The sequence below is a fragment of the Triturus cristatus genome, chromosome 6 (assembly GCF_964204655.1).
Source record: "Triturus cristatus chromosome 6, aTriCri1.1, whole genome shotgun sequence".
Classification (NCBI taxonomy): domain Eukaryota; kingdom Metazoa; phylum Chordata; class Amphibia; order Caudata; family Salamandridae; genus Triturus; species Triturus cristatus.
In genome coordinates this window covers 1671152871-1671729586 of record NC_140589.1, presented here as the reverse complement: position 1 = coordinate 1671729586, position 576716 = coordinate 1671152871, and positions in this window count along the sequence as shown.

Here is a 576716-nt window from a genome sequence, read left to right as displayed (position 1 = left end):
AGGTAAACTTAGACCTGGAGTCTAAGTTTAGACCTGAGGTCTAAGTTTAGACCTGTAGTCTAACAATAGACATCAGGTCTAAACTTAGATTTCAGGTCTAAAGTTAGACCTCAGGTCTAAACTTAGGATTCAGATCTATTCTAAGGCTTCAGTTTAAACCTAGACTGCAGGCCTAAAATTAAACTTCAGGTCTACGACTACCTTTGTATATCAGGCCCCTGTGTCTAAAGGATGTGAGCTTATTTTTAAATTACAGGGCACTACACTGGACTGCCATGGAGGCAGTAAGAGTATGCTTGTGAAGGATTGTGAGTGTGCCCATGCGTGAGTGAGTAATGTTGTGTTAACACAGGTCCTTATTGTATATTTACCACCATTACACGGTCATGGAATCAGTTATGGTGCTCTTGTTCAGATCTCTGAGCCCCTATGTGTCTGGGTCAGTGGCCGGGTGGTGAACATGTCCCTGGATGTGACTTTGACTACATCATTGTATGTCTGCCTCCACTTGACTCCCATAGTTTCAGTGACAGTGTACTTATTAATGTTTCTGAGTGTGTCCTTGGGCGTGATTCTAAGTACCTCATAACCCCTTGCCTTCATTGGACTTTCACATAGTTAGTAATGAGGCATTTTTCCAGTCTCCGTGGGTGTCCCACCCTCTTTACACACAGTCTACACATATTTTTCTATTTTTCCGTATCACAGGAGTGATATCCTGGTACATAATGTGGATAGGTGCTCTCTATCTTTACACCAAAAAATATGCTGACATTTTTTATTTTCTTTCACGTCATACATGGTGGTTTACAAAGCAAGGCAGAGTCAAAAGGGTTGTCAAGATTTGTGAGGTTGGTGCTTTGGACAGGTCGAGACTGACAGCAATATATAGTTGGTGCTGGCAATGAAGACAAATCAGTTATAGGGTAACATCATTGAAGAGGCATTAATGGCATGGGTTAATTTGGGTGGGTCTTTTTGTGTTAAAAAAGTGAAGCACCCAGGTTCAGAGCTGCCTCAAGGCGGCACAACCCTACTGGAAGGAGAATGCAAGATTAATTAGGAAGTCGCCTGGAGCCTTATATTTAATTTAAGTCCCCTCATGCTCACTTACTGATGAATGCTGACTGCTGAGTGGGGGCCCAACAACCATGCCAAAAATGGCAGACAAATTATAATTAAATGATTGACAATGTAAATACAATCTATGACAGCCTGTTAGACCAACAAAATGAGTTCTTCAGCCAATGGCAGCAGAGAGTATGGAGGCTAGCCAAAGGATAGTGTACTGGCTTTCAGGCAAGAAAGAAGAGGCAATTTGAGAAGCTTTGCTAAAGTCCAGAAAGCCCTACCCAAATGTGTGATGAACTACACTTTGTCTCTACCCTTTGGAAAGTGGGGAATTTCAATTTGTATATTTTACTGTTTCTAAACCTTTCAATTGCCGTATTTTCACGGGCTTTCTCTTTTATTTATGCTTATAGAGATTAGTACTGTAATGCCCAACCTCTTTAACTTTTTAATATCGCAATAAACACATGAGTTGGTTGTTAGCTATAACGGCAGTCATATACATAAATGCTATAACGTATTCATAGCATTTTGTCATTACTGAAATCCCCCAAAACGCTCTTCATGTGATCACATTCTAAACGATTGTTGAGAATTCAATAGGGCAAAGAAATCAAATGATAATCGTGGTATTGAAAGAGGCTACGTCAGTGGTTCGAGGCCTACCTGGCGGCGAGCAGCACAAACATGCAACAACACTTGGTGGCTGCTCGGCTAGTGGTTACGTGCGACCCTAGCCCTTGTATTTATACCCTCGCGCCAAGCACGACCACAGGGGTGTCTGCATCTACAAAGTAGAGGAGAGGCCGGGTGGCTCTCGACATCCCTTCCTTCTTTTAGTGAACAAAGAAAAACAGAAACAGGCAAAGAAGGAATCAAATTTTCAGCACATAGATTCTCTTAACCTTTGTCTGGGCACAGGATTAGGCTGCAACAGGTAACGTTGACTTCTCGGCTCTCCAACCGGATCCTGTTCACCACGGAGACTGGCATCCGAGACGTTTTCCGAGTGCCCCACTCGGAGTTCCAGGGAAAGTCCATCTTGGATACTGTCTTCCGGTGTCACCACTCCCATCGACTGGGAAAGAGGCGTCGCACCCTGGGTACCTGCCATGTTTGGAAGCTCATCGCTACTTTCAAGCCCACTTTCTTCTCCTCATGGGGGGCTTGCGTGGGCAGCATCGACAGGTGTGGCCTTGAAACAGGGCACATTCCTCACCACCGTATGCTGACCACGCTGGGCTGTTATAATCGTGCCATTCACTCGTGTCACAGTCCACACCTCTGGTTCATAGGGAGTGCGAAACATCCATCCAGGGTGGCGATCTTTAAGCACAAAGCTGGTCCCTACGTGCAGCGCTGGAGTCCTTGCTTGCCGATCTTTGGTAGCCTTCTCTTTTGCTGTCTGTTATTTTTGTTGTGCCGTTTCTATGTCCAGACTGGGCGGCACCCACTCAGTGTCCTCTGGGATGATGTCCCGCGGTGGCCGTTTGAGCAGCAGAGTGGCAGGGGCACATCCTGTACTGGATTGAGGGGTTTGTCTGTATGCCAGTAGAAATTGATGGAGGCCCTCTTTGGCATCTTGGCTTTGATCCACTCCGATCCGGAGGGCTCGATTCAATGTTCTCATGAATCTCTCCACCTCCCCATTAGCTTGGGGCCAATGGGGGGTGATTCAACGGTGTTTGATTGCCCTTTGTGCTAAGAAATCCGGAAAGTCTTTCCCCTGAAATGGGGCCCATTGTCGCACTTGATCTCTTCTGGGAGTCCATGCAGTGCAAAGTTTTTTCAAGTGTGGGTTGAACGTGGACAAAAGTGGTGGATGGCACCTGTTCTACTATGGGAAATTTGGAGAAGGAATCCATGATTACGACAGTGTTTTGCCCATCTGAGAAGCTCCCAAAGTCTATGCTGATTTTTGTCTAGGGAGTTAGACACTGTTCTTCTGTCAGCACGGGTGCAGGAGTGGAGTCGCTGCTAGTGATCGTGCAGGGATGGCAGCGTGGGATCTCTTCGTCCACCAGTTCATTAATGCCGGTAAACCACACTTTCGCGCGGAGTCTCACCTTGGTTTTCACCTCTCCTTGGTGGCCTTGATGAGTGAGCGCGACCATCCGACTGTGGAGGCTTTTCGGGACAACTATAATCTGTCCTCGTAGAACTAGGCTGGATCCACTGGTGCATAATTCGTGCTGCACTCTCCAGAGTTGGCGGCGCGCGTTCTGTTCATCGGCCACTAATGACTTGGAACCGTCGAGGATCAGGTGCCATTGTCCTCGAGTCAGAGTCTCTTTTGCATTTACAAGGGTGTCATTCGCATCCGTGGCGCTTCTTATGTCTTCTCGAGTGACATATACTGGGCAGGCATTGATCTCCACCATGTTTATGAAGCATCTGGGCGCTCCTTGTCCATCATTTGTCCTCCTGGGTGGCCTTGTGGCGGGTGTCTTGACAAGAAGTCGATGGGATGGTCGGCACCAGGTCTGTAGATTAGTTGGAAGGAGTATGCCTGGAGCTGTACAACCCATCTCTCTATCCTCTGTGACGCCAGGTGGGATGATCCATTGAACAGAGTTAGGAGCGGTTTGTGGTCGGTCACCACTTGAAATTGATGACCGCAGAGATAGAGGTGAAAGTGTTGGCACGCCCACCTGTTGGTCAGGGCCTCCCGCTCTATTTGTGCGTAACGGGTCTTCATAGGAGGTAGTGTCCGACTGGCATATGTGACCGGAACACAGGCCCCCTTGGCATTCTCTTGTAGGAGTACTGCCCTAAGTCCTACAGGGGTGGCATCCACGACCAGTTCGGTTCTCTTCCAGGATGGAAGTAAGCCATGGTGGATTGGTCCAGCAGTGCTTTCTCTGACAGAGAACTCGAAAATTTAGATCAGACAAAGCCACTTCACTTTAACGCCGACTTCACGTTGAATGGGAGCACTCTCCTGATCGTCTTTACTTTATCTTATTGCTTTGCCAATACTCTGGGATTTGAAATAAACTTGGATTTAGGTTTCACTCTACGTTCTCCTACTGGCTTTTTTGACACTGTTTAGCGGCTTTGTCTCGGCTAAATTTGCAAGTACTCCGTCAGTTAAGCCCTGATGAAGTCATGGTATTATCTACCCAAGGACAAAACGTGTTGGCTGATCTCTTTATGATGAATATATAACACCATTGATGGTGGAAACTTTCATGGATTGTATCGAAATTTCACCAGATGTGAAGAGCTTTTGGGATTGTATACCCATGGACTCAAATATGAATTAAAAGTGGACTTACTACTTTCTGCCTTGTTTGGATATTGACGTATATTTACTATTTAAGTGCTCGGACTACCCTTTGTATATTAAGTGCTTTTCTGTTGAGGAGCCTAATTTGGTTGTATGGTAACCACCCTTGTCCTTGAGCACCATGTGTGATAAGCATTCTATTTACTTTCCCTATACTTATTGCAGAACGCCTATTGCTGCAAACCTGTTACCATATCCTTATAAAGTACAGCTTAGGGGGTTTGCTTTTGCACCGAGGAGACCAGGACAGGAGGAGGGCAGTCCAGGCACGGCGGGGAACACCAGACTCAGGTAAGTGCTGTAAAAGCAGGTGGCAGTCTGGGGGTCAGGAACCCTCCAGGTCTGCTGCCTGCATGTAGGGCGGAGCGGAGCGGAATTTCACTCAGTTTTTAGGCAACTCCGTGGAATTCTGCGTAGTGGCACTCTGCCAACTCCGCCCACCCTTACTCCGTACTTCACCCTTGCTGACCCACTTCAGGAAGAGCCTCAAGACCTGACTCTTCAACTGACATCGCAACATAGTGCCTGGATACCCTCTCGGGTGAGAAGCATCGCTATACAGGTACCGCTTGATTGATTGATAGATCCAGGCACATGTGCTCACCTGTAAGAGGCTACGGTCTGAGAATTTGTATGTGTTTACATTATGCCTCACTCGGTCTCTCCCTCTTTAATGTTAAATCATGTTTCCAATAGTCCTTTTCTAGCATTTATTCATCACCTAGGGAACTGGCTGGCTAGCCACCAAGGGCCTTTGACTTGTACTGCTTATTAGAGCCGAAAAAAGTAGACACAGTTGCAACCCAACTTCCTGCGTGCATACGCCCAATGTCCACCTGCAAAGCTATGAACTATCACATAAGTTTGTAAAATGGCCACAGGGCGACAGGCTTGTAACTATACATCAATATGCAGTGTTTGCATCAGCAAACACACACCTGCAAAAACAGCTACAGCGGTAACGAACTCGAAAGGTTTCAAATAAAGGTAGAAAGAATTAAATCAATTTCACCCAAGTGCATAATCGTGTGAAAGCATGCATAACATTTCATCAGATGGTACTCAACTAAATAGCTCTTTATATGTCTGTTCTACCTGATCCTTTAAATGATGTTCAAACATGAAATTGATTGTTTACACTAAATTCGGAAGCCAATTAGAAATATTCACCGTGGTTCAAACAGCCGCGCGACAGGCCCCAGCAGCTTTCAATACTAACAAAAACAGTACAAACCCACCATCGCTTCCGAGAAGTCGAGAACGTGTTACATTTTTCATTCAATTGGTCATTTGATAATGATTTTCCTAAAACTTTTTTTAAATGTTTGATATATCTACTTCACAGGTGACTGAAAACGTTGTATCAACGCAGAGAGGCTGTAAGGCATGGGCAAAGTGGGCAGTGGCCCAGGGCCCCAGCCTTTTAGGGGGCCCCTCCCGGATACAGCCACCTCTGTTCTGCAGAGTGTTGCCTCGATGACATTGGATAATTTTTAAACAGATAGTTTTAAACACCGTTTTCCTTAAATTTAATTTTAATATGGGTGATGTGTGGGAGTCTATTGCATACATTTTTCAGAGAAATGTTACTAGCAGCATTCATGAAACAAGTTTCTTTTGGATCAAAACTAGGGGTGGGCGGAATTTGCGAAATCCACTTTCGCAAATTATCGCGAAAATGTTAAAAATTATCGCAAACACGCGGAAATATCGCGAAGATGCGGAAGTTTTTTTCCCGCATGTTCGCGAGATTTTCTGCATGGTTGCGGCTCGCCAACTTACCCATGTGGTTGCTCGCGGGCGCGGTCATCTTGTTTTCAGTTGTCTCGCGGTGCATGATCGCGAGAAGAAAGACGTGATCGCGCGACGCATGACGTCACTGCGGGCGCGAACTGTCGCGAGACAGCGCAAATGGCTTAAAACAATACAACATCTCATGGAGAACGCGACCGGATCAAGAAAACTTGTCGGCGAACGCAGGGATTCAGGTAAGGCGATCGCGCGCGCGCGAGAATGTATTATTTTACAGCACGAGCAAGAAACAAATTATCGCCAAGCTGCGGAATGCGGAAATTTTGACATTTTCGCACTTTCCGCGGAACGCGAAAATGTCAAATTATCGGAATTTCCGCGAACGAAATGAAATTTTAGCCCAGGCCTAATCAAAACACGACCTCGCAAACGAAAAAATGGGTGGGGGTTACAAGGATTACAGCTGCTGCCGCATATTCTAATGTTGAAAACAGGTCACCACCCTTGAATATTAGACGTAAGCACATTCATAATTTGGGCCAATGTGCATGTGCACTTTCAGTGAACTGCCCAAAGAGGACATGAAAGAGCTGAAATTGAAGCATACATCCAAAGCTGCTCCCAACAGGGGCCCCTAAATTACATTTGGCCCAGGGCCCCCGAAATCGTTAAGATTTCCCTGTACCTGTGATCTAAGCACTCTCCTTGAGATGAAGATCAAACTCTAATGAAATAGGTCTGAAAATGCAGGCGTTTGTTACAGAAAGGTTGCCACGTGTCAAATCATCTGTGGAATTAATTAAGACGTCACGCTATGTGCAAAATTATTCCATAACGAAACCTTTTATGCCTTCTTACAGTGATAACAACCTTTTGTCATTGTTCGTTTGACCTTAATGAAAGGCATTTTATCATTTGTTTTATGGCGCACGCGAGCTCTGCTGCATTAGTGTTCTTATCCTGTCAGAGGGCGCCTGAGTGGTGAAGGAGGCAGCCACACTAAGAGCTTTTATTGTGTAAAATCAATGGATGTGTTACTTTTAACAAGAGTGGGCATTATGGAGCTGCGTGGCATGCCTGAGCCTGTTCAATATTTTATTTGAAAAGGGCTTTCTGATGTCTTGTGGGTGATCAGGATGTTAAGTCTGAGACCGTTCCTACAGACCCGCCATGTTCTCACAGACATTCTTCCTGCGGTTTCCAGGGTTCCCCTTCCATGCACAGGTCGGCGTTACTGCAGATATCACGGGGAAGGCCTACACGGGACAATCGGAGTGAAGCCTTGGCAGACAGGCCGAAATCTACGCATTTTGACTCCCTAAGCAATGCACATTTATTGCACCACTCCCACCTCCCAATTTCATTGAAATCCATAAAGCAACAGCCATGCTAGTAGGTTCATGAATGGGGGCCCCCTGCAGACGGTGCCACAGATGGCTGCCTAGGTGGCCTGTAGGAAAAATGTCCCCGGATATTTATAAGGTAAAATATTTGACTGGGGCTAATTAAACATCTAGCTATGAGCCCAAATAGCACCAAACAGTGCTGACACAATGCAGACTAAATCTAGAGCTCACAGCCTAAAGGAAGTCTTAGATTTGACCTCCACTTCGTTGGTTGCAGAGGTAACACCACATATAAGATTGAGCTTGTAGGTTTGTTGCCCTGGGCAAGTAGAACAAACACTTTCCAGAGAAGGAGCCCGACCTCTGACTGACCTCCAGAGCTCTAACATCTGAGAGCAGAAAAGGCATGGGACAGGAACTTTGTTAGCCGAAAGAGCCTTCCTAGACCTGTGTCAGCACCCCCCCCCCTTCCTCCCCCCACCAAGGTTGCTAAAATCAGTGGCCTGTGGACCTTAATGGATTTAGTGGACACGTTTTCAGGCCAGTAATTTTTAAAGGATCCTTACATAATTAGTATTTGCTAAGAGAGCTCCTGCCCTGCCAGGGACAAAATACATTTGATGCATTTGCAACACATTCCAAGTAAGTCAGATGATATAGAGTTCTTGGTTGAACCAGATACCTACGAGTATTACACATTGAGAAAACACTTCAAACTCACCAAGGGGCAGATTTATGTTTCCTGGCGCATCCCTGCAAATCAGCAAGGATGCGCCAGGAATGATGCGTCACTCAAGTTTACCCTTGCGCCACACATGATGCGCTGCATTTACAATGCGGCGCATCATGGCGTAGGAATAAACAGATGCGTGACGCATCCGATGGCGTAAGGTTGGCGCAGTGCTTCAGTTGCGTCGCAAGCGCGAGGCAACTCCAGCACTGTTCCAACCTACCCTATCCCTAACATAGTGCGTCAAGCCTTACGCCTGCTTCAAGCAGGCGCAGGGTTTTGGCGCATCAGCGTTGGGAAAGTGACTCAGTCAAATCTTATAGATTTGACTGAGTCACTTTTCAGGGGCGTTCTTGCGACGGAACGCCCCCCCCTCTGTCGACACGCCCACGTGAAACCTGACGCAGGTTTTACGTGGCGCAGGGCTTTACATCGTGACGCATCTCCATAGATGCATCATGATGTAAATATGGCGCAACGTGGCGCAGGGTTTACACCGCCGCTGCGTCACAAAAGTGACGCAACGGCGGCGTAAAAGTGGCGCATCTCCAATATAGATCTGCCCCCAAGTCTTTAGTTAGGCAAAGAAATACCAGGGAGATTGATTGGCATAGCTTGGCATAGCTGTGGTGGAAAACAAGCTTGTGACTTCTAAAACACTATGATCATAATAAATTATGTTTTTTATTACACCAATGGAATAAGAATGAAATGTTGGAATGCTGAGTTTATCACATGTAGCCAATCCTGCAGGAACGTATCCATGGCCTCTCGATCAGCACTCCATGTGGCCACCAGGACAGTTGTGTTCAGTTTTGATAGAAAGAGGTACTTTTTGAAAGAACACACTTGTCCATCAGTCTTTGAAACACTTCCTGGTACAGTGTTGAGAGTTATAGTCCACTAGATGTCTTTAAGTCCTGCTGGCCACCATACTAGACAGATAGTCCTCCAGATCAAACACATGTCAGGGGATCAAAACAATGACAGATGTCCTTGTTGAAATTCTCCAACACCTTGGACCTTGTTCCTCTCAGATAATATGTTCCAACATTTTTGGGAGACTATAGTTTAGAGTATGATCTTTGCTGGGATTATACATGCAGAGACGTTCTAGAAAGTTGATGTGGTGGCAGATCTCCCCTGAATAGGAAGGAAAATTCCAGTCTTAACCCCAACTACCCGAACAGTTTAAGGCCCATCTCTCAGCTCTCTCTGCTGGCAAAATTAATTGAAAAAGCCATGAACACCCACCTATCTCATTTCATTCGGGAAAACCAGCTGTTAGATGATACTCAATACGGATTTAGAGGAGATCACAGCACATATCAACCCTGATTAAAATCCCCAGAAGGAATCAGAGAGGCGCTAGATGCCGGAGGCAATGCTGCCTTGATATTGCTTGATCTCTCCAAGGCATTTGATATGGTCTACCATGATCTTTTTCTGGACCGTTTAGCCATGACCAGAGTGCAGGGGATAGCTCTGACTCTGCTGCACTCCTTCCTTTCTGATAGGAAACAATTTGTGGCCTTAGCTCATTTGTCTCAGAGCCTTTGTCTCTCCCTTGCAGGGTCCTCGCTCAGTCTGACCCTGTTTAATGTCTATGTATCCTCCTTGGCATCTCCAATAAGGTCCTATGGGTTTTCATTGACCTCTTATGATGATGCCACACACATTGTGGTGTCTCTATCTAACGAGGACATACATAGAGGCATCAAATTGCATGACTGCATTCTGGCCATTAGCAAGTGGATGGGCAATAAATGCACAAAACTGAATTCCGATAAAACGGAAGTCATTGTTTTTGGCAATAATACTTCCTTATGGTCCCCTTCCTGATAGCCGGATACATTTGGCCCTGTGCTTACTCCTGTAAGGAAAGCTACAAATCTGGGTGTCCAAATGGACAACAAACTCACCTTTAGTGACCAGGTAAATCAGCCTCCACCTTCTTTACACTGAGGATGATTAAAAAGATTTTGTGTTTCATTACCTATGAGCACCTAAAAACAGTTGTGACCTCCCTTGTCCTGTCAAAACTGGACTGTTGAAACAGACTGTACCTTAATTTACACCAGCAACATCTTAACACCTAGCGTGTGAGGCCTCAGTTGAAAAGCTAGGTCTTGATGAAATAGCAGGAAGAGGGAAGAAACAAGCAGAAAAAAGCAAAACAAATGACAGAAAAACAAGCGAACAGATAAGGCAAAAGAGGGTGAAACAGAGGGCGGAAAAATGAGCAGAAAAGACAAAACAGAAGGCAGAGAAAACAAGAAGAAAAAGGCAAAACCGAGAGCAGAAAAAGTGAACAGAAAAGGAAAAACAGAGCAGAAGAGGACAAAACAGTGGGCAGAAAAATGAGCTGAAAAGGCAAAATGTATGGCAGAAAAACAAGCTTAAAAGGAAAAAAGAGGTTGGGAAAAACAAGCAGGAAACGGCAGGAAGATTGAAGAAACAAGCAGAAAAAAGCAAAACAGATGACAGAAAAGCATTTAAGTAGAAAAGGGCAGAAAAATAAGCAGGAAAGGCAAAACAGAGCAGGAGAGGGTGAAACAGAGGGTAGAAAAATGAGAAGAAAAGGCAAAACAGAAGGCAGAGAATTCGAGAAAAAAAGGCAAAGCAGAGGGGAGAAAAATGAGCTGAAAAGGCAAAATGGATTGCAGAAAGACAAGCAGAAAGACAAGCAGAAAAAAGGCAAAAAGAGGTCAGAAAAATGAACAGAAAAGGCAAAACAGACAGCAGAAAAATGAGCAGGAAAGGCAAAATAGAGTCAGAAATGAGCAGAGGAGGCACAAACGGAGAGCAGCAGGTAGACATGCAGCAGAGGGTAGTAGACTGCAGACAAGCTGGACAGGAGAACTGCCACAGGGGGAGTTGGCAGGAGGATTTGCTCAATGGGGTCATAATGTGGCCTCCTTTAAGTGGGTCCTGAGGGTAGGGCGAGACGCTGCGTGGCGGGAGGAGGGAAACAGCTGAAGGAGGGAAACGGAGGTAAGAGACAAGCAGAAAAAGGCAAAACAGAGGGCAGAATAACAAGCAGAAAAGCAAAACAGATGGCAGAAAAACAAGCTGAAAAGGTCAAACAGAGCTGCAGAGGTCAAAACAGAGGGCAGAAAACAAGAAGAAAAGGCAAAACAGAAAGCAGAAAAACAAGCAGAATTGGCAAACAGAAAAGAGGGCAAAACAAAGGGCAAAAAAACTAGTAGGAAAGGTAAAACAGAGCAGAAAAAAAAGTAGAAAAGGCAATAAAGAGGGCTGAAACATTAGCAGAAAAGGCACAACAGAGCAGGAAACAAGCAGTAGAGGCACCTACAGAGGGCATCAGGTAGACAGGCAGTAGTGGGTGGCAGACTGCATGCAAGCTGGACAGGAGAACTGTCACAAGGACCTGCCAAAGTTGCCCTTCTCAGCTCATGACAAACTGGAGGTCCTGCAAGAAACTGAAAGCATGAATCACCTAGCCTAGAAGCGCCTGTTCTGACATCCAAATATCAGGTGATTTAGATAAATGATGCTCACCTCCGTGCTTTCCAGTGAATCATCACCTGCATGAGAACCTTGATTCAAAATCAGGCTGCAAGATGTAGACCAAATTGAGGCAAGTAGATTCCAATGGCTGTTCTGAGCATTTGAACAGAAGAAATGTCGGAAGATTATTACATTCACATATCAGTGTTAAAATATCATACAATACATTACATAGAACATACAGCAGTTTTTTCTTCTAAATAGTTAAGTGCATGCTGGCATATCCAGTAATAAACTTAAAACTATTAGTTCACCATAATAGGCATAAAAATATTTTTTGTGGCCAAGTAGAAGTATATATCATAGACAGAGAAAATGTTATCAATTTTACCATATCTTTCTCTTTGTCATAGAATCATTTGTGGCCCTATTGTACAATATTAGTCTTCAGCTTAAAAATACTTATTAGACCTGACAGCCCTTAAGGTGGTCTTCCCACAAACATTTTGGCTGGCATCGGTTAAGCTCCCCCTGTGAATAAAGGGAGAAATCCTGCAGTTTTTTTCTCATCATGAATACGAGTGGGCTTGTTCACTTCTAGATCTTGCTTCCCGCAATGACTGTAAATGGAAAGCTACAGTGAACTTGACTCTTTTTACTACCGTGACTGCCAGCGACAACCAGCAACACAAGATCTGCACTTTGTGCTACAGCAATGACAGCCTGCTGTGACCACCAACGTGAAGCTCTAGCAACAACCGTCTGAGATGCTGAACAAGATGTTTCCTCTACAGTGACAACATCACACACCACGTGGCCTGCTCTTTGCAGTACAGTGATGATCATCCATGGAGCAAAATACATCTCGTATGTTGATCTACAGAAATGAGGACACATACCTGTAGGAAATGTATAGGCTATCCTGTTTTAGGTTTGAACCTACCCAAAAAAAACCCACCAAAGGGAAAATAGCCCTCACCAGGGTAAACGTGTAAATACTTAAGAAAAACACCTGCACTACCACAAACGAAATGCCATTTAAAGAAAGAAAAAGGAGAGTGAGCCATTTTTAAATCTTTCTTAAGGGGACAATACAATGTAACTTTGTTATACCAGGTAGCAGCTAGAAAGACTGGGCTAACATAATACTGCTTGCATTTTGTTGTTTAGGGATGCCACTAAAATATTGTTTCTTCTTCCTTTTGCTTTTTTTTTTATTTTGTGGTCTTTGGTCTAAAGATGCAGGTTTAGGAGCATGTTTTAGGTCTTATTCAATTATTTTATAAATTGTAGAGAATCAGGAAATATCAAAATCATATTTGATATTTTGTCTACATTTGATTCTTTCACTGAGAGGTAAAATGACTAATTTCATAAGAATCTTTCACAATATGTACCATCACATTTACCCACAGACAGAGAATGAGTGAAACCCTTTGATATATCAGTCCCCTTTTCTAGTGAGTCAGTATTGATAGTAGGTGAATTGCCAGACACTGCAGGCTTTAAACATTCAATGCAAGGTGTAGTGAGGGGTATATGTGAAAAGAGTGCAGTCACCAAGCATCTGGGTAGTGGTAAAAACATTACAACAGACATTTGGAAAACATGGATTTCAGTGTCACTTGGCATGCTGCTGCAAAAAGTTCTTACCAAGTTCAACAAAGATTTGTATTTTCAGTAATTCAGCTACGTATATGAAAGAGTTGTGTGATGACTTGTCACAATCGATACCTGAGCTGAAGTGCTTCCCTGTAAGAGATCATTGCCACTTGCTAGATGGTATGCTGAAAGCATCTTCACAATCTTAAAAGTTAATGAAGTGTGCTATTGATTTTGTAGTCCATTTTGCTGCACTGTTTTATTATGCGGTGGAACTAAAATGCAAATATTTCTCATTTTGTGCTTTGTGTGAAATCAAAGAAAGAGTCATCCCAACGGTGCCATTTAGCCAGTGGTTCTCAATCTTCGAAGCCATGAATGCTTTATTAGTGATGATGCCAAAGGCAAGAAATCTGAGGATCTTCGGTCCCATAATAATAGTGATGTGAAAACAATACACCCTACTGCACTCTTAGATTATTACTGGAAAACATGAGTGCTGTAGTGAACATAATCAGAAAACTAGAGTATGAAAAAACCCTTGTCTACCAAGTGTTCAGCTTAATTGGTGTAGATGTGAAACATCTCATTGAGAGTAGGCTGGGAGACACTTTTAGTGACTCTGGCACTGCAAAATGTTCCATGTTAGAATGCTGGCCACTTGGTAAGCAAATACATGTTGAGGAGCAATTCAGGACATTTTATTTTACAATGCATGAGAAATGGCTTGCAATGATGCATAGAAATTTCCCTCCACCAACCATGGTATTTGAAGTCAATGAAGCCTCGCTGTGGTACTTCGTAAAAGTTCTAGTTCCCATCCATAAAGGGGAATTTTCTCTGGACTTTAAAAAGTACTACGTACTTTTTGACTGCTACAATAACTCTGAGGGCATACACGCCTAGTTCAACGCATATGTTGCAGAACCTGTCCTAGAGATTCGCAATCTTCAGATGCACCAATATTGGCATGGAAAGCTATGTCAGTGGCCAGATTTAGCAAATTGTGTACTGGCTGTTTTGGCGTTGTCCTTCTCAAGTATCAATGTTGAGAGGGCCTTTTCACAGATAAAGGTTTGTATGGGAAGAAAAGAGCAAGCACGCATGAGCAAAGACTCACTGAAGAAGTGTTGCACGGTGTACCACTGTTTTGTTAAGGTACTGAAAACACTGTAAACCCCCCTTCCCCAGAATTTACCAAAAATAAAAACTGAAAACAGGAAAGCCTAGAAATATATTAGCATCTTTGGAACAATTCTTCCACAAGGGCACACACCCTACTGACATGTTTAATAAATTCAGCTGGATTCTACAGCACCTTTGGGGACAATTCAAATTCCAACCGCCAATGATAGAGAAATCTTGGGAAAATACTTTTTATGATATTTAATTCCATTGATATTTCGCTCCACAATACTTTTTTCCAAAGTACTCTACGTCCAATGAGCTCACAGCTGCTCTCCATACCCAGCCTCATTGCTGAGAACGGCTTGTTTACTCATCTGGGAGAAATCCCAAAAAGGATTTAGGCCAATATTTCTTAATGCAGTAAAAACAGATTTCAAAAGCATTTAAATGGGGGGATGGGCGTGGCTGAGCAAGATGGCTCCAGGGCTTCTAGAGCTCCTTGTCACACCGGAGCCTTTAACTGGCAAAGGATGTCTCCTTGTAGCGTGAGGGCACGGCCGGGGCCGTAACATCCATGCGAACAAAGGGGAATAAGGTATTTTTGGTCTTAGGCATTTTTAAAGCCCTTTTATCTGTTTTCTCCCCCATTTCCTGTCCCATCACACCTGCGGTTGTGGCTGCCATTTTGTTTCAACAATATAAGAGAGATACCCTGATGCTTGGAAAAGGGACGGATCCGTGAAACACAAAGCAAAGAATACCCTTTTCAAAGAGATCAAATACAAACAAAATGGATATGCAAGTAGATGTTAAAACCCACCCAAGGTTTAGATCATGTGGTATAGGTATTTGTAGTTAAACAAGCCAAAAACTACTAATATTGCCACTAAAGTGAGAAATGACTAAACCATTTTAAATAAAATTACAAGTTGCTGCAATGTGTAACAATAATTACTCAATGATCAGTAATGTACTCAAGTTTCAATTATTTATTTGAAACCCTTATAGAAACACAAACAAAAAACAAATTGTCTCGCAATCCTACAAGTGCAATTTTATTAAGTGCAACTTCGTATAAGCACCAGTATATTTCAAAACAGTGATTTTCTTAAAAAATTTGTATTTTTTTTAATATTCACTTAATTATTTTGAACAACAAATAAAAAATAGAGATTTAAAAAATATCACATTAAAAACAGAGAAATTGTTGATGCGGCGTTTCAGCAAAAAGTTTCTTTGCCTTCTTCAGGACAGAAATCTTTTCATTTTATCTAATAAAATTATATTGAGACTCAAAAGAAGTCGTCTCTTGCTTAAAATGGTGAAAACCACAGATGGAAGAAAACTACATTCTTCTCCCGTGGTCCACTGATCATAGGAATCTATGTGGTCATCTTTAGAATTTACACGACACACACTTTAACATCGTTGATTGATTTCTTACGATATATAATTAATCCGAATTGTTGAGGTAGAGTGTAGAGAATATCTATGATAGAATGAGTCACAAAGACAACATATTTATTATGGTGTTGCTTGTGATAGAGTTCCCACAATATTCCTTAAAATGGGTCCTCCTAGCAATCCAATCGGTATTGCCTAACTGCCACCTTGCAAATATGTATTGCTATATGGCTCGATTCTAGATGACCAGGTTAAACAATCGCTGCTCCTGCTTCTACTTTTCCTCACCAGAGAACACAGGTGAACTAGCTAGAACCTGTTTATTATCCTCTATTCTTTGTATATGTTTTGACTCAGCCTCCATATGTTGCCCTGACCAATATCTTTTTCCCCACTTTTTATTAAAGCAAAAGAATTGACATACAAACAATTGCCAAGAATATTATATATATACAATACAGATATGAAAATGTAACACAAATCTAAAAAGAAATATGAATAATCAGCTGCACGGGGAGAACAATAGGGGGGAAAGACGGGAGTGAGTCTCCTATGGTGTGTGTTCTTTGTTTTAGCTTATTCTGGCTATCAAACAAGGGAATTTCAATTTTTTATGGCTCCCGGGTGTGAGCCATGAGTGGGATGTACAGGGGGGTAATGTCACTATCTGCAGCAGCTGGTACACTCACAGACCCACACTAAGGGCCATACTCTCGACCTGATCTTTGCTGACACCAGACAGGTGGTAGTTCGAGATATCCTCCCTCAGTGTTGGACGGACCATGCCCTGGTCCTTTTTTCCGTTGCACTCCCTTTGGTAACAATCGGGAGCGGAAGTATCGGCACTAGGACTAAGATGGGTAGGCAGTGGTCAAGGCTACTCAAACAACCCTGCCTGCCATCCCTGTTGGGTGGTGAAATCTCTCTAGGAGATAGTGTGGATGCAAGCTATGAGTGCCTCAGCCGGAAAATCGTTAAATCCCTTGAGGTGATGGCCCCTCTGCGCAAAATCAGGGATAGATCTAAGACCGCTATGCCTTGGTTTACCACTGAGCTACTACAACTGAAGCTTTGCTGTAGACGTGCGGAGCGGGCCTGGAGAAAACACTATCTAGACTCTGAGAAAGCCCTCTTGAAACAGGCCTTGTTGGTTTATAAAACACAGATTAAAGGTGCTAAAGCACGATTCCTAGAGGAGTCGCTCCTAAATGCATCGAATAAAACGCAAGCCTTGTTTAAGATTGTTGGGGATCTCTCTCGACCTGCATCTGCGGCTAATGATATCCCTGCCTCCCAAGCTCTGTGTACCTCTCTGGCGCAGGCCTTTGAAGACAAGATTGCTTTGATCCTAAGCAAGCTTGCTTCAACGACCACATCTGTTATTCAGCCTGCACAGGGTCCTGCACTAGTGGCTGCCAAGGAGAGAAAAAGGGTAGTTGGTAGACGGGCACAGTTGGATAGTTTTCCCCTTCCATCCCTTGAGGAGTTTTGCCTGTTGGCTAATAGTGTATCCTCTGGTTCCCCGCTGGATCCACTGCCACACAAGTACTGGAAAGTATTCCAGGCGGAGCTTTTTCCTCCGCTGCATGCCATCTGTTGCCAGTCTCTTTCTTTGGCACGTGTCCCGGAGTGTTGGAAATTAGCAGTGGTCTCACCTTTATTAAAGAAGGAAACTTTGGGCCCTACCTGTCCAGCGAATTATAGACCTATATCGCTGCTTCCTTTTCCCATTAGGATTCTGGAGAAACTGGTTACCAAACATCTGTCCAGTTTTATGGAGACCAATTTCTGCCTGGACACGTCTCAATTCGGCTTCAGACCAGCACACGGCATGGAGTCTGCCCTGGTGACCGTTTTGGACGACCTTCGTTCGCGTGCCGACACTGGGCGAGCAGCCTTTTTAGTGCTGCTCGACATGTCGGCCGCCTTCCACACGGTCAACCACGACATCTAGGTCAGAAGACTTGAGGATGTAGGGGTGAAGGGCTTGGCTCGTGACTGGCTGATCTCCTACCTGGGTGATAGGCACCAGGTAGTGGCCTTGCCACCTTTTCAGTCGGAGATTAAAGCGGTTAAACAGGGTGTCCCGCAAGGGTCTGCCATTAGCCCCATCTTGTTCAATCTCTATCTTCGCCCTCTGGTGAGTCTGATTAAATCATTCGGCATCTCGGTTATTAACTATGCCGATGATACACAGCTCATCTTTTCCATCGAGGGCAAGGATGCGGTTCCTCTGGAAACCTTTCATCAGTGTATGGCATCAACTGCAGAATGGTTGAGGCAGAACTCTCTGCAGTTCAATGGCTCCAAAACAGAGGTGTTACATTGCTCGCTGGATCATGTCCCTCGGTCACTGCCCCTTGATTTTTGGCCCACCTCTTTTCAGGACGCTCCCGTGGCAGCGGTTTCTGCCAGAAACTTGGGCGTAATGCTTGGGCCTAACCTTCAACTGGACCTTTTCGTAAATAAAACTGTGGCCACTTGTATGATGCTACTCCGTATGCTGTGGAAGATTCTTCCGCTGCTGCCGGCTCATGTTCGGCCAGAAGTAGTGCGTGGCACCATACTGAGCAGATTGGATTACTGCAACGCACTACTGCTGGGAGCCCCAATTAATTTGGTGGCTAAGTTGCAACGTGTGCAGAACATGGCGGCCAAGCTGGCTCTGTCCCGACGCCGTTCCGATTCCTCTTCTATGGCGCTAGTCGATCTTCATTGGCTACCTGTCCGGCAACGAGTTATCTTTAAATCACTTTGTTTAGTGTTTAAAGGACTTCATGGGCAAGGACCTGTTCCGCTGCAGGAACTGTTTCAGTGGTATGTTCCCACTCGCTCCCTTCGGTCTTTGTCAGCACATCTCGTGGGAATCCCAAAGGTAATAAGGGCTCGGATGGGCGGGCGGGCTTTTGGATTTGTGGCAGCTAAACACTGGAATACTCTTCCCCTGTCGCTGAGAAGCTCCAGGGATTTCCTTTCTTTTAGGAAGGAATTAAACACATTTCTCTTCCCTAGGTTTGGCTAATTCTTCTTGACTGTTTGTGTGGTGTTGGTATAATTGTCTGAAGCGCTAGGATACCCTTCGGGTGACAGTTTTGTGCTATACAAGTACGCCATACATACATACATACATACATCTGGACATTGATCGGCCTCAGGGGGAGGTCCGGCCTCTTCATTTCCAGAGGCCCCAAGATGTTCCGGAGACGATGCTTGGGAGGTGTGCAGAGCCTGCTGTAAGTATGTGCGATGAACACACAATATGTTTTTAGGTCTCGAGGTTGGGGGCTGCAGTGTGGCATAAATGTCAGTCTGTAGACTGCAATAGGACATGCTGCGTATCCATGCTGCTTTAGTAGGATAATGTTTGGCGCCCCAGTGTATCGCTATTTCTCTTTTTGCTAGCATCAGTGCTATGGCCACAAATCTACGGTAGCATGGTTTAATGTGGTTGACCAACCCGAAAAGGCCTAGCCTCAGAGAGGGAATGAGAGGTGCGGCGATTATTTTAGCTATTGTTTGAAATACCTCTACCCAGTATGCCATGATTTGGGGACATGACCAGGTCATGTGAGCAAAATCAAATGTGGCCAACTGACATGCGGTAATGTAGACCCTGTGAACAAATTTAAAATAAAGGACTTTGTGTCTATGATTTGGGGAAATTTTCTGTATTTGGTCAATGCCCATTCTTTATCCGTCAGTGGGTGCCCTAGGTCTTGTTCCCAGCGTTGTCTGACCCCCTGTCTTTGACTTGATCTGAATCCAGCCGAAAGAAAACACCACGGGGAATACACCTCCCCGAATCCATCAGTGAGGTGTATTCCCCGTGGTGTTTTCTTTCGGCTGTTTTCTTTCGGCTGGATTCAGATCCTGTCACGGGACTGAAATTATTTCTGCACCATAAGTGGCTCAAGTTAAGAAGTGGGACTCTTCATATTGCCACCGGTCTGGGGTACTTATTTATGGTAATAAGAGCTTAAGTTTTGAATAGCTCTAAATCTTCCGGTTGACTGAACTGCATGATAGCACCGGCATCTGACTTCTGGTATCCAGTGATCTGAAAAAAAGGATATTACATCTTAACCCTGCTGTTACCTGTATGAGGTCTTGGAAATTTTGGCTTTAATTTACTGAACAGGGTGCCATTGAAGACGTGTGATATTCAAACAAACTACATATCTGTCAAGACTTAATATTGCTATTGGGAACTGTATATGTTTTTTCCTGAAGAAGGTGACGGCCATATATTATCGCCCAACGAAACGCGTCGAGATGCGATGAGAAGAAAAGTCTACTCTAAATCTTTATGAACTACTGTACTAGATTGTATTCATGAAGTATTGTTTGGGATGATTACAATTGATTTATCTTTGATTAAGTAGTACTTGTCTATGATCTGGAATTATTTTTCCTACTTGGTTTCCCAATTCTTTTTAGCTGCATATGTTTTTTATTTTGTTTAGGTCACTGTAAGTTTTTTTATGATTTTCTGTTATATGTTGTTCAGATAGTAACTATATAGACAATTGTTTTTTAAAATGTGTGATGTATACCAATATTTAGATACCTGTATTTTTGTTAATTAAACCTGTATCTTTTTATACTATAGTTATCTTGGAATTATATTGTCTCTTTGTCCATTGTTATCACATTGGTGAGTTGAGATTCCATGTAGAAATGTGGTATGATAAGTGTGGATTGACCCAAAGGGGGTTTGTCATTGACTTACGTCATTTCGGGTACCCTTCCCCCTTGGTTGTTGGGTCCCTCTCTGTTTCTTTTGGTACATTTGATCCAGTGTTATGGCCTTAAGGAGCAGGGCTTCCAATGGTGTGGGAGCCGCCAAGTCACGTTCAGGCTTCGTATAAGGTATCCGAGCATCAGGGTGAAACCAGTGACCAGCGAATTGTTCCTGAGCCACTAAGAAATAAAGTTGGGGATCAGGAACCACAAAAATGCCACGGTTATATGGGATTCTTGGGGTTTCCCAAGAAGCTCTCAGTCTGCGCCCTGCCCATATCAGTCGTATAAGTAACCTTCTAAATTGACGGAAGAAGGCGTTGGTGAGTGGGATGGGTATGGTGCTGAATAGATATAAGAATCTGGGCAGCACTTTAATTTTGATAAGAGCGATCCGACCGGCCATAGACAGGGGAAATTAGATCCATCTTTCGACCTGCGTAGTAAGCTGTTCAATTTCAGATCCATAATTTAGACATATAACCTGCTCTGTGCAGGTGCACACCAAGGTATGTGGTGGTGTTGCCTGCCCTTCGCAAGGGAAGTTCGGTATCATCTACCAAGGCTGCAGTCGTGATAGGAAAAAGTTCTAATTCGTCCCAGTTTATCTTCAGCCCAGACACGACCCTATACCGGCCAATCTCCTCTATGAGTGGTTGCAGGTTATCGTTGGGATGACGTATAAATCGTCTGCGTACATGGACATTAGCAAAGGACCCAAGTGGAATTGCAGACGCTGAAACATGTGCTTGTCCTGCATATGGCGATCCAATGGATTCAAAGCTATTATAAAGAGCAACGGGGATAGAGGACACCCCTGTCGTGTCCCGCGTGTATTCGGAATTGGAGATGACAGAGAACCATTTACTCGAAGAAGAGCGGTTGGAGATGAATAAAGCAGTGCAATCAAGGCAATAAAAGTGCATGGGATGCCCAGCTTGAGCAGCGTGGCGGTGAGGAAAGGCCATTCGAGAGAATTGAAGGCCTTTTCTGTATCCAATAGGGCCACTGCTGCGGGAGTAGTAGGTTCAATGCGGTTGATGACCAAAAAAACTGTTCCTAAGTTGAGGGCCATAGACCTATGCGGGATAAAGCCTGATTGCACTGAGCAAAGAATTTGCTCTAATAACAATGTCGGCCTGGAGCATAACATCTTAGCAATGATTTTGTTGTCGAAATTTATTAGGGAGATGGGGCGATAAGATGAGCAGTTAGTGGGTTCCTTACCCGGTTTTCGTAGTAAGGAAATGGCCGCCTCTCTCATGGAAGGGGGGAGTGTGCCAGCCTCCAGGGCCTCTGCATAGACCTTCAGGAGTTGTGGCGCTAGACTCTCTTTGAAGGCCTTATGAAAAATCCCAGATAGCCTGTCAAGTCCCGGTGCTTTAGAGCCGGTCAGGGCATCTATAGCCAGTGTAATTTCCTCAACGGTGAAAGAATCTGACAGAAATTCTGCTTGCCATGTAGTAAGTCAAACCATCACAACCTCTTCCAAATACGCTAAATGCAGGGAGAAATCCTTGGGAAGAGTGTTGGAGTAGAGCGATCGGTAATATGCGACTAGTTCCGCTAATATGTCAGTGTCTGCAGTAGCCAGGGTGTCATTTGCGCGCTTTATCGCTGCAATATGGCTAGAGCCCCTGGGGGGGCGCACCAAAGGTGTCAATGTTTTACCAAGTCGCTCTCCTCCCCATACCTGCGAGCTGTATAAAATTTGCCAAGCAATGATGCCTCCCTCTCAGCATGTTCATTGAACTCCAAAATGAGGGCACTACGTTTATTCTGAGTTTGTGGCTCAAATGGAGCAGCATCTAGTAACTCTATTTCAGCTTCGACCCTGGCGAGACTCCCGCAAACTGATCGCAAGACTCCCACTTGCTTGAATATAATAACGCCCCGAATGTATGCCTTGAAGGCGTCCCAGAGCATGGAGTATTGAGCCACTGTGCCCGTATTCAGGGTAAAATAGTCAGAGATGGCCTCTTGTACTTCCGACCGGAACACCTCATCCAGCAGCACCGAAGCCGGAAACAACCACCTGTATTCCCACCCAGCCGAGTGTGGAATGTGTAAGTGAAGGAGCACTGGCGCATGATCCGACAATGCATGTGGCATCGTAACAATACCCTTGGTCCATTGACATCCCAGTGCGTCTGTTAACAGATAATCTATGCATGTGTGTGTGGAGTGCGGGCCGAGTGGAATGTGTATCCGGGGGTCGTGGGATGATATATGAACCAGAGGTCTTGTAGGCCCAGGGAGTGCATGAGGTCCTTCATCACTCTAAGGGAGTGAGTTTAAGTGATGGCTAGCGGATATGGGGAATCACTAGTATGATCAAGCCAAAGGTTCAGATCCCCCCCAAGTAATATTGTGTCGTAATCATAACGATTTAGTAGGACATGAAGGCTTTCAAAGAAGTCAGCGTTGTCTATGTTAGGCGTGTAGATATTACGGAAAGGTACCGCCTTGCCTGATAGTGTGCCCAGCACCAACAGGTATCTCCCATGTGTGTCTGTTATGGTTTCTTTATGCGTAAACGAGATGGAGTGATGAAGAAGACAGACCCCTCGGGAGTAGGTACTGTAACTCACAAAGAATCTTTGAGATCCCCAGGAAGACGCAAAGGGTGGGTGCCCTGTACGGGGAGGTGAGTTTCCTGCAAGAATGCTATTTTCACATTATGTCTCTGGAGTTATACCAGTACTAATTTACATTTCCTTGGGCTATTGAGCCCTCGCATGTTCCAAGTAATGAGATTAACATCTACCGCTTTAGCTATGGCCATACCTAGAGATAAGGAAGGTTGCACCCACCTAGCCAGTAAGAAGAGTACCAGGCATAAGCAACAGAGCATGGAGGCCTACAGGGGGGCATACAAAAGGAGGGATACACAAAATAACAATGCACAAAATTAGACATAACACACTGAAAAGATATCTCAAAACCCACCCACCTCCCACACCTGGGCTCAAAGGCCCTGAGAACATTGTCCCTCCACGATCAACCCAAAAAGAGTAGAAAAAGAAAAACCCAAATAGAAGTTGAAACGGAGTCATCCTATGGAGGCGGGCAATGCTTTGGATGTCCGACGCCCACATCGTAACTACGTAACATTTGCAATGTAGAAAAATCGAAACAGTAGAACAAGCCATTATCAGTATAAAGGCAACATTTTGGTATCAAATAATGACAACTAGGATGGTCACGTGGGGAAGGAAGATGGCGGTTTGATACCGCCGCTGTGAGCTTGCAACCGCGGCTGCTCCCCCTCTTGATCCCGAAGTTCTCGATATTGTTATCACAGTGGCTCCACTAGCGACTCGAGAGGCTTCCTGGCAGGGATATAGAGGCAGAAAAGCACAATGTTAATAGCCGCCTGCCGTCCGTTGCAAGCCTGCAGAGCGGCGAGATGGGCTTCGCGTGTAGCACGACGGAGCTCACTCAGTGTTTGTTCCTTGAGCTCACACCGCTGGCAGGGATTACACTACCTGTGGATGGGTATGGCTCCTCCTTGAGGCCGAAACCAGAGTGCTCCTGCTGCTTCTGCCTCTGCTTCCGCGGCTCTGCCAGAAAATAAAAAATCGAAGTCTGCTGAGTTGTCTGGTCAGCGTGTACTCACTGATGGGAGAGGAGAAAATTCTCAACTGGGGATATCTGTTTTTAAATTTCTTCAGTCCGGTAAGGCAGCTGGCGTCATATGGGCGTGTGCCCCTCCTTCACCGGAACAAACTATGGTGGCGGCTCTGATGGAGGCAGTTCAGACGGAACGAGGCTACAAATGCGACAATGTTGCAGCTTCCTCTCCCACTAAAGATCAAGACAATGGTGTGGCGAATCTCACAATGACACAAGGTAATGCTCCTTTATTACAACTAAGCTATGGACAAAGCTCAAATGGAGTAAATGGTCTGGCTGCTGAAACCTTTCAGGACATCGATTTGTACAACCAACATGTAGAACCTGACATAACTGTCTCTCAACAGGAAACTGCAAGCGTTGGTAGTGGCAGTGGCAGTGATACTTGTAGTAACTCATTCACGACTTATAAAGAACAATGCAACGAGCGTTTGACTATAAATAAGATGGAAGGTACTCAAATGGCTACCTTACCGAGTGGCAAAGTGGTTGCTGGTGGAGATGAAAGTCATAATGAAGCTGAGGGAGGTAATGACCTTGGGGTAAACAGCCCCAGAGAAGAGGATCTTGTAGATACAGCGGAAAGGGAATATATAATAAAGCCGATAGCAGATCACCAGGATCCTCATCAGGATACGGCTTTGCTAGGAAATGATATCGCTGACAAGGGTGTGCTAACTGCTTACCCCTCCGTCTCCCCCCTCGCTATAACAGAGGACTGTGGCTCCTCGGGCAGCGTTAGAGTAATAGGTGCTCTGATAAACAAACAGACAGAAGCTGTCACTGGGCCTAGTAAGGGTGCTAAGCAGAAAAAGAAACAGAAAGCTAAGGAGCATATTCTAATATGTCAAAACTAGTAGATACTTGCTGGATGCTCCAGCAAATTTAGTCCTCTTCGAAAATGGGTCACTGCTAAAGGGGATGTTAAAACTATTATATCGAGATTATCTGGGTCATCTCCTAGCAGTGACGTGCAATCATCTGTCAACATCGGTACTACCTCTGGGGACTCACCTCTGGGTGGCAGCATGGAAGGTACTGGGCTAGAATCTTCTTCACAAATATCAAATGGAGAGTGGATCACTAGTCCCAAAAGAACCAGGGTATGCAAAGACAGTACTGAGTACTGTTAAGAAACCCTCAATCACGTATTACAGAGATCGAATTAAGCGGTATATTTTCGTTCTCCGCTTCGTTGTTATCAACGTGACAGCATCATCATTGGGTTATTCCAATGCTTTCTCCACCCGGAGGTTGTCCCACTGGTTGTTTCAGTAGTGATTGTGGGAATAAAAAATGTGTGAGTTTTTAGTGAGGTGACGTGTGGTGAACAAAAAATTGAAATGGTTAACAATCTCGTAGAGCCAGCAAAATGTATTTAATTACACTGGGTTCGATATGGTTTTAATAGTTCTTCGGTGTGCACTCAAAGACTAGTTACGGTCTAGTGCACTATAAAAAAGTGTCCATAAAAAAAATCGACTTGTTTCAGCCCTATTCAATGCCCCGAAGGGTCAAGTGGGCTTTCTTCAGGAACTAACTGAGTGAAGGAGACCCTAGTATTCAAGGGGTCTCCAGTGAAAAAGAAGAAGGGATGAGACGTTTATAATCCCACGTATGTCTGTTCAATTTGAACCTATATTCATCATTCAGAAAAAAGTTGGGAGGGGTAGGGGGGAAGGGTAGAGGGAAATAACAGAAAACAGGTCATGTTAGATCTGTAAAAAGTACTAAATAAAATACAAACAATGCTCGTTGCGTCAAATATTGTAACAACTAAAAAATGGCAATTTTTCAGAGCTGAGTGGCCTTGAATCGAAAACCACTGTTTATGGCAAAATCCGTCCCTCCTTCCAGCAAGAAATAGACGACACACTATCCATTTTGTCATATGTTTAAAAAGTAACTCCTAAGGAGTAAGGTGAAAAAACAAGCACCGGAGTGCATGTGCTGTTAACCCCGTAGTATTGTTACTAAGACAAAGGCAGACAGGTTATTATACCAAGACCACACGACATCAACATCTCTTTTTGTACATGTTGCTTAATGAACTTCGTTTCTTATATAAAAGCTTGTTGGAAGCCCCAGGCCACGGCAAGTACTCCATATAAATAAATAAATAGTCAAATACAGCATCAATGGAGAAGCGCGTTAAGTTAGCATACATGTGTTCTGTTACTCATGATAGGTCAGAGTGATAAGTTGTGCATACGGTAATACCCATTTAGGAAACATAGCGGGGACAAGGAAATCAATTTGAGAGGAAAACCAGCGCATGTTTGGACTTCGTGTGTTAAAACGCATGGTGTATGGGTCGTGCCCGTAAAAGACTTAGGTGCCGATCACGATCCGGTAAAAAAATGGCCCGTACGACTCGTATCGGGTCTTTTAACCGTACGAATCGTACAAGTGCCGTACAAACTGCCAATTACGATTCGCATGGAAAAAAGACCATACGAATCGCATTGGGAATAATTCCCCACACGTCCTCGGGTCGGAAAATGTGTCCGACACGTCCCCGGACGATTTACCGTACAAATGTGAAAAGTGAAGTCCGACCGCGGAATCACGATCCATCCCGTGCGTCCGATGTTACAACCGTATGGAAAAAACCCCGTCCGCACCGAACTCCCATAGCAACCATGGAGATATGTGCCCGCATACGCGCCCAACATCCCCCCAGCCCCCGTACGTTCGAGTCGTACCCCCACCCGTGCATGTACACCCGTGTACGTGTCGTACCCCCCCTTGTATGTACACCCGTGTACGAGTCGTACCCCCACCTGTGCATGTACACCCGTGTACGTTCGATTCATACCCCCACCCGTGTATTTACACCCGTGTACGTGTCCTACCCCCGTGTATGTACACCCCTGTATGTGTTGTACCCCCGTGTATGTACACCCGTGTACGAGTCGTACCCCCAACCGTGCATGTACACCCGTGTACGTTCGAGTCGTACCCTCACCCGTGTATGTACACCCGTGTACGTTCGAGTCATACCCCCACCCGTGTATGTACACCCGTGTACGTGTCCTACCCCCGTGTATGTACACCCCTGTACGTGTCGTACCCCCACCTGTGCATGTACACCCGTGTACGTTCGAGTCGTACCCCCACCCGTGTATGTACACCCATGTACGTGTCCTACCCCCCGCGTATGTACACCCCTGTACGTGTCGTACCCCCGTGTATGTACACCCCTGTACGTGTCGTACCCCCCGTGTATGTACACCCCTGTACGTGTCGTACCCCCTGTGTATGTACACCCGTGTACGAGTCGTACCCCCACCCGTGCATGTACACCCGTGTACGTTCGAGTTGCTCCCCCACCCGTGTATGTACACCCGTGTACGTGTCCTACCCCCGTGTATGTACACCCCCGTACGTGTCATACCCCCACCTGTGCATGTACACCCGTGTCCGTTCAAGTCGTACCCCCACCCGTGTATGTACACCCGTGTACGTGTCCTACCCCCGTGTATGTACACCCGTGTACGTGTCCTACCCCCGTGTATGTACACCCCTGTACGTGTCGTACCCCCTGTGTATGTACACCCCTGTACGTGTCGTACCCCCCGTGTATGTACACCCGTGTACGAGTCGTACCCCCACCGTGCATGTACACCCATGTACGTTCGAGTCGTACCCCCACCCGTGTATATACACCCGTGTATGTGTCCTACCCCCCCTGTATGTACACCCCTGTACGTGTCGTACCCCCCGTGAATGTACACCCGTGTACGTGTCGTACCCCCAACCGTGTATGTACGACCCGTACCCTCACCCGCGGACGAATGGAGCATACCCTAGGCCCCAACACCAGCACCTCCACACAACATCGCGCATGTACGAGTCGTACCAAGCCAGACACAAGGACAGCACTGTACAACAAAATGCCCGAAGTACACACCGTACACACGCTAAAAACGCACGTACACAACCAGGACAAAGCAAAACAACACAAGAATACACCATTCGAATGGCACAAATCCACTACACATGTCCAACAAGCTCAAAAACAACACAATCACTGACCTGCAACTGCCAAAATCCAAAACAGAGGCCCAAAACACAACCACTCCTTATAAAACACCCACCCAAAGTTCAAACACAGCCACACCCACCAATGGACCAATAAAAAGGGCTCACACACACAAACCATGAGCCTTTGCAACACACTCACTGCTGACAGACCCCACAGACAACCTACAGCACCATACTAGAAGCTTTACCACACCTTACACTTGTACACCTTCACACACACACCTTCACAAACACCCCCACATCACATTCACACACACACCTGCACAACCACACCCACACACCCACAACCATCCACACACCCCCCCCACCATCCACACCCACACCCCTCACCATGCCCACTAACAAGAATCCAAAGTTCACTAGCCGAGAGTTGGAGGTCCTTGTCGATGAAATCCTCAGAGTTGAGCCACACCTCTTTGGAACATTGGTCAGACAGACCAGCATTTCAGAAAAAACATCCATGTGGCAGACCATCGTCGATGCTGTGAATGCTGTTGCGGACACCAGAAGGACCAGGCATGAATGCCAAGCCAGGTGGTACGATCTGCGGAGGAGGGTCCGAGCCAAAATGACGGACGAACACAACCAGGCCAACGTCACTGGAGGAGGGCCGCCCCGCAGACGCGTACAATACCATCCCTGGGAGGAGAGGGTGATGGCCATACTGCCGGTGGTGGCAGTGGACGGATTAGACGGACTCCGAGACCCGGGTGAGTACACAAGCAACTCACCTCACATGGGGGGAACGTCATCCACAACCAAACTCACAAACAGGCACGCAACCACCCCAAGCTATCGCATGACTCAACCACACTCCATGAACACGCACATGCCACTAGCGCCACCATGCCCCATGCACCCAGCTGGACAATGTCAAGTCACAGGCCACAGAAAACACCAACACAAGACACGGTAACCCGGATGGCGGGAGTGTGGGCCCCAAAAATCACATAGTGCAACTCAGAAGCAGACAACAATGCCCTCTGCCCATATGGCCTAGGTCACAGCCAGACAAACAGTGTGTCCCCACACAGGAAAGACTCGCCAGCAAATGGCGGACGCCTTGCATCAACACATGGGGGTGACGGCACGTTCTTGCACATGACAGCAGCTAATGAACAGCCAACACTGTGAAAGAGTGGCAGCACACACCACCACAGCAGCAGTGCAGACACACACACTACACCCAATGGGTGCCTGGAGATCAGAAACAAACTCACATCAACAATCCAAGGGCCATTCAAAGATCTGCTAACAGTCTGTGCCCAGGAAGCTGGGCTGAGGTGACAGAGGGTGACACACAGAGGGAGGGAGAGGGGGACAGAGAGGGAGGGAGACACAGGGAGACGGACAGAGGGAGGAGGCTGACACACGGAGGGAGGGAGAGGGGGACAGAGAGGGATGGAGACACAGGGAGACGGACAGAGGGAGGAGGCTGACACACGGAGGGAGGGAGAGAGGGACAGAGAGGGAGGGAGACACAGGGAGACGGACAGAGGGAGGAGGCTGACACACGGAGGGAGGGAGAGGGGGACAGAGAGGGAGGGAGACACAGGGAGACGGACAGAGGGAGGAGGCTGACACACAGAGGGAGGGAGAGGGGGACAGAGAGGGAGGGAGACACAGGGAGACGGACAGAGGGAGGAGGCTGACACACAGAGGGAGGGAGAGGGGGACAGAGAGGGAGGGAGACACAGGGAGACGGACAGAGGGAGGAGGCTGACACACAGAGGGAGGGAGAGGGGGACAGAGAGGGAGCGAGAAAGGGACACACAGGGAGAGCAAATCAGCCTTGTGGTGTGTGGGAATGTCTGCTCATCAGCAGGTGGACTGCGTGCATGTAGACAAGGGTGGCCCATGCCAGAACCCCCCCTCTTCTCCATGGCAAAACACAGGGCCATGTCACAACCTGTGCACGACCACAACGACAGCTACCTGCATCATATAAGTGTGTGGAACCACTCCATGTGCACACGTACAGTGCTACACGGAAGGCGCCAATGCATGGCTTGCCACACCTGCTCACTCCACTGCTGACTGCAGTCACAATTGACGCAGCAAGTAATACTGTGCCACACATAGGTAAAGTTGCAACAGCTGTGCCCAAGGGACATACCCATGCACAAGTGCACTGTGAGTGGAATGCAAGACATATCCAAATTCCCAGAGGAAATGTGCCAACTTTGAAACCAATGAGACATGGATGTTGCATGGAACAAAATTAACATTGTCTCTCTCACACACAGGTCAACGTCGTGGATCACCCCCCAACACTGGGGGGGAAGACTCACAGGACCCGGCTCGGCGGGATGACGGAGCCACAGACAGCGACGACTCTCACCACTCTGTGGACGAACCCGACCCCGACCAACCTGGCCCCTCTGGTATCCAACGACCTGCAGCACCTGCGTCAGGTACAACTGGGCCAACCACCACCCCCACTCCTGCCACATCCCAGGAGACACCCAGGATCCCTGCCCCACTACCACAATGCAGCCAGGCTGGCCAGGAGGGACACGGTGTCCCGGGCACCTAGGAGGAGGCAGGCGACAACGCCAATGCCACCCCTCAGGGGTCCCGGAGACCCGATGTGCCCACAAGGGCAGGCCAGGTGCAAGTGGGCAGGGGTGGTGGGAGTGGAGGACAGCGGAGGCGCGAGCCTGACCGGTTGGCTGGGGAACCGGTATATTCCCATGTCCGAAACATCCTGGACACATACCGGCAGGACACCACGGGCATGGCCCAGGTTGTGTCCACCCTCAACGATATGAAGGGGACCCTCGATGAGATCAAGACCCAGCAGGCCCAGCAACATGCGGAGCAACATGCCTGTCTACTGCAACACCAACGGAGGATGGAGGACAGACAGGCTGAGCTCGTGACGGTGTTCACGGGAATTCACAGTACACTCCGTCGGATGGCCGACAACATGGGTAACCCTCCCTGTGCCAGAAGGCGTAGAACATCACCACCCACAGGGAGGGATGAGGAGGAGGAGGAGACATCCGACGGAGCATCCCAAACATCGTCACGGCCTGCTTCTGATGGTCCCCGCAGGAGGGCGGGTCGTCCACGGAAAAGACCGTGAGGGTCGGCGCAACAGCACCATCTCCCAGGACACCTGGCCTGGCACCTGGCCCACTGGAGCAACAGCAGCACAGCATCAAAAGACATTCTCTGCCACATGGACTTGCTGGTCACTGTCTGACCAATGTTGACAAAGACTGTGGCATGGACTCTGAGGATTTCAAATGGCAAGGACACCAACTCCCCTAGTGAACTTTGGATTCCACACACCCGGAAAGCCCCTCATGTCAAACCCCCCCCCTACCCCAACCAAAATAAAAAAGTCACACCATAAAGAGAAGATGCCTACTGATTGCATTATTACCTTACATGTGTCTTGTAAAGTCTAACTATGCCTGAGTTCTCATTTGACTGCAACCATCCACACCCTGGGGCCTGAGTCTGGCACAGGACACACATGAGTCACATTGTATTAGGCAAGACAGACATGGAGCACCATACACACCTCTGATGGGCCCAACCAGCTGAGGGGGTGGCCGCACAACCGTGCCGACAGACATATTGAGTACAGCGACAGCCATGCGCAGAGGTCAGGGATCATGTGGAGTGTCCTGGGGGGCACCCAGGTATGTGTGGACAGGTGGCAGAACCATGTCCTGCAAGCTTGAGTCAGGTGGATGCAGTGAATGGTGAACTGGCCAACGTTGGATGCATGGGGATGGCACATGTCACAATACCCACACAGTCATTGACTACATGCACAATACAGAGTCTAATCCCACACAAACAGCTTGCATCTTGCTACTCTACACATAGACACATAGCCACTATCACGGAAAACCATGCCAGACATGCCGGAAGCACTGTGGCAACACACCAGCATTGACTGAGAAAAGGCACCTTGGAGGCATAGGGACACCTTTATTAGTCATGTATTCGGGATTGCAGAGGCAACTCGGAGTACACATGAACGGGTCATGTGGCTTAACATGTGGGTCCAACACTGGAACCCCCCTTCTGCAGCCCAAATGCGTGATAGCCATGGAACTGGCACACAAGTGTCGGCTAACAGCTAAACACCCCCTGCTGCTCACGGAGAGACTGCCATACACCATTGATCCGCTGATGTGGAAGTCCCACAGCATGTCAAGCCAAGGCAAACCGTATGTGTCCGAGGGCAGTGTAACACACATTGATGCCATCATCACATTCCACAATCCCATCACTGATGACTGTCAGCAAGTCTGACCATCTATTCAGGTGTACCCAGCTGCATGTAATGTGTACCATGGTGAGGCGACATGTCTGCAGAGGAACCAAACATCGACAGGGGCAGTGTGCATACATCGTGAACAACTGCCACACCCAATACACCCCTGATGCATCCCTTACCCTAAGGAGACTTCCAAACTCGTCCGTGCGTGTAACGCTGAGTCAGCACACAATGACGTGTCCATGAGGAATAGCAGTGCCACAACAATGCAACCAGCAGACGGCATGCGCAAGTACCTGGGGATGAGAGACACACAAGAAGTCAGCCACAAAAAGCAGAGCCACTTGCATGTGCATGTACTCGACACATGTAAGGATGACAACATGCCAGGTCACAATTATGACTGGGGAAATACACATCACTGCCACCATCACTCCAGTGACACATCCACACACACCTCTGACTCACGTGGCATACATGCAGATGGACACACACATCGCAACACATGCCACACGGGGACCAATGCGTGCACACACAGACACTGGTACCCACCACTAAGCAAAGGAGTCGCGTATGAGCCGAGTCCGGATGTCCTCTTGCGGTACCACGTCCTCCACATCACTAGCCCCATTGCCAAGACCTTCGTCCTCCACGGGTGGATGGTCCTGATCATCTTGATCCAGGATGAGTGGCACAGCTTTCTCAACTGCCATGTTGTGCAGCATGCAGCAGACCATGAAGATTTTTCAGACCTTCGCCGGGGCATATGGGAGCGCGCCGCCGGTCTTGTGGAGGCATCGGAATCGGCTCTTCAGGAGGCCAAACATCCTCTCTATCACTCGCCTTGTCCGGCCATGGGCGGTGTTGTAGCGGAGCTGGGCCGGCGTGATGGGGTTGCGGAGAGGTGTGATCAGCCATGGCATGTTGGGATAGCCAGCGTCCCCTACATGGAAAGCACATGGACATAAGTAGGACAGGAGAAGCTGTCATGCTGGAAGTCTACGCAAAATACAGGACAGACAGACTGTACCCACCAACAACACATGCTCGTTCGTTGCGCAGCTGCGTCATCATTTCAGGCATCCTGCTACGCCTCATGATGTAGGCATCGTGTGCTGATCCTGGAAAACGAGCACAGACATGTGAAATCACCATGTTGGACAGACACACCACAAGGGCATTGATGGAGTGCTAGTGCTTGCGATTCCTGTACGCTACCTCCTGTGCCTGTGGTGGTACCAAAGCCACATGTGTCCCATCTATGGACCCAATGACATGGGGCATCCCTTCCAGGGCATAGAATCCACGCTTGACCTCAGTCAACATTTCAGGGGTTGGGAAATGGATGAAGTCATCCAGGTGAATCAACATGGCCTCTAAGAAATCATGCAGCACACGGCAGAACATGCTCTGGGACATGCCACTAACATGAGCTATGGTATTTTGAAAGGTACCAGTGGCAAGAAAATGTATGGCTGCCATTACCTTTGCTTGGGTGTCAGTGCCGTAGGATACCTGTGCAGCGGTTGCAGGTGTGGTGCCAGTCTCGCCGTCAACTCCAGAATCAACGGTTGGGGGAAGCGGTAGCACCGGATACAGTCATTCTCCCGCATGGCAGCCAAGTCCGGAATTGGTCGGGGAAGAGGCGGCGCTCTGCAGTAATTTGGAAGTGACAAGTCAGGTATGTGCCACATGCCCTGGACATGTATGGCTGCCAGGTGACACTCCTACCAAGACCCAGCTACACACGGAGATTGTGAACCTCCACATGCCATGGCATGGGATTAGCTGTGTCCCAGTGTAAGTGAACAGCCAGACGCAACACAGGAGTGACATACATCCACACATCAGCAGAAGTAGGATGTCGATTGCAGAGACTGGTAGCGGAACACTAGAGCCACAGGTCACATAACATTACACTAGGACAGCCCACACACCTTGCCATGAAGGTGTACATGTGATGACTCACCACACATTCATAGAGAGGATGCAGATATGTCCTTGTTCCGCTACTCCGTGTCCCATGCATACATACGCACCTCACATCCGATACCGCATGTGGCATGGTGTGCGGAACAGTGTGCCATGTCAATCTACACACAGACACATGTTGGTTGCTGCAACAGCTGCTGCTTTTGAGGGAGCTCCAACATCAACCTAATGGGAACCCCCCACACATACATGACATAGTCACATCGTGCACCGTGGGTAGTGACATGTCAGGTGTGGTAACCCCTGTACCGGGCCTCAGGGGACACTTGCGTGTGTTGTTGTCTGTGCCATGCCAGTGACGCTCATCCCAAGTGTGCAGTACGACATGCACACATGTCAAAGGAGTCAAGGGCATGCCTGGCACACATTGCACCGTCACACATTACATGTGTACACATCTCATCATACATCTGGTGCCTTCTCGACTCAGGAGTAATGTGCCACATCACAGCCTTTTACACCTGTGCCCCACACATGTAGTACTGCCCAGACAATTCCTTGATGTCCATCCATGGACAAGTATGTCAGCCCTATTCCTTCCTGTGTGCTGCCTGTCACCACTGTGATGTGTGAAAAGCACCGTACTTTCGCAAAGAGGGCCTGTGGACGTTCCCGTATCACTATGGGAGTGCTGCCTTATGTGTACCCATAGTGATAGTGCGCGTACGCACGCGTGTACGGTCCGTATCACTATGGGTACGCATACGCGAGAACACCCATAGTGATAGTGAGCGTACAGGCGTGTGTACGGTCCGTATCACTATGGGTACGCATACGCGAGAACACCCATAGTGATAGTGAGCATACAGGCGTGTGTACGGTCCGTATCACTATGAGTACGCATACGCGAGAACACCCATAGTGGTACGGAGCGTACACACGCGTGTACGCCCCGTCTCACTATGGGTGTTCTCGCGTATGCGTACTCATAGTGATAGTGAGCGTACAGGCATGTGTACGCTCCGTACCACCATGAGTACGCATACGCGGGAACACCCATAGTGGTACGGACCGTACACACGCCTGTACGCTCACTATCACTATGAGTATGCATACGCGAGAACACCCATAGTGAAGGTGAGCGTACGCACGCGTGTACGGTCCGTACCACTATGGGTGTTCTCGCGTATGCGTACTCATAGTGAAAGTGAGCGTACGCACGCGTGTACGTTCCGTACCACTATGAGTACGCATACGCGAGGACACCCATAGTGAAGGTGAGCGTACGCACGCGTGTACGGTCCGTATCACTATGGGTGTTCTCGCGTGTGCATACTCATAGTGAAAGTGAGCGTACGCACGCGTGTAGGGTCCGTACCACTATGAGTACGCATACGCGAGAACACCCATAGTTATACGGACCGTACACACGCCTGTACGGGCCGTTGACATGCCTTTGGGGTGCCCTAGGGCCCCGGGACGCACCGTACCTGTGTGTGGAGCTCCAAATTACATAGGGGACACATGAGGGACAAGTATTAAGGCCTACATGCATGCTGGTTGTCATGGAGACCCAGTTTAAAGTTTGAATTTATTCAAACAGGTGCACAGCAGTAGTCAGTTTGAATGAATCTACTTTGTTGCAATGTGGTTCTGGAGGTGACATCATGCTGAAGAAAAAAACACAATAAGAACCCACTGACTGTGCTAGGTTTGAAGGGATTGGAGGAAACATAGGATGCAAATGTGAGTGACCAATCACTCTGTACTCCTGTGCATGAAACAGGCCAGCAAGGCAGATATAAGGCAGCCAGGTCCCATGAGGGAGCACTTGCCTGCACATCTTTGTATTCGACGACCCAGCTGCTGCTACTGATTCCCTGGAACCATGTCAAGGTCTGTGGAGAGGTCACATCCTTTCACCCTGGAGGAGAACCTGGCTTTGCTGGATGTGATCCTCCCACAGTACCCCCTTCTGTATGGGCGACCAGGGTATCAGGTGAGTGCAGAGTCCACTAGCACAGACTGTGTCCCTTTTTTGTGACTGTGACTTCTGCCATTGTGTCCAAGTGTCTCACACATGCTATGTACTGTAGGGGGGGTCCCAGGGGGGGACTGCCTGATGTCTCCCAGCCAGAACATGCAGTGGTGCATGTCTGCCGTCCTCACTTGCATTGGGTTTACTGTGACAATCACTGCATGGTGCATGCCACAATCTGCCTGTCTTGTCCTCCTGGGAATGTAGCCTCTACAGTCCTCATGTGATTATGTGGTCAGCCCAGTGTGACAGGTGACTGTACCCACAGATGTGTGTTAGTTCTGTGTACCTGTGCTGAGAGTGTCCACATGATGTGTTCGGACCCAGGACATGTGTGTGTGTGTAAGTCCCCTGTCATGTGGGTGGGTGCATATGTGGAGTGTAGCACCCGGGCTGCATGAGGGATGGAGATACCCTACCCATGTGATGTGAGCAGGGAGTAGTGCTGTGTGTCTGACGTGCAGAGCCAGCCCCACACCTGTGAGCCCCCCCGTCTAGTGGCACATGTGCAGAGTGTGGTTTGTCGCTGCATTTGGCAATGGCAAATGCCTGTGCCTGTGTGTGTCTGTGTACTCTGCTGCGGTAGCGTCAGTGGCCTGTGGCATGTGACTGCTTTGAGGTGCTGCACATAATCCTGGTGTAGCTTGTGATGCACAGTGTGAGCCTGGATCATTGATTGTGTGGTTGCCCTCATTCCACCTGTGTACTTTCAATGGCACGTACTGCTTTAGCCCTTCCCCAGAGGATCATGTCCCTATGACAAAGGTGCAATGCGTTGGATGCATACTATGCATTGTTGTAAACAGCAATTTTGTTCAAATATGTCTCTCTGTGACATGTGCCTGGTGTATTGATGTAGTGTCACTTGTTCATCCTCACAGGTAGGCGCCTCTGCCAAGAATCAGATATGGCTGACCGCTGTCAGTGCCGTGAGGAGTGCGGATGGTCGCAAGCGGCGCCTGCCCCAGGTGAGGAAACGCTGGCAGGATATCCGGTGCTGGACTCGGAGGATCACACGGGTCCTGCTGGGGGACTCACCTAAGACCCATAAGAACCGCGGGCGCCGCCGTCTGACCCACATCCACAAGCGTGTGCTGGCGGTGGTCTTTTCAGACTTGGACAGGCGCTTACAGGAGAAGCAGCAGCAGGAAGGGGGTAGGTACATGTGTGTTTGTTGTGTGTCACCAGCATTTGTAAGTGCACAGTTGCATGGATACACTGCCAGGGTTTAAAGGTGCTGTGCAGATCCAGTTACCCACAGTATAGCGGTGCTCTCCTGCCTCCCTTCCCCTCCTTGCAATGTGTTCCCTGGTCTGTGTGTAGTCACTCCTTCACAAGGTTATCTAGGCTGGCACTTTATCCACGTGAACAATGCCTGTAGCATCATGTGTGGGGGTGGTGTGTAACAGGTTTTAGGACCTTGCCTGTGCCCTGTCCAGTTCAGTACATGTGGGTCCCATGTCAGTTGGCACTGATGCTGAGTCCAGACATGGGAGTTAGTCTCTCAAGTGTAATGCCTTAAAGCGCGCATGTCCTATGTTGTGGCCTGTGACATGATGTGCATGAGTGTGCGATACGCATGGTGCAGGGATGGTGGCGTGTGTTGCAGTCATTCCCATTCAGGACCATGGAGTTGTGTGGCCACTACTGTCCCCTGGGTCATATTTTCCTAGGTGTCATGTCTGTCATCACAAAACGTGGACACTCTCAGTGTCTACAGCATAGGTTGTGCTCTGTGCCATTGTCCCCTGGCGCCATGTATAATGACGTAAAATGTAGTACAAGTGTCCACTGTACAGCCTGACCTGATTTTCCTTGTTCATACTCACGGTGGCCAGTGCCTGTGTGTCTTGTTACAATCATCTGATGGTGGCCAATTGTACATGATTATTTGGACAGGCGCACCTTGGGTATTTGGCGTCCAATCTTGCATTTATGCAGCCCCTGTGTATTTCACCCAGACTAAGAGATGTAAGTGTCACCTGTGTCTCAACAAATTGACTCATGTAGGGGGTGGTTGGTGCGGGCCAAGCCTACATGTCAAAACCAGAGTTCTCCTTGCTAGGTCTGGCCAGTGTGTGATGTTTGTCTGGACATACACTCAAGGTGCAGTGAGCCAGTCATGGTGGGCATGTTTTCAGTATTACCTATGCAGCATGTGCCTCAAGTTCATGGATATGGTCCCTCCTCATCCCTATTTTCGGCAACGCTGTGTGGTGCAGATGCAGTGCTGGATTGTCCCCAGGGCCTGGCTCCTATGTCAAACTCCATTTCATGTCATTTGCTATTGTGTCATGCTCTCCATGGATTCTCATTGGCATGGTGGGTCAACCAACTGTGTGTTGCATGCCCTACATCTGTACCTTGTTTTGTAGGTGTTACTGATCTTTCTTTGCAGGCTATGCACTGTTACCTATGTAGATTGGACTCATGTGACATATGTATACAGGTGTGTGATTAATTGCTGTCTCTTCACCTTGCCCACAGCATCGTCGGGGGACACGGAGGGAGACATGAGCACAGACGGGGCGGAGGGACCGAGCACAAGTGCCAGCGTTGACATCGTGCCTGGCACATTGAGTGGTACAGAGGCGGAGGAGAGTGAGGCCGAGGACCTGTCCACTGGCACAACTGAATATGAAGCTGACGGGTCCGAAGATGATCTCTCCGAGTGGGCGGAGGCTGCACCACCAGCTGACAGCGGCACAACATCGCACCCCACCCCCTCCATTGCCATCAGCCGCCTCCCACTTGCTTGTGTCCCTTCCCAGCGTGCCCGGTCACCACATGTCTCCTTCCTGCCAGGCACCGCACCCCCTGCCCCTGTCTCCACTGCTGCCGCCAATGCTGAGTCTGTGAACATCCAGCGGCAGTTGCAGGCTGGTCAGGCTGCGATCCTTAATGTCCTCCATGGCCACAGCCAAGTGCTGCACAACATGGAGGCATACTTGGAGGGCATTTTTTCATTGCAGGCTGACCATCGCCAGTTGCTGAGGTCCATAGACTCAACACTGACTGCAGCAGTGGGTCTCCTGCAGCGCTACGTCTCACCCCCTACCCCTGCCCCATCCACACTTCCCACTCCCATGCCTGTCCCACGTACACCCAGACGTCAGCATGCACCCACCCCACCAGACACAGGCACCACACCAGCAGGGAAGGCAAAGCGCACACCTCCTGGCACGCACACACAGGGTGAAGTAGGCACACCCACTGGATCGGGGGGCAAACGCAAGTCATGCAGCCAGAGTGGGAGTCCGCATTCCACCCAATCCACTCCCTCCAAATCCCCTCCCCTCAGCTCTCCTGGCCACATATCCGGCAAGGACTCCTTCATGGCCGCTCTGTCCTTGAGCCCCACTGTGACACCACCCCGCAAGCGGTCAAGGGAGTCCCCGGTCAGGGTGGTTGAGTCCCCCCCTCTCCACACCCTCCCCCAGTGGTGCTGCGACCCATCCCTCCGCCCCCCCCCTCCTTGGGGCCTGTGGTTCCTTCGGGTGCAGGGGAGACGCTGGAGGACCTTGCTAAGGTGTGCAGCGAGATCCTGGCCTCCGCCTTTGGCCCTGCCCCACCCCCTGTGGTGGAGTCCTCCATCCCTGCACCCACAACGCCTACCCTTCGCCCTCATGTCCCTGCGGTGCCTGGTCATTCCCCCCCACATGATGCCCTCCCCGCTGTGGAAGACGAAGGAGTCTGACTGTGCAGGCTAGCTAGGGGACACGCGTCCCACTGTGTCCCCCATCCAGCTGTGACTCATGGACTGCCCTATGGGCTTTGTAAATATTGAACTTTATCCACACAAACATTTTTGGTAATGCTGAATAAAGCCACTTTTTTTTTCCTTAGATCACTACTGCTTTTCTGGTATTGCTGTTGGTGGGACTGCTACATGATTTTGGGTGGTGAACATGTGATGGGTGTGTGGGAAATGTAATAGTGTGCTGGTCATAGGGGGGACCCTGGTATCTGTGTGCCATCACAAGGTGTCAGCTAAGTGTCTTTGTTCATGTAAGCAGTTACTGCATGGTGAAATTGTCCCAAGGTGTGTTCCTTCCTCTGTGTAACCTGACATCTTCCCTGCAGGGTGTTTCCACTATGTGGTGCTGAGCTGTGTCTACATCAGCTGGGGGTGTGAGGGACTCCTTCAACTTTGCACATGCATGCGGAGCGATGTCTCCACCTGCATCATTCGTGGCATCCTTGGTGGTCACTGTACTTGTGTATGTAGACTGTTGCCATGACTTCATGTGTACATGTTTTCTTTTTGGCGCTATGCATGTGTATACTCCCAGCCTCGCACACATGTGGTACATGTACTGCAGGATCTTTGTGCACCTGACTGACATTTGTGGGCATTGGATCTGTGGGTACTCCACACTTTTCTTTGCAGGGGCACTGCTGTGAGTGTTAAGCATCCACCCCTCCTGCATCTGGGCACTGCTGGGAGGACTCTGCACCCACCCCTCCTGTCTCTGGGCACTGCTGGGAGGACTCTGCACCCACCCCTCCTGTCTCTGGGCACTGCTGGGAGGACTCTGCACCCACCCCTCCTGTGTCTGGGCACTGCTGGGAGGACTCTGCACCCACCCCTCCTGTCTCTGGGCACTGCTGGGAGGACTCTGCACCCACCCCTCCTGTGTCTGGGCACTGCTGGGAGGACTCTGCACCCACCCCTCCTGACTCTGGGCACTGCTGGGAGTGATAGGCACCCACCCCTCCTGTGTCTGGGCACTGCTGGGAGTGTTAGGCACACACCTCTCCTCTGTCTGGGCAATGCTGGGAGGACTCTGCACCCACCCCTCCTGTCTCTGGGCACTGCTGGGAGGACTTTGCACCCACCCCTCCTGTCTCTGGGCACTGCTGGGAGGACTCTGCACCCACCCCTCCTGTCTCTGGGCACTGCTGGGAGTGTTAGGCACCCACCCCTCCTGTCTCTGCGCACTGCTGGGAGGACTCTGCACCCACCCCTCCTGTCTCTGGGCACTGCTGGGAGGACTCTGCACCCACCCCTCCTGTGTCTGGGCACTGCTGGGAGTGTTAGGCACCCACCCCTCCTGTGTCTGGGCACTGCTGGGAGTGTTAGGCACCCACCCCTCCTGTCTCTGGGCACTGCTGGGAGGACTCTGCACCCACCCCTCCTGTCTCTGGGCACTGCTGGGAGTGTTAGGCACCCACCCCTCCTGTCTCTGGGCACTGCTGGGAGGACTCTGCACCCACCCCTCCTGTCTCTGGGCACTGCTGGGAGGACTCTGCACCCACCCCTCCTGTCTCTGGCCACTGCTGGGAGGACTCTGCACACACCCCTCCTGTGTCTGGGCACTGCTGGGAGGACTCTGCACCCACCCCTCCTGTGTCTGGGCACTGCTGGGAGGACTCTGCACCCACCCCTCTTGTGTCTGGGCACTGCTGGGAGGACTCTGCACCCACCCCTCCTGTCTCTGGGCACTGCTGGGAGGACTCTGCACACACCCCTCCTATTTCACGATTTGTACGCTTAGGACATACACGGGTGTGGGTTAGCTGCATGCATACGAGGGGGGGGTACGTGTCGTACATACACGGTCGGGGTGGGGGTACGCTCCATGCATAGCGGGTGAGGGTACGGGTCATACTTACACTGTTGGGGCGGGGGGTACGCTCCATATGTACGCATGTGAGGGTACGGGTCGTACTTACACTGTTGGGGTGGGGGGTACGCTCCATACGTACGCGTGTGAGGGTACGGGTCATACTTACACTGTTGGGGTGGGGGTTACGCTCCATACGTACGCGTGTGAGGGTACGGGTCGTACTTACACTGTTGGGGTGGGGGGTACGCTCCATACGTACGCGTGTGAGGGTAAGGGTCGTACTTACACTATTGGGGTGGGGGGTACGCTCCATACGTACGCGTGTGAGGGTACGGGTCATACTTACACTGTTGGGTTGGGGGTACGCTCCATACGTACGCGTGTGAGGGTACGGGTCGTACTTACACTGTTGGGGGGTTATGCTCCATACGTACGCGTGTGAGGGTACGGGTCATACTTACACTGTTGGGGTGGGGGGTACGCTCCATACGTACGCGTGTGAGGGTACGGGTCGTACTTACACTGTTGGGGTGGGGGGTACGCTCCATACGTACGCGTGTGAGGGTACGGGTCGTACTTACACTGTTGGGGTGGGGGGTACGCTTCATACGTACGCGTGTGAGGGTACAGGTCGTACTTACACTGTTGGGGTGGGGGGTACGCTCCATACGTACGCGTGTGGGGGTACGGGTCGTACATATGCGTCCCCACGCTATGTGGTGCTTGTGCGGGCCGTACCCAGGCCTTTGCCACATGGGTACAGCCATCCCGCCATTGTTGGGATGATGTAGGTGTGGGCGTGGTACGACTCGTACCAACGCTCTTAAGGCGTGGGTACGGGACGAACCTGTATTGTTGTGTTGCCGGTTCGCGTCGTCAGGCACTTCCATTGTGGCGGACGCTGGCTTTGCTGGACATGCCCCCACCCCCTCGTGGTGACCAGGGCCTGGGGGTCAGGTATGTCCAGGGCATGGGTGCTGTGTGAGTTTGGTGGGGGTTTTGTGGCCTGCCCCTGGTCCTGCCCCCCCCTTTCCCCTCTCCCTTTGTTGTTCTGACCTTCTGCGGCGTCTGCGTCTGAACCTGTAGAGGAGGTCGACTGCTATGAGGGCCGGAATGACACTTAGGTTCGGGTCCATGTCTGTCCGTCACGTACAGGTACTCCTTGTTCGCGTCGTCCTGATTTCCCGGCAGTTTTTGGCAGCCGGAAAATATTCACCGTGCGGGATGACGTCGGTGCGAATCGTAATTCCTGGTTCGTGAATGGCAGGCTGCGTGCGTCCCGACGTCACGTCGGCGCTTTCCCGGATCACATTTGTATGTTTATTTTCGTCGGTCGGGGTTTTGTACGATTCGTACGGAAATTGAGTTTCCGTGCGAATCGTAATTCCATGTTTGTATATTGTTACGACCGGGTACGCGTCGGACGGAGAATATGCTCCGTCCGACGGTTCGTACCCGGTTTTTACAGGATCGTAATCGGCACCTAAGTGTCAAATCCGGTAAAGTAATTGGAGCTAAGCTGCCAAAAATTATGCATTGAGAGGCCAAAAGAGGGAAAACGCGTGTTACGTAGGAAATCAAGGCATGCACGGGAAGGAATCATAATTACGGTCATACCGGTTGTCCCGTATTGTGGGCTACAGCGGGTGCTTAAGGAGGTCGCTCTCGCTCTTTTAGGTGAAAAAGGGGGAGAAAAGGGATACATGAAAAGTGTTTTGGCAAAATACGTTACGGTTTGAAGTGTGGCCTCTTCCTCCTCTTACCTCTTCGGCGTGGGTACGTGACCAGTGCTGACTCTGCCTTCTTTGACCCGGTAATACTACGGGTACCTGTGTAGCAAGGTTTATAAAGGAAACGAAGAGGGCATAGAGAGAGAAAACGGACTTATGGTGGGTCACCGTCTGTCCAGAGGGGGCGAGTGTATCACCCCAAGTGTGTCTCGTTTCCTGAGCAAAGTGATGTTATAAAATAAAGTTTCATTGGCAAAATCATTTCTTGATATTTAGTCATAAAGAGGGAGAAAAATCAGAGGTATATGTACGTTATCCTAAACAGCAAAAGAGAACGACACAAATTAGAATTGGGCATTCCTGAAGGTTCAAGGTCACTCTCTACTCAGAAGAGGAACAAGAAAGATATATCTACACTGGTTTGTTTTGTTTCCAACACAAAATAGTGTTGTGAATGAGGTGTCATAAGCCCAGTTGTTTCATAGTGCTTCGTCACGAAGTGGAAGGGCAGAGACATTGATACGTTAGTCAGAGCAACGGGATAAAACATTGCAAATTCAAGTTTGTTAAAAACACTGCGAATTAAAGATTATTAAAAGAGTTTCGCAGTGTTTCATCATGAAAAAGAGAGGGAGAGGCAGATGTATTCTGTACGTTAGTCTCAGCAGCAAGATGGAATATTAAAAATTCAAGATTTGTTAAAGAACACTGCGAATTTACAATAATAATGGATGCCCAACAAAGAAGAGAATATCTAGCATGTATAACTTCCATCCATATCAAATTGATGAATATCAATAAAGTTACATTGATATAGTTTTACGGAGAGAGGGACAAAACATAATATGTTAATCCAATTAATTCTTGATACTGAGCCATGGTATATTATCATTCAGTCCTTGTATATGTGTCTGAAGACGATAGACCCATCTTTGTTCTTTTTCGAACAGTATTTTTTCAGCATTCTTGTTCTTGACGGTTAGGGTCTCTAAAATAACCCATTGTAGGTCATTGGCAGTATGTCCTCTCTCCAAAAAGTGGGTGCTCATCTTGGTAGTGCTCTTCTTGCACTTGACGGTGCTCCTGTGCTCACAAAGTCTCTGCTTGACTTTGCGACACGTCATTCCGATATAGCGTAAACCACAAGGACAGGTAATCATGTAGATGACATGAGTGGTGTTGCATTTGGTGTGAGATCTGATTGTCCATTTTAAATTAGGTGACAGTTGCAATGTCTTAGTCACCGTTGTTCGGTGACAAACGGAGCAAGAACCACATGGAAAATGTCCAGTTATTGGTGTGTTATTCCAGAGTCCATGTGGAGCCCTAATGGCGGGTTTTCCTGGTGGTCTTGTGTGTACTAGTAAGTCTTTCAAATTCCTGGTTCTTTTGTTTGAGAACCTAGGTTTTGGCCATTTGAGGGATCCAGAGGTAAGGATTCTCCAGTTCTTGTTAATGATTTTTTTGACGTCATTTGATACTGTACTATAGGTACTCACGCAGGTGACCAGGTCTGCTGTTGGTTCCTTAACTGTGGTGTCAAGGAGGGTGTCTCGTTGTTGGTTTCTTGCCCTCTTTTGGCATCTTTTGATGGTATTGGCAGGATAGTCTCTGGTTTGAAGTTTCTCGCTGAGCTCCTTCGCTTGAATTTTGTAGTCTTGAATGTTACTACAGTTTCGTCTCAGTCTCAGAAACTGCCCATAGGGGAGGTTCTCTCTCATCGGGCGCGGATGGAAACTTTTATATGACAGAAGGCTATTTTTGGCAGTGGGTTTGAAGTAAGTTTTTGTCTGTATTCTGTCATTTTCAATAAAGATTGTGACGTCCAGAAAATCCAATTTATTGGGGCTTGCTGTGTACGTGAACTTCAACCACTCGTCTCTGGTGTTCAGCCATTGATGGAATTCAGTCAGATTTTCCCTATTGCCTTCCCATATTAGAAGGACGTCGTCGATATAGCGTTTCCAGAAGACGATGCGACTCAGGAAAGGATTGGAAGTATCATGAATGTGGTTAGCCTCAAAATCACTGACATAGAGCCCTGCTACGCTCGACGCAAAGGTGCTCCCCATGGAAGTACCATGGCACTGTTTGTACATCGTTTTATTGTACTCGAAGTGATTCTCAGTAAGTGCTAACCTGCAACATTCGAGAATGAAATGTCTCGGTGTTCTGTAATCTCATTGCTGGTTGAACAGTAACGTCTCTAAAGTTTCAAGAGTTTTTTGTTGTGGAAGTCTGGTGTACAAACTTTCAACATCTAGACCAACTAGTAACATAGTATCTTCTGAATAGTGTTGGTCTTGAAGGAGATTCAGAAGGTCTTTGGTATCTTTCAGGTAGGTAGGGGTCTGTTGTACTAGTGGTCTCAAATAGTGGTCAGCAAATTGTGATAAAGGTTCTAGGAGAGAACATATCCCAGAGACAATCGGGCGTCCAGGTGGTGGTCGTCGTTCTTTATGAATCTTGGGAAGGGAATAGAAGTACGGCATCCTAGGTGTTTTTGTCACCAAAAAATCAGCTTCAGTCTTCGAAATCCAGTTGTTGGTTTCAGCTTCGTCAACCATTGATGCAATGGTATTTTGTAAGCGTGAGGTGGGATCTATAGTGATGACTTGATGGAATTTCTTGTCAGAGAGTAATTCTTTGCATTGCAGATTATACCCTTCTTTGCTGAGTAGCACGATGCCTCCACCTTTGTCAACAGGTTTTATTACTAATTCATCATTTTGTCGTAGTGTATCCAAAGCTCTTTGTTCAGAATTGGAGATGTTCATGAAGGGTTTTTTTCTCTGGTCTTTGAGGCCTTCTACTTCCTTCATTATCGCTTGTTCGAAGGCTAAAATTTCCACTGGAACCTGAGGATTCATTGGGCAGAAGTTAGACCTACGACGAAATGCCGTATCGCCGCCTCTAGTTGGTTCGTCTTGATTGTTAAAGAAGGCTTTCAGTTTCATTTTTCTGCAGAATTCAGCCATTTCACATTGGAGTTTAAAGATGTCCAAGGGTGGCGTGGGGACATAGCTGAGACCCTTATTCAGAACATTTTCTTGTTCCCTTGTGAGTGTGATGTTAGTTAGGTTGAAGACGAGGTTGTTGCGCTGGTCCCTGGTTTTGCGCTCGTCATGCTCCTGGTGTGAACTTGGCGTTGTTGATCTGACCAGGTGACCCCTTTCCGTCTTGACCTGTTGTTGGTCTGACCTCTCCCTAAAAAGGTGGTCTGTGTGTGTAATTCTGTCCCATATCCGACATATCTGGGGTTCCCATGGGTGGGGGGCCTGGGTAGAAAGGATTGGCCCAGCCTGGAAGATTAGGGTTGAAAGCTTGGAAAGGTATTGGGTGTGGTTGTGCGCCGAAGTAGGGATTAAACCAGGTATTGGGTCTTCTTCTATTCTGGCGTCTGTACTGGCCTCTGCTTCTTCTCGGTGTGTAAAACTCCTCACCACTCCAGTCGGAGCCATTAGTTGAGGAGCCTATACTGGAGTTACTTGAGTTGTCAAAATTGTCATCTGGGACTTTATAATATTCTGCGCTGTAAGGGTGCATTCGTTCCATTGAGAATTTCTTCAGGTCCTTCTCGAGTTTTTGTATTTTGTTTTGTGTGATGTAATCTCTTGTTTCATTAATTTCTTTATTAATTTCTTCCAATCTTTTTTTGTATACTGTGAGATGTACCATGTTCTTGAGTTTTGTCTCGATCACTTGGATTTTAATCGTGAGTTCATCTGTTAGTCTCGTTGCTGTTTTAATTATCAGAACTAAGTAATCTCTTGTACACTTCCAGGAGATGGAGGACCAGTCTTTACGGAAGACTAGGTCTTGTAGGAAGATTCGCGGGGCGTTATTCACTCAGAGTCCTTTTGGTGCCGCGTTGGCACGTAGATATTCAGTCATTATAACGCCATGGATGGCTGTACGTACTTGTTCTTTTTTGATTTCTGACAGTTCATCCCAATCGGTGGTTTGAGCCAGGGTTTGTGTCAAATCTTTATCTTGCAAAAGTGAGGGAAGGGACAGAATTGCATTTATTTCTTCCGTTGAATAACTAAAACCTAGGTTCTCGGCCATGGTTATCTTCAACAGGGAAGGAGTATATAACAAAAAGCAAGTAGGTTTTGGGGAAACTCCCACAGCTGTACGCTGCTCAAGTACTTCAAAAATCAAACTGGAGGGAGAAAGAAGAGGCTCTGATCCACTCAGCTTCCTTTTCTCAAGTATCACAAATATCAAATGGAGAGTGGATCACTAGTCCCAAAAGAACCAGGGTATGCAAAGACAGTACTGAGTACTGTTAAGAAACCCTCAATCACATATTACAGAGATCGAATTAAGCGGTATATTTTCGTTCTCCGCTTCGTTGTTATCAACGTGACCGCATCATCATTGGGTTAATGCAATGCTTCCTCCACCCGGAGGTTGTCCCACTGGTTGTTTCAGTAGTGATCGTAGAAATAAAAAATGTGTGAGTTTTTAGTGAGGTGATGTGTGGTGAACAAAAAATTGAAATGGTTAAAAATCTCGTAGAGCCAGCAAAATGTCTTTAATTACACTGGGTTCGAGATGGTTTTAATAGTTCTTCGGTGTGCACTCAAAGACTAGTTACTGTCTAGTGCACTATAAAAAAGTGTCCATAAAAAAGGTCGACATGTTTCAGCCCTATTCAATGCCCCGAAGGGTCAAGTGGGCTTTTCAAGGGGTCTCCAGTGAAAAAGAAGAAGGGATGAGACGTTTATAATCCCACGTATGTCTGTTCAATTTGAACCTATATTCATCATTCAGAAAAAAGTAGGGAGGGTTAGGGAGGAAGGGTAGAGGGAAATAACAGAAAACAGGTCATGTTAGATCTGTAAAAAGTACTAAATAATATAAAAACAATGCTCGTTGCGTCAAATATTGTAACAACTAAAAAATGGCAATTTTTCAGAGTTGAGTGGCCTTGAATCGAAAACCACTGTTTATGGCAAAATTCGTCTCTCCTTCCAGCAAGAAATAGACGACACACTATCCATTTTGTCATATGTTTAAAAAGTAACTCCTAAGGAGTAAGGTGAAAAAACAAGCACCGGAGTGCATGTGCTGTTAACCCCGTAGTATTGTTACTAAGACAAAGGCAGACAGGTTATTATACCAAGACCACACGACATCAACATCTCTTTTTGTACATGTTGCTTAATGAACTTCGTTTCTTATATAAAAGCTTGTTGGAAGCCCCAGGCCACGGCAAGTACTCCATATAAATAAATAAATAGTCAAATACAGCATCAATTGAGAAGCGCGTTAAGTTAGCATACATGTGTTCTGTTACTCATGATAGGTCAGAGTGATAAGTTGTGCATACGGTAATACCCATTTAGGAAACATAGCGGGGACAAGGAAATCAATTTGAGAGGTAAACCAGCGCATGTTTGGAGTTTGTGTGTTAAAACGCATGGTGTATGGGTCGTGCCCGTAAAAGACTTAGTGTCAAATCCGGTAAAGTAATTGGAGCTAAGCTGCCAAAAGTTATGCATTGAGAGGCCAAAAGAGGGAAAACGCGCATTACGTAGGAAATCAAGGCATGCACGGGAAGGAATCATAATTACGGTCATACCTGTTGTCCCGTATTGTGGGCTACAGCGGGTGCTTAAGGAGGTCGCTCTCGCTCTTTTAAGTGAAAAAGGGGGAGAAAAGGGATACATGAAAAGTGTTTTGGCAAAATACGTTACGGTTTGAAGTGTGGCCTCTTCCTCCTCTTACCTCTTCGGCGTGGGTACGTGACCAGTGCTGACTCTGCCTTCTTTGACCCGGTAATACTACGGGTACCTGTGTAGCAATGTTTATAAAGGAAACGAAGAGGGCATAGAGAGAGAAAACGGACTTATGGTGGGTCACCGTCTGTCCAGAGGGGAGGAGTGTATCAACCCAAGTGTGTCTCGTTTCCTGAGCAAAGTGATGTTATCAAATAAAGTTTCATTGGCACAATCATTTCTTGAAATTTAGTCATAAAAAGGGAGAAAAATCAGAGGTATATGTACGTTATCCTAAACAGCAAAAGAGAACGACACAAATTAGAATTGGGCATTCCTGAAGGTTCAAGGTCACTCTCTACTCAGAAGAGGAACAAGAAAGATATATCTACACTGGTGTGTTTTGTTTCCAACACAAAATAGTGTTGTGAATGAGGTGTCATAAGCCCAGTTGTTTCATAGTGCTTCGTCACGAAGTGGAAGGGCAGAGACATTGATACGTTAGTCAGAGCAACGGGATAAAACATTGCAAATTCAAGTTTGTTAAAAACACTGCGAATTAAAGATTATTAAAAGAGGTTCGCAGTGTTTCATCATGAAAAAGAGAGGGAGAGGCAGATGTATTCTGTACGTTAGTCTCAGCAGCAAGATGGAATATTAAAAATTCAAGATTTGTTAAAGAACACTGCAAATTTACAATTGTTCTAAAACAATGGATGCCCAACAAAGAAGAGAATATCTAGCATGTATAACTTCCATCCATATCAAATTGATGAATATCAATAAAGTTACATTGATATAGTTTTACTGAGAGAGGGACAGAACATAATCTGTTAATCCAATTAATTCTTGATACTGAGCCTTGGTATATTATCATTCAGTCCTTGTATATGTGTCTGAAGACGATAGACCCATCTTTGTTCTTTTTTGAACAGTATTTGCTATGTCGGATATGGGACAGAATTACACACACAGACCACCTTTTTTAGGGAGAGGATAGACCTGTTGGTCTATCCTCTCCCTAAAAAAGGTGGTTGTTACAGGTCAAGACGGAAAGGGGTCACCTGGTCAGATCAACAACGCCAAGTTCACACCTGGAGCATGACGAGCGCAAAACCAGGGACCAGCGCAACAACCTCGTCTTCAACCTAACTAACATCACACTCACAAGGGAACAAGAAAATGTTCTGAATAAAGGTCTCAGCTATGTCCCCACGCCACCCTTGGACACCTTTAAACTCCAATGTGAAATGGCTGAATTCTGCAGAAAAATCAAACTGAAAGCCTTCTTTAACAATCAAGACAAACCAACTAGAGACGGCGATACGGCATTTTGTCGCAGGTCTAGCTTCTGCCCAATGAATCACCAGGTTCCAGTGGAAATTTTAGCCTTCGAACAAGCGATAATGAAGGAAGTAGAAGGCCTCAAAGACCAGATAAAAAAACCCTTCATGAACATCTCCAATTCTGAACAAAGACCTTTGGATACACTACGACAAAATGATGAATTAGTAATAAAACCTGCTGACAAAGGTGGAGGCATCGTGCTACTCAGCAAAGAAGGGTATAATCTGCAATGCACAGAATAACTCTCTGACAAGAAATTCTATCCAGTCATCACTATAGATTCCACCTCACGCTTACAAAATACCATTGCATCAATGGTTGACGAAGCTGAAACCAACAATTGGATTTCGAAGACTGAAGCCGATTTTTTGGTGACAAAAACACCTAGGATGCCGTACTTCTATTCCCTTCCCAAGATTCATAAAGAACGACGACCACCACCTGGACGCCTGATTGTCTCTGGGATAGGTTCTCTCCTAGAACCTTTATCAAAATTTGCTGACCACTAATTGAGACCACTAGTACAACAGACCCCTACCTACCTGAAAGATACCAAAGACCTTCTGAATCTCCTTCAAGACCAACACTATTCAGAAGATACTATGTTACTAGTTGGTCTAGACGTTGAAAGTTTGTACACCAGCCTTCCACAACAAAAAACTCTTGAAACTTTAGAGACGTTACTGTTCAACCAGCAATGGGATTACAGAACACCGAGACATTTAATTCTCAAATTTTGCAGGTTAGCACTTACTGAGAATCACTTCGAGTACAATAAAACGATGTACAAACAGTGTCATGGTACTTCCATGGGGAGCACCTTTGCGCCGAGCGTAGCAGGGCTCTATGTCAGTGATTTTGAGGCTAACCACATTCATGATACTTCCAATCCTTTCCTGAGTCGCATCGTCTTCTGGAAACGCTATATCGACGACGTCCTTCTAATATGGGAAGGTAATAGGGAAAATCTGACTGAATTCCATCAATGGCTGAACACCAGAGACAAGTGGTTGAAGTTTACGTACACAGCAAGCCCCAATAAATTGAATTTTCTGGACGTCACAATCTTTATTGAAAATGACAGAATACAGACAAAAACTTACTTCAAACCCACTGCCAAAAATAGCCTTCTGTCATATAAAAGTTTCCATCCGCGCCCGATGAGAGAGAACCTCCCCTACGGGCAGTTCCTGAGGCTGAGACGAAACTGTAGTAACATTCAATACTACAAAATTCAAGGGAAGGAGCTCAGCGAAAAACTTCAAACCAGAGACTATCCTGCCAATACCATCAAAAGATGCCAAAAGAGGGCAAGAAACCAACAACGAGACAACCTCCTTGACACCACAGTTAAGGAACCAACAGCAGACCTGGTTACCTGCGTGAGTACCTATAGTACAGTATCAAATGACGTCAAAAAAATCATTAACAAGAACTGGAGAATCCTTACCTCTGGATCCCTCAAATGGCCAAAACCTAGGTTCTCAAACAAAAGAACCAGGAATTTCGAAGACTTACTAGTACACACAAGACCACCAGGAAAACCCGCCATTAGGGCTCCACATGGACTCTGGAATAACACACCAATAACTGGACATTTTCCATGTGGTTCTTGTTACGTTTGTCACCTAACAACGGCGACTAAGACATTGCAACTGTCACCTAATTTAAAATGGACAATCAGATCTCACACCAACTGCAACACTACTCATGTCATCTACATGATTACCTGTCCTTGTGGTTTACGCTATATCGAAATGACGTGTCGCAAAGTCAAGCAGAGACTTTGTGAGCACAGGAGCAAAGTCAAGTGCAAGAAGAGCACTACCAAGATGAGCACCCACGTTTTGGAGAGAGGACATACTGTCAATGACCTACAATGGGTTATTTTAGAGACCCTAACCGTCAAGAACAACAATGCTGAAAAAATACTGTTCGAAAAAGAACAAAGATGGGTCTATCGTCTTCAGACACATATACAAGGACTGAATGATAATATACCATGGCTCAGTATCAAGAATTAATTGGATTAACATATTATGTTTTGTCCCTCTCTCAGTAAAACTATATCAATGTAACTTTATTGATATTCATCAATTTGAAATGGATGGAAGTTATACATGCTAGATATTCTCTTCTTTGTTGGGCATCCATTGTTTTCGAACAATTGTAAATTCGCAGTGTTCTTTAACAAATCTTGAATTTTTAATATTCCATCTTGCTGCTGAGACTAACGTACAGAATACATCTGCCTCTCCCTCTCTTTTTCATGATGAAACACTGCAAAACTCTTTTAATAATCTTTAATTCGCAGTGTTTTTAACAAACTTGAATTTGCAATGTTTTATCCCGTTGCTCTGACTAACGTATCAATGTCTCTGCCCTTCCACTTTGTGACGAAGCACTATGAAACAACTGGGCTTATGACACCTCATTCACAACACTATTTTGTGTTGGAAACAAAACACACCAGTGTAGATATATCTTTCTTGTTCCTCTTCTGAGTAGAGAGTGACCTTGAACCTTCAGGAATGCCCAATTCTAATTTGTGTCGTTCTCTTTTGCTGTTTAGGATAACGTACATATACCTCTGATTTTTCTCCCTATTTATGACTAAATATCAAGAAATGATTGTGCCAATGAAACTTTATTTTATAACATCACTTTGCTCAGGAAACGAGACACACTTGGGTTGATACACTCCTCCCCTCTGGACAGACGGTGACCCACCATAAGTCCGTTTTCTCTCTCTATGCCCTCTTTGTTTCCTTTATAAACCTTGCTACACAGCTACCCGTAGTATTACCGGGTCAAAGAAGGCAGAGTCAGCACTGGTCACGTACCCACGCCGAAGAGGTAAGAGGAGGAAGAGGCCACACTTCAAACCGTAACGTATTTTGCCAAAACACTTTTCATGTATCCCTTTTCTCCCCCTTTTTCACTTAAAAGAGCGTGAGCGACCTCCTTAAGCACCCGCTGTAGCCCACAATACGGGACAACAGGTATGACCGTAATTATGATTCCTTCCCGTGCATGCCTTGATTTCCTACATAATGCGCGTTTTCCCTCTTTTGGCCTCTCAATGCATAACTTTTGGCAGCTTAGCTCCAATTACTTTACCGGATTTGACACTAAGTCTTTTACGGGCACGACCAATACACCATGCGTTTTAACACACGAAGTCCAAACATGCGCTGGTTTACCTCTCAAATTGATTTCCTTGTCCCCGCTATGTTTCCTAAATGGGTATTACCGTATGCCCAACTTATCACTCTGACCTATCATGAGTAACAGAACACATGTATGCTAACTTAACGCGCTTCTCAATTGATGCTGTATTTGACTATTTATTTATTTATTTATATGGAGTACTTGCCGTGGCCTGGGGCTTCCAACAAGCTTTTATATAAGAAAAGAAGTTCATTAAGCAACATGTACAAAAAGAGATGTTGATTTCGTGTGGTCTTGGTATAATAACCTGTCTGCCTTTGTCTTAGAAACAATACTACGGGGTTAACAGCACATGCACTCCGGTGCTTGTTTTTTCACCTTACTCCTTAGGAGTTACTTTTTAAACATATGACAAAATGGATAGTGTGTCGTCTATTCCTTGCTGGAAGAAGGGACGAATTTTGCCATAAACAGTGGTTTTCGATTCAAGGCCACTCAACTCTGAAAAATTGCCATTTTTTAGTTGTTACAATATTTGACGCAACGAGCATTGTTTGCATTTTATTTAGTACTTTTTACAGATCTAACATGACCTGTTTTCTGTTATTTCCCTCTACCCTTCCTCCCTACCCCTCCCTACTTTTTTCTGAATGATGAATATAGGTTCAAATTGAACAGACATACGTGGGATTATAAACGTCTCATCCCTTCTTCTTTTTCACTGGAGACCCCTTGAATACTAGGGTCTCCTTCACTCAGTTAGGTCCTGAAGAAAGCTCACTTGACCCTTCGGGGCATTGAATAGGGCTGAAACATGTCGACCTTTTTTATGGACACTTTTTATAGTGCACTAGACCGTAACTAGTCTTTGAGTGCACACCGAAGAACTATTAAAACCATCTTGAACCCAGTGTAAGTAAAGACATTTTGCTGGCTCTACGAGATTTTTAACCATTTCAATTTTTTGTTCACCACACGTCACCTCACTAAAAACTCACACATTTTTTATTTCTACGATCACTACTGAAACAACCAGTGGAACAACCTCTGGGTGGAGGAAGCATTGCATTAACCCAATGATGATGCTGTCACGTTGATTACAACGAAGCGGAGAACGAAAATATACCGCTTAATTCGATCTCTGTAATACGTGATTGAGGGTTTCTTAACAGTACTCAGTACTGTCTTTGCATACCCTGGTACTTTTGGGACTAGTGATCCACTCTCCATTTGATATTTGTGATACTTGAGAAAAGGAAGCTGAGTGGATCAGAGCCTCTTCTTTCTCCCTCCAGTTTGATTTTGGAAATAGAATCTTCTTCTCCAGTAACCTCTGCTACTTCTATGAAAGAGGGAGCCTTCCTTATCCATTATTCTCCAAGTGCTTCACGAACAAAGAGCTGAGATCCAAAGCGTTTTAACCAAGCTAGAATGGATAGTTGCTTGATACAATAGGGTTTGTCAGAGGTTTCAGCTAAGGTAGCTGATCTCACACATGAAATAACAGAGCTACAACAGCATCTGTCGAACACTGAAGATACAGTGGCAGCAACAGCAAATACAATTGAAGTACACGAAACCCAGCTTTTATTTCTTAAAAACAAGGTTGAAGATCTTGAAAATAGACAACATAGGAATAATCTACAACTTTTTGGTATTCCTGAGGAAAAAGAGGGGGCTGACCCTCAGGCCTATATTGTCCAAATATTTCAGAAGTCATTTCCAGATCTTTCTGATTGGTACTGAGATTCCCAGATCCAACGGGCCCACAGACTTCCTTTGTTTTTGAGTCAAGATGCACGAGCAAGTAGACAACATCCCAGGACTTTGATCATTTATTTTGGGAATTTTTTGCTTAGACAAGCTGTCTTTTTTCCGAGCTCGCCCAGGCATGATTAATTAATTTGAATTTTCGGTGAGGTCAGACCTTTGTAAGGAAACAATAGAACGACGCTGGAATCTACGCTAATTGATCGACCCTATGAAGGTAGCTGGTGCAGAAGTGTTTCTTTAAGAGCCAGCAAGGCTTAAAGTTATACGTGGCGGACACACTTGGATGTTCCATACAGTTACTGAGGCCCAGCAAACTCTCAATTCTTGGAAGTCCGTGTAGAAGCCGGCCTCTTAAAATATGAGTATATATTTAGATGGCCCTTCTCTGGCGATCTCAATCCTTTTCTTTTTTCTTATCCTCTATTTTTTCTTAGCACTCTCTCTGGCTCTGCCAGATTTTGCTCACTGCCTGTTTCTTCTCCCCATAGATCACTGATTTATGTGGATAGGAGATTATTGTTAAACAGGCAAAATGATTTACATGACAATATGTATGATTATATTTATGACAGCCTCGATGACTATAGTATATGATAATATGCTTCTGAACGGCTGCTTTTTCTGGGGTCTTTCTATGCCTATGATAGGGCCAATGATAACATGCAGCGGGTAGCTCTCGTGGGTGCAAAAGCTCTCAATGGCTTTCAGGTCCATCAACAGCCTGGTTAGGGTGGTTCCTTCTCTAGGATACAGGATGGGGTGGGGTTGGGTGGGGAAGGTTTGGGTGTGGCTCTGGGTGGTTTGGGAAGAAGGGGTTAAGTTAAAAATGTCAAAAGGAGTAAACAGTGGAACAACTTTTGATTTGAGCTTCACTGCTTATAGCTATAGTATTGGTAATATGTATAGTTTAGGATTTTATCAAATAATGGTTGAAATAATTATTTGTTTGTTTAAGGCCACTGAATGGACTTTAGGACTCTATACAAAAATGCCAGAAGGAGTAATCATTGTTACAATTTTCGATCTGAGCTCCACTGCTTACAGTCACAGTACTGCTGGTATGCATAGCTTAGAAGTGTATAAACTCCTGGCCGCAAAGTTTCCTTGTTTGCTTAAGATTAATCTTAAAGATAACGGGCAGATTGATTTACAATTGGGGATAATCAGGTATCTGTGTTGGAATGTCGCTGGATTAAATTCAGTGAGCAAACTACAGATGGTACGGGCAGAACTTCAGAATTATAAACCTCATGTTGTTGCTCTGGTCGAAAAACATCTGGCATACAAGGACAGACACTTGTTTAAACAACTGGGTTATAAGACAGTTGCTTGTACTTTGCAGATGGTCTCTATTAGAGGTTTTGCTATGTTAGTCGCTAAACGGCTTGACTATACTTTGCTCAGAACCTCTTATGATAATCGAAGCAGATGGATAATTGTGCAGTTGCTCATTAATGGCCATAAGTTTGTACTTTGTGCTCTTTATGGTCCAAATTTGGACGATCCATCTATTTTTGAGTCACTATCTTTGGACCTTTTTGAGTGGCAGGGGGATTTAATAATTATGGGTGATTTTAATTGCACTATGAATTCGCATATAGATTCAACTAACCAAGGGGCTTCAACTAGAATGAGGAAGGTCAGGGCTGCTATTGTGGAAATGGCTCGATTGCATGATCTGAAAGACACATGGCGTTCAATGCATCCTCTAGTACCTGGTTACACCTATTATAGCATAACACACCGACAGTATTCAAGAATTGATATGATATTTGTTAATAATTCTATCCCTAATATAGTTAAATGTGAAGTCTGTCCTAAGATAGTTTCAGACCACAATCCTTTGATGCTGACACATATGTCTAATTCATGTAACAAACAAACATGTCAATTCTCTTTTCCTCGCTATCTGCTGACGGACATAGAGTACCAAGCCCTTATGAAGTAGAGTATTAACAATTTTTTATTGGACAACGAATGCTCTGCCTCTTTTTTGTTTTTTTCATACACACTCTGAAGAGATATTAGAACAATTTTCAGGCTTTTATCAGACATTATATAGCAATCCTAATGTGTATGATGAAAGGAAATTTACTAACTATATCAGAGGTCTTCAAATATTTTACTCTGAGCCCCCTAAGCAAAATGTTTTGAAGTCAGGTCCCCCTCCAAATCTCTATGACAAGGATTGGGCGAGCGAGAGGGACATGGCTGCGTGCAGGGAGTGGGGCTTATGAGATGATTTCAGGAATACTTTTTCTATAGCTTATGAACTGCACCAAATATGAGAATTATAAAACAGCAAATGCATCAAACAAAAACAGATATCCCAAACAAACTGCTCCCCATAATTGGGGTGCTGTGAGCCCCTCACACTCTTTGACCCCAATGCAACTATACCTGCTGCACTAATGATAACTGCAGTTATGTGTAGCAGGCTATCTCCGTTGCCTTTTTTACCTCATCCCCTCCATGATGGATCATCACCTCTGTACTAATGCTTGAAAGGACAATAAGCTCTGATGCCCCGTTTTTTTAAGGTAGACAGTCATAATTGTGATACAGTGGGCCCCCCAAATCCCTGGGCCCCGGTCCTGCTGCATCTGCTCCTTTATGATAACCAGCAGTGGCCACTTACACACTTGACAGCAGTACCAGCTTCACTAATGAATGTCCCTTTTAAAAAAACAAAAACACTTATATTTTCCCCTTCTTTGGGGTATCTCTCTGAAGAAGCGGTCTCTGGCCATTTGTAAACATAAAAATGAGTCCGCATACAGTGCTCCCTATTCTGGGCCTTCTCTTTGACAATATATGTGAATCTCGCTCCTTTCCTCTGTCTCCTAGACCATTACTGTGAGGCCCCCAGGAATTGAGAGGATTAGGGCTCTGCATCTGAAAGCAACCCTGCTGGCCTTCTACCTGCTACCCCATGGACTCAGTTTTCACAAAACAACTGCCCCTGAATGGTTAATACTGACTTTGAGATGCCTCTGCCTGAAATTGAAGTATGGGTGGTAGTGCAGAAAGTTAATTAAGAAACCATGGAATTAGGAGCTTCTGCAGCAGCAGCGCTTTCCACATAGTTATCAGTGTACTGCATTTGCTACATAATCTGCAGATTTCAACAAAAAAACTTGATTCTAGCTCAAACGGAACAAAAGTTACTTACAGCGTGTCAAAGTGTTCCGGAGCAGTGGAACGCCCTTTGCAAAGATTGACTGGGAATCTTGTAGTTGCTTACTGCTGTATTTGGGTGCTACACTGGTACTAATGAGGTGAAATATTTCCCCTGACAGTGTTACCGTGAGTTAAAATGACAAAATAATGAAGTAATGCTAACCACAAAATGTGGCGCATAGTGCCGCATAATTTACCTTTTCTTGCTGCATAATTTAGCCAAACCAGCCGCATAATGTTGTCCTCTTCTGCTGAATAATTCCAGTGGATCTGCTTAAAGCTTTATGGTGGCAAAGATCTATTCTTTTTAAGATGTAATGTAAAGGAGTTATCAGTTGGGATCTGGACTAGTGGAGACACTTACAAAAATGTCTGCATTTGATACAGTTTGATTACTTATTACTAAAAAGTATGTTTTGTAAGAACTTGTTTTATCTCAATCACTGCATCATGTTGCAGCAGTCTAGCTTAGAGTATGTAAATACTGTTTTAAAATAATGACTTACATATTCACAGTGCTTTCTGCCACAGGCTGAGACCTCATAGCACTATAAACAGGGCCATTGGAATTATGCGGCAGGAGAAGACTAAATTATGCAGCATGGTTGACTAAATTCTGCAGCAAGCAAAGGCGAATTATGCTGCATATTTTGTGATAGCATTACTGCACTATGTTGCTATTTTTACACTTGTTAACTTTGTCTTGGCCTTTATTGCCCCTCATAAGTACCACATTAACACCCACATATAGCAATAAGCAACAGAAAGGTGACCAGGCAACCTTTAGAAAGGACCTTCCACTGTGAGGTAACATGTGTTGCTGCATTTTTCAATCTGCAAATTATGCAGCAGACAATGGATTTTGTGGCAAATGCGGTAAAACCATAACTATGCGCTGTGAGTGCAGGGTGAGTGTGAAAGTAAAGGGTGAGAATGAGGAGTGAGGTGTCTGAATGCAGGGTGAATTCCCAGACACTTCTAGTTAATCAGCATGTTATTGACGGGGCGTAGGGTTTCAGATATAAGTTAAACTATTGCTACTATGGAATTAATCAGGGAATCGAGGGTGAAGGAAATAAATAATGTGCTGATCCTGCAACAAACTTCCAGTCTTATGATTAGGGTTGCCAGCTCATTATTTTGATTTTGCAGACGGTACAAAACATAAACAGTCACCTAATGCCCTATTCTCAGCACTTATCTGTGCGTACTTCGAAAAGCAAATATAAAGCACTTTTAAATGTGTTCTAGGGCTGCCTGAATGTTTCATGACTGAAAATAAAAGGAACAGACAGAAAGTCAAATTACAAATGAATACATACTTTTTTATTTAAGACCCTATTTAGTGTCAAAGCAAGGTCTTTGCGGGCTCTTTAAACATACATGGCTGGCATTTTTTCTATTGGCAACCCTTTTTTATATTCTTTTTCATGAAATGCATTTTCACACTACAGAGGTATATTTAAAATACAAATGTAAGGAATATGCAGAGTCGGGGGCCCAGAGGGTACTGGAAAAAGAAAAAAAACAGCCTCAGTAACCAGTTTCCAAAGGTATGCAAATGGTCCTTAAAGACCTGTGAAAAACCGGGGCGTGCTGGAGTCTTAATAAGACTCCAGGCACTGCCCAGCCGAGCCCCTTAGCAGCACACCCACTGACCTCTGGCCCACGGAACTCTGAAGGCTTCGGAGTAAATGAAGACAGCCTGGAAATTCTGCAAATAAACATCGCTGCACTTCCAGGTGTCTTCATTTACATGTGCTTGCAGAGGCCTTTGCGCCCCGTGGGAACCCATCCACGTCCCCCCAGGGGGGCGCGCCCCACAGTTTGAAGACCTGTGAACTATATGGATAAGGGTAAATTCAGCGAAACTATTCATAGACTTGAAATAGATCAGACTCAAGACCTCAATATAGATATTACAGCTGATGAAATATCTGACGCCACGATGCACTTCCCTCGGGAAAGGCAGCAGGAGAAGATAAAATACCTGTGGAATTTTAAAAGATATTTAAGACCATCTTAATTCCTATTATGTCCCAAATTATGAACTATATTGGTGTAAACAGGACGGGTACCCAACTCGTGGGAAATGACAAATATTGTCTTCTTTTGGAAAAAGAATGAGCCGAGAGAAGAATGTGGGTCATATCGCCCGATTTCATTAATAAATGCTGACGCAATTTTTTTAGAAAAAATATTGGCAATGCGCCTTGCACCTTTTATGAAACAATTAGTCTCTGACCAGCAACATGGATTTATAACTGGCAGGGATACAACTGCGCACGTGAATACAGCTCTAGTTGCTTTTGATGCTGCCTCTAAATTTAATAAGGACACAGGGATGATCATGCTTGATGCTGAGAAATCCTTTGATCACGTAATGTGGGACTGGTTCTGGGCTATACTCTCGGTATATAATTTTAATGGCCGCTTTTACGGCTGGATTCGAGCTTTGTATATACGCCCACCAGCCAAATTAATTTATTTAAATTATCAGTCTGCTCCTTTTTTTATATTGAATGGTACTCGGCAAGGGTGCCCTTTATCACCTTTATTATTTGCCTTATATATAGAGCAGTTTATAAGATCATTACTAATTAACCCACATATCCCGTCAGTTTTATTAGGCTCTGAAGAACTGAGAGTGACGGCTTATGCTGACGACATTGCCTTTTTTCTGTGGATCCAATCAGGGCTATAGCGGCCATCCAAATTGAAGCTAGAACATTGGGGGAGTTTTCTGGATATAAACTAAATGTCAACAAGACCCAGATTATTCTTAACTTTCAGGCAGAGAGGGCGATAACTGGGATCCTCACATCAGCAACAAATCTAGGAGTGCAGATTACCGCAGACTTGGGACAGGTCATAAGATTGAATTATGATTCCTTACTTAAATCTATGGTTTCTAAAATGAAGGATTGGCATAAACTGCCAATTAGTATTATAGGACTTTGCAATATTATCAAAATGATTGTTTTGCCCAAATTCCTGTATCTATTTATGGCAATACCACTAAGCGTCCCAAACTATTTCTTTAAAAAACTCGAGGGGGCTATTGGCAGCTTTATATGGAGTTATAAACAACCGAGATGTGCTACAAAAATGTTAAAACTACCCTAGAGACATGGAGGATTCCAATTACCTGGTTTTAAATTATACTTTTGGGCCTCCTTTGCAGAGCGTCTCTGTGACCTCCTTGTTCCTAATAGGCAACATTGCGGCTATAATCTTGCTGATGGTAATGATGGTATTATGTTCTTGTACAGGATTAACGACCCAAACTATTTTAAAAGAGTACGGTTCAAGACCCTGGGGGACATAGTGTATATTTGGCGGGATGTCACAGCTAAGTGCACCTTGCCTTTGATGCATCTCAGTATGCCATTATGGGGTAATCCGATGCTGCCGGAAATTTTTCATGATACGCAAGCTGAATCTTGGAATACATATGGCATCAGCCAACTCAGTCACTTATATAATGCCACTGGGTTTCGAACGTTTTTAGATCTTCATAAGACATCTGGTATTTCTAGGAATATGTTCAATAAATACTTACAGATTAGAGACTGTTTATGGGGGCGTAGAGAAAGAAGACATCCTACGGGATCAGATATACTGACTTACCTACACCTAGGGGGAAAATTGACTATTAGTAAGGCTTACCAACTATTCTCTCAAATATGGGAGAATGATAGTCTTAAAGTAGCATCTAAATGGAGCGAGGTACTGAGACAGGATGTAGGTCCTGGGGATATAGAAGAATCATTAGAGAGCTTTGATACTGAGGCACATTCTATTAATCTAAAGCTGTAACAGTTCAAAACTGTGAATATGCCCTACTACACACCAGAACGAATAGCTAAATGGATAGACCCCAATGGTATAAATACGAATGACAAATGTAAACATGTAAAGTGCGGATTGGTTGCTGCTTGCTGCTGACTTCTTGCACATGTTTATTACTTGTCCAGGTCTGACTGTTTTTTGGAAGGACGTTTCTTTTATAATAACCAATCGTTTAAAAATTAATATACATTTAATGGATAAAGAACTGATACTTGGCTATAAGCCAGATGTAGCTTTGGGATTAAGAACTCCTATATCGATCATCATAGCAACAGCAAGACTCTGTATTGCCCGCGCATCGATATCCAAAATTCCACCTAGAGCGTATGAATGGTGGGAAATTTTTGAAAGGGAGATGTCTATAGCCAAGAGTAGAGATGTCCGCTCTGGAAAGAAATGTTATCGAATTTAGGGGCCGATGCTAAATTAGACTAAAGCAGGACTGTATTGGTTTTGAATATTAGCAAAATATTGTATTTCTTTTTTTTTCCTTTTTTTCTGTGTGTTTTTCTTACATATGTTTGTTTATCTAATGTATTACGGTTTTCTCTGAAGCTCTGTGTGTTTTTAAAAAAAATGTTTACTCCTTCTGAAAAATAAATAAAAAAATAATGACAACTTAGTCGACAGACAAGTGCTAAAAAAAAACTAAGTTTCTTGGTCCTCAATTCGCAGTGAAGAGGTCTGCGCTAGCGGCCATATGCCTGTCTGGGGAGGAATGTCCCGAGGAATGTGCCGGACTCCTACAGGTCGCTCCCTGACGTTGCTAGCAAAAAGCCAGGGTGTCAGTGGCATTCTCAAAGAAGCGAGGTTTACCGTCCACCATTACTCTCAGTTTTGCTGGGTAGAGCATGACATATTTGAGACCCAGCGCACGAAGTTGACGCTTAGCTTCCAGAAATGTTCATCGGGCTTCCTGTACGGCGATAGTATGATCAGGGTAGAATGAAAGCACAGTCCCCTGGTATTGCACAGGGGATTTCTCCCGGGCCAGGCAAAGTATTGTATCATGGTCCCTGTAGTTTAGCAGGTGTTCTTTGATGGACTGTGGTGGGCCTCCGGAAGGGGGCCGCGGGCAAAGGGATCGATGCGCCTGCTCAACCATAACATTTCTGGAGAGTTGTTCACTGCCAAATAGTTTCTTCAGCATATTCTCAATAAAGGGTTCTGGGCTGCCCATCTTTGTGGACTCTGCAAGGCCCGTAATGTGGATATTGTTTCTACGTGATCTGGCCTCCAGGTCTTCATTCTTTATCGCCACTGATTTTAGAAGCCTCTCCATCCGTTCCAGCCTTTGTGCCGTGTCTTGAGTCTGGTCTTCCTAGGCTAATATTCTCTGTTCCGCCTCATCGAGTCTGGTGTACTGCCCATCCAGTCGTTCCCCTATCCTGTCAAGCCTGGAGGTCAGAGTATCGAATCGCACATCTATACCATGGAACCCTGCTCGGAACATAAAAATGAGTCCGCATACAGTGCTCCCTATTCTGGGCCTTCTCTTTGACAATATATGTGAATCTCGCTCCTTTCCTCTGTCTCCTAGACCATTACTGTGAGGCCCCCAGGAATTGAGAGGATTAGGGCTCTGCATCTGAAAGCAACCCTGCTGGCCTTCTACCTGCTACCCCATGGACTCAGTTTTCACAAAACAACTGCCCCTGAATGGTTAATACTGACTTTGAGATGCCTCTGCCTGAAATTGAAGTGTGGGTGGTAGTGCAGAAAGTTAATTAAGAAACCATGGAATTAGGAGCTTCTGCAGCAGCAGCGCTTTCCACATAGTTATCAGTGTACTGCATTTGCTACATAATCTGCAGATTTCAACAAAAAAACTTGATTCTAGCTCAAACGGAACAAAAGTTACTTACAGCGTGTCAAAGTGTTCCGGAGCAGTGGAACGCCCTTTGCAAAGATTGACTGGGAATCTTGTAGTTGCTTACTGCTGTATTTGGGTGCTACACTGGTACTAATGAGGTGAAATATTTCCCCTGACAGTGTTACCGTGAGTTAAAATGACAAAATAATGAAGTAATGCTAACCACAAAATGTGGCGCATAGTGCCGCATAATTTACCTTTACTTGCTGCATAATTTAGCCAAACCAGCCGCATAATGTTGTCCTCTTCTGCTGAATAATTCCAGTGGATCTGCTTAAAGCTTTATGGTGGCAAAGATCTATTCTTTTTAAGATGTAATGTAAAGGAGTTATCAGTTGGGATCTGGACTAGTGGAGACACTTACAAAAATGTCTGCATTTGATACAGTTTGATTACTTATTACTAAAAAGTATGTTTTGTAAGAACTTGTTTTATCTCAATCACTGCATCATGTTGCAGCAGTCTAGCTTAGAGTATGTAAATACTGTTTTAAAATAATGACTTACATATTCACAGTGCTTTCTGCCACAGGCTGAGACCTCATAGCACTATAAACAGGGCCATTGGAATTATGCGGCAGGAGAAGACTAAATTATGCAGCATGGTTGACTAAATTCTGCAGCAAGCAAAGGCGAATTATGCTGCATATTTTGTGATAGCATTACTGCACTATGTTGCTATTTTTACACTTGTTAACTTTGTCTTGGCCTTTATTGCCCCTCATAAGTACCACATTAACACCCACATATAGCAATAAGCAACAGAAAGGTGACCAGGCAACCTTTAGAAAGGACCTTCCACTGTGAGGTAACATGTGTTGCTGCATTTTTCAATCTGCAAATTATGCAGCAGACAATGGATTTTGTGGCAAATGCGGTAAAACCATAACTATGCGCTGTGAGTGCAGGGTGAGGGTGAAAGTAAAGGGTGAGAATGAGGAGTGAGGTGTCTGAATGCAGGGTGAATTCCCAGACACTTCTAGTTAATCAGCATGTTATTGACGGGGCGTAGGGTTTCAGATATAAGTTAAACTATTGCTACTATGGAACTAATCAGGGAATCGAGGGTGAAGGAAATAAATAATGTGCTGATCCTGCAACAAACTTCCAGTCTTATGATTAGGGTTGCCAGCTCATTATTTTGATTTTGCAGACGGTACAAAACATAAACAGTCACCTAATGCCCTATTCTCAGCACTTATCTGTGCGTACTTCGAAAAGCAAATATAAAGCACTTTTAAATGTGTTCTAGGGCTGCCTGAATGTTTCATGACTGAAAATAAAAGGAACAGACAGAAAGTCAAATTACAAATGAATACATACTTTTTTATTTAAGACCCTATTTAGTGTCAAAGCAAGGTCTTTGCGGGCTCTTTAAACATACATGGCTGGCATTTTTTCTATTGGCAACCCTTTTTTATATTCTTTTTCATGAAATGCATTTTCACACTACAGAGGTATATTTAAAATACAAATGTAAGGAATATGCAGAGTCGGGGGCCCAGAGGGTACTGGAAAAAGAAAAAAAACAGCCTCAGTAACCAGTTTCCAAAGGTATGCAAATGGTCTTTAAAGACCTGTGAAAAACCGGGGCGTGCTGGAGTCTTAATAAGACTCCAGGCACTGCCCAGCCGAGCCCCTTAGCAGCACACCCACTGACCTCTGGCCCACGGAACTCTGAAGGCTTCGGAGTAAATGAAGACAGCCTGGAAATTCTGCAAATAAACATCGCTGCACTTCCAGGTGTCTTCATTTACATGTGCTTGCAGAGGCCTTTGCGCCCCGTGGGAACCCATCCACGTCCCCACAGGGGGGCGCGCCCCACAGTTTGAAGACCTGTGAACTATATGGATAAGGGTAAATTCAGCGAAACTATTCATAGACTTGAAATAGATCAGACTCAAGACCTCAATATAGATATTACAGCTGATGAAATATCTGACGCCACGATGCACTTCCCTCGGGAAAGGCAGCAGGAGAAGATAAAATACCTGTGGAATTTTAAAAGATATTTAAGACCATCTTAATTCCTATTATGTCCCAAATTATGAACTATATTGGTGTAAACAGGACGGGTACCCAACTCGTGGGAAATGACAAATATTGTCTTCTTTTGGAAAAAGAATGAGCCGAGAGAAGAATGTGGGTCATATCGCCCGATTTCATTAATAAATGCTGACGCAATTTTTAAAAAAAAAATATTGGCGCTGCGCCTTGCACCTTTTATGAAACAATTAGTCTCTGACCAGCAACATGGATTTATAACTGGCAGGGATACAACTGCGCACGTGAATACAGCTCTAGTTGCTTTTGATGCTGCCTCTAAATTTAATAAGGACATAGGGATGATCATGCTTGATGCTGAGAAATCCTTTGATCACGTAATGTGGGACTGGTTCTGGGCTATACTCTCGGTATATAATTTTAATGGCCGCTTTTACGGCTGGATTCGAGCTTTGTATATACGCCCACCAGCCAAATTAATTTATTTAAATTATCAGTCTGCTCCTTTTTTTATATTGAATGGTACTCGGCAAGGGTGCCCTTTATCACCTTTATTATTTGCCTTATATATAGAGCAGTTTATAAGATCATTACTAATTAACCCACATATCCCGTCAGTTTTATTAGGCTCTGAAGAACTGAGAGTGACGGCTTATGCTGACGACATTGCCTTTTTTCTGTGGATCCAATCAGGGCTATAGCGGCCATCCAAATTGAAGCTAGAACATTGGGGGAGTTTTCTGGATATAAACTAAATGTCAACAAGACCCAGATTATTCTTAACTTTCAGGCAGAGAGGGCGATAACTGGGATCCTCACATCAGCAACAAATCTAGGAGTGCAGATTACCGCAGACTTGGGACAGGCCATAAGATTGAATTATGATTCCTTACTTAAATCTATGGTTTCTAAAATGAAGGATTGGCATAAACTGCCAATTAGTATTATAGGACTTTGCAATATTATCAAAATGATTGTTTTGCCCAAATTCCTGTATCTATTTATGGCAATACCACTAAGCGTCCCAAACTATTTCTTTAAAAAACTCGAGGGGGCTATTGGCAGCTTTATATGGAGTTATAAACAACCGAGATGTGCTACAAAATTTTTAAAACTACCCTAGAGACATGGAGGATTCCAATTACCTGGTTTTAAATTATACTTTTGGGCCTCCTTTGCAGAGCGTCTCTGTGACCTCCTTGTTCCTAATAGGCAACATTGCGGCTATAATCTTGCTGATGGTAATGATGGTATTATGTTCTTGTACAGGATTAACGACCCAAACTATTTTAAAAGAGTACGGTTCAAGACCCTGGGGGACATAGTGTATATTTGGCGGGATGTCACAGCTAAGTGCACCTTGCCTTTGATGCATCTCAGTATGCCATTATGGGGTAATCCGATGCTGCCGGAAATTTTTCATGATACGCAAGCTGAATCTTGGAATACATATGGCATCAGCCAACTCAGTCACTTATATAATGCCACTGGGTTTCGAACGTTTTTAGATCTTCATAAGACATCTGGTATCCCTAGGAATATGTTCAATAAATACTTACAGATTAGAGACTGTTTATGGGGGCGTAGAGAAAGAAGACATCCTACGGGATCAGATATACTGACTTACCTACACCTAGGGGGAAAATTGACTATTAGTAAGGCTTACCAACTATTCTCTCAAATATGGGAGAATGATAGTCTTAAAGTAGCATCTAAATGGAGCGAGGTACTGAGACAGGATGTAGGTCCTGGGGATATAGAAGAATCATTAGAGAGCTTTGATACTGAGGCACATTCTATTAATCTAAAGCTGTAACAGTTCAAAACTGTGAATATGCCCTACTACACACCAGAACGAATAGCTAAATGGATAGACCTCAATGGTATAAATACGAATGACAAATGTAAACATGTAAAGTGCGGATTGGTTGCTGCTTGCTGCTGACTTCTTGCACATGTTTATTACTTGTCCAGGTCTGACTGTTTTTTGGAAGGACGTTTCTTTTATAATAACCAATCGTTTAAAAATTAATATACATTTAATGGATAAAGAACTGATACTTGGCTATAAGCCAGATGTAGCTTTGGGATTAAGAACTCCTATATCGATCATCATAGCAACAGCAAGACTCTGTATTGCCCGCGCATGGATATCCAAAATTCCACCTAGAGCGTATGAATGGTGGGAAATTTTTGAAAAGGAGATGTCTATAGCCAAGAGTAGAGATGTCCGCTCTGGAAAGAAATGTTATCGAATTTAGGGGCCGATGCTAAATTAGACTAAAGCAGGACTGTATTGGTTTTGAATATTAGCAAAATATTGTATTTCTTTTTTTTTCCTTTTTTTCTGTGTGTTTTATTTACATATGTTTGTTTATCTAATGTATTACGGTTTTCTCTGAAGCTCTGTGTGTTTTTTAAAAAAATGTTTACTCCTTCTGAAAAATAAATAAAAAAATAATGACAACTTAGTCGACAGACAAGTGCTAAAAAAAAAACCAAGTTTCTTGGTCCTCAATTCGCAGTGAAGAGGTCTGCGCTAGCGGCCATATGCCTGTCCGGGGAGGAATGTCCCGAGGAATGTGCCGGACTCCTACAGGTCGCTCCCTGACGTTGCTAGCAAAAAGCCAGGGTGTCAGTGGCATTCTCAAAGAAGCGAGGTTTACCGTCCACCATTACTCTCAGTTTTGCTGGGTAGAGCATGACATATTTGAGACCCAGCGCACGAAGTTGACGCTTAGCTTCCAGAAATGTTCATCGGGCTTCCTGTACGGCGATAGTATGATCAGGGTAGAATGAAAGCACAGTCCCCTGGTATTGCACAGGGGATTTCTCCCGGGCCAGGCAAAGTATTGTATCATGGTCCCTGTAGTTTAGCAGGTGTTCTTTGATGGACTGTGGTGGGCCTCCGGAAGGGGGCCGCGGGCAAAGGGATCGATGCGCCTGCTCAACCATAACATTTCTGGAGAGTTGTTCACTGCCAAATAGTTTCTTCAGCATATTCTCAATAAAGGGTTCTGGGCAGCCCATCTTTGTGGACTCTGCAAGGCCCGTAATGTGGATATTGTTTCTACGTGAGCTGGCCTCCAGGTCTTCATTCTTTATCGCCACTGATTTTAGAAGCCTCTCCATCCGTTCCAGCCTTTGTGCCGTGTCTTGAGTCTGGTCTTCCTAGGCTGATATTCTCTGTTCCGCCTCACCGAGTCTGGTGTAGTGCCCATCCAGTCGTTCCCCTATCCTGTCAAGCCTGGAGGTCAGCGTATCGAATCGCACATCTATACCATGGAACCCTGCTCGGAACATAAAAATGAGTCCGCATACAGTGCTCCCTATTCTGGGCCTTCTCTTTGACAATATATGTGAATCTCGCTCCTTTCCTCTGTCTCCTAGACCATTACTGTGAGGCCCCCAGGAATTGAGAGGATTAGGGCTCTGCATCTGAAAGCAACCCTGCTGGCCTTCTACCTGCTACCCCATGGACTCAGTTTTCACAAAACAACTGCCCCTGAATGGTTAATACTGACTTTGAGATGCCTCTGCCTGAAATTGAAGTGTGGGTGGTAGTGCAGAAAGTTAATTAAGAAACCATGGAATTATGAGCTTCTGCAGCAGCAGCGCTTTCCACATAGTTATCAGTGTACTGCATTTGCTACATAATCTGCAGATTTCAACAAAAAAACTTGATTCTAGCTCAAACGGAACAAAAGTTACTTACAGCGTGTCAAAGTGTTCCGGAGCAGTGGAACGCCCTTTGCAAAGATTGACTGGGAATCTTGTAGTTGCTTACTGCTGTATTTGGGTGCTACACTGGTACTAATGAGGTGAAATATTTCCCCTGACAGTGTTACCGTGAGTTAAAATAACAAAATAATGAAGTAATGCTAACCACAAAATGTGGCGCATAGTGCCGCATAATTTACCTTTTCTTGCTGCATAATTTAGCCAAACCAGCTGCATAATGTTGTCCTCTTCTGCTGAATAATTCCAGTGGATCTGCTTAAAGCTTTATGGTGGCAAAGATCTATTCTTTTTAAGATGTAATGTAAAGGAGTTATCAGTTGGGATCTGGACTAGTGGAGACACTTACAAAAATGTCTGCATTTGATACAGTTTGATTACTTATTACTAAAAAGTATGTTTTGTAAGAACTTGTTTTATCTCAATCACTGCATCATGTTGCAGCAGTCTAGCTTAGAGTATGTAAATACTGTTTTAAAATAATGACTTACATATTCACAGTGCTTTCTGCCACAGGCTGAGACCTCATAGCACTATAAACAGGGCCATTGGAATTATGCGGCAGGAGAAGACTAAATTATGCAGCATGGTTGACTAAATTCTGCAGCAAGCAAAGGCGAATTATGCTGCATATTTTGTGATAGCATTACTGCACTATGTTGCTATTTTTACACTTGTTAACTTTGTCTTGGCCTTTATTGCCCCTCATAAGTACCACATTAACACCCACATATAGCAATAAGCAACAGAAAGGTGACCAGGCAACCTTTAGAAAGGACCTTCCACTGTGAGGTAACATGTGTTGCTGCATTTTTCAATCTGCAAATTATGCAGCAGACAATGGATTTTGTGGCAAATGCGGTAAAACCATAACTTTGCGCTGTGAGTGCAGGGTGAGCGTGAAAGTAAAGGGTGAGAATGAGGAGTGAGGTGTCTGAATGCAGGGTGAATTCCCAGACACTTCTAGTTAATCAGCATGTTATTGACGGGGCGTAGGGTTTCAGATATAAGTTAAACTATTGCTACTATGGAATTAATCAGGGAATCGAGGGTGAAGGAAATAAATAATGTGCTGATCCTGCAACAAACTTCCAGTCTTATGATTAGGGTTGCCAGCTCATTATTTTGATTTTGCAGACGGTACAAAACATAAACAGTCACCTAATGCCCTATTCTCAGCACTTATCTGTGCGTACTTCGAAAAGCAAATATAAAGCACTTTTAAATGTGTTCTAGGGCTGCCTGAATGTTTCATGACTGAAAATAAAAGGAACAGACAGAAAGTCAAATTACAAATGAATACATACTTTTTTATTTAAGACCCTATTTAGTGTCAAAGCAAGGTCTTTGCGGGCTCTTTAAACATACATGGCTGGCATTTTTTCTATTGGCAACCCTTTTTTATATTCTTTTTCATGAAATGCATTTTCACACTACAGAGGTATATTTAAAATACAAATGTAAGGAATATGCAGAGTCGGGGGCCCAGAGGGTACTGGAAAAAGAAAAAAAACAGCCTCAGTAACCAGTTTCCAAAGGTATGCAAATGGTCTTTAAAGACCTGTGAAAAACCGGGGCGTGCTGGAGTCTTAATAAGACTCCAGGCACTGCCCAGCCGAGCCCCTTAGCAGCACACCCACTGACCTCTGGCCCACGGAACTCTGAAGGCTTCGGAGTAAATGAAGACAGCCTGGAAATTCTGCAAATAAACATCGCTGCACTTCCAGGTGTCTTCATTTACATGTGCTTGCAGAGGGCTTTGCGCCCCGTGGGAACCCATCCACGTCCCCCCAGGGGGGCGCGCCCCACAGTTTGAAGACCTGGGAACTATATGGATAAGGGTAAATTCAGCGAAACTATTCATAGACTTGAAATAGATCAGACTCAAGACCTCAATATAGATATTACAGCTGATGAAATATCTGACGCCACGATGCACTTCCCTCGGGAAAGGCAGCAGGAGAAGATAAAATACCTGTGGAATTTTAAAAGATATTTAAGACCATCTTAATTCCTATTATGTCCCAAATTATGAACTATATTGGTGTAAACAGGACGGGTACCCAACTCGTGGGAAATGACAAATATTGTCTTCTTTTGGAAAAAGAATGAGCCGAGAGAAGAATGTGGGTCATATCGCCCGATTTCATTAATAAATGCTGACGCAATTTTTTTAAAAAAAATATTGGCGATGCGCCTTGCACCTTTTATGAAACAATTAGTCTCTGACCAGCAACATGGATTTATAACTGGCAGGGATACAACTGCGCACGTGAATACAGCTCTAGTTGCTTTTGATGCTGCCTCTAAATTTAATAAGGACATAGGGATGATCATGCTTGATGCTGAGAAATCCTTTGATCACGTAATGTGGGACTGGTTCTGGGCTATACTCTCGGTATATAATTTTAATGGCCGCTTTTACGGCTGGATTCGAGCTTTGTATATACGCCCACCAGCCAAATTAATTTATTTAAATTATCAGTCTGCTCCTTTTTTTATATTGAATGGTACTCGGCAAGGGTGCCCTTTATCACCTTTATTATTTGCCTTATATATAGAGCAGTTTATAAGATCATTACTAATTAACCCACATATCCCGTCAGTTTTATTAGGCTCTGAAGAACTGAGAGTGACGGCTTATGCTGACGACATTGCCTTTTTTCTGTGGATCCAATCAGGGCTATAGCGGCCATCCAAATTGAAGCTAGAACATTGGGGGAGTTTTCTGGATATAAACTAAATGTCAACAAGACCCAGATTATTCTTAACTTTCAGGCAGAGAGGGCGATAACTGGGATCCTCACATCAGCAACAAATCTAGGAGTGCAGATTACCGCAGACTTGGGACAGGCCATAAGATTGAATTATGATTCCTTACTTAAATCTATGGTTTCTAAAATGAAGGATTGGCATAAACTGCCAATTAGTATTATAGGACTTTGCAATATTATCAAAATGATTGTTTTGCCCAAATTCCTGTATCTATTTATGGCAATACCACTAAGCGTCCCAAACTATTTCTTTAAAAAACTCGAGGGGGCTATTGGCAGCTTTATATGGAGTTATAAACAACCGAGATGTGCTACAAAATTTTCAAAACTACCCTAGAGACATGGAGGATTCCAATTACCTGGTTTTAAATTATACTTTTGGGCCTCCTTTGCAGAGCGTCTCTGTGACCTCCTTGTTCCTAATAGGCAACATTGCGGCTATAATCTTGCTGATGGTAATGATGGTATTATGTTCTTGTACAGGATTAACGACCCAAACTATTTTAAAAGAGTACGGTTCAAGACCCTGGGGGACATAGTGTATATTTGGCGGGATGTCACAGCTAAGTGCACCTTGCCTTTGATGCATCTCAGTATGCCATTATGGGGTAATCCGATGCTGCCGGAAATTTTTCATGATACGCAAGCTGAATCTTGGAATACATAAGGCATCAGCCAACTCAGTCACTTATATAATGCCACTGGGTTTCGAACGTTTTTAGATCTTCATAAGACATCTGGTATCCCTAGGAATATGTTCAATAAATACTTACAGATTAGAGACTGTTTATGGGGGCGTAGAGAAAGAAGACATCCTACGGGATCAGACATACTGACTTACCTACACCTAGGGGGAAAATTGACTATTAGTAAGGCTTACCAACTATTCTCTCAAATATGGGAGAATGATAGTCTTGAAGTAGCATCTAAATGGAGCGAGGTACTGAGACAGGATGTAGGTCCTGGGGATATAGAAGAATCATTAGAGAGCTTTGATACTGACGCACATTCTATTAATCTAAAGCTGTAACAGTTCAAAACTGTGAATATGCCCTACTACACACCAGAACGAATAGCTAAATGGATAGACCCCAATGGTATAAATACGAATGACAAATGTAAACATGTAAAGTGCGGATTGGTTGCTGCTTGCTGCTGACTTCTTGCACATGTTTATTACTTGTCCAGGTCTGACTGTTTTTTGGAAGGACGTTTCTTTTATAATAACCAATCGTTTAAAAATTAATATACATTTAATGGATAAAGAACTGATACTTGGCTATAAGCCAGATGTAGCTTTGGGATTAAGAACTCCTATATCGATCATCATAGCAACAGCAAGACTCTGTATTGCCCGCGCATGGATATCCAAAATTCCACCTAGAGCGTATGAATGGTGGGAAATTTTTGAAAGGGAGATGTCTATAGCCAAGAGTAGAGATGTCCGCTCTGGAAAGAAATGTTATCGAATTTAGGGGCCGATGCTAAATTAGACTAAAGCAGGACTGTATTGGTTTTGAATATTAGCAGAATATTGTATTTCTTTTTTTTTCCTTTTTTTCTGTGTGTTTTTCTTACATATGTTTGTTTATCTAATGTATTACGGTTTTCTCTGAAGCTCTGTGTGTTTTTTAAAAAAATGTTTACTCCGTCTGAAAAATAAATAAAAAAATAATGACAACTTAGTCGACAGACAAGTGCTAAAAAAAAAAACAAGTTTCTTGGTCCTCAATTCGCAGTGAAGAGGTCTGCGCTAGCGGCCATATGCCTGTCCGGGGAGGAATGTCCCGAGGTATGTGCCGGACTCCTACAGGTCGCTCCCTGACGTTGCTAGCAAAAAGCCAGGGTGTCAGTGGCATTCTCAAAGAAGCGAGGTTTACCGTCCACCATTACTCTCAGTTTTGCTGGGTAGAGCATGACATATTTGAGACCCAGCGCACGAAGTTGACGCTTAGCTTCCAGAAATGTTCATCGGGCTTCCTGTACGGCGATAGTATGATCAGGGTAGAATGAAAGCACAGTCCCCTGGTATTGCACAGGGGATTTCTCCCGGGCCAGGCAAAGTATTGTATCATGGTCCCTGTAGTTTAGCAGGTGTTCTTTGATGGACTGTGGTGGGCCTCCGGAAGGGGGCCGCGGGCAAAGGGATCGATGCGCCTGCTCAACCATAACATTTCTGGAGAGTTGTTCACTGCCAAATAGTTTCTTCAGCATATTCTCAATAAAGGGTTCTGGGCAGCCCATCTTTGTGGACTCTGCAAGGCCCGTAATGTGGATATTGTTTCTACGTGATCTGGCCTCCAGGTCTTCATTCTTTATCGCCACTGATTTTAGAAGCCTCTCCATCCGTTCCAGCCTTTGTGCCGTGTCTTGAGTCTGGTCTTCCTAGGCTGATATTCTCTGTTCCGCCTCATTGAGTCTGGCGTAGTGCCCATCCAGTCATTCCCCTATCCTGTCAAGCCTGGAGGTCAGCGTATCGAATCGCACATCTATACCATGGAACCCTGCTCGGAACTCCGCCATTATAGAAGCAGCCCCATCCAAGGGCTGCGGAGGCTCGGCACGTTTTGGGCCCTCCTCCCTCTCAGGATTTTGATTGGGCCATTCAGAGGTGTCCACTTTATAGAAGGCGAGCATGCGTTGTTTAGGGTCCCCTCGACCCATCTGCGTGGTTCGCAGCAATGCAGGTGGCAGACCGCGTTGATCCCTCCCCACCCATCCCACTCTGCAAGACCGCTGGTGAACTTCAGCAGGGGGGCGAAAGCGGTGATCCAACCCAGCGGCTCTGCAGTCGTGTATATCTGCCACGTGGAGCAGGTAGTTATAGCGGGGTCCATGGTTCTCCACATGATAGTGGCAGCAATATGGGTGTCCAACCAGGTTAAAGCCTCCAGCACTGACCCCTGTTCGAGAGTCCTCTGCGCTGCCCAGCAACACGGTGTCTGCCAGCTACACCACTCCTATGGCATCCGGAGCATCCAGGCACTTCCAGTGTGGGGCAGGGGAAAGGGCTGGCGGGCTGGAGAAACCCACGGAGGCCCACCGTAGCTATTGTGCCCAGCACCAAGGGAAACAAGCAGAGCGTGGTCCTAGCTAGTCGCCCTCCTCTCCCCCACTCACCCGTCCCCAATGCAGGTAGCCTCCTTCAGGACGATCGATAGATCAGGCCTGGCTCATTTTGCCTCTACAACAGTCGTGACTCCTCGGGGAGGTGGTGAGACCCGGCGGAGCTCCGCCGCTCCGGCCTCAGGCTCACCTGTAGACCCTGTCTCCACTGGGCCTCCGAGGCGGGCCCGGCCTCAACCTCGCTCAACTCGATGGCTCAGCTCATGTTTTGGGATTGAAGGCCCCCCGTGCCGCGTCCTCCGGCCTCAGAGGGGACCTCTACACATCCCAGAGAACTTTGACGGCGTTTCCATAAGCCACAGCTTCAACGCCGTGCGGCCATTGTGGTCAACAGCTTGGTCACGCCCGTCCTGAGCAATATTTACCCAGCAACTAGTCTTTATGAAGGAACTTTGTTGCCTTCAAACTTGACTTGCTTTGTTTTTGAAGTATTGTCCCTAGGCAGTCTCAGTGAGCAGCATTTCTTGCATTTGATTACTTTATCAATACAGTCTGAACTGTGTAATGGGGTTTGTTTTGCTGCACTTCCTCTGCACATATAGGAATTTTACCATGCTTGTGCTCCTTTTCTTGGGACACTCAGATTCTGCTGTTTTCCTCACTTATGGAGTCCTCTTCATTTTCTGGTCTAAAGGCTTCGACCTCATCCTGAAATATGCCCTCTACCCACAAAGACTGCCACTGCCACAAAACGACACAAAAAGGAACCTGGTTTTCTTACTAAGTCTCCTTTACCGTTGACCCTGGAGGACCTTATGAAAGATATAAAACTTCCAAAACCTTTTGTCATGGACACCAACGAGCTTCAGAGGATAGTAGAAAACTGGTCCAATCTTGAATCCAGGGTGTCAGAGGTAGAGCAGTGCATTACCAATATGCAGGATGTGGCACTTGAGATTGAGGCCATGTCCATGGAAATTGCGCTTGTCAATCAACAAACTGAGGATTTGTAAAATCACAAGAGTCACAATAATCCTAGAATTTATGGCATCTCTGAAGGTTCATAAAGTTTGGGCATGCTTAACTTTCTGAAGCTGCACATCCCAACGATAGTTGGGCTTAAGAACACACAAATCTTAATCTACAACGGGCTCACAGAATTGGTTCTAAGTCTATGGGATCTTTATCATCTGGACATTAAAGAGGAATAATTGAGCTTTTTTTAATCTACCGAACTTCTTATGGTTTTATCAGGAGCTAAGCAGAGTAGGCAATTGCTCTTGTCTTTTCAAAGGGTTATCTTCTCACTAGACATGACTCATAAAACTGCGGCCCATTGGAAGGAATGCCTTTCTTTTTGCACTGCATTACACTCCATGAATGCAAGACATTGCCTCGTATATCCTTGTTTTTTCAAAGTGGCTTACAAGGAGATAACATTCTCATCCCATTCCAGACAACCTGAATTCATTTCTCAGTGCAAGGGTGAAGAAATGAAACCTGGGAAATCTTGAAGTGTTTTTGTTGTTTCTCAGTTATTGATGTGTTGTTTTTATTTTTCACATTTTACATATCTCTGTTTGAATGAAGTTATTCCTATTGTCCCTATGCAAAGTTCTTGCCTCATTTATTAACAAAAGAAATTATTTTACAGAAGTCTCTTGTCCAACCCGGACCCTTTCCCCAGCTGTGTTTTCCCCCACGTGTGTTCCAACCTAGACCTAATGAATACACCTTATCTACATTTGTCCGTAAGTGTTCTTTATTAGTAAATCAAGTATTCTCTTTTTTTCTTTTTTGTGGTTTAGCAATTTCTTTTCGATTTTCTCCTATTTAACGCCTCTGATTGGCTGTCCTAATGTATATTTTAATATTGACTGTCTCCATGGCTTCCATCTTTCATTTTCGGCTGTCATGAGTCCACTGTTCATCCTTATTTTTGCGCTTCTCCACCGCTCCCTGGTACTGTTTTTACACTGGTTGTCTCCTATTTCTCCTATGGCTAAAGTGGTTATTGCAATCCTCTTTTCCTCGATCAGATGTTTTTTTCTCTTTTTTCACCCTCCTTTCTCACTTCTCTTTTATTTTTTCCCTATATTTACTTGATTCTTATCATGGTAATATAAACTACCTGTTCAGTTTCATAACATGTTTATCTTTTTCATTTTGCATTATATCTTCTATTGTATTACAGATGTATTTTTAATACAAGCTGTTACTCCAATTATATGGCTAGCAATCTGAGAGTCGTGTCCTGGAATGTGAAAGTTCTACGCACCCGTATTAATAAACAGAGAGCACTCGCGCTATTATCCAGATTACAATGTAAGATTGTCATGCTACAATAAACTCACCTGACAGACAAAGACATTAATTCATTGAAGAAGCACTCTGTAGGCCAGGTATTCTGTTCCACCGCAAAACAGAATAAATCATGATGATTATTCTATTTCATAAGTCACTTTCATTATCAATTGAAAAGGAAGAAAAAGATTATGATGAAAGATGGTTCATATGAGCCCCTGCTTGCACCCCATTACCTAGAGGCAACAGTAGGGCCCCCTTTGTTTCCTCACCGCCACAGTTTTCATGGACTAGGAACCAAGTTTATTACGGCCTCAAGCCTGATGCCCCGGCACCAATTGCGGCAGTGCAATGGCAGTCCGACCATACTAGTTGTAATAGGGAGGTCAAAAGACCGCTACCGGCGTGCCTCTGTGAGTCTGGCAGTCTGTGGACCGCCAGACTAATAATCAGCCCCTAAATGTGTAAGGATAAAATACTCTTCTTCAATCTTCTTCAATCATAAAACACATCCAGATACATTTGGATAATGTCCTCAAAGAAATTCTTTAAATGTCAGAAAAATGGTCTCCTTTGTATCTATACTGTTGGGGCAGGTTAGAAACAATAAAGATGATGAATTTCAGAATCCCTCTGAAATTCTTTAAGTCTCTTAATAGTTTTCTTAGTAAATCTCTATGGAATGGATGGAGGGCACACGTTTCTTTATCCTTTCTATGCAAACCCAAAGAGAAGGGCAGTGCAAACTGACAGTATCATTCTTCTTTTTACTCAAGCAATTTCTACCTCACATACATTCATTAAATAAAACACTTTTAACAGTATGGTATCATTTGGGAGACTCTCTGATTTTCACTTTCCCCTGGCCTATTTTGCCCACCCTCCTTGCTCTTTTGCATCACCTACCATTAAAGATTCAATTTCCACCCTACTTTCAATCCTTATCAGATCTTTCTCACCCCTTTCTGCTTTCATAGAATCCCGAATTTGGCACAATAAATATATTAAGGTAACACATTGCACTGTTTTTTGGAATGATTGGGTTGCTGGAGGAATAATTCAGATCAAACATCTACTTCAGGGTACATGTCACGTTTGCTTGTCTGAAGTGCAAACCAAATTTGGCCTCTCCGCTACCTCCACTCTTAAATAAAAATCATTACAAAATGATCTTACACAACATATCTCTTTGCTTTCTCAGGCTCCCCCTTCCACACCTGATCTTTCTCCAACACAATCAATGTTCTCCCCATCTTTTAAGGCCTCCTACATATATAAATATCTCCATTATTCTGTACCTAATCACACAAAATATAAAATAGAACTTTTATGGGAATCAGAATTACAGCACTCTTTCTCCACTCAAACCTGGAATCCCATCTGGCAAACAACTCACCACACCTCGTGGAATGCGAGCAGTACTAGGTGTGAGTACCTTATACTATTTTTATCAAAGATTGTTCTTAACTCCTACTTCTATTTGCAAATATAATCCAAACCTATCAAACTCATGTTGGACCTGTACACATACTCCAGGCACATATTTACATTCATTTTTTCACTGCCCTTATATTGATTTTGTATGGAAGAAGATTTGTAGATCAACCTAGATTATATGTTCTATTCACTATGCTTTTGATATCAAATCTATTTTGTGGGTAGTACCTCACCTACCTGGATCGGAGCTTGGAAACTGGGCAAGTTTGTGGACGTGCTTATTGCAGTTGCTTTTCAAATCATGACATCTAATTGGAAAGATGCTATCAAAGTTACTTTCACTGGATGGTGGAACTTACTCTTCCACCACCATAGACTCGACAGAGCATTAGCCACTTCTAAACATCAACTTATTCACAAGGACATTTTCTTGTCACCCTTACTATCTACCTTGCTACACCTTCTGCATGGATCCAGGACAGTAATTCCATTTTCCAACCACCCTGAATTTTTCATTTATCGTTTAGAACATTCACAGGTTTTCATTCTTGTTATCCTTGTGTACAATGCTTTTGCTAATCCATGATAACCGCTTATTGGCAAATCTGAATATTGGTGTTATTGCATGCATTATTTCCTTTATTACCTCCTCTTCCCTCTCATTTTCTTTTACTATTCTTTCTTTGTCCTCTTAATACAAAATACAAAATGCTGTATTTCCATGGTGCTATTTTTCATTAGTTTTTCTTTTTGATTCGTAGTCTTTAGAAGGCAGGTTTTTTAATATCTACCTCTGGTTTAATTGAATTATATTTCTCTGCATTGTTATTTTAGTATTATCCTCTTTTTAAGTTATCAGACATGTTTTTATAAGATGTACCATTTTGATGAAATTATTTCAATAAAGCTTTCTTAAACTAGACATACGTATTTAAGTTGCCTAAAATAGAATTGCTTAAAGTCCTTTTCAAAGGAGGACAGGCAGGACATTTCTCGGTGGTGAAATAGTAAGTATTTCCAGGAAGGCAAAGCCTGAAGTGGAAATAATCTGCTGCCTTTGAACTTATGGCTCAATGTGAAACACTGAGGAACTTATTTTTACATCAAAGGTCACTTTCCAGGTGATACCGAAAAATGGTACTGGACAGATGAGAGGATGCCCGTGCATGAAAACACAGGACGTGCCTCAAGGCACTGAGGTTGTGGTAACATCTGTCAGTGACAGATTGGCTAAGCTTAAAATGGATAACCACTGGGCCACAGTTGCATTGTATAATGTGGTCCCTATCTCTATGGAGATAGATGTCCAGGTATTTGGTGCCTTCCGTAGCCCATTTAAGGGGATATTCGGCAGATATTGGTTGGCCAGTATCTGTCAATGAGAAGAACTCCAATTTTGTCCAGTTAATACGGAGCCCGGAGAGGTCCCCATAGAGAGCGATCTCCTGCATGAGCGGAAGGAGATTAACATGCGGGTGCCTAATGAATAACAAAATGTCGTCTGCATAGAGCAAAAGCAATAGGGAACATGAGTGAGTTGCAGCCCGCGGTGTGAGTGACGATCTTGCAAAGCATGAACTAGTGGGTCCATCGCAATTAGAAAAAGGAGGGGAAATAGTGGGAAGCCCTGCCCGGTGCCACACAAAATAGGAAATGCATTGGTAAATGCGCCTTTGATCCGTAGGCGGGTCGTAGGGTTAGTATATAAGAGCATGATCAGGGAGATGAACGGGAGGAGAACACCAAATTTACCAAGGACAGCCTGGAGAAAGGGTCATTCAAGAGAGTTGAATGCCTTTTCATCATCTGCTGGTGTAAAGGGGGAGACTTTGTTGAGTACCGCAAATATAGATCTGAGGTTGAGCGAGGATGAGCGATGTGGAATAGTGCCGGATTGGGCTTGTGAGGTAATTTGCTCCATCAATAGAGCTGGCCTACTGGCACGTATTTTTGCCAGTATTTTATTTAAGGGTGGGCGTAGTGGGGCTACGTGAAGCAGCGCGTAGTGTGCCCAAATCTACGTACACTACTTGCTCCGCGTAGGCCCACTACGCGCCACCCGCCTCCCGCCCGCCCTCCTTTTAAAACATACCCTAATTGTAAATTAAATAAATGTAAAGACACTTACCTGAGGCGCGGCTATCCGGGGCTCCCTCTTCCTGGTTTCCAACTTCTTCTGACAAATGTGCATGCGCGGACGCCCGCGCATGCGCATTTCTTGCGAGAAATGCGCCTGCGCGGGCGTCCGCGCATGCGCATTTGTCAGAAGAAGTTGGAAACCAGGAAGAGGGAGCCCCGGAGACGCCGCGCTTCAGGTAAGTGTCTTTACTTTTATTTAATTTACAATTAGGGTATGTTTTAAAAGGAGGGCGGGCGGGAGGTGGGTGGTGGGTGGCAGGCAGCTACGCTTCGCCCTGGCATGTGCGTAGCGCTGCCTGCTTCGCCTACTTCGAAAACTGCGAAGCAGGCAGCGCTACGTACACTACGTGGGCGAAGCGTAGTGTCACGCCCAGGGTTAATTTTATTAACTTAATTTAGCAATGAGAGAGGTCGGTAGGAGGTGCAGCAACTGGGGTCCTCGCCAGACTTCAGCAATAGGATTGCTTCATGAAGTGTGGGTGGCAGCGTGCCAATTGTTGATGATTTGTTATATAGTGCAAGGAGTTGTGAGGCGAGTTGTTGCTTAAAAGATATATAGAAATCTCTGATTAGTCCATCCACTTCCGGCACCTTGGATTCGGCCAGAGCGTTGATGGCCTGCATCACCTCCTCTAGGGCCAGCGGCTCTCTAAGAACCTGCCAAATACTATAAATATCTTAAATCAATGCATATATGAATTTCCTCAGACCTGCTCTTAAGAGATGTAACCAGAGACAACAACCATTCTGAGTTCTCTAACTTTTCTATTACATCTTATTCTTCTAGTTAATCCAATTCCTTTACGAAGGGGCCTTCCATGAGAAGCAATATTGGGCGTGTTATATGTGCAGTAGGGATGGCATTGTGTTTAAGTTTGATTTAATAAACAAGGGGCATATGTATCAACCGAATTTTTAATCGCAAACGCTGCGATTCGCAAAAAACAGCGTTTGCGATAAAAAATTCGCAAAACGGGATGTATGAGGCAAATCCTCATCGCAAATTTAAGGAATAGCTAATATAGCGATTTCATAAGTTTGCGTAAGCATTTAAGAAATCGCAAATTGCGATTTCTTAAACGATATGTACCACGCACCAAAGCATTGCGACTAATCCTTAAGAAATCGCAAACTACCACCAACTTCTAGTTGGTGGTAATTTGCGATTTCTGTTAAAAATGCACTTTTTGTAATTTTACAAAGTGCCACGTGGAGCACATACATGCCCTTAGGGCATGTATGTGCGCCATATGCACACACATGCTCATTTCAGGGGTGCATCAGGGTGTCATCATGACACCCTTGCACCTTTGAAATTATTCTCAAATTGCGATTAGCAAATTGCGAATCACAATTTGAGAATTACTTCCCATTTATTCCTATGGGTCTCCTGGCCCCTAGAAATGAATGAGAAGTTATTCCTTAATTGCGATTTCGCAATTTGCTAATCGCAATTAAGGAATTTTAAGAAATCGCTAAAGTTTTGCGATTTTTTATATACATCCCGTTTTGCAATTCTCAAATAGCGATTCTTTAAAAATCGCTATTTGAGAATCGCAAATGGAGATGTTGATACATATGCCCCCAAATCCCTTAAGTAAACCTAATTCTTCCTGCAAAATCTTCTGGGTATTCATCACACACATTCATATCCAAAACTGAACTTTCCACTGTTTGTTCATTATTCTTGGGATCCAGCTTAATTTCTGCATTTTTTATATTTCCATTCTAACAGATTTGAAACCTGTTTGGTTCTATACACATTACCTACTTTGTTTCTATACTTAAACAATATTTTCATTTTAACATACACACTAGAGGAATAGAGTCTTTGTTGTAACCTTATAGTTTTATGCCTGGCGGTTCCACGACAAAGGGCCTGATTACAACTTTGGCGGTAAGGGAACCGCTGTCGCTCTTTGGTGGTCCAACTGCCCGATTATGAAGTGAGCAGGGGCACTGCCTCTAGAGGTTAAGAAGCACACCAGAAAGTCGTGCCTAGCACCCAGGTGGGATGATCCACTGCAGGTCATACTGGTTACTACTACAGCAGTGAAGTGTGCAGGTTTGCCAAATTGGATTCATGCAAGCCACACAAAAAGGGTTCCAGCCCCTGCTGAAAAGGGACCGCAACTGACACAAACAGTTGAGGCTGCTGAAGGTTGTGCAGTTGAAGAATCTAGAGTAACAGATTCTGAAGAGGCCGACAAAGAACAACCGAGCACAAGCCAGGAGAACTGGATACTAGTGGTTGATATACCTGAGGTGATTATTCAAACAAGAAGCAGAACCAGATGAGAAAGACAAGAAACTAGAGAGGACCAGATAGGTATAGAAGAACACGCTCAGGAAGAGGTGAATAAAGCTACTGGAGACCCTGAGCAGGACCAGACAGGGAAAGAAGAACATACTCAGGCAAGCAGATCGATCAAAAGACCTGAGCAGGGACAGACAGGTATAGAAGAACACGTACCGGCAGCAGAAGAACCAATTGTGGTAAGACCCGAACAAGACCAGTTAAGTGAAGAAGAACGAGTTCGGAGGGAAAAAGAACAATTTGAAATAAGGCCCGAACAGGAACAGATAGAGGAAGAAGAACATGTTCAGGCAGATGAAGCCGCAATAACAAGACCTGAACAAGGAGAGCTAGAGAGGGACTCTGAAGACGAGGAAAATCAGATTGTGCCACAACATAACGAGAATAAAAGAGCTCTTGAGAGAGACAAAGAAGGTGAAAGTGCAGTGCAAGTGCAAAGGGTCAGAAAAGGAGATAACTGGCCAGGTAGAGTCAAAAGGTTAAAATATCATTTGAGGAAAACAACTGAAAATCCTGAACAAGTGAATGAAGTTACGAGTCAGTCTGAGTAGCCAACTGTGAAAACACTGGAAGACGTCCGAGACTAAGAGTCTTGAACAATAAATTCAAGGGTCCTGAATGGACCTACGTGATTCTAGAAGAATTTGAGAATCTAGATTTAAATGAAGACACAGATGAAAAAGTAAATACACAACAGATTGAAGAAGGGAAAGTGAGGCCTCCTTGAAGTAACAAAGAAATAAAATTCGTAAAGAAAAGTAAAGAAAAGAAGAGAAATCTTCTTAAACTAAAATGGCTGAAGACAGGGTTGCTGAAAGACCAAAACAAAATTGTGCAAAGAGATGCTGTAGGGCTTGCATATGCAGCATTATATTAGTGGTCATAGTATGGCTATTTCTAACAATATCAGTTCCTTATCACATGATAACAGACAAGAAGTATGACACAGAAACTAATGAAAAGATAGCTATAATGAAAGGAGATAGAGTAGAATTAGAAGCAGCAGATGAGATAGATTTACATCATACAGTAACAGATAATGACACATCTTTAAACGTATTCACAAAGTTATTGTTCCAATATGTAGACACAATGGAAATTAGTGATTGTTATGTTTGTATGAAATTACCAGCTTCAGTAGCAGAAGGAGTCACATACCATCATTTACCATTAACATATGGTATTTCATGTAGCATACTGACAAGTTCATTCTATAGAACCGGAAAACTTCAATATCACTATTCAAACTTAAATGTAGTATTTCCAGAAATTCCTATTCGAAAGAATATGAATCCAGTGCTTAGTAGTCCAGATGCAGAGTTTATGGGTGAATTGTTCTTAACTATGAAATCAATAGATATAGCAAAGGCACACAAGAATAACCTAACATGCTCATCACGTGAAGAAGAGAAAGTGTTTTTGAGTTTAGTTGAAGAGAGGAGGCAGGATTTCCAAAGAAAGGCTACAGCATAGAAAACCCATATACCACCATTGGCTGAGAAAGAAGGAATTTATACAGCTGGCAAAGCTCATGCTGCGATGTCCCTAGACTTTGTAAAGACAGGGAAAACCTGCCTCCATAGATTAAAGACAGACTATAACAAGGTATTTATTGTTAGGAGTCCTAACTTTACTACTCCTAAACTGCGAACAATCCTAACTTTAAGACTTTCTGTATTCACAGAAGGCATTTAGGAGTCTGAAAGTTAGGAGTCCTAACTTTACTACTCCTAAACTGAGAAACATCCTAACTTTAAGACGTTCGGTATTCACAGAAGGCATTTAGGAGTCCTAAAGTTAGGACTCCTAACTTCTGTAAATACCGAAATGAGTAAGTGCCTTCTGTGAATACCAAAATGAGTAAGTGCCTTCTGTGAATACCAAAATGGCAGTAACTTTAGGATTTTGTCTTAAGTTAGTTCTGTGAATCGGGCCCAATATGAAGAGATACAGCTAGAAGAGGTGAATGGACAATTATATAAAAGAATGAAAGATTTGAAAATTAAAGATGAGGACAAGAATGAAAAGAGTGGAAAGGGAATTGAGATGTGCTAATGTTGGCATCTGTTTGGGATGGGTGATTTTGTGATGGCTAAAGAATAAGAGAGGGGATTGATGGAGCAAGAACTCGGAGAAAAGAGACTTGCTCGGAAGCAATCCTCTCATTTAACTTCTAACATTGTATTAACCACGCATCGTGTAAATTAATACGCACAACATTGAACATAAAAGACAGAGAAGCTTGCTTATGTGTTTTATTAATAAGTAACTCCAGCGAAATCCTAAAATGGCTGTTAACGGGAAATCTTTATTGCGCATGGGTCAACTGCATCTACGCAGTATGACGAGCTGTCGCTTGGAGGGAATTTCTTGCGCTTGAGCAGAGGCTATTAAAATGGCTGCATTGAAACGCACATGCTTGGCTACTGCTCTGCTGAAACTAAAGCTGTTTTACTAATGCTAATGTGGGGAAAGCATTACTAAGTAAATGGGGTTAGAGTAGAGATAGGTGGTATACAGTGAAAACATTTATTCTTGAGTTTAATATTTTTCCCTCTGACTCTTTTATTAGTGTGCATTTGGGCCTCTTGTACAAGTCTAGAGTCTGTCAACCACCTGACTTACGCGCATGCTTAGTGGGAATGTGCCGGAAGGAGTGACGATATACTTGAATGCAGTCCAAGGACACAAGAGTTACATACCATGGGAACTAGAAGAGAAAATCATTGGATGAATAGAAATACATGATAAAATATACAATTGTTTCCAATATGATGTGACTACGGGTGCGAATAAAGATTTGTGAATAAAAATTAAGGGGTGGGATCTTTGAACAATGGACTGAAAGATTAAATTGAAAAATAAGTATAGTGTGATGATCATTCCTCCTTGCCTGTCCAATCAGAGTTAGTATTTTTACGATATTGAAATATTAATGGGTGGTACATGAATATTGTAGGGAATAATTGAGGTAGTTTTAGTTAGTCAAACGGAGATTTTCTGAATGCTGCAGAGCTTGGGATGCTGTCGGAGATGCTGATGAAGAACCATTTACTTTAACTAATTAATTTAGAAGAAGATCGCGGAAGAATCTCGAGGAAGAAGAGAGTGTCAGAGAAGGGTGCTACGCAAGCGTCGGTGTTAGAGAGGTCATCTATCCTGTCCTGATTCCTATCCTGAAGCCTTTGTCTCCTGATCTTTCCTGGGGGACCCTTACCAGCTCCTTGGCAAGGGGATTGGTTTTCACACCATCCTAGGTAATTATAATTTCATGAATGTGCAAATGTACTTTTCTCTCTATCCTCTCCTTTCTAAGCAAAGTCATTGCAGAGTATGATATATTTGTTTGATTGATTGATTGATTAATTGAATTGAATTCCTTCCTATGAGTGACGGAGACTGTACTGTACTTTGAAAGTGGTTCACATGGAATTAATTTAGATAAAGACTTAAAATTATCCCGAGTCTGTGGTCATTTCATTGCAAAGAGAAATAATTTGTGTCATTTCACCATCAACTAGTTCAAATAATGGTCCATTGACCAGAGGAAAGAACTTTTTGATCGGTGAAAAGATTAGTTGAGAACAAGAAGTAACTATTCTTGAAATGGTATGAATCTTAAACTTTGACTCCAGCGGTTAGTACCAGGCTGTGTGTAGGTGCGTTTTTGGGCCCAGGTGAGTATATGGTATTGGAGTATCTGTTGCTGGCTCACTGCTGGATCACACCCAGTCATATGACCCAGGCAGGCTGCAGGCACCAAATGGCTACAGGCCTTTATATGACTTTGGTGGTCTCGGGGCAGGGCCGCCATGCTGCTGCCCTGCTCCGAGACTGCCAAAGCCCTAAAAATCCTCCCCCCCAGAGTATGATTTCTAAAGTCTCTGGCGGGCAATTCTATGGCGGTTCTACAGCAGCAACGCAATGGGAGCATCAAAGGCAGTTCCTCCAGACCGTTGACTGTCAAGTCCATGCCCTGCAGGAACTTGAGGTGCATGCAGATGGAGGCACAACATGTGCCCTCCTGCGTGCACCCCATGGTGCAGAGGCACAGGGCTTTTTTTCCTCACTGCCACACTTTTCATGGTGGTCGCACTGCCATGAAAAGTGTTCCAGTGAGGAAACTCGTAAGATACTTAGCGGTTGCGGTGGTGCCAATGAAGTCTGACCGCCCAAGTTGTAATGGGGCCGTCAGACAGGCAGTGCCCACAACGCCATCCGTGGCGACGTCAGTCCGATGGACCACCGTAGTCATAAAAAGGCAAATTTTTATGAATGGCATTTTCAGACCTGTCATTTTAAATCCGATATCACCACAAGTTAGGATTTTAAATTAGGATTCCAGAGACATCAAACATGAATCAGTCACCACTTCCCAATTGTAACTCACACGTATAAAATGTAATAAGGCAACTCCATTGTTAGCCTAGGAGAGAACACTTAGAAACGGAAGAGTATGTGTCCAAATTTTTAAATACATTGTACCCTGCCCTCTAGGCTGTTCAGGGCCTACCCTAGGGGTGACTTACATGTATTAAAAAGGAAAGTTTGGGCCTGGTGGAAGGTTTACTTTGCCAGGTCGAAATGGCAGTTTAAACTGTACACACCAGCTCTGTAATGGCAAAGCCTGAGACATGTTTAAAGGACTACTTAAGTGGGTGGCATAACCAGCGCTGCAGATCCACTAGTAGCATTTAATATACACACCCTGGCCACATCTAGTGCCACTTTACTAGGGCCTTATAAGTAAATTAAATATGTCAGCCGGGTATAAGCCAATGCTGTTTAGAGGAGAGAGCACAAGCACTTTGGCACTGGTTAGCAGTGGTAAAGTGCCCAGAGTCCTTAGGCTATGAAAAATGAGTTCAGCAAAAAGGTGAATGAAAGCAAAATGTATGGAGGTGATCCTGCAGAGAGGGCCAGGTTCAACATACTTCAACCATAAATATATTCACCTTAAATAAATAAGTCCCTTCTTCTCTGGTTGTGTATTTAAAGACAACATTACTGGGGTGCAGTGTGTCCCTATGCCTCAGTTTCACTTCCAACTGTTGCACCAATGATAGCAACTCTCCTGCTCATGGCAACAACATTTTCAAGACCGCCTCTGGCTGTTGCGTGAGTTGTTGGTACATTCAAGCATGCATCATCAAACCAATTATTTTCGAAAAGAAAAATACCTTCTCTCTAAGCCTGAATATAACCTTGCTATTGATATCATTTATAGATACTTCCCAATCTCTACTCCTTGTGCACGTTGTATAAGACTTCAGGTAGAGCAGAAGTAAAACAACCTGAATGCAATCTTTGTCTCATAGGTTTTTTGGGCGCTTCTCCAAAATACAAATTGAAATATAAGTATTTACAATAAGGAGAGCTGAAAGGACCAAGTTAATCAACACGACGTGGGCGGTAGTTTTGCAATGATTATTTTTCAAAATATTGAAGTTCTTGTTTATTTTTCAAAATACTTTATCGGCACACAGTTCCAGCAAATAAAGTAACATTAAAAAAGGTGATTTATGCTGATGGGTTCAGTTTTTGAAACAGACATCTAATGCCAAATATTTTATCACTTTTTTCGTATTATGCTGTGTTCCGGAAACAGCCCAACAGATGACTTAGTTAGCATTTCATTAACATTTAGATAGATGTACAGAGCGTACTTAATAGCAAAGTAAGTGAATGACTGTTCGCACCCAAGAGATTATTATATAACGCACCGTAAGCCCCCTAGCCTCGTACATGGACTGCTTTTCAAAAACATTTCTTTAGTTCTGATTTATGTTAAGCTGCAGACATTGGTGCTTTTATACATTTTTTGACAAACGATAAACTTTTGGAGAAATTAGCTCTAAAACAGAAATTCTAACTCCTACCTCACGCCATCTCCCACCACAGCTCTGCCACTCCCTTTGGTACCCAACCACCCCCCCCCCGACTTGGCCTTACACCAGCGGTGATAGTGAGATTGCAAGTGAGATAATGTCCCACTAGAGTTGTTATTTTATATAAAATACTGTAATGAAAATTCCAACTACTTTCTCTCTCTCGTGCTCTCTCTCATTCTCATATATATATATATATATATTACCTACTGGCAGTCGCCAGTAGGTAGTTATAGTTAGGACCTATTTTCCATAGAAAATCCACAACATTCTACTTGGAATAACGTTGGCACCGACTGACGAATCTTCGCGAATTTTCCAAACTTTTGGCCAGCTCTCGTCCGCTCCCATCCTGAAAATTTCACGGGGATTCGTCAAGCGGGGGCCGAGAATAAAGGGGGTCCCAAAACGCGTTTTCCCCGTGCATTTTCCCATAGGACCTGTTGACGCAGCTACAGCCCGAACTGCTGAACGGAATTACACCACATTTGGCAAAGAGGTAGTCCTCAGTTCAGACTCGTGCCTTTTGCTTAAATGGTGTAAATCCGTTCAGTCGTTCCTGAGAAAATCAAAAGTAAAATCACATATATATCTGGGCGGAGCCTAACCACACATCTCATCGTGAGATCTGATTGGCTGTCAGTACTTCATCCAAGAAGTGTTGGCAGCCATCTTGGGACCAATATACATGATAGCACCCCATTAAAAAGCATTGCAGTTAATAGAAGGTTTTAAGACTTTAGTTACATTATAAATCATTTGTTGATGGTACCATACTCATTTTAGGAATTGTGGTGTATTCTAAGGTGATTTTACCATGTGAAAAAGCCTTCTGCTGTGATATCATGAATCATGTTTGGGAGAAAACTATTTTCTCATGCTTTTCCCACAGAGGTTTGGAAGGTGATCTATAAGCTAAACTGAGAGCATATTTTCTGTAAATTCACATTATCTTTCTCAGTCATGTGAGAATGAAGTCTGACATTCTCAGTAAAACATGTACATCCAACAAGGGCAGAGACTGTCAGTTGATTCCTTTGTGTTCTACTGCAGCTTCCAGAACACAGTTCCAGCAAATAAAGTAACATTAAAAAAGGTGATTTATGCTGATGGGTTCAGTTTTTGAAACAGACATCTAATGCCAAATATTTTATCACTTTTTTCGTATTATGCTGTGTTCCGGAAACAGCCCAACAGATGACTTAGTTAGCATTTCATTAACATTTAGATAGATGTACAGAGCGTACTTAATAGCAAAGTAAGTGAATGACTGTTCGCACCCAAGAGATTATTATATAACGCACCGTAAGCCCCCTAGCCTCGTACATGGACTGCTTTTCAAAAACATTTCTTTAGTTCTGATTTATGTTAAGCTGCAGACATTGGTGCTTTTATACATTTTTTGACAAACGATAAACTTTTGGAGAAATTAGCTCTAAAACAGAAATTCTAACTCCTACCTCACGCCATCTCCCACCACAGCTCTGCCACTCCCTTTGGTACCCAACCACCCCCCCCCCGACTTGGCCTTACACCAGCGGTGATAGTGAGATTGCAAGTGAGATAATGTCCCACTAGAGTTGTTATTTTATATAAAATACTGTAATGAAAATTCCAACTACTTTCTCTCTCTCGTGCTCTCTCTCATTCTCATATATATATATATATATATTACCTACTGGCAGTCGCCAGTAGGTAGTTATAGTTAGGACCTATTTTCCATAGAAAATCCACAACATTCTACTTGGAATAACGTTGGCACCGACTGACGAATCTTCGCGAATTTTCCAAACTTTTGGCCAGCTCTCGTCCGCTCCCATCCTGAAAATTTCACGGGGATTCGTCAAGCGGGGGCCGAGAATAAAGGGGGTCCCAAAACGCGTTTTCCCCGTGCATTTTCCCATAGGACCTGTTGACGCAGCTACAGCCCGAACTGCTGAACGGAATTACACCACATTTGGCAAAGAGGTAGTCCTCAGTTCAGACTCGTGCCTTTTGCTTAAATGGTGTAAATCCGTTCAGTAGTTCCTGAGAAAATCAAAAGTAAAATCACATATATATCTGGGCGGAGCCTAACCACACATCTCATCGTGAGATCTGATTGGCTGTCAGTACTTCATCCAAGAAGTGTTGGCAGCCATCTTGGGACCAATATACATGATAGCACCCCATTAAAAAGCATTGCAGTTAATAGAAGGTTTTAAGACTTTAGTTACATTATAAATCATTTGTTGATGGTACCATACTCATTTTAGGAATTGTGGTGTATTCTAAGGTGATTTTACCATGTGAAAAAGCCTTCTGCTGTGATATCATGAATCATGTTTGGGAGAAAACTATTTTCTCATGCTTTTCCCACAGAGGTTTGGAAGGTGATCTATAAGCTAAACTGAGAGCATATTTTCTGTAAATTCACATTATCTTTCTCAGTCATGTGAGAATGAAGTCTGACATTCTCAGTAAAACATGTACATCCAACAAGGGCAGAGACTGTCAGTTGATTCCTTTGTGTTCTACTGCAGCTTCCCAGAGTATTCTAAAGAACAACTAGAGCGCTAACAGTCCTACTTATGACAAACGTATTGCATACCTGAGGCCATCTTGATTGGAATAAAGTGGTAACTCTTAAAACATCTAATTTAAAAAAGAACAAAATGAGGGGGTTCATTTTTCCATAGAAAGTATGATTAGTGCTGCAGAAAGAAAAATTAGGGCACATTTTGAATGACTTCTCAAATCCTCTTCTATTTCATTAAAAAATTCTGAGAAGCAGACTGAAACATGCACTTTCAATACCAGCAGCAGACTTCCCTGGTGAGCAGTAGCTTTAATACAGTGATCTAATGAGCAACTAGAGTGCTAACATTCTGAATTTATGGCAAATGTGTGACACATCTGAATGGCTTCTTGATGGAATCAAAGTAAAAAACTGAAAGTTTTTCCTACTGAGGAGACTGTAGTAAATGAGGAAATTAGGAAACTTCATAACAAATAAGTCTCCCAAGATGGCCACCAGAGACAAAAGAGCCCAAATGTAGCCCAAATATCACCCAGATGTAGCCCAAGTATAGCCCAATGACAGAATGTCCCAGAGTGTTCTAACGAACAACTAGAGCGCTAACAGTCTTACTTATGACAAAAGTATGGCACACCTGAAGCCATCTTGATTGGAATAAAGTGGTAACACTTGAAACATTTAATTTACAAAGGAACATAATGAGGGGGTTCATTTTGCCATAGAAATTATGATTAATGATTAGTGCTGCAGAAAGAAAAATGAGGGCACATTATAACTTCTCAAATCCTCTTCTATTTCATAAAAAAATTCTGACATGCAGACTGAAACATGCACTTTGAATACCAGCAGCAGACTTCCCTGGTGAGCAGAAGCTTTACTACAGTGATCTAATGAGCAACTAGACTGCGAACATTCAGAATTTATGGCAAATGTGTGACACATCTGAATGCCTTCTTGATGGAACCAAAGTAAAAAACTGAAAGTATTTCCTACTGAAGAGACTGCAGTAAATGAGGAAATTAGAAAACTTCATAACAAATAAATCTCCCAAGATGGCCACCAGAGACAAAAGAGCCCAAATGTAGCCCAAATATCACCCAGATGTAGCCCAAGTATAGCCCAATGACAGAATGTCCCAGAGTGTTCTAGTGAACAACTAGAGCGCTAACAGTCTTACTTATGACAAAAGTATGGCACACCTGAAGCCATCTTGATTGGAATAAACTGGTAACACTTAAAACATTTAATTTAAAAAGGAACACAATGAGGGGGTTCATTTTGCCATATAAATTATGATTAGTGCTGAAGAAAGAAAAATTAGGGCACATTTTGAGTGACTTCTCAAATCCTCTTCTATTTCATAAAAAAATTCTGATATGCAGACTGAAACATGCACTTTTAATACCAGTAGCAGACTTCCGTGGTGAGCAGTAGCTTTACTACAGTGATCTAATGAGCAACTAGAGTGCTAACATTCAGAATTTATGGCAAATGTGTGACATATCTGAATACCTTCTTGATGGAATCAAAGTAAAAAACTGAAAGCATTTCCTACTGAGGAGACTGCAGTAAATGAGAATATTAGGAAACTTCATAACAAATAAATCTCCCAAGATGGCCACCAGAGACAAAAGAGCCCAAATGCAGCACAAATATCACCCAGATGTAGCCCACATGTAGCCCAATGACAGAAGTGTGCAAAACACTTATTTTTTGTGTATTTGCAGTTTTATATAGTGCAGACTTGTCAGGTATTGGAGTGCTTTACATGAGCATTGGTTACATCACACAAGATCAAATTCATTTTGGTTGTAGACATGGGGAGATTAAGTGATTTGACCAGAATCCCAGAATGTTGAGCTGAAGCAGAAACTCCAACCTGGTTCCCCAGTTGCAAAGTCTGCAGCTCTGGAAGTAACACCACATCCTCTCCCCTAGGTGCAACATTTAATCAAGTGGTCAACTGGATAAAAATACATAAAGATTACAAATAATTTAAAAGTTCTTTGTCGCTATTTGAAAACTCAGAAAATACGTCCTCATTTTAGTTTTTTAGAGCACTAACCATCATTTTGATGCAAATAAGACCCTCTCATATATGTAATTTCTAAAGGAAATACTCTAGGTTTTACAGTTTTGATTACATCAAGATGACGTCAGGCGTTCCACACTTTTGTAATAAATATAGAATGTTAGCAATCTAGTTGTACATTGGGATACTGTTGAGAGGCAGAGGCCAGGGGCACGGACTCTGAAAATTCAAGGCAGGTAGGAGAGTGCAGAGGCAACAATTTTACCACACTGGGCAGGCAGGAAGGGCAGTGGCAGCACAACAGACTATGGAGGGCAGTGGAAAGGGGGGCAGGTGCAACAAACCAACAATACAGGACTGGCAAGAGAGCTTGTGGCAATATAATAGACCATTGTGGGCAGAAGGAAGAGGCAGTGGTAGTACAACCATACATGCCAACAGACCTGTTTCAGCCAGGAAACATCCAATGTTTTTAAGTTCAAATGGGCTTTATTTGATCTGTCTCCTGTCTACAATCTCCTCTTTTTCAATGTAACTCAAAGGGGAAAATCAATACCCCAGTTTTTTTTCAAAATCTCCCTCTTAACAAGTTCAAAATTTCCGCAAGTATGGTACATTGGATCATGGTAGGCAGGAGGAATTGGGGTAGGGACATGGACTCGTATAACAGAGGACAGGAGGGACATGGAGAGGTGCACCAAACTGACCCTACAGGGCAGGCATCAGGGTTTGCAGCAGCACAATACACCACACAGCGCATGTGGGACGGGAGTGCAGCACAACAATCCATAGAAAGCAATAGGGAGGGGACAGGACCATGCAAATGGATAACAGAGAACAGAGGGGAAAGAGGCAATGGTATCTAGCCAACCATAATGGACAGACAGGAGAGAAATCTGCAGCATAACAGACCATAAAGGGCAGGAGGGACGGATCAGGGGCATTACAATGGAACAGACAAGCCAGGAGGGAGGGAATAGGGGTCTGCACATGGAAACAGAGGGCTGGGGGCAAGGGGGCAGGGCAGGAGCAGCAAGATGACCATGGAGGTCAGGCAGGATTGGCACTAGAAACAATACACACCATGGAGAGCAACAATGAGACTATGATGGCATACACACAGACCATGGAGGGAAGGTGGGAGGGGGTCAGGGGCAGCTAGCTGACTACACAGGGAAGGTGGGAGGGGCCATGGCAGCACAGAAGACCATGCATGGCAAGTGGGAGGGTTAGTGGCAGCACAATGGCTATGATGGGCAAGAAGGAGGGTTCAGGGGCATGCACAAAGGACCATGGAGGATAGAAGGGAGGGTCAGGACCTGGGCACAGACAAGAGAGTTCAGGGGAAGGGCCCTCACAACAGACCGCGCGGGGCAGGCAGGAGGAGCAGTTGCAGCAAAACAGACCAGGGAGGGCAGAAGGGTGTGGCAGTAAAATGGACCATGGAGGACAGAAGGAAGTGGATAGGGGCATGGCATGTGGACAGGCAGGGTGGAGGTGGCAGGGACAGGTTACAGTCATCTGACAATGCTAGGCAGGTGGGAGGGGAGTGGCAGCTCAACAGAACACTCAGAGTAGATAGGAGTGGCAGGTCCATGGAACATGGTGGGCAAAAAGGATGGAGCAGGGGCATGCACAAAGACATCGGAGGGCAAGGGGAAGGAGAATAGGGGCAGCAAGCTAAGCACAGAGGCTAAGCAGGAGGTCAATGATGGGCCATAGAATTGGGCAATGGAGGGCAGGAGGAGTGGGCTGGTACATCATGCTAAATGGAGCGCAGTGGCAGCACATCAGACCATGCATGGCAGGAGGGAAGAGGCTAGTCTATGGATTCAGACAACAGAGGATAGGGTTAAGGTGGATGGGGCAGCAAGCTAACTGTTCAGAGAAGGTGGGTATTAGGAACATTATTGTTTTTAAAATGTGTGTCTGTGCGAACTACTTAAAATATGAACAAGTATGCAGCATAATCTCACTTTTATTCAGGAAGAAGAGGACGTTTGTGACTGTGACTCCGGGCTCACTTGGCAGAAACACCCCCTGACACTCCACCCCCCATCGTAAAATGTAATGCCCGTGAAAAGGGTAGGTGGACGCAGTGTTATATAGAACATAGTCCTGAGAGCACGATTGAAAATGAAAACTAGATATAGTATATGGTATAAACTATGCACCAAAAAGTGTGATATAAGATGAACCGGGGCGTGAAATATGATATGCAATACATTGTGCGCAATGACAGATTCATTGGAGAGTGCGAGATAGCACAGGCACTAGCACGTGCTATGCGATATGCGTCTTGGAGTGTAATATGCACAGGGCAGTGTTGTGTAACCTAACTAGTCTCTAAAGTTGTAATATAAAATATGTGCTGGGGAGTGTAACGTTGCATATGCACTGTGACAAAGATATGGATCCCAGATTGTAATATGTATGGCATAGCGCTGTGCGTTATAACATAGGCATCGAGGAAGGCACGTTAGATGGGGCAATATAACCCGTGCGAAGGCAAGTGTGGCATGACATATTCACGGGGTGGTGTTACAGTGCACATGGGCTAGAGAGTGTCATAGCATACGCACTAGCTGGTGGAATACAACACAGAGGTGTGAGGCCATCGGCGGGCACTGGTGGGTGTAACACAGCATTGGGCTCAGCCAGGAGCACGCTGTGACTCTCAAGTGAGGTTTGTCTCCTTTCCAGAGAGTAAAATAAAAAGTATTACACATCCGGCGGTGGATGTGTGTTTTATTAACCGTGAGGGGGGTTTCTTGCATAGTTCGGTCGAATTTTTGTCGAATCCCCTTTGAATGGCTTGGTGTGCGTTTATATTAAATGTGCCCGTCAATAGCTACCCATGTTTGTATAAATAAACGACAAGGGTGTCTACTTGGAGAGTACCCACCGGCGGGGGCGCCAGGATTAGGCACGGTAGGGCGTCAGACACATCAGAGCTTCACCAGTGGTGTAAATACATTCCATGTGGATTCATTCTATGCATAGTCGCCTTTTAATGAATATCACGCAAATCGTCATGGTGATAGGTACATACGGTTTGTCCAGCATGTCCTAGGTGTTTCTATAAATATATATTTTTAAAAAATAATAAAAAACAAAGGCCGGCACCGGGGGATGGGGTCCCCGGGGCCATAAGTGGCCTGAGGAGGGGGGCAACGCAGCCGGCTCCTAAAGAATAAAAAAAAAAAAAAAGGCCATGGCCCGGGGGTTAGGGTCCCTGGGGCCGATTAATGCCTTGGGAGGGCCAAATTAATTTTTTTCAACAAAATAAATTAGGGTGCAGGCCCTGGGGGATGGGGTCCCCAGGGCCAGTAAATTAGAAAAAGAAGGGGGGCCACACAGCCCTCCTTCTTAAAAAAATTGAATAAATAAAAGACCGGCATCGCGCCGGAGGCCACACCCCTCCTTGCAGCACTCTGCAAACATGCCCCCTGGCCAGTTGTAAGTTGGGGAATTAATTCATCTTCAATACTGAGGGTCGCTGAGGGCCAACTAGCCCAACAGGTATCTCCAGTATGCGCCAGGGAGCTGCGTTGCAGACAGGTGTTCTGAGGCCACGCCCCTTTTTACACCTCTATGCAACGCAGCTCTGTGGCGCTTACTGGAGGTACCAAGTGGGCTAGGTTGACCCAAGGGACCCTTAGGATTCAAGGGGACTTAATCTCTCAACTTAGAACAGCCACAGGGCGCATTTACACAGTGGTGAAGGGAGGGGACGGGGCCTGAGGTGACGTGTGCAAACACGCCCTGTGGCGCGTTTTAAGTTGGGGAAATAATTCTCTTTCAATCCTGAGGGACCCTGGGGGCCAACTAGCCCACCAGGGGCTTCCAGTAAGCGCCACTGCTCTGCGTTGCAGAGAGGTGGTGCAGGCCGAGCCTCTTTTTACACCTCTCTGCAATGGCGCTTACCTAGTGGGCTATTTTGCCCCTAGGGATCCTCAGGATTCAAGGGGACTTAATCTCCCAACTTAAAAAACGGCCACAGGGCCGTTAACACAGTGGGGAAGGGAGGGGACGGGACCTGAGGTGACGTGTGCAAACACGTCCTGTGGCGCGTTTTAGGAGGTAGTTTTAATCCCCTGCCCTATTATATACTAGGGGCTTACAGAGGATGTCATGCTGATCACAGGGGGACCCCAACGCATAGTTTCCCTAGTGTATGTAGGTGTTTTCACTGTATTCTGAATGTCTTTTAAAATAGCACTGGGTCTAGGACTGGTTAGTCAGACTCAGTTAACACCAGTATCCGTCTGAAAAAGTTGAGGGTACAGGATGATTTTGCAACAAGGCTTCTTTCTGCTCTTCTGTTTGTTCTTTCTGCACATTATCCTTCTTCCTGCACTTTTCTTTGTCCTTGAGGACTTCTGTTGCTTCTTTCTGCATCTCTTTTTTTTCTTTCTGTGCGTTTTTTCTTCTTTCTTCACATGTCCTATCTCTGTAGGCATAGTTAGAAATTAGCATTTAAAAAACCTTTGAAATTCACTGAAAAAACCATAGGTTTCAGGCACGTTATAGTTAGGAATTAGCATTTAAAAAACCTTAGAAATTCACTGAAAAAACCATAAGTTTCAGGGGCGTTATAGTTAGCTGGACTTTTCACTCGTACAAAACCATTGAAATTCCCCCGTTATAGTTAGTTCAGCTAACTATAACTCGCGCGTCCGCAATGCACTGCTGATGACGTCACATATTACATCACTCATGACATTGTCAGTGACATCACTCATGACATCACTGATATATATATATATTAAATATATATCTGTAAAGTGGGGGCAAGGAAAGGGGGGGTCCCAAAACAAAATAGAAAATCCCAATGCATTTTTCATTGACTTCTTTAAGCAGGGCTGTAGCAAACACCACTGAACGGAATTACACCAGATTCTGCAGGAAGCTAGACCTTGGTCCGCAGTTTGTACTTTTTCTAATTTTTATGTAAATCCATTTAGTAGTTTTTGAGAAATTAAGGGTCAAATATAATTGTATATTTTAGCAGTTGGTGTTGCAAGAGTCTTGCAACAGCCTGAAATAAAAAAATTGATCCCTGTGATTGGTCGTGAGGCCTATTATTCCTGGGAGGCTTTATTGTTTCATGGGATCGAGAGGCTCCCATGAGTCCCACTAGAGAGAGCATTCTGATTGGCTGGCTGGCGTAATGTTAGAAATTACATGGTCGCCATTACTATTTACTGTGAAAAATTGGAGGTGTTGTAGAAATAAATAAAAAAGCTATATAAGGGGGCAACAAAATGTATGCTGCCTCCTAGATTTAGAGACCAGAAGCCACATGTACAACTATATTTAGCTGTCTCAAACAGAGATTTGGCCATTAGCGACTGCTAAAAAGGGTTGTAGCATGTATCAAACCTATTTAGTAAGTCGGTACCCTTTTACTGTCTCGCTAAATAGGGTTTGCGAGTCACTATTAGGAAGGGGTGTGCCAAGGGAGTCCCTTCCTAATAGCGACTCACAAGGCCATGTACGATTGTTTTGCTACTGGAATGGGGTCGTGAAAACAATTGCATTTTGTTACTCTAAGCAGGTACTAGGCAACTTGCAAATGGGAAGGGGTCCCCTTCCCTTTTGTGACTGGCAGCGAAAACGTTTTTTAAGAGCTGGCAGTGGTCCCACAGACCATGACTACTGCATATTCTTAAAAAATTAAACATAAATGTTTACTTTTTCTTTTTTAAATGTATCCTGTTTTCCGTTAAAAAAAACGGGCTGCATTTAAAAAAAACTGTTTTATTTAAAAAGCAGTCACAGAAATGATGGTCTGCTGAACCCAGCAGTCCACCATCCCTGTGATTTCTGGCTATTCCCAATGGGTCGCAAATTGCAGCTTGCCTCACGACTATTAATGAGACAGGTCCCGGGCGACTCATTTGGGAATACCAAACAGTGTCTGAGACACTATTGTACATTTCATTTTGCGACTCGCAAATTGTGAGTAGTTAAACATCGCAATTTGTGAATCGCAAAATGAAATCGTTGTACAGGTGTTTAAGTGATAACTACTGTGCAGATAATAAATGTATATTATTTTTTAAGTAATTTTACGATCTTGCAGGAATCTTGCAGGATCAAGAATAGTACAAAAGAGTAGATGTGTTCTCAATCCACTCTATTAGTAGGGATACATATTGTGTCCCTTGTTTTGTGGGGGAGTGTGTACAAGATAAGTACTGAGATGAGTAGATATTTGATTTCTACTTTAAAATAAGTTATGATCTTGTGGGACTCTCCCAGAATTGTGAAAAGTAGAAAGGAGTAGGTGATCTTTGAATATGCTGTAGTATGCACACTTGCTACTGTGGGAAGAACTCTTACTGGCAATGGTGTTTATCAGAGTCTACTATTTATGCCCGTCGGCTTGGTAAGAGTTGTGAGTAGAGTGCAGTCTCTTCCCACACCCTACTTTGCACACCAATTATCAGAGAAAGAGGGGTGTGAGCAAGCAAGATGGTCCCTGGACAGAGCACACTATGCACACCTGTCATTCAAGGGAGAGGTCTCAGCGGAAAGGCCAGTATCTCTACACACACCCTACCACTCGCACCTGTCATCTGAGAAAGAAGTCTAAAAAGAGAGCCCAGTGCATGCACACACCTTACTACACACACACACACCATCTGTGACAGGGGTCTGAGCAGAGAGGCCAGTCCCTCCCCAAACCCTACTATCCACAACCATCATACGAGAGAGAGGTTCGACAGGAGAGCTTAGTCAATGTACATACCCTACTATGCACATCTGTCATCTGAGAGAGAGGATTGACAGGACAGGCCAGTCCATGTACACACCCTAATATGCCCACCTGTCATCTGAGGAGAGGTTTAATAGAAAAGGGTAGTTCTTCCCTACTAACTATTATACATACCCATCATCTGAGAGGTCTCAGCATAGAGGCCAGTCCATCTACACACCCTACTACCCACACCCATCACCTGAGAAAGAGGTCTGGAAGGAGAGGGCAGTCCCTACACACACACTGTTACGCACACTAATTATCTGAGACAGAGATCTGAAAGTATAGGCCAGTCTATCCATACAGCCTACTATGGTCACCGGTCATCTGAGAAAGAGGTCTGGAAGGATGGACATGTCCCACCCAACACGTTATTATGCACACCCATCATCCGAGAGAGCGGTCTGACAGGAGAGGGCTCATCCATCATCTGACATATCGCAAAGGAGAGGCAAGTCCATGCACACACATTACTACATTAACCTGTCATCTCAGAGAGAGGTCTAACATGAGAGGCCAGTCCATGTACACACCTTAATATACACACCCGTCATCTGAGAGGGAGGTCAGACAGGACATGGCAGTTCCCCTCAACTCACTACATGCACACTCGTCATCTGAGAAAGAGGTCTGGAATGAGAGGCCTGTCACTCCCCACACCTTACTACTGTAACCCGTCATATGAGAGAGAGGTCTGACAAGAGAGACCAATCCATCAACACACCCTACTATGCACACCCTTATCTGAGAAAGAGGTCTGGAAGGAGAGGGCAGCCTTTCCCCACACACTACCATGCACACTTGTTATCTGAGACATAGGTCTGAAAGCACAGGGCAGTCTATCCATAGAGTTTACTACGCACGCCCATCATCTGAGAACTGGGTCTGACAGGAGAGGACAGTACCGTTCCACAAACTGCTATGCATACGTGTAATTCAAGAGAGAGTTTTGAAAGGTGAGGGTAGTTCCTTCTCACTCCCTAGTGTGCACAACTATTAACCAAGAGAGTGTTCTTGTGGAGACTCAGAGGCTAGTCTCTCTCATATACTACCATTATACAACAACTGTGTTGCAATACCATCAAGAGATTCAAAAGAGTAGCATGCAAGCTTCAGGGCTTGAAGCTTGCTGCATGGGGTTTGTTTGATCTTGCAAGCATCTTATTAGATGTGCGTGAAAAAATGACTGGGCCTGCAATGATGTGTTTTACGATCCGCTGAGAGTCATGCGAGATCTTATGGGGAGAAGCAAAGAAATGGGCCAAGGCTCAACCAATAGTTACCATTCTTATTACATGATCAAAGAAATGCTGTGAAGTGATTGGGGGCAGAACCAGAGATGGATCAGTTTGTTCTTTGTGCTTTGGAGGAGAATGAAGTCTGATTGAGTTGTGCTCAGCAGAAGTGAATTTATTTGGAGAGACTGGTGTCTTCATCTGTCTTTGAGAAAGAACTCAAAGTTCAGGTAATTAATATTATATTCCATAAGGTTTGCAGTGACGTGTAAGTAAGTGTTCTTATGTTCATAAGCGTATTCTAAAGTATTTTTACAGAAAGAAAAGATGTTTGGGAAGGTGTAGATCTCTTAATATAGCTATTGTGAGGTAGACATTAGAATGTAGAGCGATATCAGTAAGTATTGCAGATTGTGTTGAAAAACGAAGTGCTCCAACTGTATGCATTTGTATTTTCTCAAATTATAAACTATAGAATGTGGAATGCATGCCCTACTGTTTTTATGACCCTTACTGTACATATACTTTAGCCCTAGGAGATGTTTGAGTGGTGATATTTCTAGTTCTATAATGAAAAACCATGCTCATTGTTAGCAAAGATGTCTCAAGAGGAATGTGTTATTTTATAAACGTCTACGAAATCAGCTTTGATGGCATGTTATAATTTATATGTGAACAAATCCACTGGATGAGGTGTGAAATTTTTCTGGAAAAATGAATAACAAGTTAGTGGACCACACAATCTAAATATGTGATTGTGAGTGAAAGATGTAGAAAACTTCACAAAATATAGTAAATTATGACTGTTATGATTTATTGACTAGTAGGTAACTTTAAACATTTTCTGTTATTTTCTCTTTTTTGGGGGGAAAATGGAAGCCAGTTGTTTTGAACAAGAACACTGCTATGTGAGAAATGTATATGGAGGAGAAAAAAGTGTTTTTCACTTTTCAAAAACAGGAAATAATTACACTTTAGACAGTGAGGGAAAAAATATTAATTGGAAAAGTGATGATGTTTGTATTGTATGGGGGACATTTATGATCTTCCATAAGCTTGAGCTGTGTATGTCTACTTGTCTTTGAGGAAACAATTATCTGTTTAAATAAGCAGTAAAAATGAGCTTTGTTAAGACAAGCAGGATTATTTTCTTGTTCAGCAGTGATTACCTGAGCAGGCACAGTGTATCAAGCTAGAAAAAATTGGAAGCATATGAAGAGCTTTGCAGTTCATCAGCACACACTAACTCTGCCTGAGCTAGCCTTTGTGAGCTCCTTGCAAACATCAATACTCATAAGAAACTTTGCTGAGACTTTTTTGCTAACCTGACATACAAAAGACTCTTTGCCAGGCTGAGGTGGCTGAGGTAGACAAGGTGGTGCAGTTATGCCAAGCTCCTCATCATAATGTGATGAAGACATTATAAATTAGCAACATTGGTTGTTTTGCCTGTTTTATCATTGTTTATGTAGTTTGTTAATGTAGTTGTTGTTGTAGTTTTGTAATGGTGTAAAATTATTTTTTATATAAAAATGTTTAAAGTTACTACTTATTTGTTTCCTTAATAGTTGTTGTAGATTTGAATATTATTACAGCATTGTAAAGTTGACGAAAACTGGCAGTTCCATCTTCAGGGAGTACAGAAGGGCTCCTACATGTATTTCTTTATCTATACAGTATTATGCACATATTTTATGCTATGCAGAATTGTTCATGTAGAAGCCAATTATTTGAATATCCAACTATAGTGACTTCTCATGCAACAGTGAGGTCTCACTAGAGAAATCAGTTCTTGTGCTCACAGTAGTATACAGACCTGTCATACAAGAGAGATGTTTTGGGACAGAGGCCAGTGCATCCTCATATTCTGCTAAGCACTGTTGTCAATTAGATGTGATAGTGGAGATGGCAGTTCATTTGTTCATGTTACATGTACATGTTACTATATTGTGACTCTAGAGAGAGGTTTCAATGGAGAAGTGTGTCCATGTGCACACCCTACTATGCCTTATTGTCCCAATGTGAAGAGGTCTGACGGAGAGGTGAATGTGTGTCCCCACATTTAACTTTCCACACCAATCAACCGAGACACAATTCTCAGCGGAGAAGATATTCCATTTGAATACCATACTACCAACAGCCCACTTTGCACACATATTACTCTGGGGAGATGTTTCAGCTGACAGGACAGTGTGTTTATACATCACTGTCTTTTTAATTGTTATGCGAGACAGACTTCTCAGCACAGAGGTAATTTCATCCCCACATTTTGCTTGTACATCTGTCATCCTGGGGAGAGCTCTGACCAGAGAGGTAAGCTTATTTTAACAGTCTAATTTACACACCCATCATACTAACCAAAGGTCAATGGATAGGGGCCAGTCTCTCCTCACACTGTACTACAAAGACTTAACATATAAAAGAGATGTTAGTCAGCAAATAGGACACTTCCTCCCCACAGTCTACAATGCATACTTGTCAGCATAATAAGAGTCATGAGCAGAGCGATACATCTCTCTCAAACCATACTACAGACACCTCTCACCCGGGTAAGATGTGTAATGGACAGCTCCCTCTGTTCCCAGACAGCACTGCATATTGGTGTTGCTGTAGGGAGTGGTGTCGTTACAGAGACCATTGCTTGCCCATACCATACTGCACATCCATGCTGTCCTGGAAGTAGGTGTTAGTGAAAAAGACAATCTTTCCCTACACACTAATGTACATGTCTGTCATGCTGGGAAGAGCAGCGACTGGACAGTGAAATCTATTTCCACACTCTAATATATACAGTTATTTCCCTGGGGAGAGGACTCAGTGGAAAGGCCAGTACTTGTTATACTTACTATGTAATAGTAAGATCTTACATGTGAAGATTGTACCTTTCCCCACCCTACTATGCATACTGCTGAGCCTTGGGATACGTGGAAGTGAAAATGCATTGTCTCTTTACACCATTTTCTACATACTGGTTAGTTTCATGTAAGGTTTCACTGAAGAGGTCAGTCTCTCCCCATAGTCCCTTATACACATTTTTTAGGCTCTGGAGAGGTGTGAGTGAGAGCCCCACATCTCCTTATACCCTACTGCGCACTGTTGTTAAACTAATTTGGAAGTCTATTTTCTCCCCACATCCTACTAATAGGAGCTATAAGGCATAAGTACTGTAATAAAGGAAAGTGTAAATCCTTCCTCAAAAAAAGTTTGCAATCTCGCAAGACTTTCGCAGGGTCATAAAAAGTAGTGATTGAACTTTTTCTAACAATAATATGTCATGCAGATAAAACAGGTGGGATTTTTCATAAATGTAAGTGATGTATTTTTCCCCACAATTATATAATGAATTGCATTTCATTAAACTAAAACAGTGTTACTATTCTGGTGTATATTAATTATACATACTACATCAGGATATATCCAGTGCAAATGTAAAGTCCATTATCAAAAGTATGATCTTCCGAGAGTCTCGCAAGAGCAAACCAAGAAGCAATGCCCACTCAGACTCAGATCTTGTGAGAGATTTGGAGAATGGAAAAGAGGAATACATAGTACAAACAACATAAATCATGAAACTATGGGTAGCTCTAAAAAGAGCCGGTTTTGTTAACAGTTTTCCACAAGTATACCTTTTTTTGTGTTTTCTAACATTTTTTATATTTTTTTGTATTTTAAAACTTTTTTTTAAAGGCTACAAGAAAAGCATACAACTTGAAGTGAGAAACAAATACCAACAGCATCTCCATAAAAACAGAAAGGATAAGACCTTACAAAAAACTGTTAAAAAAGGACTACTGCCTTGGGCGCACTTGTGCTCTTGGACAAGCTTCTCCTGGGCAGACCTGCTTGTCACTGATGAAGAAATGATCAGCTTACACAAGCAGCAAAATAGTGCTTTATTTAAAGAATTTGGGTTATTATCCGCTTGTGCACTTAGAACGCGCCCAGGCACAGTAGATCCTGGAGCAAATGATGTTGAAAGCCCTGTAGAGTTGTCTAGTTCCACAGCACGAGCCAACTCTGCCTGTGAAATCCTTTGCAGATGTGTAGATCTGCAGTGCCTCCATATGCCTATGGTACACATGCTATATTGTTTATTTCTGCCCCACCGCCTGAAATCCTTCTTTGAAAGTTTACAGATGACATACTTTTGCAGGAACTCTCTTGCTACCTGGTCTTATATCATAGAATTGCTGCATCAAGGATTCCTAAGGAGGCTGAGATGGCTGAGTGGTGCAGCTGCTCCTGGCTGCTCATCAGAATCTGAAGACATCTTTGTTAAGAAAGACAAACAGGAAAGCAGAACAAGCCAAATATGTCCACTCGCACCAAAATCTAATAGTAAAATAAAGCAAAAAGGAGGTAATCTTCTTCTTTTATATAAAGACATCCATAGGAACCAATCACAATCCTTCCTTAGGGTGTGGTTCTCTCCTGGACCTCTCGCGAGATACCCCCGAGCATTTCATGAGTTCGTAAAAATATTATTGATTCATATATTTCATGGAACAAATCATAATGCATTTTTCCAAGCTAATCAACATTTTTAATGCTTTAATTTGTTCAGAATTCCAAGAACGCACTGTTATTAACTTAAACTGCAAATGCATGATCTCGTGGTTAGATCGCAAGAGCCGAACAGGAAGTACAGCCCACACTGAGTCCACACAGGGGATTATGTGTTCGACTTCCACAAGCGTCTCACGAGATTGTAAGAATACTATTACTTCATATATTCAATGGAACAAATCATAATCAATTTTGCCAATATAATCAACTTCTGTAATCGGTTGATTTATTCAGAATAACAGGAAAACCCTGTTCTTAATTTAATCCCAAATGTACTATATCACAAGAGGATCGCAAGCACCGACGAGGAAGTACATCCCCCCTCTGAGTACACACAGGGGATTGTGTGTTTGACTCCTACAAGCGTCTCTGGAACGTACTGAAGAGAGGGTCCCAGTCTGGGGGCACAATAGCCTAATTTGAAGTCCTTTGTGTGTGAGCTAGGCCAGTGCCTTTGAAATGCAAATGTGGTAGGTTATAGCTCTATTCCCTCATCCTGCCTGAGATGGCCCTTCTTGCCAACACTCAGGCTTTTTATTATGATGCTGTCTGGAAAGAATACACAAAGGCCTACTGGCAACTACACCTAATCATGTGACCCAGGAAAAGGCTGCTGCCACCAAATGACTGGGGCAAGACAATAACACCTTTCCAAAAGTGACACTTTCAGAATTGTCACTAAAAATCCACTTTACCAGTATAGACGATTTTAAATTATAATTCCTCTAACACCAAACCTAACTTTCCTTCCTGCTCCCAATCAAAAGTCATCATGTATTTAATGTAATAATGGTAACCCAATGTTATCCTATGGCAAAAGTAGGCCTTCCAGTAGTGAAAAACACATTTAGGATGTTTTTCACTACCAAGACATGTACAATTTAAAGGTATATGTCCGGTTTTATAAATACAATGTAACTTGTCCTATTGGCTGTTTAGGGCCTAACTTAGGGGTGACTTATATGTGATAATAAGGAAGATATAGGCCTGGCCAAAGGTTTCTTTTCCCAGGTTGAAATGGAAATTTTAAAACTACACGGACTGGCTAGAATGGCATTTTGAAAGGGCTGCTTAAGTGTGTGGCGCCATTAGCGCTGCAGGCCCACTACTAGCATTTAATTTACAGACACCAGGTACACGTAGTACCACCTTACTAGGGACTTACAAGTAAATTAAATGTACCAATTGGGTGTAAGCCAATTTTACCATGTTCAAAAGTAGAGGGCACAAGCACTTTAGCACTTGTTAGCAGTAGTATAGTGTGCAGAGCCCTAACGCCAACAAAAGCGAGTTCAGCAAAGATAGAGTAAGGCAAAAGGTTTGGCTGACAGGTCTAATAATAGGCATAAGTATATCATTCAGTGTACAAAGGTTTCAAGATACCTATTTTCATATAATAAATACTATCGCAAAGTCTTTGAATCCTTGTTGGGTTGTGTCGGCTGGGCTTGAGGTATTCAGTGTGTCCCATTTGCAGGTTGATATAGCCTCTAATTACTTTGTAACAGTGTGCTGAGATGAGGTGGAAGCTAGCGTACCAATCATCTTATGCTGTCAGGTAATTCCCATGAGAGCCTGAAATACCAACCGGAACGTGTGTTAATACTACTTTTCTCTTTATCATTGCAAATTGGTGATACACTATTATTATATTAAGAAATGTGATAGTCCCACAATAAGCAAACTAATTAATAGGAGCTAGTAAAACAAAGAAGCGATGAGCAAGGATAAATCCCCATGTTTGACGAGTCAGCAGTGATGAACTGACCACAGAGCAGTACAATCAATTGTGAGAGGTCAGTGAGATGAGGGAGTGCCTCTCTTTTTAAACAGATATTGTTACCATCCAATGTTTACTAGGAAACTAACTCTGAATTGCACAAGGGTGCCATGTGGCCATATAACGGCTGTTGAGAGACTGTTATGTTTTAGTCAAGCCCACCATCCAAGAAAAAGCCAGGAACTTGTTTGAGAATATGTCAGCTGTGTCTAAATAGATGAGTGTTGTAGAGGTTAGCACTATGTAAGAACAAACCCATCAAATCTTTTAGCTCTCCTGACACGAGAACCCACCGAGCTCATGCCTGTACACTCAGTAGCGGTATCTTGATCACAGCCCATACATCCCTGATCAACCTCCACTTGTTTATCCATGACAGCTGAAGGTTGAATGGCAGGCTGAAGTCACTGTGCCTAGTGTGCATTTTAGACAAAATCTCTCCTTTTACACATATTACCTACCTGATCAGAGGTAAGCTTAACCAGCTGCCTCTTGTTCCACCAACCTTTGCCCAAAATGAGCACAGCACCGTTTCTGACTCCATCCACCCACATAGGAACAGAAACCTTGGACTCCCCTTTTCTGGTTTTAATGGGGGTTTTGATCATCACCCAGTCACCTGTTCCCACATCCACGCCTACCTGATTGTGACTTTTATCACAGTTCAATCTCATACCAGACTGCTGTGTCAACATCTTAGAGGCCACAACATCTCTGTCTGGCATGGCATCACCACCGCACTTCCTGCCAGCTGAGGTTCCAACAACTCACTCATGCTGTAATGGAATCCCAGCCGACAACACAAACCATGCAAGTGAGACAACATATTCAAACATCATTATTACATTACAGTGACCTGAGCCAGAGTGCATGCATATGCATGGCACGCACTGAACCCACAGCATCTCTAGCATGAGCAATCTAGAGAAACAATCCACTACAGTGGTTGCATAATCTATGCTTTTCTACAAACACATATAAGTTTTAAAATCATATTTTCTCTGTAGCTATTATACACAAGATAAAAACTTTGAAATGCTTTATCGTACAAACAAATAGACCAACAGTAAGATGTCAAATGGTATTGCTGCAGATAATCTGTAAACTGAATGACTTAAGTACAAACATTTTGCACTACGAAAAGCGATGATGTATGCAACTGGTGCAGTATATCTAGAGCTTCAAATGGTATTCTGTGGCAGATTTCCTGTATATATATATATATATTTGCATTCATCCCTCACATTAGCCGACCTTTCATTTTCATAACCCAATTTCTGTCTAATTTTGATTTCATTTATTTTGCTCTAAATGTAAATGCTGTGCTAACACATTGAGCAGTACATTGGATCTTTACTTACATCTATGGATCATGATATCCTTCTTGATAAATATGTTTGTTGTTTTAAAACCTATAATTTAAAGAAATGAATTCACTAAGTCATTGTGATTAATAGTTTCCACATTTCACTGAAATGTCTATTTCAGTAAAATATGCAGATGAAGAAAATCAAGTACTTTTAAAACAAAATGCATTATAAAGTCCCTGTACTTGGCCTCCTCATAGGAAATGGAATTTTTTTTATATCTTTAGTAACTTTGGCCCTCATGTTGAGTTTGGTAGGTGCCTGACCATCTGCCAGGGTGGCAGAGGTCCTTACTTCCATCGCCGTGGCAGACTGCCTTACAACATATTTTGAGATCTTTGCAAACCTGACACAGATCTCTGTATGTTCAAAGGAGATTCTCTGATGGCACTAGAAGTCTGCTGAACAGCTACCATGTGTCATGAGGTCATCAGTTCAAATGGTACCATAATCATGGCTATCAGCTCTGTCCTATGGCGCACGCTCCATCAACCAGCGTCGGATTGGTAACGCGGGCACTCGGGCAATGCCCGAGGGGCCGGTATCCGAATTCCAGCTGTGGACTGCTTTTTTGAGCAGCCTGGGGGGGCAATTTTGTAGTTTATGTGTTGTTCAATGCCACCAGCGGCCCAGTGGGTGCCTGAGTGGCCTTTCTGGAGGCAGATGGGCATCCATTAGCTCCAGTTTATCAATGGCAGAGGTGTCACTCTCTTTCTCTCGCTGGGCCTGCCCATTAATACGTGCATATTGAGCGGGGCAGGGGGCCTGAGCAAAAGTGGCCGCACTTGTTTTCAGGTGTGTTTCACCAGTGTAAACGAATTTGTGCATTTTTTTACCCCTCCCTTTTTTTTTTAATAAAATTTCGCCGAAGCAGTGTTTTGCGGAAAGGCAATATGCAAATGTTGGCCACTTTTTTTTAGCGTGCCCGGGCTGATTTTTAATGCCAATCCAACCCTGCTGTCAACTGCCAAGAACCTCGCTGGTAGGAAAATGAATTGTATCTTTCTCTGCCTCTGCCAATGCATGTTACAAGCTGTCCCAAAAACAAGCGGACTAAAGACCCATGCAGACTCAGCAACAGGAACATTTCCAGCCCCAGGTCTTTCTCAGCAGTCCAGTGAAGGAGAGGCTCTTGGGTTCAGTCAGTAGGCGTCTCAGCCAGGTGGATGAGGTTCTCTGGGTTTTAGAGGACGCTCATTTGGGTGTGTATAGCCCTCCACACAGCTGCATGCCATCTACCTTGTCACTCAGGCAAGGATCATTCTTTGTATTTCAGAGAATCCAGACCCTAGTCTTCCTGGCACAAGACACCTCAAAGGCTCCCTGTCCTATCCTTGTGGGAAACAACAATGCCCAAAGCCTTAGATCCAACCCCTTGTGTCAATCAGATATGATGTAGAGCTTTATACAGTATATAGGCTCTCTGAGGCCAGTATCTGTAGCAAAGTTGAGGCAGGAAGCTAGGACCAATCATACTTGTCATCTTCCAAATCTATGTTACCATCCAACCAGTGCAGGATCCATTTTTCTTAGTGAGGAGACTGACAACAAAAAATGGTCAGAGAGCTGGAGAGTCACTCATGAGCGTAGTCTCTTTAATTCCTCGGCAATTCCAAATATATGTAAAAGGAGGAGGCAAGAGTTCACTATTGGGATGTGTTTTAGGGAGAATCCATTGTGGACATCTTCAGCAAGGGACAGACATGCCAGACAGCGACAAAGATTTTATCAAGTGCTTGCTTCTGAAGCAAAGCTCAAGCCTGTCAGAATGTGAATGTGGATTTCCCTTTCCTTCCTGGCAGTGTAGTTCTTTTAAAGAGAAACGTCACTCATACGTGTTCCTATACAATTGGAAGGAAAACCCCCTAACTGCCATCTAGCCTAAGGACTCTTCCACTGGAAGACCCCAGGACCAGTGGAGCACTCCCTGAGAACCAGGAACACTGGTCCCCTTACAACCCTTGAAGACCAGTTGGAGGAAAGACTGAGATTCTGAGCAAAGAGGGAGAGAAGCCCAGAAAAGGAATACAGTGAAAGGCTGGCAGACGGAGTCAGTGAAACGATCTCCCTGCGAAGTTTATCCCCTTTGATGCCATTTACTGGACCCAGTTTCTTCTAACCTGTCTTTCCTGATTGTCCACCCCCCTCCCTGATGTGCTGGTCTGATCACTATTTAATATCGATGACACTCTCAGGGGTCGTGCCCGCAAGAAGGGTATCTCAGAAGCTTGTACTGGCATAAATTCAATACCTCGCTCAATTTCTTGGCCTTCTATCCACTACCATGCCTAGCATTCCAGATGACCCAGACATGGCCAATAGATCACTGTCAGACTGGATTCTATGCGCTCTGGACTCTCTCATTCCTGTAAAGTGGTCAAAATGCCATAACACCAAATCCAGTCCCTGGTACAATGCTAAGCTCACCTCCCTGCGCAAAGAGTGCAAAAGGCTGGAGAGAGCCTGGAGAAGGGACTATGAACCAAACCTGAAGAGGTCCTATCAGGCAGTGATCAAAAAATATCATAGGGCTGTCCAGATGGAACGGGCAAGCTACTATGTGGATGAGATCAGGAGTAGTAACAACCCAACCAAAAGTATATTTTCGATACTGAAAGAGCTTATATCATCCAGGGCCCCTAATGTGACGCTGATATCATCAGATGAGCAATGTGACGCTCTAGCCTCCTTCTTTGTGGCGAAGGTGGATAAGATATATAAGTCCTTCCCCCAGGCAGCCCTTTGTCCTGACCCTGTGGCTAGACCCCCCACTTTGCACACTCTAGACGCTTTTCCGCCAATCTCCCAGGAGGAGTTGTCCGGTCTATGTAGCAAAGTCAAGTCTGGTTCCCCCACCGCCCCCTCTTAAGCCTGACCCCTTCATGAAAATGTTACCTGTGCTCATTACACCTTTGAGCCAGGTGATCAATCTATCTCTCTCTATGGCTGTTGTCCCCAGCTCATGGCAACATTCTAGGGAGGTTCCCTAGACCAATCTCGACGCAGCCAAACCAGAGAGTTTTTGCCCCAGCTCCCTCCTGACTTGGGTCTCCAAGATCTCTGAGGCCTACATCAACTTCATCTTGATGGGTTATCTGGAGGAAAATAACATACTGGACCCCTCTCAGAATGTTTTCCATCCTGGTCACAGCACGGAATTGGCTCTGCTAGCTGTGACCGAACATCTAAGACTGGCCCAAGACAAGGGTCGTACCTCGGCACTGATCTTATTAGATCTTAGTGCCGAGTTCGACACTGTGTCCCACCAGATCCTGCTGAAGCGGTTGGAGGTGACAGGCATTGTGGACTCGGCCCTGGACTGGTTTGCCTCTTTTCTTTCAGAGAGGACCTTCCAGGTAGCAGCCCCCCGTTTCGTTTCTAGAGTCTATACTACCGAAACAGAGGGTGCCGCAGGGCTTGACCTTGAGCCCTACTCTCTTCAACTTGTATGTTTAACCAGTAGCTATGGTGGCTAGGAGCAGAGGGCTCACGGCAGTATCATATGCGGATGATACACAGTTGGTAGTCACAATCTCGGACGACTCCACTCGGGATGCTTGCAAGTTCTGGAATGATCTTGAGGCCGTCGCAGAGTGGATGACTGCCAACTGTCTCCAGCTCAATGCCAGCAAGTCCGAGGTACTGTTGGTAGGGAAAGATTCTGAGCTGTGGAGTGAGCACTGGTGGCCTGCCACTCTGGGACATGGACCTGACCCCAAACAGGTGGTAAAAAAGGTGGGTGTCTGGGTCGACTCCGCCCTTAGCTTTCAGACCCAAAGCAAGAAGGTGGCGGGGGCCTAATTTGGTATACTGGGGGGGCTCCAACCGTTGCTGGGGTTTTCCAACCCCCCCCATTAGGCAGGTTATTGTTCAGGCTTCGATTCTGTTGAGTCTAGACTATGCCAGCTCACTTTATCTGGGGTCTAACAAGTCTGAAATTGTTAGACTGCAAAGGGTCCAGAATGCTGCGGCCAGAACTCTCCTTGGCCTGTCTAGGACATGCTCTGTATCTAGTGCTATTCGTCGGCTTCAATAGCTGCATGTGGCCAAACGCATAGAGTCCCTCTGTATTTCATTTAAAATTTTGAACTCTTCATCCCCAGGTATTTTGGCCAATTTGCTTGCACCATACACCCCCTCCCGCCAACTTCGGTTGACGGGACAGCATTTGGCGGCGATCCCTCGGGTGAGGAGGGTCCGAGCCGGGGGGCGTTCCTTTCGTGCTCAGGCTCCAAAACTCTGGAACGCGCTCCCTTTTTCCATCCTCAGCCTTAAGAATTATCTGGCATTTCGTAAAGCAATCAAAATGTTCCTCTTCCCTCTGTTGTAGGCCTGGCCTCAGTTAGAGGCTTTGCAGTTTTCTGCCATCAGCGCCGGGACGTCCCAATGCTGGGGCAGCTGAGCGCTCTATAAAACCGTATAACATAGCATACCATAACAGGCCAGAGGCCTGAAGAAAGTGCTCCAGGTGGCTAGGGCTCGCCAAAAAATTCGCAGCATGTGGGGATCTACTGTCCATCAATTTCTGCCTCCGGGGTGGGCCAGGGGGTTACGTCCATGAGAAGAAATCACAGGGAAGCGCCATTGCGCTTGCCCTGCCTGAACAGAAGTGGCCCATGACCCCATACCTGGACCCTGGCGAGGAAACTGATGTGCAGAAGTGCCGTCGCATTCACTCGGTTCGGAGGAGGCCAAGCGCACCATCCCTGGGCCCCAAGGAGTACCAAGTGATGAGGGAGCACCATTGCGCTCTTCCGTGAAGGGGGTAGGGGGTCCAGAACCACATCCCTGGACCCTGCTGAAAAGATTAATGGTTAGGAGAGCCATTGTGCTTTCCTGCGATCCTGAGATGTGGCCCAGGACCTGGGTGGCAAGAGAAGAGGAGGGGGAGCACAGCCATGCTCCCCCGCATGGCCGCTTCACCCTGGGAAGGCCAGCCATCACAAACGCGCCTGCTCGCAGGAGCAGGCAGGCCAGATGACTGCTGCCGGCTCCCGATGCTGCACCATGGAGTGCGGCCCACGTGGGGAGCCAGCAAAGACAGGTGGGCAGGAGCTCCCCAAGCTGGTTCTCAAAGCAGTTGCTGCACATGGGTGCCTGAATGGGACTGAGCATCCCAAGGCTCACAGTGCGGCGGAAGACTACACAAAAAACAAGAAGGAAAGGCTCTCCCCATCACAGCGGGAGAGCTACTGTTCAGGTATGCATGGAGAAGGCAAGAGCTGCGCCCCATAATAGCCTGTGGGGCCTGGCTACAATCTTTTAGGAAACATCACTTGTTTTGGCTTTATTGTGGACCCAGAAGAACGGGGTCGTCACCAAAAGGATGTACATGTGTCGGGGGAGCTGCAGGAGCAGTGCAGCTTCTCCCTCCACAAGAATTCAAAAGTCCCCCCACCCTAAGTTTTGTGGGACTTAAAATAGATAACCCATCAAGGGTTTTGATTAGTTTTTAAGCATTCCCCAGGCAAGAACTTTTGTTCTTTAGCTGGCAATGTTACACTCTCTAGAAGCAAAGATTATTGCTGCTGTTCTTGTGGCCTGAAGAGTAACAATGTGAGTTGTTGTGCTGGGAAACACCCTCTAAGGGTGAAAAGTGATAATTACACATGTGTAGTTTTCAAAATGATGTCATTTAAGGACTATGTTAAAAATGCAGTATTTTAAGCTGAATGTGATTAAAAGTGAATACTACAAACACCCTCTAGGGGTGAAAATCTATAATTGCATAGTGATGTAATTATGAAGGTAAGGCCCTTTAGGGTGTGTGGTTAAATTATATTATTCTTATGATGAGTACACAGCCCAGTCAAGAAGCCATATCTTCTTGCAAATGTTTTGTTTAACTAATGAGAGTGACAGCCACTCGTGTTCGAAATGTGCACGCTTTATTGCCAGCATTAAGTGCCCTTGGTCATGTTTATATGCAATTTAATGTTTAGACATGTGAGTTGTGGTTCCAGATCCCTTTTTTGGAAGGGTAAGAATGATTATGCAATGCCATCAAGAAGTATTTCCATCAGCTTGTGCATATTTGAAAATCGTGCATAGTATTGAGTATTGTGTGTGCAGTAAATATACTTTTCCTTTTTCAAAGGAAAAAGCACACACATGACAATAATTTATTGAGTGTTATTGTGTATCTGTGAATGGGGATTACCAGCCCACACCACCCCTCTTGAGTAGGCCTTGGACTGCTCTGCAACACCACCCTATGAGAGTCAAGCGCTACAATGGGGAGATTGGTTCCGGGTGGAGGACAAATGTAGACCCATTAATTGTGCAGGCTGTGGAAATATGGATTTTTCTGGTCAGTTATGTCCCCTATCTTGGACCCCAACGGTTTCATGTATAAATCACAAGTACATGTATGTTCCCTCCAGTTCCAGTTATGAAGACGCAAACACATGTGCGTCCACCGCCAACATGTCCTCTTTCAGATCCGCCATGAATGGGCTGGATATTCCATTCCTAAGTATGAAAGGCCACCGGCTTTATATGGTTCACTTATGCCATTTTACAGTCCAGGCAAGTAGGCCCTGATTCTGCCATCAAGCTTTTCCTGCCTTCTGCCTCTGAAAGCTCCAGTCTGAGCTCGCATCTGTATCCATGAACTTTGTCCTCATTCTCTGCGCAGCTAGCGGTGCCTGACATCAGCCTGTTGCCTGCCAAAAACTGTATTTCACCTTCGAAATTATCTGCTCCGCTCCCTACCCAATGCATTCCTGTCTAGTAGTTTAAGTAAACATTCTTCCAGCTACCGAGCAAAAGGCCCGGCTTCTCTGTCTTTATGCAAGTGATTCATAGCCCTGTTACTATGGAAGATTCCTGCCCTCGCATCTAGTGTAGACACTTAGACGCTTGTACACGCACTAATAGTCAGTATAGTCAGTATAGAATAAGATTCTACTCTAAGAAGACCTCTCTTTTGGATAACATAGTTCTTTAAACATAGGATGTTAGATATGATTTGGGATTAGGTTGACTTGACCCTCCAGACTTCTGTCGCCACATGTAGAGCTAAATGTCAAGTCCCCTTCACCCCCTAGTTGCACGTCAATCACACGTCATGCTGCTGCGCGCGCATTTCTGCCAAGTATTTCTGCTGACATTGCGAAATTCTTTCATGGAACCACCCTATTATGACATCATACCCAGTGACGTTCTCTAGTTACACCCAGTTACACCCACTTTTGCTACGCATGTATGTTTTATCTTTACTATCAATTGTTACGCCTCCTGCATTTGCTTCACTGTAATGCCTATTGTATAAAAATGATTACTTATCAATAAAGTACGGTCTTCACTTCCTGAACCTTCGTGGTGATGGAATATGGAGCTCATCGATTTAAATTGATTATGGAATAAAGCCCGTTCCGAACCTCTAATACCACGGATTCTGCCTCTTATTTTACTGAGCTATTGTTATAGATTTTCCGCATCAAATTAAGTCCCGGTAATTAAATTATTTACCACATAAATGGCGCCCGAACAGGGACACTTTCTCATCTCACGCGCCGGCGGTGCGTTGCAGGCCCGGTCTCCTGTCACAGCTGGACGGACAAAAACGCGTACCCACAGGATTTCCTGTGTCTCCCTCCTGCCGAGCGGGGGTAACTGAGGCTGCGATCAACACCCAGACGAGGCGGTGAGAAGTGCGAAGTATCCCGACCAGAGCCTAGCTGAGAGAGCAAGATCCGAGGTATACAGAGGCCCACCAGTTTCCGAAGTTTCCGAAGTTCCGAGTCGAGTCCAGTCCGGTTCAAGTTCAGTTCAGTTCCGAGGCCTTCCGTTCCGAGCTACCCGGTGAGTACCATTATCGGGGAGGCGTTCTGACGTGCACATAGGTTGTGCCGGTCAAAGACGGGTTTGGGTACACAAATCCGCACTGTTTCAGCAGTGTATCTGTACTGTTTAGCAGTATATCAAGTATGTCTAGTATATAATTCAGATTTACCTAGTTAGTATCGAGTATTATGCTTAGTGACTAGTTCCCTAAATGACCATCATTGTTTATTCATTAAATGTTAAATGTTAAAATGTTTTAAATACGTTCTGTATATTGTGGTGTGAATGACTGTTCATTATTGTGTTTTATGGTATTAAACGTGTTCAAAATTAGGTATCAGATCAGATCAGTTCTCAATATGCCGCTCTTTTCGAAATTAAGACAGATCACAACTAGAAAAGGGGTACTCGAAGAAGCTGTTCTCATTCCTCCTAGGGACACTCCAGGGTACTTCATGTATCATAAACATGGCCTAGACGCCATATTATTTCTTGATCTATGGGTAGACTACACCAAGGAATTACCAGAAAGTCAGAGGTGGCCCGCAGCTGGGACCTGGGATGCAGATTGCATCGTGAAAGTAGAGGAAGAATTATGGAAAAGGAAAGCTAGACAATCACAGAAAGATGCCATTGAATTATGGCGTAAAGAATCGTATAGACGTACAGAAAAAGCACGTAGACAGGAAGAGAAAAGTAAGGAGAATTCAAATAAACTTCGAGAAAGTGTATTAATTGAAGAAGGTACTCGAGTAAAGTCAGAACAAACAGACAGACAAAGAAATGCCCTTGTGAATGGTATGTATCCTCTTCTGGCCGAAGGACTACCTAAGGCTACTCCGGAGATACCAAAAGACTTGCCACCCCCATTGTTTCCGATAAAAGCACATCCCAAAGGGCATCCCAGAACCGCAGAAGATGTTTTTCTTTCCTCTTATTTAGACGACGCAGCTCCCGAGTATGCTAATGCTGCGCCACATAGACCGTCTGCCGAGGGGGTTCAACGCCAAGACCCTCCTTCGTCTGTACCTCTACAACAGCAAACCCCGACACAAGTTCCGGCAAGCACATCTGTTTCTACATCCGCATCCACACCTATGGTTGCTATATCACGTTCAACGAACCCTTTCACATCCAGCACCCCAGGTGGTGCTACCGGAGGTACATCAAGCATTTTTTCTACGCCACCCAGAACAAATAAACTTTCCTTTCAAGAATTAGCCCACCAACGTACGCCCAAACTAGTAACTCCCAACACGCTCAAGGAACTTCTAATAGACTGTAGATATGACCCTGTGCCCGGAAAAGGGGACGAAATGATGCTGGCATCATTACGTATCCGACGAGCTGCAATATACTTAGGGAAGCTACCAGGAATGACTGCACATTTAGAAAATATATATCACTTTGTTCAGTCAGGGCGAGACCCTGAGAGTATTAACAGAGCCATGGAATACCAAAAGGTGGAAATACAGGGGGAACTGTTACGTTTCCTCATAAACTGTGCGATCAGAAATCAAGATCAACCAGGGGTAAATCCGGAAGAAATGCAGATTCTTACCACATGGGGTAAAAATATATCAGAGGGGAGACACGATAAACGATCATGTATAGTAGCTATGAGCCGAAAGATCCGCAAAGAAATAGAACGAATACACGAAGAAAGATTAGCAGTAGACGAACCTGAACAAATCGAGGACGAGGAAGAATTAGAACTGCCCACAGGACAGTTAGAAACCATGGCCTATGTAGGTAGAGGAAGATCTTGCAATAATACTAGATGCTTTACTGATCCGATATGTCCGATACGTCCAGATAATAACAGAAAATTCCAAACTCCTATAATAAATATAAGGTCCCCCGAACATTCATTCCAAGCCGCTGACAAATTACTCCGAGAACGAAGGGGTTATCATATACTCGATTCTATGGACGAACAAGAATTAGCCAGGTCAGCCGTTCACTGGGTTGATAGTCCTGGAAAATATGGTGATGATACACTAGTACATACGTTTTTGAACCTCGCCCCAGATGAACAGCGTTTAGCTGGTATCTATATGATTCAACAACTCCTTATATTATATAAAAGCCAACACTCTGATCCTGGCCCCTTACCTGATATATTGACTGAATTACTCACGAATAAATGGAGAGGTTCCGGTACTAAGTTAATTAGAGAAATACTAGAATCCAGAAAGCAGTACATCCTTTTTGTATGTCCTGAACATGTCTCACTGCCCATCAAGGAAAGAACGACGTATTACATGGATAGACAGAATCCCTTACGCGAAGTGCACCCGATAAAGGGTGATGACAATGAGTTTAAACGTGTGTTTGTATACACACCCATATCTAAAATAGAACTATTAGAAATGAAGAAAGTGGTACCCAGTCATGATAAAGACCCAGCAGGTTTCCATCGTGAAATTAAAGATATGTTACTCATGGGAGAATATACCTACCCCGACATTATGACAATATTGAAGGTATTAATGCCTGCGGGCATTTACGAAAAACTCAAGGAAAAGGATTGGGAGGTGAGAGACCAGAAGATAGATTGGACAGCATTAGAAAATGAAGAAAAAGCTCGAGGTCCAGGTTCAGGGCTCGGGGACAAGATCAAAGCACTACCAGGTCTACTAGTACAGGTACTGCCACGTTTATTAACTACGAAAAAGGAAGACTGGGGTGCAATCTCAGCCTGTAAACAAAAATCAGATGAAGACACTAGTGATTTCTATTCCCGATTTGAGAAATGTTTTGGTATAAATAGTGGAATAAAAGCAAGTAGCGAGTCGTATCCACATCTGTTTGTGACAAAATTGGTTGAAAATGCCTTGCCCCAAGTTAAGAATAGAGTATTGAAGTTCGAGAGTACCTGGCAAGGTAACACTCCGTCACAAATGTTACAAATGCTACAGTACCATCACAATAGAATTAGAGAAGAACAAGAACATGAACATAGACGCATGAAAGACACGAAAATGAAAATGCTAGTTTCCCAGACAGTGCCAGTTGACGGTCATAAGAAGGGTATAACACAGTCCAGTGTTTCAACAGGTCCTGTTAAAGGGACGTGCAACTATTGTAAACAGCCAGGTCATTATGTACACGATTTTCCAGTTTTAAAACATAATATTGCCATAGGTAACGCAAAAGAAAGACCATGACCAATTAGACAGGATCAGAATCAACAAGGAACTCCGCAGCATGCACAGTCCATGCCAGCTCCGCAACAGTCTATGCCAGCTCCACCACCGCAGCCTATTGCTGCCACACAAACAACGACCCGACAGATGTATCAGACCGCACAGTATGACTATCCTGATTATCAACGATACTCATGAAACAGCCTAGAGAGGGAAGTTGGCTTACCCCTTATTGAGGTCCCTGTAGATCAAGAAGGACCCTATGTACACAGTGAACTATTAGGTCAAGATAGAAAATTCTTACTTGATACAGGGACAAGCCGAACAACAATAAAACGTAGTGAAGTTCCAGGGGCACCCCTCTCAGGCACACAGAATATTTCCCTTGGCTTTTCAGGAAAACCTATCATTAACGAAGTAACACAGCCTCTTCCACTTACGATCGGTCCCTTGACACGAACTACAGATTTATTACTTACTAAATCATGTCCAGAAAACTTGTTAGGCATAAAAACTTTGAAAGCTCTAGGAGCTATTATATGTTGTTCTCCGGAAGGAGTAAGATTGTTTTTACGTGATTTCAAAGGGCACTACGTGTCCCGAGACATGGATCACCGACTACAGACTTTACCGACACATTTATGGGCGCAAGGCCCTACAGATGTTGGTTGCATGAACATTACACCATATCGAGTCACACTAAAGGCAGGAGTGGTACTTCCACGAATGCGACAATACAAGTTACCCCCAGATGCTGTAGTGGCTTTACTACAAATCATTGACGAGCTTATTACCCAAGGAGTGGTTGTGGAAACTGACTCCAATGTATGTAATTCCCCGATAATTCCGATTCTTAAACGAACCGATCCAACAGCGCCGCCAGTATATCGATTGGTTATTGATCTGCGCGAATTAAATAAATGCATAGTACCACAATACCCCGTAGTCCCAGACATTTCTTCATTACTGACAGCCATTGATTCCGAAGCAACATTCTTTACTGTAATTGATCTCAAGAATGCCTTCTTCAGCGTCCCAATAGATCCGGAAAGCCAATACTTGTTCGGATTTAGTTTAAATGGACGAAGCTTTAAATTCACATGCGCACCTCAAGGATTTACAGAAAGCCCCAGCATTTATAGCCAAGCACTGAAACGAGAACTTGACAGTATCCACATGCCAGTCAACACTGCCCTGCTTCAATATGTCGATGATCTGCTGATCACCGCTAGAAGCGAACCTGAATGTGAGAAAGCCTCACTGACGGTATTAAAATTTTTGGCCGAAAAAGGGCACAAGGTGTCCCCTTCTAAGCTGCAATTCTGTGTCCAGCGAGTTGTTTACCTTGGTCACTCGCTGTCCAAGGAGGGAAGGCAGCTTACACCAGATCGCATCCAGCTAATTGCTAATATGCCAATACCCAAGACACAAAAGGAGGTGCGGGCTTTCATAGGCCTCACTTCATATTGTAGGCAGTGGATCCCTCAGTATGCATTTCTAGCAAAACCACTCATTCAATTGACAACACAGGAGGCAGCCACATCGACTGTTCTCCCTTGGACTCAGGAACATACACAAGCTTTTGAAAGCCTAAAGAAAGCCTTATGCCAAGCACCTGTTTTAGCAACACCATGTTACAATAAACAGTTTACACTCTTCGTTACAGAACGCGAAGGTACTGCCTTGTCAGTACTCACACAGGAACAAGCAGGATCACACAAACCATGTGCTTATTTTTCTAGTACATTAGATCCCGTAGCTCAGGCTTTGCCTGCGTGCCTGAAATCAGTGGCAGCAACAGCTTTAGCAATCAGACAAAGCGATGCCATAGTATTAGGACATCCATTAACAGTACAAGTACCACATGCAGTAGAGGTTCTCTTGAACCGCACACAAACACAACACTTGACTATAGCACGACTCACTGGTTACGCATTAACATTGTTTCAGCCACATATAGAAATCAGACGTTGTAGTACATTGAATCCTGCCACACTGTTACCTATAAATGGAACAGACCCACTTGCACATGATTGTATTGAAGTTATCACTATCACGACGAAACCCAGACAAGATTTAACAGACGTCCCATTGTCAGACCCAGACCTGACGTTGTATGTAGATGGTTCATGTATGAGAACAGGTACAGGAGAGCTAGTGGCCACTTATGCAGTCACAACAGACACTGAAATCATTGAAACAAATTGCATAAATGCTCATCGCTCTGACACAAGCCTGTATTCAAGCAACAAATAAAAAAATCAACATATACACTGATTCACGTTATGCATTCGGAGTTGTACATGACTTCGGCGTGCTGTGGCGAGAGAGAGGTTATTTAACTTCTCACGGTGCCCACATTCAGCACGGACCCCTTATTCATGCCTTATTAGATGCAATACATCTACCCACTGCAATATCAATTATGAAATGTAAAGCTCATACGAAAGTTACTGATATCATTTCTCAAGGCAATGATCTAGCTGACAGAACAGCCAAACAGACTGCTCAAACTCAAACATCCGACATGACAAAGACAATAGTCCCGACACCAACACATTGCATGATGGTTAAGGATCCCGCTCTTGACGTAATCGACATACAGACACATGCTACACCAGACGAAATAAAGAAATGGACTGAATTAGGAGGGATCCAAACGGATCAAGGATGGATGACGGAGGAAAAATCTGTGTGGTTCATTCCTGATTCAATGGTCCAAGTCGTTATTAACACTGTACATAGTCCAGCACATCTAGGAGAAAAAGCTATGCTAGACAGCATCCAACACATTTGGTTCAACAAACATTTACGAGCAGCAGCTAAACAAAAAGTCCGTACCTGTATGATCTGTTGTCAGTTTAACCCAGGTAAAAGCATTCCCGTAGAACAGGGTGGATTTCAGCCTCCTGATCACCCTTTTGAAGTCCTCCAGATGGATTATATCCAGATGGAACGATGTCGAGGATTCAAATATGTTCTCGTAGTTGTCTGTGCTCTTTCCCGTTGGACAGAGGCATACCCGGTTTCAGATTACACTGCCCCGACTACTGCCAAACAGTTAGTTCGAGAATTCTTCCCACGGTACGGTTTACCACGTGTTGTCTACTCAGATAACGGCCAGCCGTTCTCATCCGAACTAATGAAACACGTTGCACTTTTGTTAGGCTATCAGTGGAAATTTCACTGTGTCCGACACCCCGAGGCAGCAGGTCTCGTGGAAAGACATAACCAGACCCTGAAAATTAGATTGTCCAAAATATGCAGAGAGAAAGGTGTCGACTGGGTAGTAGCCTTACCCGTTGCACTCTTTTACATGAGAATGGTAGCACACTCTCGAACAGGGCTATCCCCTTATGAGGTGATCTTCGGTAGACCACCAAATATGTGGGGGACGCCTATACCACGCAAAATAACTGATATTGACTGTAATATGCTGACAGATTACTTGGCTTCCTTGATGTCTGCACTACAATCTTGTCGTTCACAGGTAGCTGCAGCCTTTCCCGACAACACCGAGGTGAAACCCCATGACGTACTTCCAGGGGATTTAGTTCTAGTGAGGAACTTTGACCGGAAGTCTCAGCTGGATTGTCGTACTTTAATATTCGGGACCACGTAGGGAACAGGGCCCTACCCCTGTCTATCTTGGTATTAGCGAACCGCAAATGGTAAATGCGGCATGTACGAGTGCTTTACTTATCGTTCTAGTTATGAATGCACTGTGTACACGTTATTCTGCTGCACTACGCGGGTTCCATTTTGGAAGCAGTGGCCATCTTGTCATTGCCCTCACATAGGCTATAATGGAGCAAATACGGGCCTCACAGTACATGGGCTTCTTCTCTGACTTCTCTGTGACCTGGGCAGCTGGCTCTGCTGCCCCGGGTCAAACTGGTCTCACGAGCTCCCCTTCCTCTCTCCACCTGTGATTAGCATCAGGGCTTGACCCGTCATAAAACCCTTTCATTCTACACAAGCCCCTGGCTAATCTCTTTCGCACCTGGCTGTTCCTGCTTTATGACTTGGTTCCCAAAACAGGAGATGCTCATGTTTATTGGGGGGATCTGTTTACATGTAATGTGGGATCTGAACCTTGTTGTATAAATCATTGTGGGCTGGCCGAACTGGAATGTGGGATGGTCATCATGACTCTGCCTTTCCTTTGTAATGTACACTTGCATATTGCCGTATCATAAAACCTAGGAATGTATGCTTGAGGCAGGAAAAAGGGTATTTAAGATGAAGTCCATTCCTATGATTTTCAGCAGTCTCCTGAGAACATACACGCTGTTGTACTTCTAGGATACCTGTCATTGGTCTGCAGCCAATAAACGATTCTTTGACTTCACCCAGAAGACTCTGTGTTTCTGTAGGTCCGGAACAGGGTGAACCCAGAAGTCATAGGGTGTGTGTCCCTGCACCGCTGGGTCTAAATTACCCAGTACTTCAGTTTGGCGCCCAACTCGGGACGATTTCAGCGGTACCAGTCCAAGCCAGAGGTTCGTGAGGAGCTTCGTGTGGAAATTCCGGAGGAAGGCCGCCACTTCATCGACCCCTGCATGTCGACGTGGTCCGAAAGTCTTTTCTGCGAGGTTCTCCGCGTCCCGACGGCTACGAAGGACTGCTGCCCTGATTAATCGACCTGTTTTGGACCCTTGACGAGTTTGAGAGAGCGAAACAATCGAGAGAGTCTTCTGGTGACGCCATCGATTAGCAATATTCAGTTAAGTATACGTGGAGCGTCTCCCATTTGTTTTGGTATCCCTCGGGATCGTTTGGTTTGATTTGGTAATAGGTGATTTGGTGTTTGCAAACCCCAAAGCCAGAGGACTCGTGTATTCACGAGAATATCGTAATCGATAATCCTTTGACGTTTGGATCTAGACTAGTGAGCGAAGATGCCTGGTTCTAGAATATTTGGTAGAATATTTTGTTTGGGTTGTGGAAGAGATTTCCAGCTGGAAGAATCATGCCCGGTTCCTCCGGTTGGAACTCCAACTTATGAGCTCTATGTAAAACATGGCGTAGGCCCCATTGCATATAACGAAGTATGGATCCACTACACCAGAAAAGACGGTGTTTTAAAATGGCCCCAAAATGGTAGTTTTGATACCGATATTTTAGATAATTTGGAAATTAAATTGTTTAAGAAGAAAGCCCGGCCGGCGATGTTTGACTCTTTCCGCTTATGGCGAAAGGAAGCCAAACAGAAGGAAATTAAGCTAGCGAAAAAGAATAAGAGAGAGAGAGGTATGTCAGTAATGCAAGCAGCTGTACAATTTAAAGACAATGAGGAGGAGCAGATGAGCGAGCAATTACACAGGCAGCGTAAGTTAGGGATTGACAAATGTTATCCAGCTTTGCCACATTCTAAGCAGGATGAGTCAGAAGAAAAGGAGAAAGATCCCCTGATGTCACATTTGTTGAGTTCGCCACCCCCGTATGCTCAAACTGCCACGGCGCCTCCCCAGCTTGTAAATATGCCACCTCCAGTGCATATACTGCAAGCCTCGCCGCAACCGCCAGTTGCTTTGCAACCAGTTCCTATTCCTGTAGCGCAGTCCTCTCAAGCGCCTCCGGTAGTGCTTCCAACTGCCCCCGCACTTCCTGCGACTTTGCTTAATCCAGTAGCTGCCTCCCCTAACACTCTTCCTTGCACCACTCCAGTACCCGTTTCTACATCCTCTTTTCTTCCCTCTGTTTTTCCCCCTGTTTCCGCTTCAGCTTCTCCTTCAGCGCGACAGCGCTTAGCTAATGTGGTTACTACATTAATGTCGCCCCTCTTTGAGTCATCTGGTGCGACTCCTGGTTTGCAGCGTAAGCAGTTGCGCAGCCAATTGCCTAACCCTGATGAGAAAAAGGTAATAGACAGCATGGCGCGTAGATGGATTGTTTTCCCTTCATTATATGATGTGGAATCAGTTGTCAGCGTTTTCCATCAATGGGATGCCCCAAAACAGAGATATGTGTTTGAGAAAATGTGCGAATTTCTCTGTGAAGAATTGGAGGATAGTGGTAAAAATCCGAGCCCGCAGGAGTTGTGTAGAGTGAGGTTCGATTTTGGAACTGGTATAATTGTGGACCGCGAAGTAGATAAAGCAGTTGCGGTTGTATTGTCACTTAGGAATGACGATTGCCAACAGTCATTGTTTGAACAAGAGGTCCTTGTGGGGAAAAAGGCAAAAGCGCGACAATACCCCATGAGAGAAGTTCCCCCGGTATGGAAGGAAGCAGTTGCAGCTGTCGGTAATAACCCCGCTGTGCCAGCGCATTTCCAACGTGTTTGGGTGCATGTTCCATGGAAGCGCTCTGAGGTGTTAGCGCTTAAGCAGACATTACCCGATCCCCGTAAAAACCCAGCAGGTTATTATAAAGAGTTGTCACAAACAGCAGGATCATGCGTTATGAATTTGGCAGACATAGACATGTTGTTTGGTAATGTTGTTCCACAGCCTCTATGGGGGTCAATACGTAATGCAGATCACGATGCAGAACTAGGGGATACATGGGCTAACATTATTGCTGCTGATACTAGACAAACTGGTGGCGCGAAACCTGAGCCTTTAGTAGCTGAACTGCCTGGTAGAATCATCACATATATGAAGACATTAATGCCTGCAATGCGCGTAAATTGGGACAAGTTATCTGCGTGTAAACAGAAGAAGGATGAGACAGTGTCAGACTTCTTTACTAGGTTTGAGGAAACGTTTATTGACCACAGTGGGCAGGATATGAGTACTGAGGGTGGCCAACGGTTATTTGTGGATAAGTTTGTGCAGAATTTACTTCCTGACCTGTGTAAAAAGTTGAAAGATTCAGAGAGTTCTTGGGCTGTTTCTTCCTCAGCGCAAATACTGGCTACTGCACAGTATTATGAAAATAGAGATAAAGACGAGAAAGATAGGACAGAGAAGAAAACAAAGGAATTAAAGACAAAGGTCCTTTTACAGCAGGCCTATCCACCACGTGGAGGTCAGAATAATTATAGGCAACCCCAAGGTGTTTATCACCAACCCCAACAATTTCAGAACAATCAGCAAATGAATGGGTATTATCAACCACGTGTCCCTGTGGGTCCCAACCAATGTTCATACTGCAAAGAGGAAGGTCATTATAAATATAGTTGCCCTAAATTAATGCAACGGAACGGTAATGTGTATGGCGCTAGAGGTAGGGGTGGTCAGCAAGCTCCTAGAGGCAGAGGGCGTGGAAGTGTTCCCCAGAACGCGCGTCCTCTTCCGCCCCAAAGCGCCATTAATAGCTTTGATCAGCAAGCTAACGCGACTAGTAATACGGCCCAGTATTACAATAATGATTATTATGTGGAGGACGGTGATGCAGAAAGTAGTGATTACTAGGACAGCCATAGACAGAGAGAGGGAGTTGTTTCAGTGCCAGTGGATCAGAGTGGACCGTATGTTGATGTGACTACAGCAAATGTAATGGAGCCTTTTCTGCTAGACACTGGTGCTGCAAAGAGTTCAATCATGCATTCAAAACTCCCTGGCGCACCTTTGTCTGGCGATATAAATGTTTCAGTAGGTTTTTCTGGCGCCCCGGTTAGGAACCCGATTTCTAGTCCCATGTCACTTTCTGTTGGGCCTTGCGAGCTGAAAGCACCCCTGATTCTGACAACAGGTTGTGGTGAGAATTTGCTGGGATTAGATTTGTTGAAAAGATTGCATGCTACACTGTACTGTTCTCCTTCAGGAGTACAACTTACATTAGGCAAGAAAGTGATTTCCCCAATATACTTGTCTAAAAACACAATGCCACCTGAATTGTCATCCCTTCCGGATGCCCTTTGGGCTACTGGTCCCAATGACGTGGGCCTCTTGGAGATACCGCCATACGTGGTGACTTTAAAGACTAATGTCAGACTGCCACGTATTCCCCAGTACAAAATCTCTAATGAAGGCCAGAAAGCATTGTTAGACATTGTCGGCGACTTGATTAATAAGGGTGTGATTGAAGAGACAAGAGGCAACGTTTGCAATAGTCCGATTTTACCTGTCTTAAAACGAACGGACCCTTCACAGCCACCTGTTTACAGATTTGTGATTGATCTTAGAGAGGTTAATAAGATTGTTGTGCCACAGTTTCCGGTTGTCCCTGATATAACTGCCTTGTTAACGATGATTCCAGCCTCTGCTGCATGGTTTTCAGTGATTGATTTAAAAAATGCTTTCTTTAGTATCCCAATTGCAGAAGAGAGCAGAGACATTTTTGGTTTTAGTCTGGGAGGCCGAAGCTTCCGCTTCAAACGCGCTCCCCAGGGCTACTGCGAGAGTCCATCCATATACAGTCAAGCTTTGAAAGCGCAGCTTGATGCACTTGTCTTACCTAGTGGCGCTATCCTGATTCAGTACGTGGACGATCTACTAATCGCCGCGGATACTGAGAAGATCTGTGAAGAAGCCACATTGTCACTGTTGCGCCATTTATCTGCTTTCCATCACAAAGTGTCTCTCTCCAAGCTGCAATATTGTCGACAAGAAGTTACCTACTTAGGTCATCTCTTATCGAAGGAGGGAAGGAAACTGACCCCAGAAAGAATTCAAGCCATTGCACAGTTGAGTGTGCCAAAAACACAGAGAGAAGTGCGTGCTTTCTTGGGCATTACTTCATACTGTAGGCATTGGATTCCTAGTTTTTCTTTGTTGGCAAAACCTTTAGTAGCCTTAACATGTAAAGACACACCGAATCCTATCCCATGGTCTGAAGAGTGCCAGAAAAGTTTTGTGGAATTGCGTAATGCATTATGTTCAGCACCTGTGTTGGGTACCCCCGACTACAGTAAGCCTTTTACATTGTATGTTCACGAGAAAGATGGATGTGCGTTGTCAGTGTTAACACAGCCTTTTGGCGACAGACCGCGCCCATGCGCGTATTTTTCATCCACCTTGGACCCTGTAGCAAGGGCATTGCCAAGCTGTCTGAGAGCGACAGCTGCTGCAGCAATGTCTATCCGACAATCTGCTGGTCTGGTAATGGACAACACATTGATCGTTATGGTCCCACACGCTGTAGACACATTATTAAATAGGACCAAGACACAACACTTGACTAGTGCGCGATTATCAGGGTATGAACTCACACTGTTAGCGAATCATATACACATAAAAAGATGTAATACGCTGAATCCAGCTACGTTATTGCCAATTCCAGCAGACTCAGATGAGATTGAGCAACATGATTGTCTGTTCAGAACAGAAGAAGAGACGAAAGGGAGAGTAGATTTAAAAGATACTCCCCTGACTGAGTGTGATGGTACTTTATGGGTGGATGGTTCATGTTTTAAACTCCCTAATGGTGACACGACTGCTGCATATGCTATCACGACTTTACACACGGTCGTGGAAACTGCACGAGTGCCACATAATTCGGCCCAAGCAGCAGAATTAATTGCCCTCACGAGAGCATGCGTGTTGTCTGAAGGAATGAGAGTTAATATATACACAGATAGCCAGTACGCCTTTGGCGTGGCTCATAATTTTGGACGACTGTGGAAAGAGCGTGGGTTCCTGACGTCACATGGAGCTAAAATTCAGAATGGCAAGTTGGTAATGATCTCCTTGAGTCACTGACCCTACCGTTGCAAGTTGCGATCATGAAATGCAGTGCGCACAGGAAAGTTACAGATGATGTTGGACGTGGGAATGCGTTTGCTGATGAGACCGCGAAAGAAACAGCACAAAATGTGAAGACTAGAATGTATGTTGCAGGCCCCGCAAGATGGGTTAATGATGTTGGAATGTGTGAGAACACAATAGAGAGTGTGAAGTCGCTTCAGGCTGAAGCTACAGAAGAAGAGTTAAGCAAGTGGAGAGAGAGTATGGGTAAGTTGGATGAGAATGGTTGTTGGATTGATCTGACAGAACATAAGCGATGGTTGTTGCCTGATGCATATGTGCTTCCAGTGATTACTATGGCACATGGAATGGCACATATCAGTACGAAAGGTATCTGTAAGTTGTTGGCTCCAGCATGGCAGAATGCTGGGATTCCCAAGTGTGCAGAGAATGTGGTCAAGAATTGCATGGTATGCTTGAAATACAACCCTGGTAGGGGAACCCCAACTCCAGCCGGTCACTTTGCACCCCCATCATGTCCATTCGAAGTTTTACAGCTGGACTTTATTCACATGGAAAGATGCAACAACCTGAAATATGTACTGGTGGTTGTTTGTGCTTTCTCAAAATGGATAGAGGCTTATCCTCTGAAAGATAACACTGCCCTATCCACAGCCAAAGCCCTTGTGAAGGAGTTTTTCCCCAGGTTTGGAATGCCAAGAATGGTGTGGTGTGATAACGGAAGTGAGTTTGTGGGTAAAGTGATGAAGAATGTATGTGAAGGGCTAGGGATAAAGCAGAAGTTCCACGCTGCAAATCACCCCCAATCGGCTGGACTAGTAGAGCGCTACAATGGAGCCTTAAAGCTCAAGCTGGCCAAAATCCAGGCGAGCACCGGTCTTAAATGGCCTGACGCCCTGCCTTTAGCACTCCTGTCCACCAGAATGACCATACACTCACGAGTGGGACTTAGTCCCTATGAAGTAGTCTTTGGCCGCCCGGCCAACGTATGGGGTGTGCCAAGGCCTACGAAGTTCAGTGAGATTGAGCATCCAGTACTGCTCGATTACCTGTATGATTTGACTGTTAAACTGCGTGTTTTGCACCAACAGGTACATGATACTCTTCCCCAAGCTTCTGAACCTCCTGGACACCCTATCAACCCTGGTTCGTGGGTCCTGGTCCGGAATTTCCAGCGTAAGGGCAACGACGAGCCTCGCTGGATCGGCCCTCATCTTGTGCTTCTGTCGACGAGATCAGCGGTGCGAGTAAAAGGAAGGAAGCATTGGATACATGGTACCCACTGCAAAATAGTCCCCTTGCCTCTGCCATATGACCAGTGGGTCAAGGAGGGTATCGCCGACACTGAGACAGACACTGTACCTCGTTTTGTACCATTCAGTGACGCACGCCTAAAAGACACAGCTTCAGTCCAAGAGAGTGACAATATTCTGCAGGAAGCTGTGCCGCCATCAAATCGACTGGACACCACTGAGCCTGAACTTTTGTTCCAAGACCAAACGGCACTTGGCCATCTCCGCTATAATTTGAGACCCAGGCCCATGGACAAATAAAGATTTCCTTACTATTTCCTTTTTGGACACTTTTTGCTCTCCCATCTGAAGGACTTTCTTGATTTTTGTTTTTCGAACCACCATCCGGGTTCTGCCGCAGGGTCGCGGTGCCAAGACTTTGGGGTACAGGCCGAAGACGTTAGGTCAACGGTTCTGGTTGGTCTAGGGCGTTTCCCTGGACTGACAGGCGTACTCCTTAGCAGAAGAAACTCATCCGCCGCGAGCGGCCCGAGTAGAGGATGGAGTTTTTTAAGATGGAGAGACCGATTGAGGAAATGAACTTTAAAACCAGAATGTGTAGAATTGTAAAAAGTAAATGTTTTGTCTTTTTGTGCCTTTTTACACTGTGTAGTATTATGATGTTTATTGTAGGATTTGTGTTTTTCTCCACTCAAAAGCCCATTGCACCCACTGAACAGCCTATACCTCTTTCTACTGCCTCCTCTCACTCTTTTCACCCTTTGCCTGAACACGAACAGACCAGACGATCGGAGTTTGTAAATAACTCGTTTATCCAGCTCTTGCACCAGCACCAACTAGTAGTGAATACGACCAATTGCTGGGTGTGTGGGTTAATGCCACATACCCTTAACAAGGGTATTCCTTATTTGGTGCTGCCATATAGTTATAATGGATCGTCATGGGCATTCCAGACCATGTTTCTCTACGCCCTAGAGACATACTCCCCTCGCCAACCGCGTTCCATCAGACCTGGTACAAATAATAAAGCCTTAGTGAGAGGAATTGCCGATATGAGTAGGGATATTGATGCATACTCATCCATTCCCAAAGAAGAGTTGAGACCTTATGTAGGATGGAACGCGACGGGGTATAGTATTAGTCTGGGTGAAAGACAGCGAAAAATCTCATCTCCAATCTGGGTCGTACCCCACATGGGTCGGTTCTGCTTACAGGGTAATGGTCAGAACCCTAGAGCTCAACTGGGAAGAAGTGACTGCACTGAAACGTACACGTTCCCGTCACAGTTTTCCCCTGCGTTTTTAACTGCCAAGGGTACATATTTCATCTGTAATGACCGAGCATATACATGGTTGCCCCCTGATTTCTCGGGCACATGTTATATTGCGAATCTGCTACCGCCTACATTTACTGCCGCCTCCGACTATCACAAGACCAGAGTTGTGAGAGGTGTGATTAGTAAGGAGGACACTGCCGGTCAGGAAGCGGGAGACTTCTTCTTGGGTTTCCTGCCGTTTTGGGGACCTATGGTCAATAGTAGGAACCTGAGACAGCTGACTCGTGTGGTTGAATCCACCGTTAATGTAACGGCTGGTGCCCTTGGTAATTTGACAGCTGAGCTCCAAGCGGATCGCCTTATGACTTTGCAGAACCGCATGGTTCTAGACGTTATTCTTGCAGACCGCGGTGGGGTATGCAGGGTTATCCAATCCAGTTGCTGCATTTTCATACCAGATAATGCTCCAACAGTATATCAAGCCATCTCCAAACTCCATAAAATATCTGAATCCATACACGTGGATAAGGGAGATTGGTCACTGGTGGGGTGGTTCTGGGAACTGATATCTGCCTGGGGTTGGAAAGTTCTGATGGTCATTGGAATGATCTTAGCCATTCTTTTCCTGTTCTGTCTGTGTATACAGTGTACTCCTGCGATATGTGGCCTCTGTGCTACCTTATGTGTAAGGAAACCTGTATCGAGGGACAAGCTAAGTAATAGGATGATGCTACAGCAACATCTCCATGACTTCGTGAACATTGACCTAGACTCGGATTAAGATGAGTATAGTGATTGCCTATGTAAGGGCAAAAGGAGGGTCTGTCGTACTTTAATATTCGGGACCACGTAGGGAACAGGGCCCTACCCCTGTCTATCTTGGTATTAGCGAACCGCAAATGGTAAATGCGGCATGTACGAGTGCTTTACTTATCGTTCTAGTTATGAATGCACTGTGTACACGTTATTCTGCTGCACTACGCGGGTTCCATTTTGGAAGCAGTGGCCATCTTGTCATTGCCCTCACATAGGCTATAATGGAGCAAATACGGGCCTCACAGTACATGGGCTTCTTCTCTGACTTCTCTGTGACCTGGGCAGCTGGCTCTGCTGCCCCGGGTCAAACTGGTCTCACGAGCTCCCCTTCCTCTCTCCACCTGTGATTAGCATCAGGGCTTGACCCGTCATAAAACCCTTTCATTCTACACAAGCCCCTGGCTAATCTCTTTCGCACCTGGCTGTTCCTGCTTTATGACTTGGTTCCCAAAACAGGAGATGCTCATGTTTATTGGGGGGATCTGTTTACATGTAATGTGGGATCTGAACCTTGTTGTATAAATCATTGTGGGCTGGCCGAACTGGAATGTGGGATGGTCATCATGACTCTGCCTTTCCTTTGTAATGTACACTTGCATATTGCCGTATCATAAAACCTAGGAATGTATGCTTGAGGCAGGAAAAAGGGTATTTAAGATGAAGTCCATTCCTATGATTTTCAGCAGTCTCCTGAGAACATACACGCTGTTGTACTTCTAGGATACCTGTCATTGGTCTGCAGCCAATAAACGATTCTTTGACTTCACCCAGAAGACTCTGTGTTTCTGTAGGTCCGGAACAGGGTGAACCCAGAAGTCATAGGGTGTGTGTCCCTGCACCGCTGGGTCTAAATTACCCAGTACTTCAGGATCCTAGGTGGAAGTCGCCTCAACTCGTACTGCTAACGACGAGGACAGCCGTAAAGATCGAAGGACGAAAAGGCTGGATACATTCAAGTCATATCAAGAAATTTCATGGACTACCGTCAGACGTAAACGACACACCTTGTGTGTCTTCCCCGATTGACTCTAAACTTCCTTTGGTTGAATTGAATAACCATGAACAATACAAACTAAAACTTAGGTCTGACCAGTCAGGCAATTTGATTGTTTAAGTCCTCTCCAAGGTGAAGCGGTCGAATTTGTCTCTGACATGTATCCCTTAGACCTGTATAGAGAAAGAAACAGAAGGATAAAATTGAAACGACATGCGTACTGTAAATCACTGCGTAGTCATTGCACAGTGACGTTATTAATTTTGTTTTTCTTAAGTCTTTTAATAATTACTGCAAGTATATTGTTGCACATATATTATCCTATTTCTAGACATGTTTACAATATTACTGCTGAACATTCTTTTAGTGAATTACCTCCGCATGAATTGTCTTATAGATTTGCGCTGCGCAATAACACTTTTATTAGTATGTTACATCATTCCCATCAGGTTAGCAATGCTACAAATTGTTGGATATGTGGTCGACTCCCTCCCTATCAGAACTATAAAGGAATTCTACCTCTCTTTCCATACCCGTTCACACACAACGGCTCCTGTGGAGCATGGTTTAGTTTAATTAATTCCCTAGATTCGAATTCTGCAGTTTACCAGGATAACTGGGTATGGGGAAATCTGAACTTAGTTTTACTCAAAATCTGTCACCCCAACAAGGAGGGACTTCCCAAAAGAACAGGAACTGATCTAGAAAATGAAGTATATGGATTAGGTAATTTTACGCTCAATCTCATGATCCTGAATATCGAATCCGAAGCTACTCCAATTTTGCCCGCCATGTCAGTATTTCCAGTTAAAGGTGAATTATGTGTAAGAAAGAATGGTTCCATACATATGGGCCATAGTAGATGCACCACTGTAATAGAATTTAGTGATCAAGGCAAGTCTACATTTAGAGCTTCCCGCCATTCCTACTTCATATGTGGTCAGACGGCATACATACGTTTGCCACTAGATTGGGATGGTACCTGCTACATTGGATTCCTTTTGCCACCTGTTTTCCTAGCTCCTCCTGATTATCACAGAAATACTCATTTAGTACATAATAGAGAAAGGAGAGATCTCCCAATAGTCGATTACACTGAGACAGCATGGGAAAAATACACAGATTTCAATAAAGGTCTCTGTCCCTATATAGGTACAGTTACCAATAGTAAGCTGATACGTAGATTAACCAGAACCCTTGAAGCAGTAGTGAACGAAACTATTTCCGCCTTAGGCAATTTAACAGAAGAGCAGTCTGCTATGCGGATTGTTGTGCTTCAAAATCGTCTTGTCCTTGACGTCATCCTGGCCGATAGGGGCGGAGCTTGTAGGGTCATCGGATCAAGTTGTTGCATTTTCATACCAGAAAATTCGCCATCTGTATATAAAGCCATAACTCGCCTTCATAAGATTGTAAGCCAGATACACCAGAATACAGGCACCTGGACTTGGTCCGGTTGGTTTTGGAGTGTATTATCTACCTTTGGATGGAAGGTCCTATCCTTCCTAGGTATTGGCTTTCTCATATTATTCAGTTGCTGTCTATGTCTACAATGTGGACCAGCGATCTGTGGTCTGTGTGCCACATCGTGTATTCCACCATCAAGATTTCATTCATCACGGAAGAAGAAAGAAGAACAAATGATGCTATATGAACAGATCGATGGATTAATGAAGATTGATATCTCTTGACGGGCAAGTAGGGGACAAGGAGGGAATGTGGAAATATGGATTTTTCTGGTCAGTTATGTCCCCTATCTTGAACCCCAACGGTTTCATGTATAAATCACAAGTACATGTATGTTCCCTCCAGTTCCAGTTATGAAGACGCAAACACATGTGCGTCCACCGCCAACATGTCCTCTTTCAGATCCGCCATGAATGGGCTGGATATTCCATTCCTAAGTATGAAAGGCCACCGGCTTTATATGGTTCACTTATGCCATTTTACAGTCCAGGCAAGTAGGCCCTGATTCTGCCATCAAGCTTTTCCTGCCTTCTGCCTCTGAAAGCTCCAGTCTGAGCTCGCATCTGTATCCATGAACTTTGTCCTCATTCTCTGCGCAGCTAGCGGTGCCTGACATCAGCCTGTTGCCTGCCAAAAACTGTATTTCACCTTCGAAATTATCTGCTCCGCTCCCTACCCAATGCATTCCTGTCTAGTAGTTTAAGTAAACATTCTTCCAGCTACCGAGCAAAAGGCCCGGCTTCTCTGTCTTTATGCAAGTGATTCATAGCCCTGTTACTATGGAAGATTCCTGCCCTCGCATCTAGTGTAGACACTTAGACGCTTGTACACGCACTAATAGTCAGTATAGTCAGTATAGAATAAGATTCTACTCTAAGAAGACCTCTCTTTTGGATAACATAGTTCTTTAAACATAGGATGTTAGATATGATTTGGGATTAGGTTGACTTGACCCTCCAGACTTCTGTCGCCACATGTAGAGCTAAATGTCAAGTCCCCTTCACCCCCTAGTTGCACGTCAATCACACGTCATGCTGCTGCGCGCATTTCTGCCAAGTATTTCTGCTGACATTGTGAAATTCTTTCATGGAACCACCCTATTATGACATCATACCCAGTGACGTTCTCTAGTTACACCCAGTTACACCCACTTTTGCTACGCATGTATGTTTTATCTTTACTATCAATTGTTACGCCTCCTGCATTTGCTTCACTGTAATGCCTATTGTATAAAAATGATTACTTATCAATAAAGTACGGTCTTCACTTCCTGAACCTTCGTGGTGATGGAATATGGAGCTCATCGATTTAAATTGATTATGGAATAAAGCCCGTTCCGAACCTCTAATACCACGGATTCTGCCTCTTATTTTACTGAGCTATTGTTATAGATTTTCCGCATCAAATTAAGTCCCGGTAATTAAATTATTTACCACAAGGCGACACAACTTATGACACATTTTCAAACAATTTTCATGTCTTTTTGGATTTAGAGTTCTGTGATTTATTTTTCATGGTGGCTTATCCATTATGAATATTCCTATTGATTTACCACTGTGCATATGTATACAATTTGTGTTTCAAGATGGTGACTGGTGAGGTCAAAAGGATAGCCAGACTATGTTATTCATTGCATGAACTAGAGTCAGAACGCAAATCCTTCTTTCATTTGCTTACCCAAAGTGCATCGATTACTGGTAGGGGTTTAGTCCTTTCATGGACTTTGGGGCTCCCAGATTGGACCAGTCTCTCGCTTGTAGATCTTACACATTAGATTGAAGCTGTGGCATTCTCAATTAGAATGGCAGACATGGGCTAAAGTTCTAAAGCTTTACTTTAAGAATGTAAAACCTGAATACAGAAACAGGGCCATCAATCAGTTTAGCATCTAAGCATATAAATCACAACTACAAGAACTCAGTAAAGTTTAGGATAGATTCACCTTCTAAAGTGGAGAATAAATGGAGCCCCGAACAGTCTAAATGCAGGTCCTTATATAGGAACATTGTGTTCAATTAGACTGGTAAAGTCTCAGTCATTCAGTGCAAATCTCACAGCAGTAGTGATCACATTAATTGCAATGTAATTTCAAGCTGGAGGAAAGCACAACATTGGCCTATGATAGTGTAGGCTTGATTTCTAATTCATTAAACACAATATTACAGTTAATCAAATTCCGGAACCCCCCCTGATGATTTCTAAATCATCACATCTATACCTTATTACAGCAAGGCTTTCATCAGCATTGGATTCTTTTCTTTGGATTAGAGTTCGCTTTGCATTCCTTCAACCTTAACATCAAGTCACTTTCTCTTCCTTTGTCTCGTTGATGATAGCTTCTTGATCCCACAATTTAATTCACCATTTGATGCAATTTCTTTGCTGAATGTTAAGAAAAGAAGCACACTTGCAATAACAATCAGTATAATCAAAAGAGGAGTAAAAAGTAATTTTAGTATTGCCCCACCTACACTTCCTAGCCATTCACCTACCTTAGCAAATCCCTTTCATATAGACCCAAATACAGAGCTTAGGGCCTCATGTAGGTGGGCTGGCATTTACCACTTCATAAATACCGAATCATACCGATTCGGTATTTATGAAGTGGTAAATGCAATGTAGGTAATGAGTCGGTAAATATTACCGAATCGGAAAAATTCGGTAATTACCGAATCGGTATTTACCGATTCGGTAATGAGGCATACCTTCCCATTGATGGGAAGGTATGCCTCATTACCGAATCGGTAAATACCGATTCGGTAATGGGGGAGCACATGCAAGGGTGGCAGGGTGTCACATTGACACCCTGTTGCACCCCTGATTCGGCCATGTGTGCACATGTGGCACACATACATGCCCTAAGGGCATGTATGTCTGCCACATTGCACACTTAAACGTGCACAAAAATGCTTTTTTTCACCTATTCGTCATTTACCACCAACCTTTAGTTGGTGGTAAATAACGAATCCCCACACCCACCACACACTCCCCCTACATCTCATTTCATGATTCGGTATTTACCGAATCGGTAAATTTACCGAATCGGTAATATTACCGATTCGGTAATTTTACCGATTCGGTAAATACCGAATCATGAAATTCTCCCCCTACATCTCAAAAGCCAAAATACCGGTCGGTAACGGTATAATTACCGAAAATCGGCCGTTACCGACCGGTATTTGGCTTCCTACATGAGGCCCTTAATCCTTCCCAGGCAGGTCTCTTTTCCAATTCGGTTAATTCATGCGTAATTTTAGTAATATTTGTAACATGGCCGATAAGAAGGTTATTTGTCTCAGGGATATAGCCACAGAATTCTCTGTTGCTAATTATCTTGCAAACTGCACCTTCTTTTGCAACAAGCATGTCTGATGCAAGCCTGTTTTGAATAATCACAGCTGTCATGGCAAGCAAGTCGTTGTTGATCATAGTTAGAGCACCTGCGGTGTCAGAGCCAATCCTGTCCAATAAGGTTGATAATTTCCTAATTTTCACATCATTTAATGCCAATCGTACGGATGGCATTAGAGCTCCAAAGATGTTGCTAAATATCTGCTTAGAGCTGAGCCTGCTTAATTTTATATATCAATCTGTACATCTGTCTCATTAGAATGGTAGATCCAGGGTGAAACGGCATAGCAACTACCTACCCCATTATGCAACAGTTAAAAATAAGCTGATTTGTCACAGATATAATATTTGGCCTTAATACTTATCTCTAATGCAGCAAAAATTCTCTCTTTAACTAAATAACTACGCACACATCTGCTCAATCCACTATCTCAACAGTTTTGTTTGCTTCCTGTCATCTTTCTTGACAACATCAACACTTAATCTCGGTGGTAGATCTTCAAACTTTTCCTTCCCCTTCCCCTTCCCCTGATCAGGTTCTGGTTTAATTCTCTTACTTTCCTCCTCTCCTTCTTGACTTGATCTTTTTTTTTACTCATCTATTGAAATTCTCTTATTCCTAACAATCGTGCAGGTTGATTCATGCATGCTCTGGCTAATAAGCTCGAGTTAGTCAAAAAAGTAAATAATTTCATCATATACTCATGCTGGTCCCTTCGTTTAAACTCCTTAAAGAAATGATAAGCATGTTTAGTAGAGCACAAGTACATATTTCTATCTATCACAATTGACATATGTTCTAAACGTATTTCATAGTCAGTATAAAACAGGTTAATACAGTATTTCTGATAGAATAGATTCAGAAAGATGCTGCAGGAAAAAGAATAGGGCAGAGGTAGGTGAAAATATGCTGACCCCCTCAGCTGCAGAGGCAGGAAGATAGGACTACACTAAGCAGTTCTTTACCTGCATTCACCCTGACATATTCATCTAACATATGAAAGTACATTATAGATATAGACACTTTCAGAATGAGTTGCATGGGAAATTCTACCTTCGTATATGTGCTTGTTAAAAATAGGTTTAACAGGTACGTTTGTTTACATGTGGGGAATATCTCCCTGCAGCAAATAGACATCTAACATCAACCCAGCTAGAACCATAGAAATGACAACTACTAAACCTACAAGAAGAATATTGCAGTGTTTCTGCACAATGTTAGCTTATATCATATCAAAGTAAAATCTTGTTGATTGATGAGAATAGTCCTGCTACAAGTACCCTATCGTCACTACCCTGTCTCGAAATCGATAGTGATTTTTATTCTGAATCAACTGGAGTCCTAATGGCTCTAAAGTACTCTAACCGCTGGCCTAGCTGGCTGCTCGTCCTTTTGACTTTGTCAATAGTTTACACAAATTGAGCACTTTTTGTTTCATCTTAGACTCAAGGTCAATGTCAGCCAGATATTCGTCAAATTCAATCTCAGTTCTGGCAAAGTATGTCTAATCAGGAGCTTAATATTTGAGATTTACTTTTTTTCTCTCTTCTGGATCATTTTGAGACCATCAAGTCTAGGCTCTTGTTGCCAGCATCTTGTGGTTCTGGAATTTCTTTTTCCTCTAACTCACTAACTTCCCTAATCATTTCTCATCGTTTAGTATCTGTCCAAAGTCTCCATTATTTAGTCTTTGTCTCTGATCAAGCCACTTCTATCAATGCCCTTGTTGGAAGGTGACTTATTAGTAGGTGTAGGTAGATACATACCACTAGCAATATGACCACAATCACAATATAAGGCCCACTCAAGATCTCAATAAATTATTATTGTGCTCAACCCTTGGTAACTGGCTGCAAGAAGGCAGGCTTAACTTAGGAGACAGGTGTGTAAAGCATTTAAAATCACGAATACATTAAATAAGTAAGACATAGCACGCAATAAAAATCCAACATCAATTAAAAAAAATAGGAAATATTGTTATGATTAAAATGGCACCAAAACCACCAACATCCAATGTAGGGAACCAGAGATATGATTTTTTATGGATTAAATGTTAGGGGGCATATGTATCAAGTTCCGTTTCTGCAGTTCTCAAATAGCGATTTTTAGGGAATCGCTATTTGAGAATTGCAAAACGGGATGTAATAAAAAATTCGCAAATGTTTTGAGATTCCTTGGCATTCCTTAATTGCGATTAGTAAATTGCTAATCGCAATTAAGGAAAACCTTCCCATTCATTCCTATGGGCTAGGAGGCCCATAGGAATGAATGGGAAGACATTATCATTTTGCGATTCGCAATTTGAGAATCGCAAAATGAGTATGCAATTTCAAGGGTGCTAGGGTGTCAAACCTGAAATATGTATGTATGCACATGTGGCGCACATACATGCCCTAAGGGCATATCTGTGCGTCATATGGCACTTTGAAAAATGCAATCGCAAAATAGAGAATTGCAAATTTTGCGATTCTCTATTTTGCGATATCCTTTTGGGATGATACATCCCAAAAGGCCTTTTCCCATTCGCAAACGGGCCGATTCTGAGAATCGGCCCGTTTGCGAACAGGAAAAGGGTTTGATACATATGCCCCTTAGTGCTTAAAAGCCAAAAGTGCCAGCTTGGGACATCTGGTCGCGTTAGACCAGGACAAAGTCAAAGTTTCAGGCTGACCACAATGGAATGCGGGTCGAATACAATGAGTGGTAGGGCCCGGTCAAATTTTTACCTTCTGACTTAGTCACTTTTTTGGAGCTTTTTCTCTCTACATCGCGTAGGTATCCTCGACAGGCCAGGTTTGGGTTTCGATGATGGTGGCTTCCTTAGGGGGATACCGTAGTCGGTTCCTGCAAGTTTTGTTGACGAGAAAGAGCTCCGGAGCTTCAGTGGGGCAAACCAAAATTTCAGACCGGGTCACAGTTCTACGCCACCGGCTTAACTCACGACGACGGGTTGGTCAATTTATGGAGCTGTTTGGTCAAAATGCTCCAAATAATACCAAACGACTGAAGATGCCTCCAGAAGGACCATTTGGGTTATTGATGGGTCCACACCAGCCAAGGTTCCAGAAGCTCTGGGTTGCCCTTATAGAGTTTGGACTACAGTTACCACATGTCAAGACCTCACTAGATTGTAACCTTATCACCACACAAGAAGAATAAAAAGAGCCAAATACCTTCTTGTCAGACAATGCTTCAGGAAAAGATTTTGTTTGGGGAACAAGCTTCTGCTTCAGGTTATTCTGAGAGGAGTTCATGGAAAATTCAGCGAGAAATCCAAGATTGCCGCCAAGGTGAAGAAGCCCCCCTGGGGCGGTCTAGTTGTTGGTATAGAAAAAAGAGAATGCACACGGGCGCACAAAGCATCACGCACTTTAACTGAAGTTCCTGAAGCTACCGACAGCGTCTCTCCTTTGTGCATGAGGAACATTTCCAGTCAGGAGATTTGAAGAGGCATTTCCCGCGCATGAGCATCGGAGCTCTGCATTCTAAGAAAAATCTAATCCTTGTTCCTGGTTGTGAGTAGTGTCTCACCGCTTAGTTTGTCAAGCTGTTTTTAATCAGAGAGTAGTGTTTTCCGTGTCAGTTTGTAGTATTTTGAACAGTAAAGCTTTTGAACTGAACTGCTATTTTGAAAGTGTCTCAAGATAAAATGCCAATGAACTCAGGAAGTTTCTAGGAGAAAAGAGTAGTGTATTAGCACCTTGCACAGAGTATTGAACTGTGGAATATTATTTTTTCAAAGGAAAAAACTTCAAGAAAAGAAAAGTGAGACAACGCAAATTGACCTTGCTTGGCTATAAATATTCGAACACAAGAATCTACTGTGCAGAACAATTTAGTGAAAGAAACATTACATTAAATTGGAGTCAATATATATATATATATATTGTTCATGTGGTTGCCCTGCATTGAAGACGCACTCCGCATGAGATGATTGACAAATCTTTATTGAGAACGAAATTGGCGTTGCATTCCGATTCTTTGTACTTCAGCCTGACGCGTTTCGGAGATTCTCTACCTCCTTAATCATAGGCGATGCGAAACCACAGCAGCAGTATTCTCCCAGCATTCCCTGCATTATTTCAATTAAATAACCTCCAGTGTATCTGCTCAGGTGCGTATAATTACTAATGCATGCCGGGATTTGCAGTCTTTTTTACCCTCCAGTGGGTTGCTGTGTGATTACAACAAAAATTAAAATTGTACCTTTAACCCTCCAGTGGGCCTCAGAATGTCAAAAAGACCAATTTCAGCATTTAGATGTCTCGTGCGCCGCAAAACGGACTAGAATAGTTCAAAATCCTGCGGCCCCATTTGGTGTTCCTTGGGTGGTGCTGTCCTCTACGGCTGGGAGAATACTGCTGCTGTGGTTTCGCATCGCCTATGATTAAGGAGGTAGAGAATCTCCGAAACGCGTCAGGCTGAAGTACAAAGAATCGGAATGCAACGCCAATTTCGTTTTCAATAAAGATTTGTCAATCATCTCATGCGGAGTGCGTCTTCAATGCAGGGCAACCACATGAACAATGTTAGTTACGGCAGGTCCAGCCGTAGAGGACAGCACCACCCAAGGAACACCAAATGGGGCCGCAGGATTTTGAACTATTCTAGTCCGTTTTGCGGCGCACGAGACATCTAAATGCTGAAATTGGTCTTTTTGACATTCTGAGGCCCACTGGAGGGTTAAAGGTACAATTTTAATTTTTGTTGTAATCACACAGCAACCCACTGGAGGGTAAAAAAGACTGCAAATCCCGGCATGCATTAGTAATTATACGCACCTGAGCAGATACACTGGAGGTTATTTAATTGAAATAATGCAGGGAATGCTGGGAGAATACTGCTGCTGTGGTTTCGCATCGCCTATGATTAAGGAGGTAGAGAATCTCCGAAACGCGTCAGGCTGAAGTACAAAGAATCGGAATGCAACGCCAATTTCGTTTTCAATAAAGATTTGTCAATCATCTCATGCGGAGTGCGTCTTCAATGCAGGGCAACCACATGAACAATGTTAGTTACGGCAGGTCCAGCCGTAGAGGACAGCACCACCCAAGGAACACCAAATGGGGCCGCAGGATTTTGAACTATTCTAGTCCGTTTTGCGGCGCACGAGACATCTAAATGCTGAAATTGGTCTTTTTGACATTCTGAGGCCCACTGGAGGGTTAAAGGTACAATTTTAATTTTTGTTGTAATCACACAGCAACCCACTGGAGGGTAAAAAAGACTGCAAATCCCGGCATGCATTAGTAATTATACGCACCTGAGCAGATACACTGGAGGTTATTTAATTGAAATAATGCAGGGAATGCTGGGAGAATACTGCTGCTGTGGTTTCGCATCGCCTATGATTAAGGAGGTAGAGAATCTCCGAAACGCGTCAGGCTGAAGTACAAAGAATCGGAATGCAACGCCAATTTCGTTTTCAATAAAGATTTGTCAATCATCTCATGCGGAGTGCGTCTTCAATGCAGGGCAACCACATGAACAATATATATATATATATATATATATATATATATATGAAAGCTACCAGGTGCGGAGCACTCACGGAACAGTAGAAATCACGTTTTGAAACGTGATTTCGCCCTCACGCTGGTGGAAGAAAGCACCCGTCCAGGAGTTCAGCAGTTTGGGTGACTTGGTAGCTTGGATATATATATATATATATATATATATATATATATATATATATTTCACTGAAAAAACCATAGGTTTCACACACGTTATAGTTAGGAATTATCATTTACAAAACCTTGCAAATTCACTTAAAAAACCATAGGTTTCACACATGTTATAGTTAGCTGTACATTTCACTCATAAAAAACCAATGAAATTCCACGTTATAGTTAGATCAGGTAACTATAACTTGCGCGCCCACAATAAACTGCTGATGACGTCACATAGTACATCACTCATGACATGGTCAGTGACATCACTCATGACATCAATGATGACATCTGAAATTACACATTGTGGATTGCGGTCGCGCAAGTTATAGTTACCTGATCTAACTATAACATGGAATTTCATTGTTTTTTTACGAGTGAAATGTACAGCTAACTATAACATGTGTGAAACCTATGGTTTTTTAAGTGAATTTGTACGGTTTTTTAAATGCTAAGTTATGTCTTTATTTTTTATTTTTTTTTCTGGTTTTTCACTATGCGCACACCCTGCACGCACGGTGTGCTTCGCGCACCGAGCGCCCACGTTGCGCAGTCCATGCCGTGCGCACCTCGCCTTTTTTTACGCAGTAACATTTGTTTTTTTCTCCCTTGTGGGTCCTTTAATTTATTTAATAAATGTGAATGTTACTTCTTTATTTTTTTATTTTTATTTTTTTTTCCGTGCGCGTACGGTAAGCTTACTGTACGCGTACCCCGCGATTTTTTTTTAAAATTAAAAAAATAAATTTTTCGTACTTTTGGGTCCTTCTTGGACCCCCTGACAAACACTAGGGGGTCTGCAACTCTCTTCGTTGCCCCCGTTTCACGTTCCCCACCTTTGTTTCTCAGTGCGAGAGACAGAAAATGGCGGCCGACACTTCCTGATTTCGACCGATTCGAATGTTTACAGTCATGTAACGACCAATCAGAATTGAGCTCGCGCACGGCACTGTACGCGTACGGTAAGCTTACGGTAAGCGCACGGAGCGCGCTTACAGATATATATATTGATTTAAATGCTATTTTCTCAGGACCTGCTGAACAGATTTATACCAGACCTACAAAAGGCACATCCTTGACCTGAGGACTACCTCTCTGCCAAATTTCAAGTAATTCTGTTCAGCCGTTCGGGCTGTAGCTGTGTCTAAAGGTCCTATGGAAAAATGCATGGGGAAAACGCGTTTTGGGACCCCCCTTTTTTCTCAGCCCCCGCTTGACGAATCCCCCCGAGACTTTCAGGGTAGGAGCGGAGCGTAGCTCCCCATTAGTTTTGAAAATTTCGTGAGGATTCGTCGACCGGCGCCAAAGTTATTCTAAATAGAATGTTGCGGATTTCCTATGGAAACACGGTCCTAACTATAACTATCTACTGGCGACCGCCAGTAGATAATATACATATATATATATTCGTCCAAAACTCGCCCACATTTAGAAGCGCACACAAAGGCAGACAGACCCAACAGCAACTGTAGAGTCCTTTATTCCGCATTATCGGCAGCGCACTGAACATTTCCTCTCTGTGTCCCTACGCGTTTCGGAGCTCCTGCTCTTTGCTCACGGGAAGGCACCAGCAGTAACAACAGCCCACGTGTCCCTCATAGCTTATAATACCCTCCAATAGGCTCATGATGCTTATGGGATTTGTAGTCCTGTTAGTCCAAAAATAATATACAGCCCTAATGGGTTCTGCTGGTGGCATTTTAAAAGTCAAAAGACTCCGAATGGAGCCTTCAGTGCGTGATGCCGGTAATAATCCTCGCAGTCTGCCTTCCTGTACCGGACTCAAGAATCTGAGCCCACAGTCCCTGAAATCCATCATGGTGGTGCTGCTCCTCCGACCCGGACCGGCCGGTATAAATTCGTCCAAAACTCGCCCACATTTAGAAACGCACACAAAGGCAGACAGACCCAACAGCAACTGTAGAGTCCTTTATTCCGCATTATCGGCAGCGCACCGAACATTTCCTCTCTGTGTCCCTACGCGTTTCGAAGCTCCTGCTCCTTGCTCACGGGAAGGCACCAGCAGTAACAACAGCCCACGTGTCCCTCATAGCTTATAATACCCTCCAATAGGCTCATGATGCTTATGGGATTTGTAGTCCTGTTAGTCCAAAAATTATATACAGCCCTAGTTGGTTCTGCTGGTGGCATTTTAAAAGTCAAAAGACTCCGAATGGAGCCTTCAGTGCATGATGCCGGTAATAATCCTCGCAGTCTGCCTTCCTGTACCGGACTCAAGAATCTGAGCCCACAGTCCCTGAAATCCATCATGGTGGTGCTGCTCCTCCGACCCGGACCGGCCGGTATAAATTCGTCCAAAACTTGCCCACATTTAGAAGCGCACACAAAGGCAGACAGACCCAACAGCAACTGTAGAGTCCTTTATTCCGCATTATCGGCAGCGCACTGAAGATTTCCTCTCTGTGTCCCTACGCGTTTCGGAGCTCCTGCTCCTTGCTCACGGGAAGGCACCAGCAGTAACAACAGCCCACGTGTCCCTCATAGCTTATAATACCCTCCAATAGGCTCATGATGCTTATGGGATTTGTAGTCCTGTTAGTCCAAAAATTATATACAGCCCTAATGGGTTCTGCTGGTGGCATTTTAAAAGTCAAAAGACTCCGAATGGAGCCTTCAGTGCATGATGCCAGTAATAATCCTCGCAGTCTGCCTTCCTGTACCGGACTCAAGAATCTGAGCCCACAGAGGGACACAGAGAGGAGGAGCAGCACCACCGTGATGGATTTCAGGGACTGTGGGCTCAGATTCTTGAGTCCGGTACAGGAAGGCAGACTGCGAGGATTATTACCGGCATCACGCACTGAAGGCTCCATTCGGAGTCTTTTGACTTTTAAAATGCCACCAGCAGAACCCATTAGGGCTGTATATAATTTTTGGACTAACAGGACTACAAATCCCAAAAGCATCATGAGCCTATTGGAGGGTATTATAAGCTATGAGGGACACATGGGCTGTTGTTACTGCTGGTGCCTTCCTGTGAGCAAGGAGCAGGAGCTCCGAAACGCGTAGGAACACAGAGAGGAAATGTTCAGTGCGCTGCCGATAATGCGGAATAAAGGACTCTACAGTTGCTGTTGGGTCTGTCTGCCTTTGTGTGCGCTTCTAAATGTGGGCGAGTTTTGGACGAACATATATATATATATATATATATATATATATATATATATATATAGAGAGAGAGAGAGAGAGAGAGAGCAACACTAGTTTGAGCAAGGCAGAAGAACGTTCCTCTTATTAATCTCTTCTGCCCTCTACCAGGTCAAAGCAAAAAGACAATTCTAATAAATTCAAGAGAGAAGCTATTCCTCAAAAGGTTTCAGGTTAACTAAGGCATATAATGTAGAAATTTATATTAGTAAGTGAATAGTGTGAATAGTGTATTCCTATTGATTGTGATTATATGTTTTCTAGGCAGCGCACCAAACAGAACACTATCAGAGGTACAAGGGTAAGAAGTACTTGCAGTCTGAATTGAGGAATCTCTCTTTTTCTCCCATTCCCCTTTCCCCCTTGCGAATTCCCTAGAACTGATTCCTATTTTGGTTCTTGGTATTGGTGGAAGGGACTAAATACTTCTCTTCTGCTCCTGAGGAAAGTGACATCAGACATCTTGACACCATAATGCGCTTGGCCAAATCCTTTAAAGTCCCTCAGAAATGGTCAGCTGGTTGCTTCTTGGTGGAGATGATGCAGGTCGAGCTCTTTTAACCTGTTGCTTTCAGAAAATCCACTCCTAAAACTTTTAGTGCACCGCAAAATCTTTCTTTTGCTGTAGTTCCAAAGTGTGCAGCAGGTGTATCATTCCAAGTGCAGTCCTCTTGGTGCAGGCCAGGCATTCCAGCAGGACTGTGCTTCTCCTTCTTGTTTCTTCAGGCAGGGTTCTCAGTTGCTGGGTAGCTTTCCAATATTTATCCATGCTCCTGGGGTGACAAGCAGGGGGCACTCCTGGCCAATAGGGTACAGTGTGCCACCCTTAGGTATGACAACTCCTTCTAAAGTGTAGCATATGTTTGTCCCAGAAAGCACTGTTTGTCAAAATGCAAAATGGAAAATATCTCTCCAAGACCATGAGGTCTGGCCAACCCAACCTACAGCTGCAGGCTAACTTTCCCTAACACTCCCCTTCCAGCCCTCTGCTGATTCAATTACAGGGGCTCCCATATGGTTGGGTATTTGGAAAGTAGGGGTGGGCCTGTGTCCTTTCCTAAGTGTGTTTCCCTCTTTGAAGACCAGTTTGGCTACACAGCCCCCTTCCTGCCTTTTCCTCTGCAGCTTGCAGATCTCCTCCCACCAGATGTCTCTTTGTTTCCTTTCTGGCCATTTCACACCAGATCAGAACCGCTTGGCTCAGCCTGTAAAAGGCTGGCCAATCAGGAGAGGCTACTCTAGAGCTGAATTTACACATATCAGAAAAGCAAGTTCTAGAACTTCTTCCCTATCATAGTTATAATAACTCTAACCTTGGCAAGTTGTTGAATTTATCCTAACTATTATTTAGACTCTGTGAAGTATCATTTTAGCTCACTCCTGTCAATAGTTAGGCTTTATTAAAGTTTAATAAAGCCTTCCCATGTTAGCCTATTGAGCTAATGTACAATAATGGGGACAAACGAAATTGGTAGATTTTCCCTCACCAGAGCATATAAAACATATTTTTTGATGTCCTGCTTATAGTTGCAAGGCACACTACCTCTGGGGCACCCAGGGGAAACCTTAGAAGTTGACTTATATGTACAGATAAGGTAGTTTAAGACTTTGGAAGTACCTTCAATTCCAAAGTAGAATGTGCATATGATTTCAATTTAAAAGCAGTCTGCAAGGCAGGGCTGAGTTTTTAAAATGACAGCAGGCCACAAAGCAGTGTACATTTAAGTGCATTAAATCTGCTGGGCCTTTCAACATAAATGCCCTACAATATACTAGTGGCTTACAGGTAGGTTATCATACCACTTGTAATTACAACTAATTACCATATAACTTTCAAACAGAGCACAGGCCCTGGGTCTGGTCAGCAGAGCCCAGGGCACAATCAGAGTCAGTAACCACCAGTATCAGTCAACAAATGGGGGTGATCAGGGTGAAAATGATTACTTTCTCACAGCCCAATTCTGGGATGTATCTGATTTTAGCTTTAGATGAAGCCGATTCACTCTCAAATGCGGAACTTCCTCTTCCCGCGTCACTCTCTAGTTCATGTGCAATGGCTGCCGATGGATTTGATTCAGAGCACCATGGGTGCTTGTAGTGTCTGTGTAAGCAAAGGTTTAGTCCAGAGTCTGGTGTCTCAGCTATACCTGAAATAGTGGTACTATTAATCCGCTCTCTCGACTGCTGTAGTTCTGCTGTAGGGGATGCATGGTTCAGACTGGTCTTCTCCTATCTCTTCAGATGCCTCAGAAATCTCAAACCTAGGTGGACTTGAGAAGTTAGAGAATGTTGGCTCCATTTCTTCTTCTTCTTCCCGTCCCACCCTCATGGTGTGTAAGGTATGTAACCAGTTTGGCAGTACAGTACACTTCACAGCAGTGTTGTTAACCAGGATCACCTGGTAAGATCCTCTCCAATATTCTTCCAGGCACAACCTGCAAATGTGTTTCTGCATGTTAACTCAGTCGCCGGCGTTCAGGTCATGGCATGAAGACTCTTGCCCAGCAGGAGTAGCAGCATCGAGCTGATGAGAGACAGAACTCACCAAATCAGCCAATTCTTTTATTGCAAACCAGATCATCTGTGATATTCACAAGAGCAGCTGCTGCAACAGAAGGAATTCTCATGGCTCACACCCTCAACACCTAATTAGGCGACAATCCTGTTCATTTGCATGGTGTAGTTTGAAAACTCATAAATACCAAAGCACATCGGGCCATTTGAGAGATGTGAATGCACAAGCTTTTGGGAAATTTTGCTTTGATAGTCCAGTTTAGTCTTTTGACAATGCCTGAGGCTTCTGGTCTGTAACTACAATGGAATCTTTGTTCTATCCCTAAGGTCATGCATAACAGTTTCATCACCTCATTCTTGAAGTGAATTCCTTCATCTGATTCAAGATGAACTGGCACCCAAAATCCAGAATCAACTCCTGCAACAGTAATTTGGCAACTGTTAGACTATCACACCTCCTGGTGGGATATGCCTCTACCCAATGCGAACACAAGCATACAATTACAAGGATATATGTGAGCTGATCACATCAGGGCATCTCCATGAAATCAATCTGTTGATGGTGGTAGTGGCTATCAGACTTACCTATGTGACTCATGGTCACTGCGATCTTTTAGCCCACTTTTTAATTTTGACAAATGGCCCAGTGCTGGTACAGGTTTTCAGCCATCGCATGAAAGTGAATATTAAACCAGAACTGTATAAATGTCAACAGCATGCCATCTTTCCCACCTTTATTGGCCCATTAATAATGTGTCTAACCATAGCAGATAGGGTGGCATCTGGAAATACAGGCTCCCCATCACACGACAGCCAAGTGACACAAGCTTTCTTCACATACCCATCTTTTCCCACTTTGTTTTTTCAATCCCTGGGGCGATGTGTTCCAATTCCCTCAGCTCACTGAAGGCCTGTGCAGTGTTCAATAGCATATTTGGTACAATTTCTCCTCTGCACTGCATGGGTCATCCATGTAGAGGATGCTGGACTCAAGAACACAATATCGGGCAAAATATATCGGCATATCGATTGCCTCTGGTAAAAAAAAAAATTTCGGCTCTTGTATGCGGGATGTTTTACTACATCAATCTCCTTTGCCCTTGGAAGGGCTACCAACAGGTTAGAGACATGCAGACCATTTTTGATGGCAGAGCCAGAAGAGGTCATGTGACCACAGCTTACCAAAGTCATGCACAACGCTGAATCCATACTGGCTGTCAGAGTAAATAGTAACTTGTGACACCTCTGATGTACAATAGGCTCAGCTAAAGGAAACTAATTGTGTGGCTTCTGCAGAGGTTACATGACACGGCAGGTAGGATGATTCCATGACACAGCTTAGGGTGCAAACAGCATACCATGCCCAAAAACATTCTCTCTGTGTGGTCAAGAATTTAATGTTAAGGACTGTTTCAAAATGCTCATTGGACAGTATTCTGACACCCTTCTCAATATGATGTCCAAAATATTTGACTTCTTTTTGATAGTAGTGCAACTTCTCAGGGAAAACCTTGTGTCTGTTCTCAGCTAAATGGATATTAGAGCAATTGAGTCTTTTCTGCAAGCTTCTTTTGTCAGCAATGCAATTATTAAATCATCAATGTACTAAATTAAAGTCAAACTGCACTGCAACTGTAAGATCTCCAAATTTCTTTAAAGTATTTGATACAAATAGGATAGTCTCACCGTATACACTTGAGGAGCAAGACACCAAATGAGAGTTTTCTCTTGGAAATGAAACACAAAGAGAAACTAGCTCTCTTTTCAGAGGGAAACCGAGAAAAAGGCCTGACAAGGGTCAATGACCATGAACCTTTGCACTTCTGGGGGAATTTGGAATAGGATTATGGCAGGGTTTGGTATCACGAGAAAGCATGGAATGACTATTGGTTAATTTTCCTCAAATCCTCCACTGTCCTCCGCTTCTTGTTTGATTTTTGCAAAGCCATAAACGGGGAGTTGCATCAACTCCCAATAACCTCCTTCAGGATGCCCATTTATATCATACTCTCAATAGCAGGTGTTATTCCAACACCTGCTTCTGGGGTCATTTTATATGGATGTATCTGAGAAAATACTGCATCGAATTGAAGGGTTATCTTGAAAAGTGTGGCTTATTTGATCAACTAAATTTCTTTTCCTGAGAAATCCCAAACATCTTCTCCGACTGTTTCCCTTAAGTCAACATGAAAGTCTTATTTGGAAATGACTGAGTACAATCTGACTACAGATTCAAGTGCCTGCAATCTAACCTCAGCGTCTGCCATTTAGATTTACAATCCCACTCTGTCTGGTGTTCAATATATAATCAAAACACACACTATATAAGGTAGCAACAATTTGAAGCCAAATGATTACAGATGGGGAACAAAATAGTTTTGGACGAAAACCCTCACTCACCCGAGGGTGACATGCTTCATCATTGGGGTCCTCCAACACATGGGGACCGCAAGGTACCCCATGTGGGCTACAACTTAACCCCTAGTGGGAAGGAGCTGGAGTGCAAAGCGCGTGTCAAGTCTCTCAACTCTAAAGTAAGGAGGGGCAGAGTGCAAAAAATAATAAGTAGTGAATAAAAACTACCTACTCAGGGGCACCAATTTTTATTCTTCCTCCCAAAAAGTGGTAGCATTTAAAAAGCAAGTGAAGAAGGGTTAAATATATAAACCCTTGTTCTAATTAGGTCGACATGTTTCAGCCATGATGACAACTAAGTTCAGGGCTTTCTTCAGGACCTATGGACCTAAGTCACTCTGCTAACAAAAAGTGCAAAAAAATGATTTTTTATAAAGTTTCCATTGCTAAAGCCACAATACTTGACCAATCTCGTCAATCCTCTTTGGTTGATAGTCAAAGGGCTCTGCAAAATGAAACAATGAAAATAAATCATCACTCATGATATTGGTATTGTGCCATAAAGGATAATAAATTCTGTGTCATTGGTTATAAAAACACCGCTCTTACCTATATATAGTCAATGTCATCCCACTCAACCGTCATCAGAGTCACTCACGTCTGTCGGTTTCTGTTATTGGGATAAAAACAAATAGGCAAAAGCCAAGTGAAATAAGTTATATGGTCCAGCTTAAAGAACAGAACACCCATGTGCGTATTCATAAAGGACAATGTAATGTTATAAAGAAACCATAATCTACAGAGTGTATCATAGTTATCCAAGCTCGTAAAGGTAAACCTAATACACCACACCAATAATCAATTTTAAAATAACACCATGATCAATGGGTAAGCTTGTCCTTAACCTAATATAATGCCATATCGAGGCAACCATAAGGCACCCGACTATTATTAGAGGAACAGGATCAGGCCGCTAGCATTTTCATACGGGTGATCTAACTGGGTGGCACCAGTTCAAATCTAGTCTCAATAGTATCCAACTTTGCCCAAAGTGAGTGGGAGGGGAAGCGCCGTACACTCGCATACCGAGATACTGTTGCTAACCAATACACGCTAGGCAAAAAAGCAGGGCGCACTTATGTTTTCAAAGGATGACTATGACTGTAACATTAGCATTAGGCATAGGAGTATACTTGTGAAACGAGATACAGTCTCTACCCGTTATACATTATGCAAATACGTGGGAAAGATCTGGGTTCTTAATAATAGTAAATGAATACAAAACTGCCGCCTTCAGCAATAGTATCAGGCGTCAGGGTCTCCAGAGTCCTGTGCTTACCTAAAAATCCGACCGGGTCCTCTGGTGTGCCTCTGGCGGGAGCGTCTTTGTACCGGCAGTGTGTATATTAATACCCGGAAATAGACAAAGCATCTGACGTCAGAACGTCAGCGTGTATCATGTGATCAGCGTCATGGGCGGAGATATTGGTGTTATATTCGTAGTCATAGTAACAAAGTCTATCCTACCACTAGCAAGCCTCTGCATATATGTAGAGTTAAACAGCGTATGCACACTCTAAAGGCTGTACAGTTAAACAACATCGTCATAGGTTTATACGACAATAAAAGTGGAAAAAACACGTAACAACGTGCAAGTCGTAACACTGTCGATCTGGAAAAGGCGCGAAGCTGCCACAGATGACAACCGTTCGAGACAAGCAATACAGACAACAACTATTAGATAGGTGAGAAAAAGGCCAATCGAATGCTACACAAATCACAACACTTTATGTGTAGGACAATCACAAACTGTTGTTACTACAGGAAGGATGTACAATTGTGCAACCAAGGTGTGACTTAGTAGATAGTATTTGCACCACAGGAGTAGGGGTGACCAGGCAATGACCAAATCCGAATGGGTACACTTCAAGGAAAGTCGTCAGTAGTGCACCATAATGAGGTTAAAATTGAAATATGCATAGGACAACCTGACACTCAATTCTATAGTACCTATAGTGAACCCCATGGTATTTCATCATTCAGGCCATGGCTATTACTCTGCAAACGAAAGATCCAGCGTTGTTCCCTATGAAAGAGGACAGATTCTAAAGGCGCCATCAGATTGTGATAGTGGGGTTTATCAATAACCACCCACCTAAAGGGATGTATGACGTTACAACGCATACTATTACAACGCATACCATGACAACGCATTTTTTACAACGCAAACACTGTTACAACGTATTATTTTACAACGAATACTGTTACAACGCAAAACTGAGTAAATTACTTAAAAGTGCATTTACAACGAAAACAATTACAACGCATACCATTACAACGCCAAAATATATATATATTTTTTTAAAAGTACAATAAAATCTGGCATTCTGGGTAAGGAAACTTTGGGGGATCCACGCAAGCCATACCTCCCTGGAAGCCGCCGGGTGTCTAGTTTTCAGAAATGTGTGGGTTTGGTAGGTTTAGCTAGATGGCCACCGAGCACCGGGCCAATAACCCAAGTGACTCCCCTTGCAAAACCAGGTGGTTTTGCAATAGGCCATTTTGATGTCGCCTCACTACGTTTTGGGCCCTTGCCTGCCGTGGGTACTTGGGCCTCCCACACAAGCAAGCCATACCTCCCTGGAAGCCGCCGGGTGTCTAGTTTTCAGAAATGTGTGGGTTTGGTAGGTTTCCCTAGATGGCCGCTGAGCACCGGGCCAAAAACCAAAGTGACCCCCCTTGCAAAACCAGATTAACTATTGTTCCTACAGCGTGAGAATTTTGGAATAATATTGCAAAGAAAATGTGGCAGGCATTTTGAGGTTTGCAGGACATTGGGGATAAAAAAAACTTTTTTAATTCACAAGAGAGACATCACCATGAACTCCCATGGGTTTTCGACAATATCTAGAGTTGGTGGGTTATTCTTACATGGAAAGTGTACCTTGGCAGAGAAACTAAAGACAAAGATTCCTGCACAACCATCTATTCCTCAAACACACACACATACTGGTTGGATTTGGCACGAGGGCGAGTTATGGTTCAGTGTATTAAATTTTATTAACTAGAGATTTCACAAAAATGAAATGCACTGTCAATAATTAAATTCACAAAAAACCAAACCAATGACTCGCAGCTCGTGAGCAGTAAAGCCACGTCAAGGCACCAACCACTTTACAGGCCATTCACACACCTTTCATACGTGATACAAACAAGACCATTCGCACCACCAGGTACAAAAGCAACACATTACAAAATTCACCAAAAAGGGACAAGGTACACCCTGCTTCAGAAAGACAAATATTACTGCACAGCCATCTAATCTGCAAGCACACACACATACTGGTTGGATTTGGCACGAGGGTGAGTGATGGTTTAGTAGATACAATTGTATTAGCAAGTGATTTCACAAAAATGAAATGCACTGGTAATAATTGAAGGGGCGAGAAACTGAACCATTGACTCACAGCTGGTGAGCTGTAAAGCCACGACAAGGCACCAACCTCTTTACAGGCCATTCATACACCTTTCATACGTGTGAGACATACAAAACCATTCACACCGCCAGCCGCGGGCCCATCACATAACAAAACTCACACCAGCACACAGCGCCATTCAAGGGCCCATCACTTTCACACGCCCACAATCCAGACACAGCAACTACACAGGCTGATGGATTGCGTGGAGTGGCACTCAGCTAGCAGTGTGTGTAGTGACCAGCAGAAAGTTTCTACTCGCACACAGCCAGCCAAGCACCAGTCCACACACAACGCTAGCAGAGCGCCAGTCCACGCACACTGCTAGCCAAACACCAGTCCACGCACACTGCTAGCCAAGCGCCAGTCCAGGCACACCGCCAGCCAATCGCCAGTCCAGGCACACCGGCAGCCAATCGCCAATCCACGCACACCGCCAGTTAAGCTCCAGTCCACGGACACCACCAGCCAAGCACCAGTCTGCACACACCACCAGTCCACGCACACTGCCAGCCAAGTACCAGTCCACGCACACCGCCAGCCAAGCACCATTCCACGCACACCACCAGCCAAGCTCCAGTCCACGCACACCACCAGCCACGCACCAGTCCACGCACACCGCCAGTCCATGCACACCGCCAGTCCACGCATACCGCCAGCCAAGCACCATTCCACGCACACCACCAACCAAGTGCCAGTCCACACACACCAACAGCCAAGCGCAAGCCTACATACACCGCCATCACATTTAGGATTTTTTTAGAAAAAAATAAAAACACAAGCAAATCGCAAATAGATACAAATCTTCTAACAAAAAATCAGCAACTAAATACATTGCACTAACACCAACCTTGAAACAGAATCAAATTATCCAAGAATACAGACCAGGCAGTTCACTTTACCACTCATGAATGCTCCCAAAAATTATTTCGTGTATGGTACGCTCTAAAACAAGCAGGGACACACAGTGCAGGATGAGAAGGACAGTCGGGGCAGTACATACGACTCTCCTTCCGCGTACCTCTTCGCCAACAGACTCTACATCTCCTACTGGGAAAATCTTTTGAGGGTGTGGGAGGAATGTGATCTGGAAAGTGGCGATCTTTCAATCTAGTAACATCCTCCACCACTCCAACTCTAGGAACACTTGCCTGTTCCACTACAACAAGGCTGCCTATTACAGACTCCTGAAACTTAGCAAAAGTCATCTTTGACTCAGGCAAGAATCCTGGAACACATCAAAAGCATTAAACATTGCCGAGTGGAAAAGATGGATAGCCAACTTCTTGTACCAAATGTAAGCCTTACGAAGAGCAGTGTAAGGTTCCAACCTCTGATCTACTCTGTCAACACCACCCATGTGCCTATTATAGTCTAAAATGCACACAGGTTTGCGCGCTTCAGCGACCTGACCCCAAACAGTCACAGGTGCAGTGCTTTCATCATGGATGGTAGTCAGCATGTAGACATCTCTCCTGTCTGAAAACTTCACAGCAAGAAGCTCCTGGCAATGCAACGCACTGCACTGTCCCCGCACAAGCTTTTGACAAACAAGTTCTTTCGGGAAACCTTTATGGTTAGAGCGGATTGTGCCACAAGCAAGTGTCCACTTTGACTAATTCCCTGAACAACCGCACACCAGTATAGAAGTTATCTACATATAAATGGTGGCCTTTGTTAAAAAATCCTCTACCAAGTTCCCAAACAATTTTCTCAGTCACTCCAAAAGTGGACGGACAACCAGGGAGGTTAATCCTAGATTCCTTACCGGTGTACACCCTGAAATTAGAGACATATCCAGTCCTACTGTCACACAGCATATACAGCTTTATTCCGTAGCGTGCCCTCTTACTAGGAATGTATTGCCTAAAAACCAAGCGGCCCTTGAACAACACCAAAGACTCATCCACTGCAATTTCTTTCCCAGGGGCATAAATCTCAGAAAATCGATCAACAAAGTGATCAAGGACAGGCCTAATCTTAAAAAGACGGTCACACTCAGGGTGATCTCCTCGCAACGCTAAACCATTATCAACAAAATGCAACATCCGAAGCAGAAGCAAATACCTGTCACGACTCATGACTGCCGGAAAAATAGACGTTGCCATCAAGGGACTGCTAGACCAATATGAAGACATTGATGGCTTCCTTAGCAAGCCCATCAAAAAAGTTAAACCCAAGAACTTCTTCATCTCTTCAACATTTGTGGGAGTCCACCGGGTAGCTCTAGAGTATGGCTTAAGACTGGCACTGTTGTCCCTCAAAAACTGTTCGGCATACAAATTAGTCTGCTCAACAATCTCTGCCAAAAACACATCGTCCATAAACAACTGAAAAAAATTTACCGGCAAAAAGTTTTCAGTATTCACTCTAGACCCTGGAACACCAGTAAACTCTGGTAATGCCGGCTGCACCATGCCAGGGACAACCCAGAGGTCATCACTTTCAAAGGGAAGCCTTGCAGCCCCAGCCTGCAGCCCAGATGCCTCTTGCCGCACTACACCAACGGGTAGCCTTGCAGCCCCAGGCTGCAGCCCAGATGCCTCTTGCCGCACTATCGGCACATCAGTCTCCTCTTCTAACACAGGCACTTCATGCGCACTAAGAGTATCTTCATCATCCGATGACTCCATACGGAGAGAAAACTCACTGCCAGAATCGTCCCCTGCCTCCTCTCCCTCAGATGCAGAGTCAGTCTCTGAACCATGGTCAGAGGAAGACTCAAACAGCAAACCAACAACCTGCTGGGCAGTAATCCTGCGGCTAGCCATTATACTTACTAAGATAGAAGATTGCACAAACAAGTCAACAACAACCAACAATGTGCAAACCAAGTAAGTAAAGAAATGTGTACCTTTATCACAAAGATCAATGTACTCAAAAACTATACAATTCAATTACAAGAGACAGCTGCACTCACCAGAAACCAACTCTGCAGTGACACAGCAAAAACCAACGATATCCAACTAGAAAGAAGTAAAAAAAAAAAATTACTCACAAGACAACAAAATACACATCGAGCACCAATGCAAAAAGTTTTTGACACTCAAAAAACAAACATACTGCTATTATTACACCATTTGCAAAAAAAATTCATGCAGAGAAATCAAACACATTTACATTGTACAAAAAAAAGTCTCTTACCAAACTACACAAACAGCAGAACCACCAGTAACAACACGGCAAACTGAAAAGAGCAAAAGCCTTCACCTAGAACAAAAAAGTAAAAAAAAAAAACATTACTATTGCAATTCACAAAAAATATAACAATAAACATTATAACATGCTATGTTACTACCCAAATGGTCAATCGGGTTGTGTGCCAGGTGGGGCAGAAAACAGCAGGAAAAAAAAAGGCTACTCTGTCCCGGGGCGGGTGGGCCAAATACATATTATAAAAATTGCACCCTGGAAGCGACACTTGCCAAAGGGGTCACTTCCATTTTTATTCACACTAATTCCCTGGTGTCTAGTGGGCTTTTCTGCCCCCCCCGGGGCAAGAAACGGCTACACAAAAAACCGATCCGCCCCTAGGGGGGGGGGGGCAGAAAAGTCTTGACAAATATTTGGGCCCCCAGGAAGTGACCCTTGCCCAAGGGGCAGCTTCCTTTACTCAAAAAAACACATCCCTGGTGTCTAGTGGGCTTTTCTGCCCCCCCTGGGGGCAGAAACGGACCGAAAGTCAACCGATCTGCCCCCAGGGAGGGCAGAAAAGTCTTCCAGAAAATTATGCCCCCAAGGAAGCGACCCTTGCCCAAGGGGTCGCTCCCTAAATGAAGAACAAGACTTCCCTGGTGTCTAGTGGGCTTTTCTGCCCCTCCTGGGGGCAGAAACGGACCGAAAGTCGACCGATCTGCCCCCAGGGGGGGCAGAACAGTCTTCCAGAAAATGATGCCCCCAAGGAAGCGACCCTTGCCCAAGGGGTCGCTCCCTAAATGAATAACAAGACATCCCTGGTGTCTAGTGGGCTTTTGGGGCAGAAACGGACCGAAAGTCGACCGATCTGCCCCCAGGGGAGGCAGAAAAATCTTACGATAAATCATGCCCCCTAGGAAGCGACCCTTGCCCAAGGGGTCGCTTCCGAACTGAATAAAAAGACATCCCTGGTGTCTAGTGGGGCATCCCTGCTCCACGATCGCGACGCTGTGCGCTATAGTAGGACAGGAATGCCCAGCATTGAGACATCAGGGGAGAGGAAATACTCTTTCCTCTCCCCGATGCCTCAAGGCCTCCGAATTCCGCCCCCCCCCCGCCATACCGGAGCCAAACACTCACCGTCTCCGTTGGACGCGCTGGAAAAAATGAATTCCAGCGCATCCAACGCTTCCTGATGACGTCGGAGCGCGCTGTGCGTGCTGACGTCATCAGGAAGCGTGGGGGGGCTCGGGGGTGGCAGCGGAAACTCTTCTGCTGCCAACCCCCCAATTGGTGCCAAGATCGAGCCCCCAGGGGGGGAGCGCCAGCGCTTCACTCAGGGACTGTGCTCATGACGGAGTGGTTCCGTCATGAGCACAGCCCAACCGATGCTCATGACGGAACCGCTCTGTCATGAGCATCGAAGGGGTTAAGGAAGCAAAACCAAGGATTAAAAAAAATACAGCATGTAAGATAAGGTGGTTAACACAGTGCGGTCCCCAGCTATCCTTGAATGTCAAGAAAGAGGAGTAAACTCGGATATTGAAGTCTAGGTTAGTTGACGTTGGTCAGGAAAGTATTTGTTAAGGAGATGGATTTTCAGGTCCCTTTTGAAACAGGAGATGGAGGGGTTGCATCTGAGGACTCTAGGGAGAGCATTCCACATCCTGGGAGCGTTGCCAGAGAACGATCGGTATTGTGTGGTTTTCTTTTTCAGTTTCAGAGGAATAAGAATGAGTGAGTTGGAGCTTCTCAGCGTTCTGGATTGACCTGCTCTTACCAGTTTGTTGTTCAGGTAGTTAGGGGCCGGAGAGTGAAGGGTTTTGTGTGTGATGCAGGCCAGTTTGTAAATACACCTCCCTTCCATGGGAAGCCAGTTGAGGGAGTTGAGAGCTGGAGAGATGTGATCAAATCTTTTTACTCCAGATACGAGTCGAGCGGCCATGTTCAACACTGCCCTTAGAGGGGCTAGGTGAGCTTTTGGAGTCCCTGTTAGGATGGCGTTCCCGTAGTCGATTTTAGAGAGAACTAGGGATTGGACTACCGTCTTGAGGTCATCATGGGGAAGAAAAGGTTTCAATTTCTTGAGATGTTTTAGAGAGAAAGAGCACTTTTTGCAGAGTTTTTGATGTGGGCCTCCAAAGATAAGTTCTTATCAAGGGTGATGCCTAGAGATTTAACTCAGTCGGATAGGACGATGGGGCAGTTTAGGGTGACCAGATTCTTGAACCACTCTTGGATTGGACGATGGTTGCTTTTTGGAGAGAATAGGATTAGTTTTGTTTTGTCTGGATTGAGTTTTATGTGGTTAGCGTTGAACCAAGATTGGATCTCGGTTAGAGTGGCATTGAGGTGTTGGATGTCGCTGGGAGACTTGATTGTGAAATAGATTTGGGTGTCATCAGCGTAAAGGTGGTAATTCACTCCAGCTTTTTTCAAGATGATTGTGAGGGGCTCGATTAAAAGATTGAAGAGGGCCGGGGAGAGGATAGAGCCTTGCGGGACCCCAAGTGTGACTTTTGTTGGCTTCAAGAGACAGGAGTTGATTTTAATTTGTTGCAAGCAGTGTTGAAGTCTGCATAAGTCTATGAGTGGGTCTCTAAGTAGGTGTGTGAGTCTCTGAGTGGGTCTGTACATGAGTACATCACTCTCTGATCGAGTCTGTAAGTGGTTGCATGAGTACCTCAATGAGTATGTGAGTGGGTGCATGAGTATCTGAGTGGGTATGTGACTGAATGTATACATGTGTGAATGTGTATGTGAATGGGTGTATAAGTGAGTGAGTTTGGGAGCACATATATGAGTGTGACTGTGGCAAGCATGGGTGTGTATAGAGATATAGATACTTTTTGTTTTATATTTCCACTAATATTCATGGTGACATCGCAACATTTGCTATGTCTCTGTGATGGTACATGGGGGTGTGTGCTGGCGGTTGCAGCATCATTGCAAATATTGCTTGTGATTAAAAAAATCTATTTTGGACACATAACTTGTGTCACTAATACCCCCATTTCTCAAACATGGAGTCAGAGTATTTCCATCCTGACCCCTCATATTAGCTTTGACACAAACTTTCAGCCCCGGGAACCGTTCTCGAATGATAAAATGGCAGCTGCAACTTACTGTTCAGGTTGCATCTGGCCAATCACAGCATTCCCGTTGGTATGCACTTTAGTGATTTACATCGACCACGTCGCAATTTAACCGCCATCACCGCAAAACCGTTGCAAATTATCTGTGGCCAGAGATATCACTATATTGTTTGAGTTTAATTTCACAAAAACTACTGAACGGATTTGCACCAAATAACAAAAAGCACAATCTGCGTAACAACATCCACCTTTCTGCCAAATTTGATGTAATTCCATCCAGCGGTTCAAGTTGTAGGTTTGCCAACCAATGGTGGCTGGCATGGATTACGGGTGAGGGGCGGGCTCGGGGGGCATAGCATTTGTCGCAGGGGTGGATGAAGCAGGAGGGGTGCATTAAAAAAATTACCTTACCTTGCCTACGGGTCCCTTTCTCTGCTCCTGCTCTCCTTGAGGAACAGGAAGCACAGTCAGGATCCACTAACCAATCACAATTCTGCAATACAGCGTTGTGATTGGCGGGCACCCAGGCACCCCTGACTAATCACAATGCTGCAATGCATCATGTTATTGGTTTTGACCTTCTTGGTTTGACGCTCAACCAGGGAATGGGGGCCTGGGCATGTTCTCCATGCAGACTGTAATGCAGCCTGCATGGTGAACAGGGAAAGTGCACATGACTGGTTCAGGGGGCCTGGCAGGGCAGACTAAACAGTCATTGCACACTTAGGAGTGGGCAAACTACTCGTCCTCTGCCCTGCTCCAAGAGCAGAGCAGCCCGCCTACCCTCCCACCCGCAAAGCAGTACAAACATAAAATGATAATAACTTTCAGTTATTATCATTTTAGGTTTCTATTTCTCACCCTGCTTGAAAGCAGTGGGGCGATGCTCCTCCGCCATAGCGGAGGAGTCACCACTGTTGACAATGCATTCTTATGGGAATTAGCATTATAAACGTACCCTTATTTCACGCCCCTATTTCTCGGCCCCACTTTGCGGATCACCCCCAAAACTTTCCATGACACACAGAACCTACTTTGGCACTTTTGGGGGACAATTTCATGACAATTGGTCAAACAGCTCCAAAGTTATAGGCAAGTCAAAAATATCTTTACCTATGGAAACTAGGTCCTAACTATAACTACCTACTGGCGACCTCCAGTAGGTAATATATTCACATCACCAGCAATACAACTTTATACATTTGCCAAAAAGCATGACACATTTTTCTGCCCTTTACTACGTCTGGTCCCAATGCCCTTTACTCCATCTGGCCCCACGTGTCATCACAGGACACCACTGACACATCACATGAACACCCAAGCACTTAACACATACCATACTCTTGTTCTATATGCAAATGAACTACATAAATAAGCTGGGAAATTAAAGGCATCAAGTCAATAAATATTGATTAGATTTTCCACAAGAGGTTCAGAAGACTCTCTGTCAATTACACTAATTGACTCATTCACTACCAACCCTCGATCTCTCCATAACATTATTAAAGGTCAGTAGTCACCCAGAGTTTGCCCCATGGCATGGCACAACAATCATTCTTTTCTGCTAGATGAGCAACAAACTTGGATATTCTTCAGATAGACTACACACTGTCAAATTCACAAAGAGGCAACACAGAGCAGGCCATGAAAAAAGTCGTGCAAGGGCACTAAGCACAGTGGACCAACTTTCTTTAATATCCGGACTTATGCTAATTCTTAGGTGATATTCGCCTCTCCTGGCATACTCAAAGTATAAAGAGAATGAGCCGAACCAGGCCTGAGACTTGCCATGAGCTATCAGTGCTTTAAACAGTCCGGTTCAACCCAGTGGTTAATTTGTAAAAAAAATAAGTGCTGAGGATGTTGTCAGGAGGCATCTCGCACCAGCCTATTTCTCTTGTTAGCACAGCCTAAAACAGAACCAACTACTAACCATGAAAGTGGGGAGAGGATGTGGTGTAATTGCCTGAGCTGCCAAACTCAGAGCTGAGGAACCAAGTTCAAGTCTCGTCTTCAGCTCAACATCTTTTGATTCTGGGCAAATCACTTACTCTCCCCCACCTACAATAAATACATCAGTCCTAATATGGCGCTCATGAAAAGTTCTGGTCTTGATGATGAAGTGCCGGTGCTGAGCACTGGAAACCACTGGCTGAAATTTAGCTTGCGGTTCAATCTAGAGCAGGAACTTAGAAAGGCGTTAAATAGTCGAAATGTATTGCTGCAAATGTGATTTATGCTGGTTCGAAAAGATGACTGAATTTTCTCACAATGTGAGTGTCACAGTTTTATTTTTTTGCAGGCATGAGGATATTTGGGTATGGGAAATATGACTGATAATATGCCATTTATATTATACTATTATACCATAATATAGTATGGAAAAAAAGAAGCAGTTTTTGTAATACTTACAAAGCTAAATCGAGCAACATTGAATTAACGCTATTAGGACATAGTAAATGCTACATACTTTATGTCACGTTAATCTTTCAACAAAACCACAGAAGGTCCCCAAGAGCACCTGCTTGTCTTTGTCGCAAACGCCATATTGAAATAGTAAAATACTTGTTATCAGTTGTCTCCTGTTTTCCACGCTGGTCTGTTCACTGACTGGAAAAGGCACAGCAGCTGCTCGGATGATTGCCTCAGTCTTTGTAAAGTCTAAAGGATCCCCCAGGCCTTTCATTATTTCTCACAGTAATCTTTCCAGATGCTTCTGTTGTTCTCTTGGCTTTCTACATAATGACATGGAGCGCACTGACGACGTCAATGTACTGTAGGAGCGCTGGGCCTTATTCGCTCACCTGACAGGATTTTGAGGCTGGTCTGACAGACCTATCCTGCACTTCTCACGCGCAGGCCACCTGCAACACTGAGTGGCTATTGCACAGTAAACGAGGGTGATTTACCAGAACCATGTATGAGCCCTTACCAACACTTTTCTTCATAAGCTCATTGAGGGGCATAATATCATCAAGGGCTGGTGACATAATTATTTGCAAGGACACACTATCGTGTGTTTTCTTGTTTCAGCTCCCGTTTTGTTCACGCCTCGCTTTGCATCTCTGATGAGATGCAAAGGAGGTGTGCCTGACAAAACACCATTTGAAAATATCGCTACCCCAGCTTTGTGATATCATTAACGAGGGGTAGCGATCTTTTAAATCCCGTTAACTATGCCTTATCGCAGGAATTTAACATCTGTTAAATTCCTGAATAAGGCATAGCTAACATGGGAGGTGGATTATGGTGATATGACCGCAGAGTCGTATCACCAAGGCTATCTCCGTTTTGGGTGCAACATAGCTGGTTTTCCAGTGATGTTGGTCCATTTCCCTGGAATATTATTGCCCTGGAATAATGCGCTGTTAATAATGCGTTGCCAGGGCAATAAATTCCTGCAATAGATGGTGATAAATAAACAAGCGCTAAGCACGCTTTGCATTTATTGATCGCCGTCCTAGTAAATATGCCCCTGAGTTTTTTCTAGTGAGAGATGCTCATTCCACTGCACCTAGTTAAAAACAAATTCTCACCTTTTGCAAATCCTAGTTAACGTCCAACAACCACAGCGTGGATGTGAACTGAAAAACAAAAATGCGCACTACACAAAGCCGACAATGGATCAGGTGTACAGACCGAGTTGCCTGTTAAGTGGTCTGTTGCCTAAAATCTTCCGCTATTTACTAATGAACAGGGTTTGAAATTTGTATACTTGTTCGTAAGTTGTTGCCAATTATGTGACCTTGGTTAACTGAAGACGACCATGATATGACAATGTTTTTGAGGATGAGTTTAATAGATGCATGCCGCAGGATCGAGGGCAGAAATATTTTGATACAAAACACCCTGGTCTAAATATCGAAAAATCTAATATCATCAAGTATAATCAATCAATCAATCAATCAATCAATCATTTGTAAAGCGCACTGCATACCCGTGAGGGTCTCAAGGCGCTGGGGGGTGGGGGGGCAGCAACTGATCGAACAGCCAAGTCTTGGGCCTCCTCCTGAAGGTCAGCAGGTCTTGGGTCTGTCGTAGGCTCAGTGGGTTCCATGTCTTGGCGACGAGGTGGGAGACGGATCTCCCACTGGTGGTTGTTCTTCGGATGCGCTGGACGGTGGCGAGTGAGAAGTCGTCGGGGCGTACCTGGCGGTTGGGGATGTAGAAGGAGAGCCGTCTGTTGAGGTAGGCTGGGCCGGTCTTGTGGAGTGCCTTGTGTGTGTGGATGAGGAGCTTGAAGGATATCCTCTTGCTGATGGGGAGCCAGTGCAGGTCCCTCAGGTGGGGGGTGATGTGGCCGTGGCGTGGTACATCGAGGATCAGTCGTGCTGAGGCGTTTTGGATGTGGTGTAATCGCTTGCTGAGCTTGGTTGGGGCTCCCGCGTAGAGGACGTTTCCGTAGTCGAGTCTGCTGCTGACAAGGGCCTGGGTGACTGTCTTACTTGTATTTATCGAGATCCATCTGTAGATCTTGCAGAGCATGCGGAGGGTGTTGAAGCATGAGTAGGAGATGGCGTTGACCTGCTTGGTCATTGAGAGCGTTGAGTCGAGGATGATTCCCAGGTTGCGTGCGTGGTCGGTGGGTGTCGGGGCTGCTCCCAGTGCCATCGGCCACCAGGAGTCATCCCAGGCTGAGGGGTTGGAGCCGAGGATGAAGACCTCCGTCTTGTCCGAGTTCAGCTTCAGACGGCTGGTCTTCATCCAGTCGGCGACAGCCTTCATTCCTTCGTGGAGGTTGGTTTTGGCAGTGATGGGGTCCTTGGTGAGGGAGAGGATCAGTTGAGTGTCGTCGGCGTAGGAGATTATGTTGAGTTTGTGTTGTCGGGCGATATTTGCGAGCGGGGCCATGTAAATGTTGAACAGTGTCGGGCTGAGGGAGGATCCCTGGGGTACGCCGCAGATGATCTCGGCGGCTTTGGACCGGAATGGGGGGAGGCAGACGCTCTGGGTTCTGCCGGAGAGGAAGGAGGTGGTCCATTCAAGCACCTTGTCTCGGATCCCTGCGGTGTGGAGGAGTGTGCGTAGTGTGCGGTGGCAGACGGTTTTGAATGCGGCGGAGAGGTCTAGGAGGATTAGTGCTGCAGTCTCGCCGTTGTCCAGCATGGTCCTGATGTCATCGGTGGTGGCGATGAGGGCGGTCTCGGTGCTGTGGTTGCTGTGGAACCCTGACTGAGAAGGGTCCAGGATTCTGTTTTCTTCGAGGTATCGGGTTAGCTGTCTGTTGACGATTTTCTCGATGACCTTGACCAAGAAGGGGAACAGAGAGATGGGCCGGAAGTTCTTGAGGTCTCTTGGGTCAGCCTTGGGTTTTTTCAGTAGGGCGTGGATCTCGGCGTGTTTCCAGCTCTCTGGGAAGGTCCCGGTCTCGAGGGAGAGATTGATGACGTTGCGCAGGTGGGGTGCGATGGAGCTGCTTGCTTTGTTGAAGACGTGGTGCGGGAAGGGATCTGACGGGGAACCGGAGTGGATTGTGCTGATGGTCTTGATGGTGTCCTTGATGCTCACGTTGGCCCAGGCTAGCAGGGGGTCGTGGTCGATGGTATGCGGAGGGTCTGTTGTGTTGCTGTCTGTTGGGTCTGTCTGGGAGTTGAAGCTGTCGTGGATGTCTGCTATCTTGCGGTGGAAGAAGGTGGCTAAGGAGTCGCACAGGGCTTGTGACGGCAGGATGTCGTTGGTGTTGGAGCTGGGGTTGGAGAGTTCCTTCACGATGTTGAAGAGCTCCTTGCTATTGTGTGCGTTGTTGTCGAGGTGATCTTTGAACGAGGTTCTCTTGGCGGTCCTGATGAGGTGGTGGTGGTTGCGGATGGTGTCCTTGTGTGCTGCCGGTTGTCTGGAGTTTGTTCGCTGTGCAATTTCTTCTCTAGTTTCCGGCAGGCTTGCTTGGAGGCTAGGAGTTCTGGGGTGAACCAGCTGACCCTCTTGCTGGTGTCTCTGGGGGGGGGTTTCTTCAGCGGGCGAGGGTGTTGGCGCAGTCTTCGATCCAGCATCTAAGGTTGTGGGCAGCGTCGTCGGTGTTGGAGGGTTCGGTGGGTGGGCTGAGAGCGAGGTTAACATGAAGTTGGTCTTCGGTGATTTTGCTTCAGCAGCAGTGGGGGATGTGTTGGGTGCGGTTGTGTGTTTATGTAGTATATGTAGATAAATATAGATTTACTATACTTATTGCCACAGACCTTGAAAAGATCATTATATTCATTGTACATAAATGTGGACATATGTCTAGAAAGATTATATATACCTATGTATACTTGACTTCACGTAATTTTAGTTCTCGGATTTTGTGGCCAATATTTTGGCCTTCTTCAAAAGTACCTTGATGCGTCAACGACGACAATGAGTTGAAGAGAGCAAACAAAGCAAAGCATCAACAACAGTCCACACTGCAAAGACGATGCATACATTTTCTCCACGCAACAGTGGAGATGTGTCAGTTCTGAGGCAGATGCAGTGGTTTGGAAGGGAATGCATCGACTTTGCTTTGGCAGTAGAAGATGTGTCAGTTCTGAGGGCAATGCCCTGGTTCTGGGATGCAATGCATTGGGTTTCTACACGCCACAGTGACATTGCGGTGGGTCATTATGTGATGCGCTGGTTCTGGAGGGGATGCATCGACTCTGCTCCGGCAGAGCATGCGTCAGTTCCAAGGGCAATGCCCTAATTCCGAAGGAAATGCACTGATTCTGCTCACACAACAGGGGCAATGTGTTGATTCTGCTCTCGCAGCAGAAGATGCCTCAGTTCCGATAAAGCAAACATCTTAGGCCCACCTTCAATGGTCCAGGTATATGAGCAAGGCAGTTGAAAGTCTTCTATGCTCCTGAGACTGGAGATCAGGTTGGAAGCCAGCAAGCTCTTGTAGTCACTCTAGATTCTGGGGTCAAGAGAGGCAGGTCCAGTCCTTCTCACCCAGGCACAGAAGGCAGCTTGCAGCAGGCCAGTGCAGCAAGAAGGCAGTTCTTACAGAGCAGCAGTCCAGCAGAGTAGCAATCTTTCAGCAGCACAGCAGTCCTTCTTCTTGTCAGGGTATCCTCAGGTCCAGAAGTGTACTGACGTGGTACAGTCAGTAGTCCAGTTCTTATAACAAGTGGTGCCTTAAATGTGGGGGAGGCATTCTTTCCCTGGCTCCAGACTCACCACAGGGGGAAATGCAGCCCTTTGTGTGTGGACAGCACACAGTGTATTCAGGTGTAAAAGTGAGGCTGTGCCCAGCTTCTCCATCCCTTGCTCCAAGGAAAACCCATCAAGTCACACCTATGTTCCCTTTGTATGTGGTTGTCTAGAGGGAATGCACAATACCCAGCTGTCACCTATCCAGACTGATCAGAGACAGGCTGCAGGCACACCGGACTAAGAGCAGAAAAATACAAACTTTCTAAAAGTGGCATTTTAAAAACTGTAATGATAAATTCAACTTTACCATTAAAGAGGATTTAGCATTACAATTCCATAGGTATTAAATATGACAGATCTACTCCTTCTCAATTAGGAATGAAAGTGTATTAAATGTAATAAGGAATCCCCAATGTTATCCTATGAGAGGGGTAGTCACTACCAGGAAATGTACAACTTAAAAGGGTTGACATATGTAATAAAACGGGGTTTAATGCTTGGCAAGGGTTTTTAATTGCCAAGTCAACATGGCAGTATAAACACACAGGCTCTGCAGTGGCAGGTATGAGATATGTTTAAAGGGCTACTTAAGTGGGTGGCACAATCAGTGCTGCAGGCCCACTGGTAGCATTTGATTTACAGGCCCTGGGAACATGTAGTGGACTTTACTAGGGGCTTAGAGGTAAATGAAATATGCCAAACAGGTATACAACAATTATGCCATGTTTTAGGGAGAGAGCCCGAGCAGTTAGGCACTGGTTAGCAGTGGTAAAGTGGACAGAGTTCTAAAGCCAACAAAAACAAATTCAGCAAAAAGGGGAGGAGGAAGGCAAAATGTTTGGGGATGACCCTGCAGAAAGAGCCATGCCCAACAAATATATATTCACTTAAACAGCACACTAAAGTCCTGCGTCAGAGTATCTAAAAATTCCTTGTTCGCACCATACTATTCAGAAGAGTGAAGTATTCTCTAGGGATTTCAAGTTGATAATTACGTAGTTGACACAGAATATGTGGTAGAGATACTATCTTAAAAACGGCTACCAACCCATAGGAGACAGAGGCAGTGGGCTAATAGTTCAAGTCTGCGTGCAGTGTATCGAGTTGTGAGGCCAGGTTGTGTTTCAAGCCATTGTTACATCTGGTGCTATGGAAACCCCCAACTTATGGACGCCCTTATTCGCAATTGTTAGCTGTGAAGCTTATTGCAGATTTGTTGTGTTCTCTCTAAGTCAAAAAATCACCATCTTCCTCTAGTTAATTGCTGCTGCTGAAAACGTGCCAAAAATGTAGAGGATCTGTAGCACCTAGGAACCCAAAAAGGCTGAGTCCCAGAGATACATGAGGAGATCGTTTGCATACAGTGAGACCCTATCTGAGAGTGTGAGCGACCATTCAAACCCTTTCACTAAGGCATGTGTGGAGATTTCTTTCTTCTATTTATACAACTTGGTGATCTATTAGAATGACACCACTGAGTAGTTCTAGGAAAGAGAGTCAGTTGAAGAAGCTGGAGGTCGCTGTACAACTAAGAAGATGTACTGAATTAATAAATACCTTTTACCTACTAACCACTGTGAGTGTGGTTACTACAATTTTTGGCGACGAGATTCTGCGCAGGGGGCAGATTACTGAGTGACCTCCACCCCTGGAAAAGCAGCTCACCGAGGAGTCCTGCTAATGATCTTTAAATTTTGGAACTGTGAGTAATTCCATTTTTTTTATTTTTATTTTCCTTACTGAAGAGGAACAAGTTGTTTTGGGCAAATTCTGAAGTTTTAGCTACTGGTTTAATGGTACAAGCATTGCTGTGAACCTACGTTGCTGTGAGCTTTTATAGAAGAAATTACTCGTTTTGCCACTGAAAACTGAACGTAAATTGTTTGGGGATATATTTTTCAAGAATAACAGTGTACATTGTAGAGTGTACGTAACAGAAGATGGATCCAATCTTTTAGGGTGGGATCATCAAAAGGATCTTAACATCATCCTTGACCCTAATGCTAAAGAACCGGTGATGGTTGTAGAATCTATGCAAGAATGTAATTTGCCTGTTTTAGAGGATGATTCTGACTGGAGAAAGAAATTGATGGTGTCATTTCCCCATGTCTTTACTGATGAATTTGTTATGCTGAAGAAATTTACTTACCGCATCATTCTGAGGAAAAATGCTAGTCCAGTGGGGCACAAGGTTAGGCCTATACCTTTGCTAATGAGAGAGCCGCTTCAAAAGGAGCTAGACAAATTACTGGAATGTAAAATTATTGAGCCCATTGAATCTTCAGAATGGCTTGCCCCAATTGTCGTTGCCCCCAAGGAAGGAAATAAGATTCGTCTCTGTATAGACTTGAGAGATTTAAACAAAAACATATGGGTGGATCGCCAACCACTCCCCAATATAGCGGAGATGTTGAGTGTGATGGGGGGTGGAAAGATTTTTAGCGTTTTAGACATGTCTGCTGCTTATCACCAAGTGAATCTGCATCTGGAATCACGACCCCTGACTTCTTTTGTCACACCACTGGGGTTTTCCGCTACCATCACATGCCGTTTGGGTTAGCTTCAGCCTCCACGGTGTTCCAAAGGATTATGCAAGACACATTTCCGGAAATGCGAGGAATTTTGTGTTTCCAGGATGACTTAATGGTGGTTGGTAGACCCTTCAAGGATCATGTTGAATTGTTGTTAGAAGTTTTGAAAAGATTTGCTGAACATGGATTAACCATAAAAAAGGAGAAATGTCAACTGAGAAAGGAACAAGTAAATTATCTGGGTCATGAGATTTCCGCCAATGGGATTAGACCAAAAAAAATGTAATATAAGGGCAATTGTTGATGCTCCTCAGCCTACTGATAAGGAATTCTTGAAATCATGTTCAAAGTTTGTATCCAATTTTTCAGACACTGTTGAGCCTATGAGAGCGTTGTTGAAAAATGGTGTATTATTTGAATTGAATTCGGCATGTGAATCAGCATTTAAAAATGTCAAGGCGTCACTAGTTAGTACGCCCACTTTGGCTCACTTCGATGTTAAAAAGAGAACTATGTTGACAACTGATGCAAGTAATGTTGGGTTGGGCGCTGTGTTGACCCAGAGGATGGATGATGGAGAAAGAGTGATTGGGTTTGCATCGCGTCACTTACAGGGTGCAGAGAGACCTAACCCTGCTATTGAAAAGAAGCCTTTGGTTGTTGTTGGGCGATTAATCAATTTAGATTTTATTTATGGGGATTGCCTTTCATTCTTAGAACAAATCACAAAGCCTTTGCTGCATATTTTTAAAGGTGGTAAGGGTCTTGAAGGGAATGTGACTCCCGGATTTCTCGATGGTTGTTGTCAGTGATGGATTTCAATTTTTCAATCGATTTTGTCGAAGGTGAAAGGAATGTCATAGCGGATTGCTTGTCGCGTATGCCAGTTGAGGAAGAGGAAGGGGATTCTTCTTTTATGATTGAGGTGGACTCTTTGTCTACTGTTTGTGATGTAGAATTGGCTTTAAAACAAGAAGAGTGGAGTGAAGCTTTGTGCGCAGATAGAGAGTACATAGAGCTCAAAGATGCTATACGTGGTGGGTGGAAGAATGCTGTGGCTTTAAGTCAGGAATTGAAACAATATGTAAAAGTGAAAGATCAGTTGAGTATTCAGGTGGATAAAGTTTTGAGGTGCAACCGTGTTGTTCTGCCTAGAACGTTGAGAGGGAGGTTGATTAAACTTGTACATGAAGGACACTTGGGGAGAAGCATGTGCAAAAGGAGGTTGAGGCAACATTTTTGGTGGCCTGAGATGGATAGAGAGGTGGAAGAGATTGTGAGAGATTGTCAGGCATGTAGCAATAGTGATAAGTGCATAGGGATCCGTCAACCTCCATTGGGGTGTGTGTGGGTTCCTGATCGACCCTGGGAGAAGTTGGCGATGGATTTTTTGGGTCCCATTGAAAGATTAGGTGTCCGGAATAGATTTTTTATCGTTTTGGTGGATTACCACAGTAAATGTTTGTAGTTAGATCTGTGGAACATATTACTTCTGAGAATGTGATTGAATTTTTAATAAAATGTTTTCTTGCAGGAAGGAATACCTAAGAGTTTGGTCACGAACAATGGGGTCCAGCTGATTTCCACTGCCATGACAACGTTTCTTACAGGATTAGGAATTAAGCATGACAGGGTGGCGCTATTTAGACCACTGGCAAATGGGTTAGTCAAGAGGGTTAATCGTATCATTATGGACAACATACAATTGTCTTTGGTTAATGGATTATTGTGGAAGGAGGAATTAGTCAAAATGATGTGGGCTCATAGAGTGACTCCTCACTCTGTTACGGGTGTTTCACCTTGTGTGGCTTTGAAAGGAAGATAACCTGCAACTAAAGAGTCTCCTGTGTGGTTGCAAAAGAAAGATCAAGTTTGGGTGGATCGTGAACGGATTGCAGCAAGAGTTAAAGAATCTCATGAACGCAATAAGGATTAGTATGACAGAAGGAAGGGGGTGAAGGTTGTTGGAATTAATTATGGTGATTGGGTGGTCACTAGAAGAATGGGATTTGTAAAAAAAAGAGAGAGCAAATTTTCTAAGCCACAAAGAGTGGTAAAAGTGATGAACTCTGTGGTTACTCTGGATGATGGAAAAGAGTGGAGCATGGGTAGCCTGTGCAAGATTAATATTCCAAACTCAACTGAATAATTGTCTTGTTATTCCAATTATAATGTGTGGTTTTCTTTTTCTCTCCATTGCTTCATGATAATTTGCCATTAGTTTTATGTTAAGTTCACTTTGTTCATTGTTGTTAGCATGTTTAGTGTATCAATTTTCTGTTGAATCTCCTTGTAAGGGGGGGAGATGTGTGGAGATTTATTTCTTCTATTGTAGAACTTGGTGATGTATTAGAATGACATCACTGAGGAAAGAGAGTCAGTTGAAGAAGCTGGAGGTCGCTGTACAACTAAGATGTACTTATGAATAAATACCTTTTACCTACTAACCACTGTGAGTGTGGTTACTACAGCATCCATTTTAATCTGTTCTACCAATGGTTCAATCACAATGGCAGAGAGTGGGTGAAGAGAGGACAACCCCTTGGGTTCTCTGAAGACTATGGCCATATGAAAAGTAGGCAAGTATATTTATTCAAATTTGGGGCACATTTCCTCCCTTTCAAAAGTGAAAATATATATACCCACCGAACCAAATCATAGATGTCAAAAAGGCCAGGGGACCCTCCAGGCATTGGGCAAATGCCATTGCATATGAAGGTGGCTAAAGTTGTGTCTACTGGTGTCAGGGAGCATAAACCCACACCGATCCGGCATACCACTGAGCCTATTACCTTTGGCTAGGTGTCTAGCTAACACTTTGGCTTTCATCTTGGCCTCAAAATTAATCAGTGAGATTGGGTTATAAGAGAGGGCTAGTAGAGAGCAGTAGACCTGTGGCCTTGCCAGGATCTAGGTGGCCAGGCATGGGTGGGTTGCACTTTTTTCAGCATTTTGTCCAACATCACCTTGTAGAGCGGTATAAACTCTTGTGACAACAATATAAATAATTCCACTAAAAAACCATTGTGACTTGGTGTTTCACCTCCATGAAGTTTCTGGAGATCAGCTGACACCTCGTCATCCCAAATCTCTTACTCAAGGAACTTACATTTTGTCAAAGCAATACACCACTTGGGGAGGTCGGACACTTTTTTGGGGGGGAGTTTTATATAGTGTGAACTCGACCTGAAGGTATCAGAATGCTTTACAAGAACACCAGTTGCGTTACAGTTAGACACAAATTTTGTTAGGCACAGGGAGATTAAGTGATTTGCCCAGAATCTTAGGATCCCTGCTGATACTCAAACCCGGTTCCCCAGCTTCGAGGTAGCCCCTCAATCTGTTAGGCCACAGGGCAGAAGTACGGTAGTTGTCTCATTAGTACAACTGCCGGTAGAATGTTTCAGAGTCCTGGTCTAAGGGTCGACGGCCCATACCCAGATGACTCTCCACATGTTGTGTTTGGCCTATATCTCCAGACATGCCCCTTCACTGACATATTCTGTGTAGCCATTAGCTGTATTTAATTCCCCATTAGGTAATGTGGTGGGTCTGTGTAACTAGAGATGCTGCTCTAACCTCCCCCAACTCTGCTTAGGACAGTTGGCCCTTGTGATAGCTCAAGTTTCTTAAGAGTCATGGGCTTCGGCTTAATCACATACTGAGCTTCTAATTTGAACAGGAACACCTCTGACATCGTGTTATAATCCCTCTCCTATGTTGCATTAGCCCTATTGACTTTTCTGGTCTTGCCTAGTATGTTCTGCCCTCCCTGTCTTCTTGGAATGTTGGTTCCTCTTTAGAACCCCAGGGAGTGCACCTTAGAATGTTGATGAGTGTTTGGCTGAGGAAGTTGGACACAGCGGTTGGGAATCTCTGATACAGAATAAACCCACGTTAAACTTCTCTACTTGTCTGGTATTGATTACTTCACATCTGTCCTGTCCTAACTAATGATCCTCTCTCTATTAAAGGACCGAATCGCCTCCCAAACTGTCATGTGGGAGTTCACTGCATCGCCACTTAGGGCAAAAGAATTGTCACTTTCAGTGACAAGATACGCTTTGAGTTTCGTATCCATCAGACAAGAAGCACTAAGCCGTGAACCATCCCTTCATTTACTTTCTCCCTCTGGTGGTCTGGAAAGTGAACAGTATGCCTCGAGTGTAATATACATTCTGTTTGTTTAGAGTGCAAGTGACTCCATGAATCAAGAGGACTCATTGCAGCTAGCAAGTCTGTGAGGCATATCGGTCTCCTATTGGTGTCTGCAGCTAAACTCATTCCATACATAGCATGATCTGAGATCCCATTCAAATCATCACAAGGATTAGGCCACCCATAGAAATTCAGTGGTGTTGGAGCATATACACTCATGCACAAGGCCTTTCCACTCAATAGCCCAACGGTGATAGCAACACAACACCCCTGAGGGTCTCTCCTGATCTGCTGCATATTAAAGGGAAAACTGTTTCTCAGGAGGATCATACCTCCTCATGAACCACTCTAAAACCAGGCATGAACTGCCACTGAGAAGCCCTGATGTGCCAACAAGGGGAACCTTGACCTTAGTAAATGTGTCTCCTGCAGTATTACGACATGTACCTTGTAATATTCAGCTGCCTTTAGGATCCCCTTCTAAATTTTGTGTAAGACTCCATTGACAATCCAAGTGACAATTTTAGTATGACTTGATGAACTCGAAGTTACGTCCATCTCCATGTTGTGTTATTGTGCTGTGTCATGAAACCCTTTAAGTTGCTGGTTTGTGCGCAGTAGGTAAATGACAGTATTTATTTATGTGTGTTGCTATCAAAACCTAAAAAAGCCTAAGTCATCTTAGGCCACCATGTCCTTCTCTGAGTCTGTGCAAGCAATCTTTCTAGTGTGTTGGGAGTCATGAGGGCTCCTCAGCTATATTACAATATCTGATGCTTTGTTTATGTGTGTGTCTCTGCTCCCTAGAATTTCCACTTCTTTGCAGTATAGAGGTGTCTTACTTCCTCTAATTTCCGTGCCCTGTATCTGCTTGAGGGTGTTTCCCCATCCATGACATGCCTGTTCCAGGGAATCGAAGAACTGCGACTTATTTTGGGAAATGACTTTTAATTTGGCAGGATACATCTGCATGTAATTGAGTACCATTTCTCGCAACCTCTGTTTAATGTAGTCAAAGAATATCCACTCCTTCTGTAATCTTTTGGTGTAGTCAGGTAACACTGGGATCTTATGTGCTTCAAAGGTACTTCCCCCTAATCTCTCGTCATTCTTAATGACATGTCTCAATCACTGTAGTTCAAGAATCTTGTGTTTAGGTGGTCTAGCGGAGGCCCAAGGATGCGTTTTTGGATTGATGGAACAGCGTGCTCTTTCTAGCAAGAAGCAATAAGAAATAATTTCTGTGGCAATAAAGCTCATGAGCCATCATTCTAAGAACAGTTCAGGATGAGGATCCTACGATCCCTCCACGAAGTCTATGAACCTGAGATTGTTGGGCCAAGATCACCCATCTGCATTGTCTGTACATGCCGCCAGTTCGATCAAAGACGCTATCAGTTACCTCACTGCATTTGTGAGATTTCACCAAATCCTCCAGCCTCTCTTTCTCGGACAACTACATTATGTAGCCCAGATGCACAAGGGTTCTATCCAGTTTCACCTCATTGGTTTTGCCCTTCACTTCATGTTGGGAGGGCTGAATAGTTTGTAGAATGACTCCAGTTGAGACGGAGGAGACCATTTGCAACTCTTTTGATCCTGAATTGTCAAGTAGTGGACCGACAGGTGTCTCCATTGTTGTTATGAGCACTTTAGTATATTTGTCAATTTTTCCTTGCTTTAGATTACCCCGTTTTGTGATTTGCTGTTTATGATATTAAGTATGCACTGTGCAGGATATTCTATCTGTTCTAGGTACAAGATCAAAGGTTACAAGCCACCCTTCATCAGAGCCATTGATCTAAGTGATGGTAGAAGTTCCCCTCAAAAGCTAAGACAGACCAATCCTATGCATATGTGGTCACTACCAAGATACTTGCCCATCAGGCATAAATGCCATGGATCTCAGTTCTGCACTACATCCAGCGCCTTTGGAGTTTTATAAATATTGGACCCTCAGACCCAACTCTTCAGTACACCACTTGACGTGTGGAAGACACAGAAGTATTGCTGTGCTGCTCTGCTGCAGGAAGAGCTGCTACTTTGCTGCCCTGCTACTCTGCTTCTCTAACCCCCTGATGCCTCAGAGAAAAGGACTAGACCTTCATCTTGAACCCAGGACCACTAGAGTGACTCCAAGGGCTAGTTGGCCGGCCTCCTGATCAGAGCCTAGGGGACAGAAAAGACTCCAAACCACTTTGAACCCAACATCTGGACTCTGTCTGCTGTGAGTCTTTCCCTCCATGTGGTGTCACTTCAGTGCTGGACCCTGATGGTGCTCTGCCAGCCCAGCTGTGTCCAAGCAGAACTAATATAGTGCGACGCATCGCCTTGCTCCTCCTCATTGGAACCGCTGCTGCATGACACATCCCCGATGCAGGACCTCACAGCTCTTCAAAACCGCCGCTTTGTGATGCCACCTTGTGCAGGACCTCGCATTGCAGCCCGGCAGCTTCTCAGAACTGAAGCTGCGTGATGCATCCTTGATGCAGGACCTCTCACTGCAACTCCACAGCTCCCCAGAATCACCGCTGCATGATGTACCTCCACACGGGATCGTTCAACACTCTGCAACCCAGATTTAAGGTACTTCGTTCAGTGGACCTAATTTGGTTTCTGTATCTGGCCTGTGCTCCATTGTGGTTGGCCTAAACTTTATCCCTGGTCTAGACGTTATCCCGGTCCAGTACCACCAGATAACTACAGTTGATGCTTTGTGCATTTAGGCACTATTTTCACTTGAATCTTTCAAATTGCATATTTCCAGTACTACTGATTGGACTTTTGTTAGTTTGATCACAAATGCTTTTGTGCCAAGCTGCTTGAGGGTTGAGCACAGGTTAATTTGGATGTTTGCTTGTGACTTCACCCCGACAGGAATTGTGGTTGCTGCTTGAGTTAGGTTCCCTCCTCATCTAGCAACCCAATTCCTAGACAGCCACTCTCTGCATTTTTCCACCACTGTTGGCATCTAGTTCTCCAATGGCGGCAAATGGGGGGTGGGTACAAATAAAAAATAAAAAAACACTTACCAGTGAGACGTCCAACTCTGACCCCTTCTTCGCTACACGTCTTCCTCCTGCAGCACAAGCCCTTGGGAAGTGCCTTGACCAATCCTGGCACTGCTCTCATACTATGAGCGATTACATAACAAAGGGGTATGATGGAGCGGGTAGTACAACATTTTGTATACCCCTCGATCCTGCATGTTTATACTATTAGAATAATCTATTTATTGTAATATTATTAATGTGTTTGCATGAAATGTAATCAACATTACTAATGTACGAAATACACGTGGGATTTGCATTTTGCATGGCTAAAATAATTTGTAATTAACATACGTACGCAAACTAATACTAGAAAATTAGAATATTGCATGATATATGTTGCTTTTGTGACGTTATAGTAAGTTGCACCAGATGACATCACTGGGTGAATATGAACGCTTTAAATGTCGCCATATGCTAGATAATTACAAGCACATAAGGGAATTAGTGAGGGTTTAATATTTTATTAGTTATTTCTATGTTTTAATTACGTTTTGTGTTTGTTTCGCCTAAGTTACCCTTTGGGCCTAAAATCAAGATGGCCGACTGACTGACTCGACACGGTGGCCACCATTCCACGAGGTTTCGGGTGAAGTGCGCCTGCGCCACCTCACATACCAGTGGCCTTGACATGACCCTAGACTTGCTGTGCTTTAGCAAGGTTACAATGGGATGCTCGCCAAATATTCAAACAAAGGACTTATGCAAGGAACCGGATGGATCATGCCTGACGACATGACCTCATGAACTGTGTGAAACTTCACCGGACGAACTGAAACGACCAATGGATGATGACCAAATCTTTAAAAATCTATTTTTTGGACCTTATTTTATTATATAAGTGACGCTAGAATAGAGAGGCTACCTCTACTGCTCTCGTACTATCCCTTGCTGACGGAGACGACAGTGACGCTACGTGACGGCTGCGTTCCTGAATCTTTGACAGACTGAATTGCTGCCCAATTTCTTGATGAACTAAGGACTACCTAAAATGTATGGGCACTTATCGATGCATGCACGTCTCTGGTTCTTGACTCAATGTTTGGGACTGCAGCTTGCTGTATGAAGAACTCTCGATTTCTGACAAATTAATGACAAAATTTGATGACTTAGAGGATGACTGATAGCCAGATTAGGTAAATATGGTGTTCTGTGATTTGCATAATGATTAACTAAATTCTTGCATTTATTAGATAAACAAAACATTGATTAACAAGAAATGTTTTTGGTCGTTTATTGAGAGGGAAGAGATCAGGATCTTTAAGTGTGTCATAGCGAGGATTAATTCATCACTCCAATCCAACTAAATGATCCATTGATCACGTGGAAGGAGTATCTTATTGTGTATAGATATGTAAATAATTTTCTCTCCATAGGTTATACGGTATTCCTTTCATGTCAGCGCTTGGAACATTTATCTCTCCTAAAAGTGCAGTCCAGAAAGAGGTGAAGTGTGAATGTTGGTGTTATGGGCCCCACCAGTGATTGAATGAGTGAATGCGTTAATGAGATATCTGGTCTGTGACGAAGGGAGGATATTAGGTTCGGGTTTTGTCTTAATTCCCGTTGCCCAGGTTTCCGCGCTGCATCAGTTTTTCTGGTAGCAGAGTTATGGTTTTTATTGTTTTGGTTTGGTGATTATTGCTTGTAAATTGCTTTTGATTATTGATTGGTATTGGTTTATGTATTACCACTCTATGGTGAGTCGTGTCGAGTTCTATGTTGTTTGCACAGCTTCTGGGATGTAGGAAGTCGGAAGTTTGTAACGGTTCTGTAGCAGAGCAGAGGTAAGTGCTGCTCTCAGGAAAGATGGAATTGTTGTTGCCCTGTAGGTGTACAGGGGAAACGTGTAACGATTGAAGTTGCACGACGCATTGTCTGGGTTCGGTGACATTGTCGTGTGTTGCCATTAGAAATATCTCCTGTATGAAAGAAGTGTATGGTAGCGAAGGTCACCTGTGAAATTTTGGTCTTAGGTACCAGGAGTCCAGAAGGAGCTCTGATAACGCTTATCACTAGAAAGGTAATAGGTGTTCCCTAAGCTTGCTAGAAGGATAAAGTAGAGGGAAGTTCTACTTTGTTAACGAGTGGCATAATTCTGTAGTAGGGTAGACTGTTCGCTGTTCTCGGGAAAGGCAGAATTCTGTGTGAATGAACTACATTTTCCGTGTGAAAGTGTGTGAATGAAATAGCATTCAGGATAATTGCGAAAATCTGTTTTTATTTCTCAGGAGCATTGTGTCTCCAACTAGGTGTCCTAATTCTGGAGAATCGGTTAACCGATGCTTGCTAGAAGGGTAAGGTAGAAGGATGTGCTTCTTTATCAACGGAAGTAACAATTCCGTAGTAAGGCAGAGGTAAGCACTGCTCTCGGGAAAGGCGGAATTCTTGTGGGAAAGGTCTTTTAACTATCCTTGGTTAGCGAAGTGGACAACGGTGGCGTTTTTATGTCGTTACTAACAGATTTGTGAATTCGAAGAACGTAAAAATCTTACCGAGGGAATTTTGTAAAGGAGGGGTCAACAGGAGCAGGAGCTGCGACAACGAGAAAAAGCTGACGTCAGGGAAACCACGCTGGGATTGGCTAGTCAATGAGAAAACGTAGACGCCCTTGAGTGATGCACTAGTGTGTGCTGCGCTAGGAGTGGAGAATTGCAGGGTGACGTAGACGTCGCTGATTGGTGTGTTAGGGTGAGACGCATTGGGATTGGAGAATTGCAGAAGTGACGAAAACGCTCCGGATTGGTGCATTAGTGTGAGTCGCGCTACGATTGGTCAGAACAACAGTACAGTCGTAAGGGAAAACTAGCGATACACGGAAGACAGAAAAGATGTATTGCGATCCACCAGAAAAGGAGAAAAAGTCCTGGTTTGGGAAAATTAAGAAGTGGTTTAAAAAGGACAAACCGATTGCAACTAGGGAAGGACAGTTACTTCCACCACCGAAAACCCCCGCATCCTTTATGGTTGCGAAATACGGATATCATACTTGTATTTGGTTAGACAATTGGGTAAAATACACCAAGAACGACAGAGTCTTGGCATTTCCAGAGCAACGTTCATTTAATTTAGCAGTTTTGAGAAATTTGAGAGAGAAAATGATGAATCTAGTACCAAGACCTAGACCAACACAGTTTGAAGCACTGACAGAATGGGAAGATGAGATGCATAACAGAGAAAGACAGAGGAGTGGCGGAAGGTACAAGTACATGTTTGATAGATATGGGCATGACACTCATGATGAGAGAATGAGAAGGTGGCGGAATGCAAGTATGACTGAAGGTCTGTTTCCTGTGAGAACTGTTGAAGAAGTTGGAGGCAGGAAATGTACGGAAAAGAGACATAATGTAGAATCAGGAGGGTATGGAGTGCATGAATCAGAAGATGATGTTCTTGATGACACGTTTTATAAAAATCCATCTCCGTATCAACCAGAATCTGAAATGTTGACACCAAGTGCCCCAATGAGAGAAACTTTATGAATCATTAAGTCAGAACCAGTGTCCCAAAAATTAGGAAAAAATAATTCCATTAGAGAGGTAGAGAGAAAGTCGGATAATAAGGTAAATGGTGAAAATTCGGCAGAATTAGCAAAAACAACTTTAGAATTAACTGAAAAGATAAGAGAATTGACCAAAAATTTAGAAGCTGTAACTGTTCCAGTGACAATAGGCCCTGTGATGCCTATTTTTCATAAAAAGAAAGATAGTGAACATTGTTTAACCGTCCCTTATAATAGTAATAAACAGATTGAAAAGACAAAGCAGAGCCAAAATGAAAATCCATGGAGACAGACAATGAGTATAATCGAGCCAAACGTTTCGAATAACCCATTTATAGGTCAAAATATAGCAGAAAGACATACAATGACAGTGGACTCAGTATTGGAGATTCAAAGGGACTCAGAACGAAGTAATGTAGAGAAACCAGTAGGTCCAACTTCAGAAGAATTGAGCGAATGGTTGAGAAGTTTGCAGAGAAAGGACAAAGAATCAATAGATGTGGCCAAATTACGAATGGTACTAGAAGAGTTAATAATAGGATCTATCCCCTCAGAGAAGTTAAAAATTTATCAGAATGAGGAATTACTGTTTTTGTGCAAGAGTGTAACGTGGAGAGCAAAAAAGAAAGACTAGAAGAAGTAGCAAATGAAATTGGAATAGATATTGAAAAGGAGAAGGCTTTACAAAAACCATATCGAATAGATTTTACTGAAAAAGACATTGAAAATTTGAATACTACAGGACGAATTAGTCAGATTAAGGAAATAATCATTTTGTTGAGAAAATGGGGAGATGTAGATAAATGGAGAAGCAGGTGGTAACGAAAACGAGATGATGCCCCAGATAAAACATTTTCAGCATTCCCTGTGAGAGAAAAGGAAAAGGTAGTAACAGAATACCCCATGAGAGAAATTCCCGGAGGAGGATATGTACATGTTCCATGGACTAGACAAGATATTTTGTCATTTACAAATGATTTCCCTCGACTACGCGAAAAGCCTGTCGAGTGGTATAGGCAAGGGGACAGATTTTTGAAATTGTCCAAAGTACTATGGATTGATCTAAACAGTCTATTTGACATAATAGTACCTGCAGACTTATGGACAGAGTGCAAACTTATGATAAATTGACCAACACAGGAATACCCTAGGGATCCAAAAACAGGAGCACCGGACCCTGAGGTCATAAAGAAATATGAACAGGTTATTGCTTTTCTGAAAAATAAAGTGCCTCCCAAAGAGACAGATTGGGTGAAAATTGACAGAACTCATCAGGAAAGTAAAGTGTCAGTACATGCCTATTATGAAAGGTTGATTTTGTCCTTTAAACAGTTTAGTGGAGATGAGAATTTGAGTGAGAAGGATTTGAGTCATTTTGTATACAGATTTGTATATGGTTTGTGTCCAAAAATTAGTGAAATGATCAAACAACATACCGTAGATTGGCAAAACAAGTAAATAGATGAGGTATTGAGACATGCAAAATATTTCAGTGATGAAATTGAAGCCAAACAGCGTAAATTAAAAGAGAAAGCTATGTGGGCACAAGTAAAAGTGGCAGAGAGACAGGAAGCTCAGTCAGTGGAACAAGCGAATAATACAGGACCCAGATTGAAATTTACGCCTGGGAAAGTTAAGGGAAATTTTAATATAGAAGAAGCTAAAAAGAAATTCCCATGTCATAATTGCGGTAGAGTAGGGCATTGGAAATCCGAGTGTAAATTTCCACCAAGTACTAATAATGAAAATGTATCATTGAATCCACAGGTGCAGACAGAGGTGAGTGGTCAACCGCAGCGACAGCAGCAGGTTGTTCCCGAACAGAATCAGGTGCCAAAACCGCCTTTTCCACAAAGCAAAAACTCACAGAAATACAGTAATGAGACAGGATTCTACAACGAAGAACAGGTAACTAAGCTGCCGCACGCTAGCGCTGTTTCGCAGTATTGGCTATAACGCGATGAGAGCGATTCGGAAGAAGGTTATTGACGGTGCCGAAGGGAGGAACAGGAGTGCGTACTTGGCGCAACTCTAGAAGTAGACCAGATAGGCCCATTTGTAGATGGGAAAATAAACGATTAATGTATTACTTTCTTAGTTGATACTGGTGCTACTCGATCAACTGTTTCGTCAGCTGATGTTAAAAATCTTCCTCTTTCGGATGAAACGATCCAAGTAGTTGGTGTATCCAACAAACAGATTAAAACTTATCTTACAGAACCAGTGAGAGTTAGCATAGGGAAATTCTCTGAAATGCACCACTTTGTTGTGTGCGATACAATTTCTGTGAATTTGTTAGGTAGGGATTTGTTGTGCAAAATGAATTGCACCATTTTTTGTACTCCTGACGGTATAGAATTTGAGACCCCTGATGAAGACGTGCTGTATAAGATGACTATAGCAAATAGAGAAACGGAGGTTACTGGAGCCTATGCTGTATTTAACCCTGATGAATTACCTAAAGAATTGAAACAGACTGTTAAAGCGGAAGTCTGGGATTTCACAGGAGAAGATGTGGGACTGATGAGAAATGTAGACCCATTAAAAATAACAGTGAAGGAAGGGATAAGCTACCCAAATGTCCCTCAGTACAAATTGACACCTGAGATAATCGAAGGAGTTACTCCTGTGATTGAAAAGATGATAAAACAAGGCATTTTAAGAGAAATAATGATGAGTAGTCCATGTAATTCCCCGATTATGGGACTGAAAAACCCTAATGGAAAGTTCAGGATAGTGCAAGATTTGAGAAAGATAAACAAAATCGTTGTATCGTGTTGTCCCTTTGTGCCAAATCCATCTGTGATTTTGTATCAGATTCCCCATGATGCAGAATGGTATACTGTGATTGATTTATGCCATGCTTTCTTTTCCATCCCATTGCACCATGACAGCCAGCAAATGTTTGCATTTCGTTTCTGCGAGCGTATTTTATCTTGGTGCCGAATTCCACAGGGGTATACAGAAAGCCCCTCAATCTTTAATCAGATATTGAAGAAATCCTTAGAAAGTTTAGAGATGCCCGAGAATTCAGTGTTAGTCCAGTATATTGACGACCTTCTTGTGGCGTCGAAAACTCGTGAAGCTTGTGAAATAGACACCATAGACTTGCTGAATCATTTGGCTGATGGAGGACTTAAAGTGTCACCATCAAAGTTGCAATTTTGCAAGAAAGAAGTACACTATCTAGGTCATAATATTGAGAAAGGACTGAGAAAAATAACAATAGACAGAATCAGGATCATAAAAGGAATGAGAGCTCCCATGACTCAAAGAGAGGTGAGAATGTTTCTTGGAATGGTTGGATACTGTCGCCAGTGGATTAGCAATTTCTCTCTGATTGCAAAGGCTTTGGTACGTTTGACAAGAAGTGATGTGAGAGATCCCATTGATTTGAACAAAGAGGAATTGGCAGCTTTTAAACGACTGAGAGATGGGTGTGTGAAGCACCTGCATTAGGTATGCCTGATTATGAAAATGAATTTGAGTTGTATGGCAGTGAGAGAAATGGTTGTGCACTCTCTGTTCTAATACAGAAGCATGGAAAACTGAGGAGACCAATTGCATATTTCTCATCGATGCTAGACCCAGTAGCTGTAGCCTTACCTGGGTGTTTGAAAGCAGTAGCTGCTACCTTTCGGAGTTTGGAACAAAGTGAAGGAATTGTGATGGGATATCCTGTGAAAGTGTTTGTACCTCATGATGTGGCAATCCTTCTAACAAGGAGTCGCCCTCAATACATGACACATAGTCGGCTGACTAAGTACGAGAAGGTCATATTAGGTGCAACGAATGTAAGTCTTGTGAGATGCTTGAATGTGAATCCTTCGACGTTGTTGCCTGATGCTGAGAATGTGGAAGTCAGAGATGAAGCGGATCATGGTTGTCTGGATGTACTTGATTTCTGTACCAAACCACGTCCTGACATAAAAGATGTACCATTGCCAGAAAGTGATTTTGTGATGTTTGTAGACTGTTCTTGCTTGAGAACAGATGACGGAATGTTGAGTGCAGCATATGCAGTATGCACAATTGCAGCAGTAATGGAAGCATCCTACCTGAAAGGAGTAAGGTCAGACAAGTAGCTGAACTTGTCGCTTTAACTAGAGCATGTAAGATTGGGAAGAGTGTGAGAGTGACTGTGATAACTGACAGTCAGTACGGTTTCGGTGTGGTGAACGATTTCGGCCAAATATGGCTGCAGAGAGGGTTTTGGACATCAAGTGGAACTCCCATTAAGAATGCTGAGGTGGTTGGAAAATTGAGGCGATACAGCTGCCTAGGCAATTGGCTGTTGTGAAGTGTGCTGCCCACAATCAGACTGGTGATTACATCGCCATTGGTAACAAGTACGCCAATGATATGGCCCAATACTGTGCACGTAATCAGAATTCAATTAATAGGGCAAAGGAGAAGGAAGTGATTTCTTGCACCTTACTGTTTACTAACATTGTGGGTACCTGGGAGGAAGTGAGGCAATTGCAGGAAGAAGCAGGAGATGAGGAAATGAAACAGTGGGTAAAAGCAGGATGTGCAACAAGTCAAAAGGATCATGTGTGGGTCTATCGGGATGGAAGACCAGTTATGCCTGATAGCATGATGTCTGCCATGGCACGGATGTATCATGGTCAGGGACACATAGGGAGAGATGCAATGATCAGGTCATTTAAGCAGACCTGGTACAATGCGAAATTCAGACTTGTAGCAGAGAGTCTTTGTCAGAAATGCCTAATATGTCAGCAATACAACCCTGGAAGAAAGACAGTGGTGAGCCTAGGAACAATAGGTCGAGAAGAAGGGCCTTTTACCAGAATGCAAGTAGATTTCATTGAAATGCCTCCCTGTAACAGGTTGAGATATGTTTTAGTGATGGTCTGTTTGTTTTCAAGATGGGTAGAGGCATACCCAACAAGTAGAAATGATGGAATCACAGTGGCAAAATTACTTTTGAGGGAATTCATTCCCAGATTTGGGTTCCCTGTAACAATTCAAAAAGATTGAGGAAGACATTTTCATAATGAGATCATAAAATTGATTTGTGAAGCACTAAATGTACGACACAAACTACATTGTGCCTATCGCCCAGAGGCTTCTGGTGTGGTGGAGCAAATGAATGGTACTATCAAAAACAGGATAGGGAAAATGTGTTTAGCCGCAGGTATGAAATGGCCAGATGTCTTGCCTCTAGTACTCATGACTATTAGATCAATTCCCGACAGAACTACAGGGTTGAGCCCCCATGAAATCCTCATGGGTAGAGCAATGCGTCATGTGTTCATATCAGTCAATAAGCTGTTGCCTATAATGTTGGATTACTGTAAAAGCCTGGCTGACGCAGTTCATTCTGAGTTTCATCAGGTTGGAGGGATGAAACCACCCTTGAAAAGAAGCAAGCTCATGATCTGAGCCCAGGGGACTGGGTAAGAATCAAGGTACACAGAAGAAGAAACAGTTTGGTTCCAAGGTGGGGAAAGCCACGACAAGTTATTTTGATCACAACAACTGCTGTGAAGTGTGCTGGACTGAAGAACTGGATTCATGCAAGTCACACATTGAGAATTCCAAATCCAGTGGCTAGCACAGAAAAAGAATATTTTGACGAATCAGAATCTAGTACTGAATCGGATGATGAAGAAACAAGAACAAAAGAAAACCCTGAAAGGGGGGAATCAGAGACGAATCTAACATCTGTCAGAGACTGAACAAGGAACTCTCCGTTCAAGAAAAGTAAAAGACAGTGAAAAGGTGACAGATACAGAGAGAGAGGGAAAGATTTCTGCGGAAGACCCCCGAGGAGGTGTAGGGAACTCCAACATCCAGTTAGAGGAAGGGACAAGTAGTCAGCAGGAAGATTGCGTGCCGGAGATTCGAGGAGGGACAGAAGTAGGGAAGTTAAAAGAAGTGGTGGAAAGAGAAGCTGTTGAAAGTAAAAGGCAAGTTGAAACAGAGTCGGAAGAAAGCGAGGACGAAGTACCAGAAGGTCGAGTTCTAAGAAAGAGAGTTTGGAGAACTGAAAAGAATGATAAAGGAAGTAAACTGAAAAGAGCAGCCAAAGACGAAGTTTGGCCGAATAAGATAAAGAGGCTGAGATATCGATTGACATGAGTAAATTCACCAAGAGCTGAACAAGTGAATGAAGTAACAAGTCAAGAGAAATCAAAAGACGAGGAAAAAGTACCTGGAGAAAGCAAAAGAACGAGGAAACCTAACCAGAAGTATAAGTCGCCAGAATGGACATATGTGGTCCTGCCTAAAATAAAAGAAGAGGCGGATAGCCAAGGAAACCCAGAGGTGACTGAACCGGAAGTGGTTGAGGAAGACGAGGAATCGGAAATCCTGAGAGTTATCTTGTCCGATATTGGAGAAGAAGCGGATGTTCAGGATACTCTGTATTCATATCATGAAGTAAAGGTGAAAGATGATGAGACAAAAAACTGGTAGAACCAAGTAGGTGCTTAGAGCCTTGGGTTAGACAAACTAGTTGTGAAGTAGAAGAGGCTAAGTCAAAAGACACTGCTCATTTTTACAGAAATGGCAAACACAGATAGTAGAAAAAGTAGATGTACATTTTTGAAGCGATGGTGTAAAATGTGTTGTTGTTGTACAAGATTATTAATGCTTCTGTGGCTCATACTAGCTCTAACGATCTCATTTAAGGTTACTATAGATACAACAGAAGGACATAGTGAAAATAAAACTAACATAGACAAGATTCAGAAAGTAGTTCCAACTAGAATAGATAGAAGTTATTTGCATAAAGATAGGTCTATAACTGATTTTTCTAACAATGTATTTTCAAAGTTATTGTATGAATATGTAAAGACAATGGACATAAGGGACTGCTACGTTTGTATGCAGTTACCTGCATCTGTATCGGAGGGAGTGACCTATCACCACCTTCCAGTAACTTATGGAATAACATGTAGTGTAATAGCTAGTTTATTTTATCAAACAGGGAAGTTAGAGTATTATTTTTCAGATGTAGATAACATATTTTCACAAGTACCATCAATTAACAAGCTAAATAAGGTAAAACCTGCTAAAGTAGTAGGTCAATTTTTCTTAGAGACTAAAGAACTAACATTAGAATATATTTTTAGAAATAATTTGACTTGCAGTTTAAAGAAAGAAGAAAATACATTTTTGGATATGGTTGAAGAGAGAAGATTGAAAATGCAAAGGAAGGCATCTGAAAGAAAAGGTAGAAAAGACAGTCTGGGATGTAGAAGTGGAAAAACACTTGAAAAGAGGAGCTAGTCCAACTATGGCTTTAGATTTGCCTCAGAAGGGACAATTGTGTATTAGAAGGAATCAGACTGCATATGATAATTACTTTGTAGGGAATAGCGAGTGCCATGATACATACCGAATCATGGGAAGATGGGGATTTAAAGGAGGAAATGATCCAGTTTTTCCTGGGTTATACTTTATTTGGTATGGCACATGTTATGTAGGCTTGGTTTTCCCAAAGATTTTTCATATGGGAAAAGGAGAAGATGGTGTACATAAGTTAGGTAGTTACTTAGCACGTAGTAAGAGAGAATCTTGGTCAGAAATTGTGGGTGACATCTTTGGAGCACTGATACCAGCAGTGGGAATATCTCTGAATGCAAACAAAATTAGAAGACTATCAACAGTAGTGGATCACTTGTCAACAAGCACCGCTGGAGGATTCTTACTGGTAAATACTGAAATGGTTGCCATGCGTGCCATGGTAATGCAAAATCAACTTGCCCTTGATATTTTATTGGTAAAAGATGGTGGAGTCTGTGGAATGGTGAAAGTTCAACATTGTTGTACTTACATTCCAGACGAAAGTAAAGATTTGAAAACTTATATTAAAAATATAACTGATCTGCATGATGAAATTGCACCCCTAGAGGTTGAAGGTGTTTGGGAAAAGATTGAAAAGAAAATATCTGCTATTAAGAATTTCTTAGTAAACCTAGGTAGTACCTTTTTAGGTAAAATCTTATTTCCATTAACATGCGTGATTTTTCTAGTATTAATATTAAGATTAGGGTGCCTTTGTCATAAAAAGAAAAAAACTTCAGAAAAAGTTAAAAAGAGAAAATTTAAGGAGAAAAGATAAGAAACAAGAGAGGGAATTTGAAGAGATAAAACTAGAAGACGTTACGGACAATATGTATAAGACAGCAAAAAGAGAAGAGATTGGGGAGACTGAAATATAGATAAAGCAAGAACTCATTTCGAAACTCCATGAAAAAGTTTATAAAATGTTTATGGTGTGGTGATAAAATCACCAAAAGGGGGATTGTTGGAGCGGGTAGTACAAAATGTTGTATACCACCCAACCTGCATGTTTATACTAATTAGAATAATCTATTAATTGTAATATTATTAATGTGTTTGCATGAAATTTAATCAATATTACTAATGTACGAAATACACGTGGGATTTGCATTTTGCATGGCTAAAATAATTTGTAATTAACAAACGTACGCATACTAATACTAGAAAATTTGAATATCGCATGATATATTTTGCTTTTGTGACGTTATCGTAAGTTGCACCAGATGACATCACTGGGTGAATAATAACGCTTTAAATGTCGCCATATGCTAGATAATTACAAGCACATAAGGGAATTAGTGAGGGATTAACATTTTATACGTTATTTCTATGTTTTAATTACGTTTTGTGTTTGTTTCACTTAAGTTACCCTTTGGGCCTAAAATCAAGATGGCCGACTGACTGACTTGACGCGGTGGCCACCATTCCACGAGGTTTCGGGTGAAGTGCGCCTGCACCTCCACACATACCAGTGGCCTCGACATGACCCTAGACTTGCTGTGCTTTAGCAAGGTCACGATGGGATGCTTGCCAAATATTCAAACAAAGGACTTATGCAAGGAACCGGATGGATCATGCCTGACGACATGACCTCATGAACTGTGTGAAACTTCACCAGACAAACTGAACCGACCAATGGATGATAAACAAATCTTTAAAAATTTATCTTTTGGACCTTATTTTATTATATAAGTGACGCTAGACTAGAGAGGCTACCTCTACTGCTCTCGTACTATCCCTTGCTGACGGAGACGACAGTGACGCTACGTGACGGCTGTGTTCCTGAATCTTTGACAGACTGAATTGCTGCCCAATTTCTTGATGAACTAAGGACTACCTAAAATGTATGGGCACTGATCGATGCGTGCACGTCTCTGGTCCTTGACTCAATCTTTGGGACTGCAGCGTGCTGTATGAAGAACACTCGATTTCTGACAAATTGATGACAACATTTGATGACTTAGAGGACGACTGATAGCCAGATTAGGTAAATATGGTGTTCTGTGATTTGCATAATGATTAACTAAATTTTTGGATTTATTAGATAAACAAAATATTGATTAACAAGAAATGTGTTTGGTCGTTTATTGAGAGGGGATAGATCAGGATCTTTAAGTGTGTCATAGTGAGGATTAAATCATCACTCCAATCTAACTAAATGATCCATTGATCACGTGGAAGGAGTATCTTAATGTTCAGGTTTAAGATGTTTAGAGATAAAGATACTAGTGTATAGATATGTAAATAATTTTCTCTCCATAGGTTACAAGGTATTCCTTTCATGTCAGCGCTTGGAACATTTATCTCTCCTAAAAGTGCAGTCCAGTAAGAGGTGAAGTGTGAATGTTGGTGTTATGGGCCCCACCAGTGATTTAATGAGTAAATGAGTTAATGAGATATCTGGTCTGTGACGAAGGGAGGATATTAGGTTCGGGTTTTGTCTTGATTCCCGTTACCCAGGTTTCCGCGCTGCATCAGGTATACCCAATTACAGTTGGAAAAGGGCCAATATTGATACATATGACAGAAATCCAACCGATCAATGAAATCCTAACACTGAGAGGCACACATTTCGAAAAGGACACCGACAATAAAAGCATAGATAAACCAGGTTGAACTTAATTGTTAATACATTGTTTATATAAACAAGTATTAGTCAAATTGCTCCTTTTTAAATCCAATGTTACAAAGGTTGCTCCATCGTATAAAGTGACAAAGGTGCCTCAAGAAGTGCTTGTGAGGTGAAGGAATTGTGAAGGGTGGACATTTAGTAATATACACAATATACAATATTCACAGGATTAAAAGGTGACCTGTCTAACATGAGTATAGAGACTAGTTTGGAAGCCCACATGATGTGACAGCGTTATTGTATAAATAGCTTATCCAATTCTGGGCTATGAATAATTAGTACAGGTCTCAAACAAATGAAAAAAGATGACTAATTATTACTACTACGGTATTATTCAGAGGGGCGCTTAATAGTGGGATTGGGCAAAAAGGCTCACCTTAGTTATGACACTGTTTAGTGTACAGTGTATAATGGTACTTGCATGGGCTGGGTCACTCCAAAGGAAAGAGAGGAAGAGACTGGAAAAAGAAATGGGACAGTTCAGTGCTCCACGAACTCGATAGCATGCAAACTGATCAAGATAGCATGGGCATTACTCACATGAATAAGGTATGCCTTCTTGGTTGAGTCTTGTTATGCTGATCTGTATACTCAGGAATCAATGTGATCAAACGATTTACGCGCGGCTGAATTATTCAGATTACATCTATAATCCAAGACAACAGAGGAGGTAATGAAACACCTGAACATGGCTGGTCATTTATCAGACAAGATGCAAGCGTTTTGAACTATGCCTTAAAACGATGGGTGATCATTAGCAATGTAGGCCTAACCGTGGAGGCAGTCGATATCCTAATTGGCATCCAATATTACACTATGTAAATAAAACTATCACCAACACACTATCGATAACATTCACAAATCGGAAAATGAGCTGTCAAGTCTTAAAATAGCTTCATTACAACAGTCCTCAAAAGGGCTGTTGGCGATTAATGTAACAGGTTGCCTGCCTCACACTAACTTGGAATCGTCGCGTATTACCTTCTGGAACAATCCCCAACCCTGCAAAATGTCTCAGATCAGCGCAGCCGGTCGGGTCCCTCCTAACGTGAACGGCGTGACCTGGGTGCCAAACGGGCAGAAGCTAGATGCTGTCCTTCTGATCGCAGTAAATCGAGCGTCATGCTGGACAACGGTATGATCCTAGTGCTCTGCGGGTGGCGTGCCGTGACTACGCAAATGATGCCGATAGTCGGACAAAGGCATAACCAATTGTATATGCATACTGGGGTAACATAGATACTCAAAATTGATGATGCTACGGAGTTATACCATGATTATAAAGATGAACGCTGGAGTTATACAGGTGGATTGCAACAGGCCCTATTTGGTTCTGATTCTGGCAGTACCGGGTGGGTCCTACAGCCACAATTGGTTGACATTATTTTTTTTAAAGTGGATTTCCTTGGGCCATAGTTCTAGGTAATATTACAATAGTATCAAATAGCCAGAGAGCATTATCACACCTCATAGTTATGATTCCAAAGTGTCAATATTATAAACACGTGAAAATCAGTCCAATTGGTTAATGTAAATGAAAAATACGAGTAATAAAGGATTACATATAGTACAATATCCATATAGCTGGTTAATGGTCCAGTCCAACGCACATATGAGAACCATGATTCTGGAGCTACATAACCAGAAAGAATTGCTCAGCGGTTCATCAGTCATGAACCAAGATAAGGACAAAGCACTAAATGGTTGAAACATTACATACTTTAGAATACATTGCATCCATTTGAATACATTAAAGACTTCTGTTCTAGAAAAAAATGGGGGAGGAGGAAAACTCTAGGTCAACTCATGGTTAGTAATGGTAACTGTCAACCAGTTTCCTCCTGCTCATTCAGACCGTTTTGGACAGTGTCCAAGTAATGCATCCACTTGCATTCTCGCAGGTTCATTATGTCAGTAATGGTACCACCTCTTGGGCCAAGTGTAACCTTTTCAATCACTACCCATCTGATACTGTCAGCTGGGTGATGCGACAACTGAAATTGTTCGACTAGGGGAGCCCCTGTCACTCTGCAGCAGATCTTGCTACAGTGTTGCAGAATCCGGGCCTTGTCCTGGTGGGGTTTGTCCTCACGTAAGGCTTCCCTGGGATTGTACCATGCTCTTTTACAAGCTTTTTTTCAAAAAAGATTTTGGGTAGCACCTCTCCCTTAACCGTAACAGGAAGTCTTCAGACTCCCGGAAGTAGTCTTGTCTGAGGGTGCAGTTCCTGCGGATCCTGAGAAACTGGCCGAAGGGCAAGTTGTCTCTGAGGCCCCTGGGGTGGTGGCTGCTGTACCGTAGGACAGTGTTCCTCTCTGTACCTTTTCTGTTGAAGGTAGTGTACAGATGGTCATTGTCCACTTTGATCGAGATGTCCAGAAAATTTATCGAGGAGGGACTATGTTCAATAGTGAAACTGATATCTGGGGTCCTTTGATTCAGCCATGTATGGAAATTCACCAGTTAACCAACGTCACCTTTCCAGACCAGAAGTACATTTTCGATTTACTGCTTCCACAAGATGATGTGTTCGCAGAAAGGGTAGGTTTCTCCAAGGACAAACTCTTTCTCCTAGTTATCAATGTACAGATTTGCCAGGTCTGGTGCAAAGCTGGCACCCATTGCACCCATTGCCACTCCTTTGGTTTGGAGGAAAAATTCCCCTCTGAACATGAAGAAGTTTTTCATCATTGCTACCTCAGAGATTTGGATAATGAAATCAGTAAGTGCAGGAACAGGTCGAGGTCTGGTGTCCAATGCTGCCCATATCACCTCAAGTGCAGGTCTCTGTGGAATGTTAGTATAGAGGGATACAGTATCCATCATTACCAGAAGTTGCTACATGGGATTGAAGGCCTTCTCATCCACTAGGCGTATGGTTTCCATTGTGCCCCTGAGGTAAGCCACGGTCGATTCGGCCAGTGGTTTGAGGAAATATTCAACATATTTGCACAGGGGCTCCAAGACAGACCCACAGCCTGACACAATGGGACGACCCGGCAGATGTTCTAGGTTTCCGTGGACTTTTGGAAGTGTGTAGATGGTGGGGGTCCATCCATGTTTCCTACTGAGGAACTCATACTAATGTTCCATTAGGTATCCTTGGTTGCGACCCACATCTGTTATGTCCTTTATCAGCTTACTGACTTCCCTCGGTTGGGTCCGTGCTTAGCTTGCTGTAGCAAGTGCCAATATTCAGCTGTGATTCAATTTCCACAACATTGTCCACATTGTTCTGTCCCACCACTGCACTTCCTAGTCTGCAGGTTTTATGACTATGGAATCATTTTTTAGTAGCACATCGAGAGCCTGTCGTTCTGTCTTAGAGATGTTATAGCTGAGATATTGTCTGGTGGAGCATGAATTCATAACATCCCTTTGCACCACCTGTTCAAATGCCAGGATTTTATGAGACATAGTATGGACAGGGAGAGTGAAGATGGAAGGACACCTTAAGCCCGTGGTTGAGCTATAAGGTTGCTAGGCAGCTTGTTAAGATAATGTTGTAATCTGATTTTTCTAAAGAATCTGTGCAGTTCCATTTTGATATTGAAGCTATTGAGTCTTGGAGTGGGAACAAAGGATAGGCCTTTACATAGTACCTGTTGCTCGTCAGGTAATAAAACATGGCTAGATAAGTTGATGATGGGGTTTTGTTGATTGACCTCAACCATCTGTAGTGCTGTTTCCAGGTCAGTATTTCCCGTGGCTCTCCTGTCGAAAGCGGACCTGTTGCGGCCTCTGTTCCTGCCTGTCCCCCACTCCTGTCCCCGCTGAGGTTCCTGATTCCTGCCAGTATTCCAATCTTGTCCTTGTTGTTGTGTGTGGTTCCAATTGCCCATCCCTCTCAGGGGTCTCCATCGGCCTTCCCCTAAAAAAGACCCTTAGGGCGCAGATTGATATATGTAATCCTGATTAGAAGACTCTTAGCTGGGGCCTGGTATTTCTGTGTCCCTCCCTGTACTGCTGCCAGCCGAGGAATCAGAGAAAGTGGTGAGTCTCCTCGGCCCCCTGAAATTGCCTCTGCCTCTGTTGAAAAACCTTTCCTGAGTATCTTGTCTTTAGTAGTCCTCTTGTAAGTATGGATATGTCAATTTTTTGTCATAGAACCTGATGTCTTTGTCTAGTTTATCAAGTTTATGTGATTGTGTGTTGGTGTCGAATTCACAGGTGGTTTTCTACGAATGTTCTAGTGCTTCCTTAGCATTGATCAGGGCACTGTCTTCACTGATCTCCTGTTTCAGATCTGCAATCTCTTTGGTGAGTTTCTCCACTTGCTCAAGTGCTGTTTCCACCCCTAACACCATCCAATGATGAGAGCAATTATTCGCAACAATGTTAAAGTTTTCTTTAAATTTAGGGATGTTCACAAAAATTGCTGGTTCGTTGCGAACCTGTAATCCCACCGGGAATATGTTTGCCTGTGAATATTTTGTGAGTAAGTGGCCATGGAGTCTGGTGCGAATTAATTTCTTTTCTAGCCTCTCTAATTTGTTGATCTTTTCAGCGAGTGTGAAATCGATATTGGAGTTGGATGAGGTTTGAAAGCCAGACTCTGATCGTCCCTGTATGAGTCGATTAATATATTTTTCAGTGTAGGCTAGTGTCTCATTCTCCGACATAGTTTAGTGGGTAACTTACTATGCCCACAAATACAAGGTGAATCAAATAGAAAAAACCCTAGCAAGCACTTTCTTGCTAGGACAAGAGATTACATAACAAAGGGGTCACCCAATTACAGTTGGAAATGGTCCAATATTGATACATATAACAAAACGCCAACTGTTCAATGAAATCCTAACAGTGAGAGGCACACGATTGCGAAAAAACTCTACCCATAAGGCATACTTTTTTCATGTGAGTAATGCCCATGCTATCTTGATCGATTTGCATGCTATGGAGTTCATGAAGCACTGACGTGCCACATTTTTATTTCCAGAATAGGCACCTTAGCAAGTACCATTATACAATGTACACTGAACAGTGTCATAACTAGGTTGAGCCTTTTTTCCCTCTCCCACTATTAAGCGCCCCTCTGAATATTATCGCAGTAGTAATAATTAATTTACTACATTGCAGGTTGGAGTAAGGACTGAACAACCACGTTCATCTGGGGTCGAAACGTCGACTTTTTTCATTTGTTTGAGACCTGTTCTAATCATTCGTAGCCCAGAAGTGGACAAGCTCTTTATACAATAACGCTGTCACACCACGTGGGTTTCCAAGCTAGTCTCTATATTCATGTTAGACAGGTCATCTTTTTTTTATGTTTGAAAAGCTTTATTGAAGAAAATTGTTAACAAGCAAAGATATCAGCAGAAGCCTAAAACAAGGTTAAATATAATATGGAACATTGACAGTGTTAATATCAAATATTAAAAAGACAGAAAGCATTTTATGAGGATTTTAAAGATAAAGGAAAGGGGAAAAAGGAAGGAGAAAGGGGGAGAGAAAAAAGAAATAACAGAGCAAAGTATGAACCTTAGAGATGAAAAAAAAAAAATACGGCATATAAACAGATGATATAAATAAGTAATACAAAATTATCAGCATAAAAAGAAATAACATAAGAAACCTGTATAAAATGACAAAAAGGAGAGAGTCGGAGTCCATCAGGAGGCTTGAAATTTTCAGAGTTGATACGTGGATATTTTCTCAGGGACAACCGATCTAGGTATGAAGTGAGAGGCAACCAGAAAACATCAGTGTTACGAATAGGTTTGCAGGAAGAGGCGAAGGCAACATCCAGTCTGTGAAAGTGACATAAAGAGTTCCACCAACCTTGCACTGAAAGATTAGTGAGGGACTTCCAGTTAGTAGAAATGTGTTGGAATGCGAGAGCAAGCATGAGCTCGAAAAGACCGTGTGAGTGTGAAGGAAGGTCTAAGGAATCAGAAAGACTACCTAAAAAGAGAAGAGTTATAGAATAAGGAACAGAAAGTGTAAAGATTCGAGTAAAGTATGGCCAAATTCTACCCCAGAATGCAGAAACAGCAGGACAGAAAAAGAAGAGATGAAGAAGATCAGCATTAGGGGAACTACATGTCCAACACTTAGAATCAGAAGAGGGGAGGAAACGTGACAGAGAAAGAGGAGAAAGATAGAGCTTGTGATATAAATAAAATAAAGATTGAGTAAGAGAAGCTGAGCGGGAAATTTTTAAGGATCTGGACCAAAGTTTATCCCAAAGAGCAACAGACCAAGTACATCCGAAGTCCGATTCCCAGGAAAGTTCCAATTTAGTCTTAGTACAGTCTGAATTGGGAGAGGAGAAAAATTTATAGATAAGAGACGCTTTAGGGATTTTAATAAGAATTTCGAGAAGAGGAGATTGTGCGATAGGTGATGATGAAGAAGGAAGAGAGTAATAACAGTCAAGAATTATTGTCATGAGAGTAGCAAATTTCTGCAAAAAAGATCGGGGACAATGAAATAAGGATTGGAAGTGGGGGAAAGAGCAAGGAACCAGTCCATTAAATAATTGATTAATCCAAATGATACCCTTTAATCTCCAAGATTTCCAGAACATAGGTCTAATATTCATAAGGATAAGCGAGTTATACCAGACAGGGGTGTTTAAAAAGGATTCACGCGTAATGACAGTAGGAGAAACCAGAGGTCTTAAAAGCGATGAAGAATGCTTGAATAAAGGGAGTGAGGTATAGGGAGTCTTAGTAGAGAAACAAACAACTTCATCGAAGGAGAAGGGTATTAGTAATGTTTGTTCAATAAGGAGCCAAAGAGGAGTGAAAGGGGAGAGGTTTGATGAGAGCCATCTCGAGGCCTGGCGCAACGAGAAGGATTTATGGTAAAGACGAAAATCTGGAAAGTTAACACCACCATTAGCTTTGGACTTACGAAGGGCTGCAAGAGAAATTCTGGATTTCTTGTTCTTCCAGAGAAATTTCGAAAGGGAAGAGTCAATACGTTTAAAATAAATTGAGGGAACATGGACGGGTAACATAGAGAAAATATATATTAGAATGGGGGCTATCATCATTTTTATGGAGTCCAAACGACCCCACCAGGACAGAAAAAGGGGGTTCCAGGTAAGAAAAGATTTATCAATTCGGGACAAAACTGCGGACATATTTAACTTAACTGAAGAAGAGATAGAGTTAGAGAACCAAATACCTAGATACTTGATCTTAGAACTATTCCAGGCAAAACCAGTAGAAGAGAAAAAATGAGGTAAACAGGTTTTAGTAAGAGGAAGGATTTCAGTCTTATCTGAATTAATCTTATAACCTGACACCAATGAAAACGAATCAAATTCAGATAATAAGGGGGGAATAGATACTTCTGGATCGGAAATAAATAAGAGAATATCGTCTGCGTATGCAGAAAGTTTCAATTGACTCTTACCATAAGGAAAACCAAAAATTGAGTTATTGTTACGAATGGAGGACCAAAAAGGTTCAAGTGCTAGAATAAAAAGAAGAGGGGATAAAGGATATCCTTGACGAACGCCACGTTGAAGGGCAAAGGGCGAGGAAACCTGACCATTCACAAGCACCGAGGCTTTGGGTGCAGAGCATAACAGGGAGATAAGGGAAATGAAATTGGGACCAAAGCCATGCCAACGTAATGAAGCAAACAAAAAAGACCAATCTACTCTATCAAAAGCTTTTTCTGCGTCTACTGAAATAGCAGCTAAAGGAATAGAAAGAGATGGAGCGATATTCAAAACATTAAGAAAAAGGCGAGAGTTATCGGAGGTAAGTCTACCTTTGACAAAGCCACATTGTTCCTTACCAATGAGATGAGGCATCAAGGGGCCTAAGCGTAACGCAAGTAACTTAGCAAATAATTTATAGTCCACATTGACCAAAGAAATCGGACGATAATTTTTACAGAATTGGGGGTCACGACCATCCTTAGGAATAAGACAAATGGTAGCGTCTTGAAAAGTACCTTCCGCCTTGCAAGATAAGTAGAATGATTGAAAAAGTTGTAAAAGCTTGGGAAGTAAGAGATCAGAGAAGTGTAAATAAAATTCTACAGGGAAACCATCAGGGCCAGGCGTTTTGCCTTTAGTGAGAGATTCCAAAGCCATGGAAAGTTCATGTAAGGAAAGATCAAGTTCAAGGTCCGAAAAATTGAGATGAGAGAAAGAGGGTTTAGGGAGTCTCTCAAAATAGGACTGAATAAGCGAAGGAGTTGGAGGAGATTCTGGAGTATAAAGATGCCGATAAAACAACTGAAATTGATCGAGTATTTCCTTATCTTTGTGCAAGAGAATATTATCAGAGGAGTAAATAGAATCTATAAGAGTACGCTCCTTACGTGATTTAGGATAATTAGCTAACAATTTCCCTGACTTATTACGACCCCCATAGTAATGAGCACTGCTACGAAGAAGTATAGAAGATGCATTATCAGTAGTATATTTATTGAACTCCAACTTTGCTCTTAAAAGGTCTGCTGAGATAAATTTATCTGAGGAAGTATAAAATTTATGTTCCAAAGATGTAATGTGAGCCAATGAGACTTTCCGTTTCTGGAGATATTGTTTCTGTTTCTTAGAAACGAAATCAATAATAAATCCTCTTGCCGTGGCCTTAAAGGAGTCCCAGAGGATATAGGGAGGATTAGAAGGATCACAATTAAGCAAAAAGAAATCCCTGGTAAAGGAGCGAAAGGAGGAGGAAAAGTTAGGATCAGTAAGAAGGGAACTATTGAAGCGCCAACGTGAAGACTTGGGGTGTGGAGGAAGCAAATCAAGAACCGTAACAACAGGGACATGGTCCGATATTACCATAGGCTCAATAGAGGAAGACAATAAGTTCTGAGATAAAGATTGAGAAAGAAAAATGTAATCAAGACGAGAAAAAGAGAAATGAGGGGGAGAGAATAAGGAATAGTCCAAAGTATCAGGATGGGATAGTCGCCAAGAGTCAATAAAACGTGATTGTGAAATAGTGTCAAGAAATTGTTTATGAGTCTTGTGGGGAATGAAGCGAACTGTGGATTTACGATCAAGGAATGGATCAACAATCTGGTTACAATCTCCACCTAGAGTAAAAAGATCATCCATATGTTGAATGCATTTTTTCGTAATTAGAGGCCAAAAAGAGCAATCAGGTTGCGTAGGGCCATAAACATTAAAAACAGTTAAAGGAACAGCATTAATTAGTAACTTTGCCAGTATCCACCTACCATCAGTATCATTCTCTTGTGACAATACTTTACATTGTAATTTCTTGTGACATAAAATAACAACACCATTCTTTTTATCAGTGGAAGGAGAAAATAAGACTGTACCCACCCAACTCCTCTTTAATTTAAGGGATTCACTTTCGGTAAGGTGGGTTTCTTGTAAAAGAACTATGTCAGGGTTATAGGAGGCCAAATGGGAAAGGACTCTCTGCCGTTTAATAGGATTAATAAAACCCTTTACATTCCAGGAAACAACCTTGAATTATTAAATAGTAACATATTAATAGAAACAAAAAATACAATAATAGAAACATGGAAGAAAACGCCAAAAAATAAGACATCAAAGAAGTGAATGAAACAAGTAACATCATAGAAAAAAAAAATAAGGAGGAAGTAGAGAAGGAAAAAAGAAAGAAGAAAGGACAAAAATGGAAAGAGAAAAGAAAGGAGATGCGTTAAACCAATGAGTGAAAGGAAAAAAAAAGGGAAGGAAGGAAGGAAGAGAGAGCAAGAGGAGACAGTACATGTCCAAAAGGACGACTGAGAGTAACATACCTGAGGGGGACATATAAGAAGACATTGGGGCAGTGGTGACACTCAACAAGATGGAACGCCTGAGAGACGGGAGTCCAAACCACACCAGGACAAAAATTGAAAGAAGAGGACCACAAGAAATGAAGGGAAGTATATCCACGAGTCTGCAACAGGACATAAAAAGGTAATTAGTGATAAGGATATACAATAGGGTATATACACAAACCAACAAAACATATGGAAAAACAAAGACTCTGCAAGATCTACGCAAGTAATCAGTAAAGGAAGGATAAACCAGGAGAGAAACTATACTAGTAAAAGTATCGAAAGGTAAACCTGAAAATGAAACATCATCAATATTGCTGCAAGAAAGAATAAAGAAAAAGAACAGCAATTAAACATTCAGTTAAACAGTTAATTAAACAATCAGTCAGCCACTAGAAGGAGTGGAAGTATCCATGCCACTGTTAGATTGAATATGAATAAAGTTCTTGAGCTCTCCAGGATCTTAAAAAGTCCATGTACGATTTTGATGAGTAACTTTAAAGATACATGGGTGAAATAAGCCATATCGTTCTCCAAGAGATCGTAGAGGAGCACGAAGGTTCAGAAATTCTTTTCTTCTTGACGCCGTAGCATTGGAAACATCTTGCGATAGAAACACTCTCTGACCCAGCCAGGCATTTTGACGCTTGGCTCTAGCCGCAGAAAGTACTGAGAGGAGGTCCGTAAATTTCAAGAAAAGTATGATAACACCTCTTGGTTTCGCTGAAGCAGATGAACGGGGACCAAGTCTATGGGCTCTTTGGATACTGAGAGAAGTAGTAAGCGGCATATCCAGAAGTTTCGGTAGGAAAGAGGTAAAGAATGACACAGGATCGTCACCTTCTAAGGCTTCCGGTAAACCATAAATACATAGGTTATTCCATCTATTCAAAGTTTTCGAAGTCCTCGGTATGTTGTTGGAGAGCGAGGACAGACTTTTCCAAAGAGGATATCCGCTGGGAATGAGCATGTATCTCCGAGACCTGTTGTTCCACAGACGTCACCCTATTGTCCATGGTCGACCATTTTTCCTCCAAAAATTGCATTTTGTTGTTAGTTTCTTCTACAAACGGTTGCAAGGCGCGGATCTCCTCTAGAAGTAACTCCATAGAAATAGGAGATGATGGCTTGTCCGGAGATGAAGGGTCATGCTTCAAGCGTTTAGTGGAAGAAGTAGGAGGAGAGGTCTTGTTCAATATGGGCTGTGCTGAGGAATGGTTAGAGGTGACTCCAGCCATTTGGATTGTGGCAGTAGAAGAATCTGAAACAGACGCGGCACCAATTCCGACACCAGATGATCATATTTGCACATGGTGACGCTCCGTAGAAATGCAGCAAAAGTGTCACGGAAAGTCCGGTGCGGCGTAGAAACTCCCTAGGCAGCCATCTTGCGTGGTGCCGTAGCCACACCCGACAGGTCATCTTTTAATCCTGTAAATATTGTATATTCTGTATATTTCTAAATGTCCACCCTTCACAATTCCTTCACCTCACAAGCACTTTTTGAGCACCTTTGTCACTTTATTACGATAGAGCAACCTTAGTAACATTGTATCTAAAAAGGAGGAATTTGACTAATACTTGTTTATATAAACATTGTGTTGACAATCAAGTTCATCCTGGTTTATCTATGCTTTTATTGTCAGGTTTTTTTTCTTGTAATTGTTCGCCTCTCACTGTTAGGATTTCATTGATCGTTTGTAATTTTGTTATATGTATCCTCATACTATGAGAGCACCACCCTGATTGGAGGGAGCGGCCTCACTCACCCCTCCCAAGGACAATGGAGCCCTGCAGTTGCTCTAACCCAGCTGTCTATAGACAGCTAAGTTAGAGGTCTCAAAGTGTGCATGTCTCGCTGGCTGTAGCAAGACTGCCTGCCAAATACTCATGTGCTCTTTGAAAAGTGCCAAGGCAGCCCACCATCCTCTGTGCTGCTGTCACTCAGCAGTGGCGCCGGCCCCGTCCTGATGCAAGTGTCAGGAAGGGGTTATATTGAAAAATAAAATGGTAATAAACCAACTTTATTACCATTTTGTTATTCAATTGTGGGGCATAGGAGGGCATTTTAAACCAGTGGGGCGATGCTCCTTCGTTCAAATGGAGGACCCGCCCCTGTAGTTCTCACAGCTAACGAGGAGCTGAGCGATTGGCCTGGGACTGCTAAGCAATGGCGTCCACCTTGTAGAACTTCTAAGATGTCTGTTTGCATTTTCTTGTTTGTGTGGGTACTTTACCTTGCTTTTCTTATCAACTGGTGTCCCATTTTTTCTATGTTTGTGGAGTTCTTTTGAAGCTTGACAAAATGTATTGGTTAAAAGTATGGCGGTACTATCGAACAGGACCAACAGTTCCATCTCACTTGTCTGGACTAATAGGTTTTCCACTAGAAGAGTTCTTCAAGTGAATTGCGAGTTAACTAATTTTGTCTTTATATTTTAATCAAGTCTCCCGCCTTTAGTTCTAAGTTCATCTGCTTCTTTGTTTTTTGATTTTTCATACAGAATGTGTATGTAAAGCTGCATTTGTATGTATAAGGGGCTTCTTAAACTTGAGAGCACCAGTCATAGAACCACCGCATGAAAGCATTACATAGTTTTCTCTGTATCTGGTCCTCACTTGTGGGGCAGCTGCTTTTCATGATTCATCCTGGGTATCAGGGCTACCACCTCACTGCCTCGCTTGAAATGTAAAAGGAAGTAATCTGTGCTACACCACCTGTTTACCTGCTCTACATCCACCCCATGACTAGGACCGCCTCCCCCACCCCTAATGCCCCTGCCTTGTATTTTGTACTGTTTCCTGGATCTGCTCCAAACAACATGGTTGTCTTTTTCAGTGCAGAATATTGCCATTGTTGAACAATAGGAATTCTGTTTATTTAAATAGTTTTCAAAATTAGCCCAGTTTTCCGTGTTTGTCCAGTAAGCCTAGTAAGCCGATATCATCGATCGGAGTGAAAAGTAGCAAACTAGCACATGGTTAAGCGCCCTTCAGGTGTAAACCATATCCCCTAAAAAATATTATGTGTCTTTTGTTTGTGCATCTTCCTGAACAAAGCCTACCTGTGATCTATACATTTACTTCACACCATTTACACTACTCCTAATCCATACCCTATCTCCCGACAATGACATTTGAAATTTAAAAACTCCACTCAAATATTCAATTTTTTGAGAGCCATCACCCTACTGTTACTGTGTCCTCTTTAGGGGAATCCACACCCAGGCATCACTGTTCAATTTTAGGGTAAACTACTACTCATTCAATTACAATTTTCGAGGTACTCCACACCCTATCTACCAAAACATCTCAATCCAGTGTGTGTTGCACGTGACACTTTTGTTTATGGGAACACACAACAGATTACAAGCGGGGGCAGGGGGAAATCCACGCAAGTTAGTTTTGCATAATTATGAGGAATTTTTGCAAAAGTATGCGAAATTACACTAATTACGGTAAATGAAAAACCAGCATTCGGCGCTGTAATTTAGTGTCAAATGCTTCTTTGTGTCTACTTTAAACGCGAGCATACATTTTTCAGTTACACCAAAATATAGAGCGAAAAAAGCACTGCCGCATCAGACTCTCTCTCTCTCTCTGTCATTCACGTTGCTCCCATGCATTTGTGGTAACGTTTTCCTGATTAACACGACATTACCAAATAACACTATTTACAATAGCGCAATGCAAATTTTACCTGTGTCGGGTTACAATAGCTATTGCTTCTCTCACATTTGCTTGGTCGTTCGAGTAACATCAGAAGACTCCATATTCATCCGTGCAAGGCAATGGACTGGATGAAGCTCTTCCGTTCTGTTTTTTAGATAAGTTCAGCAATTGTCTCTACAAAGAGCATCTCGATTTAATGGAACTTGTAAGGCAGAGTCCAAGTGTGTGCTCAGTACCTTCCATTGTTCCACAGCTTCTGATGTTTGCACTTCTGAAGGTGAATAGGCACTCTGTTTCAGCCTACATATAACAACAAAATGAGCTGAGAATAGCAGGCATTGCTATGAAACTAACCCTATCGCCTGGCAGCGCTGGCTGCATAGTCCATCAATGATCTTAATACAAACCACTTTACTGTGCATTTCATAATAGCAAATTCTTATAGCACACACTGACTTGGAAGTTCTTCACAAATACCCTGGCTTTGGCAACTCACTGCAGGGCATACATGAAACAGCCAGATGCTTATACTGAGTAAAGAATATAAGATGTGAATGATGCTTGAATGGTTAAGGAATTGTGACACAAATTAATTGCTCGGGTGCTTTGGACGTGAACTCCATGCCAACAGCACAACTCATCAGATGCTGCAGACTTGAAGGCCACATCCACTCCCCCTCAGTGCTTTCCCTACCAAACCCCCACCATTAATGAAAGCGGAAGTGCTTTTGCACCCACCCAAATTTGTAGGGATCATGATTCTTAGCACACTTGCTGTACTGATGTTCTGAATGTGCTCACAGACATAGTGGAAGACATTTATTCCCAGCACGTCGACAAGCCCGATCACATAGAGGGAGATATGCTTGGTGCCCCACAGGTGAGATACTTGAGGAAATGTAAGGGTTTCTCCTTTTCCTTTATTCCTCTCCACAATTCAGATTCATGCTGAGCGATTGGAGTGGAGGGAAGCATAATTCCTAAGCAAAAATCCATACTAGACCGCCAAGTCTTTTTTTGCAGAGGGAGAGTGGTCTCCCCGATAGATGGCCACTGGGGGAATAGTTGTAAAACAGTAGTTGGCCTCTGCTGGGGGCCTATCTGCCTTTTTGTGGCCCATCAGCAACAAAGGGTGGTGGAAATTACTACTAGACCATCAGGGTGTATTTTAATGGAAAGAGGGAGTGGCACCCCGGCAGATGGTCACTCCCCCTGAGGGTAATGTGTTTTTTAATAAGGACCTGGCCATAGTTTCTGCTCTCCCAGGGGACAGATCAGCCATTTGCTTTGGCTGATAGGACACCAGGGAAGTTTAGGGCACCACTAGAGCACTGTTTTTTTTAATGCACGAGAAAGTGGACTCCTCGTAGGGGTCGAACATTTATGCTCATGCTTTGGCACTCCTTAGAGACAGGTAGGTCTGTTTTGTGGTCAGGTTGATCCTGAGTGGGAGAGGTAAGGGGGACACACCACTAGAACCCAAGATTTTGTTTAATGCAGAGTGGACCAGCTCCCTGAGATATGATCACTCCTCCAGAGGATTTCATATTTTTTTAAGTACTTGCCTTGGTTTCCTTTTTTTAAAGGAAGTTCAAATGTTTTTTCATGGCACATCTGTCGCCGGGGTCGGGGTGGAACCTGCCAGTAGGTCACCAGTTTTTTAATGGATCTGGGGTGCAGCCCTCTGGCAGATGATGGCTAACTCTGGGTGGCTAATATATGAAAAAATTTATTTGTTCATGGTTTCCACCTATCCCGGTGGCATATCAGCCATTTTATATGACTCATCTGCCTCTTGACGGGTGGAAACCAATACTAGATCAAAAGGGTTTTTCAAGGCAGAGGGAGAGCACCTCTTGTTTAGATGGTTGCTCCCCTTTGGGGGCAATATTTAAAAACAGGGAATTGATCATGGGATCTACACCCCCTGGAGAAAAACCAGCTGTTTTTTTTGGGCCAATCTGACCCTGCGGGTAGAAACTACCACTGGAAGAGGTTTGTTTAATGCAGAGGGGAACTATCCACAGAAAGAGCAGAAGGGTTTTGGTCATGATCAGTCCCCGTGGGGGGCGGGGGGATGTGGGAGAAAGCACCTGTAGTCCAACACAATTTTAATTACGGCAAGTGCGAGCTGCCCACTGTACTTTGGTCACTCCACCAGGAGCAAAATATTCTGGGCAATATTGGTGGCAGCCAGGCCCAAATAGCACAGCTTCCCACAGCACCATAACGGGTTCATTTTCATGACGAAAAGTTTATGTCTCCACATTGCATTTTGGAATCTATCATGATGTGGGTGTAAGTCCCAGCCACACAATTCTGGTAAAGTTTATATTAGGAAAGGTGTGGGAACACTGGGTGGTAGGAATTTTAGGGATCCCCATAGATTCCGGAACTTTCTCTCACCGAAATTAGAGGGAAATGCTTGATATTAGCCAAAGTTTGAGGTATGCAGGTCTCCCGGGTAATGGTATGCATGCAAGCCACACCACACTGGGCTATCCTAGGTGTCTAGTTTTCATAAATGTCTAGGTTTCGTAGATATACCGAGGTTGCAGTTGATCCCAGGTCCAAATGTTACAGTTACCCCACAGATTGCAAAACTTTCCCTCACAGCTATGTGAGGAAAAATATTTATTTTAGACAAAAAATGTGAGGTTTGCAGGGATTCTGGGTAAGAAAATGTAATGGGATTAGCACACATCACATTATTCGGGAGTCTCCTGGGTTTCTAGTTTTTCTGAGGTGGTGGCCAAACCTGCATCACAAAATTGTAACTACCCACATCACCAGAATGGGGTAATTTACATGGTGAAAATTTGACATCTCTTTGTTGTATTTTGAGCCTTATCATATTGCAGGTTCTAGGCCTAGCAACACAAGTATGCTTTTTAGCAAGGAATGTTGTGGATCCCTATTTATTCTGGAACTTTTTCCTCACAGAAATCAGAGGAAAATGAATGATGTTGCCAAAGTTTGAAGTGTGTGGGTCATTTAGGCTAAGACAATATCATGGGATCCACACATGACACACTAGCCTGGACTCTCTAGGGTTCCTAGATTTAAAAAAAAATGTCTAGGTTTGGTAGTTTTCCATAGGTTGCAGTTTTTGTGTTGTGTGTAGTATGGGAATGCTGGATGATAGGAACTTCTAAATTCACGTAGATTCCAGAAGTTCTCTTCAAGGATATATTAGAAAAATGTTGAAGTGTGCAGTGCTTCCTCTGTAAGAAAATCTAGTGGGATCCAGCAAGACACCACCATTAACTATCCTGGGTGTCTAGTTTTCAGAAATTCCTAGGTTTAGTAGGATCTCTACATTGTAAAAATAGATCAATTTGACCATCCAAGACTTTAATATATCCATGTTATATTTTGGGTTTTTTCTTTTAGAAAGATAGGCCCAGCCACACAAGAGGGGTACCATTCATATTGGGAGAAGTATGGAAATACAGAATAATGAACATTTGTTATTTTCAATTGAATTTCACAACATTTTTGGCTTCTAAATGTAAGCCAGTGGTTCAGAAAGAACAGCTTCATAACTCACATTATAGTGTGGGGAACCCCACATTTAGAGTTGTGGAGTTAACCATTATACCTAAGCTTGTTATATCTGGCACCGTTTTAAAATGGATAGGCTTTCTTCATACACATTTTTCATTCATAAGATTTTACCATTTGAATTGCTGCATGGCTGGTACACAATGAAACATCATTATAAACTGCAGTTCAGCTACTGGCTTCGAGCATTGCGTTTCTTTTTGACTACCAATAAACACCGTTCAACTAGAATGGTATGACAGACATACAAGTATATTACTTTTATAAATCATCAGAGCAAAACGTAACATACGAAAGTTTGCCATCTAGTTCTATTTGTTTACCGCTTATGTTCAGTATTTTTTAATTTTAACTATTAGTTTCTAGAAAATTATGAGTGATCTACACAAATGACCCCTTCATGAAGTTGGAATTTTGTTAACTTTTCAGCAATGTATAGGTGTCAGGCTTCACATTTGGGTTACACATGTGTTTCCACCACAAACTTCAAGTAGGTAGATGCTACAAAAAATTGGAAAAATGAATTATCTTTTAGAAAAAACATAAAAACTGTAGGAACAAAAGTGTGTTTTTACACCTCTGCTTGTTTCTGAAAGCTGAAAAGATGGTGATCTTGATACAGCAAACATTTGGTTGATGTCGTTTAAAAAAACATATACTTTTTTACATAGCAATTTTTCCCATTTTTCACAAAAAAGAACATGTGAAACCAGGGTATTTTTAGAATGCCTAACATATGGGTAAATATATGTCACATTATATTTTGCGAAAAAAAAATTCTGATGTTTGTGGAGAATGGTCCATCTTTAAAAAAGGCTCTGAAAAAGTACTCATTTAAGGTAACTGTTATCACCCATGCCAAAATACAATTAGGGCATCGTGAACAATAAAAATGTCTTAATCTAATCAGCCAATCTATTCTTTCTTACTTTATCAAGGATGAATGGGAGAGCATATTTCCAAATTGCTTGTTGGAGCTACATGTACTCACTTGATTGAGCGTTTGTTTATTGATCAATTGTTCAATAGTGAGTAGGTGGGCAAACAGGAATTGCTGCAGAGGGTGTCTGATAGAGGTGAGACATCATCAAAACAGCGGTCTCAGCGCTCTTGATCACATATTAAGTTCAGATTTACACATTTCTTCATGGATGACGGATAGAACTTGACAACTCCCTATGTGCCTGTTTACCACTACCCTGGTCATGGACAGGCCAGTGTGACTGAAGCTGATACCCTTTGACAGCCATTTCCTTCAGGTCAGTGTTGTGGTAAATGTAGATGAGCAGTTGGTTTGCTTCGTTTACACCATGCACTGCTGGGTGCCCGGCTGTCTATCAGTGTTTTCATTTGCTTCTGATGTTTGTGAAAAGCTTGATTTAATTTAAAAGAAAGGGTGTTTTTGTTGCCCAAAAATGAACATGCTACACTATCGCCACATTGTTTGAATGGTGTAGTTTTTTGGGGAAAAACAGACAATTTTCCTTGTTTTGCTCTTTTTCTTGTGGTATATTCTGTTTGTTATCAATTGTGGAGGAAAGAAGATGCCTAACATACTCGCATTTTTTTTTTAAACTTTCAGGCAATCAGGAGGTTTTTCTTTTTTTAGCCAAATATTTTTCACAGGCCCTAATTCCAAGTTTTTGGCGCTATTTTTTGCACAGGATAAATAACAATACCATGGGGTGCGTTATTTATTGTGTGCTATAGATAACACCTATCACGAGTTTGTGGGAAATATCATGCAGATTTTGCTGTTTAACACAATCAAAATCCTCTTGGTATGGTAAATACCATCAATATCCCCTGTTAACTATCAGCATGTTTACCTGCCGAAATCTAAAGACAGCTGAGGTATTTAAAGCATCCAATAATTATCAGATGTGTTAAATACGTCCAAACTTGCTATTTCGACGCATGTCCCACTTGAAGGGCTGCTTCTTATGAGGCATGTCACCCGCATGAGGATATATGAAATAAGAGGCAGCGGCTAGCTTCTGTAAACAAGCATTGGCATAGCCAATAGGTCTCGCCTTTGGGGCCTTATAAGTGTTTAACCATACAACAGTTAATGTTGTTACGCCAAGGATATTGTGCTGCATAACTAAATATATAAGGTCCCAAAAGTGAGACCTATTGGCTATGCCTATGCTTGTATTATATAAGACTGCTAAGACCCCTAAAGCTGTTGTTTTCCCAGACCTAAAAATGAAGGCTTCAGATGAAAATGTAGGGCACTGCGCATAAAATGACCCACCCGGCTTAAGTCACCCTGGCACCCTAGGTTCCGCAGTCGTAGTTCATGGACTAAAGAGATATTATAAGCATCATCGAGAAATTCAAAAGGTACTTTGATGATTTTTTTTTTTTTTAAAAACAATAGGTAATTGTGTCTTGCATAAATAAATGCTAAGTTTTGCATACCGCAAGTGCCGTGCTAATACATCCAGTCTCCCGGATGTTGGTAATAATGAAAAAAAAACAAGTAAGTAAGAAAGAAGCTCGATTTCAAAGGCTCAAGGGATTAACCTAAAAAAAAATATCTACAGGAATCTATTTGCAAGCGGTTTATCTACAGGGTTACGATAATTTTTCACGCAGGGCCCATTTCTGGTAAAAATATTTACAAGTGAAACTCCGTGAATTTAAGAACACGTTTGACGAGAGTGTACTGGTTTTGATATTTTTTATTTGACTCCCTGCCAGTCAGGCAGGATAATGCAAAAGCAACGTTGCTTTTTTTTTTTTAAACAAATGCCATTCAGCAGTCATATCGGAAGTAGTGTTACACCATGCTCTGCTTGAAAGGAGCGCACGTAAAACTTTACAAATCAACCTGGATGACGACTAGAACTAAATTGGTTTTCCCTTGCATTTATAGGTGGAATCTTGAATTCCAGGTTGCAATACATGTTTTGGTTTAGATATAACTTAGGCGGCAGAGAGCACGTGAAGGGCAGCGCTGCATTAGTGCAAGTTGAAATGTGGTCAGACAGACCCAGCAATACACAAGTGTTGCGGCCCCATATCTTAACAGGCGCGCGCCTCGCACTGAAAGTTTAAACAAGCAGGAAGTGGGATAAGGGAGGGGGGTAGGGCACGTCGCGCCCACTAAGGCGGAGAGAGGCACGCAGGCTGGCAAATGGTGTGCACTTACGCGGCCGCTTTGATGTTCTCAGTGGCAGCGTGGCTCACTGAGAACATCAAAGCGGCCGCAAAAGTGATCACGCAGGCTGACAAATGGTGTGCGAGCCCGGCGCACATGCACTGTAGCTGGAGGCCTGAAAAAAAGCCACTAGTTAGCACTTCCAAAACCCGCTTACTAAAACTCTCGCCAGAGCAGCGCTAAAGCGCTGGCTCAGGAGAGAAGAGACACCTGTTGGCAGGTGTGCACTTTATAAATCTTTTAACTGATATGTTTTCGCTGCACAATATTTGAAAAAACCTGAAGCTTGTCCCAGTTTGGAAGAAGTGTCAAACCAAATCTCTAAGGTGTTGGCTGCATTTCGAGCACTGCACAAGTGGGCAACGCAGGGTTTAGTAGCCCAAACAATCTGGAAGTTTTCACTTCAATGATAAACACCAATGATATCTGGCAGGAGAGAAATTCTAATACTGGTTAGCAGAGACTAACACTGGTTCCATAATTTGAGTCTTGGAACAGTAGGCATTCATACGAGAAAGAAAGCCAAGTGTCTTAGGATGGAAGAGTGCACCGTCAATTTATGATTTCAGGAGACGGAAAACATTTCTGCAAACTTTTATTTACCTGCCCTTGGAAAATGGAAGAAGATCGAACCGAACCATTCCCTGAGAACAGGCGGTAAGTATTAGGGAGATTCAAAAAAGGCTCTGCTAAACAATTAGAGCATTGGAGGACCTAAATGGAGCCTCAAATATTTTCCAGGCAAGGCCCAAGGAAGGACTGGATAACAGCACTGCCATATAAGAGGAGTCCATAAAACATTCCGATGCTGCTTAACTAGTACAGGTCACTGCTTCCCAGAATCAGTAGTTTTTGAACTTTTGATGTGCACATCTTTTCAGCCTAGTGGGACATGCAACTGTAGCTGCATAAGCTGGTACCCAGAGTGTCCTTTATTATGTGAACATGAGCGGGAATCAGCAATGACGTAAGCACGATGGATACTAGGGAGAAAAAGAACCGACACTTGGCCTGGGACCTGTTACACACTCTTTGGCTTGCACTTTTTATCTCGTAATTGCATAATTAATGGCTCTGCCACTCAGTATCAGGTGACAGGACCGGTACATAGGAGGAACGCAACACAGTATGTTATCTGATGGAGGTGCGGGCTATCAGATAAAACATGTTCTTTTTGTTGGCTATAGTTCGAAGATTCCCTGGCAAGTTCATCTTCTTTTCTACTACTTAGTATGACGTTCTGGCCACACCAATACCAGGGGACTGGTGGTTCGCTGCAAGATGTGCAGAATTGGCTTCTAGTGACAAATTGAACTATAATGCCACTGTGTATACTTTCTACGGTGTAAAAAAGAGGTTGCAACTAACCTCAAAACATAATGGATGTCAGCTTTTAGGCTACTGCTAATGCTAGACTCCTTTAATCAAAGCGATTTGTTTGCTAAAATTCATCCGAAATGGCTAACTGCAGACAAAAACAAGCTTTGGAAACGCGGCCGCGAAAGTGAAAGTGATCGTGATTACGATCGCTACGGAGAAAAGACACATGGCGCTGCGCGCGTGCACGTTCACGTGCACTGTAGCTTTAGGCCACGGCAGCACTTTGAAAAGCCCAGATATCAAATGTCTCTTCGAGCCTTTGGCTCGCGAGACCTAAAAACGATGAGGTGAGAAGGCGCTACTCACCATAAACGTGCAGCTGGAGCACGGCCGCTGCAGACCGTCCACAAGCAGGAAAAAGAAGGACTTCCTTCCTGCTTGTGGACCGGAACTCCGACCAATCCTGGAGCTGCTTTCATGCTGTGCAATCAGCTCCAGGATTAGTGGCAGCAGACTCACCCAACGTTCATTTTGAGGCTGGGGTTCCGTCGCAAGACAACAGGCCAATCCGACATGCGCCCTGTAAACCAGTGCTAACATCCTGCATTTGCAGGATTCAGCCCTGTCCCCACCCTCGATCGAGCCGGTGCGGTGGCAAATAAATAAAATGGTATTGAAATGCCATTTTATTTATTTGTGTTTGTCTGCTGCGCTCGCAGCAGGCGGGGCTAAGACCCTGCGCTCCTGAGGAGGAGCCACCCCTGTATAGTATGTGCACCTGTCATTTCGCCATATATATGTTTATTTTTCTCTGTCTCCATGTCTCTCTCTCGCTTTCTTTTTCTTTCTATATTGCTTTCCATTGTCTCCTTTCATGGTCTGTATATGTCTCTAACGCTGTGGAACCAAAATATTCACTTTAAAATCTCACCTATGAAATAAATATCCAGCTTCAAAAGGACATCGATCCTCACAGTATGTCCATATAAGCAGACATGAAGCTCGAAAATTAAATATAGGCTCGTGGAAGTATGTTTATTTTGACGATTTTCTGTATGTCTATATTTTTAGTCAATATTGTTGTGATTTGACATCCAGTCCACGCTGGTCATTTTTCCTGAGGATTTGTGTTTCATTTTGAGCCCCACAGGTCTGAATCTAACGTGTTTTTATCAGCAGGTTGAATGCAAACAACAGAGGAAATCGACAGGGAACATTCGTAGAGCAAACGCCCACTGAGAGAATGTGTGATGTGGTGAGGAGACCCTCTCTCCGAAGATGCCAATCTTGCCCTTCAGATCGTTTGATCAGACCCTACCCAGGACAGCGGGATACGCCAAAGCCAGAGCCTTAATCGCGCATAAAAATGCACATATCCTAGCGCGCGCCTTCAGACAGTTCGCCTCATTCTTCCGCACTAGATATGTCGGCGCATATAAATAATAAAGCATATATTTTCAAGCAGCAGAAGACAACTCTCTTCAGTATTTAATTATAGCCGGGGTGCTTTTTTTAGCCCTGTTAGGCCTGTCACCCACCCTCAAAAGACACTGCAGGAATGTTACCACAACACTGGGGCCTGCAAGAGAGATGCATCCTCATGTAGAGCCTGCGTGCGAGGCAGAGCGCACCGGAGTCTGTTCTATCCTCTGGAAAAAGGCTGAAAATAACTGGGCTAATTTATTCAATTACATAAATTACGGTAAAATCAAGAGTCGTGAGACTCAATCTTAAAGTATGGATTAACGTTCCTATTCAATCAGGGACGTGAAATCAAAGTTAAAAACTAATTTAATATATGAATTTAATTCGTTGTGGGGAATAATAAGTGGTGTGAGAATCTCGGTGTATAGTAAATCAAATATTTCTGAGAGCAGGAAGCAAATACATGAGCATACATTAAATTCAAAGTGTGATAAAACTGTTGGTAGTAATGTGCTGGACGATTTTGCCCTGAGCAAACCCAAGGTATTGTTTACGACCCTCTATATAATTATTTTGAACGTGTAATGGATGCACTAGCTCAAAAGCCGCACGTATTTCTCCTAGTGATCGGCCCTACTAAGCTTTGGGAAAAAACATGGTCAACTTTTCATATCATATTTAAGGCATAGTGACACCAAAGTCCATATAACTGATAGGGTGCCCTCTACTGGTGCGCCTGGTGCAGACCACGTCAGTTCACCCTTTAACAATGAATGCCCTGCCCTCAACATAGCTGCAAACTCATGCCTGCTGTAGGTGCAGCTTATTAGTGAAAGATGGACATTTGCTGGTGAGAACCCTCTGGTCAGTTTTCCATTCTGCAGGTGGCAAGCAGCCTGCGTATCAAAAGGCAAGTGAGATACCCCTCCAGGCGAGTACAGTGAGAGACCGCACTCACATGGAGGGGGTTATCTGGGGGGGCTCCATGAAACCTCCACTAAAGGATTGCAAAGGGCGCACTGATTGTGCACCACCTGTATGTGGAGCATAGTCTGTGTGCTCCCTGAGAGCTCTTTTGCCTCTACGTCCACATCTGTAATACAGTGTGGGTGCAGAGGAAACGTCTTTCCTCATTTGCATGGGGCCACGCTCCCTAGAAATGAGGAATTACCACATCAGCGCACATGTAGTATTGCTGCAATCTTTATAACAGAAGGGGCCACATAAGACTCTAAGGCCATATGAAAAGGTGCTTCTTCACACGGTTCCCCCCATTTATGTCGACTGATGCCACAGGTCTTTTTTAAAATCTGTCCACTGGGGCATTGCTGTCCAGTCCTTAGTGTAAGTGCTGTGGTGTTAGTGCTCCGACCACTAAAACATGGGGGCATATTATCAAGCAGGGCGTTAACATTATCGTCGCTTTAGTGGCAGAAAACAGCAGCTAAAGCGGCAATAATGGGCTTGATAATATGCCGCAGAGAATTCCAATAGAAGCCCATGTTGACACCAGAACATGGGCTTCTATGGTAATTCTCAAGGGCATATTATCAAGCCCATTATCGCCGCATTAGCGGCAGTTTTCTGCTGGTAAAGCGGCGATAATTTTAATGCCGTTTCATGATAATATGCCCCATGGTAAGTTTAGTTAACTCCTAATTGCATAATTAACTTCCCAGTAATGCCATAGATTATGCTGCAGGGAACAGACCAATTGTTACACCTGCGGCTTCTCAGCCATGGTACTTTACAGGGGCCTGTGGTTCCCAGCTCAGAAGGTGTCGCATGAAGCCCGGAGCTGCGGTCTTGGAGGGTATCTCACCCGGGCATGTTCCCTTCTGTGCTCCTGGTTGCTGCCCCTTCTCACTTCAACTCCAAAATGACAATCAAGGAAAAGTAGGTCGCACACCGCTCGTCACACCAGCAAGTTGCCCCAAAGGACTGTGGGAAATGTAGTGGCGACGGCGGGTACGCCTATGCCACAGAATGTAAATAGAACAGTATGTGTATGCGTTAGCCATCCCTGGACACGTGTTTCGAGGTAGTTGCCTCTCGTCAGCAGGGAGCAGGTCAATGTAAAGGGGTGCCGCGTGGACTGCCAAATGTAATTAAAAGCAGGTCAAGTACCTCTCCTGGCGCGCAGGTGCAGACTCAAGGCTCGTCAGCCCGTTAGCTTAAGGAAGCCGTTTAAATTAAGGAAAAGTAGGTCGCACACCGCTCGTCACACCAGCAAGTTGCCCCAAAGGACTGTGGGAAATGTAGTGGCGACGGCGGGAACGCCTATGCCACAGAATGTAAATAGAACAGTATGTGTATGCGTTAGCCATCCCTGGACACGTGTTTCGAGGTAGTTGCCTCTCGTCAGCAGGGAGCAGGTCAATGTAAAGGGGTGCCGCGTGGACTGCCAAATGTAATTAAAAGCAGGTCAAGTACCTCTCCTGGCGCGCAGGTGCAGACTCAAGGCTCGTCAGCCCGTTAGCTTAAGGAAGCCGTTTAAATTAAGGAAAAGTAGGTCGCACACCGCTCGTCACACCAGCAAGTTGCCCCAAAGGACTGTGGGAAATGTAGTGGCGACGGCGGGTACGCCTATGCCACAGAATGTAAATAGAACAGTATGTGTATGCGTTAGCCATCCCTGGACACGTGTTTCGAGGTAGTTGCCTCTCGTCAGCAGGGAGCAGGTCAATGTAAAGGGGTGCCGCGTGGACTGCCAAATGTAATTAAAAGCAGGTCAAGTACCTCTCCTGGCGCGCAGGTGCAGACTCAAGGCTCGTCAGCCCGTTAGCTTAAGGAAGCCGTTTAAATTAAGGAAAAGTAGGTCGCACACCGCTCGTCACACCAGCAAGTTGCCCCAAAGAACTGTGGGAAATGTAGTGGCGACGGCGGGTACGCCTATGCCACAGAATGTAAATAGAACAGTATGTGTATGCGTTAGCCATCCCTGGACACGTGTTTCGAGGTAGTTGCCTCTCGTCAGCAGGGAGCAGGTCAATGTAAAGGGGTGCCGCGTGGACTGCCAAATGTAATTAAAAGCAGGTCAAGTACCTCTCCTGGCGCGCAGGTGCAGACTCAAGGCTCGTCAGCCCGTTAGCTTAAGGAAGCCGTTTAAATTAAGGAAAAGTAGGTCGCACACCGCTCGTCACACCAGCAAGTTGCCCCAAAGGACTGTGGGAAATGTAGTGGCGACGGCGGGTACGCCTATGCCACAGAATGTAAATAGAACAGTATGTGTATGCGTTAGCCATCCCTGGACATGTGTTTCGAGGTAGTTGCCTCTCGTCAGCAGGGAGCAGGTCAATGTAAAGGGGTGCCGCGTGGACTGCCAAATGTAATTAAAAGCAGGTCAAGTACCTCTCCTGGCGCGCAGGTGCAGACTCAAGGCTCGTCAGCCCGTTAGCTTAAGGAAGCCGTTTAAATTAAGGAAAAGTAGGTCGCACACCGCTCGTCACACCAGCAAGTTGCCCCAAAGGACTGTGGGAAATGTAGTGGCGACGGCGGGTACGCCTATGCCACAGAATGTAAATAGAACAGTATGTGTATGCGTTAGCCATCCCTGGACACGTGTTTCGAGGTAGTTGCCTCTCGTCAGCAGGGAGCAGGTCAATGTAAAGGGGTGCCGCGTGGACTGCCAAATGTAATTAAAAGCAGGTCAAGTACCTCTCCTGGCGCGCAGGTGCAGACTCAAGGCTCGTCAGCCCGTTAGCTTAAGGAAGCCGTTTAAATTAAGGAAAAGTAGGTCGCACACCGCTCGTCACACCAGCAAGTTGCCCCAAAGGACTGTGGGAAATGTAGTGGCGACGGCGGGTACGCCTATGCCACAGAATGTAAATAGAACAGTATGTGTATGCGTTAGCCATCCCTGGACACGTGTTTCGAGGTAGTTGCCTCTCGTCAGCAGGGAGCAGGTCAATGTAAAGGGGTGCCGCGTGGACTGCCAAATGTAATTAAAAGCAGGTCAAGTACCTCTCCTGGCGCGCAGGTGCAGACTCAAGGCTCGTCAGCCCGTTAGCTTAAGGAAGCCGTTTAAATTAAGGAAAAGTAGGTCGCACACCGCTCGTCACACCAGCAAGTTGCCCCAAAGGACTGTGGGAAATGTAGTGGCGACGGCGGGTACGCCTATGCCACAGAATGTAAATAGAACAGTATGTGTATGCGTTAGCCATCCCTGGACACGTGTTTCGAGGTAGTTGCCTCTCGTCAGCAGGGAGCAGGTCAATGTAAAGGGGTGCCGCGTGGACTGCCAAATGTAATTAAAAGCAGGTCAAGTACCTCTCCTGGCGCGCAGGTGCAGACTCAGGGCTCGTCAGCCCGTTAGCTTAAGGAAGCCGTTTAAATTAAGGAAAAGTAGGTCGCACACCGCTCGTCACACCAGCAAGTTGCCCCAAAGGACTGTGGGAAATGTAGTGGCGACGGCGGGTACGCCTATGCCACAGAATGTAAATAGAACAGTATGTGTATGCGTTAGCCATCCCTGGACACGTGTTTCGAGGTAGTTGCCTCTCGTCAGCAGGGAGCAGGTCAATGTAAAGGGGTGCCGCGTGGACTGCCAAATGTAATTAAAAGCAGGTCAAGTACCTCTCCTGGCGCGCAGGTGCAGACTCAAGGCTCGTCAGCCCGTTAGTTTAAGGAAGCCGTTTAAATTAAGGAAAAGTAGGTCGCACACCGCTCGTCACACCAGCAAGTTGCCCCAAAGGACTGTGGGAAATGTAGTGGCGACGGCGGGTACGCCTATGCCACAGAATGTAAATAGAACAGTATGTGTATGCGTTGACAATCACCTGCCTGAGGGTTTGCAGTTACCTTTAATGGCAACCACCCAGCAGGTCCACTTCTGGGTTTTGTTATCTTTTCTTTTCCTATTCCATCATGGCTGTTCTTCCCCTGGTTTTTCCTGATTTCCCAATCCATTATGTTTCCTGTCATATGGACTTTGAAGTAATTTCCTTTTCTTGTTCTTTTACAATTTAAAGGCATCAGTCTGGGTGGAGGATGCATCGAAACAAAGCTCTGCTCCTTCACTTGTTTCTTCTCTCCCTCCACTTGTTGATCTGGACTCTTCATCATTTGAATTCGTGACTCCTAGTTTTCTCCAACCCTTTAAAGGCTTCCGCGGCAAGGATGTTTATAAGCATTTTTTTATTTTCCTCTTGAGAAGGTAGCAGATTCTTGTGGGCACTTACCTGCTACATATTTCAGTGAGTGGTTACATCCTGGCTTCCAGAATTAGTCACCCCTGCCTTGGGCAGCAAAATACCTGGATTTGTATTACAGCTAAGCATCCAGCCCTGAATACCAAAGGTATATACAATGCAAATGTCACCTGTGGACTGTAGCATATGTACCATCTGCTAGGCTTACAAAGGAAACATGGCTTCAAGCCTACTTGACTAGCTTGATTCTTGCAGACTTTAAACCTGCATACAAAACTGTCAAAATAACCCTTTTCAACAGGAAAGAACGCTGCTTTTTAATAGTATAAACGTCACTCCTAAGTCAGCATTGCAGTCCACAAGGTAAGGTTCCTAATATTTAATATGTTTTTGACATTTACCTACAGTACCCAGCCCCCAAAAGAAGTCTGTAGATGTGCTAGATAAAAATTAAAGTTCAGAATAAAGTCATAACCTTGTTATCCATGGTTTGGGTCAAGCTACTGGAATAATTCAAACACTATTTTGAATGTTTATTAAAAACACAATTCAGTGGTGAAAATTGTAATAAATATTTAGGAAAGGGGACTTTTAAAATGTTAGACTTTACCTGCCTGAGCCTCTAGCTAGCTGAATAGTATTAGGCTGCTAGTAGATGTCCCTGTCAGTGTTTCCCCTAATTAGATGTGAAAAATGCTCCTAGAATAGATACAATGGCTTAGGCCCTTATGGCAGTAAGACCTGGACCTGAGGTATGTGACTCATATCAGCTTAGGAAGAGCAGCTGGGGAGGGTTCAGAAACGTCATTAACTTGACAGGGCCCAGTGCGAGACTTGACTACTCATAGCTAGGTGTAAAGGGAGAGTTTTGCAACAGAAGACTTGTATTTCCTGGGCCCACTGTAGCCAGCTTGCCAGAAACCCAGTGGAAGAGGAGCAGGTCCTAGAACAAGTTTTGTGTTGCTGAGGAGAAATAGACTGTCCATTTCCGTGAATACACCCATGGGTGGCACCTCAGTCACCTCCAAAGGCAGAATGTCTGTGACATCTTGGATTTTGCTTAGAATAGTGCACTGTGAGAAAGTTTGCACTAAGGCAAATATGATGTTCTGAAAAAGTGGGAATGGTTGCACCCGGGAACCTTTTTCTCTTTAGTTAGGGAGTGTTTAGAAGTCATCCCACCCACTGGGTAATACATCCTACAAAAGGGTCATCTCACGCACAGCTCCTCAGAACACTGTCTAAAACTGTGAAGAGTTCTGGACTTGGAGTTTCAGACCTGTGTGGAGACCTGAAGGACAGGAACATCTCCCACTTGTACCCAGGACTAAGGCACACTCAGATGGATGACCTCTTGTATTGCAACAGGGACCAAACAAACAAGCTGTAAGATGCCTTTTTCCTGAGGTGCCAAGCCGAGAAGCATCAAATGTACCTGAACTGAGTCCTGCATGGGGCATACGCATGAGTAAGTTCTGGCCCCAAAGTGCTGTCCCTGAGGTTCTGCGACTTAGAAGTGAGCAAGAGGAGCTTCTTCAGACACTTTGAAAAGTTGGGACTTAGAAAATGTTTGGACATTCAAGACCTCCTGAAGTTTGAGCAAACTTCTTTGGATACAGCTTCAGGCTTGGGCCCACTGGTGGATTGTTTTAAGCACTATGAAAAGGCTCAGCCTGAAGGTGATATTCTACCTAAGAAGCCCTCTTAAACACAGCATTTAAATCAGAAATGCCCTGATCAATTAGACTATTCTTTAGATTCAGCACAGGCTCTGTTGAGGGAACACTGTACAAGAGGCATATGCTTATAAACATTCAGGGGTTCTTAAATCAATTCACAATAGGCTCAATACACTGGAGAGGGAGGTCCATGAACTAGAAAACTCCAACATCGCTTCGCTTAGTGCGAAGATTCTTAGTACTATTAAGACTAACCTGGAAAAATTCTGCACAGTGACAGAGCGTGAAGTAAAATATTTCTGTGGAAGAAAGTCATAGCTAGGAAGTATGATGAATAGGATGGTGAAGGGGAACAACCAGTGAGAACTCTAGTGGAACTGTAAGGCAGTCCTGGGCATTACAGGATGTTGTGGGAATCGAGACAACAGTCTTGACAGATACCCCTGATATTTTAACCAGATTCAGAGAGTATTATGAGGGGCTGTATACATCCCAGATATCTAACAATGAAGCGAAGGTGAGTAAATATTTAGTCCAAGGGCCTGATTATGATCTTGGCGGATGGGTTACTCCATCACAATGGTGATGGATATCCCGGACACCGAAATATAAATCTCATTATATCCTATGGGATTTATATTTCGGCATACAGGATATCCGTGAAGTAACCCATATGCCAAGATCATAATCAGGCCCCAAGTGATTATGGTAGGGCTGAAAAACAACAATAGAGAAAGTTTAAGTGGTCGACTGATGGGTGACGATATTAACCATGCAATTATAGGCACACGCACAAGAAGGCAGCTGGTCTGCCAGCTGCCTTCCATCAATAATATATTGACATATTAGCTCCCTAAATAGTAATCATGTCTGCAGAAGCAATTATAGTGGTGATACTGAAACTAGGAAAGCAGGATACAAAAGGCAGTTCATATAGACCCATTACGTTATAGAATATTGACACAAACATCTAAGCTAAGATAGTAGCAAACCAGTAGCTAAAATACATTCCGGGACTCGTGCTGTACAGGCAAGCAGATTCTATGCCCGCAAGTGCCATGATCTACAATTTGTGCGCATTTGTTGCTGAGATCAACTCCATGGAGTATTGATTCCTGAGGAAGGTGCTGGAAATGGTGGGGGTGGGGGCTCATATATTAAAATGGATCTACCTTTTATGTACTGCCCATCATCTAAATGTCAATATTAATTATTCTTTTTCTCAAGAACTTTGTATAACTTGAGGCAGGAGACAAGGATGTCCCCTGTGCTCTCTGCTGTAAGCCCTCGCGATGGAGCCTCTTGCATGCATAGTTAGAGAACAGCATTTATAAAGAGGTGGAAAATTCCATGGAGGGACAATAACAGTTGCACTTTAAGCATAAGATGTACTGCCATACGTTAGAAAAACAAAAATGAATCTCTCTTCATTATTGCATAAAATTATCAGACCTGGTGCGATCTTGGGCCTCAAAATTATTTGGGACAAATCTATGATCTTCCCTATGACAAGCAATAAGAAACAAAGTGTTCTAGATTTCCAATTTCACTGGTCTGATCATTCTGTGGAATAGCTCAAAATAAAAGTTATTTTGAAACAACTATGGACCAGTACTTGGCAGATTGACTGACCAAATTAATTGCTGAGAGAAGCTTCCCAGGTCCCTGGCAGGCCGATTACCATCATGAACATGGTAGTTCTTCTGGGGATCTTTGCAAATGCGCCTTTCACCGCATCCAGGACTTTATTTAGGCAGCTCAAGACGCTGATGATTAAACTTGCATGGGCAGACAAGCTGCTGGGGGTCAGGTGAAAAATACTGACTCTGCCCTACAAGCCGGGTGGGCTTGAAAGTCCCTTTTTTAGAGATATATTTCTTCATGGCCATTTCACATTATCATATTTTGGGTTCCATACTACCCAGCAAGCCACACATCTGTTAGTTGAGAGGGAAAAAGTGAATCCACTTTCCCGGAATACATTGTTGATGCCCCTCCCCCACCTGCCATTCACCCCCGCCTCCCTCGAGTAGAATGACTTGTGAAATGGACACTGTAAACTGCACACGCTTTGCATAGAGGTGACTGGTGTTTGAGCTGGGCGTGCGGACCCTGTACTAGCTACAGCTTCCTCTATTGAATAACCCACAGATCCCCCACCCTGCACACAAAGCAACCCAAACAACTACTCAAGATATTGTTCATTAAGATGAGGGACCTCTCTTGTGGGGGAACGTACAAGACACTAGTACACTAGTAGAGCTGAAAGTAGAGCCACACGACCTTACTCCTTAGAGATATTTATATATTTTGGAATCTATCATACATTAGAAGGTCGAAGAAGGTCACGGTCTGGCCCAGCAAGGACCTGAAGACTCACCACAGCAAGGGTAGTCAGGGCAGGCCTGGAGCAACCAGCGGAGCCCAAGAAAATTAGTGTTGTCCCTCAAATGGACCGTCAGGCCAAAGGCACAGGAATCGCAAGGGGACCTCTAGCAGTTTCACAAAGTATCAGCTTGCAGGGCACAGATTGTGAGAAGGCTGGCGTCCTTAGTATGAAAGGTGCGCAGAGGTTGGGGCTATCGATAGCCCAATGCATGTAGTTGGAGAACACCAAAAAGCATATGCACTTGCAAATGTATGCAGTGCAGAGGGGTTCGGGTTATGCGGTCCCCACGAGGTATACTGGCCTCAAACTAGGTGAGTGGGCAGCTCGCACTCAAGGAATGTAGGAACCCACCTCCTGTGTTGCTGGTGCCTTCGGAGTCTGCAGGAGCTCAGGATCAGCAGACCGGTCAGTTGTGTTACGGTGCCTGCGAATGCAGGGGAGTGACTCCTTTATCCCAAGGGAGATACTTTGGATGTCCTTGATGCTCCACAGGTCCTGCACGGAGCCTGTTCGGTGCAAGGGCACAGACAATCCTTTGGACGGAGAGGGAGATGAAGTCGGGCCCAGTCGAAGTCCAGAGTGTCTAGACGGTTGAAGTTCAGTGGTTTCTTGTTCAGAATCTTGTCCACGTAAACTTTAGGGCCCTACAACCAGGTAAGCTCTTTTGTACCCACGGGAGAGGGTTGGACAGATTCAGGGGAGCCTCCCGGGGTGGGGTCAGGACAGTGGGGAGGATACGCCCATGTACTTTGTCCAGTTTGGAACCAGAGCAGGAGCCAACAGCTCCCAGAACTGGTTTTAGCTGGACTATGCACAGGGACACCAAATGTGCCCTTCATGCAGACTTTCAGGCACTTTGGAAGTGCACCCACCCAGCCCCAATACACTAAATCCTGTCTGGGAGGTGGTCACACCTCCCTGTGACAGGATGCCTATTGTCCTGACTTCCCCTGCTCAAGCTTGGCTCAGCAGCAGGAGGGCAGAAATGTGTCTCTGGTCGGCAGCAACCATTTTGGGCTGCCCGGGTCGAGAAGGCTGGTACCAGAAAGACCAGTGATCCCGCAAATCTCACTTCAGAAGGGTGGAATCTTACCTCCCACACCAGTTACTGGTGTGGAGGTATGATTCCAAGGTGTTTGATACTAAACAGGACATGTTTTGTTTCAGCCGCTTTCGAGATAGCATTCACTGCGAGGTTATAATGCACCTCTACCTATATTTCTGGCTGTGTCACAGACAACCCGGGAGAATGGTCTCTGAAGGCTGCAGAGGGGCTCTGCTCATGCAGGGGCACCCTCTCACATGAAACCCAGCACCCTGCCTTCAGGATTGTTAAGGCCTGCTATAGGGGTGGCATAAGTTTTAAGTGTAGTGACCTATATAATATAGTAAACCTATACCTAACGTAAGGGGTGCAAGCACCAGCTTACACAGGCTGTAATGGTAGACCTGTCGTTCCATTTTTCATGGCCTCTCCTGGGTGGCATAATACATGCTTCAGCCCATAGGAGGTCTCTGGGGTACCTATGCCCTGGGTACATGTGTACCATATACTAGGGATATATATGGGTACGCCAGTATCCAATCTGGAGTGTACCTTTATACATGTATAACATTTTAGGGAGAAAGCAGATAGACTGGAGTCCTGATTAGCAGGATCCCAGTCAGACCAGTCAAAAATAGTGTAACATCAAGCAAAAAATGGGGGTAACCATAAGAAGCAGATCCTACTTTCCTAAACAACCCTTCCCCCCAAACGTAAGGAGATGAGACTAACCTTGCCCAGTTGAGTCTTCATTTTCTAAGTAGAAATATCTGTGGAGTCCATCTGCATTGGCATGGTTACTCCCAGGTCTAAGTTCCACTGTATAGTCCATGCCCTGTAGGGAAATTTACCACCTCAAAAGTTTGGGGTTTTCACCCTTCGTCTGTTTAAGCCATAAGAGGGGCTTAAGGTCTGTCTGAACAATGAAGTGAGTGCCAAACAAGTATGGCCTCAGCTTCTTCAGAGCCCAAACCCCTGCAAAGGCTTCCCTCTCAATGGCAACAAATGTTTCTCTCTGGGGGTCAACCTTCTGCTTATAAAAGCTACTGGTTGATACGGACCCTCTGCATTAAGTTGTGACAACACAGCCCCTACCCTCAACTCAGATGCATCTGTTTGGATAATGAATTGTTTGGAATAGTCAGGACTTTGCAGAATGGGAGCAGTGCATATTGCCTGCTTCTGATCATCAAATACCTTCTGACAGCTAACTGTCCAGTGAACTTTCTTGGGCATTCTCTTTGATGTAAGATCATTCAAGGGAGTCACTATGGACCCATATCCTTTTACATATCTTCTGTAGTACCCAGTCAGGCCCAGGAAAGCTCTGACCTGAGTCTGGGAAGTGGGAGAAACCCAGTCCATGATGGTCTGAATTTTGCTCTGCAATGGTTGAACCTGGCCTCCACTCACAAGGTGGCCCAGGTACACAACCTTACTCTGCCCTATCTGGCACTTAGTGGTCTTGATAGTGAGACCTGCTTTCTGTAGACCCTCTAAAACATTCTTCAGGTGGACCAGGTGATCCCCCAAGGTACAGCCAAAGACAGCTATATCATCAAGATATGCTGCACTATAGGTTTCCAGGCCTGTAAGGACTTTATTCACCAGCCTTTGGAATGTGGCAGGTGCATTCTTCAAACCAAAGGGCATCACAATAAATTGATAATGCCCACTAGGCGTTGAGAATGCTGTTTTGGGTTTGGCATCCTCAGGTAGTCTAATTTGCCAATATCCAGCAGAGAGATCAAATGTGCTCAAGAACTTGGCCGAGGCCAAAGTGTAAATGAGTTTATTTGCCCTAGGAATAGGGTGAGCATCAGTCCTAATGACTGCATTGAGCCCCCTGTAGTCCACACAAAACCTCCTTTCTCTCTTACCACCTTGGGTATGTGGTTTGGGTACCAGGACCACTGGACTAGCCCAAGGGCTAGCTGAGGGTTCTATCACTCCAAATTCCAGCATCTTGTGGACCTCAGTCCTGATGCAATCTCTGACATGGCCAGGCTGCCTCTAATCTTATTTTTAACCGGTAGGTTTTCACCTGTGTCCACTTCATGGGTACATCAGGTGGTCTGACTAGGAGTCAAAGAAACCATGTCTCTGTATTGATTGAGGACCTTCCTGCAATCAATCTGCTGTTGCTCAGTGGGGCTGCCTGCCAAGGATGCACCATCTACTGATCCATCATCAGGGTTCTGTGAGGGGGATCAGGGAGTGGGTCACTCTCTTCCTCCTGTCCCTCAGCAGTAGCCATGAGCAAGCCCATGTTTGCCCCGTCCACATATGGATTGAGACTGTTCACATGGAGCACCCTGGGCTCCTGGGGGTTCCAAGGTGCACCAAGTAGGTGACCTCTCCCTTCTGCTCAAGAAAATTATGGGGTCCACTCCACTTGTCTCAGATTGGCCTGTGAATGGTCACAGCAAACACATCTGCAGAGATGCCCAGCATTGCTGTATGGGTCCTACATTCCACTACTGCCCAGGCTGAAGTTTCCAAATCATTGCTCAACAAGCATTCTACTGGAAGGTCTGAGCTAACCACAACTTTCTTTGGGCCAGTTACCCCTCCCCAGCTGAAATTAACAACTGCCAAGGAATGATCAGTCCTGACATTGTTAACATTGGTCACTTGGTACATCTCACCAGGTATGATCTGGTCAGGGTGCACAAGATCTTTTATCACCATAGTTGCACCTGTGTCCCTGTATGCCATGGCCTTCTTACCATTAATCAAAGGCTGTTGTCTGTATTTGCCCAGGTTACTGGGACTGACAAATAATGTGGCAATATCCATGCCACCATCATAGACAAGAACAGTCTAAGCTGGAGTTCTGACTAGGCCAGAACCCATCTCAGTGCCCAAGGTTAACCATACTATTCTCTTGTTCCCTGTATCACCACTTGAAACTGTACTAGGGGGAGCAGTTGCCTTAGGGGCAGTGGTGGTTGGAGTTGAATCCTTGGCCTTTGGACAATTGGCATCTTTTGTCCAATGGGTCTTTTCTTTACATAAGTAAAACCAAGGTTTCTTTTTGCCTTTCCCTTTGTTGGATTGTGACTCCCCCCCAAGATGCATGTTTTTGGGGCCCCGATGAAGACTTGTCATCTTTCCCCTTGTCCCCAACCGTAGCTGAAGTTTTAGAATCTTGCTTCTTTTGGTCACCCACATGGTTCTGGGTTTTCTGCTTCACCCTGGTTCTGACCCATGTATCTGCCCTATTTTCCAGTTTTTAAATTTTTCAGTTTTTTTATTAGTTCAATCCATGTCACAAATGTATATCAAAAACAGTTATGGTCAATACTAACAGAGTAGTTAATACAGTACCATAGACAAACATAGGGTGAATCAGTAAAAACAACAGCAGCCAAACAGATTGTAATCATATTATCAATAAACTACTTAGATCAGGTAATTATTTCATATGCTGTATCATAGACTCCCATATCTGAATCCCACGTTTTTGCCGTTTGGCTGATTTTAAAGCATATAAACTATACTCCATATTAAAAACATGAAAAAATGTTGCCCTCCACATCTCAAATGTGGGAGCCTCCCTTTGAAGCCAACATGAGGCAATACACAGACGCGCCACAGCTACAGCAATAAATGATAAATATCTAAATGTATACACTGGCTGCTCATTTGAAATATTGACCCATATCCCTAATAGCATCATTTCCTTTGTTATGGATATAGAGGTACCTATAACATCTTGCAGAAACAGTTCTATTTGTTGCTTTAATTGTGACAGTGCTGTGCATTCAAAGAAAACATGCACGCTATCTGCTCCATTGCTATGGCACCTGAAGCATTTGCCATCATTATTTCCTCCCCACTTCATCATACGTTCAGGTGAATGATAGAGATCAAAGATGGTCTTGAAGTGCTGTGTTTGTAAATTCGATGATAACAATATTTTTCCTGCTATATCTATAGAAGTCTGCATCACCTCTACATCAACCCCTAACCGTGCAGCCCATTTAAGGTCATGAGCAGCCAGATCGTCCTTTAGGGATTCAATTAACATAGAATATAGTACCCCTATCTTGGCCTTCCTTCTAATAGCCTCTACCATTGGAAGCGTTGTGATTCCCTCAAACAGGTGATGTCTAACAAGATAATCACGCAATTGCAGATGCTTAAAAAAAAAATTCACGATGTTGAAGTTGATAACTTTCGACTAATCCCTCTTATGAGCATAGCACCCCTCCCTTGTATAAATCACCCAGATATCTAATCCCCTGCATCTTCCAACACAGCATCTTAAAGTCCCAGAATATTTTCGGAAACCTGACCGTTGAATCGAGTAGAGTATCGTAATTCAATTGTGGAATATTCAACCACTTACATACCCTTTTCCAAGCCTTATAGGCTGTAATCATAACCTTAAACCTAGTTTTTTAATAGTAACTTGGCTCGGAAAATTTAATTAACACATTTCTAGCTTCTTCCCCTAGCAATAGTTGATATATTGAAGGAACTTCTGCCTCTATCGCGTCTTCCCCTGTCAACAAAATATGTATATTTTGCAATAAACAAACATAGTAATAAAAACAAAAATTCGGAACAGACCAATGTCTAGCGGTAGCATCATATATTTAAAAGCTCTCCTGGCTTTGCGTTGCCCCCAGATAAATCTATCACATATTGATTGAATCCCTTGTAGCAGTTTATTTGTTAACTCTAATGGCACTGCTCTAAAATAGTAGAGTACTTTAGGAAGGACAATCATTTTGAAAACATTTAGTCTCCCAACTAAAGTCAAATGCAAACACTCCAGACAGTCTAACTGCTGCTTAACCGCTAGGGTGATACTACCCCAATTAACCTCAATTAGTTCTTGTAGGGACATTCTGATTTTCATGCCAAGATATCGAGCTTCATCCGTCACCCGACACTCCTCCGGACAGGCCTGATAGGTGCATACTATCTGAGTTTTGGCAGCGTTTAGTTTGTATCCCGACACCGCCCCAAATTCTTCAGCCAACTTTTCTTTCTCCCTTATAGCCTGTGCCGGATCCGCAGAGGCAACAACAATATCATCCGCGTACGCTACAACACGTATCTGGTATAGCCCACATTCCATTGACTTTATCATACTACTTTGTTCTAGCATCTGCACAAATGGGGCAATATACAATGCAAAGAGTAGTGGGGAGCAAGGATATCCCTGCCTTCTTACCCTATTGATACAAACTAGCTGGGGTTCCCTCCCCATGACACAGAGTCTAGCTCTCGGTGACTTATACATACTTTGTCTCGACTTAATAAATTCTGTCCCAAATCCTATCCCGCGCATAATACCCCACATAAAAGCCCAAGATACGCGATTGAACGCCTTCTCGGCGTTGAGAAATATTAAGCCCAACTTTTTATAATGCACATTAGCAAAATCTAAGAGAGTGATAACTCTGTGAATGTGATTAATGGTACTTCTACCTGGAATAAATCCATGTTGGGACATTGAAGCCAGGGGCGTAATATAACCTGCATTAACAAATCAGCTAAAATCTTGGCGTAAATTTTCCCATCGGCATTTAATAAAGATATCGGTCTGTATGACCCTGGTATGTTAGGGGGCTTTTCCTTTTTTTTAACACAACAATATTAGCCTCATCCCAGGATGGAGGTGCGTTCCCCAACTGAGCTTCTTGAAAAACACCCAGCATATCCTTTTTCTAGACTGGAAAGAGCAACTGATACATTTCTAACAGTAATTTATCTGGACCAGCAGCTTTTCCATGTGCTAGCTGTCCTAATGCAGACTCCATTTCCTCAATAGTTATTAATTCATCTAATGCTGCTTGCTCCTCAGCACTTATCCGATTCAATACTAATTTTTAACAAAGTGTTCAATATCTAATCCTCAAGATCATGTTGCTTATATAGCTCATGATAAAACTCATTAAAAAAACCCATGATACCCTCTTCTGTTTCAACCGTATTACCCACTGCATCAATCATAGCCAAGATTCTTTGAGAAGATTGTCTCACTCTAAGTCTCTGTGCAAGATACCGCCCAGTCGACTCGCCATATTCATATCTATTTTGTTTATATGTATTATATTGATGGGCAATTTCCTTGCACCAAATCGCATTTATTTTAGCTTTAACAAATGCTAACTTACTATTTATAATTTTAGCGTCTAACCCCTGTCTTAGGATCTTAATCAATTCCAATTCCACTTCCCGAAGCTCCTCCAACAGCTGGTGAATTGCTATTTGCCCTTGTTTAGATTTAGCTAATCCAAAATTAGGTGCCTCACCCTGTATTCTGGCTTTAAGAGTATCCCATACAACAGAACACGAGGCAGATCCTCTATTTATATCAAGAACATCCCTTGCCCACCTAATTAAGTGATCTCTAAATGCCTTATCTTTCAATAGTTTCCTGTTAAAAGTGAACGTCCTTCCACCCTTCCTCTGCCTAATCGTATACAAGTCCAGCAAAAGAGGGCCGTGATCTGTAGTAATTCGAGGCCAGACCTGCATTTTTGCTCCAGCTATGAGTGCCCTGGACATAAATATATGATCTAATCTTACACATTTTTGATGCGGATGTGAGTAAAACGTATATCTGGGATCTGACTGATGTAATGTCCTCCATGTATCCACTAACCCATGATCCCTCAATAATTAAACTAAAGCCTTAAATACTTTAGGTTTGCGGCCCACATACTTGTAATTGGGACTTAAAATTTGCCAATATTTGCACATGGATTGAGTTTTGTGAAATACACCCCCACCATCCCCTCACACCAAACCCTCACCCCCCTCAGTGCCCCCAACCCCTGCCCTCCAACCTCCCCCCCTCCCCGCTCCCTGTCCTCACTTTACAGGCAACTGGGCCCATGGCCCTATTGATGCAGAGTGAGTCCTCCCCCTTGTGTCCCCCCATCCTACCCGTCGCTGTCTGGCTAGCACAAAACCAAATTAAACATATTACATGGATTCCTCCCTCACTACCATGTTCTGAATCAACAACCATACAGATAATCCAAAGCATAATACTGACACCGCCAGATTGTACCAGCTATAGAGTTCTGCGCCATTATACATGGCTTAAAAGGCAATAATAAGCATAGGAACAAAATTAAGCATTTATATCGAGGCCAAATATTCCTTCACTGTCGTCTCTAAAGTAAAGAATCGTGTTTGGCCTTTAAAAATCACTTTCAGGGTGGCAGGATTTAACAAAAACACTTGCGCTCCCTTCCCCTGAAAGGGAGTTATCAACTGACGTAATTGCCACCTTTTTCCACAGTTTGGTGACAAAAGTCCGGTCGCACAAAAAATTGAGTTCCCTTCGCAGCCCTCATTTTATCAGGCTGAGCCAGGTCATATATCGCCTGGTGTGCCAGAAAATTACTCTCGGTCGAATGACCTTATTACCAAATTTTGTTGTCCGCTGTTTAAATGGGAACCCAGGCGCCCTCTGTACTTCATTGGACCAATTCCAATCTTTTAAATATGGGAAGGCTTCAATAAATAGTTCCACAACAAATTTCCGAATATCTTGTCCCTCAATGCCCTCAGGAATTCCTAAAATCTGCAAGTTGTTCCTCCGAATACGGTTTTCCAAACCCACAAGTTTGGCTTGCACATCTTCTTTATATTGCTGCAAAGTGTCCACCATTGTCTTTTGTCTCGCCATATCGTCTTCTAATGTGGAAATTCTTGCTTCCGCCTCGTTCAGACATTCCGTAAACTCAATACATGATTTCACTATCCGCCTGACCGTGTTCTGTAGTTTTCGACAGGCTACATGTGTTTTAGCGCTTTCCATACGAGTCTTGGCCCGATGTTCTGTAATGCATTGATAAATTGACTCCAATGAAATCTCCCCACCCTGATTTGATGCTTGAGATTGTTCAGCTCCTTCACCACCCTTTATCGTTTCTGGGGCTGGTTCAGATGCAGTAGAATTAGAAAGGCCGCCCATCATGGCAGCCTGAACAGCTACTTCACCCTCCTTGTAAGCCCTTTGCTTATATACCATGGTGGTTTCAGGATTATCTTCATCCGGATTTGAAGTATTAAGCTCACTCCCAGAACTAATCCCGGATCTCTCCCAAAAAAAAGATTTCAAGCCTGATTCTTCATCCACATCGTCATCGGATGAATGATCCGACATAGAAAAAAAATTGCCTTCCCCTGAGTCATTCTCCCTGTTAACGCTTTTGAAACCGAAATCAGCTATTACGCCGACATAGTAGTCTCCTCTTGCTGCCCTGTTAGTGTCGCTGCAGATTTAATCCGATTCAGAGTCCCCCTGTATCCACAAACGCAGGTAATGCCTCCTGGTCTATACCCTTTTGATTTATAAAATCATTATGATGCTCCTTCCGCTGTGCTCCCTCGGAATGCTGCCCCATAGATGTTTCCTCGTCATCATTTATTTCCTTTGCCAGGCTCCGAGTAGACACCACAGTTTGTTGGTTTTTTTGGCAGAAATGTTTGGGGTATCTGCGGTGTCTGCGATATCTTCCTTTTACTCAACTCTTGCGTGACAGTCTCTACACAAGCTTCATCTACCCCATCTTTTGTGCTGCAAGCTGAGAGGGCAGCCCTACTCACTGCATCACTAATTCACTTGGTGTTACCACCACAACCAGTTTTTGGAGGCATGACATCGAATATACAGAGAGAGAAAAAAACACACAAAAACCCTTTTTTATAACAGTGTCTTAAAGTTTTCTGATGAAAAGAAATGCAGTGGACCAGTCTAAAAGCTCCCTTAAGCCGTTATTACTGCTACCATTGGCCAAATATAGATGGTTTTCGCTTGCCCAGTAATATCAACAAAAGTTTTCTTTCCACTCGGGCAGCCTGTCTCACTATAGCCACCGGTCACACTCACTGCCACGGTCTTCGCAGCAGCAGCCACAACTGTCCCACCAAACTGAAAGTCTTAGGCGATTAGGACGAGGCTGGAAATCTCAGGCAGTTAGGACGAATAGGGTGAATCAATGTAACGGCCCAATGTTACGATTGCAACTGTTGCATCCAAATTAAAGTTCAGGCGGTTAAGGCGGTTAAGACGGACTAGGACGAAACAATGTGGCAGCTTGCCACAGCAATTAAAGTGGTTTGTCAAGCAGCAGTCTTGTCCACATCAGCGCTTTATCTGCTTCTTACCGGGAGTCCTCCGGGAGTTTTGCTGCTCCTCTTCGAGCCATCGAAGCCTCCCCTTCCCGTAGCGCTCCCTTCAACGATGCTGCAGTTCTGCCACCGCCACCAATAATCACAACTGCAGTGCTCAAACGCTGGAACGTTGAACACGCTGAGCACGCTAAAGCATTTCCAGCTGTAGCTTTTTCACCTCGGCGCTCCCGCTGACCTGCCGACTGCCAATCCAGAAATCACTTGTACCGCCAGAGCACCTTGAGTTAAGTCTATATATGAAATTTATCTTTTTCTTTTATCGCTACTTCTCCCCGGCTTCTCCTCGACTTGATCTCAGTGCCCTCTCGGCTGTGCATCCGTCAGATGGGGGAACAGCACCGGAGCTCCTCACTCACACGTCCTGCTCGGACGCCATCTTGCCCCCCCCAAAAGTTCTGCTCCCTCAAAATCAAATTGTACAATCCCTTGAAATCATTCACTTTGCTGCCAAGCAACCAGCCTTCCAGAGCCTTAATGGAACTATCCACAAAGTCTACCCAGTCCTGATTCTGTGCCTTCAGGGTGTCTCTGAACTTAATCCTATACTGTTCAGTGGTTAAGCCAAGCCCATCAATGAGAGCACTCTTCAGCACTGAGTAATTGTCAGTATCCTCTTCTCTAACAGTGAGGAGCTTATCTCTACCTTTGTCAGCAAAGGAGAGCCACACGATAGCTGCCCACTGCTCTTGAAGGACCCTTCTGAACTTTACAGGCCTTCTCTAAAGCAGTAACCCATTTATGGCTGTCATCCCCAACATGGTAGGGAGGGACAATCTTGCTCAGGTTTCTATTGTCAAAAGAATGTTCCTTAACTCCGGGGACACTGTTGCTACCACTATGGGACTCTAGTCCCAATTTTTTTCTAGCCATCTGGACTTCTAGGAACTCTTTATCAAGGGCCAATTGCTCTTGCCTGAGTCTAAGCTTAGCTTTTTCAAGCTCAAGAAATTGGTACTCACTGTCTTCAGAGTTGTCCCTCTTGCTAGATACAGAGGTCCCTACAGACTGTCCTGAGTGATGTGATTCTGTAGAGGGAGATTAATATCACCTTGGTAAACTCTGCACTCTTCCAGAAGGGGTGAACAGGGGGCCTTCTTCAGCATCTCCCTGAAGATCTGAGTTGTCCAGTTGGGACCCATCTTGGTCCTCCTGGCCAGGGTTTGAGTCTAGGTCATAAAAGGTTTCACCTCCTGACCTTTTTTCATTCCCTGTCCTACACACTCTTTCCTGTTCATCTGAACCAGGGGTCTTCCTAAGGTCATATAACAGTAACAACTCAATGAGATGTTGAGTGTTGGCACTGTCTTCAACTTTATAGAGGCACCCAGGGCTTTCAATTCATGGAGTGAAAGCTCACTGTATGTAGAGGGCAGAGAGCCACTGGTGGCTTCTCCTTTAGTAGACATACTAAGTGTGGTGTGCACCTACCTAACCTAGTGGGAAACTAAACTCTCTTAGGTTGAAGAAAGGGTGTGCTAGACCCTTAACGTACCCAACCCCAAGTTCAATAGAACTTACTTATTTAAGCTAGTATTATATGTACCTAGTACTTCGCGGTTTGCAGTTAATCAATACAAAGATTTATCTGGCAAAACAATGCAGGCTTGAATCCTAACCACTGCACACCAATGTGAGGAGTTGACCTGGTACATGCAGTCCACTAATTAAAGTAGGCACCTTGCACCAGTCCAAACAACCCTTATGGTGATTTAAGAGGTCAAAGATAACCGTAGAAAGCTATCCAAGTGGTAGCTGTGGAGAGCAGCCTTCAGGCTTAGTCTTGAATGAATGTTAAGCAGCTTGTTTCACCAGAATGCAATCTTATTGTATTGGTTAAATAAAAGGAGCACCACACAGTAGTTATAAGAATTATATTTATTTTTATAACACCTTAAATACCTCACAGTATCTGCTACATGTAGAAAAACATAAAGCACACAATACTATAGCACAGAAACAAAATTAAGTAGCACTAGTACACAGTGGGATCCAGGGGGAGACCAAACCATATACTAAAATTTTGGTATAAGAACCATGACTTGAGTCAAGACAGTGTCAAGAGGTTGTAGAATCGCTTGGACCCCAAGGAACCACCCAAGGTGAGTAAGTAGGGACTCCACGGAGGCACTTGCGTAACAAAACTTGAGGAGGCCTCCCTGCGAGGCACCTGGAGGGGCCCCTCTGGGCTAAATCAGGAGCTCTGCCGCCAGAGTGCTGTGCTGAGGGGGCCCCTGGAGCTTGGTGCCCCCGCACTGTGGGGGCTGTGGGGGCCTGCGTTATGCCCCTGCATGGAGGATGGGTGCAGTGTGAGAACACGACTGCGTGCAATGTACAATTCAATGGGAGAGTGGCGGTTGCAGTTTTAGTGTTTAAGGACTTTTCCCAAAGGATTACGAGGAAACCCTTTGGAACATATAAGGATGGAAAGCCACCTCATCCGTGGATACTGAAGTACCAGAGTTACATATCCCAAGGAAGCCGGGTGCATAGGGTTGATGTGGCGTCTGAAACCGCCATCGTTCTCAATGGGAGTCTTCAAAGAAATGCCACTGCTGGAAAGAAGAAACGTATCCTGGTAAACCCACAGGTGGATTCCTGAAGGAAGGAACCTGAAAGCAGAGGGGACAGAGTCTGGGTCACTCAGGAGTGACCAGGGGGCTCGGTAGATGAATGCCCACGGATGTCGGGTGCTTCAGGTGCGAAGAAGGAGACCTTGACTCTGAAGCCACGGGGACCAGGAGATGTTGAACACAACCAGGAGCTGGATAAAAGCTGTCCCACAAAGGATGTAAAGTGCTGAGGTGTCTGGAGGGAGCACCAACAAGCCTTGGCAACGGCAAGCCAAGAAGAATGTCGAAGAAGGTCACTGTCTGGCCCAGCAAGGACCAGAAGACTCACCACAGCAAGGGGATTCAGGGCAGGCCTTGAGCAACCAGGGGAGCCCAAGAAAATCAATGTTGTCCCTCAAATGGACCCACAGGGCAAAGGCACAGGAGTCGCGAGGGGACCTCTAGCAGTTTCACAAAGTATCAGCTTGCAGGGCATAGAGTGTGAGGAAAGCCTCCCAGTCCACCACAACAAAGGATATCATGCCCACATTGTGCTCAAAGTATTTAATGATTGATTTCCCCAAGGCAGCTTTAAATTCTTTCTTTTTTTCTGTATTAGGTTTTTATGTGAGTGTAGTCATCTTGGTCGTGTTTCACCGTAATGTCATAATCAAAGGACTATGACCCTAGTCAAGTATTCAGAACATGTCATCTTTGCATTTCAGGGCAGCAAAGAAATGTGTCTGGCCATACCTATAAATCATGCATGCTGGAGTAATAGGAGTATTCTGTGCCCTTAATGTTATTTGCACTCCAACTGTCTACTATTCCCCAATGCACCATCCAATCACTAAAGGCCTTTGCCACTTCACATGTGCTAGACATAGGAAGGGGAGGGTGGGACCTGTCTAAATCCACATCTGTGATCCAACTTAAATCCCCTCCAGTCACCCAAAGGAAACTATTAGCTGAAGTCAAATGAGTGGGCATGTTCTCCAAGAACCTGGGTTGGTCTGTATTTCGAACATAATTATTAATGATTGCAATATCTTTACCCACCAACCTTCTCGTCACTACAAAATATCTCCCTTCTGGGTCAATTACTTCTGTTAAAGCCTTGAAGGGTGTACCTGGCTTAATCCAAATCAGGACACGGCATGCCCATGCTGAAAAAGCTGTAAAATCTAGCTGACCCTGCCATCTCCTTTGTAGACCCCACCCTTCACTGAGTGTGAGGTGTGTCATGTAAAACTGCAATTTGGGCCCCCCTTCTCCTAATACATGCGTGCTCCTTGTAGCCTTTTCTAGGGGAGTTAAGACCAGCAATGTTCCATGTGACCATTTTACCATAGCCTCCTAGTCGTGTCAACAATGGCATTATCTGTTGATGTATGAAGAATATTATTTGACAATCCCCCCACCAGACAATCAACTCCGACTATCATTCCAGTCATCCCGTCTTCAGCATAAACTTGTGACTTAAAACAAAAAGTAAACATTATCAACAACTTCACACATCCCCATCATCACACTCCCAAGACTGTAACAACAAATCACCCGATTGATATCAGTAGTAACTTTATCTGTAACTGCACCTTCAGGGCAGCCTATACAGGCCTCTCTGGGAAGTGCAATGGAGGCAAGGAAAAATGCCACTCAGTGGACGATCCACCCCCACCCGCCCCCCACATTCACATTACATTATTTAAAAGGCTATTGGCCAATCCGTGCTTTGCTTTCGAAATCGATGTACAAGAAAGTTGTTGGTTGAGACCAATAACATGACCTTATATTGTCTGCGTGCTGGGAGTAACTTTGGGCAATGTCGCATCAGTGTCGGAATCACAAGTGCTCTTTGATCTTGTAGGAGAGTCAACTTCTGTGTGCGGCCCCTCAGTCAATGTTTTCTGGGAGCCCCTCAGTGTCACTGCAGCTGCAATCACTCATTCTTGGCCCGATTCAATCTGCTGTTTTATAAGGTATGCCCCACTTTGATTGGAAAATCTACATTTGGCCTGCCGCAGCTCCTCCGTTAAGGCAGAGGAGCGTTGCCCCACTGCTCTCTGAGAAAGGAAAAATAAAATGACAATAGAACAATATCATTATCATTTTATTTTTCTGTACTGACTCTGTATTATTTAACTTAACAAAAGCTTCTTCCTTCCTTTGCGATATGAGCTGGTCTAGGGTGGGGCGGGGCTGGGCTGTCGTGGAGAACAGGGAAGGGGAGTGGTGGGCACCAAAAGTGCGCATGTCGGTTTGGCCAGCCATCTTAGGACAGCCAAACCGGCATGCACTCTTAGCATTTCTCCACCCGGCTGTTCTACACAGCCAGGTGGAGAACAGTCCCAGGCACCCAGGCACCGTCTGAGCGGCCAACAAGGCCGCTCAGACCAATCACGACGCTCCTGTCATGCTGGTAATAACATTACCAGCATGAAGCAGGGTTGTGATTGGCTTCCGGGAGTCTGGCAGCCTATGTGATGCCGGGAGTCAGAAGAGGACGGAGGAGAGGCAGTGACTGGCAGGTAAGTAAATTATTATTTATTTTTTTCGCCTGTCTCTCCCCTCGCCCACTCTCCTGCCCCACCATGAGGAAGGGAAAGAGGAAAATACATGAAATACATGGAGGCCAATAGTTGGGATCTTCACACCAGGGTGTGTGTGTGGGGGGGGGGGAGGGGGAGGTGCATGTATGCCTGCATGTGTGAGTGTGTGTGTGTGTGTGTGTGTGTGTGTGTGTGTGCGCATGCACCCGTGAGCTAAACCACTGCTAGGTCAAGCAGGCTTACATTTTCAATGAACAATATAATGAAATGACGTATCTTTTCCTCTCATATAATGATTACAGTAATGGGAGAAAGGCAGGACTTCAAAGGTGAGAAAGCAGCGTTTTTTAAAGTATGTGGTCTTTGTATTCTGTTTTAATTACATGATGTTGCATAGTATGTATGAGGGTTTCGAAAATCAAAAGAGCTCCATATGAACTATGGATGATAGTAAATAATTAATGTTGCAATCGCCAAGTAGTCAACCATGACGCACTGATCATGAAAAAAGATGATGAAACCCCGCTTCAAAGAAGCACTGCCCATGTGCGAGAAGACTCTGGAGACACTGATGAATGTTATCATCTGGACCCGTTGCGAGCTGGTTGGACACAGATGTGAGGGTCTTAATACAATCTGAGTTTCCATCCAAATCGAAACACTCTGCCAAGAGATTAGTTAACAAAATGTACTTCTCTTATTTAAAAGTGATTATGAGTTAATATTTTTATTGATCTGGAAAGTTCACTCATACTACTTTAGCAAATGCAACTCAGATATTTGCATATTTGTAAAACATCCGTGGAAAAAAGAGAATTACATTTAACAATCTCAGTGGCAGTTTTTTAGATGCTTTTCATTTCCCTTATTGAAGAAAATGTTTCAAAGGAGCTCAATATTTATTCTTTTTGTGGATTAAAGCGACAGATTGTACTTTGTGGGATCTTCTGTTTAGGGTTTGGCATCAATGATTTTCTGGGTTTCCAGCTCGCCTTATCTTAATCGACTGTTCTCTAAGTCAAACTTTATTTTAATTTTATTTGAATAGTTTCATTTAAAGCACTTATCAAGTGCTTTTGGAGTCGGAGCCAAACACAGCCTGAGTACATCACAAGCAAACCTTGTACCTAACCCTAGAAATTAAAAAGCTTTAGTTATAATTTAAAGTTTTAATTTACGTTCTCCCAAAACTTTCTATGACTGGTGCACTTCCGTACAGTCTTGTGAGCTCGTTAGCTAAACTACATCGCCGCATCGCTGAGTGGAAGATAAGTGGTTTTCTGTTTTTCTCCCTCACCGTGGTCTGTCAACTCTCTCCCCACTCCGCCTTACCACTCTTACCTGCACGGGCCGCTCCTGTCTCCATCCACAGCTTATAGGCTTTCATGGTACCTCACTCAGACTACATTAAATCATAGCATTCATGGCAACACTCATTACATTTCAAATGACAGCAATTATGAGAAAATGATGCATGGTAGCAGGGCAAGTTAAAATTGATGCTGACGGTTTTGTTATTTAAGGGGTGGTGGGCGCGGAGCCTTCTTCCCTGACCCTGCAGGGTCCTGGGGTCTTTTTTCAAGGGGTGGGAGTGTGCAGCAATCCCAAGCCAACAGTGGTCTCCAGGATCCAATCCCCCAGGCCAAAACATACTTTTAAAGGGGAGGGGGCTAAGCGGCCCCCCTACCCGAGCCTTAAGGGCCAGCATCCCCCCAGGGCCGGAACATACATCTAAAGGGGAAGAAGCATGCTGCCCGCTCCCCGAGCCACGACGGGTCAAGTGTGCCCATCCCCAATGTCCGTTCCTTTTTTAAGGGGAGGGGGTGTTCAGTCCCCCTTCCCATGCCAATAGTGGCCCCAGGTACCCCATCCCAAGGGGCCTTACATGAGTGCGCCCGTGCCCAATTGGGGCATCCACAGCACACACCATTATAGCAAGTCATTTTTCACAATCTGAGATTCCCTGTCCGAAAAAAGCACAGGCAAGGAAACATATTTCTGCTCCTGCCCAGTGGGACCATTTTAAAGCTTCTGCTGGGTGGGAGCAGACATTCCTTTCCTTTCCTTCCCGTGCTCCTGTGCACAGCCCACCACCAGGACACAGTCATTGAGCTGGTCCATTGAGATGGGGTTCTAGGCACCTTAACAGGCTCGGCAAGGTAGGGGGTGTGCCTCTCCCCTTTTTATTTAAATATTGGCTCCGGAAGATGAGGTCCCCATGGGCTTAACTGGTTCAGGGAGGAGGAACCATGCCCCCTCTCCTACATTTACCATTCAGCCCAGGGGGATGGGGTTCCAGGGTCCGATAAGGCTCGGGGAAGGAGGTCCCACTCATATATCCCTCTACAAATATAAAAAAGATGAAGACACCCAGGCCCTGGCCCAACCAGGGGACTACTAATCAGAATAAAGAGGAACGGCGGCTAGCGTTTTCCTTTTTTGTTATGCCGCAGTCCAACAGGAGTCCCACGGGATCGCTGCTATAAAAACATTTTTATTTTGGCCCCAGTGGGGTCCTTCTGGGAGTCGACCATGAGGGCTAGGGTGGACGGTTTTCCCTACCCTTCCCCCTTATACCTTTCTTATTAACAAACTCCGCACAGGGACTTAGTCTTAGAGTCCTGTAATGTCTGCCTGCAGCATTTTGCTTTATGTTGCAGCCAGCCAATCAGAGATCGCTTCTGCAGGAGCAAGATGGCCCAAGGTAAAAAAGCCCCCTAGGCCAATCAGAGCACTAAATTGGAATTGAGGGACACTCGTGAGAGTCCCTTGAACCCAACCATCCAGATACACATATATAACTGATCCTTTTTTTTTCAAAAACTACTGAATGCATTTACACCAAATCACAACAGGTATTGGCATAGCCAATAGGTCTCACCTTAAGGACCTTATAAGTGTTTAGTCAGAGCTATTGGCTTTGCCACCTTATAAGTTTTTATCCCGAGCTATTGGCTTAGCCAATGTATTTAAGCGCTGTTGTAGAGCAGCGTGGCTGCTTTGCAGCATGTTGAGAAGATATACTAAAGAATTGTTATAAGCAATTTTGTTACTTTGTATATATAACCAATAAAACATTATGTACAACTGAACAACCCTCTTAAACAAGATTTATGGGGAGGTGTGGGAACAAACAAAAGGTTAACCGTTCTGAATCTGGTATTTCCAAAACTGATCCTTTATGTTTTGCCCCATTGCCAGATTAACATATCGGAGCAGGCAGCAGTTACCATACCTGGTAACTACCTCACCCCTGGGCAATAGTATTTACTCTGTGTGGTAAATATTCCACCCCACACTGCACAACTTGTGATCGGCACCTTCCAGGGCAAAAAAACCTGATGGAGAATATTTTTATATTTATCTCTTGATAACATTTAACTAAGATTATAGATACAATTTAGCATGTTGTAGAGAAAATACGAACTACCAATGTTTGCCTGATTCTTAATTTGATTGGGCAAAACATATTTATCTATCCTCTAAATACTTGCCTGTACTCTGCTACCTCCACTGCACACGTATTGACTCATACTGTAATTCTAGGCAGTACTTGCATTATACAAAAGGACCAGTTGCCTCAACTAAGGTCAATTAGGAGAAGCTGCACTTCAACCTCATATTCTATGTTTGAAAGAGGCACAGAAAAAAACCCTAACATATCAGAACAATTGAATCGATGTGAGCACATTAAACATAAAAGACAACGGACAACATTACATTTCAAGTAATGCGAGACCTATTGCATTGAAAACGCATGTTTATTGCCAGCCGGTGAAATGATGCTGTAGAAAAACCAACGTAAAGAAACAAGACCCTAACAACCAGGAAAAAAACGTAACTGTAAGCAACTGGGATTTTGATCTCAGAATTTGAAGTGTCCACAATTCCAGATTTCACTCACTGGATCAGGCTGAAACAAACCCTGAGTACTGAGCTAATTGAAACGTCTCCATAGTGAGCTGTAACACAAAGACAAAGACATACGGGCATTTGGAGTTCTACGACATTGAAACATATTTAAGCAAAAGAAAACTTCTAATCCAGCACCTGTCATTCAGTAGCACAAACAGGAAGGAGAAGCGCGCGCTAGACAGGACTTGAGTGTTTTAGAAAGACTTATAAGGGCATATTGGACCCTCTGGAATCTTCTGTCCTTTTATGTACCTTCTCGCGCTCTGAGATCGGCGGACCAAGCGCTCACGGTGGTCCCGAGATTCAAGTTGAGTCGAATGGGAGGTCGGTCTTTTCGGGTGAAAGCAGCTAGTCTGTGGAATTCTCTTCCGCTGGAGATTCGCCTTTTGGACGACCTCTTTTTATTTCGCAAAGCTTTAAAGACTGTGCTATTTTAATTGTTTCCCCTTTGTGCTCCCTGTTTATCACTCACTCTGTTCTGTTAGGTGCGGCTATGTTTATCTTGTCATGCGCCAGGACGCCCCTTAGCTGGGGCAGCTGTGCGCACTACAAATGCCCCTAACATAACATAACATAACATATTCTCAAGGAGCTATCGCGAGTTGACGGCACTTTATCACAGCCAAAGTCGTGATAAATGTATCACTCCATTCACAAGCTGGTACTAACAGCCCATAGCACCAGTTTACCTGCGATAGCTGACGCAAAAAACATCGCCACAGATGACCCTCGCAACTATCGCTAATGAGATGCAGAGTAGGCGTTCCCGCGCCAAAGGTCGTGAAAACACCACTCCGCAACATTCTCCACAACCAGCCAGATTGGCGATACGACCACAAAACATGCAATAAGGCGAGTTAAGAGCAGGAAACTAACACCTGCTCTGACCTGGTGTAAAGTCGGACCACAGCCTGCACTAGAAAAGGAAGCCCAGCCCAGAGCCACACCTGAAGGGCAACAGGTGCCATGAAGCCACTCATCATGCAGCTCGGATACCCAAGAGGGCCGCAACACCCACCGCCACCAACCCCCCTGGCCAAAGACATGCCACATCAACTACACGGAATCATGTACCAAATATTCAGCATGATGTTGCACAATCACATCTGGTGACATGCGTGTGTCGCGAAAAACAACCAGAGAGAGAGGGTAGAGGCACACTCTTAGTCCCCCTAGACAATAATTAAACAACAAAAGAGTGTGTAGGTAAAAAGAAAAGTAAATATATACAAAGAAATACATATATACAAAAAAGTATCTATGTGTAGCATGTAAGCATTTCACCAACCAGGTTGGTGAGTGAGGGTTCTTTATCTACACTTGATTGATTTGTCATCGGCACATTACTACACATAGATACTTTTTTGTATATATTTATTTCTTTGTATATATTTACTTTTCTTTGTACCTACACACTCTTTTGTTGTTTAATTATTGACATGCATGTGTCCTCACAAAAATGAGCATCACACATTCACTTTCGAAGTAACAAATGAAAATGTATTAAAATAAACACAGAACAGAAATGAAGACACATGGCGGCTCCCCTCGGGACAATCCGTAGGTCACAGCCTGCAAGACAAAAATCATGATGAGAAGGTGTGTCCTGCGCACATCAAGGGACAGAAAGAGAGTGAAGGAGAGAGAGAGATAGAGAGGGAGAGAGAGAGAGATAGACGGACAGAGAGCGGGAGAGAGAGATAGGACAGAGAGGGAGAGAGAGAGATAGACGGACAGAGAGGGGGAGAGAGAGATAGATGGACAGACAGGGGGAGCGAGAGACAGACGGACAGAGAGGGGCTGAGAGAGATAGAGGAAAGAAGAGAGAGACAGGGAGAGAGAGTGCCGACACTGCGCACCCAGACCACACTGCTCACCTGCTGGCACCGGTGTGTCTCCAACCACGTGCTGGTATGTAGTGCAGTTCACCAGGTCCCACATCTGAGACAGACCCGTCATCTGTAACAGAGTCCATATACATGAATGGCACAGTACATACAATTGCACACAACATCATTGCCTGTCCGCCCCTGTACACCCTGGCAGCTGCACCCCAGCCCCTCCCGCTGCCCAGCAGTGCATGCCAACTCCTGCGCACCCAGGCAGCTGCACCCCAGCCCCTCCTGCTGCACAGCGGTGCTTGCCCGCCCCTGCGCACCCAGGCAGATGCTCCCCAGCCTCTCCCGCCACCCAGCGGTGCATGCCCGCCCCTGCGCACTCAGGCAGATGCATCCCAGCCACTTTCACTGCCCAGCGGTGCATGCCCACCCCTGCGCACGCAGGCAGATGCACACCAGCCCATCCCGCTGCTCAGAGGTGCATGCCCACCCCTGCGCACCCAGGCATCACTGCTCACCTTCCGCCCTTGGCGTGTAGCAATGAGGGCCCACCACGTGCCGCTGCAAGCCACAAGCCCAGGGCCCGCAGACATGGCACCCTCCACATCATGCAGCCCCGCTCCGCAGGCCACCAGGTCTCACTTTTGGTGCTGGGTGTTGATTTCGCCATGGCAGAGGACATACCAGTGCACCCGGCCTCATCGCAGGCTGCACACCTGCTTAGCCCTTGAGGTGCCACTAACTCTGTGACCCGCGAGGCCACGCACGTAGCGGTAGGCCCCGCTATCCACTGGCTCAGGCCTACACCGCGGTCCAGCAGGGCACACAAAACCTGAGCAGTCCAGACTGCCGGGACGGGGCATCATCGCAGGCTGCACACCCGCTCAGCACTTACGGTGCCCCTACCTCAGTGCACCGAAAGTCACTGTCCCGTGGCGTTGTGCCTGTGCCAGCCGCAGTGTATCCGGTGCCACCAAGTCTGTGCCCCACAAGTCATGGACCCTCTATGATTGGGTATCGTGGTGTGGACACCATCATGTCACCTCCAGGCCTGCGGAATGTGATGTCGCAGGCCCCTAGGCCCCCATGCCTACATGGAACTTGTTTTTTTGGGCTCTTATATTTAATTAAGCAGATGTATTACACTTGGAAAAAAGGAACATATACAAATATTTTTGATAAATAAAAAAATAAAGAAACATATGAATCTCTGTCTTGTGGGACAATGTACTTTTGATGGTTGAGGTATCACCCGTTTAATAATTATATGTTAAGGAGAGGTTCAATGTTGTTGTTCTATTGTACCCTGCTTTCCTATCCTTACATGCTATGATTCAGGGACCCTCTTTTGTTTTGGATTGTAACCCCATGCCTACATGCACACCACATGGATACACCCCGAGAGAGGTTGGAAATGGCATAGAGCATGTGCGCCTGGCCCTTTTTATTGGCAGAGTGCTGTGACGGATGTTTTGGATGGGTGTGGTGTGGGTGTACACCAGCCGTGAGGGAGTGGCTGTGGCATGCTGACAACTAGACCTGTGAGCAGCAGATCCCTACAGGGAAGACCTGGGACATGTAGTGTTGCCCCCCCCCACCTGTGAGCGTAAGCGGAGTGGGCTGGCCTGGCGTATGCCAGTCCAGCGTAAGGGTTTGAACAATGACCCCGGGGCTCTGGGCGTTGTTCCGTACCGGGCTAGACAAGGAAGTAACAAATGTGTGTGTCGCTGTTGTTGCGTCGGCGTCACACGGACAACATTCGGCAATGTGTCACCCTGTGACCCAAGTACAACAACATGAGCCACATGGACGTAAGAGGAATTCACTGACCCTACATTCATCCATACTACCACACTTGAAATACCATAGACACAACACATCTGTGTAATTTGGAACATTTAGTGCACATTCAGTGGAGTGTTGCATCTGGAGCACTACAGGGTCATGCAAACCCCACTTTAAAATGTTGGCCCGTGGATGGCCAGCCAGAGTCCTTCAGGGAATGCCAAGTCCAAAGGAAGAGGAAGAGTTCAGTCCGCAGTCTGATAGCTGTGTCATTGGCGATCAATCAGAATATGGCAGTCCACTGTGAGGTCCAAGGGGAGTGTCGCAGAGTGTATTGGGGGACAGTGGAAGGTGATGATGCAAAGGGCAGAACCAAGCTGACCCCGGCCATGTGGCGGAGGTGAATGCTATAGTTTTCTCCGTACCAGTAAGGCAGTTTCATCCGCATCTTCTTCCTCTGCTGTTTCATGTGCCTCACGTGTGGGTGGTGCTGGCCTTTCTCCAGCACTTTGTGGCAGTGACACCTCAGGGGCCGGAGGTGGAATGTCTGCCACACTGTGTGGCACTGACACTTCAGGGGGTGGAGATGTGAATGTGGTGGTAGCAGCAGCATGCATCAGCCGAAGGCCTTGTGGCAACAATGCCATGAGGAAGGTTTTGAGGTCATTGTGGAACCCAGCTACCTCTCGCTGGTGTGCAGCCGTGACAGCCGCTCGTTTCGCATTGGCCCACTCCATGTTCTCCATGAGCCTCCGCATGAGTCCTAACTCCCGGGCGAGCTCGCTGGAGCCACTCTGACTAGACAGTCATTCTCGTCTCAGAGTCAGGACTCTGGCGATGTCAGCCATGGTTCGTTGGAGTGCATGGAGCGGACTGTGGGTGTCTGTTAGGGACTGTGAGAGGTCCCTGATGGGACTTTGACACCCACGTATGGCATCTAGTTTGTCTGCCATGTGGTCGAAGCCCACCCGCACCTGTTCAGCCAGCTGCTCCTGGCCTCCCAACACACGGCATTGGAAGGCCATGTGTTCTTCGTGGGGGTCCTGGGAGGCAGCCATGGTGGTGGGTGCTGTCTGCTGTGTCGTCTGTGCAGGGGGTGGGGTGTCCTCGTTGAATCTGGGCTGGCCTGCTCCTGGAGGTGGGCTGTGGAGTCTGTCAATGAACTCTTGGAGGGCGTCAGGGTCGAAGCTGTGGTGGTCCTCTTCATCATTATAGAAGAGAGGGTCAGGCTGCTCTGCAGGAGGTGTTGATTGTCCCTCTGCAATGTGAAGGGGGATGCAGTTTAACAATGTGTTCACATGTGTGTTGTCACATTGTACATGTTTACAGAAAGACTGCATAACTGTGTACATCGTGGCTGTTTCGGAGGGGCTGCCCATTTGCTGTGGGACAGTGGACATTTTGACAACATCACGGATGTGTGTTTGTACTTGTACATTAACAACTCACATTTCCCTGCAATGCCACGTGTGATTGCCCAGTGTCGACACCCAGTCGGCACCAGTTGTGTCCAGTGTTCTGGTGTGGACGTGTTGTGGTTTGTACCACATTGTTGTCGGTGTTGATGTGCTCTGCATGTGATGTGTGTGTGCCACATATTGGGGGAGTCAACCCTGCAGCTCTGATTTGGCTTCCCCTTATTCTTACTTGCGGTGTGCCTCTGACTTCTGTGTTTATACAGTAATGAGATGTTGCATACTTGGGTACATTGTTCTCTTGGTGGGAGTTGGGGTCTGGGGCATGGTTTGTCCGCAGATGTGCTCAGCTCAATTGTACATGTGTGCCATTGTGCCCATCTCCACCCATCCCCCCCATCCCTGGTCGTTACTCACCCTGTGCTGTTGTGTCCGGTCATGTTGAACAGTGTCCGGTGCCCCGACTCCAGCCACCGTCTCCCCACTGATGACTGTGGACACCATTTCCTCCATGTTGTCCAGCTTCTCCTGTGGTGCAGGACTCCCACCTCCAGTCTGCATTGCTGCCTTCCGGTTGTTGGCGATTTTCAGCTTGGTTTTGCGCTTGACGTCATTCCAGCGCCTCTTGACCTCTTCCATTGTCCTCTTCAGCACTCCCACTGCATTCACCTTGTCCACGATGGACTGCCATAGACCATTTTTTGTTGCCAATGAGACAGTGGAGGTGACGAACAGTTGTTGATGGTGTTCGACCACCTCCGTTATCAGGATCCTGTTTTCCTGTGGACTGAAGCGCTTCTTCCTACTCTTCTTCTCCTTGACCTTCCCTGACCCCGAGGTCCCAGGCAGGTCCTCCGGGGGGCTTGTGGGGTTTTGGTTCTTCTCCGTACTTGCTCCGGCAACATCCATGGTTCTTCGCTGTTGTTTGGCATTTGTTTGTCAACTTTTATGGTGATTGTTCCCGCCTGACGCGTGTGGATTGCAGGCCTGTATCTGGTTTTCGCTGATTTTTGTATCGCGATTGGCCACTTCGCAGCTTTTTTTGCATTCGCGTTTTGCATTTTTGCGGCATGGCGTTGCTTTTAACGCGGTCAGTTGACGCGTTATCTGGAGAATATCGCATGGTGCCGCAGTATTGAGAATGCTTCGTTAACACGGCATAAGTTTCCAGCGATAGACTGCGATGTTGGGAGTTGGGTTAAGTTACTTTTGCGATGGTTATCACACGTTCTTGAGAATATGCCCAATAGTGTATTAGAAATAAAATTCTGAAAGGAACAGGGGAGTGGTAGGGATCTGGAGGAAGTGAAAGGCCTGGTCACCCACCTGAAGAAACAAAGAATTTGACATTAGCATATAAGCTACGGCTTCGTTTACATGAGGCTGTTGCAAAAGTGTCTGTCAACAGAGCAAGCAAACAGCTCTTCCGATTAACCCCTTCGATGCTGCGCAGATTCCGCCGCTGTGCTGACGGAATCTTGCGCGGGCGTGGTCATGACGGAATGGTTCCGTCATGAGCACAGCTCAACCGTGGGTCATGACGGAACCATTCCGTCATGAGCACCGAAGGGGTTAAGCCAAATTGAACAAATAAAACAACAATTAAAATGGAGAATTTCAGAAGGAACTGTTAATAAGAGAAGCACAAAGTTGAGGCCAGTTGTTAGATTGTTGATCAAACTGGAATATACTGTATGCACGTGAGACTGCTAACAGTTAAGAATTGAGACATACAGCACCTTATTTAAAACATGCACGGTTCAATTAAGAAAGGGATTGAGGGATGGGAATGAGGCAGTGATCGAAGGGTTCTAGTGCTTCTGACACCAGAGACGTACCCGCTGAGAGCTCCAAGATGACTGACAGAGTTTCATACTTTACTGGATTTAACATCCTGTGAAACGAAGCGGAGCTGTAAAGGGTTTTTCCCACGTCTACGCTGTACTTACCCTATGCAAGGGTTGACTGCACTTCTGCTGACTGGTCGCTCTACCTGTTCACCACACTTCTGTGTAACTACAGGCTTTGCTAATGCTCGATTGATTCCCAGGCTGCAGGAGTGCAGAGCAAAGCGGTGCTTTGCAACAGTTTTCCCTCAACAGAAATCAAATCCTTTTATTGCACTCAGTAAAGCAGGTCATGATGCTCTCCGGAAACCTGCTAATAGCATCTTGTTAGGAGGCAACAAGCTAAACGGGATGCAATGTTTACACTCGGGTTGCCTACACAGGTCTAACTGCTGCTTTTAGAGAGATGGTTAGCCTAATTGACGTTGGTATGTAGGAGTTCTTCTCCGTAAGTTCTGAAGGGAGAGAGGCAGGCACCTGATGCACACGCACCGGGTAGGAGTGTGGCAAAGCTTGGCTGGGGCCCAGGAGTCATCAAGGCTGAACAGGAGGAGATGAGGAGAGAGGTATGTTTATAGGCGGGGCAGTGGGAAATGATTTGTTATGGGAGGATGGCTGAAACATTCCTCAGATAGAGCCAGCTTCAGCTTGGAGTGTGGTGCAAGACATTACAACACACATAGACAGCAGTGCGCGAGCTCGGTGCTTCCCTGTTGCAGCAGCTCAAGCGCAGGGGTTAAATGTACCCAAGGATTTTCTGCTGCTTGCAAGCACAGCGGAGCTCCACTCTATTACGTATCACGTGGGCTAAAATGATCTGAGACAGCAGCTGCACTGTGCTCATTCGAAACCCCGGTGCAGGTGTACAGTATAGGGAGATCCTGGAAGAGTTTTGTCAAAGCTACTTTGCTTGTCTCAGACATAATAATATATGTCCCTCTGTAACTGGAGGCATACTTCCGTGTCCTCCCTTATTGCCACAGAGTTTGCTTGTGCCCACAGGTGAGGAAGGGTCAGGGGAGGGGGGCCATCGTGTGCTGTGCGAGGAGGATAGTGGCCAACAAAACAATCCCTTAGTAAAATCGCCTCAGCTGAAACAAGTACCCAGAGGAGGGACAGTTGAAAGGAAGGGACCAATAGAAGACCAGCATTGTGGATTGGCACAGGAAAAAAACAATGGCAGTTGGTGGGTTTTCCAGAGCCCACAGAAGAGGATACAGCAGGTCGATCACACTCAACCTAAAAAGCATGCTTTCTGGAGCAAGATCTAGCTTCCTGACAAATTTGGTGCAATGCCGTTCAACTGTTTTTGTTCTATCAAGTTCCAAAACTATCTATTGAAAATGCATTTTCGTCTCCTGGTTGACGGATCACCTCGAAACTTTACACAAACTAGGCAAAAAAGAGCAGTGTGAAGTGTTGAGCAGGCCGAAATAAGCAGAGAAAGCAGTTGAGTTGCTTGTAGGTTCCTTTAATGTAGTAGGTGAACAAGAGACCCCATCCTTCAACTCGCAGAAGCAACTGACACTTGTTTAAGGAGTAACATTCTCACCACAGTACATTCTAATCAAGAACACAGTAACCCTGTATGACATGGCGATATGACATACGAGTAATCTAGAATACTACATCACCTCCCTCTTTTCATCCACAAAACAACAAACAAACACAAAACAAAAACAAAATAAAAACAATGAAAGAAAAGTGCATAGTATCAACTTTTAAAACTTAATCTTGAAGTCGAAGAGGAACTTTCCTCAACCTGACTGGCCTCGTTAACACAGGAAGAGAGGGTAAAGAGGGAACTGGCAAAGTGTCAGAAAAACTTTCTTCTACACCCTTAGAAGGACATTTCGCAATCCTGCTGAGATTCCACACTCTATGGTCTTGGGTTCTGACAGCATTACCTAGAAGTCTAGTTACCTTAATTGGTTGACCAAACTTTGACTTCCCAAATCTTCTTTCAGGGAGTTTCACCCTGACCCAATCACCAACCTGAATGACCGTTCTTTTAACAGCCTTTCTAGTGTCATACACCTCTTTTCTCTTTACCATTTTTTCTAATTCTCGGTCCATTCAACCTACAGTTTTATCAACAACACCACCCACTTCCAACCTTCTAGATGTCACCCAAAGAGTATTCACCTGGGTACTAGGTACTCTTCCTCTAAACAAAGTAAAAGGAGATACTCCAGTAGACGAATGGGGAGTAACCCAATACTCGTACACTTTTTTATTGACCGCTTCCTCCCAGTCATAATCAGACATTAATGCCAATTGCATAGCCTCCTTGAGCACTCTCACAAACCTCTCAACAACGTCATTACATTCCGGATGGTATAAAGCAGCGCGTTTATGTGTAATACCTCGTTCACTGAAAAATTCCTCCACTACCATGGAAACAAACTGTACCCCATTGTCCGTCAATACAGATGCTGGCAAACCCTCACATGCAAAGAGATCATCAAGAAAGTTAATAACCGCAACAGAATCAACACTATTTACTATCTTGATAACTGGCCACCTCGAGAACATATCCACGCAGACCAAAACATACTGGTCACGAGACTTCACTTTGACTGGCCCTAGAATATCAACAGCTATATCTGTCCAGGGACCATTTGCTTGTTTTCTAATAACCATAGGTTGTGTCCTGCATTTAAGAACTTTGTCACTACCAGCACACTGGGGACAAGAGCGCACTAATCTTTCCACCATGGTGTCCATTGCAGGCCACCAATAAATCTCCCTCAACCTTTCCTTTGTTTTCGCAATGTCCATGTGGCTGGAGTGTGCACTTTCAACTAATTTTTCGCGTACAGCACCGGGAACAATCAGTCTACTTCCCCTAAAGAGAAGACCATTAGCAAAAGACAATTCTTCTTTAACATTCCAAAAACCCTTAATCTCCTCATCACACAGACGTTTCTCACACCACCCATCACGCACGAAGCAAACAACACGCTGAAGGACGGCGTCATCCCTCATTACTGCATTCCATTCTTCCTCAGTGACAACCCCCTGAGTGACTATACACACTTTCCATTCTTCACTAGAATGTTCCCCTAGAAAAGAGTCTTCCTCATCTTCACTATCATCAAAGACAGTCGTCCCCCCAAGTCTCGACAAACAATCCGCGAGAATGTTGTTAGCCCCTGGCAAGTAATGAACATCAAACTCAAAATCTTGTAAAGCAACCACCCATCTTCTTATTCTATGGGAAACTCTGTCAATACCTTTTTTCCCGAATACTTCCTTTAAGGGTTTGTGATCAGAGACTACAAAAAACCCTTTACCCCACAATTTTTTTTCAGTTTACGAACAGCCCAGTACACAGCCAAAGCTTCTTTCTCGACTACTGAGTAATTACACTCCGCCCCTCTGAGAGGCCTTGAGATGAACAGAATTGTATTATCCCCTAATTCACCAGGTTGTAACAATACTGCACCCAGTCCTCTAGAGCTTGCATCAGTCATAACATAAGAGTCTTTCGTCGGGTCAAAACTAGAAAGATTTGGTGCCTTGTTCAGACAATTTTTAATCAGATCAAACTCGGCACTACAAGATTCATCCCACGTGAACTCACTACCTTTCTTTAGCAATGACCTGATCTTTTCTGTATTTTGAGCAAACCCAGGAACAAACTTATTATAAAACTCTGATTTTGTGAGTTCATCTTTACTTGCAGGATAGTTCAGATTAGAAATGGCTTCTACCAAAGAAGGTTTTGGTTTGATCCCTGACTCCGAAATCACATGCCCAAGGTACTCAATTTCCTTCACGTCAAATTTACACTTATCTAACTTGAGGGTGAGACCAGAATCTTCTAACCTGGATAGAACCTGATTAACTCTTTCATTGTGTTCAGCCAAACTCGACCCATGAACAAGGACATCGTCCTGACATATCTTAACTCCACCAATGTCACGTAAAGCATTCTCCATCACCCTCTGAAACACTGATGCGGCTGATATCAAACCAAACGGCATCCTAAGAAATTTTAAGGTGCCGAAAGGTGTGATGAACGCCGTCAAATCTTGGCACGAGGGATGGAGACTGACCTGATGGTAGGCCGAGGATAAGTCCAACGTAGAGAAGTGTGTGGCCCCACCTAATGAAGATAACATTTCCGTTATATTTGGAAGGGGGTAATGGTCAACAACCACAGCTTTGTTCAGTTCTCTCAAATCAATGCATAACCTGGCCTCTCCGTTGGCCTTCTGGGCCATAACAACCGGAGAGACCCATTCTGTAGCTTCAATCTCTTGAATAACCCCATTGTCCAGTAGTTTTTTTAGCTCGTCTTTCATCTTGTCTCTTACCAACAAAGGTACATTCCTGACTTTAGCCACCACAGAGATGGAATCATTTTTTAATTTAATAAATTGCACGTACTTTCTAAGACACCCCAGTTTTCTCTCAAAAACTTTAGGGAACTTATTAATTCACTATAACACAACAAGGCACTGGGAAATCCCAATGACTTAAAGGGTAAGAGAGGCAGGATTGTGTAGAGTATATCCTCCCATACAAACTATATGCACAAAAAATACTCTAACGGACCTAAAAAGAGATCCAACAAGATTAGAGGAGAGGGGGAGAAATGAAAACTCCTGAAATAAGGTTGTGCCTAATACAACCGTGGTTGTGGGGAAGATAAGTATTTCTTTAGGTTACCCTCACACACCCTAGTGGTGTCATGCTTCATCATCGGGTCACCCAGACCCCTAGAAGTCCGGGTGGGCTCGACCACAGTGTTGGGAGTGCTTTTAATATGTTTACGGCAGAGGGAGTTAACTAGATAAAATACCACAGGCAGATCCCCAGTTTCCCTTTATTCTTGGGTCTGTCTGGGTAATTAAAATAGATAAAATGGGTCTTATAGGAGTATTATGGTCCTAAGACCCTAGTGCCGACATGTTTCAGTCCAAAAAAGGGGCCAAAAAATGGTCCAGGACTTTCTTCAGGGCAAGAATGTAACTCCCCTATGTGAGTGAAGTAACTGGGATGGGGTGTCCCTATCCTGTCAGTATGGTGAGGGCAGAGTAGCTGCTCCACGTGATATAATTAAGAGTGGATGTATGTCAACTGCCAGGCTCCGTCTGAAAAGGAAATATAGAGACAAACAACATATAAAAATATCAGCGGTATGATTGCCGCCTTATTCATTTCCCCTTTAGCGGTATAGTGATAACCGCAAGTGGACATGCGTGTATTTATGTGCGCATGCTTTCATTAGGAGGAGTGTCCTCCTATCGTGCCACTCAAGATCACTGTAACATATCGTTGTATATGTGACAGGCATTCTGTGCGAGTGGCGATTTGATTCGCATCCTAGCGATAACAGCGTGATGTCTGTATTGGAAAGTAGCGTGCACACAGTGTCTCCAAACTCTAGTGCACACAAAAAACGTAAATGTTCCAGGTGATTCCAAAACCTATCTACGAGTGTGTTTAAAATACATAGGTGAGATAAAATAATACACAGGCATACAACACACTCATTCGTACTAAGTTTACAGATATACATTACCCAATTTGGGGAGGTTGACTGTATCTCACAGGACCAGATTGCCAGAATGGGCGGTCCTGGGGGAACCGTGAAGAAAACGTGTGTCACCGAGCAGACAAAGTAGATCTGCCAGTATGTGGATCCTAATGAGTAGGGTAGAAATAGCGAGTGCTAGTCACGTCAGGATAAAGTGAGACATCGCGCTTTTCAAATTACTTACTTATTTAAGATCGGTCGCCCTGCCTGCTACCTGTTTGGTTCTGGTCCTCGGCTTTCGCAAGTGAGTTGAATAGGTGTCATGCATAAATATCATAGAAGCGCGCCGGAACATCGGGCTGATTAGGACCACGCCCCTCGAGTACAGGGAGTGACGTGAAACGTCACGGCGTGTAGCGGGACTGGGGTGAAGGGAATTGTAGTTTTTGTTTAGGTAATGCAAATTTCTCGTTGCGGGCTCGTGATGGCTCAACCCGGGGACTTTCAAAGTTCTACGAGTATAATTGTAAGTGCTCGTATGTAGGAACAGCGGTAATGTGGATGAGAAAGGAATAATAAACCATAGTTGATGTGCAACCGCAGTTAAATGTAGATAGCCTACTGTGTCAAGGTGTATAGTACATAATTTACATAGTACTGGATAGAGGTCCATTAACACGGAGATAGTCTGCAAATTGCTAGTTATTAATTTGCTCAAAAAACCGGGGTGGGGAGGCGAAGTAGGGATAGGATTGTATGGTGTTAAATGTTAAATATGCTTGTTCAATTGTGAACGGGTGTAAATGTTGCTATGGAAACCGTTTTTTTCTGGGTGCAAGGGTACTACTGTAATAATGTATAATACGTGTTGTCACACTGGTAGTACGCATTATCAATCCGGCGTCTCGGTGATGGGTCGATAGAACATTAAAATATCAATAGGGGTCCATGGACTTTGTGTCTGCAACTCAGGGTTTGGAGTTAAGCATTGGAAAAAGGGGGAGATTATTTGTTCAGCTGGCTCCACGGTATAGAGTCATTGAGTCCCTTTTCATGTGTTCTCAGACGATACACCCAACGTTGTTCCCTCTCTTGGAGTCTTTTCTGTAGATTTCTGGTACCATTGATCTTTTCAATGATTGTCCATCGTATGTCTGTGTCTTTATGTTGTTTCTCCACGAAATGTGTTGTTAGTCTGGTAGTCTGGAACTTGGCCTAAATACCCAGGGGGTATTTAGGCCAAGTTCTAGAGTTTTGCTGTGTCTGGTGAATTCCCAGGCTACACAGGACCCACAAGGATAATGTCCGGTTACTGGCGGTGTATTCCATAATGTTGTTTGGACGTCAACCACAGTACCATAAGTGTCTGTGTGGATCAGGGTATCCCTCAGACTACGGTTCTTTTTAAAAGAGAACATGGGTTTTTCATACGAGAGTTTGTTGGAGGTGAGAATGGGCCATCTTTTATTTATAATCTTCTTTACAACATTTGAGGATGAATTGAATGTGGTAACACAAATCATATTCTGGGGTTGTTGTCTTTCTTGGGTTTCAAGCAAGGCCTCTCTAGGAGTATTCCGTGCTCTTTTTTTGGCTTGTTCAATGATTTTGATTGGATAGCTTCTTTCTTTAAGTTTGTCTGTGAGTATTTCTGCCTCTTTCTTGTAATCTCGGAGTTCGGAGCAATTTCTACGTATACGTAGGAATTGTCCTACCGGAAGATTTTCCCTGAGAGATCGTGGATGGGCGCTGTCGAAACTCAACAAACTGTTTCTGTCAGTCGGTTTGGTGTATAGCGAACTGCTCAGTGTGCCATTCTTTGCAATGATATTGATATCCAAAAATGGAATAGTTTCTCTGTCTTTATTGATGGTAAATCGTAAGTGAGGATTAAGACCGTTAATCCATAGAGTGAAGTTTGAAAGACTCTGAGTGTCGCCTCGCCATACCATAAAGATATCATCGATATAACGATACCATTTATAGATGTTACTAGTGTATGGGTTTGCATTCCAAATGTGTTGGTTCTCAAAATGGCTCATGTATAGGCATGCTATACTAGGAGCGAAGGTGCTCCCCATAGAAGTTCCATGGATTTGCCAATATAACTGGGTTTCAAATTTGAAGAATAGAGCTGACTTTCTTTCTGCACTCAGGGATGTACCACAGACCCTAGCATAATTAGCAAAAACTTTTTTCCATTTTATCCATGGAATGGTGGGATCACCTGGAGCGGAAAGAGCAGTGACGTTCTGCATGACAGCAACAGGGAAGAGTGAGGAGTAGAGGAAATAATATAAAGTGTAAAAAGAATATGGTTTCTAACCACTCCCTGTGTTTGTCAGCGTGATAAGAAATGCGCAGAAATTGCGCAGAAATTCGCAAACAACCACCTATAATCTTAAAAGTAAGATGAAAATAAGGTGAGAAAGTGATGCTAACAAAGAACACCCTTTAAACTTTTCCTAAAACAAACGACTTGTAGATGAGCTACCATGAAAATCACGCAGATTAGCAATAAAAATAAAACCAACAGGAAAAAAAAACGTTCTTTTCACATCTGTCGAAATGATCTGCGAAAAGTCAACAAAGCTGTGCAGATCAGCGCTAGCATTAATGAAGAAAGCTCTTGATTCGGAATTTTGTCAGATTAGTTAGACATGATCTGCGATGAAAGAAGAAAGCTGTGCAGATCAGCGCTGGTAATAATGAAACAAATCCCACAGTACCTTGTAAAGTTTCTTTGAGACCTTCACGACGTGAAGAGAAGTCTTCTTCCGTGTGCCACACGTTTGGAACCGACGTAGAAGCAGGGCGAGAAACCTTCACGACTTGAAGAGGTGACTAACCCAAACGAGCAGGATGACTCCGGCGTTGACAAGGAGAAGGCAATGTAAAGTAGCTGGAGTGACTGCGTCGCAGCCTCTAATAAAAAAAACTTTATTGAAGCTGAACAATGTGACCTTTAATGAGAGACGCCAATGCTAACATGGTGGCACGTTCCCTGACGTTTGTGCCGGGTGGCTCAAGGCACGCTCGTGCAGCAGCCCCAAGCATCAGTTCATCACAGGGGAAGCCGGGAGCCAATCGCGCATTGACAGAATGCGGGTAAGAGCTTGTGTCACGTATATGTTAAACGTGATGGTCGCGGTTGAACTGGCAAAAGAGGAGGTGACGGCTGGAGTCCAAAAATAAATGGAAATGAACTTACTACATAAGTCCAAAACTGAACCAGTTACGCACACCTGGCATGCTTCATATGAAGTGTCACAGCCGTAAATGTTCAAAGCTCTGCTCCGTATGCGCCCGTGACCACAGCTGTCAAAATGTCCAGAAGAGTCCTGCTGGTCGCGGAAGCGCTGGAAGAACAGTGGCAGTTACAGCTTAAGGATGCCGACCTTGCCCCCTTGCCGATGGAAAGCTTGACAGAGGAAAAGGCCGCTTCTCGGTCCAAACAACACGTGGATCCAAATAAGATCAGTGAGTTGGGGTCTCTCGTTGATTTCCACTTGTCGCCAAAATGAAGTGTTGAGCAGGCAGAAATAAGCAGAGAAAGCAGTTGAGTTGCTTGTAGGTTCCTTTAATGTAGTAGGTGAACAAGAGACCCCATCCTTCAACTCGCAGAAGCAACTGACACTTGTTCAAGGAGTAACATTCTCACCACAGTACATTCTAATCAAGAACACAGTAACCCTGTATGACATGGCGATATAACATACGAGTAATCTAGAATACTACACAGTGTTTCTGCAAAATATTGTGCCCGCCATTACAGGACTTGGAGTCTGGGTCCCCATGTCCCAAATTTGTTTAGAAAAAGTAATATAATGTGGTAGAGACACACTGAACCCTTATCACTTGTGAGAGGGACCCATAAGCCCCAGGGGCCCAAACCAAGAAAATAAAAATTAATTAATTGAGTACCACGATACTCCTGCAGAACCCAGTCCAGCACTCCCATGAAGTACCTACTCTTTCTGTACCACCGCTCAAGCTTCATCCCCTTGCTACTGCGGAATGGTGCAACCTTCATTGGGTGACTCTTGCACGGTACTGTGGTACCATGGAACTGAAGCTTGCTCAACAGTATTGTGGGAACACCATGGTACGGTAAAAAAAAAAAAATAAATGCATGGTGAAATGGGGGCTTGTGGCAGGAAGGGTGTCTATAGAGGGATAGGCTGAGGGTTTTCAGCCAACCCCATGCTATGCATGGCCAAAGACCATGTCCAATGGGGGGGGGGTTGGCTACCCAGGAGGCATTTGTCCACATGCAACAGGTGGTTGACGGTCCATGGGGGGGTTTGATCTCATGAAGTGAGAGGTTGGGAGTTAAGTCAAAAATTAAATAATAAATTGCAGATTGAAGGTGTGCAGGGGGATGGGGGTCTGCGGAGGGTTGGGAGCAGGGCCTAACCAGGGGCCAGGTCCTGAAACCAACCCCCCGCCGTGCATGGAAAAAGTCATGCTGAGCGAGGCAGTTGGCTTAATATGATTAAAAAAATCCCCGCTAAAACGCACAAAGATCTCTGAAATTTACTTAAAAGGTAAAAGTGACTTTATAGTTATGTATGCCAATAAGATTTTAACTGGCATTAAAAAACTAACAATTCAGTGAAATGGAATTAAAAAAACCAAAGGTTACAGTAATTTTATAGTTAGGTGTTGGAATAGCACAAAAATCAAGTTTTCAAAAACTGGCTGTAGTTTAGAGGGCTAACTATAACTCGTGCTTCTGCCATGCATTGTTTATGACCTCACAACTGTATCCTGCTTCCACATCTTTAAAATGCTGAGGAAGATTTTCAAATGTCTCCCAAGCAACACTAGAAAAACTGACACTCGTGCCCTAGTCACCAGCAAGTTAGACTACAGGAAACCCCTCTATGCCTGGATCACTAAGCAACTCAATAGAAGACTACAAACCATTCAGAACTCAGCAGTCAGACTCATCCTCAATCTCTCACAGAGAACTCACATCACACCACACTTCAGGGAGCTCCTCTGGCTCCCTATACACAAACACACTCATTTCAAACTCCTCACACATACATTCAAGTCACTACACAACTTAGGGACCACATACCACATACCTGAACAGTTGCATCTCCTTCCACCAACCGACCAGACACTTCCGCTCCATAGGAATCCTACTAACACACACCCCACACATACACATACCAGATCAGGAGGACTGACATTCTCTTACATCACTACTAAAGTGTGAAATGGCCTCCTACTCCATATCAGTGCCTCCTCCTCTTTTCTTGAATTCTGCAAGACTCTGAAGAGCTCTTGTTGCAAATAACCAACCTACTATAGGCACACCCACCTGTTCAGTGCCAGGATACCTTCGTGGGTAATAGACATACTATAAGATAGCAGAGTTAGCAATGTGTTGTGGCCTCTTGCTATCTTATGCATTCTCCCCACAGTCTTAATATTCCCTGCTGCTCAGGCAGTGAGTGAGGACATTGTATTGTTGGAATGTTGAGAGTGCTTGTGCTTGGATGAGTTGGAAAATTGGAGTGAGACGGGCTACATCTTTTATAACCTACGAGTAACACCCTGAACTACTTTTTTAACATTCACAAAGAGGAGGCTGTCCCAAAGGGATATCTTCCCCTTTGAAAATGGGTTACCACCCCAACTTGGGGGTCGTTAAGTTTTCAAAGGTTTTCAACTGCTATTTTGGTCCTAAACCATTGAAACATACAGATAGGAAAAGGCATTTGCAACAGACGCCTACAGATCACCTCTTCCAAATAGCAATTCCATATCCATTTGTTAAACCAATTTAGGTTTGGAATCTGAAAAAAAGTTACTCACTAATAAACTGAGTTTTATACAGTGCAAAAAACATTTTTATGGATGCACACTCTGAATCAGAACATTTTTTACTATAAAAATGCTGTGTACATCTGGCCCATAGTAAGGATAGATTACATAAAATACATATTTGAAATTTGTTCCAGGTAAAAGGAGGGATTTCCAAAGAGCCTGGTACCTCTGAAAGATCAGTAGGAATCTAATGTAGTCAACCGTATGCTTGACATCTGATCAATCAATATATAGATCAGATGTGAAGGCTTTCAGTAACTAAGATTGTCAGGATATCCATCAGTGCACCTATGTGAGCCAATCTAACAAAATAAACCAAATGCCTTGGCAAACGAGGCATGGGTATTACCACTTCTGAGCATTTGCAGAGATTGGAATTAGACATTTTCATTTCTCCCACTTTACAATTTCAGTGATACATTAGTCATGCAAGAAGCTGGATTTACACAACAATTTCAGCACTGAATGGAAGCATAGCAGCAGGAAATGACTCTGTTTAGAGGGCCTACAAGTCTCCAAATGCTAGCTGAAGTAACAAATTTAATATTGCAATTGACGGCCATGATAACCGACAGAAAAAAAACAGCTAACGCTGTGCTCCTGTGTATGCACAAGTAAAGATATGAAAGGTGAGCAGTGAGGAGCTTTCCCCCTGAGTTCAGAGGATGCAGAAGAGTTTAGAAGTAGTTATAGCAGCCACACAAGCTGAGTGTGATCAATCCTGCAATTTGAAAGTAGAGTAAAGAAAAAGCAAATCAATGGTTTACTTTACTTTGAATTGTGGCACGAGTTATAATAAGTGCCGAGTGTGATTCAAAGACGCCCAGCTGTCTGCCACCACCCCTTTGATAGCCTTATTGACAGCCTTGTGAGCCCATCAAAGATGCAGATCAGAATGCTTGAATTGATCACTGGTAATGTGCCCCAGGTGATTTAGGGAGGGTTGACAACAGCCTATCCAGACTTGAAAAGTTTAAGTGGACACTAAATTAAAGTAATTTAATAGTTGGCCTATGGGCAGAACTGTTGATAAATACAAAGAGTTAAATAATTGCAGGGGAGCACATCTAGTTTGGGGTGACACTTTAATGAAACTGAAGAAATTCCCGAAATATTTAAATGATTTGAATTACATAATTGTGCAATTCTTTTGCCTGATGGAGACTGACTGATTCACTCAGAAAAAGCCAAACTAAGGTTTGACATCAGAATATCATGTGCAGAAATAATTAATACCATTCATCTTGTGTCCTAAATATAGTTTACCAGGATACTGTCTCATTGGGTGTACATTTTTATTAATTACAATGAGGCGATATTTCTGCAGGCAGCACTTAAGGCAAATTATTATGTCAGATGGTATCCTGTCAGTGGTATTCTGATACCACCCCTTGTGGAACTACATTTTATGCTTAATCCAGAATCCTACTAGTATCTTGTGACACTTTTATATGCAGGCTGTTCACTTGTGTAAAAAGAAAAAGTCCCACAAAATACTGATAAAGTGTTCTCTCTGAAAACATCTCAATAGATTTTCATGCATTGTTTTTAATCTGTGCAACAACAAAAACGCAATTTAGAATACCCATAATTTGGCAACTGTTTTGGAAGCTTGTCTCAGCATTTTGTTGACACCACAATCTCTGATTGTCTTAGAGTTTGCCAAGCTAAATGACCAATGTATTAGCATTAGATTCTCATCAGCGGATGCTAAGAAAGGTGTATTATGATTCAACCTACTTAAGAAAAGTGGACGTGGGATTTATAATAATGAATAATTTTTCAAAGGATCCCAAACTCATCTAATCAAGGGAATTACATGACATTTTGTGGAATAAGAAGGAAGGACCAATTATAGGAGACAAAATGCCCTTCAGTGTCACCAGACTACACAATATGTATTGGGGTTGACTAAACCTTGTTTATAGGCAAAGATATCTGAAGTATACAAAAGGGTAGTAGCTAGCATGGAGTTTGGTGTAGACTATGTCCTTGAGGTGATTTTTTGGGGAAACAGGTTTCCTTTGTTTCCACGGTTAGGCTGGAAAATTGACCCTGAGGTCTGGGCTAGCAAGCCTGCATCAATGGTGGCCCATGGTTGCTCTAAAGCATGCAAGCTTCCACGAGACCATGGTGGAGGAAAAAGCTAATATCCATGGATCAGTTACAGGAGGTTTGTAAAATAATGTAGGATTATCATGGCACCCTTACCTGAATTACGTACCAAGAAGCAGCCAAAGACTGAAATATAGATATAATATTTCCAGAAGATTTTTGATTATTTGACAGAACACCTGCATGGAGCACCTGTGCCATAAAGTCACTGTAAATATTCTTCATGCAGAAACATGTGTCATAGAATAGCATAGAGTCTGTCTTATCAGATCTCTGTGAGAATGGACCAAGTCAATTCATGACATTTATTCTCTATTACCCAGATATCAGCGTAGGTTGACATTAAAAGTGGGGCACTTCCTGGGACCTTTTGTTTGAAGAAGCCAACACGATACCTATTTAGTGTTTGAACAGAGCAAAACGTGTTATTGCCGCTTATTCAGTTGATTGTGGAGAGTCCAAAAAGGTTGTGGTGGTTCATTTCCCTACAAAGGGTGAAATATAGCGTGAACATGGGTTTGTACTGCCCATGTCAATGCAGATGGCCTGCCAAGGTTCGTTCACTTATATGAAGGAAGAGTCACTGGAGTTGGATAATCCTTGATCCATACTTGGTCTAGTAAGGTCAGGTATGAAATTGTGTATTCTGGCTTGCTGTAAAATGGGTGAATCACATTATTGCAATTAGAACTTGAAAATCATAAATCAGATACAATTGGTCTCCTACTGTTTGCAGTATCTTGTTTTTGGACTTATGTGTTGTGTGAGACATAGGCACTTGTGACCACTCCAGGAAGTGTAAGGGCTAGGACAGGAGACTGATTAGCAATATTTTCGGATCAAGACAGCTTACATATTTATGTATTTATTTCTATGGATGTTTTCATCTATTTCTTTGAATTTGATGATAATGGCATATGCATTTTAATTTTAGTTTAATTACTCAATCTTTTGAATGTGTATGCCGAAAGAAACATTTAAAAAGTTTAAAAAAATAACGTTCTTCTTTTTTTCTTGAGATATTCTGCAGAATTCCATTAACGTTTTGCAAAATTATTTAACATTATGCTTTCATATTAGTGGTGTGCCAGTGTCTCGCTGCACTTTCTTTAAGCAAATCTTTACCTTGCATAGAAAAGTCTTTCAAGATACCAGCAGGAGACAGGTTCGAGCCTAAAATGTGTGGTGCCTGTGTGAACATGTGCCCTTCTGGTATCTTGCAAGGCTTACTTATGCATGGGGAACACTCAGTTTTAAAAAAGTTATGCAAAATCTTGTAATCTGAATTTTTCAAAGTTTTGCGCTTTTTAAATAAAATGAAATTAAATTAAAGAATTTTACAAATTTTGCCAGTGTGATCAAAAAAATTCTCCTAGGCTTAGTAAACATCTGTTGACCACACGTTAAGTTCATGTGTTCTACCAGAACAGTTTGACCTTTTCTAATTATCTGAATCCCAGCTAATGTTGCACTGGTCTGATTTCATATTAGTACTCTAGTCTGACACCGGAGTCAACTGCCATAGCTCTAGAGTTTCTCAAACTAGTTACTTATATATATTTCGATAGTTGTTGTATAAAGCCCTTGATTATTCCCTTTATTACTTGGAAAACACATCTTTCTAAGATAGATAAGATAGGCCCTCCAGAAGGAAACCAATCTTCAGCTTGAACTGTAAGGCAGGAGGGCCTGGCCTTTTCTGTCAGTGCCTGGGGAGATAATGTCAGTGTAGATACGTTGGACTCAAGGGCTTCTTGCAATAGATTTGTTTTCATGCATTACTGGAAAGTGTCAAGATGAATAAGTTCTTCGGTGTTGAATGGATAGCGTTCCAGAGCTGGACTCCCACCACACAAATCTGTGTACGGTTGTGAGTCTTTTGATTGACTCTGATCTAAACATGTAGATATTTTGACATGATATTCTGGCCCCAAGCCTAGTGAGATTTGAATGCAATGCACAGGGGTTTGAAGTTGATTCTCTAAGCTACTGGAACAAGTGATTTTTTTTTTCTGGGCCATAACATAATTTTTTTAAAAAGGAAACAGAGTCTTCCTGCTTGGTTTTACAATCTCTAAAGTTTCAATATATTCTTAGCTGCTCTTGTATCTATGGAATATTATTTATGTCAGACAGTATCCTGTCAATGGTTTTCTGGGACCACCCCTCGCAGAGAGACATATCATGCTTACACCATCTATCTGTCTATCTATCTATCTATCTATCTATCTATCTATCTATCTATCTATCTATCTATCTATCTATCTATCTATCTATCTATCTATCTATCTATCTATCTATCTATCTATCTATCTATCTATCTATCTATCTATCTATTCATCTGGATCAAGAGTTTTTTATGTCAGGATATGAGGATGCACTTACATCTTTCTGCTGATCCACACTCTGAATACCCTCAATACACACATATTTAGGAGCAGAAGAGTATGGTGTGCTATTTTATGACCCTGCTACAACCCTGTATTAGTACAAGCTTAATGGCACCAAGGGTCTGGTCTGCTAGATTCAGTGAGTGAAGAAGTTAAATCAGTAAGAGTATCCTTCTCGGTAATATGAGATGAGAGTTGACATTTTTATTACTGCGGTGGGAAAGCGTGCAAAAGAGAGATCAAAGTCAAACCAAACTTCAAGGATATCAACCCGCATATAATCATCCACTGTATTAAATGAGATGTTAGAAATGTGAAATGTATTAACATTAATACGTGACATATTTTAGGCCATTTATAAGGCTCGAGGAACATTAACGTTGAAAATTAATGTAACTAGCAGAAAATGTTAGCATAAAGAACTTGTGTTCTGAACCTGACAAATATTCATGTATTAAATGTGCTTATTAATTTTGACATTTCAATGTTGGTAAATGCATTAGTTGAAATTGCTCTAATGTTTATGTGAAATCGTAAAAGCTTACATGATGCTTTCTTAAGTTTGGTGAAATTGTAGGCCTGAAATGTCATTCCCTCTTGCTTTAGAATTAATAGTTCAATTCCATGTGTGCTGTGGGGTCTGTGTTTTTCTTATGTTTTGTATTGCAGGTGAAGAAACTCTTCTAGACAGAATGTTGTCTTTCTTTTACTAGCTAGGCTAGGAGGGAAGAAGTTACAATCGTATAACTTGGGCCGATAAATGAAGGACATTACGATTCACACAGGAGAAGGTCTGGGAACAAGGACAAATTGTTGCGAGAAAGGTAAACGGACAACATTGTGGAAAAGTACATGTAAGACTGTACCCAGAGTGGATGGAGTGACCAAAGTCACTGTGGTTCCCCGAGTGAGGAAGGCCCGCACTGGGGGTCGCTCTTTTAGTTTGAGGGACCCTCAGTTGTGGAACTCCTTGCCTTTGGACCTACGGTCCTCCTCTACTCTCCTTCTGTTTAGGAAGAGCCTTAAGACTTGGCTTTTTAACCTCTAGGGTGTTTCTGTCTTTTTTTCTGCTGTCTGTTTTATGATTTTTTTTTGTTTTACTGAGCCGCCTCGACAAAGCGCCGGGACACTCCTCGGAGTAGCCGTGCGCTATAGCAATAAAGGTTTAACATAACATAACATAACAAAGTGCATGATGGGAATGCTTCCTGTGGATAATTGATTGCTGAAACTAGGGAAAGTGCCCATTTCTTTCTTGCCTTCAGAGAGAGAGCATCTCAGACCAAACTCTTGCGATGGTAGCCTTATGCTACTTGACCCATTGATGGTGCAGAAACCTCTTAAGAAGACTCCATACACTGACACCTTTTATCAGGTTTTCTTGAAAATGCGTATGTAGGGATGGCACCTTAGTGTTAGAGTAGGGATATATTTAATGCTGTTCACCCACCAACCCTCGATGCAGGGAAACCGAGACTCATGCCTCCTGATTTTCTGTATTCTACTTCTTGAATTGATTGTTTTGATTATGCTGCACCTTCTAAATTGGATGCGCAGATTTGGCTTAATGCATATTCCTTTGTATCTCTATGCCCTCATGTTGAGGTGTCTCTATGTCCAGTTGTTTTTGGCTTTGTAATAAACTAACTAACCTTACAAAGTTGCCTGTGAGTTATTGTGTATCAAAGAGAATTATTGGCTAATTGACTGCTAGTTAACGACTTTCCTCCCCTTTACACTTTCACGCTGAGAAAAAGAACCATCAGAATGTTTCTCCAGAACAGGTCTAGAACTTATGGGCCCGGACCTTTCAGAGCGTTCACAAAAAGAGCAAACAACTGAAGATGCCTGAGTGAAGATTGAAAGACAGGATTGATTTTTTGTTGAGCCTTTCTGTTCTATTACAAAACGAACGTATTGTGAAAATCAGTCCAACCACACTTCAAATGGAGCAGTGAAGGTGCTAAACCATTTCTGTCTCATCGATGAGGTGCAGCTTGACTCTCTAGGCACAGCAAGCATGGAATCCATATCTGTACATGCACATTCAACCTATAAAATATTAGCATAGGGCACAGAGAATTATAGATGGGTAGCTGTCAATGACGGGTTGTTTCTGCAGAAGGGTTACATGTGACATCATTGACAACGATGGTAAAGCATCATTTTCATTGTTTTCTCTTGGAACTAGGAAATGGAAAACTCCATTTTAATGACAGCTAGTGGTCTACATTATTCTGTTGTGTATAATCCACCAGCTCCCCTTAAAGTTTATATCAGGGTCAGTTGTTCAGGGGGAGCAATGCACCACTTTTTCTAACCAACCAGCACCTCAGCTCTGTGCTGCATGTTAAAAATATATACATATATATGTATGCGTGTGTGGTGGGGTGTCTGTGTGTATCCTGCACCCAATCTCTTGTCATTGGCTCTTTAAAACAAAATTAATTTTAAAAAATCTGACATGTTGGCACTGTCCTCCACCATCCTCAATAACACCCTATGTCACCCAAATATAACAACAAATATTTACCTTGTGCTGTGCCACAGCCGTCTTGCAACTTTGGAGACATACACATCTCGCTCAAATTCTTTTTAAAAACCTGGTGCTTGACACAATCCCACATTACCCTCACTGTATATGCTCTCTTCCTCTGATACAAATATGTAAAAGAAATACCTACCTACTGTCACCTTCTCCCACCACCGTCTAACTCGTCCTTCCCAACTCAGGCACTGAGTTGGCTGGTGCTTTGTCGGGAGCCGCTATCAGAGGTCAGAGAGTAAATATGAAAATGGATCTGCCCAAAATGCTCACCACATGAAGGCACAATACTGTACCTCAGTATATGGTCCACGCAACCTAGGAATGGTTATAGCCCTCTTTCTTTCTCAAAAATGAACTCCTCTTCTCAGACTTCTAGTGTAACAAACAAACTCCAATCCCCACTGACCAGAAGAAAATGTAGAGGCAACCACCTTTCGTGGATCTACCTTTTGGGTGTGGCAACGCAACCTTCATCCTAAAATTGCTAACAAACATTACTCCAATGAGGTAAAAAAGCTACTGTGATCCCTGTAGACTCTGAAAGAACTAAGCTCTTGTGCATAGTCCACTCCTCAGAAGCTCCAGAATCAAATTTATCTCTTCAGTTACATCTATCTATCTATCTATCTATCTATCTATCTATCTATCTATCTATCTATCTATCTATCTATCTATCTATCTATCTATCTATCTATCTATCTATCTATCTATCTATCTATCTATCTATCTATCTATCTATCTATCTATCTATCTATCTGGATCAATAGTTTTTTATGTCAGGATATGTGGATGAACTTACATCTTTATCCTGATCCACACTCTGAATCCCCTCAATACACACATACTCAGGAGCAGATGAGTACGGTGCGCTACACAGAGGTAGGTAAGGTGTTTCTTGGAAAAAAGCCTCATGTCTCTATGAGCAATTTAGAAGAGAACCCAATAAATTTACATTGCTCTTTAACTATTGTCAGTTGAATTTCATGTGTCAACCTTTGGCTTTTCAAGATTCTCAAACCAAAGTAGTGTAGGTCTTTAATTGTTACTAATTGAAACTGGCCTGAAGAGAAAAGATCTGCATTGTTCTATCAAGATTTAGGAAGTGAATCAACAGATGTATTGGCACAGGTAGTTCATCCTCTCACTAAGTGCAAGAAGCTCATAAATTTCGTGGTGTAGCTAACCCATTGTTTGGCTGAGCAGCACTCAGAAAAAAAGATGAAACTTAAAAAGATTGTGGTCCATCCTAAATTAGCAGCAAATGGAACGTTTCAAATTTCTGAGCCTATGCAATTAGATTGTATAAAAGGTCCTCTCTCAAAAGAAGAAAGGGACCGAAGACTTATGCAAAATGTATCTATGTATTGTGGTTAATTTGGAAAAGAGTGTTGAAGTAAAACTATGGCTCCTAAGAGTCAAGCAGTGGTAACATTACAGCTACAAAAGATACAGCCAGAAGTAAACTGGACTCCTAAAGAGTGAAAGGAGGTGCCTTGATGAGTGAAGAATTTGAGTCACTTCCGAACAGTGTATTGAATACTTTGCAGTCTTCAGTTGTACACATAATAGTTCCTATGAAAATGACATTACCAGGTGGGCAAGGAAAGCTTGTTTCCAGACTATTAGACTCAGGAGTCTCAGGAAATTATATGGATGTTAAATTTGCTCAATCTGTACACATATCAATGATTAGGAAAAGGTTCCTAAACCAGTTAAGACAGTAGATGGCTGTCCGGTTCTTGTTGACCAGACCTGCTGAAAGTTCCTGCCATCAGTGAACACCTGTGCAGGTGTTAACTGGAATAACAAAGCTGCTGTAGAAATTGGGAGAAAACAGGAGAAGGGAATGAGAGAGAAAAATTGGACTGGAGCTCGGTCTCACTCTCATAATGAATCGCGACGTTTTGATGGCAGAAATGTGATGTCGCTGAACCAAATGTCAGATAAATGGGAGGCCACAGGAAAGTATACAGTTACAGATTGTAAGGAACTATGAAAACATATGAGCAGCTTATGCTTACTGCTTTTGGTAGCTGATGTTGATTTTATGAGCTACCAGCAGACTAAGATACCAGATGGAACCCGCAGGATACCATGGAAATCAGCTTTACACAGGTTAAGCTAGCAATGTAGATAACCAATATCCAGTCTTTCCATTTATTTGCACACATGCAACAAACATAAAGTTGTATCTAATTCTTTGCAAATGTTGGTGAAAATTGACTTCAAATATTGCACTTTCAACTGTTGTCAGCTATCAAGTAGTGCATAAGACATGTCTTCTAGTTGAGGAGAATGCAACAAAAAGATAAATCCCCTTCAGTCACCCTCAATAACTACTGTTTTTGACTTTAATAATGTGTGCTCTGCTGTTGCACTAGAAAATTAGGAGCTCATATAGGAGGTAAGCAGGATGAAGTACCACAATGTGAGCGACTTCATCTTTTACCAGGATTCCCACTATCTTCTTCTTGTTCTTTACATCTGATATTTTTACGTCTTCAGGCAGAGGTTGAAGCTCTATAAAGAAGCCTTGCATGTGCTTTGTTTAGATAACAGATATTTTTCTTTTCCAAATGTCTACATCTTTTATCTTTTGAATGGCTACCAGCCCTACATAGGGTCTCTGAGCAGTTTAACTAAGTGTAGCCATGAGGTGAAGGACTTGATAAAATACATTTGCTACTTTTGTGTTTAAAATAACATGACATTTTGTATTTTTCAACAGCCCTGTTGCAGAACCCTTTGAACGGTGCAAAGTGTTGATGTGTATTTAATTTCCAGACCAAAACTTTATTTGCACTTGAAAGCTGCTTAAAAGTAATGCAAAGTAGCGCTTTACACTCCATCCATATCTTTATCTCAAGGAGCCCTGGGTGGCATTTGGTTTGTCAATGCTAGCACCTCCCACAGTGTGTGACATAAAGCCCTATCCACTATCCTTTGCAAGCAGGACTTTACACCACAGAAAACATGCTAAAACTACACCGTGCACCAGACAGGTGGAAAAATGCATAAAGTATGTCTGAGCATAGTATTTTATACCGGAAGGGTACCTTCACGCACAAACAAATATGCTAGATTTCATACACCTTTACACTATGGAGCTAATGTTTGTGCTTGTTTCCAGGAAGCCCATTGTGCACCACTGCTTGGGAAGCGAGCATCAGTGCCATATCTTAATAGATAGGGCTCTCTTGTGCGCTCTACTTTTCACACAATCCAGCTCAGTAACTTTGGTTGCTGCACTGTGCATTGCTTTCAACACTAGCAAATCTGTCCCTTAATTTCTATCTTTTGGACCATGTCTGCTGACAAAAATCATTTGCATCTTATAGTATTGCAGGTAAATTGGTCTTAATAGATCATTGGCTCTATAATAGCAGTTATAAGATATGAGCAATATTATGTCTGGGCTCCGCTGAGCGTGTTCCAAAGCGTTTGTGTGCAGTATCACGCCCCTTTCACACCTTCTGGGAAGCTGATTTTGCCATTTGCTTATTTAAAGGAAGAGGCACGTAATAGTATAGTACGTTACTAACAAGGTCCTGATTCTGAGTTGATTGGAATGAAGGTGGTGTTTATTGCACCTGATAAATAACGATACCCTAGGAGTTCTGGGGGAATAACATGCAGATTTTAGTGCTTACCACGCCAAATTCTGCATGGTACAGAAAACACTGTATACGTTTCCTCTGCTAGATTTGGGAAGGTTTTACCTGCCGAAGCATGAGTTGTTGCACTTGGCAATATCTGGATTCTGTAAATGCCACACCAACTCAGAATTCCGATCCCTTTGCAAATAGAGGTTTACGCAGTTTTTTGAAAATTCCAATCAATTCTTAATCAGGACCTAGTGTGAAAATGTGGCTCCTATATTCCTCTGTAGGATGCTACCTCACAGAACTAGAGCCATGTCAGTCTCTCTGGAGCCAAGCATTACAAGATGCCTAAGAAACAAAGGGGTTGATGGAGGTACATTCCCTTTCAAGTTTAAATGGATGACCTGAGCAAGTCAGGGTTGGAGTTATGAGACTGAACAGAGCTCCACACAGCTGAGGTAGAGAATTCCCACATTATTATTGGGTCATTGTTCGTATTTTGTTGTTTTGTGATATATGTTATACAGGGTTTACTTTCTGCTCTCTTAGGAAGTGCTATAATACCTATGGGCCACGTCCACTGTTTATAAAGCTACAACATAAAATGAATACAAGTAACTTTGTAATAGGTTTTCTGCCTAAGGTGTGTTCTTGAGAAATGACAAGCATTACACTGCTGATTATCTGTGAGGGCAAAACCTAGCCATTTTTGGCCTTGTTTGGTGTTTGGTGGATGGAATATTCCAAAAAAACATGGCAGATATCATGTCCAATGTAAAACAAGTGACATCCGCTAACAACCACTTTTGATACAGCAGACAGGACATTCACCATGCTTGGGATGGATTATTCTGTCCAGCAAGTTCTAAAAAAGACCCTTTGTTAGGATTGTCCTAAATCCCATTACTAATATCCGACTGGTTTACCCTTAAGAATTCTCTGCTTGACCCAAACTGAAGTGAGAATATGCCTGTAACACAAGAGGATTGTAGAGTCTGATGCCTAATGCAGCATGGAAGAATTTCTGTCTGCTAAGGAATTAGGCTAATTACCTTCAACTCTGTCATGGAATTTCTCACACATCTTTGCCAGGGCTGGATACACCAGCTTCCCCTTGACCTAAAGGTTTAAAAAGGTCCCAGTATTGCCACTGAAGCCTGCTTGCTGCTTAAAACTTTCTTCCAGAGTCAATCAATTTAAGAAATCTTTATTTGGTTACTAAAAAACATAAAAGATATCATACACAGGTGATAAATCCTCAGGTGAATGGGGTGAGAGGGAAAGATCACAATGAAGACCTTCCTCTAGCTAAGTCGCTGGCTGAAACATTGCACAGAGCTGGAAAGGTTTCATAAATAGGACTTTATTGGTATGTTATGAGTGGGAGATGTCTTGCAAGGTTAGAAGATTAAGGGCCTGATTTAGATCTTGGCAGATGGGTTACTCTGTCACAACGGTGACGAATATCTTGCTACCGGACAGGGTTGGTGCCTTCTTTTGGAATAAGATACGGAATCGGGTATCTCAGAACAGGATATATTTGTCCTTATCATTGGATGATTTTCCATATAGAATCACCATCACATTAATATACAACATTGGTGTCTCTCAATAGTGAACCTTCCTACATCGAATTATATGTTTTGAAAAAAGGACTTGGATTACCAGTCTGAGTTACACTACATATTGAAGTAGTGAGGGATCAGAAGAAAGCAAAAGAGAACCTAAAGACGATGACATTTATCCCACTTTTTTTGCCCTGAAGAAATCCAGAGGTGGACGAAACGCGTCAGCTGCTTTTGCTGTTTTTGGAAGTTTTTAAAGATTGCATGATAAACTGCACAATAAAGAAGAAGTTTTTGAAAAAGAACAACTTTAAGGATTTGGACTTATTTAAATTATACAAGCTGAGTGGTGCATTTGGTGCTGTTTTCTTACATGTACATTCCAGTAACTGGAACGGCATTGTGCTGGCGGGTGCTAACCAAAATTGCACACTTATGGTGAATGCAATTATCCTCCAGTAGATACATTGAGTTATCCTTAAATCCGGTGCTGTCCTAGTGGGATACCGCTAGCTTTGTGTGTTTCCTTTGTTGGTTACTAAAAAACATAAAAGATATCATACACAGGTGATAAATCCTCAGGTGAATGGGGTGAGAGGGAAAGATCACAATGAAGACCTTCCTCTGGCTAAGTCGCTGGTTGAAACATTGCACAGAGCTGGAAGGGTTTCATAAATAGGACTTTATTGGTATGTCATGAGTGGGAGATGTCTTGCAAGGTTAGAAGATTAAGGGCCTGATTTAGATCTTGGCAGATGGGTTACTCTGTCACAATGGTGATGAATATCTCGTCTGCCGAAATATAAACCCCATTGTATCCTATGAGATTTATATCTCAGCGGATGGGGTCTCTGTCAACATTGTGACGGAGTAACCCATCCGCCAAGATCTAAATCAGCCTCTAAGTTTTTCCATGGCATTCAACAGCAGTATGACCTCCACAAATTTCAGTTTTATACATGTTTACATCTGAGTCAAGCTCTTACACATTATTGGGACTCTTTAACTGCTGCTTCCAAGTACAGCCAAATGGATGCCAAGATCCCTATGGGTCCATTGGGGAATCGAGGGATATCAAGAATATAAAAATCATTTGTTACTAATTCTACCAATCCCTTTATGGCCTTAAAGGCACAATGGGCCACAGGGGTGGGTCCTGTGAAGAGATGCACACATAGTCCCACGTAAGCTGGCCATATCCTCCCGGCTATGCCTCCTTCACCTGTGGTAGATTGGAGGGTGCCATACATCGGAATGCTTTTGATGCCCAGAGAAGAACGTTTGTGGTTGCCCCATAATTGCTACATACTGACAGGAGGAATTTGCAAACCTATCAAGAGTTCTTGTGTGACTGATAGACCCCTCAATCAAGTTGCTTTCTTTGGGATTTTGGAGGATCTGGGGAGAATGTACATTGGTGGGAATGGCACGTCAATACCTGGTGACTTCACACTATGAATGCACTGTCTGTTGGTTTAGATTCTGTTTACAAACTCAATAACATTTTGATTATAAAAAGTAGATATCAAACAAAATATTAATGTCAATATCAATTCGAAAACACATTATTAAATAGTTATCAAAGTAAAACAATCAAAAATAAAAGCCCATGCTTCTATTATAGAAAATGGTGTTTGAACAAAATATTTTTTCAAGAATATAGTGATGTGGAAAATATCATCAACAGTAACATCGCAGGTAAGAATATCGTTTTCTAGTGCTGTTTATATTCTCATTAAAAGTATTGTTGTAAGGAAAATCATATTTGTGAACATGTTTGTAATGTTAGTCTTAATTTTAGTGCAATTTATTTGGAGTTGTATTGTTTATTTTTTAGTTTAGTGTGATTTTCATAAATAAAATAGTGTAGATAAATTCTTAAGATATAGATTTTTTTAAATATATCTTTACATATATACTTACATATATATATATATCTCAAAGCTTCTTTCCACACCACAATCTGTGAATCTGTGCATTCACGAGCGGGTGCCTCTTTAGCAGAGTAGCACTGCCGTTCTGATCTATTCCTGCAAGCCCAATACAGACTGTTGCAGTGGGGACAGGTTCCTCTGTTTGCTTTCCCTCTGCCCTTAGGTCCTCTAAGATACCCATAGTTTCAAGATCATCCCCAGTTAGGATGTCTGTAGCCAGTGGTTGTCTTCTAGATTTCTTCGATTTGCACATCATAGGTCTCATTTGAAATATTTGTGAAGTTTTAACTTGCGCGTGAACTTAAATTAGTCTTATTTAAGTTCACGCACAAGTTAAAACAGGCTGTATTGGGCTACCAGGAATAGATCAGAGTGGCAGTGATACTCTCTTTAAACCAGCATTCACATTTGTACCCCAAATGCCACTAGATGCTATTGATCTCTTTGCAGAGGCAGTAAATAAGGATTTATTACAACTGGGATACAAAAATTACAACCCTAAGAAACAAAAGAGAGAGAAAAAGAAATTTTTTATTGAGGTACAACGTAAAGCACTGGGAAGTCTCAGTATAGACAAATCTGTTTGTATAAACCATAAGATAAAGGGGGCAACATTGTTTTACAAACTTGCGATGATTATAATCAGGAAGCACTAAGCCAACTCTCGGAAATCAAATACTATGAAAAGACTACCAAGAAGGAATACCATCAAAGTATCACAGATTACCATCAACTGATAAGGAAATGGCATGAAAATAATATACTAGAAATTGATGAATATATGTACCTCCGGTGCTTGAATCTGATAATTGCCACCTTCTATCACTTACCAAAAATCCATAAAGGCAATCAACATCCACCAGGTCATCCTATCGTATCATTCCAGGGAAGCCTAACGGAACATTTGTCTATCTACATAGATCATTTTCTCTTTGAGTTTGTAACTGGACTTGCATCATATATAAGAGACACAAAATATTTTTTACAACATATAGAAAAGATCAAATTGGTATCAGACTTCCATTTAATTGTCTTAGATACTCAAGTCTCTATGCATGTATTGCACATCAAGATGGTTTGGCAGCCATACAGTTTTTTCTGAAGAGTCGCCCTCTGAGATATACAGAACATAACACTTTGTTGCTAGAAATGATAGAGATTTGTCTGAATAACAATATTTTTATGTATCAAGACCAGTATTACAGACAAATATCTGGTACAGCCATGGGGACCTGCTTCGCCCCCAGCTACGCAAATTTATTCGTGAGCTGGTGGGTGAAGCAGGTGGCCTGGTCCAAAGCCAACAATGCATGGACAGCGAGGATAGTTACATCGCATAGGTAAATTGATTACCTCTTTTTAATTTGGAGAGGATCTGCCGAGTCAGCACGGGCATACACGGAGATTTTAAACACCAATAAGGTCTATCTTCAATTAATTGGAGAAATCAGTTCCACCTCCGTCAACTTTTTACATCTGGAGGTGTTCGTATCAGGCAATGCCCTATGCACAAAACTCTACAGGAAGCCTATGGCGGGTAATTCTATACTTTATGCCACCAATAGTCACCCACGTAGTTTGATAAATAGCATTCTTTATGGGGAACTCCTGCGGATAAAAAGAAATAACACCACGGATCATGATTTTCAGAGAGCGGACAGTCTGACTAGATTGGGCTATCGGGGCTTTGACAAACAGATACTACAACAAGCATACAGAAAGGCCAACACAACATCGAGATTGGAACTACTGAGAGATAAACCCAGGGCAGCCAAGGAGACAGGCAAATACAGTTTGGTCACCACGTTTTCAGAAGATGCTAACCAGTTAACAAATATTATCCACAAGATTTGGTCCACATTGAAAATCGATGTGGTCATAGGTTTAGGATATACCTTTAAGACCTATGATAACCTTAAGGAAGGCAAGGTGAGGGATAACTTCGTGAGCAGCCATTGCATGAAGGAAATTATAGGTTCTATTAGACAAGATTTATATGGATTCTTCCCTTGTAGCAGAACATATACGGTCTATTGTCTAATTTGTCTGTGTGGGCTCAAATATATTAAAAGTACCATTCATATCACGAAAATTTGTATATTGGAACACATGAGGGCAATTGTAAAGAAGGACCCAACATATCTGGTTACGATACATTTTAGTACACACTATGACATCAACAGGGGCCTTCTGACTTACTTATGCCTAGACCATGTTACGATCAATCCCAGAGGAGGAGACAGAATCTTGAGATTAAGAAGGTGAGAATCACGATATATCAGCGATTTACAGACTAAGGCTTCAAAAGGAATGAATAGCAACAAAGAGTTATCAGTTCATCTAGGGGAAGGTTGCTAGATTTATGATGTTTACTCAACAGAGACCATGTCTCAAACTGATTTTCTTGAGTATATACAACTGATTATTGTTTGTTTTTATCCTTTCATTTCCTACCTTTCCTTTTCTGTCTCCTTTTCTCCCGTCTCCTTTTTTTTCCTTTTACCTTCATAGCAGTTATTGTTACTCCCGTGCATTTAAATTGTGATATGTAAGAAGCTCATTGAGTGCAAAGAGTCTCTCCATAGACACTGACTATCATCTGTAATCTGTAATTTGTGTATGGTAGATGCAGGAGGGTTTCAGATAAAGTTTGAGGGAAGAGAAGCCCATCCAGGGCATAAGTGTGGTGGTTGTCCTATTATTAGGACACTGCTATTGGTAGTGGCACTGCGCATCATATTATGTATTAACATGAGAGCACTGCTATGATAAAATAATGCAAGAAGGGCGCAGTTGTCTAAGGTTTTTCTTCCGGGCTAAAAGGCCCATACAGGGCTAAATTGTGTAAAATGTTCACTGCCAATACAAATATTTATATTTAAAATTGTATCTAATAAGGTATTACAGTTATAATATGAAGTGAATTGAATAGTATTGTTTAAGAATAACGTATCACGATTAACGGTGTAACACATTAAGATGGCGCTGAAAGTTTCTTTGCACAAGTCCATCTTTCAATATTATGATGAGATGTCAAATAGTGACCATTTCCAGCGTGCCTGATACTGATGAAGGCGACTGCCGAAACGCGTCTGTTTGTGTTTGCTGTGGAGTTCAATCTTATAAACCTATGAACTCACTCCACGAGTGCATCAGTTTGTATGTATTTGGGCATGAATTACGGAGCGTCGATATATATATATATATATATATATATATATATTCACTGAAAAAACCATGGGTTTCACACACGTTATAGTTAGGAATTAGCATTTAAAAAACCTTAGAAATTCAGTGAAAAAACCATAGGTTTCACACATGTTATAGTTAGCTGGACATTTTACTCGTAAAAAACCAATGAAATTGCCCCGTTATAGTTAGTTCAGCTAACTATAACTCGCACGCGCCCGCAATGCACTGCTGATGACGTCACATATTACATCACTCATGACATGGTCAGTGACATCACTCATGACATCACTGATGACATCTCAAATGACATCACTGATGACATCATCCAGTGAATGTGTGTTTTTCAGAAAATTAAATATGTTTTATATATGTATATCTCAAGGTTGATGGAAGAATACATGGGTATATAAGTGTCTAAATGGATGATTTGTTTTTTAAAAATTGATTGTGTAACTGACTGATTAAGTGTATCATAGTGAATACATGGCTTAGTGAGTAATGTTTAAATATGTAAATATCTGTATCAGTCTCTCACTTGTATAAGTGGCTGCATGGGTTGGTGAGTAGCTACATGGGTGTCTATATAGGTTATTAGTTGGTTTTTTGAGTGTCAGTCTGAGTATCTGCATGGTTCGGTGGGGGGTATTATGTAGTGCATAGGAACATGAATGAGTCACTCACTGTTTGTATGTGTTGAAGACAGCATGTGTGCAGGACTATATGGGTGGATGAGTGTGTGTATGGCTGTGTTAGTGAGTGAATGACTGTCTCAATAGTGACTTTATGAGTAACTACATATGTTTTAAACTAGTATATGTGACTATTGGTGTATATAAGTGAGTATATGTGAGAGTGAGAGATTGAAAGAGTTCCTGTATGAATAAGTATGTGTTTCTATAAGTGATTGATTAAATGACTAAGTATGTTTAAGTTTCTGTAGAAGTAAGTGTGGTGGTGTGTGTATAACTGTGTATGCAAGTAAATGTATGTTTGATTCTTTATTAGCATGAGTGACTATGTGTGTGAGTAACTCTATGGATGAGTGGCATTGTGTAACAGGATGTATAGGTGTATGAGTACATATGATGAGTGAGTACATGTATGAGTGACTGTATAGGACTGTTGGTGAATGAGTGGATGTGTATGTGGATCTTAGAATTACTGAAGAGGTTGTTGTAACTGGTATTGGTATGTCCATTGTTTTAAAAATTTTAGTCTCTATTATTCAATGTGTGTATCAAAGGTTATATTAGGGTGAGAGGAGGTCTGCCACTCTATCACAAGGATGATGTCATCAGTGATGTCATTTGAGATGTCATCAGTGATGTCATGAGTGATGTCACTGACCATGTCATGAGTGATGTAATATGTGACGTCATCAGCAGTGCATTGCGGGCGCGTGCGAGTTATAGTTAGCTGAACTAACTATAACGGGGCAATTTCATTGGTTTTTTACGAGTAAAATGTCCAGCTAACTATAACATGTGTGAAACCTATGGTTTTTTCACTGAATTTCTAAGGTTTTTTAAATGCTAATTCCTAACTATAACGTGTGTGAAACCCATGGTTTTTTCAGTGAATTTGCAAGGTTTTTTAAATGCTAATTCCTAACTATAACGTGTGTGAAACCTATGGTTTTTTCAGTGAATTTGCAAGGTTTTTTAAATGCTAATCCCTAAATATTTCGTTTTTGAAACCTATGTTTTTTTCTGAGAATTTGTATGGTTTTTTATATGCTAAGTTATGTATTTTTAATTAAAGATATTTTTTTTTATTTAAATAAAATTACTTTATATTCATTTATATATTATCTGTATTTTTTTATAAATTATTTTTTTAAATAATTCAATTTGGATATTTTTTTTTATAATTGTTTAAATTATTTAATGTCCTCTTTTTTTTTTTTATTTATAATTTCTTGGGGTGCGCGCTCTGAGCGCGCACGTAGTACTATTTCGTATGTTTTTTATGAATTCCGGCGTACGTTATTTACGTACGCAAATATACTTGTTGGTGCGCGCTGGGAGCGCGCACCCAGTACGTATGCGTACGTACGTACGCACGCATGCGTCCTACGCCCTCGACGCGGTTTACTTCCGCATACGCTAAAATTACGCGCAATAACGGTCGCGTATACGCGTGTTAAACGTATGCGCGCTAGGTGCGCGTATATGACGTATGCACCTGCGCGTTTACGCGTTCGTGCATACGTCATCACGGGGTGCGCGCTCGGAGCTTGCGCAGTGCGCGCACCTCGGGTTTATACATAATAAAACAACATTTCTTATTGGTTATCATTACTTTCAGTTTCTAATTGTTTCAATACCACACCCAATCCCCTCATGGCAAGTCATGTGATCAAGAATCATCACTTTTGATTGGTTTGAAGTACTTTCTGTTCCAGATTCTTCCCAAACCACACCTACTCCCCTCATTATTAGTTCTGATTCCTTTGGAGAAGGAGCTATTCTGTTGTTGAGAGACAATGGCTGAACAGCAACCTACTTCAGACAGTGACCAGGACACTCTTGAGAGGCAGAGGAACAGGAAGCAGAAAGACAGCTTTATATGGCAGTTTTTCACTTTTCCAGAGAATGAGAAAAAGGTAAATGCACCGAAAGTTACATGTGTACTTTGTAAAAAAGTCTTATCTCGTGGGAATCCTAACAAGAAATATTCTTTTAGCATTCACACTATGTTAAGACATGTTGACAAAATGCACCCAGTATCTTTTCGTCGAGCTTCTGAAGAAAACTCTTCACCTGCTCAGCCGACGACATCAGCAGCAGCTCAGCCGAGCACATCTTCGGCAGCTCAGGGGAGCACTTCAGCTGCGATGGTGCCTTCACCTGTTTCTTTACCTCTTGTTGGTCCACCTTGTTTGGCGAGGTTGTCTACACGGTGCACTGATTGCGGTTCACTTATTTCTGTGGGGGAGACCAGTCTTGATCTCCTTCAGAGAAAATTTGATGCGCATTCATGCACTAGGCCATAGATTTTTTTTCATTTTTTGCGTTTTTCTCTTCCTGTTTCCCTCCATTAACTCAAGGGCTCTTTTAAGAGCCACTTATAAACTTAACCAAAAAAATTTTTTTTTTGAAATTTTTTTTGGAAATTTTTTTGAGGTGCGCGCACCCTGCGCGCACCCAAGGTTTTTTTAATTTTTTTTTTTTTTTTTTTTTTTGAGAGACTCCCCCTTTTTCCTACTAATGCAACTGTGAAATCACCAGAGGAAAACGCAACAAATCTCTTCCTGTAATTCCTATTTGCACACAGAGTCATGTTTTCACATTAGTCACAAAACGAAAAATCTTTGCCAATTTGAATGCACACTTACTGCTCTTTTTTGTTGGCAAGTGCAAATTACTTTTACAGACTGACACATTATGAATCCACTTTTCAGATTTTTTTAAATGCACATGTCCAGACTGCATTTTCAGACCACAAACCATGTGTATGCTGGGTGACTGCCTACACTCCAGCAAGGGCAACCAGCCTTAGTGATGCTGAATGTATTTGCATTACAGACTGAAATCTCAAAACCCCACAGCACATTATCAGAGCCAGGACCTTTGTTCTCTACACCTCTCTCCACTCAGCAGAACCAGATAATGGCAATCTTTCCCTCTATTTTTCCACACATATAGATGTTAATTTCAAATCACACTGCTTCCCCCTTTTTTTCAAATGTAATCACACATTTCTATTGCTTGAAAACCAACCCTTTTCCAAATGTACCCTTCCCCCAACTTGACTTCTGCCTAGTACCCTTCCCCCAACTTGACTTCTGCCTGCTACCATAGCAACAGCTCATGGAACACTGCTGTGTGGAGTTAGGTCAGAAGTTCGCCACACAATGTTTCAATTCCACAGAGCAAGAGTGCTTGACTTTTCAAACCTTACAGCAAATCCATAGTACTGTTCTTTGGTAACACATTTTTCTGAACCAATACAAAACATGCTTCTATTAATTTACACATACAGCCTAGTTTTTAGTGTAGAATGGTATGAAACAGCCAATCAGTTCTTTTTTTTTAATAAAAAATATGTATGCCTCCATTTCCAAACTGTCTTTCATTTCTTTTTACCATTCTACTGAATTACACCTCCTGAGTGCATCCAGATCTCCTTTGAAGATGTTCACAGTGTGGATTGTAGGACACAGCTATGTCTTCTGGAGTGAAAAATTTGCAGAGAAAAGAGGTATGGTGAGAGACCTTGCTTTGCCAAATGTAGACATCAAGTGGATTGGTCAGAGAGGGTTAAAGTGGCACCAATTAATGCCTTTGGTGAAAACCTTTCTACATCTCCCACAGCCTAACCTTATTATTGTGCACTGTGGTGGTAATGATCTAGGCACTTTAACTGGGGTAGGTTTGGAAATGCTTATTAAGGACACCTTTGTGCAATTAATGTCGCTTTTTCCTCAATCTGCCTTTGTATATTCTAACATATGCCAAAGGCAAAAGTGGAACTGGTCCAACCAATTTTGTCCGCAGATTGACAAAGCAAGGAAGCACGTCAACAAATCTGTTTCTGCTTTCCTCCGTGACTATGGTATGGGTTCCATTTACCACAACAACTTGCGTTACGACATGCAAGACATTTATAGAGGAGATGGTGTGCACTTCAATGATGAAGGGAACAGAGTCTTCCTCTTGAACCTCAGACTCTGCGTTGGTACTTACTTGTAGGTACCGAAAAACAAACAATAAACACAAGGGCTCTTTTTAGAGCCACCTTATATCTAAACACTTAAATGCAATTTTTTTTAAATTTCTTTTATTATTTTTTTTTCCGGGTGCGCGCAGGGTGCGCGCACTCGGCGATATTTTTTATCAAAATATTATTCTTTTTTTTTGCCCTACAAGGTCCTACTTTGACCCCCTTACAATGCCTACTGGGTCTATTTCTACCCACTCTGCCCCCTTTTCAAGTGCTCCCCCTTTGTTTATCACCCCCTCTTTATGCGATAGACAAAATGGCGGCCGCCGCTTCCTGACTTCCTCCGATTCGAATGTTTACTAAGATCTAACAACCAATCAGAATTGCGCTCGCGCACGGCAAGGTGCGCGCACCCAGCGCGCACTCTGCGCGCATACAGATATATATATTGATTCAAAGGCTATTTTCTCAGAATCTACTGAACAGATTTACACCAAACCTACAAAAGGCACTTCCTTGACCTAGGGACTACCTCTCTGCCAAATTTTGAGTAATTCTGTTCAGCCGTTCGGGCTGTAGCTCGTTCTAAAGGTCCTATGGAAAAATGCATGGGAAAAACGCGTTTTGGGACCCCCCTTTTATCTCAGCCCCCGCTTGACGAATCCCCCCGAGACTTTCAGGGTAGGAGCGGAGCGTAGCGCCCCACCTATTTTGAAAAATTCGCGAGGATTCGTCGACCGGCGCCAAAGTTATTCAAAATAGAATGTTGAGGTTTTCCTATGGAAACGTGGTCCTAACTATAACTACCTACTGGCGACCGCCAGTAGGTAATATATATATATATATATATATATATATATATTCACTGAAAAAACCATAGGTTTCACACATGTTATAGTTAGCGGAAATTTTACTGATAAAAAACCAATGAAATTCCCCCGTTATAGTTAGTGCAGGCAACTATAACTCACGCGACCGCAATCCTCTGCTGATGCTAATACTGTATTTAGACACTTATTTGCCCATGTCTTCTTCCATACATTTTTAGCTATACATATATTACAAATATTTTTTTTTCATAAAGACACATATGTCATCAGCAGAAGATTGTGGTCGCGTGAGTTATAGTTGCCTGCACTAACTATAACGGGGGAATTTCATTGGTTTTTTATCAGTAAAATTTCCGCTAACTATAACATGTGTGAAACCTATGGTTTTTTCAGTGAATTTGCAAGGTTTTTTAAATGCTAATTCCTAACTATAACGTGTGTGAAAGCTATGGTTTTTTCAGTGAATTTGTACGGTTTTTTAAATGCTGTTACTTTACGCCATTCGTGGCGTGCGCGCCCACTTAACGCAGTTCGTTCCGTGCGCGCACCGCGCGCCCACTTTACGCAGTTAGTGCCGTGCACGCACGGTGGGCACCGCGTGCCCACGTTACGCTAGATGGGCCATGTACGCACGATGCGCTTCGCGCACCGTGCGCACATGGAGGACATATGATGCACTTCATTTTGAAAGGTAATATTTTAATTTTTCGTATATTTTATAAGCCATGCACAATTGGTGCCCTTCGGGCACCATTTGCACACGGGGTGGAGAGAGTGTGGATAATTTTTTTTTTTATTATTTTTTTTTTAAAATATTTTAGTTTATCTCATCTCTAATAAGCCATGCGCTATTAGTGCCCTGCGGGCACCAATTGTACACGGGGTGGAGAGAGTGTGGATAATTTTTTTTTTTTTTAATTTTTTACCGTACGCGTACGGTAAGCGTAATCGGCGAAATTACCGAAAAAATAAAAATTCCGTTTTTGGCCTTGGGGGATCTTTGGGGACTCCCCCAACATGGCTATGTGTGTGGGAGCTGTCTAAACAGCCCCTTTACATGTTTTTGGGCTTTATATTTTAGAAATCACTCTCAGTGCGAGAGAGAAAATGGCGGCCGCCGCTTCCTGGTTTCGGCCGATTCGAATGTTTACTAAGATCTAAGAGCCAATCAGAATCGCGCTCGCGCACGCCACCGTACGCGTACGGTAAGCGTACCGTAAGCGCACCGTAAGCTGGCTCAGATATATATATTGATTTAAAGGCTATTTTCTCAGAATCTACTGAACAGATTTACACCAAACCTACAAAAGGCACTTCCTTGACCTGAGGACTACCTCTCTGCCAAATTTCTAGTAATTCTGTTCAGCCGTTCGGGCTGTAGCCCTGTCTAAAGGTCCTATGGAAAAATGCATGGGAAAAACGCGTTTTGGGACCCCCCTTTTATCTCAGCCCCCGCTTGACGAATCCCCCCGAGACTTTCAGGGTAGGAGCGGAGCGTAGCGCCCCACCTATTTTGAAAAATTCGCGAGGATTCGTCGACCGGCGCCAAAGTTATTCAAAATAGAATGTTGCGGATTTCCTATGGAAACGTGGTCCTAACTATAACTACCTACTGGCGACCGCCAGTAGGTAATATATATATAGATATATGACCAAGAGCTTGTGTGCTCGAAACGCGTCTTTTTTTGCCCTTTGAATAAATCAAGCATTATTAAAAACTGGATTCGTGTGGCTCGTGCTTGCATCAAGAAGGTATTTGCGAGCTTTTGGTGGATATATATATATATATATTCACTTAAAAAACCATAGGTTTCCCACATGTTATAGTTAGCTGTACATTTCACTCGTAAAAAACCAATGAAATTCCACGTTATAGTTAGATCAGGTAACTATAACTTGCGCGCCCACAATAAACTGCTGATGACGTCACATATTACATCACTCATGACATGGTCAGTGACATCACTCATCACATCAATGATGACATCTGAAATGACACATTGTGGATTGCGGTTGCGCAAGTTATAGTTACCTGATCTAACTATAACGTGGAATTTCATTGGTTTTTTACGAGTGAAATGTACAGCTAACTATAACATGTGTGAAACCTATGGTTTTTTAAGTGAATTTGCAAGGTTTTTTAAATGCTAATTCCTAACTATAACGTGTGTGAAACCTATGGTTTTTTCAGTGAATTTGTACGGTTTTTTAAATGCTAAGTTATGTATTTATTTTTTACGTGCGCGCGCTGTGGGCAGTTCATACCGTGCGCACCTCGTCTTTTTTTACACAGTAACAATTTTTTTTTTCCTTGTGGTTCCTTCAATTTATTTAATAAATGTGATTGTTATTTCGTTTTTTTTTTATTTATTTTTTTTGCCGTGCGCGTACGGTAAGCTTACCGTACGCGCACTCCGTGATTTTTTTTTAAAATTATTAAATGTATTTTTCGTACTTTTTGGTCCTTCGTGGACGCCCTGACAAACGCTAGGTGGTCTGCAACTCTCTCCGTTGCCCCCTTTTCACGTTATCCACCTTTGTTTTTCAGTGCGAGAGACTGAAAATGGCGGCCGACACTTTCTGATTTCGACCGATTCGAATGTTTACAGTCATATAACCACCAATCAGAATTGAGCTCGCGCACGGCACCGTACGCGTACGGTAAGCTTACCGTAAGCGCACGGAGCGCGCTTACAGATATATATATTGATTTAAATGCTATTTTCTCAGGACCTACTGAACAGATTTACACCAGACCTGCAAAAGGCACATCTCTGACCTGAGGACTACCTCTCTGCCAAATTTCAAGTAATTCTGTTCAGCCGTTCGGGCTGTAGCTCGGACTAAAGGTCCTGTGGGAAAATGCATGGGGAAAACGCGTTTTGGGACCCCCCTTTTTTCTCAGCCCCCGCTTGACGAATCCCCCCGAGACTTTCAGGGTAGGAGCGGAGCGGAGCGCCCCACCTATTTTGAAAATTTCGCAAGGATTCGTCAACCGGTGCCAAAGTTATTCCAAATAGAATGTTGCGGATTTCCTATGGAAACACGGTCCTAACTATAACTATCTACTGGCGACCGCCAGTAGATAATATATATATATATATATCGCAGCAAACCATTCTTACAAACGATCGTCTTCACCATCTATCAAGAAGGGGACGGACTCCACTTAATTGTTCCCAATTCGTTTTATTTTTGTTCGTGTGCTATGCCGCCATGACGCGTTTCGGGCTCAGCAGCCCTTGATCACATGACGTGCCTCTTACATTTCTCCCATTTTTAAATTGACAGTGCATTGTTAGGTGCCATAGACATAGAAAACATACAACCATGGTTCAAGCGTTTTTTGTGCGCAAATTCGTCTTGCATCAATAGAATGGTTTGTTATGGCTGTAAAATACATAACATGACATGATAATTAGCTACATAGCTACTGATTTTGTACAATTCGAGCTGTTGGCTCACATATTGTAAAGTGCAGTTGCCTTTGTATAAATACATAAATAAATAACTTGCACATTTAAAATCAGATAAATATATAAAATCATGTTAAAAACCATTTTATAAAAAAAGTATTGGAGAGATCTTCTAGCAGCATGGTTGAGTCTAACTGTGCAAATACGGCAAGTAGTGCAAATTTGTGCAAACCTGTGCAATTTAGCATTTGTGCAAAATCCAAATGATGATTCGATAAGTACCTTGTTTAAACCATCTATAACTCTTTGTTTATGCAGATGGAAAGTAAATCAAGGGAATAAAGAAAACAGAGAGGAGGGAAAGGAAAGGGAGAGAGGGAAAGGGAAAGAACATCATAGCAAAAATATCACTGTACAATGTTAAAAATAATCTCATTTTGTTATATTGATATTGTAGAACCATTGGGAAAGGGAAGTCTATTTTTGCTATTGCTAATTTGTTTGTTATTGCAATGCTGAAATATTGTGTAAATAGACATCCTAGAGCCACGTGTATAAATCTTCTGTGGCATTTAGCCCATTTGGGTTTTTACTGTCCAGTTCTAGTATATACTGTGTCTCCAATTTTCTCAATAGTGCCTCACGATCCCCGCCTGTTCTAACGGGCGGAATACAATCTATTGCAAAATATGTAAGAAATTTTGTATTGCTTTTGTGACAATCCCTAAAATGTCGGGCTACCGGATAGGATGTGTCCACATTCGAGATTGCACGTAAATGTTGGAGAATTCTCTTGTGGACCTGCAACTTAGTGGATCCCACGTATTGCAGCCCACAAGAGCACTCCAACACATAAATAGCAAATTCTGTTTTGCAAGTCATGTTTTTCATGATCGTGTGTGCTTTGTCCTCAAATGGTGTTTTATAAGAGGATTTGTTGATTGCGTGCTTACAAGCTTTACAGGTAGAGCACTTTGAAAAGCCTTTGCATTTAGATAGCCAGTTAGTGCCTGATTTTATTTCTGGACTGCTGTTTACAAGAAAGTCACTAGTGGAAGGAGCCCTTCTGAAAGTGATGGTTGGGTTAGAAGGAATAATTTCACTAAGTTGCGAGTCCAGGTGTAAAAGGTGCCAATTGTCCTTTATGATTTTAATGAGGTTGTCTTTCTGTCTGTTATATGTTAGAATTAACCTTATTTCCTCTGTCTTGTTAGCGTTTTCAATTTGTAAGTTAGATTTAACTTTTTTTCTGTTTTTGGATGGCTTAAATAGTAATTCCTCACGGTTCATAGATCTAGTCTTTTGTATGGCCTCATCAATGCATTTACTGCTGTAGTCTCTTTCTAGAAATCTGTTTTTGCTTTCCTGTTGGGACCTTGTTAAATCATTATTGTTGCTACAGATTCGACGAATCCGTAACATCTCTCCGTAGGGAATACTGTGAATGGTATGTTTAGGATGAAAACTAGAGGAATGCAGCGTTGTATTTCCTGCTGTAGGTTTGCGGTAAAGTTTTGTGTGTAACTGATTGTTGGTAACATATACCTGCACATCTAGAAAGCACACCTTTGTTTTATCAATGGTACTGGTAAAATGCAAGTTTAGATCATTGTCATTAATGCCCTCTATAAAATTCAGAGCCTCCCTTTCGCTGCCCCGCCAAATTATAAAAAGATCATCTATATATCTCATCCATTTCATCACATGATCTGACATTGATATTGCATACTTAGTTTTTAAAATAGTCTCCTCCCAAAAGCCCATATGGAGGCAAGCATAGCTTGGAGAAAAGCTAGCCCCCATGGCTACTCCTCTCAATTGTTGGTAGACTTGGTGATTAAACAAAAAGTAGTTATTGTTTAAACAGAACTGTATGAGACTGATAAGCATTTTGTTGTGTTGGTGAAATTGGATCAGTCTGCTTGACAGAAAGTAATCTACCGCTCTCAACCCGTCTTTGTGATTGATTGAGGTGTACAGGTTGGAAACGTCCAAGGTTATTAGTAGATAGTCATCTTTCCACTGGTAATTGTGAATTTGTTTTAGGAAATCAGATGTGTCTTGGACGTATGATGGTAGTCCTTTAACCAAGTCTTGTAAGAAGAAATCTATATAGATTGAGACGTTTTCCAGCAGGCTTTGTTTGGCAGATATTATTGGCCGTCCTGGAGGATGTTGAATGTCCTTGTGGATTTTGGGTATGAAATATATGACTGGCATTATAGGATGATCTTTCTTTAAGAATTTATATTCATCTTGATTAAGGAGGCCGATGCTCTTCCAAGCCAATGATTTAGAAAATAGTTCGTTTTGTGCCAAAGATGTTGCTTGTCTGTTACTTAACTTATAGCATGACCTATCTTTTAATTGCGACAAAGCTTCTTGGGTATATTGTTGCAGGGGCCAGAGTACCACATTTCCCCCTTTATCTGAGTTACGGATAACCACCTTGTCTTGCTCTTTGAGTTTTTTCATCAGTTGATGATATTTTTGTTCTTGATAGGAATATTTCTTTCTTGTGCCTGCTGTTTTATAGTTAAGTTTTTTGATTTCTGCAACCACTGTCTCGCTAAAGATGTCAATATTGTCTCTGGGTAAGATTGGCACGAACTTGGACTTGGGTTTGAAGTTGGTATCTGGTTTCTGGTTTGTCTTGAGTTGCTGTTGCTCAAAAATGGACTGGGAAGGGAGGGAAACAGCACTTGGAGACACATTTTGTTCTAATTCTTGCAGTGTCCCTAGCATGTTGGCATCAGAAATCGCCAGCTGGATAGTACCCCCTGGTGAGTTTGTTTTAATAGGCTGATCAGATTCTTTATTGGATCTTTGAGAATGAAACCTGCGTAGTTTGAGCTTCCGTATAAATTGATAAACATCTGCTCTGGTTTGTGCATAGTTGAAATTGGTTTCGGGACAAAATGATAATCCTAATGCGAGAAGTTGTTGTTCCGCTTCATCTAGATTGATATTAGCTAGATTGATGATGGAATTGGATGCCTTGATATGTGAATCTTTATTAAATATATATATATATATACATATACATATATATATAGAGAGAGAGATAGATATATTACCTACTGGCGGTCGCCAGTAGGTAGTTATAGTTACAACCTAGTTTCCCTAGGAAAAGCATTTTTTGATTTGCTAATAACTTTGGCGTCATTTGACGAATCCTCGTGAGATTCTCCAAAAACAAAGTCTATCCAGGTAAGCTCCTCTCCTGAAAGTTTGGGGGTGATTTGTCAAGCAGGGACTGAGAAAAAAGGGGGGTCCCAAAACTCATTTTCTCTATGTTAATTTCCGTAGGAAATTTTGCGACGAGCTACAGCCCAAACTGCTGAACGGAATTACCCCAAATTTGGCAGAAAGGTAGAGATTGGTTCAGAAAGCGAACTTTTTTAAATGGTGTAAATCCGTTCATTAGTTTTTGAGAAGTTGAAAAAATAAGAGACAAAAAATCAATTTCCCACAGGAAACTTTGTGGAAGGCTACAGCCGAAACTACTGAATGGAATTACTCCAAATTTGGCAGAGAGGTAGTGCTCAGATCAGAAAGCGACCTTTCTAAAAATGGTGTAAATCCGTTAGAAAAATAAAAGTTTCGATATCTGGGCGGAGCCTAAGTCGCATGCGCGAGTTTCACTGTGATTGGCTGCTAGTAGTCCAAACCAGGAAGTGTTGGCAGCCATCTTGTGGCTCGGTAGAAGCGAGTCACCCAAAAACGGAGAAACAAAGGTATAAAACAAGAGAAGGGAGCCGGGTAGAAAAACCCTGACCCCCTAGGCCTGCTCAGGGGGTCCCTGAAGGCTCCCAGGGCCCAAAAAAAAATAAAAAATAAAAAAATAAGATATCGTCAAAAATTTGCGCTGTGGTCGCGGGTTCTCGTGTTTCATTTTAATGAGGCCCTTGGGAGGGCTAGGTTCCGGGGGTCCGTGCAACCCCGGAGCTTCACTCATGTTGGGAGGGGGGTTGCACGGCCCCCCTACTGGAGCCTTCTATGTGCTTGTAACTTTGGCATCGTTTGACGAATCTTCATGAAATTATCCAAAACTTTTATCATTTTTTGATTAGCTCTTATATTGAAACTTTGGGAGTGAATGGTGTAGGAGGGGCTGAGAAAAAAGAGGGTCCTAAAACGTGTTTTCTCCATGCAATTTCCATTTGAAACTTTACAGAAGACTACAGGTGAAACTGCTGAACGGAATTATGCCAAATTTGGCAGAGAGAAAGGTGATGGTCCAGAAAGCACGCTTTTGTTTAAATGGTGTAAATCCGTTCAGTAGTTTTTGAGAACTATCAAATTTTACAGATATCGATATTAAAGAATTCTGACATGTGATTCGCTGAGGGGTTACAAGCACCAGCTTGCGGCTTATTGGCTGTGAATGGTTGAAACCAGGAAGAGTTGGCAGCCATTTTGATATTTAGTCCGTCAGCTTGCATCTCTCCGTGTAGAAGCCATCGGGTTCATAGCTTTACCTCTGCAAGGCCACACTGGCATATGTGTCTGTGTGAGATATGCCTTTCACACTGCCTCTCTTCATTGCACCAGGTCGCGGCTATGCCTTTAGAAGTCCGTCCGTCGGCTCAGAGTTCTGTGAGTCAGTCTGTCGGTACGATCCCCTACACTAACCACAGACTACCCAAACACCACTGCACTGTCATAAACTCTAAAACACTACCCCCAACCGATACCCTACACTACCCAAACACCACTGCACTACCCTAAACCCTAAATGTACCCCCAGCATGACCCCTACCCAAACACCACTGCACTACCCTAAACACTAAAATACTACCCCCAGCACAACCCCCTACACTACCCAAACACCACTGCATTGTCGTAAACCCCAAAACACTACCCCTAGCAGGACCCCCTATACTACGCGAACACCACTGCAGTACCCGAAATCCTAAAACACTATCTCCCTACACTACCCAAACACCACTAGACTACCCTAAAACACTACTCCCAAAATGACCCCCGACACTACACAAACACCACTGCACTACCCTAAACCCTAAAATACTACACCAGAACGACCCCCTACAGTACACAAACACCACTGCAGTGCCGTAAACACTAAAACACTACTCCGAGGATGACCCCCTACACTACACAAACACCAATGCACTGCCCTAAACCCTAGAACACTACTCCCAGCATGACCCCTTTCATTACCCAAACACAACTGCATTTTTGTAACCTCTAAAACACTATCTCCAGCACGATTCTTACACTACCCAAACACCACTGCACTACCTTAAATCCTAAAACGCTAGCCCCAGATCGGACCCCCAAACAGTACACAAACACCACTGCACTACTCTAAATCCTAAAACAGTATTCGCTAAATGACTTCCCATACTATACAAACACCACTGTGCTACCCTAAATCCTAAAACACTACTCTCTGCACGACCCCCTACACTACACAAACACCACTGCCGTAAACCATAAAGCACTATTCCCAGCATGACCCCCTACGCTACCCAAACACCACTGCACTGCCGTAAACCCTAAAACACTACTCCCAGCATGACCCCCTACACTACCCAAACACCACTGCACTGCCGTAAACTCTAAAACACTACTCCCAGCATGACCCACTACACTACCCAAACACCACTGCACTACGCTAAAATCCCAAAACAGTACTCCCAGCATGACCCCTTACACTACCCAAACATTACTGCATTGTTGTAAACTCTAAAGCACTACCTCCAGCACGATTCTTACACTACCCAAACACCACTGCACTACCTTAAACTCTAAAACGCTACCGCCAGCACGAAACCACTACAGTACACAAATACCACCGTACTACCCTAAAGCATAGAACAGTACCAGTCTGTCGGTTCGCAGGTCTGCGTCTGTGAGCCGTTGTGTCCCTAGCTGTACATGTGCGAGCCGCTCCGTTAGGTGATAGGTGTGTCTCTGCTAGCAGGGCTGTTGGCCCGTTGGTGTCCATTTGCGAGTTAGACTTGAGCTCTCCCTCTGCGAGCCAGCACGCTGGTGTGCGTTTGCGAGCCGACGGCCCGTAGCTCTCCCTATGCAAGCCGAGCCGACGGGCCGCAGCTCTCCCTCTGCGAGCCTGCCCAACGGCCTGCAGGTCTCCCTGTGCTAGCCGGATCGCAGCTGTCACTCTGCGAACCGATATTGGTAATATAAGGCGGCTCTAAAAAGAGCCCTTGTGTTTATTAGTTGGAACTATATGTAAGTGTGGATGCACAGCATCAGGTTATTTAGAAAAACTCAATTTCCCTGATCTGTGAAGTGTACTCCATCGCTTCTGTAGATATCAGCCATATCAACATGTATGTTGTTGTTGTAGATCAACCCCATTCTGTGGTCTCTGAGGTATGCAGACACAGCTTTGTTGACATTCTTCCTAGATTTTTCAATCTAAGGACAGAATTTGTTTGACCATTTCCACTTCTGTCTTTGGCATATATTGGAATATACAAAGACAGTTTGAGGCAAAATCAACATCAATTGTCGAAAGGTATCTTTCATTAGCATTTCCAAACCTACACCAGTCAATTTGCCTAGGTCGTTTCCACCACAGTGCACAATCATGAGGTCAGGGTGTTGGAGATGCAAACAGGTTTTAACCAAAGGCAACAATTGGTGACACTTCAATCCTCTCTGTCCATACCATTTAATGTCCACATTTTGTAAACCTAGGTCTAAATCAATACGTCTCTGTTCTGCATACCTCTTGCACCAGAAAACATAGCTATGTCCTACGATCCACACTAGCATTTTGAAAGTATGGCTAAAGTATGGATAGATGTCTGTAGGTCATGCAGTCCGTTTGTAAAATAAGAAATATGGTTAAAGGTGGGGAACTACTTTTTTTTCGCATTCAAAACGATAACTGATTGGGAGATGATAAGTATTGATTTTTAAAAGTAGGGTGCACATTCGTTTTGTGGAAAAGCATCTTTGTGATTGGTTAAGAAAAAGCAGTTTAAACGTGGAGTACATATCATAGGATAAAATTTGGTCAACTCAACCACACCTGCTACTTGCATTTGGAAGGCACTGTTCGAACTTAAAACAATCATGAACTTTTAAACTGCAAGTGCCGTTAAATGTTCGAGAAAATGTTGCAAAAAAATATTGTTAGGTTTAAAAAAATTGATGAACCTTTAACCTGCACGTGTTGTAGAGTGTTCTAGAAAGTGTGTTGAAATATTACGTTGCACTTCTTACTTCTATGTGTCCTTGAATATTAAAAAAACTGTTTATATGGAAATTTCTTAAATAACCAATAGAGAGAAGTTTTGCAATCTAAAAGAATCAAGGAACTATTCTAATTTGTTCTTTACATGGATTTATGTGTGGAGTAACAAAATTACAGACACAACAGCACCAGGAAGAGGAACTAGCAGAGTGGGGGGACGAGGGGAGATGGGCACAATGGCACACATGCACAATTAAGTACAGCACAACTACAGACAAACCATGGCCAAAATGAAACACACCAACAAGGAGCACAAGTCACACAACTCGCCAACATCACACCACTGAACAAGCACAGAAGTGAAAACCACACTGCCTGAAAGGGAGAAGGGTGAACAAAACCTCACATGAAGGGACATCTCACACACAATGCAGGACACACACATTGGAAGCAGAACACACCAACATCCAACACAATGTTGTCCAAACACAAACATTCACGCAATCGAACACAGGACACAAATGTACTCGCCTGTGGCGGATAAACGTCCAAAAGAGTCAGTACAAAACCGGCACATGAGAACACATAAGTACAAACCCAAAGTCCAGATGGGGTAGCAATTCACGTATGGCAGGCAGCCAGAGAGTCCGTGACACACACATTGGCATACAAACGAAGACACAACACATTTGGAGACAAGTGAAAATGTGGAAACTTTATTTAAAAAAGTGTGTGTCAGTACGGCCAAGAGTAGTACCACGATATGCAGACAGATGCAGCAGCATGCCTGAATAAGGAACGTAGGAAAATGACCATGTTCACCTCGGAGTAGTCCATCACCAACACTCGTCAGTGTCAAGCAGCGTTGGTTGTCTGTGCCTCAGACATGAGCCAACGCCAATGCAGCCATGTCCACTGTCGTCTTGGGACATGTGAGCAGATGACAACGTGCAATGATGTGGCGGGACAAGTGCAATGTGGCACATCGAGTCGTGGTTGCAGGTACCTGGTCACTCGTCCATGAACGCGAGTGCAGCTGAGTAAGCCACTATCTCTAATGAGTGATGGTTGGCCACAATATTTGACATGTCGTTGACGTAATCCATGAGCTGACCGGGACAGATGTGCTGACTCCAACCACTGTACCCAATGTGCACCAGAGCAGAATCGGGAAGTAGGTCAATTTGCTCACTGCATACTACGACACTTGCAATCTCCCAGGCCCAGTTCCCAACATGCAAGCCAAACATCCATGCATGCCATAAACGGGCATCATCATGACACTCCTGGTCGTGGGCCAACAGGGGGCGCACACACCCATCGTAATCCATGTCAGCTACCCACACGTTGGAGAGGCACCATGCACCACTCGGATAGGCATGTGCGACATTGCAATACCGGTTGAACGCTGGTGATGTCCGCAATGCAGAAGTTCAGCCGGTAAATGATCCGCAGCACTGCCAAAGGCAGTGCATCCAGGACATGCAGCAGACGTGCAAGGTATAGGTGGATGTGAATGGAGTCGACCATGTGTTCGGGATGCCCTGCCAGTGCGTCAGTGGCTCTGCTTGTAGCTGCACTGGATTGCCGTGTGCTAGTCTTGTGGATCAAATGGCACAGCTTGGTGCAATGAGCCGGGTCTGTGAGCAATGGGTGCAGGACAGGGTTGTGGTGGGAGTACGTGGGAAGGCCATTTCACGCACGCTAACTACGACGAAGGACTTTTGAGTGTGGGATGTGTACTCGTTGTTCTCAAATCGGGCAGCGCGTAGTGTGGGAGACGGATACAAATATTATCGTATCTGTCAGGGGGCTGGCCACTTGCAAGTTCCTTCTCGGAGCAGCAGATGTGTTGCCGCAAGATAGCTCAGATAAGAACCTTTCATCCCTACAGTAACTTCTCCAGCTGCATTCATACAGGAAGGGTACAATGGCCGGTCGTGGGTGTTGTGGGATGTCTGCAACCCTGGTCATCATGTGGCACATGGGCGAGTTCACTGTGTGTTACATTGCCAAACAGCTGCTCCTCCCTCCCACGAGCCTCCACACTTTTGTGCGCTGTGCTGTTGTATCCTGTGCACTCCTACGGCACACCATTGTAATGCCTATTTGTGCATATCCTGTGGCATTCCAATCACACCGTGACACTGCTGTTTGGAGGTGGTGCATGCCACTTTACAACATCGACTGCTGCGGCCCTTGTGGTGGCCACACCAGAACACAGAGACACACTTACCGCACTTCTTGCACACGGACATGCCTGAGACACCCCGTTCCCCTTGCCGGATAGGCACACCCCTGCGCTGAACTGTGTATGCCGGACCAGCACACGCCGCTTGTGCATGCAGGAGGATGCGTCTCTAGCTACATGTCCAGGTTCACTGCCAACGCTGAGGAGACATTGTAACATCCGCTGAAGACAGCACACTGTGATGTTGCAGGGCCCATGCCCATCATGCTAACACAATGACCACACGGACACACTTGCTCAGATGTGGGTTCGGGGGGCGTTGGCGGTCCTGGGGTTGTTGCTATGAGTGTTGTGGCCCTCATGGGTATCCGTGTATCATGCTCATTGACTCTATGGCACCTGTGGGTGTTCTGGTGTGGCTCTTGACTGTGTTCCCTTTCATGCTGCAGTTAGTCGTCCGGCTTAACACCAGCAGAAAGCAGGTGTAAAATCCCTGGTGCTAACACGGCTCATCACCAGAATTTGTTTCGCATCACAGTTTTTGCCTTTTGTTGTGAAAGTTGTGATGTGGTTTTTTCGTGTACAGAAAAATAAATGAACTGGGCAGTGTATCCCGTCAAGATCTAGCACCTGACCCACTATTCCCAATCAATATAAATACAATGAGATTTCTTTATTGATTTTGTGTGTACACTGTAAATGCACCCACTACCACAGTGCAATTCAATACAGGATTTTAGTATTTAGAATAAATCGCAACGGTGCACCTCGTGTGTTTTTGCACGAGAACACCTACTCTGCATCTCATTATCAGCACTTTAATGCAACTAAAGTTGAGATAAATCTAACACACTATTCAGAAACTGGTGCAAATTGCAGGCATCACCAGTATTCCCGCGATAACTGCCCCAAAATTTAACACCATGGTGGACACCACCAAATAACAGTAATAAGAACGACAAAGAGTCACACAGCACTTGAGTAACAAGCAAAACATTTATTGAAATTTTTTTTTTCTTTATTTTTTTTCCCGTTTACGTATATATAGAGGATAAACTAAATTTAACAAACTCAACACAAAACAACAAGGCGGAAGACTCCTGTCGGGTCCATCATGTCGACGACACAGCCTGGAAAATAAAGCACAAAATAAGGAAGTGTGTAATGTGCATATCAAAGGAGTGAGACACAGAGAAAGAGAGAAGGAAAAATCCAGAGCGAAAAAGAGAGGGAAGGAAAGAAAGGGAGTGAGAAAGGGAGAAGGGAAAGAGAGTGAGAGAGATAGAAGGAAAGGAAGGAAGAGAGTGAGAGAGAGAGTGAAGAGAGGGAAGTGAGAGAGAGAGAGAGAGAGAGACACTGCCGCCCCTGTGCATCCATGACCAAATAATTACCTGCTGCCACCGGAGTGTCTACCAGTGGGCACTCCATGTGCCCGTGAAAGTTCCAGTGCCCGGTCCCGCCACCATGGCTTAGTGCACATTATGTGGACCCGCTCCGTGGCCCAGCAGATCCCACACATGTTACTGAGTCCTGAGTCATCAATGGCAGAGACCACATCAGCTTTTGGTGCCACTAACCCTGTGCAACGCAAGTCAGCGCCACATGGTGGTAGGCCGCTGACGGCCATATAACTTAGGGTGCGACTAACCCTGTGCAACTCAAGTCCGTGACACGTGGTGGTAGGCCCCTGACGGCCACATCAGGCTTCAGGTGGCACTAACCCTGTGCAACTCAAGTCCGCGCCACATGGTAGTAGGCCCCTGACAGCCACACCAGCTTTGGGTGGCAGTAACCCTGTGCAAGTCAAGTCCGCGGCACGTGGTAGTAGGCCCCTGACGGCCATACAGCTCAGGGTGCGACTAACCCTCTGCGCAACTTTTCATGGACTCTTTGTGATTGAGACCCGTGGAGCGTCCGCCATCCAGTCACCACCGGCAATAAAGGATGTGACGTTGTCGATGCATTATATTTACGTGGTCACATGGCCTGTGACGCATGTGCTGTGTGGTGTGTGTGCAATCCTGCCCTCAGGGAGTGGCAGTGACATGTTGACAACTAGACCACTGACCTGCACACAAACAGCGAGTACGCCTGCGACAGGTAGCTATGTGGGGGGGTGTAAACGTGTTTTCTTAATGGATTTTCCGTAGGAAACTTTAGACAAGGCTACAGGTCAAACTTCTGAACGGAATTACGCCAAATTTGGTAGGGAGAAAGGTCTTGGTCCAGAAAGCGCGCTTTCTTGCATCGAGTGAAAATATAACAGAATGGTCCCGGGGAAAATTTAATATATCGGAGCTCTGTCTGGCGAGATAACCCTTTCACGCTCCCTCTGTTCAACTTCACCACTTTGCAGCTATGCCGTTAGAAGCCAGTCCGTCGTCTTGCATCTCTCTACCTTTGCGAGCTAGTACGCTGCTGTGCCTGTACCTCTGCAAGCTACTACGCTGCTGTTCCTTTGGGAGCAGACGGCTCATAGTACTGCGTCTGTGAGTCGAGCGGACGGGCTGCAGTTGTTCCTCTGCGGGCCTGGGTGCGAACTGTTTATAAGTCACACTATATAAGCATTGACAAGCCAATTTGTGATTCAGTCCGTCAGCTGGCATCTGTCCGAGGCATTTCTGAAAACATACCGGAGTTCTTTCTGTGAGAGATACCCCTTTCACGCTGACTCTCCCCACATCAGCAGATAACGCACCCTCTTCCCACATTACCAACATACCCCCAACAACCTTCTTGGGCCCGGAATTGTCCCTGTGCGGTTGGACAAACAAGAATCTTAGTCAAGTATAGATTTACAGATAAAATATTTTATTTAAACAAAACAACAACAAATAAAACTGAAGGGAGTCTGGTGGTGTGGTCGCTGCCACGAAGTTGGGGTCACTGCCATTCAGGACTCAGGACACAGTTCCACATGTGGGATCGGCTTGTATTGAACAGGGTTAGTGGCACCACGTGTCGCGCCTTGTGTTGTACAGGGTTAGTGGCACCACGTGTCGCCGGCCTTGCATATGGAAATATGCCTGTCTGATCAAATGGAGTCCGGTGCTGTGGTCGCTGCCACGAAGTTGGGGTTACTGCCATTGAAGACTCAGGACACAGTTTCACCTGTGGGATTGGCTTGTGTTGAACAGGGTAAGTGGCACCACGTGTCGCGGCTTGTGTTGAACAGGTTTAGTGGCACCACGTGTCCAAAATTGGAATTGCGAGCTCTGCTGCCCGCAGTGTAGAGTGTTATTGAGTATCCGTTTGCACTTGAAGATGAATTTGGTGATTGTACTAAAGCTATAACTGATAGACAAAAAAGTTCTTGAAGCAAGGATACTAAAAGGATATTATGTAGGTTTTAGGCCTGTGATAATTACTTGCCTAGTGGACTCTGAAATTATTGAATCAAGATTTAATTTTAATTGTGAGCCCTACTGACCGCAGTGTTGGCGTATCATGAAAAGATGAAATATGTATAGAATACACTGTCGAAGTGTATGAGCCTGTGATGCTGCTTGGTGCAGACGGGCCGCACTGGGAGCAATGTCTCTTGCCTACTGCGTCATCTGCAATCGCGACTGTATCTGAATTGTGAGCCCTGCTGACAGTTTTTTCTGAAGAGTCGCCCTCTGAGATATACAGAACATAACACTTTGTTGCTAGAAATGATAGAGATTTGTCTGAATAACAATATTTTTATGTATCAAGACCAGTATTACAGACAAATATCTGGTACAGCCATGGGGACCTGCTTCGCCCCCAGCTACGCGAATTTATTCGTGAGCTGGTGGGTGAAGCAGGTGGCCTGGTCCAAAGCCAACAATGCATGGACAGCCAGGATAGTTACATCGCATAGGTAAATTGATTACCTCTTTTTAATTTGGAGAGGATCTGCCGAGTCAGCACGGGCATACATGGAGATTTTAAACACCAATAAGGTCAATCTTCAATTCATTGGAGAAATCAGTTCCACCTCCGTCAACTTTTTACATCTGGAGGTGTTCGTATCAGGCAATGCCCTATGCACAAAACTCTACAGGAAGCCGATGGCGGGTAATTCTATACTTTATGCCACCAGTAGTCACTCACGTAGTTTGATAAATAGCATTCTTTATGGAGAACTCCTGCGGATAAAAAGAAATAACACCACGGATCATGATTTTCAGAGAGCGGACAGTCTGACTAGATTTGGCTATCGGGGGTTTGACAAACAGATACTGCAACAAGCATACAGAAAGGCCAACACAACATCGAGATTGGAACTACTGAGAGATAAACCCAGGGCAACCAAGGAGACAGGAAAATACAGTTTTGTCACCACGTTTTCAGAAGATGCTAACCAGTTAAGAAATATTATCCACAAGATTTGGTCCACATTGAAAATCGATGTGGTCATAGTTCAGGATATACCTTTAAGACCTATGATAACCTTAAGGAAGGCAAGGTGAGGGATAACTTGGTGAGCAGCCATTGCATGAAGGAAATTATAGGTTCTATTAGACAAGATTTATATGGCTTCTTCCCTTGTAGCAGACCATATACGGTCTATTGTCTAATTTGTCTGTGTGGGCTCAAATATATTAAGAGTACCATTCATATCACGAAAATTTGTATATTGGAACACATGAGGGCAATTGTAAAGAAGGACCCAACGTATCTTGTTACGATACATTTTAGTACACACTATGACATCAACAGGGGACTTCTGACTTACTTATGCCTAGACCATGTTACGATCAATCCCAGAGGAGGAGACAGAATCTTGAGATTAAGAAGGTTAGAATCACGATATATCAGCGATTTACAGACTAAGGCTTCAAAAGGAATGAATAGCAACAAAGAGTTATCAGTTCATCTAGGGGAAGGTTGCTAGATTTATGATGTTTACTCAACAGAGACCATGTCTCAAACTGATTTTCTTGAGTATATACAACTGATTATTGTTTGTTTTTATCCTTTCATTTCCTACCTTTCCTTTTCTGTCTCCTTTTCTCCGTCTCCTTTTTTTTCCTTTTACCTTCATAGCAGTTATTGTTACTCCCATGCATTTAAATTGTGATATGTAAGAAGCTCATTGAGTGCAAAGAGTCTTTCCATAGACACTGACTATCATCTGTAATCTGTAATTTGTGTATGGTAGATGCAGGAGGGTTTTAGATAAAGTTTGAGGGAAGAGAAGCCCATCCAGGGCATAACTGTGGTGGTTGTCCTATTAGTAGGACACTGCTATTGGTAGTGGCACTGCGCATCATATTATGTATTAACATGAGAGCACTGCTGTAGAAGCCATGTCCTTTTGTGATACCAAATGCAGTAAATTTGTAGGCCCTGTTAAGTTAGCATGGCAAACACTGTGCACTAGCATTATTTTGCTATAAAGAAATAGCTTCAGTAACGCAAGGCTTGCTCTATAAACAAGATATGTGGCAAGAGAAGATGCTCGCTTTAGCACGTACACTCGCCTATCACATTGCACAATATGCCTTTGGTCATTTCTATTATGTAACAACTATTGTCTGGAAAAGTACCAGACCTGTATCTTGCATTACAGTGGAAAGTCCCAGAAACCAACCTAGGTCACTCAAGCTTGCATCAACACTTGTTTTTCGGACCTTAAATGGTATATCGCCTTCCAGGGTCTTGCTAATTGGTCAAACGAGCTATGCTTAATTTGTGCAACGTATGAAATGATGCTACTTCCTCTGTGGTTTTGACCTATTAAAACTGTCAGGCACGTCACCTCTTTGGGCACTCAGTGACTTTGCTGGTGCCTCCGTGCTGCACGTTAATCTGTTATAGGTTTTACTAATAAACGCTGTAATCTTACCCTTGACAGAGACTTGTTTGTGTGGATCCATTTCTTGGTTGTATTTCAGATTCAACATTTGGTGGAGAATGCAGCTTCCAGACCACTGACGATTTCACAAACTGGCGGCCTGGACCCCGGCTTCCACCTGGGTTCGGTGACCTGAGGTTCGTGGACCCTTCCATTCGTTTTCCTCTCTCCTCGGCTTCCCGTGGAACGCTGTAGGACTGTCCGCCCGTAAGTTGACTTCGCTTTGCCTCTGGCTCCTGCCTCCTTTCTTTCCCCTTTCTCTCTCTCATGTCACGGGTTGTTTGTTTGTGCCCCGGCGGCATCTCTAAGGTCTGTTTCACCGACTTATGGGATACACAAATGGCTATCATTACGCCTATTCTTATCACTTTCTTCTGTATTCTCTTTGTGGCCCTTGTGATTTATGTTGCAGTCTGTCATCATTCGCATGAGGATTGCGCTCCTGTTTAGTGTCTGCCCCTCATTAGGGGAGGCCGATGGGCTCCCTCTTCTCGTCCCGTGCGTAGCTCTTGCTCTCTGACATTGCTGCTGCTCTCTTCCTGGTAAATAAATTCATGTATGCCTTGTTGCACTAATTTCAGTTCCTGGTCCAGATGCCATCCCCACCTGGCCGGTGACGGCGCCCTTCTGCTCGTCCCCAGCTCGCGGTGACTCCTCGGTGCCTGCCAGCTCCTGGCTGTCGACGCCTCACGGAGGGCGACCTACTGCACCCCCCTTGTCTTGCTAGCGGAGAGTCCCCGGCCGATGGTGGTGGAGGACCTTCACGGATTTTTCCCGTTAACTGGAACAGAGGTCGGTACGCTTTGCCAGACTCAACAGACGGCGGTAAGTGTACTTTGGGAGTTTGTACTCCAGTTTGGGTGGAAGCAGGTAGCTCCTCGTTTTAGAGTTGTAGCAGTTTTGCTCCCCAGGTTCTGGTGGTAGCCGGTAGCCCCTCGTTTTCGAGTTGCGGCAGTTTTTGGCTCCCCAGGCTCAGGTGGTAGAGGTTATTGCGCCCCTGGTAGCGCGCATCCTGTTGGTACAGGTACGGTATCGTGGAGGTGGCGGTCTCTGGCCTACCCCTCTTTTGGTTGCAACAGTTCCTCAGGTTCGGGTCCCTGTGCTCAGGTCTGACAACACCTGTCTCCCCTCGGCGCCCCTGGCCCCGGGTACCCAGGGGGACGCTGCCCCCTCCTGGTCGCCTGAGCCGGCCTCCAGCTGTGCCCTGGGGATTGCCCTGGGCACGGAAAGGGGGGAGTATAGATGACCTGTTTGTTATACTTGCCTATTTTGTTGTTATTGACCTGTTTGTTTCAGTGGGGGTTCCTTGCATTTCTACTATTCTGTCACGTTTAGTTAGGGTTCAAAGACATTGCCGTGTCCTATCAGACGGAATATTTTCTTTGGGTATTGCGACGCTCACACGACTGACATATGACGCTTCTACTTTATCTGACTGACCCTGGCCAACATTGTCCTGTACGCCTTTGTTTTACAACGATAAATAGATCACCATCCTGTCACTGAGATCCCTCGATAGACACAGTTAGGCCCCCACCAGTACATGGGCACTACACATACTTTTAGTACACAGCCTCTTCCACAGCGCTGCGCGCAGGTATGTCTTGTGTTTCATGTGTTTGCCTGAATCAAATGTAGAGTTCACCACCTTGCACTATTTAGTAAATAGCCTGACAGGCTCCAATTCCGCCTAGCTGCCCCTTCCGCCCGATTATGGGGTAACGGAAGATTGCAAGGAGGCGGAATTACTAAACCTTCCTTCCCACAACTATTCTGTCGCCTATTCCTTCCGTTCATGGGACGCCAGTAATAAGCACCCAGAACTACCTCTCATTCTTACTGTCGACCGCTTGGGTGAACTTGAAGTAACTGACCTGTCTGTTTGTTTGATGAATGGCTCCTTCTGCTATCAAATTGGCTGTAGAGTGGCTGTGAAGCGCGTGACAAAGTTTGTCCACCCCCTGTGCAAGTGTCTGTCCATTACATAGCGCAAAGCCCCACCCATCTGTCCAGTGTGCCTGCCCTGTTCGTGTTTAGCGCTTGCAAAATTACACACTCACCTCGCACAATGGGCAATTCCCTTGGTAAGAATAAACTAGATAGCAGTCAGCCAGCCCCCCCCAAAGACTCCCCGGCGTACAATGTGGCCCTAAGCCAAGGACTTCACTCCATACTGTTTGTACGCAAATGGCATGACATGACAGCTAGACGACCGGACTTGCAGTTCCCGTGTCACGGAACGTACGACATAAAAAAATTGTTATATCTGAGACAGATGCTGAAACTAAAAGGAAAAAAAATACGGCCTGTAGAATGGGAATGTTATCATAGTTGGGACCTTGTATTACGTGACAGACGCGCAACTAACGACGTAAAGTCAAAGGTTCACAAAGAACTGATAGAAGTGAAAAACAGGGTGCTGAATGAGATAAGTAAAACAAAAATAAAGGAGGACTGGAGGAAAACACAATTAGACATTGTAGGGGTATACCCATGCATACCGCTAGCACCGGATGAACAGGCAGCAAAGGAAGACAAGGGAGAAGAGGACACAGTACTAGAAGACATACTGATGGGGCGGATGCGATCAACAACAGTTTCACACTCCGCTCCCACAGACGAACCCCCCGAGCTAACTAAGGAACAGCAGGAAGCAGCCATAGCACTAACGCATGGGCTTATTAAGGAAGACGCCACCAAAATAGACTTGGACGCCGTCCAGGACGTAGCCGTTCTGCAGCTGATGAGGACGGAGGCTGCCCTCGCAGCCAGGAATTACAGTAACAGGAAACGACAGTTACAGGCTCAATGCAATAAGGAAGACATAACACAATTGAGATTAATAGACCCTAAATGGCATCAACAGTTCGAGGACGCATCAGCAGACGACGCTAGATGCTACAGCGGTGGCAGGCCCTGGTTTGGGACCTGTGCACCTACATATTACACACAATACATGACATAGTTTCGCTCGAACGGGCACTAGCAGGCCCCTCACAGAATGCTCCCTCAGCTAGGCGCCACAGCTTCGGGGACATAAGCTCAACCCAAATACCAAGAAGATTATTAAAATCAGACACGGCAAAATGCCAGGACCTACTGCAACAGATGGTGGAGGACAAATTGACCCTAGGTGCCTTCACACAACTCCACGACAGACCATATCTAGAAAAAGTGCTGTCACTAGCGCGCGCTCAATTGATGGAAAAAGGCGCACACGCTCATAACGTATATATACAAAGGACAAAGGCAGCACACTCAGATACTACAGGCAGGACCCCACCACTACCTCCACAATATGAGTGGGATATGACACGGTTTAGCTTCACAGACTCGGACCTACAAACATATAAAGAGGATGATTTGAAAGGTAGAATACAATATGCGGTGGAAAAACTGCAACAGTGGAAACAGCTGGTGCAGACCTTTGCGGTGCTGGACGTAGTTCAGACCCTCTCCCCTTGTGAAAAGCCACCAACACCATCAACAGCTGCTACACACACACTGATAATGCCCCTCAGAGAAATACCAGGTAGCACAGAGGACGAATTAGCATATGTCGACGTCCCCTGGTCCAGACAAGACATTATGGGACCGATTCCGATCCTGGAGAAACCGGGTACGAACCGTCGGTCGGAGCGTTTTCTCCGTCCGACTCGTACCCGGTAAAAACACCATACAAACATGCAAGTACGATTCGTACGTAAACACCATTTCCGTACGATTCGTACAAAACACCGACCGACACAAAAACACATACACAGTGATCCGGGACGGTGCGTACGCGACATGCGGACGGAGTCAGGCAGCTTTTTACGTACCAGCAAGTACGATTCGTACCGACAGCACTCCGGACGGCTATATTTTTATGGCACACAAAAAGTGCCGGAAAAGCTAAGTACGCTGCGAAGCGTGAGGAAAAGGGGGCCCGGTACATGCCGAACTCCCCCCCAGCCCCCGTATGTCCGCGCCGTATCCCCCAGCCCCCCGTATGTCCGCGACGTACCCGCACCCCACCCGTGTATGTCCGCGACGTACCCGCACCTCACCCGTGTATGTACGGTGCGAACCCCCACCCCCGTATCTACGGTGCGTACCCCCACCCCCGTATGTACGGTGCATACCCCCACCCCCGTATGTACGGTGCAAACCCCCACCCCCGTATGTACGGTGCGAACCCCCAGTGCGTAGCGCTGGGGGTCCGCACCGTACATACGGGGGTGGGGTGGGGGTCTGCACCGTACATACGGGGTGGGTGGGGGTCCACACCGTACATACGGGGGTGGGGTGGGGGTTCGCACCGGATATACCCAGGTGGGGTGCGGGTTTGTCGCGGACATACTCGGGTGGGGTGCGGGTACGTCGCAGACATACACGGGTGAGGTGCGGGTACGTCGCGGACATACACGGGTGGGGTGCAGGTACGTCGCGGACATACACGGGTGTGGTGCGGGTATGTCGCAGACATACGAGGGGGCCTGGGGGTACGGCGCGGACATGGGGGGGGCTGGGGGTACGGCGCGGGCATGGGGGGGCTGGGGGTATGGCGCGGACATGGGGGGGGTGTTCGGCGCGTATGCGGGCACATGTTTGGACGTCTCCATGGTTGCTATGGAGGTTTGCTCCGTACGGTGTTCTTACCATACGGTTGTGGATTCGGACGGACGGGACGGATCGTACTTGCGTGTTCGGAAGTCGGTTTACCGAGTCGTACGTAAAACCGTCCGGGGACGTGTCGGCCACTTTTTCCGACCCGAGGACGTGTAGGGGTATATTCCCAATGCGATTCGTATGGAGTTTTTTACATACGAATCGTACTTGCCAGTTTGTACGGGACTTGTATGATTCGTACGTAAAAAAATCCGGATACGATTCGTACGGTGAATATTTCTCCAGGATCGGAATCGGCCCCTATGTGTTTCACGAAGGACTTCCCCAAACTCAGAGACGAACCAAGGAAGTGGTACACCAAACTAGATAGGATGGCGGGCTTGGGAGGACTACTATGGCGGGATTTCGACATCTTGTTTAATATTATAGTACCAAAGGACTTATGGGACGTCTGTAAAAGGAAAGTGGATTGGCCAACAGTGGAACCAGTAAGAGGGAAGGGAGGGGCACCAGGAGATGAAGTAGACGAAAAATATAAAGAAGTAGTAAAGTATTTAAAAGAAAAAATACCAGAAGATAAGGTAGACTGGAACAAGATCAAAAACACAAAGCAAGAAAAAGATGAGAGCGTTAACACATACTTCGATCGCCTGTTACAGGTCTATCAACAGAATAGTGGCCTAAAAAACCCAATGGGAGAAGCAATGCCAGCATTTGTCACCACCTTTGTCCAAGGTCTAAGACCACCTATTAAAACACACCTACAAACTTCTTTTGTCTGCTGGCAACAAGAACCCGTAGAAAAGGTGCTGGCAGCAGCACGATACTGCTCTGACTACCAGCTAAATGAGCAATCAATAGAAACAGAAAAGTTAAAGAAAGAAAAAGTAAGGTTGATGGTGGCGCAGGAAAAAATCTACTCAAACAGGCAAGGGAGAGAGAGGGGCAGGGGTAGGGGACGAGGCTTAGGTAGGCAACAAAACAACAGGTCCACCTCCCTACCACCCCCAGGTACCGCTTGCTTCTACTGCAAGGACCCAAGCCACTGGAAAGCAGATTGCCCCCTACTTAAAAAGAAATACGCGGAAGACAGGCCCACGCACAATAGGAGACAGAATGGTCAACAATATCAGCGTAACACCCAGCACACAGAGAATAGGAACAATGGGCAACAAGGATACCAGGGCACCGACATGCCCCCAGTACCACAGGACTGGGCTGGGAAGGACGAGTGGGGACAGCAGGATAATACCTTCCCACCGCCACCCCAGAATTTATTCTAGGGCTGCCCGAAAGTGGATGACTGCATAATAGCTCCAGCCATAGCAGTGGACCAATCGGGTCCATACATACAAGGGACGGTCATGGGTAGGGTTGTGACCTTCTTGATAGACACAGGAGCGCAAAGATCAATGCTAAAGGCATCAGTGGCGCCGGAAGCACCACTTTCGGGAACAAAGATTACTGCAGTCGGAATGACAGGACACCCCATAGACGAATACCTTACACAGCCACTGCAATTTCAGGTAGGCACCATAACTGTTAACCACCAGTTCATCCTCAGCAGATTCTGCCCAGTAAATCTGCTGGGGAGGGACCTGCTTTGTAAAATGCAATGTACCATACACTGCTCGCCAACAGGGGTTTTTCTGGAGAGCAGCCCCAACGGTCTGATGCTACAGGCCTTCATGACCTGCACCGACTACGTCATCCCATCAGCACTGCGTGACAGTGTGCCACCGCAGGTCTGGGCCACCAGCGCAAATGACGTAGGGCAAGTGCTGAATTATCCCCCAGTATAAGTAACTTTAAAGCCCGGAGCACCCCTCCCGAGAGTACCACAGTACAAAATTTCAAAGGAAGGGGAGGAGGGTATAGCACCAGTGATACAGGACCTCCTGAGGCAGGGAATAATAAGGGAGATACACTCCAGCCCGTGCAACACGCCCATACTCCCTGTAAAGAAAGCATCCAAAGGCCCAAATGGGGCCCCTGTATATCGTTTTACACAAGATCTGAGAGAACTGAATAAGATAGTGGTTCCTTCATTCCCAATAGTCCCGAACCCAGAAACGATATTATCTAACATCCCAGTAACAGCAACACATTTCACAGTACTGGATTTGAGTTCAGCCTTTTTCACCATCCCCCTACACCCCAACAGCCAGTCATATTTCTCTTTTTGCTACAGGACAAAACGCTACACATGGTGCAGGCTTCCCCAAGGCTTTACAGAATCTCCCTCCATATTCACAAACGCACTGAAGACAGACCTAGACACCCTAGTGCTAGTGGGGGGCTCCACTCTCATCCAGTATATAGATGACTTACTGCTGGCCTCACCTTCCAAAGAGGCTTGCATACAAGACACCATTGCGGTCCTACGCCATCTAGCGGAGAAAAGGTACAAGGTCTCCCCGAAGAAATTACAGTTCTGCCTCACCGCTGTGAGGTATCTAGGCCATGAACTATCAGAAGGGACAAGGAGATTATTACCTGACAGGATATCAACAATTACCAACTTTCCCCGACACCGCACACAAAAGGATGTTAGGGCATTCTTGGGGGTGGCGGGATATTGTCGTCACTGGATCCCGAACTTCTCCCTCATTGCAAAGCCTTTACAAGCACTAACGCACAAAGGGGTCCCAAAGAAAGTACCTTGGCCCCCGGATTGCGAAATGGCATTCAATAGATTACAGGAAAGATTTCCACCTGTTCTGCCACGAGAGAGGAGGGTGCTCACTGGGAGTGTTGACCCAGAAGCACGGTTCTTACTACCGTCCAGTGGCATACTACTCAGCAACTCTAGACCCCGTCGCCTCTGCCCTTCCGTCTTGCCTCCGAGCGGTGGCTGTGGCAGCATTAGCAGTGGAACAGTCAGAAAACATAGTGCTGGCACACACCATGATGTTGCACGTTCCCCATGCGGTGGACACATTACTAACGACCACAAAGACCCAGCACCTAACAAATGCCCGTCTCACTAGGTACGAATTGACACTATTGGCCCCACACATACTGATCAGGAGGTGCACCACGTTGAACCCAGCATGCCTTTTGCCAACAGAGCATGAGCTGGACGATCTAGAATCGGATGATGCCTTCCACGACTGCACACTAGCAATAGATAGACACACGAAGATACGCCCAGATCTACAAGACACGCCACTTCCCGATGCCCAAGGGGATCTGTTTGTAGACGGGTCATGCCTTCGGGATGACAAGGGAACTTTGCAAGCATCTTATGCAGTGGGCACAGCTAATAAACTACTGGAAGGAGGGAGATTAGTGCATACCAAGAGCGCGCAGGCGACCGAACTCGTGGCACTAACGAGGGCATGCACATTGGCTAACAGAAAAATGATAAATATATATATGGACAGCCAATATGCCTTCAGAGTGGTCCACGACTTCGGCCAGCTGTGGTCGATGCGGGGATTCCTCACATCAGCAGGCCAACAAATACAGCACGCCCCTTAATAAGTGACCTCCTCCATGCCCTGCTACTACCTTCAAAGGTGGCTATCATCAAATGCGCAGACATTCTCCCCCAGTCAAGAGATCTGGGTTAAATCCATCGTTCTATGAATGTATGCATTGTCAGCATTCTGTCCATCATTTGTTTGTTGTAAAGCTTTTCGCCCTAAGTGGGATGGGTATTCCCAGACGTGGGACCCGTGCTCACTACGCCACTGGAGTCAAGCTATCCTGGCTGATGACGGCTGATAGCCAGAAACCGGTCCTAGGATGCTTGATTCCGGTCCAGGGAAGACATGGCTTGGCAGTTCGGGCTGGACTGTTCCCATGAGGCACAGGGTCAATACTGATTTGCATATGGCCATGTCTAAACTGGGGTGGTGTAGTGGGCAAAAGAACAATGGATTTAACCCAGATCTCTTGACTGGGGGAGAATGTATGCATTGTCAGCATTCCGTCCATCATTTGTTTGTTGTAAAGCTTTTCGCCCTAAGTGGGATGGGTATTCCCAGACGTGGGACCCGTGCTCACTACGCCACTGGAGTCAAGCTATCCTGGCTGATGACGGCTGATAGCCAGAAACCGGTCCTAGGATGCTTGATTCCGGTCCAGGGAAGACATGGCTTGGCAGTTCGGGCTGGACTGTTCCCATGAGGCACAGGGTCAAGACTGATTTGCATATGGCCATGTCTAAACTGGGGTGGTGTAGTGGGCAAAAGAACGATGGATTTAACCCAGATCTCTTGACTTGGGGGAGAATGTATGCATTGTCAGCATTCCGTTCTTCATTTGTTTGTTGTAAAGCTTTTCGCCCTAAGTGGGATGGGTATTCCCAGACGTGGGACCCGTGCTCACTACGCCACTGGAGTCAAGCTATCCTGGCTGATGACGGCTGATAGCCAGAAACCGGTCCTAGGATGCTTGATTCCGGTCCAGGGAAGACATGGCTTGGCAGTTCGGGCTGGACTGTTCCCATGAGGCACAGGGTCAAGACTGATTTGCATATGGCCATGTCTAAACTGGGGTGGTGTAGTGGTCAAAGAACGATGGATTTAACCCAGATCTCTTGACTGGGGGAGAATGTATGCATTGTCAGCATTCCGTCCATAATTTGTTTGTTGTAAAGCTTTTCGCCCTAAGTGGGATGGGTATTCCCAGACGTGGGACCCGTGCTCACTACGCCACTGGAGTCAAGCTATCCTGGCTGATGACGGCTGATAGCCAGAAACCGGTCCTAGGATGCTTGATTCCGGTCCAGGGAAGACATGGCTTGGCAGTTCGGGCTGGACTGTTCCCATGAGGCACAGGGTCAAGACTGATTTGCATATGGCCATGTCTAAACTGGGGTGGTGTAGTGGGCAAAAGAACTATGGATTTAACCCAGATCTCTTGACTGGGGGAGAATGTATGCATTGTCAGCATTCGGTCCATCATTTGTTTGTTGTAAAGTTTTTCGCCCTAAGTGGGATCGGTATTCCCAGACGTGGGACCCGTGCTCACTACGCCACTGGAGTAAAGCTATCCTGGCTGATGACAGCTGATAGCCAGAAACCGGTCCTAGGATGCTTGATTCCGGTCCAGGGAAGACATGGCTTGGCAGTTCGGGCTGGACTGTTCCCATGAGGCACAGGGTCAAGACTGATTTGCATATGGCCATGTCTAAACTGGGGTGGTGTAGTGGGCAAAAGAACGATGGATTTAACCCAGATCTCTTGACTTGGGGAGAATGTATGCATTGTCAGCATTCCGTCCATCATTTGTTTGTTGTAAAGCTTTTCGCCCTAAGTGGGATGGGTATTCCCAGACGTGGGACCCGTGCTCACTATGCCACTGGAGTCAAGCTATCCTGGCTGATGACGGCTGATAGCCAGAAACCGGTCCTAGGATGCTTGATTCCGGTCCAGGGAAGACATGGCTTGGCAGTTCGGGCTGGACTGTTCCCATGAGGCACAGGGTCAAGACTGATTTGCATATGGCCATGTCTAAACTGGGGTGGTGTAGTGGGCAAAAGAACGATGGATTTAACCCAGATCTCTTGACTTGGGGGAGAATGTATGCATTGTCAGCATTCCATTCTTCATTTGTTTGTTGTAAAGCTTTTCGCCCTAAGTGGGATGGGTATTCCCAGACGTGGGACGCGTGCTCACTACGCCACTGGAGTCAAGCTATCCTGGCTGATGACGGCTGATAGCCAGAAACCGGTCCTAGGATGCTTGATTCCGGTCCAGGGAAGACATGGCTTGGCAGTTCGGGCTGGACTGTTCCCATGAGGCACAGGGTCAAGACTGATTTGCATATGGCCATGTCTAAACTGGGGTGGTGTAGTGGGCAAAAGAACGATGGATTTAACCCAGATCTCTTGACTGGGGGAGAATGTATGCATTGTCAGCATTCGGTCCATCATTTGTTTGTTGTAAAGCTTTTCGCCCTAAGTGGGATCGGTATTCCCAGACGTGGGACCCGTGCTCACTACGCCACTGGAGTAAAGCTATCCTGGCTGATGACGGCTGATAGCCAGAAACCGGTCCTAGGATGCTTGATTCCGGTCCAGGGAAGACATGGCTTGGCAGTTCGGGCTGGACTGTTCCCATGAGGCACAGGGTCAAGACTGATTTGCATATGGCCATGTCTAAACTGGGGTGGTGTAGTGGGCAAAAGAACGATGGATTTAACCCAGATCTCTTGACTGGGGGAGAATGTATGCATTGTCAGCATTCCGTCCATCATTTGTTTGTTGTAAAGCTTTTCGCCCTAAGGCGGATGGGTATTCCCAGATGTGGGACCCGTGCTCACTACGCCACTGGAGTCAAGCTATCCTGGCTGATGACGGCTGATAGCCAGAAACCGGTCCTAGGATGCTTGATTCCGGTCCAGGGAAGACATGGCTTGGCAGTTCGGGCTGGACTGTTCCCATGAGGCACAGGGTCAAGACTGATTTGCATATGGCCATGTCTAAACTGGGGTGGTGTAGTGGGCAAAAGAACGATGGATTTAACCCAGATCTCTGGACTGGGGGAGAATGTATGCATTGTCAGCATTCCGTCCATCATTTGTTTGTTGTAAAGCTTTTCGCCCTAAGTGGGATGGGTATTCCCAGACGTGGGACCCGTGCTCACTACGTCACTGGAGTCAAGCTATCCTGGCTGATGACGGCTGATAGCCAGAAACCGGTCCTAGGATGCTTGATTCCGGTCCAGGGAAGACATGGCTTGGTAGTTCGGGCTGGACTGTTCCCATGAGGCACAGGGTCAAGACTGATTTGCATATGGCCATGTCTAAACTGGGGTGGTGTAGTGGGCAAAAGAACGATGGATGTAACCCAGATCTCTTGACTGGGGGAGAATGTATGCATTGTCAGCATTCCGTCCATCATTTGTTTGTTGTAAAGCTGTTAAGTTAGCATGGCAAACACTGTGCACTAGCATTATTTTGCTATAAAGAAATAGCTTCAGTAACGCAAGGCTTGATCTATAAACAAGATATGTGGCAAGAGAAGATGCTCGCTTTAGCACGTACAGTCGCCTATCACATTGCACAATATGCCTTTGGTCATTTCTATTATGTAGCAACTATTGTCTGGAAAAGTACCAGACCTGTATCTTGCATTACAGTGGAAAGTCCCAGAAACCAACCTAGGTCACTCAAGCTTGCATCAACACTTGTTTTTCGGACCTTAAATGGTATATCGCCTTCCAGGGCCTTGCTAATTGGTCAAATGAGCTATGCTTAATTTGTGCAACGTATGATATGATGCTACTTCCTCTGTGGTTTTGACCTATAAAAACTGTCAGGCACGTCACCTCTTTGGGCACTTAGTGACTTTGCTGGTGCCTCCGTGCTGCACGTTAATCTGTTATAGGTTTTACTAATAAACGCTGTAATCTTACCCTTGACAGAGACTTGTTTGTGTGGATCAATTTCTTGGTTGTATTTCAGATTCAACACTGCTATGATAAAATAATGCAAGAAGGGCGCAGTTGTCTAAAGAGGAAAAGTTTTTCTTCTGGGCTAAAAAGGCCCATACAGGGCTAAATTGTTTAAAACGTTCACTGCCAATACAAATATTTATATTTAAAATTGTATCTAATAAGGGATTACAGTTATAATATGAAGTGAATTGAATTGTATTGTTTAAGAATAACTTATCACGATTAACGGTGTAACACATTAAGATGGCGCTGAAAGTTTCTTTGCACAAGTCCATCTTTCAATATTACGATGAGATGTCAAATAGTGACCATTTCCAGCGTGCCTGATACTAAGGAAGGCGACTGCCGAAACGCGTCTGTTTGTGGTTGCTGTGGAGTTCAATCTCATAAACTTATGAGCTCACTCCACGAGTGCGTCAGTTTGTATGTATTTGGGCGTGAATTACGGAGCGTCGATATATATATATATATTATCTACTGGCGGTCGCCAGTAGATAGTTATAGTTAGGACCGTGTTTCCATAGGAAATCCGCAACATTCTATTTGGAATAACTTTGGCGCCGGTCGACGAATACTCGCGAAATTTTCAAAACTAATGGGGCGCTACGCTCCGCTCCTACCCTGAAAGTCTCGGGGGGATTCGTAAAGCGGGGGCTGAGAAAAAAGGGGGGTCCCAAAACGCGTTTTCCCCATGCATTTTCCCATAGGACCTTTAGTCCGAGCTACAGCCCGAACGGCTGAACAGAATTACTTGAAATTTGGCAGAGAGGTAGTCCTCAGGTCAAGGATGTGCCTTTTGTAGGTCTGGTGTAAATCTGTTCAGTAGGTCCTGAGAAAATAGCATTTAAATCAATATATATATCTGTAAGCGCGCTCCGTGCGCGCAGGGTGTGCGCACAGTGAAAAACCAGAAAAAAAATAAAAAATAAATACATAACTTAGCATTTAAAAAACCGTGCAAATTCACTGAAAAAACCATAGGTTTCACACACGTTATAGTTAGGAATTATCATTTACAAAACCTTGCAAATTCACTTAAAAAACCATAGGTTTCACACATGTTATAGTTAGCTGTACATTTCACTCGTAAAAAAACAATGAAATTCCACGTTATAGTTAGATCAGGTAACTATAACTTGCGCGACCGCAATCCACAATGTGTAATTTCAGATGTCATCATTGATGTCATGAGTGATGTCACTGACCATGTCATGAGTGATGTAATATGTGACGTCATCAGCAGTTTATTGTGTGCGCGCAAGTTATAGTTACCTGATCTAACTATAACGTGGAATTTCATTGATTTTTCGAGTGAAATGTACAGCTAACTATAACATGTGTGAAACCTATGGTTTTTTAAGTGAATATATATATATATATATATATATATATATATATATATATATATTATCTACTGGCAGTCGCCAGTAGATAGTTATAGTTAGGATCGTGTTTCCATAGGAAATCTCAAAATTCTATTTTGAATAACTTTGGCGCCGGTTGTCGAATCCTTGCGAGATTTTCAAAACTAATGGGGCGCTCCGCTCCGCTCCTACCCTGAAAGTCTCGGGGGGATTCGTCAAGCGGGGGCTGAGAAAAAAGGGGGGTCCCAAAACGCATTTTCCCCATGCAATTACTTGAAATTTGGCAAAGAGGTAGTCCTCAGGTCAGGCATGTGCCTTTTGCATATATGGTGTCAATCTGTTAAGTAGTTCCTGAGAAAATCAAAATAAAATCATACACATATCCGGGCGGAGCCTAACCACACATCTCATCGTGAGATCTGATTGGCTGTCAGTACTTCATCCAAGAAGTGTTGGCAGCCATCTTGGGACCAATATACATGATAGCACCACATTAAAAAGCATTGCAGTTAATAGAAGGTTTTAAGACTTTAGTTACATTATAAATCATTTGTTGATGGTACCATACTCATTTTAGGAATTGTGGTGTGTTCTAAGGTGATTTTACCATGTGAAAAAGCCTTCTGCTGTGATATCACGAACCATGTTTGAGAGAAACAGGGGTGGGGGAATCATATTGCCCGACGCCCGAACCATTTTGTTTATATTGACGGGCAAGAAGATTTATTGTCTATTTATGTCTAGGGCTGGGCGTAGTTCGCGAAGTAGCACTTCGCGAAGCTACGCAAAGTGAAGTTCGCACTACGCGAGCTACGCGTAGCACTTCGCGAACTGCGTAGTACCTTGTTCGCACTGTGCCAGATGTCGTTTTCAATGATTGCACAGTGCGGACAAGCAACCGGCACAGTGCAATCATTGAAAATGGCATCTTGCACAGTGCGAGCTATAGTTTTCTGCTGCTCGAGTAGATTTTTACTCGAGCTTCAGCTTTCCAACGCGAACTGGTAGTTTCTCATCGCGAGCGGTCGCGAGCATACGCGACCACTCGCAATGAGAAACCTGACCTCCTCGCGTTGGGAATCTCGCCGGGATGGTTTATTTTCCATGCTCGCGATCGCCAACTTGAAGTTGCTGATCGCAAACAAGGAAAAAGTCTCGCCGGTATGTCATTTTGCTTGCTCGCGGTCGCCAACTTGACGTTGAGGACCGCGAGCAAGCAAAAAATGACCGCAGCACTACGCAACACTACGCTACGCGTGTTCGCACTGTGCTACGTGCAGTTCGCGTAGTGCGAAGTAGCGTGAACTTCGCAAACTACGCGAGCGTAGCGTAGTGCTTTGCCCAGGCTTATTTATGTCCGACGGACATGTAGACATTAATCACGTTTTAATCACGTTAAAACAACAGGCTGTGGGCACTCTGGGGCTCACAGCCAATCCGAAGCTTGCAGAGAGCCTTTGGCGGCATCTGATTGGCTAGCAGCCCATGACTGGGCTCTTGCCAGTGATTGGCTGGGGAGTGAAACGTCACTCAGCCTCTGCAAGCAGTAGTCCGTGGCCGCCACGAGGCTTGCAATAAGCATTCAGGTAAAATAAGCAGTTTTGCCCGCTTGAATTGTGTGATATTGTGACGGAGGTGCTGCGATTTTCTTTTATTTATATTTTTAGCAACCGTGCGTGGGTAGATTAATTAGTACAAAAGCCTAGGCCTGGCCCGCCTCGGCACCTCAGATGAGGACGTCAAAAAAGCATATCGCAAGCAGGCGCGCTGCGCTACCACCGCTTCATGGGGGAAACACCCATTACAACGAATTCAGATTCACGCGCTGCCATCGCAACGCGGGTTTAACATCGCGGGTCCGGAGCCTTCATACCGCAGATGGAAACAGATCTGCAGATTAATGCTTTCAAAAGAGACATCCGTTGGTGACTTGCAATTTATAACTTAAAGTCCTAACATAGAATAGTGAACTATTAACTTTCAGCCCAGAACTGCATAAACACACCGACAAATATACATTACAAAATTGATTAATGTTGCAAAGAGGGTACATTTGGCGAAAAAACGATTCTTATTATTAAAGGAAGCTCCCAACTTTGCTGTTTCTTTTTCGATACAACTTACCGATTCGCAAGGAACGTAGGGCTCACGTCTGGCCAGCTGCAAAAGTGAGGGGGAAATGGCAGGAGGCACGCTGGCTGACACCTTTTATATCCCACCCATACGTTTTTACAAGGGTGACGGTAAATTAGTACATTACGTATGGTTTGAAATGTACGTATTTTGTGGGAATAAATAAACAGCCAAGGGTGACGGTAAATTAGTACATTACGTATGGTTTGAAATGTACGTATTTTGTGGGAATAAATACACAGCCAAAAAAAATGGAAAAAAAGGGGAATAGAAATAAAAGAATTGCCGTCAGGGTTAAGGGGAGGGGGCGCAGGGGGGCAGGGACGCGATAATATCGCTTGACAAGTTTTCCTTTAGCACTAATATTGCACAGCATTCAATGGTTTACTGATTTTAATAAAGCAAAAATATATTAATGTTTCTCTGTCAGCCGGAGCCCTTAGGTTTGATGTGGAACGGGGGTAGGTGGGACAAGTGGATTTTACAGGACATGTAGATCTCAGTGGCATTTTGTCCCTTGGACAACTAGATTATTTGGAAAATTCCACACCCCTGAAATAAAAGACCGGCATCGCGCCGGAGGCCACGCCCCCTCCTTGCAGCACTCTGCAAACGCGCCCCCTGGCCAGTTGTAAGTTGAGGAATTAATTCCCCTTCAATACTGAGGGTCCCTGAGGGCCAACTAGCCCAACAGGTATCTCCAGTATGCGCCAGGGAGCTGCGTTGCAGACAGGTGAGGCCACGCCCCTTTTTACACCTCCATGCAACGCAGCTCTGTGGCGCTTACTGGAGGTACCCAGTGGGCTAGTTTGACCCTAGGGACCCTTAGGATTCAAGGGGACTTAATTTCTCAACTCAGAACGCCCACAGGCCCTGTGGCGCGTTTTTAAGTTGGGGAAATAATTCCCTTTCAATCCTGAGGGACCCTGGGGTCCAACTAGCCCACCAGGTGCTTCCAGTAAGCACCACTGCTCTGCGTTGCAGAGAGGTGGTGCAGGCCGTGCCACTTTTTACACGTCTCTGCAACACAGCTCTGTGGTGCTTACTGGAGGTACCTAGTGGTCTAGTTGGACCCTATGGACCCTATGGACCCTCAGGATTCAAGGGGACTTAATCTCCCAACTTAAAACGGCTACAAGGCGTGTTTACACAGTGGGGAAGGGAGGGGACGGGGCATGAGGTGACGTGTTCAAACATGCCCTGTGGTGCGTTTTAAGAGGTCGTTTTAATCCCCTGCCCTATTAGATACTAGGGGCTTACAGAGGAGGTCATGCTAATCACAGGGGGACCCCAACACATAGTGTGCCCTAGTGTATGTAGGTGTTTTCACTGTATTCTGAGTGTCTTTTAACATAGCACTGGCTCTAGGACTGGTTAGTCAGACTCAGTTACCACCAGTATCCGTCTGAAAAAGTTGAGGGTACAGGATGATTTTGCAACAAGGCTTGTTTCTGCTCTTCTGTTTGTTCTTTCTGCACGTTATACTTCTTCCTGCACTTTTCTTCGTCTTTGAGGACGTCTGTGGCTTCTTTCTGCATTTCTTTTTTTTCTTTCTGTGCGTTTTTCCTTCTTTCTTCACATGTCCTATCTCTGTAGGCATAGCTAGAAATTAGCATTTAAAAAACCTTTGAAATTCACTGAAAAAAACATAGGTTTCAGGCACGTTATAGCTAGGAATTAGCATTTAAAAAACCTTAGAAATTCACTGAAAAAACTATAGGTTTCAGGGGCATTATAGTTAGCTGGACATTTCACTCGTACAAAACCATAGAAATTCCCCCGTTATAGTTAGTTCAGCTAACTATAACTCGCGCGCCCGCAATGCACTGCTGATGACGTCACATATTACATCACTCATGACATGGTCAGTGACATCACTCATGACATCACTGATGACATCACTGATTACATCATCCTTGTGATAGAGTGACAGACCTCCTCTCCCCCTAATATAACCTTTGGTACACACATTGAAAAATAGAAATTAAAAATTTCAAAACAATGGACATACCAATACCAGTTACAACAACCTATTCAGTAATTGTAAGATCCACATCCACATCCACTCATTCACCAACAGTCCTATACAGTCACTCATACATGTACTCACTCATCATATGTACTCATACACCTATACATCCTGTTACACAACGCCACTCATCCATAAAGTTACTCATGCTAATAAAGAATCAAACATCCGTTTACCTGCATATACAGTTATACACACACCACCACACTTACTTCTACAGAAACTTACACATACTTAGTCTTTTTAACAATCACTTATAGAAACACATACTTATTCATACAGGAACTCTTTCAATCTCTCACTCTCACATATACTCACTTATATACACCAATAGTCACATATACTAGTTTAAAACATATGTAGTTACTCATAGAGACACTATTGAGACAGTAATTCACTCACTAACACACCCATGCACACACTCATCCACCCATACAGTCCTGCACACATGCTGTCTTCAACACATACAAACAGTGAGTCACTCATTCATGCACCTATGCACTACGTAATTCCCCCCACCGAACCATACAGACATCAGACACTTATACTGATACTCAAAAAACCAACTAATAACCTATATAGACACTCATGTAGCTACTCACCAACCCATGCAGCCACTTATACACAAAGTGAGAGACTGATACAGATATTTACATATTTAAACATTACTCACTAAGCCATGTATTCACTAAGATACACTTAATCAGTCAGTTATACAATCAATTTTTCAAAAACAAATCATCCATTTAGACACTTATATACCCATTTATTCTTCCATCGACCTTGAGATATACATATATAAAACATATGTAATTTTCAGAAAAACACACATTCACTGGATGATGTCATCAGTGATGTCATCAGTGATGTCATTTGAGATGTCATCAGTGATGTCATGAGTGATGTAATATGTGACGTCATCAGCAGTGCATTGCGGGCGCGCGAGTTATAGTTAGCTGAACTAACTATAACGGGGGAATTTCTATGGTTTTGTACGAGTGAAAAGTCCAGCTAACTATAACGCCCCTGAAACCTATGGTTTTTTCAGTGAATATATATATATATGTATATATATTGTTGTTCGAAGAGGCATCAGAAGAAGGAACTAACTCCGAAATGCATTATACCTGGTCAATAAAGCTGCCGATTACCTGTAAGCCAGTGTGTGTGCCTGATCCTTTCATCTGAGGGCACTTGGTCGTAAACTGTTGGTGCTTAGGCCACTGAGCACCTGGGCACCCCATCCTACAGCAGTGCAGCAGATTTAGTGGCAACTTTGGTGATTTTCAAAAACTTTGGAAAACTGCTGCACCGCCGCCATTCCTGCATCCAGCAACACTTGTTGGGGCGGACTCTGATTATTCAATCTATGCCGGGATCTTCCGAGGGCTTGAATGGCGGCAGGATGAAGGCTTCTGGGAAAGGTAGTACTGTGCGCGAAGTAGTGGTGTTTCTGGCGGGAACGAGGTCACCACCCACTTGGGAAAGGTACTTACCCTGTATGCCTCAATCCATGCCACTCCCACCATGCTCTGCTCGCCTATCGGAGCGAAGCCTGCGCTACTTAAAACTGGACACTGACAGCACTTGTTGTTCGAAGAGGCATCAGAAGAAGGAACTAACTCCGAAATGCATTATGCCTGGTCAATAAAGCTGCCGATTACCTGTAAGCCCGTGTGTGTGCCTGATCCTTTCATCTGAGGGGACTTGGTCGTAAACTGTTGGTGCTTAGGCCACTGAGCACCTGGGCACCCCATCCTACAGCAGTGCAGCAGATTTAGTGGCAACTTTGGTGATTTTCAAAAACTTTGGAAAACTGCTGCACCGCCGCCATTCCTGCATCCAGCAACACTTGTTGGGGCGGACTCTGATTATTCAATCTATGCCGGGATCTTCCGAGGGCTTGAATGGCGGCAGGATGAAGGCTTCTGGGAAAGGTAGTACTGTGCGCGAAGTACTGGTGTTTCTGGCGGGAACGAGGTCGCCAACCACTTGGGGAAGGTACTTACCCTGTATGCCTCAATCCATGCCACTCCCACCATGCTCTGCTCGCCTATCGGAGCGAAGCCTGCACTACTTAAACCTGGACACTGACAGCACTTGTTGTTCGAAGAGGCATCAGAAGAAGGAACTAACTCCGAAATGCATTATGCCTGGTCAATAAAGCTGCCGATTACCTGTAAGCCCGTGTGTGTGCCTGATCCTTTCATCTGAGGGGACTTGGTTGTAAAATATATACATATACATATATATAGAGAGAGAGAGATAGATATATTACCTACTGGCGGTCGCCAGTAGGTAGTTATAGTTACAACCTAGTTTCCCTAGGAAAATCATTTTTTGATTTGCTAATAACTTTGGCGTCACTTGACGAATCCTCGCGAGATTCTCCAAAAACAAAGTCTATCCAGGTCAGCTCCTCTCCTGAAAGTTTGGGGGTGATTTGTCAAGCAGGGGCTGAGAAAAAAGGGGGGTCCCAAAACTCATTTTCTCTATGTTAATTTCCATAGGAAATTTTGCGACGAGCTACAGCCCAAACTGCTGAACGGAATTACCCCAAATTTAGCAGAAAGGTAGAGATTAGTTCAGAAAGCGAACTTTTTTAAATGGTGTAAATCCGTTCATTAGTTTTTGAGAAATTGAAAAAATAAGAGACAAAAAATCAATTTCCCACAGGAAACTTTGTGGAAGGCTAAAGCCGAAACTACTGAATGGAATTACTCCAAATGTGGCAGAGAGGTAGTGCTCGGGTCAGAAAGCGACCCTTTTAAAAATGGTGTAAATCCGTTCAGTAGTTGCTGAGAAATTAGAAAAATAAAAGTTTCGATATCTGGGCGGAGCCTAAATCGCATGCGCGAGTTTCACTGTGATTGGCTGCTAGTAGTCCAAACCAGGAAGTGTTGGCAGCCATCTTGTGGCTTGGTAGAAGCGAGTCACCCAAAGACGGAGAAACAAAGGTATAAAACAAGAGAAGGGAGCCGGGTAGAAAAACCCTGACCCCCTAGGCCTGCTCAGGGGGTCCCTGAAGGCTCCCAGGGCCCAAAAAATCATTTTTTTAAAAAAATAAGATATCGTCAAAAATTTGTGCTGTGGTCGCGGGTTCTCGTGTTTCATTTTAATGAGGCCCTTGGGTGGGCTAGGTTCCAGGGGTATTTCCTAAAAAATTATATCAGGGGTTGCGGGGGTGTGCTGGGGTCCGCGCAGCCCCGGAGCTTCACTCATGTTGGGAGGGGAGTTGCACGGCCCCCCTACTGGAGCCTTCTATGTGCTTGTAACTTTGGCATCGTTTGACGAATCTTCATGAAATTATCCAAAACGTTTATCTTTTTTTGATTAGCTCTTATATTGAAAGTTTTGGGGTGAATGGTGTAGGAGGGGCTGAGAAAAAAGAGGGTCCTAAAACGTGTTTTCTCCATGCAACTTCCATTTGAAACTTTACAGGAGACTACTGGTGAAACTGCTGAACGGAATTATGCCAAATTTGGCAGAGAGAAAGGTGATGGTCCAGAAAGCACGCTTTTGTTTAAATGGTGTTAAATGGTGTAAATCCGTTCAGTAGTTTTTGAGAACTATCAAATTTTACAGATATCGATATTTGAGAATTCTGACATGTGATTGGCTGAGGGGTTACAAGCACCAGCTTGCGGCTTATTGGCTGTGAATGGTTGAAACCAGAAAGTGTTGGCAGCCATTTTGATATTTAGTCCGTCAGCTTGCATCTCTCCATGTAGAAGCCATCAGGTACGTAGTTTTACCTCTGCAAGGCAACACTGGCATCTGTGTCTGTGTGAGATATGCCTTTCAAACTGCCTCTCTTCATAGCACCAGGTCGCGGCTATGCCTTTAGAAGTCCATCAGTCGGCTCAGAGTTCTGTGAGTCAGTCTGTCGGTACAATCCCCTACACTACCCACAGACTACCCAAACACCACTGCACTGTCATAAACTCTTAAACACTACCCCAGCACGATACCCTACACTACCCAACCACCACTGCACTACCCTAAACCCTAAATGTCCCCCCAGCATGACCCCTACCCAAACACCACTGCACTACCCAAAACACTAAAATACTACCCCCAGCACGACCCCCTAGACTACCCAAACACCACTGCATTGTCGTAAACCCTAAAACACTACCCCTAGCAGGACCCGCTATACTACGCGAACACCACTGCAGTACCCGAAATCCTAAAACACTATCCCCCTACACTACCCAAACACCACTAGACTACCCTAAAACACTACTCCCAAAATGACCCCCTACACTACACAAACACCACTGCACTACCCTAAACCCTAAAATACTACACCAGCACGACCCCCTACAGTACACAAACACCACTGCAGTGCCGTAAACACTAAAACACTACTCCAAGGATGACCCCCTACACTACACAAACACCAATGCACTGCCCTAAACCCTAGAACACTACTCCCAGCATGACCCCTTTCATTACCCAAACACCACTGCATTTTTGTAAACTCTAAAACACTACCTCCAGCACGATTCTTACACTACCCAAACACCACTGCACTACCTTAAATCCTAAAACGCTACCCCCAGATCGGACCCCCAAACAGTACACAAACACCACTGCACTACTCTAAATCCTAAAACAGTATTCGCTAAATGACTTCCCACACTATACAAACACCACTGTGCTACCCTAAATCCTAAAACACTACTCTCAGCACGACCCCCTACACTACACAAACACCACTGCCGTAAACCACAAAGCACTATTACCAGCATGACCCCCTACGCTACTCAAACACCACTGCACTGCCGTAAACCCTAAAACACTACTCCCAGCATGACCCCCTACACTACCCAAACACCACTGCACTGCCGTAAACCCTGAAACACTACTCCCAGCATGACCCCCTACACTACCAAAACACCACTGCACTACGCTAAAATCCCAAAACAGTACTCCCAGCATGACCCCTTACACTACCCAAACATTACTGCATTGTCGTAGACTCTAACGCACTACCTCCAGCACGGTTCTTACACTACCCAAACACCACTGCACTACCTTAAACCCTAAAACGCTACCACCAGCACGAAACCACTACAGTACACAAATACCACTGTACTACCCTAAAGCATAGAACAGTACCAGTCTGTCGGTTCGCAGGTCTGCGTCTGCGAGCCGTTGTGTCCCTAGCTGTACATGTGCGAGCCAGTCCGTTAGGTGATAGGTGTGTCTCTGCTAGCAGGGCTGTTGGCCCGTTGGTGTCCCTTTGCAAGTTAGATCCGAGCTCTCCCTCTGCGAGCCAGCACGCTGGTGTGCGTTTGCGAGCCGACGGCCTGTAGCTCTCCCTATGCAAGCCGAGCCGACGGGCCGCACCTCTCCCTCTGCGAGCCTGCCCGACGGCCCGCAGGACTCCCTGTGCTAGCCGGATCGCAGCTGTCACTCTGCGAACCGATATTGCTAATATAAGGCGGCTCTAAAAAGAGCCCTTGTGTTTATTAGTTGGAGCTACATATAAGTGCGGATGCACAGCTTCAGGTTATTCAGAAAATCTCAATTTCCCTGATCTGTGAAGTGTACTCCATCACTTCTGTAGATATCAGCCATATCAAAATGTATGTTGTTGTTGTAGATCGACCCCATTCTGTGGTCTCTGAGGTATGCAGACACAGCTTTGTTGACATTCTTCCTAGATTTTTCAATCTAAGGACAGAATTGGTTTAACCATTTCCACTTCTGTCTGTGGCATATATTGGAATATACAAAGACAGTTTGAGGCAAAATCAACATCAATTGTCGAAAGGTATCTTTCATTAGCATTTCCAAACCTACACCAGTCAATTTGCCTAGGTCGTTTCCACCACAGTGCACAATCATGAGGTCAGGGTGTTGGAGATGCAAACAGGTTTTAACCAAAGGCAACAATTGGTGCCACTTCAATCTTCTCTGTCCATACCATTTAATGTCCACATTTTGTAAACCTAGGTCTAAGTCAATACGTCTCTGTTCTGCATACCTCTTGCACCAGAAAACATAGCTATGTCCTACGATCCACACTAGCATTTTGAAGGTAACGCTGGGAAGCATGGATAGATGTCTGTAGGTCATGCAGTCCGTTTGTAAAATAAGAGATATGTTTAAAGGTGGGGAACTACTTTTTTTTCGCATTCAAATCGATAACTGATTGGGAGATGAAAAGTACTGATTTTTAAAAGTAGGGTGCACATTCGTTTTGTGGAAAAGCATCTTTGTGATTGGTTAAGAAAAAGCAGTTTAAACGTGGAGTACATATCATAGGATAAAATTTGGTCAACTCAACCACACCTGCTACTTGCATTTGGAAGGCACTGTTCGAACTTAAAACAATCATGAACTTTTAAGCTGCAAGTGCCGTTAAATGTTCGAGAAAATGTTGCAAAAAAATATCGTTAGCTTTAAAAAAAATTGATGAACCTTTAACCTGCACGTGTTGTAGAGTGTTCTAGAAAATGTGCTGAAATAATAAGTTGCACTTCTTACTTCTATGTGTCCTTGAATATTTAAAAAACTGTTTATATGGACATTTCTTAAATAACCAATAGAGAGAAGTTTTGCAATCTAAAAGAATCAGGGAACTATTCTAATTTGTTATTTACATGTATTTATGTGTGGAGTAACAAAATTACAGACACAACAGCACCAGGAGGAACAAGCAGAGAGTGGGGGGATGAGGGGAGATGGGCACAATGGCACACATGCACAATTAAGAACAGCACAACTACAGACAAACCATGGCCAAAATGAAACACACCAACAAGGAGCACAAGTCACACAACTCGCCGACATCACACCACTGAACAAGCACAGAAGTGAAAACCACACTGCCTGAAAGGGAGAAGGGTGAACAAAACGTCACATGAAGGGACATCTCACACACAATGCAGCACACACATATTGGAAGCAAAACACACCAACATCCAACACAATGTTGTCCAAACACAAACATTCGCGCAATCGAACACAGGACACAAATGTACTCGCCTGTGGCGGATAAACGTCCAAAAGAGTCAGTAGGAAACCGGCACATGAGAACACATAAGTACAAACCCAAAGTCCGGATGGGGTAGCAATTCACGTATGGCAGGCAGCCAGAGAGTCCATGACACACACATTGGCATACAAATGAAGACACAACACATTTGGAGACAAGTGAAAATGTGGAAACTTTATTAAAAAAAAGTGTGTGTCAATACGGCCAAGAGTAGTACCACGATATGCATACAGATGCAGCAGCATGCCTGAATAAGGAACGTAGGAAAATGACCATGTTCACCTCGGAGTAGTCCATCACCAACACTCGTCAGTGTCAAGCAGCGTTGGTTGTCCGCGCCTCAGACATGAGCCAACGCCAATGCAGCCATGTCCACTGTCGTCTTGGGACATGTGACCAGATAACAACGTGCAATCATATGGCCGGACAAGTGCAATGTGGCACATCGAGTCGTGATTGCAGGTACCTTGTCACTCGTCCATGAACGCGAGTGCAGCTGAGTAAGCCACTGTCTCTAATGAGTGATGGTTGGCCACAATATTTGACATGTCGTTGACGTAATCCATGAGCTGACCGGGACAGATGTGCTGACTCCAACCACTGTACCCAATGTGCACCAGAGCAGAATCGGGAAGTGGGTCAATTTGCTCACTGCATACTACGACACTTGCAATCTCCCAGGCCCAGTTCCCAACATGCATGCCAAACATCCATGCATGCCATAAACGGGCATCATCATGACACTCCTGGTCGTGGGCCAACAGGGGGCGCACACACCCATCGTAATCCATGTCAGCTACCCACACGTTGGAGAGGCACACGTCCATGCACCACTCGGATAGGCACGTGCGACATTGCAATACCGGTTGAACGCGGGTGATGTCCGCAATGCAGAAGCTCAGCCGGTAAATGATCCGCAGCACTGCCAAAGGCAGAGCACCCAGGACATGCAGCAGAAGTGCAAGGTATAGGTGGATGTGAATGGAGTCGACCATGTGTTCGGGATGCTCTGCCATTGCATCAGTGGCTCTGCTTGTAGCTGCACTGGATTGCCGTGTGCTAGTCTTGTGGATCAAATGGCACAGCTTGGTGCAATGAGCCGGGTCTGTGTGCAATGGGTGCAGGACAGGGTTGTGGTTGGAGTACGTGTGAACGCCATTTCACGCACGCTAACTACGACGAAGGACTTTTGAGTGTGGGATGTGTACTCGTTGTTCTCAAATCGGGCAGTGCGTAGTGTGGGAGACGGATACAAATATTATCGTATCTGTCAGGGGGCTGGCCACTTGCAAGTTGCTTCTCGGAGCAGCAGATGTGTTAGCGCAAGATAGCTCATACAAGAACCTTTCATCCCTACAGTAACTTCAACAGCTGCATTCATACAGGAAGGGTAAAAAGGCCGGTCGTGGGTGTTGTGGGATGTCTGCGACCCTGGTCATCATGTGGCACATGGGCGGGTTCACTGTGTGTTACATTGCCAAACAGCTGCTCCTCCCTCCCACGAGCCTCCACACTTTTGTGCGCTGTGCTGTTGTATCCCGTGCACTCCTACGGCACACCATTGTAATGCCTATTCGTGCATGTCCTGCGGCATTCCAATCACACCGTGACACTGCTGTTTGAGGTGGTGCATGCCACTTTACAACATCGACTGCTGCGGCCCTTGTGGTGGCCACACCAGAACACAGAGACACACTTACCGTACTTCTTGCACACGGACATGTCTGAGACACCCCGTTTCCCTTGCCGGATAGGCACACCCCTGCACTGAACTGTGTATGCCGGACCAGCACACGCCGCTTGTGCATGCAGGAGGATGCGTCTCTAGCTACATGTCCAGGTTCACTGCCAACGCTGAGGAGACATTGTAACATCCGCTGAAGACAGCACACTGTGATGTTGTAGGGCCCATGCCCATCATGCTAACACAATGACCACACGGACACACTTGCTCAGATGTGGGTTCGGGGGGCATTGGCAGTCCTGGGGTTGTTGCTATGAGTGTTGTGGCCCTCATGGGTATCCGTGTATCATGCTCATTGACTCTATGGCACCTGTGGGTGTTCCGGTGTGGCTCTTGACTGTGTTCCCTTTCATGCTGCAGTTAGACGTCTGGCTTAACACCAGCAGAAAGCAAGTGTAAAATCCCTGGTGCTAACACGGCTCATTGCCAGAATTTGTATCGCATCACAGTTTTTGCCTTTTGTTGTGAAAGTTGTGATGTGGTTTTTTCGTGTACAGAAAAATAAACAAACTGGGCAGTGTATCCCGTCAAGATCTAGCACCTGCCCCACTATTCCCAATCAATATAAATGCAATGAGATTTCTTCATTGATTTTGTGTGTACACTGTAAATGCACCCACTACCACAGTGCAATTCAATACAGGATTTTAGTATTTAGAATTAATCGCAACGGTGCACCTCGTGTGTATTTGCACGAGAACGCCTACTCTGCATCTCATTATCAGCACTTTAATGCAACTAAAGTTGAGATAAATCTAACACACTATTCAGAAGCTGGTGCAAACTGCAGGCATCACCAATATTCCCGCGATAAATGCCCCAAAATTTAACACCATGGTGGACACCACCAAATAACAGTAATAAGAACCACAAAGAGTCACACAGCACTTGAGTAACAACCAAAAACTTTATTGAAATTTTTTTTTCCTTTTTTTTTCCCGTTTACGTATATATAGAGGATAAACTAAATTTAACAAACTCAACACAAAACAACAAGGCGGAAGACTCCTGTCGGGTCCATCATGTCGACGACACAGCCTGCCAAATAAAGCACAAAATAAGGACGTGTGTAATGTGCATATCAAAGGAGTGAGACACAGAGAAAGAGAGAAGGAAAAATCCAGAGCGAAAAAGAGAGGGAAGGAAAGAAAGGGAGTGAGAAAGGGAGAAGGGAAAGAGAGTGTGAGAGATAGAAGGAAAGGAAGGAAGAGAGTGAGAGAGAGAGTGAAGAGAGGGAACTGAGAGAGAGAGAGAGAGAGAGAGAGAGAGAGAGAGAGAGAGTGAGACACTGCCGCCCCTGTGCATCCATGACCAAATAATTACCTGCTGCCACCGGAGTGTCTACCAGTGGGCACTCCACGTGCCCGTGAAAGTTCCTGTGCCCGGTCCCGCCACCATGGCTTAGTGCACATTATGTGGACCCGCTCCGCGGGCCAGCAGATCCCACACATGTCACTGAGTCCTGAGTCATCAATGGCAGAGACCACATCAGCTTTTGGTGCCGCTAACCCTGTGCAACGCAAGTCAGCGCCACATGGTGGTAGGCCCCTGACGGCCACATCAGCTTCAGGTGGCACTAACCCTGTGCAACTCAAGTCCGCGCCACATGGTAGTAGGCCTCTGACGGCCACATCAGCTTTGGGTGGCAGTAACCCTGTGCAAGTCAAGTCCGCGGCACGTGGTAGTAGGCCCCTGATGGCCATACAGCTCAGGGTGCGACTAACCCTCTGCACAACTTTTCATGGACTCTTTGTGATTGAGACCCGTGGAGCGTCCGGCATCCAGTCACCACCGGCAATAAAGGATGTGACGTTGTTGATGCATTATATTTACGTGGTCACATGGCTTGTGACGCATGTGCCTGATGGGTGTGGTGTGTGTGCAAACCTGCCCTCAGGGAGTGGCAGTGAAATGTTGACAACTAGACCACTGACCTGCACACAAACAGTGAGTTCTCCTGCGACAGATAGCTATGTGGGGGGAGTAAAAACGTGTTTTCTCAATGGATTTTCCGTAGGAAACTTTAGACAAGGCTACAGGTCAAACTGCTGAACGGAATTACGCCAAATTTGGTAGGGAGAAGGGTCTTGGTCCAGAAAGCGCTCTTTCTTGCATCGAGTGAAAATGTAAAAGAAAGGTCCCGGGGACAATTTAATATATCGGAGCTCTGTCTGGCGAGATAACCCTTTCACGCTCCCTCTGTCCAACATCACCACTTTGCAGCTATGCCGTTAGAAGCCAGTCCGTTGGCTTGCATCTCTCTACCTTTGCGAGCTAGTACGCTGCTGTGCCTGTACCTCTGGGAGCTACTACGCTGCTGTTCCTTTGGGAGCAGACGGCTCATAGTACTGCGTCTGTGAGTCGAGCGGACGGGCCGCAGTTGTCCCTCGGGCCTGGGTGCGAACTGTTCATAAGTCACACTACATAAGCATTGACAAGCCAATTTGTGATTCAGTCTGTCAGCTGGCATTTGTCCGAGGCATTTCTGAACCCATACCGGAGTTCTTTCTGTGAGAGATACCCCTTTCACGCTGCCTCTCCCCACATCAGCAGATAACGCACCCTCTTCCCACATTACCAACATACCCCCAACAACCTTCTTGGGCCCGGAATTGTCCCTGTGCGGTTGGACAAACAAGAATCTTAGTCAAGTATAGATTTACAGATAAAACATTTTATTTAAACAAAACAACAAGAAATAAAACTGAAGGGAGTCTGGTGGTGTGGTCGCTGCCACGAAGTTGGGGTCACTGCCATTCAGGACTCAGGACACAGTTCCACATGTGGGATCGGCTTGTATTGAACAGGGTTAGTGGCACCACGTGTCGCGCCTTGTGTTGTACAGGGTTAGTGGCACCACGTGTCGCCGGCCTTGCATATGGAAATATGCCTGTCTGATCAAATGGAGTCTGGTGCTGTGGTCGCTGCCACAAAGTTGGGGTCACTGCCATTCAGGACTCAGGACACAGTTCCACATGTGGGATTGGCTTGTGTTGAACAGGGTTAGTGGCACCACGTGTCGAGGCTTGTGTTGAACAGGGTTAGTGGCACCACGTGTCCAAAATTCGAATTGCGAGCTCTGCTGCCCGCAGTGTAGAGTGTTATTGAGTATCCGTTTGCACTTGAAGATGAATTTGGTGATTGTACTAAAGCTATAACTGATATAAAAAAAAGTTCTTGAAGCAAGGATACTAAAAGGATATTATGTAAGTTTTAGGCCTGTGATAGTTACTTGCCTAGTGGACTCTGAAATTATTGAATCAAGATTTAATTTTAATTGTGAGCCCTACTGACCGCAGTATTGGCGTATCATGAAAAGATGAAATATGTATAGAATACACTGTCGAAGTGTAGAGGCTCTAATGCTGCTTGGTGTGGACGGGCCACACTGGGAGCAATGTCTCTTGCCTACTGCGTCATCTGCAGTCGCAACTGTATCTGAATTGTGAGCCCTACATGGTTAGTGGCACCACATGTCACGGCTTGTGTTGAACAGGGTTAGTGGCACCACGTGTCGCTGCTTGTGTTGAACAGAGTTAGTGGCACCATTTGTCACCGGCTTGTGGGAACAGGGTTAGTGGCACCATATGTTGCGGTTTGCATCGAATTCTGCCTCAATAAGCACACGTGGCGATGACTTGTGGTGCAGTGAGTTAGAAGTACCTTTGGCGCTGAGCGTGTACGTACCCTGCGATGATGCGTGGTCCGGGGGGGCCGCACTCGGACCAATGTCTTTTGTCTATTGAATTCTGCCTCAATAAGGCCACGTGGTGTTGACATGTGGTAAGCTGAGTTAGTGGCACCTGAAGCACTCAGCGTGTGTGCACCCTGCGATGATGCATGGTGTGAGAGGGCCGTACTGGGAGCAATGTATCTTGCGTACTGGACTGCGTCATCTGCAATCGCTACTCCATGTAAATTGTGATGCCTGCTGTCTGCAGTGTAGATCGAAGGCAGTCATCTGTACAGACATAAGTCTGCGGTGCTGTGCCGCTGGGTTCGCTGGGGGCCTGTGTCGAGGAGACCCATGTCACAGCGGCAGCTGCGTGGCAGGGTGAGGCCCGCCGCTCTGGCACAGTCGTTGGTCCTTACAGTTCACAAGTGAACCACGCCCAGAGCCCCGGCCTATTTATTCACACTCCTACACTGAAGTGGCGTACGTCGGACCAGCCCACTCTGGTTACGCTTATGCTTACAAGGAGGGACGACACAACTACATGACTGAGATCTTCCCTAGTGTTTGATATAACATGGTTGTGTCCACTGTCCACAACACTACAAGCACCAGTAGTATTTGTGCAGATGGAGATGTGAGTGTTCTGCATACTGAGATGTGTACAGCACATCACTGCTACACTTTGCATTGTGTGCATTGTTATTCATGGGTGAATTGCTTTCTTCACATATAGTTTGTTCACACCTGTCCCAATATTCAGCTATTGTGTGGCTGAGGGGCCATGCCGTTTCGGAAAGTTTGCTGTCTTGTTCTGGGCTGCCTCTGTGGTAGGGAGGGTCCTGGGGGTGGTGGTGGGTGTTGTGACATTCTTGGGTGTCGAAGCTGCTTGATCAGTAGGTCTATGACATGTGTTGGTCTTCTGATGTGGCTCTGGGCTGGGCTCCCTTTCATACTGTATGTAGTTGTTTAATATTTAAAAAACAAGAAGACATTATATAGTTTAAATAACAAATAAAAAAAATTAAAAACTATTTTTAGGATATTAAAGTTACAAAATAAACACATTTTTTTCAAAATTACTGAGAAAAACATAGGTTTTATGAACATTATAATTACAAATTAGTATTTAAAAAACCTTTGAAATTCACAAAAAAACATAGGTCTCAGGAACATTAAAATTAGAAACTAGTATTTCAAAAAAAATCCACATTTACTGAAAAAACGATTGCCACATTTCCCAACATTGAGCTATTATATGGCTGAGGGACCATGCCGTCTTTGGAGGGTTCGCTGTCCTGCCTTGATGGTAGTAGGGAGAGGGGTGGTACGGGGGAGGTCCTGAGGTTTGTGGCAGTGGGTATTGTGTCCTTCTTGAGTGTCGGAAAAAACTATAGGTTAAATGAACATTATAATTAGAAGTTAGCATTAAAACAAACATTGAAATTCACTGAACAAACCATAGGTTTCAGGCACGTTATAGTTAGAAATTTGCATTTAAAAAACCTTTGAAATTCACTGAAAAAACCATAGGTTTCAGGTATGTTATAGTTAGAAATTAGCATTTAAAAACCCTTAGAAATTCACTGAAAAATCCATAGGTTTCAGTCACGTTATAGTTAGAATTTAGCATTTAAAAAACCTTAGAAATTCACTGAAAAAACCATGGGTTTCAGGGACGTTATAGTTAGTTTGACATTTCACTCATACAAAACAATAGAGATTCCACCGTTATAGTTAGTTCAGCTAACTATAACTCGCGCCCCTGCAATGCACTGCTGATGACGTCACATATTACATAATTCATGACATAGTCAGTGACATCACTGATGACATCACTGATGACATCTCAAATGACATCATCCATGTGACAATCTGATGCATCTCCTCACACACTAATATAACCTTTGATACACTCACTGTAAAATACAGACTACCATTTCCGATACCATTGACACACTAATACCAGTTACTACATACCTACTCAGTGATTCCTAGGTCTACACACACATCTACCCATTCACCCATACAATCACTCATACATGCAGTCACTGATCAATAGAACACTATCAAATGCACTCATACACCTATATAGACATTGACACACCAGCACTCATCCTAGTCAGTTATGTACTCATCCTAGTCACTCATGCAAAGAATCAATCACAGTTCCATTTACTCACCTATACAGTTATACACACACCACCTAATTTATTCATACAGATAGTAACGCATAGTTAGACTCTTACATAATCACTAATACAAGTATACACTCATACATGCAGCCACTCTCACAATCACTGACTCTCACTTATAGTCATTTCTATGCCCCAACTCTCACATACACTGCATTTTATATATGTACTTAGCTGGACATGTGCACTGAGATATCGATTCACTCACCAAGACACCGATACACACACTTACCCACCCATACAACTGTTTCCACATGCACTCTTAAACTCATACACCCTGTCAATCAACCACTCACACATCTATGCACAGAGTCACACACCCCCACCCAACCACACACACACTCAGACTCCTATACAAATACGCAGGCAAGTAATAAATAACCCATGTAGACATTCATGTAGCTACTGACCAACCGATGCAGCAGCTTACACAATAGACAGAGTGATACAGACATTCACACACTTAAGACACTAACCCATGTATTCTGTAAGATACATTTAATTATTCACTTAAACAGTCAGTCACGCACCTACTAAATCCTCCATCCAGACACTTATACATCCATTCATTCTTTAATACAGCTTGGTGTATATATATAATACATATTTAAATTTTAAAGAAAACCACATTTACTGGATGATGTCATCAGTGATGTCATCAGTGATGTCATTTGAGATGTCATCAGTGATGTCATCAGTGATGTCACTGACCATGTCATGAATGATGTAATATGTGACGTCATCAGCAGTGCATTGCGGGGGGTCGAGTTATAGTTAGCTGAACTAACTATAACGTTGGAATTTCTTTGGTTTTGTATTAGTGAAATATCCAACTAACTATAACGTCCCTGAAACTTATGGTTTTTTCAGTGAATTTTTAAGGTTTATTAAATGCTGATTTCTAACTATAATGTGCCTGGAACCTATGTTTTTTTCAGTGAATATACAGATATATATATGTGTGTATATATATATATATATATATATATATATATATATATTTGAAGAAAAACTCGGGAGCATCCCCCACCAGAGCATCCTCGGCACCAAGGAAATCCACAGCACGGCAAGATCAGTTAATGTTGTTTATTTCATCTTTTCACCAAGTGCACAACAACAGGGATGGTCGACGCGTTTCGGCGAATGCCTTCAACTGGACCAATGCCTCGTGACACCATGTACTGCTTTGCGCAACAATGACGAGTGCAGACCTCCAATGGTGCAAATAATATTTATTTATCTTAGTCTCCTGCCATAACGCGTTTCGGTCGTTCAAGCGGCCTTGATCACATGACGACGCTCAGCATAACATCCCGCTATTTAACCCCTTCAGTGCCACGCCCTTTCCCCCTCCTGTGCCGGGCGTTGCATTAGTGGGTGGGGTTCATGACGAGATAGTCTCGTCATGGGCACAGCGCAACCGTGCTCCATGACGAGACTATCTCATCATGGGCACAGAAGAGGTTAAAGTGCTAGTGCATATTATCAATGAACATAGTAAAAATACTTCGGGTCATTACAAATATATCCTCTTAAAAGCTTATAAATATTGTTAGTTAACAGCTTTGCATTTCATACATTTATAACATGGAATATGTCCACATTTATTGAAATATAAATATTTTTTTAGAAAGGCATAATGCAATTCTGTAAGACATCTCAAAATTGCGGCATAAATGCCAGATTGACCCAATTTGTACAGTTCATAAATGATATATTAAGTGAACAATATGTACAAATATTTAAAGTGCTCCCAAACCGTGGAAATGAAAATATATTGACATATAATCTTCAAAGCAAATTAAAAAGAAATTTTGTATGTATGAAACAAAAAGAGATTTATATCATAGTCATATTAAATCCGTTTTACCCCGTTCTGTATGTCACCTACTATTCATCCATTGGCTTTACTGTATGGTCGTATTTGACCCATACTCAGTAGGGTTAATTCACTGCAGTGCATTTTTCCTTTTCGTGGCTAATGCCCTTTATACACCTCAGTAAATTTTATTACTGTTCCAAGTTAATTTTTGATCCCCCAATAAATAATTAAAGTGACATTGTGCAACAGTACTTCAGATTAAAGTGACTAATGCCATTAAAGTACAAATGTACAAAGATCTGAAATTCATATTTTCACAAATGTGCAAATGATCGCAGTATATTATTAGATTCATTGCATTAGACATGTATCTCGAGATTGACCTGATTTCATGGAGGTTACAGACAATACCTTGAAAGGCAATGTTGATAGCAATTATGTAGTAACCCTGCTTAAAATGAATGGCAATAAGACAAAAAGATAAAAACTACCCTATGTCCAAAAGACCATTCATTAAGAACTAGATCGCCCCCAAAGAACTACCATGTATATTGTTCATTGAATAGTTCCAAATTACACTAAAAAAGGGCTATAGTTCATCCTCTCTCCATAGATTTAATAAAAGCAATTTCATTTCTTTAAATTCATCCTACTAGTGGTTGACATATCTACAGTTATATGCTAGAGAAGACTGGATTTACTGGTGATAGATAGGTATGAAGATCTTCAGTTATATTGAGCCCTCCCGGCGACTTTGAATCAAATTCCAATATATATTTGGTGTCCAAGCATCGCAATTTGGCTTCCCTATCCCCCCCTATTTTTGTTGTGGGATGGCTTCAATAGCAAAATAACGCAGATGTTGTGGGTTGCTATCATGTACCAACTGAAAATGCCTTGCAACAGGGTAATTCTGATCTTTATTGGTTACTGCCCTTATGTGTTGCAAAATGCCTTCATGGACTGCCAGTTTAGTGCTGCTTATGTACTTCAAATGACAGTCACATTCCAAAACATAGACACAGTATTCTGTCTTGCATTTTAGGTGTTGTTTGATTTCCTTAACAGTTTTGGAAAAGGCAGTTGTATATGTTTTTTCATTAGTCCCGAACTGGAAGGCCTTACATGATAGACATTTGAAGAAACCTTTGCTTATAGTCAACCACATGTCTTTTCGGCAGCTCTCCTGACTATTTTTAGCCAATATGTTCCCCATACTCATAGATTTTCTAAATGAAATTGCAGGATTAGAGGGCATCAGGTCACCTATCACTGGGTCATCCTGGATAAAGTGCCAATTGCGTCTGATGATGCTCCTCAGTTCTTTTTCCTGTTTTGAGTATGTTAAAATAAGCCTTACAGGTTGTATATTCTGATCTACAGCTAACTGTGATGATTTAGACTTATAGACAAGGAGATCATCCCTTGCCCTCGCTTGAGATTTTCTCATAGCGGCATCCACTATATCAGTGCTGTAGCCGCTGGCTAGAAATCTGGCATGACATTCCATTTGCTTTATCCTCACATCCTCTAGATTACTACAGATGCGATGGATGCGGAGCATCTCCCCATAGGTGATGCTCCTAATTAGATGAGAAGGATGTGCACTCAACGCGTGTAAAAGTGTATTACCTGCAGTCGGTTTTCTAAAAAGGGTAATAGTTAAAACATCATTTTCTACTAAAATTTGGACATCTAAAAAGGTCACTGAGTTCCTACTTATGGTAAAAGTGAATTTAAGATTAAAATCATTATGATTGATTTCATTTATGAATTCCAAGGCACTTTCCTCACCTCCTTGCCACACAATAAAAAGTTCATCAATAAAACGCATCCAGGAGACAACATTAGTGGTGTATACATGTTCATATTTTCGCATGAGGACCAGTTCTTCCAACCAGCCCATGAACAAACAGGCGTAGCTGGGGGGAAAAACTGGCCCCCATCGTGACACCCTGAATCTGTTGGTAAAACTGGCCATTAAAAGGGAATAGATTATTTTCCAAGCTAAAAAGCAACATGTCTAACAACATTTGAGTGTGTTCTGCATACATCATAGGTCTAGTGTTAAGAAAGTACTCCGATGCTCTCAGTCCATCCTGGTTTCTAATGCAGGTGTGAAGAGAACATACATCCAATGTCACCAGTAATAAATCTTTGTCCCAAGGCAACTCTTTGATTTTATTTAAAAAGTCACTTGTATCCTGGATGTATGATTTTAATTGCTTCATATGTACCTGCAAAAAATAATCAATGTACCTGGAGAGATGTGCCAATGGCCCATCACACGCTGCAATGATCGGCTTACCTGGTGGTGCATCCATACTTTTATGGACTTTTGGTATAAAATAAATATATGGCACCAGCGGATGTTCTTTCTTGATAAATTTATATTCATCCCAACTCAAAAGTCCTAAACTCTTCCAGGCCAGCAAATTCTTAAACAGAGAGTGCATATATATATATATATATGTGTAGGATTGCCTTTTCTTGAGATGCACTCACAAAGTAAAAAGCTGGAAGAGCACAAGCCGCGCTGCAGGACACGCGGTGCAAGTTCTTGCCTACGCGTTTCGGGCACACGCCCTTCTTCCTGGGCAGTTCTCACAAAAGTCAGCAAGCTTGAAACCACCAGTAACATCACCATTTTTATTTTCACCAAATGCTTCTCAGGTGAGTTTTAAGCACAAGGTTTTCTGTGCCCGAAACGCATAGGCAGGAACTTGTGCAGCATGTCTTCAGACTCAGAAGTTTCCACCCTGGCCGGTTTCTCTTTAATCGCCATCTTATTTCTGTTGGATACTTCTTTCCTTGATTGTTCAAATCTTTTAGCGAAGGTTAGAACTCTTCCCATCGCATAATCCTTTTTGTCGCACTGAAATTTCTCTTGCTTGCGACAGAAAACCCCTTTTCATAAGGAATTCAACATCATTTGCAAGTCATGGCTAAGGGGGGGAGAGAGCAAACCCCCGGAAGAAGAAGGAAAACCAGAAGGGGCGGCCGGAAGAGGAAGAGCAAAAAACAATCAAACGCCAAGAGTAACACGGAGCAAGAGAGGGGGCAGATGGTAGGTGTTGAAGACCATCTGACCATAGTCAATTTAACACCCAAAATTCTGACTGAGATGAAGGAATCAGTGCTCAAATTGAGACTAACATTCTGCCTGCATAATCGCCTGGAGTATACACAAACCAGGATTGACTTGTTCAAATTTGTCCGCAAGCTTAAACTGCACAAATATCTCAAAGTGAAACCACTACTGAAAGAGGCTAGACTTCTCAAAACACAGAGGACACAGATTTGTTAGCGGTGAATGACTTAACCACCTTGGAATTATTAGAGGAACTGCGCCAAGAAGGAACAATGGAGAACTTGCAAACTGCATTAACCTTGACACAAAGAACGAGGCATTTGGGTGTAGAACAAGAAGCTCCAGGCAGTAATTTTAAACCACCTTCACAGTTCCTTCCACAAATGTCAATTGACGCAATAGATACTTTCTCAGAACCGGTTATTAAAGATTTAATAAAACTAAGAGAAAATACAATACCATCTAAGGGCAAAAACAACTTAACTCAAGCACGGAGAACAGCAGTAAAAAACATGGAAGAGGATACATCGGTAATCTATAAACCTTTGGACCAGGGGGGGCAACATTGTCCTGATGTCCCGAGATTACTATGTTGAGGAAGCTCTAGGACAACTGGCAAACCAAAACTGCTATGAATTGACAACTAAAGAAGAATACCAGAACAGTATTCAACAAATGCACATTGTAATAAAGAAATGGCATCACAAATCCATGATAGATCTGTATGAATACTTATTTTTAAGGATAACAAAGCCTATTTTGCCGACTTTCCGTCACCTACCCAAAGTGCACAAGGACAAATCGAGACCACCTGGGAGGTCAATAGTCTCTTCTTTGGGTAGTTTAACGGAAAACCTCTCTAGATTAATTGATTATTTCCTGTTTGAATTAGTATTAGTTAAAATCTATATTAAGGACACAACTGATTTTATTAGCCATATTGAAGGCATAGAGTGGCATCCATCATACAGTCTGATCGTACTAGACATAACAAGTCTTTACACCTGTATAAACCACTCACAGGGACTGAATGCTGCCAAATATTTCTTACAGAAGAGGCCACTGAAATTTGTGACACACAATAGCATGCTATTGGAGCTAATTTAATTTTGTCTATTTAATAACATCTTTCTCTTCCAGGGAGATCTTTATAGACAAATTTCTGGGACCGCGATGGGAACCTGCTTCGCCCCCAGCTATGCGAATTTATTCGTAGGCTGGTGGGAGGAGCAGGTAGCCTCGTCCGCAGATAATGAACTGGACAAAGGATGTGGTGTCATGGCATCAATATATCGATGACCTTTTCATAATATGGAAGGGCCCTGTAAAGAAGGCAGAAGAATATATAGCTCATCTAAATGTAAATGAAGTGAACTTACAATTCTCAGGTGAGATTAGCTCAGTGGCAGTGAGCTATCTGCACCTGAGATTGGAAATACGGGAAGGGATTTTAACAACAGCCCTGTTCAGAAAGCCTACAGCAGGCAACAGTACGCTACATGCGTTGAGTAGCCACTCTCAGAAATTGAAGAACAGCATACCCTACGGGGAGTTTCTTAGATTAAAACGAAACTGCTCAAGGAAATGTGATTTTGATCAAGCAGTGAAAGAGAGTTTTAATCGATTTGTAGTAAGAGGATATGGCAAAGGCCTCTTAGAAAGCACTCTCAGGAGAGTAGAGCTTTTACCTAGAGAAGAACTGCTGAAATAAAAAAAAAACATCAAGATGTGAACGAAGGGAAATTTGGACTAGTAACTACTTTCTCGGAGGATGTGGATACTCTGAGAAATATTATGAAGAGAAACTGGCACAGATGTCATCATTGGTGCTGATATTCCAACAGCACCACAGATTACTTTTAAAAAAGCACGATCTTTGAAGGACAGTCTAGTACATAGTCATCTAGACATGATTCCATCTAGACAGGGAACTTTGAATGAAATGAGAGGATTCTATCTGTGTGGTAGATGTAAAGCTTGCGCCTTCAGTAAAAGGGTGCTTACTTATGAGGTCAAAGGACTCAAGTCTGGCAAAAGAATTAATAAATTTATGACATGTCAAACCACGCATGCTATCTACTGCCTAAAGTTCCCGTGCGGGCTTAGGTATATAGGGAGCATGATACATTGCGTGAAGAATGGATTCTGGAACATATGCGTGCCATAGCAAAGAAAGATTTTAATTATCCAGTGGCACGGCATTTTGCCATCAAACACAAGAGTGACAGAGATCTTTTACAGTTTTTTAGCATTGATTGTGTCCCAGTACATAGCAGAGGGGGGATAGAGTGTTAAAACTAAGAAGATTAGAGTCACGCTACATTATCGACCTTCAGACAAAACTCCGAATGGGTTAAACAGCGGGGAGGAGCTGACAGTACATCTAGGGATCTAGATAGTAAAGAGATATGAGCTCACGAGGTCAACAGGTCTTGTATGAATGCTAGCTCATCAAATGAAAGGGCTTTTTAGGATAACAATTTTTATTAAGTTTTCTTCTTCTAAATTTGTCCTTTGGATCAGGTGCCGATATACGGCGAAATAGAATTTAGAGGGAACCATGGCAACCTGATACAGGTTGCCTGTTGCCGATCCACGGCGAGATTATAGGAAATGGTTGTTTTTACAACAATGATTGACTGCGCTTTCACCACGATGCTCTTATTGCTATTTCTATAATGTTAGTGTTAAGCATCTGTACATATGTACTTATCAGGGATTAATAACACCAGCCAATAGTGCCCGCAATGTGCGTTATTGCCTTTTGTTTGTTTTTACGTAAAAATAGATGATCCCATTAATAAGATAGAGGAGGTAGTTAAATGTTGATTTACGGCGAAATACAACATGATGGTGAAATATAATCAATAGTAGGGTCATTTCATAATGAATTGCCTATGTTTATATTGTATTGAATGATTACAATGCATAGCGCTTACACTGAAAATTGTGTAACAACTAACTTGCATAACATTACAAGATGGCGCCCACGATAGGTGTTCTGCCATCCCTCGTTTGTTTCTATGCCTGAAAGTATGACGTTAAAAGATGGTGCCTCTCAGTGCTAGATGTGAAACACTGACGAAGGAGTATATCCGAAACGTGTCTGTTACTAAAATAAAGTCTCCGCTGTGATTGAAAAAACCCGTGAGTGATGGTATCCGCCTAGATTCAGATATAAAGTATAGATCAGTGGTTCTTAGCGTATGCACTGAGCAACCCTGGGGATCATCCAGGCCTACTAAAGTGGTCAGGAACTGTTTTAAACAACTAAATAATATTAAAAGTAATAAGCTACAATTCATAAAGTACATACAAATAAAGAAGCACAATTGAAAAACAGAATATTTCAATATTTTAGAATTTTTTTAATGTGTGCTTGTTTCTTTATTTGTGTGTATTGTTTTGTGCTTTAAATCACAGAAATTGCTTAGGGCAGGGAACCTCCGCTTCCATAAAGGACTCAGTGTGAGCCCCCGGAATCCAGTACTGATTTAGTGGGGGTCGTCAAAAGTCAAAAGATTAAGAGCCACTGGTTTAAATAGAACATTTTTAATGCTACATTTACAATTTTTGATTACATTCATATTGTTTTAAAATACTTTAGCATTAGCTACTAATGGTATATTTTAATATAGTAATAAATTAAACAAGTTTATTTAATGTTTTAAAGTATTTTTTATTTAAACAAATTACATTTAACTTTTTTATACAAAGATTTTTAATTTCCATTTTATTTCTATCTATCTATCTTTCTATCCATCATTCTGTTGTCTATCTATCTATCTCTCTATCCATCTATCTGTCTATCTGTTCATCTGTCTGTCCGTCTCTCTCTCTATCTCTCTCAATCAATCTCTCCCTCTCTTTATCAATCTATCTCTCTCTATATCAATCTATCTATCTTCTATCTCTCTCTCTCTATCTATCTCTAACCATTCATCCATCTATCTATCTGTTGTCTAACCATCCATCCTTCTATCTGTCTGTCTGTTGTCTAACCATCCATCCTTTTATCTATCTGTTGTCTAACCATCCATCCGTCTATCTATCCGTCTGTTGTTGGTCTCTCTGTCGGTCAGTCGGTCTGTCTGTCCACTCGTCTCTCTGTCTGTCCGTCCGTACGTCTGTCTGTTTATCTATTTGTCTATCTCGTTCCCTGTCTCATAACAACAAGCCAAATGAGTACTCTTCACAGAAGACAGCCATGTATTTTCTGCGGACTTCTTCGTCATTCGCACATGTACAAAGCAGGCAAAGCTAAGTTTGCAGTATGGATTATTGATCGAACCAGTTTAATTCCCTCACACTGGCCTTCTTGGGAGCAGGCTGAGAGCAGTATATACCGCTGCTGTCACTTTATGCTCTCTTCGGTTACAATTACAGTTGACTTCATGCCAATGTAAAACTAAACCTATGCCAATTAGGGAAAGACACAAAAGCAGTTAATTGGGTGAGCATCTGAAATATACCCTTAAAATTAGAAACACATTCACACTGGAATGTAAACCTCTGGCCATGGAAGTAAAGAGAAATACTTTAACAATGTTCGAGCTCATCCTAGGCAAATGTAACCTCTATTTCCAAGCTTTCAGAAGGTTCGCATATCACCGTGTTTTAAGCATTGTTAGGCAATCTACCCAGCTTCGTATTCTCGAGTCATTAAAGGTTGCGAATAGTTACAACTTGAGTACGATGCGTTTTGTGCGTGTCTGTGACAAGAGCAGCGTGTGCTGTTACACTCTTTGGTACGAATGGAATGTTCAGTACAAGAAATGCAAGTGAGGTCAAACAATTAGATGAGCACGTGCAGGTAGGGGTGTTGTATGTACGTCATAGTGCTAATATTTATCCGGTGTCACCTTGCTCTTTGTTTCATACTTCCGTTCGCATCTGGAAAGCACCCCCTCCCCCAAGAAAGGTGTCATCATCCCGACTCTCCGTTTGAAGCAGCTGGAATCCCGTTTTTGTCCCTATTTTTGAAGACTGGTATAAATTGGAAGGCGTTTTTTGATGCTCAACAGACTCCAGGCAGCCCGAAGGAGTTACCGCGAAAATAACTGCAATTTCGATCTGTTTGCTTCAGCGGCGCTTCAAAGTAGTGTTCGGAATGCACCTTACAAAGCCACAGATTTCCTTCACACCAGCAGTCTACAGTTAAACGAGCTTTCCACATAGATTAGCAAGCTGTAAAATGCAAGCATTTACGTTGTAAATATTGTGCTAATGTTGACATACAATCTCAGATATTAGAGTAGTTTGAACTAGGCATGAGCGAAATGTTAATTCCGACGGAGTAATTGGAGATATTTCAGTAATTACTCGTTACTCCTGTGATGTTGCCAGAATTATGCGAATACGCCAGCTAGAGTTACTAAGAGTAATTTGGGGTAAAAATCAAACTGCAGGAGCACTGGAACAATTCCCTAACAGAGGGCGAGTGACTGCTGGTTACTGCTGTTCATGTCCTCTGGCACATTTTGGACACAAGGGTGCTTTTTGCACTAAGAAAATAGCACTAAATGCTACATTACGCATCTAATGAAGTTCCACATAGTTATGGGTAATTTTGGTGTAATTACGCTTAAGAGAAATGCGGCAGTTACGCCCACCCCTAGTTTAAACCCATGAAAGTGAGGCGGGAGATATGCTATTGCAACGCTTTCAATGTCATATTCCAAGCCTCAAGTTTCATCATCATTACAAAGATTGCATAGTTGAACCATGGGGCTAAAGCCATCACAAAACACCCCCTGCATTGTGGAACCTACCTCCCATTAGCTAAAGAACTGTAAAAACACTGGGCAATATAAGAAGTAATTATTAACCTAACCAAAGATACGCAAGGCATTCTGTTTCTAGCTAAGGCTGCTTCTGCACTTATGAACCTGTTTGCAATGGTGCCAGGACAATTTTCAGAGTAGGGGGTGTTGCTGTTACTGTCACATCACTGAGGTCATAGGAATTCTGAAAAATGGCACAGGGATTGAGAAAAATTGAAGCATTCCACAAAGAACAAGTGTAGCAAGTGAGCTAGGCCCATTTAGCAGGAGAGTGGTAAGGGTGTAGGACACTTTGGCAAATACATTACTAAAGCATCCTGTGGTAGCACATTGTGAATTACATAAAGCAGTTTTTCCATTGAAATGGCCACCAAAGTTGCACAGGCAGGCAGTTATACTGATAAAACTATAAAGCTCACAAAAGATAAATTGTGGAAATTGGGTTTCAGCGAATATTTAACATTTGTGCATCACCAAGTAAAGTCTTTTTATTCGCTTTACTCATATTAAAATCTTTGTTTCAATCACACCTCAGAATATATAAAAAGTGTGCTTAATTTGTGCTTTTTTCACTGCTGATATATTTTCAACTAATTGTACAGTTAATTTCCAATTATATTAGATTATTGTTCCTCCAGCCTATCTTTTCACTCTACCTCTAACGCAGCAATATTGGCACATAATTCATCTCTTAATTTGCAGTCAGAGAAAAAAAGTAAACACCAATCTCCATGAAAATAAAAATAAGCAACAATTTGTCAGAATACATAGCCTGACATTTGACATCTGTCTTTGAACGCAAAGGAAATGAGGGAAGATAAAAACACATCAGTATTGCTCATTCACTTTTGAACCTCAGCATAGTTATTTTGGGGATGTTACACCATCCCATACCCCATGCACATCTAGTGCCTATAATTTGTTGATCCTATGATTTTCCACTGGCATCACGGGCATTGAGACCAACACCAATTTGCATCAGAGAAAACAGATCATATTTATAAAGAATATTAGCTCAATATCTGTAGCTATTGCTCATTTAATGGGTTTGTATTTGGAGTCACCATGAAATTAAACATTATTTAATGGAATTTTATACAGCCATTTGTATTATTATTAATTATATCTTAGGGTAAAAATAGCACCATGCACGATGGCCACCTTTCTCAATTTATAAAAGATTGATCCAGTAAAAAACATACCTCAATGTTTCAAAACTGTCCATGCAGAATAAAATTAGCAGCTCTTGTTTAGTCATACACTTTTAAAAAAGATTGTCGCAGCCTAAGCCTATTGACAGACAGATCTGGAACACATTTGCAGCTAGCATTAATGCAGGCAACCTTATGAAGATTACAGGAATATGTATGAGTAAGCTCTAAAAACAACAACAAATGTGCACACCAAGATGCACTTCGTGTTCATTATTGTTTGAATATTTCAGACATAGGCTGCAAGAGTAAGCTGTGAATTTATCACCGTTTTTTACTTCTTCAGTTGTGAAATTATTTTGTTAAGCTGGTCTGGTGTTCATTATGCAGCTTAGAGAAATATTTTAAGATACAAGCCAGTGACTTTAAAAACGTTTTGAAAAAATAAAACTCCTAAAAACAGAAAAAGCAGACAAAGTAGCCTATATTTAAAATAATATTTAATTTTGGAGATGCGATGCAGGCTCTAAGGAGTGATGTTTTGCACTGATGTTTGAAGGAGGGGAATCATGACACTAAGGGCCTGATTTAGAATTTGACGGAGAATGCACTTCATTGCTGCAGGGACAGACTGTCCTCTTCACCAAACCCCGGTCCACCCACTTGATTTACATAACGATGGACCTTCAGTATTTCGGTGATGGAACCTACTCCGAAGCTGTTGCCGACATAGTGATCGGACAATGTTTATTACAGCGATTTGCCCACCCAAATTACAGTGGGCAGTCGGATTGACAGTTTTCACTGTCCGGTACTGCTGCGTAAAACCTGGCAGTTTGGGACATTGAAAATGTTTAAATTAACCAAACACCATGAAGACATCTCTCATGGTGGAGGGTCATTAGTTTTTGCTTTTTGGGAGTTCATTTGTGAAAACCCAAAAACATTAGTTTGACAAAGTTTGATGAATGCCTGTCAATTTGACTACAATCCGTCAATCTTTTAATATATTGACAGGAACTATTGTGACCGCAGCTCTTGCCTATCACTAAAGATGTATGCAGGGCCAGCAGACATCTATAAATGCGGAGAAAGAGTACCGCATCAAGGCAATGATGTATTTTACTCTGTCACCCTGGTGGAGTACTGTTGGAAAACCACTCCCACACTAGAAAAGGTGGTGGTGGTCTTCCGGACACACTGTGGTAGCTTGGCTCGAGTGGTCAGGAAACAGGCGCAGTGCTAAGCATACAATATACCCATACAATAACCATGCGTGCATCCGTTCCAAAAACGACTCTACACCGTAAAAATTATGAAAATATTCTTTCTTTATCTTTTTCTCTTAGTTGCTGATTGGAAAAATAAATAGGTCAATCACAATATACAAGTTTCAATTAGTGCAGGTCAAATAAATATTGGCTGTTTGATGAAATAAATAGGGGTGATCATAAATAACAGGGCATAAATACAAGTGCAATATATACAGACAATTAAATACTTTGAGGCAATAAATACTGTACCAATAAATATTGTACACCATCAAGTCCTGTGGACCTATAAATATAGTGAAGCAATAAATAGGTGAAAATTCAATAAATACAGTACCCCCAATAAATAATTAAAAGTATACAGCAACCCTCATATAATCCGTTGACACTACAATTCTTATGGGCTGATTTGGCCCAGGCACAGCTTGTAGGGTTGTGGAAGGCTTGAGGGGGGGCTACTCCCTGGCTGGGACAAGGCTGAGGCCTAATCTGAGGTAGATCAAAGGGAGGAATACCAGTGCCCTGGCTTTCTCTCCCCACACAACCTCTCTAGGTTAGTCCCAGTTCACCCCTTGCACAGTCAGGTTGGTTTCAGCACCTCCCTAGCCCCTTAGAGCAGTCTCTCAGGTCTCCACAGGGCCTTAGGCGCCCTCTACTCCACTTACTGCCCTTTTTCTGATGTTCCGACGCCGCTGGAGTCGTGTCGACGCCGTGAGGCGGTTCCGGTTCGGTCTCGGCGGCCTCGGCACAATGTCAGTTCTTTGACGACGCCGGCAGGCGGTTCCGGTCCGATGTCGGTGGCCTCGGTTCGATCTCGACCTCCGATTCGACGGCGTCGGGCAGTCTCTTCACGATGTCGACTTCGGGCGGCTCCGGTCCGATGGCGCTCTCGGCTCCGATGACGTCGGCCGGCCTGGCCTCGATGTCGACTTCCGGCGACTCCGGGGTGCGATCCTCACCCCCGACCTCCGGTGCTCCTCCTCACAGGCTCCGGGCGACTCCGGAGTGCGATCCTCACTCCCGACCTCCGGTGCTCCTCTACCTCGGTCTCCGACGACTCCGGAGGGCGGACTTCACTCCTCCGATGACGCCGCTCGCTCGACCTCGGTTCACTTCCTCCTCGACCTCTGGTATTCCTCACGACCTCCGTCGGCGCCCTCTCACGACCTCAGGCGGCTCCCGGTACGACGTCTGCTACTTCAGTCAGCGCCGCTTCTCCACCTCGGGCTCCAGGTCTTCAGGCTACTCGACGCCGGACTCCAGGGAAACCAGTTCTCAGGTCAGAATCTTGCTGTTTTCTTGGTTCTAAGGCCTGTTCCTGCTGTCCAGGTCCTTAGGATAAGTTTCTTCTGTCTTCCTCCCACACAGGGCTATAGGCTGGGATCCATCAGTAGGGACAAGTATCAAGGGTGGGTTTATGGACCCCACTCCAGGCACAAGTTTCCACCCCTGCTGCTTCACTCCTTCCTCCTTCACTGTTGTGCTCCTCTCTCTTCACCAGTCAGGTGCCAACTGCCAGCTCCAACTGCCAACTGCCTCTCTTATCCTCCCAACATTCTAAACCGCCTCCAACTGTCACAGAGTTCTGGAATCTCCTGGAATGTTCTGGAAGGTGCTGGTAGGTTCCAGTGGATGCTGGTGATGTCACAGGTGGCCACCATTTTGTGCTTCAGGCCCTCAGACAGAAGTTTCAGGGGTAGCTAAAATGGCTCCCTGAATCTGTAGCAACACTAAAAAGTCTGGTGGTTCCCAAAAAGGAAAAATTCAAACAGGGTTTGAGGCAAAAGTGGGACAAAATAAATAATGATGAGGAGGGACCACCCAAAGGGCTGACAGGTCTAACACGCGTCCCCCCCAGCTGAAAGTGGGGAGAGCTACCCAACCCCTTGGGAGTTCTCATCACTAAGGCGGAAATACCTTGAGAGACCGTCTGCATTGGCGTGGTCCACTCCAGGCCGATGTTCCACCTGAAAGTCCATCCCCTGTAGGGAAATAGACCACCTCAACAACTTGGGATTCTCCCCCTTCATCTGCATCAGCCAACGAAGGGGTCTGTGGTCGGTCTGAACAAGGAAGTGCGAGCCAAACAGGTATGGCCGCAGCTTCTTCAGAGCCCATACCACTGCAAAGGCTTCACGCTCTATTGCACTCCACTTCTGTTCCCTGGGAAGTAGTCTCCGGGATAGGAAGACCACGGGTTGATCCAGACCCTCTTCGTTGAGTTGCGATAACACTGCCCCAATGCCATGTTCTGATGCATCTGTCTGGACAATGAACTTCTTGGAAAAGTCTGGGGCCCTTAAGACCGGGGCCTCGCACATGGCTTTCTTCAATTTCTCAAAGGCTTGCTGACAAGCCTCCGTCCAGACTACCCGTCGAGGTTGTTTCTTGGACGTGAGCTCCGTGAGGGGGGCTACGATGGTACCGTACCCCTTCACGAAGCGGCGGTAATATCCCGTGAGGCCCAAAAATGCTCGGACCTCAGTCTGTGTCTTGGGGGGTTCCCAGGCCATGATGGCCTCGATCTTCGCCTGGAGGGGTTGCACCGTTCCCCTACCCACCAAGTGTCCAAGGTACACTACCGACCCCTGCCCGATCTGGCACTTGCTGGCCTTGATCGTCAATCCAGCTTGTCTCAGGGCCTGGAGAACAGCTTGCAGGTGACGCAAGTGATCCTCCCAGCTGCTACTGAAGACGGCTATGTCATCCAGATAAGCAGCAGAGAAACTCTCCATTCCGGTGAGGATCTGGTTTACCAGGCGCTGAAACGTGGCAGGTGCGTTCTTGAGCCCAAAGGGCATCACACAGAACTGGTAGTGGCCATTGGGCGTGGAGAAGGCTGACCTTTCCCTTGCTCCATCAGTCAACGAGATCTGCCAGTACCCTGAAGTAAGGTCAAAGGTACTTAGATATTGGGCAGCTCCCAGCCGGTCAATCAATTCATCCGCCCTAGGGATCGGATGAGCATCAGTTTTTGTCACTGAATTCAGTCCCCGGTAGTCCACACAGAACCTCAGTTCTGGTTGGGCACCCGGTGGTGCAGCTTTCGGTACTAACACCACCGGACTAGACCAGGGGCTGCTAGAAGGTTCAATCACTCCTAGCTCCAGCATCTTAGTGACTTCACTATGAATGCTGGCCTTCACCTTGTCTGACATCCGGTAGATCTTGGACTTCACAGGTGGGCTGTCTCCTGTGTCCACGTCATGGACGCACAGGTGAGTCCTACCCGGGACAAGGGAGAACAACGAGGAGTACTGCCCCAGGACCTGGCGACAGTCCTCCTGCTGTTCAGGAGTTAGAGATGGGGAGAGAATCACTCCCTCCACCGACCCATCCTTCTCTTGAGACGCAAACAGATCAGGGAGAGGCTCGCTTTCCACGTCCTCTCCTCCGTCAGTCACCATCATCAAGATGACTTCGGGCCTCTCGTGGTGGGGTTTGAGGCGGTTGGCATGCAGCACCCGCAGGGGCTGACGAGGGGTCTTCAGGTCCACCAAGTAGGTAGCCTTACCCTTCTTCTCCAACACCTCAAAGGGTCCTGACCAGCGATCCTGGAGGGCACTAAGCTCTCCGGGTTCGATCACCCACACCTTCTGGCCAGGCTCCAACTCCACCGGGTGAGCGTTGTGGTCATACCACGCCTTCATCACTGCTTGGCTGGCTTCCAAGTTGTCAGAAGCTTGCTTCCACAACTTAGCCATTTGGCTCCGGAAGGCCAGCATGTAGCTCACCACATCCTGGGGAAGCTTTCTGGGAGTTCTTTCCCAGCCGTCTCTCACCAGGTTAAGAGGTCCGCGTACAGGGTGCCCATACAGAAGCTCGAAGGGGCTGAAGCCCACTCCCTTCTGTGGCACTTCCCTGTAGGAAAAAAGTAAACAGGGTAAGAGGACGTCCCATTTCCTCCGCAGGCTTTCAGGCAGACTTCTGATCATGCCTTTCAAGGTTTTATTAAACCTCTCCACCAGACCATTGGTCTGGGGGTGGTAAGGAGTCGTGAACCGGTAGGTCACTCCACACTCCTTCCACATTGCCCGCATATACGCTGACATGAAGTTGGTCCCCCTGTCGGACACAACTTCCTTGGGAAAACCCACTCGGGTAAAGATTCCCATCAGGGCCCTTGCCACAACAGGTGCTGTTATGGTCCTCAGAGGTATTGCCTCTGGGTACCGTGTGGCATGATCCACCAGAACCAGGATAAACCTGTGACCAGCTGTAGTTGGCGGATCTAATGGACCCACAATGTCGATGCCCACCCTTTCAAAGGGGGTGCTAATGACAGGAAGTGGTTCCAGGGGAGCTTTCAGCTTCACCCCTGTTTTCCCACTGGCTTGGCAAGACACACATGTCCGGCAGTAGGTATCGGACGACACTTTCATCTGAGGCCAATAAAAGTGTGGGACAAGACGGGCGAAGGTCTTGTCTTGCCCCAGGTGTCCTGCCAATGGTATCTCGTGAGCCAACTCCAAAAGGAAGGCTCGATAACGTTGAGGAACTACCAAGGCTCGTGACGATCCATGTAGGGGTGCCTTGGGTTCACTGTAGAGGAGGCCATCCTCCCAGTAAACACTGTAGTTCCCTTCAACGTTCCCTGCTGCCTGGGCTTCGGCCTGTCGCCTCAGCCCCTCAAGGGTAGGGCACTCCCTCTGGCCCTGGCAGAATTCCTCCCTGGACGGGCCTCCCTCCACGTGCCACTCGGCCGGGATGGGTAGGTCCTCCAGGTTGGTAACGTCCCCCTCCGCAGACTCCTGGTCCACCACCTCCGGTGGCCTATCCGTCCTACGGGGTGGAGACGCCGAGGCAGGCTCCTCCTGTCCTCGGTTCTTCCCTTGACTGGCAGCTGGCTGGGCCTTTGTTCCAGGCTCCAGCCGGAATGAACTCCCTCTTCGGGTAGTCGCGGACCTTGTGCTAACACAGGCCCAGTCAGGTGTACCCAGCATCTCGGTGTGAGTCCGGTATTCCACCTCCTTCCAAGCGTTGTGCTCCATGTCATTTCCCAGCAGACAATCGACTGGCACGGCAGGGCTTACGGCAACTCGAAGTGAACCTGCAACCCCCCCCCATTCAAAGGGAACCTCGGCCACGGGATAGTGGCCTGTTCTGCCGTCAGCCATCGCGGCTGGGTGGAGTACATCGGGAATTACCTGCTCTGGAGACACCAGTTGGCTACGCACCATAGTCATACTGGCTCCTGTGTCTCTCAGAGCCTCCCCTCTTTGGCCGTTGATGGTGACCCACTGCCCATACTTTGCGGTATTTGCGGGCACCTGGATCTTAGGAACCATCTCCCGTTCTCCCAGGGACACTAAAGTGACACCCGCCCACTCCCTTCCCTTAGTTAAGGGCATCTCCTCCCCGAGCACTGCACTAGCTACTCCGGGGGTCTTTCCTCCAGTGGGAGGGGGTGATCGTTTCTGACACTTCGGATCTCCTTTATAGTGTCCAACGCCACCGCACTCGTAGCAATGGACAACCCTTGGCTGCTGACTCTGGCCAGGATTAGGGTTTCTGGGTGGGTTAGCCTTAGAGGTGAATCCTGTTCCCTTCCCTTGGAAGTTATTTTGGGGGCCTTTGGAGAACTCCTTTTTCTTTTCCCCTCCCTCTTTCTTCTGGGGGGCGCCCTGTCCGGCCTTTTGAGTATCCCCTCCAGTCCCCCTTGTGGACACCCGTGTACTGGCCCAAATGTCCGCCTCCTCAGCAAGCTTCCGGGGGCTGGTCAGCTTGCTATCCACCAGGTGTTGCCGCAGTTCAGGGAAACATTTCTCGAGTAGGTGTTCCTTCAGTACTAGGTCAAACAGCTCCTCGTAGTTCCTTACTTCACTGCCCTGAATCCAACCTTCCAGTGCCTTCTTTGCATAGTCCAGGAAGTCCACCCAATTCTGTGTGCCCAGCTTGTGACTACCCCTGAACTTCTGTCTGTACTTTTCAGGTGTTAGTCCAAACTTTCTGATGAGCGCCAGTTTCATGGTGGGGTAGTGGGTCTGCTCATCCTCTTCGAGGGCCAATAAAGCATCCCTACCAGCTGGAGGCATGTACCTATACAATCCTCCTCCCCAATACTTCACTGGAACCCCATGGGCCCTCAACGAGACCTCATAGGCTGCTAGCCACTTGGCGATGTCGTCACCCGCCCCATAGCTAGCTACTATGTCCTTTGGCAGGTAAGGTTTGGATTCCCTGGTGATTTCTTGGTCTTGGCTGCCACCATTAGGAACAGTTGGTGCCCCAATTCTTAGGATCTGAAGCTCTATCTCTTTCAGTCTTATCTCATGAGCCATCTTCTGTTTCTCCGTCTCATGAGCCATCCTCTGTTCCTCCTTCTCCTTCTCCAGCTTTGCTAAGTCCCATGTGAGCTGTCTTTTCTCCCTCCGATCTGCTAACTCCACTTCGGATAAGCCCCCACTAGAGACAGTGCTGCCCTTCCTAGAAAGTGTCCTGGGCCCTGCTGACAGGTTCCCCACCTCAGGTTGGTACATCTCAGCCCCCTCGGGGTCAGGCTCTCCATCCCTGTCTTCCTCCTCAGCCTTGCTTTCCCTGCGTGCCTCCCCCCAAGCCCTTAAGCTGGTTTGGAGTGCACCCTTCTTTGCTCCTGGGGGACAGTACACCCCCTCCCGCTGGCAAAACTCCCTGAGTTGGGCCACAGTGTACGTTTCTAAATCTTCTAGTACAAACTCCATCTTGCCCACTCAGGTTAGAGGACAGGTTTTGTGCAGTAACAATGTAGGGTGGTACCTTTAATAATACCTCCTCCCACCACCAGAGTAAATTTGGAAAAAACAAAAACCCACAATTAGGAAGGCCGCTGTGAGAAAACTCCCGGTGTAGGCCTATGGACTACCCACAGTTATTGTTAAGTATATGTAGGCACAGCTCTATCCCACCACTGAACACCAATTTATGTTGGAAAACCACTCCCACACTAGAAAAGGTGGTGGTGGTCTTCCGGACACACTGTGGTAGCTTGGCTCGAGTGGTCAGGAAACAGGCGCAGTGCTAAGCATACAATATACCCATACAATAACCATGCGTGCATCCGTTCCAAAAACGACTCTACACCGTAAAAATTATGAAAATATTCTTTCTTTATCTTTTTCTCTTAGTTGCTGATTGGAAAAATAAATAGGTCAATCACAATATACAAGTTTCAATTAGTGCAGGTCAAATAAATATTGGCTGTTTGATGAAATAAATAGGGGTGATCATAAATAACAGGGCATAAATACAAGTGCAATATATACAGACAATTAAATACTTTGAGGCAATAAATACTGTACCAATAAATATTGTACACCATCAAGTCCTGTGGACCTATAAATATAGTGAAGCAATAAATAGGTGAAAATTCAATAAATACAGTACCCCCAATAAATAATTAAAAGTATACAGCAACCCTCATATAATCCGTTGACACTACAATTCTTATGGGCTGATTTGGCCCAGGCACAGCTTGTAGGGTTGTGGAAGGCTTGAGGGGGGGCTACTCCCTGGCTGGGACAAGGCTGAGGCCTAATCTGAGGTAGATCAAAGGGGGGAATACCAGTGCCCTGGCTTTCTCTCCCCACACAACCTCTCTAGGTTAGTCCCAGTTCACCCCTTGCACAGTCAGGTTGGTTTCAGCACCTCCCTAGCCCCTTAGAGCAGTCTCTCAGGTCTCCACAGGGCCTTAGGCGCCCTCTACTCCACTTACTGCCCTTTTTCTGATGTTCCGACGCCGCTGGAGTCGTGTCGACGCCGTGAGGCGGTTCCGGTTCGGTCTCGGCGGCCTCGGCACAATGTCAGTTCTTTGACGACGCCGGCAGGCGGTTCCGGTCCGATGTCGGTGGCCTCGGTTCGATCTCGACCTCCGATTCGACGGCGTCGGGCAGTCTCTTCACGATGTCGACTTCGGGCGGCTCCGGTCCGATGGCGCTCTCGGCTCCGATGACGTCGGCCGGCCTGGCCTCGATGTCGACTTCCGGCGACTCCGGGGTGCGATCCTCACCCCCGACCTCCGGTGCTCCTCCTCACAGGCTCCGGGCGACTCCGGAGTGCGATCCTCACTCCCGACCTCCGGTGCTCCTCTACCTCGGTCTCCGACGACTCCGGAGGGCGGACTTCACTCCTCCGATGACGCCGCTCGCTCGACCTCGGTTCACTTCCTCCTCGACCTCTGGTATTCCTCACGACCTCCGTCGGCGCCCTCTCACGACCTCAGGCGGCTCCCGGTACGACGTCTGCTACTTCAGTCAGTGCCGCTTCTCCACCTCGGGCTCCAGGTCTTCAGGCTACTCGACGCCGGACTCCAGGGAAACCAGTTCTCAGGTCAGAATCTTGCTGTTTTCTTGGTTCTAAGGCCTGTTCCTGCTGTCCAGGTCCTTAGGATAAGTTTCTTCTGTCTTCCTCCCACACAGGGCTATAGGCTGGGATCCATCAGTAGGGACAAGTATCAAGGGTGGGTTTATGGACCCCACTCCAGGCACAAGTTTCCACCCCTGCTGCTTCACTCCTTCCTCCTTCACTGTTGTGCTCCTCTCTCTTCACCAGTCAGGTGCCAACTGCCAGCTCCAACTGCCAACTGCCTCTCTTATCCTCCCAACATTCTAAACCGCCTCCAACTGTCACAGAGTTCTGGAATCTCCTGGAATGTTCTGGAAGGTGCTGGTAGGTTCCAGTGGATGCTGGTGATGTCACAGGTGGCCACCATTTTGTGCTTCAGGCCCTCAGACAGAAGTTTCAGGGGTAGCTAAAATGGCTCCCTGAATCTGTAGCAACACTAAAAAGTCTGGTGGTTCCCAAAAAGGAAAAATTCAAACAGGGTTTGAGGCAAAAGTGGGACAAAATAAATAATGATGAGGAGGGACCACCCAAAGGGCTGACAGGTCTAACAAGTACAGACTGTACTCCAACTCAAAATCAGGCCCAAAGATGTGACAAACCTCATCACCATGTCATTCAACCCTCCTGCCAAAGAGTGCTACTATTACATTGCTGTTGATGGATGGATGTCACAGTTCCCAGTGCTGTGATGAACAAGCATTAATTCCAAGGTGATGAATATTTCTGACATAAAATGCAGGCTGAACTGATAATTTTTGTGCCATTTTATTTTTGGGTGCATTGTGTTGGGCCTGCTGGTATAAGCAGAATGCAGTGATTCTAATGATATGACATACTATTAAATATCGAACCCCAGAATATTCTTGTGTAAGAATATTGAGGACAGAATGTCAAGGGGCAAAATATCAAACAGTAAGGGCATATAGCTAAGTATAGATTTACTGTTACTAACTCCAAACTACATACTTGAAGATATATGCTTTTGCTGGACTTCAGACCTCAAGTTGTTGTAAACGGGCAAATAATGATCTAACAATGTTTTATCATTCAATCTTAATGTTCTTGTGTTTGGGAAATGAAAACATATTCTATTTGAAATTCTAACTAGTGCAGCCTGTCTTTCATGAATGGCTCTAAGTGTTTGATTGAGCTATTTTTCTTTTTTGAATTTGTGACTAACTATGCAGGTTCTTTGATAACTGGAGCCACAGTTTCCCTGAACTCTACATACTGTCACATGATGTTAAGATTTATTAATACTTGGTATTCTCCTTCCAATAAAACATGAGAGATGACAAATCAGTGCTTAAATATTAACATTCGTAAAAACACTGAAAATACTTTAATACATTAAATTATGATACAGTGATGTCATTTGAGATGTCATGAGTGATGTCACTGACCATGTCATGAGTGATGTAATTAATATGTGACGTCATCAGCAGTGCACTGTGGGGGAGCAAGTTATAGTTAGCTCAACTAACTATAACGGCCGGCTTTCTCTGGTTTTGTACGAGTGAAATGTCCAACTAACTATAACGTCCTGAAACCTGTGGTTTTTTCAGTGAATTTCCAAGGTTTTTTAAATGCTAATTTCTAACTATAATGTCCTTGAAACCTTTGTTTTTTTTGTGAATATATATATATATATATATATATGAAAGAATTCACCTTGTTTCTTGAAAAGATGGAATCGGCACTCCTGTGAATATTTCACTGTGAGTGACACAATTATCCACGCGTTTCGGCTGCCAGACGCAGCCTTGTTCACAATGGTGAGCATCGAACATCTTTACATTTAAATATGCTTTTACATTTCTACAAACATAGAAAAGGGACAGCTTCTGTCATATGCACATATTGTTGCGTAAACATGGCCACCATCTTGGAACATGTTTCAACAGGTCATTTTAAGCCTTCACATTTTCCCAAAAGACCTTATATCAGTTTAGTGAAAAATATATATAAAAGCTTTAATGTTCCTTTGTATTCCGCTATTCAATACATTGTATTCAATGTTTTAAGGCAAGTGCCTAACAATTCCTGGCTGCCAATTGTTTTTAACTTTTTCTTTTCAGGAAAAAAGTGTTTTCAGCATTTTCACAGTGTGCAAAATCTTGCTAAAGTGCACTTTTTGTTCTAAAGTGATTTATGCTAGTATAACGTGCTTAGGTTTTCTATAAATGCAACCAGTATCCTCTTGGAACATCTACTCAACAGGTCATTTTGCGCCTTTTACAATTTTCAACAAAAACTCCTATTTCAGTTTAGTTAAAAAACATATTAAAAAGCCTAAATGTTCCTTTGTATTTCTCTATCCAGTACTAACTTTACTTACTACTAAATGCGTTTTGTGAATAACGAAAGTCGTAAAGTTAGGATTTTGTCTCAGTTTAGTAGTAGTAAAGTTAGAAATCCTAACTTTACTACTACTAAATGACTTTTGTGAATACTGAAAGTCGTAAAGTTAGGATTTTGTCTCAGATTACTTTTGTGAATCGGGCCCTCAGTGACTTTGATTTTCTATTTGTAATGTGTGGGTTTCTAGTGGCCTGGTGTCCTATTACCGGATCTTGTCAAATAAGGTGCCAGTGCTGCTCATCTGGCAATGGCCAAGATGGCGGTGTAAGTTTCCTGCTTCGTCTGGGGCCTCATTTCAGCTCGCAATATCCGACATTGCTCAATTAGCTGGAGGGAGGAGATGGCTGGCACTGCTCTCCTGACACAATCCTGAAGCGGAGAGGTGTCTCTGAGCCCGGACGGTGCGGCGCCCATGCGTGGTGTAGAATGGCCTGTCCAGCAAGCAGCAACGAGCTCTGGAAGGCGGAGGGGCAGAGTCGCGTATGAACACAGCTTGCACCTGGTGCGCATAGCCCAGGATCTCTGGCAATTGAGATCCGCTGTGTGAGGCCTGCGGCTGATGCTGGATCATGTGCCAGTATGGTGAATCCTGGAGGACGCTCAGCTTGAGTACTACCGGTGCTGAGCTCCCCATGGCCCCCCATCTACTTGGGAGAACCCGGTGGCAGTTTCTGCATTGCACCGGCGTGGCCCGCAGTTCAGCCGCCGGGTGTGGAGTGACCGGCGGAGGGACTCGCCCTGATTGATTTACGTAGTGCACGGTGCCATCTGCGGATCCTCCCCCCTTGTTTGGCAACGACGTTGGGCCAGTGATTGTGGCACCTTTGGATGGTCTGCTCCCAGTGGGTTCAGCCAGGGATGTGCATCATCTGTGACCCGCTGAGTGGGGCCTGCAGTCGATGCTAAAATCTGCGCCTGGGGCATGACTCCCAGGCAGCACAGATCGAATGTCATCAGCGACTGGGGTCTTATGGCGTGCATTATGCTGCGATGAACCCGCTGGTGCCTAAGAGACCATGCCGAGACAGTGTGAGAGACAGGGGGCCATCCTTGGCCGGTCTGGAGGGGGGCGCTGGAGCCCCTGCAGGTCCCCCACTTCACCCACAATGACGTGGGACCAGTGCTTGGGGTGGGCCGATGCCATCAGCAGAGGGTCAAAAAGCTGCTTCAGTTGGGTTGCAGTGGTCGCAGTGGTCAGCGTATGTGCCATCCTTGTGCGGTGAGGTTCCTTAGGGCATGGTGAGTGGCAACTTCCTCTGCATGTCCTTCTGCCCAGGTCCATTTTGGAAGTGGAGTGACCAGCGGTTGTAGGGGGGCAGGAGTGAGTATGCATGGAGAGATTTCTCTGCGTCTGCCCTGCGACTTTTCTGCTGTGCCTTGTTCTGTGTGGGGTCCATGTGTACTGCAATCAGGACGTTTTGCACTTTTTGGAGTGAGTGAAAAGGGGGGAAATCGCAATCAAGGTGCGCACCTGTGGAATTTGGTGACCAGAGGCTAGTCGCGGGGGTGGCTCGTAGTGGGCCTGCACGCTGGTGAAGTGAAGTGTCCCCAAACATCGTGAACCTGATCATGACAAAACCAAAGGGGGCCCCGGCTGCTGTGAAGACTAATAAACTGGACAAATATGCTGTACCACATCAGCTGGCGTCTGAGGAAGGGACGACTGGGGACAAATCGGTCGGAGAGGAGTAGTCCCTTGGTTCAATTATATCGGCGATCCAATCCTTGGGAATGACTCTGGAGACAAAAATTAACAAGGTTACCATCGAGATGAACTTGATGAGGGCAGACATGTGGAAAACCTCATAGAGGGTCACAGCGACGGAGGAGAACGTAGGGGAGCTCCAATCTGTGATGCGCAAGCTGGAGGAACGCGTACAGAAATTGGCACAACATCATAAGCTAATGGCCCTGATGTTGGATGAACAGGAAATGAGGGCCTGCTGCAATAATATCAGGGTGGTGGGAGAGCCTGAGGGGGCGAAGGGCCCCAGCATAGATCTCTTCATTGAAGACCTTATCTTGAACCACCTTAAGCCTAAGAGACTGTCTACCCTGTTTACTGTGGAGAGAGCACAAAGGGCTCCAATTCCCAAGCTGAAACCCGCCCCCCCCTTGGACGATCATTGTGCGTGTCCTGAACTTCAGAGACTGGGACGGAATTTTGCAGGCGGCTGGACTGAGTGGCGATCTCCCCTTCGAGAACTCGCCAGTATGGTTCTTCCTGGATTTCACACTGAGAGTGCAGCAGGAGAGGTGCACGTTCAACGGAGTGAAATGTGCCCTTCAAGATAAGGGGATAAAATACATGATGCTCTTCCCGGACAAGCTCAATGTCCTAGACAATGACAAATCCTTGTTCTTCACATCGTCTGCAGAGGTCCAACAATGGTTGGATGTGGGACCCCCCCGACCACACAGGCGCCCCACGATGAGGGGGGACTGGTGCGGGAGTCACTTCCGCACCCTCAAGTCTCTGCCTCGTCACAGAGAAGGGGAAAGGTCGAAATCCAGATCCAGGAGCTCCCGGCCTGAAAGCCCCACGAGTGAAGCAATGTATTCTGGGATGTAAGGGACAGGAGTCTCCTTTGCGCACTGTTGTATGATCATTGACGGGCTTAAGGTACAGTCTTTAATGTCCACTAATAGAGCTCAAATGCAAGTGACAATGTAATCTGGGACACGTCCAGATGGGACAATGTTTCATAAGCTTCAGCTTTGCTATATGTTGTGGGGTGGAATTGGGGGCCCGGGAGAGGGCGCTATTGGGTGGTGGTGCCAGGCAGCCCTACACTAGTTATGTGTTCATTGGGGCAACAGGCGCTCTGCTATTTGGGATGTGGGTAGTTCTAGACCTACAAGGCAGGGTTGCATGGTGGGGGGGTGTTAGACCTGTCAGCCCTTTGGGTGGTCCCTCCTCATCATTATTTATTTTGTCCCACTTTTGCCTCAAACCCTGTTTGAATTTTTCCTTTTTGGGAACCACCAGACTTTTTAGTGTTGCTGCAGATTCAGGGAGCCATTTTAGCTACCCCTGAAACTTCTGTCTGAGGGCCTGGAGCACAAAATGGTGGCCACCTGTGACATCACCAGCATCCACTGGAACCTGCTAGCACCTTCCAGAACATTCCAGAACCCTGTGACAGTTGGAGGCGGTTTAGAATGTTGGGGAGTTAAGAGAGAGAGTTGGCAGTTGGAGCTGGCAGTTGGCACCTGACTGGTGAGGAGTGAGCAGCAAAAACGTGAAGGAGGAAGGAGTGAAGCAGCAGGGGTGGAAACTTGTGCCTGGAGTGGGGTCCATAAACCCACCCTTGATACTAGTCCCTACTGACGGAGCCCAGCCTAGAGCCCTGTGTGGGAAGAAGTCAGAAAAACCATCCTGAGCACCTGGACAGCAGGAACAGGCCTTAGAAACAAGAGAACAGCAAGATCCTGACCTGGAAGCTGGTTTCCCTGAAGTCCGACGTCGAGTAGCCTAAGACCTGGAGCCCGAGGTGGAGAAGCGGCGCTGACTGGAAAAGCAGACGTCGTACCCGGAGCCGCCAGAGGTCGAGAGAGGGCGCCGTCAGAGGTCGTGAGGAATACCAGAGGTCGAGGAGGAAGTCACCCGAGGTCGAGTGAGCGGCGTCATCGGAGGAGTGAAGTCCGCCCTCCGGAGTCGTCGGAGACCGAGGTGAAGGGTCACGGAGGTCGGGAGTGAGGATCGCACTCCGGAGTCGCCGGAACCTGTGAGAATCGTGCCGGAGGTCGGGAGTGGAGGTCGCACTCCGGAGTCGCCGGAAACCTGTGAGGAGCACCGGAGGTCGGGAGTGAGGATCGCACTCCGGAGCCGCCGGAAGTCGACATCGAGGCAAGGCCGGCCGACGTCATCGAAGCCGAGGTCGCCATCGGACCGGAGCCGCCCGAAGTCGACATCGAGTAAGACTGCCCGACGCCATCGAATCGGAGGTCGAGATCGAACCGAGGCCGCTGACATCGAGACCGGATCCGCCTGCCGGCGTCGTCAAAGAACTGACATTGTGCCGAGGCCGCCGACATCGAGCTGGAACCGCCTCACGGCATCGACCCGACTCCAGCGGCGTCGGAGCATCAGAAAAAGGGCAGTAAGTGGAGTAGAGGGCGCCTAAGGCCCTGTGGAGACCTGAGAGACTGCTCTAAGGGGCTAGGGAGGTGCTGGAACCAACCTGACTGTGCCAGGGGTGAGCTGGGACTAACCTAGAGAGGTTGTGTGGAGAGAGAGAGCCAGGGCACTGGTATCCCCCCCTTGATCTACCTCAGTTTAGGCCTCAGCCTTGTCCAAGTCAGGGAGTAGACACCCTCAAGCCTTCCACATCCCCACAAGCTGTGCCTGGGCCAAATCAGCCCTTAGGAATTCCAAAGTGATCTGATTCCATGAGTGTCACTGTCAGCTTTTAAGTATTTATTAGGGGCACTGTATTTATTGTATTTAACCTATTTATTGTTCCACTGTATTTATTGGTCCACAGTATTTATTGATGCACAATATTTATTGGTTACAGTATTTATTGCCTCAGAATATTTAATTGCCTGTCTGTATTGCACTTTTATTTATGCCTTCAGTATTTATGATCACCCCTAATTATTGAATCATTAAGCCAGTATTTATTTGTCCTGCACTTTCTAAAAAGTTTGTATATTGTGATTGTTATTTATTTTCTCCAATCAGCAACTAAGAGAAAAAGCAGATAAAGAAAGTTATTTTCATAATTTTTACGGTGTAGAGTCGTTTTTGGAACGGATGCACGCATGGTTATTGTTTGGGTATGTTGTATGCTTAGCACGGAGCCTGATTCCTGACCACTCGAGCCAAGCTACCACAGTGTGTTCGGAAGACCACCACCACCCCTTCTAGTGTGGGAGTGGGTTTTCCAACATTAATTGGTGTTCAGTGGTGGGATAGAGCTGTGCCTACGCATACTCAACAATAACTGTGGGTAGTCCATATGCCTACACCGGGAGTTTTCTCAAGAGCGGCCTTCCTAATTGTGGGTTTTTGTTTTTTCCAAATTTACTCTGGTGGTGGGAGGAGGTATTATTAAAGGTACCCCCCTGCATAGTTACTGCACAAAACCTGTCCTCTAACCTGAGTGGGCAAGATGGAGTTTGTACTAGAAAATCTAGAAACGTACACTGTGGCCCAACTCAGGGAGTTTTGCCAGCGGGAGGGGGTGTACTGTCCCCCAGGAGCAAAGAAGGGTGCACTCCAAACCAGCTTAAGGGCTTGGGGGGAGGCACGCCGAGAAAGCAAGGCTGAGGAGGAAGACAGGGATGGAGAGCCTGACCACGAGGGGGCTGAGATGTACCAACCTGAGGTGGGGAACCTGTCAGCAGGGCCCAGAACCATTTCTAGGAAGGGCAGCAGTGCCTCTAGCGGTGGCTTGTCTGAAGTGGAGCTAACAGACCGGAGGGAGAAAAGACAGCTCACATGGGACTTAGCAAGGCTGGAAAAGGAGAAGGAGGAGCAGAGGATGGCCCATGAATTACGACTGAAAGAAATAGATCTTCAGATCTTGAGAATCGGGGCACAACCTGTTCCTAATGGTGGCAGCCAAACCCAAGAGATCACCAGGGAACCTAAACCATACCTGCCAAAGGACATAGTAGCTAGCTATGGAGTGGGCGACGATATCGCCAAGTGGCTAGCGGCCTATGAGGTCTCACTGAGGGCCCATGGGGTTCCAGAGAAGTACTGGGGAGGGGGATTGTACAAGTACATGCCTCCAGCTGGTAGGGATGCTTTATTGGCCCTCGAAGAGGATGAGCAGACCCACTACCCCACCATGAAACTGGCGCTCATCAGAAAGTTTGGACTAACACCTGAAAAGTACAGACAGAAGTTCAGGGGTAGTCACAAACTGGGCACGCAGAATTGGGTGGACTTCCTGGACTATGCAAAGAAGGCAATGGAAGGTTGGATTCAGGGCAGTGAAGTGAGGAACTACGAGGGGTTGTTTGACCTGGTACTGAAGGAACACCTGCTCGAGAAATGTTTCCCTGAACTGCGGCAACACCTGGTGGATAGCAAGCTGACCAGTCCCCGGAAGCTTGCTGAGGAGGCGGACATTTGGGCTAGTACCCGGGTGTCCACAAGGGGGACTGGAGGGGATACTCAAAAGGCCGGACAGGGCGCCCCCCAGAAGAAAGAGGGAGGGGAAAAGAAAAAGGAGTTCTCCAAAGGCCCCCAAAATAACTTCCAAGGGAAGGGAACAGGATTCACCCCTAAGGCTAACCCGCCCAGAAACCCTAATCCTGGCCAGAGTCAGCAGCCAAGGGTTGTCCATTGCTATGAGTGCGGTGGCGTTGGACACTATAAAGGAGATCCGAAGTGCTTGAAACGACCACCCCCTCCCACTGGAGGAAAGACCCCCGGAGTCGCTAGTGTAGTGCTCGGGGAGGAGATGCCCTTAACTAAGGGAAGGGAGTGGGCGGGTGTCACTTTAGTGTCCCTGGGAGAACGGGAGATGGTTCCCAAGATCCAGGTGCCCGCAAATACCGCAAAGTATGGGCAATGGGTCACCATCAACGGCCAAAGAGGGGAGGCTCTGAGAGACACAGGAGCCAGTATGACTATGGTGCGTAGCCAACTGGTGTCTCCAGAGCAGGTAATTCCCGATGTACTCCACCCAGCCGCGATGGCTGACGGCAGAACAGGCCACTATCCAGTGGCCGAGGTTCCCTTTGAATGGGGGGGGGTTGCAGGTTCACTTCGAGTTGCCGTAAGCCCTGCCGTGCCAGTCGATTGTCTGCTGGGGAATGACCTGGAGCACAACGCTTGGAAGGAGGTGGAATACCGGACTCACACCGAGATGCTGGGTACACCTGATTGGGCCTGTGTTAGCACAAGGTCCGCGACTACCCGAAGAGGGAGTTCATTTCGGCTGGAGCCTGGAACAAAGGCCCAGTCAGCTGCCAGTCAAGGGAAGAACCGAGGACAGGAGGAGCCTGCCTCGGCGTCCCCACCCCGTAGGACGGATAGGCCACCGGAGGTGGTGGACCAGGAGTCTGCGGTGGGGGACGTTACCAACCTGGAGGACCTACCCATCCCGGCCGAGTGGCACGTGGAGGGAGGCCCGTCCAGGGAGGAATTCTGCCAGGGCCAGAGGGAGTGCCCTACCCTTGAGGGGCTGAGGCGACAGGCCGAAGCCCAGGCAGCAGGGAACGTTGAAGGGAACTACAGTGTTTACTGGGAGGATGGCCTCCTCTACAGTGAACCCAAGGCACCCCTACACGGATCGTCATGAGCCTTGGTAGTTCCTCAACGTTATCGAGCCTTCCTTCTGGAGTTGGCTCACGAGATACCATTGGCAGGACACCTGGGACAAGACAAGACCTTCGCCCGTCTTGTCCCACACTTTTATTGGCCTCAGATGAAAGTGTCGTCCGATACCTACTGCCGGACATGTGTGTCTTGCCAAGCCAGTGGGAAAACAGGGGTGAAGCTGAAAGCTCCCCTGGAACCACTTCCTGTCGTTAGCACCCCCTTTGAAAGGGTGGGCATCGACATTGTGGGTCCGTTAGATCCACCGACTACAGCTGGTCACAGGTTTATCCTGGTCCTGGTGGATCATGCCACGCGGTACCCAGAGGCAATACCTCTGAGGACCATAACAGCACCTGTTGTGGCTAGGGCCCTGATGGGAATCTTTACCCGAGTGGGTTTTCCCAAGGAAGTTGTGTCCGACAGGGGGACCAACTTCATGTCAGCGTATATGCGGGCGATGTGGAAGGCGTGTGGAGTGACATACCGGTTCACCACTCCTTACCACCCCCAGACAAATGGTCTGGTGGAGAGGTTTAATAAAACCTTGAAGGGCATGATCAGAAGTCTGCCTGAAAGCCTGCGGAGGAAATGGGACGTCCTCCTACCCTGTTTACTCTTTTCTTACAGGGAAGTGCCACAGAAGGGAGTGGGCTTCAGCCCCTTCGAGCTTCTGTATGGGCACCCTGTACGTGGACCTCTCAACCTGGTGAGAGACGGATGGGAAAGAACTCCCAGAAAGCTTCCCCAGGATGTGGTGAGCTACATGCTGGCCTTCCGGAGCCAAATGGCTAAGTTGTGGAAGCAAGCTTCTGACAACTTGGAAGCCAGCCAAGCAGTGATGAAGGCGTGGTATGACCACAATGCTCACCCGGTGGAGTTGGAGCCTGGCCAGAAAGTGTGGGTGATCGAACCGGGAGAGCTTAGTGCCCTCCAGGATCGCTGGTCAGGACCCTTTGAGGTGTTGGAGAAGAAGGGTAAGGCTACCTACTTGGTGGACCTGAAGACCCCTCGTCAGCCCCTACGGGTGCTGCATGCCAACCGCCTCAAACCCCACCATGAGAGGCCCGAAGTCATCTTGATGATGGTGACTGACGGAGGAGAGGACGTGGAAAGCGAGCCTCTCCCTGATCTGTTTGCGTCTCAAGAGAAGGATGGGTCGGTGGAGGGAGTGATTCTCTCCCCATCTCTAACTCCTGAACAGCAGGAGGACTGTCGCCAGGTCCTGGGGCAGTACTCCTCGTTGTTCTCCCTTGTCCCGGGTAGGACTCACCTGTGCGTCCATGTTGTGGACACAGGAGACAGCCCACCTGTGAAGTCCAAGATCTACCGGATGTCAGACAAGGTGAAGGCCAGCATTCATAGTGAAGTCACTAAGATGCTGGAGCTAGGAGTGATCGAACCTTCTAGCAGCCCCTGGTCCAGTCCGGTGGTGTTAGTACCAAAAGCTGCACCACCGGGTGCCCAACCAGAACTGAGGTTCTGTGTGGACTATCGGGGACTGAATTCAGTGACCAAAACTGATGCTCATCCGATCCCTAGGGCGGATGAATTGATTGACCGGCTGGGAGCTGCCCAATATCTAAGTACCTTTGACCTTACTTCAGGGTACTGGCAGATCTCTTTGACTGATGGAGCAAGGGAAAGGTCAGCCTTCTCCACGCCCAATGGCCACTACCAGTTCTGTGTGATGCCCTTTGGGCTCAAGAACGCACCTGCCACGTTTCAGCGCCTGGTAAACCAGATCCTCACCGGAATGGAGAGTTTCTCTGCTGCTTATCTGGATGACATAGCCGTCTTCAGTAACAGCTGGGAGGATCACTTGCGTCACCTGCAAGCTGTTCTCCAGGCCCTGAGACAAGCTGGATTGACGATCAAGGCCAGCAAGTGCCAGATCGGGCAGGGGTCGGTAGTGTACCTTGGACACTTGGTGGGTAGGGGAGCGGTGCAACCCCTCCAGGCGAAGATCGAGGCCATCATGGCCTGGGAACCCCCCAAGACTCAGACTGAGGTCCGAGCATTTTTGGGCCTCACGGGATACTACCGTCGCTTCGTGAAGGGGTACGGTACCATCGTAACCCCCCTCACGGAGCTCACGTCCAAGAAACAACCTCGACGGGTAGTCTGGACGGAGGCTTGTCAGCAAGCCTTTGAGAGATTGAAGAAAGCCATGTGCGAGGCCCCGGTCTTAAGGGCCCCAGACTTTTCCAAGGAGTTCATTGTCCAGACAGATGCATCAGAACATGGCATTGGGGCAGTGTTATCGCAACTCAACGAAGAGGGTCTGGATCAACCCGTGGTCTTCCTATCCCGGAGACTACTTCCCAGGGAACAGAAGTGGAGTGCAATAGAGCGTGAAGCCTTTGCAGTGGTATGGGCTCTGAAGAAGTTGCGGCCATACCTGTTTGGCTCGCACTTCCTGGTTCAGACCGACCACAGACCCCTTTGTTGGCTGATGCAAATGAAGGGGGAGAATCCCAAGTTGTTGAGGTGGTCTATTTCCCTACAGGGGATGGACTTTCAGGTGGAACATCGGCCTGGAGTGGACCACGCCAATGCAGACGGTCTCTCAAGGTATTTCCGCCTTAGTGATGAGAACTCCCAAGGGGTTGGGTAGCTCTCCCCACTTTCAGCTGGGGGGGACGCGTGTTAGACCTGTCAGCCCTTTGGGTGGTCCCTCCTCATCATTATTTATTTTGTCCCACTTTTGCCTCAAACCCTGTTTGAATTTTTCCTTTTTGGGAACCACCAGACTTTTTAGTGTTGCTGCAGATTCAGGGAGCCATTTTAGCTACCCCTGAAACTTCTGTCTGAGGGCCTGGAGTACAAAATGGTGGCCACCTGTGACATCACCAGCATCCACTGGAACCTGCTAGCACCTTCCAGAACATTCCAGAACCCTGTGACAGTTGGAGGCGGTTTAGAATGTTGGGGAGTTAAGAGAGAGAGTTGGCAGTTGGAGCTGGCAGTTGGCACCTGACTGGTGAGGAGTGAGCAGCAAAAACGTGAAGGAGGAAGGAGTGAAGCAGCAGGGGTGGAAACTTGTGCCTGGAGTGGGGTCCATAAACCCACCCTTGATACTAGTCCCTACTGACGGAGCCCAGCCTAGAGCCCTGTGTGGGAAGAAGTCAGAAAAACCATCCTGAGGACCTGGACAGCAGGAACAGGCCTTAGAAACAAGAGAACAGCAAGATCCTGACCTGGAAGCTGGTTTCCCTGAAGTCCGACGTCGAGTAGCCTAAGACCTGGAGCCCGAGGTGGAGAAGCGGCGCTGACTGGAAAAGCAGACGTCGTACCCGGAGCCGCCAGAGGTCGAGAGAGGGCGCCGTCAGAGGTCGTGAGGAATACCAGAGGTCGAGGAGGAAGTCACCCGAGGTCGAGTGAGCGGCGTCATCGGAGGAGTGAAGTCCGCCCTCCGGAGTCGTCGGAGACCGAGGTGAAGGGTCACGGAGGTCGGGAGTGAGGATCGCACTCCGGAGTCGCCGGAACCTGTGAGAATCGTGCCGGAGGTCGGGAGTGGAGGTCGCACTCCGGAGTCGCCGGAAACCTGTGAGGAGCACCGGAGGTCGGGAGTGAGGATCGCACTCCGGAGCCGCCGGAAGTCGACATCGAGGCAAGGCCGGCCGACGTCATCGAAGCCGAGGTCGCCATCGGACCGGAGCCGCCCGAAGTCGACATCGAGTAAGACTGCCCGACGCCATCGAATCGGAGGTCGAGATCGAACCGAGGCCGCTGACATCGAGACCGGATCCGCCTGCCGGCGTCGTCAAAGAACTGACATTATGCCGAGGCCGCCGACATCGAGCTGGAACCGCCTCACGGCATCGACCCGACTCCAGCGGCGTCGGAGCATCAGAAAAAGGGCAGTAAGTGGAGTAGAGGGCGCCTAAGGCCCTGTGGAGACCTGAGAGACTGCTCTAAGGGGCTAGGGAGGTGCTGGAACCAACCTGACTGTGCCAGGGGTGAGCTGGGACTAACCTAGAGAGGTTGTGTGGAGAGAGAGAGCCAGGGCACTGGTATCCCCCCCTTGATCTACCTCAGTTTAGGCCTCAGCCTTGTCCAAGTCAGGGAGTAGACACCCTCAAGCCTTCCACATCCCCACAAGCTGTGCCTGGGCCAAATCAGCCCTTAGGAATTCCAAAGTGATCTGATTCCATGAGTGTCACTGTCAGCTTTTAAGTATTTATTAGGGGCACTGTATTTATTGTATTTAACCTATTTATTGTTCCACTGTATTTATTGGTCCACAGTATTTATTGATGCACAATATTTATTGGTTACAGTATTTATTGCCTCAGAATATTTAATTGCCTGTCTGTATTGCACTTTTATTTATGCCTTCAGTATTTATGATCACCCCTAATTATTGAATCATTAAGCCAGTATTTATTTGTCCTGCACTTTCTAAAAAGTTTGTATATTGTGATTGTTATTTATTTTCTCCAATCAGCAACTAAGAGAAAAAGCAGATAAAGAAAGTTATTTTCATAATTTTTACGGTGTAGAGTCGTTTTTGGAACGGATGCACGCATGGTTATTGTTTGGGTATGTTGTATGCTTAGCACGGAGCCTGATTCCTGACCACTCGAGCCAAGCTACCACAGTGTGTTCGGAAGACCACCACCACCCCTTCTAGTGTGGGAGTGGGTTTTCCAACAGGGGGACACTGTTAAGGTTTTTTGTATTATTTGTGTTATTCAATGTTTGGTTCTTGCTTCAGATCCGATGCTTCAACCATTGTGTCAGTTGACATGTTTTTACGGGATGGGTCCTGCTGCGCCTAAGGGGGGGGGGATCTTTACTTGCTGGGGGGGGGTTGGCACAGGCTGACAATATGGCCACACGACCTAATAAAAAGCTGACATACCTCTCCTGGAATGTGAATGGCCTGGGGGACAAAATTAAATGCACTATGGTTCTACAATATCTGCACAGACAGTCAAGAGACGCACCTCAAGGGTAACAATTACTTGACCCATAATAGATATGGTTACACACTACAGGCACACGCTGGTTTCACGTCGGGGTCCAAGTGCATGGCCATACTCATTAAAAATGTGATCCCTCTGGTGATACAGCACACTTGGTGTGACCACCTGGGATGTTATGTGGCCCTGTCAGGAACTTGGAAAGGACAGGTGGTAAATATATGTTCTGTGTTATATTACCCCACAACTGCATGACATCACATTTCCTGACCTTAGTAAGCTCATGCTGGAACTCCCTCCGGGAATTCTGCTTTTGGGGGGTGACATTAACGATACGCTGATGCCCGAGATAGATAGGGAAGATCTCCCCCCTGGGGTAAAGGAGCCCCGTCCACTGTACATATTTGCGTGCGCGCTGGGACTGGTTGATCTATGGAGATGCCACAACCCCGGGTATAAACAATACACTCATATTTCTGCAGCACATGGCAGTGGAGCACGGCTGGATTATATTTTTACAAATACTACCTAGGCGGGTCTTTTTCAGGGTGTGTGCCATGAGGCGTGAGGGATATCAGACCACTCACCGGTTGCAGTGCAGCTACACAGGCCAGTTTGTGACTGGTCCTTCCTCTGAGACTGGATCCCTTTATGTTTCGCTGTCAGGAATTTCGGGAGCGCTTTGAGAAACGCACTTTGCCAAAAATGTTGGTTCTGTTAGCTCCGCCTGTATCCTCTGGGCAGCATACAAGGTGGTGGCGAGGGATTTTGTACAGGCGGTGAGCAGTGCTGAAAGGAAAGAAAAGCAAGTCCAGTGCGAGGAACTTGAGCAGGAGATACTCGCCTTGGAGCACACATTAAACGCGGAGTCTGGGGGTGCCAGTGGGCTCAAGCATTTCCTCAGACTCAAAGAAAAATCCCTTTGGGACCTAGCAGAAAACGCGGCTCGGGCTCACATGATTGCCACACAGCGCAGAGTGTATGATCTGGGTGATAAAGCCAACAAACTGATTGCGTGGCTGGAAAGGAGGGACAGGAGTCACAACTGGGTTTCCGAGATTCAGTCCGCAGATGGAACACAGGGAGGTACCGGGTGGCCCTGACAGAAATCTTTGCCAAGTTTTACAAAAACATTTACCTGTCTCAATCCACATGGGGGGCAGTCGGACTGTACTGAATTCCTACAGGATATTTCTCTACCGACTCTTGGGTCGGAGGACAGGGAAGCGCTAGACTCTGACTTCCATCTGGAAGAAGTAGAAAATGCCATGAGAGGGCTCCCGATCTCCCTTATGGGAAGGGCAGTCCTCTTTAAGATGATGGCCCTCCCGAATTTACTTTACGCCATCCAGAACACTCCTTATCGCATTCAGGACTCATTCTTTCGAACCATCAAGTCTGAGCTACGCAAGTTGCTATGGGGGGGGGGGGCAGTCCCAGGATTGCAGTCAAGAAGCTCCCCGAAGTACGATGGGGGCTGGCAGTCCCGGATAATTGGAAATACTACTGGGCCGCTCACCTCATCAATGTCAACTGCTGGGTTTTTTCTTCACTTGAGGAACCATCCTACAGGGTGGACAGACTGGCCTTGGGCAAGCGTAGTCACTTGGGTCAGTACATCTGCCACCACACATAAAGACGTCATTGACACTTGTCATAAAGCAACTAAAATGATGGGGTGGGAGAGGAAACTCACTGAACAGACTCCACTATGAGAGGGAGACTTTCTGAAAGAAGTACAAAGACTGCAGGATTTCCGGAAGTGGAGCCTGATAGGTATTGACGTGCTCGAGGACGTCTGGAAAGGTGGTAAAATGGTGACCTTCGATAGCCTGCGGTAGGGCTTCCAAATGGGGGGAGGTGAATTTCTTAGATACGAAAGTTTCATTCAGCACTCCATTGCCATCTGAAAGAAGGGACTGTGATTCCAGAATATTCCCCACTAGAGGATAGGCTCCTCTTGGATCCCACGATTGAGAAAGAGGTGTCACTTACTTACAAAAAACTGGTAAACAACACCCCGGATTGCCTGAGTTCCCTGCGGGAGGCCTGGGAAACAGATGTGGGTCTTTTGGAGGATGATAATTAGGTGGAAGCCCTCCAGTGCCCCAGGGGAATAGCCATCAGAGCGCGCTTTAGACTTGTTCAACTCCGCATCCTTCATAGGTCCTTTGCCTCAAGAATGGTGCCGGTCCATATTAAAGGCGGGGGTTCCGAGCTATGTGCCAGGGGATGTGGTGAGAGGCGGTCATTCTTCCATATTTTGTGGTCCTGCCCCAGGAGTCAGAAGTACTGGAGAGGCATCACCCGCATAATGGAGACTGTAGTGGGCGAGCACATTCCGCTGGAGTCCAGGTAGCGTATCCTCGGCGTCACGGGAGAGATCACATGGCCACAGTGGGCCAAGCTGTGGCTAGCATTAGCAGGGGGGTTGCTAAGAGGAACATCGCATGTGCATGGGGGTGACGGAACCCCCGACAGTAGCTGCCTGGCTTTGTGATGTGGACTGGTGTCATAATACGGAGCAGATGGTCTATCAAAGCCGTGGATGCCCTCGCAAGTGGGAGAAAATATGGGGGGCTTGGACATTGTCCAGAGGTCTGTGATGGGAATCATGAGGTGCATTGTCTAGGCTATTCTCAGATTGTTCAGTGACGTATTCTATGGAGTGGTGTGTGGATTTGCATAAAATGTGTATTGCGCGTTACAAGGCCTGGTAATTGCCATGTCTTCGACATAAATTGAATATGTATATTGAGATTTGCTTGTATCTGAAGCTTGTTCTTTGATTCAATAAAAAAGATTTAAAAAAAATAAATAAAGTGCCAGTGCTTTTGTAAGATTTGTTGTATTTTTTTATTTTCTTTGTTATAGGTGTTTATGAATCTGTGAGTGTTACATGGCCCTCTATTCATTTTCTTTATGGCAGTTCTAGATGGTTCAAATAATATTTTCTCTCTATTCATGTTTCTAGCTTTTTTGGAGGCTGCTTCTAGTATTCCAGGTGACTATCCTCTTTGGATGAAGCTTGATTTCATCCCCCTCTCTAATTTATCATACTCTCCTAGTGAACTGCAAGTATTCTTAGCCCTATAAAATTCTCCAAAGGGAATATGTCTTATTAGATGGGCTGGCTGTGAACCGTTGGCATGCAGGATTGTATTCCCAGCCGTGGGCTTTCTGAATATTGTTGTTTCCAACCTACCATCTTCCACCCCCATTTGTATGTCTAAAAAGTCTGCTGTTGTCTTTCTCTTTTGTCTCACAAAATTCAGATTTAAATAATTTTCATTAAGGTCATTAATAAATTGATCCACCTCCATCTCCATCCCCTGCCACAGCACGAAGACATCGTCAATAAACATTAACCATGACAGGATCTTGTATGTCCACTGTTCCAGTCTTAGTCCCCAGAGCAACAAACACTCGGGGAGAAAAACAGGGTATAAGGGAACGTTTAGAGACCAGGCATGGATATATTCCCCAACCAAATATTGCAACACAACGAGAGTATCCACGGGTCTACTGAATCAATGTAAAGATACTAAAGCAACACTAGGCCTAAAGAGACTGTAACACTGTTCAAACCGAACATTTTCTCGAAAAGGAACATCCTTTAAGGAGGATGGATTCTCATCACTCACCAAAGTGACATGCTTTATCATCTGGGTCTCCTCCTAGCAACACGCTAGTGCCTCTAAGGGCTACAACCCTTTTAGTGAAAAAGGGAAGCTCACGGATGTTTTTCCAATGAACTAAAGTGCAATAATGCGCTGTGTCAGATCCAACAGATGTGAGGAAGTGTTCTATATAGGAGTGATGGGCGCAGTGCATGAAAATGAGAATGAGTGAATTAAAATTGAACAGTAAGAGAAAAAAATATTTTAATAGGTATCTCCTACTGCTCAAAATAAATACAATGCAACAACGGTTTTACCAAAATAACTGTCAGTGAATGGAGAAAAGAGGGGGTCTACATGTTTCAGCCACCCGGATTAAAGTAATCCTAGGCCTTCTTCAGGACCACAACAAAGTATTGTTACTGCGTTAACTACGAAAAGTGATGTAAAAACAAGGTTGGAACAAATACAACCATGTCACCTGTATTCAGGGGTATACAAATCCTCTGCAGTTTACGGAGTGCTGATGGCATCTGTAAAAATAGAAGATGACGATCTATTATCAAAATGTAACAACAGCAAAAGGCTCAGTGTACTCATTGTATATTAAATTTATAGTGACATCCTTATTGTCATCTATTTACTTAAAATACACAGTCACTCTATGAGGGGCATGCTTACCTGTATTGCACAAAGAAGGGACCTCGCCTCACCTGGCAACAGCTCAGTAAATGAGGCACCGCTCTACAAAGAAACAAGAAAGAAAACAAGGGATGCTCAAGGTCACCTGACATATTACTACTACGTGGATCTTATAAACATTAATCCACTGTTATTTAAAAACTATAAAATGCGCAAAAGGCATAATATACAGGAAAGAGCTGGAGTCCATGAAAAACTAAGGCGGTCAGCCTCGCAATCAGAATATTTACTACACCCGGAGCATCAAACGAAAACATCTCTCACAGCGCCCTGAGTGGGAACAGCGCAGAAAAGAGAGGAGTTTTAATTATAAACACCCCAGCACCGTTTGTATGTAAAAGAGATAGTATGCTGGGAGTAAACGTTAAGGGCACCTTCAGGGTATGAACACGCTAAATACTCGGCGGCTAAGACACACTCCAGGGGAGTATTCCATGTCTCCTAACGATTATAGACTCCTCACTCGGAGAACGCTATTAAGCGATGGAATAGAGGCACACTGGAATTGAATGTTAAGTGTCCCCTCACAACCATGCGCGCCTAGCTATGAACGCGCGGCTAAGACAAACTCTTGAGGACTTCAGTGTCTCGTAACGATTATGCACGCCTCACTTGGAGAACACTATTAAGCGATGGAAAAGAGACAAACGGGAGGTGAATACTAAATATTTCCTCCCAAACATCCACGCTTAACTATGCATGCACTATGAGGCGATGAGGAAAGGAAACAGATTTAACATCACTACATGTGCATGCCGCTCACCTGTCTGTCAGTACCTCAGGCCTCTTCAGAGCCGTATGGGGAGGTGCCGATTGCAGGGCAGCGCCATTTTTAAAGGGATGAAGACACCACAGGTGTACCTTATTGGTTGAACCCAGCATGTTCTCGCGCCAAAGTTGGTCTTTCTGGGAAACGTAGTTTATGTTTAGGAGTCACACGTGTCGTGTATCGAATTAGAAAAAAGACTATAGGAAAGTCTCCATATGTTTGCCTGGACCCCAAATTAAACAGAAAGAAAGACTGCGGAACTTAGCAGTAAATACTGAAAATGCTCATCGCGTGTCATTGTGCCACATTCAATACGAAGAGACATAGCTTTAAGTTATGAGAACGTGTAAACATCGCGGAATATATCGTTTTCAATTCTTCAATTTTAAGCAAGTGCCATAGATGTTGCACGAGTATGCTGGGACTTGTAGTTCCCACAATGCTGTATTCTAAGCATCAATCATGGAGGAGTCTGTGTGGCAAGACAAGACTGAACTATTAGTGAGAGACACATTGTGCCTCTATTAAATGTGTCCCTTTTCAATTAAGCGTAGATTTTGATGTCAGTGGGCTGTACTATACAACCTCTCTGATAGAGTGGTAAAGTGTCAGGGTCGTAGTTAGTTGGGCGCATGCTTATTAGCCTATACTAAAAAGAGACATTTAGTGTTACAGATAGAATGGTAAAGTGTCAGGGCCGTGGTTATTTGGGCGCATGGATATAAGTAGGCCTGGGCAAAAATTTTGTTCCGTTCGCGGAAATTACGATAATTTGACATTTTCGCGTTCTGCGGAGAGCGCGAAAATGTCAAAATTTCCGCTTTCCGCAGCTTGGCGATAATTTGTTTCTTGCTCGCGCTGTAAAATAATACATTCTCGCGCGCGCGCGATCGCCTTACCTGAATCCCTGCGTTCGCCGACAAGTTTTCTTGATCCGGTCGCGTTCTCCATGAGATGTTGGATTGTTTTTAGCTATTTGCGCTGTCTCGCGACAGTTCGCGCACGCAGTGACGTCATGCGTCGCGCGATCACGTCTTTCTTCTCGCGATCATGCACGGCGAGACAACTCAAAACAAGATGGCCGCGCCCGCTAGCAACCACATGGGTAAGTTGGCGACCCGCAACCATGCAGAAAATCTCGCGAACATGCGGGGAAAAAAAATCCGCATCTTCGCGATATTTCCGCTTGTTTGCGATAATTTTAAACATTTTCACGATAATTTGCGAAAGTGGATTTTGCAAATTCCGCCCACCCCTCGATATAAGCCTATGCTAGAAGAGACACTTAGTTTTACAGTGTGTCAGTACAGTGTGATACTGTAAATAGTTCTGAACTGAAACACCACATTAGGTGCTACATGCTACAGTTGGTCATTGGGTCAAGTAGTCCTAACTAGATCACAGGGCGACCCACGGTATCTCATCATTGAGTCATTGTTTATCACTTTGTAGCTTGAAGACCCATTTTTGTTCTCTGATGAACAGAAATGTAGAGACGTCAGTGATGTGATTGGGGATAAATGGTTGTTCCAAGACTGTCCATGTAAAATCCTCTGCATGGTTATTGACGTCTAAAAAATGTCTCGTGAGTCTCGTGGCTTGTTTTTTGCACCTGATTGTGCTCTAAGATGCTTAATTTGACCTTACGGATGGTCATGCCCACGTGGTGATATTTGCATGGACATGTTATTAGATAAATAAGTCTGTCACTGTTGCATTTGGTGAATATATTTTGCGTCCATGGTCTACTTGTCCCAATGTCTACTGATTTGGACTGTTCTGTTTGTGGACATGCCGCACAAGACCCACAACAGAAATGTCCATGAACTGCCAGGAGATCCCAAAGGGTCCCTATACCTGGTGGTGGTCTGGTCTTAGTTCTAGTATGGACCAGTTGGTCATGAAGAGTTGTACTCCTCTTAAAAGAGAAGAGTGGTAATGGAATCTGTTCATTTCCAATGTTTAGTATTCGCCAATGTTTGCGTACATTCCTTTGAATTCTATTAGTCATGGTACTGAAGGTGTTGACAAAAGTAGTCCTGTTCATTGCAGGTTTAGGCACCGGCAGATCTAAGAGAGCCTCTCTGTTGAAATTAGTGGCCCGTTTTAGAGAGCGCCGCACCAGTTTCTTTGGATATTTCCTCTCTCGTAATTGTGTTGACAGTGCAGTGGCATGATTTTCAAATCTCTCCTTAGTAGAACAATTTCTCAGAACTCGGAGAAATTGACCGTATGATAAGTTGTCACGGAGTGACTTAAGATGATGACTGTCATAACACAATAGGGAGTTCCTGGCCATCAGCTTCCGATATAGCTCGCTCTCTAAGCCTGATGATGTTGTGAAAATCGACAGATCAAGAAATGCTAGCTTGTGTTTATCAAATTCCACCGTAAACCTCAGGAAATAGTTCCTCGTATTAAACCAAGTTTGGAACATTGTGATGGATCCTCACCAGACGACAAAAATGTTGTCTATATATCGCTTCCATAAGCATATAGAATCTCTGAAGGGATTAGTTAGTGACAAGACATGTTCTTGCTCAAAGCCATGGACATAGAGGTTGGCCAAACTGGGAGCAAAAACACAATTCCCATGCTAGTCCCTGAGATTTGGAGGTATATGGTTTCCTCAAATCTAAAGAAGTTTTCCTTCATGGCCAGCTGTGCACATGCCTTAATGAACTGAATAGGGGTTATAGAATCCAGGTCCTTTTCTACCAAGAGTAGTGCAATGGCATCAAGTGTTTCGTCGTGGGTAATCGATGTATACAGATGTATACAGAGCTCCCCTTTTTCACTAAAAGGGTTGTAGTCCTTAGTGGCACTAGCGTGTTGTTAGGAGGATACCCAGATGATGAAGCATGTCACCTTGGTGAGTGATGGGAATCCGTCCTCCTTAAAGGATGTTCCGTTTCTGAAAAATGTTCAGTTTGAACAGTGTTACAGTCTCTTTAGGCCTAGTGTTGCTTTAGTATCTTTATATTGATTCCGTGGACCCGTGGATACTCTAGTTGTGTTGCAATATTTGGTTGCGGAATATATCCACGCCTGGTCTCTAAACGTTCCCTCAGACCCTTTTTTCTCCCCGAGTGTTTGTTGTTCTTGTGCAGCTGTGGCTGCGGGTCTTTATTTGACAGTACATAAATAATGGTCGCTTTGACTGTACATTAGTAACAGTCAGTGCTCTTTTCTTTCATTCTCTGTGTATTTTTTGCTGCACGAGTGCTTGCTATTGACATAGTTTTTAACATGGCTGAATTTTGCAGTTTAGACTACGATGACGAAACGTTGCAATCTATACTCACTACCAATCCAAGTATTCTAGACACTATATCCACCACCATGGTTAATAATGAAGACGACTGGGGGAGGTTGTTAGGTCTTAAGAAATCACACTCTCGGACTATCATCCATGGGGCCATTATGACGGAGTACCTCCGGGGTAATTGTGCCCCTACTGGATTAATAGTCACAAATGCACCCAGGTTATTTCTTCAGGATAAAACCTTTTTGAAAGATTGGTCACTTATTGCTTGGCGCTGCAAGTGCGATTGGTTAATATTGATTATAAGAACGACCAAGCGCGTAGCTGACACAATTCTTGTTGTGATACAGCTATTAGAGTCACAAATGAAAACCACCATTACAGCTACTCTATTCAAAAAGAACCTGAGAGAATCGAATAAATCCAACAGGAATTTAAAGACTCGATCTTATTAACCAAGATCGAGAAGTTCAAGAAGGACCTGGTACAACTTACTCATGAAAAGGTGTATCTGTACACGAGTGATGATTACACCCCGCCCGATTTCAAAAGAGAGGGATGATGACACGGCTCCTATTATGCGACCTCAAGCTCAGAAGAAGGGTCTAGTGATTCTGACTCATCAACCAGAAGTCGTCAACAAAATAGGGGCCGCGGCAGGAACAACAGGTCTATTGGAGGAATGGACCACCAGCTCCCCAGTTTCAACAATTGTGGCCACCGAACCCCTGGGGTTTCGCCGCTCCTCCATTTCAACCACAGATGGGTCCATTCCCACCTCCCCAATATCAGCAGAATTTTAATAACCAGCCTTTTTTAGGGTTTGGCCGCGGGCGCTCTAGAGGAAGACGGAGAAACCAACAGGCCCAAGTACACTGGAGCCCCCCACCATCCCCCAGGTACTCACAGCAACAAGATGAAAACTCTACAGCAACCAGGGACCAGTGCAGAGACAATTTAGTTGTAAACCTAATCTCTCGTGTTGTGACGCAGGATGAACAACTAGTACTCAACAGAGGCCTAGGATTTGTTTCAACTTTTGAAGGGGACCCTTTTCAGACTCAATGCGAACTTGCCAAATTCTTTTGCAAGATACGTCTGCATTTCTTTTTTTAAAACAAAGAACAACAAGTACCGACGGAAACTGAAGACATGAACACTCGCCTGAAGAAGCGCTCTATGTTCAATCCACCAGCACATACAATACCTGCACAAGTCCTGAACTTTGAGAAAGCAGTCAGTGAAGACATTACAGCACTCTGCAATGCAGATAATAGGTCTTTCTGCTCCCTCCCAAGGAAAGAACAGGCATTACGCATGCTCACTACTGACGACCAAATAACCAACAAACCGGTGGATAAAGGTAGCGCTATCATCATCCTTGACACTGATACCTATTGCGCCAAGTGTCTACGACAACTAGGAGACAGGAGATTCTATCGCCCTCTGAAAGACGATCCTACAGAGAGAATTAAGAATTCCATCACCATAATGATAGAAGAAGCAACTAATTAAGGTTGGATTACCACCCATGAAGCCGCCTTTTTACAAACAGAACATCAGGTAATGCCATACTTTTATGTACTACCCAAGGTACATAAACCACAGAGGCCACCACCTGGGCGGCCTATTATATACGAATTGGGCTCAATCCTGGAACCTTGGACCACCTTTGTGGACCATTTTCTTAGACCAATGATCAAAGAGATGTCCACATACCTCCAAGACATGTTCAGATCATAACGGCATGTGCACAGCTGGCCATGAAGGAAAACTTCTTTAGATTTGAGGATACCATTTACCTCCAAATCTCAGGGACGAGCATGGGAAGTGTTTTTGCTCCCAGTTTGGCCATCCGTGAGCTCCTCTTTTTCACTAAAAGGGTTGTAGCCCTTAGTGACACTAGTGTGTTGCTAGGAGGAGACCCAGATGATGAAGTATGTCACATTGGTGAGTGATGGGAATCCGTCCTCCTTAAAGGATGTTGCGTTTCTGTAAAATGTTCAGTTTGAAAAGTGTTACAGTCTCTTTAGCTCTAGTGTTGCTTTAGTATCTTTACATTGATTCAGTTGGTCTCCCGAGCACCTGCTCCTCCCACCAGCCTAGGTGTAAATTGGCATAACTAGGGGCAAAGCAGGTGCCCATGGCTGACCCTTGTTCTTATTGGAACAGTTCATTTTCAAACAGGAAACTATTCCTAGCTAGGCAGCCTTCAATCATGTCCAATAACATTCGATTATGTTCAGTAAATTTCATTGGTTTCATCCGCAGAAAATGTTCTGTGGCTTTCAACCCATCCCAATGTTTTATAATCCTGTATATTGTGGAAACATCCAATGTTACAAGGACCATGTTCTTTTCCCATTTCACATCGTGGATATGTTTTAAAAAAATTGCTGAATCTCTTAGATATGATGGCAAAGTTTTTATAATAGGATTTTAAAAGAAGTCTATATACTTCAAGACATTCTCAAATAAACTATTCTGAGCCGTGCTTATAGGTCTCCCCGGTGGATTATCCTTGTCATTGTGCACCTTTGGGAGAAGCGATATTTATCCCAACTTAAAATATCTTTTTCTCTCCATGCAGTCAATTTATAATATAATTTTTCTTTTACTCTTTCATATTTGTTCAATGTGATCTTCCTATAACATTCAACATTATTAAGCTGTTTCGATGCTTCATTTCTGTATAACTCTCTTCCCCAGAGTACAACATTTCCTCCTTTGATGGCTTGGCTAATAAATCAGGTCTTTTTTTGATTTTATAGATGGTTTGAAACATTTGCCTTTCTTTAGGTTCATAAAACTTTGTCTGATCAATAGTTTTGTAATAAAAGTGCCCTAAGTCTTGTATGACATTCTCTGCAAAAATGTCCAAATTATCTCGACTCATTTGGGCTATCCATCTGGATTTGGGTCGGAAGGGGGTATCTTCTCTTGCTCCTATTGATAAATTCATGGGGTTAGTAGCAACCATATTTGCAGATTCCATTACATCTTGATAATCATTTTCTTTTTTTTTTTTAAACTTTATTGTGCCAAATAGCATCATTACAAATATGGGCCTACAACCACCAGGGCCGGCCGCTAGTATATGCATGTCAATTGCGTGACATCACGAAGCAGCGACTGATTCCCAGAGGCTCAGCAGGGTTACAGCAGATATTCTCGGCAGCTCAGAAGCTAGGCAGGATACAAATATTTTAAATTTTAAAGAAAAGAACAAACAAAGAAACAATAAAACAAAACTCAAGGCGAGAAACAGTCTAGACGGTGTCGAGCGCCGATGGGGGGATCCCACCACACCAGGCAGAAAATCAGGAGGACAATAGAGATGACCGGGGGGGGGGGGGGAGGCAGCGGGGAAGTCAGAACAATCAGCCAAAAGGGTACAGTATTCCAGGAACCTCAGGATCAGGGGGACAGAGAAATGTCCGGGGTGTCTACAAAAGGGGGCGTACAGATGTTACCTCGGTAGGTGTTCCACTGACCCCAAATTCTACCCCACGCCCCAGGCTTACCCCGAACCAGGTACACCGTCTTCTCTCTGAACATGCACCAGTCCATGTTGTCCTTCCACACTGACACGGTGGGAGGCCGTCGGGAACCCCAAAGCTGCGCAATATCCCTCTTTGCAATCATGTTCCCAAGCGCCGGCCACCGACCCTGGGCGACGTTGTAGTCATTCAGCTCCCATACATTCAACAAACATCGACGAGCCTCAGGCAACAGAGCGACCCCAGTGACACACTCCATTACAGCATGCACACGGTGCCAATACGCTGCAACCTCGCGGCACTCCCAAAGGATATGAAGGAAGGTGGCGCTCATTCCACAGCCGTGCTTACATAACCCGTCCGAAGAAAAACCCATCACAACCAAACGAGGACCCGTCACATAAACACGGTGAAGAATTTTGAGCTGGACGAGACGGAGACGGGCAGGAATGGCAACCTCTTTCGGGGAGGACAGTGCGGACTGCCAGTCTTCGTCATCCAACTCCAACCCGTCTCCGGTCCAGGCCTCCCTAAGACGCACAAGGAGGTCCGCCCGATTGTTGATTAATTTCTTATAGATCAAGGAAATCGTACTATCGGGCAGATGACCATCAAGAATACGGTCCTCGAGTGGTGAAGCTGCAGGGACTGTGGTACTGGCCTCGAAGACCGACAGCAAAGCGTGGCGAACCTGTGCATATCTGAAGAACTCCCTCTCACTCAACTCATACTCACTCTGAAGCACCGCAAAGGATTTGACCGCACCTTTCACCCAGAGATCACCCACTCTGCTAATGCCAATCGTATCCCAGGTCTCAAAACCTTTCGTCGTCCAGAGGCATCCCAATCTGTCCGATGGGAACAAGGGGGTCGCTCGTGTCAGGCGGTCATTCCATCCCACAGCCACAGTGGCATCCATCCACACATGTACTGCAATCTTAGTGGGTCCCGTTAGGTTTCTCCCCGCCGTCCGAGAGTAGAGCGCTCTGTTGAAGTTGCCACCAGGCAACTGATATTTATCCATCTCGAAAGCCAGATTTGGACCGGGTGCATACGTGGCATGGTTGATGGCGGACAACTGGGAGGCCCAATAATACCTCCTGATGTCCGGGAGCGCAATGCCCCCGTCATACCAGGGGAGAGTCAGTTTTGCAAGAGCGATGCGCGCGCGGCCGTCCCAAACAAGTCTCCTCTGTAAACCCTCCACCTCCCGAAAGTAGGCCGCCGGAATAATATCAAAGGAGTTCTGGAGTGCGTAGAGAAATCGGGGCAGGGACATCATTTTAAAAAGTGCCGCTCAACCGAGTGGCGACAACGGCAATCTACGCCACCGAGCCACGTCCAACTTCAATCGCCGGAGAGGGGGAAGGAGATTACGCTCGTGACGGACCGCCGGGTCCAACGATACGTAGACCCCCAAGTACTTGAAACCGGAGTGCGAAATTTGAATGGGGAACCTATTCGGTAAGGGGGGAAGGCCACCGGAGATAACATACACACACGATTTAGACGAATTAATGATCAAACCGGAGTTTTTACCGAAAGAAGTGAGGACGTCAAATAGGACGTTAAGGGATTCACGCGGGGAGGTGAGGTACAAAAGAATATCGTCGGCGTACAACGAAACCCGGTCTTCAAATTCAGGGGCCCACTGAATGCCCTTTAGCGATGGTTCCCATCGGAGCCAGGCTGCAAGCGGTTCCAGAGCAAGAGCAAAGAGCAGGGGGGACAACGGACACCCCTGCCTAGTACCCCTCCCGAGAGCGAAGGGCTGGGACACCCTACCATTGACAACAACCTGGGCTAGCGGATCCGTATATAGGAGTCTCACCCAACTAATAAATCCCGCACCAAAACCGAACTTCGCCAGAGTGGCCCAAAGATAAGGCCATTCTATCGTATCAAAGGCCATCGTGGCGTCCAAGGAAGCCAAGATGGCCGGCTCGGAGAGAAGCTCCGCCCTGGCGAGAACGCCGTGTAGGCGCCGCAAGTTGAGAGCAGTGTTCCGATGCGGAATGAAACCAGATTGATCCGGATGAATCAGGTCACAGATGACAGCGAGTAAGCGATTAGCAAGGACCTTGGCGAGAATCTTCGGTTCAGCATTCAATAGGGAAATAGGCCTGTATGAGGCACAACGATCACGAGGCTTGCCCTCCTTAGGAATCACAACTATAGTGGCCAGACGCTGGTCGCAAGGGAGGGAACCAAGCTCACGCGACTCCAGAAACATATCACGGAGAAACGGTGCGACTTTATCCGGGCGCAATTTGTACAATTCAATAGGCAATCCATTGGGGCCCATAGCTTTGCCAGAACGAAGGGAACGAATCGCGGTAGCAAGCTCGTCGGCCAACAACGACGCCTCCATACACTCTCGATCCTCTTCAGACAGGCAGGGCAGCGCAATATCCCTCAACAAGAAACGAGAGTCATCCTCATCTCTATCGGACACCGGGGAGTAGACCACACGAAAATAGTCAGCAAAACACTCCACAATCTCGCCAGGGTCAGTCACATGCACACCGTCAGAATTCTGAAGCACAGGGACCACACGGTTCACTCTCTCCTTCTTATCAAGCCATGCAATCAATTTACCCGCCTTATCCCCGACATCATACAGTCTACCCTGCTGTTCCCTGTACATTGTCTTGGCAGCATCCGTAACAAGGGATTTATATTCAAACTGTTTCAAGCTAAGGGCGTGGAGCCTATCCTGGGTGACACCTAAGTCTAGATCAGCCTCCAACTCCAGTATTTCGGCCTCCAGCTTCACGGCCTCCCCATTCCTAGCTTTCTTGGTCTCGACTATTAAAGATAGGGCCTGTCCACGAATAACAGTTTTGAAGGCTTCCCACAGGGACACTGAGGACAAAACAGACCCCTCGTTCTCCAGGAAGTAGTGGTTGAGCGACTTAATGAGGCTGTTGCGAGTCTTGGGGTTGTGCAGATGCCAAGGGTTGATAGGGGCGATCCGCCCCGCGGCTTGCGTCCCCGCGTCGAAAAGAAGCCACACAGAGGAGTGATCTGAAATGCCCCAGGCCAAGTGTCTTACCTCCCCAATGTGGGGGGACTGGGCCACGGGCATGAGGAAGTGATCAAGCCTGGAGAGACTCCCATGAGCCCCGGAGTGGAAGGTGTATTGACATTGCGTCGGATGCATTAACCTCCAGCAATCCACCAAACCAAAGGTGTCCAAGAACCCACCGAGCCATGATTGGGAAACGGGAAGGGCCCTGGGGGGGTGGCGATCCAGATCGCCGGACTGTACGGAGTTGAAGTCCCCACCCATGAGGAGAAGACTATCGGGGAGTTCCAGCAACATCCGACCAACATCAGAGAAAGTGGAGGTCTGGAGGCCTGGGGGAACATTTATCGTGGCTAAGGAAAGAGTCTTACCCTCCCACCTACCGGTTAGGGCGGCATAACGCCCTCTGTCGTCAAGGATGACATTATCAGTCTCTAGTGGGAGGGAAGACCGGACCAGAATACCAACCCCTCTGGAACCAGTGGTGAACCCAGAGTGTGCAACCAATCGGTACCCCCACCTATTCATAGCATGACACACATTGCCGACCAAATGCGTCTCCTGCAGGAGTACTACATCAGGAGTCAGACAACGCAAATATTGCAGTACAACACCCCGTTTAATACGATCCCCCAATCCATTTACGTTCCAAGATATCAACCTCAACCCACTACCCCCCATCCCCACCAGAGTTGCATGAGTCCCCCCACAGAGAGCAGGACACCTGAAACAGAGAAAGAGCCAATATGCCGCCTTGAGAAAAGAAAACACAAACACAAACACCCCCTCCCACACCCCAACCAAAACACGTTACAACTCCCCCCTCCCTGCACCCCTGCAGACTAAAAAGCCACCCCAAAATGCAGTGTGCCTGTCGCCCTAACAATCCCATTCTACAAAAAGACCCCGGAGGAGGAGAGAGGCCCGTCTCCACCCGCCACCCGGACGCGAGCTACTATAAGGCAAAATATACAAAAGGAGTAGAACCCAACTGAGCAATGTCCGATTGTCAGGGTTAGGGACCAAAAGGTTACTTCTGTGGAGGCTCACCACCCTCGGCACCGCCAGGGTGCCCCGTCCGATCGCCCCGACCAGGCAGGGAATCCAACCAGTCACTCACATTGTCCGGTCGCTCGAAAAAGAAGGTCCGTTCCTCGTATTCCACTCGAAGCCTGGTAGGGAAAAGCATAGCATACTTCAATCCCAGGTCCCGGAGACGTCGCTTAACCCCCTGAAAGCCCATCCTCTGTCTCTGGAAAAGTTGAGTGAAGTCCGGAAAAAAATTGACAGAGGAGTTTTCAAAGTTCACCGGGCCGTGCACTCTCGAAGCCTGCAAAATCGCATCACGGTCTCTGAAATGAAAAAGTTTGGCGATGATATGCCTCGGAGGCGCGCCAGGCTTGGGCTTACCGCCCGGGACACGATGTGCACTCTCCACAGCGAAAAACTTGCTCAGCCCAGAAGGGGCAAGATGGGTGAGGATTAAATCTTCAACCAGGAGGTCAACCGAACGAGTCTTGGGGTTCTCCGGAACACCTATGATGCGAATGTTGTTACGTCTTGCCCTGTTCTCAAAATCCTCCAGCCGATGGGACATCAGGTCGTTGGCCGATTTCAGAGTGCCAAGGTCTGTTTGAAGTTCCGACACATCGGCCGTGAGGCTGGAAGTCTTCAAATCCAATGACTGCACCTTCTCGTTAGTCTTAGACAGGTCGGCCCTGATTAGAGTGACATCAATGGCGACCGTGTCAATTTTACGAGCCAGAGCCTCATATTGCTGGCCGATGGTCTCCTTCATACCGGTGATGGCGCCCATAATGTCCTGCAGGGACAAGTCAACAGGGGCAGAAGGGTCGTCTCTGGCGTCCTCCGGGGTACTGCTGGAGAGCCCGGGGGATCCTTTGGCTTGAGTGTAACGGTCCATAACATTTGTCTGGAACGGTCCCCCACGAAGAGACGTCTTGGTCTTCCGCTTCTCGGGTTCACCCCTGCCCGTCATGTTGGAAGATGCACCCCGGAGGGGCCCGCAAGACCTGGTGAAAATGGCCGCCGGCAGGTCGGCACCAACAGGCCAAGAAGCTGGCTCGTACGGTCCGGAGAAAGTCACGACTTTACCAAGGAGGCTATAATGAGGAGGCAGCGATGACACTAGATGGGGGGTGGATTGGTCCCCGGCCGAGCGAAACGGTCTCTCAATCAGACCATGTCAGGATCCGGAAACGAAACCGAAAGTGGGGGTACGGCCACCGATGAGGTCCCACTGCCGTTGTTGTTCAACTACGTCCCGGCTCCACGAATCACCAAGTCCCCGGCACGGCCTCCAGGTGGGCCTCAAAAGTTCAAAGTGCTATAATTCTGGTCGCCCAAGTCCGATTCAAATTCTGGAAAGAGTTATGGACTCAGTCGAGGTTCACCTTCAAGAGTCCGTCCGAGAAATCAGGATATCATCAGGATAAATTGCGACGAGTGGCGAGGGTCCGGGGAGCCCTGTGCTCACGCGACCATCTTGGATGCGCGCTAAGCTCCTCCTCTCCTTGATAATCATTTTAAATTTCATTTTACAGAGACCACAAATCCTTTAAAATAGGTAGATCCGATACTGTCAGATTCGAAGGAACTCTTGGAACACTAGTATGTCCATTTGTTAGATTATCCTTAGTTGAATTTCCATGCAATTTCTTCAATTTAAATTTTCTTACAAATCTAAATAGATCCATCCTACAGTTTGCATAACTAGATTAATTATTATGACAGTAAGATAAACCCAGTTCCAAGGTTTTCCTATCTTCCATGGAGAGATCAATTTGACTTAAATTGATAATTGTATTTCCTTCATGTACTGCTTGGTCTTCTTCTTTGTGTTCAATCTCATTGATCTCCATGTCTTTTCTTCTTGATCTTCTACATCCTTGCCCCCTCTCCTCTAGTTTCCTCTTCCTCTGTGTCTTCCTCATCCCCTTATCGATCTGTTGTCTACTCTCTGATCTAGCTGTAAAAATCCCAACTAATCAGAAACAGTGAGTCTTATAGGTGATCTTCTTCTTCTTGATTGTTCTTGTTCTGAACTTGTGTCCGAACTTTGTTCACTCTGCGATGTTTCATTACGTGTTGTTTCGCTATTTTGAACCTTCTGTTTTCTCACTGTGTCGAAGTGTTTAGAGAATGTATATATTTGACCATTTTCATAAGCAAAAACGGTCCCGTAGAAAATTGGTTGCTTTCCTGTCTTTTATTCTTTTCTCATATTTCTCTAAACAATTTTTTAGGTCACTTTTGAATTTTTTTTTCTGGTTTGATCGACTTCTTTATCCAAAATCACTGTAATTTCTTAGATTTTTGTCAGTCCTTCATTTCTTTCTAATTCAGCATATTTCAATAAAATCCTGATCATATTCATTGAACTTTCTGCACTGTTTTCTGCCCAGTCTTTAAGGAGCTCTGGGTTGGTGTTTTCATTATTGGGTGTAATCATTATTCTCAAGCCCTTTGGCACTCGACCCACTTGTACATACTGTCCTAATGATGCAACTTCCCGCCAATGAGATATTTCTCTTTTTCTCAGTTTCTTCAGTTGTTGTAGGTTTTTACCTACATCGCTACTTGTTCGGCCTCCTGTAGCATTTGTGCCTTCATTGCGTTCCTTTGTCGAGGTGGTTTCTGTAAAAAGCTTCAGAGCTTCTTGCTCCCTTATATATATATATATATATATATATATATATATATATATATATATATATATATATATATAACAAAATATATGGCTCATAGACGAACCACTGTGCACTGACTGGGCTGCATTGCCGTGACACATGAAACCGAAAAGTGTCTTTGCCATGGAGGAAAATATATCTTGCTAACAAGTTATCCCAAAGGTGTGCCTGTTAAGCACACAGGTCTGTGTGCTGGATGTATTAGCAAGTGCCACGTTACAAGTTTGGAATAGAGAGCCATTACACGCTCAATTACAGTCTTGCGAGAGCAATCTTAACAATTTGTAAACAGTATTTGGTAGTTTTTAGTGTAATCAAAATAAATCCCACATTTTTATTTGTATTTTTCCCAATTTACAATTTCTTATTTTGAACGTTTGCACACGAGGCCCCTAGTGTTTAGTTTATGCAGCTTTGATTATTAACACTGACAACAAATGGGTCATTCATTTTTTCTCTGGAGCTCTCCACTTTGTGGTTAGAACTTTTTGTTATTTGTTATGGGGTAAATCACATCAGATAATGTACCAGGTGCCCCTTCCAAACCTCTCTTATGCTTACATATTTAATAACTGCAAGCATAATTTATTATGTTTTGATGAGCACTGCTTCTGAGCATTGTCATGAATAATGGAATCGAATACATTTACCTTCCCTAAATACATGTGAAAGGAGGTTTCTCCAGCAGAAGGCACATTTCTTGCAGACTTTACAGAATCAAAATGTTACAGTGTATATTCTTGCTAGCCTGGGCATGCTCGACTCAAAATTCCGATGGAAAACTACGTCAGACTGGAGTCATTCATCTCCTAGAAATTTGCTAATACTGAACAATTGCATATCAAGCAGGTGATTCGTTATTTTGAAATATGAAGAACAATTAAAAAAACAAATATCTTTAAATGGGCCAGTGAGTCATGCACCAGTTTTGATCCATTGAAGTTAAGGACCAGTTAAGCAAATCATTTCGAAGTATAAACTGTGTAACTAGATTTAATGCTTTCGTTTCAAGTTTAGTACTACAACTGTAGTGCTATGAATATGCTGTTGAACTTTTTCATATGATATTTCCTGTTGAATCTGGGAGAAAAAATGAATTGAGAGAATTCCACAAGCCATAGGCTCAGTTATATAACTGTTACAGCATGAAAACTACTGTAATTTGTATTCCAAGTTTGAGAAATGTGGTCAATGATTTAAGAAGTGAAAAACGAAGAAGAGTAAAATGGTCTGCATTAATGCTATTACACTTGTGTGACTGGGAACATGAGACCATATGTTCAAACATTTAATTTACTGATTTTGCATTCGGGATAGTTACAAAATAGCAAATATGGAATCGCGAAATCATATATTGGAATAGGTATTTGTCTTCATTTGTGATTTATTGGGATTTGCAGTAGCACATACAAAATCTATGATAGTGAATTGGAATTAGTCGCTGTACGAAGGTACTCCCACTTTTTGCCTGGTACTATGCGGTTTCTAACTAGTCAGGACCCTAGTCTCTCTGCTTTCTCCTCTAAATTGTTACGTTAAATACTTAGGTACAACTCATATTGGATACTGGGGTACCCTTATAAGTCCCTAGTATATGGTACTAAGGTACCCAAAGCATAGGTACCCCAGAGGTCCCCTATAGGCTAAAGCATGTATTATGCCACCTATGGGGAGACCATTCAAACTATCACTACAGGCCTGCCATTGTAGCCTGTGTAAGCTGATGCTAGCACCACTTACGAAAGATATAGGTTTCCCTATATGTAGGGTCACTGCACTTAAAACCTATAAATCACTCCTACAGCAGGCCTTTACAATCCTGAAGGCAGGGTGCTCGGTTCTAAGTGTGAGGGTGCCCCTGCATGAGTAGGACACCCCTACAGCCTTCGGAGTCTATTCTCTCTGGTTGTAAATGAGACAGCCATATAACATATAGAAGGGCACCTCATCATTACGCGATGGCCATCTGTAACAAACCCTGTCATGTTTGGTATCAAACATGTTGGAATCATACCCCCACACCATAAACAGTGTGGGAGGTATGATTCCAAGCACTGTTAAGGCCCTCTGTTAGGCCCTCAGTGCTCCCGGTACCAGTCTTCTAGACCTGGACAGAACAACATGGCTGCTGCCGACCAGAGACACGATTCTGCCCTCCTGCTGCTGAGCCAAGTTTGAGCTGGGGAAGGCAGAACAATAGGCATCCTGCCACAGGGAGGTGGACCACCTCCCAGACAGGTTTTAGTGTATTTGGACAGGGTGGGAGCGCTTCCCAGCGCTACATAGACTGCGTGCAGGGCACATTTGGTGCCCTCTATGCATAGTCCAGTTCAAACCAGTTCAGGGAGACGTTGGCTCCCGCTCTGGTGAAAACAGGACAAAGTACAGGGGAGTATTCTCCCCCTTGTCCAGCCCTCCTTAGAGACAGACCCTGGATCGTCCGAATCCTTTCCTTAGGGTATTTAATGACTTACCCGAGGGTGGGAGAGGATCCAATTCAGACACCACTTCAACTTCCACTGTCTGGGCACTCTGGACTACGCAAATAGAGAACTGCCAATTTTCAATGCCACACAGATTGCATTTGATGATCTCATAACCAGGAACCAGAAAGTGATGTACCTGCCTTACATTGCTTGTGTAGCACTTATGAGGCACACATCTCTGAGGAGCTCAAGAGGATTGAGGAATGGTGAAAATGTCCAGCCAGGTTAAAAGCAAGGATGATGATGGGCGCAAAAGGAAACAGAAGCTTTCAGACGTCAAATTAAAGATTTTGGTTGACGAATGTGCCTCTAATTATGGCACACATTTTGGAAAAACATCTTTGAATGTGCCAGAGTCCACCAACAAAAAAACCTCAGTGACAATACAAGTACAACTAAATGCTGTTGGTGTCACCAGGTGCACAATTGATGAAATACGTACATGTTTGCATGACATTCAGCCTTACACAAATGAGAAGTTGACACATAGAATGTCTGATGCTCACTGTATGGGAGGTGGCCCGTATGGGAGGCGACCAATGGAGGAAATGAGAGAAAGCACCTCAGCACCAGAAGCATTGTCCGAAGTTACTGATAGCAACAATTCAAATGTTCCTCTATCCAACTAGGTTAGATAGCAACATTTATTTAAAAATCAACAAACAAATAATTGAATGTAAGTAAAATCTTAATAATGTTATTTAAATTTGCTAACATATATACACTACATACATATACTAAAGTTTACATTTACTTTTATGAACCAGGACTAATATATTCAGAACTACAAATCCCAAAATGCAATCTAAAAGTAATCAGTTTTAACCAAGAAACATATTATCAATCTATTATAGAAATGTAAATGTGGCAATGGGAAACCTAATGGTGACCTTGAAATGGCTGAAAAATTTGAGCTTTATTGTAGAAACTGAAGAATGTTTCAGGGATGGCTGGTGGTGTTTGAAAGTGGTAGGACGTGCAATTTTGGTATGACTTTTATGTTGTGAGCTGCACAGGCAAGCTTAATCAGGAAACGTGGGGTCCATGCTGGATCCTCCTCCAGAGAAAACATTGGCAAATGGTGTATTTTAAAGCAAATGAATTTAGTGGTAAAACCAGGCTTATAAACTAATGGGAACGTATAGTTTTGAAATATTTAACACATAGAAAACTGCCCTATATCTTACTGCATTAATATGTACAACAGTTACAGTAATGTAAAAATTGTACAACACAACAATTTCAGTCTTTTATAGTGTGTGCTTGCCCAATGTCTTGAACTGCATGTGGCATCAACTTTGGAGGAAAATGCTCTAACCTGGTTTAGGGAAGGACCTACAGCTGCTGATTGCAAGCAGTCATATAGAAATATGTGAAGACATGTTTTTAAGTAGGATGAAAAAGGTGTTGACTCTCTAAAAGGGAACATGTAAAATACATTTCTGTGATTCCCATAGAGTGTCACCCGACCAGTATTTTGGTTTCTCTCTGAGATGTAATTGCATTCAGATATATAACACAACTGACCTACACCTAAAACCTGTCAGTACGATTGGCTTGGTCAATGGTTGTTAGTTGGTTAACAAATATGAGTAACAACAAGGATTTGTAATATATAATTAACCTTCAAAATGTTTCAATTCACATATTTCAGAGTTCTGTTGAAGGAGTTTTAGCCTTCAGTTATGTCTGCTTTATGTTAGATATATACAGGGTGGATTCTCCATTAGGGCTCTGGGGTTGCGCACCTCTGATATCCTTCACATTCATGTACAAATATTAAATAGATTTATTTATTTAGAGATAAGAACATATCTCTAAACAAATTGATGTATTTAAGTCTAGGCCTCGTGTCCCAGGTTTCCTGCCCCACCTCGCTCTGAAGCTGGAGACAGAAGCCAGATAGTAAATCAACTTCCTGAACTGTGACACACTGGCTTACTGTTCTAAAACCATTCATAATGAATCATTGCCATTGTATTCTATGGCAGTATCCACTGTAGGCCAGTTATGCTTTCAGTGACATAGTTTTGGGAGTTGAAGTCTCCAACCCTGCGTGAGAGCAGCTGTCTGTCATTCATAGGCATAGATCCCATCCTTTCCCATTCGTCACACGTAGTAGTGGAGGCAAGCATATGTGATCTAGTGTCTTGTTCTCGGTAATAAGTGAGAGAATGCTAATCTTCCGTTATGTATATTGTTCTGAGACCCCTCGTCACCCTAACCATCCCTACTGTAACACCCTAGGCCCTAGCTGCACGTCGCTGGCCCCATTAGTAGTGGACCTACTGCATTTGTTCCCCCGCAAAATGCATCCAAAAGACGAGCAGGCCAGGGTTCTTGTTCCCTTGTGAAGTTGATGAAAATATCCGAGTCAAGGGCGAAATGTGCTTACAGTAGGCAGTTATCTGCTGTATGATGTTGAAATTGGCCCTGATACCGAGTCCTGCAGAGAAGTACATGCTGTGCGCCTTAAAGTCTCTCCAGTCCAGCTGAGCTATGTTGGCTCATTTGATATAGATGCAATGCAGTTTTAATGCGGTCTGCCCGCAGAGTGTTTTTAAATCAGCTGCATGCCTCATTGCAAGTACTACATCTCTTCAGGTGCATAGCCATGATGCTTAGTCTCCAGACCGAGCGCATGCAATGCAGACTTTAACAATAGCATGGTATTATCAGTACTGTTATATCTTCCCAAGGTTTGATGAAATAATACTCTGAAAAAACAATTATTGTGGGTATTTTTTTTAACTTCATTTACAAGATAAAGATGGACATTAGCGATCATAGTAGTCCGAAGCATGGCCCTCCAGCCCGCATTACCTCAGTCTTGCATGCCAGCAACATGCCCTTAACAACATTAATGCCAAAAACATGGATTGATTTATAAACAATGAGTGTTAAAAAACTTAAGGCAATGCATGTCAGCTATGTAGATCCTCTCTTATTTCAAGTTTTACTTAATCTTGCCTCCCTCAGGAATTAGCCATTTAATCATGTTGTGTTTCTTTCTGTATTTATGCATACTTTGAGCTGTGCAGATGTTTATGAGGGGCTTTGATTGAGAGCTCTGATGCTGAAGCCAAATCAAAGTGCCTGTCAATGGGTTGACCTCTCTGCAGAGCAAACAGAACAATGGTGAAATGTGTGTGAAGGGAGTGCACAGATGGCAAAATATTTACAGGGCCAAACCAAAAGTAAATAAATTGCTTACCTGTGAGTGAGTGCAGTGTATGTTTGGAAGTGGTGAAGTAAGGAACATACAAGTGCATTCCGGGAACAGTGAAAAGTGGGTGCTGAAGAGGACAGAGAGGTGGTTGAAGATGTGCGGATGGACAAGTTGTGCTGAGAAAAAGGGACATTATAAAATATGTTTTATACGCCCTAGTGAGGGAAAAACTGCCAATTTCATTTTTCCCCATTGTAGAAAACTAGCTCCATAGGCTAACATGGAAATTTTTTATTTAACTATAACTTTTGACAGGATCGAGCTACAAATCTCATTCAAAGACTCAAACTGATAGTTATGATAGTTATGCACATCCAACATCTTACAACTGGTAGATTTATAATAACTAATACAGAAAATAAGTTATAGAACTTTCTTTTCTTTCAGCCAAAATCCAAACTTCCAGCTGCCCTCTTCTGGTTGGCCATCCTCTGCCAGGCTAAACCAAGCTGTCTTAATGAGGTGTGAAGTTGGCCTGCTAGAGAGACAAAGGATTTCCTGTGGGTGGAGAACTGCAGCTATAGAAGCAAAAGACAGAATGGGTGGAGTAGCCAAACTGGTCTTCAAAGGGAGTATGACACATTAGGACAGCACAGGCTCACCCCCCACATCCTGCACTCCCAGCCACACAGGAGACCCTGTAATAACATTAGTGAATGGGCTGAAAGGGGAGAATCTTAGCTACACCAGTGGGCTGGCTTAGCCAGATCTAACCCTCCAGAAGAGAGTTTCTCCATTTTGGATTTGGAAGAATAGTTCTTTCTGGGACAAGAATATGCCACACTTTGGAGGAAGTGGTCATACATGAGAGTGGCCCCCTGCATTTCATTGGTCAACTGTGCCCTCCTGGTTGATGCCCAGGAACACTGACCAAATATGTGAGAGTTGCCAAGCAACTCAGATCCCTGCCTGAAATAATCAAGAGAAGAAGAACTGCCCTGCTGGAACTCTGTTCTGCAGCCAAAGGACTGCACTGTGAAGGGCTGCACCTGCTGCACAATCTGTTACTACAGCCCTAAGGAATTTGCCTGGCTTCACAAGGATTAAGGTGTGGACTCCCTAAAAGCTACAAGTTAACAGAGCCCACCTGCATCATCTCCACCTACAAGTCCCCACCCTGGAATGCGTCCGGTGGACTTTTAAGGATTTAGCCAGGTGCATTGTGGAAATTGTAGTCCCACCATCCCAAGGACCGTCTCAAAACTTCTAGACCCTTGGATTGGTGTTTTAGATACTTTGAACCCATAATACTAACTTCAGGAAGAAATTCCAGAAGTTCAGAGAAGTTTGGAGCAATTTTTCTAAAAAAGTTCCAGAAGTTGAACATGTGCATTGTGGGAGTTGAAGACCCCAGGAGGCCAACAAGAGCATCTGGTGCTGACCACTTTCTTGCATCAAGAAACAGTTCTGGAAGTAAGTATAAAAGTGTTACATTAAATCGTGGGTTGCCAGAACTTAGGACTTTGACCAGGTCCAGCACAACCTTTTTTATCACTATTTTAACCTACTTGCTTCTAAGCACCAGATTTTCTTTTAATTTAAAAAAAATCATATCTGTTTCTCTACATTGGATGTTTGTCATTTTGGTTTCTATTTGTTCATACAAATGTAACCCATTTTTATAAATTGGTGTTGGATTTTTATTGCGTATTGTGTCCTACTTATTTAATATATTGTTTTTTTTCAAATACTTTACACAACTGCCTCCTAAGGTAAGCCTGCCTGCTCTTTGCCAGATACCAAGGGTTGAGCAAGGGAATTATTTATTGAGACCTTGACTGAGCCTTTTGTTGTGTTGGGGGCCTTATTACTAGTGGTAGGTCCCTACATACCCCCACAAATAAACCACTTTCCAACACAGCAATATTCTTGCATCAGGTTATTTTTGTATGTATCACAACATTTTATTTCTGATATTTCTGTCTCCCAATATTTTCATCTCGATATTTTGTTCACACATCTCTACCTCCAGTGACAGAGTGACTTGAATGCAAAGCAAAAAAAATCTAGTAAAGCTAATAAATTTGTAGTACTACTTGCAGGTTTGTTATTACAATTGTAAGAGTTAAAAATATACCTGGTTAGTGCATATTTATAATGTGTATTCAACAAAATATGTCAAGAATACTTTTTCTTCTCTGGCTTGTGAAAAAACAGAAAAAATACATTGTTTAGCATTTATGTAATCTCATTTGAGTAACCTAAACCAGAATTAAAATTATGTTCAAAGTAGTTGTTGCTGATTTCTGTTCTTACAGTCCTTTCTTCAAGGGATTTGTTTGCATCCTGATCTTGATGATGTAGACGAGGTGCAGGTATGTTGTCGTCATCACTGTTGTCCACTAATATTTCTAGTTGAGGGTCTCTTTGTGTAGATTTATTATGCAGCATACCACAGCATGCCATTATTTTGTAGGAAATGTCTGGTGCATACTGCAATGCTCCACCACTCTTATGCAAGCATCTGAACCATTCTTTGAGTAACCCAAATGTTGTCTCTAGTATAGACCTTGTTTGACAGTGTGCTTTTTCCTATCTTTATTGACGTGTTGAGTGTGGATATAGGTAGGGTGTAATAATCCAGGGTGAAGAACATATTCACTCCTCCTTGAAATTGGGAATTACATTTGTAATCATCATGATAATTCTTAGGAATATAAATAGAAAATATTGTATTACATACCCAATAGAGAACTGTCTCCAAGCTGGTCTGACGACAGTGCCGAAACATATAGGAGACATGGGTGCTGCCAGGATAATGTGCTACTGTGTTAGCAATTACTCACTTGCTATTCCCAAAAACCTGTATACGTAAAGATTGGAATTGTTTTCAATTTCTGTACAAACCTTTTGTCCTAGATGGTGGATGAATTGCAATGTGACTGGCATCAGGGCACCCGATTATGTATGAGAATTGTGAAACTCTGAAAAATGAAACCTTTTTGCCCAGAAGCTTCCCTGGTGTATGAGTAAATACAGTGTAATTATTTATTTTGAGCAACATGGCTTCCAGAAAAACCCCCAGCGAGTGAGCTCTGTGAAATGCGTCCAGCCTCAGCCACGATGGCTTGACAGCTACATGATGCCAAAAGATGCAAAGAGCACACCACTTGAAAGTATTAGGGAATGGACTGGGCTCTATGTGAATCTCTTTGTAATAAAGGGTGCATTTTTTGTATGAAATCTAAAATTACAGTACTACTAAGCCCGTACTTGTCATAGATCCCCTCTTCTGTTTGGTCAAAGAATGTAACTCTGACACTATAAATGCTCTCCTGTCTGTTGCTTCTCATCTGGAATCCAGCCAAAATGTACCTCCGTCTCACCAGAGCATATGCAGCAGGCATTGTAAAAAGATATGAAGCTTTCTGGGATCAGTTTATAGTTTGCAAATGGTTACCACCTGCTTCTACTTGGTGGGAAATTCGGAAATGTAAAAAGTGTGTTTTGCGACCAGTCGCAAATAGCGAATGGTTTGAACATAAGAATGCTGAATCTCTAACTCAAATTAACAAATACCTATTTGTGAATCTCTAAAAACTGAAGTAACCAAAAAGTGATTTGATAAAAATTTCATTTACATTACTATTTTAAGAAATGTATGCGAAAGAACACTTCGAACATACACATTCACATTTTTAGCTGTCACAAACCAGCTTGCGACTGGTATGCAATCGGCTAAGCTTTTGAACCTAAGACATGACAGCCTAAGTATCCCATATAGGGAGGAAAATGGGACCCTTTTAACAATCAATTTAAGGGATATGCTAATAAGGAAACTAGATTAGAAAGCATGGCCTTGCAAAAAAGGTAGAGGTAATAATAACTAAGCATAGTTAACATCTGAGCTACACCAGCTAAAATGTAATCTAAACAAAACAGTTAGGGGCAGATCAACAAGGAAGTGCCGCAGCGCTGCAACGCAAGCCCTTTGGGTGCGCCACACTGCGGCACTTCCAAAGCACAGGGATGCGACATATTTACAATAATATGTCCCATTCCTGTGCTCTCCCCTGCACTGCCGCACAAACTGCAGACATGCGCCGGCACAGGCACACTTGCACCATGGTGCAAGGATGCCTGCGTCATGGGAAGATTGTTTTTGTGCAGGACGAGGTACCTTCCTGCACAAAAACAATCACTACAGGCATTTTCCTCTTTCAATGTGTGCTGTAGAATACAGCATGTATTGAAAGAGGAAAAAATGAGGAGAAATTAAAACACTTCTCGTTGCGCCTTGCTACGCCTCCCCTGTGGAGGCGTAGCATTGACACTCATTTCCAGATTTACGATTGCTCTTAAATCTGGAAATGTGTCTCATTCCATGGGTGTTGCTTGGGAACACCCACAGCAACACCCATGGAACGCCTCTCCCACGCAAAGTGCTGTGTGTGAAGGGGCCATATTTACAAGGAGAGGAAAAGTCACGCAGGGTGGCTTTTCCTCTCCTTGTAAATATGTAGAGGTGAAATGCACCTCCAGTATGTCACAAAAAATGACGCACTGGTGGCGCAGGGGGGTTGTAAATCTGCCCCTTAGGTTGCAAAGCAAACACTCAATAGTCATGCACATTTAAGTGATACTAAAGCACAAAATATAACTATACAGAACAGAGTGCGAGGCCAAGAGGAAGTTTGAGGAAGAGCAGCGCCTCGTGATTTACATGACTTGTGAGCTCAGGGATGTTCATACATTTTTGTCACTGTTAAATAACTTTAGCAAGGATATTAATTGGTTTGGCAAATAACAAAATAGCTGTAAGTATATTGATTCAGTATATTAACTTGTATGTTTCTGAAAATGTTGGTAAGGTGCTTATTAAAAGTTAAAATCATATACCTTTAGAAATAAACCCAGCCCCGAAGGGCTTGCAACGCTAATTTCTAACCAGACCACGCCACTATGGTGCAATATGTTGTCTTTACATTTTAAACGTTGAAGTTGGAGCGAGACTGCACTCCAAATCCAGGGGCACAGCTAAATGTCACATTATGGATGACTTTTACCATTTCTTTACCATTCAAATTAATCCAAAATTAATCCATGTAGTCCAAAACTTTTGATTTAATTTAATTTTATTTCCTTTGATCTTTCCACACGTGATTTGCATTTACGTTTTTTTGAAAAGCTTCTCATGCCGTGGATATGCACATCCATGCCTTTTTCCGGGCATGCCAAAAGACGTAAAACATCCTCAATTGCTAGTGATTATGTTACCCAATGCATTTCGGGCTTAACAGAAGCCCTTCCTCAGGGGTTCACTACAAAATAAAAGAACGTGGCTGTTACAATTTAGCTTCAAACCTGTATGCATGACATGCCAAAACTGTACGGTGTATCAAATCAACCCATATATAGCTCTTACCCTCTAAAAACGTAGCTACAATGCTACCATGATTAAACATGAAAAAAACCTTGAACCACCCTTTTTAACACACATTTTAAACCCACCTTCACCTTGCATAACTTCCCCTCTACTTCATCCTTATTCTACTATTTCCTCTCCCTTCACATTCCCACTGGTCTCTCCCAAAAAGCCTGCACTCAGTATCATACCTTTACATTTACCACAGGCTGTTAATGGAATGAATTCTTGATAGCTGACTGGATTCTATACTGTTTCTAGTTTAGAAAATGGATTCTCAAAATTGAAGCCACGGAGCATGATGGCTGCCCCTGTGTGGAGCTCCAGCGCTCCATGGGGAAGGCTGCAACTTGCCTTGCCTGCGGCAGGGGCTCTCACTGCTTGCTGCCCTTTTTAGACCATGTTGCATGCCCAGCCCATCTTGGAAGCCACAGAGACATTACTTGCTGCCCCGTCTTCGAACCTGGCTGTGCTCTGTGAGTGCCCCTTTACCTGCTTGGCCCTTGAAGTGGCCGTACTTTGGCATATAGTGCCAGTCCAGTCGGCAGCTTGACTACACTGCATAATGCCTTTGCCTCGCTCCTTTTCACTCACTCAATGGCACCCTACTGGCATAGCTGCCAGTGTGGCCTCCGGAGGCATCTGGCGATGCCGCAGGTCTTGGACCTAGCCCTTATCTTCCTTTGCCGCTCACCAGTGGCTTGCAGTGTGGCCGGGCCTAAAGGAGTGACAATTGGTTGGAGTGGCTGCTTCCTTGCTGGTGCCTGAGGGTGGCTGCATGCTAGCTATTCCTGTTGTGGCCCCAGGAGTCTGTCAGTTTGTCACAAAGCCAGGTCACCTTGGGGGCCCCTCCACTATTGCTGTTGCCTGGCGCTCTCCTTCCTGGCCCCATTGGCACTGTGGATTCTGCAGAGTGACAGGCTTAGGGATATCATATGAGGGGAGTTTGCTGGGCAGTCGACGCTCTTTGTCACCCCTTCAGATGCATTTCACCCCCACTTTCTATGGGCTGCCCGTCTTCATTGCTCCTTCCTATACATACAACGCTGATCCCATCACTGGTGTCCCCTCTGATGGTAACTGCAATATCCCTTCTACAATCCAGTGTTGTGAGGAATACGAAGTGACTTGGCTCAGTTTCCTGTATTGCCCTACTGTGGCCCTAGGAACACTGTCCTTTTCTGCATGCTTTAGGTGAGACACTGGTATTTGACGCTGTGGCGATGCACCTCAGACTCCTGAGTTGGTTTGCTGTCTTCTTATTGTCATGCTCTTGGAAGTTGAAGCCAAGGCTTTTGGTACATCCTGCCGCCTATTGCTTTTCACACAGGTTATGGGGAACTACATGCCATTAGATGCCCCCCCACCCCCTCCCCACTGAAGCTGCCCTAAATGCCATATTGAAGGAAATCGCAATTATCCAGACTTAGCTCCAAGGATGCTTCTATGTCCCCCTTAACGGCGGAGGTAAAATCCATGCATGCTGATCTGGGGGTAGTCAACAGCAGAATGGAAGGGCAGGAGAGTCGTGTCACACAAGTTAAATCGCATATGGAAATAATGGCCCTATTGGGGCCAGATCTTTCCACTGGCACTGGAAAATTACTGCGCTTGAGGACTGTGCCAGGTGCCACAACATTCGACTGTATGGTGTTCTGGAGAAATTGAACAAGGACAATGTCAAGGGGTTCTTGATGGGTCCCCTACCTCACCTTACAGGTCTTATTCTCACTCTGGAACTGGAATTTCAGAGGATGCAGTGGATTAGGAATAGAAGATCCCCTTCAGGAGGTCATGGTGTACTGAGTCCTCTCCTCTCATGCCTCCTGCGACACGATGTGGGGCAGATTCTAACAGCGGCTCGTAAACAAGGTCCCCATGATACGAATAGACATATCGTTCACAATGCTGCGGACTACTCCTCAGACACCAATGTGTTAGGAGAAAGGGATTAACCTTCCTTTGGCCGCAGCTATACAAATGCAACATTAAATGTGACCTTTTCAAATCAGAGACAATCTGGATAACATTTGACTGTAAATACCAGGACTATTTGGACTCAGATGACCTTCCACACTTTCTTGAGAGCCTGGGAAACCCTCATATGTATATTGCATCGTCACTACCGCCCACCATTTGGACCTACTATTGGATCGCCTGGGTCAAGGTCAGGAGTGCTCTTTCAGAAAACACCGGGACTGGGACAAGGTGATATGCACTATGGAGGACCTGACAAAAGATTCTCAAAGAGACAAATCCCACTCCTTGCTGAAGCCCACACCACCGCCTGGGAAAGACTCTACGCGGGTGGCCACTGAATAACGATAACTGGCGGACTGATTGAGTACCTCCTTCATGTTGTCATATTGTTGTTGCATTGATTAGAGTGTATTAATGTTTCTCAGAAGTTACTTCAGTTGATGCCCTCCTTCCGCTTCCACAATGTCTACCCACAGTTTAATTCAATGACATCAGGAGTGTCGATCCTGGTGAGGAAATAACTTCTGGCCACTGTGTTGAAATCGTGTATGGCTAAGGAAGGGCATTGGGCCTTGGCTAAACTGCAAATTGGTTCTAGAGTGTTCTGTGTGGGCCCTGTGTATGCCCTAATTGCAGTAAGTGATCCTTTCTACTCTGTCTCAACTGGATTCTGACTGAGATGGGTGGGACCCCAAATGTTGTGATGGTAGACTGGAATCTGATCTTGGATGCTGTGTTGGCTAGAAAAGTTCCACAGATAAGATTAATAATGGGGATAGAATGATCAAGGGTGATATCTTACAAGGTCATGGTTTGGCAGATGTATGGAGCCTCCTACACCCTTCTGACAATGAATATGCACACATCTCCACAGCCCATGGTTTCCAGTCCGAGTTGGAATATTTCATTATCTTGAATTCAATGGTTCCTCTCACATTAGATTGTCAGACTGCCTGTGAGTTCACTTTCAGATCATGCATCAGTCTGCCTGATCCTAGATTGGTGCATGAGCACTTCCATCATCAAATCCTGGAGGCTGAACGTCTCCTGTTACAAGATGCCCCAAGAAAAAGCAAATGGGTTAAGGAGGACCTGGTAGACGCCCTCTATGAAGTCTTCAAATAGGCAGATGATACTGGTAGTTTAGCAACACTTTCTAACAGGGCTCTTATTACTGTCCTCCCTAAACCCAGTAAGGATTTGCTACACAGTAGGAGCTATCGCCCGATATCTGTGATTAACATAGGCATTAAGATCCTGGCAGGGATACTAGTTGAAGCAGAGTCTAGTTTCACCATATAGTGCCCCAGGCCCATTCTGTCCACATCTGAAGCACAAGAGTCTCAATTGTCTCTGCTAGACCATAGACAGGGTTGTGTTAAAATTGTCCACACTGCCTTGAGCGTCTATGGAGGCAGTAGGCCCCATGCCCTCCTGGACTCTCAGATGTATCTCTCCAATGACCTCTTTGTGTACATCTTTCTGAACATCAAGATGTAGCAATAACAGGATGCGTCTGTCATTTAGGAGAACAAAATTGGCCAAGAGTAGGAGCGGGGGCTTACTGGGCCAAATTGGACTTTCCACAGCTTTAGAAATTACAAGTGACCTCTAACCTTTTGTAATCTTCTGCTTTCTTAAAAAGTTTCCCAGAAGTGACGCAAATCATTTTCGATAAATGTTCAATTTCGTTATGACTGACGGTCAAATCTGCATCATCATCAAGACTTGTGGTTAGCAGTTCCTTATTAAAATAATATAATAGAGCTGCCCACATTTTATTTGATGGACTGCCTCGCACAAGTGGACCCATAGGTCACGATGTGTGTGTGTGCCCCTTAGCCATCTTATCTAGCATCTTTGGCTGAGGCTATAATGTTTATTGTATTTTGAAATTCCTTTTCTCTCTCTCTCTCTTACTTTCCTTTGCATTGCCATGATTTTAGAACTTACTAGATTGCATGTTTTTGATCTTCATCTAAAATGAGTCTTTGACACTTATAACTTACTAGATTGTTTAGAGTATTTTTGACTAGAGATGTGTCTCTTTTTATTGTTTAAATTGTTTTTGATTAAACGGTGCCACTCCAACTCAGTTCCTGCATCTCACATATGTATTTCCGTATTTTAGATAGAGCACCCCTGCTCAAATAAAGATGGAGTAATGCACCCTAAAAACCACCCTCTATCATAGTATCCAGACTGAAGCGAGTGATCTCAACATTGGTTCATGAGTCTCAGGTGCTCTTTGTGCCAGTTTGAATCTTGCATAACCAAATGCACACTAATACATTTTCTTTGATTCACTAAGAACTACCATGTGGACTTTCTTGCTCTGTCCTTAGAACCTGAGAAAGTGTTTGACCACATTGATTGAGCTTACCTTTCTGCAACCCTCAGAATGTTCGGCATGAGGACTGAGTTTATTCCCAGAGTCAAGTGGTTGTACAAGGCTCCAGCTACAGAGGTAATTTGTGGATTCTTTCTGACTTGTTACCTATTAATAGAGGGACAAGACAGAGATGCCCCCTCACCCCCTTGCTATTCTTGCTGGCACTGGAACCCCTTGTGACTGTGATTTGCTAGTCTCCTGACAATGATGGTGTCCCCACGCCTGTGGGTCCATTCAAGATCCTCTGGTATGTGGACAACATTCTTCTTACACTGTCGGACCTATGCAACTCTCTTCCGGCCCTAATTTCTCTGATAACAGAATTCTCAGTGTTCTCTGGGTACAAAGTAAATTGGGAAAAGAGTGAGCTATTGCCCATGTCAAGGGGCACCACTAGGGCAGTCATGGGCAACTATAATTTCCAACGTTGACTTGGTGGCCAAACTTAAGTACTTGGGAGTGTTTTTCTCCCGAGTGCTGGAAAACATGGTCTCCGTTAACTTAGATCTTCTATTTTCTAGATTCCAGGCGGAATCCAGAAATGGTCACAATTCAACTTATTATTATGGGGAAGACTCCAAGTGGTTAAGATGACAATTCCCCCAGATTTACCTACATCTTGGGTATGTTGTTGCTATTGGTCAGGACCCCCATTCTATAAATAATTGATGGAGGACAGCAGAAACTTCATCTGAGTCGGTGTGCAGCAGAGACTGCGGATATCTACACTCGTTCCTCACAGTAAATATAGGGCCTCGACCTCCCATGCATTGAACACAACTATTCGGCACTCCACCTATCTCAACTGGCTTACATGTGGCCGAGGACAGGGGACACCTGACTGTGGATCCTAATAGAATGTGCACTTATACATAGTGTAGACAGCCTTCAGCAGTTATACATGCACAAGATGCTGATGAGTCTTCCTCACAACCCTGTGCTTCACACCATGTTGTGAACATGGAATCATGCCCACTCTCTGCTACAGGTTGAGGCACATCTGCTTACCAAATCATCGATATAATAGTAGTTTATGCATAGGAGGAAAACATATACACTGAAAGGCATAGAAGCAAGCTGCCTTTGTACCACTGTTCGGTTGTTAATGCAGGGAGAGGCAAAAACCTTTGAGGCACTTCAATACAAATACCATATACCCCACACACAGAAATTGAGATATCTGCAACTGCTTCACTGCTTACCAGCTGGTTGGGCCCCCAGCCTTGCCATGTCCCAGATTCACCCATTTTACAATATCTCAAGCTGTGGGCTGTTTTCACAAACGTTTGATGTCAGGGTTTTACAACCTCCTAATACACCATTTATTTTCCCAGCCACTCCTACTCCATTTGCAAAACATGTGGCAACATATCCTAGGGATCACTTATGGGGAAAATTAATGGGAGGAGGATTTAAAGAACTTAGACGGGGTGTCTGTGAGTCCAGAATGAAACTCTGCCTTATCAAGACCCTTTAGAATTGGTATTGGGAGTTGTTGGAACTGGCTCTTTCTTGTTGGCTGAGGCGATGCCCTAGCCAGCCAGAACCTACCACTCCCGTCAAGGTTGGGTAATTACAATACTGTATAACCTGCACTTACCCCTGGGTATCTTGGCACTGAGCAGTCAGGCTTAGAACAAAGGCAATGTGTAAAGCATTAGCACAGTACTCACTCATGATAAATACACTGAGCGTCACAAAAGAGACTTCACACGGGATGTATGTAAATAACGTTTATATTCAACACACATAATAATCAACACAACATGAACTACATGCATTTCTGGGCATAAATCACACTTGGAATTAGTACTATCAGTACTAGGCCCAACCGTGCTAAGATGACATCAGTAATATGCACAATTTGTCAAGATCCTAATCTGCACCCCTCCTAGCACTCTTCTGCGGTGCAACAAGTTGTCCACCCTAGCAATTCTTATGAATCAATCCCACCCAGTTTTAGAATTCACTCTGGGTCACAATGATATTAGAAATATGTACCTACAACAAATTACAACACTTATTAGCAGTACTATGAGCTGAGGCAGCGTGAGTACAATTAATGTCAAACGCAATACTATTCTAGCAAGAAATCAATGTGCAAAGCAACACCGTCGGCCAGCGTCGTGAATCACAGGCGATCCACAGACTGTCACTCCTGCACACACTCTCCCCACACCAATATGCAGTTCAATGGGTAGCAGGCAGATCCATAAGGAACACGCTTGCACACATATGCACTCAGCACCAGTAATGCAGTGCACTGATACCCAGCTAGTCATTTGATAAAACAATGCAGACCCTCATGAAACCAAGCCTCCATCCACTCTCCAACTCACCCCAACTATTCTACACCCAAAGATTGGAGATAATCTGCTCCCCTGGACATTAGGCCAGATGCGACCGAAGTCACACGCAGTTAGGGTCCCAGAGAAGCAGGTGGAGTAGGTAGCAGGACAAATTAGGAGGCACACATTAAATAGAGATTGACCACCACAGGATGCAGAGTAGCACCAGGCTGAGGGCAATAGTCAGTCACACCAAAGAGTTCCAAAAGGGCCTTCTGGCACCAGTCCAGTTCTGTGAAGCACAGGGGGCTCATGCAGTCCCTTGACCAACATCCAATTATTCTTGGTAGTGCTCTTCCCACCCAGTCTGTCACTTCCACCACCCAGGCCCGAGCTGGGCAATACTACCTGGCAACACAAGGTTGTCAGGGTGCCGAGTGAGGAGAGGGCAGTCGGTCCTCTGAACTAAGTGCCAAAAAGGGAACAATCAATGAATGGAGAATGAAGCAGGGGGGGCTCTTGGAAAAAGGAGGCACCCATCAGGTACACATCAATCAGAGTCAGACCCAGGCAATCCAGACACAACATCTGGTGAGCCCTGTTACGGGTCACACCTGACATTTCCGGCCACACACAATGAAGAGTTGCAAAGTCCGTGCCTCCCTGGAAATGAGGCACAATGCCTGGTGCGAGTTGATACTGGTCACACCTGGTAATTCCGGTCGCAGACACAGGTGCAAGTTCAGCAATGCTTCATAACGTAGAATGAAGCACTACTTTGGTTATGCCCCCACCTCGAATGGCCGCAACCTGTGAATCGGACACCGCAAACAATGAGCATGCAGTCAGCATGCTGCACAAGAGAGATGCCAAACGACTGACGAAGCGGGTCATGCCGGATCCCGCAACCGGTGAATCTGCTCACCACCAACAAGACGCTTATGCTTGCTGAGGTCCCAGCAATGCAGGGGCCACACAACTTAGATTAGGGCATGATTTTGGGGGCACAGCACCTGGTAATCCAGTCTCCAGGCAAAATTCTTAGTTCCACGCTCATGCCGCACTACCATTTGGGCTCCAGCAGACAATGTGAGCACTTAAGAGGGAACTGCTTTCCAGATGTCAGAAGTAGATGGTGTGGATCCCTCATAGGAAATCTTTGATGTCCCTGAGACCTCAGAAAGAACAGGAGGCAAGCTCATGGAAAGCACACGTCAGGGTGTTACACCGCAGCAGGTAGTCAGCCCAGGCCAGTCAGTATTCAGGAAGGGCACGCAGTCCCTTTCAATGGCAGTAATCCTCCTTGTTCACAACAGATTCCTAAGGCAGTGTGCACTACATGGTTCCAGGTTCTCCAGTTCCACGTCCCCACAAATGTATCTCTGCCCTGCTGAAGTATGGCACCAGTAGTTATACTGTAGTATGCCTTTGAAGTTGGGGGTAGTTCGAACCACTGATGTCTCCCCTAAATTTCGGTCCTGTCTGCCATGAGGCCGTGGAATGCAGATCTTAATCTTTAGTGGGGCCAAGATCTGACTCACTCTAGAGGCCAAGTGTCAAAACCTCTTCCTACAATCTATCCAACCAGGAACTGCAAATAGCAGAGGTCTGTCATTCCAGCTGCATGCCCAATGTTTTATAGCTGTCACTGGGAAATGCCCAGATGTGCTCCCCCAGCCTCCATTGTGGACTGGAGCCAAGCACAAAGGCACACAAAGAGTTTTAGAGCAGAGAAATGCCCACTCTCTAGTAGTGGCTTTTGTACGCTAACCATGACAAAATCACCTTTACCACTGGAAAGGGTTTGTCACTGTAAATCCAATGATAGGAAACATAATGTGGCTACTCCACTGGAATCCACTATTGCAGCCTGAAGTAATTTCAACCATTCTTCCATGTTAGCCTATGAGAAGAACAGCCCTTATAGAGAGTGGAAACACACATGGGTATTCTACACTCCCTGGGCAGGGAACATGAGTGTGTACCTGCCATGCCTTTCACTTACCAATCGCTCACTCCTTAAGACACACCCTCAGGGCACTCTAGTGATAAAGAAAGGTCCTCTCAGGATGGCTAGTAATTTAAAAAGGCCATCCGGAGCGCAATCGCAAACACTCAGACCTGCAATGGCAGGCTGGACACATGTTTAGAAACACCATTGATGCTAGTGTGCACACTGGTCTGCAATGCAGGCCAACCACTTGTTTTAAAACATCCTAGTGTCCCTTGGGGGGAGCTGACCCCCTAGGTAGGGAAAATCCACATGGAGGTTCATCCCTACTCGGACAATGAACACGCAGGTGTACCTACCCGGCCCCACACTTACCCCGAGCTCCACCTCTCAGGATTTACCCTAGGGCCGCTCTGGGTTGGCTACTGAGTGAGAAAGGCCAACCTGAGCATGAGTCCTGTTTGACAGGCTATTCCAGTGGGTGGCGCAATCAGTGTGGTGTCCTACTACTAGACAGTGGAGTTTCCTGCCCGCACCCCTAACCTCCTCGCCCATCCCTCACTTTCGCATTGTCTCATGCTCCCAGCCCATGGTGTCACATACAAATTGAGACCCATTTTCTACTGGCATGGGTGAGAACTTTACTTCCCATGGAATGCACACATGGACTGTTTATGGTCACATTTTGGCCTTTCTTCAACAGCACAGCCCCTTTCCTTCATTCCGGACCCTGCGGCTCTGGAAGTGTATTTTTGACATCTACCCACTTTATTTAGTCTAGATCCATCCAGGGCGTGGACTGTTTCTTAGGTTTTCTGTGTGTTTTCTGTCACAACACAAGGCCCATTTTTAGGTCGAGCTTAGTGGCAGCACGCATGTGCTCCTCGCTCTGTGAGACTGCTGTAGTAGAGTATGGGAGAGAAGCTGCGCCCACTCTCCTCCCATATTTTTCATTGGTGTGTGTCATTGTCCTTCGTAAATGCTGCCTTCGGATTCGTTAATAGGCTTGTTAGTCCCTCCTTAGTACGGCCTTGTCTTTATTTGTAACCTCCCATGGTTACTGGCACCTTTACTTCGGTTGTTACACGGGACCTGTTAGTCTGTAAGCACTATTTACTTTATTGAGTTTCTCTTACTGCAGGCCGGACATGCACTGCTTCAGCTGAAACCGCTTGTGTTTTTTTAAGCAGCATGGCTGCCCCCGTAACATGGGTGCCTGCTTTCAATCACTTGGACCCAGCATTATCTCGTGTCTGTTTTAACCCCCCACCCCCCAAGTAAAATGGATTTAGAAATGATTAGCGAATTAAGCCATGTGAATTCCAGGTAGCACATAATCGTGTGCTAATGGGCTGAAGCTGACAACAGCACATCTGTGTTACATGTCATCTGCACTAGGCCACATGACAAGTTGTTTTCAAAAGCCTGTTTTATTAACAACAACACCACCACCATCATCGATACCACCATCACCAATACCACCACCACCACCACCAATACCACCACCACCATCAATCAGGGGCGGCTTGCAAAGGGAGTGCTGCAGGGGGGTGGGGCAGGGCGGGGGAAGGGCAGGGTGGGGGGGGTAGTGGAGTTGGACATATGACGACCAGGAGTAAAGTAAATAAATAAATAAATACAGCTATTTACCTTGCGCTCACTGCATCGCCAAGTTGGCGATGCACCTTGCACAAAGTAAATGTTTTTTAACATTTATTTACTTACTTTACTCCTGGTTGTCGTATGTCTGACTTCACTAACTCCCCTGCCCCACAACACTCCCACTGCAAATTGCCACTGCCATCAGCACCAATACCATCACCAATACCACCACCCATGCCACCACAACCAATACACCACCACCAACACCATCAATACAACCACCACCAATACCACCACCACCACCAATGCCACAACTGTTACCAATACCACAACCACCAATACCACCACCACCACCACTAATACCACCACCACCAAAACCACGACCAATCAAACCAATACCACCACCAATACTAATACCACCACCAATACCAATACCACCACCAATAGCACCACCACCAAGACCACCACCACCAATACCAATACCACCACCACCAATAATAACCACCACCGCCAATACCATAACCACCATCAATACCACCACTAATACCACCACCAATACCACCACCACCACCAATACCACCACCCCACCAATACCACCACCAAAACCACCACCACCAATACACCAAAACCACCACCACCAATACCACTACCAATACCACCACCACTACCAGTACCATCACCACCACCAATACCACCTCTGCCAATACCACCACCACCACAACCAATACTACCAATACGTATAGCACCACCACCAATACAATACCACCACCAATACCACCACCAATACTACCACCAATACCCCACCACCAATACCACCACCAATACCACAACCACCAACACAACCACCACCAATACCACCAATACCACCACCAATACCATCACCACCACCAATACTACCAACAATGCCACCATCACCACCAATACCACCACCACCATCAATACTACCACTAATACAATCACCACCGCCAATACCACCACCAATATCACCACCACAAATGCCACTCCCAATACCACCACCAATACCACCACCACCACTATCACACCACCAATACCACTAGCTCCAATATCCCCACCACCAATACCACCACCACCAATACCATCACAAACACCAAACCCACCACCAATACCACCCACACTAATTCAACCACCAATACCACCACTACCAATACCACCGCCACCAATACCACCACCACCAATACCATCACCAAAACCACCAATACCAATACCACCACCGCCAAAACCACCAGCAATACCAATACCACCACCAATACCAATACCACTACCACCACCAATACCACCACCACCATCACCACCACCAATACCACCACCACCACCAATACCACCAATATTACCACCAATTCTAGTACCACCAATACCAATACCACCACCAATACCACCACCACCAATACCAATACCGCCAACAATACCACCACCACCAATACCACCACCACCAATACCACCACCACCATTACCACCAATACCAGCACCACCAATACCACCACCACCAATACCAATACCACCACCACCACAAATACCACCACCACCAATACCAATAGCACCACCTCAGCGCCTCTCGCTCACTAGTAATAGCAGGTGCATTGTACGTGGCTGGAGTTGCAGTCGAGACCATCCCTCCCTCCCTCCATGCCTGCCATAAAGCAGAGCCCGCCCTGCACCAGGAGGTGAAGCCAGGGCCCTACTACAGCTGGAGTGTTTTTTATTAGTCCAAAGATAGCAATAACATTACACAATGCCACACTGCACACTCAAATCATGGAGAGGGTAGAAAATCACCCCTGCGCTTCCTCCTGAGCAGTGACAGTGTAAACATGGAGCGAAATGTGTTGTAGCGCTTTGTTCGTGTTTATAGCTCAGATCATATGTAACTCTCACTTCACACTTTGTGTCTGTGTAATTTACAACACTTGCACATCTTCTTCACTGCACTATTTATCACTACTTTGAAGACGTCGCAGGTCAGTCTCTTCCTCTGATATTTACAATCTAATAAGCGGTCGAGAAGGCCCTTTATTGCAATGCAATAAGTCTCGCATTTGCGAGAGTTTAAGCTATTAGTATTGTAAATGACATTGCCTTTTCTTTATGTTTTAAAACCCAAAATATTAATAAAAGGCATTGTCATTTACAATGCCAATAGGTCAAACTCGTGTGAATGCAAAACCTATTGCATTGCAAATGCTTATTACACTAGTAGTTTTCTTACTTGCCCACTTGCCTTTGTTTTCACCCTGACTGTGTCAGTCTACAGTACCACTGAAGATCCCATGAGACATTGTTGCCTGCGATATTGATCCACAAGTTACTTTTGAACTCTTGCTACGTTGGCCACAATTGCATATGTAATTGCATTTATATTTTTGTTTTTCGTTCTCCTCTGTGCTTGTAGCTGGATGGATACTGCCACCAATACCATCACCACCACCAATACCACCAACAATACCACCATCACCACCAATACCACCACCACCACCAATACCACCACTAATACAATCACCACCACCACCACTAATACCACCACCAATACCACCACCACCACTACCACACCACCAATACCACTAGCTCCAATATCACCACCACCAATACCACCACCCACCAAACCCATCACCAATACCACCACCACCAATACACCCACTACCAATACCACCACCACTAATACCACCACCACCAATACCACCACCAATACTACCACTGCAAAAACAATAACACTTCATGAAGAGGCAGCACCTGAAATCAGCACTGTTACAATCAGGGAACTAATTTCCAAAGGGAGGAAAGATGGAGCGCCAGGGCCAAATGGAATACCACCAGCTCTCTTTAAACATGATCCGGAGTACTGGTCGGAAATTCTGACCCCACTCTTCATCTCGGCCAGCCTGTCAGGGGGTCTCCCAGCATCATGGAAGGGCTCAGTCATCTCACCAATATATAAAGCAGGCGACAGAGCTCTTCCAAAAAATTATCGCCTGATTGCTCTACTGGACATTGAGGCAAAGTACTTCGCAGGGCTACTATTGATTCAGCTGCGTGAATGGGCTACCAAGAACAACTTAATTCCGCCCAGCCAAACAGGATTTTGTAGAGATGCTGGAACAACCACAAATCTTTTAGCTTTATCACTACTCATTGATAAAGCAAACCAGACCAAACAAAGCCTCCACTTCTGTTTTGTACATTTCAAAGCAGCCTTCGATAATGTCAATCGAGCAAATCTGTGGAGGAAACTAGCTCTGTGGGGGATTCCTGCACCACTCTTAAATCTTCTGATAGAACTGCACTCCAACACATGGGTCCAAGTGAAGCTCGGAAACGGCACCCACCTCTCAAGGCGCATAACAACAACAAAAGGCCTTAAGCAGGGGTGCGTTCTAGCACCAACTCTCTTCAACTTATACACAGCTGATTTGCCACCAGCTCTATAGGCCTTCAACGCACACGCCCCTCGTTTGGGGGGTCGAACCCTGCCCAGCATATCCTACGCAGACGACGTGGTTTTGATCAGTCACACTAAAGTAGGTCTGCAACGTCTTATTAACGTACTACACGGATATGCTGAGGACAATCTGCTTGAAGTCAACAGTGAAAAAACCAAAACACTGACAATATCCAAGAAAAAAAAATCCTTCTCCTGGTCCTTTGGGACAAGGGCAATTGAGAACTGCTCTGAATACAAATATCTTGGCGTCATCGTCGACAGGGGCGGCCAGTTTTCAAGACATCTTGAGGCCACCAAGAGGAAAGGTATGCTGATCGCAACAACTCTCAGACAACTTAAAACCAAACTGTCTGGGCCAACTCTTCTGCCACTACTGCGTGTTGCCCAAGCAAAAATCGAGTCATCAATTACCTACGGTAGTGAAGCCTTAAGAGGCATAGATGCAAAACTGCTGGACACAACTATCTCAAAAGCTTACAGAGTCCTCTTAAACCTACCATCATACACCTCACAGGCTCAAATCCGGCTAGAATTTGGTTTAACCAAGCAACTACTCGCTAGGCGAGGATCATACATCAAATGCTGGTACAAAATAAAAACTCGCCTGAAAACACACTGAATCACCAGCTCTGGGAAAACCTGCGTGGCAGTTCCACCGCACTTGCAAAAAACTACCTAGAGGAGTCAATAGCAAAGACAGGTCTAGAAGATCTATGGGAAACTTCCCTTTCGAACACACAATTTAAACGTGTTGTAAATAAGAACATAAAGCGACTCTCCTTTATAGAGGACAAAGCCACCTTTGCCCACAGACGCCACGCATGGATGATACTGAGCTCTTACAAATCGCCCGGGTTACAGGCATACTTCGGGCTGGGTTATTGCAGGAAAACAAAAGAAGCATTTTGAAAACACAGGCTTGGAATCTTACCAGCCACACCCCACTTACAACCCTGGCTGAGAAATGACTGTGGGCCCATATGTAGGCTGTGTGGCTCAGGGAAAGAAGATATGGAACACCTGATATGCTCCTGCAAAAAGCTAAAAGAGTAGCTCTCCTGAAAACCACCTTCAACGAACTTAACATACGTACCCGGAGACAAGCAGTCATTGCATGCTTTGACCCAAGACTTTTACATCTGAATGGTCTGTTGGTAAAATTCCTGAAACTAGTTAAGTCCAAACAACCTAAAACAGATGACGGTGTACAGAAAAACAAGGAATCATGAACATTTCTTAAACTTTTATTTTTTAACCTATTTTCTTTTAAGACTGTTCTCAAATTCAAAAATTGATGAAATGTATACTTACTATGAACTTGTAATGGTTTTAATTAATCAGAAACAATAAAAATTTTACTTACTTACTTACACTACAAAAACCACCAGCAATACCAATACCACCACCAATACCAATACCACCACCACCACCAATACCACCACCACTACCAATACCACCAATACTAGTACCACCACCACCAATACCAATACCACCACCACCAATACCGCCAACAATACCACTACCACCATTACCACCAATGCCACCAATACCACCACCAATAGCACCACCACCATTACCACCAATACCAGCACCACCAATACCAATACCACCACCACCACCAAAGCCACCACCACAATTACCACCACCAATACCAATAGCACCACCTCAGCACCTCTCGCTCACTAGTAATAGCAGGGGCACTGTACGAGGCCAGAGCTGCAGCCGAGACCATCCCTCCCTCCCTCCCTCCATGCCTGCCATAAAGCAGAGCCCGCCCTGCACCAGGAGTTGAAGCCAGGGCCCTACTACAGCTGCAGTGTTTTTTATAAGGCCAAAGATAGCAATGACATTACACAATGCCACACTGCACACTCAAATCATGGAGAGGGCAGGAAATCGCCCCCCCAGCTCTTCCTCCTGAGCCGTGACAGTGTAAACACAGAGCAAGAGGTGTTGGAGCGCTTTGTTCGTGTTTATAGCTCAGATCATATGTAACTCTCACTTCACACTTTGTGTCTGTGTAATTTGCAACACTTGCACATCTTCTTCTCAGCACTATTTATCACTACTTTGAAGACGTTGCAGGCCGGTCTCTTCCTCTGACATTTACAATCTAACAAGCGTTCGAGAAGGCCCTTTATTGCAATGCAATAAGTCTCGCATTTGCGAGTGTCTAAGCTATGAGTATTGTAAATTACATTGTCTTTTATTTATGTTTTAAAACCCAAAACATAAATAAAAGGCATTGTCATTTACAATGCCAATAGGTCAAACTCGTGTGAATGCGAGACCTATTGCATTGCAAGTGCTTGTTACACTAGTAGTTTTCTTACTTGCCCACTTGCCTTTGTTTTCACCCTGGTTGTGTCAGTCTACAGTACCACTGAAGATTCCATGAGACATTGTTGCCTGCGATATTGATCCACGAGTTACTTTTGGACTCTTGCTATGTTGGCCACAATTGCATAAGTAATTGCGTTTATATTTTTGTTTTTCGTTCTCCTCTGTCCTTGTAGCTGTTTGACATTTACTTCTCTGAGTACTGTTGTTGAGCGTAATTAATCCTGCATTCGTGTTTGAGATTGTTCTACATGTAATTGAAATTGCAAATAAATAATTACAAAACAATTCTCACCAATTTCCTTCCAGCTATCGATGTGTTGCCTTGTTAGAAGTGAAAGGGAAATGTTTCACGAAATGTCAGCCACAGCCACCTTCATATTGGATGAGGAATAAAACTATTGGGAATTCTTCTGAATGATTTCCAAGTGTTTGTGCAATGCGACACTGGAGACAATCTCATAGCTCCCTCATAGGTTGGGCAACTCAAACCACAGATAACACTCTTCATGCAGCTTCTATTGACTTTAGGGCCGCTTTCGGCTGTTTGGATCGGGTTCCATCATGGTCAAAGTTGACAAATTAGGGGATTTCCCATCTCTTCTGGAAGGTATTAGAGCCTTGTATTCAGAATCACGGGCCAGTTCCTTGTTGATCTCCAACATTAAAAGTACCACGTCTGAGCATAAGAGGAAGTGAGAAAAGACTAGAGATGCATCAGCCTTAAAGGGATTTTAGTGACTGGGGGTTTTTAGGTCGAGCATGTGGTGTCGCTTGGCGACCTATTGTGTCTATGTGTCTAAAAACCACTTCCAAAACGGGCTTTCATCTTGCGCATTACTTACCATTCGTTGGCATCATTATCATTTTTTTTCTTTGCTGTCTTTTAATTCGGCAAGCCATGTGAGGTGCCACTTACTGTGTCGTTTCCTTTTTTTTCGTTCTTTGCCCATGGACCATGCATTTTTATATAGCACAAACTTGACCCGACCACAAAGGTAATGGAAGGTGCTTTACATGAATACCAGTTACATTACACAATTTCAAATAATTTTTTTCGGCATGGGGATATTAAGTAATTTTTAGCTAGAGGTGCTGTGTCTGGTCTGGGTCATAAAGCACTTCACAGACACCACCTACATGACAGACTATGCTTGAAAAACAAAAGACTGCAGCCTTAAAAAAAAATACAACTGGGTTTTTGTTATCAATATCGGGAATAAGCTGGCTCAAGGTGCACACAATTCCACTCCACTCTACTCAGTTCCACTCCACTTCACAAAATACCACTCCACGCCACACAATGCTGCTCCACTCCACGCCACACAATTCTGCTCCATTCCACACCATAATGCTGCTCCACTCTACGCCACACAATGCCACTCCACTCCATGCTACACAATTTTCCACCACGCTAATCCACTCCACTCCAATTGATAATACAAGGGGAGGCCCTCCTTTTCCCAAAGATACTGTATCCACTTCCCAAACCTGCAGTGTTATGTTGTAGTATGAAAACTTTGGGGGAGATTTACAAAATCTCCATGCAACGCAGCGCACCCCCGAGAGGCTGTGCTGCATTGCGAAACAGGTAGGGAGCAGGAGAGCGCCATGTTTTTAAAGATATTGCTCTCTCCTCTCCTTTCTCTTGCGCTGGTGCTGATTTCAGCTGCAGTGCGCCATGCACACAGGTTATCGTCGTAGCGCTAGGGTGTGTGCATGAGTGTAACATAGGTTTTGTACAGGAAGGGTACATTTAGCGGCTGGGGCAGTGGTGAGCCTCTTCATGGTCCCACGAATCTTGGGAGGGAAGTCAGTGCCTTAGATCCAAAGCATATTTGCAAGAGGGAACTAAACCTGTAGCATATATGGAAGTAATTCAAAATGGACGTACTTACCCCAGTCTTCTCATATCGTCACTACGCCCTAATGAAATTGCTGACTGTGTTTTCTGCTAGTCACCATTTCTTGCAAAGTGCCACAGGTTTCTGTTTGTAGTTCCAAATAAGGCCGTTCCCTCCCTTGCAACAGACCATTCAAGGTAGTCTGCTATTACTTGGAATGCATACTTGTCTCAGTTCAAGAGCCTTAATTGTAGCAGAAATCATATGAATACTAAAGGGACATTACCAACATTCTTAATCCTGGCCTCTGTTTTTATTTAGGTGTGAACTGAGGCTTGGCCCCTTTTGTGGAACTTTTCTTATCCAAAGAAAAAGGTATCCTTATGTTTGGAGGGAGGGCAGCCCCATGAGACGTGTAACCCCTTAGTTCCTCTATCAACCCAACCGAAGTAAACACAGGGAAATAGACTGAAATTGACATAATAAAAAAACCCTCTATAGACCAGAGTCAGACTGCCCCATAGGGCAATCAGGCAGCCCCCCAAAGGGCTGGTGTGACAGGTCAGTTTGTGGGCCGGTTTTTTGAGTGTGGGCCTGTGTATGGTCTGGATGGCAGATTTTTACTGATGATTTCCCCGATTTTATCACAAACATTGCCTGCAACAAGCTTAAATCTACGCGCGCTTCCATACTACAAAACACGTATACAGCGTGCCTTTGTGAATTGAAAACTGCTCCAATCTGCAAACATGGGCCACTATTTCAGCTTCCTAATTCACTAAAGGACGCCATTTTAATTCGGTGCCAGGTCTCCGAATCCGACTCTGCGGCTGCCCGCGGCCCCCGCAGGGGGCCAGCCTAAAAGGGTGGCCCTTTAGTGCCATTTGGGCACTAACACACCCCTTACTAGTGGTTGGAATACAGTTAGGAGTCCTCTCGCGGTGGCGTGCCACGTGCATCACTTCCGGGGCGCCATGGTGGGGGAGAGTATATATGCCTCCCCCGCCCCTCCTGGCGTCCTCGGTTGTGCCAGATTGCCCGTAAGATAACCCACCATATTGCATACTGTAGTGTGCGTTCTAGTTCTCGCACGCTGCGTGGTTACGCAGCGCACGAGGGCAGAACGCGTCTGAGGAAATGCGCATGCGCGACCAGCGGAACGCGCGATAGAGCGGAGCCACGGCACGGAGCAGGGAGTGTTGCCCGGCGCTCTTGCATGTGTATATGATAATAAATACCACAGTGTTCCTACATCCCTGAAGTTGTGTCTTCTGTCAGTGTGGGGCTACATACAACATTACAGTGGCAACGAGCCTTGGATTCTGCCAGTACAGACAGCAGAAGGATCCTGACCTACTGACTAGGAGCACAAGCAGAGCAGCATTGGCCAGCCAAGGGGGAAGACAGGAAGAAGAACCAACCCAAAGGAAAAAACACATGAAGAGCGTGGCAGAGGCAGCAAATAAAAGGTACAGATCACGTGCAGAGGCCGATAGAAGGCGCGCAACTGCAAGAAGCACGCGAAAGGCCTAGCCATAGTGAACCTGGCGGAAGCGGCGGCAAGCAGCGACGGGGGGTCGGAAGAGGAGCGACAGCAGGAGCAGGCGCAACCAGAGAGAGGGGACACGCCAGACAGTCCGAGAGGCCCAGGAGCGGCGCCAGGACAGAGGGGAGAGATGAGCACTCACTAACGGCGCTAATACCATTTCTGCCACGACCAGGAGAACCCCAAATGAATTGGGAGGATTGGCGGGAATATTTTAAGAACTACCTAGCAGCCCTCGAGGATGAAAACGGAGAAGAGTTCCCCAGCGCGAGGAAGAAAAGAATACTCCTGCACAATTTAGGCCCGGAAGGCATAAGGGTCTACCAGAATCTGGTGCCGCAACTCCGGCAAAACGCGGACGATGACGTATTTAAACACGCCATGGAGGACCTCGATGCCCACTACCGCCCGGCGGTGAGTGTCTCGATAGATAGGTACAACTTCCAACAGAGGAAACAAGAGCCGGGAGAAACCATCGACGAATATGTAGCGGCCTTGAAGAAACTGGCGGTGACATGCAAATACGGAGCTCTGCACGATGAGTTCATCAAGGACCAAATCGTCATGCATACTACAAACAAAAGTGTACAAGACAAACTGTGGGCGAATAGTGAGGCGCCACTGAAAGAAGTGATTGCGATGGTGAAGAAGGCGGAGTTGACTAAACGGTGCGCGGAGGCGGCAAAACGAGAAATGGTCCCCAAAACCATGGTGAACAAAGTAGATGACGCAGAAGCACAGGGAAGAAGCAAACAACCGACTCAGGAGAGCAGAGGACCCTCGAAGTGGAAAGGGAAGACTGGACAAACGTGGAAGCCGACTAGAGACAACAATGGAGCTTGCTACAGATGCAGCAGCCCTGCACACACTGCTCAGGACAAGAGATGCCCAGCGTTCTGTGCGAAGTGTATGTTCTGCGGCATAATGGGCCACTATGAGAAAGTCTGCCGAAGGAAGACGAAGAGGCCTGTGGTGAAATATGTGGAACAGGAGCAACGGGAAGAGGATGAAGAGCAGGAGGAAGATGTGGAAGTCCTGTGTATCGATGAGCAGGTGCTGGGGATAGACGGGAAGAGAACCCGCAAACCCCAATGCGACATGAAGATTGGAGGGGTAAATATCCAAATAGTAATAGACTCGGGATCCCCGTACACCATCATCCAGAAAACGGTATGGAAGGAGCAGTTTGAACCTACGTTGGGAACAAGGCTGGAACCACCCGACATTCGCCCGGTGTCGTATACAGGGGAACCGGTACCCATGGTGGGGTACAGGAAACTGACCTTTGAATTCCGGGGAAGACAAGCCGAGTGCAAACTGTGCATAGCGGAGAGAGGCCCCTCCGTACTGGGATGGATGGACCAAGGGGATCTAGGGATCAAACTAGACCCGGGAGGCGACACACAAGTCCTCATGACAGCGCCAGGTAGCTGGCCGGTACTGGAAGCGATGAAGCATAAATTCCCGAAAGTGTTTGGAGGAAAGGTGGGGAAACTGGAGAAATTTACACACAAGATAGTACTTAAAGAAAACTCCAGTCCAGTGTCCCACAAAGTCAGAAACATACCCCTAGCGGTGAAAGACGCGGTGCAGATGGAGCTACACAGGTTGGAAAAGGAAGGGATAATAGAGCCGATCGACAGTGCGGAATGGCTCGCCCCCCTGGTAGTGGCGATGAAACCAAATGGGAAAGTCTGTCTGTGCGTGGACCTTCGGGAACTAAACAAGTGTCTCATAGTGGAGAAATTCCCACTACCTCGCATTGAAGAAATGCTAGCCAAGACCAAAGGGGTAAAGTGGTTCTCCACCATCGACCTAACGTCCGCCTATCATCAGATAGACCTACACCCGTCAAGCCGGAAGTTGACATCGTTTATCACACCCTTTGGGTGCTACCAATTCCGGAGAATGCCATTTGGCCTCGCCTCCGCAGTAGCGGTGTTCCAAAAACTGATGCATCGTCTGTTTCAGGACATCGAGGGCGTCCAGTACTTTCAGGACGATATACTTGTGATGGGAACAGACAGAAGAGACCACGATGAGAGACTGGAGAAAGTACTCAGAATACTAGAGGACAAAGGCCTGACTGCGGAATGGGAAAAGTGCAAGCTGGGAATGACATCGGTCCCATATCTGGGACACGAGATAGGAGGACACGGCATCACCCCTAAAAGAGCAAATGTGGAGGCGATATGCAAGGCGACAGCACCCAACAACAAAGAGGAAGTAAGGTCCTTCCTAGGGATGGCGGAGTATTACAGCAAGTTTGTACCACACTTCGCCACCAAGACACATCACCTCCGACAACTAACGAGGGACAAAACGACCTACAAATGGACGGAGGACACTCAAAAGGAGTTTGATGACCTGAAGAAAGACATCAGTCAAGCGGTGCCCTTGCAAGGGTATGACCCACTAGGCCGGCCGATTCTGACGACAGATGCCAGCGAAAAAGGACTAGGGGCAGTACTCATGCAGGAAAGAAGTGATGGACTGGTGGAAACACTCAGCTTCGCGTCCAGGACACTATCACCCACTGAGCAGAAATACAGTGTGATTGAGAAAGAGATGCTAGCTGTGGTGTGGGCGATGGGGAAATATCGCCAATTCCTATTGGGCACAAGATTCTTGCTTAAGACGGACCACAAACCTTTAGTCAAGGTACTCACCTCAAGTGGGCATGCTGGCGCCACACCCCGCATAGCTAAAATGACGCTTAAACTGTTAGAGTACAGATATGACGTGGAATATATTCCGGGGACGAGGAACAAGGTGGCAGACTATCTTAGCCGAGCAGCAGCCATGGAAGGTGCCCCACGCATGACCCCCGAGGAAGACGAGATGGTGGCAATAATGGATGATCCGGAAAGGGTAATAAGCAAACAAGACTGGATACAGGCGTATGGATAAGATGTGGAAATTTGCAAGGTCAAGGAACACATAATAAAAGGATGGCCGGAGAAGAAACGGCTAGGAGAGGCACTCCGAAAATATTATGAAGTACGTGAAGAGTTATCAGTGGGGAACGAAGGAATATTCTTGTACAGGAGAGACAAAGTGGTTCCTCCAGCAGCAGTGGTTCCCCGATTGATCGAAATGCTACACGAAGGGCACTTAGGAATAGTAAAATCTAAAGCGAGGGCGAAGCACATGTACTGGTAGCCAGGAATGGATGCTCAGGTGGAAAGGCAAGTAAGAGAGTGCATACAGTGCCAAGGAGCAGACAAGACGCTGGTTCCCCTACGGCCGGCGCTGGGGAAATTCCCCGTACCAAGTGGGCCATGGGAAGATGTGGCGGTGGACATCCTGGGACCGGTGCTGGACATCCATGGAACGCCCCAATACCTCTGTGTCCTGGTCGACAAGTATTCCAAGTTGCCGGAGATACACATACAGGAAGAAATGGAAGCAGAGACGGTGATAAAATTTCTCACCTCGGTCTTCCTAAGGGCAGGCATCCCCAGAACGTTGCTGAGTGACAACGGAGCCCAATTTAGATCTGAAAAATGGAACAAGTATGCGGAGCGAAATGGGATCAAATTGCTGCACACAGCGGTGTACCACCCGTCGAGCAATGGACAAGTAGAGCGCTTCAATAGAGTACTAATGGGTTCCATTCAAGCAGCTATCATGATGGGGAAGGACTGGGAGAAAGAGATACAGAAAACGGTGTGGGCCTACCGCATCACCCCCACGGGGACGGGGTACAGCCCCTTCCAAATCCTAAGGGGGAGACACCCCTTCACCAAGGACAACGTCATGTGGAGGGAAAAGACAATAACGAGCAAATGGTCTCCAGCGGTAGTACAACACAACCTGGAGAAGGCCCAGAGAGTGTACACGGAGTACTAGAACCAGAGACGGAAGGTCAAAAACGCCACTCTGGAGAAAGGGGAGTGGGTGAGAGTCAAGTTAGCGATTCGAAGGAAGAAGGGAGACAGCAAGTACAGTCCACCTCTACAGGTGGAGGAAGTATATGAGAGAGCCGCCCTACTCAGCGATGGGAACGTGTGGTCCCACGACCGCAAGGCGAAATGCAACAAGATCTTAAAATGGCCAGAGGAAGAGAATGAGAAAGTAGCCCATGAGACCTACACTAAGGACAGCGAAGGAAGTAAACTCCCTGAAAGAAGAGGCACACCAGAGAGAGAGTACAGTGGGAAGCAGGGAGACCAGGGGACGATGGAAGTGGAAGAGCCACCGATGGAGGAAGGCCACAGCCCGGACGGAGCGGGACGAGGCGGCCCCCGAGGCGTGGAGGGGAGCCCAGCTGTAAGCAACGATCCTGGTAATCCCGGCACCCCGGTAAGACGTACCCGAGCTGGCAGAGTGATTGTGAGGCCTAGCCGCTTCAAAGACTTTGAACTAGATGGAGGGAGTGTACCTTAGAGACTTTGAGGACTACATGTTATCAGGGCCATGGAAAAGGAGGGAGATATGTAGTGTGCGTTCTAGTTCTCGCACGCTGCGTGGTTACGCAGCGCGCGAGGGCAGAACGCGTGTGAGGAAATGCGCATGCGCGACCAGCGGAACGCGCGATAGAGCGGAGCCGCAGCACGGAGCAGGGAGTGTTGCTCGGCCCTCTTGCATGTGTATATGATAATAAATACCACAGTGTTCCTACATCCCTGAAGTTGTGTCTTCTATCAGTGGGGGGCTACATACAACATTACACATACTAAGTTGTCTTGTGTATTTATTTATTCACGCATGCTCAGACCGTGGGTGGGGGAAGTTTCCAATAATAGCACTATGCTACGGGCTCCGAATATAAATGCAGCATCGTTTGCGCTTCAGACCTTCGAGCGCTCTGCCCCGTTGCTCCTTGGCACAAATCTGTCAGCGCCATGGCCCTTGGAAGAATTCTCACTCGGACTTCAGGATGAATTTCTGAAAAATATTTATCGCTTTCTTAGCAGTGCATAAAAGCTGTTTGATTGAAGGCAGCTGGACCCGCTTGAACAGAATTCTGCAATCCAACCAAACACTGTCAGAAAACTAGGATGCACGGCAACATGTGTTCTCGTTTGTTAGCCAAGACGCCCCTGGAGCAGAACCTAAGTTACCAAAGATTGAACATAAAACCTATTCAACTGAGCAAAAGCTTGCATAATTAAGCTCTTATGCTAAACAAGTGAAAACGTGGGCTTTTTGCAATGAGTCAGACTGGAAGCGCAACTCATCTCCTTTGTCTTTTTCTGCATTTATGGCGAGATGCTTGCCTTATTTGTATTATGAAAGAGCAAGCGGCAGAGGTGCGCAGCGGGGAGGTGAGCATGCTGGCAGGCTGAGATTGCTAAACAATTACCGAGAGCCTGGGAGACGCAGGAGCGAGGACACACACCGGGGTTCAGTTCTCTAGTTTCACCGACTGTCTCCGCATTTCGGAGAGACATTTGAGGAAGATGTTATTTCTAGTTGTTCTGCAGGACCCCACAGCCGCATTGGCAGTGCAATCTGGAAGAAGGCTTGTGTCCCTGTTGGGCCCCGGCGCGGGCTGCACTCTTGGTGAATGTGGTGGTGGCTTTGTAGCAATCACTCTCTAGGCTGTCTAATCCATAGGGCACCAACGTGCTGCTTCTTTGTCTGTTTTCCCTTTTAATATCTGTAGAAATGCTTGGCAAGAAGTCTTACTTTGATTCAGGTTTTTAATTGACATGCATAAACACAAAGGCAATTCAGAAAGAGAGATGCCAATGGGATTTCTAGTGTTGAACACCTGGAGCTGTGTACACGTTTGGGGCTGGAACAAGGTAAGCACGACTCCAATTTTTCATTAGAGCTTTTGATGCTGACGCTGTCACAGACGATGTTCAGGTACAATGGTGCACATGCTTCAAGGGGGTGCGGCATTCAGAAAGCCGTCACTGGACAAAACGGCTGGATTTGTCTACACAAAAATCCAAATCGCAATTCACTAAACCATGGTCGTACTGACTACTGACTCGGTCAGAAAACAGGAGCTGGAACCAAAATACACGTGGCCCTCATTAGCGAATCACATAGCTAAAAAGAGTGGCCCACTTTTGCAAACTTGTAAAGACAATCTGTCTGGGAGTTTTACAAAGTATTGGAGAGTGCATCATTTGAGCTTGCTGCTGGCAATGTTTGTGGTAATCACAAACACAGAAAAACGGTGTGAGACCCCAATGCTACAACTTCCTACGCTCTTTGAGAGGGATCTGTAGAAGGAGGTGCCTTGACCTCTTTGTATCTGCTACCTACTTCCTATTCCTAGTTTCCAGGGCAATTCCAAGAATTGGACGATGATGGCTCATTCACATAATGTGACATGCTTCATCATTTGCCACCTCGTCTATCCTGGTGAGATGGTACTACCAGGGCGGACGTTCTTAGATACCGGACTGGCTTTAGCGCTGGTGGTGCCCTGTGCGACAATGTTTGTTGGCGCCCCCCCTAATGACCATCTCCACCATGCATTCTCTCACTACCAGCCTTTAACAGTGACCAAGTCTCCTTAACCACTTTCTCTCAGATGCATTGAATTAGTTATATAGCGCCATTCATACCAGTGTAGGGTGTCAGAGCACTTTGCATCACACACACATTACATAGAGACAATCAATCATACCTGTGTAAATCAGTGTATAGGAATTGTTACACAGGCCAAAGGACTAAAAGTGTAGGAGTCACATCCATACTGGTAGGCAGTATAGTTTAAGAGTGCTTGATGTGGAGAAGCACAAACTGAAAGTAGAAAAAGAAACAGCATAGTTGGGAATTTTCTTTAACAACAAGAATCGATTTCTAGTCAAATTAACCCTTTTTGCAACATTAATCAATGTCCTAATGTATAGTTTGCAGTGTGTATGCAGTTCTATGTTGAAAGTTAATAGCTCACTGTTGTATATTAGGATTGTAAATTATAAATAGCAAGTAACAAAAGGATGTCTCTTTTAAAAGCAGTAAGCTGCTGATCTGTTTACATTATATGCACTCTGTAATCTACTTGGTACACGTTCTTTGCAGCAGGCATATTAACCCCCTGCACTAACTTCACATAAGTCAAAACCCCAACTATACAAAACGCTGATCTCTCTCCAGGAAGATAATTAATCACACGAGTTATCTTGACATTTTTGTGAGGCCTGGTAATTGGCAGAGGAAAGGAACGCTGCAGCAGCTGTTTTAAAAACATAATAAACTTGCAAACACGGCGCCCCCAGGAAAACAGCACCCGGTGCGGTGGCACCGGTCGCACTGCCCTAGAGCCGGCCCTGCTTAGATATCTCTTTTCTGGATAGTACAGTGCTATAGTTCAATAATTACAAATATCTTGGGATAAACCACAAAAGTATCCTTTATTCTGGTGGTATCGCAGATATATTAAAAAGTTACTGGGGTGTAACCACAGGGGGCATACATAGGTGTTATGGCCGATATGCGTCTCTGTGTGTTAGTAGATTTATGCCAACATGTTTCTACCTTCTGTAGGTCTGTTTACCTATTGCATTCGTCAGGGCTATGTCTAGGAGTCCCTATTCTGCAAGTAGTCAGTGCAGGGTACCCAAAGACATTACAAAGAATATGTGTATCGAGGGGACATCCCTCTAGTTATTAGGAATGTTTCCATTAAGTAAATAACCTAGTTTTGTTGCTCTAGATGCCTCATGGTCTGTTCGGGGTAGGTCCCTCCTGTAGTCACACTTTCGTCAAGCTAGAGAACCCACGTTTTTTCCTACCGTGCCCCTTCAAACAGCCAACTGGAGGTAATTGTGGTAATATCAGTAAAAGCCATCCCGGCAGGCCACACTACGGGCCCACGAATAACCAGAAATAAGCTCACACACTGACCTGTCCGATCAGCCCTCTGGCGCTGCCAGACTGTCCAATCCAGCAGTCCAACACTGCCTTAAACTGTCATTGCAAAAGGGAACAATTAAGGGGAATTCACCTCTCCTTGGGACTCATAAGCAAGTACATTAATACTGTGGGACCACTCTCTCAATGAAAGCTGTAAATAGACAGCTTAAAATGCACTAGGGATAGAGGCCAGCATCAATAGGGGAGAAGGCAGCGATCCCTTGGAATTCTGCAAATTCTTCCCAATGCACCTTTCACAGTGTATCAAATAGTTTTTCTCATTAAAGATAAAGAGGTCTGCTGGGGTGGGGTTTTCTACACCTTAACCCTTGGGTGAACTCATTAAATAAACCCCGCCTGTTGGAAAGTGGGTTATTGGTAGGAGTAAGTATACATCTACCACCAAAAATAAGTCCACTAATACGGTATAGGGTCCAGTATAGGTCTCAATAAATTACTTCCATGCTCTAGCCTTGGTAGCTTGGCTGCGAGCAGGCAGGCTTAACGTGGGAGACCTTCTTCTTTTGTTGGTTTGAAGCAGCAGATCTAAGAGGCTCTGCACTTCTCACATATTTATTCAGTGTTCTCTGAGGTCAAGGAGGAGAGCCCTTCTGACCAATGAGGTGCAAGGCCACACCCCAGAGCATGACCACTTCCTTCAAAGTATGGCATAATCTTCCCCCAGAAAGCACTATTCCTCCAAAATTTATCGTGGCGGAAATCTCAGAGAAGCATAAAGAGCTAACTAAACCAACTCTCAGTATGGCTCATTTCCATAGCTCTCCACCCCCTAAAATCATCAGATGCCTTCCTTACGCTTCCTACCTGGCAAGGTCAGGTGGGATAGACAGACTTGGCATTCCCTGCCTGTCCTGTTCCTCCTTTGAAGCCTCATGCTTCACAAACCCTCCGCCCTGCTCTGGCAATCCTATGTAGAAGAGCCCTCTCCAGCAAATAGCGTCTCCTCTGGTGAGTCACGTATCACTTCATCAAATCAGCCCAGCTAATCCTGTTGACTCTGACCAATCAGAGACGATTGCAGAAAGTCTGAACTTTGGCTTACAGACTAGAAAGTCTTATAACTTATTTTGTATACAATGTAGGATACATTCAACAATACCATATTGTTGGATTTATCAATATAATGCTCCTAAGTCTTTGAATGATATCTATTCAATTCCTAGCAATATTTATGTGTTTATAATCTATTACAATGTTATCCTATGGGGCTAGACATAAGAGCCCTGCCTATATATACACGATCTGCACCCCTGGGACACCTAGGGGAGACACTGGGGGTCCTAAATATGCAGAAATAGTGTAGATCCTCACTCCAAAGTGCTCATAGCACCAAAGTCAAGTTTGGAAGGCACTTGACTACAATGGGGGAAGTGAAATGTGCCATTTATCCATCCCCAGGGCATATAAATCATCTTTTATAAGGACCCTGCTTATAATTACATGATCCCCCACACCCCGCCCTCCGGGACACATAGGGGAGACCCTGGAAGTACCTAATAAGAAAACATGGGGTAGATATTCACTTTTTAAGTGACCCTACCACCAACGTCAAGTTTGCAGTTAATTTACTTTTAAAAACAGTGCTGCATTGCTTTGACCTTAGGCTCTCAGCTGTGCATACATGCAGGTGCAGAAAGGGCTGCTGCCCTCTAAACTGCCATGGCCCATTATATACTAGGGACTTATATGTAGTTGTAATCCCCCTGCTCTGTTATCTACTAAGAACTTATAGGGTAGGACATGCCAACTGTAAGTGTACACTGATACATAGAGTACCCCAGTGCATGTGTGTGTTTTCAACATAGCACTGGTCCTGTGCCTGGTTAGACAGAGCCCATGACTAATCAGAGTCAGTTACCACCATTAACAGTCAGCAAACAGTGAACAGGGCACACAGGATGACTTAGTGTTACAATTGCATGTGTGAAAACCCATAAATGATTGCTAATGCCAGACTCAAGACATTACGGAAAATATATCCTTTGCTACTATTCAGAGATTTGTCCATTTGAGAGTGAGAAATGCAATAAAATATTGAGTATGTTTGTTAGAAATTTGGCACTGTGCAAGACTGGAACCAGTGGGCTACACACCATTGCAATACTTGTTATATTTATATAGCCCTATACATTTGTTTCTGGATTTTCTGTCTTGTGTTTTATATATATATATTTTTGTCGATATTTATTGTTTCACTTTTTGAATGTGAGAATGTGGAGTGCATGATTGGTGCGATTGATGTAAATATATATGTGGTTGGATTTGTATATTTTAGTGTTCAGAGCTCTCCTTGTGGGGTTAAGACCGTTTGTGCATTCTACTATCTTATTAGCTGTGATCAAACCGTCTATTTCACTGATTATTTATCTATGTCAATTGTATTTATGTTTTTTTGTGTTGACTTGCTGCAATATATGTATATTTCTCTAAAAAATAACATATAAAAAAAAAGAATTTTTTTGATGTATAAAAGAAACGTTCATTGAAAATTAATTGAAATTCACTATATCTTCAAATAAATTTTGTATTTATTATATTAGTTCTGCTGATCTATTGGTTTCATTTTTGTATCCTCCGCCGTTTTCTATCTAGTTGTGTTGGTTATCATTTGGGGATGTATATTCGCCCATTTATTTAGATGACAGGTGACACCTTCTTCCCTTTCTCCCGGAGGGTTGAATTTCTCTTGCCTTTGTTCCCGAGAGTCCCTGTCTATATATATTTTTCTCGGGGCCCTTTTGATTTTGGTCTGTTGTTAGAAATTTTCAACTATCTCCACGTTTTTCATTATACAGACTGCAATGAGATATTAATGCAGGGTTTTCCCAAATACCGAGCCCTTTGTGTACCGAAAAAATATACGAGAGGTATGTGTGCCTGAATAACCAAACAGCGAAAAAAAAGCACCTGGACAGGAGACTTAATCACATCAGCAGTAAATGGTTAATGTTGTCTTTCACTGACAGTTTTATTTACTATCCACCCCTTTAGATTTTTATTTTTAACCTCATTTCTTCCCTTTCACTTTTTCCATTAATGATTCCTACGTCTTTGTACCTCTAAGTTGGAAAAGGCATTTTGGAACAAATAATGAGGGCCCTATATGTGTGCAGAAGTGCAGAATGAAGCATTATATAAAAATAAGTTACTATTATTGTTATTATTATTATTATTATTGTCATCATAGTAACTGTAATTGCAAATATATAGTACTTATGACAAGGCATTGAAGTGCTTTACACCTGCTTTGGAACCCAATGTTAGTAGTTAGCAGAGTCGGAGTGGAACAGAAAACAGACCAGGACACAGTTCAGTTTAAAATCTTTATTTGATTTAAAAACAAATCATAAAAGCACAAATTCCATTATGTTAAAAATATACAATAAAAGGATAAATTTCATTACATTAAAAATATAGAGAATAAAAAGACCACCAAACCAGTAGAGGCCCACTAACAGCCCAAAATACTGTCCATACACTGGCCTGTCTGACCAGTCATTCGGACAGTGCCAGATTGCCATATAGGCCAGTCCAACCATGGTGGTTAGTCTAGTGTTATTTGTTACTGTTGATCTTTGGTTGAAGTCTTGTGCGATCAAGCAAGCCATCTCACGCATTCACTCCAGTTTCCTTGTAGTAGATTCAATTAGTAGGAGTTAAGAGCCAGATGTACGACTATTTTTAGAAGTCGCAAATGGGAAACCAGACTGTTTGCGACTGCTAAAAGGGTTGTAGCATGTACCAAACCTATTTGGTGTGTCGATAACCTGTTACTGATACGCAAAATAGGTTTTGCGAGTCGCTATTAGGAAGGGACGGTCCAGGGGCGTCCGTTCCTAATAGCAAGTCGCAGGGGAATGCACGATTGTTTTGCGACCACAAATGCGGTCACAAAACATTTGCATTTACCACCAATTTAAGATTGGTGGCGAGCCAGTCGCAAAAAGGAAGGGAGCCCCTGGGGACCCCTTTCCCTTTGTGATTGGCAGCAAAAATGTTTTTAAGAGCAAGCAGTGGTCCCACTGACCACTGCCTGCTTTAAAAAAAAATGAAAAAGAAATGTTTCATTTTGATCTTTTGAATGCATCCCATTTTCCTTTAAGGAACACGGACTGCAATCCCCCCGCCCCAAATAGAAATTATTTATTGAAAAAGTAATCACAGCAGGCCATCATCCCTGTGAGTGCCGGCCATTCCCAATAGGTCGCAAAATGTGACATGCCTCATGAATATTAATGAGGCAGGTCATTTGCAACCCAGTTGGGAATCGCAAACAGTGCCTCAGACACTGTTGTACATCAGTATTTGTGACTTGCAATTTGCGAGTCGCAAAAAAATGCAAATTGCGAGTCGCAAACACTGAGGGTCGTACATCTGGCACTAGGTGTTAACATTTGGGATGGGTGGGTAGGGCAGATGTTTGATTGGGTTAATAGATGAGCCAGAGGGGTTTAGATGCTTTTTGGTTGCAGGGGTATGACTTTCAAAATGTGAGATATTGTGATCTTTGAAATGAATTGTATTATAGGCAAATTGCAGAAATACATTCATGGAGATTAAGGTGAACATACAGGTGACTTACAGACAGTTTTGCACTGAGAGAAAAGGCATGCAGAGTGCAAAAAAAAGGAAGACCAGAGTCATTTCAAGGAAAAAGAAGAAGTGACAATTCAGAATGTTAAGTTAAATTAAAAGATTCATTTTTCATGCCAGATTTTATGAATAAATAGGACGCTTTTCGAGAGTGCATGCAATTTGGGGACACAAGACTCTGGAATGAATCAACAATATTTGCATGTGAATATAGTTCTCTGTTCAGTACTTTCGATAGGCACTAGTATAAGAACTAAATACATCACAACACGATGTGCACTTAGTTAGTGGGTACAACTGCAGCTCTACACATCATAATCTGGCACAAGACTTAATTTGGCCTCCAGATCTGAGCGTTAAGACCAAGAAGCTAAAACTGTGCTCTTGAAACATGCATTGCTGACGTGTGTACCAGTGAACAGCAACATCCTTAGGGGCATATCATCAAGGACCGGCGATAATTATCGCTAAGCGCACTTAGCGCTAGGATAATTATCGCCGGGTAATGTGGAATTTTATCGCTGAGATAGCGTGCTATTAGCAACGCTTATCTCAAAAGCGATAAAATTCCAAGCGCTAACTGCCAAATGTGAGATTATCGCTGGAAATCCAGCGATAATCTCACAAAGTTTGGTGATAGCTTGCTGATAGGGCAAGGCATACTGAGACATGATATCCACCTTCCATAGGATATCATGGCTAAGTCAGTCTTGAAGCAGGCGTAAGGAAAGTAGCGATAACAGAGGTTATCGCTACTTTGCTTGTCACTCTGCAGTTTAGTGTGCCTATTGATAATTGGAGAAATGTCACTTAGCGACATTTCTCCAGTTATGTCAGGGCAGGAACGCCCACTTTGCATCTTATTAGAGATGCAAAGACGGGCGTTCAGAATACAGGCGCTAATGCAAGGTTTCACGCGATAGCGTGACCTTGCTGATTAGGCGATAAAATTATTGCCGCTTTTCGTCCAAAAACGGACGCAAAAGGGGCGATCATTTTTTATTGCCTCGTTGATGATATGCCCATTAGTGCTTTCCTGATGGTTTTGGCAAGTATTGACTGACGTCAGAACATGACTTGCATTATGATATACTGTACATGCACTTCTGTTGCTGGCAAGTGATAATAGGCCACGTGTATGACGCAAAAACAAACTTGAGTACCTCTAAGTGCTGAAACACCCTGTATTACTATTACTCATCTCAGAAGTTTTCATTTTCCCCTTCTCTGAAGGCTCAGTCAGCCTTGCTGGTATTGCAACCATGCACCAAGGCCAGTTTTAGGGCGGTGGGACCGGTACAGCCCAGGGCCACTACAGGAGGACCGGGGGGAAGCGCGCCCTGCTAGGTGCCCCCCCTAAGTCACTTTCCAACAATAGTTCGATGTCGGAAATGCCGTCCATAAGGTATTTTGAGACCCTTCCAACTGGCCTATGAGCTCCTTGAGCCCATCGGAACCCAGTCAGATTAACTGTCCGGTTTAAACTCTGACGTCCGTCTTTGTAAGACGGCGGTCAGAGTTTAAACCTTAGATGTCGGTCGGAAAGCCTCTGACCACAGGTCCGAGGCTTTCCGACCAACATCGAAATCAGGCGCTATGTGTGCTGCAGCAAGAAGATATTCCTAGTCACACCTCCCCTGGGAAGGCGCATTTTTTTGGTGCATTCCCAGGTTTGCCACTGTTGGTAAATCTAGGAATGCCTCAAAAACCATAGGAGTTGCGTGGTAACACCCACACAAAGCCCATGGAACGCCGTCCCAGGGCAGAGTAGTGCAAAACAGTGATTTACTCTGCTTTGCTTAACATCTGATTAAAGAAGCCACTCAGGCTACGCACGAGATCCCTAGTCCACCAAGCTATTTTACCTCTTTGCACACTTTTCCCACCTCTGAGTAACTATGACAATCAAGTTGGGTTTAACTGTAACTTTATACTTGGATTGTTTTTCAAATGCACCCACAGCGTGGTAACCAAGGATGTCACATTAAGGCGAAACTTCGAAAAACAAAAAAAAGTTACAAAGAAGTGATTGACAAAAAAGCAAAAAGGTCAAAACCCCAATAATGCTCGCCATTAAAGAATTATGAAATTGCAAGTAAAAATAAGATGTCCTCCCTCCGCAGCCAATATCTGAACCACCTTCCAGACAAGACCACAAAGAACACGCACTCATATAATGAAACAAATTTTAATACATAACACAAAACTAGGTAAAAAAAAACCAGCTGGTTTAGTACGAAGCTCCGTAGGGGGGCAGCAGGCTGGCCTTTCTGAGCTCCATGCCGGCTTCACTCTGACCACTGTCACAAGCGCCTCCGACTTGAACTTCCAAAACATTTTATGCGCAGCTCTTCTTCGTGGGTAGGGGGCGCTGTGCTCCGCGGCCAACTGAAGGGCTCCTAGAGACTGGTGACCAACACCCTTCTTCTGAAAGTAGTAGTGACAGAAGTAATATGATTATTCAAAGAAAACTCTCAGATGTTAATCTGTTTTACTATCACCTAAATTATAAAAAAATATTCTGATGAAAGCAGGACCGAAGGTGAATATTAATTATATGCTAGAGTGTGTGAAATGTCCTTTTAGTAAAGGCGAATGGCCACCCACTCCAGTGACATAATGACTGGTGTGAACTAGTTCAGAAAGTTAATAACCCTCCTGCAGAGAATGATGTGCACTCTTCAGATTATACATTTGATCCTACTTAGACTACAACACCTTTTCATCCTTTCAAAGTCGATAGCATGAATGCTATTCAGCCGCATTATAGTAGCAATGAAAACAATGCTCAGAGACTTTAGCAAATTAGCGCTATATCAAAGACAAATTGTTAATAATATTACAGCTAAAGAAACTGCTAGGCATATGCATGCATTGTATTAGCATTTCATTGTGTACTACCAGTTTATTGCAGCTTTACCTCTGACTGCACATTGTTTCTGCAAATGCCCTCATCCTGAGTACCAATGAAAATCCAAAAAGGGGTGTAAACGTTGTTTATGTCCGATTAAAAGTAGTGTAGAAATTGTACACTCAACTGTGGTATTTTCGTGTGCTGACTTCTCCGGGCAAAAAGAACGATTAATGGACAAAATGCAGAACAATGTCATACATTCACCCCAGTACAGAAATCTGGGGCTAAATCCATTGTTTTTTTGCTCAACATGCCATTCCAGTTTGAACCCAGCCATATGCAAATCAGTCTTGACCCTGCGCCCAATTGGAACAGTCCAATCCGAACTGCCAGGCCAGGTCCCCTCTGAACTGGAAACAAGCATCCTAGGACCGGTTTCGGAGTTTCACCCCTCATCAGCCAGGATAGCTTGACTCCAGTGGCATGGAGAGCACGGGACCCATGTCTGGGCATACCCGTCCCACTCGGGTGACAAATGCAAAAAGAACGATTGATGGACAGAATGCAGAACAATGTCATACATTCACCCCAGTACAGAGATCTGGGACTAAATCCATCATTTTCTTTCTCACCATGCCATTCCAGTTGGAACCCAGCCATATGTAAATCAGTCTTGACCCTGCGCCCAATGGGAACAGTCCAGCCCGAACTGCCAGGCCAGGTCCTCTTTGGACTGGAAACAAGCATCCTAGGATCGGTTTCGGGGTTTCAACCCTCATCAGCCAGGATAGCTTGACTACAGTGGCATGGAGATCAGGGGACCCACGTCTGGACATACCCGTCCCACTCGGGGTGACAAATGCAAAAAGAACGATTGATGGACAGAATGCAGAACAATGTCATACATTCACCCCAGTACAGAGATCTGGTGCTAAATCCATCATTTTTTTGCTCACCATGCCATTCCAGTTTGAACCCAGCGGTATGCAAATCAGTCTTGAACCTGCGCTCAATGGGAACAGTCCAGCCCGAACTGCTTCTCCAGGCAACAGCAGGAGAAATTTGTGTAGGGAAAAACTGCACGATTATCTGTTTTGTATTGTATTGCAGAAATAGAGGGAATTTGCAATGTTACCACATTATCTCTAGGCCTGGGCGAAGTTTGCGGAGTTCCGCTGTGGAGAACCCCATGCAGTACCGGCAAACTCTGCAGTGCTACGCAGGGTCTGCAAGCAGTGGAGTGCGTTAGGTTGTGCTGGTTGCGCTGATTTTTAGCGCCGAGTGTTTGCCACACTTGGAAAATCATCACCAATGGCACATGCTTCTTTCTGCTGCTCGAGTAAATGTTCTGCTTGAGCTGCAGCTTACTCAATGCAAACGGAAGGTTTCTTAACTCGATCGGTAACAACCATCCACGACCGCCAGCGTTGAGAAATCTCACTGGGAGGTGGTTTCGCATTGGATTTTCCGCGCTTGCGCTGAGTGCGAGCGAGTAAAAAACTAGGCTCCACGAGTTTTTCAGAACTCTGCGTGCTCCGCGGAACGCAGAGAGTGGAAAACTCTAAATACTCCACAAACGGAGCGGAGTTCACTGCCCAGGCCTAATTATCTCACATTCCGACCTGCAGTACTAGAATGGGATATAAAACCGTAGAAGGGGAAAACACAACCTGTTACATTCATATTTTCCTATGCAGTTCTACCAGATCCAAAAATCGGGCCCCATGATGAGGGCTAAAATGTAGACAGTGGCATTTGAGCTTTTGACATCTAATTAATCGTTATAGGGACAATTTTTGTGCCATCCCGTTGCATCATAGAGCTAGTGTATGGTTTGCAGTAGTGTCTATCGGTTTCTGTTAGTATTGTAATTTTTCAAGTAGGATACATCGTGCATTGATGTCTAAAACCGCATATATTCGCTATTGGAATTAACAAAAATCACATCTATGACTTGTTAACTGGAGTTTTGACAATGGACTTCATGCCAGAGAGAGGGAAGAGTAGAGACGTTGCAAGGCATGGACAAAGTGGGCAATTGCCCAGGGCCTCCAACTTTCAAGGAGCCCCATGGGAAAGTGAGCTTTCTCTCTATTCATTATCTGTCTATTTCAATTCTTTACTTGAAACGGTGGCACTCTCTGCCTACTGCTACCAATGACCCTGTCTTTCTATTCTGTTCCTTTTAAGGTTTTTTAGAGTCCTAGGCAAGATACATTTAAACAGTTTTTAGGAGACCTTGTTAAATTTAACATATAATTTATTATTGTCTGCATTGTGCGGATTTGAATTCGCAGGGAGTGAGTTATAAAATGTAAATGTTTTCTTTACAGGGCACCCTGAAATATGTATTTCACAGGGCCCCCTAAATTCCATAAGATGATGCTAGAGAGAATACAAGGACAAGATCATATGTGTCTCACATATCTCCAGTCTATATTTCTATGTGGAGATTTTCTTTTTTTCTGTCTTAGATTTACATATCTGGATTTCATTTTTAATAGCTTCCTCTACTAACCATCTTGCTGGTTTCAATCTATTGAATGTGCCAGACTTGTTTATGTGAATGCCATCATTTGAATTGAGTTTTTTTGTTATCTTCGATGTGTTTCTTTTTGATAGAAGAGACACTTTCCAGTTTCGGAAGCAATGAAAAAGAAATAGAGAAATGAAAAGCGTGATGTTGCTAAGTAACGACATCATTGTTACTACATCATGTTGCCAGGAGAGAAGGGCGATTTTCCCTAGAGTTTTCTGAACTGCCTTCATGAAGCAAAACTTTTCCTACAGACACAGCCACACTTTAATCGAGGTCAAGTGGTAAATGAATCAAAAAAGCCTTTCAAACATCTCCTCTGATGCCTTAAAATACAAAGCCAGCATTTCATGTAAAAGCAATAGCACATTAAGCATCTCACAAGGATGCAGCATGATGGGGATGCCCCATAGCCTAGGATAGATGTTTTGAGAGACATGGGCCGAAGGAACAAATAAAGAATAAAGGGAGATTCTTATTGGCTAGTAGTGGTGTGCCCCTTGTGAAAGTTATTTGCTTAGGTTTATATTTTCACGTTACAAATAATATTGGGTATTGATTACTTTTGTGTTGAATCCTGTACATAATTGACGAAATAGTATGTATACAGTTTAAATGTATTTTCCTGAACAGTAATCATACAGAGACCTACTGACTGCAGCTTCTAGTCTACTAGGAAGGTTGTTACATTCCATGTTTCCTTCGCTTTGTTTCTGTGGCAGAGTGCATTTCGCACGTTCATGAATAGCTTTTGTTATATGTTGCAATTTATGTTCAAAACTTTTTCAGTAGACTGTTTCACTGGTGAGCATCCACCTTACTTAGAAAATGCCCCAGGGGCAGGGCATCCCAATCCAGGAAAATGAAAAGATCGATCTGATCCCTCAGTATAAATCAAGGGGCTTCCATGACTTTTTAAAACGGAGCGCAGTATTAAGGTTTCTCGAAGTGCGACAAGGTCTGCACCATATCAGGTCTGACAACATAGAAGAGGTTGGATTTAGACCCAACCCTCAACGACCAGAGAAGCACCACTACCGGGCCAGACTAAAACATTGTATCCCAAGTCTGGGAGCACAGGGAAAAAAATGTCAGCTTCGGGAATGAACATGCGGAAGCACGCGACAGCCTGCTACCCTCGCCCCCTACTCCCGCCACTGCCAACAACAAGTCTGTTGAAGGGGGTGATCGGCCCAGAGCACCCACAGCAGTCAGGGGAGGACTTCAAATAACAAGGCCATCTCCATTCAGAGCAACACAGCAGCAAACCAACCCTGATGGCCAGCAGCAAGTGGGGCCCACAAATGGCAGACCTATTGGAGCCACATGAGGGCTGCCCCGACGAATCCCCCCTGGCTCCCACAGGCCCACCCGTGCAAAACGTGCTCCTAGAAGGTGAATGGCCTTGGCACAAAGGTGGTGGGGGAGTCTTATCCTTTTTACTTGAACACGAGAAGATCCTACTGCTGCTAGAAACCTGGCAGCAATCTTCAACACCACTCGTGGAATTTCAATGCAGCAGAAAAAGAGGCAAAGACAGGTAGGGCCAAAGGGGGTATGTTGCTTTACATCTTGATTGACATTGTGTAGGCACACGAGGAAGTGAATTTGGTTCCCCCATGGATTCAGTGTGTCAAGCTTCAACTGGCTCCTAATTCCACAATAATAATCATAAATCTTTACATCCACCCAGCCCAGAAGCAAAAAGTCGTCAAAATCCAGACCTTGATTGGTCTATTCAAAGCCTTGAATTCCATGCTTCTACAAGCTTTTTTATTACTGTCGGGTGATTTCAACTTGAATCTATTGCAAGGCTCAGATGACAAACCCGGGAATCAAACTAGATGAGACCTCCAAGACAAGTCATGCATATCAGCCCTCAAAGCTCTGGGTTTTTACACACTCAATAGACGTAGTCCATCGGACAACCCAGCAGCCTTCACCAGAGTCACAGAAAGGTCAAGCTCACACCCTTGATTACACCTCGGCCGACCCTGATCTATTCATGGGAATTACCCATTTCTCTATAAAAGTAAGACCCGATAGTGATCATTTCACCCAAACATTCACCCTGGAGCTCACACGACCCCAGCCCCATAGGCACATGGTCTGTCAACACCCATCCAGCTGTTTTAACCTGAGGCGCCTCATATGGAAGGACACGACGACAGGGACCATCATTGATTTTATGACCACCCATCTCACACAGGAAATGCTGAGTTCTAATTCCTGTATATTGCTAGTCCAGGCATGGGAGACCTTCATCGAAACCATCAAGACAAATTTTCCCACAAAACCTCCAAGCTATCAAGGCATTGGCCAGAGCGGCGCAGAATGATTCACCCCACAACTAATAACCATGAAAAAGACACTTTACTGAGAGCTCAGGTGCACCCGCCTGCGGGGTTGCCAACCCAGCCAGAATTTAATTTCCAAAATTACAAAAGGAAACAAACTTACAAATAAGTGATCTGAGCTGTGAAATACAGCTTCAGCAATGGCCTCTGGATCAAATTCCTTCATGCAAAGGAATCCTTCTGGGCTGAAATAAACAAATTGGCCAATGGCCGGAATCGGCACCACAATGCTGAAATCATGGAAGCAGCCTGGTCAATACACATTGCCACCATCTACAACTAAGCGGAGCAGGATCCACCCCCTACAATCACACACAGAGGCCGGCTGGGAGGAGCAGCAAAGGACTACCCACCAATCAGTTGCAAGCAGGTCGCCCAAATGCTAAATAGGCTGAGGTCCCAGGAGGTCCCAGGGTCCAATGGCCTCCCAAACGTGTTATTTGAAAAGGACTCCCGCCGTTGGTCTTCACACGTAACCCCTCTATTCAACTATGTCATGGCAACAAACACCATCCATGAATTCTGACGAGGTAGAATTTGCCAGCCAATATACAAAGCGGGCGAGCACTCAAACCTGACCAACTATTGATTAATCACCTTAATAGACGTAGAAGCCAAGATCCATGTCTCAAACATGTACATTGATTTAGAGGACTGGGTCTATTGCTCAAACATAGTCCCAAAAACACAGACAGGCTTTAGGGCAGAAATTAGCACTCTAACCAACCTGCTAGCGGTTACCCTTCTGGCTAGGCAAGCCATTGCCAAATCCTGCAAACTCTATGCCTGCTTCATCGACCTTGAAGCAGATTTCGACAAAGTCCAGAGGGCCCAGTTGTGAAAAAAAATGGCCAACACATGGGTACAAATCAAGTTAGAGGAAAGCCGAAGAACCACCAAACAATTTACACCAACATTGGCTTAAAACAGGAGTGAGTTCTTGCACCCTATCTACTTAACATCTACACAGCCTACCATGACAGCCACCTGGGCCAAGAGCAAGGCCGAATCTGCAGCAAAACTAAGGTTCTTTGTTTTAGGAGCCTAGGGAACAATAGGCCATCCAAATTTACCTGGCGGGCAAAAAACAACATCTTAGAATTGGTCAAAACCTATAGGTACCTCGGAGTCCATCTAGACTCCCACTCAACCTACAAAGTGCACCTACAATTGAGACAAGCCATCACTAATAAAATGCAGTTTGCATTTAAAACCTTGAAACACAAGGCACAAAACACCTAGACTCAACATCTCCTGTAGGTCGTGGGAGCCAAATTCATTCCCTCAATATTCTATGGCTCGGAACTGCTCAAAGGAAAAGACACTTCAACCGTAAACACCTTACAATCGGGCCTCTCTAAAAAACTATTTGTGATTCCGCAGTTTGTCTTGCAAGTCCAAATCAAGCTTGAGTTTATCCTGCACCACCAGGGCCCATCTAGGTAGGGGGCCATAGTGAAATTCAGCTGGAGTACGATGACAGCTGAAGCGAATTCACTGGCACATCAGTGCTGGCTGGAAATACAAAGGCAGGGTCACAAAAATAATTCAGTATTCTCAGCATTTCAGCACTCAATCGCAGCACTGTACTTAGAAGATGCCTGGCACACTCCCATGGATTATGCCATTTTCAAACAACTCAACAACAAAGCAGCCACGCTTTCATCATTTGCCACAGAAAGAACCACTTTAGTGAGGAAATGGCATGTGTGGGTGGTCATGTCATCATACGCTGCTTGGGGTCCATAGCCATATCTGTCTTCTCATTTCTCCACGGTCAAGAAACACAATCTAATGTTAATACCTCTCGCTGTGTTCTCATCGACAGACCTAATGGCCTCCTGGAAGCAGCTCTGGTGCCAGCTCTGTGGACAAATCAGCATAACATTGCTTAATCTATTGTGCATGTGCCCGGCCTTGTTAACACACAGACAAAACACTCTTACATCCATCTTTAAGACCTGTGCAACTGGCAAGTAAGGCCATGAGATTCTTGAACCTCGCCGCCAAAGAGCTGGGAAAATTCAGCACCTGACTGAACCTTTCACCGATCCGGGCTGAACAATGTTTATCCGTAGGAAGTAGCAGGCATACAGCACGTTATACACCGAGACCTGCCATTAACATCACCCATTTACGGTGCCACTCAATCAGGTCAGCGACTGTGTCATAAAGTGCAAACACTATGCCCCATATTCCCCTAGATTTAGCCATAAAAAAATAGCACTTTATTCAGCATACCACAATAGCAGCACAAAAGTACCTTAAAGAAAGAGGTTTACACAGTACACTTAGGACTTTTACATGTCAAAAGTCTCACATCACTTAGGAGACAAAGTATTAGGGGATCTCTATCTGAAGCAGGCTTTGGTCAATTTCTAACATTCTGAGTGTAAAGTTTTGACAGATTTCACTAACCCACCATCTTGTTTGTTTTAATGGTTCTGTTGATGTCGCATCTTCATTATCCTCTTGTCAGCTAGTCCCATCCCATGATTATATGCACTATCTCCTGTTTTCTTTTAAAATGTTTTAATGGACACATTGTATTGTCAAGGCAGTCTTTTAAAGTTTTTTAAATGTACATGTAATGGTTTTAATTAACTGTGCATGATAAAATATACTTGAAACTACTTAGAAATTGGAAAAGTGCAGACTTATAGAGTCATTTATGTGGTGTACTCTTATTTACCAGAACAAATGTTACATGCATCATGCCATGCCGAATCTGTGCTTCTTTCTAATTTTCTATGTGAGAATTGTGTATAAGAACTCCTTAATTTTGGTGCTAAGCCAAAATATTTTAAGCTTTCCATGACACTAATAGGGATGTCACCCAACCTGGGGGCCTATTAGGACGGCAGGCGGACCCTAGCGGTGCTGGGACCGGCCGCCAGTGGTGCGGAAGTCCTGCACCGGCAATTAGGATGCCACCACCCCCATCCACATCATTGTGGTGGGCGGAGCACACAGCACTGCCTGCCACAATGCTGTGGCTGCACATTGTGCATTTGCATGCACAACGTGGCAGGAACCTCGCGGTGCCTGCCATGTTGTTCATGCAAATGCAGGGGGGTACCATAGGTACCCCCCATGTGCACCCCCATCCCCCCAACATCCTGGGGGCCTGCAACGGGCCCCCAACTGTGAACGAACAACGCCGCCACGGAAAGGCTGCTTCCCGCCTGCATAGTAATATGGATGACGGTGTCTTGCAGACACCGCCACCATATTCAACCCTTTTCCGCCTTGTCGTCGAGTTGACCGGGCGGATAAGCAGCGGACGGTATTCCCATCCGCTGCGGTACCCCCCGCCATCATAATATGACGGGGAAATGGGAGGCGGGCGGGAGATAATGTTGGGCGGATCGCCACCACCATGCGGGCAGTGGCGATCCACCCGACATTATAATAGACCCCTTGTTTGGGATTTTGCTGTTCACTCGAGACTTATATTGATTTATTGACTTTGGACTTCTCTGTATAACTATGCACTTTTGAGCCTTCATGGATTGTATTCTGTATCTCTTAATTTGAGATTTTTGTAATAAAACTCTGTAACTATTTTCCTGATCTAGAACTCAGTTATTGAGTAGTATTTATGACTTATTAAGTTACTCTAGTTTTGCGGTGAACTGTCCATGTCCATATCCATCTACAGAAATGGAAACATCCTAATCCAAGCCACAGAACACAATCTTGCCATCTTTGACCACCACGTCCCCATCCTTCACACCGCTTTGTCCTCTGCCCTTAAGCCTACCTTACCTCCCACCATTGCGGAACTTACCCTCACTCCCTCTCCATGCACGGCTGAACCCACCACCCCATATCCTCTACACTCCAGCTCCCTCCTCACTCCACAGTCATCCTCCTCTTTCCCCATTCCTCTTGAGATCTGGACACTTTACAAGAACTCCCCCCCCCCCACTCCAAGACCTATCTCCCCAGCATTATCACACTGAAATACCACACCGGAACCCACACAGGCAACTAACCACAACAGACCAGTCCCAACTGACAGACCCACCCCATCGTTTGATGACCACCAGTCTGCCCTACTCTCTCCCCCAGAGCCAAACCCATACCAACTGATCACTACAATCAACTGTCTAGAACTCAAAGCCAACACCACACTTGAAGAAATTATCGCATTACACAAGCACTCCAAGACCTACTGCAACTCGTTTCGTAAACTCTCAACCACGCCAAGCAACTTGTCTGCCACAAACATGCATTCCGACTCCTCCTGTGCCACCACACCGGTTACCGACTGCTCACGCTCCTCCACCTGGGCAACTATCCCTTTCAACCAATATCATCTTAAATCCAGACGCGCCACGTCTGGCTTGTCACATCTTGAAGCAGAAACTCTGATCAACTCATACACTTATACCCTTAGCCAATGCTCGTACTCCAAGATCCGGGTCATCCTCGGCACATGCACGTTTCCCCCTTCAAGCCCCCCCCAGGTGATCTGCCCAACTCACTTCCATCTAATTCACACATTGCAAACCGTAATCCTAAAACACATTAAACTGCATGATTGTAAACTATCACTCAGCAGACAAGCATGCCATTGAATTAGTTGAAACCATCCTTCTACATAAAATTGATATATGCTTCCTGACAAAAACCTAGCTAAACGACTACCTATTAGCCATTATTGACCTTCTCACCCACTGGGCTTTTCAATCATTCGTCATGAGCACAAACGCCATCCCGGCAGTGGATGAACTATCATATACAAAAAAGACCTCCGCCTAAAGCTCTTCCACTCAACCGAATACTCAACTTTTGAATACCTAGGAGTCAATCTTACCTCCAAAGACTCCAACCCAAACAAACTCCACACCATCTATCACCCCACAGATGTAAAGCTACTCTTTTGTGAAGAACTTACAGACCCTATAACACTAAACTCCATGAAGGATTCCACAGACATTACACTAGGAGACCTAAACTTGCACTTGAATGAGGCTAACGCCACAACAGTACAAGCCCGATCCACCCTCCTTGAATCAAATGGTCTCACTCAACACTGCAAAAATCAAACCCACAATACAGCCTCTGCCGTTGATGCAATCATCACCAACCATAACAGCCTATCCCTCCACTCGATAGTTCCTGTGGGCTGGACCGACCACCACCTAATTCTTTTTGATCTCAACAAGCCCAAGCCCCCTAACCAAACCCATCGCTTGAAGAACTGGACAAGGAACATTCACCAAATCCAGCAATCAGAGCTAGAATTCCTAATCAGCACCCAAATTCTACCCCTTCTGAATTTACCACCACCGCTGACCTCACCTTCCACTATACCACAAAAATGACAGAACTGCTGGACACCATCGTCCCTTTAAAATTAAAAAAAAAAATCAAGAAGTATCCCTTCTAGATTCTGGTTCAACACAGAACTTAACAAGGAGAGACAGCAACTCAGACTGGCTAAAAGAATCTGGAGAAAATAACCCTCACTTGATCCTCTCTCTCTCCTCTGAACGGAACGCACAAAATACAAAAAAACATATCTACAGAGAAAAATCATCTTTTTTCTGAACCCAACTAGATCATCCCAGAAAAAGACCAAAATACCACTTCAATATCATCAAACACCAAACCTCCTCTATCCCACAACATCCGATTGATACCTTCACTAAGCGCTGTGAAGAGTTTGCTAAATTCTTCTCAGATAAAATAACAAATATTGAACTCTCATTGGACCCCCTCACCCTCTCTCCACCATTAAAGTTGAATCCTCTTCCAAAGGTCCCCCCGCCTCATCAGCAACTGAAGATGGTCCAACTAAATATACCCCCTCAGAGAACCAGACACCATCATCAATCACATACACCTAAACAAGCATTGGCATAGCCAATAGGTCTCGCCTTTGGGACCTTATAAGTGTTTTGCCATGCAACAGTTCTTGTTGCACCAAGGATATTGTGCTGCATAACTAAATACTAATAAGGTCCCAAAAGCGAGACCTATTGGCTATGCCAATGCTTGTTTGTAATCGGGGTTGATTCCTGTGCCCAAACACAAGTATGGCCAACAGGATCCATTTGCAGGGACACCAGTAAGTCAAACTCCTTTGCCAAAGAATAAACAAGCATTGGCAAAGCCAAAAGCCTCACCTCTGTGACCTTCTGGCTTTACCAATAGTTTCCAGCCACACTGCACAGCATTTTTGATGCTGTTTTTTTGTAATTTTAAGATAAGCAGAACAACAATTGTTTATAAATTCAATATACATTAAAAGGGTGGTGAAAGCTGCGGTGGCCTCCTGACAGAGTCGCTTGCACTTCATTTTTTATAAATTACGCACTCATTTTTGGGGTCCAGCACTTATTTTTACTCTTCTGATATTTCCCGAGGGCAAGAGAGGAAAAAAACAACACAGGAAAAGAAAGAGAGAACCATCACAAAGGGAGAAAGCATGATCCTGTAAGAGTGAGTTAAAGGGGCAGGGAGTGTCTGGTGGTAGAATTAAAGAGGCATGAGGTGGACCCCACAATATGCATCCTTTTATTTGGCTCGCTAAAATGTAATCGCACTGGCCGCGAGAGTCTGAGCCCAACTTCGGCACCGGTACTCATTCTTTTACAAATTAAGCACTGAGAGATGTCTCGAAAAGGCAGAAGTGGGATGGCAAAAACGAGAGAACGAAAAATAGGGTTGTGCATAGGTGTCAGGGAGAGTACTAAGATGAAAGGGAGTCAGATGAAGCACGACCACGAGCAGTACCCACTGTCTGCAGCCTGCCCCATCCCACCTTTTCTAGTGCTGTTGACCAGGCTGGGGCACCGGAGAACTTTTTGTTTGCATGTATAATGTGTCTGGAGCAGCTGCTGTTGGTGTCCAAGCCTAACCTCTCACTGTTGAGCAGCTAGGCTGTGTCCTGCTGAGAGGCACTTCCCTGGATGCTACACCACTGTCCACTCTGAAGTCCCAAGTAGCGGCGTAACATTAGCCTCCGCAGGGCAATGGGGGCACCTGAGCTCCAGGCCCCCCCCCACGTAGCCTGAAATCCTTAACACTCTGCCTCCGCAATGCTCGACAAAAAACAAATGATGGACGGAATGCTGACAATGCAGACATTCTCCCCCAGTCAAGAGATCTGGGTTAAATCCATCGTTCTTTTGCCCACTATGCCAGCCCAGTTCAGACATGGCCATATGCAAATCAGTCTTGACCCTGTGCCTCATGGGAACAGTCCAGCCCGAACTGCCAAGCCATGTCTTCCCTGGACCGGAATCAAGCATCGTAGGACCGGTTTCTGGCTATCAGCCGTCATCAGCCAGGATAGCTTGACTCCAGAGGCGTAGTGAGCACGGGACCCACGTCTGGGCATACCCATCCCACTTAGGGCGAAAAGCGTTACAAAAAACAAATGATGGACGGAATGCTGACAATGCAGACATTCTCCCCCAGTCAAGAGATCTGGGTTAAATCCATTGTTCTTTTGCCCACTACGCCACCCCAGTTCAGACATGGCCATATGCAAATCAGTCTTGACCCTGTGCCTCATGGGAACAGTCCAGCCCGAACTGCCAAGCCATGTCTTCCCTGGACCGGAATCAAGCATCGTAGGACCGGTTTCTGGCTATCAGCCGTCATCAGCCAGGATAGCTTGACTCCAGAGGCGTAGTGAGCACGGGACCCACGTCTGGGCATACCCATCCCACTTAGGGCGAAAAGCGTTACAAAAAACAAATGATGGACGGAATGCTGACAATGCAGACATTCTCCCCCAGTCAAGAGATCTGGGTTAAATCCATCGTTCTTTTGCCCACTACGCCACCCCAGTTCAGACATGGCCATATGCAAATCAGTCTTGACCCTGTGCCTCATGGGAACAGTCCAGCCCAAACTGCCAAGCCATGTCTTACCTGGACCGGAATCAAGCATCGTAGGACCGGTTTCTGGCTATCAGCCGTCATCAGCCAGGATAGCTTGACTCCAGAGGCGTAGTGAGCACGGGACCCACGTCTGGGCATACCCATCCCACTTAGGGCGAAAAGCGTTACAAAAAACAAATGATGGACGGAATTCTGACAATGCAGACATTCTCCCCCAGGCAAGAGATCTGGGTTAAATCCATCGTTCTTTTGCCCACTACACCACCCCAGTTTAGACATGGCCATATGCAAATCAGTCTTGACCCTGTGCCTCATGGGAACAGTCCAGCCCGAACTGCCAAGCCATGTCTTCCCTGGACCGGAATCAAGCATCCTAGGACCGGTTTCTGGCTATCAGCCGTCATCAGCCTGGATAGCTTGACTCCAGTGGCGTAGTGAGCACGGGTCCCACGTCTGGGAATACCCATCCCACTTAGGGCGAAAAGCGTTACAACAAACATGAAGGACCACAACAACGCCTCAGCAAAAATCGCCTTCTACATGCTAAAACACCTTAAAACAATCAAACTATTTATATAAAACTTGAAAAAAAAATACAATAAAAAATACTGCTAAATCCATGTTGGGTGGGGTTTTCTCTTACACAAGAGCAAGCCGGAGTGGAACCTCTTGCGGTAAATTGTGATATTTTAAAGATTTTGCGTTGTCATGATTATTAGGGTACAGTCCTAAATACTGAGGTATTGTTTTCCGTTTCCGCACTCTCACTGTAGCTTAAAAAAAATAAATTACACTGTAAGGTAAGGTATTAAACACTCCAGCATTATTTATGTTTTTTTAGGTATTGTTATTATTCTACCTTTACCACTATTTGTGCACATTTGTAGGAAATTGTGCATTACAAAGCACAAGAATATTGGGATCTATTTCAGCAAATGTGTGGCAAATCGTGTTTTGCATGCATTTCTGCCAGCAAAATTGCTGAAAACAATTACAAACATAAATTCAGTTATGCCTAGGGAGGTGGGTGTCTCTCTCAATGCACCTTTTTTAGACATGAGTGGCACACACTCCATTGATGGGCACATTTTACTAATAACCATTCATAATATTTGATTGGGTTTGATTGGGTTTAAAAAGCCTTGTGATTTAGTTGGTTAATCTTATGACCATTGTCCATCGTCTAAATATCTTTGGTCAGCCAGTCAGCCTGCCTGTCTTCCTCACCTAGTTTATGTGTCCACATATTAGTGTTCCTGTGTCCTTTTGTTCCAGTGTCAGTCTTGTGTAAGTTTCAGTGACCATGTAGGTGACCTAGGTCCCTGTATCCCTAGGCCCCCAATGTCAGTGTTGCAGTATCAGTCTACCATAATTACTGACAGCTGCAATGTTTGTATGTCAGCGTATCCAAACACCATATCAGCGTTGAGGTGACAACTTTCCTTTATTAGTGTTAGTGTCCCCATTTCCAGGTGTCCCTTTGAGAGTTTCAGTGTCCTTGTGTCAGTGTCCCATTGCAAATATATGTAAATGTCTGTGTAATTGTCCCAGTGCTGGTGTCTCATCCTATCTGTTGTCTGTTGCACAGTAGAATTGATGGATTCCCCTATGTCCATGCTTTTGTTCCAGTGCCAATATCAATATCCCAGTGCTCCTCTGTCAATGTACCCGAATCATTGCTCTGGTGTCAGCGTCCCAGTGTCAGTTTCTCTCATCATAGTAAGTGGTGGTGCCTCAGTGTTTGTGCCTCCCTAGGTCAGTGTGGGTACTGTAGTGCCAGTGACCTACTGTGAGGACCATCATGCTAATGCTCCTTTTTTGTGTCACTTCTTAGGGTCCGATTATGATGCGGTTAGCAAATCTTCCTGACCGAATTGGTTTGGAAATGGTTTCCAACCCACTCGGATCAGGAGAGTCCGACCGACCGAGTATGATGCATCCGGATGCTTCTAGATACAATTTGGCTGGACTCCCATTGACTTCAATGGGAGCCTATGGGCCTAATTACGATGGTGGTAAACCCGCCACCGGCAGGCTGCCGGTGGTGGGTTCACCGCCATCGTAAGGCCATTTTCCTCCCGCCAGATCAGGCGAGCAGTGTGCTTGGTGCGCGGAAAGCCCATCCGCCAAGGGTCCGACAGAGGCATGTCGGGCCCGCCCTGCATCCACAAAATGGTGGAGGTGCCTAGCTAGCACAGTCCGCCAGATTAGGATGCTGCATCCCTACCAGCCTTTCCATGGCAATTCAACCGCCATGGAAAGGCTGGCGGGGATGTGCTTTGGGGGCCGGTTGAGGGCCTCCCTTGTGCAGGGGCCAGATGTTTGTGCACTTATGGTGCCCCCCTACATTACCCTGCACTACAGTGCCTGCCACGTAGTGCAAGGAAATGCACAACATGCATTTTTTCCATTGCCGCAATGGAAAACACGCACAATGCGACCACCACAATGGCGGCGCATTGTCATCACATGTGCGGAACCGCCACCTAATAGGCAGCCGGTCCCAATCCCTGGGACGATGGCAGACGGACTGCAGTCTGTTCGCCATCGTAATGAGTCCCTGTGTTCCTAACCGCATGGTAATTGGGCCCTCGGTTGGGAAGGCACGTTCCTGATCCGATTCGGAGGGAGCAAATGCCATTAGGAGGCCTTCCTAACCACATCGTAATCGAGCCCTAGGTGGGAATGCTTTCCTAACCGCATCATTATCGGGCCCTTAGTGTTGGTGTCAGTATTCATACATAGTAGCCTCCATGTCAGTGTCCCAAAGTAGCTGCCTTAGTGCCAGTGTCTCAGCTTTAGTGTTCGTAGACTAATTAATGTTCCCGGGAGTCAGAACCATTCACGCTCAAATCTGTGGTGTACATATTCTGGTGGAAGCATTCTACTGCCCACCACACCCTCACTCAGCTATGATCAACTAAGGTCATTCACTGGTTACACATAGTGAAGCAGGGGATGGGAGTTAGAAAGAGGGAGAGAAGATAGCTGGATCCTGGCCAGTATGTTTTCTCTGTCACATCAGGTTTGGGCAAAATGCAGGCTGCACTCTTGGTGTGAAATCATCTCTCCATGGGGGAACTGGGTACTGTGTGAATATGAATAAGTAATTTCTGTTGTGCTGCTGTTTTCATGCAGAACTACATGGTGTTGATCTCCACAAGGCCTTACACCTACTCCCTAGCTGATCCTCCTTAGTGTGCATTTGACGAGTCAACTGCTATAACTCATGGGGTCTACAGGTTCTGGGAACAAAGACAATCACATTTGTTTTTCAGTTTAGTGCCTGGGGACATGCAGGGCTGCACTGGGAACCCAAAGCAGCCTTGGCAATTTTCTAGGACCAGCCCTTGGGGAAGCACTGATGCTCCCTGGGATGCTGGAAACACTTGTTGGTTTTGTAACAGGAGGCCCATATTGCAGCAGTAATGCAAACCCGGCCCCCAGTAATAAAAACGGCCCCAACCATTGCAAAACCGGCCCCCACCCTTCCAGCCTCCCAGGGAAACGCCTGATGCCCGGTACGGCCAGTCCGGCTATGGGGATATGCCATTTAGATTATCATCTGGTATTGCCTCTTGGATGAGAACAGTCACTGAGGTCACAGTTTATTTCACTGGAACAATGTCTGAAGACTTAGGAGGGGCTCGCCATGCTCCTTGCTGAGATGAGAATAGAGGATTAAGTAGAATAAAACTCGGGATAGTTCTGACTGCAATATAACGCAGAGACAAATATCACTCTTAACTTCAATACACAAATGATTTACATATGTTTCTTATCACAGGCACATCACCGTTATCATCACATGAAATCAGGTTATCTACATCAGTGTACCTCTAAACTTGCATTTTTTCCTGAAGAGTCATCAAAAGTATTTCATTGTCTTTTAATTGCTCTTCCTGTTCTTTCTTTCCTGGATGCAGAACACTATCTGGAAGTACAGAGTACTATGGGTTGAAAAGCATCGCCGGGGAGAGTCCTGACATGAATAATGCAATAAAGTGGATAAAAAGGAGTTTTGTACAATGTTTTACTTTATGTCTTGTGGGACCAGATCTTTCTCAATACAGGTACCAGGAAGTAAAGACTGCAGGAACTCGAAGAATCTTGGGCATGGTAAGTAACTGTACGAGCAATCAAAGTCAAGACCTTCTCCCATCAATACAATTAAGAACTGGTCGCCTGGACTATTTGATCTTGCAATGTTCCACAAGAGTCTTTAAGTCCTCTCCCTGCTACAGTGACAACTGGGGAGGAAGTATATGTCAATAAAGACAAGTGCTTGAGGGACAGGGTTAAAACACATTCTAAGAGGGACAGGGGCACAATCACAAGCTGGGGCAAAATCAAGAATTGGGACACCAAAGGGACAAGCATTTATTTAGGAGCAGGAGTTGAGGCCTGATTACAAATTGCATGGTACGGTGTTAATCACATGGAAGTTTATGGTTTCAGATACAGTCTGGTCACATCTGCTCCTCCCTGAGCTCCGGGTCTGATTTTGAACTCCCTGATGCACCAGTACGAATTTGAAATCCAGTTGTACTGCGAGCCATACACAACCCACTGAACAATACTGCACAGGAAGTGTTTACTGGTAACAATCAGTCCCACTAGATGAGTTCAGGGGTGTGCAGACTAAATATCGAATTGCAAACTACAGTAATATCGAGCCCCAATATATCGTCAGTGAGAAATATCGACAGGAAAAATATTGTGGTCAAGAATATCGATTTGATTGAAAGTAAGAAATATTGTTTAAAAAAGTATAGAAGTCAATAATATTGTTTGCAAAGAATAGCTGTTTAAAATGTCGATTTTTTAATTAGTGTTATGTATTTTAGTATATATTTTAAATGTATGTGATGTATTTTTTTGTATAAGTATTGTCTATGTTTTTTAATATATGTGTTACATTTTTTGTAGTTATCAATTTTATTTTAATCACATTTTGCTTTTTTAATTTCCATAGCGGTTTGTGGGTTTATAGGGGAATAGGGTGGGAAGTAATTTAATGATAATAATTTAATGATATTTAATTATTTATTAATATTTATTTAATTGAGATTTTATAGTGTTAATTGTGGTAAGTAATTTATTTTTATTTAAATATTAATTTGTTGTTAATTAACATTATTTAATTCATTGAAAGTTTAATATGGAAATTGTGTAAATAATTCTAGGTGCGGGTTGTGGGGTTTATAGGGGTAAGGGAGGGAAGTAATTTATTTGTAATTAATTAATAATTAGTTGTTAATTTTTATTAATTAATCAATTGAAAATTAAATATGGGAATTGTGTAATTCATTTTAGGTGTGGGTTGTGGGGTTTATAGGGGTAAAGGGTGGGAAGTTAATTAATTTTAATTTTGAACACATTTATATATTTTGTTTTAATTTATTTTGTTTTTCAAATATTGTTTGTTGTTGATATTTTGTTCGTTTTTAATTTTGAATCAACTGTAGTGGAAATAGTAATTTGTATCCTTCTGCAATCCAACACTTTCCCTACTGTTACACTCACTGGAGTGGGAATAGTAATTTTTACCCCTCTGCTATCCAACACTTTCCCTACTGTTGCACTCATTGAAGTGGGAATTGTAATTTTTACCCTTCCGCTATCCAACACTTTCCCTACTAGTACACTCATTGGAGTGGAAATAGTAATTCTTACCCCTCCGCTATCCAACACTTTCCCTACTGTTACATTCACTGGAGTGGGAATAGTATTTTTTACCTCTCCGCTATCCAACACTTTCCCTACTGTTGGACTGACTGGAGTGGGAATAGTAATTTTTACCCCTCCGTTATCCAACACTTTCCCTACTGTTGCACTCATTGAAGTGGGAATTATAATTTTTACCCTTCTGCTATCCAACACTTTCCCTACTAGTACACTCATTGGAGTGGAAATAGTAATTCTTAACCCTCCGCTATCCAACACTTTCCCTACTTTACATTAACTGGAGTGGGAATAGTATTTTTTACCTCTCCGCTATCCAATACTTTCCCTACTGTTGCACTGACTGGAGTGGGAATAGTAATTTTTACCCCTCCGTTATCCAACACTTTCTCTACTGTTGCACTGACTGGCGTGGGAATAGTAATTTTTCCCTTCAGGTATCCAACACTTTCCCTACTGTTGCACTCACTGGAGTGGGAATAGTAATTTTACCCCTCCGCTATTCAACATTTTTCCTATTGCTGCATGCATTGGAGTGGGAATAATAATTTTTACCACTCTGCTATCCAACACTTTTCCTGCTGTTCCACATATTGGAGTGGGAATATTAATTATTACCCCTCTACTATCCAACACTTTCCCTACTGTTGCACTGACTGGATTGGGAATAGTAATTTTCACCTCTCCGTTATCCAACACTGCCCCTCCTTTTGCACTGACTGGAGTAGGAATAGCAATTTTTACCCCTCCCCTATCCATTATATTGGTATATCTATATATATATATGTATTTGTTTCATTTCTATATATTTTAAAAATTATAAAATAATTGTAAATTAATAGTTCATTAATTGTTTTACAGTAAATATATATAATAATTATTCTATGAGTCACCAACGGATGCTGCGCTTCGTGGCTCCCTGTCTCCGGCATTGGTTCCTGCAAGCGGCGGCAGCAGCCGCTCGAAATATGTAGGAGCCCTCGTGTTCTGCCCAAAATATCAAAATAACAAGATGCGGCACACCAGAAGACAGCACAATAATTTATTGTGCACAATAAACTATTGTGCTGTCTTCTGGTGTGCCGCATCTTGTTATTTTGCTATTTTGGGCAGAACATGAGGACTCCTACATAATAATTATTATATATGAATGTTTAACTTTTTTAAGTCAGGTATATTTGCTATTTTTGTTAAAATGTATATTAAATCTATTTATGTTTTTTAATTAAGTTTATTATTTAATATATTTAATGTTCATTATTTTATTTCATTTATATAAAAAACGATATTTTTTACATCTATATTAATGTCATAATTTTTTTTTCTCAATATTTTTTAATTACCTTTATAAATATAGGATGCCGATATTTTTGACATCTATATTTATGACTCGATTTTGTGGTATGGGGATGTTCTGGGTGTCGATGGTTTGTCAGTGAACTGAGTTCAAGGACACAGTGGACCTCCAAACCCATAGCCTCTTTTGTAGATGAATAACGCTCTCAAAATAGCAATAAGGAACGGGACGCGCATTTTCAAAATGTTTATTTCAAAATGCTAATCTGGTGTATAAAATTTGAATGGTAACCACATAGAATGCAAAAATGAATGCAGTAAAACATGTAATAATCAGCAGAAACTTTTCTAACAAGGGTTATTGATTTTTTATCATCCCAACACCCTCATGCCATTTTTAAGTGCTATGCTAAGTTTTAGCTAAAGCAGTAAATATCTGCCTGTGCTCAAATTTCTGAGATGGGTCGCACAGCATACCTTTCTTTTTGAAATAGCAAATCAACTTTCATCTATTGCAGCTTGTTCCGGGCAATAGGCTATAAAATAAACAACAGCAGGATGAAGGCCACTTCTTCTCACTGTACCTAATGTCGCCTCAAACTGAGGCTGGTTGGCCCTGGAAAGTGATGTGACCTTTGGCATGACAGTCCTAGCGCGAAACCCCTCTCTGACTATCATTCAATAATTGAGTTTTTATAGCATCAGATCATGAATTTTATCTTACATTATGGACTTATAGACACTAAAACATCACTAAGGCTAAACAACCATGGCGATAAATGTGTCATGTCAATTATCATATTGATTATAGGTACCAGTAACTAAAATATGTCATCCTAGACAGTAAGTGGACATGATGCAAACACTTCTACTCATATTTTTAAAACTTCATATTTTCCATGAAAGAGAAAATCTGAGAACAGGCACAGAATAGAGATAGAAGAGTCTGATAGACTCAAATGATGGATATAGAAAAATGCAAATCGTACCAATCACAGTGTTCATGACATCCCCTGAATATTATAATTGAGATAGATGCATTTTAGACATTTATAATATCATAGAAAAATCAAAAAAAGCTGAAAAATTCAAATAATAGAAGATATAATGCTACATGCATGTTGCGAGAATAAAACATCCATACCGAGCAAATCATTTTGTTTCATACTAATGCGACCGGATGCCAAAAATAAAAAAGGTACAAACTGTCTCCCAAAAAGCAATTCCCGCCAGCCCTTCCATGGCGGCATCGCCGCCATGGAAAGGCCTGAACCGCCAGGCATCATAATATGGATGGCGGTGCCTTCCAGGCACCGCCACCATTTTAAGCCTGAGTTCCGCCCAGCTGGCAATTGTGACGATTGACGACCGGCGGGAAAGCGGCGGACGGACTTTCCGTCCGCAGCGGTACCCCCGCCATGGTAATATGGCGGGGGTAAATGTGGTTGTGATGGCGGGTGGATCGCCACCATCGGCCGGCTGGCGGCGATCCGCCCTCCATCATAATGGGGCCACTGGTTAAGAGAAATGGTTCAAGTGTTGGAGTTGATGCTTGCTCAAGCATTGGAAAGTTACCTTATTTCATTATTGGCAATTTCGTGTCAATTGGCATGCTGTCAGTGGTTGAAGTAGTTGTTTGACATACATAGATGCCATTAGAAGCATCTCCAGTGCAAATTCCACGATTGCTTCTTGCAAACAGATTGTGCACCAAAAGACTGGTCTTCATTTGTGTAGCATCTAGTTTGCTGAATGATAGAGTACAGTGCTCACTCAGAAGGGTTAGCCATTCAAATCCAAGATAAAATGTCAAGTTTTCACTGCACTGCTTTTATGTGGAAAAGTTGAATTTCATTTTGTTGGTTGAAATAGTTCTATTTCTTAACTATAAAAAATGTGAGAATGCCGTATCCAAAGAACAGGAGAATTGTCTGAAATCCGACAAACAGACTTACAATGAGTGGAAGAACAAATGTATTAATCAAAAAGCAGTCTTAAAACCAGTCAACAGACCCCATGCAATGGTTTTGAAGAAGTGCACTATGCCAGTGGTGTTCGATGAATGGAAGAGATCTGCAAAATAAGCAGAGAACTGAGTTTGCAGGAGGTTTCAAATCTCTGATGCAGAGTAGTCTGTTTGTAAGGGAAAGGTTTCGGCCGCAGAGGTTAAGGGGACTTCTTTCTGCATTAATATTGTAAGAGATTTGCTAAACTTATCAAGCCACATACTACCTGAGTCTATTTTAGGCAAAGGATCTTCAAATATCCTTTGAGAGGTAGGATACAAGGTTATACCACAACATCTTATAGTTCTCTGTATAGTTAACAAGTAAGGGGGCCCAGCGAACTTTTTGCAATATATTACATTTGGTATTATCAAATACAACCATTATTCGGATGGGCAAAATGGGCAGGGGTGAATAGAACAGGAGTAGCTAATATTTTATTGCTTAAACCTGACTTTAAAGGGTTACAGGCTCCCTGCAAAGTGATTTAATCGCAGCGGAGTGAATGACCTAGAGGATTGATATATCCAGCTAGACTTATGAATGTGGGATTGTCTTGGGGGATACAGTGAAATTCAAAAGGAAACTTCCATGTATGATGAAGGAAGGTGTTGGGCATTCTTTCTTCCCAACCCAGTGACTTCTGCTTTTGATGCGCATAGAAATGAAAGATGGTGCTAGGCAGGGAGATTAATCCATGTAGGAGCCACATACTGCGTGGGTGTTCTGTTTTTGAAATTGGACTGCTTTCTATTTCCTCAATACTTAATTAGGTCTAGTTGACTTCTTTTGTAGCCACTGTGATTTGGGAATTAATCAGATTATAAGGTTCAAAGAGAACATCCTCATTTATGAGCTGCCAAGGCACTTTACCAGTTTTTAATATTTGTAGTGCCCAGTTCAGCTTTCTAATAGTATGCAGCTGACGTTGTCCATGTTGTAAATGACAAAAGTATTCTTTTACAAACTCAAGGGCTGATGATATTATAGTGCTTATAGTGTAAACCTGCTTTGAGAGTGTTTGCTTGCCATTGTCAATAATATTAAAAGTGTGTTGCATAATTACTCTACCAGGTCCTCAAATTCTTTCAGCCACATGTCTTTCTGAGTAAGTATATCTGATTATAAATCATGCAGCCTGAAAAGAACATGAAACATTTAACTTTAATGGGATGTGACCTGAGTAGGGAATCATTCAAATCTATTTTTTCGCAGATTGTCGAGAAATGCTATTTCACAGCCGCAAGACTTGAATATGCTATACTACATTGGCACAGCTTACTTACACTGTATGTGGTAAAAGATACAGGTGTATACCAATTATGTCTGGCTTCAGGGCAATTAGCTAAAGGACCAGGAGTCTTGGGAAAAAATCTGTGCATGCATGCACCAGTATCATTTGGCCATAAGGCAATTTGTTCAGGGTATATTGTGTTTAAATTGTGGGTACCACTTCAAATCATTTCATTTAAAATTGGGCCTGATACATTTCGTTTCAATTGCCAATTGGAAAACAATGTTTGGACCACAGGATGCTTTTAAATTGCTAGTGGATCCAAATCCCACACAAGATGTCTGATGCACTGTTTTGTTCATAAAAATATTTCTCTGGGTTTTATGCATACTCTAAATAGAACCTATGTACACTGGATTCGTCAAAATTGTGTTCCCCAAGTACCTTACTCGTTATTATTTTCTGCCAATACCCATAACGGTGTGTAGCAAATATTTCAACAAATTGAGTGGAGCATATCAGTTTGTGGTTTGTAATCGGATTCTTTTGAAGTTTTTCTGGTTTCTGGGAAAAATAGAAGAGTTGCTGGCTCTAACTTGTCAACACTGTTGAAGTAAGGTAATCTCTTTCAAAAAATCAGATGACTAATTATGGGCGGAACCCCAAAGTATTCCCATTGTGCATAATTATATATTTCTCTGAGACCATTAGTTCTATCAATGTAATGATGGCCAAAATGGTGGAACTAATACATTTCTTTATCATTGTTAGTGTTTAAATAAGGATCTTCATTATGAAGTGGGGCATATGCGTGGAAATCTTTAATTATTCTTTTAACTGCTTTAATGTCCCATTCATCTGAAAAGTAGCCAGGTAATGCTACATTGTTCAATCATATTTTAAAAACAGAGGAGTTGTAACAAGTCCATAGGCCCCATGAAGTTATAGGTGACCTTTACCTAAACCACACCGTCCAGCCCAGGATATAAGGTGAAGTTCACAGCATGATAATTCCAAAAGTACTCGGTGAGAAGAAGAATGCAGTTGCAATTCTGAAACAGAGGAAACAGCACAGTTTTTTCAGGAATGTAGTGTCCATTTATTAGCAGCAAAACTACAGTCAGCATGATAATCCACATTAAGAGACTTAACACCGCACTAGCAATCCAGAAATAGGACCAAGGCGGTATTAGATACCTGTCTCAAAACCAGCGGCAATCAGAAAGCCAGAAAGACTTTGAACAACTGTGGAGCATGTTGCTATGTCATCTAGTTCAAAATGTCCATCAGAAGAATTTTCACACAATGTAGCTTTTTGAAGTGGAAACATTAAATGGGTATTGGCTCAGGGGTGGGTTATAGTACACTACAGAAGCAGTTGAGACGGTTGGGATTCTTGAAATCTCAGCATCAGGTTCCTCCATGGAATGTGCTACTAAAGTCACATCAGGCTCTCCTTTCTCAGCAATGGGAATCATGATGACTTCAGCGTGACTGTAACCTTCTAGGAGCAGTTCCTTTAGAGTAGGGAGAGGCTGTGAGGTTCTACTACGAAGGCACTTTGTTGTCAAGCGGGAGTCTGTAGAACAGAACAATAGCCTCTGATATATATATATATGTATTGCTTTTTATCCTGGTCGATGCACACCTTCCTGTTTTCCTTAGAACTAGGCAATGAAGGCAGCATTACAGTTTGTGTGCCTTCTACCCCGAGAACTGGAAAGGGTGGGCTATGAGATAGCCTAAACACTTTCTTATCAGAGATCTCTTCTTGAATAAGCTCACCCACTTTGTGGAGCCACCCATCAGCAGCTTCAGAAACCTTATTATCTCCAGTAGCAAAGTCTGAATGCTTCAAATTAAATAGCTTGTCACTGATCTCTTGGACATTCTGCAAGACAGTTAAATGGTTGTTGAGTCAAACCTTTTCTCTTCAGCCACTTTTCCTGTAATATCAAGATCATTTACATACATAGATACTCCTAAGAGCATCTCATTGGTGTGCAAGCACCTAATGTTCCTCTAGAGAAAATATTTAGTGCTCTCTGAACGCCATACCTATAATGTAGCCAACATAGTCCTGTACTTAATAACCTAGCGGTCAAGGCTTGTTTACAGATACTGTTAACCCGTTGCTTTCCAGTCAAAACAAGTGTAAGTACTGCAGACATACACCAAAAGCAGACATAGCATCCCTAAACGCCATTGTCTGAATGACTGGTATGAACTAATCTCACTGCTACTGGCACTGCAAGTAATTTATGATCACTCAAGCACCAGAATTTCTTTGTGGTTGTGGCCACACCAACAGAAATTTGGAACATGAATCAGCAACCAATATGTACTTATATTGGTTTACCAATATATTTTGCCTGATATGGTTGAGCAAAGCATCCCTGAATTTGTGACTAAAGATAGTAAAAGGTGTCTGTGCTAATCTTGACCCCATAGAGGTTTTTATTTGTTGGCAAATATGACAGTGCCTCAAATAGTTACTACAGAATGCTACTGTGGCACTCATGTCAGCAAGGCCAGATGCTAAACCTTCATGATCTGCCATAATTAGGTCTGATCTAATCTGCTCAGTCAGAATATGTCTATCTTCTTCACCAGGTATAGACACCATCAGAGTGTTATCGTGGGAGTGGGTGTAGGAGTATTTACAAGGTGGTTTCTTTCAGTTGCTATTGTTTGAGCCGCTGACAAAATATCTGTCAATCTTAGTTTCATAAGTTATGTACAGATGTTTTTGAGGCTAAGTCAGCTGCACAGTTCCCATTAGCATGAACTGTTTCACTTTCATGCGCCATGGTGGTTTGGATATGGACCAATGAAAACTTATCTAGTAAGACAGCCAAATTTCCCCAGAGCTGTTGTTTTTAGTATTTGATTTCTCCTTTGAATCTCTGAATCTATTCAGGTGCCATTGTGATAAGTTAAGATAGTATCCTTGGATACAGAAAGATGAATCCGACAATATTAGGTTGAGAACTGACATATCAGCATTCTGAAGAGCAAGTAACAAGGCATGAATTTCTTGAAGCTGTGAAGTGCAATCATCTGGTGTTTTAGTGTGTGAATGCAATAGCTTGAATTTGCCATCTTCAAGAACTTCCTGCACTGCATCACAATCCATGGAGCATTTCTGTTTAGTACAAACCAATGGCTGGTCAGAGCTGTCTGTGTACAATACACTCTTGTAGTTTTCAATGAGTACAAATTTGGAGTTTGTGGTACATTTTGTACGCATTGTAGAATCCATACATTGAATTGGATTATACCTAAATTTTACATCAACTGCCCTTAACAAGGTAGCCCACTGCACCCAGTGGAGGTGTATAGCAAGAGCATTATGAATTATTGATTTTGTCACCACTTTTGCTGTAGGAATTGGAGCGACTATAATGATAACTTTTCCCTGCAGCAATGGGTGCTCTTTCAATATGGCCATCTGCACTGCAGTAAGAATTTTTTATATCAGAAGGAATCGTGCTTCAGCTGTGAAACTAAAATGTGGGAGATATCTGCTGCTCATTGTAAACTACTCAGGTGTACCCTAAGGAACTGGGAACGATTCCAATAGCTAGGTTTCTTCTGTTATCTTTGGTGTGTAAATATTTAGGACCTGATTTAGATCTTGTCAGGTGAGATTCTCAAGATGGATATCCTGTCTGCCATATTGCAAGTGCGGATATACAAGTAGCATATAATGCACGTGTAATACGGTGGACAGGATTTTTTTCAGAAAACGTGGCAAAAATCAAATCATACAAGGGCTTTATTCACTAAAGTAAGTAAGCCCTCCCAAGTTAAGAAATCACTTCAGGGCTTGTACATTTTTAATGCATATGGAGGCGTTAAGGTGGCACACTTCTGCAGGAAGTCCAGTCCCAGACCTTTACCCTCTATGGGTAACTGGTATCCAAGAAAAATCACATTACAGTAAGCAAGTTTGGACTTTTTAAAGCTAGTGTTAGAATCCGGGGTCTCTGGTTGGCGCAGGTATGCACTTGCGACAAGCAGGGACCCTTTTCATCTAAGTCAGGGCAAAGGATCACCTCTTTAAAAATAACCCCTGCTCACCCTCTAGGTAACGTGGCGCGAGCAGTCAGGCTAAATTTCCAGAGGGCATATAGGTTAAGCGTTCAAGTTGTCCCACACAATAATCACCACCCCACCACACAAAGACACAAGGCTGTATTTATGTCCAAAATATAATTCTTTATATAAAAGGTTTTCTTTCAGGCAGGTTGCATAAATACAGTTCTCTTGGTAAAATAATCCAGTTACTCTCAAAATGCTTTACGGGCAGTCCACAGTTGTAAAAATGGCACAGTTCTCTTTAAAATAGGTTTCTTAGGTCTTCTGGGCACTTCGTAGCGCCTTTGGGGTGCCTTTGGCAAGGTTTTTACAGTGCCTTGCCGTTTCCCACGCTTCTCGCGTGAGCCGGAGTACGCTTGCCGAGTCTCACTCTTCTCGAGTGAGCACCGGTAATGCTTTTCAATGCAGTACGGTTAAAACGTAGGTACGGTTCGAACCTTGCTGTTCCCAGGGTAAGTACGGGTCGAACCAAGGCTGTTACGGCTCGAACTCAGCCAAAAGGAGCACTTTTCAAAGCGCCATTATTTCAGCTGGCAGTACGGTGCGAACCAGGCACAAGTATTTACAAGGCGGGTACGAACCAAGGCACTTCACAGGCAGTACGGTGCGAACCAGGCACAAGTATTTACAAGGCGGGTACGAACCAAGGCACTTCACAGGCAGTACGGTGCGAACCAGGCACCCGTAGTTACAGGGCAGGTACGGTTCGTACAAAGGCAAGTACGGGCCGTACTTTTCACGCGCTGGCACAATACCTTGCAGATTTCACGGGGAAGGTTCGTGGCGGCCTCGCGGTCCAGTCCAGGGGTGTCCCACGTCGCGCTGGTGTCCCCAGTGTCCAGGGGACGGCGGAGCTTCGTGGGGCGCTCGGGCAGGATGCAGGTTGCCACGAAGGGGGTCAGAAGCAGGAGGGCAGCCTCGGGGTGAGATCACAGCGCCGCGCGCTGTTAGCTTCGGCCGGAGACGCGAACCAGGGCACTTTAGTCCTTTGCAGAAGCCTCTACAACCCGGCAGGGGTCACAGGGACTCGGCGCTCAGGCGCGGAGATCTCCACCTTACTTTGCGAGCTACGGCTCGAGGGGGCAACTGTTCACGGTGCTCGGGCTGTCAGGCCTTTACGTTGTTTGCAGCCACGCCAGCAGCAGAAGTCGCGTTGCTCAGCGAGATCAGGGGATGCACAGGTTCTCCGGGGTCAGCTTGCTGAATTACTTCAAGGCACTTCTCCTCTTCTTTCAGGATGGTAGCGCCCACTGTTCCTGGGGCGCAGGTCAGGGGGCAAGTTCACACGCAAGCCCTTGGAGATTGTTTTAAAGGCACAAGTTGAATCAAAGTCCTTTTCTTCAGGCTTTCCCTCTCCTTCCAGCAGACAGGCACCCACTGCAGGCCAGTCTCTCAGGCAGAGAGACAGTATTCCTCCTTCAGCTTCTCCAGGTCCTTCTCCTTCAGGCAGAGTTTCTTCTTGGCGCAAACAGGATCTGATTTCTTAGGAGCCAGGCTCCTACTTTTATAGTGCAATTCTTTTGTTCTTTAGCGCCAGGGGGCCTGGGCCTGGCTCAGTCCAGTTCTGGAGCACTTTGTTGTGGTGACTCTGCGCTTTCCTTTCAGCAGCAGGGCAGAGACATCAGCCGCTCCACAGGGGGCGGCGCCGGCTTTGTGCTGTCAGAGCACAGGTCTATTCAGAGTCAAGGGTGGACTCCTCCCACCCATCCTGGTGTAATCTCTCTACCCACCACCTGGCAGCCAGCCTGTCTCTGGGGATTCCCCAGCCCTGCTCCTTACTGTTGCTAGGCAGAACACACACACACACAGCGCAGAGGCGGACTGAATGGCCAGATCAGTAAATACTAACTTTCTAAAAGTAGTATTTACAAACACAGGATATTAAAATAAACTTTACTAAAAGAAGTATTTTATTATTCTGAGTCCAGGCATACTAAACATGACTTTCTACCATGCTCTATGAGTCCACTGGGGTCACAGCGTGTAGTGACTCCAGCAGCCCATTCTGGCCTATGGAGAGCAGGTAGCCTTCAATAGTGAAAAACGAAAATGGCTGTAATTCACTATTAAGACATGCCACACACATCAGGGCATGTCCTACCTTATGCCTACAATGCACCCTGCCCTTGGGCCTACCAGAGGGGTGACTAATATGTAGTTAAGGGAAGGTTTAGGGACTGGCAAGTGGGTGCACTTGCGCAGTCAGCGCGACGGTACCAGACCGCACGCAGGTTCTGCAGTGGCAGATCCTAGACACATTTTACTAGGCCGCTTCTGTGGGTGGCACAACCAGTGCTGCAAGCCCACTAGCGGCATTTGTATTTACAAGCCCTGGCACTCCTGGTGCACTCTACTAGGGGCTGACAGTAAACCAAATGAACCAATCATGGACACCAATCAATGTATACATTTTACCATAGGGAGAGCATATGCACCTTAGCACTGGTCAGCAGTGGTAAGGTGCCCAGAGTCATAAATCAGCCAACACCAGGTCAGAAAAAATACAGGAGGAAGGCAAAAAGTTTAGGGATGACCCTTCAAAAAGGGCCAGGTCCAACACAACCCCCTTCCAGCCAAAACGCAGGGTAGACCAATCACCACCGTGATGGTCTTCCCTGCTTGGGGCGATAGAACAAGGACCTGGCCCGCAACTGCAGGGGCAGACTCCAGTTCTACGCCAATCTGAACCTATTGGACTCCCTCTGTCCATACTCTCAGGGCCCACCAAGCCAATCCATGGGGAACCCTTCTCCTCACCTGTGGACACCACCTGTGCAGCACCTAACCTTAACTGGCCCACAGGTGTGTCCCACCAGAGAGACAGCAAAATGCTACAGTGGCCACTGACAGTAGTCAGGGATGAGACCCAGGCCGTATGCCTCTCAGGGCTCTCAATCCTCTGTGGTGCCAGGGAGCAGGGGCCAGTAGCCCCAGGTGCTTGGCACCCTTTGTCCATTCTCCCCCTTGTCAGGTCAGGTATGACATCCTGGCACTGACCCACCAGCCCCGGGACTGTACCCAGCGGCTGGACCAAAGACTGGGGTGGCCTCTCCCACACCCGGTCCTCCTCCTTGGGGCTCTGTACCCTCCCACCTGGAGTGGCACCCCCTTCCAGAATTGCCACGGCACCTGTGGCAGGTGTCCTGCGCAATTCGCCCACCAGTTCAGGGGTTCTATCCTGCAACTGGGTGCCCAGGTCAGGGGGGACACCCTGAACCTGGCCCTTCAACCTAGGGTCTAAACCCTTCAGTTGAGCCGGGGTCAGAGGCGAGGACTCCCTCCCTCTGCACCCCCTTCCAGAGTACTGCCCACTCCCAACTGGCGTGGTACCCCTAGAAGCAACATGGGTCAGGACACTGATTACAGTGGTCCCACCCTCCAGGTCAGACAACACCTGAACCTGGCTTCCCAACCCTGGGTCCAACCCATGCGGTTGAACGCTCGCCTGGCGCACCAGGACTTCCCGGGGAGCACGCATGCCCCCCCTGAGGGTGACACATAACTCATGTGTCGTGTGACAGTCTGCCTGGCGCTGATCTCCAGACCCCTGTCCATCTGACAGTGCCTGAAGATCCCCCAGGACAGAAGTGGTGTCACCATGGTCACTCACGGGGGACGCAGCCCTTCTGGCTGGCCCCTGACCCACTGGTTCTTCCACTGGGGACTCTTTCCCCCTCTCACCCCTCAATCTGGACCTCTGCACCCTCCCAACTGGAGCGGTACTGCCAGACACCAGAACTGATGGAGGCCTGCTTACAGACACTCCCAGCTCACCAGACACTAGGGGATCCCCCTCAACGGGTGGCCCATCAGGACAGCCTAGGCTCCCCGCCTGGTGTTCCCTTAAAGAACCATCCAGGCTCTGAGACTGGGTTTCGGGCACCTGGGGGCACGCAGCCCCACACTCACTCCTTCTCCACTGAGACAGGACGTGAGCCCCTACACCCCTCCCACTACCATGGGACCTAGCGGGGCTACTCTGCACCACTTCCACCACTCTGGGTTGGAAGATACCTGAGCCACTCCCCACAGGGTCATTCCCCAATGCCTCTCCAGACCCTCTGGAATCCACCAAAAGGTCTACCTCCAATGTGAGCTCTCTGCGGTCAGAGAACTCGGTCTCCAACAGGTGTTGACATAGCTCTGGAAAACAGGGACTTAAAATATGCTCTCCCACAATTGGATCACACAGCCCCCTAGCAGGGTTAACCAAACTAGCCTTCACCTTACCATCCAGTGCCTCACACACGTACTCCACACCACTCTCCTGAGACTGGCAAGACAGTATCTGACTGTCTCTGTCACACAACCCACACTCTTCTGGGCGGTCTTCACACTCACCTACCAGGACTTCAATGTTGGGGGAACCCCTCTCCCTGCGCCTCTCATCTAGAGCCAGTAGAGTGTCCCTCCCGCCACTAGGACTATGAACCCCTGCGCCAGTTACCCTATTCCCTTCAGGGATACTGCGCACTACTGGAGCTACCTCATGCCCTTGAACCTCCTGGTGTGTGTTAACCCCCTCCTTCAAGCCAGGCGCCACATCTCTGGGTGTGCGTACTACTCTTTCAGCACTAGAGAATTCTATACTGCTGCCACCATCTGAGCTGGATTCCTCCTCCCACTCAGAAAAGCTCAATCTCTGAGCTACGCACCTTTCTTGCTGCTGGGATGAGACACTCATGGCCTCAAGCCTCTCGAGCTCCATATCATATTTCTTCATTAAAAAGTCATGCTCCATTTGCATTTTCTTTTCTTCAAGAGCCAGCTTCTTCTCTTCCAGAGCCAGCTTTTTGCTTTCCAGCTCCAATTGACCATCTATTTTCAGTTTTGCCAAAGTGACTTGTTGCTCTCTTGCGGCCTGTCTGTCTGCCAGCTCCTCTGGTGACAGACACCTGCCCGCACTGTGGATGCTCTCCGCTGGTTCCACTAGGTCAATCTCCTCAGGTACAACATCCTCAGCTGCACTCCTTGATTCCATCCAGGCTTTCAGCGCCTTGTAGATCTGTGGTTTGAGCTTGCACCCCACATGTGGAACCTTGAACTTCTTGCAGAAGTACTTGAGTTGCCTTCTTGTGTAGTCGTTCAGTTTTGACGCATCCCATTCCCATTCCATCTCAGAGGCTTCAGATGCTGTGCTGGTTGAGCCCGGCATGGCTTCAAACGCAAGGGATCTTCTTTTTCCTTGGCAAGCGAAAATTAAAACTTGAAAAAGTTCTGTGGTTTAAGCTACTGGACTGTCCACTGTGCAATGGTTAGTAATCACTGCGCAGACACCAAGAACGCAAATCCGTAAATCCGCACCGCTGCCACCAATGTTAGAATCCGGGGTCTCTGGTTGGCGCAGGTATGCACTTGCGACAAGCAGGGACCCTTTTCATCTAAGTCAGGGCAAAGGATCACCTCTTTAAAAATAACCCCTGCTCACCCTCTAGGTAACGTGGCGCGAGCAGTCAGGCTAAATTTCCAGAGGGCATATAGGTTAAGCGTTCAAGTTGTCCCACACAATAATCACCACCCCACCACACAAAGACACAAGGCTGTATTTATGTCCAAAATATAATTCTTTATATAAAAGGTTTTCTTTCAGGCAGGTTGCATAAATACAGTTCTCTTGGTAAAATAATCCAGTTACTCTCAAAATGCTTTACGGGCAGTCCACAGTTGTAAAAATGGCACAGTTCTCTTTAAAATAGGTTTCTTAGGTCTTCTGGGCACTTCGTAGCGCCTTTGGGGTGCCTTTGGCAAGGTTTTTACAGTGCCTTGCCGTTTCCCACGCTTCTCGCGTGAGCCGGAGTACGCTTGCCGAGTCTCACTCTTCTCGAGTGAGCACCGGTAATGCTTTTCAATGCAGTACGGTTAAAACGTAGGTACGGTTCGAACCTTGCTGTTCCCAGGGTAAGTACGGGTCGAACCAAGGCTGTTACGGCTCGAACTCAGCCAAAAGGAGCACTTTTCAAAGCGCCATTATTTCAGCTGGCAGTACGGTGCGAACCAGGCACAAGTATTTACAAGGCGGGTACGAACCAAGGCACTTCACAGGCAGTACGGTGCGAACCAGGCACAAGTATTTACAAGGCGGGTACGAACCAAGGCACTTCACAGGCAGTACGGTGCGAACCAGGCACCCGTAGTTACAGGGCAGGTACGGTTCGTACAAAGGCAAGTACGGGCCGTACTTTTCACGCGCTGGCACAATACCTTGCAGATTTCACGGGGAAGGTTCGTGGCGGCCTCGCGGTCCAGTCCAGGGGTGTCCCACGTCGCGCTGGTGTCCCCAGTGTCCAGGGGACGGCGGAGCTTCGTGGGGCGCTCGGGCAGGATGCAGGTTGCCACGAAGGGGGTCAGAAGCAGGAGGGCAGCCTCGGGGTGAGATCACAGCGCCGCGCGCTGTTAGCTTCGGCCGGAGACGCGAACCAGGGCACTTTAGTCCTTTGCAGAAGCCTCTACAACCCGGCAGGGGTCACAGGGACTCGGCGCTCAGGCGCGGAGATCTCCACCTTACTTTGCGAGCTACGGCTCGAGGGGGCAACTGTTCACGGTGCTCGGGCTGTCAGGCCTTTACGTTGTTTGCAGCCACGCCAGCAGCAGAAGTCGCGTTGCTCAGCGAGATCAGGGGATGCACAGGTTCTCCGGGGTCAGCTTGCTGAATTACTTCAAGGCACTTCTCCTCTTCTTTCAGGATGGTAGCGCCCACTGTTCCTGGGGCGCAGGTCAGGGGGCAAGTTCACACGCAAGCCCTTGGAGATTGTTTTAAAGGCACAAGTTGAATCAAAGTCCTTTTCTTCAGGCTTTCCCTCTCCTTCCAGCAGACAGGCACCCACTGCAGGCCAGTCTCTCAGGCAGAGAGACAGTATTCCTCCTTCAGCTTCTCCAGGTCCTTCTCCTTCAGGCAGAGTTTCTTCTTGGCGCAAACAGGATCTGATTTCTTAGGAGCCAGGCTCCTACTTTTATAGTGCAATTCTTTTGTTCTTTAGCGCCAGGGGGCCTGGGCCTGGCTCAGTCCAGTTCTGGAGCACTTTGTTGTGGTGACTCTGCGCTTTCCTTTCAGCAGCAGGGCAGAGACATCAGCCGCTCCACAGGGGGCGGCGCCGGCTTTGTGCTGTCAGAGCACAGGTCTATTCAGAGTCAAGGGTGGACTCCTCCCACCCATCCTGGTGTAATCTCTCTACCCACCACCTGGCAGCCAGCCTGTCTCTGGGGATTCCCCAGCCCTGCTCCTTACTGTTGCTAGGCAGAACACACACACACACAGCGCAGAGGCGGACTGAATGGCCAGATCAGTAAATACTAACTTTCTAAAAGTAGTATTTACAAACACAGGATATTAAAATAAACTTTACTAAAAGAAGTATTTTATTATTCTGAGTCCAGGCATACTAAACATGACTTTCTACCATGCTCTATGAGTCCACTGGGGTCACAGCGTGTAGTGACTCCAGCAGCCCATTCTGGCCTATGGAGAGCAGGTAGCCTTCAATAGTGAAAAACGAAAATGGCTGTAATTCACTATTAAGACATGCCACACACATCAGGGCATGTCCTACCTTATGCCTACAATGCACCCTGCCCTTGGGCCTACCAGAGGGGTGACTAATATGTAGTTAAGGGAAGGTTTAGGGACTGGCAAGTGGGTGCACTTGCGCAGTCAGCGCGACGGTACCAGACCGCACGCAGGTTCTGCAGTGGCAGATCCTAGACACATTTTACTAGGCCGCTTCTGTGGGTGGCACAACCAGTGCTGCAAGCCCACTAGCGGCATTTGTATTTACAAGCCCTGGCACTCCTGGTGCACTCTACTAGGGGCTGACAGTAAACCAAATGAACCAATCATGGACACCAATCAATGTATACATTTTACCATAGGGAGAGCATATGCACCTTAGCACTGGTCAGCAGTGGTAAGGTGCCCAGAGTCATAAATCAGCCAACACCAGGTCAGAAAAAATACAGGAGGAAGGCAAAAAGTTTAGGGATGACCCTTCAAAAAGGGCCAGGTCCAACAGCTAGTCTTATCAACGTGTGTAGAATTGTAAGTATCCAGTCGACCGTAGTCAGGTATTCATTTACATTTTCATCCGTGATATAAAAGTCATCAATATAGGAGAGAGCCTCTGAGCTTGTTGTAAGAGCTCCATCATCTCTGCTGTAAATAAACTAGAACTATTCTAATATGAATAGCCAATCATTTAAAACAGAATTGAAATTTGTTAAATGAAAAAGCTGTTAGATAAACTTCTGTAGGGAGAGTGCATTGAGTAATTAGTACATTACAACAATATTCAATTTCAGGTGCTATGTTTTGACTGAAAAAAACATTATAAATGCCCAAGGTTGTCATGTACTTCTTCCTCACCAGATTCCTCATGAGTCCTGTGCTATGAGCATTTTGTACTATATAAGTACAGGTGAGTGAGTCAAATTTCTATTGGTCTAAAACTATTCTATATGATCTGTCAGGTTTTAAAATCAGAATACAGCAGTATTATTTGTAAAAATACAGGGCACTATAATTACTTAATATTTAGCTGATCTACAAAATGTTTTATGCCACATTTTGCTTTTGGCATCACAGGCTACTGAGCATGTATCTAGGGCTCACTCCATAAAGGAAGGATATGTGATACAGAATATTTATCCGATTCCTATCCCACTTGGTTTCTATACAATGGTGGAGCTTGTTTCAAGGCTCACTCACATACAAATATTTCCCAGGGTCTTCAGGTACTAAGGAGGAAAATGCTAGCACCTTGGGGCATCCCTCATAAAAACTGGAGGTCATTTGTTATCTGCACGAAAAAGCCATACAAATCAGATAAATGCGGCCAGAATATTCCTTTTATTTTGTTTGTCATATTCCCTCTATTCATAAGCACTATCTGGAGGGTTTACATGCACTCCTGGTATATCAACCTGTATTAATTCGTCAGTTGGATTGACCACCAGAAGCTCATGGGGAGTCTGGAGAACTACTGACACTTCTGCTGCACTGATTGGAAATGCTATTGCTAAAGTCCTATTTTACAGAAGTATCCATCATTGGCAGGTCTTGTTTTTTAATTAGTCTGACCACATTCTTCGTTTTAAAGTGTGCCTTAGAGTGAGGTCCTTTCTTTTCCTTCTTTACACTAATCTCAGCTGCACACCTTCAACCCCTTTTCTGTTTGACATACTCGTACTTTCTGCGACACTCAGTCCAGTCCTTGCTTCCCTTTTACTGTCAGAGTCCTTAAAAGAATGGAAAGAACAGTTATCAGTATTCTTATACCAATCGGGCATTTTAATTTTACCATTCTCCTTCAAATTGGAACCATACAGGATGGGCTTCTCAGTTGATGGCGATCCAGTCTTTTTTTCTGTCTCTGCTTCTCCTAGTTTCTTTGTCCTTGCCAAAACCCTTAATCTCCCTCTTTGCTTTGAGATACAGTTTGATGGGTCATGAGCCCAAGGTATCATTGTAATAGATGTGCATGTTTCTGAAATTATCTTTTGTAGCTCTCATTCACGATCCTAAACAGAACCACTGAAATTCTCTTGTGTATTGCCAGGGCTGCAGCTTCTCCATAAATGTTACTCAGAATGATTGAGGGTTGTGTTTCAAAATGTCCCGTTAATTTCATCCCTCAATCAAGAGCTGGTGGAGCTCTGTGCTCATTGTGTACTTGATTTAATACATCTTATAGCACTGCTAATGAGGGTGTGCCATGTGTAATAGTATAAATATTCTCAAATATACTTTCCCATATGTTACACAATGGAGACACACAGTCATAATTCTATTCTTATCTTGGGTATTCACAGAAGGCATTTAGGAGTACTAAAGTTAGGATTCCTAACTTTACTACTCCTAACTGAGAAAAATCCTAAATTTACGACTTTCGGTATTCACAGAAGGCATTTAGGAGTACTAAAGTTAGGATTCCTAACTTTACTACTCCTAAACTGAGAAAAATCCAAACCTTACGACTTTCGGTATTCACAAAAGGCATTTAGGAGTACTAAAGTGCTAACTTTAGTACTCCTAAATGCATTCTGTGAATACCGAAAGATGTAAAGTTAGGATCTTGTCTCAGATTACTTTTGTGAATCGGGCCCAGGAGTCATAAGTGATTTCTGTGAATACCATAAATCGTAAGTACCTTCTGTGAATACCAGAAGTAGTAAGTTTAGGATTATGTCTCAGATTAGTTCTGTGAATCGGCCCCACTGTGTTTAATTTGACTAGGAGATCATTGTCGGCCATGATCCAGTCCTTTGGCTTCAAATCATACAGGTATGCAGATAGCGCAAAACTTTAATTTGGATCTAGGAGAGTTTGGAGGTCATTTTGTGTTGTTTTAAGCATTCATGTCAGCAGCAGTCATGTGAATGAAAAGTAACCTCATGTAGCCGAACATGATCAAGAACAAAGTTTTGGTGGTGGGCAGCCACGCAGTGAAGCCTGAATCCTGGTCGCCCCATCCATGGGATGTACCATTCCACTTGTTTAGCTAGTTAAATATTATGTAGAACATTTGCATTGTCTTCCATTCCTAAGCACATCCTCTTCAGGTGCTACTCATTCACAAGATCAAACACATCTTTAATTGAAGTTTCACAGATATTCCACATCACAGGTGGTGTGTCTTGCTTAACACCATCTTCTGAAACTGCCCAGGATTCTTTGGCAAGTGATTTAGAAAATAACTAAAATATGTGTCTATTTATTATTCCCATTTTGTTGGGTGAGTACATTTTCTCTAGTTAAAAATGTGGCCCTCTCTTAAATGAGAGTCCCTAGCGTGTATCTGAGAATTTTTCTGCTGGACAACTGAGGGCAGCTGTGCTCTCATAAAGAAATACAAAATAGATTCATTGCTTCGCACAGTGTTGAACTAGATGTACATACTTCGTTGGTGGCAAACATCCAGTGCATCTCTAGAGATACACTTGTCAATTAAATTGAGTCTACAGTGGGACAAAGTAGAGCGAAAAATTAGAGAGCCTTATGTTGCTTGAGACATGCACTCATGAAAATGGGATGACATCCCTTTGGACTGAACAAGTGCTAAATCAGCATCTACCATTTCATTTTGCATGTGTACGGTCAAGTCTTCAACATAAATCTGCACATCCCTGTTGAGCAAACAACACAGGTTAACATTTTTTCAGGATATGCAGATTCTGTAATCGGACCCAGAATATTTTAGCCTTCCATGTTAAGATCATTTAAAAGGTCAAGACTACTCCATCAACTTACAGATTCCAAAAAAGGTCATTTGATTTCCCTGTTATGACTAACAGTATAATGGTAGCTTCTACCTCTAAGCACTTCGTGATGTCTGTTCCCACTACAGCCAACCCAAGGCACACTAAGCCACTTAATATGCACATGTGTCCACCCGCAATGTCTCAAGGCCCCCAGGAACTATGTCCCCTCCTCTTTTGGGAGCAGATGGGCTCCACTTTTCTTTTTTTTAAGTTTGAGTTTATTAAGAACAACAAGAAAAAAGTACAGCACTGTAATATATATAATAAATCCTATTCAACATAGAGATCGTAAGAAAAGTAAGGATATACAACGGTTATCACTAACAAGCTATGTGCAAAGGAGATAAATTCGATATAGGACTATAAAAGGGGAAAAGGAGGGGGAAGGAGGGGTGAGGGGAAAGGGAACAATATATTGTTACTTTAGAAAGTTGAGAATAAGAGAGATACGAGATTAAACACTGTAGGCATAATAATACGAAAAATTAAATGACATAGTATAAATATATAAGCATAAAACAGCTTCTGGTATGCTAAAGAAAAGACAACATGGTGAAGTTACGTTGGCTTCCGTACATCATCTGATACAGTAATAGCTTTAAGAGCCGAAGAAGCGGACAAAGATAAATATGTGTTTATTGGAAGCCAACAAAGATCTCTTTTAATCGCTAAAGAAATAGGGGAAACATAATTGGTGTCAAGTCTATGATGAAAACACACAGCACCAAGCACTAAAAGTAACTTTATCAGTTTGCTTCCAATTTGAGGTTATCAAGTGGAAATCTAACAGCTTCAAATTTGATGATGATTGAGGCCATTGGGGTGACAAGGAGCCTAAGAAAATACTGAGTAAAGAAAAGGGTATATTCACTTTAACAATCTTTTTAATTTGGGACCACACTAACTGCCAAAACTGGTGCATATTAGGGAATTCAAATGCCGTGTTTCAAATCGGCTTTTCTAACAGGGCTTTGGCTCACTGTTTACTGAATGATGCTGTGCAATAGAAATCAGGTTTGCAGCTGAACTCTGAGCAGTGTCCCAGTCCAAGGAAAGCAGCCCCTCCATGATGTAATCCTCATTTATTAAGAGTGGGGCATAGTTTTACTTTATGAAAGCCCAGGTATTAGTGTTGTGCAACATAGATCACTGTGCAAATGGATGCCTCCAGAATCAATATCCTCTTATAAAACACCGCACCCATCACTCCTGTTGTTAGGTTTACTTTGAAATTGTCTGAAAAGCATGACCAAGGAGTCACATCCTCCCACCCAAAAAATCAGGTGCCATGTCATGAACTTCTTCGGTGCCCCTGCGCAGGCAAGGAAGGAGGCTATGCACTGGGTTTGGTGAAACTGTGCTGCTTGCACATACATTAACTCAGAAAATCTATGCGTTCGTTCATAAGCTGTATGCATTACAGCTTAGATGCATGACTAGGTAGCCACTGCGTCATGATTTCTTGTACATACCGCAGACAGCATAGTTTCAGGAAAACAGGTGCATGGGCCCATTCTGAACCTTTCCACCAAAGTCAACTTTCATTCTATTGCCTCCCTGTGAAAATGAAGCTTGGAACTGATGCTGCTGAAACAAGTCTTGACACGTGTCCATCTCACCCGTACAAACCACTTCGACAGCATGGAAGCATTGAGCTGTTTATCTTCTTTTCCCCAAGATGGAAAATGCACTTGAGCAGTGCACAATACACAGAACACAAAGTTAGAGCTTCTTGTGCAGTTACTGCACCTTTCCCAAAGGAAGATAGTCCCCTCACTGCTTTCAGACAAACATAGGTCGTCCCAGAGGCTTGCTAAAAATCAAGCCTTGAGATCATTAGCTGGCTATCAAATAAACGCAATGCCCCATAGACACAGCCCAACAATGTAGAATAAACTCAATGCACAGTGTGAATTGCACAACCAAATGTCCCAAAGCATTCTGCAGGTCATGAAGTTTCTTTATTATCTCAGCTGCTTTTTGCAGCAACACGGTTTGCTATCCGCAGCTAAAGCTATGCTTATTAATTCCTTAGCAGACGTTTACCCTATAACAATGTATGGCAGGAATAAACCCAGATCAGAGAGTGATAATATATTTATTAGTCCAGTTCTTTCTTGATGTCTTGAGGCAAAGAAAGGTACAATGTGATACTGATTTGCAATAACTAAGCACACCACAATATCAGCCGCGGCCGCTGCAGGTAAGAGCGGTGGGGCCAGATGAGGGGGGATTTCGAGGGAAGACTACAAGGGACAATTAATTATTGATTTAATTTTCCTTCGTGGCTGTCTCTCGAAATCCCCCCTCACCTGGCCCCACCGTCCCACCGGTCTTACCTGCAGCGGCTGCGGCTGCACAATATATATCTCATGTTTTACGCTTAAAATCTTATTTCAGCAGATCTTTACCTTTTGTCTGAAGTGCAGAGTAGTAAGAAGGTGTGTTAAATGCCGACAATTAAACTTTTATCTGCTAAAATCAAATGTTAATTATGTGCAAGCATATCCCCATGCATGCACATCCTTGACATGGGAAGGAGCATGGTTGCCACGAAGAGGGATGTGAGTACTAAGGGGCATATCAACAAGGGGTGGCGATAATATTATCGCCGCTTTAGAGCCCGTGTTCGGGCAAAAAGCGGCGATAATATCGCATTATCAACAAGGACATGCTAGCGCGTGTTTCCTTGCAATAGCGCCCCTTGTCAGCACGCCTCCCATCGCATCGCTAATGAGATGCAAAGGAGGCGTGCCTGACATGGCTCCTTTGGGAAAATGTCGCTAACCCAGCCTCGTCATATTGACAAGGAGGGTTAGCGATATTTAAAATCACGTTAAGTATGCCTTATCGTGGAGCGATTCTGGCGTGGTGTGCATGAGGTCCTGCGTGTGGTGACGCATGTTGCGCTGTTGCCTGAAGCGAGGAGATGCTTGCTGAATGTGTGGGAACCAAATGACTATTCGGTCCCGCAGACGCGGTGGGTGACTCTGGGATACATGATAGCTAAGCGCGACATTGCTCAATTGTGGGGATCCCAGAGGCCCCCAGCGGTGTTGGCCTGGAAAGAACATATGGATTGGTGTATGTTTCGTGAAAAGGTAGTGTATGTGGCGAGGGGTAAGCCTGGGGCGTGGGTGAAAATCTGGGGCCCCTGGAACGCCTATCGCGGGGGTATTGGTGAGCCGCCACTGCTACCGGCCGCCTCACCAGCTCCGTCCCCCTAGCCGACCCCCTCCCCCAGCCGCTGGCATGTGGTTCCCCTGTCCCTGATTTATTCCCATTCCCCTCTTCAGAGTTCGGCTGCTGGTTGGGATCCCCCACTTAAGGAGCACGTGCCGTCACTTTGGATGGCGGGTTGCCTTGCGGGTGTGGTTTTTTGTGTTGTTCTGTTTTGAAAAAAAGGAAACCGTATTGTGGGCTTGGAGTTATGTGGCCTGCGCTATTGATATCTCCTGCTTTACCGATCTGCGCCGCCAAGAGACTCTTACTGTAGGTATGTCATATGCTTCTGCCACTCTAGCGGCCGGCCGGATGGTTGTAGGCCCATACTTGTAACCCTTTTTTAACATGTAATAAACGGTTTCAAAAAAAAAAAAAAAGTATGCCTTATCGCAGGAAATTAACGTCTGTTAAATTCCTGACTAAGGCATACCTAACATGGGGGGTGGATTGCGTGGCTAAGACCACAGGCCCTATCATCTAGGATATCGCCATTTTCCACCATGGAAAACAGCGATATCCCCACTATCTCTGGAACTTTTATCGCCTCGGCGATGCGCGTTGTTGATAACGCGCTAACCGGGCGATAAATTCCAGAGATAGCCGGCGATAAATATGTAAGCGCTAAGCGCGCTTTGCGATATTTATTGCCGGCCCCTTGATAATATGCCCCTACGAAACTAGAGAGGCAGAGAGGAGAGTGAAACAATGAAAAGTTACTTGAAAGAGCAAATTCAAGGACAGGGTTTGAAACATGGAGTTCGGAGCAGGAAGAAAGGGAGGAATAATTGCCAAAAAGAATGGATGAGGAAAGGAAGGAAATAAAAGCATGTTTCCTTGAAAGCACTGGAAAAATACCGACCTTATGATTTTGTAAGAAAAATAAAAGATCAATCACTGATTGATATCAATTGATATTTACAGTTTCTTTTTTAAAACATTGCAAAACGTGTAAAAACTCCACTTGGATTCACAATAAATAAAAACTGAAACAGGAATGCCTATGTATGCCTTGAGCCGCATACTAGCAGCATAATGCTTATAAAATACCATGAGGGTCTGACTTCGTATTTTGCCATGCAGGGGTCCACAAACTACCAGGGCTCTAATCAATCATTCCTGACAGTAATTGCGATTACACTCAGCATGGGGCAATTATGAGTTTGAGTCAACAGGATGGGGTGCACCTATGTACGTTTCTGCAAGATGTTGCTTGATTCGTCAGACTATTCCACTCCTATTGATCACCATCATGCTTATGAGTTGGCCGGTATATGGGAGCAGGGGTCCAAGGGGGTACAATGGGGAGGAGGTGGGGTGGAAGGGTGTGGGCTTGAAGAGCAGGCATCAGGGCTGCTGGAGGAATGTGCCATACACTTTACACCTGGAAGGGAGTGGTTGGGTGGGGCCAGGCTGTGAGTGTGGCCACAGCCCCTTCTCCTGGGACACAGATTTGACAGACTCATAATCAGACCCTAGGTGTGGTATCTAGAAACCAAATCTACATTAGTAATTTATTTAAATGTACATCTTTTATTCACCATCCACAGTTGTTCAGACTTTTCATAGCATGAGCAACGTGATATTAACTGTTTGCTGCCACAGCCAAAGTGTAGTGATATTTGATTGATTTGTGGGGCATTAACTGCAAATATATTTAATGTATTTCTGCTCAAATAGGATTGTTTTGATACTTGTACTTTGTGTAAGGTCAAGATGAGTAATCAACCATATTTGAATAGTTCAGCCCAATGAAAACATCTATGGTATATTTTTTACATTTATTTAAGTCACTGTGATCTTGAAATCTGGATATTTTCCATTTGCAAAACAAGAGTTTATCAGTAAAGGGTTCATCATTACAGTTTTATGCATATATTGTGCGTATGCAAGGTGATAATGTAGCTCAAGTGCTTCTCCAGTCAGCATATTGGCCTAATAGACATGTCAATCATATTTAAATTATGTACTGCCAGAAAGCCAAAGAAAATAATTATTGGGAAAAACTAAAACAAAGCAAATTGATGAGTTCAGTATTTGACTCAAAGGAAAGCTTGGGGTGTTGGTAATGAGTAGACATTAAGAATGAGGTAATATGTTCAGATTGGGTTGACTGGTGTTAGTAGCCATTAGTAGCCACTTTGAGTCTGCTGCTGAAGATTTCATGATGCATGGCATTTCAATCAGTAGGGAAATTCAAAAGAATAAGTTTGTTCAGGCGTTTGCATCAACATGGTGCATAACACAAATAGGAAATAAGAGGAATATTTAAAGAACCTGCATAGTTGTTGTGAGAATATTTTTAGTAGTTGGGGTATGGTGTCCACCACAAGTATTAAAGTCACTATCTTGATAGGTCCAGTCAAGGGTTTCAGTAATGTAAACGTGAGCGCAATGCCTTTTAGCTGTGGCACACAGAAGACAGGCTTAACTTAGGGAAAATGTGTAAAGCATTAAGAAGTACCAAAACTATTAAAAAGTTGAAAACACACCACAAAAAGAATCCAACTCCAATTTGGAACAATAGAGTAACAGTGTGATTCGGGACATAGCTGTAGGCGTCATGACCTCAGATGTTGTCCCACCAGTGAATTCCATGGAAATGAACCCAAATGTTATAACAATGTAAATTGTTTAGATGTAAATTATTTGCATTGCAGTGAGTATTCCAAGGAAATTGACCCAAATGTTGTAGGTTGCTTGAACTGCAGTCAATGGTCATTAAGACTATTAGAATAAATTTCCTCTTGGCTAAATAATTTAAAAAAATGCTAGTAGTGGATGCCTGCAAAATGTAGGATTTTTTTTATGTCCAAATTAACTTATAGACCCATGCTTTCAAAAAAGCAAGTGGTAATATATTTCAAAATGTAGGACACTGAGGAGATGCAATTGAATCCCCTTAAAATAATTTTTTTGTAATAAAAGTTTCATTTCTACAAGGTGGTACTATGTTTATAGTCAAATGATAGCAAGAGAAATATCAAATGATGGTGCCCACATTTCATGTATATGTCAACAATAACAGGCCGATGGTGTTAATCTGATTCAGAGTAAAGGAGCTCAATCAAGATGTGTACCTTATCTGATCAAACTATGCCATTCTATGCTGTCATTCCGGCTTGTGTTGCCTGTGACCAATCTAAAACTACAGTGTTGTTCTTTCAATAACAATGTTTGCTGATAGTTATTTTTAACATTTTCCCCCTATTATTGTCCAGTAGAATTAGTCTGGTGAACGGTGTTTCTCATTAAAATGTGTAACTAACTTGGTGGTGAGGATGCCTCATTTCAGGCTGGACTTATGTTCTTGAATCCAGGTGTTTGTCATTCTAGAGATCATATCTACATACTCAAGTTTATAACGACTTTCCAATAGGTAGAGCACATCAAAGCTCTTGCAACAGGTAAACCTTCTTTGTTCCCATTTGGTCAGTAGTCTCACATCACCTTCTTTAGAGGCTTTTTTCTGATTACAGACACAACATTCACCACAGGGACAAAGACCAGCCACCATGGATAGTTTTCACAATGTACACAGGTCAGCCTTTCTGGTTCTTTTCCATGGAGGAGTATGTGTATTATTTTATCCCTGATACTTAGGCTTATTTTGAAAGCAAAGAGTGGTGGTTCTATTTCTTTGTCCACATATGTTAGTCCTTTACAATGTTCTTTATGATACAATGGATTTCATTAGATGTTGTGAGAAGGTAGTGACACATGTTGTTAGAAATTGGGTTTCTGGTTGGCAGAGGTATGCACCATATCCAAGCAGGAACCACAAACCTAGTTAGGTTAAGTTAGTAACTTATTTTAAATGAACCTGTGCTCACCCTCTGGTTGCCTGGCCAGTCAGGCTTAACTTAAGAAGCAATGTATAAAGTATTTGTGCAACACATCAAACAGTAACACAGTGAAAATGCCAAAAAGGTATCTACACTAGTTTAGAACAAAAGAGATTTATTTTATAAATAAAACACGACCAAAATGATAAACATCCAATCGGTAGAAGTCGAGATTTAAATTTTTAAAGATTAAATGTAAAAATAGCACTTAGAACCAAATAGCGCTTTCCAATTGGAAATTACACTTGTAAAATGTAATAAGGCAATCCTAATTTTATCCTATGGGGTAGATAGACCTTGCAGGAGTGAAAAACAACTCAAGAGTATTTATTCACTACCAGAACATGTAAAACGTAAAAGTATGTGCCTTGCGTTTTAAATACACTTGACCCTGCGCTTGGGTTGTCCAGGGCCTACCTTAGGGGTGACCTGTATGTAACTTGCCAGGCCGAAATCGCAGTTTAAAACTGCACCCACAGGCGCCTCAGTGGCAGGCCTGAGACATGTTTAAAGGGCTACTTAAATGGGTAGCACAATCAGTGCTGCAACACCACTAGTAGCATTTGATCTACAGGCCCTGGGAACATGTAGTGCACTTTACTAGGGACTTATAAGTAAATCAAATATGCCAATTGTGGATAACCCAACGGTAGCATGTTTATAGTAAAAAGCACATGCACTTTAGCACTGGTTAGCAGTGGCAAAGTGCCCAGATTCCTAAAGCCAGCAACAACAGGAGGTCAGAAGGCAAAAAGTCTGGGGAAACCATGTCAAGGATGTCAGGTCTAACCTATTTTAATCAGGTATTGATGGTTATTTCAACAAATACTAGAAGAGCCTCCTTGTTTTTGTTCCTTGTCCTTTTTGTATGCTCTCTTGACAACTTTCTTAGGATATCCCTGTTTGTTCGTATATCACTTAGGGTATTGGATTCTGTATAAAAATATTGGAAGGTTGAAACATTTCTTCTCAACCTGAGGAATTGTCCCACCAGCAATTTCTCATATATTGCCCTCATGGGAAAGCATGTTAGCAAGCAATTGTGGTCATTATGGCTTGCGTGTATCATTGTTATAAGTTTGCCATTGGTGGCCATTATCTTAAGATCCAGAAAGGACACTTCTTGACTCAAGCTTGTTTCTGTGAGTTTGAGTTGTTCATCATGGATGCTGATTTATGTAAGAAATTCATAGAGGAGTTAACATTCCCTTTCCACATGATGAGGATGTCATTGATATACCTTTTCCAGGTTTTTATGTGCTCCTTCAAAGATTGGAATCTATGTTGTTTCAAAGTTGAGCACAAAGAGGTTTGTCATACTGAAAGTGCACACGGAGCCCATATTAGAAACAATTCCAGGTCAGAAAGAGAGGGGTGTATTTGGCTATGAAGGTAATGGAAGTAGTATATTTCCAGTTGTTTTGATGAAGAATTTCAGTTATGGTACTTAATGAGGCTTCTTGTGAGAAGCTCACAAAGAGTGTTTTGATGTCTAATATCAATATTAGTTGGCTAATTCTGTCAAAATTAATGTCTTGTAGATTTAGGGATTTGTTAGTGTCCTTTAAGAAGGATGGGGCACCTTTTAACAGTAGTTTTTTATCTTCTACTCCACTGCTGTTGTCACTGGAGAAACAGGACTAATTGCCAAGACCTCTTCTTTTTGAGGGAATTTTATGTAGCACAAACTTGATCCAAAGGTATCGAAGCGCTTTACATGAGCACCAGTTGCGTTACAGACAGACTGTTGGAAAATGAGGCAGCATCTGTGAGGCCTGCACAAATAACATGACTACATTTGTCCTTCACTGGGAACCAAACACCCAATTGTAGTGCATGACTCTCAGAGGGTAGCGTTGCAGAGCAGTCTGAGGCTTACTCAAGGGAGGTGGTGTGGGCTAGTAATCGCCATTTGCAGGTGCACAAAAATAACACTCAATAATTGATTGTCCAGTCTGTACTTTGCTTTATAAAAGTAAGAGTACATTTATTAAACACACACACTACTCAATACTATGCACCAATTTACAAACATACATAAGCTGTTGGAATTACTTTGTGACATTGCATAACATCTCCACCCCTCCCGCAAAGGTGGGGGTGGGGTCTAGTACCACCACTCCCATGTATGCACATCAACTTGCCCCCAATGCAGATAGTTGAACATAACCTGGAGCGAGGGCCCTGCGCACTGGCACCATCCCAGTGGCGACCCACCCCATTACCTCAACAAGCATTAAAAAGGGGTAAACCTGCCTTGGTGACACATGACCCTGACTGAGCATCTCCTACTGACCATAAAGTATGCACCTCTATATCTTAAGGGCTAGCAGTCTGGGGTCTTCACCTAAGCGCAGCAGCAAGAATCCATGTTTACGCACACTTTAGAACGACAGTACTCATCACCTTGGTTGATCATTTGAATGCATTGCAATTACAGCCCCTAAAGGCATCACAGATGAAATCACAGGATTGCGCATATACAGCCAGACACCCTAGCAGGACTGTCTGGCAACATAACCCCACTTGGCTTATGACATCTCCTTACACATGTGACTTACAGTCCCTTCAAAAGAAGTACTCCTGGCAACTACATGCAGCATGGGATTACGTAAATACAGCCAGACCCCCTAGCAGGAAGGTCCAGCAACATAGCCCCATTTAGCTTAACATCACCTTACACAGGTACTTCACTTTACACATGTGACTTTCAGTACACCTAAAAAGAAATAACCATAGTGAATGCATTTCGGTGCAATTACACCACTTCACCTCCAGGGGATGCACTTCTTTACACATCCCCAACTCAGCCCTTCACTTCATGATGCACTTCTTCACACACCCTCAGCTGTAGAACAAAAATTCCAGCCTAGAATGTGTTTAAATGCTAGCTGAGCCCTTGAGGTGTAGTTTCCTTTAGGTCCCCATGACACTGAGGGTGGAACTTTTCTTCATGCTGGGGGGAAGACTGCGCTTCTCCAGCAGCTCCCTCAGCACCTTTTCGCAAGTGAGGGTGACCCCCCTCCTCTGGGGGCCACAAAGCACCAAAACTGCAGATTTCTTCGTGCTGGGGGGGGGGGAGGGGAAAGACTGCATTTCTCCAGCAGTTTCCCCCAGCACCTTTTCACAAGTGAGGGTGACCCCCCTCCTCTGGGGGCCACAAAGCACCAAAACGGTAGATTTCCAAATGCCTGGCGAGGCATTATGGGGCGCTTCATGCTCCTCTTTACCAGCCCCAGCCACTGGCAACACTCTCCTCTGCCTTCTGAGTCTCTGAGAGGGTAGATTCAGCAGTGTGCTGTCTTCACTGGATCCCTGTGCCAGCCTTTCGCCTGGCTCTCCTTCTGGGCCTCTCTTCTCCCTGCGCAGAGGCCCCTAATTCTGTGCACCAGTCCTGGGCTCTTCTTCTGGTGCTGATAGGGTCCTGGGGGCAGTCAGGGGGTCTCTCCTTCCAACTGCCCATTGCGCCAGGCTCCAGCACCTTCAGCCTCAGCAGACAACACCCCAGAGAGAGCTTCTCTTCCTGTGCAAGCACTTTTTAAAAGTTGAGTAGGGGGCTGGCAGGAAGTCCCTGTTGGTCCTATCAAACAGCAACACATCACTTTCCTGCCCCTGCTCCCTTCTTCTTGTCCAGCCTCTGGGTTTGTTCAAAATGGCGTCGTCCAGTGTCTCTGGCCACATGGCCTCTGAAACCCAACTCCTTCCCTCCTTGGTGCAGCCTGGTGCCTGGCACCTAGTGATGGATGAGCCTGTAGCCCCACCCATCATCTCTTCATGGAGAGGAGGCCCTCGCTTGTGGAAGAAAGGTTATCAATCCATCTAGCCTGGGTCTGGTCATGGCTGGCTCAAAGAAATATGACAGTTCTGGATGACCCAAAAGCAGTACAAATATGACTTTGGACTCTGCAGAATACTTCTTTTCACATTTGCTACATTAGACTTAAGTGCGTGTCTGGAATCTGTAGGCCTAATGGAAGTTAATCTAGCCCCTGGCTCCACATTCCCATAGGGGAATAATGAAGTGAAAAAACAGTAAGACACACTGACTTTCCCTGGCATGTTTCTTTCCAGTGTATAAAGCCTATTCCATGTCACCACCCAATACTGCATAAGTCCTGCCACACCATTCACTTTGTAGCTGCTCCTGGACTGCGCACGCTAGGAATCTCCCCTGCGCAGCCCGTACACGTGTGCACGCGCATGTACACATGTGTCTGCATGTAACCAGCCCGGTGTCTCTTACTCCAGCTGCTGAGCAGTGGCCTGGTCAAGCCGGGAGAACACCAGTAAAATCCCCATGCAGTCTCTTACATCCTGAGTTCACGGTTGGTGAGTCCCAACTTATGAGGCTCCCCACAGTAAAAGCTCAACAATCAGGTGCTCAAAAAGCGAAAAATCCGGGCGGCCCATAGTGTCAGAACCACCTTCTAACACAGGCACATTCATTTTGTTAGGCACGGGGAGATTACGTGAATTGCCCAGAATCACAGGATGTTCAGCGTCCCTGCCATGACTCGAACCTAGTCCCCCTGCTTCAAGATCCACCGCTCTAGCCGTTAGACCACATCCTCTTTAATATCGCTGGAGCCTTTAACAAATTTAGTATTTATCAGGATTTCTTTAAACTTTGTTCATGTCATTGTTTTTTCTTATACACACTCAGGGAAATCATAGATTTAAGTGTGGTCTCCATTTCTAGGAGCTGTCCTAACAAGGCCTCTGAGATACATTTGGCTGTAATAATTACTGATGTCAGCCTATCTCTGGTACACTTTCAAACAATATATGACCATTCTTTTTGGAAGATTAAGTCTTTCAAAAAATATGTGTGGCTGATTTGCCACTTTTAAGTCTGTGGGTGATGCTTTTTTGCAAAGATATTCAGCCATGTTCAGTCTAGGTCCTGTGCCCAAACCCTACATGCAACAAACTCCTGTTGTGCATGGACTTGGGTCATGGATGCCCAACACATTGTCTTCTTCCTTTTATTTTGTTAAGGCTTTTTGGGTACTGTGGTACTCACATGGTAGACAACCCACAAGCTTCCACCCTGTGGTTCCACAGCCATGTGAAAGCTTCCCCAGTGAAGCTTGCACAGTACCACTGCACCACTGGGTGGAAGCTTGCAGAGCAGCTCCTGGTGAATACTCTGGTATCTCATGGGAAGCCTACTTTCATTCCCACAAGATACTGCAGTACTTGCTACATGAAAAAAAATATTTTTATTTTAAATTATTTACATTTAATTTTAACTACTGGGGGCCTCATGGGTCCCCTCCACTCGTGCCTGGGGATCAGGGTGTACATATGCTGCTCCTTTATACCCTCTTTTAAAAACATTTTCAGAACATTGGGATTTGGTCCTCAAGTCCTGTAATGACTGCTGCAACATTTTCTTGAGCTGTTGCTGCTGTCCAATCAGATCATGTGGTACCACAGTACCATTACAGGTCCCACATTTGCTGATGAGAAAAAAGACTCCATAATCAATGTTTTGTAACCCCCGTTTTTTTGGGCCCTCCCTCCCCATGATGAATCAGCATGAAACTTTTGTTGAATGAAGTGAGTGAACTTTTATTTTGGAACGTTACGTGCTGGGTCAGCGAATGGTGCCACAGTTATTAAAGAAACAAAAATAAGGCCTTTCATTTGAAAAGTTTGACCTAACTATAACTACATTGTTCCTAGCGCTGCCAGTGTAGCACACGCACACACACACACACACACGCACACACGCACGCATGCACGCGCACACACAATGACTTTTTGTGTTGCTAATAACTTTGGCGCCATTTGATGAATCTCTACAAAACATTCCAAAAAAGTGCTACATTGTGCATGGAAAGTTTCAGAAAGATCTGTCAAGTGGGGGATGGGAAAAATTGGGGAGGGCCAGCCCAAAACATGCCTTCCTTGTTAATTTTTCCATAGAAACTTTAGACATAGCTGCAGCCCAAACCGCTGAACGGATTTACACCAAATTTGGCAGAAAGCTAGATCTTGGTTTAGAAAGCATTACTTTTGATGTAAATATGTTCAGTAGTTTCTGAGCAAATAATACTCAGAAAATGTGTATATATAACAATGCGAAGGCTCTGCAGACCCTACAGATCTCCAGTTGAGATCTGATTGACTGTCACCACATTAACAACAATGTGGCAGCAAGCATCTTAGGACTCAGAAGTCCTAAAAATGTTTTGAAAAAAAGACATAAGGGGACAGGATAGGGATACCCTGCCCACGTAGGCCTGATGAATGTGAACTCTTCATATATTTCCTGGGGCGGGCAAGGTTCCAGGAGGGTGGCGCTAAGTATTTTTTGGTGGGGGTGAGGCACGTGGTCCCTCATTCCTGAGCCTTATTACGGCCCGGGGGAGCCAATGCAACATATACTTGCTCTCACCCGGCGGGAGCATTTTTAAATCTCGTGCCGTGAGGAAGGAAACATGCCTTCCCTACTTGCAGAAGCGTGGACGGGGAAGGCATGTCTGCTCCCAACAGAAGGGAAATTTAATAATGCTCCCGCTGGGAGGGAACATAGTTCTATTTACGTGATTCAGATGTTTTTAAGGATGTCAAAAACCTCCAATGGGAAAGGCAAGATGCTGTGGCTGTGTTGTGCTTCAAGACATTGAATACATTGATTTAGGGGTCCCTCTGTAGCCTTAAACTTTGCACAGAAAATGTCAGAGCAGGATAAACCAGAAAATTATTGCCACAGATGTTGCATTTTAACTGGGCATGATCTGGAACCTTTTTCCACTCTTGCACTTTACTTTGAGGCTTTGTCACCTTTTTCGAGGTCGAAATCCATCAGTAGTGCATGGCTGGAAGCCATGACTGCCACATACTTGTGGGTATATTTACAAAGAGATAGTGCCATCAGAACATCACTTTTAGCAATGTTCTGGTGGCGCTATGCCCATTTCCATATTTACAAAGCGGCAATAAGCCACTTTTTGCCTTATAATACGGCCCCTTTACACGTATCACTTTGCATGAAAGGGACATGCAATGGGTGTTGCTGTGGGCATTCCACTGCAATACCCATTGCTTTTTTTATGCTACCCCAGATTTACAATGATGTGTAAATCTGAGGCAGTGCCAAAAATAGCAGGCGTTAGAATGGTGAAAGGAGAAATACTTTTATTTTTCCTCGTTTTTGCTTTTTCTGTGTGCTGCATTCTGCAGCAGACATAGAAAGTGCAAACACCATTAATGATTGTTTATGTAGCAAATGCGGCCCCCGCCTTGTGGGAGTATGTCGTTCCTTATATGGCACAGGTAGAAAAATGAGCAAGGGATTGTGGGACTTGTGGTTTTGTCCCCAGCGCCCGCTCTGGCTTAGCGCTACAGCTCTCCCCAACAAATGATAGAGTCCAGGAGCCCTCAATGAGGTGGAGATCCTCAGGTAGGCATCAGCCCTCCTTGGACGGACGAAGGTTGTGGTGTTTGCCCCAAACAGAAGATTGGAACAAATGCAGCCCCCTCTGACAGGAGGAATTATGTACTGGGAGGGACCCTAATATGAAAAACCCTGAGATGATATTACCCCGAACAATTATGCCCCATTACTCCTGTCACACAAGCAGTTGTGAGAAAAATCTTTGGGAAGCAGCTGAAGGAATGCAAACCACATATACTGTCTTAGGGAATGCATGGCGATAGCACCAGTAGGTGCGGGAGACCATTGTCTACTTTGCACGAGGTGAAGTGGCTGCAAGCGTCAGGCTCTCGTTCTCATCAATCATGATTGTTTATGTGCAGGAAGCTGTCCCATTAAATAATGATGATTTGCTACCTCTATGTGTGCTCAATTCTGCAGCACACATAGAAGAAACAAATCACCATTATTGATTGTTTAACTCGTTCCGTGCTCATGACGGAACCACGCCGTCATGAGCCACGGTTGCCGTGTGCTCATGACGGAGTGGTTCCATCATGCTGCGGCCGTGCCGCCCACGCGGCGCTAATTCCCCACCTGTGCGGGCGATTAGCGCCGTGGGCGGAGTCATGACGGAACCACTCCGTCATGAGCACAGCCCAACCGTGTCTCATGACGGAGTGGCTCCGTCATGAGCACCGCGCCACCGCGCTGCCCCCCCCCCGCAACCCCCAGCGCTGCGGCGGAATTTCCGCCGCAGCGAAGGGGTTAAGTGCAGGAAGGGATGCCTTCCTGCGCAAAAACAATCATCCCCTAAAACACAGGCACCCTTGCTCTATGGTGCAAGGGTGCCTGCATCACCAATAGGCAGCTAATTATAGAGCCAGCGCTAGGGAAAACACAGGGGTACGCCGTATTGATGTCAATGCAGTGCATTCCTGAATTTTGGAAATGTCAGAGACTGGCGCTACCAAAGTTGTTTCAGCTCCGCTCTCCGAGATTTTCTTGTAAATATGCCCCTTGGTTTTGCAGTCCCACTAGAGCATTTTAATGTATGGAAAAAAGGTCTAATGGATGAAATATGAAATCTTGCCTGCCAATGTAAAATCTTTGGCGGGGAGCTTCAGCACTTTGTCCTGGTCCTCCGGGCATTAAAACATTTCAAAGTGTCAACTTTACCTACTCATTCGCAATGATTTTTTTTGTTCACAAAATCCCAGGAACTGTTCCCAGAGTGCCAAGCCATGGATTTGTGAAGTAGACTAGTTTCTCACCCATTCATTTTAGGACCACACCCAAAAATACATTTTTTTCCTGATTCTACAGTTTTTTTCAGTCATTCTGGGAAAGTAGATCAGCAGGACTACTTTCCTTAGTTGTGTCCCTCTTCTCTTTGGGGACCATCAGGATATAGATTCCCGAACCAGACTCCATTTTTAAATGTACTTTGTGTTAGCCTGCCTATAGTTATCCCCCTTTGTCAGCTGTAAAAGAGATATTTACACTTCTCATGACATGAAGGCACATTCAGCTTGAACAACATTTTCTTATTAGTTTATCAGCAGAATAGAAACATGTGTCTGGCCACATGCCCTAAATATCTTTATCGCAGGGTCATCAGGTACATCTATGAGATATAACAATGATATGTGCACAGAGGTGACGCCTGTAAAGAATATTGGTTCTAGCTGTTTTATCCACCACTGCTCTGCCGTACCTGTTAATCATTTCATTTCATTTCATGAAAACTTTATTGCGGCTATTACAGCCATAAAAGCACATTGAAAGTTTACACAGTCAGATAGATTACGCTTTGGTCAGTTTACTATATAAACACCAATATTTGAAAATTCATATTAAAGAGGTCTTCACCCTAGCAGTCCAGAATGGAGTCAGATTCCAGATTTCCGGCTTTTGTCTCTGCTGTTCCTCCGAGACTAAAGTTGGGTCCAAGGAGCTGAAATCGAATTCACCTGAGCTCTGACAACAGAGAGCTCCTCCTCCTTGCCCCGCCAGCGAAAGGTCTGATAACACAGAGGCACTCGGGGGCATATTATCTACAAACTGCGTTTTTCAGTATCGCCCTCTATCGCTGAATTATCTCGCCTTGTTAGCGGCGTATTTGCATTGCTTTGCTAACAGGCGAAGTACAATCCAGCGATAGAGTGCGATAATCCTCATTAGCGTGTGGAATCCAGCGATGATTTCACAGCGCTAATGAAAAGCTTGGTAATAGGGGAGTGTGTACTTAACCCTACAATTCACCCTAAATCAGGTTTTAATCAGGCGTTAGGATTATGCGATAATGGGGGCTTAGCGCGCCTTTTCTCATCTCTACGCGGGTCCGGTCCAGCGTTGATAATACAGCGAAGTTGTGTTTGCGCCGTTTTTCTATGAAGTTATTGTAAGGAATGCCTACATTGCATCTCATTAGTGATGTATATCGCTAAGATGCGTAGCGTTAGGAAATCGGCTGCTAACATGCGCTGATGCATGTTAGCGCCGCCTTGTTAATAGGGCGATAAGAATATCGCCGCTTTAGCAGCAAAAAGTGCTACTGAAGCGGCGATACAGCCCTTGATAATGATGTAGCGCTTAGAAGGTTGAAAATTGTAGGGGTGCGTCATATTCACTGTTAGTTGGCACCCGCAAATGTGTACTCAGGTATTTTGTGTGCAATGTATTAAGAATTGTATAACCTATATCAATTTAACCCCTTCGGTGCTCATGACGGAACGGTTCCGTCATGAGCCACGGTTGAGCTGTGCTCATGACGGAACCGTTCCGTCATGACCACGCCCGCGCAAGATTCCGTCAGCACAGCGGCGGAATTTGCGCAGCATGGAAGGGGTTAAATAGAAGTGTTAGCAATGTACCAGCGTATTGTGAATGTATTTAGAGAAATACATAAGAGTTTGGTCTATATAAACTCCATGCGATGTTAAAATGTGTAGCCTAGAAAACGTGCATGTAGATCGTTTAAACATACATGAAAAGAAAGACGTAAATGTCAATAGTGTGATTTAGACATGTTTGTGTAACCGTAGTAGTGGCCAGAATTCACATATATCGTTGAGGAGAAAGGCCTGTTATTTTCTTATGTTAGCTGAGGGCAATAGGCCAAAAGGATTTATTCCAGTAGAGGTTTTAGGCTGTAGTAAATTGCAAAGTTAAAAGATGTGAAGTATGTCTGCATTTTATGATCTCACTCCAGGTGCAAGGACAGTTGCTTCGTTAGTAGAGAAGTTCTTTGTTCACAAATTGACTTATGTAGTTAAAGCCAGACATGGGAGTGCATTGGAATGTGCCAATCGTAACTCCTAGTGCGGACGGTGTCTGGGACTCAAGGCCAAGCTGATGGACGATGGAACTGGACAGCGCTCAATGGAAAAGTACTGAAAGACGACCCGGCTGGAGAGGAGGTGCAAAAGGGCGTGTTCTGGGATTTGGGGTTCTGTATTAGGGAAAGCGCCCCGAGGGTGGAGGCAGAACAGAGCAGCCCAGAGCAGAGAAGGGTTAGGCGAGGAGCTAGAGGGGGCAACTTCATAGATCAAGCTCTCTAAGTGAAGACTTCTTAGGAAGTTTCACTCTGACACCTTTTCTCGATTTGAGGGTCTCAAGGATTGCTAAGTAGGGATGACATCTAGGACAGAGATGGTATGGTCCAGTGTCCCTAATATTGACATTGGCTTGGTAGTTTTCTACCTCATGCTTTTAGAAATTGTGCTTTTAGTCATTTTTAGTCGTATGCGGATTCTTCGTAGAGTAGCATTTGTGTTAGTGCCTATGTATCTGTTGTGTCTCGTATTGAGGAGTTTGTATCTTCAAATTTTTATGCTGATAATAAAAGCCAGAGAGCCAAGAGATTAAGTCTCGAGTCCTTGATTATGACAAATTGCGGACAGCATTTTCCGATAATTGTGTTTATTCCCTCCACGCTATTGGGCAAGTAAAAAGTTCCATCCGACCAGAGTGGGTTCTTGTAGATAATTGATGGATACTAAAATGGGCCGGAGCAGTTGGTAGCAGAGACGGATGGTTACTTCCGATAGCGAGGGACGATTAGATTAGATAAGGATAAGTGATCCTTGAGGCCCATAGACGATAAGTGATGGTGAATCATCAGATGGTGAGCGGGAGACGACAGATGAGCATCGACGGCGAGTAGCAGTGCGGCAGGAAGCAGCAGTTCCAGGAGTGAGTATGAACAAAATGAGATGTTGTAGATTGCGGTGTTGAGTTGTTGTGTGATGTCTTGCGGAGTCGATGTGTATGTCGAGTGATTGTGAGATCAGGCTGTGAGCGCGCGCAGCCTGGGAGTTGTGGTGTAGAAGACACCTGAGATAGATTTTGTTGACCACCCGAAGGGGATCGTGAGGTACCATCAATCACCCGGACTGAGATAGGGGGAGCGAACGTGTGTGTGTATGGCAACTTAACGCTGGTCGTGGGTTGTTGTGTGTGGATCGGAGTGTTAGTAACCTATCAGAGGCGATCTGTCTGGCCGGACGGGGGCAGACGGTCGCCAATCGAGGTCAACCAGGTCGAGAGACTGTGGACGAACAGTCAGAGGCTGTGGACGGACAGCCAGAGAAGTAACTTAATCGGTTATTTCAGTGTATGAATGGGACGAGAGTAGGCGTGAGACGTGTCGGGAGAAGGGAACTGCTGCAAACGAAGGAAGGTGACGTCAGAGAGTGTCGCGCTGTGATAGGCCGGTTGGGGTGAGTCGCGCTGTTATTGGAGGATTTAAGAGCAAGAAGTAAACAGAGCGCGAGATCGAACTTGTTCATCATGAAGTGTCTTAGGGTTTTGCGAGAATTGTGTAGAGGCGACAAGCATGTGGTTACTCGGAAGGGAGAAGAAGCCCCTCCCGAGGATACCCCAGCACATTATATGGCAAAGAATGTGGGATTACATACCATAGTTTGGATCGAGAATTGGCATAAGATTACACAAGGCGAAGGGGAACTAGCCTTCCCGAGGTATGGCTCCTTTAGGCTAGCGGTGCTGTATCAGTTGAAGTCTGTGATGGCGTCCTTAAGACCCTTGCCAAGGCCAACACAGTTTGAAGCCCTACATGCGTGGATTAGAGCAGTGCATGATAAGGAAAAGGGAAGGCATCAGGAAAGGGTGAGAAAATCGATCAGGGCATTCCAGTATGCCAAGTGGGATGCAGCGGAGAAAAGATGGAGAGTGTAGGCAATTGAGGAAGAGAAACTGTATCCCTTATTAATAGACTTGACGGGGATAAGGCATGTGAAGGTACAGGAGGAAGAAAGTGACTCTGATGATGGAGTATTGGAAAGACTGTTGGAGGAGAGGCCACCTCCTTACAACCCAGAGGAAGAAGAAGACAGGTGGGGGGAGAGAGGGGAAACTAGAAGGGTAACAATTGAACCCGAGACTCGAGTAGAAGGGATGGTCTTGTTTGGAACAGAGAGTCCACGGAGTCAGTCTGAGGCTAGTGGGAGGATGGAGAGAGAAATGAGGTTACCGGATGCACTGAGGGTACCGGTCACCATTGGACCGAGTGTGTCGATTTATAGTCCGGAATCGGAGGAAAGGGAGAGGTCCGAACAGGTAGCAGAAAGAATGAGGAGGGAAAGCAAGGAAAGTGGGTTGGAGGGGGCAATGGCCCGACCTCCAAGCCCTGTACAATGGAGTACACCATTGGTAGTGGTGTCAGATACATCTAGGGGCGAAGAGGAACAGAGACCAGTGAGGCCGAGAAATCTGATGGAGTCAAAGTCAGATTTAAGGTCGTGGGTACCATCAGAGAGGCATCAGAACCCAAATGCGGTCCAATCGGAGAGAGATCGGGCTAATGTTATGAGTCGTTCTGCTCTTATGGAAGCACCAGAAGAGAGTAGGGAGAAGGAACCGGAATGTGAATATGACGAGAGACATGGAGCAAGTTGTCAGGTGTTGAGAGGAGCCTTGAAAGCAGGGATGATAGACATAGTAAGGCTCAAGGCGGAGGTAGATGAAATAATATATGGAAGTCTACCTCTTGAGAGAATAGTAACATACAACCCGGATGAGCTGTTCTTTGTAGCGAAAGATCTGACTCGTACAGCACGAATTGCACACGAGAAATTGAGGGGATTGGCGAAGGAATATGATGTGGATTTATCCAAGACTAGGGCGTTGCAAGGAAGTCATAGGATGCATTATACCGAGCAGAGTTGGAGGAGAAAAGGGTTGTTGGATTAAGGTCACATACCAGAGAACTGATTCTAGCCATGCGAGTATGGCTGATGCTTGATAAATGGGAGGAGAGATGGTCTAAGAAAAAGCCCTATAAGGGAGCGGAAGGAGGGACTCCGGGTGGAGGGTTGCTACTGGCAAAGACCTTCCCCCTGAGGGAAGTGGCGAATGGGGGATATGTGCATGTCCAAAATCAGAGTAGCGACTGCACACCTTCCCTTCATGTAAGTTTTAATTCAATTTAGGAAAAATTTCTTTGTACGTGCGTGCAAGCAGCGTGCTGTGACCGTCCCTGCACAGCATCTGTATGAATGAAAACTGACCAGGGGGGCGATTGTCACGCCCCCAGCTGCTGCACTGCTGAGTTGAGGATACTTCCTCTGCGCTCCATTTTAACCAAAGTATTCAATAGTATTCGGTAATCAATAGTAATCCAAAAGGGCGTTTATCTGAGAATTCAAAATATGCAGTCTTTAATGTACACTCCAGAGACAGTGATGTTAAGTAAAGAATGTTTAATTTTGCATTTTCAAATGTCTTATGCTGCAATATGCTTAAGCGTAGACATGTGCTTTAAACGTTCCTTCGAGCTGGCGCCTGAAAAATCACCCAATGCATTTCGAACTGTGAAAGTTCTTCGTCAGGGGTACTAAAACAAATCGAAAAGAACTACATCAATGACCATATTATACTGACAGAGTCTAGAAGTAACACAGAACTGCAGTGAAGAAATAAACAGCCAGTTATTTAACCCCGTTATTTAACCCCCCACCCCTCTTTCTCCCCTCGTGATTATAATCTAAACAAACAGAAACAATAACATGTAATCATCCTTCCTTTCCACAAACTACCATAAGGAGCCCACAGTGTTCATTTACCTCCTAATCTGCAACAAACAGTTTCAAGTGCGCTTGGCGTTCTCCGAGTTAAGGGAGTCATCGACTTCCCGCCTCTGCTAAGCTTTTTTCAAGCGTTCTCGCGCACACGTTTTACCTGTAACTCCCTGATTGCAACCAATCACGTGACCCCCTATACCCCCTGTGCGCTATTACAAACAAATATAATGCCTTACTTTCCCATAATGCATCAACCCGGTAACCGAGAACCCATAAGCCCAATCAAATGCGAATAAATCAACACAACTGTAATTCTTTGTTCGAAAACATAACTGCTTTGAGTAAATTAGTAAAACAAAAAACTGAACGTGAAGAGATGCATTCAATCAAACACCATAAATAAATCACCATAAATAAATCAATGATTCTAAATAAAAGTCCATAGCAAGTGAGCAAGCCTGCTTCCTTCTGAATATTTTAGACAATGCGGTCCAATCCAAATGATGTTGTTGGCCATGTGCTCACGGTGGTAAAATGTTGTACAGTCTCTGAAGTGATGCTTTGAATATCTCCATATGATCTTCATAATGTTATCATTCTGTTGGGGTGCAACTCGCGTTTGCGGGACGACAAGTAATACAAATCCAAAATCAGAGTAGCGACTGCACACCTTCCCTTCATGTAAGTTTAAATTCAATTTAGGAAAAATTTCTTTGTACGTGCGTGCAAGCAGCGTGCTGTGACCGTCCCTGCACAGCATCTGTATGAATGAAAACTGACCAGGGGGGCGATTGTCACGCCCCCAGCTGCTGCACTGCTGAGTTGAGGATACTTCCTCTGCGCTCCATTTTAACCAAAGTATTCAATAGTATTCGGTAATCAATAGTAATCCAAAAGGTCGTTTATCTGAGAATTCAAAATATGCAGTCTTTAATGTACACTCCAGAGACAGTGATGTTAAGTAAAGAATGTTTAATTTTGCATTTTCAAATGTCTTATGCTGCAATATGCTTAAGCGTAGACATGTGCTTTAAACGTTCCTTCGAGCTGGCGCCTGAAAAATCACCCAATGCATTTCGAACTGTGAAAGTTCTTCGTCAGGGATATGTGCATGTACCATGGAGCAGGGGTGATTTGGCATCATTTACAAATGATTTCCCCAGGCTTAGGGAGAAGCCTGCAGAGTGGTACAAGCAAGTTGAGCGCTTTGTTAAGATTTCGAAGGTATTATGGATCGATCTAAATACCTTATTTGATATCGTGGTTCCGGGAGATTTGTGGAACGCATGTAAGGTTGCCGTTGATTGGCCGGACTATGAGCCTGATAGGAACACGATTACGAATGGTCCGTCGCCCGCGGTGATGAGGCTGTATGATAAAGTAATTACTTGGTTGAAATCGAAGGTTTCACCCCAAGACATTGATTGGGTGAAAATAGACAGGACAGTGCAAGAACAAAAGGAGACGGTACATGAGTTTTATGAGAGACTCTTAAAGGCTTTTAAGCAGTACAGTGGCCTAGACGAGCTGGAAACGAAAGATATGGGACAGTTCGTTTCTAAGTTTGTGTTAGGTTTGAAGCCAGAGGTTAGTCTCATGATACAGCAGCATTTGATCTGTTGGCAGAATAAGCCCGTGGATGAAATCTTACGGTACGCCAGGTACTGCACGGATGAGATTGAGTCGAAGCATAAGAAGATGAAAGATAACTTGTTGTTTATACAGATGCAAGCCGCTCAGGGACCGCCGAATGGGGGACCAGTGGTAAGGAGACAGGGAAACTATCAGGTAGGAAATCAGAATGTTCAGGGGCAGGGAAGGCCAAGGCCTATAGACCCTAGGACAGGCATGGATGTAGCGATACTGAAAAAGACGACTGCTTGTCACCAGTGTCACCAGGTGGGACAATGGAGACGTGAGTGTCCCCTGAACCCCTGGAACCAGCAACAGATGGAGGGAGGAATAGCTCAGGTCCCTGGGGCGGAACAGGTACAGACGGTGACTACACCGAGAATGATGAAAGGGGGGACAGGCATCCCGCAGGTGCAGGTTCCCCAGCCACCTAGGATACAGAACATACAGCAGGGAGCTCGAACTAATTTGCAGATGCCCATGTTTGAAGTAAGCGAGGAGAAGGATACAGATTTGCTGGCCTGGTTGAGTTTAAGCCAAGATGATGACTGCATACTTAGGGCCATCTTAGAGGTAGATCAGAGAGGACCCTTTGTGGAAGCAGAGCTTGACGGACACCCTACTACCTTTTTGGTCGATACGGGGGCTACTAGGTCGACTATAAGATCGGCAGTAGTTCCGGGTGTAGCCCTTTCTGGGGAAAGTATACAGGTTGTTGGAGTGGTGAATAAGAGGCTAGTGAGCCCTTTGACAGAACCGATCCCAGTTAGGATAGGAAATTTTAGGGATCGACACCAGTTCGTGGTGTGCGATTCTAGTCCTGTTTGTCTATTGGGGAGAGACTTGTTGTGCAAGCTCAATTGCACAATCTACTGTACCCCGAAAGGAGTAGAGGTACAGACAAGGGATGATGACGCGACCTTTAAGGTTGCGAATCAGCGGGTGTGTGTGGAAATGTACCCAGCTTTGACAGTGGAGGAGCTCCCACTTGATTTGAGGGACTCAGTGTCCGTCGATGTGTGGGACCTAAGTGGAGAGGAGATTGGCTTAGTCAGGGGAGTGGATCCAGTGAGGATACAGGTCAAGCCAAACGCGGAATTCCCGAGAACTCCTCAGTATAAATTATCTCCTGAGACGATTGCAGGGATTAAACCTGTGATCGAGTCCATGATTAAGCAGGGAATACTGATGGAAATCATGGGTAGTCCATGCAATTCGCCCATTATGGGACTGCAGAAACCAAGTGGGAAGTTCAGGATTGTACAAGATTTGCAGAAAATTAATGACATAGTTGTTCCATGTTGTCCGGTGGTACCGAATCCATCTGTGACCCTGTTTCAGATCCCATGTGAGGCTGAATGGTTCACAGTGATTGACTTGTGTCAAGCATTTTTTTCGATTCCCCTACATGAAGAGAGCAGATTTATTTTTGCATTTAGACTAGAGAACCGTGTATTAACGTGGTGTCGTATCCCACAGGGGTATACAGAGAGTCCATCGATTTTTAATCAACTTTTGAAGAAAAACCTCGAAAGTCTTGTGTTGCCACAAAACTCTGTTTTAGTGCAATACATTGATGATCTGCTTGTTGCGTCGGAAACAGAAGACGCTTGCAGAACTTATTTGCAGATGCCCATGTTTGAAGTAAGCGAGGAGAAGGATACAGATTTGCTGGCCCGGTTGAGTTTAAGCCAAGATGATGACTGCATACTTAGGGCCATCTTAGAGGTAGATCAGAGAGGACCCTTTGTGGAAGCAGAGCTTGACGGACACCCTACTACCTTTTTGGTCGATACGGGGGCTACTAGGTCGACTATAAGATCGGCAGTAGTTCCGGGTGTAGCCCTTTCTGGGGAAAGTATACACGTTGTTGAAGTGGCGAATAAGAGGCTAGTGAGCCCTTTGACAGAACCGATCCCAGTTAGGATAGGAAATTTTAGGGATCGACACCAGTTCGTGGTGTGCGATTCTAGTCCTGTTTGTCTATTGGGGAGAGACTTGTTGTGCAAGCTCAATTGCACAATCTACTGTACCCCGAAAGGAGTAGAGGTACAGACAAGGGATGATGACGCGACCTTTAAGGTTGCGAATCAGCGGGTGTGTGTGGAAATGTACCCAACTTTGACAGTGGAGGAGCTCCCACTTGATTTGAGGGACTCAGTGTCCGTCGATGTGTGGGACCTAAGTGGAGAGGAGATTGGCTTAGTCAGGGGAGTGGATCCAGTGAGGATACAGGTCAAGCCAAACGCGGAATTCCCGAGAACTCCTCAGTATAAATTATCCCCTGAGACGATTGCAGGGATTAAACCTGTGATCGAGTCCATGATTAAGCAGGGAATACTGATGGAAATCATGGGTAGTCCATGCAATTCGCCCATTATGGGACTGCAGAAACCAAGTGGGAAGTTCAGGATTGTACAAGATTTGCGGAAAATTAACGACATAGTTGTTCCATGTTGTCCGGTGGTACCGAATCCATCTGTGATCCTGTTTCAGATCCCATGTGAGGCTGAATGGTTCACAGTGATTGACTTGTGTCAAGAATTTTTTTCGATTCCCCTACATGAAGAGAGCAGATTTATTTTTGCATTTAGACTAGAGAACCGTGTATTAACGTGGTGTCATATCCCACAGGGGTATACAGAGAGTCCATCGATTTTTAATCAACTTTTGAAGAAAAACCTTGAAAGTCTCGTGTTGCCACAAAACTCTGTTTTAGTGCAATACATTGATGATCTGCTTGTTGCGTTGGAAACAGAAGACGCTTGCAGAACTGATACGATTGCGTTGTTGAATTTCCTGGGAGAAAATGGTCACAAGGTGTCCCCAAACAAGCTGCAATACTGTTTACCTGAGGTACAGTATTTGGGGCACAGAATTGAGAAGGGTAAAAGAAAGGTGTCTCCAGATCGCATTGATGCGATTCTGAGAATGCCAGTTCCCTCGACGCAGAGGGAAGTTAGAATGTTTTTGGGAATGGTGGGTTATTGCCGCCAGTGGATCCCAAACTTTTCCTTTGAAGCGAAGCCTTTACAGCGGCTGACGCGAAAGGATGTAAGTGATCCGGTACCATGGGACGACGACTGTTTGAAATCATTTCTGAGGCTGAGAGAAGCCTTATGTAGCGCTCCTGCGTTGGGAATGCCGGACTACAACAAGGCATTCGCATTATTCTGCTGCGAAAGAGAAGGTTGCGCATTAGCAGTGTTAACTCAGAATCATGGAGGTGTCCGTAGACCAGTTGCCCATTTTTCAGCTACTCTAGATCCAGTAGCTTCTGCGTTGCCCGGATGTCTCAGATCCGTTGCGGCAACAGGTGTCAGCATCAAGAGATGTGAGAGCATTGTAATGGGTCATCCTCTTACTGTACATGTGCCACATTCCGTTGAACTGTTGATGACTAGGACTAAAACACAGCACCTCACGAATAATAGGCTGACTCGTTATGAGCAAGTCATCCTTGCAGCCGATAATGTGATATTGAAGAGGTGTGCTGTTTTAAATCCTGCTACATTGTTACCTGTCCCAAATGTAGATGATGATGAAGATTGTGAGGACCATGATTGTCTCGATGTGACTGAACTATGCACCAAACCGAGACCAGACATTGTTGATGAACCGCTCCCAGTTTCAGATGAGATTTTCTTTGTGGACGGTTCATGTTTAAGAGACAGTGTTTGCTGTATGTACCATCACGGGGTGGTTGAAGCCGCTTGTTTAGAAGGAGTACACTCCGCGCAGGTGGCTGAGCTTATTGCTTTGACTCGTGCCTGTGTGGCAGCTGATAAGATCCGTGTAACAATTTATATGGACAGCCAATATGGGTTTGGTGTGGTTCATGACTTTGGACAGCTATGGTCCCAGAGAGGGTTTATGACGTCTTCAGGTTCACCCATTAGAAATGGAAATTGCTTGAAGCATTGCAAGGTCCTGATGAAATTGCTGTCGTTAAATGTGCTGCACACATGAAGGGAAATTATTTTGTTTCACTGGGCAACAATTATGCTGACGAGGTTGCCCGGTTTTGTGCAGAGCAGGGATGTGATTACACAGAGAGCCACATTGTGGAAACTGAGGAGAAAACGGTGTATGATCAGATGTTAGCAATGGCAGACTCATGGGAGGAACTGAAACAGCTTCAGGAAGGGGTTTCGGATCAGGAACGAGACAGCTGGATACGAGCTGGATGTGAGAAAGGAGATGTGGATATATGGGTTTTGAATGATGGACGAGAGGTATTGCCAGAATGCCTGTTGAATCCCATGGCGAGGTTGATACATGGGGCTGTACATCTTGGTAGAGACGCAATGATGAGAGTGTTTTGTCAGACTTGGTACAACCCGAAGTTTCGGGCGGTGGCCGAAACTGTGTGCCAGAGGTGTGTCACCTGTCAACAGATGAATGTAGGGAAGAGGACAGCTGTGACGTTGAGTCACATAGGGAGGTCAGGTGGACCTTTCAATAGGATGCAGCTGGATTTCATTGAAATGCCGAAGTGTAATTGGTTGAGGTACATATTAGTCATAGTATGTGTCTTTTCAAGGTGGGTGGAGGCATACCCTACACACAGATGTGACACACTCACGGTAGCCAAATTATTATTGAGAGAACTTATTCCGAGGTACGGTTTCCCGACCTCTTTTAAATCAGATAGAGGAACTCACTTCCACAGTGAAGTCATGAAGTTGCTTTGTGCCGCTCTAAATATAGACCAGAGGTTACATTGTAGTTATAGACCAGAAGCTTCAGGGATAGTGGAACAAGTAAATGGAACTTTAAAAGCTCGAATGGCGAAAGTGTGTTCGTCGACGTCCCTGAAATGGCCTGATGCATTACCTTTGGTCCTTATGAGCCTCCGAAGTCTGCCTGATAGAAGGACTGGATTGTCACCCCATGAGATCCTCATGGGGAGGGCGATGCGTTTGCCAGCAATACCTGCCACTGCTCTGATAAATATCACTGATGATATGATCTTGGACTATTGTAAAGGCCTTGCTGACGTGGTCTGTTCTGTGTCTCAGCAAGTGCAGACAGCAACGGTTCCAGCTGCGAGTGACCTGTGCCACGACCTATGTCCCGGCGATTGGGTCCTGGTCCGCAAGCACGTGAGGAAGAGTTGCTTGGATGCTAGGTGGCGAGGACCGTTTCAAGTGATCCTCTTCACGAACACAGCAGTGAAGTGTGGAGGTTTACCGAACTGGGTGCATGCTTCCCATACCCGTAGAGTTCCAGCACCCTTAGAAGATACAGCCCCTCTCGAGAACGAAAACCCAGCTGAGGCGACAGAACCACCTGAGAGGGCAAGTCAAGCTGTAAGGGTTGCTGAAGCAGCTGGTGGTGCACTGAATCAAGCTGAAGGAGAACGTGAGAGAAGCACCGAACCAGAAACAGGGGAAGAAGTAAGAGGTGCAGTGGGCAGTACAGAATCGAGTTCTGCCGAGGAAGAGGAGATCAGTGCACAGGGTATCGAGGGGGAGACCGGAGGTGCCACAGAAGCAGGAAGGGTTTGGCCCACGAGGCAGAAACGGGTAAACCCGAGGTTGGCACCGAGCACAGATCTTGCACCAGTTTCGGAGGAGCCAGAAGCAGAATCGAGTGACGAGGAGCATCCTCAAGGTACTCTGAGAAGGTCAAGAAGAACTAGAGTGCCAAGTCAGAAGTACGCTTCACCGGAGTGGGCATATCCAGTGACTGATGCCGGGTTTACCGAGCACGGGAAGATTGAGGTCAATGACATTGGTCAGCAGTGCTCCGCTTCCGAGAGTGGAAGTGTTGCTGAGAATTCCAGGATTGGAGATCGATGGAATCCTGACCATCAACATCCCGAATCCACCATTTCTGAGCATCATTCGTGGTATGATCTTGGATACCTTGGATTTCCCGACGTTCACAGTTGTGCCAGCTCCACAAGAACTGACCATTCTTAAGCTCGAAATATTGCAGGGGGTCCTAGAACTGTTGGGACCAGCAGTTATTCTGGACTGATTCAAGAGCATTGGAAAGCAGGGGAAAAGAAGATAACCTAGATCCGAGTGGAAGAAGAATAAAATTAGGGACTTTCCGTTGTAGAACGAAGAAAGTTAGGGAGGTTTGCCAAAGTTCACAAAAAAGACATTAAAGAGAAAGAGACTTATTATTCCAGAGACTGTATTGAACATTGAGTATATTCCGAAGATGGCAGATCCTCCAAACACACATCGTAGGGCTAGATTAATAGTAGGCACATTGGTAGGAGTTGTGATAGCCACTATATTTGCATTAGTGATAAGTTCGTACATGGTGGCCCACAGACAGGAGGGGGAGGTCCAGGGAGCACCTACACCTATTACCCCAGGACAGAGAGGTGTCAATATTAGAGATCAGAGAACATCAAAGTTAAGGGAGGATCGTAGACTCCACATGGATTTGTCGAAGGGTGATTTTAAACTCAATGCTTATGCGAAGTTGTTGTACGAGTATGTTGATGCGATGGATGTGAAGGATTGCTATGTGTGTATGCAGTTGCCTACTTCAGTAGATGAAGGTATCAAGTATCACCATCTCCCATTGACGTATGGGATTTCTTGTAGTTTGTTGCTTAGTTTATTTTACGACAGGAGGCAGTTTGAGTATTTCTTTTCAAATTTTGATACGGTACTTCCTGAAGTTCCAGCAATCAAACATTTGAATAAGTACGATTATTATAAGAAAGAGGACAGACTCTTGAAGTATTTTAGACCAACTGTGAAATTAGATACTGCGCATGCTCACAGGCATAACCTGGCATGTGCATTGTCCGAGACGGAGAAGAAATTCATTGACCAGGTAGAGGACAGATATAGAAAGTTGACCCAGGCTCGAGACACCGGAGAGAGTTCAGTAGATTGGACTGATGAGGAAAAATCTCACAAGTCCAAGGGAAGCTATGGACCAATTGCATTAGATGAAGCGCAGAAAGGGAATTTGTGTATTGGACGTCCTCAATCAGCCACAGAGAAGGTTGCAGTAGGACATAGCACCTGTTCTCAGACCTTCACTATGGAGACTTCTGTTAAGGACTTTATGCAAGGTGCCGTACAAGTGATTCCGACAGTGTATTATGTATGTGGGAAGAATGCTTATGTCAGATTGCCTGCAAATTGGTATGGCATATGTTATTTGGCTATTATATTCCCGAAGATTTATCACACAGAGGACTTGGAGCTGTTAGAGACGAGACAACATTCTAGGAGATGTAGGACTGTAAACGCAGGTGCAGTGATTGGTGATCTATATGGAGCAATGATACCTAGTATGGGTGTGGTTTTGAATGACGTGAAGATCAGAAGGTTGGCGACGGTAGTTGATGAGCTGTCTATGAATACGGCGAGGTCTTTGTTGTTGGTGACTGGAGAGATGGTGTCGATACGGAATATGGTTATGCAGAATCGCCTTGCGTTAGACGTGTTATTAGCTAAAGAGGGCGGGGTCTGCAAATTATTGAAGGTTCAAGAATGCTGCACGTATATTCCAGACAATACGAAGGAGTTGGGGAAGTACATAGACAACATCACCCCTATTCATAAGGAAATTATGAATTTGACAGAGGAGAATGTGTGGGAAAAGATTGGACAGGGATTTGGTAGAGTGGGAACATGGTTTGCAAATTTGGGTAGGGGATTTCTTGGATCGGTATTGAAGCCAATTATCATCACTGTAGTTTGTGTGATTTGTTTGTGGGGATGTGTGAAAGCTTGGCAGTGGTATCAAGGAGGCAGGGTCGAAAGAGCCCTTAGAGCAAATGAGCAGAGAATGGCGAAATTTCAGGATCAACAATATGAGAGTCTTAAGAGAATGGAGGGAGTTCGACATGGCAGAGCAATGACCAGTACTGTTTAAAATCAGTTCTAAAGCAAGGAGATTGTAATGGTGTGATGACAGATGTCATCAAAGGGGGGAACTGATGTAGCGCTTAGAAGGTTGAAAATTGTAGGGGTGCGTCATATTCACTGTTAGTTGGCACCCGCATATAATCAAATGTGTACTCAGGTATTTTGTGTGCAATGTATTAAGAATTGTATAACCTATATCAATTTAGTGACTGCATTGTTCCGGATGCCGCTTCAGAGACGTTGGTCTATCCGTTTGTGACGCCCGCCGAATGACTGAGTTTATCATCGGCTTTCGGCCGTTTTTCACCAGCTTCACGCATCCATCGTGGAATCTGGTCTACTCCGTGTAGTATTTCTGCTTTCTCCCGCACGGAATATAAAGATGCTCATTGCGGCGATCCAACAAACAACAGGTTTCTTCGCTGCAGCACTTCCGCCTGCATCGAGTTTCTGAAACTCTTGGCGTGTAGATTATCTAGCGTTGTTATTATCCCTGGGCTTTCCTGGATTTGTATTTCTTCCTGCCTGCAAATCGCTAAAATCATCCCAAATCATCCTAAATCTTGTAAAGCTCACCTTCTGGATTTTTGTTTCTTCTATCAACTCAGGTCCCGTTTTTGATTTGTGTGGTTCTGTTTCTCGCCCTGAAGAAGGTGGTTCTCCGCTCCTCGGAGTTGTTTCACCGAAACGCGCGTCGGCGTTTTTCCCAAGAGCCCCGCCCCCTTGATCGTTGATTTTGGACCTAATTTTCAGACATATCGTCTTCCTCTGAAATCCTTATTCCATCTATAATTTCCATACTCATTTGTGTTCTTGAGTACCTTTGTGAAGACCTCCTTGAGGGCTGGGTCCTTGGTGTTTACCACTCATTCAGTTTTTGCATTAACAGCACAGTTATATATATCTTGATGAATGTGTGTGATTGGGTGTGAATGAATGTGTATATGAGTAGAATTTTCCTTCCTTGAAGTGGGAACCTGTGTTTTTTGAAATTTGTCTTTTTGTATTTGTTTCGTCTCTCTGAATTTGTCTTATTAAATAGCCATTAATGTATCATATTTATTTACAACATTTATTTAAAGTAATGCAATAAATGTTTGTTTATAATTAAAAAAAATTTCAACTATTGCTGTGTGTGGCCCCACATATGTATACAATTGTTTGTTCTTTTGTTCCTCTTTCCTTTGTGTGTCTCTAGCTGGCATCTAAAGATATCTTTTGATACTGTGTACCTTCTTGATAAATAGGGTAGAGTTCTCCTCCGTTTGTTCTGAAGTAACCGAAGTAGTGGCCAGAATTCACATATATCGTTGAGGAGAAAGGCCTGTTATTTTCTTATGTTAGCTGAGGGCAATAGGCCAAAAGGATTTATTCCAGTAGAGGTTTTAGGCTGTAGTAAATTGCAAAGTTAAAAGATGTGAAGTATGTCTGCATTTTATGATCTCACTCCAGGTGCAAGGACAGTTGCTTCGTTAGTAGAGAAGTTCTTTGTTCACAAATTGACTTATGTGGTTAAAGCCAGACATGGGAGTGCATTGGAATGTGCCAATCGTAACTCCTAGTGCGGACGGTGTCTGGGACTCAAGGCCAAGCTGATGGACGATGGAACTGGACAGCGCTCAATGGAAAAGTACTGAAAGACGACCCGGCTGGAGAGGAGGTGCAAAAGGGCGTGTTCTGGGATTTGGGGGTCTGTATTGGGGAAAGCGCCCCGAGGGTGGAGGCAGAACAGAGCAGCCCAGAGCAGAGAAGGGTTAGGCGAGGAGCTAGAGGGGGCAACTTCATAGATCAAGCTCTCTAAGTGAAGACTTCTTAGGAAGTTTCACTCTGACACCTTTTCTCAATTTGAGGGTCTCAAGGGATTGCTAAGTAGGGATGACATCTAGTACAGAGCAGGGACAGAGATGGTATGGTCCAGTGTCCCTAATATTGACATTGGCTTGGTAGTTTTCTACCTCATGCTTTTAGAAATTGTGCTTTTAGTCATTTTTAGTCGTATGCAGATTCTTCGTAGAGTAGCATTTGTGTTAGTGCCTATGTATCTGTTGTGTCTCGTATTGAGGAGTTTGTATCTTCATATTTTTATGCTGATAATAAAAGCCAGAGAGCCAAGAAATTAAGTCTCGAGTCCTTGATTATGACAAATTGCGGACAGCATTTTCCGATAATTGTGTTTATTCCCTCCACGCTATTGGGCAAGTAAAAAGTTCCATCCGACCAGAGTGGGTTCTTGTAGATAATTGATGGATACTAAAATGGTCCGGAGCAATAATATGCCCCTCTGTGCGCTGGTATGCAGAGCAACAATTACACTTCCCCTGCAGTCAACGTTAGAGTAATTTTCATGCCCTCAGAGTAGAAGATTATAGTGGGTGTAGGCAGTAGGAAACATACTGCACAGAGCCATGATAGAAATATTTGTAGGGTTCACTCTCATGGTAACCCTTCTAATCACAATCTGTTTCATATGGGTCGTGGTCACAGCGCATGTACGAGTGAATAGAATACCAAAACAAATGTATTTAAACATACATTGTGTCATTATTAATAAAGATGCTTGAGTGGAAAAGGTGGGTTTCCTGAATCCCACTGTGTCTGAGAGAGAGGAGCTGTTTCATTTAGCAGACAGCATGCCTTCCCCAGTGAATGTGGGCCGAGTGCAGATCTTTAGTAAACCAGACCCATATTCCTCATACACAACGCATAGAACTCAGTCCTTGTGCTAGAGGGTTAGGGAGCCCCTAAACTTGTAGACATAGGGTAAAGTCCTAATGTACGTAACAATCAAGAGACTAGGGGGCATATTATCAAGCATGGCGTTATAATTATCGCCGCTTTAGCGGCAGAAAACTGCCACTAAAGCGGCGATAATGGGCTTAATAATATGCCCTTGAGAATTCCCATAGAAGCCCATGTTGACACCAGAACATGGGCTTCTATGGGAATTCTCCAGGGCATATTATCAAGCCGAATATCGCCGCTTTAGCTGTAGTTTTCTGCCGCTAAAGCAACGATAATTTTAACGCTGTTTCTTGATAATATGCCCCTAGCTTTCCTATTCTTGAGATTATTCTTCCAAGTCAGAGATTGAAAAGGAAGCAGGATTCATTCCTCTGTCCTTCCAAACTATCATTGTCTTGCTACCTTTTTCGAATCTAGCAGTATTTTGGTTTCAAAGCAATAAGAGCAGATGTTTCCAATGTTGATCCACGATGGATTGACGAAGTTCCTTGGCCTATCAGGGGGCAATTTCAATGCAATGTCCACCCTTTACAGTACTAAACCCTATTGTTGAAACTCTCTCAAGAAGCACTAATAGTTCAGTTTTAAAGGTTGCTGTGAAGAGTTTAAGATAGATCCCCACCCACATCCACCAATGCTTATGGAGTAGAGGCCATTCCTGTTCAGAGAGAATCCTACTCCTCCTGGTCGCCTATCTGTCTGCCCACTTTCAGTGGGGTTCCATAATGTCTCTGGTGGCCTTCTTTTTCCAAGAGATTCTCTTCAGAGATTCATCTTTCTCATCACTCTTAAAAGCCAAAGCATCCGACCTCTATTCATGGGGATAGGCTGCCAAATGTATCCACTTACCTTTACTGTTTGCCTGGTAAACACAGGCCAGAGATGACATTTTATTGTCTTTAGACCTGTTATCAGTGTTTTTTGTTCCGACTGTGGCTCGCAGTGGGAGGGTATGAATCAGATGACCCATTTCTCTGTAAGGGAGTACTAAATATGTTGGAACTTTGTATGGCAGTCAGCTCCCTGGAGTTGGAGAGAAACCAAATTCAAGTTTACCACAGATAGCTCCAGCATCAGCTATCTGAGCAAACTGGGGCAGATTTACAAGCCCCTTGCGTGACTTTTGCGCCCCCGTTGCATCACTTAGCTGCGGCGTAAATGTTGCAGCCCATTTACAACATGACGCATCAAGGGACATGCGTCACGTTGTAAAGCCCTGCGTGACATTATACCTGCGTCAGGTATAATGAATGCAGGGTGGGCGTTCCCACACAAAAAGCCATGTAGAACTGACGCAGTGAAATCTACAAGATTTCACTGTGGCACTCTGCACCTTCACTGCATCAAAATTCCTACGCCTGCTCAGAGGAGGCGTAAGGAATGACGCAGGGCTTTTTGAATGGGACTCACCCATCTACTGTAGCACATTGCTGGAGTTGCATCACTTTCTGAGCAACTCCAGCAATGCGTCACTTTTGCACCAAAAGATGCGTCAGAATTTCTGCCACATCGGTTAATCCTTGCGCCATGGAGCACTGTATTGTAAATACAGCGCAGCTGTAGTGGCGCAAGGACATTCAGCGCTGACTCAAGGAAAGTGACACATCTGTTCAGATGTGTCAGTTCCTTGTAAATCTGCCCACTGTTTTTAAAACTAGTTTAGGAAAGGCAAAGATAACATTTCTAATATTGTTGCAAACGAGTACCGGGCCCACTAAACTTTCTGTCCGAATGCCCAATTTAGAGTCAGGAGGTACTGCCAGGTTTTTGTTACTCCGTTGGCTTAAATATTCATCCATGGCGCAAGAGAGGATGGACTGTCTGGTGTAAGTCATTTGATTGTTTGCCATGTTTTGTGTGGATTACTTTTTATTTTACTGTTTGTGATTGCCTGCAATATTCTGGTGGTGAGGAACAGTAAAAATAATAAAAATCCCTCCACACCAAAAAGTTCCAAGGTTTTTATGTTTAAAAAACCATTAGTTTCCTCCTGCTTCAAGGGGAGCTTGTTTTTGGAAAATTAAAATCTTTGAAAAGTGTGTTCACTTTAACATTAACAGTTAGACCACCAGTTTGAGAGACAAGAGCAACAATGTCTCGTACCTAGATAATAAGCCTAATCATATTCAACATATCTGAATAAAGTCATAATCAATAAAGAAAGAAAGGACCTATCCCTCCCAACAAAAAGCAAAAGGGCTTAAGCCCAGTTCAATCAGTCAAAGTTCAGTGGGAAACTCTAGAGACTGAAATTAGTGTTGTGGAACAAGGGCTTCCTTAGCCTGAATCTCAGAGGTCAAGGTTCTGCCCTAGCCACTTGGAAGGGCTTGATCAGCTGACTTAATCACCACCTACACTCCACAGTAATGTGGCAGAAATCCGGGTGCACAAAGAATGAGAGACATTTAAAGCACCGCTGGGCATCAAAGAGAGCTGCTTGAGTAGGAAATTGCCAAAGTAGACAAGAACTGCTCTTGGAGGACTCTCATTTGCTCTGTTAGGGTGGCTCTGCTTTTTGTGCATAAGTGGACTTCTGTCTCCCAGTCCCATGATGCAAGCTCTGGGAAAGCACTTTTGAGAAGATCTAACATGAATGCACTTTGGTCATTTCCTTTGGTCCCTTTCATTATCCCTAAAAACTGTTAATTGTTTCACCTTTGACGATACTGAAAGATTTCAATCTTCCACATGATATCAGAGAGGTGCCCCTCCTAAGTTTCAACATGTCCCTTAAGGGCCCCCACATCAGTGTCTACTATTGTTGTTCTTTCTTCTATGGCGTTGAGTTTTCCTCAATCTCTGTGCAAGATTTGGACACCTTCTATAAGGTACCTCGCAGTTGTTAGCCCCGGTTTTTTGATTGTACCATAAATATGTTTTAATGTAGGTTCCCCGGGTTCCTCACCGATGTCTGTATGAGTAGTATCCCTAGAGACAAATGGACTCTCATACCAGCCATCCTGGTGCAACAGTCTAATATCTGAGTAGTTTCGTTTTAGAGCAGCTACTGTCTGAGGGTCTTTGTCTCTCCTCGCTGCAGATGCATCTGGTTTCCCTTTTGGCTTCTTCTGTTATTTCTGCCACTTAACTGTGGCCCCTGGTGCGGTGAAGAAGCTGCTTTCACTAGCCTAACACAGGAAGGCACTAGCTTCATTCTCGCTCGAGCTGGCGCTGATACCGACGGACTCTGACACATCAGTACGGGAGCAAAACGTATCTCCTCCAGGTTTTGGTTATTTCTAGAACTGTACACTCCAGGGCTGTTATCACCTGAACCCCTCACGCCCAAGAGATTCGAGCCGTTCTCCCTGATTGCAGCCAAGCCTCCACTGTCCAGATTATGCTGAGCTAGTGTATTAGGCCCAGTACCTTCAGCCAGATTCGATCCTCTTTACTTTGGGAGCTTGAAGTGCCTAGACCAGTCATGCACAGAGACAGCTCAGATCTTCCAGAGCTGCTGTCCACAGCTTTCCCTCTTTCATGCTCTGCAATAGCCAAGATAATCTTCTAGACCCGCTCTCTGGGCTTTACAACTTACCTCAAGACTGATAGCAGCAGGCTCCAACGTGAGAGTCTGGGAAGGTATGATATTTATTTATTTATTTATGTAAAGTATGTATAGAGTGCACACAATCAACCAAAAGGAATATAATGGCGCTGAGACTGCCATACGTACAGCCAGAAGGAAAGCAGTGAGGAGCAGAAGATGCGGGTGCATCAGACAGGGAAAATCATGTTTTCAGTTTTTTCCTAAACAAGAGGTAATCTTTGGTAGAGCAGAGGTCCAAAGGGAGACCATTCCAGTGAGCAGCTACAAAGTGGGTAAACGAGTCACCACTTGCTCTGGCCCTCCTAATCTTTTTAGTTTTGGCCAGGGCAAGGCTTGTTGATCTTAAATTTCTTGAAGGCTGGTAGAATTCAACCTTCTGTCCTAGAAGCAAAAGGCCAGAGTTGTGCAAAGCCCTGTGAGTATGACAAAGAAGCTTAAACTTAGCTCTTTTACATGTGGACTGCCAGTGCAGAGATTTTAAGTAGGAGAAACAATTGGTTTGATAGAATATTTCTTTCTAGTACACTTCGTGCCATAAATAGTTTGGACTAGCCACCTTTTTGGCAAATTTAAAATAGAGGATAAATGAATCCACAAAAATAAGTATTTCCTCTCACATAATAACTATAGGTCATATATTCACTGAAAAAACCATAGGTTTCAGGCCTGATATAGTTAGGAATTAGTATTTAAAAAACCTTTGAAATTCACTGAAAAAACAATAGGTTTTAGGGGTGTTATAGTTAGCTGGACATTTCACTCGAACAAAACCATTGAAATTCCTCCGATATAGTTAGTTGTACTAACTACATATCGCGCGCCCGCAATCCACTGCTGATGATGTCACATATTACATCATTCATGACATGGTCAGTGACATCACTGATGACATCTCAAATGACATCACTGATGACATCACTGATGACATCAATGGCCAATTCCGTGCCCCGGGACCCCAATCCCCGGGGCATGGCCAATTTTTTGCCATATTTTTCTATTTTGGAGGGGGTGCTGCGTAGAACCCCTCCTCAGGCCACTTCAAGGCCCGGGGACCCCATCCCCCAGGGCCGGCCATTTAAAAAAAAAAAAATTGAATGTTAATTGGGGAGGGGGCCACGTGGCCCCCCTCCCGGGCCACTGGTAGCCCCGGGGACCCCATCCCCCGGGGCTGGCCCTCACCGGTTGGGGACCGTGGGGGGAGCCCCAATTCCCCCACGGTCCCGCCGGCTCCCCGCCTCCTGCGGGAGCCGGCATTGCTTTTCCACATGGGGAGATGATAACATGCTGCTCCCCATTTGGAAAAGCAGTCTGCTTTGCTTCATTGAAGCGAGGGCTCCCACCCTGCCATTGCAAACAGCAGTGTCCCGGGGGTGGGCACCCCGGGATACTGCAGGAGTCGGCCCTGGGGTGTGGTGGTCCCCAGGGCCTAAACAAGGCTCCAGGAGGGGGGCCGCACGGCCCCACTCCCACATTTTAAAGTTGCCCCGAGAGGTGGCGGTCCCCAGGGTTGCGGGGGCCTGAGAGCTACCCCACACCAAATGTATTGAAGCCCCTGGGGGTGGCGGTCCCCGGGGCAGGGAAGGCCTGAGAGCCCCCCCACCCATTTTGAAGAAGCCCCGGGGTGGCGGTCCCCGGGGCTGCGAGGGGGCCATGAGCCCCCCCACCGATAGTATGTTAAAGCCCCAGGGGGTGGCGGTCCCTGGGGCAGTGTGGGGGGATTGGGACCCCCCACACTCAATTTGTCAATATGCCCCCGGGTTTTGGCCCCCCGGGGGCAAATTAGCATATTTAGTACGGGAGTCCGCGCTGAATTTTTTTTTATCGGCAGGATGCGCGCATCCAGCGCGCATCCTCCTGTTTAAAAAATTGGGCCTTGGGGGTCCTTGTGGGATCCCCTGAGCAGGCCTAGGGGGTCAGGGTGTTTCTACCCTGCCCCCTTTTCACGTTTTGTGACTTTTTTGGGGGGGTTTCTTGTGCCTCAGTTCTACCGAGGCACAAGATGGCTGCCAACACTTCCTGATTCAGAGTGTTGGCAGCCAATTAAAATTCAGCTCGTGATCGGGAGGGTGCGCGGATCCTCCGAGGCCATAGATGTATATGTACATTTAACTGTAATTTTCTCAGGAACTACTGAACGGATTTACACCGTTTAAGCAAAAGGCATGATTCTGAACTGAGGACTACCTCTTTGCCAAATTTGGTGTAATTCCGTTTAGCAGTTCGGGCTGTAGCTGCGGCTAAAGGTCCTACGGGAAAATGCATGGGGAAAACGCGTTTTGGGACCCCCCTTTTTTCTCGGCCCCCGCTTGACGAATCACCGTGAAACTTTCAGGATAGGAGCGGACCGGAGCTGGCCAAAAGTTTGGAAGATTCGTCAATTGGCGCCAAAGTTATTCCAAATAGAATGTTGCGGATTTCCTATGGAAAATAGGTCCTAACTATAACTACCTACTGGCGACCGTAAGGTGAGATAGTCAAAGTACCCTTCTCACACGATTAGGCACATTAATAATCACCCTTTTCATTAACACCTATTATTCTTTACTACACATGCCATACTTTCATTCTTTTTTGTCCTGATGAAGGTCCGTGGTGATGCTAGATACTACACAGGCCATACTTTCATTCTCTTTTGTCCTAATGAAGACCCATGGTGATGCTAGATATGAGCACATAACTTAATTGGATCGAAACGATGATGATTCCTACAGGTGCTCCCTATTGTGATCAAGCATACCTCACTTCCTAGCACTAAGGACATAGGCTAAATCATTTTGAATTACTCCTGGACACCATTATAGAATTTCATGTTTTGTACTATTGTATAACATATGTAATGGCTAATGGTTTTAAATGTTTGCTTTTGTGACACTCTGCACCTTTGATGTATTGTGTACCCATTTTGATTGTGCACTCTTTGTATATATGAAATCAATGGCCCGGTGGGCTAGTGTAAGCACTCATGGTATGTGAATATTAATATACCTCATTCTCTGATGGTTTCTGGTGTCAATGTCTTGTGATTAACTTATATTTGTGGATTCATTTATCCCCTTATTCAAAATGTGCCAAAAATGTGGAAAGTCCAAACTATTTAAGGAACGAAGTGTACAAGAAAGAAATACCCTACCAAAGCAATTGTTTCTCATACCGATTGACTTCCCTGGTTCTGCGGGATATTGGGTCACCCCATTTGCTTTCAACAAGTGCAGAGTTTTAGGCAGGCGGTGGGAGAACTATATCTGTCTTTATTACAGATACGTTTTGCGGTGGCGTGTTGAATCGTCTGAAGATGCATAAACAGACAGTCCGCCATTCCCATTTTCAAACCACTTCCATAGCCCAGACGACTAATAGTCAGAGCCTGAACTACAGTGCAACGTCAATCAACCCGGGATCCATCTGAACAGTTTTTTAAGCAGTTTTAGTAAACCGAAACATTTACCTCATGTGGACATTACCTGGTCTTGCGTGGATAGGGAGGGATCAATAATAATTCCTCAACTTTTTGTGGTTTTTTGGGTTCCTGCACAGTACCTAGTACGGAGGGGAACCAAGAATCATCCCAAATATGTTCAGCTCCGCCGAACAGCAGAATCTCAGTTTTTTTCGATGTTGAGTTTTAAATAATGTGCCGCCATCCAACTGGCCACTTCCGAGAGACAGCCTGCTAAGTATTTCTTACTCTCTGACTGCTTTTCAACAATAGAGATGTTCACCTGGGTGTCATCAGCTTAAGAGCAAATGTCAAAGCCTCAGTTGTTAGCCAATGTGGTAAATGCTGTGACATATACATTGAAGAGTGCAGGGCTCAGGGAAAAACCCTGTGGTCTGCTGCATTTTGGACCATAAAGGGATGATCTAAATGTGTCTAACCGGACAGATTGGCACCTATTACACCAGAAGGATTCAAACCATTAAAGAGTAGTGAAGTGGAGCCCTATCTCATTTAACGTTATAATAAGCAGACTATGAGAGACCATATTGAATGCCACAGAGAGATCTAGAAGAATCAAGGCCTGACATTGTCCAGGAGGGCAAGCAAGGTGCTCTCAGTGCTCTTTTATGCTCTGAAGCCAGGTTGGGAAAGGTCCAGTAAGCCATTATCCTCCCAAAAAGTTGTTGATTGGAGATTGACCAATCTCTCAAGGACTTTAGCCATAAATGGCAGTAGTGAGATGGGACGGTAATTTGATAGCGTGGACACATCTAGTCTCGCTTTCTTTGCGAACAGGAGGATTAGGGCTTGCTTCCAGAAATCCGGACATACAGCTCTCTTTAAAGTTGAATTAAAGATTTGGGTCAGATATACACATATAAGAAAGAATAGATAAAGAGGTGGGCCAGATTTAATTTTAACCATGTTCCTTAGTGATGCAGGTAAAGTTACCTAGTGAACTTTGGCTCTGGCTCTGGGGTGGGGTCCTGACAAGGCATCTGAAAGGTCTTCTAAGCTGGGTTGAGTAATGGTTTGTGACGATCCAACTAGTTGGGGGGTTACATGCTAACACTTGCCCCCCCCCCTGAAAACAGGCTAATTTCCAAAATACTGCTGCTGCTGTTGGAGAGAAGGACCCGGTACTCCCCTACCCTGAGCTTTCATGTCAGAGACCCCTACAGTTATGGGAGGGCCTGGCTTGCAAAGCTGAGCAGCAGTAAGAAAGAACTAGGTGATAGCCATCTGCAGGGCCTCACGCTGCAGAGGTACAGCAGCGCCTGGGGTGCCTACATTCTTCTCCATTGCCCCAGGGGGATCAATTGCATTATTAGTAATGCCAAGGTCAGCTCACATACCTGCAGTGCCCCCACTGTCTCGATTCCACCTTGGTTGGCCTGGTTCCGGTGCAGCGTGAGATCTTGGTGCCGTATTCTCAAGTGTATCTGGCATTCTTTGGCGCCATATTTCCAGTGCTTCTGGATCTGATAGTGCCCAGCCCAATGCTACAAGCCTTCCGCATGTGGGCCCTGATACTTGTCCGGAGAATGACCTTGTCTATTAGTCAAACCAGTCAAATTTGTTCTGCCAGCCATACCCGATGAGTGATTTTGTTGCCAGAGAGCAAGCCAAAGCTCCATAGTATGCTTCAGCACTACTGGAGAGCCTCGACCCTGCCTCTCTGCTCCACAAATCCATGCAGAGCTCAGGGTGGAGCCAGCATGTAGCGGTGTTGCTCATTCACCATCTTGCCCTCGCTCTGTTTGCTCTTGTGCCTCTCAAACTGGTGGTCTAACTGTTATCGTTTTAGAAGGGGCTTTGTGCTTTAATGTGAATGATGCCCATTTTCTTTCTCCCCCTCTGTCTTCTGAAAATCCCTCAGGACTTTGTAGGCTGCCTTTCTTCTGCCTTTCTTTGCTGCTCTGATTGATAGACAGGATTGGGTATAAACACTGTGACCTGGGGGGGAGCCTGCAGAGGCCACATGGGAGTCATCACTCAGGCCAAGGGTGGCCTGATTGCCCTATGTGGTAGGTGTGTGGAGAGCGTGGAAGGGTCAGGAAGCAGGAGGGGTGGGAGGCAGGGGACAGGCCATGGAGGGATCAGAGGGGGGAGGGTCTGAGTCACAGGGATCTGGGCAGGTTACAGAAGGAGGAGAGGCAGGAAAAAGGGGTGATGATAGGGTGGAGAATGAATCAGTTGAACAGAGAAGTGGAATTGACACATAGAAGAATGTTGTGAGGTTATCTTGAAGGCATGCGCTATCCACTGGTGCATAGGAGGCAAGACCGAGGGTACTAAGGGGTGGTTCTCAGCACTGGGGTAAACAAGATCCAATATTATGTCTGAACTATGTATCACTACTATAAACATCTGTGGCCTGAATGATGGGGTATTCAGATATTTAGTGTCTCCAGGCAACACATATAGACAGAGCTAATATGAAATTGCTGGAAATTCTAGGCTTAATGCTGGTAGCAAGCACCACTCAGGACACGAAGAATAGGGAGGTTGCTATTCTCGCACGAAGTAATGTATGCGATTTCAGCCGCTTTTAGGCAGACAAACCATACCGTGAGCATAAGGTGAAAGACCCCATATTATACCGGCATTCTGTTAATATCGGTACAATATGGGGCCTTTCACCTTATGCTCACTGTATGGTCCAATATTATATGATCCAGGTATCTTGGTCTTTTTAATGGTGGAACTTTCTGTATGGCCTGCCCCTTATATCTTATATGGAGATATTAATTTTAATGTATTCGGGGGCACCCCTCGAGATGTAACTGGGATCTACTCGGATCACAAACCGCGTATGTTTAGAGCTCTTCATAGTCTAGAAAAAGAGATAGGCCTCGTAGATGCTTGGATCAAACTTACAGCAAAAGGAACAAATGATGGACGGAATGCTGAACAATGCAAACTTTCACACCCAGTCACAACGATCTGGGTTTAATCTATCGTTCTTTTGCTAACCAAGCCACCCAAGTCTGGACCCAGCCATATGCAAATCAGTCTTGACCCTGCTCCCATGGGAACAGTCCAGCATGAACTGCCAAACCAGGTCCTCCCTTGACTGGAAACAAGCATCCCGGGATAGAAGGCGGAATACAGGGAGAGACGCTTAGATTCATTCTGAACCGACAGAAGCGGAGCCAATTGCTGATTGAAGAACTCTATCAGAATCTTACTAAAGTGGAGGTTATGCTCGTCATTGCAATAACAGAGGGGATTGACCACTCTATAGCACAACAGCAAATAGCAGTCACCAAGGCTTCAATTAATGAAATTACAGCTAACGACTGCGGGATTTGTTTTGCCAGGAGGCAGGATTGCTACGAATATAATGAATGGGTAGGGCATCTTTCAGCAGTACGTACAGAAGGTGGCTGCAGGCTCTATTAGAGAAATAAGAGATACTCACGGTAGCCTAGTCTCAGATCCTGAAGATTTTAGAGACGTTTTTAGGGGCTACCATGAAAAGTTATATCGAGCTCAGTCTACAGGTGGTGAGGAGAATATTGAACAATTTCTGGCTTCAGTAGCTTCGTAATAAATCACCGAGGAGGATCAGGATTTCTTTGGGGCTTATTTTTCTGTTGAGGACGTACAAGCAGCCCAACGAGAACTACCCTCGGGGAAGGCCATGGGAACTGATCAAATCCCCTTAGAGTTTGATAATGTCGCTTGTACAGCTCTACTTCCCGATATGCTGGAGCTCTTCTCTCCAACTGCAGAAGGGCCAAAGGCTTGCTGACTGTTGGTTTGCTGCTAACATTGTTGTCTTTCTAAAGAAAGGAACGGTCCCCTGTAATCTGCAATAATATCAACAAATAACCGTAATAAATAGCAACACCAAGGTATACTCTTAAAATCTTAGGGGCATATTAACAAGGGTCGGTGATAAATATCGCAAAGCGCGCTTCGCGCTTGCATATTTATCGCCGGCTATCTCTGGAATTTATCGCCCAGTTTGTGCGTTATTAACAACGTGTATCGTCGAGGCAATAAAAATTCCAGAGATAGTTGGGATATCGCCGTTTTCTATGGTGGAAAACTGCGATATCCTAGATTATTATTATTATTATTATTAGCGTTTTATAGAGCGCAACAGCTACCCCAAATAGGAGTGTCCCGGCGCTAAAGCACAGCAGAGTTGCAGCCAGCGTGAGAGAGAGCCTAGAAAAGCCAAGTTTTTAGTGCTTTCCTAAAACTAGATTCAGTATGTGCCTGCCGCAGAGGTTCTGGTAGGGTATTCCACAGTGATGCAGCACCCACTGTGAAGGTCCTCCCTCCCTGGCGAACCTTCTCAAAACGAGGGATTTGCAGCAAAGTCTGGGAATTTGATCGTAGCACCCGAGTTTGTTTATATAAACACACTCTTTGCTTTAGATATTGCGGGCAATTTCCCTTAAGAGCCCGATATGCCAGGGTCAAGGCCTTGAATTGGATTTGTTTCTCCACCTTCAACCAATGGAGCTTCTGTAAATACGGAGAGACATGGTGTTTAAAAGGAATTCGTAACACCAGTCTCGCAGCCGCATTTTGAATCATCTGGAGGCGACCAATGGCATATTTGGGTAGACCAAGATCTAGACTATTTGCATAGTCCAACCTGGACGTGACTGTGGCATGTACTATGGATTTCCGGCAGCCCTCCGGTAGAAAATGGAGGATTTTTCGCAGATTTTTCAAAGTGCTAAAACAACCAGAAGACACCTGTTTAAAATGCGCCGAGAATGAGAGATTCGTCTCCCATTTCACACCTAAATTCCTAGCACACGAGCTAGGGATAGGTGGTACCCCCATCTCTAATGGCCACCACAGTCCCGGATCAGGAGCTACTCCTTTGCCAAAATACAAAACTTCGGTTTTACCGGCATTGAGCTTTAATTTATTTGCATTCATCCAACGAGCAATGTCTTGTAAGCAGCCCTTAAAATTCCTGAAAGTGTCTGCCGTCCGCTCCTTAAATGAAAAGATCAGCTGGGTGTCATCGGCGTAAGAAATCGCTTTGACCCCCCAGTTGGCAATAAGGGTGAAAAGCGGTGCTAGATAGACATTAAACAACAGGGGGCTAAGGGCAGAGCCCTGTGGAACGCCGCACCTGATTTGCTTAGGTCTAGATACATAAGATTGTAAAGCCACTTTCTGGGACCGCCCGCTTAGGTAAGATTTTACCCAGGCTAGCACCGTCCCGCCAAGCCCTGCATCTTGTAATCTCTGAATTAGGATGGCATGGTCCACAGTATCAAACGCCGCGGACAGGTCCAGGAGCACCAGCAGCGCCGAAGCTCCTGTATCCAATGTCCATTTTACCGACTCTGCCACCTCAAGGAGAGCGGTCTCAGTGCTAAAACACGCCCGAAAACCAGATTGGGTATCGTGAAAAGCCTGATTCCGCTCTAAAAAGGAGGTCAGTTGACGCTGAACCAATTTCTCGAACATCTTTCCCGGTGCCGGGAGCAGGGAGATAGGCCTCAAGTTACTGAGGTCCCCCGGATCACCGTTTACTTTCTTCTTCAAGGGGAGAAGAGTTGCATGTTTCCATGAGTCGGGGAAAATACCTGTCTCTAAAGAGGTATTCCAAATGTGAAGAAGGCCCTCGGTCAAGGAAGGGGCTAGCATTTTCCAAAATTTTGGCGGGCACGGATCATCTGGCGCACCCGACCTACATTTATGTAGCTCCCCTAAAGCCTCTTGATGAGAAATCTGGCTGAAGTTAGAGAGCGTTACCCGCTTACCATCATCTACTGGAGTGTCCAGTTTCACAGTGACCTCAGAGGGGGTAAAAAAGTCATAAACCCTAGAGATTTTGTCATCAAAATAACTGGCAATGTTTTCACATTGTTCAACGGACGCTAAGACCTCCAGCACACTTGCCTTAGGTTTAAAAAAAGATTGGACTACTTTAAAAACTTCTGTACAGGAGTGATCTGCATTCTGGATGCGAGCAACAAGATAGTTCCGTCTAGCCATTTTTAAAGCCTTATTAAATTCTTTAGTCGCTTTTTTATAAACTGCTTTAGCTAGGTCGCAGTATGCTACTCTCCATTGGCGTTCAAGCTTTTTGCATTTACTTTTTTGTTCCTTCAATATGGCAGAGAACCATTGGGCCGAGGGGGAGCTTCTAGCGGGTTTCACTGTTCTGATTGGTGCAACAGCCTCTACTGCGTCCGCAATCCATTGGTGTAGCGAGGCTGCATCAGAATTGGGGTCCTGAGACAGCTGGGGATAACTATCTCTCAGTCTGGGGCTTAAGGATTCTGCAGACAGTTGTTTCCAGTCTCTTTTATGCACGGCCTGGATGCTATTGGCCAGTTTAGCAATCGGGAGAGTAATATAGAACGGGACTAGAAAGTGGTCCGACCAGGTCAGTGGCAGTGGGGGCCTTATTACAATGTTATTAAGATTAGAAAAAATAAGGTCCAAGGTGTGTCCTGCAGTATGTGTTGGGGAGAGCACCCCTTGTACAAGGTTGGCCCCCTCTAAAAAGGCCACAAATTGCGACGCTTGGACGCAATCTGGGTTATCAGTATGAAGATTGAAATCGCCCAGAGCCAAAAAGTTAGAATAGACTAATGATTTTTGGGTAATCAGATCACATAAGGACAGCAGTGCGGTCGCTGTACATGCAGGCGGTCTATAAATAAGAATGCCGGCTAAAGCAAAAGCAGGGTTAATCTGGAAGCAAAAGTGTAGACCTTCAATACCAGCCACAAGAAGCGGGGCAGAGGACACAAGCTCCCAGGAATCTCTAAAAATAACAGCCACCCCCCCCCCCCTCTTTTCCCCCCTTCACGGTTCGCAAAACACATTTTGAACCCAGGCGGGGTAGCTAATGAGATTGATGTCATTGCGTCCACACTCAGCCAGGTTTCAGTAAGAAACAGGGCATCCCAGTTTCCTTCAATTAAAATTGACCATATCTCCTCAGCATGTTTAGTAAGTGATCTACAATTTACTAAGCCCAAATTAATTGTGGTCTTCTGAGCCGGCAGTACTCCCTTGGAGGACTGCCCCCCCTCGGCCATCTTACTTTGGATCAGAGTCTGACCACATTCTCTGCAGCAATGTGGCAATGGGGAAAGAGCTAAGTCAGTCTGATGTGCCCTCCTGCAAACCTCACCCTGGAGGTTTAGAAGTGACTCTCGAGACCATCTTTGGTGGCGCAACCTATCACACCCAGCAGCATGGCTGGCGCTGGCCGCGCTCCGGACGCAGGCGGGCGCAGACGGACTTGCCTTAGGCGCGCCTTCGCGCCACAAAATCCACCCCAGATGTTAAGTATGCCTTAGTCAGGAATTTAACAGACGTTAAATTCCTGCGTTAAGGCATACTTAACGCGATTTTAAAAATCGCTACCCTCCTTTGTTAATATCGCGAAGCTGCCTTCGCGATATTTTCCCAAGGGAGTCTTGTCAGGCATGTCTCCTTTGAATCTCATTAGCGATGCGATCGGAGGCGTGCTGCAAACGGGTGCTAAGTCAGCAAGACACGCGATAGCGTGTCTTTGCTGATAAGGCGATGAAATTATCGCCGCTTGTCGCCCGAAAACGGATGCAAAAGCGGCGATAATTTCATATCGCCGCCTTGTTAATATGCCCCTTAGCTACTCAGCTGGGCCGTAATATTGTCAAATTGGTTTTTACCAATCAGCATGGCTCCATCCCTGGGAGGGATACCACCGACCATATTTGTCGGGTGAAAACGCTTTTTCATGCAACCGATGTTGCTAACAAGCCCAAAGCAGTGGTCCTGTTGGATGTAGAAAAAGGATTCAACAGGGTCACCTCAGAATATTTATGGAAACTCACAGGCTCATTTGGATTAGGAATGCACTATATTAAGGCAGTGCAGGCAATCTACTGCAATCCTGTGGCCCGGCTACAAATGATCCAACCATATCACCAGTGGCACATCATGGCTAAGAGACAAAAATATTAGCTTACACTGACGATGTTGCAATTCATTGCAAATCTGGATGCAACCCTAATGGCAAAGTCAGATTTTAAGTGTCAATTGTGAAAATGCCACTTTTCGAAAGTTGCCATTTTCTTGTCCTAACCATTTGGAACCTGCAGCCCGCTTTCTGGTTCACCTAACTTGGTGCAGTTAGCAGTTTACCTTTGTGTATTCCTCCCAGACAGTATCACAAAAGGGTACTAGGTGTTGTCAGGATGGGCCACCTGTGGTTGAGCAGGGTATAGTACCACACTTGCACTTCAAAGTGGCTGCCTCAGCACACTCACAAAGGGTTTCACACTGCTCTGGGTCCAGAGCAGGGAGGATGCAAATTCCAAACACATCTGTAGGGGGAACATTATAGAGGCTTCTCCCACTTCAAAGTGGGCACCAGGTATAAATATTGGACCCTCAGACCCAACTCTCCAGTACACTCCTGGACCTGTGGATACTACAGAAGAAAGACACCCTGCTGCTTGAGGCCTGCACTGCTTGCTGAGAAGCAAGAATGAATCAGCTTCCTTAATCCGAGGCTGATTGGCTACAATGGCCAACTGCCTGACCTCCCGTTCTGAGCTACTGGGACATAACAAACTCCTGAGGCCTCCCTGTAACTGCCTTAGTCCTGTTGGCCTCTGCTGGAGTGAGTTCCTGATCCCCATGCAGCGCCTTCTCAGGTCCCGTCCCTTGGCTGGCATCAGAGAGTGCTTCTTCTGACCTAACTGTAGGTTCAACCAAACCTGGTGCAAATCGACGCAAAATCAACAAAGTCTCATTGCACAGCTGCAAGCTTTATTGGAACCGACACTGATCTACATGAAGCTTCACACAGCTCCTAGCCTCATCAGAATTTACACCGAGAGATGCAGAACCCCGCAAAGCCTCGCCATACAGCTGCCAGCTTCATCGGAACTGACTCTAAGCGACCCAAAGACCCACAAATCCTCGCTCATCGGAACCCACTGCAAGGGATGCAAAACCGAGCAAAGCCTTGCCGAACAGCCTTATTGGAACCGACCCCGGACGATGCAAAGCCTCACAAAGCTACGTGGTGCAGACCACTCACCAAGGACATAAGATGCAATCCTCAGTAGGCCAAACTTGATTCTGTGCCGGCCTACGCTTCATCGTTGTCAGCCTAAACTTGTGACTTTATCCCAGTCCAGCACAACCAGATACCCTCAGTTGACACTCTGCACCTTTTGGAGCTGTTTTTACTAAATCTTTAAAATTGCATATCTTCAGTTCGACTATTTGGATTTCTGTCATGTTGGTGCTAATTCATTTATTAAATTGTACTCTATTTTTCTAAATTGGTGTGGGATTTACCTTGCGTTGTGTTTTCACTTTATTACTACTTGTATACTGCATAAATACTTTACACATTGCCTTTGAGTTAAACCTGACTACTTTTGTGTCAAGCCACCATAGGGTTAAGTACAAAGTAATTTAGTGACTTTCGTGGAGGAGTGGGCGGAACTTGCAGAATTCAACTCTCCGGAATTCCATAGAGTTACATAAAAGCTCTGCAAGATTCCGCAGAGTTCCACCAAAGGGCAGAAAATATGCAGCTTCTGCTGCAATTTAGCACTGGTAGCATGAGCAGCCCTGAAAATCAGCGTAAACTGCCCCATGCATTTCAAAAGAAGCTGCAGCTATTCAAGTTTATTTTGCTGCCATTCGAGTAGAAAATCTACTTGAGCAGCAGTAAAATCTACTCAAACGGCAGCCCTCTGACCGTGACCATCCGCATTAGAAAATCACGCTAAGGGTCACCAACTCTTGCTCGTACTTGCCAGCATGCATTTTATGGAGCCTCGCAGGAGTCAAATTCCACCACACAGTGATTAGCTGAGTTTGACCAGAACTCTGCTTTAGAGTAACGCAGAGTGAGCAAAATTCTGCCAATTCCGAGGACAGAACAAAACATTCTGTCCACCCCTACTTTAGTGGTACACCCTGACACAGATTGTGGCGGTTGCTCATACCTCCCTGAACCAAAAACACAGCTTCTCATACAACTGTATCTTACCTGTAATACCAGAGAGTTGGTCTTAATTGTGCAGATTGCAAAAATGTCTGACAACCCAATTACTGGACTTTTTTTTTTTTATGCACAGCACGTTTACCAGCTAGTGGATAATAGTCTCTTCAGTAAATTGCTTGCTTTTTCAAAAAGATCATACTTTTTTGCCCCAGTGCTACCATCCACTGTTTTTCCATCCTATTGCCTACCAGAATAGCTCCAGCTACCCAACACCACTTCTGTCTAGTTACTTCAAACTGCTGACCACCCCGTACAGTCTGAACTCCCCCAGCCCACATTCAACTTCACTTGCCCTAATTGAGTTTCACCCTCTGGTCATGCTTGTGTGCTTGCCTTAATGCTCACTTGATCCCGCCCTCACAACTTACACGATGCTGTGTCTACTGGCATAGGGCAGGTACCAAGAGTCCCCTGTATTGGGAATTCTAGTCTGCCCACAAAACTAATTGCCAAAACGAATATACTCCACAGTCGTCTGTGATGTAACCTTGAGCATGTTGACTAATCGAGATTATATATCTGCGCTCCACCCTCCCCATTAAACTATGGGGCTCCTTGATGAGCCAGAGGTTACACAAAATGTCATGATGATCAGTATGCCAAGAGGTATTTGGTGATTAATGTCCCTGTTGGAACAAGCTATTACAGCCAGATGGTGGCTCAGTGTGCTGAGGGGTCAAAGTGCCAGAGGGAGTCTCATTCTACCTATTTGAAAGATGCTCAGCATGCCAGTAGGCTAATGAATGTGCCTTTTGGGCACTTGGAGTGGGGGCAGATCAGTTTGCTAGAGTCCAGCTCAATATTCCTTTGGTTATGCAAGAGTGCTCAATAGTATGTCAGACTCCTCCAGAGTATGAAGGAGGAGTGTCAAATATGCCAAGTGATGTCGAATATTTCATAGGGTTAATGCCAACTATATGAGAGGGATTTGAAAATGTCAGGGCACTGCACAGTTTGTTAAAGTTGTGCACAGTATGGCATGGCACCAGACAATAATCTAAAACCAAGGTGCTGTCCATTACATCAGGATGCTGCTGCTACTTACCACTGCCTACCAGCCAGGCCACGTATCTCCTGGAGTGCCACGCCCATTGATTGGTAGAGCTAGAGTATATGTGGAGGAGCTTTAAAGCCTTTGGGAACCCTCTATATATATAAGCCCAGATTCACAAAGGTTTAGCGTCGGGTTAGCGTTACTTTTGTAACAATAACCTGAAGCTAATCCTATTTGGGCATTAACAAACCAACACTAATTGTAATAATAATAATATCTTTATTTGTGTCATTACTTAAAACCATTGCAACAATAAAAACAGCAGTATCGAATTTCTCCACTTTGAAAGAACAAATGACCATGGTTAAAACCTTTACAACAGTAAAATAACACTAGTCAAATTTCCCAAGTTAAAAGCCATGGTTAAATACCGGGTTTGAATTTGCTAAAGCGAAGTTCTGACGTTATTGAAGGGGTTAGTTAGAATCAACGAATCAAAAAACTACAGGGCTAAAAGAACCAATATTAATGGCAATATGCAAAGCCCACAATGTACTAATATTTCTCCCTAAGCTGCACATTCTGGGACAGCGGTAAAGCGAATGGGACTCCCAACAGCCGAAGCGGGCAATGTGCTAAATCAGCAGCGGGTAATTGGTATTAGCATAGCATTGTATGGGAAAGTACAAAGCACAAAACCCTACTTTGCATTACTTTGTGTCAAGGGGGCGTTACATGGGTGGTACATGGGCGTTTCCATGCATCCACCCATGCTTTTGATGCCAAACCCTATTTACTAACATCAGCAGACAGGGTTTAGCACCAAAAATAAACACAGCTGTAAAGCAGACGTTAAAAGGAGAAATGTTTTCATTTCTCCTTTATTTTCTGACTTTGCTTGCGTGCTGTACTGTGCAGCACACATACAAAGTAGGAAAGCTCTGAAGTGTCTCTATGCATAGTATTATGTACAGGAAGGCTACCCTTACTGTACAAAACCTATGTTAGACTCAAGCATGCACCCTAGCACTATGGTGCTAAGGTGTGTGCCTGGCACACAGCAGCTGAAAACAGCGCGGTGCTAGGGAAAGGGGAGGAAGGCACTAGATTTCTGTGATTATGGTGCTCTCTGTTGTAACTTGTAATGTTGCTTTACATCTTTTCCTTTAGCTATCTGTTACCTGCTGCTCAACCAGTATGAATGTGATGTGTATGTGGAATGTTGGAATGCCTGGTGAGGTGGTGGAATGTTGGAGTGCCTGGTGGAGAGATAAAGACAGTTGGAGTGAGTGGGCTGAGCAGCAAGGATGCTGCTCCTGGTGGGGCTCAACTACTGAACTTATTATCCTACTTACAATCTTGTAACTAAGCTTAATAAACCTCTTACTTATAACTTACTATATGGCCACCTATGGACTTCTTTTGGTTTACATCACTCTCCTGCTCTCTCCCTGTCACGCAATGCAGCGAGCGCAGCCTTTTTGGGGGCTGCGCTGCATTCCTTGACAGTTTTCAGAATCTGAACCATAGAGTTTTGTTGATAATAGGAAGCGATCAGTCGCATTATTTCCATATGCTGTGTTACCTTAAAGTAAAATTGGGCCAGAAAGGGAAGGGACCAGACCTGCCAAGGGTGATGAAGATAGAGTAATCACACTCCTTCCCTGTTACTCATGTTCTCTGTTTGTTTTTTTTTGTTTGTTTTTCTGTTGTTGTTTTTTTTTGTCCTCATTTGCCATATCCCTCTTCTCTGAATACACCAACCACCTCGCGTGCCCCCCTTTAGAGAACAAGATTAATTTCTCTGCCGAGCCTAGGCATGATTATTATTTTGGCGGAAGATGATAGACAAGAAAAAGAATAATCACTCACACCATCAAGGTAAGTTACTTCCTGTAAGATCGTAGTAGAAACACCGGAGATCCATGACCCAAGATCCTTGAAGCTATTTGGCATAATCATAGGACCCGGGGAAAAAAACCAAAAAAAAAACCCCGGCACCCTATCTCCAATGAATCAAGAAGTCCCAAAATTCTCGGTTACATTTGTTACCCAGTCTGGCTAAATCCACCTTTGATGTCTCGATTAAGGACGTCAACCAGCCGGAATACTGAGGCGCAGATGATTCCACCCAGACTTTACAAATTTGTCTTCTGGCCAGCAAAATTGCATAGAATAAAAATGACCTGGCCTGGTCCGTAACATTGGGGTCTAATCCAAAAACAATTAATGGCAAAGATATAGTCAGATTACTGTCTAGAATGGAATTCAATGATGTAATTACTTCTTCCCAAAACCGGACAATGGAGGGGCAGTCTTTGAACATATGAACATCTGATGCATTGGGGAGATTACATTTATTACATTTTTTGTTTTGCTGGTACTTCGAGAGTCTTAGCGGGGAAAGGTAAGCCCGGTGTACCGTAAATAGATGGTTCCGTCTCAACCATGCTGGTTTAACAATTTTGTAAAGTAGGGAGAAGGCTTTTATCCAGTCATCCACGCAATGAGGGCCCAACTCTTCTCCCCAGAGATCACCGGGGAGGGTAAACTCACCATCGATATCTTCCAACATACTCCAGTACCACAAGGTGACCTCTTTACCCCCCCATTGCCGCTCTACCAGCAGTTGTTCCAGGTTGCTAGTGACACCCAAAAGAACACCCTTTTTACCTAAAGCCCTGGCCCAGCTGATAAGCTGTATATACGTAAATCTTGTCACTCCAGGTCCTACCTTATCCCGCAAATCATCCCATGACACAATATCTCCTTCAAACAAAAGATCCCCCCACCTTACGATTCCTGCGTCTCTCAAAAGGTATGGGCAGACAATCTTTTAAGCAGGCCGGTGAGCCTGGGGAATCCCAAATTGGTGCGTTGTTGGAATAATAAGAGAACCCCAGGTTCTTCCTGATCAGTGCCCAAGCTTTAGCCAAAGATTGAAGGATTTTTAGTTTAACTTTTTTTTAAAAATTTGGATCTCCGTATTTAAACATGAATCCGTCTAATGGTAGGCCCGCCCCTGTTAACATAGCTTTATACATTGTCCCCGTTAATACGCTACATGGAGACTTCAATAGCATCCTTGAATGGGACAACTGAAAAGCCCATGAATAATATACCAAGTCAGGCAGAGCCAGCCCCCCCTTCTCTCTTCTCCTCCTCAACTTTTTCCATGCTAGCCTAGTAGCTCTGTTGTTCCATATAAAAGAGAATCTCTCTCTGGCATCTATCCAAGATTTTAGGATCGAAAACCAAAGGAATAGTATTAAAGAGGAATGTATATTTGGGCAGGATAAACATTTTAGTCAGACTGGCCCTCCCCAGGATGGTAAGTTGGAGATAGGCCCATGATTTTAAGAGCCGCTGACATTCCTTAAAGACCCGGTCCACATTACATTGTACAATCTTTTCAATATCTTGAGTTACCCGAATTCCAAGGTATCTCATGGAGGTAGTCGTCTTCAGATGTTTACTGACGACATTCCATACCATGATTTCTGTTTTACCGGGATTAATTTCAAAGCCAGAAATGCGTCCAAATTCCTCCGCCCTGTTAATGACAGTAGGAAATGATATATCCGGGTCAGATGTTAAAATAAGGATGTCGTCTGCATAAAGTGCAACCCTCCTCTCCCACTGCTCAAATTTAAAAGAGGGAATATTAACGTCTGTTCTCAGAACCTGCGCAAAGGGTTCAATATATAAATCAAAAAGCAAGGGAGAGAGAGGGCAGCCCTGCCTAGTTCCTCTCGTCATTGTGAAGGATTCTGTCAACTCTCCATTAATTAGTAACCTAGCCGATGGTGCTCCATATAGCAGAGAGATGGTTCGACAAAAATATTGGCCAAAATTAAATTTCTTCAGGACCGCCGCCTAATAACTCCAGTTAACCCTGTCGAAAGCTTTAGTAGCATCCAACGTAAGGGTTGCCAAAGGAAAGGAGAAAGCAGTGGCGATGTCAATGGCCCCCACCAACTCCCGTGTTAAATCAGCCAATTGTCGCCCCTTAATAAAACCCTTCTGGTCTTGATGTACAATTGAGCCGATTACGCTCCCCAATCTTGCTGACATAATAGTTGTGAAGATTTTATAATCGCTATTAAGGAGCGAAATTGGCCGATAAGAGCCACGCTCAGATGGATTTACCCTGGCTTGAGAATCAACACAATGGTTGCATCGTTCCAGGACTTAGGAGGAACCATACCCTTAATAAGAATCTCATTGAAAAGGGCCGTCAGAGTTAAGACCAAAGTTGGTGTCAGCACCCGAAAGATCTCACGGGGTAAGCCGTCGGGACCAGCTGCCTTCCCTTTTTTAATTAAACCGATGGCTTTGCTGACCTCTTCCTCCGTAATTTCCATCTCTAAGTACTTACATTGAGTCTCGGTGAGAGTTGGCAACAGTATTTTATCCAACCACAGATCTCATGTGACTTGGTCCTCAATAATGTCCTCGTTGTATATATCCCTAAAAAATTCTAGGAAGGCATTACCTAAATCCAAGTTAAAGAATCTAGGGCCGATCTCCCCTTCCACTTTTATCTCTCTAATATAGTTTTTGGCCTGGTCAGCTTTAACTCTCCAGGCCAACAACATTCCTGCAGCTTCACCAAATTCAAACTGAGATATCTTACTCGCCTCCCACCTCCTTGTAACCCTCTCTTGTAGGATAAATTCCAGCTGACTCTTTAAATCCATGAGCCTCTTTTGCTCATCGGCTGAGCCCATAGAGATACAGAGATTTTGTTCCACTGACTTCATCTCTGATTCTAAAGCTGTTATCTTCTCCCTATATACCTTCCGCCTATAAGAGGCTCTGTTGGTAATGATGCCTCTAAGAAAGGCTTTCATTGTCTCCCACACCGTTGTTATGTCAGCAGAGTCTAGATTAATCTCTAAAAAGGTCTTACTTTCTGCTACCAGAAAAGTAATTTTGTCATCTTCTAATAGTATTGTACGATCAAAAGACCACAACGCATGTCTAGGCTGCTGGTCGCCCCTTAAGGAAAAAGAGATGGCCGAGTGGTGAGGTGGGAGATAATCTATTGATATCAACGAGCTCTTTAGGCTGTAGCTAAATAGCGCATAATCTATCCTAGATTTGTGCTTATACTTGGAGTTCTGGAAGGAGACGCCCAATTTATTACCCGATCTCTCTCTCTCCATAAATCTGCTAAACCCAACTGCATCCTAATTGCCACCAAGGTTTGCCTAGAATTGGATAGTACATGGGCTCTACAACTCGTTGATTTATCCAGTTTAGAGTTAATAACTATTTTGAAGTCCCCCATCCATATTACAGGATCTTGAGATGTGACCAGATGGTTTCTTATACAATCCAAATATAAAGGATCATCTTGGTTAGGACCATAATAGCCCACTAGTGTGTACGTTGGGCCATCTACCAGAATTCGTGTTAAAAGCCATCTGCCACTCTGATCTTCTTTATAATCCAATATTTGGGCCTTAACTGATTTCTTAAAGATAATAAGGATCCCTCTTATATTGGCATTATGGTCCGTAGATATAAATTTGTCGATCCATCTCTGTTTCCCCAGAATTTCTGAGGCTTCAGCCTTAAGAAGATGTGATTCCTGAATGACAATGATCTGCGCGGGAGAATCTCTCAAGTACTGAAAAATACGATCTCTTCTGCTCCTCACGCGCAAACCAATGGCATTCCAGGATAGATACTGTATATCAGGCATAGTCCCTATTCACTGCCCATTTCTTAACCACCCTAGCCAACCCTCCCGTCCAGCTCACCATGCCCACTTGAAATAGATTTTGAATAACTGCTACACTTGGGGACTTCCTAATCTTAAAAAGAACTGACAAATGAGGATTTTTAAACATTTTCGACCCAGCACCCAAAACTTCCCCCCTCCCCCACTTGGAAAACCCTCCCATATTACCTCTGACCTGTTGGACTGTCAGGTTTGCGTCCTTGAACAGCAACCCCCTCCCCCCCCCCCACTGCTTACGCGATCATCCCTTCTGGCCCAAAAGAAAAAAAACATTTGCAAGGAGAGGGAAAAGAAAGTTCCTAGCAAGAGCGAAAGAATATATTTCTCTCTTCATTTTTTTTTTCTTGTGCTATATGTGTGCTATATATTTTTTTATAATTTGAAACTTTCTTATTTTTTTTTTTTCCTTTTTTTTCCCATTCCTTCTATGAGATCCTTCCTTTTTTTTTTTTTTTTATCCTTTGTCTGTCTCTTTCTTTATTCTCCTATAGAGAAGACATACACTCTCAGACCCAGAATTGAATGCTTAACTCCCCCCCTGTAAGTTCCCTGCAAAATCATTCAACCATATATCTGCCTCCTGGGGGGATCTAAAATTGAGCATTTTATTATTATGCATCACCCGCAAAAAGGCAGGAAACCTCATCTGCACCGTTGCACCCAATGATCTGAACTTTTCCATTCTTTGGCCTAACTCCCACTGTCGATCCAGTGTAGTTTTAGACAGGTCTGACCGCACCGCGAAGGAGAACTCAGGTCCCTTAACTGATTTTTCTTTTAACGGCAAATTTAAGAGCTTCTCCTTTAGTGCGTATGTATGAAAATTGATCAGAATTTTCCTCGGTTTTACCCTACCGGGTTTTAAACTAAAAGGCTCCCGATGAATCCGCTGTATGTCCTTCTCTAAGGCCTCAACATCCTCCTCAAAGACTAAAGAGGCTTTAAGCAAATTGACCACAAAGGCCTTGATATCATCTCCTTCTTTTCCCTCCGGGATCTTAAGGAGTCGGAGATTGTTTCGTCGTGAAAATTTTTCGAGGGACTCAACTTTTTCTTTCATAGCGTCCCCCTCTCTCTGTAAGGACTGGATTTTGTACTCGGCTTTCTCCAAATCCGATTTCAGGGCATCGACGGAGGTCTCAAGAATCTCTATCCTCCCCCCAAGATCAGCAACTTTTTTCTCAAGAGTCTCACATGTGGCCCTTATCTCAGACTGATTGATCTTAGAGATTGAAAAGTCAGATCTAATCTCCTGCCTCATTTCTGCTATTGTTGCTATGAGGCCCTCCAGCGTATTTCCTCCCTCCAAACTAACACTGCCAATATTGACACCAATCTCCGTAACCTCCAATAGGGGTTTCTCTCTCCGATCCCCCTCCTCTGTGGCCCTGTCCTCTTGGGCACTTAGTGTTTGTGCATCACTTACTGGGGTCCTTATATCAGTCGCAGGGTCAGGAGGGGAATCAGCCATGACTGACAGAGGGGCTTTGTTAGCTCGAATCTCCAGTACTTGAGGCAAGACCTTAAAAAAAGAGCACAGGGAGGGAGTTATTCGTACTACTCTGCTCTGTTTATTTTTTGCCCCCTTCTGAGAAATTATTTTCCCTCTAGTACGTTTATGTGCTTCTTTAGACTCAGCCTCCTGACTCAGACCTGCCCCTCTAAAACGTAGCTCTCCTTTGCCAGCCGAATGACCCCTCCTGTCTTCGTCCGCGTTTAGCTCTTCGCTAACCCTCTCAACCACCCTTGCAGGATTTGTCACTTTCTTAAGCGGAACCTGTTTATGAGACACACTTTTGACTCCTTTGCCCGCTTTCTTCGCTCTGCCGATGCCCTGTCCTCTATCGAGTTTGCCGTTACTCCTGCGACCCTCCTCCTTTCTATCTCGTGGCTCAGACTTGCCCTCTGGCTCCCCGACAGAACCTTGGTCTTCTTCCGTGCTGGCCAGAACGAACGCCTCTGAGTCTGTGTCCCGACTTCCAGCCCCCACAACCTCACCCACAACCGCCTCCCGGCAAGCGGCAGCCGCACCTCCCGTGGGTCCGCCGAGACTCCCCCCAAGGAATCCGCGAGCCGCCACCGCGCGGCCGCGTCTAAGCTCCACGGCTGCACGGCTCCACCGCGGCAGGAAGGCGGGAGGCGATAGCTTTGCCCCAGCAAAACACATCCACAGGGATTTTCTGAGAAAAGAGCGAAAAAGGAGACTCCTACGAAACCACAGCACCCCGGACCTCTCAGGTCAGAAAGATGCCGCCATTAGAAACCAAAACAGTGGAGATTTTCCGGAGGTACTGCTCGGGACGCGCGAGCCGCACTAGCCTGCGGCCGCCATGTTTTCCCATGTTCTCTGTTTGTTATGTTATGTTATGTTATATCTGACTTATATAGCGGATGCACACCAAATTGGTTTCTTGGTGCTGCTTGGGTAGGTGATGGGTAATGAGATTATTCAAGTGATTACTCGAACGCCTGTTTAAAGAGCCATGTTTTTTGAAGTTTGCGGAAAGTCGTGAGATCTGTACAGGATCTGATCTCTAGGGGCATAGAGTTCCAGTACCTAGGACCCAATGTGGCGAACCTGGAACCGCCAAATCGTTTCTGTTTAAAGGAGGGTGTTGCCAGGAGGTGCATGTGGGTGGATCTCAGGTTCCGGTTTGGAATATATACGTTAATCAAGCTGTTGATAAATTTGGGGTTTTTGCCATTCAGAGATTTTAAGATGATGCAGCCTATCTTAAAGGCGCATCTTTGTGATATAGGGAGCCAGTGTAGTTTCCTCAGAAGGGGGGAGACGTGTTGGCGTTTGTTTTCCTTGTTTTCCTTGCTCAGTAACTGTTCTACCAAGGTAGGAGATCGAAAAACATTTCCTGGCACTTGTCTCTCCACAGGTGTCATTGCAGCTAGCCGGAGGCTGCTTAGGCCTCAGATGAGGCAGGCGGTGATTGTCTGCAGAGAGCAAACAGGATTTCTTCAGTCGTTGTGCCACAATGCTCGATTGTACCATGTTGTGGTGGCACAGGCGGGTTTTAGGGTCACAGACAATAGAACAGGCTAGCGACTCCTGAATAATGACCACATTTATTTTCTTATAAGTTTAATAAGCACATTTAGCTTTTTCTTACTCAGCTGAACATCATCAATGTACGTTTAATGTTTGAAAATTAGTTATTTAATGTTTTACTTTCAACAAGCGAAGAGTATGGACTAGGGATGAGGAGTGTTCTGTCTTGTGAGTTACCTGTTTGCTGCTTGGAAAGACAACGCATAATATATAACATGGAAGCAGCACACCTATCTACTCTCTGGGAAAAATGAATACACTTGTTTGTACACTTCACAAGAGTCAAGGCTCAGTATGGTGAAGTAGAAATGCATAATCTCCTATTTGACACCGGTTGCACCTATTTTTTTCACATAAAAGTGAAAGGCATCCTTTACAAGTCAATTATGCTGTCGGTGCCTCACTTTTTTCAATGCACTGGTAGCACAATGGGCTTGCCCATATTTACAAGGCCATGTAAAGTCACACTGCATTATTTTTCATGGCCTTGTAAATATGGGCACCTTTCACGCATTTCTCTGAGTGAAAGGGGCGTTCCATGAGTGTTGCTGAGGATGTTCCCACGCAACATCCATGGAACTTGCCCAGATTTACAATGTTTGCAAAGCTGGGAATGTGTATCAGAATCCTACTCCTCCCCAGGGGAGGTGTAGGAGTGGCGCAATGATCAGAAATACTTTTATTTTTCCTCATTTTTCCTCTTTCTAGGTGTGCTGCAGAAGAAAAAGGGCATCAATTATTGTTTTTCTGCAGGAATGGGTGCCTTCCTGCACAAAAACAATCATCCATGCAAAGCAGGCAAGTGTGTCTGCATTGGTGCATGGCTGCTGTTTGTGCGCCAGCACAGGGATGAAGGATAGGAATGCGCTGTAAATTGTAGATACTTCACTTTCCTGCCCTTTTATTTTGACGCACCGCAGCGCAGCGCAGCGCAGCAAGAAGGCTTGCTTCGCTGCCCCGCGTCAATATACAGTAAATGATGACCAAAATGTATAGAAGGGGAAAAATGTAGGTTGGCCTTTTCTTGAACATGCCGTGTTAGATTGGGATTAGACTGGTTCCTACGCACACAGGGCTCCATGTTTAAGGCACCTTTTTAGTGCCAGTACATGAAATCATTCCATTCCTTTATTCACATTAGGAAATTGCTCAGTTGGCATCTGTTCCATTACAAGGATTTCTATTGAAATTGTGACTTTAGTGATTGATTATCTTTGGTGAGTTCTAAACTTTTATGAAGTGGAGACAGATTTTCAAATAAGACTAGTGTTCTTTATGGTAGTATACTTCAGTGCTAGAGAAGAGGCAACACGTGGCCTCTTTTGAAAAGTAAAACTCTTCTAAGTAACTGTTTGCATTTAACTGGCACCAAAATGGGGCTTTTTCCCAAACCATGAGATTTCATGAAATTAAATTTACATGGAGAGCCATTTGTGGAGTGTTTCAGTTTCCATTTTTTCAGTGTTTATTTTAAGGGAAGTACATTGTTTATTTGCATAATTAATTAACACCATTTCAAAACCAAGGATATCAGACCTATGGTAAAATACAAAAGTAAATAATATCCGTCACACAAAGAGGTAGGCAGTTTATTTGAAAATATTTGACCACCTATATATAATAAACTCAGAATTACACTTGAAGTCTGACAGTTTACCATGAAATAAACCAATAGCAATATAAAAAGTCAAGGACAGCGCTAAATCATACATTAAAAAAACCCTCTAAAAGCTGTGGATCTGTTCCTTTCCTGTATTTTTCCTGAACTACCCCTTTATCTACAAGTCTGTATCTTGGCAGAGATCCCACACTGTAGCAGGAAAAGGCACGTGGGTTCAATTTTGTGAACTATTTATACCCACACTAGACCCTTTGAAGCACACACTTGCTAGTTAGAAAGGGCCCCTTTCATATGCCAATTAATTCTTTGTACAATTGATTTAAATGCTAAATTTAACACTGCTGTATCAGTGGGCTGAGTACAGATAGCGACCATGTCTTCCAGAATGATCTATCACATGGCTCGATTTGTTTCTTATTAAAGTTTAATTCCTCGACCTCATAAAACTGTTATCTAATTTTAATTGACCCAGTGTAGATCTACTTCCGCAAGTGTCATTCAACAGATGTTTTTTTAAACAAAACGGGTCTTGCTATTGGCTGTTCTAATTCCACTTCCTAACATTTTTTCAACATTTACATCCACATTGATAATAAGGAAAAAAAAAGCATACATTTACCATCTAGGGCAACGCTTTGTAATTTTCACTTTCACAATGTTCGTCTTTTTCATGTTTGGCTGGGTAACCAATCAGATCTCTCAGAGGGCAGTAAGTGACTACTCATATTGGACTACTTTGGACCCCTATCCCCGCACACAGCTAATTTGAAGACGACAGTAAGCAAATGAGTAGCTACTGAGGCAGAAAAAGGGGCAGAAGGAAAGTTTAAAATGTCTCTCACCCTCATGTGCTAATTGCAATATTGGCAAAAATTATGTTATCGATCGGCCCTGGGGTCATTAATGCTACAATACAGCACACATTTGACTCTATGATGAGGTTTTGGCAACATACCAAATCATTGCTATATACATAGGGGCAGATTTATGAGCCCCGTGCGCCACTTTGGCGCCGCCGTTGCTTCACTTTTGTGACGCAGCGGCGGCGCAAAGCCAGCGCCATGCTGCGGGCTATTTACAACGTGACGCATCTAGGGAGATGCGTCACGTTGTAAAGCTTGCGCCACATGTGGGCGTACCTGTGCAGGGGGGGGCGTTCCGGCACAGGAACGCTTCCGAAAAGTGGCTGAGTGAAATCTACAAGATTTCACTCAGTCACTTTTGAACCCATGCTGCGTCAAAACCCTGTGCCTGCTTAAAGCAGGCGTAACGATTGACACAGCATTGTGACGATAGGGCACCCCCGAGCCTTGCTGGAGCTGCGTCGCGCTTGCGACGCAACTCCAGCAATGCGCCGCCTTACTCCATTCAGATGCGTCACGCATCTGTTTATCCTTGCGCCACGATGCGCTGCATTGTAAATGCGGCGCATCTGTGGTGGCGCAAGGGTAAACTTGCGTGACGCATGTTTCCTGGCGCAGCCATGCTGATTTGCAGGGATGCGCCAGGAAACATAGATCTGCCCCTAAGACTATAGTTGCAAATATTTTGAGTGCTGGAACATTATAGATAGGAGAAATAATACTGTTATGCAATTATTAATGTATACATTCAAGTGCATTTCATACTAAAATCTACCTTTCATCACAGTAGGTGTTCATATGGAAGATCTTACCCTGTTTTATTGAGGCTCCACACAGACTTCACCTCCTTGCCTGGTGGAATTCTACTGAGCATTGGTTAACCTTCTAAAAATGTATAGCGCCTAATTCACAAAGGTAAACCTGTGTGTAAGTTTACTATTTTTTTGGTATTAACAAAATACAAAATACTTGTACTAATGTGAATTTTATGGTTGCAGAGAGTCTGCACTCGTGGCTATCCTATCTATGTGAGGAGTTCTCCGCCCTGCAGTGCTTAATTTGAGTCAGTAGATTCTGGTGCAGGGTCCCAGCACTCAATTGCCTACACTGGCACTAAGTACAGTCTACCATATGGTGGCGCTGTCCGTCTTATTTTGAGACGAGTACTATAACAGTGTTTAATTATACAAGCTACATTAAAATTAATAAAACCCACAGCCCAGGACGTTCTTATAATTTTGAGTGGCATGGAATAAATAGTCTGATTGTCACCTTGTAGGAGTGCCATGGTTAGTACCAATTGTCTCGGCCTACTGCTAAGTCTAAGATGCTGAGAAAGGGTCATGTCAACTCCCCACCAGCATTTACTAGCCCTTCCCCTAAAGCATCTTAACCCAGGCTTTGAGGTTAATGGCGGAGAGGAAAAATGTAATTGGCTGGGGAGGGCTATGAGCCTGCTTCACAATCTACAACCACACTCCAGCAAAAAGCCACAAGCACAGTCATGCCCACAAATTCATAACAAAAACACTTCTCTCTACCAACAAACAAGGTCGATCCATCCTCCACTACCCACAAAACTGTACCTAGTCTTATAACACACTCCTACATACCTGTCTAACCCTACACCCACGACTACTCTGTGCTATACAAATACACATTTTGCTTATATATCATTAAAACACTAAACTCTGAACCCTCAATCTCACAAACTCCCACCCTTTCCAAACTAAACACTTTCACTAACCTTTGCCTGCTCCTAGTTGCCCTTGCCAACCCTGCTAACCCTTTTTTCAAACATCTATCATACAGCTTTATTACACAACCATCCTCTTCTTCACACAAAAGACAAATGAGAATGCTCTTCAACACTCCCCACCACCAAAAAGGCAAAATCATCCCCCTAATCAGCCTAGAATAATTTCTTAAAACTCCTGTTTATCCTCCTTCTCACTCCACGGAGATATGTTGTACACTCATTCCCAAACCACCTCTCCTTTATCATCCAGAACTCACAAGTACTTCACCCTGAAAGCCTACACCTCAAGTCACTAACAAACTACCAGTTTATCTGAGCAAAATCTCACACTTTCTAAGACTCCCCATCATCCCGACATACCTACATACATCTACTTTTCTCTGAATACCATTATAAATTACACACATTTAAACCCATCCCTGCTTACACTCTCCATGCAACAAATACACCACTTTCTCAATCCACAAACATACAACAATCACTCACAAGTCTATCATCCATTGCTGAATTCAGATCCATAAAACATGACCCTCATGCTCCACCACCACCACCACTAACCCATGCATATTCCACCTTCAGCAACACCACAACACTCTTCATTACCTTAAATCCACATGTCTATTGCACAACAAACCTAACGTTCACCCTCAACTCCATGGCCCAACCCCTCAATTCTAACCAGACTTGCCACCCACACTAGATACTGAAAATGTCTTTTAAGTCTTTTGAAGGGAGATACTGATAAACAAAAACAATACTTTCTCTGTCATTTAATAGTTATCACCACCCACAACTTCAAGGGACAATACCCACTCTCCTCAAGTACAAACTCACACCACTTCTGATTCTTCAGATCGTCTACAGATAAATGCTTTTCACTTATTTGACTTCTTCATAGGACTGACCTGACTTACTTTTCATAACTGAATCATTGCTGGTGGAAGACATGGCACCGGTATTACATGAAGCTGTTCAATCTGGATATCAAACTGTGAAACACAATCACATAGACAATGGGGCGGTGGCTTAGCTGTCATATTTAAAGAAACAACAAATCTCACCAAAGCTGATGATCTTTGTCAGATGCAACCCTTCCCCAGCCTTTTCATGTTACTTTCTTCTTCTCTATAGACTACCACCTAGAAATGCAGCATTCCAAGTCAACTTTCTAGAAATATTCTCTACACCTTTTACAATATACTCAAACCTATGCATTCTTGGTTTTTGGACTTGGCACTTTTTGCAGGGTCATCCCTGAACTTTTTGCCTTCCTCCTATATTTTGTCTGACCTGTTGTTGGCTGTTTTATGACTCTGGGCACTTTACCACTGCTGACCAGTGCTAAAGTGCATATGCCCTCCCTATTGTACATTGATGTATGAATTAGTGATTACATGATTGGCTGGTTTGGTTTACTTGTCAGACCCTAGTACAGTGCACTGAGTGTGCCCAGGGCTTGTAAACCAAATGCTGCTAGTGGGCTTGCAGCACTGGTTGTGCCACCCACAGAAGCAGCCTGTTAAAGTGTGTCTAAGGCTTGCCATTGCAGAGCCTGTGTGCAGTCCGGTACTGCCATGCTGACTGGGCAAGTGCACCCACTTGCCAGTCCCTAAACCTTCCCTTTTCTTCATATCAGACACCCCTATGGAAGGCCCAAGGGCAGGGTGCATTGTAAGTATAAGGTAGGACATGCCCTGGCGTGTGTGTCATGTCCTAATAGTGAATTACAGCCATTTTCGTTTTTCACTATTGTAAGGCTACCTGTTCCCCATAGGCCAGAATGGGCAGTTTGATTATTACGTTTTATAATCCTAACTGACTCAGGGAACTAAGTAGAAATTTGAGTTTAGTAGGCCTAAACTCAGAATGATAAAATGCATCTTTTAGTGAAGTTGGTTTTAACATTCTGTGTTTGAAAATACCACTTTTAGAAAGTAGGTATTTTCTTGTCTAACCATCCAAACCTGTCTCTGCTATGTTGTGTATTCCTTGTCTGGAGTTTGAGTGACAGGAGCTGGGGAAATTCCAGGAGACAGGGTGAGTCAGTACAGGGCTGAATAGAGAGATCTGCATCTAGATGGGTGGGAGGAGTTGCACCTGGGACGTGAATAGGGCTGTGCCTTCCCTCCACAATGCTGGCTCCACCTCCTGTGGTGCGTCTGATGTCTCTGCCCTGCACTCTGAAAGGAAAGAAGGAGTCTTGTCAACAAAGTGCTCCAGGACTGACCAGAACTGGACTAGGCAAAGGCCTCTCTGCCTTCAGAGAACAGAGAGAAACTTAGTATAAATATTGGGACCCAAACCCAAGAACTTTAGATCACTTTGGGAAACAAGAAGAAACCTTTGCTGAGGAGTGGAAGAAACTGAGGAGAGACTATCCCTAAGCTGAAGTGCTGCTTGGGGGGATTGGCCTGCAGTGGTTGCCTGACTGCCAAAGAAAGGAGAAAGGACTTTGTGTGCACTTTATTCAACTTGTGCAGCATCTCCAAGGGCTTGGAAAAGAGCTTGCCTCCTGCTGAAGTCTCAGGGACAACAGACTTCACCCACCAGCTCTCCAAGAGTTCTTTGGAAGGGCCTGCTGTTTGTGAGGCTTTCTGAGGGACTGCATGTCGCAAGGAGCTGGAAGCGCGAATCACGAACAAGAAGCGTGTCGCTGAACTGCCGCTGCCGCTTCCCAACACGAAGCGCCTCGCATCACCGGAGAAGAGGATCGACGTCGCATTAGACGCCGGAGCATCACCGGGAAGCATGTCGCAGAAGAATCGTTGAGTCATCGCAGGTCCACCTAAGTGCCTCGCATCGCTGGAGAAGAGGATCGACGTTGCATCAGACGCCGCCACATCTCCGGGAAGCGTGTTGTAGGGCCTGTCGCGGCTCATCGCTGGAGAAGAGGATCGGCGTCGCATCAGGCGCTGCCGCATCTCCGGGAAGCGTGTCGCAGGGCCTGTCACAGCTCATCGCCAGAGAACAGGATCGATGTTGCATCAGACGCCGCCGCATCACGGGAAGAGTGTAGCAGGGCCTGTTGCGGCTCGCATCGTTGTGGAAACATCTCGCATTGCCAGAGAAGAGGATCGATGTCTCAGCAGATGCCGCCGCATCACCGGGAAGCGTGTCGCATCAAGAAGAAAGTGCCATCTTTGTTTCTGTGCACCAGATCTTCAACGCATCACCGTCCTTGCAACACTTTCGTTGTCTTGAGTTACGTATCTTAAGGTACATTGAACTCTGAGTGTCGCATTTACCATCTTAAACTAAGCTAATTCTACCATTTTAAAGTAACAGTATTGTGGATTTGTGTCGTTTGTGGTCTTGTGATAAGTCTATAGAAAGAATACTTATTTTTGATATAAAACTTGTGTGGTGTCCATCTGTAGTGTTGTCACTTGATTACTGTATGCGTTCACAAATGCTTTACACACTGCCTCTGAGATAAGCCTGTCTGCTCGTACCAAGCTACCAAGGGAGTGAGCAGGGGTTATTTTAGGAGTGTACCCCCTTACACTGATTAGGCGCAAGGGTCCCTATTTGTCACAGGTACTTACCTATGCCAACTAGGGACCCCCAAATCTAACATTGGTGACCTCCACAAATGGTTGACAAACCTAATATGCCACACCCTAGAACCATACTAACTGATCTAGACACAGTCAGCCTACAACAGCTCATTGCCAATCCCACACAAATCACAGGACACTCATTAGATATCAACTTCGCCAAGCCAGACCTAGTCACGTTCCAAAGGATCACTTCGAACATGTGTTTAGAGCACAACCTCATTGTCTTCCAACACAAGACACCACAACTCAACCCAACTAAAATCATCTAACCCTTGATTACATATTGCCCTTGAAACAAGCTGAATTTGGAGGAACTAGAAAACCTGCGTACCTCCAACACAGATCTGGTGAGAATAAATTGTGTATGAACAACCTATGGTTGGCTCCAGAAAGCTTTTGATTTCTTAATTCCTCTAACAAAATCTACACATAACATGCATACCAAAAGAAAACACAGCTATTGGATGAATGCAGAATTAAAAATAAAAGAAAATTGTTTAGCACTCCACATCTGGGATAGCCGTCCCAATAGGTTGACACACTGAAGTATGCAAAAAGTGATCGATGGAATACTTAAATTAATCTCAGCCACTGGTAATTACTCAGGGCTTCATCCCAGCTCATCACTATTATACACACCATGCCACCTTAGTTTGGACCCAGCCATATGTAAATCAGACTTGACACAGCTCTATGGGAGCAGCCAACCTGAACTGCCAGGCCATACACACAGTGTCACTGGAACCAAGCTATATCAGGCTGATGACCCCTAACTGGGTCGAGCCCGGTCCTAGGTTGCTTGTGTTGCAGTTCAGAGAGGACCTGGCTTGGCAGTTCATGCTAGATTGATTGGCCGTTGGAGCAGGGTCAAGACTGATTTGCATATGGCTGGGTCCAAACTGAGGTGACATGGTGTACAAGATATGTAGTCTGAGTTAATAGTCTGAGCAATTACCAGTGGCTGAGATTAATTCAAGCATTCCATTAATCGTATTTTTGTATTCTTTGGTGTGTCGTCCTAACTGGTATGTGTTTTTCAGACATGTGTCCTGTGCACACTGTGCCACTGGAACTAAGCTATTCCTGACTGATGAATCCGAATTAGGCCAAAAACAGTCATGGGTTGCTTGTGTTCTGATTTAGAAAGGACCTGGCTTTGTAGTCTGGGGTGGACTGTTCTCACTGCAGCAGGGTCAAGACTGATTTGCATATGGCTGGGTCCAAACTGAGGTGGCATGGTGTGTAAAATTACGATTGACTGGGACGCGGCATGACTAATTACTAGTGGCTGAGGTTAATTTAAAATTTCCATCCATCACTTGTTTTGTACACTTTACTATTTCATAGCATAACAGATTGCATCCATTTGAAAATGTTCCACATTAAATGATTCTCTTTTTACTGTGCAAGCGGTACACAAACCAAAAGCTTCAATATTATACATGTGAATTATTAGCGGACAATTCATCAGAAAACGTTTATTCTGGACTCAATGTTATCAATGTTTCTTTAATAAACCTTGCTCAGGATGAAAATCAGCCTTTATCATGTTTAATTTGCAGCAATTTCTAACACTATTTTAAATTTCCTTCTTTCTTTGTTTGTTTATTTTTTTCCTTCTTCCATAATTCTTGGTTTCTTTAATTTTTTTCTGCTTCTCTTTCTCTCTTGCCTTCTTTCCTTCCTTCTTTTCATTTTCCTTCTTAATTTCTTGTTTTCATTCCTCCTTGCTATCTTTCTTTCTTTCTTTCCTTCTTTCTGTCCTTATTACTTCATTCTTTCCATCTTTCTTTCCTGAGTTCCCTTCCTTCTTTCTTTACTTCTGTCTTTCCATACATTTTTTATTATTTCTTTCCTTCTTTCTCTTTTTTTCTTAGTTCTTTCTTTCCTTCTTACATGCCATCTTTTCTATTCTAAGTCCAAAGGTAAGGCAAGACCAGGCCAAATCCACCTTGGGTATCCAATCCGCCCTCCAGCACTGTCTGCCTCAGTGTTTAATTTGAGCCTGTGGTTTGCGGTGCTTGGCACTGGCACGTAATTGTCAACACCGGCATTTGTGACAGTCTGTCACATGGTAGTGCTAGCTAACTTAGAAATTAGGACAACAACAGTTGTTTATTCATTCAATATACATTAGAAAATAGTAATACCTGCCACTCTAGCCTTTGTTGTAGCTTTGGGGGACTGGAATAGTCTGAATTGTCACACTTGTAGGATTGTGATGTTTAGTTATTGTGTTTGTGGTGTCATTGGTAGCATCGGCAGAGGCAATGAGTGGCGGAAGCTGCAGTGGCCTCCTGACGAGGCCCCAGCACTTATTTGTTTACAGTCTAAGCACTGCCTTAACTTTTGACTTTGCACTTTTGTCTCACGAGGCCAGATACCAGAGGTTGTCGCTTTGATATTTTAGTTGCTTTTTTTAACTAAAAACTTCAAAATTTCATAACTCCAGTTCTACTGATTGATTTCAATTTGTTTTGGTGCCACTTCATGCATTCAAATGTTCTCTATTTTTCTAAATTGGCATGGGATTTTTCTTGTGTTGTGTTTTCACTTTGTAGGAATGTGGGTTATTTATTAGTACGTGGAGATATGCAAGTTCAGCTAGCAATAATACCACAATAACTAATAAGGTCCAGTCAAGTCTCAATAACTGATTTCTTGCTCAACCTTTGGTAGCTTGGCAAATAGGCAGCAAGGTTTAACTGAGGAGACATGTGTGTAAAGCATTTAATATCACCAAAACTGTAAATAAGTAAAAGACATAACACAATTAAAGTTCAACACAAATTTATATAAAAATAGAGAATATTTTTATCTTTAAAATGACACTAAAACAACAAAAATCCAATATAGTGATCCAGAAAGATACGTTTTTAAAGCTTAAATACACAAATGTGCATTATAGTGCCAAAAAGCTTAAAGTGCCACTCGTGGTTATCTGGTCATACTGGACCAGGACAAAGTCAAAGTTTTAGGTCAACCACGATGGAGCACAGGTCAGATAGGTTTGGCGCTAGGTCCTGGTCAAGATTTCACCTTCGGACTTAGGGCCGGATTACCAGTTTGGCGGTCTTCATTGGGCCATCATGCCAGCGCCCAACTGCTAGACCGCCAAACCCATAGTCAGACTACCCGCCGGATTGCAAGTTAAGCCTGTGTGAGTTATCCTGCTGAGGCGTTCCTGCAGTTGTGCATATCTAAGGCACAACAGTTTGACTTAGACCTGCACCACCGTGAGACCACCGCAGCCTGTTCCGCATGGAAAGAAATGCACAATGTTGTGTATTTCTTTCCGAGCAGGAATGGGGAAGCAAAAATACAGGGGAGCTCAGCCTCTTGCTGCATACACCACCTGTTCCACCCCTTGGTACCGGTCCAGGTCTGCCTCCCAGTCCATAACTGTCAGCGTGGCCTTGGCCCCCCATGTTCTCGCAATGTTTTGCTTCGCCACCCCAGCTGCCAGTCTTTTCCAGATTTCTTTTTACCTGGGCCAGTCTTGTTCCCCTTTTATTCCCAGGAAAAACTATTTGGGCTCAAGGGGTATCTCTACCTCTATGACCCTCGCCATTATTGAAGTCACCTGGGCCCAATAGTCTTGGACATGCTGGCAGTCCCAAAGGATGTGAAAGAAGGACCCCTTGCTCCCACAGCCCCTTCTGCATGGTGGGGACTCCGCCATACCTATTTTATAGGAGTGTTTGCGCATAGTACAATCTCTGGAGTAACTTACGTTGGACCAGTCTGAACAGCACTCTGATGGCTATCTCCTGGGGGTCTGCAGGGCTTCCTTCCAATCACCATCATCCAACGCCTCCAGGTCCCGTTCAAATGCCATTCTCAGGAGGCCCAGTAAATCGGGGAACTATGGATTAGTTTCCTATATGTTAGTGGCACTTCCGTCTGCATCAGGACCTCAGTCAGCACTCGATCTGTTAATGCCGAAGAGTCAAGCAATTGTTAACCTTCCGGAAGGTGACAGTGCAGCGCATTCCCCAACTGTGTGTGCCTGAAAAGTTCAGATTCTGCCAGGTTAAATTCTTCCTGCAGGTCTGTAAAAGTTATGTAGGTCTGGTTCCTCCAGACCTCACCCAGGTGTTCTATACCAATGAGCTCCCATTTTTTAAATCTGTCTAGCCCTCCTACCTCTGGCAAGGTGCACCACAATGGAGTCCGACCAGTCAGTTTCCCTTTCTAGCCCAGACACTTGGTAGTCTCATGCCATATATCTATTACAACCTGTGATTGCTGTGAACAACCGCTTAACCCAGCCTTCCTATACAGAAGTCCATCATACCCTCCCGGGCCCATGCAACCTCTGTCTACCCTGTATGCTTAGTCATGATGGTCTACGAATACCCAGTCATTAACTACAAGCTGTTGTGAAGCTACAGTCTGTGCCTCTCGATATTATTCAGTCAAGTGGAGTACCCCATAGAGAAACCTCAGATTTAGCCCTGTGCTCCTACTGGGAAAGTATGAGGCATATTTATGACCCATAATGCACTGTTCTTAAAAAAATCAAGATAGAGAAATTCTCTCCTTGGAGTGTGTGTCAGTGTAACCCAACCCAAAGGTATGGCTAACATTGGACTACAACCCCCTTCCAGCTTCTTTCCTAATCTAATCAAGGGGGCTCTCATCTGGCTGGCGATCAAGGAAGTAGAGACTGGTCTGGGTCCTGTGATATCTGTTCTCCTACGTTTGAAGTTCAGCTTATCTCCCCAACCCCCTTCCTCTCCCTGGCTTCTCCACGAACCAGATCTCCTCCCACCAAATGGCTGTATTATTGTAGCCCTAGGCCTCTTTACATATACTCAGATAGCGGCTTGGCTCAGGCTAAGAAAGGCTGACCAATCAGAAGAAGCTGCTATAGGGCTGCTTTAGGAAACTTCAGAATAGTAAGTTCTAAAACGACTTTCTTGTAATAGTTATAATGAATCCAACCTTGGCAAGTTGTTGGGTTTATTGTATCCATCATTTTGATACTTTGAATGATATTGCTAGCTAGTTACAATCAATTGTTAGACTTAATTAGGTTTTAATAAAGCCTTGCTATATTAGCCTATGGAGCTAACAGCACTACAATGAATAAAAACAACTTTGACTGTTTTTCCCCACCAAGGCATATAAAACATATTTTATAATGTACCTGCTTTTTATAACAAGGCACCCTACCCCTGGGGCACCTAGAGCAGACCTAACGGGTGACTTACATGTAATAAAAAAGGTAGTTTTGGCCTTTGGAAGTACTTTTAATTCCAAAGTCGAATTTGGGCACAGTGTATTTTGCAACTAGCTTGCAAGGCAGGCCTGGCTTTAAAAGGGCAACAGACATCACAGCAGTGCACACTTAAATTCATTAAGTCCACTGGGGTCTCTAAACCTACATGCCCTACCATATAGTAGGGACTTACAGGTGAGCTGTCTGGGCCAATTAGAATTATACTAATTACCATACACTTTTAAGACACAGGACCTTGGCCTGGTTAGCAGATCCCAGGGCACTTTCAAAGTCAGTAACCACCAGCATAAGTCAAAAGAAATGGGAGTCATGAGGGCAAAGAGGATGACTTTCCTACACACTTTATTACTGTATGTATGCAACATAGATTCTTAACACAGTGCCGCTAAGTTAAGCCTGACCGCTTTAGTGCCAAGCAACCAGAGAATTAAGCACAGGTTATTTTAGTGACTCTTGTGGTTCACCCTCACAAGGATTGTGGTTTTTGCTTGAGTTGGGTTTTCACCCCCCTCGACCAATAACCCAGTTTCTTACACGAAGCTAACAGAGTTTCCACAGCAGAGACAACTGAGGCTTTACCAAAGGAAAACAAGTATTTCTGCTGCTGTAAAATGAGGCAGAAGAACCCCCAGTGGTTTGGATGGGATGTCTGGCAATTAGTAGCAGCTCCTCCGCTGTGGCGGAGGAGCGTCACCCTACTGCTTTCAAGCAGTGCAAAGTAAAGGAAACATAACATTATAATAACTTTGAGCTATTATTATTATATGTTTCCGGGCAAGCAGGGGAATGGGTGGGCGTTGTTGCTCTGCTCTCGGAGCAGGGAGGGTAAGAGTGGTTTGCCTACTTCTATGTGCACATGACTGTCTGGCTGGCCTTTTCGGGCCGCCCAAAACAGTCATGCCTATTTTCCCTGTTCAACATGCAGGCTGCATTACAGCCTGCGTGGAGAACATGCCCAGGCCCCCATTCACTGGCTGAGCATCAAACCAGGATGCTCAGACCAATCACAATGCTGCATTGCAGTGTTGGTCAGGGGAGCCTGACTGTTTCTGTTCCTCGAGTCCAACGTGGAGAGCAGGAGCAGAGATGCAGGACCCAGCGGCGAAGTAAGTGTTTATGTTTTTTGTTATTTTTTACATTGTTCACCCCCCCGCGCCCCCGCCCCATCTCGCCACCCGTGAGCCATGCCCGCCGCCACTGCTGACAATTCTTGACAGATTGCCCTTATCCACCACACTCTAAATGATCCCCAAATCAATCAATCAGGACATTTGTAGAGCGTGCTACTCACCTACGAGGGTCTCAAGGCGCTGGGAGGGGGGTGCCGCTACTGCTCGAAAAGCCAGGTCTTGAGGGGCTTCCTGAAGGAGAGATGGTCCTGGGTCAGTCGAAGGGGGGTGGGGAGGGAGTTCCATATCTTGGCCGCCAGGTAGGAGAAAGATCTTCCTCCGGTGGTGGTTCTGCGAATCCGTGGGACGGTGGCGAGGGCGAGGCTGGCGGAGCGGACCTGGCGGGTAGGTGTGTAGAACGTGAGGCGGGTATTGAGGTATTCGGGGCCCGCTTCGTGGAGAGCCATGTGTGCATGGGTGAAGAGTCTGAAGGTGATCCTCCTGCTGACGGGGAGCCAGTGCAGGTCTCTCAGGGGAGCAGAGATGTGGCTGTGTCGGGGAATGTCCAGGATGAGTCGTGCAGCTGCGTTCTGAATGCACTGGAGTCTTTGCTGTAGTTTGGAGGTGGTCCCAGCGTAGAGGGCGTTCCCGTAGTCCAGTCGGCTGGTGACGAGGGCCTGGGTGACTGTCTTCCTGGTTCCAGTGGGGATCCACCGGAAGATCTTTCAGAGCATGCGGAGGGTGTTGAAGCAGGAAGATGTAACGGCGTTGACTTGCTTGGTCATCGTAAGGGAGGAGTCAAGGATGAAACCCAGGTTGTGTGCGTGGTCCGTGGGCTTGGGGGCGGTGCCCAGAGCAGGGGTCCACCAGGAGTCGGCCCTGGCGGAGGGAGATGGTCCGAGGATCAGGACTTCCGTTTTGTCTGAGTTCAGTTTCAGACAGCTTAGCTTCATCCAATTATGAAGTTATTACCTCTCCCGACTAGCAAAAAGAACAAGTGGAATCCAATAAAAGCCTGAATTTTTCAAGGTTCCAGACACATAATAAAAACTCTTCTAACAGAGTGATTCAACCAATGTCCTAGGATGGTATTACAAGAGGGAGCAGCAGGGAGAGAAATTGTAAACTAGCCGAATGTATATTTTTGTGACAGGATACTAAGTACATAGACTCAGACCCTAAGAAAAGTTAGACATACTCCCATAGGTTTACTTCTACTTTTGGAATTCGTTTCATTCACATACGCACCCAGGAGTACTCTAGGGAAGTGCACAGTCACAGTTTCCTAGAAACACTTTTGTAACTGCTCTGTGAATTTCAATTTACTTAAGTTGCGTTTTTTTCACCTGTATAAATATAAAGATTGTGCATGTACACATTGGTAAATACTTGTGAATAGTTCAACAGCACTGTAAAAATTATTTGTTTTATATTTGCCCATTGAGAACTGTCTTCCACTTCATGACCACCAATTTCAGGGCATTCCCTGGCCATTCCTACCTAGATTTCAGGGCTTGCTTTGTAAAACAATGAGTGTTAGTGCCAATAGCTGTTCTCAAAATCTCTCAGTCGGCGCTTTGAAATGTTTCTGCACTGAATAGCAGGGCTAAGTAATCTTTAGTCAACCTCAAGCCTCTTCAGTTCTCAACCAGACTTCCCCCTTCCCTTTTATCTCACTCTTTCAGGTTCCTCCTTTCTCTCTTTGTGACGGTTTTCCATCTTTAGCCTCCTCTTTCTTTCCTGTTTGCATGTTTTACCCTCTATTTCTTTTGGAAAGGGTCTAATCAGGGAAAATAAGTGTTGGTCCCCAAAAATGTGTGCTGGTGGTCTCCACCGTCAACCACCAGTTAAAATGAAGTACTTCTGGTTATGAACTCACTTCCGCTGTGGTCAGTAGGAAATTTCCAACCACATCTAGGATATCTACGAGTAGGGAAACGTTAGCGAATACTCACAATATCATAACGTTGTACAAGTTTATGAAACTTTCCAGGGCATTCCTGCCCTGGAACAACAACTCTGCACTCCTGGGACCAGATTTACTCACATCTGCAACCATAAATACGCTTTATGTGAATCTGTATTACATTATTACAGCTGACCACTTGTATAAGTTCAGTTTAGGTGCACAAAAGGCTTCGAGAATCAGGCCTATAACTTTACTTCTTACCTTATGCTGGCCATATTACATATGTAAAGGGCACTTACTCCAAAATGGTGGCTATCTGGTGAAGATCAAGCAATTAAGAGTCTCATCGGTTCTTGCTTTCCACTATAAAATCCTAGGGGCAGATTTACAAGCCCCTTGCGACACTTGTGCTACTGTTGCGTCACTTTTTGTGACGCAGCCACGGCATAAACAATGCGCCACGTAGCGGCCAAATTACAATGTGAAGCATCTAGGGAGATGGGTCACCTTGTAAAGCCCTGCACCGCATTGTACCTGCATCAGGTAGAACGTATGAAGAGTGGGCGTTCCCACTCAAAAAAACATGTAGAACTGACAGTGAAATTTACAACATTTCACTGCGTCACTCTACGTCTTCACTGCGTCAAAATCCCTATGCCTGCTCAGACCAGGCATAAGGAATGACGCAAGGCATTTTAAATGGGACTCACCTATTTGCTGTGGCATATTGCTGGAGTTGCATCACTTTCATGAGCAACTCCAGCAATTAGTCCCTTTTGCGCCAACAGATGCGTCAGAATTTCTTTTGCATCTGTCAATCCTTGCGCCATGGTGCGCCGTATTGTAAATATGGTGCATCCATGGTGGCGTAAGGGTTTCATATGGAGGAGCATGGAAACTGACTCATCTGTAAAGATGCTTCAGGTTCTTGTAAATATGCCCCCTAGTGTATTGTTTGTATATTTAAGTTCTGATTCCAAACCATAGAGACTTGCCTAATATACATTATAAATGAAATTTACCAGTGAGGCATTATCCAGAAAGCCACAAATCCTCCGTGTAGGACACTCTCTCACTTATAACTGGAATTAGAAGCTAAATATAGCATCATTTTGGGCTGATTGATTTAATAAATCTGCAAAGGTACTCAAACGTCTCAGTTTGACTACTTGCAGCAGGAAAGCAATGTGGCATGTGAAGCCATAGGAAAGCAACGGTATACAAAATTGCAGAGTTTAAGGAAACAACCCCCTCCCAATTCTTTAAAATGTTTGCAAGTGTTGTCCTTGGTAGCAGCAGGGAACCATTCCCACTGTCCAGGGGGGACTACAGATGGACTGCAGCCACTCAGTGACTGTCCCTAGTCATAACACCCTCGCCGGCACATCTCCAGCCTGAAACACCCCACTCTTAGCATGTCCCAAGCCAGGTTACTCACCCTCCACACAAAGTCCCTTGGGAATAAGCCCCCCACCATTCTTCACCATTTCACAGCCCCAGAGCTCTAGCACCCTCTGTGAGCAAACACCAGCTTCCCTCTCTATCCTGCCCCTACGTCTTCAGCTCTGTGGCTGTTTCCAGTCACAGGACGTCCCACCCTTCATGAGAGAGATATATTTCAGCCTATATGCGAAAGGTTTCAGGTAGTGAAATGTTGCATCAGCAAAGTCAGGTGAAATAGTAGAACGTTGCCCAGCTTCACTCATGCATTTTTTTAAGTTTGTCAGACTTCGAAGGGAAGGTAAAACCTTCACCAAGCTCTAGGTTTTATTATGCTTAGTTTACATGCCTCGCAAGCACATCAAAGATTGTATTAGGTACCATGGAAAATGCTAGACATGGTGGAACTGATTCATTTTACATGTATTTGTGAAATGCATCAGGTTTACCCTCGTTGGGTAATTCAGTAAAGAATAATTTGTTAGACCACAGAAGAAAATGTCCTTTTTAACCTTATTTGCTCAACGAATTGTGTATTTGCAAGTAATTCTTTAAAGTTCCTGGTGACCTTTTCATATACATTGCAGTGTTCGCACTTGATTAAAAGGTTGCCTATAATGTAATCCTGTTGAATGTCCTTGTGTTTAATTAAGTGTAAGTCATCCCGCATCTACACTGCGAAATGTCAGTCCGTCCTAAGGGGGGTGATTGGTTTGTGTTTATATACGACGACTTCATGTTCATGCCATGTACGGTGGTGAGTAATGTTCTACCAGCAAATTGTGTCTGCTGAGGTGATGTGCATGACAAAGACATTTGCTCGAGAAACCTCTGGCTGTTTCTTGGATCTTTAATGACTCATGTTTTCAATTTGTATGTATTGCTGTTATCCTTGGATAAAGTTCCCTTGTGTAAAGACTATTCCCTGCAAACTTAATTTTAACAAAAAATGTGTTCCATTTACCCCTAGCATGACTGCTGACTTTAAAACGTTTGTTCCTTGACTGAGAAAACGCAAATATGGCGCAAGTGCGTTTTGTGTTAGAGGCTTTCCATATCTGGTACTTGCTCAGAAACAGGTACAGTGTACCACGCCTGGTAGTGCCATGTGCAAGGAGGGCAGCATCCCACATCACAGTCTGGCTCGTCTAGCCTCCTGGATTATTAAAAAGGAAAAAAAGGCCCGGATTCTGGTGTGGAAAGCCCCCATGCTATGCTCCCCTTTGTAGTCAAATATACGTAATTCTAGCCTAGTTAACTCTCTCTTACAACTTTCCACTCTTTCCTTTTCCTCTTCTCTCCCATACAAATCTACACCTCAAATCTGCTAATGCGGTACAGGACCCTGTTACCATATTTCATTTGCCGGCAGAAATAATTCTGAATTCTAATTTGCTTTCATTATAAAGAGATCCTAGAGAGAATATGCGCTATCTAAAATGCAAGTTAAAATACGTAAAATAGACGGTTCTTAATCCTTAATGTGAAAAATTTCAGTCACGGTTTACTCTGTTTTTAATTATGCTAGTGTTAGCTGAAGAATGCAAACACCATATATTATCCAGTTACCTAAGACACTTTTTCAACATTACAATGCCATGTGTGTGCCCCCAAACGTTCAAGCTCAGTCAGCTGCATAAATAAACAAAATGATCTCAGCTGTGTGGAGGGCCAGCACTTTTTTGTGGAAGCACACAAATTCTGGCCAATCAAAACATGTTCTCCTGGCTCCCAACATGTGGGTGTAGCCAAAGCCCCTACCATATAGTGTCAAATATTTGACTGTCTGGACATGTTGCATGTGCCAATTCCATTGGCAGCCTCTGCGACTGAAGGAAAAGGTTGAAAGTAAACCCGACAATTGGCTCTTTGATAGAGCAGGAAAACAATATCGCCATCATGTTAACATAAATAAGAAGGAATCAGGCATAACAAGAATGCAAGAGCTTTTAGACCCTCAATCTCAATTTGCTTCATTATTGAAAGTCGCCTAGAACTATCTACAGATCAAGGGCTATTTGCACCAGGGACCAATCGAAGAGTAAACTCGCACTGGAATTAAGATCTAGGGTAACGTGTTTTTAAAAATAAAACTATCCCAAATTTGGGTGAATTTAATATATAATACTGGAATTGGTTAGTCAATATCTGTAGCACTATGAAACTCCACTGGTAAATTCCATTCCTATGTGTTCCTGCCCATGTCCCTCTCAGTCTTTCTAAAATGTCTCTGCACAGGGACTGTAAGCTGTACTTATTTCAAACTTATGTGCACTTTTATTTGTACATTTTGCAAATGTTTTATTAAAGAGCCTGCATCACCACGTCTTGAACCTGTCAGTTACGATGTTTCAAAGAATGCTTCTGCAAGAATTATACATAAAATAAGCATTTGCTTTGCAATCGGTCTCCCTTTTGGGACCTTCTATGTATTTAGCTATGCAGCACATTAGCCTGGGTGCTGAAACATCTACTGTTCTTTAACATGGAGGGAAAGTATGCACCAAACTGCAGAACATGCCAGGTATGGGAACACATGGAGAGAAATATTGCCTATCAGTGGGAAATGGTATAGTCCAAAGCTCTGTTTTTAATATAAAATTGGGGTCTTCGGTGGGCATATCACTGAAAATACAAGATTTGGAAAACAAATTATTGTCTACGGGTGCTTGTGGAAAACAAGCTTCTATGGCCTGAAATTATGGGTATGCTAAAGGGATTCTGGTATTTTACTGACCACTGCTGGTCGTTTTCTATCAAGAAAGGTAAATAGAGGCAGTTGTGAGAAAAATAAAAAAGGAAATCCCTAAGCAGCAAGCAATTCTGATATTTTACTGATCTCTACTGGTTGTTTTCTATCAAGACAGTTAAATAGAGGCAGTTGAACAGAAAAAATAGTCCCTAAGCAAAAGTGGAATCAGACAAGTCCTAGAGCTGATCTCCAGAGCCCACAAAGTACATACAGATCTTACAGACAGCGCAAGCGCTGTCTAGGCTCGACCTAAAAAGGAAGGTGAGTAAGACTTCCCTGGTCCTATGTGAGACAACTAACTGATGAACAGTATTTGTCATACCCTAGTTTAAGTGAAGCAGAAATTATCAGACAGGACTTTTCATGTGTCAGAGGTTATCTGCATAGTGGATATTTGTCTTTAGGTGACTGTAAAACCAATCAATCAGGGGCATTGTAAGCACACTACTTACTCGTAAGGGTTTCAAGGCGCTGAGAGGGGTTTGGGGGGGTGGGGGTTTGCAGCTCCGCTCAGTTGAAGAGCCAGGTCTTGAGTGTCATCCTGAAGATGTTCAGGGTGGGTGAGCGTCTGATGTCGATCGGAAGCTCATTCCAGGTCTTGGCCGCGATGTAGGAGAACGCCTTTCCTCCTGTCTTGGCTTTGCGGATGTGTGGGGTTTCGGTGAGGGCGAGGTCGGCAGATCGGAGGTTTCTCTTGGGTACGTGGAAGGAGATCTTCTCGTTGAGGCATTTGGGTCCGGTGTTGTGGAGGCATTTGTAGGCGTGGGTGAGTATCTTGAAGGTGATTCTTTTCTCTATGGGGAGCCAGTGGAGGTTGCACAGGTGTTGGGTGTCAAGGGATGCCGAGTCTGGCAGCAGTGTTCTGTATGGTCTGAAGTTTGTGGAGCAGAGTCTTGTTGATCTGGGTGTAAAGGGCTTTTCCGTAGTCCAGTCTGGGCCTGAAAAGCTCAGTGTCTTTGTGGATGTCAAAAACTGAGTGCAAGGTAAAACAATCATTGGAAAAGCAAATAAGTCTCAGCTGTGTTAACAGTTGCAGACCTATTAGGTCTGCCAATTCTTTTTTCTCTGATGGCCATCATACATACACACAATCAGCAACCCTCTTGGAATGGTTAAAAAATACTTTAAAAACTGACCATCAGCTCACAGTGACCAGAGTGAGTTGGGAGAAGTGGGTGCTATGATCGGTGAATTTTTTGCTAATTTGTTAATAAGAATGTCACGACATGAGAAAGGAGAGGGGGCGAAAGCAGTAAAAAGAAAGAGCGGGAGAGAAAATAGTCTCTAGTGTACCGTGGCACCATACCTCATCCATACAAAAAATGGTGAGACTGAATTCCTCCGTAGTCAGTGTCACAGCCATTCACCTGAAAACAGGAAGTTCCAATGGGGTGATGATGGAACCCAACTCCCTCTATGGACCTTTCCTTGGTATTCAAACTGCCCCAGGGAAAGTTCCCAAGGGGACGGAGGAATGGGAATGAGAGGCAAACAAAGAAACAGATTGCACAAGCTCTGCACGTCTATCAGGACACTGGACTGGCTTGGCTGGAGGGTGAGGCTCTTGACCTCTGTAAAGTTATGTTAATACACAATTATTAAACGAAAACAGATATTGAATAATTACTTTTGCTAACTGAATAATTGATTACCCGTTTAAAACAGTCCTTGGAGATGTCATTGCTAATTGTGAAACAGGGTTCTTTTTGCTGATTTAGCAAAAGGTTCAGCCTTGGTCCAAACCAAACCTGGGTCTCGTTGAATCCAGAGTGCTTTATATTTACAATGAAACTGTCTTAACAAATCCTTAGATGGAGTTTTGTCTATCATGCATATAGATGTGTTTTTCAAAATGAATCTGAGAGATAAGTGCTTCCATGAGCGTTTGCAAGATGCCATACACTTGAGTCCATTTATGTATCTGTCTCTTACAAATTAATTTCGATTTCCAAAACTTGCCATTTCGCGTCTTTCGTTACAATGTTTAAAACTCTTATGTTGTTATTATTGCGCCTGCCTTTAGAAAAGGAATTAGTTTACCTGAAGGTCGATTGAGATCTGATCATTAGGTGATGATTCCTTGGTGAGTTGTTCTTGTTTTTTCTTTCTCCGTCTTTGTAGGAAGATTTTTTTAAAATTATTTTTATTGACATTTTCAATAACAAACTTAAAACATTGCTTCACACTGCTAAGTACGCATCGCAGACAATGGCGACAGGCCCCCCCCCCCAACAAGGCACAGGGTGCGGAATGTACAGGATATCCAGGCAGTCTTACATGACAATCTACGCTTCAAACCAACCGGCTATCAGCCTCATCTGCCCATCTGGGTATCCCACCTCGACAGCCACCAACCCGCCCCACGAGTAGCAGCAAATATTAACGTTTCCCCCCCATCCGAGGGGGAGAGCAGCGTGTTACAGCATTTGTAGCGGTGTTTGCTCCAGCCAGTGTATGAAGGGCTCCCAGATGTCTCTGGGTCTGGACCGCGCCGGCATAAGCTCCCAGTACAGGGCTAACTGGGTTTGGCAGTAAGCAATGCTTTGAATCCAAACCTTAATGTGAGGTGATGTGCCCGCCCCCCAGTGTATAGCAACCTGTCTCTTGGCCAATAATAATAGCATTGCTGGCAGTTTACGGTGTTTGGGCTCAATCATGTGTAAAATCCCCAGTAGTGCAACCTGGGGAGTGCAGGGGATCAGTAGGCCCGTGATAGTGCATATTATCTCCAGCACCCTTATCCAGAACAACGCTATTGCAGTACAGCCCCACGCCATATGCATAAAGGTGGCCCCCGGTGCATGACAGCGCCAGCATTCATTGGTATCCCTTAGACCCATGCGGTGCAACCGTCTTGGTGTGCGGTAAAGCATGTGTATGTACTTGAAGTGGATCAGGCGCAGCCTGTAGTTGGGGGATAGAAGCTCAAGCTGCCGACAGCTCAGATCCCAGTGCACATCAGAGATTTCAGCTCCCAATTCCGCCTCCCACACGCCCCGCGCCGCCGGAAGCATCACGGGGTGGTTAGCCTGCATTCGCACATACAGTCTGGAGACCAGCTTGCGGCCAGAATCCACAGACAACACATTCTCCAAAGCAAGCAGATCCGGCGGTGGCACCGGGAAAGTGGGGAACAACCTACGACTTGAGTTGCGGAGCTGGTAATACAGAAGCGTGTCTAGTAGCGTCGGTGCCTCCGATCCACACATCTGCTCCATCGTTAGGAAGGCATCGCTCGGAAATAGATCGCCTCCAGTGTGGAGGCCCAGCTCCGCGGCTCGCCCCCCGGTTCGCATAGTCCGCAGCGACGGCCACATCGGGTTCCCACGCAGGGGCACCAAGCGGGTATAAAGCACATCTAAGCCGGCCCTGCTTCGCAAACCATTCCAGGCCCACCTGAGCGCGTGAACCGGGTCGATTTCTGTGCACCGTCGGACGTGCGGCGCGTATAGGGCAACCGCCAGCGGTAGCGGTGCCGCCCTGTCGGTCTCGATCGCCACGTGTGGTTGAAACGGTGTGGGGTGCGCCCAGTAATGCAAGAACTGTGCCTGTGCACAGTATGCATATAAGGAGAAGTCTGGCGCAGCCAGGCCACCCTGTCTTTGTGGGAGAGTGAGGGTCTCCCAGGACACCCTCGGCTGCTTTCCCCCCCACTCCAACTCCACCATCAATGATCGCAGTCGTCGCAGAAAGTGTGCGGTAAGGGGCAGCGGGATATTCGCAAATAAGTAAAGGAGTTTAGGCAGGATAACCATTTTTGCCACCGCAATCCGGCCGGCCAGCGAGAGGGGCAAATGCTTCCAGCGGCCAACTCTCTCCTCTACCCAGCCGGTCACCCGCCCATAGTTTTCTGTCCAGATCTGCTGCATATCTGTGCTCACCCAGATCCCCAGGTATCGCACCGGCCCAGTCGCCCGTTTCAGCGGGCAATCTGGGGTAAAGCGGGGAGTCCCGGTGGTCAAGGGCAGAATGACTGATTTCTCCCAATTGATAGTGACACCTGACAGCCGTCCATAGTCCAGTAGTTCTTGTGTCAGAGGGGAGAGGTTGACCTGAGGGTCAGAAACATACAGTGTAACATCATCAGCATATAGCGATATGGTCAGCGCCCTTGACGAGAAGCCAATGCCCCTGGCCGCATGATGTTGTCTAATACGGGCAGCCAGAGGTTCCGTGGCAATGGCAAACAGCAGAGGTGACAGGGGGCAGCCCTGTCTCGTGCCTCTCCGAATGGCAAAAGGCTCAGAGATCAACCCATTGACCCTTACCCTTGCAGTAATGTCTGTATAAAGTAGTCGTATGTAACCGATAAAGGCCTTGCTTACCCCCATGCGCTGCAGCAGAGGGAACAAGAATCTCCATTCCAGGGAGTCAAACGCTTTGGTGGCGTCCAGTAGCACAGCCGCTGCCTTAACATGCGGGGCCAAATAGTGCAGTACTCCGAAGAGGGTGCGGAGGTTGTGGGACGTTGAGCGGCCCGGTATAAAGCCCGACTGGTCCGGGCGGATCATCAGGGGTAACACCGGCTGCAGGCGAGTTGCAAGCATTTTCGCAAAGATCTTGGCGTCTGTGTTGATTAATGAGAGTGGCCTATAAGAGTCGCACTGCTGGGCATCTTTATCTGGTTTCAGGAGGGTGATGATGACAGCCTCCCTCATGGAGTCCGGAAGCACACCCTTCTCAACCGCTTCCGCATATACCGCCAGCAGGCGGGGGGCCAGGAGATCCGCATATTCCTTGTAGAACTGCGCCGGGAGGCCGTCCGGCCCCGGCGCCTTACCAGCAGCCAATGACCCTATGGCCTCCCGCACATCCTCTGCCTCAAATGGGCGATCGAAATAACCTTTCTGGTGTGCATTAAACCATATAAGCTGTATGGAATCGAAGTATTCAGACAGCTCCGCCTGAGTGTGGGCCGCCCGTGATCTGTATAGATCTTTGTAGAAAGTCCGGAAGGCATCTAGTATTTCCGGAGGGCTACATACGGTTTCACCTCCCCCAGTCATCATAGCGGGGACAAATGTCGAGGGCCGCTGCGAGCGCAGCAGGAGGGCCAGCGTCTTACCAGGGCGATCTCCCTCCCCATATCGGCGGGCCGTCGCATATTTCGTCAGGAATTTGAGCTCTCTGTCAGCCTCCGCTTGATATTCAGTGAGCGTGGTGCGAGTTGCTGCCAATGTAGCAGCCGAGGGGTCCGAGCAGTACTGCACCTCCAATGAGTGCAGACGCTCTTCTAATTTACCGAGCGTAGCCCTTAAGGTCTTTAGGACTGCTGCCTGTCCCGCAATGCAGTGGCCCCTTATCACCACCTTAAATGCGTCCCACAGGGTGCCTAGCGATGTCACGGAGCCCTCATTGTGTTCAAAGTAGTCTAGTATGTGTTGGTGAATTTCCTCCCGAAACACCGGGTCCGACAGGGCCTGTGGCGGTAAGCGCCACGTGAAGGGCGTGATGTATGGCTTGGGGACTTTCAAAGTCAGCTCGACAGGGGAATGGTCTGAGAGGGTGCGCGCCTTGTGAGCAACTGAGGACACCCATGCATGTGCCTGTGGGGTCAAGAGCCAGAAGTCTAGGCGGGACCAGGCTCCTTTGTGCGGGGTGAAGCAGGTGCCCTCCCTAACCGCGGGATGCAATACCCTCCACGAATCCAGCAAATTATAATCAGCCATTAGGCCTCGTATAAGGCCAGCAGCTTGTGGGTGATGTGTGCGGGCTGCCCCTTCCCTATCCAGGTCTAGCGACAGAACGGCGTTGAAATCCCCTCCCCACAAGCAATCTCCGCCACCCAGTGATTGTGTCAAGTGCCAGACGTGGCGGAAGAACCCAGGGTCATCCGAGTTGGGCCCATACGTGTTAACTAGCGTCAGCGGCGTGTGAAAGAGTTTCCCACTCAGTATTATGTAGCGCCCATCTGTGTCAGCATTTACCTTAAACGTTTGCCAGGGAAGGCCTCTACGGATAAGAATGGCCACTCCCCGGGAATAGCTGGAGCAGCCTGAAGTGTGCACCTCGCCCCATCTAGCGCCTCGCAGCCTGTCTCCAGCGCTCCGAGGCAAATGAGTTTCCTGCAGGAAACATATGTCAACGAGGTGGCGTGTCAGATACGCCTGCGCCAGGCGTATCTTGCGGTGGTCGTTAAGACCGCGGATATTCCATGTAAGGCATCTTAACTCGGTCAGGGAGGTTTATATGTGTGTGTCCCATACGGTGGCAAGGATATCAGCGTCCCACAGACCAGGGGCCCTCGGGGATCCCCCCGCCACCCAGTCCCCGGGAGGAGAGATATCATGCAATCAGCCTGCTGTGCGGGTGCGACGCCATTTCGTGGTGCACTAAGAAATCGCAGTGAGAAAGCAACAACCAACAAGAACCAAAACCCTCCCCCACCCACTCCAACCCCCCAAACAGGTTGAGAAATAACCCCCCCCCACCTCCCCACCCAACAAGAACTTTCATATAGCAATGTCTCGGGAATCATCCCACAGGGCGTGGGGTCGCCGGCTCACACCCCCGTCGAAAAGACGACAGGGTGGCCGAACAGTGCTGCCTTAGATAAATACAGTACAATGAGCCACAGCGTACGGCGGCCCGACAGACCTCCCCCAGCAGCGGTCCATAGTGCCTGAGCGGTGCGGGCCTCGGCAAGTCAAGCCAGTGCGCATAGGTTCGGGACACATCCCGCAGCCCTCAAGGGCCCCCTGGATTACCATGCGCAGCTACAGGCCACGTATCTTACAGTTACGTTATCCAGCATCTCTTCACTTCTCAGAGGGATAACACGCTATGTCACTCTGTGTCACTCAACCGGCCACGCGGAGAAGCGCCCTGGTCATCCTCTCGCCCACGGTGCGAGCGCTCCGCCTGACTGGCAAACTTGAGGGCATCCGCCGCGGTCGTAAAGAACATAGGCTTCCCTTTGTGGTGTATCCGCAGCTTGGCCGGGTATAGCATGGCATATTTAGTCCCCACCTTCTGGAATATTTTTTTAGCCGGCATAAATTCTCGCCTTGCGGCCTGCACCGCCTGTGTAAAATCCGGAAATAAGGAGATGACCATATTTTGGAATCGGAGCTCACCTTTTTCACGCGCCAACCGCAGGATGGTGTCCCTGTCCCGGTAGTTCAGAACACGTGCCAGGATCGGCCTCGGTGGCGCCCCAGGCACGGGCCGCGGCCCCAGCGTGCGGTGCGCCCGCTCGACCAGGAACATGGCCGACAGGTCTGCACCAAACAGTTCGCGGAACATTCCTTCAATAAATTGTTCCATGTTACCAGTATTGGTGGATTCTGCAATTCCAATAATGCGAACATTGTTCCTTCGGGAGCGGGCCTCCAAATCCTCATTGCGCCCTCTAATCACCTCCAGGACCTTATCCATGCGAAGGAGCCGCTCCTGGGTGTCTCCAATGCTCTCCTCGCAGTCGGCGATTCGCGCCTCCGCCGCAGCGATCTTCTCCTCGTGCTGGTCGACTTTATGAGATATGCCATCAAGCCGCTGGGCCATGGAGTCTAGCTTTCCATCGATTTCCTTGAGGCACCCTTTAAGGTCTCGAAACATACTTCTGACATCGTCCTCCGGTGGTGGGTCTAGCTGCGTTTCAGGGACCACCGGTGGCGATGGCGGAGCCGCCACCGCGCCGCAGGAAGCCTGTTTCTCAAAGTAGAGCTTCCGCTGCTTGGCGTCGGATTTCCCCATGCCGCCCTTTGGGCCCTACACACCCCGGCACCGGGGAAAAATGGGGCAGTCGGCACCTCGTGGGCCCCGGGCCCCAGCCAGCACTAGACCACTTGCCACCAACTCGCAGTGCCGTATGTCAGTCAGAGGACTGGTAACGGATCAGCATAGGCCCGCACGCTGGGGTCGTCACATCGCAGGTATGGATCAGGCTTCACGCCTCTCGTCTCTCAGGAGGTTTACCGGCCCCGCCAGCAGCGCCAGGCCACGTCTCCGCTGGCCAGTCAGCCAGATCGTCAGGCCCGCACACCGTGTGCCTTGGAGCCGCCGCGAGGGCCGCATTCAGGCCAGCAGGGGTCCGCAGCTGCGTCTATGGTGGCAGTCGTCGGGTATCCAGCACTCCGCGGGCGTCCACGTCGGTCCCAACCTCGCCACACGAGCCGCGGCCTCCGACCAGGGCCTCGCGCAGCAGACGGCGCCGTCCAGCGTGGAACGTCCCAGCAGCCGGAGTCACGAGGGCCCGTAACTCTGGATTTCCACAGCCGATTTCTGTCACAGAAGTACCGCAGGGATCCCCGGCGACAGGGCGCCTCCCGCCGCAGCTCCACTGCTCGAAAAGTCAGGCAGAGAACGGATGGGCTAACGGATTGTTTGTTCGGCCGGCAGAGCCCCGTTACACGGCGGCCATCTTGCAGCTCGGCTCGGCCACGCCCCCGTCTTTGTAGGAAGATTGAGTGAGCATGGGGACGAGGAGCACAGCTGGAAGAAGATCCGAGATCTGAGTGGTTGCCATGGGGGTCTGGAAGATGATGAGCCAGGCCGGGTGACAAGCAAGACAACCAGAGTTACTGAGATAAGAAGAGCTGGTGCTGCGAAAAGGTGAACAGCATTCGAAGCAGGAAAAGTCTGGAGCTCAGGTGAGTGGGTTTGAGCGGCAAGGACAAGTGCTCGTTCCAGAGTTTGGGGGGTTTAAGTAGATAGTAGTTGCGAAGTGTGGTGCCAAAGAGCCATCAGAAATTAGATTCGGGCAGGAACCAATCAGCAAGTTATCAGTAATTACCAATCAATGGGTCAGCCGCAATTAACAGCAGGACACAATCAGTGAGTCATCTGGAATTACTGTCAGGAAAATAATCAATGAGTCATCAACAATTACTGGAAGGAAACAATCGGTGAGTCATCAGCAATTACTGGTAGGAAACAATCAATGAGTCATCAGCAATTAATAGCAGGAAACAATTAGTGAGTCATCAACAATTACTGCCAGTGTAGGGAATCAGTGGCCTATACAATAGCATGTGTAAATACATGAATGTCTCATACATACTTGTTCTTCTTTTAAAGGGCAAGAGCTATCGTAGGGGCAACAAAAGCACTAGTAAAAAAAAACACAGACCTACTTGCATTTACACTACCATTGCTATTAGAGAATTCCGTGAAATACCATTTCAAATGGTAATACCCGCAGGAGATCTTCAAGCCCTTGGCACAGCTTTAGAGCCAGTCACCATGAGTCAGAAAAATATATTGTGTAATGTTAGATCCCTTGCTAAACACCCATTTGAAATATGGGACATGATTGTCTCGCATGATCCTGTTTTATGCTTTTTTACTGAAACATGGTTGTGCCCCTCAAATCACCCCATGATTACCCTGGCCATACCAGAGAATTACAAATGTATTCATTTGGATAGAGAGACTAAAATAGGAGGAGGTATTGCCATTGCTTTTAAAAATCACCTGGATGTGAAGTGGTTTTTTTCTGTCAGCAATGATTGCTTAGAAATAGGAATTTTTAAGGTTTCTTTGTCTTCTTCCGACAGCTGGTATGGTGCCTTAGTGTATCGGCCCCGAGGACCTAGAGCCAAATTTGCAGATCTCCTGGTAGAACATCTTGCACTACATGTACTCGCTGCAAACACATTTCTTTTGCTCTGAGATTTTAATTTCCATGGGGAAAATTCTGCCGATCCTGAGGTTAACAAACTTTTCTCTTCCCTCGAACTAATGGGACTTACCCAAAGAGTTGAAGGCACCACTCATAGAGCAGGTCATCTACTAGATGTGGTCTTTTCCAACACAGACCAGTTGAGATGTGATCCCCCAGATCCCCTTTCTTGGACAGATCATTTTATGATCACGATCCATATTCAGCTGTCATGCCAGAAGAGCTCTAAACAACCTATTAGACAAAATCCTGAACAGCGTAGGACTTGGTGCAATCTCACCTTAGAGGCATTTAATGAGTGTTTTTTCCCGCGGAACCGGTAACTAACGTCATGTAAGTATCCACAAAGTTGGAGGCTTTTAAAATCGCCTTAAAAACAGCCTTTGATGCTGTTATACCAAAAATAAAACAGGGCTCCCTTCAACGGCGGCCTTCCACTCCTTGGTATTCGGTGGAACTGAAAATAGAAAAAGCCAGTTGCAGGCGATTGGAAAGAACGTGGCGCACTAGTAAGACTCATAAAAACAGAGTTCTTTATAGACAGTCTCTGTCGAAATATAATCTGAACTTAAAAGCAGCCAGACATCGGTTTATCATCAACCATATAGAAAATGCCAGCAACTCCCCGAAAACACTGTTTGGCATAGTACAGGACTTTGTATCTCCTAAAGTCTGTAGACAGGCATCCATGGAATCCCAGGAGTTTTGCAACTCTCTGGCGACCTACTTTCATGAGAATATATAAAAAATGTATGAGAATTTCTCTTCACCAGCCACTCTTGACTTGGTAACTTCTACCAAATTTGAGGAGCAGGATAAGATAGTAGCCAGCTCCCTAAACAGTTTTGAACAAATCACAACAGAGGAGATCACAAAAGGCCTAGCTGGGGCTAAATCTGGGTCACCATTAGATCTCTGTCCGCCAAAAACTATGGCGCTTTTGGCCTCAAGCTGTGCCCCGGTAATCCAAGATATATTTAATCATTCCATTCATACTGGCACTATTCCAGCTATCTGGAAGGAGGCATTTGTTCGCCCTATATTAAAAAAAATCACTGCTGATCCCTCAATTCTTGGTAATTACCGCCCTATTTCTTTGCTACCGCTGCTGGGTTAAATATTGGAAAGTATTATCAATCGAGAACTAAGTTCTTACCTGGAAGATAACCATATTTTGGATCCCTCGCAATCGGGTTTTCGGCCAGGTTTCAGTACGGAGTCCGCCATTTTGGCGGTAACCGATTCTCTCAGACAGACTATCGATGCGGGAGGCTCAGTAATTCTGATCCTCCGTGATGACTCTTTTGATACCATCTCACATTCTAAGCTGGCGGAGAGACTTCTTTCCTGTGGTATCAATGGGACAGCTCTGAAATGGCTTAAACACTTCTTGTCTGAGAGAACCCAAACTGTCATGTTGGGAGCTTATTCCTCAGCAAAAATGCATCTTGACAAGGGCGTTCCTCAGGGCTCTTGCCTAAGTCCAACTCTTTTCAATATATATATATGGCTCCGCTGGAAAGGATTGTCGAGTAGCTGGGTTTTGAGGTCATCTCATATACTGATGATACACAGCTTATGTTTACCATCGGACCAAACCCAGAGCTCGACAAAATCCGTTTTACCACCGGTATGCTTGCCATTTCCAACTGGATGACAAGAAACTGTCTTCAGCTGAATCCGGAAAAAATGGAGGTTATGTTAATGGGTAAAGCCACAGACAGTTGTTCGGATGACTGGTGGCCTGTTCAGTTGGGCACTGCCCCCACCCCCCAAACAGTCAGTAAAAAACTTAGGTCTAAAATTGGACCAGGCTTTGACTATGAAGGATCATATCGCGGCTACTATGAGTTTGTGCTATTATGGTCTGATGCTTCTTAGGAAAAGTTTTCCTTACATGCCCACCTCCCACCGCAGAACTCTAGTCCAGGCAATGGTCATCAGTCGTCTGGATTATGGCAATGCCTTGCTGGCAGAAGTGGGAGAGACCCTATTGGCCAAACTCCAAGTAGTACAGAACACCGCAGCGAGAATGATTTTAAATCGTCCGGCAGGCTCCGCCTCGGCTCCTTTGTTAAGGGAATTACATTGGCTAACAGTAAAGAAGAGATCTTTTTTTAAGATCTGCTGTCTCACACATAATGTGTTGAATGAAAGAGGCCCCCTCTATTTGCGGAAAAAACTATTAAAATACTCCCCTTGTAGGAAACTTAGATCCAGTACTCTGGATCTCCTCCAGGTTCCTCGAATCTGCCTCATCCGCACTGGGTATTCTAAATCACAAGAGCGACCCTTATGTCCCTGTGAACCGGGTAAGTACAAAGTATTACAAACAACATTCACAAGGAACTCATTTGAAGATATTCATCTGTTACATACAACATCAATGGTTGCTTTTGAGTCAATCTTGCACATGTAAGTCAAGAACAATAAAGAATAAAAATAAAATAAGACCAAATCAATGATAATCACAGTAAGCCCACACACAACCTATTTTCTTTTTGAAATCTACCAAGCCTCAGCCGAGGTCTTTATTTAATATACACTTTTTAAATCACATATAAAAACATTTTATATATACACAATACCTTTCTTTCTTACATTTGCAGTGCAAAGTGAGCCCCAGTGAAAAAGACATAACCTTTTATAATGTGACCAAACAAGAAAAAACGAGAGTGTAGAAGGTTATGGGAAAATTATAAGGACAGTTTATATACAATATACAGTAATTCAGTCAAGGCTGTCTCTTATTTTGTTGTCGACGGCGTTTCGACCCACTTTTAAATACCGGGTCTCATCAGGACTGTATTTCTGGGGACTGAAGAAAGAAAAAGAGGGGAAATATAACTATACTATGATCAAATTTTGATATAATGCTTGGGAAAATAAAAATAGGAACCTTGAGGACTTACAAATTCTTGGCTTACCGGTGTAAAACATACAGTCGTCCGTATAGGATCCAGTATGTATAAAGATATGGCAGATGAAGAATTACATCCAAACCTATGGGTAGGGAATATTAGTTTTTAGTGAAAGTTCAATCATGAAATTCTCCATAGAATCACCCAGGTGCAGTATATTTTAGCACACTTACTTGGGCTTTTTATTCCTCCAAGAATAGGGATCAAGTCGTACACCCAATATTTAAGGAGAGTCGAAGGATATTCAGACTCTCCAGGATATTCTTAACTCCTGTTTCAACACTTCTGTAATGTATCGGAAACTTTAATCAATATACGTATCTCAAAGACAAGTGGTCCAACATGGAAATACCACTTAATTTACTTACATTTTCTAATTTCAGAAGAGAAGAGCAAATCTCCTTCTATCAGTGATGACACTGCTGAATACGGGTGCAGCGGCGTTCACCCACTGCAAGAAATTAAAAGTTCTATGAGTTAGCGATAGTCCCTTACTATATTCTAGAGGTATATTAAAAAATATATTATCTCATCGATGCAAAAATCTACTTACTTAGTGGCCGCTAGTCCAGTACGTATTTACTCCGTGTTGTGTCTGTGGCGGAATCAATCTCGCTTGCTCTCAGACCCGGAAATAACTGGTTTCTATATATCCGAGGCTGGGAGAAAAAAGACGGCGAGAGTGGCGGCCATCTTTTAGTGGCAAAAAATAAACCTCGTTAATGATAATGGTACAAAAACTTCTCTATTGGTAAACAATTAAAATGAATCAAAGGACTAAATCTGTTATATAGGAGAAGGGATAGAGGGCCAACTGTAAAGTTGCGCAAAATCCCAATGTTTAGCATTTTTAGGAAACAGCTGAAACCTTTTTTTGTTTTAACAGAGATATCCATTTTTATTCCGGGCTCTCAGTACACTTTCCTAGTCAGCGCCGAGATGCCCCAGGGTGGTTTGAGCACTCTACAAAACATTTAACATAACATAACAATAGGGGAGGGAGCCACACTAGCGACAATGACAGGAACGAGTGGTGGAACAGGAAAACTGAGGCATGACAGTTGCCCCTCCCAAAGGCCGTTTGACAAGGCAGATCTTCGTGGGATGTAAGGCATAACATCGTTTTATTAAATAAGGGGCGTGAATAAAAAGGCTCCAAGAGTTTTCCAAAGAGTCATCTCCTTTCCAAGCAATCAAATAATATAAACATCCCTGTATCCTTTTTGAATCAAGAATGTGTCGTACTTCATATTGAAGATGACCCTGTACTGATATTGGAGGAGGAAGGGAATCAGGTCGAGTAGCGGGTTTATGGGGTTTTAAAAGGGAAACATGGAATACTGGATGGATAATATATTTGGGGGTAAATCCAACTTCACAGAAACTGGGTTAAGTACTTTTAGGATGGGAAATAGGCCAATGAATTTCGGTTGTAATTTCCATGATCCTTCCAACTCAATATTTCGTGTTGATACCCAGACTAAATCCCCTACTCTGTATGGAGGGGTAGCGCTGCAATGTTTATCTGCCTGAAATTTCATATCCTGCTTAGCTTTTGTTAACTAATGTTTAGCATCTTCTTGGATTTTTTGTAGTGTCTGAAGGTGATCTGTAAACTGCCGGTACTAGAGATGTGTCTAGTATGATCGGTAGTGCCCTAGGGTTATAACCAATAAGATAATAAAAGGGCGAGCCGCATGTGGCTGAGTGTGTTCTGTTATTGTAGACAAATTCGGCCAGAGGGATGACCAAGTCCCATTGACTGTTGGTGGAGGTTAAAAGGCAACGTAGGATTTGTTCCAAAGATTGATGTACCCTTTCATTGTCTCTCTTAGATTCGGGGTGGTAGGCTGAAGAGAGGGCAACGTCAATCTTTAAGAGTTTGCAAAGGGCTTTCCAAAATTGAGAAGTGAATTGTACCCCCTCGGTTGGAGATAACATTGGTGGGAAATCCATGCAGTTTAACGAGGTGTTAAAGAAAAAGGGTACTGAATTTGTCTGCCATTGGTAATTTGGTCAGCGGAATAAAGTGTGCCATTTTTGATAGTTGCTCAACAAATACCAAAATAGTGGTGTACGCATGAGAAGGTTGTAAATCTATGATTAAATCTAAGCCTATAGTGTGCCAGGAATGTGGTTGTATGGGAGCAGCTGTAAAGGACCCACTGGTGTCTGATGCATGGATTTGTTTCATGCACAAGTACGGCATGCAGTTATTTAATTTATCGCATCCTTATGCATTGATTCCCACCAAAAATATTTTTGATAGTTTCCCAAGGTCTTGTTGATCCCTGGATAACCCGCAAAGGGGAATCATGAGTCCATTGTAAGACTTGTTCTCTGAGTTGGTCAGTCTTGTATGCAGGAGTGTGAACTAATCTGGAGAGGATGTCGGACTGCAATTGTTTTGTTCCAGGGCAGTACGTGATAATAAAGTCTAATTTGCTAAAGAAATGCAACCAGAGCATTTGTCGTGGGGTTAGAGCTTTCACTGAACTAAAGAATTGCAAATTTGTCTGGTCAGAGAAAATGATGACAGTATGTTTTGCCCCCATCAAAATGGTGATGCCATTCCTAAAAAACTAGTTTGATTGTCAATAATTCCCTCTCCGCCACTGTATAATTTTGCTCTGCTGGGAGAAGCCTTTTTGAGTAGGTTGCAGGGTCTAACTGGCCGTCTTTTGGATCCTTTTGAGACAATACTTTCCCTATGGCCACCTGGGAAGCATCCACTTCCAGAAAGAAGGGGTGGTCTGGGTTGTGATGTTGTAAGACTTGAGCAGTGGTTACCTTTTCCTTCAACTGTTGAAATGCTTGAACTACTGCAGGAGTCCAGATGAAGGTTGTCCCTTTTCTAGACAGTGAGTGATGGGGACAACAGTCTCAGAATAGTCATGAATGAAGCTCTGATAAAAATTGGCAAAACCTAAGACTCGCTGAAGTTCTTTAACAATTGTAGACTAAGGCCATTCTAAAATGGCATTCACCTTTCTGGGAAACATAGTAATCCCGGTTGGGGAAAGAAGGTAACCAAGACATTCTACTGTGTGAGCATTAAAAGTACACTTCTCTAGTTTGGCAAATAAGGAATTCTCTCTGAGTCTTTGAAGGACCGCACAATCATGTTGGATATGTTCTTTCTCAGTCTTAGAATAAATGAGTATATCGTCAATATAGACAACTACACATGCATCCAGGAATTCTCGTAGGACTTCATTACTAAAATATTGGAAAGCCACCGGGGCGCTGCACAGGCCAAAGGGTATAACAGTGTATTCAAACATTTACTTAGTTGGGAACGCCATTTCCATTCATCGTCCTCTTTGACCCGTATTAGATGGTATGCCCCATGGAGGTTTAGCTAAGTGTAAATAGTTGAGTGTCTTATTTGGTCTAACAACACGGGAACGAGTGGCAGAGGATATTTGTTTTTTATTGTGGCTTTGTTTACTGTCCTATAATCAATGCCAACTCTTAACTCTCCAGACATTTTGGGCACAATAAACAGAGGCGAGGAGATTGGAGATGTGGAATGTCATATAAAGCCTAATTGCAAGAGCTCATCCATGTATTTTTTCAGGTATTGGGTCTCAGGTTCTGAGAATGCATAGACCCTACTGCAGGGAAAGGGATTGTCGTGAATTAAATCTATGCGGCAATCAAAAGATCGGTGGGGCGGTAGCTGAGTAGCCTTTACAGGGTCGAAGACATCATGGCAATCCTGAGAGAGACTAGGCAATTCTGGAGTTGAGTCAGTTGATGAGGTTGCCGCACAATGCAGCGGTAAAACCCAATCCACTGTGGCTTCTTTGTAGAAAGTACTTTGACAATATGAGGAATATAAAGTCACCTTTGAAGTACCCAGTCAATCTTAGGATTAAGGCAAGACAATCAGGGTACTCCCAGGATAACACCAAAAGTGGAAGTGTCAATTGTAGGCCTGGGCCAAAATTCCGTTCCCTTCGCGGAAATTGCGATAATTTGGTATTTTCGCGTTCCGCGGAAAGCGCGAAAATGTCAAAATTTCCACATTCCGCAGCTTAGCGATCATTTGTTTCTTGCTCGCGCTGTAAAATAATACATTCTCGCGTGCGCGCGATCGCCTTACCTGAATCCCCGCGTTCGCTGACAAGTTTTCCCGATCCGGTCGCGTTCTCCACGAGATGTTGGATTGTTGGTAGCCATTTGCGTTGTCTCGCGACAGTTCGCGCCCGCAGTAATGTCATGCGTCGCGCGATCATGTCTTTCTTCTCGCGATCATGCACCGCGAGACAAGTGAAAACAAGATGGCCACGCCCGCGAGCAACCGCATGGGTAAGTTGGCGAGCCGCGACCACGCAGAAAATACCGCGAAAAAAACTCCTGCATCTTCGCGATATTTCCGCGTGTTTGCAGAGATTTTTAACTTTTTCGCGATAATTTGCGAAAGTGAATTTCGCAAATTCCGCCCACCCCTAGTCAATTGCTCAAAACCAAGCTTTTAGGTGTGAGCATTATCACAGAGTAAGGTTAAAGGCACAGTTTGAAACTTAATACGCCCAGAAGATAGTTCTGACCTATCTACCACTTGCACTGGCTCAGGTTCAGCTTTGGAAATTTTGGGGAGTTCCAAGTTTCTCAGCTAGTGTCCGGTGGCTCCAGAATCAAGGACCATAGATAGAACTTATATGCAAATCCCCAGCACTCGTCAAGACAGTAACTTCATAAGTGATAGATCAAAGTACAACAATAAGTAAAATGTCAGCAAAGTAGGTGATGTTTCCTGTTCTTTATTCCTGTATGTCTCCAGGCTGAAAGATCCGTTAAAACAATGGCAGCCGACACGTGTTTAGTCGCAACATGGGTAGTATCCCGCGACTTTTTCAAGGCTGCAATGTACAAACACATTAATGTATCCCCTTACAACATCCGGAGAACATGAATCTAAATCACAGGTGTATGAGAGGCCATCATGCGAAGAAACAGAAAAGATTCTAAATACATAGTAAAATTAAAATGCAGGGACTAAATAGTCCTGAGTAGAGATGTAGTATACGAATAGTGAAATTGTATCATTCACCAAACCTGACATGCCGTTGATATGCACTCGCTCATGCACAACAAAAAATATCCAACGTTTTGATCACCCTTATCCTTCTGCATGTTTGGTCCATTTAGCGAGACTTCAATCTAAACTCCACCAAATAGAATTTTGACATACTAAGAAACCCATTTCAAGATGGCCGCTATTTTAGCTTTTGTGATTTAGTCCATCCTCTATTATTTTTCGGCTTCCGGCTTTCACGCGCATGATCCTTTACCGGTATTTGTAAGCACCAGGAAGAGAAACCTTGGGCTGCACGTTTGGTTCATTAATGAGATATCGATCGAAACTCCACTTAAGAATTTTGACACACGTAGTAACCCATTTCAAGATGGCCGATATGTGAACCTTTGTGACTTAGTCCTTCCTCTATTATTTTCCGGCTTTTACGCGCATGATCCTTTACCGGTACTTCATAGCACCAGGTAGAGAAACTTGTGTCTGCACCGCACTCGGTTTGGAGGCATTGATTTATGAGGTTACGTCGACACTCCGGCTTTTGGAAACGAGGTAAGCGCGATATGTGACTGATATAATTGTTGATTCAGATTGAGTTTATTACACGGTTTTAGAGGAGATTACGTTATTGACAGATGTTTCGGGCTCATTAGATATGGTAGTTAGCTTGTAATATATAGTATTATTTCTTGTCCTTTATGTACTTCTATCCTGAGCTTGGAGCCTTGTCTATTTGACTATTTGCTTGGGATCTCAGAGCGCGATGGCATTTGAGATACACGTTATAAACATACTGCACACAATGCGGCTTCAAGCCCTGATATGGTTGTGATTTAGAATTGGTAGGATATTGATATTTGGGTTTAGGGTCACGGTATATACGATAGGAAACACTCCCTTGTTTTAGACTTGGGTTTCTATAGATATTTAGCTTGCTAAACTATTAATGGCCTTATTTCTTGGCAATCCTATTACATACTCGCAAAATCGGGTCTTAACCTATTTTGAGTTGTGTTCTTGGCCCCTTGTTTTGTGCCAATTAGCACTGTAGTTTTGTTGGATTCATTTTTGACTTCTTTGCGTACATGTTCTGAAACGAGATCTTATCAAGCGTTCGTTGTCATAGTTGAGATATATCTATCCCCCATATACGTCTTATGAGATACTGCACGGCATCCTGAGCCTATTGGACATTGTTTGGCAATTTTATGGATGATTTTTCCCCCGTGGGACGGAAATAGAACCACGAGATATGTAGGTATTGGACGTCCTAATTTTTCCCACCCCCCTTTGGTTTTCCTTCGGTTTCTGACCTCATTTAGTGAATATCTGGTACTCATCATTTCTATCCTTTTTCATTGTGTTACAGAAGCATTTGACTCTAGAGACAGAGGTATTTGGTCTACAAAATGTGTTTAACAGTTCACTTTCTGGGTACCTTGGGTACACACAGTTCATACAATGGACTTGCATGACACTTCATATCAGCACCAATGCATGTCAGGTTTGGTGAATGATACAATTTCACTATTCGTATTGGTCACACAAATCCTTAGTTGGCCTTGTTCACCCCCCTCTTTCGCAAATTAGTATTCTTCTTTCACATGCTGCACAGGGTCCTTGTCCTTCTCCTTAGGAATCCACCATTGGCTCAATTAGAGGCTTCTCTATCTAGAAGCTCAATGATAGAGGCCAATACAGGAGATCTGTGGCTGAACATTACAGATTGTGCTATGCACAAGAAAGGCCTCGGGACACTGTGATATTGGCCAGTGGGACTAAGCTACAGGGAGGAAAAATAAATAAATAAATAAATAAATAAAAGTGGAGATAAAGGGGCTGCAGCAGCATACGCACACTCAAACGTAAACCTTTAAACGCAAGTTCTCTTTCTATTAATCAATCTACCCTTGTTCAAAGGCTACGTAACAAGGGCGGTATAGAGAAAGCACTGTGTAATACCCGTACCTTACGTAACAAGCAGCTGCTGGAAGTGGATAGATTACAGGCCTCTGAGCTCAAGAAACTCTGCCTGAAATTGAAACAGGCAATGGACATGAAGATATCTTAGAAACTGTGAGATTGCAAAGGTCAAGCGCCCCAGATTCTGGAAAGAACAGAAGATCCGGATAGTAACATGGAAGCCTTTTTCCACTCCTATTTGCTGCAAACAGTATACTTTGTTCTCAGAATCACATATTGCAGCAATAGCCACTACTACCTCTGGTCAGTTAACATATACGATAATCACTAGAAGGCACTGTTCCGGGGTGGGTATGGTCATGAATCAACCAAGTCCAACCCAAAAATTAAGAGGGTGAACAAAGAAGAGATAGGGTCTAGGGTCAGGTACTAGAGATGGGGGGAGACAGCAAAGTGTCTCTTGTTGCCCTCACACACCCCGAAGGATGTCATGCTTCATCATCGGGCGTGTGCTCCTCGTCGGGCCGGCGGTGCAATGCCCTACGGGTCCCCCGAAGGGTCTCTTTGGCGGA